This window comes from Hyaena hyaena, unplaced genomic scaffold, assembly GCF_003009895.1.
Source record: "Hyaena hyaena isolate Hyena2069 unplaced genomic scaffold, ASM300989v1 scaffold_36, whole genome shotgun sequence".
NCBI lineage: Eukaryota > Metazoa > Chordata > Mammalia > Carnivora > Hyaenidae > Hyaena > Hyaena hyaena.
Window position 1 is genome coordinate 4122797 of NW_024080668.1, and position 540409 is coordinate 4663205.

General features: G+C 46.8%; 2 protein-coding genes, 1 long non-coding RNA gene and 2 pseudogenes across 20 annotated transcripts in view; 3 read left to right on the plus strand and 2 right to left on the minus strand.

Annotated features, from left to right (window-relative positions):
• Positions 1-128141: 128141 nt before the first annotated feature.
• Positions 128142-128233, plus strand: LOC120229935 (annotated as a pseudogene).
• Positions 128234-177787: 49554 nt separating this feature from the next.
• NCAM1 (neural cell adhesion molecule 1) lies at positions 177788-487335 on the plus strand. Of its 17 annotated transcripts, XM_039229153.1 has the most exons (22): positions 177803-178051; positions 423019-423093; positions 424817-425035; positions 426056-426199; positions 426563-426700; positions 427861-427978; positions 428421-428587; positions 435645-435787; positions 441964-441993; positions 446186-446336; positions 446654-446838; positions 447181-447277; positions 447594-447764; positions 449362-449493; positions 450619-450633; positions 459730-459732; positions 468677-468801; positions 471598-471778; positions 481367-481574; positions 482514-482630; positions 483657-484445; positions 485928-487335. In XM_039229153.1, exons 1-22 carry the CDS (start codon positions 178000-178002, stop codon positions 486046-486048), a joined length of 3381 nt encoding a protein of 1126 aa, XP_039085084.1. In that variant the 5' UTR covers positions 177803-177999; the 3' UTR covers positions 486049-487335. The 17 variants fall into 17 exon arrangements, with proteins under 17 accessions (XP_039085096.1, XP_039085084.1, XP_039085089.1 ...); XM_039229158.1 differs by lacking the exon at positions 483657-484445; XM_039229160.1 differs by lacking the exon at positions 483657-484445 and having other exon boundaries at positions 471601-471778.
• LOC120229932 lies at positions 197747-197944 on the minus strand (annotated as a pseudogene).
• A 17123-nt stretch (positions 487336-504458) lies between the features above and the next one.
• LOC120229903 lies at positions 504459-508827 on the minus strand. The gene is made up of 3 exons (XR_005527869.1): positions 508480-508827; positions 504962-505234; positions 504459-504746 (listed from the first exon to the last, which is right to left on the minus strand). It is a non-coding gene; the product is annotated as an uncharacterized LOC120229903 (long non-coding RNA).
• Positions 508828-510425: 1598 nt separating this feature from the next.
• The window catches only part of TTC12 (tetratricopeptide repeat domain 12), a 46241-nt gene continuing 16257 nt past the window's right edge, over positions 510426-540409 (plus strand). For both annotated transcript variants that reach the window (XM_039229224.1, XM_039229225.1), the window contains exons 1-13: positions 510426-510481; positions 512133-512205; positions 520375-520538; positions 521078-521099; positions 521722-521799; positions 522781-522902; positions 527276-527335; positions 532217-532288; positions 535381-535441; positions 535865-536053; positions 536938-537007; positions 537711-537799; positions 539776-539944. In XM_039229224.1, coding sequence (XP_039085155.1) covers positions 512148-512205; positions 520375-520538; positions 521078-521099; positions 521722-521799; positions 522781-522902; positions 527276-527335; positions 532217-532288; positions 535381-535441; positions 535865-536053; positions 536938-537007; positions 537711-537799; positions 539776-539944 — 1154 coding nt within the window. In that variant the 5' untranslated portion in view covers positions 510426-510481; positions 512133-512147. The remainder of the gene's footprint in view (positions 510482-512132; positions 512206-520374; positions 520539-521077; positions 521100-521721; positions 521800-522780; positions 522903-527275; positions 527336-532216; positions 532289-535380; positions 535442-535864; positions 536054-536937; positions 537008-537710; positions 537800-539775; positions 539945-540409) is intronic.

Sequence of the window (540409 nt, forward strand, 5' to 3'; positions counted from 1 at the left end):
CCTCCTCATTCCTGAGCCCTTGGTCCTTGGTCTTTCTCCTCTGGGGTCCCTGCTCCACTGTCTGCCGGGACCTCAGCTCCAGCCCTCTCATTTTCGCCTCACAGCAGCGAGACCTGAGCTCCCGGCTTCTGTGCACGGTGGTTGATGAGGGAAGGAAAGGGGAGTGGAGGGTCCACTAAGGGCAGCACTGAGCCACAGCCCAAATCCCCCCCCCCCTTCTGCCTAACACTAACCCAGGCCAGCAAAGGAAAGCCATAGTGAGGTCACTGCGCTCCTGGGGGATAAAGGGCAGCTGTGTCCACTCCTGCCAGGCCTCTGGCTCCAGGCCGACTCAGGCTGGGAGGCTCTGGCGAGCATTCTCTCCTGCTGAGAAACGAGCCTTCTCAGAACCTCAAGACGCCCACAGCCGTGGAGAAAGGGGGTGCACGCAGACCCACAGAGATGTGCACACATGTGTGCGCGCACACACACACACACACCCCTCTCACCAGTAGGAGCAACTACTGAAGAGTAAGCAAACCTGACCTAAAGCCCAACTCTGTCTCCAGAAGAAGATTCCAGAAGTGCTTGGATTCACCAGAGTCAGTGTTCCAGGGTTTGCTGATCTCTAATCTCCTCAGTTTCCTCCTGTGGGGTTTGCTGAGCTAACCACTCACTGATCACCATCAGCTCTCCTTTCTCCCTTCTTGGACTATTTCATTCCCATCCAGAGACAGGGGCACATCTCACTCCAGAACCCTGCTGGCGAACACGGTGAGGTAGGATCCCATCCAGAGGCACGTGACCCGATATGGACCAGGGGCAGGCTCTTCTCACCAAAGCTAGAAATGGGGCCAAGAGAGGAACTAAGCTTCCCGGTGACCAGGACCACAGCATGCAAACATAAGTGCCCAGGGTCCGGGCAGCCACAATGTACAGTATTTATGGGGAGCCTGAGAAGCAGGTCCAAGCAGAGAGGCACAGAGCTGGGAGAGAGTGCCGGCAGCGCCCAGCCCCTTCCTGGCACCCAGCTGCATTCCCTTCCCCGGCTGCCACAGGCAGCCCCTCCGCCTAGTATTTCCCTTGTTTCCCTTAAGCCAGCTTGAGTTGCTTTCTGCTACTTGTAACCACTTAGTCCTCATCAGAAACTGATCGGTGATGGTTATATGCACATAAAGATAGATTTTACCTTTGACTTCTCTTTCCTCAAAGCCACTTAAGAATGTGGCGTTAAAAGGGTAGTGATGGGGCACCATCAATCAGTTGAGCATCCAACATCGGCTCAGGTCATGATCTCACGGTTTGTGAGTTCAAGCCATGTGTCGGGCTCTGTGCTGACAGCTCAGAGCCTGGAGCCTGCTTCCGATTCTGTGTCTTCCTGTCTCTCTACACCTGCCCTGCTCGCTTTCTCCCTCTCTCTCTCTCTCTCAAAATAAATAAAAAGACATTTAAAAAGAAAAGGATAGTGATACACACAACCCTGGAGCAATGGAAAAACCGCTGCTTAGGCCACTGTCTTCAAATATGAGGAAGAAGGTTGGTTGGGAGTGAGGACAGACACCTGCCTTCCTCTCTTCTCAGTGCCTGAAGCCATTTTGAGAACATGTGTGGCTTACTGGGAAGTGCATAGCCCTTTACAGCTCTGATATTTACCTTGGGCAAATAGCCTTTCAGAGGCTCAGAAACACTGAAATAATATTATTGTGAACAGTTGCATGTAGAGCACCAGGCACAAAGTTGAGGACTCAGTGATCAGTAGCTGTTACTATTAGGCACCTCCTTTGGTAACTAGCATCCCCAGAACTTCCCAGGAGACATCCCTGGATTTCCTTTAATACTTCCCACCCTCGGATATAAGCAAAGAGACTCTTGTTAAGCAGAAGAGTACAGGAACTTTCTTTCCCATGGCTGGTATATCGCCCTCCTAGACTGAAAGTTCTGGAAGAGACTCTCCAGCCTTCAGAGGCCCCTGCTGGCTCTGCCTGAACCACCCTTGGCCAGCTCTCTCCTCCGTCTTTGGGCAACCACATTTACTGGCCGTCGGCATTTTACCAGGTACTCCAGGAAGATATAAAAACAAAAATAGAACACACGGTCCCTCCTGCCTTCAAGTAGCTTATAAAACATGGTATTTCTATAAAGCAACAGAAACACATTTAATGCAGCAGAAATGAAACATCTGTATGCCATGACAGTGCTGAGAAGGGGGGCGAGCGAATTAACCAAGGTTTGAAGACCAGGGATTCAAGAGCTGGAGATGAGAGCGGGGGAAAAAACAGAAGTTCAGGACTTGTAAATCAGTTCTGCGAGAGAGGACACATTGAAGCAATGAGAAGCTTGGGACAGAAGGTGAGTGTGTCGGCTGCTGATACAGGTTTTCGAATCACCCGAGTATTAGAACCACATGAAGAAATGAGCTCGTAGTATAGTGGTTTGCAAACGTGCCTGCATTTTGGAACCAGCTGGAAGGGTTAAAAATACTGAAGCATGTCCAGTCCCACTCCCAGAGAATCGGATTTCATTGTTCCAGGGTGCCACCTGGGAATCAGGATCTTTTAAAAGCTCCCGAGATGATTCTAATGTGCAGTCAGGTTTGGGGACCACTGCCTCCCAGGGTGAGGCAGCTGTTGTGCATTTTCTCTGTTAACACCGATGAGCTGGGTGTGAAAAGTTGGGAAGTTTGGGGTCAAGGACGAAGGAGATACTCTCCTAAGTGACCCATCCTCACTCTTCCCTGGAGTCTGATTCCACCCCTGTGAGTGACCTAAGCTCAGGCAGCCTTCCACCACATCTGTCGGCACATTGCTCAGACCCCCCAGGCTGACGCTCCCCTGGTCAGTGCCTCAAGGAAAGTTTCCAGTGCCTGTGGCCTGATAGACCATTCATTGTGAGGAAAGGGAGGTCAGGCCCAGCTGAGTGGGTGGTGCGAGCCTCTGCCGGCTCTCAGCACAAAGAGAGTGTTGGTAATTGCACATTTCTGCAAAGTCCTGCTTGCCCTTTTTCCTCATGGATGCTGTTCCCACTGACCGATATCTTGGCACATGGCAAGAGATGGGGGCGGGCAAGAAGCAGCAGCAGTGAGAGTCATTTCAAGCCCAGGAGAGCTCTGCAAATCTGTCTAACTCATTCCAATTTTGATGAGCAAACCCAGCGAGCTATAATCCTTGTCTTTGAGTCTACAGTTAGACTTGAGTTAATCTGTACTCAGCACCAGCTACGTGCAAAGCCCTCTGTGCTACAGTAAACTGAGGCTGGGGAGGTAGAGAGAACCCCCTGCACTGTGGAGGAAACAGTTTGAAGAGGCTGATGGGCTCATGACTAGCCTGCACATGCACACACTTAACTGCGAGCCCTGTAGCCATTTTATATGACACGGCGGCATGGCCCGGTCACACCCTCTTGGACAGAACTGATGTGATAAAGAATGAGTCCCTGGTCCAAACTGAGCCTATCAGAGGCTTTCCCCCACAAATTAATCGGGAGAACTCACTTTCTGTATCACTGGACATGTGACTCAGCAATAAGTGGCCATGTTTTCTGCTGGAGGACCAAGAAGCAGAGAATGATGAGTCTCACAGGATAACCAGGGATAACCGTCTCCCATCTGGCATCAGCACCCAACTGAGGCCCAGATACATCTCTGCCCTTGGGCTCTATAAGAAATTTGTAGATCCTTCCTTGTAATACTAACTTATCCTTTAAAAAGCTAAGTTGTCTTGAGTTCATTTCTATTATTTGGAAATAATAGAAACTTAAACTTATATAGTATGTACTATGTGTTAAACACTGTTCTAAGTACTCTACATATAATAACTCACTTAATTTTCATAACACCCTTCTGAGTTATGTACTGGTATAATCTCCAGTCTTTGGATGAGGAAAGTGAGGCACAAAGAGACTGAATTGCCTAACATTTTGCAGGCCAAATTACATAAAATGGATTCATAGTCCTAATTTATTTACAACCCTCCTATGCAGACTTCAAGAGACAAGACACTCAGGTCATAGTTAATATCAACCCGAGGCCTGGGACAAGTTGTATGAATGGCGAGCCACGGTTTAGAAAGAGCACCAGCAGCCAGAGTGGGGCAGACAAGCTTCCTGGAGAGGCAGACCAGCAGGGAAAGCCCTTCCCATGGAGAGAACCACTGGCCAACGGAGTGGAGCTGGAAGTGAACCAGGCAGGGACCAGAGCAGCAAAGAGCCTGGCCTGAGTGGTCCAGAGACCATCAGCAGGGCCTGAAGTGGATGCCACCGAGGATGCCAGGCGTGGTGGAGACCCAGGGGGGTAGAGCTGGAGATGCTCTATGAGGTGGCATTCAGGAATGTCCTCCTCTGCTGGAAGAGCCGGCGGAGGCAGGCAGCCTGGTGGGAGGCTCTGCAGCCTCTCCAGTGAGTGGGAGGCCATGAGGGCCCAGACATGGGGGCAGCAAGAATGGAGCAGACCCCGACCTGGTTCAGTTTCACTTCCGGGCAATCTCTGGTTTGCCTCGGAGTCTCAGAGACCATACTTTTGTTTCTTCCCTCTTTCTACCTAAAGCATCTGCGGTCCAAAGTAGGGCCCTCTGAGTCCATTGGTCATGGGGAAGGAGCCGCTGCCGGCGTGGGACTGGACTGAGTTCCAGTCACTAAGGTGAGAGGGGCAGCCCCACTCCCACAAGCCAGCCTGCCTGCAGCTTCTCAGCTCCGCTCAGATCGCATGGCCATGTTCCCAGCCTGCTTCCAGAAAAATATTCAGTCTGAGAAATACAGAAAGGAACAAAAACCCATGATACTTCAAAACCCCTTTCTGTGCTGTTTGCATAATGTGAACCTTCACGCGCACAGGAGGCAAAAGATGGGGGGGGGGGGGGAGAAGAGAAAAGATCCATGGCTGAGCCTAAAGCATTAAAGTAAAAGATGGATTTCAATAAAACATGATATAAAAACAAGAAATAACTGTAAATGGAATTGAAAGCAAATGACATAAAACTTCAGCACAAGGCTGCTCATTGCAATTCTGGAAACTTTCCTTCTCACAGCTGCACAGCCATCAGTATTCAGGGTACTTCTTCTTTCCATCTCCCTGAATTTATCACGTGAAGTGACGTATGATGGCTCTCAGGTCCCACACGGCTTCTGCAGAGGCCTCTGAGCTTCAGGGGACTGAAGCTGGACATGTGTCCAGTCTTCCGCCAGGAGAGTAAAGGGAAGGTCGGGACCAGCACCGAGGAAAGAACCCTTCCTGGCTCTCCTGTCCTCAATCTTCTGCTCCATCAGTAAGAAGCCGTAGGACCTCCTTGGGCCTCCTCTTCCAGGTGCCTCTTCCCGTATGCAAAACAGAAGCCAAGGTGTCAGCCCAGAGAAGACTCTTGTGGAGAGAGGGGAGCCTAAGGGATGTCCCATGAGGCATTAGCTCCATAGTCATTGGGTCGTGAGGACAGGCAGGGAGCACGTCCCTAAGTGGAATAAGACCCATAGGATCTCTAGAAGCAACGCAGGCCGTCGCCAACCAGGATGAGCTCTGCAGGAAATACAAAAATTGGAGGCCGTGGGACTTGACACGCTGTTAAGCTCCATAAGCTCCATAAGTTTTCCTACTACAATCTTCAAGTCACAGTTGGACCTGTTGATCATCATCTGGAACATTCTGTCCTCGCATGTCTCAGAAATCAGCCAGTTGGTGCCCGTAGCCACCTCACTTGTGGCAATGAGGGTCAAGGAGACCGCAGTTAGATGACCCATACAATCTCTTCCCACCCCCAGAAACGAGACCACAGCTTGGAGTTCATACCACATGTTGCCTCCTGAGCCTGTGAATAGTAGAAAGATTCCAGGGGCACCTGGGTGGCTCAGTCAGTTGAGCGTTTGACTTCAGCTTGGGTCACAATCTCACATTCCGTAGGTTTGAGCCCCACATCGGGCTCTGTGCTGACAGCTCAGAGCCTGGAGTCTGCTTCAGATTCTTTGTCTCCCTCTCTCTCCACCCCTCCCCCACTTGCATTCTGTCTCTTTCTCTCTCAAAAATAAATAATGATTTTAAAAAGTGGTAGAAAGATTCCTGTTTGAAGGGAGTCATACATGGATTACCTATGGTCATTCTCTTCCTAAATCCAGGAGGTGGGCATTAACACCCCTGTTTTGCACAGGGTGATGGAGGCTCAGTACAGTTAGGTGAAAAAGTCTGGTGAGGAGGTACATGGGCTGAGTTCATGAACCTGACTTCAAATCTCATTGCTGCTTCTCGGGGTAAGTCTTGGTGCAGGTAACTTAACCCTTTGTAAGAAATAAGAAGACAGCACCATAGCCGAAGGCCTGGGCCCATAATAAGCCCTTTGTGAACGGTAGCTATTGGAACTGGGGGTTATTCTTGCAGTAAGAAACTTGCCCAGAATCTTACAGTTACCAAGAGGCTGAAGTGGAATTTGAGCTCAATCCCTCTGTTTCCAAAATCTGGGCCCTTTCCATTGGGTGACATCCTTCTTAAGAGTGTTGACCATCAACAAGTGCTAGCTATTTAGGTGGACCCTTTACACAGATGATCCCATTCAGCCTCTGAACATTGGGGTAGAAGCCATTCTCCCTGTGTTATGGATGTGGAGGCTGGCATAGAGCCTCAAGCCTGCCCGCCTTCTCTAACTGGCAAAGCCAGAATTTGATCCTTGAACTCTCTGACATCAAACTGTGTGCCTCTGCACATACTGCCTTCCTCTGCAGCCAATGCTCTACTCCGTTCTGGGAGTACTCAGAAGTGAAGTCATCAAGGATTTCCTCATGCACGGGCTGTTCCTGGACAGAGTGGAAGATGACTTGAAGGGAGGGATTCTGGTGGCTTTGCCAGATTGGGATTGGCAGCTCTGTGGAAACACGGCCCAGTTTCAGGGGACAGCTTTCTCCTTGGAGTCCCTCTGTTGTCTCGGCACCTCCACCCACTTGTCACTCCTGCTCAGGCACAGTGGAGACCTCCTTGTCCTTCAGAGCCCAGTGTCTGTGCTCAGATCAGTGTCTGATTTCTCCCATCTCCCACCTCTATCCATGCTCATCCGAGAATGAAGAGATACATTATGAGTCTTAACAAGAGAGATTGCTCAACATGGAGCCCGGCGATAAGTGCTGAGTAGCGCAAGGGAGGGGAGAAGCGGAACCTGCCCCACAGGGGAGCATCACTGAATGTGGTTTGACATGACAGTACAAATCCAGCCTTCAGTCACTCCACATGGGGGACCTGTTTGTCCCTTTGAGGAGCCACCTGCTGCTAGTGATGCTTCTGCTTTGCTGAGAAGTGAGCCCTGCTCCCTCTGCTGATTTAGTGCGGTGACATCCAGATGCCCAGCCCAGGAGGCCCAGAAGAGCCTGGGTCTGGCCAAGGCTCAGCTCCTGCCAGAGCCACCGACATGGGGGCTCCGTGCCGCCTGAGGGCTTGGAAATGAGAAATGCCTCCCTGGGTCAAAAGAAGCGCTTTTGACATCTCAGCTTTCATCTCCCCGCGCTCCTTCAACCAGAAGTGACAGGGAGGAATAAAATGCAATTTATTCACCAGCCCAGGAGGCTCATTTCCAAGCACAATGGCCATGCCAGGCAGTGGGCCTTCCTCAGAAGAGATGAAAGAGGAGAAAGGAAAACCAAAGAAAAAGAGAGAAGTGTCTGAAGAGAATCAGGCCATTAGAAGAGGGCTTTACAGGATGACCTGCTGGGCCACAGAGGAAGCCGGGGGCTCTGTTTGGTGCCCAAGACACCTCTGCCCCAGGCCTGTCTGGAAGACGAAAGTGGCACCGTTGGGGAGAATGGCTCTCGTGTGATGTTAGAAACAAGGCAACGGGTGAGAAATAAGGCCACGGATAGGAATAAGGTCACTGATTAGGAATAAGGCTGTGGGTGCCAGGCCTGGAAAGAATCACGGCAGCCCCAGGGCAGGTCCTCACCCCATCTGAAGCAGTGAGGGAGCTGGGGTCACAGGGATATGGGCAGCTTTCCAGCCAATTCTTTTTTTTTTTTTAATGTTTTATTTATTTCTAGGAGAGAGAGAGAGACAGCGTGAGCAGGGGAGGGTCAGAGAGAGAGGGAGTCACAGACTGAAACAGGCTCCAGGCTCTGAGCTGGCAGTCAGCACAGAGCCCGACGTGGGGCTCGAACCCACGAACCGCGAGATCATGACCCAAGCGAAAGTCGGACGCTTAACCGACTAAGCCACCCAGGCGCCCCAGCTTTCCAGCCAATTCTTATGAGGTGAGGGGTTTCTTCTCCAGCCACTCTCAAGGCTGCAGAGAGCAGCCGCTTCCCTTCTCTGAGCATCTCCTCCTTTGCAAAACAGAGAAAAGAATACTTACTTTATCCTGTTGGTTAAGGAAATAATGTGTAGAAAATATCAAAGTGGTACCTGGCATTCAGAGGGCATTCAAGACCTGTTTTAGCTGATCCCTCTTCCTAGAATGCCCCCCCCACCCCCTCGTTCTCATTCTCTGGGCAAACTTGGAATTCATCCTTCCCGTCTCTGTTTTGGCTTCTCTATGAAGCCTTCCCTAATTCTTCCAGACACTCAGGCATGACTTCATTCATGTTATCGTCATGTCTCGTAGGGCGTCTGTCACACTAGAGAGGTGGACACTAACTACACTCACGTCTTGGCTAAGCACCGAGTGTTAACATCAATATGGGGCCAAAGCCAAATATCACCATCATAGAGTGACCTTCTAGAATTCAGGAATAAATCTGAAATATTATGCCAAATGATTATTATTACAATTGATTAAAAATGTTAGTGGTTAAATTTCAGAAGCTTGGTGTTACAGTTCAGAATGATGAGTCGCATGGTCCAGTGGCAGGTCCTAAACTCTGACGGATGGATGCTCATTTCCCACAGAGATCGGGAGACTGGGATATTTGGGGTGCGCTTCAGGTTTTTTTCTTTCATACGCATTTTATTATGCCTTGACATAAGATGGTTTATCGTGAGTGTTGTTGCACAAGATTTTTGAGGCTTTTCTCTCACAGAATCCTGAGACAGACATATTACTCTTAATTCTAACTCAAATATGAAGAATGTCAAATAGGAAAGACTCATGATCTAAACGGCATTTACAAACAAAGCAGTAAATACAGATCCTAATGGTTATTTTGTTTAGTGTTCTGCATGCTAATATACCCAACAATTCTGCAGAAGATAAGAATTACCTTATGTCTATCTTCAGCTTGTATTACTATTTTAAATTTTTATAAATTTTTCTGTGTTTAAAAGGGATAAAAATAATTCTTCCCCAAGTTATCTAGCCAACACATTCTAGTTCCTTTTCATTTAACCCTTTGAAGGCCCTGAATACTATTTTTTTTACACACAATAATTAACAGCTTTCATAATGATCATGAATTATTATGCCATTTCAATCTTTCAGTAATGAATATAGATTTATTCCTGAACTGATATTGATAGAGTTTCAACATATCAAACACAGGAGTTTTTTTTCCACTTTGATTCTCTTATGTTTGATTACTTCTGTACCCATATTCCAAAGACAATGTTTAAATAAAAACAACCCCTAATAGAGTACTCTATATTATTGATATCACAGTGGTGATTTGATATGTTAGTAATCTATGGGATTAGTTATACGGAAGTCTAAGGATGCCAGAAATGAGTGGACATTGAACTCCCAGGCTTCCAGAGGCCTCTGCCTACATCAGGCCCTCAGAGCAGACTAAGGCCAGGGCCCAACCTTTTACCTGGTGCTGCCAAGGGGCAGCATTGCAACTCCCCTCCCCCACCCCCCGGCCTTGTCTCTGGGGAGGGGGTATTCAGGGACACAGTGCTCTTCCGTTCTCCTCATGGTCTCCTTCCTGGACCAAAGTTTCTTGCAAATGCTCGCGTACAATCGTTGGCCACTCCTCCCCCCACCAGGCTGCAGTGACATTTAAGATGACATTATTAATAATGTCAGAGGTCTTCTGTGCTCCCTGATTGCCTGCTTTTCTACTCTGCTGCCTCCCCCACTACCTGGGACATACCCTGAATGACAGGAGAGCTCACTTTTTATTGTGTGCCTGTATGCTCTGGTCTCCCTGCAGCAGCAGCACCACCACCTCCGCACGCCTTTGGTTAGCCAGTCAGCATCACTGCTCTCTCCAGGGACACACAATAACGGGCTGGGAGAACGTCAAAACCAAGTACGCCGGCACACACTGCAGGTCATTGGCTGAGGGTGTTTGCGGGGTACTGACCGGCCAAGACACACAGAAAGGTCTTGAGAAGTTTTCATTGCTTGAGAGCCTATGAGAACTCTTTCAGAATATAAAGGATCTATATGTTTAACAGCTGAGTACTGGAGTGCTGCTAGTAACACACACACACTCACACACACACACACACACTTACCTCTAAGGGAGCATTAAACAAGCAATCATGTCTGGTAATTATCTGTTTGCATATGTCTTTGTCTCCAACAGCCTGGAAACTTTTTAAGTTAAAGGGCCAAGCCTCTCTCTTTCTATGCCCAGCTTTTAGAGTAGAAGCACTTTATCACAGCAGCTTCTGAGATGAATGCGTGAATGCTCAAGTGAAGGAATTGTCCAAGGGAACCCCATTTCCCCCTCTCCGGCCCCCTAGGCACCACCTGCTCCCAGTTCTGCCCTGGAGATCCAGCTGCCCGGTCAGTGGAGCAGGAGCCCCAAGGAACGCAGGGACCTGGGTGGAAAGAGCAAGCGGGACGCAGGAGGAAGGCAATGGGATGCTGACCTTCTCTCACCCAACTCAGGAGGGAGGGAAGATGGCGGCAGCCTGTTGCTGGCTGTTCTGGCTTCATTTCAAATAGCTCAGCCCCAGTCTAGGACCCCCCTCAGCCCCTACATCTCCTTGCCAGTGGTTCATACTGAGCACTGGACTGGGCTGGGCTCTGAGTCCGTGGGGACCACGCAAGGGGCAGGGACTGCCATGAGCATTGCAGGTGCGACAGGCCAGGAGGTGTGGCCTCCTCTCGGTGGCTCGTAGTGATTGGACACTGAGGTGTGAGCCACACTCTCCTCTGACCTCCGCCCCTGCGGCTGCTCTGTTATCCGTCTCTCACCACACTCTCCTGGACTCTTCTATATTTAACTCTCTAAGGCTCATTAACTACAAAACCCCTAACTTTACCAGCAGACCAATTCAGAGGAGTGAGTTTTCGGCTATAGTTATTCTTCCTTTTGAGTATTAATTTCCTTTAACAATTGCCCTATTAATCACTTTAACAATGAAATTAAGACTATTATTTTAATGAGGTAATGGGTGGTAAAGAGCGGGAGATACACATTTATTACACAGGAGGCCAGAAGGTCTTGATAAAAGTCTGCCTTGTCAGTAATATATTAGGTGGGGATGTGCTTCAGGAGGATCAGGGCGGGGACTGCTTTGTCTCACTGGTTTACAGGCGCCTGTTTCTGTCAGTGTTGCTGCTTTTATGCTTTCAGGACCATAAAGTGGGTTCCAGTCAAGGAGAGTGATGGGCTGGCATTTTCCTCTGGAATTCTGGCAGCAGCTCCAGGGGCCACTGTGTGGGGATGCAAGTTCCAGGCCTTTCCCTCTGGAAAATTGCCTTCCTTCCCCACTACCTCATTCTCTCCTCTTCCAACCCTTCTTCCATTTCTCCAGCGTCCGCCTTCCCTGTCTTCCTGCCCCTTCTCCTCTCCTCTCATCGCCTCACCTCGCCTCTCCTCCCATCCTCACCCCCATTAGCCGGGGAGGACCTCAGTAGGAGTTTGCCATTGCATAACTCACCTTGTTTTGTTTTTAATTGATGCCGAGATGCTTCTTTAAAGTCTCTAACATCTCACCTTCGTCCTTGTTTATTCTCTTCCTGCCGACAAGGGAGGTATTGTTCCCACAGATTCACGGGGTCACTAGGCGCGGGGAGGGGGTAGAGGCATGCTAGGTCATGGCTAGCAGAACCAGGAATCCCGGCCTTCGTTGCCTCTTGCCTCAGTCGTGAGTGACAGAAGCTAGGAGTGTCTCTCCCTTCCTTGCCTCACCCAGCCCGCCAGTAGTCAGCCCTCTTGTTGGCTGGGATTCATGCCAAAATTCTTGTGAAGAGGAGAGACCCATTCCTTTGGGTTAAAAGCAGAAAGAGGAGGTGCACCTGGATGGCTCAGACGGTTAAGCATCTGGCTCTTGATTTCAGCTCAGGTCATGATCTCATGGTTCGTGAGTTTGAGCCCCATGTTGAGCTCTGTGCTGGCAGTGCAGAGCCTTCTTGGAATTCTCTCTCTCCCTCTCTCTTTGCCCCTCCCCAACTTACATGTGTGCGCTCACTCGCTCTCTCTCTCTCTCTCTCAAAATAAATAATTAAAGTTAAAAAAAAAAAAAAAAGCCAAAGCCGATCCAACCATTCCACTCCAGGGCTTATCCTCAAAAGAATTGAAAGTAGGGAACCAAACAGATATTTGCACACTCATGTTGATGGCAACACTGTTCACAACTGCCAGAAGGTGAGAACCATGCAAGTGTCCCATCAGCACAGGTAAACAAAGTGTGGTATATGCATTCAACAGAATGTTATTCAGCCATAAAAAGGAATGAAAATTCTGATACATGCTATGACATGGGTAAGCCTTGATGACATGATGCTAAATGAAATAATTCAGACACAAAAAGACACGTATGATTCCACGTATATGAGGTACCTAGAATCGGCAAATACAGAGACAACAAGTAGAATAGAGGCTCCTGGAAAGAGGGGAGGATGGGAGTCACAGCGTCATGGGTGCAGAGTTTCTATTTGGATGATGAAAAAGTGGAAATGGGTGGTGGCACAACACTACGAATGGACTTAGTGCCACCGAATTAAATGTACACTTAAAAATTGTTAGAAGTAAAATCTTATGTTGTTTGTTTTGCTACAATTACAAAGTGGAAGAAAAAGCAGAAAAGGAAAGGAAATTAAAACATTTTTTAAAAAGTAGTTCCTAGCGGGGCACCTGGGTGGCTTAGTCGGTTAAGCATCCGGCTTTCACTTAGGTCATGATCTCGCGGTTCGTGGGTTTGGGCCCCGCGTCGGGCTCTGTGCTGACTGCCAGCTCAGAGCCTGGAGCCTGTTTCAGAGTCTGTCACTCCCTCTCTCTCTGACCCTCCCCTGCTCATGCTGTCTCTCTCTCTCTCTCTCCTAGAAATAAATAAAAAAACATTAAAAAAAATTAAAAAAAAAAAAAAGTAGTTCCTAGGTAGTTTTTAACCTTTTTGATTGTGGAGTATACCTCATATTCAGGAAAGTAAACGAAAGGGGTGCTTGCATCTTGGTGATTTATCACAAAGCAAACTTTGCCGTAACTGCTTTGCAGGTCAAGAAATAGAACGTGCCCAGCCCCCTAGAAGCCCTGAATCCCGCCCCCTCCGTAACCTCTCCTGCAACCCCCACTTCCAGAAGATAACCACTGTGTTTATTGCCCTTGTGGTAATCATTCCTTTGTTTTGTTTTAGGATTTTACGGTCTACACACCCAACTGTAAGTATTACAGTTTATTTTTGCTTATTGTTTTTAACTTTATAGGAACAAAATCACGAGTGCTTTTGTGTTGTAGTGTCTTAAACGTTCAGCATTTATTTGAGATTCATATGTGCATTTGTGTAAACCTGCCGTTTATTGTTGCTCTACGACATTGCATCGTGTGGATGTTCTGCAGCGTGTGTATCTGTAGTGCTGCTGATGGGTATGAGGTTGGTCTCCACATCCGGGCTGTTGTGCCCTGGGGACATGACTGCTCCTAAATGAGGAAGAGTGTAGAACTAGGTGGGGAGTGAGTAGGACATAGGCTGCTTGAATTTAGGAGAGGATGCCAGACTGCTTCCCAAAGTGGTTATGCCAACGTACGCATCCAGCGATAATGAATGAGAGAGACCTATTTTTAGGGTGCTTGCTTGTGGCCCAGGAGCTATGGGGGGAAAGAAAGGAAAATGCCCATAAAGGGAATCAGTACTAAGATAGACACTGTCAGTGTTTACCCGGATGCCCGGAGCCTTCCTACCATTTACATGCACCCTGCCCCCAGCTTCTGTGAGTTTTGCTTTATTTTTGCCCTCCCTGACTCTCCCCGAGGCTGGCCTGCGGCTGCACCCCCATAGGTGTGGACGGCTGACCGTCCCTGGTGGGTTAGGACCCCCACACACACACCATCTCCTCCCCCTTAGTCATTGGCTGGGGGTACTTATTCTCCGCTCTCTGATCTCTGGTTCTGACAGACTTTGAGGCATCATTTACACCCCAGAGATGCTCTAAAGGACCAGGCTAAAGTCACTGTCCAGGGACTCTGCCTGAAACCACATGGTTGGTGGCTTTTCTGGCTTCCATCTCCTGCTTCCCTCACTTCGCTTTCTCCTGAGAGCCTTTCCTTAATAAGTCACTTGAAAAATAACCTTTGTCTCAGGACCTGCCTCTGAGGAGCCCAGCCTAAGAAAGGCGCCCAGACCGATGAAAACCCGAGTGTGTTATCTCAGACAAAACTTCCCTTTGGGGAGCTTCTCTTTCCTCCTCTCTATGACAAAAGAGTTGAGTTACTAATTCCAAAGATCCAAAATTTCACTGTGGTATAAAATTAGGATGACGGTGCCACCCCAGCCCAAACATGACCAAGAGTAAGTCCAACCAAGATCCTCACTTCTCAGAAAGAGCTCTCAACCCCCCTCCCCGCCATGCCCGCATACTCGTGGAGGCCCCCAGACCCGGGGATGCACAGGAGCACATGCATGAGAAGGAGAGGTGTTAGGCAAATCTGTATTGTAAGGAAACAATGGAAGCAGACTCAGGGAAGCTGACAGGAAAAAAGGAGAGTTTAAGGTGCTGGTATGGCAGATGTGAGCTATTATGCCATAAAGCCAGTCTGTGATGCTGACTCCAGCTGTTGTGGGGACATTGAGCACTTCTGGATCCTTTGCCCTGGATCGAATGCCATTTGCATGGCAACTACATGGAGAAACTCTTTCACACAGCCAGCATCTCATCCCCACAAAACCTCCAACATGGTGTGTCTGTGCCTCTCATACTCATGAGAAAACCAAGATCAGAAAGGTTAAGAGACTTATCTAAGGTCCCAAAGCCAGTACGTGGAAGAATTGAGTCTGAAATTTAAGCCTCATGATTCTAGGTCCCAGAGAAAAAGAGGAGGCAGGAAGAGGTACTCAGCAGAGCAAAAGTTAACATTTATTGAGCGTTTACAAAATGATGGGCCCTGTGCCCATATGACCTCACCGAGGCCCCGTAAGATGGGAGCTGTTATCATAGCTGCTTTAGAAACACTGGGCATGGAAAGGCTTAGTCATTTGACGACAGCCACACGGCTGGCGAGTGGGTGAAGAGTGATTCAAACCGAGCTAACTAAGCATGCCCACTGTAAACCGGGACCAGAGAGATTTACAGGGCTTGCCTGGGGCCCACAACACAAGATTTGGGAGAGTCAAGGGTTTGGGGCAGAATCAAATGCATACCATGGAGTAAATTTCAGTGGCTTTGCAGACAGACAGCAATTTCAACCCAAAGCCAAGATGCTTATGTCAGACTCAGAAAATACTTCTTCCCCTCCCTCGAAACACACACAAGTGTGGCGTCCTGGGAACCTGAGAGAAATACTCCTCTGCCTGAGCCAGAAAAACGTGAGCTAGTGGGTGAGTGAAGAGTGGATGTGGTCTCCCCTGGGAGTGGGAGAGGGTATAAAAGTCCCCTCTGTCCGTTGGGCCTTCTTAGGTGCCACCCTGGTGAGGGGATCAGAGCAGAGGCTCCCCACTTGGCCTTTGGGGTGGGACCACAGTTTCTTCTATGGTGTTTGGCCAGAATAGAGTCATTATTGTCTAAAAAATTTTCTGCCTTGCTAGACTATTCTTTCCCTGGTCTGTTGGATTGAGGGAGCAGGTCTTTATTGGGGCTATTTTGCCGGTAATCATTGGCATTGCCAGCTTGCTAATGTCTTCAGGTCCAAGCCTGGAATGGATGGGGCAAAGGAAAGCCTTGAGACCTGGCTTCCGTATAGTTCCGCAGGTCTCAAGGCCCCTATCTAGACTGCCTTCTTCTCTCTGCCTTTCGTGCCTTCTCAGGTTTGTTTTATATACATGGTGCAATTTTTGGTTGTCTTCGATGGACGGAATAGGGAAGGTATGTGCACTCCATCTTCCCAGAAGCAGAAGGCACTACTGTCTTCTAAGACCACTGGTATTCATCCCCACTTACGGAGCTAACCCACACGCAAGCCCCGCTCTGGCTTTTTCCTCCTCCTCAGCTGGTCTCACAAGATTCCTCCTTAGGGCCACAGGCACGAGCTGAGGAAGGAGCTCTGGTGTGAGTAGAGGGTGCATGGGGGTCCAGGCCACTGTTTAAGAAGCTTCCTCATGCCCCCTGGCCCTGCTTGTCCTCAGGCTCCCTGCACCACTTCCGGCTTACAATGCATTGGTGCTGGGCCTGCTGGAACCTGTGATAGACAAGCTCACCAAGGGGAGTTCCAGCAACGTCATCCCCTGATGCATCTCATGGTCGGGGACTCCATTTCTGAAGACCTGGTAGCACACACCTCAAGGTGTTTTCTAAAGGCATGTGCTGCAGAGGGCAGGGTCTTGCTTCAGAAGCCCAGGGGCCCAAGTTGTGATTCTCCCACTGAGACTGGCCAGGAGCCCCATGTGGCATTGTTTCCTATGCTGATGCCTCCAGCAGGCTTGCCTGACTGTGGTCTAAATGGTCAGGCTGCTCGCCCTGCAGCCCAGACCTTTCGCAGAGCCTGTTTCCTGCTTTGGGCCTCACTTGAAGCTGGGAGCCTTTTGTGTCACATGCTCTGTGGGCCAGAGCAGTGCCCCGAGGTTTGGAATATGCTGCTCCCAGAGCCCAGAGATACTCACCAGGTGTTTTGCTTCCTTTATTACCGCAGAGTTTTAAGATTCGATCGCTTGTCTTCCACTTCGAAGGAGCTAAAAAGTTATGGATTTGGCAGGTCTTCCCAGGGTTTCTCTTTCGGCCTCCAGGGCCCATGTGCTGTGACCTCCAGGGACTCTTCAGGAAGGGCATGACCTTAGCCAGAGCAGTTCTCTGCTGCTGAGCAGACACTAAAGTCACTGATAGCCGGGAGCTGACTGCTGGCCATGCCTGCCCCATGTGGGCCCTAGTTCTGTCTTAAAGGGGAACTGCAGGTGGCCGAGTGCTGTGTCTATCACCCATGTGTGACTCACCGGTCCTCAGGACAGTAATCCTTCACGGTGGCATGTTTCCACTTAACTGGTGAGAAAATGGAGGCTTCAAGTTAGTAAGCAGTACAGTCAGGCACTACAGAAACCGCCCAGGACAATCTGCCTCCCATATATGTTGGCTAAATGGTGGCTCATTATTATTATCATTTGCTAAATAACTAGATGGCACGATATGCTGATGTGACTGGCTATTCGAGCAGGGAGCCCTGGCTTTGCTCTCAGACAAGGTGCTGTGGATCATGGGTAATGGTGAGGTGCTAGCCTGGGGCTGGGAGGCTTGCTGGTAGCGGTGGCAGAGGACAGAGTTCTCTGGGGTCTCTCCCCAAAGCGAAAGCATGGCCTCTCTGTGTCCTTTGCTCAGGTCTGTATGTTCATTATCTTTGGAAGAATGAGGTAAGGATCTCATAGCCTTGGCAGTGGCAGCCCAGACTTTCAACCTCAGGACCCACCGGGGCTCCTCGCCTGGTGTGGCGCTCTGCCAGGGCCCTTTCTGAAAGCGAGCCTTCTCTGGATGGGGGAAGGTCCCGGCGCACACTCGCTCTGCCTTTACGAGCGCCAGGCAGGGATCCAGCACCCAGCAAGCCTCCAGACAGGGTGCGTTTGTCTCCCGTGGTGGGAGCCCAGCCATCTCTCCGCTCCTCCCACACACCCACTCCTACTTCCCCTGGCCCCCTGCCCACCCTTGCCCACTCCTCCTCTGTCTCGCACCCAGACGCAATTCAGAGGCATAGGCTTTTTTTTTCCCCCCATGAAGGAAACAGCCCCCTCTGTCTGCCGCCTCCAGGGTCGATAAGAGAGGGGATGCTCAGCCAGGCCTGGAGTCAGCCAAGGAGATGAGATGCATCTCTCTAAAGCCATCATGACGTAGCAGGCTAAGCCTGCCCGGACCTCCTCCCCATCAGGAGGGGTGAGAGGCGGGTGGCTCGTCTGGCAAGGACCGCCTTGCTGTCTGGGCCCTGACCTGACATCCAGGCTGATTTCATGAGCAACAACAACTGCTTATATTTATTGACAGCTTATTGTTTGCCAGGCATTAAGCAAAGCATTTTATAAGCGCTGCTTCACATAATCTTCAAACAATTCAGTGATGTATATACCACCCTAGTGTCCATTATATATAGGTAGAGTCAAATTAATAATGCCAGGGACTTAGTGCACTGTTCTAAACTATCGCTGTTTCACCACAACAACCCTATGAAGTAGATACGATGGTCATTTCTAATTCATGGATGAGGGGACTTGTGCATGAAGATAGTAAGTTGCCCAAGGTCACACAGCAAGTATCTGCTCTGGAGTTCACCCTCTTTACTGCCATGCTGTATCGCCTCTCACTTGTACTGGTAGCTGAAATTCCTGGTAACTTGTCCAGGGCCACACACACCCACTGTCCAAGTGTCAGTGTTTGAACCCTGCTTAGCCCACTCCACAGCCAGTGCTCTTACCAACATATACATTACTACCTCTCCTTTGAATGAGAAATATGAACTCACATCCTAGAAATCAAGCCAAGCAGGCCGGAGAAGAAACATGTTACTGTTGGGGCCCATCCCAGCGGCCGCCACCCTCCTCGCCCCTGGCCCCGTGTGGAGAACAGACCCAAGCAACCACGCAAGCCAACCCAAGTTCATAAGCCCAGGGTTAAAAGGAAATCCAGCTACAGGCAGAAGACATTGGACTTAGCATCTAAAATCCCTCTCACGGCCGAGAATCTGGAATGTTGTGGGAAGGAAGTGAATTCTCGTCCAGGCTCTAATAGGATTGGAGAGTACACCTCTGCCATTTGCCTCAGCCCTGCTGTATCGGCGCTGTTATCTGTACTCCCAGCAGACAGCCTGCCTTTGAAGGCACGTCTGGTTCTGTTCACAGGCACCAAGATAAAGACAGTTTCCCTGCCCGCAGTGGCTGGATGTCACTGTCAGGAACTCTCGAATATAACTCCGGTTACTAAAATAAATGATTAGGGAGCTTTCTCTCGCCCACTCTGAGCGCTCCATTAAGCAAATGAAATAGAAGCATTCAGATACACTCCCTTTTTCCTTTCACTTCTGTGATTAACTGCATAATAAAAATGATATTATGTGAGCATAAATCTCAAAGAAGCCCATCTAAGTGACAAACCATGCCAAGGACAACAGCAAACAAAGGTCATATATTTTAGGTCACCTCAGTGTCCTGCCTGATCCATCCCCTCTTTCCATTCTGAGCTCCTCTTCCCCAATCCTACTCTATAGTCTCAGTCTCCATTGGAGACATCAGTGGCTCATGTCTCAGGAAGAGCCACCTTACCTTCAGACACTGATCTCTTACTGGTTCCCAAGGCAGGCACTGGGTGTCTCCCTGCAGGACACTTTCACAAGGCTCTGCCCGAGACAGCATTTGTCTAGAAATTGCCTTGCGCTCTGATGGCTGGAGGAAACATGGCTCGGTTTGCCAGGATACCTGGGTGTCAGATGTCTCCTGTCCACTTCGGATCCTTTGACCCCCACCACCCTCTGACGACCGCCAAGCCCTTGCTGGTTCTAATCGCTTGACCGTTTTAACTCCCAGTTTTGGCAAATTCTTACATTCTGGTCTTGTCTTCCTGGGTCCTGGCTTCCTGCTTGCCTGGGTCAGTCTCTTATGTCTTTTAGATCCTCTTTAGATCCTCACCCTACTTGGCCTGAAGGGAGTGTGATACGAGGCACTGTGAGTTCACAGCTCCCAGAATCTTTGAAGCAAAATGCTTCCAACAATATCTCCCCGTTGCTGTAAACATAAACCTCAGGCTCACTACAGAGACCCTCCCTATACTTTCTTCTTAGTTATTGCAGAAGAAGATACACACAGAAACCCAAACACTTCGACTCACCCACACAGACTTACATACATAATCATATACATACATATGAACCTAGATATGGGTTCACACATGAAGACACATATGTAAACATAACCACATATAAAAATCCACAGAGATTAATGCAAAATACACACACAGACAAACACACGCACACACACACAACTTTCCTACATACAGACACATTAGTAATTAAAACCAGATGAGGATTTGCATCCTATATTATCTGTACGTGTAATTTCTGTGTCTAGCACAACACCAGGACTAAAGTAAGCGTTCAATGAATCTGTTTTTAGCAAATGAAAAAGAGATACGTATCTGGCCTCCTGTGTAATCTCGTGAGCAGCTAGAGCCGCTCCCCCAGTTCTCCGGCGCTCGAGGCAGAGTCCCTGGGACGGGGTAGCCAAGCCGCTGCCCCACAGAGAGCACGGAACTCCTGCTGGTGTGGCAGGAAGGAGTCCTGACTGGCTTTTTCCCTGACCCCATTGAGGTCCTGGTCTGAGTGGGCCCCCTCCACAACTAGGTGGCCAGAGGAGTGTCTGCCCTAGAAGGCCCTGCTTCTTCGCCCTCCGCCAGGACCCATCCCCAAAGCCTTGTTCTGCAGAGTCATGTTTCGATATTTGCCCAGAGCATTTCCTGTTTTTCTTTATTTCTCCAAGTCTGTGACAGATTTCTCAGGAGCCGTGTCACACTCAGCAGGCTACCCTCCACCTCCCTGCAATATGTCGCCTGCGTGGAGCTGGTGGCGGGGGGGGGAGGCTTCCTCCCCACCAAGACGCACCGCCTCCCAGCCTCGCTAGTCAGCAGGCTGTGAGTCACCAGCAGGAGAAGGAGCCTCCACTGCCGGCTCCCTCTCCTCACACTTGGACACACGCTGCCTCGCCCTCCCCGCATCGTGCCGTCCGCTCCCGCCGAAGGCACATGGCCAGCTGGTGTCGGTCATGTGTCAGCTTAGGCAGGGTGGCTCATGCCCGGTCTCTCGTTTCGCCTCACAGAAGACCTCTGTGACAAGAAATGTCGTCCCCATTTCACAGATGCCAAAACCAGGCTTTGGAAAGCCCAAGTTCATATGGCAAATAAGAGGCAACATTCCAACGTACGCCTCTCTGGCCCCCTGCATTCTGTCCGGCTGAACTACCGTTTCTCCTGGGGAGTGGCGCGTTTGGAGCTGCCTGAACCATTAGCCAGGAAACACAGGCGCTAATTCAGCACAAGGCCAAGTTGGGCCTCAGTTTCTTCATCAGGAAGGCTGGGCTCTTACGGTCCTGACTGCCTTCCCAGGCCTGTTAGACGCAGGACCGCCTCATTCAGTTGTGGAGTTTGTAGCCTGCACAAAGGGGCCCAGGCAGGGGGTGCGGGACTCCAGTCCAGACTGCTCTGGCCAGACTCTGCGTTGGACCCGAGGGGGTGTCTCTCTCCCCAGCACACAGAAGCTCAGGAGAGACTGGGATGTTCCAGTTTTTAGAAACAAGGAGAGTTAAGATGCCCTGGAAAGCTTGTGGGGAGAGAAGTCTGAGTGCAGTCGGAGCTGCCTGGGGCTCCTGGCCGCCAGCAGAGGCCCCACAATTCTAGCTGGGCTCCTGAAGAGGAGACCCCACGGGCTGGCTCATTTCTGTGTTTGCATCTTGAACGAGGGACGTGGGGATGGGGACAGGGAAGGAAGATGCTGGCAAGCACGCCATTTGGAAGACTGCATTTCAAGAATTGTTTTATTCTTTTAATGTTTATTTATTTTGAGAGAGAGGGAGGGAAAGAGGGAGGGAGGGAGGGAGGGAGGGGAAAGGGCAGAGAGAGAAAGGAAGAGAGAGAATCCCGTGCAGGCTCCAGTGAGCACAAAGCCCTTACGCAGGGCTTGAACTCACGACCATGAGATCATGACCTGAGCTGAAATCAAGAGTCAGATGCTTAACCCACTGAGCCACCCAGGTACCCATCAATAATTGTTTTGGTTTTTTTTTCAATGTTTTATTTCTGAGAGAGAGAGACAGCGTGAACAGGAGAGGGTCATAGAGACAGGGAGAAACAGAATCTGAAGCAGGCTCCAGGCTCTGAGCTGTCAGCACAGAGCCTGATATAGGGCTCAGACTCACAAAACATGAGATCTTGACCTGAGCCTAAGTTAGTCGCTTAACCGACTGACCCACCCAGGCAGGCACCCCAGAACTTACTCATCTTATCATTGAAAATTTGTACCCTTTTACCAACCATTCCCTGTTTCTCCTACCTACCAGTCCTCAAAACCATCCTTCTACTCTGTTTTTATGAGCTCAACTTTATTTTTAATTTTTTTTAGATTCTATATACAGTGATACCATACAGTATTTTTCTTTCCCTGTCTGGCTTATTTATTTCACTATCATGATGCCCTCCAGGTTCATGCCTCTGTTGCAATGCACTGGATTGTCTTTTTTTTTTTTTTAAGACTGAATATATACGTTTACCACATCCTGGTATCCACTCATCCACTGACTTGACACAGGTTGCTTCCTATCCTGGCTATCGTGAATAATGCTGCAGTGAACGTGGCAGTAAAGATACCTCCTCGAGATCTTGTTTTCATTTCCTTTGCCTGCATACCCAGAAGTGAGATTGCTAGATCCTATGGGATAGTACGATTTTTTTTTTTTTAGAGAAAGAGAGACAGCGTGAGCAGGGGAGGGTCAGAGAGAGGGAGTCACAGACTGAAACAGGCTCCAGGCTCTGAGCTGGCAGTCAGCACAGAGCCCGACGTTGGGCCCGAACCCACGAACTGCGAGATCATGACCTAAGCGAAAGTCGGACACTTAACCGACTAAGCCACCCAGGCGCCCCAGGATAGTACGATTTTTAATTTCTTGACGAGCCTCCATACTGTTTTCTATAGTGACTGCACCAGTTTGCATTCCCACCGGCAGTGCATCAGGGTTTTCTTTTCTTCGTATTTTTGACAATGTTTGTTATCTCTTGCTTTTTTTTGTTTTTATAATAGCAGGCATCCTAATAGGTATGAGGTGATATCTCATTGTGGTTTTGATTTGCATTTCCCTGATAATTAGTCATTTCAAGCACCTTTTCTTATCCTTGTTGGGCATTTATCTGTCTTTTTTAGAAAAATATCTTTTCAGGGGCACCTAGGTAGCTCAGTAAGTTGAGCGTCCGACTTTGGCTCAGGGCGTGATCTCATGGTTCGTGGGTTTGAGCCCCGTATTGGGCCCCGTGCTATTCATGCTCTCTCTCACTCTCACTCTCAAAAATAAATAAACATTAAAATTTTCTTTTTTAAAAAGAAAAATATCTTTTCAGATCCTTCACCCATTTTAAAATTAGGTTGTGTTTTTGCTATTGGCTTTGATGAGTTCTTTATATATATTTTGCATATTAACTCCTCATCATACATACAATATTTTCTCCCATTCTGCAGGTTGCCTTTAATTTTGTTGATGGTTTCCTTTGCTGTGTGGAAGCTTTGTAGTTTGATGTGGTCCTACATATTTATTTTCACTTCCGTTTTCTTTGCTTTGGTGTCAAATGAACAGAAACATTGTTCAGACCAATACTGAGAAACTTGTCCCCTATATTTTCTCCGAGAAGTTTTATAGTTTCACATCTGTATGTTCAAGTCTTTAATCCATTTTGAGTTTTTTTTTTATTAATTTCAAGCTTTTATTTAAATTCCAGTTAACACAGTGTAATATTAGTTTTAGATGTAGAATTTAGTAATTCATCACTTACATACAACACCCAGTGCTCATTACAACACATTTTGAGTTGATTTTTTTGGATGGTATTAAGATAGGGAAGTAGTTTCACTCTTTTTCAGAAAATGTTTTCTCAATGCCATTTATTGAAAGATTATCCTTTGCCCATTGCTTATTTTTGACTTCTTTGTTAAAAATTAATTGACCATAGATGAATAGGTTAATTTCTGGGCCCTCTATTCTGTCTCATTGATCTATGTATTTGTTTTCTATGCCAGTAATATACTGTTTCAGTAATTATAGCTTTGTATTATAGTTGGAAATCAGGAAATGTGATGCCTCCATCTTTGTTCTTTCTCAGGATTGCTTTGACTATTCATAATTTTTTCAGTCCCTTACAAATTTCAGGATTTGTTTTTCTATTTCTGTGAAAAGTGCCATTGGGATTTTTATAGGGATTACATTGAATCTGTAGGTTGCTTTTGATTTCTATCCATAGTATGGACATTTTAACAATTTTAATTCTTTCAATTCATGAGCATGGAATATATCTGTTAATCCATTTGTGCCTTCCTTAATTTCTTTCACCAGTCCCTTATAGTTTTCATTTTACCAGTCTTTCACCTCCTTGGTAAATTCATTTCTCAGTATTTTATTTCTTTTGATGCAATTGTAAAGAGATTAGTTTTTAAATTTCTCCTTCTGATCATTCAACATTAGTGTATAGAAATGCAACATATTTTTATGTTTTGATTTTGTATCCTACAACTTTACTGGATTCATTTGTTCTAGCAGTTTTTTGTTGTTGTTGTTGGAGTATTTAGGGTTTTCTATATATATTATCATGTTATCTACAAATAGTGAAAGTTTTATTTCTTCCTTACCAATGTGGATGTCTTTCTTTCTTTTTCTTGCTCTTTTTCTTACTGCTTTGACTAGCGCTTCCAATACTATGTTGAATAAAAGTGGGAGAGTAGGCATTCTTGACTTGTTCCAGATCTTAGTGGAAAAGCCTTCAGCTTTTTGCTGGTGAGTACGATGTTAGCTGTGGGCTTGTCATTTATGACCATTGTTATGTTGAGGTGCATTTCCTCTATACCCAGTTGCTTGGAGTGTCTATCACGAAAGGATGTTCAATTTTGTCAGATGCTTTTTCTGCCTCTTTTGAAATGACCGTATGATTTTTATCCTTCATTTTGTTAATGTGGTGTGTCACATTGATTGATTTGTGAATGTTGGACCATCCTTGCATTCCTGGAATAACTCCCACTTGATCATGGTGTCCAGTCCTTTCAATGTATTGTTAAATTTGTTTTACTAATATTTTTTTGAGAATCTTTACATCTATGTTGATTAGGGATATTAGCCTATAATTTTCATAAAGAAAACTGTAGTGTCCCTTGTCTAGCTTTGATATAAAAGTAACGTTGGTCTCATAAGATGATTTTGGAAGCGTTCTCTCCTTTTCTTCAGTTTGACAAGGATTGACATTAGTTATTCTTTAAATGTTGGTTGAGGGGAGCCTGGGTGGCTCAGTCGGTTAGGCGTCCGACTTTGGCTCAGGTCATGATCTCACAGTTCTTGGATTCAAGGCCCGCATCAGGCTGTGTGCTGATAGCTCAGAGCCTGGAGCCTGCTTCAGATTCTGTGTCTCCCTCTCTCTCTGACCGTCCCATGCTCACACTGACACACTCTCTCTCGATCTCTCTCAGAAATAAATAAAACATTAAAAAAATTTTTTTAACGTTGGTTGAATTCACTGGTAAAACCATCTGGTCCTGGACTTTTTTTGTTTGGAGGGTTTTGATTTCTGATTCAGTCTCTTCACTAGTAATTGGTGTGTTCAAAGTTTTTATTTCTTTATGAATTTAGTCTCAGTGTGTTCACCTATCAAGGAATTTATCCATTTCTTCTAGCTTGTCCAATTTTTTGTCATACAGTTGGTCACAATAGTCTCTTAATGATCCTTTGTATTTATGTGATATCAGTTTGAATGTTTTCTCTTTCCTTTTTAATATTATTTATTTAAGTATTCTCTCTTTTTTTCTTGGTAAGTCTAGCTAAAGATTTGTCTGTTTTGTTTATCTTTTCAAAAAATAAGCTCTTGGTTTCATTGATCTTTTCTTTTGTTTTTTAGTATCTATTTCATTAATATCTGCTCCAATCTTTGTTATTTCCTTCCTTCTGCTAACTTTGGGCTTAATTTGTTCTTTTTTTTTTTCTGGGTCCTTGAGGAATAAAACTAGATGGTTTATTTGAGATCTTCCTTTTTTCTTAATGTAGATATTTATCGCTATAAACCTCCCTCTTAGAATTGCTTTTGCCATATCCCACAAGTCTTGGTATGTTGTGTTTCCATTTTCATTTGTTTCAAGATTTTTTTAACTTTTGATTTCTTCTTTGACATTGGTTGTTTAGGAGCATATGGTTTAATCTCCTCATATTTGTGAGTTTTTCAGTTTCCTTCTTGTAATTGATTTCTAGTTTTATATCATTGTGTTTGGAAATGATGCTTGATATGATTTCAGTCTTTTTAAATTTATTAAGACTTGTTTTATGGTGTAATGTATGATCTGTCCTGGAGAATGTTCCATGTGTGCTTGAGAAGAATTGATATTTTTCTCCTTCTGGATGGAATGTTCTGTATTTATCTGTTAGATCTATCTAGTCTAACATGTAGTTTAAGTTCAATGTTTCCCTATTGATTTTCTGTCTGAATGATCTATCCATTGTTGAAAGTGGGGTACTGAAGTCTCTTACTGTTATTGTATTGCTATCTATTTCTCCCTTCAGCTCTGTTAATATTTACTTTGGGTTTTCTATGTTGGATACGTAAATATTTATAAATGTTACATCCTTTTGATGAATTGATCTCTCTCATTATATAATGACTTTCTCTGTCTCTTGTTACATTCCCTGGTTAGTTTGTTTTGTTTATATGAGTATAGCTATCCCTGCTTTCTTTTGGTTTCTATTTGCATGGGCTGTCTTTCTCCATCCCTTCACTGTCAGTCTCTGTGTGCTCTTAAGGCTGAAGTGAGTCTCTTGTAAGCAGAATATAATTAGATCTTTAAAAATATATATATTCAACCACTCTGTATCTTTTGATTAGAGAATTTAGCCCATTTACATTTAAAGCAATTATTGAGAGGTGCCTGGGTGGCTCAGTCGGTTAAGTGTCCTACTCTTGGTTTCAGCTCAGGTCATGATCGCATGGTTCATGAGTTCAAGCCCTGCCTCGGGTTCTGTGCTGACATCTGGACCTGCTTGGGATTCTCTCTCTCCTGCTCTCTACCCCTCCCCCACCAAAACAAATAAACTTAAAAAAATAATTATTGATAGGCATGGACTTACTATTGCCTTTTTATTCATTGTTTGCTGATAGGTTGTCTTATCATTCCTTCATTCCTCTCTTCCTCTCTTGCCCTCTTCTTTTGTGATTTGATGGTTTTCTATAGTGATATGCTTTGGTTCCCTTCTATTTATCTTTTGTGTATAGGTTTTTATTCTATTGTATAGTATGTACTCTACTATACTCTAGGTTCTTGCTTTGTAATTACCATGAAGTTTACATAAGACATTTTATATTTGTAACAGTCTCTTTTAGGCCAACAGCTTAACTCCAAGTGTACACATTTGAATGTGTACACTTCCTCTATGCATATCTTATGCTTTCATGTCATAATTTGCATCTTTATACAGTAGGTATCTATTAACAACTTATTATAGTAAAAGCAGGGTTTTCTTAAAAATTGAGAATAAGGTTGAATTTCACATCTGGGTAATACAGTGTGGAACAACAACAGCATATTTAAAATAATTAGGTGATCCATGAACTAAGGAAGCAGGACTTTGGCTCCAAAGCATACCATAAGAACCTAAGACACTCACCACCCAGGAATCCTGGAGAGAGCAAAGAACAGTATGGGGATGTGAGCTGATTTTATCTAGACTGTGGGCATTGCCAGCTGACATGGGACCTACAATCACATTAATGATGATTGTAATTAAATATTTGTATTATCACATTCTTAGTTTTTGATTCTTCCTATTGGGATTACAAGAATAGAAATCATGTGTGTCTCCTTCATTGGTAGATCCTTAGCATGTTAACATATACTTGTGTATAGCCTGTGATCAGTTACTGTTTATTGGATGGATGGCTGCATGGATGCATATCACAACATTAAGAGGAGATGACACCAGGTGAGGCAGTAGAGAAGATGTTGTGGAAGTGGTTAAGAACAATTTGGAAGAATAAGGGAGATAAAATTGAAGATTCCATCTAGCCCAAGGCTTCCTTATACGTGGGTCCGAGGGATTGCAGCAGATACTCAGGTGTGGACACAGATAGGAGGGTGGGTCTGGGGCTCCAAGGGCAAGAGGTACCATCTTCTTGTACCAGTTTCAGGGGAGGGAGCAGGTTTTCCTATGTAACAAGTAGGTAAGTAGGCCCTTCATAATGAAGCTCCTGGGCATTTGAAACCTCCTAAAATTCAGGGTCCTTTTAACTAATTAATACTAGCTATGTTTTTTCCAGTTCTAACTTTGTGGCAAGGGCAGCGCTAAACATTTTACATGGACTGGTTCACTTATTCTTCACAACAAAAGTCCTGAGGGTAGATGGTACTGCTGCTACTCAACAAACAAGAAAGCTGGGGCTCAGTGTGGTTAACTTGCCAGAAATCATCAGGTGCCACGAACTGAACACAGATCAGTCTGGCTTTCAAGCCCATGCTCTTCACCACTCAAGGATTCCTAGGCCTCTACCAACATCCTTTCCTTTATCACCTGTTCACCCAGATAGCACATGCCACGCCTTGCTAGGGTGCAGGGAAAGGGTGATAAGCCACTGGTGTAGATGCAGAGTATGGGCAGAACTCTGAGCATGTCTCCAGCCTCAGGTAGGCTTAGACCCTTGCAGGATCCTTGAAGCTGGAAGAAAGGCCCTGTGCATTATGGGTCCTGGAACAGCGAAACTGATTCTCCTGAAAGATAGCTCTCTGCAGCCCCACTCTTCCTCAGCCTCCTCTAAACTGGCAAAAGGCCAGGACGTTGGGAGTCAGTTCCCCAGATCAGCCATTTCTGGAAAGCTTCTAGGCTTAAATTGCTGACAGATAAGCTAACCATGTCTCCCAGGCTTTCCGCACGACCGTGCTTCCATGAAACCCGTTAACTGCTCCTCTCGCTTTGATCAAAGCCCTCTGGGGCACAGGAGAGGAAGGGGAGGAGAAGGATCTGGATTCCAGGGCTGAGACTCTTTGGAAAGTGGCCAGCTCTGCCTGCTGAGTGAGGGGAAGGCAGCATGTATGCCTGACCTCAGAGCCCTGGGACACGGGTGGGAGGCCGGCGACTGGAGCCAAGTGCTGACCCTAGATGTCCCTCTAGCTCCAGCGTCCGGCCCTGGCCCTGCTCTGCGTTTCTGTTCAGAAGGGTGGGTCTTCCCAGCAGGGCCTGTGGGCATGGGCCAGTGAACGGCATTTCCGAGGCACTGTGGACGCTGACTGTGTTCTCAGCCCAGCAGCACTTCACATGGATTCTTGCCGGGAGCCTATTGGTAGGCATTTGGAAGGTTTGCCCAGGCACCTGGGGCCCAGGAGCCTCCCAAAGCCGGCCGAGGGAGAGGAATGGTTTGGAGGTAGCTCCCTTAGGAGATGAAAAGGCTTCTCCAGCTGTCAGGCTGTACAAAGTTAGAAAAAGGGGAGGCAGTGGAGCTATTTAGAGAAAAAAGTTGGGACGTAAGAGAAAAGAACATGGCCTTTATGAGTCTTGAGTCAACAGGTAAGAGGCCAGTCCAGAAGAGACCAGTCATTTTCCTTTGTCCCTGATGGGGTGGGGGGTTGTCCTCCTTCTAAGGCTTCAGAAAGAGTCACACCACTCTCTTCCAGCAAGGGGCTTTATTGAAAGCCAGCTGGCCACGGGTATGGGGTCCAAGACACTGGTTCAGCCCCACAGCCCCTCAGCAGCCCAGCAGGTCAGTGTCAGAGCGTGCAGCGGCCTCGGGAAATCTAGAGCTGTTGTAAGTTGGCATCCTCTGGAATATGGCCTGAGCTGGGATAAGTGTTCAATCTCTGTGCCTCTAGAGCACATCCAGCAAAAGAGAGGTTCAACTGGGTGGTTTATTACCATCCAACATCCCTTATGATCCCCCAATCCCACTGTGGATATATATCCAAAGGCAGTGAAACCAGGATCTTAGGGAGATATTTATACTCCCAGGTTTACTGCAACATTATTTTACAATAGCCAGGATATAGAAGTGATGTAAATGTCCACCAATGATAGATGAGGAGATAAAGACATTGTGAGATAGATGATAGATGGATAGGTAGACAATGGAATATAAAATGGAATATTATTTATCCCCTTAACATTTAATGTTATTTTAATATTTAATATTATTCCTTTAAAAAGAAGGAAATGCTCCCATTTGCATCAGTGTGGATGAGCCTAGAGGACGTTATGCTAAGTGAGATACAAATGCTACATGATCTTACTTATGTAATCTTACTTACTTATGATATGTGGAACTTAAAAAAATCAAATTCATAGAAGCACAGAGTAGAGTGGTAGTTACCAGGGTCAGGGAGTAGTGAGGACATGCTGATCAAAAAGTACAATTTCAGGGGCACCTGGGTGGCTCAGTCAGTTAAGCATCTGACTTTGGCTCAAGTCATGTTCTTGGAGTTTGTGGGTTCGAGCCCCGCGTTGGGTTCTGTGCTGGCAGCTCAGAGCCTGGAGCCTGTTTCAGATTCTGTGTCTCCCTTTCTCTCTGCCCCTCTCCCACTCATGCTCTGTCTCTCTCTGTCTCAAAAATAAATAAAAACTATAAAAAAAAATTTTTAAAGTACAATTTCAGTAATATAGGACGAATGCTTTCTGGACTCCCAAAGTGTAGCATTGTGACTGTAGTTAACAGTCCTGTGTTGTATACTTGGTATTTGCCAAGAGAATGAATCTGAAGTATTCCTACACACACACACACACACACACACACACACAATGGTAGCCGTGAAGTGCTGGATATGTTAATTTGCTTGATTGTGGGAATCATTACACAATGTATATGTTTATCAAAACATTGCATTGTACTCCTTAAGTATATACAGTTTTTACTTTTAAAAAACTTTAAATGAACAAACAACAATAAAAACAAACCCAATGTCCTGTCCTCCCCCGAGACCAGTCCTCTTCTCACTCAGCCACAAGTCCCTGGTCTGATCAGCGGTGGCCAACCTTCTGTACACGTGGGCACAAATCCGGAAACATTATGCAGAAGGCCTCTCTGGGCTGCCCCCCAGAAGCAGGCACTTCCCAGATGGCCCACTTTGGGCTAAAAATCTGAATCCTCTCTGAGGGGTGCTGCCTTTACCCCCCACCCCCACCCCCCCGACTCTCAGCTGGAAGAGCAAAGCCATCGCCATCTTTCTGACATCACGTTACATCCTGCAGGGTCCTACCACAGAAAGTCCAAAGATGACTTTTTGTGTTATGGTTTTTTTTCTTGCCCCCCACTTACTTCCATCCATGTTGCTAGGGCAAGTGCCCCAGCCACCGAGTCCAACCTTGATCTCACCCACACAAACTCACTATAATTCAAAAAAATTCTTTGTAGCAAACCTTCCTGATCCAACTAAAGGCATTTTCAAAGAACATATAGCCCAGTGAGGCGCTAAGCTGCCTCTTAATTGCTCCAAATGAATGTTTTCAAGCTCCAGGCCCATCAACACCTTCTGTAATGTTTGCTTGCAGCCCACACTTGTGATAACCAGAAAGTTCGCAGTCCCCTTTTGGGAGCTCTACACCACACTATACATGCATTTGTTCATTTCTTGCACCAAATTAATGACACCTTCCTGAAGCAGAGACATGACTCAACTCCAGGAAAGCAGCCAGAGGTTTTCAGAGCCACAAGAACTCTATTTCTCTCGTGTTCTTCTCCAGCTGTGACCTGGGTCAGAGATAAAGGCGCTAAAGATCTTATTTGTTTTCTTTTTAAGAGATAGGAGGTGGGGGGAGGAGGAGGGGAAGCATTGCCCCCAAAGTACCTTCACAGTTGTCAAGTGCGAAGGGAGCCAATGTGTCTCACCCCACCCCACACTACCACATGACCCCAAAGACCTGATTGCTCTGGCCACGTGATTTTGGGGGAAACATGGTCTGGCAGAAGAGAAAGGTCTCTGGGAATACTGAATTCAGAGGCAGAGACCAGTTCTGTCACAAGCTGGGTGGTCCAGGCAAATGTTCTGCCTACTCTGAGCCCCAGTCCCTGGTCTGTGCAGCAGGGCCACCACATGCACTGTGTAAGGCTGCTCTGGGATTAGTTTCTTATTGACATCCCCACAGCACATCCCTACACTGTTTGGGGTAAGGGTGCAGCAGCTTTATTGGAGCCCTCTCCTCTCAGTTTTATGTAATACCTGGTTGAATTGAGCGATGTATTTGTTTTCAAATGAGAAAGTCTGAGAAGCATGGGGAGGGAGGTGGGGGGAAGAGCTGGGAAGAGCCGGGTTTGGTTAGAGGTGGAGTTTGTGAGCTCTTGGACTGCTTGTTGGTTCATCTGTTTGGTACCAGAGTGCCCGAGCCCTTTCTTCCCCCAGCGTCTGGCCTCTTCTCTGCAGGGGGGAAGGAAGGAGCCCTAACAGAGGGTGAGGACAGGCAAGGTCCAAGAAAGGCCCAGGAGGAGGAAGGCCATGCACATTGCTGTGGAAGCCTGGCCTTTGCTGCTCTGGTCTGGAGGGGGTGGGTTGTCCTTGACTGAATCTAGAAGCCCTGCTAATGGAGAAAGAAGGAAGGCCCAGCCTTCTGCATCCGAGGCAGCCATCTCTGCTGTCCTCAGAGGCCAAATGAAGTGATAAAAACCATAACATTACAGGACGTGTGAATTCTAGGGCTCAGAGCTGACCTGGGAGCTAGTGAACTTAAGGCATGGTGGGCTCAGGAGACAATCTTCATCTCTAAAGTACAGTTTGTTTTCTGGTGATGGTTTTAAAAGAAGGGACAATGCAGCAGTACGTTAGGGCCTGCCTGCCACACCTTGTCATGGATTGTGGGTCTCATGTTTCCTGCAGCAAATGCATCCTGTTCTCTAAAGCTGCTCATCCCAGGAGATACTAAGTCAGAAGAGATCTGGGTTCACAGGACATGGGCCTTTTCCCTTGTCCTCGGAGACTTGCTCTTCCCTCTCCTGCTCCAGGCAGGGCCCTTCCCCTCTCCTCTGGGTGAAGGTTTGTACAAGGGGCCAGGTATTTCACTTGGAAAGTTCTAGGACCATTTATGAACTACAGGCTGAAAGCTTGCCCTATGGCCTGCCAAGTAGATTTAGTTTAAAAATAACTCCTTACAGCTCCGGTTGACAGTAATTTGTGGAATTAAGATGGTGTCAGAGACAATTTTATGAAAGCGAATGTTGTCCCTGGTGATTGTGTTTCCTGAAAGATGAGTGGATAACTCACCACAGGACATTCCATTAGCCGGCATTACCCTCCCCCAAGCCAAACAAAATAGACCCCTGTTTTTCTCCAAGACAGGTCTCATTTTCAGAGCTGACAAAACTGTTCTCACTGGGCCCAGAGATCAAAATGTGTGTCCAGCTGGGATGAAGAATGACACTGACATGGACTCAAATTTTCCCTAAACTAAGCTCCTTGCTCCTAAAAAGCACACCGCAGTTCATCAGCCATGAGGCCCTTTCTAAGTACCAGAGACAACTGGCTCCATGAATTTTCCCTCAGTCGCCTTGTACCCTCAGTGAGTCTCTGAATCAATTAGGGATTTTTCAGTATTACCTGGCCCAAAGAAGGAAACCCCAACTAGCTTAAGGAAGAAGGATATTTACTGGCTTGCCTAATGAGAGAAAGCCCACATTTAGGGCAGGACTCAAGCACAGTTTGATATAGGGGCTCAAAAGATGGCATAGGAACTCAATCTCTTCACCTCTCAGTTAGATTTACATTCTCATCGTTAGCTTCATTCTCAGCAGATTTTTTTTTGAGCACAACCACCATTCTAGACTTTGTACCTTTGTAACTCCAAATCCACAGGTAAAGAAAGCCTGTCTTTTTGATACAAAAGTCCTGATTTATTTGGATTGCTCTGGCTTAAGTTGTGGGCCCATCTCGGAATCAGATATTGTAGACTAGAGAAAGGGATGCCCTGATGAGCAGATGGATGGCCCTGGGTGTGAAGTCAGAGCCCTTGGAAGCAACAAGGATTGGGGCCAGGGATGGGGTCTGTTGGATTCTCTGCTGGAGATTATGGTCAGAGGCATGTAGTAAAAGCCCTACCACAAGAAGTGTGTTCTTCTCATATAATGAGATGTCCAGAGGTAGTCCCGGAAGCAGCCAAGAGTGCAGGTGCCTTCTAGACCCCCTACCTCACCAATGTTGTTTGCAGCTCTCATCCTCAGGGCTCCAAGAACCACTGCTCTTACAGTCCAGGCATCACTTTCCAGGCATGAAGAAGAGGACAGGGTAAAGGAGAAAGTCTAGTGCGAGTCTATTTTTTAGCAGGAGAAACAAACTTCCATGAAATTTCTCTTTATATCCTCTCTGCCAAAATTAGATCATATGAGCACTCCTCGCTTCAGGACAGTCTGGGGAGGTATTTTTACTTAGAAACACACTTGGGATTCTGATAACAGAGAAGAAGAGGAGAATGGATATTAGGTATGTCAACTAAAATGTCAGCCATGGTTACCTTGCTACCCGGTCAAAAACAAAATCTGTACACTACATCATTCGTCAGCCACTGTGGCCAGTTGCCCTTTCCCAAACAAGGATATGCTTTTTAGTTCTTGCCTCTGAGAAGGATAAACAGCTCCTAGTTGGTGGCTTGGGACTGAGCATCCCTGGGGTCATAAGGTGGCCACAGGCCACCTTGTTCAGCATCTATGAAGGCGCTACAGCTATTCTTGGCTGATGGTTTTGGTCTCTAAGTCCGAAGAAACTCAGCACTGATGACAGTTGGTTGTTAAATATTTTAAGAGAATGTCCTTTCTAAAAAATATTTCATAATGTAGCACATAGTTTAAAAATTGTTCCAGAGTTATAATTTTGGAGAATGTATGTGTACATCCTTATGGATATGGGGATATATTAAGTATCAGTACAAATCCTTTGCATCTTAACTGAGTGTGTTCTCACACTCTTAGTCCTGAGACCCCTGAAGAAGTCCATTATTTCAGCAGAACTGATCCAAGGGTGATTCTGGGGTGGGCTGAGACCCAGGGGGTGAATGCTGTGGCCTTGGGCTTCTGGTAGCAAGGGAAGCCTTGCACGGGACAGTAGGTAGAACAGCCACTTGCCCTCCCACATGTGGTCTCGGGGAAGCAGCACAAGCAAGGCAGGAGGGTTGTTTCCAGCTGTGTCAGAGACTCCAAATTATTGGTGTCTTTTTTCCTACTTCATGCAATCAGAATTTCACAGAATGTTGGAGTCAGAAAAGAGCATCATGGTTGTCTGGCCCAACCCCTTCACTCTTCATTGGTTCCTTGTGCAAATTTCTTCATGTAACCTTGTCATGCAAAACACCTCATCATCGAGAGAAATCAGTGGAGTCCACAACTCTCTGTGTATTTAGAGATTTAGATCACAAACCTAGCCATCCGTGATTTGGATGAAAAGGATGATTTGAGAATGGGGGAGAGAAAGGGATCTGAACCATACTGCTCCACTGGTCATAATTGGCAGTCTCTTTACCAACTGGATTTTTTTTTTTTTTTTTAGCTCTATACTTGGTTATGATTTCAGACTTCTAGAACAAAGAATTCCCATCTACTCTTCACCCAGATACTATATGTGGTGACATTTCACCACATTTGCTTTCAATAGCTAGATGGATACATTTTCTTTATCTCAACCATTTGGGCTACAGATATGATGCCACTTTATCCTTTCAATGTGTATTTTCTAAAATAAGGACATTTCCTTACAGCATAGTACAATAAGTTCTCATATTAACATAGTACATAATCAACATTAGGGAATTAGCATTGTAACAGTACTAGTAACTAATTCACAGACTTTATTCAAAATCTCCCATTATTCTAATAGTGGTCTCTATGGGTAAAGAAAATCCTGGATCACGGGTTACATTCAGTTGTCATGATGTCTCTTTATCACTTCAAATCTGGAACGATTCCTAAGTCTTCCTTTATCTTTCTTGACCTTGGCAGTTTTGATCAATACAGTCCAGTTGCCTTGTAGAATTTCTGAATAATTTTAAGACTGTTTAAGAATTCTGTCCTTATCATGAAAGAGGAATGCTCTTTCTGTTTGTGATTAATGCTAGTGAGTCCAGTCACCAGAGGATTCCCATCCCATTACAAGGAACAAGTAGAACACTTAAGAGGTGTTAACCTGGGCCCCATTTGGGGTAAATGGGTCTAAATCCACTAATGGTGAAGTAGAGCTTCAGCCCTTTCAGAATATGTGATCCCTTAGGGAGGGTGTCTGTCGGCTTCCCTCAAGATCTGGGATATTGCTCCTTCACAACAACCAACAATGGGCCTTTTTTTCACCATGGTTGGTTGTTGCAAAATGAAGGATTGTTTTGTTTGTTATTCACTCAAACCTAATTAAAGCCAAGGTTAGCAGGGCATCTGCCAGCATCTGATGTCTTCCCTCTTTGCCTTCCCCATCCCATCACTAGTCAACATGATTCATTGGCTTTTAGTGCATTAGGCAAATTTGCTATAATTGCAGAGGGGAAGGAGCAAGGGGCTCATGGCACCACCCAGGCGCTACACCATTGCCTTCCTGTAAGTCACACAGACTCCAAGAAAGGGGCTTAAATTGCCTTTATTGATTTGTCAGCCTCTACTAGATCATTTCTCACTGAGCAAAGGACAGGACCCTCAGAGAGAGTTCTCTCTTCTCCTCCAGCCCTCATCATGGGTCTTATCTCAGTGGGAAGGGTGTCTGAGGGGTTAATGACATGTCAGAGAGAATTAAAATGCAGACATCAATTCTCCCAAAGATGCATCTGAGAGGGGCCTGGTGGAGTTTGCTCCCACCTGTGATTGTTCCAGACTATACTTCTTGATCCCAAAGTTATGCATAGAGAAGCAACCCTCAGGATCTGAATTTCCTTCCAAGTGGGATTTCATAAGACAAACATGCTGTGATTTCATACTCAGTCCTTTGGAGCAGCTCCTTGTCTTATGCACCTTGGAAGGCAATGAAGTACAGTGCGGCCATGTTCCAGAATCCCACGTGGAGGGGCAGCCAGCCAGTAGTTCTCTAGCGCCAGTCCTTAACTCACATTACACATCTAATAAACATTTTAACAATTTCTTATAAACTGACTATGTGCCAGGAACTTAAATCAATCCTTGCAAGATGGGGCCCTCAAGCTCAGAACACTTAGAGAGACAGAGATACAAATAACCAACACACAACACAACATGATAAGCTTTATAGTAGAATCTGTACACTATGTGTAAACGACTATGGGCCATTGGGTCCAGGAAGGGGTGGAAGGGAAGATCCATTTAGTCTTCCCATGGGCCTAGAAAGCTAGGTTCGTGTGGCAGATGGACCAAGACGGGCCTCTGTGGTCCACACATTTAACCAGGTGCAGCCTTGTTCTGTTCCATCTGTGTGTGTAATGGTTGTATCTCCCTCATCTGGATGGTAAGCACCTTGAAGGCAGGAATCTTACCTTACGTTTGGGGAGTTGTTCACAGTACTCAGCCAGGTGCTAATCACACAGGAGGGCCTCAATGAATCTTTGGGGGATAATTCAGTCCAGCAGATCACGCAGCTGTGAGGAACAGCTGGCCAGCTCTTGAATGCAGGCATCTGTGAGGACTTGCAAGGAGTCTGTTTGGGTTGCAGGTGAAGCTCTGTGGGCCAGAGGAAGTGTCAGTGCCATAACCCAGGTAGCCCTTGGACACATTATGTTAACTACTCTTATAACGAAAACACTTCTGTGGCCTCAGAAATATTCAAGATTCAGTCACATGTTTTATTTTAGAAACATTTTCTACAAAAACTACCAACATAACAAGATTATCTGGACAGTTTTTTTGGGGGGAATACACTGTTCACTAACAGAATTTAACCTGGAATTGAAACAAACATGAACCACGTTGATTGTAGATGGGAATATTGTTAAGGGGCTGTGGTTTAGGCTCTCCCCTCAGTAAGGAAGGTGGGTGTCATAGGGGAAAGAGAGGGCAGGAGGAAGGGATAGAGAAGTAGTGGAGAAAGATGGCAGGGGGTACTGGGAAAGAGTGGCTTTTTCGTAAGGGTTCTCTCTGTTGCTTTTCGCTGCCTTCAGAGGGGACTTTTACTGTCAGGGAGGCTTTGGCCTTACAGGTTTTCCTTCCCACTGTTTATTTTTTATCTCAATGTCTCACAATCTTGGCTGCCCTCAGAAGTGTCCTAGAAAAGACAGAGTGGCCAAGGGTGGAAGACCAAAGGATCTCTGGTTCAGGAGTTCAGAGAACAGTCTCCTGTAGAGGCGAGGACTGTGGGGCCATGACTTCCCTCATTCACACCTGGAAATAGAGGCTGGTGTCTGGACTTCCGGAGACTGGGAAGCTCCTAGGGCCTCAAGGACCCAGAGCATTATTAGGTCCTCTCACTGCTATTCATTCAGAGGTGGTGGGTGAAGCAAACCAGCCTAACGGGAAAATAGTATTGACCTCAGGGCCCTACAGCGGAACAGCTGGCTTGGTGGTGGGTATGGACGCATGGAGACAGCTGGGTGCAAATTCACAGCCAGAGAAAATTCTTCAGGATTTTCAACTCCCCCACCCCCCACAACAATGAACAGGGAGAACCCCTGACTGTGGTAAAAATAGCTCACACTCTCCATCAAACCCTTCTGGCTTGAGTCTCTGGATGACTTGAGGGAGGGAAGTCACATTTGAAAATGGAATTTATTTTGAGCCAGTGATAGTGTCAGGAGGCTCAGCTCTGCGGACAGAAAACAGCTTTCCAGAATAAAAACCCTCTTCATCTTTTTTTTTATTACTTCTCATCCTACCCCCTAAAACAAACTATTCCTCGATACTTTTATTGGTGAAAAGCTAGATGTAAACCGGAACAATCAACTTTGTAAGGAGAGCAGGCTTCTGGAGCAGGTCTGCAGAGGCCCCGGCGGAGACAGGTGATGGGCAGCCCCACCCAGTCCCTGTGGAGGCGTGGGGCCGCCATCTTGCCGAAGGCGGTTTCCTCATCTCTAACTCAGTGGCCGCCCCAGCCTGGGGCGCCCACCCAGAAAGCTGTGTGGAGGTAAAGTCAGAGACGTCTCTGAAGTTGGTCATTAACCATGAAGCACCAAGTTGCTGCTATGAAGGAGCTGAATAAGGCCTCCCATGGCCAACAAAGCTGGTGAAAACCAGAAACAGCCCCCCTCAGCAACTCCACAGCGGGGACAGAAAGGAGCAGCTGCTGGCTCTGCTGGAGGATCTCTTGGGGAGACAGTCCTCAGCACTACACACAAATGGAGCTGCCTCGGCGCCTACACTGTCTCCCTACCCACTTGGCCTCTCAGAGTGCTAAAAGGGCAAAGGGAATGAACCAATTTCACAGAGAGGTAAACTGAGGCCCAAGGGGGCAAGCCCTTCCATATGGCCCCCTTGAGGATCATCCAGAGCAATACCAAGGTTGGCCTCCCTCACAGTCCCACCGACACCAGAGGTCAATGCATGCCTGACCCCAGTCAGTGTCCAGCCTGAAAAGTCGACCTGAGTCGTGAAAGCAGGCCAGTGCCCCAGCAGAGCTGGGCTGTGAGCCACCACTCTGAAAGGACTCCTGGCCGCAAGGACCTAGCCTCAGCTCCCAAAGGAAGGGGGCTGATTGCTGAGGCCTGCTCAATGCTCACAAAGCTCAAAGCCCTTCAGGCAGAACAAGTTTTGCGAGTGGGATCCCCACCCAGTCACTGTTTGGAACCAGCCAACAGAATGAAAACACAGGGACCTCAGTCCCTTCACTGGGGCGGGGGAGTGTCTAGGAAAACCCCACTTCCTGGAGCCGGCGTAAAGCAATGTTCTGAGAGGATTAGGTAGCCCGGATCCTTCTGTCATTCCCGGAAACCTCGCTGAGAAAGGCCTGAGTTAAGAGTGTTAATAGCTCACAGCTCAGAACACAGGTCTGCTGGGCCATTTGCACACCCCCCAGTAGATGCCTCCCAGTGGCGGCAGAGCCTGAGGCACCTGCCTCTGAAGCTGGCCTGAGCTTCCTGTCCTGCCCTCCACGATGTCACCACACTGGGGTCACACCCTGGAGTCCCTTCGCCCTGTAGCTGGGGTGCAGACCATACATTCGGATACGGTGCCTGCCCAGAATTCCGGCTCATGTCAGGCTACCCAGCGAGCGGCCACCAGGGAGCTGCAGACTCAAGTTTTGCTGGAACACTGCCACACCCCTTATTTCCTATTGGCTCCGGCTTCTTTCTTGCTAGGACAGAAGGGAGTAGCTTCTACAAAGACCATATGGCCTGCAAAACTGAAGGTATTTACCGTCTGGCCCTTTTATCATAAAAGTCTGCCACTCCTGCTTGTATAATTATCTTACTGAAGCCTAACGATTGCACTGCAGACTAGGTATTATTACCCCTGCTTGGAGGTGTAGAGGCTGAAGATCAGGAAGTAGCTTGCTGGTAACTGGCAGAGCCTGTATCAAACTTAGGTGCGCTCACTCCAAAACCCAGGTTTGTTCATATACGCGTGCCACCCATGTATGGGCACATCCTTTCAGTGGGCAGGATGTTAGTAGTGTAGGGAAAGGTCTCGTCTTCCTCCAATGGAGGAAGCCAGCTTTGAAGCCATATTGTTGAATAAGGACTAAGTTAGGCCTAGGTCACTTCCTGCCTTTACCTTAGGACTCTGGTCCCAAGGAGTGGCTCTTAAAATCGTTCTTGCCAGAGCTTGAAGCTTGTAAATAAACCTGAAACCCTATGAGAGCCAGGCAGGCCTAGAGCAGCCCCTGGCTCCAGCCACGGTTACCATGACAACAGATGATTTCCATTACAAACCCTGCAACAGGCTTCCAGAAGGTGATTAATGGCTGACCTCTGGGGGCTGGGAGCTCTGGGGGGCGGGGGTGGGTTGGGGAGTATGCCTTTCATTCTGGTGCAAGGCTTGGGCCAGCTACGTCTTTACCCCCCTCCAATCGGGAGGTTGAGGTGAATTTTTTAGTTGGGGTATAGATGCTACAACACCCCATCCCCTGTCTCTTCAAATCCTAAAAGTCAGCCCAAGAAACACCTTGTGAAAATCTTGCTCCAGCTTTGAGCTAAGACAGTGGAGCCTAGGAAACTCAAGGGAAGACAAAGGAAAACAAGAAGCCAAGGGAAGGAATGCTAGCCTATAAAGTGGTTCATTCTTGCTGGGTAAATGGCACCCACTCCCCAAAGGGAAAAGGTACAAAAAGAATTCAGTGAAGCAAGAAGCAGGTAGTAAAAGGCAGGGAATCCTACCTCCTTTGAGCCCAGAGAAAAGCCTTTTCTACAGACTCAAGAAGAGGGGGTGGAGAAGGGTAGGCCGCCTGCCAAAGCAATGACCCATGCTGTGAATGTCAACGGGGATGTCCCCGTGTCCCCTTGCCCATCCGCCAGTGGGTGGGGGCTGACTCCACTGCCTGCCAAGGGAGGGGTGAGTTGGGTGTTACACCTCAACCTTGGGTTATCTACGGTGGGGCCCTTCTGGGCTCATTCATTGACAGTTTTCCTCTCTGCTGACATTTGGGTGGCTTTGCTTTATGTTGGGCCTTTTCACTGCTGATGAGTCACTCCCCCTCCAGCCGGCTGGGGGCCGTCAGGCCCTTGCTGCATTGGCACCAGAACCCAGCGCCAGGTGCTTATCAGTTTCATCCTTTCTGCGGAGATTGTGTGACTCTGGCGTTGACATGGGAAGCTTCTGTGAGAGAGAGAAGAGAAGACCCCACTTCTCTGGAGTCTGAGCATGCTGCTGTGAGCCTCAGGAAGAGGCTCCCCGCCTGCACTCTGCCCCCCTCCCCTTTGGGAAAGTGCAGCCAGGGAAGTCCTGTCCCCTGTGACACCCCTACCGCCACTAAAACTGTCCCGGAACCTTCGCCAGCAGCCCACAGCCCGGCCAAGACCCAAAACTCTCCAAGCAAACTGTTGTGGATAAGAGTCTCAGTCCACAGACTCATTCGTACAAGAAACCTAACTACTTTGCCTGCCACTGACATGATTTTTTATTTTGAGCTCCCGTTGTGTGATAGGAAGTCAGCCCCAGTTAATTCCAGGGCTCCCACTTTTTCACTTTATAGGGGGCTGCCTCCTGTCCAGGGAGGGGTGAGCTGGCGCCCTTGCACGGAGTGGAGACAAGGGTGGGGATGCCCATCTCAGAGTCCGCCAGCCAGTCTGGCAGCCACCCGCACATCCTTGTCCTGTCTCGCTCTCAGGGCACACCAGTCACTCCCGAGTCTTCCTCTTCCCGGCCACACAGCCTCTCCAGGCTCCCCAGCTTCAATGAGCCGTATGCCCACAATGCTTAGCTGCACACCACACATTCTGCTTTGTGGGGAGCCAAGGAAGCGGCCTCGCCAAACACCTGGATACTTCATAGAAGGTTCTTCTCTCATGCTAGGCTAGGTACTCTGGAATTCAAGCAGTCTACTTTCCTCTCACCGTGAAGGGGGTCACAAGCTACTCTCCCCTTGGAGCCCTGCTGTTACAGCCCCACTTCTGGGCCCAGCCTGGAGTGTGGGGCGTGGTACACGCTCTTTCCTTGGGTTCCGTGCCAGGAACGAACTCTCCTCCTCTCCTCTAGCCCATCTGGATGCACCTTGATTCCGAAGGTGGGGCTTCACAGGCTCTGCCGGCTTGCCTCGGACTCCGCATCTTCTGACTTAGTCCTGGGTTCTCTCTGTCCTGCTTCGAGGGCTGGGCTTTTGAAATGCAAAATGTAAGAATTGCCTTCTGGATAGATTGTTTCCCCTTAGTGCCTTGCGTGCCATCTCCCCCAAGGGCAAGGCCGAGCCTGGGAAAAACACCGCAGCCAACATCCCCCAAACGTTACCCCGCTACACTGAATTTGCAGCGGCCTCCTTGGACCTGAACTCAAAGCCATCGAGCTGGTTTGTGCCCATCGTGTCCACGCTCCATGGCGGTCAAGCTTCACCCAAGACTTCCTTACCTTCTGGGGTGTCTTATGTTCTCTCGGTCACTTCTGACTCAAAGCAGTGTTCCCACTGCATTGGCCCAGTCTGTGGTCATCCTGCTGATCTTGCCTCCCGCCCCCCTTTCCATCTCCGTACCCACTGCCGTCTGCTGCAAGCCTTGTGTGCACAGGGCCTGCTTTCCTCAGGAGGACGTAATGGTTGTAGAGCACAGTCGTTTCTTTGCCAAATAAACAAACCCAGAATGCCCGCCTGGTACGGCTGTTAGAAACGGGAGAAAACTTGCAACTGTCCCCACCGGGAACCGGTAGAAGAATCGCCTCCGGCTGCCGTCACTGCCGTCTGTGTGTGACCTACGCGTTACCCTCACTGAGATTACCTGGTTTTAATCTCGGTCTGACTTTCCCTGGCGTTTCGTGTGTGTCCCCTCTTCTCCTTCCGTCAGTGTGTCTTCAGGGAACGTGGATTAATTTTGGTACTAGCTTAAGTAGCCGACAGTTAGGATGATACACGGCAAAACAGAATGTAATGATTTCCGAATTACCTGCCGCCCTTTTTCTCTTCTATTTATAATCAAGAGGGGACTGTCTTTATCTGAAAATGCCCCTTCCTGAAAATGAGGTGACATCAGCACTTGGGGAAGCAGCCGTGTGCTGGCCCCATGGCAGGCCACACCGAGCTTCCCTCCCTGCCTCTCTCTCACCTGTCTGGTGCCTGCGGACTACTCCCCCCCCCCCCCCCCCCCCCCCCCCCCCCCCCCCCCCCCCCGCTTCCCGCATGTCAGGGCCTTGTCCCACCGACCCCTACCCACCCTGTCTTGTCTTTCAGTCCCTTCTATACCCTTCCCCCTTCCACTTCCAGACATTACCTGTTCTGCACTATCCTCTCCCTCCCCAGGCCCTGCTTATAGCTGGGAAGCTGAGAAACTGCACTAACTTGATAACAGATGAGAGTAAGTTAATGTGTTACCCGCCTTTGGTAACGTTTGCATTTTCACAGGGTCTTTCTGAAGAAAAGTCATTCTTAACAACAACATGACTGGGATGGGAGAATTTCAGCACCTGCTTCTGATGAGCCCAAGGAGCTATATTTGTGACAAGGGGGGTTTTGATTCCTCAGATCACACCTCTGTTCCCAGAAAGAGCGGGAACGAGAGGCTTGTTAGGGGGCTTCTGGCCAAAGGCCCTGAGATGCAGGCCTAGGACAGAAAGTGACGCTAACCTCAGAGAGAAGCTCCCCCCAGCCGGAGACACGAATTCCCCAAAATAGAAAGGGGGCGGCTCCGAGGAAACCCCAGTAGAAGAGAACTGACATTCCTGGGCCAGGAAGGTGCCCGCCCCTGCGCACGGGAGGCTGGCAGATGCTCGCTCGCACAGGCCGCTTCCAGGAGTAACGCTGCATTAAACAGACTATGGCCGTGGGGCCGCCTGCCAGCTGCCCGGGGCGCGGTAGGGGGCCGGGGGGCCCTGGGAGCCCATGGCTGAGCCGCAGACGCTTCTCGACGGGCATGGGAGTTCGTCCTTAGAGCTGGCTACACCGCAGGGTCGGCAGGACCGCTGTCTCGGCCCCTCCAGAGCAGGCCACGCTGCCTTCTGCACCAGGGCCGGACTGGCCGGGAGCCGGTCATGTGTGCACAGGCGCCGCCTCGTAGCCGGGACCCCATCCGCCTCCTCTTGCCTGCCCCCCCCCCCGCCGCCCCAGGACCCGCCGTCTGGCTCCTCGATGGTGTCTCCCTCCTCTTCCCTCCCACAGCTCTGCCTCACTCCCCGGGAGGACCCAGGCTCCTGCAGCTCAGGCATGACCCTGACTAACCCCGGGCTCCCAGCCCTGAGCGCTCTCGGTTCTGGGGGATTGGAAACAGGCAGCTGCCCACACCGGAGTGGCCTCTGCTGCCAAGCACTTGCTGGCACACACAGAGCGCAGGCCTGGTTGCATCTCAAAATAAATCCCACTTCCGTAAAATAATTCTGAGAGCTGCCTGCTGGCCACGTTGGCTGGGCCATCAGGGAGCCCGGCTACCACAGAGGACACAGGACCCACCGAGCTGCTGCTGCAGGATCATCCCGTGCCCATGGTTCCTGGGGCCGTCGGTCCCCCAAGCAGGAGGTTAAGCACCGTCCAGTGCAGATGCCTCCTCTGCCGGCCGGGCCATCTGGGTTACCCCTATATACCTATACTAACCTGAGGGGGGCGGTCAGCACAAGTGGACGAACCCACCTCCTCTCCAGGTTCTGAGGGACACGTGTGATGGGGAGGCTGGAAGCTGAGCTCCACGGAGGGCACGGAGTACATACCCTGCGTACACAGAACACGCACACGGCGGGCGGCACCTCCCAGACTCGCCCCTCTGCCATCTGGGCCTGTGATCTTCTCAGGGGCAAGGTCCCCGCTTTCTGTATGATGCCCCCACCCCGTGCCAGGCAGGGGAGGGATCAGATTCGGCCCAGGTGCTTCTGGGGCGGGTGAATTGATACCAACAGGTAAAAGTTATCGGTAAGTGGAGTTCAGTTCTATTGAAAGAACTTCCCAACAGGCAATTCTATCTAAATATAATGGGCTATCTTGGGAGCTAATGAGATCACTGTCTCTAGAGGTATTCAAGCAGAGGCTCCAAAGCCACCTGCAAGAAATAGAATAATGGGCAAACACTAGTGAGTGTTTGGTGAGTTGACTTCTAATGGTTGTTTGAAGGCCTAGTGCCTGTAAAAGGCTTCTGATTGGAGGGAAGGATATTGATTGAGTATTGTTACCCCACTTAGATTCACCACATCACATGGGGAGGGATGGAAAGGTAAATTAACATTTATTGAAAATCCATTACGTCCTGGACACATTATCTTTAATCTTCACAAGTATATGAGGCAGGGTTTATTATTCCTGTTTCACAGTGAGAAACACAAGATTCCAGAGATGCTAAGAGCCTTGCCCCAAATGGCATTACGGAAGCAGGCAGCGCGGCAGGCTGGGGGCCCCGCCCCGTGGCAGCCATGCCTCGCTTCCCCTGGGGAAGCCAGCATTGCCTCCTCCCTAGACCACCCTCCCGGAGCCCCAGCCTCCTCTTTCTTCCACAGAGACTGGGCCGTACGCTGGCCTGTCTGACCGGCCACGATCTGTGGCTAAAGCACGCTCATCAGGCAGGACCTGGGGGGGGGGGGGGGCGGGGAAGGGGAGGCGCCCCTACCAAGACTGGGAGGGAAGTGTACTCACCCAGGCAGGGCTGCGGGGCCTTTGCAGGGCTGTCAAGAGCCCATGCACTTTTCAGTGTTGCTGCAGCAGTGAGAGGCGTGATGTCAGGTGTCAGGGAAGCTGCCACTTTGGCAGTTTACAGGCAAATTGCAGTATTGTTTACAGCAGCCCAAGCATCCCCGGGGGAGATCCGAGACCTGGCAGTGCGGCAGCTTCCCTAGCAGGAAATCACCGGGGAAGACGGTGCTGTGGGGCTGTGGTAGGTTCCGGGGACAGGGGGACCAGCACGGTCTGGGGGTGCAGGGGTCGGAGAGGGAGCAAGCTCCCCTGCAGATGAGGCTGCAGGTGGGACATCTTACTGGCTTAGGTCACTTTGCTGGTGGCAACGGGGCTTTGTGCAGTCAGCAGCACTGCTGCCTGGAGTGATCTCAACTATCCCTGAGGTTGGCCTTGCTCTCTCTGTCCATCTACTTTAACCCCATGGGGAAACTGAGGCACACCAGAGCTAGGAAAGATGCAAATACTTTTGCATCCATCTGAGCTGGACTGTTTAGGCACAAGTCTTGTGGAAGCTACTACTTAGGGGTCTCTTTGCTCCTCACTTCGTTGAAAGAAGCCCAAGGTGGCAAAGAGAGTCCTACCATTCTCAGAAGGTCCAGAGAAGCAGCCAGACGTGTCAGGCCAGGAAAGCAGCAGGGCAGAGGCTGGGAAGTCTGCCAGAGCCCAGCTGTGAGGCCTGGCCTCTCCGGCCTCGCCTCGGTTTACTTTTATCCCTGGGCCTGCTAAGACCTTCACTGCAGAGAAACTACCCAGGGACTGTCCCTCCTTCACCTCCCAGCTCCTCCTTAGCCACCCCCACTGCCGTGTCTGGAGGGTTCCTGCCCATGGGTCCCCTCTCGGTGGGCCTCTTCCTCAGGGCCCCGGCCCAGCCTCGCTGTGATCACTCTTCACCGAAGGTGAAGCAGGAGATCCTAAAGCAGTGAACTCTGAGCCTGAACAAGGAATCCACTCATTTAGCGAATGCTCAGAATCCAGCAACTCCAATGTGGCCCAACAGCAGCTCATAGCAGTGGCCTGGCAGGGAAGAGGCTCGGTCCCCAAAGGAAGGTGCTGACAGCAGGTAGCCTTTCATGTGCCCCACAGCGGCTCCTGCTCCCGAAGTGTCCTGACGTGGGACAGGAACCCGAGGCACTGGCCGCGGTGGGGACTACAGTATTTTCCAAGCAAAATCCCGTGCTGTGGACAGGAAACGTGTCCATCCATTTGCTGAACTCGTCAGCCCATAAGTGAGCTTCTGTATGCATTGCCACCCCTCAGGGACAGGGCAGGGGGCTGAACAAGCTGGCTGCGTGTAGGGACATGAATTCATAATCAGGATTTACCAGATCCTCTTAGAGGGAGTCAGCATTTACGTGGCAATGAGATTATTTACAGAGCAATGAGCAATAGCAATAGCTGGTGAGAGATAGAGACTTGAAAAGCAAGAGAAGGGAGCAGGGGATGGAAGCCTCCAGAGGCCTTGCTGTCCTTGGAGCCATTGGACAGATGGTTTTCAGACCACAGCAGGTATCGCAGCTGGATTCATACATCCTTCAGGACTACTAGCGTCATATGCAAGCTCTCAATCTTACATTTTGAACTGAGGAGATAATGATTTCTAGAGTAAAGAAATGAGATTTGTTTTTTGTTTGTGGCCAAGGATTTTGTTTTGTCTTCCCCGTGTGAAAATCGGGTGACACTGACGGCTCAAGCCCCTCCAAACAGAAGGCAGAACACAGACTCTGCCGCTGGCCCAGCGGAGCAGCACAAGTGGAAATCGGAGGGGTGCAGGGTGGTTCCGGGGCCAGGGAGGTATGGAGACACAGGGGGTGGGGTATGAAGTATGGAGCCCCAAGACACAGGACAGTTGGTGGGGCCTCGGAGAGGCATGTGTCCTCCTTCCCCAAGTCCAGACACCTCCCTGGCCTGGGCCCCAGCAGGGCAAACCTTGCATGGGTCCCAAATGGGCAGGGCGGGCAGCGCGGGGAGCATAGGAAGAAAGTGCACTTGGCTGTTTATCAGCTAAACGCTGGTGTCTGAAAGCCTCAAACTGAAGGCATCAATAATTCAGACATTCATATGCTGCAGAGTATTTCCCCTTTTGTCACATTTCTGGCCAATTGATTTCCCTTGGCCACAAACTTGCTGCTTTTAGAACATCATTAATAACAAATCAACTCTTGGTAAAATCTGCCCTGGGAGGGGGCATTGGCTGCAAAAGGTCCCTGACCTTGTTTCCCCTGAGAAAAGGGGCTCCGACCAGCCACGGCAGAATGACAAGTGCATCAGGGCCAGGAGCCTGCTCTCCCCTTGCCTTGGTGGCAGAGAGACTGGGGAGCAGAGAGACAGGCAGACCTACCCTACACCTCCCCGGGCTATTGCCAGAACCCTCCAACAGGGTTACTGGGAGAGAGGAGGGGGTAACTTGAGGGTCTCAGCATGAGAATACAGGGTCCAGACCCCTCTCTAGGCACCTCCTCACCCCCCAGCCTCCCCCACAGGGTCCTGTCTCTGGAGGCTTCCAAGTCTGAGCCCCAAATCCCCATGAGACATGCACCACTCAGGGATCTGGGATGACCTGAAGAGCAGCTCAGTGCCAACTGGGCCCCTGCCTCACATCCTTGAACCTCATCAGGGAAATGGCCTCCCTGCTCAGGCCACTCCGAGGAATGAGGTGATGCCAGCCTCCCTGCTCCCACGTCGTCTGTGGCCCCACTTCCTGGAGCCCAGGTGCTCTCTCTCCCCTCTCCTATGGCAACTCCCCCCACTCCCCACTCCCGGAGCACCCGGGCTTAGGGCATGGCCCATGATGGGCACTCACAGAGAATAAAGGACAGAGAAAATGTTCTCACAAATCACACACGGTGGAAAAGGTGTGGCCATTGCCTTGGGACTCTGGGTCTGTACGGTGGCCCAAAGGAATGAGTCTGTAGTGGTAGGGTTGTAGGCAACTTGGGAGAATGGCTAAATAGGATACTTTTGTCTGGTGGGAGGTCCCTGAAATCAGACAAGTTGGCTAGAGCCCATTTCACCTACATACTAGTCCTGACTAAACCCCCCCTCTATCGCTGTGTTGGGTAGAAGGTCCTTCTGGAAGGATGTTAATAGAAGCCAGGAGAAAATCCTGCCCTGGCATTGCTGCTTTCTGTTGGAAAAGGGAGACAGGCCCCCTCTCCCCATTCATGGGCAAGGTCATCCCCAGGGTGTGAGGACCCAGAGGCCTCTTATCCCTTCTGCACACCACTCACACACATCGAGGCTCTTCCAGCCTACCCAGCCCTGGCGAGCCAGAGCTCTCACAGGAGTCCCTATCACAGGGAGGCTGTGATCAAAACGGGCGAACAGTCTAACATTTCTGCTTCTACCCCCAGAGTGGCAAGCACTAATGTCAGCCAAGATCAGGCCTCCCAGAGGGCTCAGCTCTGCTGATCACATGGCAAAGGCTTCCTTGCTCCCTCCCAGCCCCATGGCTTATATCCCTGGAAATCTCTTGGTTAGCTTGATATCGATTTGGCTTTGAAAAGGAGTCGGTAAGAAATACACACACCACAGGCCTGAAATAGAACCTGCCCTTTGCAGTTGTAGCAAATACTACTTCACTCGCTGGGTCCCGTGGCTAACCCAGGGCCCAGAGACGCCTGTGGTAGCCAGTCTTCATCTTCCAAACCCGCGGGGGCCCAGTGACAGTGGGCAGCTTGTCACGGTGTTTTATGGGCAGGGTAAATATTTGTGTTATATTCGCCACACAGCATGGAGCCTGAGCCCACTTTATGGCCAAGCCTGGGGAAGTTGGAGGGTTGTGCTGAGCCAGCCATAGGGAAATGTACTTTCCTGTTGGCTTTCCAAGAAAACGATTTGGGCTTGAGGATTAAGACAGTCATGGGCTTGGATGGGCAGAGGCTGAAGCCGTAGGTCTCCCCAGTCCAGCATGACCTCCCAAAGGGGCTGAACCCATGCCCCTCAGGGTCCACAGCGGGTATGAGACCACGCCTCTTCCCAGGTCCCCCAGGACTTATCTCCCCCTTGAATGGATGTTAGAGCTGCAGAGGACTTGATAGTTGAACTAGTCTAGATGCAACAACTGAGGCTGGAGGGGTTGAATATTTAGTCTATGATGACCTAGCCTAGAGTGATTCTGTCTCCATGGATCTCTTCTTACTTGGGAATCTTTGAGAAAGTCTTCTTTTTCTAAACTTCAGGCATTCTGTTCTATTCTATTCTATTCTATTCTATTCTATTCTATTCTATTCTATTCTATTCTATTCTATTCTATCCTATCCTATCCTATCCTATCCTATCCTATCCTATCCTATCCTATCCTATTCTTTTAAAATTTTTACCATCTCTAGAAGGGATGAGACCTGGAGTTATGTTCTAACTTGGACAGAGCAGTATAAATGGGGAAGTTTTTATATCCTACATTCCCTGTTCTACATGTCTTACCTTCATTTTCACCTTTTTTCCACTCTTTCCCCTGGAAAGAAACTAACTTTTAGTAAGCACCTAATATGAGCCAAGTTGTTTTCAATTTACAGCAACTCTGTGAGGCAGGGGTTATTATTCTCACCACAAGTGTAACCACTGTCTTGAATAAACGGGACCCAGGAGATATATTCAAAAAGCAAATATGTGTTTGTTTGCTACTATTCCTTTAAACTGGCTCTATAGTGACTTCTTTCCCTTGACAGTGGGTGAAATCTCTGACTTTTCTGCTCTCGCTTAGAGACTCTAAGTCACTTTATGTCACCAGCATAGAATCTAGAGTTCAATAATGTAATGTGTCCATTTCAATAGACTACTCAGCACATCAGTCTTTATACAAAGTTAGAATAATCAGGATATTACAGGTTTTTGCTATGCTAACAACCTTAAAGCTCAGTGATTCATACATAGAAGTTACTTCTCATTCAGAGTCCACTCCACTGGAGGTTAGGAGACTGTCCCAGCTTACCTCCATGTGGGAACTGTCACTTTGCTTGTGGCTCCATGTTCCACAGGGAAAGAGGGAGTCCGGAGAACCATCCAGGGGCCTTTCTGTGCTCCGTGAGATACGCCACATCGCTTCCAACCAGGTCTCCTTCCCCAGAACTAGTGTTAGTGTCCCACCTAACTTCAGGGGGACTGAGGAGGATGCCTCTGAAGGAAGAAATGTGCAGAGAAACCGGTGAACACATGACCTTGTCTGTCCTAAAGGTAACCCTTCTCCCTCACCCCCTCCTCCACTTCAGTGAGCTTCTGCCACGGGGTAAAGGGGAGAGGAGGGGGTGCCATGAGCTTCTTTCTTTCTCAAAGACCTCCCCTCTGTGTTGGAGCCATGGGGGCAAGGGGTGAGAAGAGCAGGGACATTTTCTCTTGACAGGTATGGTAGTGAAATGGCTTCAAGAGTTCTGGGTCTGGAAGATGTCCTAAGCTGTCTTCCCTCTCACGGGTGCTTTCGTGCAGACAGCATTTCCCATGACTCAGGCTCTGCGTTGCCTTCCCATTGGCCGCCCCTCCCCAGGCCCTGCTTTTCAGATGGCCCCTCCACGCAGATTCTCCCTGTTGGATTTCCACTGCACCCCCTTGGGCAGGACTTAAAAGGATTCAGGCCAGTCCTCTCCTTCATCAGGGCCTATAGGGGCCATGGAAAACACTCTCACCTGACAAATCCCAGTCCCAATAAGCAGTAACCCTCCTTAACTTCTCAACAAAAGTAGCTGGCTTTCAGGCCTACTTACCTTTGAAGTTTCATGGGCAGGAGTCAGACACCAGCCTCCTGGGTCCCTCTAACTGCAGGGGAACATATGAAGCTATCGAAGTGATGCTTTCTTGTGACTTCAGGTGCTAGAAAGTTACTTCCTCTCTTTCCTTTTATGGGGAAGGGAATCTCCAAGCGGGGCTCACCTCAAAGGCATTGTCTCTTAAAATTCTCTCGTGATTTCCAACAATTTGACAGTAGAGGATTCCCTCATTGTGGGTGAGGGATTTTGAGAGTTGTGGTAATGGATTGCCAGGTAATTCTTTAATAATTCTGCATGGAGTCAATTGTGCTCTAATTAGTTTAACATTCTCTGACACAAATGACAGACACTCAGCCCAACTCAGGTTGGTTGAAGAAAAATGGAGACTTTATTGCAAGGATACTGGGGAGTCTTGTGGAACCCAGAAGCTTGAATTCAGCTGGGGTTTAGGAATTACTATAGCCAAAGGCTCAAATTCCCCCAGGAGTCTCTCTACCTCTCACATTACTACTTCTTTCCTGGCCTCCACTTGAGCCCTTCCCTCTCTCTGCAAGCTGACATACTTTCCTCACTCCTCTGGTCTAGTCATGGGAAACATGGCTTCTAGGAGCTCCCAAGATACACATCTTGTAATCCAGCCACAAAAAAAGAGACTTTCCATTCTCTTAGGCCCAAGACCAAAACTCCTGGGGAAGCAGACATACAGGATCAGCTTGGCTTCACCTCAGCTCATCAGCTCTGTTTGGTGGCAGGGACTGGTTGTAACATAGCAGCACCCCCATAGCCCTCGATGGTGTGTGAGGTGCAACATCTCAGAATGTGGCAGATGCTAGGAGCTCCGAGGCATTTTTTCAACTGTTGAGTCACTTGGACTTCTGCTAATATCCCTAGTGGTTCAAACTCCATCTCGAGTAGGATTGGAAGGTGACGATAGGGTTCTGGTTTGTGCCAAAGTCCACAGACACCAGGCCAGATAGAGTTCTCTCTTCTTACCTCTTCCACCAAGAGAGACTTCTTCCTCAGGAGGAAGGCATTTATTTCATACTGCCTTGAATTGTGAGCTATCTGACCAAGAGTGTTACCTTACACACAAGACTGCAAATACCTAAGGTTTGGAGCTGTGTTTTTGTCATGTTTTTATAGCACAAATCATCCCAGCACTGCCTTACAGACAACATTAACTATATTTAGTGAAGGTATGAACAAGTGAAGGGATGATTCCAGAGGAATTCTTCAGTCCCCATGAACCCATTAAAAACTAAACTGAGAATCACCAAGGGAAAGCAGTAATAGACCCTGGATAAAATTTCTTGCTTCCCTCCGAGGAAATCTGGGTTTCATGTGCAAATAAGGTAAAAATTTAAAATAGCATCCAGCACAGTGTTTTGCAAACAGAAGATGTTCAGCAGATGTGTGCTGATTGGCTCAGATACTAAGGACCCACCTCCATGTTGTTCTGGCATCGTGTCCATGTGCTGGGTCACCTAGACTTCCACTAGCCCATCTTCCCAGATGACCTGTGTACACTGTAGTCACTCAGATAGTGGGATTTTCCCAGAGGGGTATCACCAGAGCTATTTGCTCAAAGGACTTGACTCTTCCATCTTGTTTTCAAAGGAGTTAGAGTTCAGAAAGGACTCCCCCACAGTGAGGGAAATGGGGTGCTGCAACCAGAGGAGAAGGATAACAGTGAGATCGCCTTGACCTTGGGCTTGCTTACCCTATCTGTAGAGAAGAGGCAGACTGGGGTGGAGTACCAGATACTACCCTAGAAATATGGAGTGAAGTCTAGGGAGAGGTCAGAGGGAGGAGCCTGTGAGCCTGAAACTAGTTCTGAATCAGGCATTAGAAGGAAGCCAAAACTGGGAAAGCATATCATTATTTAAAACTCCCATTAAGACTCTATGGTGGGGAGGGTGCTAATTTCAGGAAGTGACTGAGTATTTGTAAGTACCCAAAATTAATTGATGGTTTTAAGGAAGAAATAGAGTGTAGGTAGCACTGCGTCATAAACCCATCATTGGAGAAGAGGAAGACTATTAATTCTCATGATTCCTCACACCACAGGACAGAAAAGTAATAGTTCAAGTTGTGTATGATGAAATCTAATGCTGTGGCATAATTTTTTCTCATCGATTGGTTTCCAGCCTATCTCCGGTGATTTATAGAAATAACAGGGAGGGAGTACTCACTGCAGGATGGCCAGGGCTGGGGAGGTTTATATGCAATACTGGTTTCCAGAGTTAATAGATTTTCAATTATGGCCTATGGGATATTATTATGCTCCTGGAGGCAGCAAGCCTGAAATGTAGCCACTCCTAGCTCACCAGATCCCACTTTAGAGCAAGATGGGAGAAGTTCCTACCCCAGACATATTCTCCAAGTCCCATTTTTCATCAACAGAAACCTAATGGCCCCAACTACTCATTCCTCATCCCTGAAGCTGAAAATCTGGAACAGATATGGTAACATAGAACCATAATTATACATACTCTATCCAGTGTAATGTGGTGGCCTAGCAGAGCTTTGATCCAAGAAGCAGAGTCTAGAATAGGAGACAGGAGATCATAACAGAAATCATGGCCAGGAGTCTAACCAGCAAGGAGACAATCAAAGAGGTCCTCAGGATCAGGAATCAGGAGAAGAAGCCATCAAGTTTGACAAAGAACTCCCGAGTTCAGGCCACAACCACTTCATCATCATTGTAGCCTTAGCATCTAGTACGTTGTTTGACCCAAACGGGCCCTCGTATTTATTGAATAAATGAACGAAACAAGTTTGTGGAGTCTGCTACAGTGATAGCAGGGATCGCTACAACACTGATGATTTACCAGTTCCTCTGCCTCCCCAGTCCCCTCAGCTAAGTGGGGCCAGTAACTGGGCTAAGCCAAAAGCCAATGAGTAGAAGTGATGAAGATGTTTAAGATTGGTACACAATTTTCCAGCCCTTGCTTCCCTTGCAGTGGTGACTGTGAAGATCGCATTTTCCAAATGATACAGTTCAAGATGTAAGGGCTCTTATCAATGTGCGATCTTCAGTGCCTGCGTGGAACAAAGCTCTTTCCTTCCCTCCTAACCAGTGTTGGATAGGTCACATGAGTGAGAAACAAACCTCTGTTTTCCTCAGCCAATTCTGAATAAATATAACATACTAGATTTACCACTGTTTTTGTCAGCTTGGGCTTCTATAACCACGGGCTTAAACAACAGACATTTATTTCTCACAGTTCTGAAGGCTCAGAAGTCCAAGATCAAGGTGCTGGCAGGTGTAGTATCTGGTAAGGACCTGCTTCCTGGGCTGTAGGTGGCATCTTCTTGCTGTGTGCTTCCATGGCATTTCATTGGTGTGGGCACTCGCCGACAGAGAGTTCTGGTGTCTCTTTCTTTTCCTATGAGGACACTAATCCCAATATGGGGGTTACACCTTCATGAATTAGAGCTTAGAGCTTCAGCATATGAGTTTGGGGAAACAGACATTCAGCTCATTACACTATTTCAACCCAGTGGTTTTCTTCCAACCCTGCTTTCTCACCCTCTTGCAAAGAGGCTTCTTTCTTTGAACATTATGTCATCAGATTCATCATCCCTTAACTCTTTCATTCATCTTTGTCGCCATTATCCTCTGCCTTCCTTTCCCTGCCCTCATTCATTACAAGTTCTATTGGCTGGCTCAGAAATGTCTTTTTTTGCTTCAGCTTCTGACATCATCTGTTTCACATGTATACCAACTATCCATTCAAAGTCTTGGCTTCAGACTCCTTGATATCATCAACTCCAACAACACTCATGTACAATAGCTTCAACCAACCCTCCTGCGGCCACGCTCTAGACCCTACCACCACCACGTGACTCTTCTACTTTAGATATGCATATTCCAGCAGTCCAATTTTCTTTCCCCTCCTCTCCCACCATGATGTTGTTAGACCTCATATAGGGCTCTAATCCTTCAAGTCCAGCCTAGGTATCTGCCTCCGCTACTGGACCTTAAGCTCTCTGAAGTCAGGGCTGAGCCCTGTTCCTCTCTTTGTTCTCAGACTTGTCACAGTGCATGGCCCAGGGAGTCATGTAGAAGACATTCATGAAAAATGAATGAGCAGAATAGCTGCCCCGGCCGGCATACCTGGTGGGTTGTCCCCACGGCCTCTTAAAGGTGTTGTTGGTAAATGACATCGATTCCCCTCAAAAGCATCTGGACACAAAACAAAAGATGAGGTTTCTAATTCTGGCTCTGTCCCTAGTTACCTATGTGGTCTTGGACAAGTCTCTTGATTTTTACCTGAATCTCTGCTTCCTGTTTTGTTTTGTTTTCTCTTTTTGGCTGAATTGTTAGTGGGTGTCAAATGAAACCATGAAAGTACAAGTAACTACAAAATGTAAAGAGCTCTGTAGAAATGTAAGAATCATTACATAAATACCAATAGACTTCCTGTTCCTCAGCATATACTGACTTTTCAGATTCATACTCTTCCTTATAGAGGAAAAGCTGTGAAAATGTTGAGGGAATCAAGTGCCCAAAAGCCAAAGATGAAACATCAGGTCCAGAGATCGGCACAACCTGCTTCTTTCACCCTTGCTTATTCCTTCATTTGCCAAACAGTCATTGATTTTCTACTATTTCCAGTTACTCAGTATGACCTAGGCTTTGCCCCTACGGAGCTCAGTCTTTCCATGGGAACAGAAGAGTAAACAAGTAATTGCAAGCAGTGTGATAAAAGCAAAACCGGAGTAGGTGCTGGATGCTGGCATGTGGGGAGGGAGGAGGGGGTGGTGGAACCCCTCATTCTCTCTGAGGAGAGAGGAACGCAGAGTCCTAAGACAAGGGGCCATGCTCTCTGCTACAAAGGATCCGCTTTCCTGGGGACACAGGGATTAGGGCAGGCTCTGGAGGAAACAGTGTTTGGAGAAAGACTTAAACACAACTGGACATGGAGCTCCTTTCCTTAACCCCTCCCCAGACTGCAGTCCTTGCCCGGGCACTACCTGCACAAGGCCCCACAGGCTCTAGGGTGTATACACTATTCCTCCCAATCACCCTGTGAGGTTCAGGGCCACCACTTGCCTCTGTGTGAATTAGAGCCAGGCCACTGAGACCAAATCCTACATTCTTCTCACCGCATCACCCTGCCCATCCCACCTGGAAACGATGGCACGTCAGAGCCGAGGAGGAAGACCAAGGCCTCGCACAGCGTCAGTAATTGGCTTCAGAGCTTTAGGGCAGGGCTACTGCCCAGGTGACCAGCCTGCCTCCAACCAGAATCCCTCCTGTGCCAGTGGCTCCCTGCAGTGCAGGCCAAACAGATCTATACCTCATTATGCCACATTCCCCTGCCCGTGCAACGCAAATTCAGTGCTGTCTGCACAGGAGCAGCACAGAGCACTGCGTTCCCAGCAGGCCAGGCAGGGAGTGTCGAAATTATTCCCCTTGATGACACTCTGACAAAGTGAGTGGGCCCCGAGAATCTGCACACAGCCTGTCCTCTCCATCTCAAGGGGGCTTCGGCCTTCCTCTCTGGATTTTGGAGGGCCTCTGAGCCACCCTAGACATGGCACATTCACCCCACTTCTTCCTGGACAACAAACAGATCCTCAGGAGGACGCAGTCCTCTTACCGCCATAGGGTTTGAACAAACACTTGGTGCATTTTTAGTGACCAGTGGACAGAAGAGATTGGGGCTTCAAAACTAACCTCTTTCTTTACTTTTATCCTGACCCCGTAGGTGGAGGTCTCTGTTTCTCCTCAGGTGTGTGTGGATGTTAGGGGAGGGTAGTAGGGGATGGAGGGTTGGGAATGTCCAGATGTGATTTTTGATAGCAAAGTTAGCGTTTTCAACTACTTTCCACTCATTTCTCCCCCTACGCTTTATATGTGTAACTATGAAAACTCATAGTAAACATCCATTTAGATACACAAGGGGGATGATTTGGGTAACAAAATATAGTAAATTTTCATTAGCCCCATGCTCTTCTTCCTGTTATACCTTTCCCTAACCACTGGCTTCCTGGTGTACATGGGTGGCATTCATGGCTTAGCAGAGAAGAGGCCGCATCATTGAAATCCACTGTGGACCCACCATCTTGGAGCCCTCTCAGTGTATGTGACCATGTCTGTATGGATTGAGAGAGGGAGGTCTCTGTCTGCAGGTGGGGCGCAGATACAATGGCTCAGGAAAACCCAAGGGGATGACTTTCCAGAATTCAGGGAGCTATGAGGTGTGGGAGTAAACACACTCCTTTCTCATCCCCAGTGAGAGGATGACCCAGACAGGAAATCATCGTACTGTAGTAGTGGCCTCCACAAAGCTTAGGATCAGGGAGTCCATGCATCTGAATATTGTCCTGCTTCTCAAAATAACCTACCCCAGGGGATAGGGCATGGGGTCCTGGTGCTACAGCATAAAGCATGATACATTTTCTTCTCTTACCAGCTTTGCTAGATGGCACTTGATTCAGAATAATAATTTTATACTCAAATATATATTATGAGAATGCAAAATTCCCAAGCATGTTTACAATACTCCGTGAGGTTAAGAGGAATTTTGTGCCTGTAGCAGTCAGCTTCAGACAACAGATAAATACCCTTTCGTTCTCCACTAGGACTATTTTATTAAAACACTGAGAAGTTCTATCCAGCAGTTGCTACTGTCGTGGAGCCTGAATCGTGGTATTAGGGTTCACCTTTTCCAAGGATCCATTGGAGCCATTCTGCAGCATGTTGGCATTCCTAATTTTGAGCTACTTCTGAGACAACTGTGATTCAAAGCCTGTCGCCCGGGATGCTGGAGAGAACTCAGACAACACCTGAGACCTGAAGCTCCTCTTTTGTTGCCTGCGGGGACCCCAGGATACTAGCACACACACCTCACCAAGCTTCCAACTCAAAGGCGGAGTTCTAGGAAGATGTACTTGCCTCTAGATGCCTGAATGTCACCCTCTAAATTGGGAAAACCCAATCATACTCATTTGAAGGGGCCCAGCATGGAGCCAAGAACAGAATCAATATTCATTTTCTTTCCACCGAAAAGAGATGACAAAGGAAGTTGTCCAACAGGGCAGCCTTTCAACTTGAGCAGCACCAATTTATTGGGCGTTTGGGAGGTAGACCTGAGTCCACAAGCTGACTTCCCCCTCCCTGCCCTCCTTCATTCTCCTTATTCCCCACACTTTTGGCAAAGGAGACTGTGAGCTATTCTTGCAGATATTTCCGATAGCACCTGGGCTTTAGTCGAGGTTAAGTTAAGGTTTCTGACTCTCAGGACAGATTGAGGCCCAAGGCCAAACTCTCAGGATCAGGGTCAAACGTGGCTGAGGCAAGGTTTCGTGCCTGTCCCCAGTCCTCTGTAGTATAGCGAGCAAGAGAAAAGCCAGAAGAACCAACCTACTCTCAGTAAGAACCTCAGGTCGGGATTTGATAGGTCAAGTCTAACATGACACGAAACACACTTAGTATTAATGCAAATCCCAGGCTTTCAAAACAAGGTCCTTTTTTCACTTCTGCTTTTCACATAGTTAGTTCCCTTCCCTTTTCATTTCTTTTGTGCAGAGGGAGAGGGCTCTCCTTTTAATCCCCAGGTAAAGCACATGGTGGGGTCAAGAACATGCCACCCTGAAATATGCCCCTGTAGCATGTTGATTTTTTTAATTGATTTTTCTGTAATGTTTATTTTATTTTTGAGAGAGAGAGGGTGGTGCCTGGGTGGCTCAGTCGGTTAAGCGTCTGACTTCCGCTCAGGTCATGATCTCGCAGTTTGTGGGTTCGAGCCCTGCATAGGCTCTGTGCTGACAGCTCGGAGCCTGGAGCCTGCTTCAGATTCTGTGTCTCCCTCTCTCTCTGACCCTCCCCTGATCACGCTGTCTCTCTCTCAGAAATAAATAAAACATTAAAAATGTNCTTCAGATTCTGTGTCTCCCTCTCTCTCTGACCCTCCCCTGATCACGCTGTCTCTCTCTCAGAAATAAATAAAACATTAAAAATGTAAAAAAAAAAAAAAAAAAGAAAAAGAGAAAGAGGGAGACAGAGCGTGAGTGGGGGAGGGCAGAGAGAAAGGGAGACACAGAATCCGAAGCAGGCTCCAGGCTCTAAGTGGTTGGCACAGAGCCCGATGCAGGGCTTGAACTCACAAACCGTGTGATTATGACCTGAGCCAAAGGCAGGCGCTTAACGGACTGAGCCACCCAAGCACCCCTGGCATGTTGATTGTTTTGAGCTGAACGCAGTTGAGAAACAGCAGGTACAGGAAGGACTCTGACCTCCCTCCTTCTTCCTAAAAGGAAGACATAACATTTCCCATGAGACAGTGCCTCCCTGCACCAGGAAGAGAAGAAGGTTCTTATCACCAGAGACTGGGAGTTAATTCACAAATGGATCTGCGTTAACTGACCTACACAGTAACCTTGATCTTCCATTAACTTCTCCACATGTTTCCTAGGCACCATCCCATAGCTTACCACCCCTAGAAGCTTAAATTCCTTGTCACTTCTCCCCATGAATATGATTCTTTGTTAAAAAGACATAAGCTCTGGGTCTTTACTTTCCCTACAAAATATTAATTTTTTTCTATAAATAGTAAAAATATTGAATAAAATGCATATGTTCTATTAATCTGTCTTATGTCAGCTTAAATCTCAGGCCAGCCACAGAACCTAGGAGAGTACTGAAAAAAGGATTTCCTCCTCCACACACATCTGGATCCTTCTAGAACAGGCTTAACATGACACTTTTTTGTATCCAGGAGGCTGAGGCAGGTCTATACCTTGTGTGCCACGGCTGGTCACATGTGTTCACAAAGAGGCCAGCCCTGTGTCTCTCTTTTCCTTTCTCCCTGCAGGCCAGGGCAAGTGGGATTTGTGCCTGAGATTAGGTTTGGGGATTTGGCTTTAGCCACAGTCTCCAATAGGTTTTTTGCCACCACCATGCTGTTTAATTAAGTGGTACTTCTTTTCCCATTTGGCTATTGTTCTTTGTGCACATACCCCATCCGTCAGCTCCCTAGCAGGGACGAGGTGAGTGGCACCCCGGACTGTAACAATGGTCATCACTAACAGGAGAACCTGGGCGGATCTTCAGAGATCACACAAAGCTTCCTCACTGACACTTGGTGTGTGCTACCCAGCAGATGCGCCGAGGTCCATTTGGCTATTATTCACATTTGTCAAATGAGGAATCTCGATGCTCCAAGCTTCAAAGCAGCTAGTCAGTGGCAGAGCAAGGCTTGGGGGCCAGGCTCTGGAAGCAGGATCCGCAGTGGAAAGGATGGAGGCTTCGGAGTCCTGCAGACCGCTATTCGAGTACCAGCTTGCCAGCTTCGCTGCCTTCTGATTCACTCTGTACCTAAGTAGGGGCTGTGGGGGGTCACCCTGACCTTGCCCTTCAGCTCCCACTGGGCTTTTCATCCCCCTCTGCTGCTGCTGCCACCCCGAGGCCCTCCCCTCCTGCAGTGCCAGCCTCACTGCTCCCAGGAACCTTCTCTCTGGGTCAGAGGATGGATGAATTCAGCATCAGCCCAAGGGAGAGTTGCTTCACAAGAATACCCATCTGGTCCCCATAAGAGATAGGGGCGGGGTGGGAGGGTGGATCTGGGACCCTCCCCATCAGCCTCTGCAGCAGGGACCCTTCCCTTTCCCCAGTCTTCATTGTTAGGCAAACAAAGTCCTTGGTTCTAGGGTGGATTGCATGCAAATTGAATTAAGTCCCCATCTGTTAGTTTATTCATTGCCGAGTTTTGTTTTGTTTTGTTCTGTTTCTTTTTTTCCCCCTTTTTGGACTCCCCTTGTTTCATACTTGCTAATAAGCAGATCCAATAGCATCAGGGGCTGTGGGCAGGAGGCAGCTCGGCTCTGCTGGGAGCCCCAGAGTGCTCTGTGACACCTCCGAGACACACCCCTCCCCTCCTGTCTTCCCTTTGGATTCCTGCTGCCTCAGCCCTCCCAGGAAAAGTGTCCAAGCTGTTGATTCAAAATAGATATTCATTTGCATGGAATTAGCATGTTGCTCTTTTACAGTTCAGTTCTAGCGACAGGCCCCACCGTCCCAGGTCCTCAGTCTAGGAGGTGGTCGAGGGTGCCTGACTTGGGGGAGGGAAGGGAACCATATCTGCGGGTGGTCCCTGAGGACGGTGGTCCCCAGAGCTTGGGTCATCAGCCACCAGCTGCCGTCTCTGAGCTCTGCTGTCTGCTGGCGGGAGGCAGGGAGGCACCTTTGAGGCAGCTGCCTCTGGCCTTCACCCAGGCTCCGTCACAGTGCTGGAAATGCCTGCCATGCACCTCTGTGGAACATTCGGTTGAAGGGAGAGAGAAGGGGTAGTAGGGGCCCTGCAGCATCTATGAAGATAGCACAACAGTAAGAGTAACAAAAATAATCACAGCCACCATTTATTGACCTTCCATTTTAATTCCAACGCTTATCAAAATCTTTAAAGATAAACATTAAGTATCCTTGTGACTATTTCAAGTACAAGCATATGAAAAGGTAAGCCTAATAGGCTAACAAAAAAATGGGGGTGGGGTGGGGAACGTGGATTTATGTAAACGAAGAGATCCAAATCCAGGGTTTTTGGTGTCAGGCTCTTCCAGATTGAACAGCTAAACGATGTCATCTGGACTAGGTCTCTGTCCTTCTCTTAGCTCGAATGCCCCCCCCCCCCGCCCCCGTCTGCTCTGGAATCACTCTGAAGCAGTGTTCTTCAATTTGGTAGCTTCCAGAAGCTCCGGACTTAAATCAAGGAGTAAATGAAAAAATCGTCTCTTTCTCAGTGATTTGAATTCAGGTCCCGCACCAGATTTTTATTGGCATAGGTTGAATCACGTGACCTCCCATGACCCAGTCACTATAGTGGAGACACAATACCCATTAGTCCAAGTCACACGTGCATGCCTGGAGAAAGCACGGGGTGGGGGAGGGGGTGCATCAGTCAGTGCCCCCTGCTCTTTCAAAATTCCAGGCCTGTGTATGAAGGCAAGGGATTCTCATGAGAAAATTAGGTTTCTGATACAGAAGAAAGAGGAATAGACACTGGGTAGCAAAAACAATATCTACTGCAGATACCATGCACTTTTACAAAGGAGGAAAAGCGCTCAGAAAGTACATCATTTTTCTAGGGTTGCATAGCTAGTCAACTGCTGGTATTCAAATCTAGAGTAGATTATCTCCAAGCCACATGCTGCATATCCTTCCCCCTATATTGAGTTTCAAGAGAGAAGGGAGAGGTGTCAGAAGCAGAGAAATGTGTACACAGAAAAAACCATGCTGACGTAACGTGGATTGAGCTTCCAAAATGCTCTGATACAGTGCAAATATATCACGGGAGAAGAGGAAACCCATTAATCCATTGGAAATGACTACGTTGTGACGGAAATCATTTTATATTCTAGAGCAAGAAGGGGTCTCAGGAGATTTCAGATCATCTGCACTGACATGAACCACTTGGCACAGTTCCTTGTCATCCCTTCCTTGCGCACCCCTCAGTGGATTCTGAAGGCCATGTGTTACCTGGGTGTGGCATTTCTCTTCCTCTGCCTTGAAGAGGTGTGTGTGTGTGTGTGTGTGTGTGTGTGTGTGTGTGTTAAAAAAAATTAGGGAATCAACTTGTACAATCTTCTGTGCCTCTGTAATTGTCTTGGCCACTAATTCCCTATCATATCCCCAGTATGGTTAATGCCTGGCGGTGCCTTAGCAGAGTAATTCAAGTTGAAGGATCTGGGGTAATTACAAAATAGACAGAAAATCCGAGCAAGTAGGCTTCAGGAAGGACAGAAAGCAAGACCACTCCAAGGAGAGAAGAGGTTAAAAGTTGGGCACCCAGCTGAGCAGGCAAATTAGAGTGGATTTAACCTGCTCTCTCTGCTCAACAAGCTTCGCCTCTTTGCCCAGGCTTTTGTCTACCTAGAGAAAGGTGACTTTTTCTTTGCTCAGAGATACGTCAATTCCCTTAGCTGTGTGCCTTTTATAGGTATCACAAAGGCTAGTTGTGGCCCTGGAGGTAATAAACAATCTTCTCAAGTTGCTGCCATCAAAATTACATCAGCTCCAACCATTTCTGACCATGGATAATTCAACTCAGTTGAGATTCTGAGAGACAGGCTAGCTCCCGAGTGGTTATCTGTGCCGGGTTACCCTCCTGCCCTGCATCCAAGTCTTCAGTAGTTGCTGCCAGGGCCACTTGCTCCCGGTGGGGGTCCTGGTCGTGCCCAGACTCACTGCAGCCTCTGGGGACAGTGGGATACAGGCTTCGCCATGAGCAGGGCTGGGTCCCAGGGGGCTGCTGGTGGTAGAAGCCCAGGGTCAGGCTCCATCTAGTTTCACCGTCCATCCAGCATTAATGGACAGAGTGCCTTCTTGCACCCTGCGGGGCATCAGTGGCTTGGTCTGCCTTTCAAAACGATTTGGCGCCACCACAGGGTCCAGAGGCTTCATGGACAAAGAATGTGAGCAGATGGCACAAGTTGGGCAATAAGGTGGCAAGGGTGTAGAAGGGACGTGGGGAGACTCTAGGCAAGTGCTGAGGGAAGGGCATTTGCATGTCCTCAAAGGCTGCTAGGCAACTGCGATCTGTCCCCCAGGGGTCAGTGGCTTGGCTTTCCTCTGGTAGAGCCTCTTGTGGAGGCTACGCTCGAGGCCAGCAGTGCCCAGAACTGCAGGTACATGCCTCCTCCGGGTGGTGCACAAGACATATTGGTGAGAATACCACCCGCCCCCCCCGCCCCCCGCAAAAACCCACAAAACCATAGCATCTCTATTTTTACTTAAATTTTCAAATAAATAATAATCATAATTTAATTAAAATCTATTATTAACTTAAGTTTAAATTTACTTAAATACTTTTTATTTATTGGGAGAGAGAGAAAGAGAGAGAGAGATTGGCTAGCTTGAGCCCCTGATAGACATTCTCATGAAGACTTCATGGAATCAGGAGTCACAGGGTGGAGTCAGGGGAGGGAGAGCCCCTTTATCAAAAGAAGGGACAAGATTGCAGTGCAATGACACATCAGGTGTCCACCTCACCCCACAAGCTCAATAGGAAGCAAGTGTTCTCCCTTACTCTATATGTACATGTTACCAAACCACAGGAGCAGTCATACACATTGAATTCCATGTATATGGCGCCCCCTGGAGTTGTGCAGTGCAGAAGACGTCTCTCTTCCCCACATACCTCCTGCCTTACCAGTCTTTCCAGATAGAACACATAGAGGGCTCCAGTTGATATAGTGTCAATTCTTTTGCTGACAGGTCAGGTAGATCTCAGCCTGGCATGATGTAGGAGGACCCCAGTTTATGATTCTTCCTATCTTTTTCTTTTTTATCATGCAAAGAAAAGAAGCCTAGGTCTTCAGAAGTGGGCCCCACTTGGATGATCCTTTTCATCCCCCTCTTTTAAATTCCCTAATCTGTAAGCCAAATCTCTCCTCTGAAAACCACCCCTTTCCCACTGAAGAAAGCCTGCTGCTCCTGCTTTGCTTCTTGTGTCTTGCAAACTTTGAGCCTTTTCTTTAATAGAATGCTAATGAAGGTTTTTCTCTAGTTGTAAGAAGAATGGAGACACTGAGTGCTCTAATTTCAGTTCATTGTTCTAGACTAATTTCCTTAGGAGTTCTATAGAAACGCCCTAAAAGTGAGTGCTATTTTTCCCCCAGTCCAACCACACCTTAGAAAAGCAGAACCTTCCCTTCTAAGGTGTCTTTGACCTTGGCTCCTTGCAAAAAAAAAAAAAAAAAAAAAAATTACCTGTGAATTTCTCTGCCCCTCAGCTTTTGACTCCTTCCTGAGCCTGGCTTACCTTAAAAGAGCCATCCCATTAGCCCCTGAAGGGCTATGAGGCAGAAACCAGGTCCTATTTGATTCCTGTCAATCTTCAAATTTCTATCCTGATAGAAGCAGGCAGAGCTTGGTCTCAGTTCATCACCACACAAATTTTTTTTAACTCTGGTCCACCCTGTTCTTGATTCTCCCAGCTACTAACGTTGCTATTCATTTCTCTGTTTCCGCCTTAGCTTGACTTTCAGACTTAACCTCATGCTACCACTTTTGTATCTGCTTCCTCGGTTACCTCTCCACAACTTTCAGCTCTTCTCTTCTACCTGGACTGGACCAGATATAATTGTGAGGGTCTTGTCACATTAGGGAACTGTCTAGAAACCAGAGAGAAGTGATAGAAGAAAACGAAACAAAGGACAGGTATGTTTTGATGAAAGGCAGTTTCATGGAAATGTGAGTCTGGCTGAGGGAGAGCCTTGGCCGCCCTTGACCAGATCAATGATATCTGGTGGAATGGGAGAGAAGATCTAGTGCTAGAAGGAGGAAGGTCCATGAAAGTGGACTTCAGTGCCCAGGGCAGGGTGTGCCTAACCCAGACCAATGAGCAAGATTCCCCGCATGAGAGCAACATATCCAGGACTCAAACCACACCACAGCTCTGATCCAACAAGAAGACACCTGGGCCTGCGAGAAAGACCTGAAACACCAAGCAAGGGTAGATGCAGACAAGGGACGAGGCAGCCCGCCTGTGTCACTGCCAGGTCCAGGAAGAGGAGGAATTCTAGAGTTATGTGCCATCAGCGGATCTTCCCGATGTCATCCCACACGGTCTAGACTATGGAGTGGAGGAAATGAAAGAATCTGGCTCATGAAGGATCTGGGTATTAAGTGTGGGAACTTGGGCAAGTTATTTAACCCCTTAGAGACTCGCTGTCCTTCATCTGCAAAATGAGGGTCATAATAGAATCTACCTGCACGTGGTCACCGTGAGGCTTACGTGACGGAACATATAGCTCGGTGCCTGGGACATAGGGCACAAAACAAAACAAAACACAAAAACACAAAAAACCCTGATCATTCCTCAGCCACCTTCTTTTCCTGTTTTCCAGCCAAGGTATTCTCAAGTTGAGAGGAGGAGGAGATGTGATTAAGGCAGAAAATGAGAAACAAATTTTTTTAGCATATATTTAACCTGAAGTTTTTGCATTTGTTCCAAGGAAACATGAAAAAGGGCTTTGTGATTCTTGCTGTCTTTTTTTTTTTTTTTTTTTTTTTTTTGGTGCCCAAGAGGAGAGCATCATAAAGGCTCATAGCCACAGCAGCTAGAGCACTGAGCCAGTGAGCCTGGACCAGAGAAATGATGCTGCCTGCTCACTGCAGCGGGAACCGGCCACAGAGACAGATCTCATTAATGCTAATGGCCTTTGTGCAGCTAATTAGCACCATATCACACTCAATATTTACCCTTGTGTGCCTACAAAGTTCCACTTTCTCCTTGGGAAGCAAGCTGTTTCTCTACCTGACTCATGGCGAGGAAAAGCCCCAATGCCAGACAGTACTTCATCTCTCCATCCTGTGCAGGCCGGAGCGTAGCTGAGAGGGTCCCCATCTGGGGGCCTGGGGAAGGGATCGAGAGGGGCCTCCTGATTCTCATTCCAACCCTGGGTGGAGTGTTAGGCAGCTGAGTCCTCACCCACCAAGGGCGCCATGTTCACTATCCAGGCAAGCAGCTGTGAGCCCCAAGTGTCCATTCCAGAACTGCTATGTGCTGGCAGCACAAAGCTGAACAAGGTGGGGCCTCTGCCCGGGGTGTGTGCGTAGACACTGGCCTGCAGCCGTGGCGCCACCCGTGATAATGGAGGGGCGCAGAGCTGAGTGTGAGGGAGGGAACTCTCAGGCTGGACCAAGGGAGTCAAGAAGGGCTCCACAGAGGAGGCATCACCCAGCCGTCCAAGCACCAGGAACCCTGTGCAATAGACCCATCTCCACTAGAGAAGTTTGGCTCTTTTAGACCCTCTTCTCCTTCTCTGGATCAACATGCTTGGAATCCCAGGAAGCATCACAGCTCTGAGTCCTAGGCCTGCAGGAAGTGATGCAGGCAGAGATGTTACCTCTGGACACTGTGTTTTGGAGATGGCAGGCTCATAATGGCTCCATTAGCAGGGACAGAGGCCACTTTCCTTACAGGTCCCCAGCTGTCCCCCAACTTGCCACCTTGTTCCACAGTGAATGCTAACTGCATACTGCATAGATGACCACAGGCCAGTGACTTCCCAGCAAACCCCAAGATATGTGCCATGACTGAATGTTGCACCATGCCCTCTCCCCGCCCCCCCCCCACCAGCAATTCATGTATTGAAACTCAGTCCCCATTGGGATGTTAATAGGAAACTGGACCTTTGGCAGGTGGTTAAGTCACAGCGGGGAGCCCTTATGAGTGGGATTATAAAAGGGACTCCAGAGATCTCTCTCACTCTCTTTCTACCAAGTGAAGACACAAGAGAAAGTGATAGTCTGCACCGCAGAAGAGGGCCCTCATCAGAACCCAACCCTGCTGGCACCCTGACCTCAGACTTACAGCTTCCAAACATGAGAAATACACTTCCATTAATTATAAACCCATCAGCCTGTGGTACTTTGTTAGTACCCGAACTAAGACAAGATGCTGGCTCAAAATAAACCCTTCAACCCTGTGAAGTGTTTACTTGGCCAGTACCCAGCCCCTAAACGCATGGGCATCCCTGCTCTGCCACCAGCCATGTCCAAGCATAGAGTCCATGGTCCATGCACAGCGCCAGCAGAGAGCCTGAGCCCACCACCTGCCCCCAAGAGGGCTGGATGGCCCAGACTTGCTGGCAGGAGCTGAGCCTGGAGGAGGACCTCTTGCTTGGAGGTGGCCTCCCATCAGGCCCGAGGAGCTGCCCACCCTCCCCGACACACACACAGGCACAGAGATTAGCCCCTTCCCAGAAGACCACCCGGCAGTTGTGTGGAGGGCTTGTCCAGCAAGGCTGTGCATGGGCCCCCTGAGGTCCGTTCTCTTGGGGCTAAAGGATTGTAGAACAAGCTGTGGCATCAGGCAAGGACTCAGTTGGCTGCTGTCTTGTGTCTCGGTGTAGCGGAATCCATGCAGGGACAGGACAGGATGGGAAGGGGAAGGGGAGCTGGCTCGTCCCTGTGGAGCCTTCTCGCAGAGTGTTCAAAGGTGGAGCTCGCCCGCAGAGTTAGGTAGACTGCAGGAGAACCCAGGCCCGTGGAACTGGCTTCTAAGCAGGCAAGGCGCCTGCGCGGCCGGCTCCAAGCCGGGGCGTGCTTCGGGACTTGGCTTCCCTGAAGCTGCTCTCTTGTTACTGCAACAGCTTTCTGTCTCTTCTCCCATTCACGCCCCCACCCCCCGCCCCCAAGGTGAGCCTCAGGGCCGTTTCAGGCCAACACTAGACAAACAGTCAAGACAGAGACAGCCTTTGTGCCAGTGCAAATTCTTCCCCAGTAAGTCCCAACCTATCCCCACTGGCCCAGCCTGCGATAGACCCAGACTCATGGCTACCAGACATTGATGCCTGGCCAGTCTTGAGCTGGAGACAGTTGGTTCTCCTACATATGATTGTCCCAGACACACACACGCTCACACATGCACGCACGGCCTCCCAGGAAAATGCCCCAGCTGCTCAGAAAAAGGAAATGCACATATTTTTCAAATGTCAGAGCCAGGAAGGAATCTAAGAGCCATCTAGCTTAGCATCCTCCTGACAGATGGCCAGAACCGGGGCCTCAGGAGGAGAACCACCCTGCCTAAAGTTGTCCACTTGTCGGCAGCACGGCCTGGCCTCCCACACCCTAGGTCAGCGGTCTTCCTAGACCATCAGCTGTGACCTGGCCCATGCTGCCGGTGACCGCAGTGCCAACTCCGGCTCAGAATCCTCCCTCTGCTGCAAGCTGGGACACCCATGGGAGAGGTTTCAACGTGAACCTCCGTGGGCAGCTGCAGGGCTGTGTGCAGTGATAGGTGGAAACCCGGCTCTGGCAGCTGCCCACCCAGGTCCCGATCCCACTTCAATGACAAAGGAATTAGACAGCTTCTCAGAGCATCAGTGGTTTCATCATCTGCTTAACGAAAGCATGATACAACCTACCTCACACATTGTTATACAAATTAAACAAGTTAATATAAAGAAACCAGTACAGAGCAAATGCTATATGAACCTAGGCTCTTACTGGTCTTATCATTGGAGGGTCTATTATAAATTCATATTCCAGGGGAGCCTGGGTGGCTCAGTCGGCTGAGCATCCGACTTCGGCGCAGGTCATGATCTCGTGGTTTGTGGGTGTGAGCCCCGCGTCGGGTTCTGTGCTGACAGAGCCTGGAGCCTGTCTCAGATTCTGTGTCTCTCTCTCTCTCTGACCCTCCCCTGCTCACGCTGTTTCTCTCTTTCAGAAATAAATTACAAACATTTTTTTAAAAAGTTTAAATTCTTATTCCAAATAAATAAATAAATAAATGCATATTCCAGGCCCCGTCCCTAGAGAATCTGATTCAGTATATCCCCATTGGGAACCAGTAACCTGCATTACAGCCAGTGCTGAAATGTGTGCACGTTGGGGGTGAGGGGGGAGAGTGATCTAAGGACCGGATTTAGAGAAACTTAGCTTCCAAGGTTGAGGAAGTGTGCATTAACCTCACTGTGGTCTATAAAAGGGCCTCAACGACCCCATGAGCCCTCTTGTGTGAATCCCCAAATCCCTATTTCTCCGAGTTCGCTCCTTCCTGGGACAGCTTTTGCTAAAAGACTCAAAGTCACACTGCATCTGTCACCTGCTGCTCACACCTCTTGGGCTCAGCCCTTCCACTACTTCTCTTCTGGGTGGTCCACAGGTTCTTTGACATTCGAGCATCACTGACAAAGAACAGGGCGCCCAGGCGGCCCACCCCAGGATGTTGAAACGCTGACCGCTGCAGGTCCCAGGGACTGAGATACCAGCGAGGGGGCCTGGGCTGCCCTTCACCTCCCTCCACCTCTCCCACTCAGGGCTGCCACTCCACTGATCTTGGTCCCAGCCTGGGTGGCATTTCCATGCTGGCCCCTCATTTCCTGCCAAGAACAGAGCCGACCTCTCTGACCCAGTGGCTCTCTGCCCGGCTGGGCAATAGGCAGCATCCTTGAACCCTCTGCCCTCCAAGACAGAGAAGCTATGATGAGGAGAGAGAGAAGGGGGCTGAGGCATCAGTGTCTGGGTGGGGGAGGAGGGGCACAAGGACCACGCTTGAGGAGCAGCCAGGAAGACTGTCCCCAGCCCAGACAGCCCCTTCCCCCTGCCCAGACTTCTGTGTCCTTCTGCAGAGATAATTCAGTTACCAGGAATTCAGACTGGAGAGATAACCTGATTTAGAAGCTAAAACCCTCTGAGCTGCGGAGGGAGGCTGGGGTGCAGGAAGGAAGGTAGGAGCGGCAAACAGAGAAAGGGGGTGATGGGTAGAGACGTGGCAGACCGCTGCCTGGAAAAGATGAGGGCTGGCGTTTGGGTGTTGGGACCTTCACTCCATCCTGGGGCTCACTCAGCCCTTAAATCCTCTGTGAATTTACTTTTTTTTTTTTTTTCTAGAGAGTTCAGGGAGCCATCATCTGGCTTATACCGCCATCCAAGGAAGAGATAAGCTGAGAAACGTATAAAGTGTCAGGGAGGAAAAAAACCTTTTCTGAAGCTTAATTTGAGTCATTGATCACCAACTACCCTTGGAACGAGTTATTTCAGTGTGGTCTGTCATCTGTGAAGGCTGGCGGCAAGGCTGCTGTTGGGGCCTGCTGGGGATGAGGCCTGCTGGGGTGCTCCGGGTCAAGGTCAGAGGCTTGGTGACCACTTCCCCTCCTTCTCCTTCACACCTGGGAGCCAGCACCCTCTGGGCAGCGTCCTAGGGGCCATCTTCCTTCCTCGCAGCTAAGGTCTGGGCCGCCGCCTCTGCCTTTCTCACATCCTCCTCTCCTCGGAAGAGCCCGTGTAGTCTCCCTTTCATGCCCCTGCCTCTTTGGAGGGAGACACTGCAGAGAGCAGATGGCAGACCTGCTGGCCCCTGGAAAGGGAAGGAAGGGCCTAAGGACCTCAGAAAGCAGCTCCCTTCATTTATCTCTGTCTGCCTCTTCTCCTGGCAAAGGGAAATTTTTCTTTGCAAGTCATTTGTCTTTTTTATAACCTGCCTATTCCATGTCAGATGATTGTGGGACATGGAAGAAGCTGAGGCCAGACCCCTAGAGTTCCTCAGATGCGTTAGGCTAGATTTGTAGAATGGACCATAGAGCAGGGACCCACCCACATCCTGGATGCCACCCCATCAGAGATGCCTGAGCATCAGCAGGAAGGCCTTACCCACCCCCCCCCCCCCCCCCCCCCCCCCCCCCCCCCCCGGCCCGGGGAACAGCCGCCTCCTGGAGGCTCCTGAGTTCACTTGGCGGCAGACAGGCAAGCACTGAAGGAGTTAATGGACAGCGCGCCATCACCCCTCCCCCTCCCTGGTTACTGAATACCCAGTCAGTAAGATGACCCCAATGGAAGAAGTCCAGAATTATCCACTCTGATCCCTGGGGAGGTTGTACTCCTCTTAGCACAAATCAGATCACTCAGAGTGTGTGTGGGGGGGGTGGGGGCAGGGAGCCAGCTTCCAACCCTTCCTAGGAGGACAGGGACCAGGCCAGGGCACAACCCCCCACCCCAGGGACCTGAGACGGAGGAGTTCCGTAGAAGAGAGTGCTCTGACCCACCTGGCCCCAGTTGATCTAGAATCTCTGCACTTTTTCCCTGAGAATTTGTTACCTTTCCAGAAAAGTTGTAACTTGGCCTTCATAAGCTTAGTAAGACAACGAGGAGCCTAGTTACCTTAGCTGTCCCAGAGGAGATGAATTAGCTAGGAGAAAGGTAAGGATTGACAGTGCACCAAAAAATGCCGAACGCAGACTAGTGCAGAGTCTGGCAGGAGCCAGAGACCTCCTTGGCTCTCCTCCCCACAGAGGACCCACTTGGCCAGCTTCGGCGTCTCCTCTCCCTGCCCCCAACTCCTGCTCAGTGAGCCTCCCCCTACACCCCACAGGCTCTGCTGCCTGAGGCTTTGTGCTCTTGAAAGACCTGCAGATTTATAGACCTCAGCCCTACCCCTGCCCTCCCGCCCCCTCGAAGCCCCTGCACTGCCCTCCGGAATCCCTTTCCTGGCCACACCCAGAGTGTCTGACTCCTTCAGGCCTGAGTGCAGCCTTCCTAGGGCCATGCTTGGGGCCCGCTAGTCGCTCAGAAGGGCCTGTCCATGAGAAAAACTCAGAAATGTCCATTTCATTACAGCTCTCAGCTGTCTTTCTAGAATATTCTGCCCTGTAATAGTCCTCAGGCTAGGCCTGTACTCAGAAAACCCCACCTCCCCACATGGATTCAGCAAGTGTCCCTGATCCAGGGACATCATAAGCAAAGTCTACTAAAGTTGTGGAGATACCAACGAGTTGTTTGAATGGAGAGGGATGGTGGCGGAGATGGAAATGTGGTGTCATAGAAAAAGCTTCAGACTTAGACTTCTGGCCCTTGAGTCCTGGTTCTTGAACCATTAACTAGGTATGGATCCTGGGCCAGAGGCACACTTCTCCGGTGCCAGGTGAACGCCAAGTTATGCCACTGGCTGAGGCGGTCTCAAAGGATGAGTTAGCTCTGTTGGAAGCCAGAGGCATCCTTCCAATAACTGTTCAAGAGTAATGGGTTGGGAAGGCAAGGTGAGAATGGGCTCAGAATGAGAGAGCCGCACGGTGAGCCAGGAGGCAGTGGTGTAGCCACAGGGCCCAGAGGCTCTGGGGGTTCAGCCAGCACCCTTTCCCTGAGCTGAACGTGGGAAGGTGGGGCCTGGGAGAAAGCTCAGGGGTTGGTGAGTCAGAGCAAGGTCATGGACCACGGATTCCCAACAGGTTCCTCGGGCTCCTCCCAGTGGAGTCTGGCCATATCCTGCCTGGGCTGTCTAACCTCAGTGTGGGATTCAGCTCTAGGCTCCACTGGGGGGCAGAGCAGTGGGGCATCCCAGAAAGAGCTCAGTGGTCCCTGGACCCCCTGGATGGCTGGGCATTCTTGAGCAGGTTGTTTAAGTTCCTTGAGCTTCAATCGACTCCTGTGCAAAGTGTCTCTAATGGCACTTGACCTCTGATCCTCGGAGCAACAGATGACTTGCCCCTCAAAGAGTCTTTAGCATGCAATGATCATTCTCCTGTAAAAATTATCACTATAGTATAATTTATTTTATGTAATATCCTAAATATTATGACTAATGTAATGAGAACAATGCCCACTTCTCAGGGTCACCATTCTGCAGATGAGAAGAGGTATAGAGCAATGCTCCATCCCAGCCCCCAATTTCCCCTGTCCCCAAGCCCAGCCAGCTCTCTGTGTATCTACCTCACCCCTTCCTCTCTGGACCCAGGAAGTCTGAGCCCACAGGGGACCCCAGCAGTGAGAACCGGGGGGGAAGGCAGACAGATAGGGGCAGTGGGATGTGTTAGGACCGTTCACCTGAGTATCTGCTTAGATGCAGAAGGCAAAACGATTGATGTGAAGATCTCATCCCGGGAAGAGAGTGCTGTACGTCAGCACTGCCTTAAAGATTGGATACTTATCGTAAGTTCGGGGAAAAGTAAGTAATGTGCCGATTCGGAAATCACAGCTTTGAGAGCAAGAGAGGAGATGAAAATCTCTGTCCTAATCACATAGCCGACCCCAATTATGGCTCATATTTCTGGCTGGAGCCCCGTGAAAGAAGTGGGGCCCAGCAGACACGGACAGTGGGCCTGATCTGGGAACCAGCCTTGCCAGAACAAAGAGGAAGGGGGGAACTGACCTGTCCATCTGTGCTTTCAAGAAGGGACAGGTGCAGGGGCAGCCTGTGGGTGCTGACAGAGAGAAGGCTTTGCTGGGCAGCCAGGGTAGCTTAAAGTACTTCAACTGAAAGAAAAATGTCCTTATCCACCTAACTATTCTTCAGAACAAGGCAGAGAAATTGACAGTGTTGATTCATTTAGCTCAGCAGTATTCAGGTCAAAATCAATCTTGTCAAAAATCCATCACCCACACTCAATAAGTCAGAAAAGGGATACAGGCTCCCTGGGAATCAATCACACGGCAACAGGGAGCAGCTGAAAACAGATCTATCATGGCCTCTGATGGAAGCTTCCATTACTCAATGTGGTATTTCCTGAATGCACCCCGGAGACCCCTCCCAAGGTCATGGGCACAAGCCAAAGCCCTAGCAGCAGCCAGGATTGAGACAGCCCAAGAGCGGGTGGTCAGTCTCTCTACAGCCAGGCAGGAGAAGTTTCTAGAGCCTCAGTGCAGATTTGTGTATGCTTACTCTTCACAAGATCAGTACTTAGCTGAGTGGCATGGCCCTGCAAAAGTCATTTCATCCCCTCCTCAACTTCAGGAATCACTGTCACTTCCCGCTCCTGCTGTCCTCAAATCTGTGTGTCTGCCTCGCATCTGTAGGAAGGGGAAACAAAGGCAGCTCAGCAGTTCTCTGTTGCACAGAGGTCAGGAAAAGCAGAGTGGCCTCTGCACGGCTGCCCTGACCTTGGGACCTCCCACAAGACAGACAGAAGGCAAGAGTTACCATCCTCTTTGTTCCTGGGTCAGAAGCCAGCCTCCTCCAAGATTGGCATTATGGCAAAGGAGGCATATGAGTGGGGCCCAGAGAGTTCCCGGAGAGCCAGGTGATGGAGAGGGGTGGGTGCCATCTATCCCGTCCACCAGCTGCATGTGCTTGAGCTGGTTCCTAAACTTCTGTACAGGCCACTTGTCTCATATACGATGGAAATGGTAATAGTGGGTAGGTCTCAGGACCATCGAAGAGTCAGTGAGACTCTGCACGTGATGTACTGGCAGACGGCACTCAAGAGGAGAAAACTCTAGTCAGACGAGGTTCCCTTCTGGCACTGAGCCGCCCTATACTCCCATCTTCCCACCAGAAACGACTTCTAAGAAGTGTTCGCATGATTCATTTCTTCATTCATTTGGAGGCTCGCTTGGCATGCGGTTTGGAGACTGGATGGAAGCCGGACGGGAGCAGGGAAGGAATGAGATGAGCTGGGAGGCCCCAGCGGAGGTTGGGGGGGGGAGGGGGGAGGGTGGCTTTGGGTAGGGGGTAGAGCAGTGGGTACCAGATGCAGGAAGGGTCTTGGCGGTGGCACTTGCTGGCGAGTTGGACATGGGCGATGAGAGGTGAGGAATCAGATTTATCCCAAGTGTGTGTTTTGAGCTGCTGGATTGATGGGGTGCCTACCACTGTGGGGAAGCCCAGGAGATAGAGACTCTGTGAAGCTGGATAAAATGCACATTCACATCCAAGTGAAGAGGTCAGGTGTGAGCGGTTGGGTTAGGGGGTCATGGGCCCGGATGAGACCAGCAGGGAGAAAGTGTAGTCAGAGAAGGCACGGGGAGGGGGAGCACTGAGCCTTGGGAGGATCATCTGGAGGAATCCCCCTGCAAAAGCATCAGCCCTGTCAGGATACATATTTTGTTTTCGAGGGTAGAGAATCGAGGCAAGAGGCTGGAGGGACGCACGTGGAGGAGATAGAGGCGCTGCCTCCTGAGCTCGTGGGCAGCTCTTGGTTGGGCCCCATCCTAGAGAGCGGCTGGGTTCTATCTGTGCAGGCCTCTCCCTGGGGGAGTCTTTCAGGGAGACAGGTGGCATCAGGCCCCTTATGCCAACAATGTGCGACCAGTCTGGAATGGAGGGGAGGGGGAAATGGAAGGAGGATGGTGGATCTCTGTTACAGGACAGCCCACATTTTCCCTCGGGACTCAGGTGTTGAAGCCCTAGCCCCCCACTGTAGTGGTACGCAGAGGTGAGGCCTGGGTGGGGAGAGGGGCCCCAGCTGTGCCCACACACAGCCTGGTCCCATTCTGCCTCTCGAAGCCTTCCCAACCTCACAAGGGGGCAGCTCCCTCCTTCCAGGGCCTTCCTGCCTCCCTGCTCAGGCTGGTGCTCCCAGAGCTGCTCCCAACACCCCCCCCCCACCGCCCCGTTCCCTTCCCCCTGTGCTTGCTGCCATCCGGGAAGGGGGCTGCCCACCAATCCTGGTAGTTCATCAGACCCAGTCATTCTCGGAATCCCTGCAAGGCTCTGCCAGACCACCGAGTCACTCCAGGGGCGCGTCCCGTGTCCGCAGTCCTAGCCATGCCCTCGCCCCATACCGGGCACACGGTGCATCATACCAGACAGCGGATGGAGCAACACTGAGCAGCCTGTGCACAGGAAGCCACTGGACGTGGGTCGAAGGGGGTATGGAAGTCCCTGCCTAAACGAGACCCATGGGGAGGGGGAGGGGCCCGCCACGAGAGAGCTCACTGCAGGAAACAGGGCCGTTCCAGTTCCAGAGAAGTCCCAGGCAGGACACAGGGCTCCCCCATGCCCCTCCCCCACCCCCATGCACCTGCTTCAAGAATGCTGAGAGAGCCAGTCAAGGGAGCTGTGAGGAAGCAGGTAATGATCTCAATTTCACAGCTGGGTGGCTTGGGGCCATGCCCAGGGAGTTCGTTTCTGGGACAGCGAAGAAGCTCCAACTTCTCTGTCTTTCTATCTGGTTCATCTATCAAGATGCATCCAGCCTGGGAATCCAGGCTCTACCGGCCACACCTGCAGTGCATCTCCCGGCCCGTGCCTCTGGCCCCCGGGCACGCAGGCTCACCAAGATGACCGCTTTCTAAGGCACATGTGGTATTACTACCGGCAGCTTCCTTTACCGGGTGCGTCCTTGCAGCTAGACCCAGACTCTCTCAGTTGGTCTTGATGCCAACCTTGGGAGGTGGGTGCTGCTATTCCCATTTCACAGATGAAGAAACTGGAATTCAGAGAGGTTAATTTGATGCTTTACTGCTAATGGGCAACAGAGCCAGGATTCCAGCCAGCTATGTCTGACTGCAAATTTCATGCTCTAAACTGCTTATATTAATTCTAAGGATAAACCGATTGCCACGTGCTGCCTACAGCAGTTGGAGAGGGGAAGGGGGACCTGACCCACAATCCCCTCTGCAGAGGGCAAATCGATGACACACTCTGCAGGAAGGAATGTGCCCTGAGTCTTACACTGATGCACCCAGTCGTAAAAGCACTATTAGATGCTGCCTCCCTGCCCTTAGGAGCCGGACCGATCTTCCTTCTCCCAAGGGCAGACTCTGCTGTCCAGCGGGGCGTGAGAAAGCCTCCTGAGACCTGATATCAAGTACGCTCTCCCTTACTCTTCCCACAAAGACAGGCAAAACTATTGGGGTGCAAAATAGAAGAGAAAATTAAGGTGAATCCCCAAGGCCTGGAAACGTTACCAGGTTCCCAAGCTGGATCTCCAAACCTGGGGCAAGGTGACCCCCAGAATCACTCCTCTTAACCCTGGCTCCTTCCTCAACCCCCACACGTTAAGTACCTTCCATCAGGTCCCCCACAGACCTTCTGGACCAATTCCCACTGCCTTTTGTGTGGCTCACTCTGCTCATCGGCTCCTCACCTGCGTCCTGTCTGTAAGCCTGAGGACTTTCCTTTTAGACCTGGGGTTGCCTCTCACCTGCAGCCATTCACCCTCCCCTGGGACATCCCTGCTTATCCCCAGGGCAGCAGCAAGGCTTGTGCTGGACTCTTTTACCGGCACATCCTGGAGCTCAGATTCTACATGGAGACAGGGGTGAGCACCTGCCTTCTGGAATCTGCGCATCAGATGAATGCTTCTGGAAGCCTAAGAAAGCCTGAGCATGGAGTGTGCTAACAGTCAGCATGCTTGGGACTGCGGGTTTCAGAGAAATCTGATTAACTGAAACTGTCTTAAACCAGTGCTGTTCAGACTTCAGTGTGCACACAAGTCACCCGTGGGATCTTTTTGAAATGCAGTTTCTGATGCTATAGCTCTGAGTGAAACCTGAGATTCTGCACATCTAGCTAGTTCCCAGATATGCTGATACTCCTGGTCTAGCCCTCACACATTGAGTAACAAGGATTTAAAAGTTTAAATCGCAACAGGCATTGTTTATTTAGCAGAAGCCTAGAGATAGGTCACTCCAGGGTTGATTCTGTGCTCACAGATGTCTTCCCCTGGCTCTGTCCCTCCTTTGCTCTGCAACCCTCATCATTGCAAGATGGCTGCCAAAGCTCCAGGCATCACATCCTAACCAATCAATGTCCCAGTCTAGAAGAGAGAGTGTAGGGGTAAAATGATATATTTCCTTTAGCTCTCCTATTATCAGGCAGAAAAATCTTTCTCAGAATTTCCAAGATGTTTACTTATATCTCAGAACTTCATGCCTATCCTGGGCCAGTTACTATCAATAGAGATCAGAATTCCATAATTGGCTTAAACCAATTACGATTCACCCTCTGGGGCTGGGGAAATTTCCACCTGAATAAAGACCAGAACTCTGTTGGGCGGAAACAAAAAAGAGTGTGTGGGTTGGGGGGGCGTGGAGGGGGGGAATGACCTAAAAGCAGGCAGCCAACAGCAGTTACATGGTCTGGTACAAACCATCCCGTAACCCACTGCGGGGCCTATAGCCCCCTTTGCCCTTCTCCCAGCAGAGTGGGTCCTGAGGGAAGATGCTAGCATCATGCAGTCATTAATGTGTTCATCAGAAAAAGGAAGTGTCCATTCCTGTGTATCTGATATAAGTGTTGGGGGACCGCATGTGGGAAGGCACGAAGCATTTTAAACAGTAAAATGCCACAGGAATGCAAGCAGTTGTGGTGGGAGCAGCAGCTGGTGCCACTCCTAGTCCCACGGGAGGTGGGGAGAAATGGGAGCAGAAAGAATGTCCTCTCCACTGCCTGTCCCCCCGGCCAGATGGCCTCTGTGACTTCAGTGGGAACTTTCCCTGCCCCTAATTCTCTCCGTCTTTGTTGATTGTGACTGCCCAGCGATCAGCTGACACTGCTGGCAGGGCTGGGTGGGCTGGCATGAGGCGTCTGCTGGAGGAGAAAGAGGCATTTGTGTGGAGCAGCGATTTCTACCCCGCGGTGGTGAGGAGTCACAGAGCCAGAGGCCACAGGGTACGCCGTGTCCTCTGCACGAGGGCCGGGCCCTGGAGTGGCGCTGCCTCTGCGGCCCGACAGCCTCACTCATGTTCTTCCTTTCCCCGGAGATGCTCTTCTCCACGAGGTTCACCCCCCCGCATCTGGCTCCTTCTCCGTTTCAGTGGCACCTCTGCAGAGAGGTCTCCTCGGCCCTCCAGTCTAAAGCAGCACCCGCCACCTCCTCGACCCCCACCTGCTGCTCTTTAGGAAAACAGCTGATGTCTCTTCTTCTCGCTCATATACTCCATAATGATTTGCCCATTTATTGTCAATTGATTTGAGCCTCCAGGAGGGATCACGTCTGTCGTGTGGCCCCCGCCCACTCCGCACGGGGCCTGGTGCATAGCGTCCACACAGCGCATACGTGTGGAATGAGTGCAAGTGTGAGGGAATGAGTGCCCCGAAGAAGCTGTTTTCCGTCTCTGGGATGGAAGAATCACACTAAACATTGACGTGAAGCAGAAGAAATTCAGTTTAGCCACAAGAGGTGAACTTTCTAGGGAACCTCTGGAGGGGATGAGCAAACAGTGTGACCACATACACATCTATCATTCGGGATGGAGGAGGAAGAGGCCTGCCTCGAGCCAGAAAATGTTCCTGAAAGATGCCCCCCTGCTCAAGAAAGACAGACCTCTGGTGTTACCCCACCCTCTCACCCCCATCACCCCTCTCTTGCACAGGAGTTAATAAATCGCATCTTTGGTTAGCGCCTCTGAGTCCTTCTGCTGTCAGCAAACCCATCAGTTTTTTAGGGTGATGGGAGGGGCGGGATCAGGAGCTGGGATCCTGGGCTCCGGGTCCCGGTCCACTGGGCCATGTGATGAGTGGGAAATTGACTGGAATGCTAAAACCATTACCCAGAACAGCAAACTCATTCCCTGGAAAGATTGGAGCTTGATGGTGGGGCGGAGCTGAGGGAAGCACCAGTCACTCAAGACTGGACTGAAGTTGACTTAAGCTGTACTAACGGCAACTCAAAAGGGTCTCCAGTGCATCCTGCCTGGTCCAGGGCGACAGGAATAGCCACCCAGGCCAGCGAGCTCCAAAGAGATCAATCAAGCAGCAAGTCTCTGAGAGATGCGATCAGCTGTCCTTGCCCTTCCCTGCTCATCCTGATGGGCGTGGTTGTGCAGGAAGCATGGCTTCATGGTTTCATGGGATCCCATCTACAGCACTGTGGTATTAGCCCATGCCAGTCAGCATACAGAAAATGGGAACTGGGGAAGGTGGCTAGGAGGAGAGCACAGTGACCTATCTAGCCAAAAGCTGGGCCAATGTGTGTGTGTGTGTGTGTGTGTGTGTGTGTGTGTGTGTGTATACACACCTGTGTGCACCAGGGGAGGAATGGGTGGCTCACACAGAGGTAGGTTAAAGGAACAGACAGGCACAAGGGTTTGTATCAGACAGTTGGATATGTGCCTGTAGGCTACTTTTAGACAACCTTGGATTCACTCATCCATCCATCCATCCATCCATCCATCCATCCATCCATCCATCCATGAGCACCCACTCCTTACCAGGCATTGTACTGCCATCAGATTTAAATGGTGAACAAAGCCACACTGCCCTGCCTCATGGAGCTTGTAGTCTACAGGGAGACTCAGAAGTGAATCAAGTATTCACAAATGGAAACTAGTGGAGGGCTAGAATGAGAACAGCATGATGAGAGTGTTTGGGAGAAACCAGTCAGGGCAAGCCTTCATGAAGACATGGGGATAGAACTGATGTCTGAAGGAGGAGGGAGGCATCAAGCAAACAAAGGAGAAGCAAAGATATTCTATGCAGCAGGAATAATATGTGCAAAGGCCCCGAGCTAGGAAGGGCCACAAAATATGCAAAGGATGGAGTGAAGTAATGGCCTGTGTGGCTGCAACAGAAAGTGGAAGAGGGTAATGATGAGGCTGGGTCTCTGCCAGGCTCAGGAGAGTCTCGCGAACACAGAAGAAAATGGAGCCCTCCTAGTGCTCACCCACCTACTGCACCCCAAGAGGAGGCCAGTGCAGTGCAACCAGCCACTGACTGGGAACAAGAAGACCCTGCTAACCTCCTGGGTTCCCCTGGATGCACTGAGAGTCCTGGACAAACATCTTCAAGGAGCTATGAAAGGTCCCCTAGAAGTGTGCTGTGCTGGTCTTGTTTTCCCATACTGTCCTGGGAGATGCAAAAGTGTAGGGGTGAAGCCACACCATGCTGGTTCCTAGTGCAGAGGGCCTGGTTAGTCTGGTAGTTTCTCCCTCCACCTCCACCACTCAGCTTCTTGCTCAGGAGGGTCCTGAGGAAGGCACTTTAGTCTTCCCCATGGTCTTTTGGTCCAAGAACTGGGAAACCAAAATGGCCTGATGAACAAGCCCTCTAAGATCACCAGGGTGTTTGTTTAAGGTCAGACTTCACAAGGCTTTACAGGCATGCCATGAAGTTTCTTTTTGTCTTCTTCTCTCCTCATTCCCCTACCCCCTGCTTTTTTTTTAAAAATGAACATTTTTTATTGAAGTACAACTCGCAGGAAAGGACACAAATCCTAAATATTCAATTATTATTCACAAAGTTAGCACACTGTCATAAGTGAACACCAAAAGACTGCAAGAATGTTCCTAGTAACATTATTTGTAATAGTCTCAGATTGGGAGAAAAGCTGTCCATCAGCAATGAATGGATAAATAAAATGTAGTATATCCGTGTGATGGAATACTCAATAGCAGTGAAAACATGAAGAGGCCACAGCTCCATGCACCAACAGGGATAAACCTTGAAAACATTATGCTAAGTTAAATCAGCCAGACAAAAAAGGACAAACGTTGTGTCATTCCAATTCTATGAAATATCAAGAATAGGCACACTCACAGATATAGAAAGAGTCCCTGGCCTTGGCAGAAAGCAGCTTAGAGAAGCTAGCAAGAGAGGGAAGGAAAGTTATTGCTTAACAGATGCAGAGTTTCTTTTTGGAATGATGAGAAATTTTGGGAATAGCTAGGTGCTAGCGACATTCTTGTAGTCTTTGGTTGTACATATTAATTTTTTAAAAAATTTTATCCAATTTTTTTATTTTGGTTATACACCTTGAATTAGAATTCCTGGGTCACAGGCATGTATCTCTTTAGCTAGTGTAGAGTCTGCTCAAAAGTTTCCCAAAGTGGTTGTACCAATAATACTCTCATCAGAAGTATATGAGATTATTGCCTATCTATGCCAAGCCACCATTTGATACTGTCTTTTTTTTTTTTTTTAAGACTAATCTTGTACATATAGTGATATTTTATTGTGGTTTTAACGTATGTATTCACGATGACCAATTAATTGAGCACTTTTTCATTTTGGCCTTTTGGATATTCTGTTTTGCGGAGTGCATGTTCAAGCTTTTGCCCATTGGGGAAGAAGTGTGTCTGTCTCTTCCTTTCCTCCTTCCTTTTCTTTCTTTCCTCCCTTCACCTTCCTTCCCTCAAAGTTATGCTGTCCTAATAAAATGAATTGAGAAGTATCTCTTTCTTTTCTGTTTTCTGAAAGAGCTTGTTTAAAATTGGCAGTTCTGTTTTCCTAAAAATTTGAAAATTTCCAGTGAAGTCATGTGGGCCTAGAATTTTCTTTGTGGAAGATTTCAAGTAAAGATTAATTTCCTTAAGAGTGTAGAACTATTTGGATTTTTTAATTTGTTTTTATGTTGGCTTTGGTAAATTTAGTTGTTTTTCTAGAAATTTGTCTATTTCATCTAAATTTTCAAATCTATTGGCTTAACGTCATTCATAACATCATCTATTATCTTTGTAATATCTGTAGGGTTTGTAGTATTTACTCTTTTTTTTTTATTCCTGATATGGGTTCTTTCTTTCTTCTCTCCTTTTTTCCCAATCAGTTTTGCTAGAACTTTATACATTTTACTCAGATTTTTAAAGAACCAAAGTTTGACTTTGTTGATTGTCTTATTGTAAAATTATTTTCTATTCATTGATTTCTGCTTTTTAATTTTTTTTCCTTTAACTGTCTTTGAGATTAATTATTGTTCTTTTTAACTTTTTGGAAAGGATACGTAGATAATAGACTTTAAGCCTTTCTTTTCTAATATACCCATTTTTCTTTTAGGGTTTTACCTCTTCATGTCCTGGCTACCTTGGATGTTCTCTTATACTTCCAAGTGGCCATTATATAATTGTATCCAGGTTTTATGCTTCTTAATGGGAGTGTTTATCTAATACATAAGGCTCTATCATAAGCAGAAGCATCACTATGTTATAGATTTTTAAAATCAAAATGAGAATACACTTACGTGTTTTAAGTAGTTGGCACCATCATACCATTTTAAACTTATTGTACTTTATTCTATAAAGCCTGACAACAGGAGACTTTGTAACAGGAGAATCACAGGTGCATTTTGGACATTGATTATTATTTTTTTAATGTTTTTTATTTATTTCTGAGAGAGAGAGACAGACAGACAGACAGCATGAGCAGGGGAGGGTCAGAGAAAGAGGGAGATACAGAATCTGAAACAAGCTCCAGGCTCTGAGCTAGCTGTCAGCACAGAGCTTGATATGGGGTTCAAACCCACAAACTGTGAGATCATGACCTGAGCCGAAGTCGGACGCTTAACTGACTGAGCCACCCAGGCACCCTTGGACATTGATTATTAATGTAACTAGCATTTAATGAGTACTTACTGTGTTTGGAGGCAAGGTAGCAGAATTTTTAGGTTTTATATACAGAGTCAAACTGCCTAGGTTTGTGGGTTTTTAAAAAATGTTTTATATATGTATTTTTTTATTTTTGAGAAAGCATGAGCAGGGGAGGGGCAGAGAGAGAGAGGATGGACAGAGGATCTGAAGCAGTCTCCATGCTGATAACAGTGAGCCTGATGTGAGGCTTGAACCCACGAACTGCAAGAACTGTGAGATCATGACCTGAGCCAAAGTCGGATACTCAACCAAGTGAGCCACCCAGGTGCCCCCAAACTGCCTAGGTTTGAACACAAGCTCTGATACTTACTAGATATGATACCTTGGACAAATTATTTCACTTTTCTGGGCTTCCTCATTTGTGAACAAAGGATAATAATACTTACTTTGTAAGTTTATTGTGGGATATTAAATAACACAATATCCACAACATCTACAATGATGCCTAGAACACAGGAAAATAGCTAACACCCACTGATTTCATATCACTATGGATTTTATTTTGTATATAAGAAAATCGGGATTCAAAGAGGTAAAGTAACTTGCCCAAAGTCACACAGCTTATAAATGATAACACTAGGATTTGGATAAGGTCTAGATATCTCCAAATCCAGTGGCTTAAGATGGGTTGGTAGAAGAGGAACCATAGTAAAGTGATTCCTACAATTCTCTAAGAATAAAGCCACAGCTGCCTAAGTTTGAGTGGTGACAGTGCAAAAGGAAAAGAGAAGGGAAAGAATCTGAGAGGCATGACCAAGGCAGCATAAGACATGATGACTAACTGGATATGAAATGGGAGTGTAGGGAGGGAGCGCTGAGTCATGGAGCTAAGCCTGGGTGACTAGAGGCTGAGGATACATTGACAGAAATAGGAGAGCCGAGACAAGGAGTGAGTTTTGGAGGGGAGGTGTTATTCTCCATTTTAGACACATGGTGGGGAGTCATCAGTTGCAGATAGGGAATTGGAGCTTGGAAAGAGGGCAGTATTGTAGAAATGGTCCCTGGAAACGAGGTGGTTAAAGCTTTAACAGTAGATGTCATCCCTAAGTGAGAGAATAAAGAGACAGGAACAGAGCCCCAAGGATTGAACCTTGGGACAGAGCCAATGTTTATTTATGGGTGTTCTAAAAGTGAATAAATAGACATGTAGATAAGGGAACTGGTGGATGTAATCTACTCAGACTTTCAATAAGCCTTTGGCAAGATTCCATTTCAAAGACTATAAGAAATTGGGGCGTGATGGGTACATGAGGGAAGCGGTTTTGTCAGAAACAAAGAATGGGTTCAGAAACAGAAAATAAAGGCTAAGGATAAATGGATGGTCACTTCTCTAGGAAGATAAGCATAAAAGATCAGTACTGGGTCTTTACCCATGACCTTGATAAGGATATTTCCAATAAGACCTTCATGTTTGCAGTTGGCATTAAATTACTTCCAGAAGTAAAGCGTGAGCTGAAGAGATCAGACTGGAGAGAGCCTTTAGGAATGGTGTGGACAGGCAAAACACAGCAATCGCACTGGTGCTCAGTCCCTTCAGCCCCCCTCGCCCCAGAGCTGAGGCCTGAGCTGCAGGTTCAAGCCTGGCTTTGGGGCCCACCCATCTGTAATCACAGGGTCTTTAAAGAGTCTAGCCCAACCTCCTGGGCCTCTACCTCAGGTCTGCCCTCCTTCCAGGACCCATTGGCCATCCTGGGCCCTAGTCTAATATGTAAATAAGTAAGAAATTGCTTATCAAGCATCTGCTGTTTGTTAGGTACCATATAAGTTCTAGCATAGTCTCTATTTCCACGGAGCTCACAGATGAAAGTCCTTGCCTTTGTTGCCTTACAGGATACCATCATTTATGAGGCTGGGGACCTACCCTGCTCTTTCCAGTTGTAGTAGAGTCAGTGCTAACCCAATATGTGTATGCTCCCCTCCATTTCCAAGCCTCTCGTAAAGATGAGTTGGAGCCAGGTGATTGGTTTTTGCTAATAGTGATTAGCTTTCACTTCTGAGTCGGGAAAGTTAGAAGTATCCTTCATCTCTCAGTTCTCTTGCAGCCTTGGAAAAGGCTGTCCAGCCCTCATTGGACTTCATGGTAGAGCAATAAAACTTTAGTATGTTAAGCTACTGAGCTTGGGGTGGGGAGTTGTCTGTGCCACAACCACGCTCAGTCTATACTAACTAATATACTATTTTTCCTCAGGAGCTAGAATCCTGTCCTTATAGCCCAGCAGGCTGATTGGGCCACTGCTACCTGTAAACATTATCTTCACGTATCACCTTCTCCAAGAGCCACTTTCTTGCCTCTCTTTCATTCAGGACTCAATCTCTGAATCTGAATGCCTCTTACTTCAGGTTTCCTTGAACTGGATACTAGGTCCCTCTGGGCAGTGTTTTCGAATAGAACTTCCTGCAATGATGAACTGGGATAATGCATTCTCTCTGTGCTATCCAATACAGTAGCCGTTAGCCATGTGGTTATTGAGAACTTGAAAAGTGGCCGGTGAAAATGAAAAACTGAATGTTTATTTTTTAAATGGGTTTAAATTTTAATAGCCACACGTGGCTGCCATTTGGATAGTACAGAATAAACATGCCCAGAGCACTGCACACCCCAGGGCAGGGCTGCGTGTGCTTCACCTTCGTGGGTTCTCACGCCCTGTTAAAAATGCTTAAAAAAAAAAAAAAAAAAAAAAAAAAAAAAATGACAGGTTTGTTTTAATAGGGGCAATGTTGAGGGATAAAAATTCTAGAACATTTAAGTAAATGGAAGGATTTAGAGCCAAATCCAGGGGAGAGAGCTTGAATTCATCAAAGATTATGTCTGAGCTCAATGTCTGCTTGCTATAGCCCAAAAGATCAGCAAAATATTAGGTATCTGAAATCACACGAGGCGTAGTCTTCCTTTAAGCTTAAACCTCGTTTAAATTGACATTTCTCTTAAATTTAAAATTCTGTGAGAATTCAGATTTTTTTTCACCTTTGGGGGGAAAACACATGAAGAACACATGATCTGTCAAAAAGAGGCCCAGAAGGAGGACAAAGAAACTTCCATTTCAGGAAAATCTTTTAAAATTTTGGATTCTTCACTCTGTGTGTATAAAGGCATGGCCAAAGTCCATATAATCAAGAACAACCTAAACAAAGTTGCCACAATCTTATTCTGCCAAATCCTGATATAGGAGCAGGAGACTTAAAGGAAGATGTAAAGCCATAGTTTGTGTTTTCTGAGTTGGAAAGCGATCTTCGAAATCAGGGATCATTTAATCGCTAGAAACAGTCCGATTCCAGCTAGTTCCAGGAAAGGGACAGCATATTAAGACACGACAGGTAATTTCCCTGATGTACAAAGACAGGAAACAAGGCTTCGTCAGAACGAGAGACCTGAAACTGGAATCCCAGGTGTTGACAGTTCTTTCTCCATCTCTCAGGGCGGAATGACCCCCCTCCAAGCTTTTTTCCTCTCTGCTCTGTCCTCCGTTTTTATACTCTCTCTAGAACTCCTGGGCTCTCCCATAACCCACACTTACGTTCATGACTTTGGCTTTCTGCCTTCTGTCACAACTACCTGCCTTTCTCCTCATGTTACTCTCATCATTTGAATTAGAGTCTCAGTACCCAAATCTCAAATTCCTTGGAAAAGAATCTGAGTGGTCCAGCTGGAATCGAGTGTCCACCTCTGTTTCCCTCAGCTGTGGCCAGGGTGATTAGGGGCATAGCACAAAAGGGTTGGGGGGTGGAGTGGATTCTCTAAGAAGGGTAGTAGGTGAGGAGACAATGATTATCTCATCTACCACCCCCTTACTTTACAAAAGCCTAGGGAGCTTCAGCAATTTGCCTAAGGTCTCAATTCCTGTGGTTTTTCCTATGTCACATCCTTTGATATTTGAGCAATAATAACCATAGCCCACCTATTGAGTGGGCTAGGCACTACGTTGTGTGTTTTGTTTTTTTAACAAATGGTATCATATATAACACTCATATATGTTTTAGGAGTCACGTATTCTTATTCTCTCCTTTAACGTATAAGGGAACTGATGCTCAGTGAAATTAATTAACGAGACCAAAGTCAAGCATCCAGCATGTGGAAGAACCAGGTTTGAATTCTAATATCTCCAAATCTAAAGCCCTTAACTTCCATACGAGTCTGCTGTTTACTTCATGTGATGGGTAGTACTTTGTGGAATTTGTCATCTCGAACAATGACAAAGGCACAAAATAGAAACGTGTTAGGATGACTTTGACTTACAGAGTAGCCAATGGGCTAGGACTACCAAGGGAACCCACCTATCCGCACACACCAAAAATCAAAGACCTTCCCCATAATTCTACCATTGATTCCCAGTTTCCAGCAAAGCACATAGTAAGCATATAGTCAATTTTTATTGAGAGAGAAAAAAAATACAGGTATCAGGGATGATAACAATGTCTTCTAACAATAGATCCCTTAAGGTATCTATTACCAAGAGATAGATTTCTGGGCTGGGTAAAATCAATGTGTGAATCTTAAGTTTCTTTGAAGGAGAAGTTCAAATTATAGTTGGGAAACAGAAAAATAAGGGACAGCCATCAAAGAAAATGTAATACACACACACACACACACACACACTCTCTCTCTCTCTCTCTCTCTCACTCACACACACACACACACACACACACACACACACACACTGGAATATTACTCAGCAATAAAAAAGAATGAAGTCTTGCCATGTGTAACAACATGGATGAGTCAAAGGGTAACATGCTAGATGAAATAGATCAGACAGAGAAAGACAAATACCCTATCGTTTCACTTATATGTCGAATCTATAAACAAACAGAAACAGACTCATAAATTTGGAGAACAAACTGGTAGTTCCTGGAGGGGAAGGAGATGGAAGGGTGGGGGGTGGGTGAAATAGGTGAAGGGGATTAAGAACTTCCGGTCACAGGGATGAAAAGCACAGCACAGGGAACACAGTCTGTATTATTGAAATAACTTTAAAAGGTGACAGAGTGTAACTACACTTACCCCGATGAGCATTGTATAATGTATGGAATTTTCCAATCATTCATGTTGTACATCTGAAACTAATACAACATTGTATGTCAACTATACTTCAATAATAATTTAAAAAACCCACCAAACACTATGCAATTGAGATGTATGACAAGTATCAAGGAAGGAAATACGCTGAGGGTATTTAACCCCCTAGAACTCATCCAGCCAATGGTTGGGGGGAGGGCTTCACAGTTCAGGAAAGAGGGATCGCATAGACGCATAGCAGCAGAGGCTACGTGTTAATTGGGGGAATGATAGACACAAGAAGTTCAATGTTACTGAAAATGGAGACTGGAGGAGGTGCAGCGAGTGTGGAGGAATTGGCGGCAGCAGCAGATCATGAAGGGCTTTTAATGCCACGTTAAGCAGCTTGGACTTCATCCAAATGATTAAAGCAGTAGAATAACAGGGTCAGATTCATGTTTTAAAAATAGATCATCCTGCTCTGAGGACTGATTTGAGAAGGAAGGCCTAGGGGCACGGGACCTATTGGGAATCCAGACAAGAAATGATGAGGACCCGAACTGGGGCACAAGTTCTGGGGAGAACAGAGGGAAGAACTTTGAGAAATACTTTGTAGGTTAAATCAACAGGACCGGTAATTGATAGTGAATAGGAGCAACGGAAAGGAGGTGACAAGGAGGATCCTGAACATTCTGACTCAGAGCCTCGTATCAACGGGCATGCAGTCACTAAGAGAGGATGTGAGGAGGGGCATGCTTGGGGGAGGAAATGCTGAGTCGAGGAGCTTATGAGGCAGGAGAAGTTTTCTAGAAGGAATCAGGGCAGAGGTGGGCTCGCAGATACAGATTTGGGAGTTACCTGTCAGGGAGATCACCCCTGGAGGGCATATCAAGTGAGAAAAGAAACAACTCAGGAAAAGTGTCAAGAACTGAATTCCAGAGAAGACCAGCCTTATAAGAGGAAGTTGAGGGAAAGGAGAAAAAGGAGGCAAAGGCAGAATAACGAGAGAATAAGAGGCCAGCAAACAAAACGGGAGGAGTAGAGAGTCTCACAAGGGCTGGAGAGACCAAGGGTCAAATGTAGCAGAAAAACCCAGTGAGGTCAGAAGTAAAGTTTATTCTTTGGACTTGGCAACACCACATCACTGGTAATCATATGGAGACTAGTATGCATGAATCCATGATGGGGAAAACAGGCGACGATGGATTAAGGAGATGGTGGAGGTATTTAGAGTGTAGGGAAGAACATGACCATCCACAGTAACATTCATGGCCATGACATCCAAGCATCCGAGAGGAAGCACGTGGAAAGTGCTTACTTAGAAACGGTGAGTATAAGGGGCGCCTGGGTGGTTCAGTCAGCAAAGTGGCCATCTCTTAATTTTGGCTCAAGTCATGATCTCATGGTTTGTGGGCTGGAGCCCTTAGTCGGGCACTGTCCTGATGGCTGGAGCCTGCTTGGGATTCTCTCTCTGCCTTCCCCCATGCTCTCTCTTTCTCTCTCTCCCCCTCTCTCAAAATAAGTAAGCATTATAAAAAAGAAATGGTAATATAAAAGCACAGTGTCTTTGCCGAGAACACTCTGGAGTAATGGAAACGGAAATCATATTGCTATTTTGCTAGTGCTAAGTGTACAGAGGCTTAGTGAGCTGACTGTTACTCTGAGATGGAAGAGGATGAGAAAACTAGAATGAGAGACAAAAGGGGAAGTAGGGTCAAGGGAGCTTGTTTGAGTGCTCCTTCTGCTTCACTCTCCAGTAGGCATGACCTCAACATCTCACAGACACACCGGAAGGAGAAAGTAGAGCGAGGAAGTTCTGGGGGAATGGTGAGAGCTGATGAATGGAGAAGAAGGCATCATGAACATCGCTCAGAAGATTTTGCCTTGAAGGATGGAAGAGCAGCTCTTTATAGACAACATGGGAACATGAAGATCGAGAGAGGCGTGTGCAGAAATGGAAGAGAAGGGTGTGGTGGCCCCCGGCCTTCTCGGGAGAGGAGCTGAAGTCACCTCCACTGTAGAGTAGCCAAGAGCTGGAAGAGACTTGAGCCTGGCCTCTGTCAGGGCGGCCACATTAGGGAGCCATCGAGACATGAGTTAAAGCATCTACTAAGCCATAGCAGGGACTAGCTTATAATTAGACTGATGTTAGCAATAGAATCAAAGACCATAGAAATCAACTGAAATGAGGAAGTAAGATTTAAGGATTATGAGAGATGGGTCCAAATCCCTACATGAAATTGGTGGTATAGACAAAAAGAAAAAGTGCAAAAGGCCCATTTACAAATAACATGAGAAATTTAGAACTTTCCAGAGACAACAGGCCCTTCTTCCTCAGCCCCAAGTAAGCTCTGCTGGTGCAGAGGGTGGAAGGGGTGAGGGAGTCAAGGCTTCTGCCCTTTAGACAGCAGGGCTCTTCACAGAGCCTTTCAACCCCAAAACGGAAAGCAGGTGTGTAGGCAGCCTTCATGTCTGTGGCCCCCAAACTGCCAGTTCAATCCATCGAAGATTATCCAGTGCCTCAGAGCATCAGTGCAGGACTAGTGCTTTTGGAGAAGATGGGAGGACGTGGCAAGTAAGACTCTCTCCTTCGCTTTACAGTCTGGCTCAAGGACTTGTAATCTAGGGCTCAGCCTCCTCCCACAGGGGGCCCCAGGGCTTATTTCTAGTTACATGGGCAGCCGGCCAATGAGCTCTGAACTTCCCCCTGGACAGAATTGGGAACCTGGGAGGGCTTTTCCTTTCCCTGAGATCTGCCTTATAAGACCAGCCCATATAATAATGGCCCATCATCATAACCGGCCGCTTAGCATATCAGAAGACACATTGCATGAAGTGGATGAATCAGCTAATAATAAGGAAATACCCATGGCAGGCAGAGAGGCTGCCAAAAATAAATCAGTGAGTGCAGCCCACACCACAGTTATGTTGAAGACTGGGCCCCACCACCAGCCCTCTCTGGAACTCTCTACGCCTGGCTTCCAAGTACTCTTACCACACAAACCTTCCCTGTCATTGGTTTTTCTTGTTGCTCAGAAGTTTCCACAATTATCTCACACATGAGCCAATCAGATGCAAAAGCAAATGCAAAAATACACGCGGATTTGTCAGAACTGATATTTAATTACCATGACAGCTTATATTCAGAATGCCTGCTGAGCATGAGGATTGCCGTGCTAATTCCGGAGGGCTGACTGCATCTTACCCCAGCTATGCCTTCCCTGGCATCTCCAAATAATAGCTACAACCCATTCATCCCACTTACTCTGTCAAAATCCTGCCTTTCCTCTAGAACCCACCTTCTCCATGAAACCTTCAGTGATTACTGCTATCTGACTCACATCAACTCTACCTGCCGACCTGCTAAAACATGTGTACATCTAATTGTGTGATGTTTTCTGACTCCTTAATTCCCTAAGTTTTAAATCTCTAAAGCAATTTAAACTCCCAGAAGGCAAAAATTGCACCCCCCCCCCATTATGACTTAATGCTTCTCTGTCTCACTCATTCATTTGATGGTTTTTGAGCATCAGCTATTCTGGGTACTAGAAATGCAACACCAAACCAGAAAGTCTTGCCCTCAGGGAGCTTAATGTGAGGGACAGACAAGGAAATAGGCCATTTCAATAAAATGTATTAGGTACCAAGGGGGGAAATACCAGGTGCTCTAGGAGCACCGAGGAATAGCATCCAATCCTGTTTCAGTTTGTTCCATCAGCATGCAATGGGGTGGGGTGGGGGCTTCATGTAGGAAGTGGCACACGGGCGAGTCCTGGAAGTAGAATAGGAGTTGTCAGTATGTCTTGTCTGGACAGGGGAAGAGGATCCCTTGTGAAGGAGAATGTTTAGTATTCAAAATACCCTAAGTCGGGCCATCCTGGGCCATTCTGGTCCATAGCATCTGTGGGTCTGTACCAGTGGAAGGTGAGAAAGGAAGCGATAAGACCAGACACTGAGGCACTCACGGTCTGCTCCAGGAGAAGAGACAGACCAGAACACAGGCAGTGTGATGCGGGCAGGCTGGACAGCCACATAACCTGGCTTGGGGCAGTGGATGGCTAGGGAAGGTTTCCCCAGGAGGTCCCCTCTCAGCCAAAATGTCAAGGGTGAGTAACTAGGAATGATAAGAAGCACATTCTGAGCAAAGGAAACTGCATATTTAACATCCCAGAGACTCTATGAGCTACAGGGAATGTAGCATTATCAGTATTTCCTATTTTCTTCTCGTCCCTTCTGATTCAAATCTCTGGCCTTTCTCTAGTTCTGCTTACCCCAGATTCACAGCCAAGCCATGGCCAGTAGGCAAAAAAAAAAAAAAAAAACCTGGGAAAAAAAGAGAAGAACAGATTCTCTAAGGGAGGAGTGTAGGACATCCAGGGTTTGGAAGAAGAGGGTCCAGGGAGGGCGAGGTGTCCAGCAGCTACCGAGTTTACTCTCAGAGTGAAGGCTCTATGTCCATAAGAGCCTCTCTTGCTTGGTAGCTTATATCCTGGGTAGTAGCAGCACTTAACTCCCTTGAATCCTGACTGCTGTCTATGAACTTCTTAACGGAAGGGACTATGATGTTTAGTTTTATATTCTTGGTGTGTAGCATAATAAGTATCTACTGTCGTATGATATAGATCTAGGCACCGAATAAGTACTGAATGACTGACTGATGGTCTGAGCTGCTTCCTACAAGATTCTCTCTCTTACTAATGGCTAGGATGCCTCTCATTAAAAACAAACAAACAAACAAAACACCCTAGAGATCTACTCACCAATTAATGCTTGCTTCTTTCTGTCTAGGCAGCCTCCTTGGCAAGCCAGAGGGGGTGCCACATAGCTGATCTTCTTGCTAGGATCCTTTACCCTCAGGTCACCCGGGGCAGGTAGGGCACAGACAGCCATCATGTGTATGGCCTCATATTGTTCACCTTTACCAGCATCTGCTTTATGTGTATTCCTTTTTCCCTTTTTGTAACTTAGGAGCTCCGTACTTTCAATTTTTAGTGGTTACCTTCAGTTTCTTAAACAGGCATGCTTAATTATACATGATATTTAAAAATATCTAAATTAATATTTCTGCTCTCTTCCTAAGCCTGTCAAGGACAAGGGAATGCCTACCTACCTACTGATTGGCATCCCTCCCTGCATCTAGTTATTGTCATCCAGAGCAGGGTCAGGCACAGTACTATTCCCAGGCCAAATCTGGCCTATTGTTAAAAAAAAAAAAAAAAAAAAAAAAAGTTTTTTGGAAACACAGCCACATTCACTTATTTATTTATTGTGAGTGGATGCTCTGACCCCACAGGATTGAGTGGTTGTGATAGAAACTTGTATAGCCTGCAAAGTCTAACATATTGACTCTTTAGCCCTTTATAGAAAGTGTTCACAGACCCCTGGTCTAGAGTTATAATTTTGCCCTTTTTTCCATTCAAAACAAGGTGTTTTGTGTTAAACCAATTAATGATTAATTGAATTTATTACTGCTTTATTCATTTCTGTGCTCAGATTCTAGTATTCCAGATCTCTCTAGATTCCCCTACTTCTTCTGGAATAATTTCTGTGTGTGGTTGGTATGTTCTCTTCATTTTTGCTTAGAGAATGATAGTTTAGCTGACTATAAAATTTTGAGTTGATGGTTAATTTTCCTTAGTACTTTGAAGATATTTCTCCACTGTTTGATTCCTTTGTTATTGTTAAGAGCATAATAGCTGTCAGTGTAATTGTTATTCCTCATAGAACAGGATTCTGTCTCTTTGGTAGCTTCAATACTTCTCTTTATCCTTCATTTCTGTAGTTCAACTACAAGTCTAGGCATGTGTTTATCTTTTTCTGCTGAGTACTCCAGATGTATTTTTAAAAATTTTTAATGTTTATTTATTTTTGAGAGAGACAGAGTGCAAGCAGGGGAAGGGCAGAGAGAGAGAGAGAGAGAGAGAGAGAGAGAATCTGAAGCAGGCATCAGGCTCTGAGCTGTCAGCACAGAGCCTGACACAGGGCTCGAACTCACAAACTGTGAGATCATGACCTGAGCTGAAGTCGGACACTGAACCGACTAAGCCACCCAGGCGCCCCACTCCAGGTGTATTTTTAACTGGAGGATTCATGTCTTTCTTCAATTCAAGGGGAAAAAATCTATTTTTTCTATGTTTTGCTAATTTATTCTTCAAATATTGTTTCTCTGCCATTTACTCCATTCTTCATTTGCAAGGTTTTCTAACTATTTCTGTTTCACAGCCTTCTCTTTTTTATTACTGCCTGTTTTGTTCCATAATTTTTGTTCATTTTTAATGGGTATTCTTTTTATTTCTGTGAGGATTCTAAACATACTTCTTTTAAAAGCTTTGTTGGATTCATGTAATTAATTTCATTTGGAATTAATTCACGACCTGATGGCTTATTTTGTTAGCCACTTTTCTCACATTCAGATTTCTTCATGTGTCTTAGAATTTTAGGTTTCAGAGATTATTTTGAATGAGAATTTTTGTTGCTGTTTTATTTTGTATTTTCTTCCCCACTTTCCTATCTAATAATTTAGTGCTTGCTTCCACTGGATGCCCTGGAGCCCAAGCACAGAACCAGGGTCGTATAATGGTATTGCTGGATCTGTAGCGATCCTAAGGATACTGCAGACCCAGACATGAAGTCAGTGGGTGGCTTCACACAGTACCTGCTTACAGCTCCCTGAACCCACAGCTTTATATTAGATAGTGGTTCTCAAAGTGTGTTCCTGGGGCAGCAGCATCCCTGGAAACTAGGTAGAAACGCAGATCCTTACCCCAGACCTACTGAATCTGACACTCTGGGGTGTGGCCGAGCAATCTGTGTTTTCACTAGTGTTCCTGTGGTTCCGAGGCTCACTCAGGTTTGGGAACCACTATAATCAGGTCTGGGGCAGCTAGCCAATAATTGCTTTTTCTCCCTCTTATCATAAAGGGGGACATTCACCCAGTTCAGCTCCATACTTCAGTGAGCCTGATACTGTTCCCCATGTCATCACTTTTCTGCCCTGGAATTGGCAGTCAGCTTGTGTTTTCATCTGGCTCGGGTCCACAGAAATCCAATCTTATCTTTGAGCCAAATGATTTCTCATTGGCTTTCTCTTCTCATGTTTTGTTATTTCTGCATTTAGGGTGAAGGGGGCGTGCTAAAATGTGAGTTTACAGAGACACCTTTAAGGAAGTCCAGAAGCATAATCCATGCTTGCCTCTGGGTTCAGTGACTACAACACTACAGTACTTATTAGACACTATTGGGCTGGGTGACCAACACATTAGCCACATTCATGTATCACATACGTTTCACTATGCTTTGCGATCTTGGGCAAGCAACCCGACCCCTCTGAACCTCAGTTAATTCATCTGTAAGAGAGCAGTGATGACTACCTGCAGGTTTTAATGTGAGCACTAAATCCAGTGTCAGAAGTAAAATAACCTCACGTCGCGCCTGGCTCATAACTGGTTCTCAATGGTTGTTAATGTCTTCCCGTTTTAAATAGAACTTGTGTTACGTTTAATTTAAACATTGTTAAAATTTAGGCTACCGTTTTCCAGTTCACTTACCAATTTGCTTCTCATCCAAATGCCTTTTGTCACAATTCCAACTCATCAGAACATGATGATATTCTTAAGCAGAAATATTAAGAGATCCCTCCTCAGTTGTAGAGAATGACTCCCATCCCGGTCACTCCAGTATCTGGAGGAAGAGTCACTGGTGACAGCACCTTATACTCACTCTCAGAAGGATGAATGCTTATAGTTTTGCTGCACATGAGACCCCCAGACCAGGAAAAGGATAGGGAAAACAACAATATTCATAATAACAATAAAGCTAATGTGTGCCAGGCACTGTTCTTTCCACTTGACATCTGATCTCTTATTTAATCTTCACAAGACCTTATGAGGCAGTTACTATTTTCTCTGCTTTACAGATGAGGAAATTAGTTACAGAAGAGTTAGGTCACCCATCCGGGTTCACCCAGCTATTAAGCTGCAGACCAGGATTTGAACCAGGCAGTGTGACCAGGCAGGTAACCTACAGGGAATCCAGAGAACAAGGACCCATCTCCTCCTCAGGCAGTGATCTGGGTCTCACCCTCTTTGTTTTGCAGCTCTGATTATTCTCACCCATCAGATCACATTTTCCTTCTCTTTTAGCGAGTGGATTCTACCTAGGCTCTGTTTCCATCAAAAAGCAGCAGCAGTTCTCCAGGAAACGAGGAAGAACAGTCCCCTCAGGCAGAATTAGCGGATCCTCAGGACATCTCCCCAGTGGAGATGTGCCACTGTCTGGATGAATGTCTCACGCAGCCACTGGCCGCCTGTCTGGGAGTATTTTCAGCCTCTTTGTTCCTTTCTGTCTGTTGTGGGTCTGTCTCTGGCTCGCCTTCTCTTTGACCATCTCTGTCTGCTTCTGTCACTCTCCTTTTCTTCCTTAGCAAAATTGCCTTTACGCTGCGGCGACAACTTCCCACCTGCAGCGGGAACCACCCTGTTTGAAAAGGATGTGAGTTTACAGGCAAAAAATCCTTTCCTGTCCTAACCATTTCTTGATTTCCTCCCCCTCACCCAGCTCTGCCGCAAAGGAATTTCTTTGTCCAGGTCGCTGGCTGGTGACGGTGGGGATACAGCCACCCCCGGCCCTAGGGGCAGCTCTCCAGCGTTAGAGGAGCAGGATTTGGGGAAGCAGAAGGGCAGACGGGACCACACAGGGTGCTGGGGTCACTGGCATCTCTGGGTCCTGCACACACATCAGAGTTTCCAGCTGCGGTAATTCCGTCTTTCATTGACTCAGAAATTGCTGTGATTCCGGTCTGGAGACAGCTTGGAGAACGAGTTAGTACAGAAAAAGCCAAGGTCTTTGACTCGGGCGTTTAGAGAAGTTTCAGGCTTCCACACCTGGAAGGAGCAAGGAGAATGAAGGAAGAAGATGGCTCCTCACTCAGGCATAAAGGAAGGCTGCTGATGGGCACTCAGTCGCTGCAGCATCATCCCCTCCTTTTCCAAAGTGCTAATTCATTAAAACTAATGAGGCCCCCATGCTGCTGAGGCTGAATGCTGATCAGCCTCCCGGCATGCACCTGCCACACCAGCTCTCCGCCTCTGCTGAGCCCGAGTGAGGAAGGGCTCTCGTCTCCTCTGGAGGCAGAGGCTCGGGGGCCTCGGGGGCCTGATCACGGGCTGACGTGAGTTGGTACTTGATGTGCACACGATTACACGCCAATGGGCTCATGCTGAAGTGCACGCAGACTGCCCATGCTCTGATTCTCTAAGGCACCCACTGCCTGCCAGGCCATGTCGTCCTGTCTGCCGAGGAGCCCCCTGCAAACACCTTTATTCTATGGCGTACTTGGATTCCAGACTCACCTGTACTTCCTGTCTGGTCTCCAGGCAGAGGGGAAGGGCGTTGCCGGGGAGGAGTGGGCCAGGGGATGGTAATTCGTATTTCCCCATCCTCAGAAGAGTGTATATGCTAATTGTGGCCCTGTTTGGAAGGAGGGCATGAGGGCAGGTGCAAGGGACGGGAAGTTTGGGGGGGGGGTGCAGGGGGGAATAGTGGATGGTCCCTTATTCGGCAGTTCGTGTCCTGCCCTGCACTCCGTAGGTGTTTACTGAGCACCTACGATGGGCCAAGAAATGTTCTCAGCACCGCAGAAATGTTGCAAATTAGACAGCAGTGTCCCCAAGCTCCTAGATCTTCCCCTCCTCATAAAGACCACTTAAGAAGTAAAGGAATGTAAAATTGAATAAATTAGGGAACCACATTCGGAGAGGCTGGGGTGGAGGTGTGTGGAGAGCAACCATAGCAAGGTGCTCTGAGCAGTGCTGTTGGGAGTCCAGACTGCAGAACAGGAAGGGTGGGTGTAGGGGAAGGGAGTCACGGAGCTGGGACGAGCCCTTGGGCAGGGGTGGATACTCTTGGAGACTGGGAACAGGGAGCAGGCCACCATGACTGGGGTGTAGTGGGCAAAGGGCGCGTGGTCAGTAGTGCCAGAGAGCAGGTAGAGGTCCCAGGCCATGGAAGGGAGGCGTTTTAGTCCGTGCTTGTTCTACCTGCCTGCGATGGATAAAGCCTGCTTCTTCCTGTTCAGTCCACTTTTACTGCCATGACAGCCTGCACAGTTTCCATCTCATGCCTTTGCATAGACCCTAAAAATGCCAGGACAGTGAAGTTTCCTCCGATCCCCGGGGTGATGGAGAGCAATATGCCACCCCCACCCCCCTGTGTGGAAGAGAGGGCGTCTCTGCTTGGCAGCAGTTGGCCTGACCATTGCTCTATTCTGAAGTCTGGAGCTCGGCTCATTTCTCCAGAATTTTGATCCAGGTCTTGCAGGCAGAGGACCAGAACTGCCACTCAAAGGTTAGAAGAGGGATCTAGCGTTCTCTGAGAACGGAGTCTCCTTGAATGTACCTCCTGTCAGGTCAGCGGACATCACACAAGTTAATCACAGGATCCTGTCTCGTTGGCTTTGGCAAGAGCCTGCCTCCTTTTCCCTCTTCTGTCCGCTTGTCAAGGCCTGGCCTCATCTGTGCTCACTCCATCTCATTCTCCCAGCGCCCAGAGGTCTGTGACTCCGTATCTTTGACATGTTTGGATCCACCCTTCTCTTCCCATTCCAGCTCCACCTGTCCAGGTTCAGGCTTTGGCTGACTGTCTCCTGAATATTTTCGGACCCTTTCAATTTTTCTCCGGGCCTCCAGCCATTACCGGTTCATACCTGAGCTCCCTACTGCTGCCAGTGATCTTTCTCAAACGCAGATGTAATCATGGTCCCCGCCACTCAGGAAACCTTTGAAGTTTCCCCCAATGCCTCTATTAAAGGATAACATGCAAATTCCTTCACTTGGTTTTCACACCTGCACCCCACCTCTCATTTCTAGTCTTATGTACCGCGGTGCACATTTGCTGAGGCATCTGACTCCTCTATTCCCAAACCATTATTCATTTCTATGGTTCAAGCTCCTCGAATTAGAATGGGGTCCTTTTCCCTATCTTTAGCCTTACCCCTTGCTTCCTGCCACAGCCACCTGTAAAATCCCTACTCATTCTTTAAGGTCTAGTCCGAGTAAGAGGTCCTCTGCATTTCGGGCACTCTGGGAGGAGAGTTACACGCCCTGGTGCATCGTGTGCTGGTTGGGAGCCCAGCTGTGCAGTTAGACCCAGCTCACCCGTGTACTTGCTCTGTGACCTTAAACAAGAAATTGAACCTTTAATGGCTCAATATTTCCTTCTCTGTAAAATGGAACCAATAATGATATTCTCATAGGATTATGGTGATGGTTAAATAAAACAATCTGTGTAAAAAATAACATCACACACATAATATGTGTTCAATAAAAATCTGTCAGTCAACAAGTTTGTACCCAGTCCCCACCGTATTCCATGCTCTGTTCCCGCACAGGTGTGAAAAACACAGGCAGCATCCCTCAAGGAGCTGACAATAAGCATGTCATTGATTCAGTTACATCATTTTTGTTACTGATGAGAAGGGATAAAATAGGGATAAGTGGTAGGTACTGACTTTTACTTAAGGGGTTTGGGAAAGGCTACTTGGCATAATAACATTTTGGTTAGTTTTTATTACCTTTATTGCAGTTCTTAATATAGCCTGATGCTACTGTCTTCAGTTGGTCAAACATCGGCTTGCCAAAAAAAACCAGTGCACTGATGAAAGGCAGATTGGGTTGTGGCAGAAAGTGCTGGTCACCTGCAACATATCTGCTCTTCTTCCCTTAATTATATTAACACATGGATTTTATTTCAAGTGTCGAGTCAAGTGAGCGTATTTCACAGCTTCCTCGTAGATAGGTGGCTTAGTCAACTGGAGTGCTATAAGAGAATGCCACAGATTAGGTGACTTAAACAGCAGACATTTCTTTCCTACAGTTCTGGAGCCTGGAAAGTCCAAGATCAAGGTGCAAAAAGATTCGATTCCTGATGAGGACTGTCTTCCTAGCTTGTAAGCAGCCACCTTCTCACTATATGCTCACGTAGCCTCTCCTTGGTGCATGGGTTTAGAGACAGAGAGATCTGTCTTTTTCTTATAAGGGTACTAATCCCATGAGGGTCCCACCCTTGTGACCTAATCTAACCCTAATCTAACCCTAATTACCTCCTGAAGGCCATATCTTCAATGACCATCCCATTGAAGGTTAGGGCTTCAATGTATTAATTTTGGGGAGACACAGACATTCAGCCTATCACAATAGAAAAGTCCATGTAGCTCAATTCATGCCAATATTGTAAGAGGAAGTTCCACTGTGAGACCTCCAGGAAAACTCCCTGAAGAGGAGGGGTTGACACAGCAGGTGCACTTTTTGCCCTTTGTCCTCTGCCTTTTTCCCACTTGGGAGACAGGTGGAAGACCCGAGGTCTCTCATCCATCTTGTATCCACTGGGCTTATCCCATCCTGAATAAAAGCACAGAAAGATTCTGGGTTTTAAAGAGCACCTGGAGGCATCATACCAACCCTGGATTCATCCTTATTTTAGGAGAAAAGCAAGACTCCTAATTTGACACTGAACAGAATTGCAAATGCAAAGCTATCGACACATCACTTGGATTCTCTCAGTTAATCGTAGAACAGGTCATACCATTCTTTTGTCATCTTCACCTTGCCTGACACGATGCTTCACCCATAGTATATGTTTAAAAAGTGCTTGTTGGGGTGCCTGGGTGGCTCAGTCGGTTAAGCGTCTGACTTCAGCTCAGGTCATGATCTCACAGTTCGTGGGTTCGAGCCCCGTGTTGGGCTCTGTGCTGACAGCTCAGAGCCTGGAGCCTGCTTCAGATTCGGTATCTCCCTCTCTCTCTAACCCTCCCCTGCTCATGCTCTCTCTATCTCTCTCTCTCAAAAATAAATTAAAAAAAAAAAGAAGTGCTTATTGAAGTCTTAACAACACATTCTTATGCTCAGATTTTTCATAAAAATCTATAAAAGTCTAGATTTTTCTGTTCCAACATTTTTCACTCACAGGGCTATTGCCTGATCTCCTAACTCCTGGTCTTCAGGGGTTAACATATCTTTCTTGGCTGAAAACTCCACTCCCTTACGTTCCTCTCTTCATGATCACGTGAACCCCAAGGTTATTACTTGTTCCCATATAGAATGTCTGGCTCCTCTTTTTCCTAGAGCCCCCTGTTGAAGCAGAGACCTGGGCCAGCTTTTCCTCTCAATCTCTGGTCTCTCTACCTTCCTCAGATAGCATACACCTGAGCTCCCTAGAGACCAAAGTGGTACAGAGGGACACCTGTCACCTTGGCACGAGATGACTTGGATTCCATTCCTAGCCCTGTCTCTTACTTTGTTGTGTGACCTTGAGCAAGGTCATTTCTGTGCCTGCATGTTGCAGTCTCCCAAACAAAGGTAATGATTCATACCCATACCAGTTTGACCTGTAGATCAAATAGCTTATCTCATTTTTGAAAGCCTGGGGTATATAATAAATACTCTATAGATCCTTAATATTTAATAAAATTTCTCTAGCCTTTAGTTCTAAAACTCATTCTTCTCTCTCTAAATTCCTCACCTTCTATAACTTCCCCACTACTGGTCCTTATATTGGTAAGATTGTATTTGGTTGCAAATGACTGAAACCCCAACCGATGTAGCCTTTAAAAAATTTGAATCGCCAAATAAAATGTCTAGAGATGGGCAGTCTAGGACTTGTGCAGCCACTGAGCAGTGCCACCAGGGACCCGTGTCTTTACCTTCCGGCTCTGCCACCCATGATGTGTAGAGTTTCATCGTCATGCTGGTTGCTTCATGATCACAATATAACTGTTGTGCTTTCAGGCCACGTGTCCCAACTACAGGCGGAAAGAAGGGGAAGATCAATTGGGCAAAGGGCTTTCTGCTAATGGTTATTTCTCCTTTTATTCTCTTCCTAGAGATCCCCCTACATCTCACTGACTAGAGCTGTGTCTGTGGCCACCACTTGGTGCAAGAGAATGAGGGGAAATGAGTATGTTTAGCTGGACACATTGTTTTTTGGAGGAAAAACTATTTTTTTCCTTTGTACATAAAGAAGAGGGAAATAGGAATTAAATAGGCAATTAGCAGTATCCATCACAATCCTTTACTCAAATACAATTTAAAAATTATGAAGCAACTCAGGCTGGAGCCACTCAAATGATTTAATTAGGAACACATGATTTGGGCAGGAGTTTGGTTTTTTTTTTAATAAGCTTTATTTTTAGAACACTTTTAGATTTGCAGAAAAATTGCAAAAATAAAAATGTACAGAGAATTCTTCATGTACCCAGCGCCTTGTTTCCCTAATTATTGACATTTTACATTAGTAGGGTACAGAGCCTGGGTGGCTCAGTGGATGGAGCATCTGACTGTTGGTTTCGGCCTAGGTGATGACCTCACAGTTTGTGGGTTTGAGCCCCGCATCTGGCTCTGCACTGGCAGCACAGAGCCTACTTTGGATTCTCTCTCTCTCTCCCTCCCTCTGTCTCTGTCTCCCTGAAAACAAATCAATAAAACTTTACAGGTTTTTCTTTAAAAAAATAAATTAGTGTGGTACATTTATTAAAGCCAAATCAATATTGACACACTTTCAAACTAAAGTCTACAGTTCATTCAGATCTGCTTAGTTTTTACCTAATGTCCTTTTTCTGTTCCAGGAACCCATCCAGGACACCACATTCCATTTAGTTGTCTCCTTAGGCTCCTCTCTGCTGTGACAATTTCTCAGACTTTAATTGGTTTTGATGACCTTGAAGTTTTGGGGAGGATTAGTCAGGTATTTTATAGAGTAGTTCCCAACTGGGATTTGTCTGATACCTTTTTTCATGCTTAGACTGGTATTTTGAGGTTTTGGGGGGAAGACCACGTGGTATAGTGCCCTTGTTATCACATCACATTGGAAGTACCCACCTCACCACGACTCATCACTGCTTATGTTGGCCTGATCACCTGGCTAAGGCAGTGGGTCCCTCCGAAGTTTTGCTTTTTCTCCTCTTTCCATTTTATATTCTTTGGGAAGAAGTCACTAGGTGCAGCCCACAGTTAAAGAGTGGAGAGTTAAACTCAGCATCCTTGAAAGCAGGTGTCTACCAAATGATTTGTAATTCTCGTGCATCACAGATTTGTCTCTTCTCCTTATCTACTTCTTTGATCCTTTATTCACTTATTCATTTATTTATCTCAGTACAGATTCATGAATCTTTATTTTATACCTTGAATTATGTCCAAGACTCCTTTATTTTCTGGCTCAAATTCTTCCAGTTTTGGCCGTTGGGGGCTCTTCTGGTGGGCTGCTGTGCCTCCTTGACATGTCCCCATGCATGTGTGCACGTGTGTGTGTGTGTGTGTGTGTGTGTGTGTGTCACTTCCTTACTTTCTGGGGCTACAAGATGTCCTAGCCTCATCTCGTACATTTCCTGCCCCAGCAGGAAACAGCCATTTCTCTAAGGTGCCCTAACTCCTTTTGTTGGAGAATGGTATTAAAAACCAAGATCTGGGCATTAGATGTGCTCATTGTGGGCAATTGTCTTTAATTACAGACTTAAGACTTCCTTCCCTGTCTCTCGAATGAATAATGGTTTTGCTCCTCTGCCCACCTCCAGTTTCTTTCTCACCATCTCTGCCCACACAGAACTGAGATCAACACCAATGCTAGGCCCTCAAAAGTTTGGCTGGAAAGAATATTTAAAAAATAAATAAATAGGAGGCATGCCTCTATAAATAATCAAGAAATAATTTGGCTGGGAGGATGCTGAACTCACAGAACTCCTGAATGTTAGACATACTCCCAAACTTTCGTGTTTCCAAGTCCCTCAGGGTCGAGCGGCCACAAACGGACCCTAACTCTCCAGAAGCCTCTCCGTTGCACTCTTCCCTAAAACACTGTGCTGGCGAAGCCCCTCGATTCTTCCATCCCCTGGATGAGCACAGACCTGGCCACTGCCGTGGCGTGGCTTTTACCCAGCAGAGACCCCAGGGTACCAAGGTGACGCTAGATGCTGGCACCCTGCGGTGAATTTCCAGGGCTGTGTGATGGGAAGAAGCAGCGATACTAGACACCAGCTAGCCATGTAGACATCAGCTGGGGCCTCACTGGGGCACGGAGGTGGCATCCGTCATGCAGATAATGAGGCGCCAACACAGGTGCTTTACCTCAGGGGTCCCCTGGGCCCCAGCTGCCTCTGCCACTCCTACTGGAGAAAGAACTCCAATTTGGGATGTGAGGCTGTTTGGCTGATGTTGTTTTTCTGATGTAACCGCTGTCATCTCCCCACCTCCGTTTTCTCTGCCTCCTTCCCTCCCTCTTGGGAGCAATTTATATGTCTCTGGCTCCTTTTAGACGGGGAGAGAGTGCTAATCAGCCCTCTGATTCATCCCAGGCCACCTGTCCCAGGGCGCTTGGCAGTGAGGCCAGACTGGGCGTGGCCCCAAACTCTCCAGGGCCAGCGAGCATCCCAGGGGCTGGGACAATCCCCCGTCTGACGTCTGGCCATGAGTCCTGCAGTGCCATGGGTGGGAAGGAAGGAGTAGTCTGCTTCAGCAGGGTCTGTTCTGCTGCCTCATTTCCGGTACACCAGCCACACGGGCAGTTGGAGGGAAAGCCATTCCGACAGCCATTGGCGACTCTGACTTCATTTCTCCCCTCCAACTGAAATGCACTTTCTGTGAAGAAAACAGTGTCGTGATGCGTTTCCCAGAGGAGGCCTCACCAGTGGATGAATCCGAGGAGCGGGACCCTTCTTTTTCTGCACCACTACATTTTCTGATAGAATTCATACGGCTCCAAGTCCCAGGGAGAAATCTTAGCAGAACATCTCCGAAGGGTTGTCTTTGCTCATAATTCCTCTCTCCCTTTCAGCCCCACATCTAGCTTCAGCCTGTCTTCTTCCACAAAACTGCCCCTAACAAGGTCCCAACAACCTCAGGATCCAGTGCAGAGTCCCTTTCCAGTCTCCCACCGTTCAGTGCAGCTGGCCTCCCCCTTTTTTAAAAAAAAATTTTAATGTTTTTTTTTTTTTTAATTTATTTCTGAGAGAGAGACAGCATGAGCAGGGGAGGGGCAGAGAGAAAGGGAGACGCAGAATCCGAAACAGCCTCCAGGCTCTGAGCTAGTTGTCAGCAAAGAGCCCGACACGGGGCTCGAACCCACAAACTGTGAGATCCTGACTTGAGCCGAAGTCGGGACGCTTAACCAACTGAGCCACCCAGCCGCCCCTGGCCTCTCCTTTCTTGAATTATTGTCTCATGGCTTGTGGGACACCTGGCTTTCCTTCTCCCTTGATGACTATTCCTTTGCTGGCTCCCACTCTATGCCAGGCCCCTTCTCGTCTCTGTCCCACTCTCATGAAATGACTTATTAGCCCCTAGCTTAATACTGTCTGTATGCTGAGGGCCTGTGCTCCAAATTCATCTATTTATTTATTTTGAGAGGAAGAGTACAAGCAAGAGAGGGGCAGAGAGAGAGGATCCCAAGCAGGCTCCACACTGTCAGCATAGAGCCTGATGCAGGGCTCAAACTCATGAATCATGAGATCATGACCCAAGCTGAAATCAAGAGTGAGACGCTTAACTGACTGAGCCCCCCAGTGCCCCAGTGTGTTCCCAATTCAAATGCCAACAACTTAGCATCTTTGCTTGGAAAGCAGACTCCAGGCCTGGGGTCTCCTAATAAAATACAGACCACTGTACTAATCATTAGACTAATTTAAACATTATGACCAGGCCCTAAATAACTTTCTGCTCTTTATATTAGCTCCCCAGTCCTTGGGTTTCTTGTCTGATTATATAATGATTAGTGAGGATAATAAGAGCAACTAATGATTACTGATTTCTTTGTGCCAGGCATTGTGCCAGTCACCTTTCATGCATCACCCCATCGAACACTATAGCAAACCAGTGAGGGAGATATTTCTATTGCCATTTTGCACCTCAGAACACTCAGGCTTAGGGAGATCAAGGAAACAGTAGAGGCAGAATGAAAAATCCTGGTTTGCTTAATTCCAGAGCCCAAACTCTCAAACACTCTCTTTGTTCACTGCCTCTCCTCATTAACTCATGCCATAGCTTTGTGCCAGAATCTTCTTGTTGAGGTCACCCGTCCCTCTGCTTCTGGGCCTCTGCCACGTCCTTTCACCCCAGAGTTCTGTATGGGGGTTCCTGGAGGCATCCTAGGCATGAGAGGTGCCACACAGTCCAACAACATAGGTTTTGCTTCCTGAAAATTCAAGCACAACTGGTGCTGGAGAGAAGGGTAGAGGATTTACAAGGAGAAAGCAGAGGTCCCAGGGGGTCTCAACCCTAGTCCGCCAGCAGTGAATCGCTCAGGGGGCCGTCCATCTAGGTCTGTAGCACCAGCACCACCAGATGTAATCAGCTGTCAGAGAAGTCTTTCTTCTGAGTGCGTACAAACCCAGTGCGGGCAGAGGACTTGGGCTGAGATGGCATATCATGTACCGATCTCTCTGGAAGAAGGCTGTCTATCCCTCCCCTTCCTTGGGCATGATTAGAGAAAATTTTATTTAGGCCCTACTTGAGAAATCCTAAACCAGAAGATAGTATCATGGCACATCTCTGGGCCTGGTTATCATGGTGGTCAGTCTGGGTTCTGTGGGGTCCTAGGGTTCAAGTAGAGTCTTGGTGCCTAGAAAAAGCCAACCCAGGAGCGTCTTCTTATCGCTTATGTTGGGGTTTCATGGATGGTTTCATTCATTAAAAATGAAAAATTAAGGGGAAGCCAGGGGGCTCCATCGGTTAAGCCTCTGACTCTTGATTTCAGCTCAGGTCATGATCTCATGGTTCATGGGATTGAGCCCCATGTTGGGCTCTGAACTGACAGTGCAGAGCCAGCTTGGGATTCTCTCTCTCCCTCTCTCTCTGCCCCTCACCTGAGTTCTCTCTCTCTCAAAATAAATAAACTTAAAGAAAAGAAAAATTAAGAAGATTAAAAAGAAAGAGATGAAAAAAGAATTAAAAAGGAATTCTGTTTTTTAAAAAGAAAAAAGTATAAAAGACAACAGGTTTTTTCAATGTTTATTTTTCAGAGAGAGAGATACACAAAGAGTATGAACAGTGGAGGGGCAGAGAAAAGGAGATACAGAATCCGAAGCAGGCTCCAGGCTCTGAGCTGTCAGCATAGATCCCGATGTGGGACTTGAACTCACGAACCGCAAGATCATGACCTGAGCCGAAGTTGGACGCTTAGCCGACTGAGCCACCCAGGCGCCCCAAAGACAATAGGTTTCAAAGTGAGACAGACTTGAGTTGGCATCTTGATTCTGCAGCTTACTAATTAGCAGCATGAAGCCTCTGTTTTCTCCTCCGTAAAATAGGAACAATAGTGTCTACATCTCTAGGCTGCAGGGAGAAGCGAGTGAAATAGCAGGTGAGTGTTCCTAGCAGAGCGCTCATCACGGAATTCTCTGGAAATGTTCAGTAAACTCCGCTTTTCTTCCTTGTCTCCTCCTTGACAGCCCACCATCTAAACACAGCAAACATGACTGAGGGTTTTAACGTGTGGTGGCTGCCCCTAAAGAGACAATGTTTCCACGGCATCTCTCACTACCAGTCCTATAAGGTAGAACATCTGGTGTAAGAAACCAGCAAGTCCTTGACCACCTAAAACAGCCATCCCACAACCCTGTCTGGCTAAGCCCAGAACCTGCCTCTCTGGCGCATTGTTGAGGGCCTCCCTGCATCTTCTCTAAGATGTAGCCAGCTGAGCAAGCAGGTCTGATGGCCCCCTAAAGTCGACAGCAGCACACGTAGAAAGAGCCAAGCACAAGGAAGGCAGAGCAGCTTCTAGAGACGGACACCTGCAGGGAGCAGAGTGAAAGGCTCTCTTCTGACATTGAAAAAGGAGTCAGAGCAACTAGAGGGCAGGTGCAGACACAGATGACACCTCCAGGAAATTATGATCAGTAGCCTCTGTTAAAGGAGGAAAGAAAGTATGTAATGTGTTTTTGAAAAATGTCTCCTAAAAGTGATTAATTTTTTTAAGAAATGATTTTGACTCTTGATAGGATAGGTTTCAGTTAACCTGGCTCGTTTGTGTAAGTTCGAACAAGGCCCAGATCAATGAGGCGTCACCGTACTAAACCCCAGTCCCAAGACTTGAGGGTCTGTTTTGAGCAAGAGGGGAGAATGGGGACAAGACTTTTGATGGGTCTCAGTCCAGGGGGAAGATGCCAGGCTTCTTGGGGAAGCCCCCCAGCAAAGCCCAGGGATTGGAACCCTCCTCTGGAGCCAAGCGAGGGAAAGGAGGGGAGGGAAGACACCCAAGCTTGAAACGGCAGATGGTTAGGTCCAGAGCAAAGTGCGATTCCGTAGGTTTTATGTATCTTCAGTGGAAGAGATGTAGGGTTTTAGCATCTTCTTCCAGAAATGGAAGAAAGGAGCAAGCATCAAATCACCCATTTAATTACTTTTTAGAACTCTCTCTCCATAGGTCTTGCATGGTTGCAACACAGCATATCATTTATCTACAGGTGTGAAATCCACACTGAGCAAGAGCTTCAGGACAGTGGTCAACCCACGAGAAATGCTACGGGTGTTCAAGTCCAAGTGTGTTCTCAGACTTCCCGAGGAGCTGGGAGACGGAGGTCCACATACCTGAACACAGCACCACCAGGGAGCCTCACCACCTCAGGTGGGGAAACCCGACGGCTCTCTCCTAGACGTGGGGGGCAGTGGGGGGGAAATTCAGGCTTCCAGAGGCCCCAGGAGGATGCCATACCACACTGGAGACATTTGTCCTTCTCTGGGGACACTTTGTGACACTGCTCTGTGTTTATAGCTCCACCCAGGGGGCATCTAATCGGGGCCGCCGAGATGGAGGAGCCCAATGTGAGAGCTTATGAACCTTGCATTCAGTTTGAGGGGAGGCCCACCCTCCTGGGAGGCTCCCTCTCTCTCTTGCATTCTGTCAGGCTCTCCTGCAGCAGGGAGAGGAAAGAGTGGCCCTGGAGGCTGTACGGACCAATTGTGTGTAATAGCAGCTTATCTTATTTTTTGTCACATCTGCGAGTGAGTTATCATCACTGATGTGCTCATAGTATTTGTGGTGGTTCCAAGTTATTATAATGCCTTGTATCCCCACACAGTAAATATAAATGCGTGTGTGTTTATGTGCCTTGAGAGAGTGTGTCTCAAGCGTGAGCCTCATCTGTCATGGAGGTCGGGGCAGACAGACAGAAGCTGACGACAGTGGCACCTGTGTGGTCCCGGGGATCCCTGTGTAAAAGCTGAGCCATAAGGGGCTAAAGGCACAAGGCGGGAAACTGTGCCCAGCAGGCCAGCCTCGGGGCCCGCTCCCCGGGCAGGTCCAGGGGTCCTCTGGCTGTCCCCCCTCTCCCCTTCACTCCCTGCTGGCTGCTCAGGGACTTTGTGTCTCTCCATCACCCCCTGCTCTCCGATAGATCCGATGTCACTCTTTGTATTTTTATTATTCCGTGTTGACAAGTGATTTAAACTCTTCACAGGAGGAAAGAAAAAAGAGGGTGGGGGTTGGGGGGAAACCTTTTCTTTGAATCCAGGGGGTTCATTTTTTTTCAGATTACCAAGTAAATGACTACGAGTGTATAATTAATACTAATAGGATAATTAGAGAACATTTAGATCTTTCTAGAAAGAAACGAAAAAAGCCAACGATTGCTTCTGAGGCAAACCAGGAATATGTACGGTAAATAACCCTGTGTAGGAGAGGAGTTTACAGCTTACTCTGTCCCTTCCTTCAGGGCTCCACGATTTCTAGGAGTAGCTGAGTAACGGGGCCAGACCAGAAGAGGATTCTGGGAAGCAGATCCAGGGCTCCCTCCAGGGAGGCTCAACAGCTGCTGTGGGCGTCGGGGGAGTCAGGGACAGCAGTACCTTCCATCCCCCACCCTGTCTCTGTGAACTCAGGCTCTCACTCTGCTCTTTCTGTTGGTCTCTGTCTCTCTCTCTGTCTCTCTGTCTCTCTGTGCCCTTTTCTGCTCAGCTGTGACTGTCACTCAGCCCGAGTCAACATCTCCATCCTCCAGACAATGGGATTTCGGAAAGTGTCTATGCCTTGACAAACTTTACTAGGAGCAGAGGAGGGTGGGGGTAGCAGAGGTGGGGTGACAGGCTAGCAAAGTCACGTCCACTCCAGCAGGCTGGCCCTCTCGGGCGAGACGTGCTGTGGCTGGCTTGGAGGAGTGGCCCCGGGTCAGAACGTTCAGCTGAGCCCTGGCTTCTGCTCACTGAGCCGAGGACGCGTGGGATGCAGTGGAAGGGGGATGTGTGTTTAATCAGCCCTGGCAGACTGAGCCCCGAAGTGGGGCAGGGCAGAGGGAAGCCCAGGGAGTCAGGCCCTGCTTCTTCTGGTGCAGCATTTCTGGAAGGGGAGGTCCACGGCTCTGCCCCAAAGCCTTGCTGCCTTCAAGGCCTGTTGAGATGGACAATGGAAAAGGCCTGATATGGTTTCAATTTTGTCTTCCAAAAAGATATGTTGGAGTTCTGACTCCCAGTACTTTGGGATGTGACCTTATTTGGAAAGAGAGTCATTGCAGATGTGATCAGTCAAGATGAGGTCACACTGGAGTAGAGTGGATCCTTAATCCAATACGACTGGTACCCTTGGAAAAAGAGGAGACAGGGATGCCTGGGTGGCTCAGTTGATTAAGCATCTGACTCTTGATTTTGGCCCAGGTCATGATCTCACATTTTGTGAATTTGAGTCCTGCATCGGGCTCTGCATTGGTGGCGCGGAGCCTGCTTGAGATTTTCTCTCTCTTCCTCTCTCTCTCTCCCTCCCCCTGCCCAAAATAAATAAACTTAAAAAAAAAAAAAAAAAAAAAAGAGGAGACAGACACAGAGGAGGTGAGCCTGTGACGGTGGAGGGGGATGCTGGTGTGCTGCTGTGCACTCCCAGGGACGCCCGGGTTTGCTAGAAGCCGCAGGAAACAAGGAAGGAACTTCCCTGAGACTTCTGAGGAAGCATGCTCCTCCTAGCACCTTACTCTGGCCTCTTCTGAACTGTGAGAGAATAAATTTCTGCTATTTTAAACTACCGGGTTTGTAGTGCTTGGTTACAATAGCTCTGGGAAACGAATGTACAGCCCTCAGCAACCCCCTCTGACACAGTGACCAGTCAAACCTTCAGTCTGAGAATGAAATCTCAAATCAAATACCTGGGAGAAAATAAGCAGGTCTCAGAGTGGGCATGCAAGGAATTGTACCATGAAAGGTTCAAGAACCAGCCCCCTGCCCTGCCCCAGCCCTCAGGATGGCTCACTGTCTACTTGGACAGTCAGGAGAGAGTCCTTACGTCCTGAGAAGGACCACATGAACTCCGAACAAGAGACAGACTATCTCAGGAGTTTGAGAAAAAGAAACAAACATTGTCTTTCATTGTCTCATTTGTCGTTTTAATAATAATAGCAATACTTCCCATTTACTGAGCATTTGCCATGTTCCAGGCATGTGTTACGAACTTTGTAAGGGTGTTCTCATGCATGGCTTCCCCTTAAGTCAGCCCTGCAGCTCCTTAGGGCCCACAGAAGATGTCTTTCTTCTTGCACCAATCCAGCATGTCAAAATCGAGGAAAATGAGTGAGAGGTGGCTACTTTTCAAAGTTTCACATACCTTTCCCACATAGCCAGTGACTCACCCTAGTTACTATTTGCTACAAAGCAGTTTTTGTTTTTAAGTTGCCACTTTCATAAGCTTAAAACAAACAGAAAAGCTACCTTCGATGAGAGAAGGTCCAGAAAGAACTAGAAATTTACATGAGATACTGTTCATATCCCATTAAAAACACACGATCTGAGGACTCCTCTCCCGGTACCCCTACTCACGTGGAGAAGGGGGAGGAGGTAACACAGGAAATCCTTGGGAATAAATGGCAAAGCCATGTCCCCACCTTCCCCTGCTTGTCCGTGAGCATGGAGCAGAAGAGACTGAGGAGGGGGCGGGAGAAGAGGGGGAAACACCCGCTTGCCCGTCACTGCCCACACCTACCGCACACTGAGGTCGTCACCCCACCAAGGCTTGTCCCGGCAGGAGCCACTCAGCAGAGACAAGCCCACCCTGGGGCTGAGCAGAGCTGACACTTCTCAGAAAGGGGGCCTGGAAAGGAGGATGCGTGATGTTCCACTGATGGTCACCGGAACATCTAGTGTGCGTCTAGTACGGGTTTCAGTCGGGCAAAACGGCCTCTTCCTCTGGCAGAATCATCCGCTACCCCCCGCAGTGGTGACACCTCTTTCCCTAATGGGTCTGCTGCATCGCAGCGCCCCATCCGACCCAGCGACTTCATCTCCCAGCCAACATGTTGCTTATCCTCAAAATGTAAACCATGAAGCCAAAAATTGCAAATTGCACCAGGGGATTGAGGACAAGTGTAATGATGCCTATTTGTGTAAGATCAAAACTGTATAAGGAATTACTATAACGTGTAAACTGTTAGCAGCTACAGCATGTCAACAATAACACTTATTATCATCACTGTAGACTTGTAAATATCACTCGGGCTGCGGGCACTGTAAGGAACTAAGCTGTGAAGGATGGGAGAGCCTCTCATCCTAACGGCTGGTCCTTCCTGATTCTTTTTAAAAAATTTTTAATGTTTTACTTAGTTCTGAGAGAGAGAGAGAGAGAGAGAGCAGGAGAGGGTCAGAGAGAGGGAGATACAGAATCCAAAGCAGGCTCCAGGCTCTGAGCTGTCAGCACAGAGCCCAACATGGGGCTCGAACCCAGGAGCCGTGAGATCATGACCTGAGCCGAGGTCGGAGGCTTAACCGACTGAGCCACCCAGTGCCCCTGGTCCTTCCTGATTTGACAGCCCAGCCATAACCTACATTTTCAACTTGCAGGAAAAGGAAAATGCAGATCTAACCCCAGGAGGGAAACCAGAGGAAAAGAGGAGCGAGGGAAGTGGTTAGAATCCAATCGCAGGGAAGTGATTTGATGTTCTGCGTTGAGTTAAAGGTGTCAAGACCAGAGAGGAGGTATATCAGTAGTTGATTTGTTTGCCCAACAGAAGGAGATTGTGTTGGACCCCTGCTGACCCGCAGCTAATCCCAGCCCCAAGAGTCAGGGAAAAAGCTGTTTGCTGGGGCTGTGAGCACCTTTTGCACCTTCAGGCTGCAGCAAACAGGGATGAGACGAGAGCCAGCTCAGGGACCACCAGCCCCCTCCCGCAGCCAGAAAGCTACCGGGAAACGCCTAAAGGGAAGGACTTCTTTAGCCTCTTACTGCTCACGGTGCCAATCACAGGAGCCCATTCAGACAGAGAGCCAATCACATTGTCTGACAAGACAGGAACCAATCCTCTGTCTTCCCCCATCGAGACTCATTCCATTCTGAACCTCCGCCTGCTGGGGGCTTGTGTTAGCAGCACAGCGAGTGGCCTGAGAAGCTAGAGGGGAGGGGGAGCCGAGCACCCCTCAAGCCAGCGCACCCTAAGGAGCAGACTGTGGCGGAAAGGCTGGGCACAGATACGGATGATAAACTCCAGTTCATCAGCTCCACGCATGCATAGTTACTGGGTACTGACCACTTCCGTGCCAGGCACTGGGAATAAGAGACACAGAATGTTACCCTGTAAGAGCTGAGTCTAGTCGGGGAGTCAGAGAAGTAGACACATACGGCCCTTGCATGAGCGTGTGATGAATGCCAAGCCAGGGTCCAAGGTGCTGTGGGAGCAGACATCCTTGTGGAAGCAGGGCAGCAGGAAACCGGCCATGAGGGGGACAGTGGCGCCCAGAAGCATACCATAGCCCCCAGGGGACCTGCCCTATAGCCAGAGACCCTCACCTCATCATACCCGTTTGTATCAGTGTGTGAGGGCTCACAACAAAGTGCCTTGGCCTGGCTGGCTTCGACAGCAGAAGGGGATTTTCTCACAATTCTGGAAACTGCACGTCTGAGCTCAGGGTGTGATCAAGGTTGGTGTCTTCTGAGTCCTCTCTCTTTAGTTTGCAGATGGCTGTCTTCTCCCTGTGTCTTCACATGACCTTCCCTCCATACATAGTTTTGGCCAAATTTCCTCTTCTTCTAAGCACATCGGTCACACTGGATTAGGGCTCACCCTAATGCCCTCCTTTGACCTCCTGAAAGACCTTCACCTCCAAACACAGTTGCTTTCTGAGGTACTGGCGTTTAGGATTCCCACATACGAATTTGAGGAGGGCACTTCAGCTCATTACACCGTCATTTTTCTTTTTCTTTTTAATGTTTTTTTTTTTTTTTCCTGAGACAGACAGAGTGTGATTGGGGGAGGGGCAGAGAGATGGAGACACAGAATCTGAACAGGCTCCAGGCTTTGAACTTTCAGCACAGAGCCCAATGTGGGGTTCAAACTCATGAACCATGAGATCGTGACCTGAGTGAGCTAAAGCCGGACGTTTAACCAACTGAGCCACCCAGGCGCCCCTACACCGTCATTTTTTACAACTGTTATGAAGCTGCTATTTAGCTGCTCTCTCCCCCAAAGCACACAGTGACCATCAGCTTTTTGTCTCTAAATCTTCCGTATTAGGCGCCAGGCTGACCCAGACCCGGACCCACTCTTGTCGTGTGAGAGGAATGGAGAAGCCCTGCATCTGGTTCTTGAAGTCAGTGCCCTCATCACTCATCTTTTCTTCAAAGAGCTGCATGTCGATGAGAGTCTTGAAGCAATCGCTTTCCACTGCTCATCAGCCCAGCTCACTGGTCTCTTGCCCAAGGTATTTGATAAGTCACTTTATCTGCAATAAGAACTGGTGTTGCCTTTGGATCTGTCAGGGGAGAGCCGGTGAAGGGGCCATCCATCAAACAAGGCCCACACAAGCCAGCCTGAACGCCCGTGGAGGGTGCCACGTGTCCTGATCTATCACAGCGGGACACGGGGGGTGTCTGTGAGTGCCGAGACCCTAAGGCAGCACAGCAGGACTCTGCACAGTCTGCTCAAAGGTCGGGGAGGCACCTGGTCTCCATTCCACAGCTCAGGGTGATAAGAGGTCTGGGGCTTTGCGAGGAGCTAAGAACGAAGGAGAGAAATGAACAGACCACTGGCTTGATCCTCAAGGAGCTTACAGTCTCCTGGGGAAGACTGTCCACCTAATAATGCATTAGGTTCTGGCTGAGTTGCTCGAGGGTTCCGAGAGGCTTCTAGCAGGAGCTGATGCCTGAATAGAATTTGGGGGATCAGTGGTGCTAGGTAGCTCCGTTAATGGGGCCAGAGAGGGGAGCAGGATGGTCCACGCAGTGAGGGAGAGAGTAGCAGAAGTGGGATCGGAGAGATGACGGGGGGCCAGACGGCAGAGGGATCCGTAAACCATGCTGGGTGGCTTGGACATTTCCTGTGAACTTTCAAACCGTGTTTGTTGGGGGCACTGGGGCTCTTCCTGAGGCCTTGGGATAAGGAGCAAGACTGAGCGAGTGAGGCACTCACCAGAGCATCTTGGTTCTGTCCTCTTTTGTTATTGGGGTTTCATTTGAAAAAGAAATGTTCTAAAGCTTTAAAAAATCAGCAACTTGGAGCGCCTGGGTGGCTCAGTCGGTTAAGCGTCTGACTTTGGCTCAGGTCATGATCTCCCAGTTCATGGGTTCGAGCCCCATGTTGGGCTCTGTGCTGACAGCTCAGAGCCTGGAGCCTGCTTCCGATTCTGTGTGTCCCTCTCTGCCCCTCTCCTGCTCATGATCTGTCTCTCTGTCTCTCAAAAATAAATAAATGTTTTTAAAAAAATCAACAACTACTATTCTGTTAGCTATTAAAGAGTCCTCATGGGGGATTCTCAGCACAGAACGGTATGGTGATGGTGTGGAGTCTGAAGCCCGGCGGGGGTGGGGTGGGGCTGCCACATGCCTGGAGGCAGGGGCATCAGTTAAGAGGCTGATACAATTGCCCAAGAAAAGAAATAGAAAGGAATTGAGAAATTGGAGAAAGGGTTAGGAGGTGAAGCTGATTGTACTTGCTAATTGATTTAACACTGGAGAGCACAGGAGAGAGAAAGGTCTTCAGCGGGTACTGAGTTTATTCCCCAGGTGAGTGGGTGCATGCTGGTACCTTTAACTGGGCAAAAGAATGGAGGGGAGGGAGCTCATTTGGGTGGACAGATGAGGAGTCAGGTGCTGGCCATGTGGACTCCAGGGTACCACTGGGAGACCCAGGGGGAGCTGTCTAGACAGCCCCCTAATTAAGTCATGCTCAAGTCTTCACACATCCCAGCCTGAAGAGAGTGCCTTGCATATTGAGACAGGTGCCAGTAACTGCATATTTTTTATTTTAAAGTCTATGCATGAAGTCTGCAGGGTTCTCTATAATCTCTTCTATGGCTACTTTTCAATCTTACCTCCTTTATACTTCCCCAAAGTATAGGAAATTAGAATAGGCCAGTCTTCCCTGTCCACACAGGCTCTGCTCAGCCAGATAGCTTCTTAACTGTTTCCCAACATACATCTCTTTGGAGCCTCTGGAACAGATAGAGAGATAATGGTGAGACAGAATGGATATCTCCCACATGCGGTTCATCGAAAACGTAATGAAAGGTATGATACATGACACACCATTCCTCCCTTCCTGCTAATGCCCTTCTCCCCTCCTTCTGTCTATGTGATGTGACTCACTCCACTGACCATTCTGGTTCCATTTTTTCCACGGATCCTCTTACTCTGCTCCCTTAAGGAGGGCGAATCGCAGGTTAGTTTGTAGCAAGCATCTGCGAGTTCTGTAGGGGAAGATTCATTCTTTAGAACAGCCCTTCAGTTTCCATTCCCGGAGACTCTCCAGCCGGGGACCTCAGCCCCAAAGCACTGGGCACAGTTGCCCTTGTGTGTAGTGATGGGGAGCTCCCCCCACCCCCATCAGGGTACTAAGTGCTCCTGGGAGCCAGGGCACCTTGTTCTAGGTCAAGGGCATCTAGCTCACCGGAGGTCCTGGACCCGCCAGCCTGTGTGCTCTGTTGGGGTCTGTTGATAACCTGTCCGGTGTTCTTTCGCCACATCCTAGTACCGTTGGATTTCCATGGCACGCATGCTGAGCTTGCCTTCCCCCTGCCTTACTTTGAGTCTGCCCCTGCTCTCAGATGGATTCTAATTCTCCAGCCCTGGGCAAGTGCTTAGCAACAAAACCCAAGAGCCCAGGCCTTTTTCCACGCTCTGAGCAGCACCTCTGTCTACAGAGTCCTACCTCTTCAGCGCGTGGTAAAGTGCTTTATTCATCCGGGAACAAGCACAGAGTGTTACAGTCCCGGATGCTGGCTCTTCCCCACTCCAACTCTCCCTTATGAGTTACTCCACTTTTCAGGGTGCCCAGGGAACCCCAAGGTGACTGCTGCATGGATGGCCACCTCTTCAGGGCCCATCAGCCTGCTCAGCTCATTTTTTCCCCCATGCACTGTCTTGCATCAGGTCAATAGGAATTCTTTCTACCCCCCCTCCCTCCAAGTATAGAATGATTTATATGGCCCACATGGTATACTTGTAAAATACACACGAGGCCTGATAAATTATACACTATTTATTATCCTACTAAAATGATGCCCTTTGCGTAATTAAAGTAGCCATATGCTGTAGTGCAAATCATTCTCATTCATTAAGATCCCAAAATATGTTTAAAAAAAAAAAAAAAAACCCAGCCAGCAACAGTTAGGAAGAATGCAATAAGATCACACAGTTTTGAGGCCATAACTGCATTAAAAATAGCCTCACTCTTCAGGGTGAGATTTTACCAAACATGGCCACCACCCGCCCATCCATTCATTTTTTTTTTTTTAACAAATAGGCATTGAGCACCTGTGCTGCCAGACAGTGTCCGGGTGCCTGGGACACTACCTAGTCTCTGTCCTCAAGGGGCGCACAGGCTAGTGTGAAAGACAGACCTGTAAACAAGTGACACAAGCAGGAAACTGGCCACGTGAGCCACGTTAGAGGCTCATCTAACCCAGCCTTGTTGGGCCAGGAAGGTTTCCCAGAGGACGTGCTATCTGGGTTACATCCTAAAGGATAATTAGGTCTGGGAAGTGTTCCAAGCTATTCCCTTTTCCATTACCTTGTTTATTTTCTTCTTAGTGATTAACAGATCACAAATCTGGGATGATCATTTTTATTTGTTTCCATGAATACTTTCTGTCCCTCCCTGTTCCCCTTACCACCTAAAGGTAAGCTCCAGGAGGGTACACGACTTTCCTCTCTTGTCCGGCACCTTTCATAGTGACTGGCAAATAAGAGGGGGCTCGCAAAGAGCTCCTGAGTGAATAAATGAACACTGACTAAAGAGTGGCATGTGCAAAGGTCCAGAGCTGAGAGTACATAGGAGGTGCTCTGAAAAGGATAGAAGCCATCACGCCACATTGCCCCGCACTTCACGCCAATCCCCCTCACCTCTCTACCCTCCCCCCCACACACCCCTCCACACACTCGCCCCTTTCCCACAGGAACTGGCATTTTCCCACTGGCTAGAGTGAAGAAGCACATTTGCATCCTGGAACAACAGCAGCTATGTTTCTCCATGACCTTGGGGTTAATGGCCCTTGGCTCCCGGGTACCATCTGCAGTGAACTATGGAAAGAGCAAACTCAGCTGTGACCACCTGGCAGCTTCACTGGCACCGAGAGCCACCACAGAGACACCCCACCACCACCACCACCACATCCTCACTGTCGAGAAGCCGTGTCCAAGGTGGAAACCACACTGAGGCCAGAGTCAGAAAAATCTGGGTTCAAATCCAGCCTGTCCCATCTTGGGTGAGTGCTCGTGGCCGGGGGAGAGAAACCAAAAGTGGCCTCCGCATCATCTAATAATAGCAATCACATTTACTGAGTGTTTACTGCATGCCTGGCACTTTGAATTTAATCCCTAAAGTTTCTCTCAGATTGGATTATTCCCAGGTTCCTGTCATGAGGGAGGGGAGGAAAAAGAAAGAATTTCTTGCCAGTTTATCTTGAACCTAACTTACATATATATATGAAGATCTTGAAACATATATGAAATCCATAAAATGGATTTCGGCAGATTGTATTTCCCCAAAACAGCCATGACAGTACTACCCATTCTGCATGTCCTTCCACACAATTTCTCCATCAAGAGGTAGAGTGTATCTCCTCCCCTTGAGTTTGCATGGGCCACTGGTTTCAACCAGGTTGGATAGTTTCAGAGCCCGTGTTTTATGGGACCCTTATATATGGGACAGTGTGTGAGCCTTTTTGACAAAGCAGAGGACCTCTATTGGGAAGGAGGAGAAAATAAAGCTGGAACGGCAGCTTGGGGCCAGATTAGGAGGCCTCGAATGCCATCCTTAGATCATATACACCCAAGTACCACCTGTACTACTATTTACACAGTGATTTTCCTTAAATTTAAAGCTATTCCTTTTTTTAAAAAAGAAAAAAGAAAGAATAATGTAATAATCACAAGTTTTATGTCCTATTTATATTTATCTAACATACATAAAATAAGCATATACCTCCTTTTAAAAAAAATGTTCACGAATCCCATGACAGAATGCTTCTGTACCACCAAGGCGTCTGTCTCCCATTTCAGCATCAGGGTGCCCGGCCATGGAGAGCCACCATATACACTCTGAGCAAAGAGGACAGCAGAGGGACCTTTTAGGAAAACTGACCTGCCCTTGGTAAATATCATTGGCAAACACATTCCAAAGACTTGTCGGTGAGAGGCTTTTTGGGAGCCACGGGTAAATCAGCCCTGGTCCTCATCCCTGGGCCCACGTGGTCTGGGAGCATGGAGTTGTGTGTTGCTGTGACAGGCACAGGAAAAATGTGGAGCACCTTCTTGGAGTGAAAGTTTAGCTTACTGGTGAATAACTTAAAATTAAGTAGAGTTACATGATGGATATGAAGTTTATGGCAAAAAAAATCATAGGAATGTTAAATAAAAAACAGGCAAATACTGAGGAGTCTCACCCTGGGTGTGAGCAACCTGGGGCCCCATCCAGAGCAGAGGGGCTCATGGTCCCTTCTGTTAGCCCATGGTTCTGGATCCTGGCTCCACATCATCATCTGAGGATGACCTAGACCTTTACCATATAAATCCAAATGTCTGAGGATGGGGCCCAGGGATTGCTATTTTTAAAGGCTCCTTAGATGATTCTGATGGGCAGTCAGGATTGAGAACTGTTATTTCAGGGGTTCTTTGGTGAGAAAGTGCAAGGATCCCTGACAGAGAGCATCAAGGGGCCGGTTAGGAGGCTGTGCCATAGTCTAAGGAAGGTGCACGCATTTTCATCACATAGGGTAGGACCTTTGCACAATTACTCCTGGCACCCCTACGACAGAGGCGTGCACAAGCCGTAGCAAGTGCACATGAACTGGCAAGCGTGTACGTACATCCAGCGCACGAGCCAGGCCCCTTTGTCAGGCAAAGTCACTGTAATGCCTCTGTGGGACAAAGCCTGAGACCAAGAACTGGTGGGTCACCTACAGTCACTCACAGACACACCCGTCAGGTTAGGCTGAACAATCCGTGGACTCAGACACCTCACACTTCCCCGAGGGATCTGTGAGGCCCTTGTTCCTGCTCCCCGTGGTCCTGCTTCCCCGGAGCCTGAAGGCCGGGGCCCCTTCTCCCTTCTGACTTCCAGCTGGGAGCAGGCCCTCTGTCCTAGATCGGAGGGGCACTTGGCAAGGAACAAAAAGAAATTGCAGCCCGGCTCCAGGGCAATACTTTCCTAGCTTCACAGCTCGTTCTTCTTGCTCCCTGGGTCCCCAAACAAGAGGCCACTCAGAAATCAGAGCTCCACAACAAGGCGGCTTTGTCCCCTGGGCCTGGGCTTCCCTGGGGCTTGGGTGAGAGAGAGAGATGAGCGGACTCTCTGGCCACAGGGTCTGGAGAGGAGCTGGCACCTGGGGAAGAGCCACTTCCCCAGCAGCTGGCCGAGCTGGAGGCTTCCGGCTGATGCGGGGAAGCGCCCTGCCCTGCTGCCCTCTGTCCCTGAGAGTGTCTTCTCCCAAGCCCTTGCTTCACAGAGCCCTCTTTTCGTGTGGCCCTGACCCTCACCTACCCTTCTCTGCACGGCACCTCCAGCAAGTTGGAGGCCAGTCCTGGAGAAGCACAGAAGGGGTTCAGGGGTAGGAGCCACACCCCCAGCTTGAGGTTCCAGCTCCACTTCCTCAGAGATCACTGTCCAGAAGGGGAGACCCTAGCGGGCCCAGACCCCCAGACCAACAGCTGGCGTGCAGTGTAGCCAAGTACTCCTCGCCCTCGGACCCAGCTCCTAGAAACAGTAGCCGCACGTAGTAGGGAACTTCCGTGAGGTTCGGTAATTATGAGGAGGCCTCACCCTGCACTCCTGTCTGCATTTCCCACTGAACATCAGTGAAGATCCAGGCTCTTCCCTTGACCTTAAGCCTGGCCACAGATGTCCTCCCTGCCATGTGCTCATCATCCTCATTTTAGTGGACATTTTTTTTGGTTGCTCAGCATCTCTTATTTTTTCTGGAACCAATCCCCCACTACCACATAGCAGTTAGGGTGTTTCGGGTTACAGGTTGCAAAACAAAAACAAAAACAAAAACAGAAATCCAGTATGAATTCAATATGAACAGCTGTGGCCCAAGCGCCCGAGGAAGGGCAGGCTTCAGGGGTGGACTGGTCCAGAGACTTCAGCTCTGCTTCTCTACCACATCCTCAGACATGTCCTCCTCTGTGGTTGGCTGACTCCCCTCATACTTGCAGAATGTCTTTGGCATCCTCATACTTCACAAACGTGCATGCAATACCCAGAAGAGAGAGGGTTTCTTCAGGTGGCCCGGCACTCTGCCAAAAGCAAGGATACTCTTCTTCCAGCAATCTCCAGCAAACTGACTTCAGGAGCTATAGGGACCTAACATCTAATGGGACCATATATCTCTAGGTAGTGATTGAGATGTAGACCCCTGCCCTGAAATGAGCTAATTGTAGAACTTCACCTCAATGGCCACAGTGGTCAGTCTGTGGATAGGCATAGAATCCAACCCAGGTTGATCATAATCCTCCCATAGAGATTTTCTAGCTGAAGGTTAGGTTAAGAGCCACCTCTCTGTCTGGCTGTCATACTGTATGGATCTTAATCTGGGCCTGCCAGCTATCAGTCACTGCTTCATGGAGAAACCATTTGGGGGAATGATGCCAATAATTAGACTAGACAAGAGGCAGAAAGACAGAGTCCTAAGGAGGTGTCCATTCTAGACAATAACCCCAACTGAAGACTTTTTCTTACATCTACATACCCATTGGATGTTTATTCTGGCATCCAGATGGAGTCTGGTATCAGCCCCTCATCTGTATGCAGATATTTCTCTCTGAGCAATGAAAGGAAGGTTTCTGAGTCAACTGTTCTGGGACAACCAACCTACCAGTCTCCAAAGACAGTCAACCTGGTCATATCCTTGCAAAGTATGGACTTGGGGAGCCGTTTACTACCCAGAGTAAACAGACCTGAATCTGTGAAATACCAGCAAGCATGGAAGATGGCACATCTCTGCAACGCGGGAGACTTGGGCAGCACCCACACTGCCCAGCACGCACCTGGGCAGGATTTATCCCATAACCTGGATTGTAAACACGAGAGACGATGGGGTACCCAGCAGCTGAGGGTCACAAAGGAGGCAGTGTTCACAGTGGCCCCATGTTTTCTCCTGCTTTGTTTTTATTCATTTCATCAACAAACATTTTAGGGTATAAGAATACCTTAAAATAATATTTTACCTTTACTTTTGTACTTCTCTTTGCCATCCTTTCTCCCTCTCTCTTGTTTATTTTCCATTCTCCCCTGGCTCCATGGTTAATCTATGGCTCTTTTATAGTGATGTCTTTGCCTCTTTCAATTCCTTCTTCTCTCCCTGACAGATTTCCCCACATTCTTTATGTTGTGGTTTCCCAATTTGCTTTACAAAATAGCTCTGGCCAAGAGCCCTAAAATTTACTCCTGGACATGGAAGAGAATGAAACAGGAAAGACAAAGAAACATGGTATTTTTCTTGGAAGCAAGCTTCTTGTGAGCTGGAAAATTCTATAATCAGACCTATGGACAGAAGGTTAAGTGATAAGATTTCTGAAGTGATAAGATCAACCTCTGAAGTCCCAAGCTCACCAACCAGGAAAACAGTAGGGTCTTTCAGAGAAAGGATTACCAGGAGCCAGCCCTTGGCTTAGGGGACTACAGAAGATGGCAAGGTGTTGGAGGTAGATATTAACTGCACTGAACTGTGAACCAGAAGCTGAACTACGCTAATTTGCTAAAGCTTGACTCAACCTGAGCTAGTGCATGTGTGTTTTGTTTTGTTTTGTTTTGTTTTGTTTTGTTTTTAAATAACAGACTCAAAGGTGTTTTTTGTTTGTGCCTCTTGTAAGGAAAACCTTCATAAACCAGTTTGAAGTAGGAAGGAGTCTATATGTCTTCTAAAATTCTACTAAACTACTCCAAGTTCAATAAATGATGTCCTAATTGTCAAGTCCAAGAGTGTCTTTGTAGCCTTCATCCTGCTTCTCTGCCTCCCAGCCTTTCCTCCTGCCTGCCTTTCCTTCTCCCTTCCTTTCTCTCCCTTTCTCCCTCTCTCCTTTCATTTTGTTTTTTACCTTTAAAAGCATTCCTTTCTGCATCCCCACCTTCCTGAAACGTTCTCCGCCCTTGGCTTCTAAAAAAGTGATCTCTTCTGTCTCGAGGTTTTCTGTCTCTGTTTTTCATCTAGATCACCTTGCTGTCTACTCCCCGCCACCCTTTATTGCCCAGATACTGCTGTCTTTGTGCTTCTTCCCTTCCTACGCTGTCCTTCTATCCACCTCCTTGGCTTTGGTTACCACCTACGGAAGCAGTTCCTCAAATAGTACCTCCAACCCAGCCTTTCTCCCAAAGTCAAGAGCCACATTTCTGACTGCCCAAATGACATACTTACTGGCATTTTCAAGCTTAAGTTGTTCCAAACACAATGTATCATCTTTCTCCAGCAAATCCTCTCCTGCTCCGGTCTTCTGAAGTGTCCTTTATCCACACTACACGTGCGCAGGCAACAAACCCTATCATTCCTGAACTCACATGTATGCCCTTTTTTTCCAATGTCAATACCACTGCCTTTATTCAGACCCAAGCCTTTGCTCTTCTCTGTTAATTACAGCAAGAGCCTCCTAACTGCTTTCCTTTCTGAGTCTTGTCTCCACCCAGACTGTCCTTTACACACAGGACAGTGCTGTCTTGCTAAAACACAAACCTGTTTATGTCGCTGTTAGAGTCCTTCAGCGATTCTCCTCCTGTGCAGAATAAAGCTCAGCCTCTTTAAATAAAAAAATTTTTAAGTTTATTTATTTTGAGAGAGACAGAGACAGCATGAGTGGGGGAGAAGTAGAAAGAGACGGAGAGAGAAAATCCCAAGGAGGTCCCACACTGTCAGTGTAGAGCCCTACATAGGGCTCGAACTCACAAAACCATGAGATCATGACCTGAGCTAAAAGCTTAACCATCTGAGCCACCCAGGCCTCCCTGGCTCGGGCTCTTTAGAATTGAGTCCCTGTGTCCTACTCCGGCACTCGCAACCTCCTCTGTGCACCTGTCCTTAGACTTTTTAAATGTTTATTTATTTATTTTGAAAGAGAGAGTGGGGAAGGGGCAGAGAGAGAGGGAGACAGAAAATCCCAAGCAGGCTGTGTGCAGCGTGGGGCTCGATCCCACGAACCATGAGGTCATGACCTGAGTCAAAATCAAGAGTTGGAGGATTAACTAAGCCACCTAGGCACCCCCTTTCACAGTTTCTTGACCACACCTTCTCTTACCTATTCAGGCCCCTCTCCATGGTCTTTTCCCTTCCTGATATTTCTCCATGCTCCAACCATCACTCACTCTTAGGCCTCATTCACATACTTGCTGGAATCTACCTCCCTAGCACATGGAAATTTAATATTTGTTGAGTGAATGAATAAATGCTTGAAAAATTCTTATTCTTCCTTTAAGATTTGGCTCTATCATCACTGCCCTTAGACTTCCTGTCTCACCCAGGTAAGAGTCAGTGTCTCCCTTTCTTCCATAATAGCATCTATATCTCTTCTTGTAGATTGTTCCAAAGTCATTTTAATGTATTTGATTGGCAACTCTTTATCCACCATAAACTGTGCGTTCCTTGAAGGTAGGGACAGTGACTTGGTTTTCTGTGCAACCCCAGAGAAAAAAATAGATCCTAGGGACGCCTGGGTGGCTCAGTCAGTTAAGTGTCCGACTTCATCTCAGGTCATGATCTCACGGTTTGTGAGTTTGAGCCCCAAGTAGGACTCTGTGCTGACATCTTGGAGCCTAGAGTCAGCTTTGGATTCTGTGTCTCCCTCTCTCTCTGCCTCTCTCCCACTCATGCTCTGTTTCTCTCTCCCTCAAAAATAAATAAAAACATTGGGGAAAAAAAGAATAGATCCTAAACAAATGCTTCTTGACATAAGATGAGATGAACCAAACCGGTACGTCTACAATGGAACATTCCCCAGAGGGTTTTGTTCAGCTCAAATGCATGGTTTTAGAGTCAAAGTATATATGAAGTGGAAGGAAGGAGAGCATCTGACCTCAGTGGGCTGTTCCCTTGCAGAGAGCAAAGAACAAAAGGGCTTCCACTTTGTTGTCCCTGATAATGTGTCAGCAGCAATCAGGATTTAACAACAGTAGTTGGAGTGGGGTCCTCTTGTGTTCTGTGTGCAAAATATACAAACACAACAGCAAAAACAAGTGCGGTTCTTCTGTTTCCTATGTGACTGTGCCAGCAAGAAGCCCATTGATGCTAATTGCATGGGGGAGTAGAGGGCCTTCCTGCTACCCAGGAAAAGGTGAAATAGTGCCATAAGAAAAGCCTGAACTACAAGCTTATGTCAGCATTTATACTCTTTCTAGGACCAGGGACGGGCACATGAAGAGACAGCAGAAGCAGTTCTGGGCCAACCGAAAAGATCTCAACTCACAGTAAGCCTTTTACCAGGAAAAGCCTGTCCTTTGCTGATGCTCAAAATATATGTGACTTAAAAATGTTTGTTCAGTCATGTTAAGGGGCCTGAGTTCCCACCGGTCAATCTGGTGTTGAGATACCCAATCTCTACTCAGAAAAGTTATATAAAGAAGGAGGAAGAAGAAGAGGTGGAGGAGGAGGTGGAAGAGGGCGGAGGGGGAAAGAACACGTGCTAGCTGTCTTGTTTGTTTGCTTCTTTTTAAATTTTTTTTAATGTTTTATTTATTTTTGAGAGACAGAGACAGCATGAGCAGGGGAGGGTCAGAGAGAGAAGGAGACATAGAATCTGAAGACAGGCTCCAGGCTCTGAGCTGGCTGACAGCGCAGAGCCCGACACAGGGATCGAACCCACAAACCGTGGGATCATGACCTGACCCGAAGTTGGACGCTTAACCAACTGAACCACCCAGGTGCCCCTTGTTTGTTTGCTTCTTAACCTCCCAGAGGGTGCACATTGGCTCTGCTTAGAACAATTCTGCTGCCAAACCCATCAGCCTTTACTTGCCATGTCTCAGCAAGGAACACTAGTGCCAAATAGATGAGCTGTGTCCTAGAACCAGTGACATCCCAGGAGGGAGCGGTAGCATCAGGAGATGAGAGGAGGAGCTTGGAATAAGACCTATTAGGGAGCCTGATGGCCTCCAGAAAATGGCAGCTCTGAAAGTATTAACTTCTCAGTGTGGCACATGAGACATCCTCGGGTGTTTTCTAGAACATTTTGGAGTATGCACTGGAGATATTTCATCCAGCAACGAGAATCCTTTGGAGTTGGAGCACTCCAAGGCTCTAAGCAGATGTTCCTTTGCTCTTCTCATTTATTACATACACTTACTTTGGACCACTCTCCATGGAATGGGCAATATTAGTTATCCATCGGGATGATTATTAGCTTGTTTGCCTCTATAAAGCTCAGCCGTAATGTTTTTACTTCTTTCCTTGGAGTCTGCCCATACAACGAACAGCTGGGCGTGTGAGGGCTGAGAGTTCATGCTGGGCAGGCTTGTTGCCGAGAGCGCGGGGCTTTTTGGGGTAGGGATGGCGGGGGGGGGGGGAGGTCACATGGCCCACCGGAAGGGCCTCTGCTGCAATCTCACGTCAGGATTTCTCCCAGTAGAATACTCTGGTTTCTCTTCAGATCGTATAGATCTTTCGCCTTTTACTAAAGATTTCTGTGGAGGATTTCTCCCAGTAGGTCAACTCCACTCATGAAATAAACCTCCATCAGGCCACATTTCAGCAAACAAGCGATCTCAAATAACCATCTTAACATAGCTCATTAACGAGGTATAAGCCAACAAGTTCCAGAGCCAATGTCAGGGATCGTTCAGGAAGGCACAGTTCAGAACATAATCAGTAAGTCCTCTTTGCCTCCATGTAGAATCTTAGGATAGTTCAGTGCTTATAATCAGAGACTCAGTAAGTACCATCTATGGCTTATGTGTCACTGTTTTGTGTTTTATTTGATAACTTGTCTGTGTAGTCACGTGGGAGCTGCAAGCTAGTTTGAGCAAATAGATAATCTCAAATATAAAAATATTCAATCCAGGCGCGCCTGGGTGGCTTAGTTGGTTAAGCGTCCGCCTTTCGCTTAGGTCATGATCTCGCGGTTCGTGGGTTCGAGCCCCGCGTCGGGCTCTGTGCTGACTGCCAGCTCAGAGCCCGGAGCCTGTTTCAGTCTGTGACTCCCTCTCTCTGACCCTCCCCTGCTCACACTGTCTCTCTCTCTCTCTCTCCTAGAAATAAATAAAACATTTCAAAAAAAAAAAAATTCAATCCATCCTACTCATTCCCTGTTGCCCCCCACCTGGCTGCGCATCCCCTTGTATCTTACTAGGCACTGACCCCTCCTCCTTATACAGGTTGCCATTAGTAATGTCCAGTTGGTACACTAGTACCCACCTCCAGGAGGTGGTCAATTGGACCACAGTAGGCAGCCCAGGCCAAACTGGTCCCATTAGAGCCCTTTCTGGGTTTCTTTTCTTCTTTTTTAAACAGCTTCATTGAAGTATAATTGATAAACAAAGAAGTGTACACATTTAGTGTATACAAGCTGATGCACTTGGACATGCGCATATAGCCATGAAACCATAACCACAATTAAGGTAATAAATATATCCATGACCTCCGAAAGCTTCCTCATGTTCTTTTAGGTTTTTGTTTTTGTTTGTCTTGTGTGTGACAGGAGCACTTATCATGAGATCTCCCCTCTTAAGAAGTGTTCTAAGTGCACCATACATTGTTGTTAACTACAGGCACCGTGCTGTAAAGCAGACCTCTAGAACCCATTCTGTTACATAACCGGATCTTTATGCCGATGAACAACTCTCCCGTTTGCCACCCCACGGCCCTTGGCAACCACCATTCTAATCTCTGCTTCTATGAGCCTGACTAGTTTAGAGACCTCATATGAGTGGGAACATGCGGTATTCGTCCTTACAAAACATGAGCAGCGCATTTCACTTAGTGTGATGTCCTCCGGGGCCATCTGTGTTGTTGCGTAGGACAGGGCTTCCTTCTCTTTCAAGACTGATACTATTCCATATGTGCACAGACCACATTTTCTTTTTCCATTGGTCCTTCAATGAACATTTTGGTTGTTTTTACGTCTTGGCTATTGTTAATAATTGATAAGAGGTTAATATCCAAAATATATAAAGAACTCCTACCATTCCAAACAAAACACCAAATAACCCCATTTAAGAATAGATCTTGAACTGACATTTTTCCAGGGAAGACCTAACACATGACCAACAGATATATATGAAAAGGTGCTCGGCATCACTAACCATCAGCGAAATGCAAATCAAAACCACAATGAGATATCACCTCACATCCATGAGAATGATTATTGTAAAAAACAGATGACAAATGTTGACGAGGATGTAGAGAAACTGAAGCTTTTGTGGACTGTTGGTAGGAAGGCAAAATGGTGCAGCTAACTTGAAAAACAGTATGGTGGTTCTTAGAAAAAAAAAAAACTTAAAAATAGAACTACCATATGATCTAGTAATCTCACTTCTGAGTTTATATCCAAGAGAATTGAAATTAATATCTCAAGGAGATAATCTGCATTCCCATGTTCATTGCGGCATTATTTACAATAGCCTTTCTTGGATTTCTATAACAGAAACTGAGGCAGCAAAGGCAATCTTTCTCCTAGTGCAAAGAAAAGAAAATGTGAACAGAGTTTGAAAATACAAATGATCCTATCAGAAGATACAGAGAAGAAAGACTCTTGTCTTCACCAAAGAAAACCTGGTTTTTATTTCTTGAGACGAGAATGGAACTCATGAAGTATTCTAGTGGCTGATGGCACATTTGTGCCAAATATATGAGATCTTTGAGCCCACACTTATATTAACAGTGACCCCAAGCTCATCTAAGCACCCAGCGCTGTATTAAATGTTTATTAAGGGAACATCAGCACACACGGCCCTCTGACTTGATGCGGCAATCTGCCAACCACTTTGTTCCAATGAATCTGTTTCTTGACTAAGGCAGATCTAGCTATATCTGATCAATATGATGATTACGGTCAGTAAAGCTGACCGACATTGTTTAATAGGTCATGACTCTTAGTTTGGCTGACCTCCACTCTTTTTAAGTGGGAAGACAAGACCCCGTACAGGGGAGGCTGAGGAAAGCCTGAGGATCTGGGTTGTTTTTTTTTCCCCCCACAGGAATGGGCATGCCCATTCATGACAGTGTAGAGGATATCAGAGGAATGAGTTGTGATGAAGCATACTAGGGACACACTACATTTCCGAGCACCTTCAAAGTTGCTATTTGTGGTAGATGGATGGTAAAAATGACTCTGGTCATGCCCTGTCTTGAGTTTATGCCTTCGCAACGTGACTTTGTGATTCCTCCCATGAAGAAGTGGAGTCTATTTGCCAATGCACGAATCTTATTTTGGGCCAAAGAATGTGGCCGCAGTGATAGTATGTCAGCTCTGAGCCTGAACATCAAGGGGCCTTTGCACTTTCACTTGCACTCTTGGAACTTTGACATTGCACGTAAACAAATCCAGGCTAGTCTGCTGGAGGATGCAAGACCATGTGAAGGAAGGTCCATTTGCCCCAGCCAAGACCATCCCAGATCAGTGTATAGCCGGCCTACTCCAGCACATTAGAGAGAGACCAGCCAGGGCCACCAGAGCTAGCAACCTGGCCTACAGATGACTTCTAGCATGTTAGTGAACCCCACCGAGAACAGAAGAACCACCCAATTGATAAGTACCCTCATGAACCAGAATAAATGCTTAACTGGCTTAAGTGACTGAATTTTAGGGTGGTTTGTTATACAACAATAGATAGCTGAGACACTTTTTAAAAATGCCAGTCAGATAATGGACTCCACAAAAACACCTGATACACCTTCCTTAAATCACAGTGTAGCACACCGTCAGGGGGGAAGTGCCTCAACTTCTGCAGCACATTGATTCCATTAGATGCCAAGTTGCTCTTGTAGGGAAAGCAAAACTGAGTCTTTGTTGCCTTCTGATCTATACATTTGCCTCTCTGGATCTACATGTTTCTTTGGGAACAGGATGTCAGTTCTGCGGTGTTTCACGCTGACCCTCAAAAGTTCTAACGTGCTAGAAGGATTAGCAAGTCTCTGCCTGGCACCCCATCACATGACTTCTTCCAGGTCGCCCTTTGGGAGCTGTCTCATTTTATAGGTCCTCACTGTGTTCCCCTGCTACCCTTTCCTCTGTCACGGTATTTATTCCGCTCTGGTCCATTCCCCATTCAGATTTTCCCACTCACTGGAGGCTTCAGGAGGACGGCGAGCACATCTTCCTGACCCATCAAAATCTTCAGTCTGGAGCACCGTGCTTGGCACATAGTAGGCACTCAGCAAGTATCTGTGGAGTGAATGAGTGAGCAAACAGCTGCAGGCCACTTCTGCTTTGCCCCCTCCCCTCGTTTGCCTTTCATCCTGTTCTCTCTCTAATTCCTGCTGTCACTTCAAACCTTGAATCCTGCTTCCCATCTAGGTCCTTAGATGTAGGGATCTAAGTAATACTCTTGGCTTGGAAGACAAAGAAATAACACTTTGTATTACAGAATAATTTCTGTCAAAATTGGCTAACATAAGAGAACAAAAGTTTTGCTAGTTAAAAGAGTAAGCTCCTGGGTGGCTCAGTTGGTAAAGCGTCTGACTTACACTCAGGTCATGATCTCACGGTTTGTGAGTTCAAGCCCTGTGTCGGGCTCTATGCTGACGGCTGGGAGCCTGGAGCCTGCTTCGGATTCTGTGTCTTCATCTCTCTCTGCCCCTCCCCTGCTCGTTCGCTCTCTCTCTCTCTCTCTCTCAAAAATAGATAAACATTAAAAGAAACTTAAAAGCGTAAGCTGCAATTGCTGGATAAATGAGGTGACACAAACATCTCTGTACAGTGGCTAGCACATGGTGCAGTTTTCAATTCACGCTATTCCAGTAGCAGCAAGCTGGAGGCAAGCAACTGAGCACCAGCCTACCCAGTACTCGGTGCTCAGTGCTGTGGGACAGACACAAGACATAATGCAAACAGGCAAAGGCATGTTCAGCCGGGACCCAAGGGCGAGAGCTCTGTCACATTCACCATCCGTTCCCAGTGACAGGAGAAACTTTCACGGGAACCAATTTCTGTCCCACAGTCTGTTGACTTTTCAAATCCTCTCAACTGCATTATAGAATATTTAGATACCTTCTCATAACATTCTCTGATTGTATAAGCCCTCATCTCCGTGTAATAGGAATGAAATTTCTAGCTGCCTCAGGTACCTGAAAGGGCAAAATTCAAATTCCCTGACTTAATAAGAAACGGACTTTATTTTATGCAAAAACACAGAAGCCAAGCCCGGCACAGTCATGGTGTGGTATCCCTGAGGTGTGTTTATTCCATTTTATTTGCTTATCTGCGGTTCAGTTTTCATGGGTTTTATTTACTTTTTTGCAAGGTCCAAAATCTTTCTGAGATACACCTTAATGAAGAGTAGTGAACCACTTAAAAGGTTTATAAGATGCTCCAGTAATGGGAATTAGAAGTCATTATCTTCGGTGAAGGCAGCAAATGGTTGTCTGAATTGAGTTGATTTTGGTGATACGTATTATAATGGAACAAATTACTAATGAAGTGCTAAATTACTGGAAACATCCCTGTTACTTATTAAACACTTTGGTTAATTAGGCCAGGAAAAATAAAGAGTTGAGGTGCATTTTAATACCTCTTTTGAGGCCAGGTCAGAAGTGAACAGATGTGAAAACCGGAAGCCCAGCCCAAGGGCACCCTCCCAGACACAGGCTCCCGGCAACCCACGGGAGAGGCTCCCGGGAGGTGATGCCAACCTTCCAAGTTCTAAGCAAACCTTGCACTGTGAGCAGACACCCTTCTCTGTCGAAAAATGGGGGGCCCTGGCCCATCATGCAAAGTCAGTACCGGTTGGTCTTTAATGAACACTGTAAAATGCCTCTGGAAGTGAAGGAACAGGGGCCTGGGGAGGCAAATGTGGAAATTCAGTACAGGAGCATGTTTAATACTGTCTGTTGTGAACCTGTGTTTTCGAGTATGACCCAGAGGAGAAGCGTGGAAGCTCCAGAACCCACTCTTCTCCGCTCCCCGCGCCCCCATCGTGTTCTCTCTTTTGTAACCTGATTCTGGAAACTGACTTCCCATCTTGTTACCTGTGCCCACGTCCTTCTCTTGACGACCAGCCTGTGCTTCTGGTTTCTGAGACCAGGACCCTGACTCTGTCTGGCTGCTAGGATCCTCAGGGCTTGACTTTCTACCTCTCAAATCCCAGCAGCTTATGATGGATAAGTTTATGGGCCAGGGATGCTCAGATAATCTGGTTAAACATTCCTTCTGGGTGTGTCTGTGAGGGTGTTTCTGGAAGAGATTAGCATTTGAATTGGTGAATTGAGCCAAGCAGATGGCCCTCCCCACTGGGGGTGGGCATCGTGGGATCCATTGAGGGCCTGCAAAGAACAAAAAGGCAGAGGCAGGTTGAATTCGCTCTCTGCCTGACTGCCTGATCTGGACCACGGTCTTCTGCCCTCTGCACTCCTGCTTCCCAGGCCGTTAGACTCAGCCTGGAATCCGTAGCGCTCGGCTCCGCGGCTCTCAAGCTTTCAAACTACAGCACCCGCTTTCCCGGAACTCCAGCCTGCGGACGGCAGATAGTGGGACTTCTCAGCTTCCACAACCGAGTGAGCCAATACCTTATAATAAATCTCTTTCTAGATGCAGAGGTAGAGATAAAGGCACAGATATAGACATACTGTTGGTCCCGTTGCTCTGGAGAACCCTGCTGATATAGAGCCCGTGTGCCTTCTGATGACTTTACCTGATGCCACCTCCCTGAATGCCTCTCTCTCGGCTTCCTGAGGGTTGTGTGCTCCCGGGTTCTCTGCCGTGGCTCTGAGCTGCCCGCTGAGACTCTCTCCTCTCCTCCTGTGCATATCCCCGGTGTTGGCAACCAGAAATTCCCCCGGGGGCCAGGCTCTGTCTGCTGCATCGTATCCACTTCGGTATCAGTGGATGGGTTTGTCTACTGCCCTCTATCCACCCACAGTACCCCGTGACAGTTGGATTTCAGGTCCCATCCACTGAGCGGTAAACAGGACACAAATGCAGAGTCAGACAGTCATGATGCCAGCCCAGAAACTGCCAGTAACTAGCTGTGTGCCTGGGGAAACCCATTTCACCTCTCTGAACCTCTTTTTTCTCAGCCATTTTCCACTTCCATTGACAGAGGGCTACTAAGTGTCAGAAATTCAGGAGACGAAGAAGGCAAGGTCCTTGCCCTCAGAGAGCCCATTTGAGCTAGGGAAACAGTCTTGTAAATAAACAATTACCAAAAAACGTGAGAGAGGTGCTAAGGATGACAGAGTCAAAATGTTATGAGAATACTGAGAAGAAAGCAGTGAACTCCGGTGGAGGGGGCCGGTGAGGACCGTACCGAGGAGGTGTTTGAGCAGACCTTAGGGATGAGCTGGCACTAGCCAAGGGGTCGAGAGCCTTCACGGCCGAGAAAATAATGTGTGCCAAGGGGCAAGGGCAAGAAATGTAGGAGAAATGCTAGAAACTAAGCGTAACCTGGAATGACTGTAAGAGGGGACAAGGGGCCGGCATTGAGGTCAGGAAGCGGGAAGGAGCTGAATAATCAGAGCCTTTTGTGTCGGGTTGAGGAGGTTGCATTTTTGCCTACAGACAATGAAGAACCGTCAAGGACTTTTAAACAGGAGAGTTGCTGGAGCTCATTAGCGTGTGTAGAATAACTCCAGCCTGTCTACGGAGAATGGGTTGGAGAGGCAGGAGGCAGAAGTAGGGAGGTCAGCGAGAAGGATGCGACAGGACAGGTAAGACATAGAACGTAGAGGCAGCGCAGGAGGCAGAGGAGTCTCACAATGAAGAACTGAAGAGCTTGGTGATTAATTTTAGGTGAGGGAGTGTGTAGGAGAAGCAGATGCCAGGTCACCCCAGAGATTCTGGTTCGGATACACTGATGGCGATAGAGGGACTCGGAGGGGAAGGCTGAGTGGGGGACTCGGTGGGGACCACTGATTTCTGCCTCGGACCAGTCATGTTTGAGGTGCCCAAGAGGCAGCCAGGTGAAGGCGCCATGGCTGGAAGACACACTGCTTCGGAGCTGAGAGGGCTGAGTTAGTGACACACCTATGAGAGCCATCCGTGGAGGTGATGAGCGCACGAGGTTGACCAAATAGAATGCACCCAGTAAAAAGAGAAGAATGAGAAGGCCAGAGCCTGGGGACAAAGCTGCACTTAAAAACCTGCCGAAAGAACCAGCCAGACACTGAGCAGGAGATGTCAGGAAACTCAGAGAACTAAAAGAAGGGGTCACCAAAGCCAGGAGAGGAAAGGTCCCCAGACGAGCTGTGAACGGAATCCGAGGGGTGAAAATGTAAGCGCTAACTGGGGAAGTGCCCATTGGTTTGGGCAACTGGAGGGTTATTGATGACTTTGCAATGAGCCGTTTCCAGGAATGATACATAGAAGATGGATTACAGAAAGATGAAGGACAGGGAGAGGGGATATAGGCTACTTTGCAGTCTGTGTGGCAATGACGGGAAGGTACAGGCTAAGGGGCCGGCTGGCGAACCACACAAAGTCACAGGAGACGTGTGAAGTGGAAGAGATTGTAAGCACGTGTGCAGCGAAGGGATTGGACTAGGTGGTCCCCGAGATTCCTCTCAACATTCTTGTCCTTTGATTCCAACGACTATGTCTAAAAACATGGGGAAGCAGTCTCCGGCTTCTCGGGGGTTCCCAGCACAGCGGGAAATCTGACCTGGAAGTGATGGACGCGGTTATTAGGGCTTTCTGCCTGCCTGCCTGTCCCACCCTCCCCAATCCAGGGCTCTCTGATGAGCTCCGAGCCAGAGTGACACTTGGGGAGGGCTCACTAGACTCCAGGGCACCCAGACCACTCCAGATTTGCAACCTGTGTTTCCAATCTATCAGCCCTTCTCCTCCAGCTTTTACAAACGGAGGCTCCCCCAATGTAAGAATCACCTAAACTATTGCTTGGTATTCCTTGCAAGGTCCTGGGAACCAGAGAAACCATGCCCAGAGCCAACTGAAAAGAAGAAAGCAGAGAGAATGAGCGAGAGAGGGAGACGGAGAGGAAGGCTCTTTCAGACCTCATTTCCTTCTCTCCTAGGGATCTGATGCGTCAGATCTCACATCAGTTAGCTCGGTTGCTTTTTTTCTCCCTGTTTGGTTTAATATTCTCAAGGGAAAACCAAGTTGAACGTGAGCAACAGAAGACTTAAGCACTCTATTTTAATCTTTGAGCAACATATTTCTGAAATAATTTTCAGAAGGCGTTTAGACTTTCAGGAGGAAGAATCTTATCTTCAGTGAATTACTATTTATTGAGGCTTTAATAAATGTTTGCGTGTTTTTTTGCTGGCAGGCTGCTTTTTGTAGCCCATTAAAGTGAAGATTATCTTTGGAAGAAGAAAAGCACTGAGTCTGGTTTTTCAACCTGGGTAGAAACACGGATAGAAACTTCCACATGATCAGTTTTAATCTCACCCGCGGAGGTGGGTTTTGCTACTTAATGATATATTTTGGAAATGGATCTGACACCAAAGGTCATCCGTAAATAGAGCTCAGAGTGAAGGGAATAAAAATCACAAATTAGATTCACTTGCTGCGTTAGGTAGCATCCGATTTATGCCGCAGAGATCAAGCAGTGATTCTAGAACCTGCCTTCTCGGGGAGGACAGCGGGGGCAGGCTCAGTCTGTTGTGTGTTTGCTTGTTTTCTCTGTCCAGTCATGTGAAGGAAGTTGGCTGGGAGTTTTTCCCTTTGTTATTGTTGCCTAAGACACAATCGGTACATTATACTGGAGCCTTTTGAAAAGCCGGTGTACGGCTCAATTGCTTGATTTCCATTGTGCTGGAATGGGACACGGTGTAGCCTTAGGGGGCACGGGATCCTCTTCAGTGGCATGGGAGAGGGGTCTCTGTCGCTGGAATTTTTAGAGACTATGCCAAAATCTGCATAGGCCATACAGAATTCCCAGGGGCCTTTGCACTGTTTTGAAGCAAAGAATTACCCTTGGCTCTTGAAAACTCAGCTTCTGAAATCACACCGTGGGGGATTTAATGTGGGAAATGATGAGTTGGGGAATCTGTCTTCCTATACATCTCTGAGCCTATGAGAAGGAAGGTAGGGATGATAGGCCCCAAATGCAGCTTCTATCAGTCTGTGTCTTGATGTTGCGGACAGAGCACAGGCTTCCAAGTCCAAAAGATCTGGACTTCAATCTTGTCCTTGACACCGACCAGCTGTGTGACAGTCTACCAGTCCAGCTCATTCATCTGTAAAATGGGGAGAACATGGCTCAGCTTGCATGGGGGCAAAAGAGATGATATAAAACAGTGCGAATGAATTTTCATCAGCATCTATTTGTGGAGCACCCACCACACGTCAGGCACAGATCTGGACCACAGAATGGAGCAGCGAGCAGCGCTGGCGCGTAGAGAGAAGACATGGCGCCTGACCTCTCGCACAACCTGCAGACCGGTCAGGGGCCTCGTGCTTTGCTTCTAGAAATCCATTCTCTTTCTCGCCACATCAATGACTCAACTATCAAAACTTACCAAAAGCTGTATCATTACAAAAACATAGCGAGATGGCCAGCACTTCATAGGAGTCTCTCACCCATTCTCCATATTTGGGACCAACAGCAGGCAGGACCCACCGGCATCAGCTGAAGGATGGGGTGCCCTGTGAGGGTGCACAGTTGCAGAAAGGGTCACCCCAAGGGCAGGATGAGTATCAGTGTTCAGAACTCCACTAGCAAAGGGAGCTATGCATTGTTAATAATAATAATGGAGTAAGTTACGACAGAGGCCACCATCTGAGAGGGAAAGAGGTACTCCCCACATCTGCTCATGTGCCTACAGAAATCAGGCTGCCACTCAGCACCTTCAGTACCATCGAGTCACGACGCCTGGGATCGTCCCCCTCATGTAACATACGCAACACACAGGTTTATGTCCCAAGTGCTGTGCTAGATCCCGGGGACATAACAATTATGTAAACATAGTTCCTCACCCTTGACAAGTTTATGATCTAGACCAGGGGTTGGAAAACCTTTTCTCAAAAGGGCCAGGGTAGGAAATAGTTTAGGCATTGTGGGCCACAATGTCATCTCTGTTGTAACTACTCACAAAACACAGCCATAGATAATATATGAATGACTATGCATAGTTTCTTCTGATAAAACTTTCCTTACAAGAAAAAGTGACAGGCCATAGTTGGCTGACCCCTGACCTAGAGGGAATGACAGATATGTAACCTGAGAGTGTCATCAAAATGTGGAAAATGCCATGAGAGCAGGGAATGGGCATCTAACCTAGCCTGTGGCTTTCAGATAAAACTTTTAATTTAGAACCTTATATCTGTAGCCACGGGTGAACATTGCTCATTTCTTTGCCCTTATGGCAAGGACAGACCTTCCAAGGACAACTACCTCCCAACTGAGGAGGCTACTGCCAAAGTCCGGGGAGGGGAGGGACGATGGTGAAGATCCAAACCTGCACGAGGATTGTATCAGTGGACTGGAGGGGAAGACTTGACATAGCATCCAGAATGGACAGGCTGCAGTGATAGAATATGGAAGGAGGGAAGGAAGGGTACTTTGGAAGGTTACCATGCTTCTCACTCGGGCGGTTGGGCAAGTATTCACCAGGATCGACAAGTTAGGAGGAGCATAATTTTAAACTTAGAGGGTAGGTTTCTTTGCTTGCGGGACACTGAAATGGAAGTGCCTGGCAGGTGGTTAGACACCCCTGAGTCCTGAGGCTCTCCTCTGAACTCTGAATAGGGATCCCTAACTGACTGCCCTGTCCCCTGCCCTGTCTCTCCCAAGTCCACCCTCACTCAGCAGCTACAACGTTCTACCTAAAACGCCAGTCTGACTGTGGTACTCCCCAGCTCAGTGCTCCTCAGTGGTTTTCCATCTGCCGTGGGATAAAGTTTCAATTCCTTCGCTTGCCCTGAGAGGTTCTCCAAACCTGGCCAGCCTCTCCAGCCTTCTCTGTGGCCACCCCCTGCCTCCTGGGAGCTCCTCCACGAGAAGTCGTGGCCTTACGCAGGCCGGGAATTTGATAACCCAGTGCAGATGAGGACTCAGACTTTGTCCCTGGCAGACTGCGACCTTCCATATGGGCAGAGAAAGTAGGGGTGGCTATCCACGGCGGTGGGAGGAACGGGAGCTTGGTTTCAGCCCAGGAGTCACCAGCAAGACTGCAAACCTCAGCTGGCAGTTCTTCCCACTGTTTTTCACAGTCAGGGCCCCTCACCAACATGCCCTGAGTCCTCAACTTTTCCAGAATTCACAGTAGAAAGGAGAGCACCGTCAGGAGGGAGGCCTCCTCCCCCATTCTGCTCTCCCATTAGCCATGCCTGGTGAGCTCCCAGTACCAGAGAAATAAAAACCAGCTCCTCCTCCCACAAACACCAGGGACCCCATTAAACCCAAACTGCCTAGTATTCACATCACTGCTCCTGAAAAAGGAACGGGATCGATTTTCCTCGGCTGGGGAGCAGAAGCTGGCAGTTTAGAGCCGAAGTTTAGACCCATCAGACTTCTCTTCAGAAGAGGATTCACTCTCTGTGAGGCTCCTGGCATTTATAGCTGATGCTCAGGTTGTCAAAACAGCGGTGAGGGGCGAAGCGGCTCCTGGAAGATTATAGGTCAAAGAAACAAAATGGAAAGCTTTTGGAGAAGCTTTTACAGAGTTGGGGGAAAAGCTCGCGGCTGCCTGTGGAATATTTCTGCCTTTATTTTGCGTGCAGGGCGGATTTGCCTTCTTACCTGCTGTGCTGGGTTACCAGCAGTATGTGAGAAAGGGTGACTGCAGACCATCTTTTGTGCTTCAATAAACTGCAGATCTTTCCCTTCTGGGCTAACGATTCCAAAGGACCTTTGCCTTTCCCATTGGCTCAACATTAAATGACTTTCTAGGACTGGGAGCGGTGCCCTCCACTCCAGTGGAAGCAGCCAGCTTTGCCCCAGCACCCATGCTGGATTTTTTCCAAGGTGTCTTTCCAGAGTACCTTTGATGCAGCCTTGAAAGGTACCACCCGCCCACGAGTCCAGCCCCAGGAGAAATCTGTCTGAATCAAAGTATCTGCTTCGCCTTTACTCCCAAGCCTACTTTTACCCACCCCCCACCCCCCCGTGGCAGCTGTGACCCACTGCCCCTCAGTGCTGTCCCAAGCCCATATGTGACACTTGGTGAAACTGATTTCTCTGCACAAATTTGCAAAGATTTTAGAGTTCAAGTCCCAGAACTTATTTTCTTACGGGGGCTAGGGGACACTTTTCAAACTCTAAATTGTCAGAACAAATACATATCAAAGAGATTGCTTATAGCCTCAGTGGCCATGTGGGTAGCTAGCAGTCTTAAAGTTCGCAAGGGGAAACAGAGCAATGGACACTGAGCATTGGCCTCCACACCCCATCCCAGGCCTTTTCTACTCCCGGACAGGATTCCTTCACTGTCCTTTCTCCCGCTTTCTTTTCCTGTGCTCTTGAGCATGTGGAGAAAAGTCCAGGCAACGGGAAAAGGACTTTTGCTACAGGAATAACTAGTGCCATTGCCTGGATTATTAATTATTGTTGATAGTGAAACATGGGCCTTGGCAATTGGTGCAGAGTAGTTACTTACCGTCGGTTGTAGACTGTGTAATTACTTAACAGTGAAAGTAACTATAAAGTAAAGGAAATAATTAGTGAATGGCAGACATTATCAACAAGGAGACTGTATTCTTGAAACGGTCAACACACATTCTTTCTCTCTCCCATCCCCACCACCTCTTCCTCCTTTCCTTCCTTTAATTTTTTTTTTTAAATATATCTAAAGTGCACTAACCATCTCTGTTTACTCATGGCCCCTTTTGGGTCAAATCTTCTGTCATTCCATGAACTCCCTCACCTAGGCTTCACTAGTGATGCACTGAGCCTAAATTCTCCACCTCCTTCACATACAAGGCACTAGGCTGGCACAGGAGAGTGGTCCTGAGTGCATATTAGCAAGCAGGGCCTTACAATGGCTGGTGGGTGGCCCGCACTTGAACTTGGAGTCTGAGGCCGAAACCTATGGATCCCTTGTTTGGGAAGTGAACAGGTCAAGAGTGTTAGGAATTACCATGCATGACACCAGACTGTAGAATTTCAGGGCAAGTTCAAGAATATGAGCCCAGGGAAGGACGCATGGTTGAACTAGCAAATGCCCCTGCACCCCCTTCTGCTAAGACATCCCATGATGCTTCAAGTTGCCACTAAGGATACTGAGGGAGGTGCCAGAAGGGTATGGTTTGCAGAACCCCTTGAGCCACTTTCACCCTCCCTCCCAATTCTCCTTGATCCTCCCTTCCTGAGGAAGGTGCTGCCAACGAGCACTGGTGCCGAAGAACATAACTTAACCTGAATACCTGATCGCTCCAGCCTCCCTAACGATCCAAGTCAAGAAAATCATTGCGATTTACAACCCCTCCCTTGTGGTACTGCCAAGCCTTTCTCTACAAGGCTGTTTTATATTCCTTCTCGACTTCAGCCTGCAGTGTTTTCCTTTGCATATTAAAGGATGAAAATAGAGGTGATGGACACATTCTCTCAGCACCAGGAGTCAGTTGCCAAGTTTTTCTGGTGGACTCCACCTCCTCCTACAACCCTTCATTGCCAGTCTGGGCTTCACAGGGAGAATGCAAGAGAGTGCATACGTTTCCCTCCTTCTCTTGTCTTCTGATGAATCACCTGGGAAGTGACCAGGAAAAAAGAAAGGGAAAGTCACACACAAGTGGGTCCAAAGTACTGTTGATTTTACAATATTTTAATGCCGCACTGGACAGAGGGAACAAATTGTGTTTTATATTTAACTGCAGCAGGAGACTTTATGCTTAATAGGTTTTTTAATATAGCTTGACCTAGTACTGTCAAGAGAAAACCTACATTTGTTCCCGCCTTACACTCAGGACATGATTTCTCCAGATAAATAATTTGTAATGCAGTTTCTATTACTAAGACAGTGTTTCACACATCTGTTTTATGTTTCATTAATGGTACAACAAATGAAACCATCAACCATCCTGCTTCTCTGTATTAATTCAACCTATAAGAAAAATGTGTGATGACTCTGGACAGTAAAGCTGATTACCGTGTCAGGGAAATCTACTAGTTTACTTATGGATCTGCGAAGGCTGCCAAAGCACAAATCACCATCCTGGCAAATGGTGATCCAATTTACTGTTTAAATCAAGAACGAATGCCGTGGTCTAATCCACAGTGGGGCAGTTTAGAACCCATTAAGTCCTGATTTCACTTAATCTCCAGTACCCAACTGATGGAGAATAAGTCAATTGGAATTCGAAGCACCAGTGGGAGAGAGGCATCAGACAGAAGGTGGTGGATGGGCTTTTCACCCTTCTTAAGAAGGGGACGATCTTGCATTGCCCCAAAGAGCCTGTGTTGTCTTCAGAGGGGTGAATAGGAGAGGAGCACTTAATTGAATCTCTTGTATTAGACCAGTATTACAAAAGACATTCACAAAAGCAGGTGGGAAGTTCAGATTCTGTTGGCTTGAGTTGGAAAGGAAGTCAGGGGCTGAACAGGCATTTAGTTCTGAATTTAGTACAGGCTTGACCGCTGTCCTTCACATCCCTCAATGTTTTGATGCCCCTGAGATGCTCTGTAGACCATTTCTTTTGTGTCTGTGTTCTGATAGTAACATCGCGTTTATATTAGGAAGGTATCATCCCTCCCCTTGGTCTCCTTCTAACTAAAGCATATGCCTATAGAGGAGTTAACTCACGTTACAGAGCAATCTGGTTTGCAAGTTATGGAGCAATCTGGTTTGGGCTTAAGGGACATAGTTCTGGAGAGAATATCTCAAGCCCACCCACTTTGTTGCTTCCCTTTCCTTCAGTTCCCTTGAATAGTGCCTTTCATGACTCTTGCTCCTGGTCTCTAACATCCGAAATATCTTTATCTATGGCATTTGCCACCCACTGATGCCCTGCAGACTCTTTAATCTTAGAACATTTTGTAAGGTCCTTTTGTGTTTGGGGTACGGAAGAAGTCGGAGTTGGAATTCTTGCCTTCGTTGCATCGGGAGTGCAAAGACTGTGTTCCACGATGCATAGCATATTAATGTGGGATGACATGTGTGTGTTTTAGCAGGAACTCTGGCAGCAAGATATCGGGAGAACCCTACTCTAGATGGGGTTTTCTGTGTTGGCCAGCCAGAGGCACGTATCATGATATACTAAGGAACACAAAAGAGGAGCATCTATTCTAACCTGGCCCGGCTGATTGTGATCAGAAAATGTTTCAATGGAATCAAAATTTAAGAAATGACAGTTGGCCAGACTAAAGTGCTAAGCGTGAGAAGGCAGCCAAGACAAAGATGACAACCTAAGAGAAGCGGAAGCAGCAGTGGAGGTGCAGGGCAGGGAGCGCTAGAGCCTCAAGTTCAGGCAAGGAGTGGCCAGCCTTGATCCTGGAGGACGAGAGGGGGCAGGTTCGTGCAGGTCTTGTGAGCCATGACAGGACATCCGTACCTTCTTCAGTAGGTGATGGCGGAATACCGAGGGGCTCGTGTGGGAGAGTGACAAGGACAGTCCGGATTCACCATATGGAGGAATGACAGTCAGGCTGGTGTATTCAGTAGTCTAGATAGGGGGTAATGAGGGCCCAGACAGTGGGACCGGGGGATAGAGAGAGGAAAGAGAACCACAGATCATTGAAGAGGGTGGGGTCTCCAGTAGGCCAGCAGGACAGGTACTTGGGACAGGCAAGGGACACGGATGCACCCTCTTGTGGCAGATCACTGAGGGGACACAGCTGAGAGTCCAGGGACTACATGAGCCAGGGCCTGGGTCAGTGCAGAAACAAAGAGGACCTGGAGCACGTGCAGGGGGTCCTCCCACTCCACCAGCTCTGTCTTTGCCCATTGTGTCCTGCGTTGGAGCTGTTCCTAAATTGACGTGAACTGATAGTCTGGCAGGCGGGGACGCCAGCAGGTCTGGCGCTGGAAAGCGAGGGAGGCCGAAGGCAGAAGAATCAGGCTGGAGCCACAAATCTAGGAACGTGGCTGCGGGTGTGCTGTCACCTAACACCCCCTCACAGCTCCGAGAGAGAGCCCTGCAGAGTAGTCTGTGTGCACTGCATCTGCTCAGCCTGCCCCTCTCAGCAAAGGACGCAGGTTGGAGCCCACACCCCCTCACATCCCGCCAAAGAGGTCCTGTGCAAAGTCCGGGAGAGGTCACCTTGTAGCACCAGCACGTAGCCCAGATCTGACTTTTCCGGAGACAAAAGGCACTTGACCGATGCTATTCCCAAATCCACGAGGACGGTTCTTTTGTTCTTTTGTTAGCTAATGAATAGGTGGGGAGCAGGGAGCGCCACAAAGACGATATTGAGGTGGCTCATGTTTATAGAAACTACAGCCTATGGGGGAAGATGAGGGAGGCAAGGAAAGAACATGGAGCCCGTGTTCCCGGCCCACTTGTGAGGCGGTGCAATGGACATTCCAAGGAAGGAGCAGTGAATTTCCTGCTGTGGACGCCTTAAGGGTCCAGTGGAGGAAGTGCCATTCAACTGGACCTTGATGCGTAGAGAGGACTGACCACCCAGGTGGAAGGAAAGGTCCAGAAAACTCTCAGACACAGGGAAGTTCAGGTAATGCTGAACAATGTCAGACCCAGAGTTTGTACTTGATTCCATCAGCTGCAGAAAGCCGGTGGGCCATGTTGAGAAAGGTAAGATATTTCCAAAAGGTATCTGGCAGAAACTGGTTTTTTGCTCATGCTGTGGCTCTAAATCTTGAGAAATGTCCCACTTCTTAATTTTTCCTGCTGTTGTAAATGCAGAAAGTCCTTTCAAGCTTGCAGATGCCCAGTTCTGCTCTAAATGTAGTGACCTATTGACTGATGTAAGTTTCTCCTTTTTTCTTTCACAGAAATGCCTATTGTGCTTAGCTGATAAGTCTGCAGGGACACAGGCCCAGCGGGTGGCAAGGCTGAGCCCTATTTGGGGACATAGAGCATTTGTGGAAATGAGAGCTTAATAATACAGCTGAACGACTCTTGTGCAACCAGCCCAAGGAAATATTTATCCCATTCATAAGATTTGGAGTAAAAAATTAAAGTGCCCCAGGGATGACCTGCGATCCTGGAGAAATGGCAATGGTACCTTCTGGTCCACAGTCTTAAAATAGAACACCCCAAAGAGGACAGCGATCTATGAGAAGGGGCAAAAGGAAAGGGACCTGGGGTAGAGGTTCCTATACTTGGTAACAAAGCCCCAGCTGTCACTGGGATTAGAGGCAGCCACTGAGGTTTCAAACCACCATGGGTTTCAAAACTGATGCAAGGAAGCTGAGGACAGTTATTCCCCCTAGATCCGATTTAAAAAAAAAAAAAAAAAAGGAAATTCTGCTTTCCTTCTTAGATGTCTCCTTTCCTTTATTAGATGGGAATTGCCTTCATCCAGCATTTAGATTCCCTTGTGTCTGTTGAGGTTATTAAAGCCTCTATTTTTGTCCAAACTTTTTTCTATTTATTCTCTCCTTTCTCTCTAGTTAGTCCTCATGCTTGTAAACTGGTGTCCTCCCGGTCTTCTGGGTCTGTAGACACAAAAGCTGTCTCATTTACCCAGATAGTTTAAGACTTCCTGTTCCCATGAGCTTCTCGCCCCCCTTCCTAAGAATCATGTGGTCGTGGACTTCTCTGTCAACCTTGTCACCTGCCACTTGTTGCTGGGACACCCAGTCAATATTCTCTGCACAGGCAGTGGCTTCAGGAAGTCATGCCATTGCAAGGACTAATTAGACTTTTCCTAAGGATGAAGTTGTTCAGGTCAATGGTGCCAATTCCTTACATGATTCTCAAGCCTCTGGTCTGCAAGGTCCCAGAGAGGCGCAGGGTAGCCCCCCACAGCAGAAACCATGGCCTTCCAGGGCACCATCCCTTCTTCCACTGGGCCTGTGGAGCATTGCTTATGTACTAATCATACCATTTTCCTTTAGCTTCTCTCTCCTGCCTTGTTCTCAAGGAATAAAATAGGGACTAGATGCTCTCCTAGCTCCTGCATCGTTACCTCTCTGTCATCTCTCCGTCTTATATCCTAGCTCAAAAAACAAAACAACGAATACATGAAAAGTTAAAAAAAAAAAAAAAAAAAAGAACACTACACATACTCACACTCAAATGCCTTCTCCCCCATTCATCTACCAAAACACAAATGCTCTCGTTACATAGCAGCTCATGCAGATAATCAAGGAACATATGCCGTCCAGCCCCATAAATAGTCAACTCAAAATTTCACGTGGGGCTCACCTAGCCATGCCCTGCTACACGTTAAATGGATTCCCTCCCACTTTGTCCCAGTGCTCGTTGTACACAGTCATTTATAGCCTCAAGGCACTTCTCACAATTGGCACTCCTCTGGCGTCAACTGTTGGAGTCTGTTTGCCAAAACACCGCCTCGTGCGAGGCTCCAGTTTGTTGTGGAAGCCCTGCTCTTTGTCGTGAAAGGACAGTTTACCATTTTGGGCCAAGGACTGGATTTATAAGTGTTTATATAGCAATTTGTAAAACAGCATTTTAAGATGACTTCTGCGTCTATGTTGTTAGGACAATATTTGCCTCCCGCAGAATGATGGATTGGGAAAAGTACGAGCTTTGGTGTCAGATAGACACGGGTTTGAATCCCAGCTTTGCCACTTACTGTCTGTGCGAATTTAACTTCTCTTGAGTCTCAGTTGTGAAATATTGTCATGAGGATTCGATTGGATGACATATGTAAGACTCTTATAGTAAAAGCGACTCCGTAAATGTTGACTACTATTACTTACATTATTATAAAATTCATTGCGTTGGGGGCACCTGGGTGGCCCAGTCAGTTGAGCCTCTGACTTTGGCTCAAGTCATGATCTTGTGGTTTGTGAGGTCGAGCCCCGCGCCGGGCTCTGTGCTGACAGCTCAGAGCCTGGAGCCTGCTTTGGATTCTGTGTCTCCCCATCTCTCTGCTCCTTCCATGCTCATGCTCTGTCTCTCTCTGTCTCTCAATAATAAATAAACATTAAAAACAATAAAAATAAAAACACTGCATTGCCCAAGGCTACAGAAAAAAAATTTTTTTAAACACGGGATAAACCAAGGATGCTATATTCGTGGCACCCATGCCACTTCTCCCTATTTCCACACATGGAACAGACATCATTAATTAATAATCATACTTTTTCCCAGTGAAGCTAAACTTGGCCTCAGAATCTTCAACACTGTTACAAGCAACCAGCGTTGCTATTTATGTAATAAATCAAAGATACAGCTTTTTAAGTATATGTATCTCCCACCTAATGTATGGGACATACTTCAGCTAAATATATATACTGAAACTATTATACTAAAATAGTATTCATTATTTTTCTGCAATTTAAATGTAATGGGAAGCTTTGTGTTTTATCTGTGTTTAACCACTGCTGTGGTTAGCATGTGAGTTGAGTCTGATTTGCCATCCCTGACATCTCCATTCAACTTGACTTTGGGGGCTCCTGGGTGGCTCAGTCAGTTAAGCATCTGACTTCGGCTCAGGTCATGATCTTGCAGTTCATGGGTTCAGCTTAGAGCCTGGAGCCTGCATCAGATTCTGTGTCTCTCTCCTCTCTGCTCCTCCTCCTTCTCTATCTCAAAAATAAGCATTAAAAAAAATTTTTTAACTTGACTTTGGACTGTCAAATGATAAAAACTCAATTATACCTAGTTTTGTGGATAAAAAGTCCTTTATTGGCACACATAGCTGGGAATTGCAGGGGTGGATCTAGCATCAGACACTGGATTCAAGAGCTCAATCAGTATGTGAAGGCTGTCCCTCTCTCTCTGGCTTCAGACCTGCTTCCCTATGGGCTTCTTTCTGCAGCCTGGCTCTCTCCAGCCAGCAGGGCAGAAGTCTGAACAACTGGGAAATTTCTTCTTCCCAACTTCTGTTTATCAATCCAGGCAATTCTGATAGGCCTCACTTAGGTCTTGTGCTCACTTCTATGATTGTTGACACACAGAAACGCCTGTATCACGCAAAATGGGTCTTTGCCTATAGGTGGGGGGTTGATTAAGGCACGTAAAAGGGCAGTCCCACCAGGATCACTTGACATGGGAAAAGTACCATTCCCGAAAGAAGCAGGGTGTGCCAGGCAGAGCAAACCCGACAGCGGTCCAATTCCACTCTGAATTGTCTGGGGTTGTTGTTGTTGTTTGGATTAGAGAAAGTCTTCAATATACAGGAAAGTCAGAATCTGTAATTGAGATATAAATGTGCAGTCAACCACAGTCAGCCCGAGGTGTGACAGCTCTTCTGATGGCAAAAACCAGTGACCTCACACTAGCAAATACCTGTTGCACAAAGACGCCAAGAAAAAGAGAGATTCTGTGAATGATTGACAGGGACAGTAAGAATTGCTGGTAAATGCTCCTTAGGGAAGCATTTTTGACTCAGCGTTGGTTTTTAAACCATTTTGAAACATGGAAAAATCCCATGTTTTTCTTATGCCTTTGAGGCTTCTGACTGTCAGCCCTCAAAGGACTTAAAACAAGGGGCTTTAAAGAGTTCTCCCTCCTCCAGTGTTAGGAGCTGCACGGTGTTGGGTAGAAGCAAGGCCATGCAGTGAGACCACCAGGGTTTGAATCCCAGCTCCACCACCTGCTGGCCTATGAACTTGGACATGGTCTCTGGTAAGGCAGGTCCAGCACTCCTGCAATGAGCTGAGATGCCCTAGAGACCAGGTCATTCCCAGGACAGGAAGGGGAGGTTTGGGCAAAAGGTCCAAGAGCAAACAAAGGTTTCCACAGAAGGGGCTGTGGGCGGGGAGGGGGACACGACCTGAAAAGACCAGCCATTTAAGAAAGGGAGCCCTGGCCCATCCCCATCCTCATCACCACGTGGGATCACTTTCTATACACCCTGTCTGTAACACAAGATCTTGAAGAGGTGAGCATTCAAAATGCTATAGGGAAACAGAAGACATGGGGATGAAGGGTTAAGTCCTGAGGATCTTGAATATATATTTACTAAAACAAGTGACCTCTAAGTCTGACTCTGAAGGCTGAGTACTAGTCCACCAAACAGAACAGAGAGGCATCAGTCCACACAATCGTGAAGGCACAGATCTATCTGCATGGTGACATCTCCTGAACTTGTTAGACTCTTAACCCCACATGCTACATGCCCAGAGGCCCTCCTGCTCTGATTGAAAGGGAAAATATGTAAATAATTGTATGTGTTGGTTTTCTCTAAAAAGTGAAGAGTCAAAACAGACACCATTACTGTTTTCAGTGACACGAATCTCCTGGGACATCATTATGAATCCCAGGAGAACCCCTTGAGAGCTCTTAGACTCTGGCGTGTCTGGACAATGTGAGAAGTGTGGGTACAGTAGACTAAAGGGGGAGTGGGGGAGCAGCAAGGAAGGAACCCACAGGAACAAAAGTACCTTTTGCAAAGCCTTATGTGCTGTGTGGGGCTAATAACTCACTTCTAAGGAACAGAATATGTCAAAGGTAATGGGATGTCACTTCAGAGGTTAGGCCTGTATCCTCTGCCTTCCTGGCCTTCTCTTGCCTTCTTGCTTGCTCACTCTGATGGGAGCCAGCTGTCATGTCTGAGCCGCACCAGGAAGAGGCCCACATCACGAGGAACTGAGGAGGGCTCTAGCCAACAACCCGGGGTGAGCTGAGGCCCTTAGTCCACCAGCCTGTAGGAAACAGAGTTTTACCAACAGCCAAAAAGTGATTTTGGAAGCAGATCCTGCCTCAGCCAAGCCTTCAGATGAGACTGTAACCAGGCCAAAGCCTTGACTCTAGCCTTCTGAGAGACCTTGAGGCAGAGGCACGTAACTTAGTTGTGTGCAGATTGAGTTGCTATAATTTGTCCCATAGCAGTATATAAGTAACGCAGCCACTTGCATTTATTAGCTCACACTCCCTTCCAAGGACTTTGTATTATCCATGCATTAGTGATCTCATGCAGTCTTCAGGGGGAATGGTATGGGGTACAATAGTGAGCCCGTTTCACAGATGAGCATCCTGAGGCCAAGCTCGATTAAGGAACTCTTCCAAGATCACGAAAATACTAAGTGGTTGATCTAGGATTCTAATTTTAATCTTTCTTACCCCAGAATGTTAATTCTGAGCCACTACACTGTGTATTGTCTTAAATGCAGCAGAGGTCTGTGGCGGTAGTGGGTAGGAAGAAGGTAGGGAGTCATGGGCTTCTAGAAAACCCCTCGTTAAGTCTACAGAAAATTGGAGAAGAGTAACTAAGAGCTGATAATTTTATTTCACCTTTAAAGGCTATTAAGCACAACATACTGTAATTGAATTAGTGACCTTATTAAAACATTTACTCACACATTACTACTTGATAAAATTATGAGTTAATAAATCTTTTTACACAAATGATACAACAAATAATTTGTCTAAAGGAGAATCATCTGGTTACACTCACTCTCTGGTTTATTTCAGAGGGTACTGGGAGCCTTTAAAAAGCCAATCAGACTTTGGGAAGGAAGAGATCTTAAGATTCCCAGTTCTCTGTAATCCAGAAGGACATCGCCAGATGCCCCTCCTGCCAGCCCCACCGCCCACCATTCCTCTGGCCCACCCACCATCTGTTCATCTGGCAGAGTGCTGGGAATGCCCTCCTTAGCCAAAAATATCTTCACAGTTGCCTGGGGAGAATAGTAGTCGAAGAGAAGTCCAGAAATGGAAGTGAGCAGAAGCAAAGGAAGATCGTCTGGCCTCTAGTTTTGCTGGTACATTGTGAAACCTTTCAGGGAAGAACTGAAGGCTGGGCATGAAGTGGGGGAGGGAGGTGCAGGTGTCTAGGAGAATGGGGAGAAGGACGGAGCATGTCCAAGATGGCTTCACTAGCCCACAGGTAGACATCTCCTTTCTCAGTAGGGATTAGACCAGCACGTATCAGCTCTACTGCTTGAGTCCACTCGAAATCCCCTTTCTCCCACCACTCATCGATCCCTTTTCACCCTTCCATTCCGGAGCCCTCCCTTCCCCTTAATCATCCCTAACAAAATGGCTGATGGAAAATTTCCCAGAGACACCCTGGAATTAGCCACACATTGTAAGAGGAAGGTAGAAGGAACTTTTGACTGACTAGGATAATTAGAGAGAAGGAGGTGTTGTTAAAACAAAACTAGTCCAAGTGTGGTACAAAATGTATGAGAATGTAAATTTTTTAGTTAAAGTTATTTCCAACATTCAAGAACACATTTGTCGTCCTACAGAAGGCGTCTAAATGTGTAAACATCGCGCCATGCTTGGGGCGTACGGAACACGATATAAATTGCTTGAATAAGAAAGTGGCCAAAAGTTTAACATCTGTTAGAAGTGATTAGTCGTGGTTACCTTTTTCTCAGCTGAGTTGTCCTTTTGACGACCTAATATTAAAACTGGAGCCAGGCGGGGCCGAGGGACAGCCCCCTCCCCATGTGCCTGCTCTCCATCTCCTCTCGTTGACAGCCACCGCCCTCGTTGCACTGACACAGTGTGTGGAAATCAGCGACTTGCTGCAGAGTTAGAAATGGCTGCACACCTGCTCTGTGTCAGCAGCATCACAAGGCCTTTACATGCATTTCTTTCAACTTTCACAACAACTCTCGGGTTTCCACATTTCATTGAGGAGGAAACTGAGGCTTGGTGAGATCAGGCAGTTTACGCTGCTAGAAAGCAACGGATAAGGAAGTGAGTTCAGGCAGCCCAACCCTGGCATCCACACTCTTAGCCCTGGGGTGGCCGCCTGCCCTGGAAATCTGCTTCCCTTTCCTTTCTAGGGTGGACCTCAGTGCTGGGAGGAGTCGTTGGCAGATGGAGCCACGCACACTGGGCTGCAGTGTCAAGAAGGGGTCATTCCCCACTGGCTCCCCACAGCCTAGCTCTGCACCTGACACTTGGCAACCTGCAATAAGTATTCATTGCATTAAATCTCAGACAATGGGATTTATCCTAATTGTTTGCAAATACCCTGACAGATTCTCACTTTATAAATCATAGTCTGTAAACATATTAATCCTCCCCTGAACGGCACAGAAGTAGGTGGCCAGGTGAAGGCCTCTTGGCACTGTTTTAACTGGAGGTGCCCTGAGAGCAGAATCTCTTTTGATAAGTGGTTCAAGGAAACAGGAGGGGGAAGAACCCGGGAGAGAGACACACAGGAGGAAAGGAAGCTGATTCAAGCGTGAGTTCTGAGTTGGATGCCGCTACGGGTCACAGGGACTCTGTCCCACCAGGATTCTGGGGAACCACGAAAGACAGAATGGCATTTCCCCATAGGCTCCACCCTCCACTGGTCAGGGGTTGCCCCCTGGGACACCAAGGCCGCTTACCTCCCAGGCTGCACCTACGGGTGTCCTGAATCCGGGAAGCCTGGGCAGAAAGCGAGAGGTGTGTGTGGAACTAAGGCGAGACCCTGGCTGATCACATCACTAGAGAAATAGGTGGGCAGAGAGGATGTGGGGCCACCACAGCATCCGATACAGGCCTCGTGTGGGCATGAAGGCTACAGGGACACGCACGGGCTGGGCTGGAGGGAGGGCAGAGGTACTGGGAGGTGTAGCCTATTTCAGGCCTAAATGTCCCTATTTCAGAGACATTTGAAAAGTGCATTTTTTTTTCACTCTCAAATCAACAAATTGGAGATCTATTCAAAGTAAAAACTTCCTTTTAAAATGCAAATAAATGAGAGAGGCCAAGTTAATTCTACAGGTCATTCAAACCTATTGTGAGTGCTTTAATGAGATTGTCTAGAATCTCATTGCAGGGAGGCAAGCCAGAAAGCATGAGTTTGGGTGGAAAATAATGAGAGATAAAGAAGGGTAATAAATGACTGTCGTACCTGGTAACTGTGAAGTACGGCGTTTCGCTGGCCGACACCCTGGCCACCCCATGGAAAGCCTGTGTAGATGTACCCAGTGGCCGGAAGCAGCCACACAGAGTGTAGACTGTACATTAGTATTAAGCCTGCTTTTCTTGAGCTGTCTCCTGAGAAGTATAAAAACACACTCGGAAGTGGCAGGTGACACATCCCTTATAACTAGAAAAGTTTTAGAATTCTCAGCCTTGTTTACAGTAAGGACTTTTTGTTTCCTGGGGACAGCGTAGGGCTTTGCAAGTAACGCAGAGTTTGTCAAAAAATGACCTCCGTTTTTAGCAAGTTGGTTGTTCAAAGCGTGGGTGGCATGCAGGGGGGAGCGGGGCGCCAGGATCACGGGCTCACACTTCCCAGGAAGAATTCTGCTGGAAGAGCTGCGGTCACTGGACGCCGGGCAGGGAAAGGCACCGGTACCCTGCCCCGGGGGTAATTACGGTGCTCATGGTGGCACACGCTACTAGAACACGTATTGATGCCAGGCACTGTTCCCAGTATCTTAGGCACATTGACCAAGTACGGAATAGGTACTATCACTATCTGTATTTTACACATAAGAAGCTGAGGCACAGAGACCCAAAGGAACGTGTCCGGCGTCACACAGCTAATAAATGCATGGCGGAGCTGTGAACCACATTCAGGCCACCAGCCTGCGGAGTCCAGCCGTGCAGCACCCTGACCGTGGACGTCCTCGGGGAGACCCGTGTGACTCTGTGGTTGGGGAAAGGGCGGGACTAGGAGGCAAACACCGGTGGGCACGCCGAGCCCAGGGCACCTGGCGCCAGGGCGGGGGCTGTGGGAAGCCCACGGCGTCCCAGGCATTCATGTTTCTCCGGCAGAAGCCCAGCAGGGAAGAAACCCTGGATTACACTCCCTGAGGAAAAGGAGGAATGTGAGCCCTGGAGGGACCTGACCCTTCCTGTCTGCTTTGTGCGGGAGTGTGGCCGCGCTTGTGTGCCGTGCGCCCCAGCGCTTCCCTGGGTCCAGGTCACCAGCACGTGTCACCGGGCCGCTGCAGGGCTTCGTCCAGGGTTCTGCTCTTGCTCTCTCCCACTTAGCAGACACTGTGACCTGTCAGAAATGTCAACGAAGGCATGCCACCCTTTGGCTTCAAATGTTTCAGGGGCCTCCCATTGGACTCTCCATAAAATCTGAGTCTCTTGCCACGGCCCGCAGAGGCCACGCACCTTCCTTTCTCGCTCCGACTTCACCTCCTGTCCCTTTCCCCATTGCTCTTGGTGAGACAGTCACAAGGGCTGTATTTCGGGGGGGGGCGGCCCCCGGCCCACCTGGAGGCTCCCCACGCGGCCGTCTTGCCCAGGGCGTCGGGCCGGCTCTCTCGCACCCCTGCTTCAGTCCGTTTCATTAGGTGCAGCCCTGAGTCAGTCCTTCCGTTAGGTGTGTGCAGCACGTGGTCACGACGAGCCCACGCGGCTCTCCCCCTCCCCTCCGGAACCCTCGGTCTCATGCCCCGCTCCCCACAGAGGGACTTTGATTGGCTCCGACGTCCCCTTGGGAAGAATGTTGTGATGTTTTTCCTGCAGGTTTTCGGTGTACGTAAAAGGCACTCTCGCTCTGTTTTCTGCCTTTCTTACTCAATAGTAAGTACGACTGACTGTGCAGCTAACCACATCTCTGTTCATCCGGCCCGCGGCCACTTAGGGCTCCGTGGCGTCCAGGGCACTCCTTCCACTAGTGACACCTCACTCCCCCTCCCCCGCCAGCTCCCTCCTGTCATAACCATTAGTATAATAAGCATTCTAGAACACGTTCTCTAGGGGACTCGAGCGCTGTTATTCAGTGGAACAACATCTGGGAAAGACAATAGCCTCCAGCAATCTGTATCTACCAGACAGACTTCAGTTCAATGTGCTTAAGGGCCCCACAAAGTCCTGAAAATGGGGGGCACGTTCCAAGCTTGTCTGCTGGGCTAAGAAGGCTCTCTCTTGGCCCTGTCACTGCTCACATTTCTAGGAAGCTGGGCCTCTCTGTTCCCTGCCACAGCCACAGTGTCCCCGCTGCCTATTCACGCCACTCCCCCCTCCTGTGCTCTCGCTGCCCATCACTTAGACTCTTCAAGCTCACCTGAGGATGGTCACCTTCCCCTTGGTTGGTGTCCACCCGCCACAGGGGCAGCTCCTCATATGCAGGGAATGCAGACCTCATCGGGGTTTAACAGTAATTCTGCGGAAGAAGAGCATCTAATTGAGATAGTCATGTCATTTTCTTAAAGGTCACCTCCCTTGTCCAAATCATTACCGCTTCCTGGAATGTTTCTGAAGCCTCATTTTCTAGTGTATTTTTTTTAATGTTGATTTATTTTTGAGACAGAGAGAGCCAGAATGTGAGCAGGGGAGGGTCAGAGAGAGAGGGAGACACAGAATCCGAAGCAGGCTCCAGGCTCCGAGCTGTCAGCACAGAGCCAGACGCGGGGCTCAAACTCACAAACCGTGAGATCATGACCTGAGCCGAAGTCGGTCGCTTAACCGACTGAGCCACCCAGGGGCCCCTTGAAGCTCATTTTTATGGCCTGATAGTCCTGAGTCATGTCCCTCCGTGTTCTGCCCTAGAAAGAAGTCAGCACCACCCTCCCCTGCTTCCAACCCTCAGTTTTATTGGTTAGTTCAGAGCCTCCATCTTGGCTCCAAAGTGTCGTTTGGGAGCCACGCTGCCCTGTGTAAAGTCCCTGAAGGCGGCTCAGGATGTGGTGTCCGCAGCCTCAAGTTCATTTCTTCAGCAGAAGAACAACTAAGCCAACATGAAACAAGGAGGCTTTTTTCTGATTTCTGGGACAGCTACCTCACTTCGATTGAATTATGTTGAAATAACTTAGGTTTTAGGGGGATCAAATGAAGAATGTTTTCTGAATGGGTTCAGAATAAACTTTTCTTTGCTTGAAGATTTACAAGAGGTTCAGCCAATAAATTCTGGCCTAAATTTGGGTCCTTTCAAAACGATTTTGAAAGCCCACAGCCCCTCAGCAGATTGAGGGGGAAATCAGGAGCCCATTCTTTGTAATCCCTGATGCACATCTGAGCTGGTCGTTAGTGAATTTCAAATAGTAGTTACAAAAAGAAATAAGTTTAGCCCAAGTTTTCCTGCATCCCTGTGTTTTCACATTCCCCAGGAGAAACCTAAACTTTTCCACACCCTAAGGTGTCATTTAAATTGCCATCAATGAAACCATGCTCCCTGGAGATGATTTACTTTGGATCTTTTTTGTATGTGTTTACGGAGGCGCCTGGGTCTATGACTTTGGTTTTTGAAAACCTGGCCCAAGGAAATACCTTCACAATCTCATCATATCTGTGTCCAGACAGGGCTGACTTCAAGAAAAGAGGTACATCATGGTGCTTTGTTCCCATTTCCAAATGCCAGTGAATCAAAGTGAAGATGGTAATGATGAAAGAGCTAAAATAAATTGTGTGTTTAGTATGTGCCAAAGTCTGTGCTAAGCTCATATTATCTCATTTAATAGTTGAAACTTCCCAAGGGTGACTTACCTAAAGCTTTGAGACCTTATATAACTTGCCTAAGTTCCAATGGCTGGTAACGGGGAGAGCTCAGTGAAAGCTGTAGTCCGATTCCAGAGGCAATTCTTTTAAGTACTACATGTTCTCTCCCCTTAAGTACCATCAGAGGTTCTAGGCATCCTTAATATGTCTTTAGAAATGGGGACAAGTTTTCTTCATAGCCACCATTTTCCTTAAGTTTTTAAGAAATAGGATCTCTATTGCTCTTGTGAATTCAAGACATGGAATGTCAGGCATTGCTAATGAAAAAAAAAAAACCTCTCACTAATAAATAACCAAACGACTGTGGTTTTTGCTCTAAATGTGTTTTTAAACACCTAGAGGACACTTAGGAGCCATAAACTGTGAAGAGTTAAGAATATTGAACCATACAGAAGTAATTATTTTATATGATATGGCATCCAGGGATGAAGTTAGCAGCTAAAATAATCCCCATTTGTAAAGGTAGTTTTCAGGAAATAATGGCTTACCAGCTGTTAAGCAAAGGGAAAACAAAATGCACAGCTGACTTGTCCTCTGCTTCACTGTGTGAGGAAGGAAGAAGCAGAAAAGCCAGAAAATTGGGGTATTTGAGGTCACACAAACTTCACTCCACCATAGTGGGGTTGTGTTCTTTCATCCACTCAGTGCTAGTTCTTGAGCATCTGTGATGTGCTTGGCTCCATACACACCCAGTCCTTACAGTTACCCCTGGTGTCATTTCACTCCTGACAGGCACATAGGCGGGTATGAAACTTTGTTTCTCTGTAACTCAATCAAATTTAGTTCTCAAACCCTCACATCCTTTTGTCAGTAGGAAACAGTCTTGCCCATTCAAGGTAACACTCACTTCCTTCTGGATTAAAACAGAGCCTCTTTCCAGTGAAGAATTGGTTCAAGTTTTCCTTCTTCTCCTTTCTCTTTCCCTTGGGAAGTATTTTGGGTTCCAGGGGACTCCAGGGGGCAGGGAGATCTCGTTCACAAATGCCTTGTTATCTACATGGACCTTCACTGGGTTGACCTTCACTTTAGTTTGTCCTTCTCCCCAGACTCTGGGCTTTGCTCCTGGTATGTGTGCTTTCACCAAGACCTCTGAACTCTGGGAGTAACTACTTGGAGGCCTCCTTATTCCAAGCCCAGACCACTTTGAGTTAGCCCCACTGTCTCTCAGGATTCCTCTATCTCTTGGGTGGAGAGCTCTTTGTTATCTGTTTCCTCATCTTGCCTGAGAACGCTGGTACGTCCTGGGGCCTGACCTCTGGTAGCCCTCACCGCCATTGCTCCCTTGCTGTGAGGCTTTCTGCATGGCTCTCTGCTTCTGTGGGTTACCCCTGGGAAAGCAGGATGTAGGTTTCCTCCCCTCCGGGACCCCCACACCCTGACTGAGGCATTTACTGGGGGGAGGGGATGTAGAACCCCCCTTTTTGTCTTGATTTCTTCTCCCACTCCCCAAACTTCTTCTCTTCAGCCTAGGAAGGACTTTCAGTCCCCTCCTGAGCAGTAAGGAAAACAAGCTCTTACAGCATCATGAATTCTTCCAGAAATACTGTATGTGGCATGAACTTTATATCCTCTTCAGGACTCAACTTTTTGATGGTCAGGACCCATTTTCTTAAATAGATAAATTGAACTTTGTCAAAACTAAAAATCTCTTCTCAAAAGATACCGTCGAAATAAAGAACGGGCCGCAGAGTGGAAGAAGATATTCATTATACACATATCTGACCAAGGTCTAACTGCAGAATCTATGGAAAATGCCTACCACTCAACAATGCAAAGCCAAATGATCCAATTTTTTTAAATGGCCAAAAGCCCGGAATAGTAACTTGATAGAGAAGGTTCTATGAATGGCCAGTAAGCTAACGAAAAGATGCTGAATGGCACTGGTCATCAGGCAAATACAGATTAAAATCACCATGAGATACCATTTCACATCCATTGAAATAGCTGGAGTCCAAAGTGCTGATAATCCCAAGTCAGGTCGGGATGTGAATACCTGCAGCTCTCATGTAGCGATGGTAAGGGTATGAAATGGGTCCGCTACTTTGGAACACAGTTTGGCCATCTCTTATAAAATTAAGCATACTTCTACTCTAGGACCCACCTATTGCTGGGTGTTAACCTAAGAGAAATGAAAATATATATCCAAAAAATCCTTGTACAATAATATTCATAGCAGTTTTATTCATAATAGCTAAAAATAGGAAAGTTCAGGGGTACCTGGGTGGCTCAGTCGGTTGAACTTTCAACTTCAGCTCAGGTCATGATCTCACAGTTCGTGGGTCCGGGCCCCGCATCAGGCTCTTTGCTGACAGCTCAGATTCTATTTCCCTTTGGATTCTATTTCCCTCTCTCTCTCTGCCTCTCCCCTACTCGGGTTCTCTGTCTCTCTCTCTCTCTCTCAAAAATAAATAAAACATAAAAAAATTAAAAATAGGAAAATTCAAGTATCCATCAACGGAGGATGGGATAAACAAACTGATGTACCTGTGCAATGGAACACATCTTTCAGTAAATACAGCACAGCACTGCAAGTGTACTTCTCTTCCTTATGGTTTTCTTTTCTAAAAAATTTAATGTTTATTTATTTTTGAGAGAGAGACAGAGAAAGAGTATGAGCCCAGGAGGGGCAGAGAGACATGGAGACAGAATCTGAAGCAGGCTCCAGGCTCTGAGCTGGATCTGAGGCTCGAACTCACAAACCGTGGGATCATGACCTGAACCGGTCAGATGCTTAACCTACTGAGCCACCCAGGTGCCTCTTCCTTATGGTTTCCTTAGTGACATTTTATTTTCTCTAACTTCCTTTATTGTAAGAATACAGTATATGATCCCCAGACAAAATACATGTTCATCCACTGTTTATGTTATCAGTAAGGCTTCCGGTCAACTGGCTTTTAGTAGTTAAGTGTTTGAGGAGTCAAAAGTTGCACATGGATTGTTGACTGTGTGGGGGTTTAGCACCCCTGGCCCCCACATTGTTCAAGGTTTGACTGTAATTCCATGTCCACGAAGTTCAAGCACAAACTATACTATTACGTTAGAAGTCAGAAGAGTGGGTGGCTCTGCTTGGAGGCAATAGAAAAACTCTGGACCAGAGACACCAGGGAACTTACCGAGTGAGAGAAATGTTCTCTCTGTTAAATGCAGTGCTGGCCACTCAGGTGTATGCAATTCTCAGAACTTAAAATCTGTACATTTTATTGTGTGTAAACTCTGCGTCACTTTATACAAAGAAGAAATAGGCTCCCTCCCCACCAAAGTACAACTCTTGCAAACCAAAGATTGGGCTTTCAAAGCTATTGGTTTGTGGTCTGATTTTTAAAAATAAAACATTCATTGTATAAATATACCACATCTTCTTGATCCATTCATCAGTTGATGGACACTTAGGTTCTTTCCATGTTTTGGCTATTGTTGAGAGTGCTGCTGTGAACACTGGGGTACATGTGCCTCTATGTGTCAGCACTCCGGTGTCCCTTGGACAAATACCATATGTTTGCATATATAGATGGATTAGGAGGAAGTTAATGGAGGATGAAGCGGGAAAAGAAGGGCAAAAATAGTTGGGGAGAGGGAGGGAGGCAAACCATGAGGGACTCTTGAATGCTGAGAACAAACTGAGGGCTGATGGGAGTGGGGGGATAGGGGAAGGGGGGAGATGGGCATGGAGGAGGGCACTTTGGGATGAGCACTGGGTGTTATATGGAAACCAACTTGACAATAAACTATTTAAGGAAAAAAAAAGGTATAGCAGATTTGAATAGCAAAATTAATAAGCTTGATCTAGTAGATATATATAATTAGAATACTGTTTCCAACTATTAGAGAATAAAGATCATTTTTAAGCATAAAAAAGTAAAAATAAAACATTCAGAGAAGTTGTTCAAGATTGTGCATGCCTTCCAAAGGTGGTTGGTTTGAAGAGCTATTACCAGAAGGGGCAGTAGCCAGGCTGTGGTTCGGTGTACATGGGAGCGTGGAGGTCGTGGGAAGTCGGTGTCACTGGGGTGGCCAGGGTGGTGAGACGTTATCTGCTCACAGCCCAGTGGGTGAGAAAGATCATAAACATGCAAACAATTAAGTAATGTGTAATTATAACTTCTGCTAAGTGCTATGACTAACATAAATAAGTTGCAATAATAGAGAATAATTTTGGAGGGAAGACTACTTAAATAGAAATATTCCTCCGATGATATGATAGTGATTTCCTTCTCATTAGGAGGTCATACTTTCTTGCTTTTTCCACATGCTTATTAATTTTTTATTGGATGATAGTTGGGAATTTTATTTTGTTGGGTGCAAGATATTTTGGTATTCCTGCAGCTCTTCTTAAGCTTTCTCCTGAGATACAGTAGAGTAATGTGGAAACATCTTGATCCTTTTGTTTCTTGCTTTTAAGCTTCCTTAAGTGAGGCCAGAAGAGCGTTTCATCTAGGGATAATTGTGCTCCAATTCTGAGGGAAAGTGCTTTTGAGAATCCTCCTTAAATCCTGCCTATTGCCCCGTAATTGTGAGGTTTCCCACTCTGGCTAGTGGGACGATGAACTATTCATGGTCCTGTGTGATCCCCAGTGATTGTGCCCTCAGTATGAACGCTTTGGTGATGCTCTTCCCAGCCTTCGACAATTTCTTCACATATATGAACTGATTCGTACTTGGCTAAGACGTGATGGGAGGTGGCGAGGGTGGTCTGCCATACGCTCTCTCTTCTCCCACAATTTGCTCTATGATCTCTGGCTCCCTGGACTTTCCACTGTGTCCACTCAACTCAAGGAGTCCCTGTGTCTTGACATAGAAAGTAGTAAGGGAGTAAGCTGGAGTATTATAGGGTTCGTTTCTTCGGTTTCCTGTCATGCAAGATTCACTGGCCTTTGTTGCTTGATGTCCAGTGTCTTAAAAATAATCATTTCATGTATTCTGTCCAGTTTTTAAACTGTTTCCAATGGGAAAAGTAAATCTAGTCACTGTTACTGCACCTTAGGTGAAAGCATTCCAATTTAGATGTATTTTTTGACAGAGACAGAGAGACACAAGTGAGGGAGGGGCAAAGAAAGAGGGAGACAGAATCTTAAGTAGGTTCCACACTCAGTACGGAGCCTGACCCAGGGCTCAATCCCACAACCTTGAGATCACGACCTGAGCCGAAATAGTCAGGTGCTCAACCGACTGCCTCCCACTCCCGTTTATATTTTTAAAGGCTGCTTTGCTGTGTGAAGAATAAACCAGAAGGTACATTATTTCTCTGAACATCTGGTTTGCTTGTTTCTTAATCAGTAAAATATAGACAATATTGGCAAAGCCTGCCTCATAGTGCTGTTGTGAAAATTAAATGAGATAATACACATAGTGTGCAAAGAAGAGTAATTGCACCTCTCCTCCATGGTGTAAAGATGATAAATAATTTAAAGACTATCCATTTTCAATCCTCAGCTATAAGCATTCAATGAATGTTTGCTGTTGCAATTTCAGTCTCCTTCTAAGAAGGCAACGTAATCTACGCAACAGTGACATCAAGGCTTCAAGTCAAATAGAATCGGCTAAAAGGCAGTGGCAGCATAGGAGTACCTGTTACTCTGGGTGACCCATACAAGAGGGGTCCAGCATAGACAGAGCAAATCCCAGAGCGTTGTGACAAGGCCCAGGGGATCAAGCTGAGAGGCACCTTCCACAGAAGTCTGCTCGGAGGCTTGAAAGAGCTTTGTTGGACGGGGCAGCCAGCTTGGAGCCACCTATGGTGAAAACATTAGCGGAAACAATGTTTGCTTGTTATGTTTTAGGAGTCAGTAGAACAAAACTTTTCTAAGAGAAAGACATTTAAGGACACAGCTGTCTATTGTCAAGACAGGGGGAAAAAAGAGGGAGATTGTCTGAATTTTAAAATCACAGTCTTCGTTTTGACAGTTCTTGAACGTATGAGCACCCATGAATCCTCTTCTTTTTTATGCATGAGACTTGATTCCCACTGCCCCTTATCCTTCCTGAACGAATGACTGAAAGAAACCACCTTCGTGTCCAGCCACCCCGCAGGAAATGTTTGCTCCGATCTTTGGCTGTATCATTTCCAACATTAGCAATCTTGAGCCAGCTCTAGGATAAGCAGTTATTAAACGGTTTATCAAGGAGTTTCCAAGAGGCTTCCCTTTGCTGTTTATGTTGGAAAGTTGTTTCTGAGCCCTTGGATTACATTTACTCGAAGCAGTGTTTGTGGCCACAATCCTTCCTGAACCAGCGCAGTCTTTCCTTACTGCAGGCTTTCATGTAGACGAGAGCTCATTTGGGGTACGTTTTCATTTTTTAAACAAAAATGGATGATTAGCAAAGCCCACAATGAGCTCAGTCCCCAGCTAAGTCCCCCCAGATGTTTACTAGCTACTTTTTGGCTGCTGAAATACGTATCATAATAAGGAAAACCTTAATCAAGTCAGCAAAGGTTTTCAATGGCAGTGTTCAGTTTCCCTCGTTCTGAATTCATTCTGGCTGTCTCCATCAGCACTGGTATCTGGATGCAAAGAACAAGGGAAGGGAATAAAATCCCCCACCCTTTTTTTTTCGTGAAAGAGAAAGTTACAAATAATGGCAAGTTTTTCTAGCTTTAGAATTCAACAGCTTAGCTAATAAAAATGAGCATATTGTTGTGTCTCCAGCCAAAGTGATCTGATTTCCAGAAAATAGTTGATCATATCTGCTGAACTGGTCCCACTCCTTGCTATATTTTCTATTTCAATCCTCACTTTGTTCATGAAACAGCAATGATGATTTAGAGTGACATGCTGTTGCTATGGAATCTTACTTCTCTCTGCTTTTAGTCTATTGAGGACTTGTGAGCTCTTAAATGTGTTTGCATGAGTTATTGCTCAGATGCTCTGATGCACTGATGGGCTGGGCAGCTGTTCAAGCCCAAACTCAAACCAGGGATGGTTACAGAGTCAAAGGTTGGGGTTACACTGTGCAGCACATAAAATAAAAACCAGGCAAATGTGTAAGTCAGTGCCTGTTACTTTATTGGGGAGGATTTTGATGATTTGAGCCTCACCACTACGGTTAGGGAAGGTTTTAGCTGTTCCTTGTCTATTCCGTGCATGGCACTCTGCATTACTTCTCCTGCCTGTTTTTCATAGGAGGAGATCAATCTTGTAACCCAGAAATTCATATCAGTACACCCAAAGGAGACGTTCAGCTGGGTTGCCCTGATTGCTCACCATCACCTCACTGAGGGATTCGAAGCAATTCACTAGAATGCAGTCTCCGTGCAGAGAGGGGCACTGCTTTATTTACTGTTGTCTATCTGGTGCTCTCAATGGGACCGAATGCATAGTAGATGATCAATAAGTATGTGGCTGAATGGCTTGATGGAACTGTAGGAGCCCACTACGGAAAGGGAGCTAAGCACTGCTGATTCTACTCCCTAGCCGCTTCAAGTGTCTCTCCCACAAAATGGTGACTTGGTCTTCGATCTTCTGGAACCCATGCAGCCAAGAGACGCCCACTACCTAGAAGGCGTTCCAATCCATTCGGAAGTTTTATCTTACATGGAACCACACTTTGTCTCCTTGGGTCTTCCCCTCTTAATTCTTGTCCTTCCTGCTAGAGTGACTCTCCCCCTTTCCCGACAGTGTTTCAGAGAAGATGGCCTCACAATGCCCTGTGGAGTCCAAATGGCGTAAAGCAGAGAATAGATGGCTAAATAGGCATAACCCGTAAGCCCGAAAGTTGCTCTCCTCTTACAGAAGAACTGAGTCTTAGGATGATGTTCACACCTACCAGTTTTAAAGGTTGCATGATACTAATAGAGTAATTAGGGTTCATTATATCCCAAGAGGTTACTGGACCTTAGGGGGGGAATCTCCATTTTAATTTGGTCTGACACAGAGCTTTGAGGGACCCAGATTCTCAAGGAACTATATGTTAATTTTGGATCAGGTAGGGACCTTCCAGTTGAAACTTGAATTAATTAATCATACAGGTCTTTTTTTTTTTTAAATTGAATATCTACTCTGTACCATCACTTAATTTTCTTATATTAAGGCTATACTACTAATCACTAAGCTTTATTAAGGGCTGAGTGCTCTGCAAATGTTATCACCAAATTCTCATAACAAACCTAGGAAGAAGGCTGGATTATTATCCTCGATCATATCAGAGGAAATTTAGTTTTGATGAGGTTGAGTAACTTGTTTGAGGTTAGCAGCCGGAATGCCGCAGGGTCAGGCTTCAAACTCAGGGCTGTCTGACACCAGATTGTTCTCAACTTCCAGCCCATATATTTCTAATGAGAAATAAATTCTTGTGGAGGAAAAGAACCCCGAGGTTTGATTTGTCTTCATGTCTTCATGTGTCTCACAGTGCCTTATACACAATCAGTACTCCATAAGTTATGTGTTGAATAAATACACACTTTTGGTGATGGTGGACCATGTGTCAGAGCATGATCCACAGCTTAACACTTTCTCCTCAAATTAATGTCTGTGAAACGAGGGAATTGGCATGCATAATCCCCAGGCCTCCTCTCATTTGGGATTGCATGTTGCTGGTCTGGGATTGAGGATGAAATGGGGTTTAGTAGCACAGACAGGAAGGAAGAGTGTGGCGTGAGGAGCAGCCTGAGTTACTGCAATGTTCTTCTTCTTCTTTTTTAATGTTTATTTATTTTTGAGAGAGAGGGAGACACAGAATCTGAAACAGCCACACAAAGCATGACACAGGGCTCGAACTCACGAACGAACCGTGAGATCATGACCTGAGCCGAAGTCAGGCACTTAACCGAATGAGCCACCCAGGTGCTCCAAGAGCAACGTTCTTTTGAACAGAATGTTCCCTCTGCCCAAAATACCCCTTCCCCACTTGCTCACTCGGCAAATGTCCAGTGGTCAGCTCAACCAGTCTTCCCCCTGTGTCACTGTCCTTGACTTCTCCCTCAACACCCTCTGCCCCTGAGCATCCACAGTTGTTCCCTCCTCAGGGCCCCCAAATACACTGAGTGTGATTTGTGATTATTTGATTGTGGGTCTGCCTCTCCATCCTTACTCCTTAGACATTGAGCTCCTTAAAATCAAAAACTCCCTCCTGTTTGTCTCCAGGCCCCATCACAGAACCTGGTATGTAAGGCAAGCCTTCAATAAATGTTTTTGGAGCAGCTGAATGAATTAGCAGGCCATGTGTAGAGGGAGAAGAAGGGAAGCCTTTGACCTTAATAGAGAATTCATGCCAGAAAATAGAAACTAAGTTAGTAAGATAGCAGGAGGCTGGGCTGGAAGTCCAAGAAGGAGTGTTGAGGCTTGGCGCCCCAGGCAATGCCCCTGTATCATTCTTACCTAGGGAAGTGATAGTGAAAAGCAGAATTCTATTAGGGATATTAGTGTAGACACGGTTTCTCATTTAAAACAATGAGTAAAGGTAATGATCTTACTTTCTTCCTTAGCACGCTCTAAAGAAATTCATATCTCATTTATTATATCTGAGATTTATGTGCTCAAACAACAAAGAACAGTCTCATTTACAGGTGTCTTTCGTATTTGAAGCCAATACATTCTTAACAAATTACTAATGCAGTAAACAAACATCTTACCTAGAATAAGCCACATTTGTGTAAGTCTAAATTGTTGTTCATAGCATATGTAGCACCTAGCTCAGCGCCTGGCACATATTAAGTGCTCAGTTAATATTCATTGAGTGTCAGGTTGATATTTCACGGTAGTTGGATTCATTCTGGTTATTCGCACAAACAGAAGATAACGGCAAGTCCCCAGATCTAAATACAGTGATTATTTTATAAGATTAAAATATTGAAAACATAATTAAAGATTGAAAAGTCTCCAGTGCTTGTGTTTGGAATATAGAACACATATGTATATTTATATCAACATGTTTGTCTTTTTAATTCTCTTATATTACAAGAAGTACATAGGGAAGGGTCTGTGTGAAATGCCTAGAGTAGGTGGTAGCTCAGAAATGCGTTCATCACCAGACAACCTACATCCAGTACAGGCAAATGAATGAGTGACGTTTCTTTAAAAGCCCAACGAGCCCCTTTATTCTGCTGCAACTCAGAGAAGCTGGAACGGGAAAACAGTGCAGTCAGTTCAAGCCCTTTGGTGATGGTGTGTTAGCCATGTTTACCCAGGTGGTAGGCCATGTTACCATATCATTGCATCATTTCACAATCCTGGGATTTAAACTCACAAGCAATTTCAGAATGCAAAAACGTCTCCCTAACTTGAGAGCAGAAAGGTGTGCATGTGCGTGTGCGTGCGTGTGTGTGTATGTGTGTGTTGCAAAATAGTGAGGGCCCATTGAAGGCTCTTCTGTGATATTTGGAATCTGATTTCCTCCATGACTAAGCATGATGCTATTAGACAAACAGTATGTGATGTTGCCTAATGTAGTGCATAATGATCTCATTTGGACCACCTATGAATCAACATTTATGCCTAGGAAAGGTCGAGATTTTTTCTGGAGTTCCAGATTTTGATAAGGATTTCCATAATTGTACAGCTTGGCTGATGACTTATCTATCTCTGGTAGCGGGGAGGGCTATTCAGTCCTTCAGAGTTTGGCTTTCTTATGTAATATGTATCACTTTTAAATTTGTAGCTAATTGCTAGGATATTATTTCAGAAATAAATGGAAATCAACCCCAGTTTCCCGTGTTCTTATCTATAGCAACGTGTTCAGGACTGGACGAAGGAGGGGTGGCAGCTCTTTCCTTACATTTGGAAACCTTGTCATAATATAAATTTTAGCCAAAAATTGGGTGTTACACAACAGGACTTTGGACCAAGTCCTGGTTATGAAAATTCTAAAAGATCTCATGATAGCAGTGCCTTATTCTATAAGTGCTTGTAAATTTGGTAGGTGTATCTGAATTGTGTCAGAAGGATCCCATTCCTCACTGATGTTCATGTATATTTCAAGGATAACTTATCTTCATTCCTGATTTTGATTTTCCATTGGTAGTGGCTTCTACCTCGCTGGATTTATGTTCCCCTGCCCTTCACCCCTTCAAAAGTAGTTAATCTTCTGGACTAGATTCGAGTGGAGTGAAACTCAGGCTCTGGAGCCTGTGAATGCTCCTCAGGATGCTCATTAAGGACTTGATTTTCATATGAAGTAGAGCAGAGTTTCACTCCTCTGTCCCCCTGAGGGCAGGGATGTCCTTATGACTAGGTGTTTTGGGTTTTTTTTGTTTTTTTGTTTTTTTGTTTTTTTGTTTTCCCCAAGAAAATGAACAGAAGTGGCCCCTTCTGGATGGAAAAGTCAGCAGCCTGAATATGATTTGCTTCATCCCTCTTTCCCTTCCCATCTCCTTCCATGATTATGGAAGATGGAACCACCTTCAAATGTGGCCTCCTGGGAGGACGACACAGTGTCCTCAGTGTCTCTGGTGAAGACGACGAGAATCCGTAACTCACGTGACATAACCTTTGTTGTTTTTAAGCCACTGAGACGTGGGAGTGGGCTGTAATCTCCTGCGGAAACGAGCTTATCCTGACAGGTACAGGGCTGGGCACACCCGGGCTCAGGCTCCTGAACAAATTATAGAACTTCTTCCACCACCTCAGAAGGTCATGTAAGAATTAAACAAAAATATGTAAGCAAAGCGGTTGGCCTGGAGAATGTGTGTAACAATGTTTGCCTCCTTGGTCTTTCCCCATCTTTCTTTACCTGTGAGGAGAGAGCTAGTACCTTAGTTATCACCTGATTGTGCCACGAATAAGAATATAGAATGGAATATAGGGGGTGCTTGAATAAATGTCTAGAAACAGACGTATTTGGAGAGTGACTTCTGTAAAAGACCCTTTAGCCATGACCTTGCAGTGTGAACATGCTTTTATTCTGCATGCTTCCTCACAGCACCCTTTCCAAGGCACAGCCAAGGAGGCGGGTTGGATGAGGAAGGGAGTGATGCAGTTCTGGGATTTTTGACTGTGGCTCAGCCAGTTGCTAGCCCAAGCAACCCTGGACTGAATGGCACAATTTGTAGCATCCTGAGCAGAGGTGACAGTGGCCCCATTGACCTCCGCATCATCCAAACCTCTTCTGGAGCCCTGAGGTCTGTTCTGAGCATCACATTGGCGAGAGGAACGTTAATGCACTGCAGTGAGCACAGGTGGCAGATGATGGGGGCAAGGATGAGAACAGATCAAGATGCTGAGAAGTCAGGAAGTGGCTGTTTCCTACTCGCAAGTCCTGATGCTGTTGTAAGGTCAACTGAACATAGAAACCATTTTGCTCTCGTTACGTTAGTGGACAAAGTGAGTAAAAATGTTGCCTTCGGATAAACCAGAGACTGTACTATGACCCAGGGACATAGCACATGGCGTTCTTCATAAGAGCAGTAACATCCTCATTCACTTGCTTAGAAATCATAGAGGGAAAAGCATCCTGAAATTATCTAGCAAACAGAAAAATGGAAAATCAGAAAGATGGAGCTTTGTCCCCCTCATGTCATCACAGGCAAAGCCGGAAGGAAACACGCTTTAGAAAGGAGGCACGGAAGACCACCGAGGAAGCGAGGAGGGAGTTAAGAGCCGTGGAGCCAGGGACCAGGACATACCTCTTCCACAGACACCTGCTATACTGGAGCCCGGAGAGGCACTGAGATACCAGAGGAAGCTACTGTAGACGTGGGCTTGCTGCCAGTAAACAGGAGAACTGATGAGAAAATAGAATCTTCTCAATTAATTAAGGATAGAAGGATCAGAACAGAAGGATTCGTTCCAAAGCCTGGCCTGAAATACCGAGGCCAACGGCTCTGTGTAAGGTAGCTTCAGATGACATGTGACTTCACTCCTTAGGCCTGTAATTGTCTCCACTGTATACTTTGTTCTCTGAGTAGCTCTCACATGATGGAAAGGCAGCTTTTACCACATTCAAGACAAGTGGTCGAGAAACAAGTTACTGATGATGTTTATTTGTTAATTCCACCAAAAGCATTGAACACCTCTTATGTGCCAGGTGACAAGGTGGGCGCTGGTGATGCGGAAGTTAAAATGAAAGTCTGTGTCCTAAAGAAAGTCACAGGCTAGTGAGGGAGATGGATTCAGAAATAGGTAATTAGACTGTAATGTAGCATGCAGTAGCAAGGATGGAGGTGGGCCTAAGGGATTCTGGAAGCATCCAGGGGAAATGAGGAGCAAGAGGTGGGAAGCTCAGGGAGGAGAGGACCCTCCGAATGAGTCTAGAGGATGAGCAAAAGTCAGCCGAGCAACCAGCAGGAGCCCAGGCGGGATGGTGTGTGTGGTGGCTCAGGTGTGCAAGGGGCCAGAGGAAGAGGCAGGAGGAGAGAATGGGAAGGGGCCCGTGGGGCTTGGACTTCAACTGAGGAAAACAGGGAGCTATTCGAGGCCTTTCTGTGGGAAAGTGACACTAAGCTTTTCACAAATTTAAAAAAAAAAAAAGCCTTTTTAGGACCATGGCTCTGGAGGCTGGGGAAGGTGGATCTGAAGGTGGGAGGTGGGTGGAGGCAGGAAAATCAGACAGAAGCTGGGACTGCAGCCCCCAGGAGATACAATGGTGGCCAGACTGCAGCGACGGAGCTGGGAAGAGCCCTGGACCAAAGTCTCAGAATGAAGTGAGCCCTGAGCCCATTCTTGGTTTGTTTATTGATCCCATTCTTTCGACAAACATCTGGAGTGACATTTATGGTGGGGTGGGGAGGGCCAGGAGGGCCAGCTCTGATCAGAGGTCTGGTGTTTGTCACATTTCTCTCCCCTGGTCAGAGACACTTTGAGTGGAATCTTCCTTTGTGATTGTTCCTTTACTGATGCAAGGATAGACCGGGGTGGGGGGGGGCACCGCGTCCTGGAACATGCCTGGCTCACTCCACGGTTCTTGCTGATGCAACAGGAAGTTTCTCTTTCAAAGACAGTGGCTAGAATGGGTGCTGTGTCTCCTTGAAGCTCCCAGAGCTCCCAGGCCCTCAGGCACCTAAGGGGTAGAGGAGCAAGGATAAACATGGCTGCCAGACTTCTGAAGACGAGCTTGTGGGTCATTTAGACCCATACTGACTTCACACTCAGAGTTCTTTGGGATTCCGTAACCACTGTAAAGCCAGCACCACCAGCCTTTTGGGGACTCTGTTTCTTCAGGATGGACCTAGAGGATTCTCAAGACAGGTGTAATGCAGTGGCTACGTCAGGGACGGGAACACTTTGGTTCCTCTGGCAAAATGGTGGTGTGGTGGTGGTAACGGGGTGAATGTCTTTGCCTTCCATCATGAATGCTTGCCATCCGTTCCTCCCTTTTCTTCACTCTTCTCTCACTCCCTATGTGCTTGTGCTCAGGAGAGAGGGTGCCACCAGTGGGCACAGGCTTCGTAGACAGGGCCCCTCTCTGGCTCCAAAGATACACGTGAGCCTGGAGGGGCCTAAATTTAGTGTTGGCTCTGCCCACCAGGCTCCTTTCTGTGGTGCTGGGGTTGATGCCTCCTGGCCCTTTGGGGTGTGACCAAGGGAAGCAGTACAACCAGAGAACAGAACACACAGAGGTCTGAGGGGGAGGAGGATGGACAGAAGTAGGCTGGAGAAGTGCAGACAGTAGAAGAAGGAAAATATTTCTGCCCTTACCCAAGTATACATGCCACCGAGTCTTCTAAAGCATTAGTTTTCCACAACTACTTTGGCGATGACTCAGGAAGGGCAGTGACGGCCTAGCTCACACCTTAAAATAAGACCAGTTTCTACCTGTGAATAGCTAATCATTGAGTGCTGCACTTCTGTGCTCTGATCGGTCCCCCAATGTGTTTCTATTACCACGGAAGCTCCAAGAAGAGATGACCACAGAGTCTCTTATTATTGTTAGCGCTGCCATTCATTAGGTCCTCACTTGGGGCCCAGCGTGTGGGTCTCTTCCGGGCAATGTTGCTAATGACCCTCTTGTCCCCAGATCTGGTGGACACTCTTCTCTGTCTTCATTTTACTTAGCTTCTCAGCATCACTCATCAGGGACACATCCTTCCCTTTGATGGCTCCCTCCTGTCTCGGTCCTGAGACTCGCTCTCTCTCGGATGGCCTCCTACTTCCTGTGCCTCTCCTCGGTCTATTTGCTGGTTCTGCTTTCTGCACCCGAATCCTCTAAAACTGGTACTTTTCAGGATCGGGTCTACACCTTCTCTTCTCTCTCCACCTTTCGGGCTAGGCGATTTCATCCTTGCGCGTGGCTTTCGTTGACACGGATGCTCATGGCCTTGAAATTCGGATCTCCTGCTAGGATCTCCTGCTAAGACTTGACATGTCCACGTGGGGTCTCACAGGTGGATGTAACTTATCCAGGACCCCCTCCTCTCCGAACACATTCTCCCAGCACGTTCAGCAGAGTCCTGACTTCTCTCTCCTCCTCACTTCCTTCAGCAATCTCTGCTCGGCTCCATCCCCTGCCACCCCTCGCCAACCTCCATCATCTATTCCCGGGGTTTCCACAGTGGCTTCTAACTGGGCTCCCCGCACCCTCTCCTGTCTCCCTAGAAGCCTTTCTCCACATAGCAGTCAGAGTGGTTATTAAAACGTGTAAAACAACTCATGTCACTCTGCTGCTGAAAGTCCTCCAGGGGCTTTCTTTGCACTTTGAATAAAATACAAACTCCTCACTTGAGCCTTCAAGGTGGCTCCTGTGTGCTACTTATCTCCTGTCCCTCCTCTCCTCGCTCTTTCCATTCCAGCCACTTGCAGGCTGTTAGTTTCTAGAACCAGCCACTTTTTCTGACCTCATGGTCTTCTCACATTCCTAGGGCGCACCTCCTTCTGTTCCTTCCATGCCTGGGCACTTCACAGTCTTTAGGTGGCAACTTACCTCCCACGTGTCCTCAGGGAAGCCTGCCCTGATGCCACACAGATCTCTGCTGTCATTCTTTATTCAGAGAATCCTGGTTATTTCTTCCAGGATTCTAATTACCATTTATAATGGTTTTGGCCTCTTTGTTTGGCTGTTGGTCTTCTTGATAAGCCTGGTAAACACGTGTGCTCCGTTCATCGTGTTTTTATCCCCCGCTGGTAACGCAGTGTATTTCATAGGTGTTCAGTGTATACCCATTGCATGAAAGAGTGTCAAGCCTGCACTGAACCCTCTGCGTACATTATTGTAATTAACGTTCATAAGAAGTCTGAAAGACAGACACTGCTCTAAACCCATTCTATGAGCAAGAAAAACAAGGTTTGCAGGTGAAATAATTTGCCCAGAGCCACAGAGTCTACAGGTGGAGAAGCTACAGGACCCGAACCTGGAATGTCACGTTTTAGGATGTGCGCACTCACCCACTTCACTTTTTGCCACTGGGATATGTAGGAGACTGTATAAGAGGGAGAAAGGAAGTTATTATGTCTCCACCATTAGCTCAGTCATACTCTGTGATTTATAAGATCATGACACGGGGATCTTGGCTCCTTTCTCCAGTCTGCTAAATCACCTGTTTCAGAGGATAAAAAAAAATGTTTTTTTAATACTTGTTTATTTTTGAGAGAGAGAAAGAGAGGGAGAGGGACAGTGTATGAGTGGAGGAGGGGCAGAGAGAGAGAGGGAGACACAGAAACCAAAGCAGACTCCAGGCTCTGAGCTGTCAACACAGAGCCTGAAGCTTGGCTCGAACCCATGAACCGTGAGATCATGACCTGAGCTGAATACTGGCGTTTAACAGACTGAGCCACCCAGCCGCCCCTCAGAGGATTTTTTTAAAAGGACAAAACAGGGAATTAAGGCAGCCCAGGGTCCGAGTTCAGTTCAGAGCCAAGAAATCATTTAAACCCATCTTTCCTTTGCTAGCTCACTGTAACTTCTCTACATTGGCCACCCATTTCACGGCCTGATTCTTGTGACTGGATCCCGTTTCATCTCTCCATATCTACACTGAAAAGAGCAGCTCATCCAAGTGGGCACATGGTGATAGATAGTTCCTTGTGACTCAGTTTCCTGTGCAGAGAGATGTCTAAAGCATATTCATCTCCAAGGTGTCCATAAGGCTCTAATACTAGCCCAGGTATCAATCTTTACCAAAATGCCAATGACATTTATATTGCAGAAATAGAAAAAGTCATCCTAAAATTCATATGGATTTGCACGGGGTCATGAATAGCCAAATTAATCTTGAAAAAGAACAACATTGGACGTCTCACATTTCCTGATTTAAAAGTTCACTGCAAAGCTGTGGTAATCAATACAATATGGTATCAGTATAAAGACAGACTATAGAAAAATAGAATAGACTAGAGAGTTCAGAAGTAAGCTCGTGCATATATGATCAAGTGATTTGGGGCTGGAATTTTTTTTCCCAAGATGCATTTTGCCCAGGCCAAATGAGAAGGACCATTTCTGGGGTATCTGTGAGCCCTGTGACCATGCCTGGGGTCTCCTTTTCAGCACCAACAGGAAAGAAACCCTAAGTGAGGAGCAGTACGAGTGAGAGCACTTTGCTCTAGACTGATTCATTTCTCAAGTGATCTAACTTAGACTCTTAGGTTGTGGTGGTGGTGAGGGGTTCAGCAACGGATGGAATGTACTTTAGAACCTAACACAGAGACCCTCATATTAAGAAAGAAGAAATGAGGATCTCCCTTCAAGCCTCCTTTCCCCTCAAGCGTTCTGTCCTGTCCTTGCCCCATTACCATACTGCTCCTCGAGAGAGTGGTCTACACTCCCTGCTTCCCCATCCTGGACAAGCCACCCTTTTGTTCCTGGGACAGTGATGTCTTCCTTCCCCCACCATTCTGTAAGGCTCTGTCTGCTAGTGACTTTCCAGTGGTCAAATCCAGGGAACTTTTCGTTCAAAAATCTTATTTGTTTCAATTCTCTTTCCATCCCTCTGACCCCATTTTCACCACTTCTTTGGCAATTTCTTCTGGCCACCACTTAAACATTGATGCTCTCTGGTGTGCCCTCTGTCTCTCAGACCTCTCTGAGATGGGGACCTCTTCCCTAGCTCCCCTATGCAAAATGCTAATCCCTCTCCACCCCAGAACTCCCTACCCCCATACCCCTATTTATAGTTCTCCTTAACACGCATCACCATAAGCATACTAGATATTTATCAATTTATTACTATCTTCCCCATAAGAATGGGAGCCCATGGACGCAAAGATTCTGTTTTGTCCACAGCTGTATCCCCAGTGACAGGCACTTAGCTGATACTTAATAAGTATTTGTTGAATAAATGAAAGGAACTTTGACACGATCTTCAGGAAGTTCTTCAGTTCTGCTGTTTTTGTCTTAGAAATCTTTCTCAAATCTGCTCCTGTTGACTTTCTTCCCCATTCACTGCCTTAGATTAGGACCTGTCACCCCTTGCTGGGGCTGCCTTGATAGTCCACTCCTTCTCTAAAGCACAGTCCTCAGTGGCTCCTTCTTCTGTCCTCCCCCCCGCCCCCCCCAGATGTTCACAGGATAGATGCTCATTAATGTGTATCTGACAGCCGAGGACTTCCTCCTGGAAGACACATTGGGGAGGACCACAGTTTTGTCCCATTTCAAAGTGAGGTTCTGGGAGGGACCGACTCGCAGAGCTCACAGAGGTAGGCATTGATAAGTGGAGAAAGAACGAATTGGAGACAAGTGATGGATCCTGTTGAAACAACGTGGGAAAGACCCATGCCATGTGGATTGGAATCACTGTGGGGCAGAATTCTAGAATGAGTCATTACAACAGAGATCAACAGACACACAGGGCAGGGAGGGGCTGGAGAGAGAGAGAAAAAAAAGAAATTCAATCATGCTGAAGTCAGATAGGATTTCTACACCTGCCTACGTTAAAAAGCTAAAAATAGGGACATTTGGGGAGGAAAAAAATAGAAATCTTTTAATTCTACTGACACGGGCTATAAGGAGGGAAGTTTTCAGAGAAGGGTGTGTCTCTCACTCTTGGTAAAATTAGACATAGGACGATTTTATTTTGGGTATCCCAACTTTCCCTTTTTTCCTTCTTCCCTTCTTCTCGTTTTCCCTTGGGCTTATTCTTTCCATCTTCCTTGCTATCAAAATCTCTTTCTTGGGAAGAGTCTATTACATGGGACTTAATGTTATATGTTAGTAGAAGTAATTTACTTGTTAGTAGAAGCTTGTATGTGAAGCTAAATATGCTTAAATATAGCCACCATTAGAAAAATCTACATAGCCCGCTATATCCAGCACAGGACTAAAAACAGTGGTTGTTCAACAAATATTTATTGAAATACATTCAAAAAGCATCATTTATATGATCAAACTTTGGAAACCATATAAACAAGGGGAAACCATTGAAGAACCATTGATACATAGAAATATTGAATCGCTATAAACATATTTAGAAAGCCTTTTTGATGGCCTGGGAAAATGCTTATAATGAAATATTAAGGAAAATAAACAAGATTCCAGTTGCTACTCAATTCTAAAAATCATATGCATATACAAAGACAAAATCTGTGGGCATCTGGGGTTTGTGGGGTATTTCTAGTTCCTTCTTTCTACTTTTCTGTATTTTTGAATTACTCATAATTGGTATGAGATAAATATTTAAACAATAACATTGGTAACATTGGGAAGATTGATTTGGGAGAGGAACTATTTTTTAGGGGTCCCAGAAATCATAGCATGTTGGTGTGCTCTGGTGATCTAACATGTCGGAGGAGACAGGGAGGAGATACCAGCCTCTCTGTTAATGGAGATTGGCTGTTTGGCCAGGAAAGCATGGGGTTTTAAAGAGTGATACAACTGTGGCGAGCCTGACCTTTAAAGAAAAAGGGAGTATTTGGTAATATTAGCGCATTGGTGCTTTGAACGTGGCAGGCAGCCCTTTCTCTGGGAGGGTCACTGTGCTGGGCTAATAGGCTATTCTAGCATCTAGAACATTTTGTGCTCCTGATTCTTCCTCAGCTTTTGTTCCTTAAACACTCAAGCTTTGCTCAGGTGCTGGGACATGTTTATTTCCCCCGTGCTCCTCACCCTTACTGTATAAAATACAATTGTAAGATGATCTAAACCCTTTGTCCGTACCTCAGTGATATCCTAAATGCGGAGGTTTAAGAATTGAGGTTCTGTGCCTTTAGAAGAAAAATTAATATCTAATATCTTGCCTATACCATAAAATCTACGTAAAAGGTTAGTGATCTCCCTCAAGAGACCACAGATTTCAGCATTCATAAACAAGAAAACACTTCCTTCGGTTATTTCTGGAAATTCCTTTCAAACATCTGTGTTTTCTTCGAACTTCAGTAGCTTCCCACCTCCTTCCCCTGAGATCTGTTGCCACTCTGTGGGAGAGTAAACTTCATAGCCAGTTTCAAACAAACAAACAAACAAACAAAACCAAAGCAAAACCCTGCACCAGCCGTCTGTCTCCATCCCTCTCCAAATTTCTAATTTCCTGCCCTTAAAAAAATAAAAAATAAAAAAGTCCTAGGCTATCCTGTGTTTCAAGGATCTTAGGATCTAAATGGAGAGATTGGACAACTTTGAAAACCTAACCAAGCCTAATATTTTCTATTTATTATTTGCTAGTTATTAAAATATCCGCCTTCCCGTCTAAGGAAGGCTGGGCGGCAGGAGGGACCGCGGAGGCGTGGGGGGGAAAGTGTGAAAAGAAGAAACCCCAGCTCTGCCTGAAGACTGCGTGAGAAAGAGCCCGACTCCTCCGGCGGCTCCAGGCCGCGTTTTGCAGGCGGCCGCATCTGCCTCCCCGGTCTCCCTTACCTCCTTGATGTTCGGCACTATTTGTGGCCGGCGTGGTGGAAGGACACAGTGAGGTTCTCACCCCCGCCCCCCGCTCCCATCCCCAGTTCCATCAAAGCGAACCCGGGCCAGCGCAAGGATCTCCGACTTGCGAGTGTGCTGAGGCTGGGACTGTCACTCATTCTCCGATCCGCGCGTGAACGCAGCTCGGCAAGCCGCTGGCAGGAAGCAATTCTGCAAAAATAATCGTACTCAGCCTGGCAATTGTCTGCCCCTAGGTCTGTGGCTCTGCCGCCGTCCACGCGCTCTGCCAGGGGAGGGGGCACAGAATTTACCGCGGCAAGAACGTCCCTCCCGGCCAGCAGATTACAATGCTGCAAACTAAGGATCTCATCTGGACTTTGTTTTTCCTGGGAACTGCAGGTACATTTTCAGATTATGATTATCCTCAGTCTGATGGACTGATCGACCCCTCCTCCCTCCTCCCCCCCGCGGGGATACTGCTATTTGGGGTGGCTTTACGTGGAATGCTAAGGGTGGTCATTGTGGTTGAGCCGAGGAAGGAGCGCGTCGCCCCTGCTGCCCCGCCGAGCCCCGCGCTCCCCCGGGCTGCGCCGGATCCGGGCTGCCTCCCCGCGCGACGAGCGCCGGCCGCGCCCCCGGCGCGCCCGCCCTTCCCACTTCGTGTGCCCGCGGCGCGGGGAGCGGAGCCGGCGGCTCCCGGGGACGCTCCCGGGGACGCCGTGGCCGCGCCGGTGCAGGGCAGCGCTCCTTCCCGACGCGGGCGGCGGGGCGGGGCTGCCGCGCGAGCTCGGGTTCCGCGGGGCAGGGGCTCGGGAGCCCCGGCCCCGGGGAGAGTGAACAATAAGGCCGGGGCGGCCGCCCCATCGTTATTTCCCCGGGTCTGATAAAGTGGGGCTCGTCGCCGTCGCGCCCAGCCCCCCACCTCCCCCGCCCCCGCCCGCGCTGGATAACGGTTTGCAAAATGGGGCGAAAACGGGCAGAATCTCAGGGCTGTGTGGCCGTTCTTGCACCCTCGTCGATATGACGTTAGGTTTTCATTTGCCAAATCGCTGGTTACTTGCAAAGCCTGCTCTCGGCCGGGAGCACAGAGGGATGGGAGGGCCGAGCGCCGCGTTTTGACAGGAGGAAGTGCGGAGGGGCGGAGGGCGAGGAGGGCGTGATCGGGCTGCCGGGTGTGTGTGTGTGTGTGCGCGTGTGTGCGCGCGCGTGTGCCTTCACACGCACCGCGAGCCCCGTGTTGCACGGCGCGCGAGAAGAATGGCAGGTAGCCACCCGCAGCACCTCGCCCCAGCCTCCTTTCTTTGGGCGAGGTTCCCTGATCCTTGCAAAGTGCGAACAATAGGGAGCTGAGGGGGAGACAGCCGAGGGATGCGCCGCCGCCCCAAAACCGTCGGCGGCCGGGAGGGAGGGAGGGTCATTTCATTTAGGGCATTTCCACCCCGGCCTCCCTTGGAGATTCTTCTGTGCGCGCCCAACCTCCCCGCCAGCTGCTCTCCCCACCCCACCCCACCCCACCCCACCCAGGGATTTATGCTCTGGCGTGGACGATCGGGGAGGGAGAAGAAATGGAGCAGGGGCCTCAGAGAGCTGGGTGGGGTGGGCGCGTATTCCGGGCGGGGTGCGTGTGCCGGAAGGCGCCGGGCGAGAGCGGGGCGGAGGGGACGGTGAGTCCCGGAGGCCGCTGCCTGGTGCCGCCGCCGCTGCCCTAGACGGCCGGCCGCGGGTGGGGGAGCGCGCGGGGCGGGCGCTCCCCGGGCGGCACGGGAGCAGCCCGGGCCGCCGCCTCCAGCCAGCTCGGGTCCCTCTCCCTTGGCGACCAATCAGAGCGAGGCTGGCTGGGCGGGAAGCCGCGAGAGGCTTTTATTGCGGCGCGGGTGGCGGCCGGCACCGTCTCCCGGTGTTCCAGCCTAACGGTCTCGCTCGCCCCCCGCCAGGAGAAACCCCACCCCGCGGCCGGCCCCGCGGCCCGGAGGAAAGGAGGATGGAGCCCAGGGGTCCCCGGACGGTCCGGCCCGCGCGTGCACGCTCGCTCGCGCCTCTGTCACGCAGCCCCGGGGCGTCCCTTCCGCCCCCCGAGCGCGCACACCCTGCCAGCGTCTTCCAGGCAGGAGCGCGTCGTCTGGGAGGGCGCCGGGCTAGGCGCACCGACGCGCGTGCGCCGACCGGCCTGCTGCGGGCCGGGGGCGAGGCTGGGGGCGGGGCCGAGGGGGGCCGACGCGGCCCCCAGCTGCGGGGCAGCCCCAGGCGGCAGGTCGCCGGGTCCCTCCGCCACCTGGCCGCGACCGCAGCGGGCTTGCCCTTTTCCGAGGTGCCGGCGGATCTCTGCGCGCGCCTTCCTCCCCTCGAAGTGGGGGCGTGGCCACGGAGACCGGCTCTTTGGGGGGCCGTTGGGAGGGATCGCGCGCCTACCTTCCACTACGGTGATGGGTGTAACCTTCGGTGTGGGGGTGTGAGGGCAGGCGCACGCTGGTACCCGCCCAGGGCGTCCCAGATTGGGATGCGGTGGCTGCCCAGGCAAGGGTGGCATTCTGATCACTGTTCCCTGGAGGGAAAGCGACCTCGGTCCGGCCTAGGGCCGTGAGGATGGGGACAAGGCAGAACAAGAAACGTATACAAGGTTGCCTAACAAAGAAGTTGAACGGTTTTCCAAAGAGAAATAATTTTCCATTGAAGTATTGATAATTCCACAGTTAAAAATAAAAAATAGAAGCCTTCAAGTCAGAGGATCAGGACGAAAATAAAAACAGTATTATGTACACCTAGGCACATATATGTAAATGTGTATACATAGTAATAATTATTATTATAATAGTAATATCATTATCATAATTATTTTGGCCTCAAATGTATCATCTTCAGGGACAATGGTAATTCAGTCTCCGCACTCCACACGGTGCATGTGAAAATGTAAATACAACGTATTCTGCCCTTAACCCCAAAGGAAATCAGATCTTGGCCCCTCTCATTTTGTTGGTTTTTGCTCTTTCGGAATAAAATGAAAGGTTGCGGAATTACACAGCAAATTTGAGTTTATTCTAACAACAATTTTGGACGTTTTGTGGAAAAATTGAATGATTTGGAATGGCTAAGTCATGTCTACTTGAGAATTTTACAATCCTCTTCCAATTTTATTTGCTAGAGTAGAGGAATGAATAGGACTGGTTTTCTAACAAGATAGCACTGGATTAAGAACAAAGGGCACCTTTGCTACCTCTCAGGGGGCAGCCAGCGTGTATATGAGTCTATAGAACATCCCTCACTAATGAATCATCAAGGTGTGTTTCAGCCACGTTTGCTGCGAGTACAGTTATGTCAAGCTATATTATTTTTGTTGATTATTATTTGAAGGTCAGAAATGTGTGTTTCTGAACTAGATGTAACTGAATATTGAAGAATGTGGAAGACCTTGACTGATTCTATCCCCAAGCCAAAAAGTTAATTTTTCTTTCAACAAATGTTAGCCTAGGTTAAAATACTGGAAAGAACTCAGAATTTGTTTAAAATTCAACAGAGTTAGACACAAAAAGAATATAACCCAGACAGTGTGGAAGTGTGGCCTGTCCTTTATTTCATAGTTTTCAAGGTACTATTCCTGCTGTGAAGGTTCTAAAGATGTACCAATCATGCTGTTTTCAGTAGTGCAAACATTTACATTTTTTAAAGTCAGTTTTTCAAGAAGCTTCCCCCTTTTATTCCCCCAACAGATTGAACCTGATGACTTTTTTTTCCAGATGTGCTTCCCCAGGATGCACTTTTTAAAAAATAATAGTGGAGTAGCAGAAGATAGCAGGGCATCATCTTGTTCAATAAAAGAGGTTTATCCAAGTCTCTGTGCTAATTGATTAAACTAAGGATTTGTTGATGTAACTGGTGGACTGTTTCTTGAGCTTGATAGTATAAGAATTAAGGCAGTAATTGTTTGCAACCCCCACCCCCCACCAAAGCCGGAAATCACGGTATGGGTGTGGTCTTTGCAAGGGCTTAGGCACATGGAAACCAATGATTCTAAGAGTTTTGCATAGTGCTTCTCTCTGGAGTACAGTCATCATTAATCGAACTCCTCAGATCGGTAATAGGTAATTTAATGTACGTAATCTGTATCTGTATTTTTCTGTCACAGGGAACAAGGTCTTAATTACCTTTCAAAATAAATAGCACCATTTTCTCATTCAAAACCTAATCTTTAGACATGACAGATGTTTTTGTTTGCTACAGAACTCAGTTTCTTAAATTATAGACAGCATCTCGTAAACTTTACACTGCCTGAAATATAGACTTTGGAATTTCTGGTCCAACCACTTAATTTTTTTTTTTTTTATAATATCACCACGTATGTGGGTTTTTTTAAATGTTTTATTTATTTCTAGGAGAGAGAGAGAGAGAGAGAGCGTGAGCAGGGGAGGGTCAGAGAGAGAGGGAGTCACAGACTGAAACGGGCTCCACGCTCTGAGCTGTCGGTCAGCACAGAGCCCGATGCGGGGATCGAACCCACGAACCGCGAGATCATGACCTAAGCGAAAGTCAGACGCTTAACCGACTAAGCCACCCAGGCGCCCCAACCACTTAATTTTTTAAGGTGACAAAGCCTCTATTTAAGAAGAGGTTTGATGAATTCCCCATATTTACGTCTTCGGTGTTAAAGAACCGTGGCTGCCCTCCAGACTGAAAGTGACTTCAATGCTACTGGCAGACCTCCAAAAATATTTTACAGACAGTCCTTCCTGTCTTCGTGCGAAATAAGTGATTGACTACCTGTTGCTAAAGAACGGTTTGAACTTTGCCTGCCAATCGTGGGTTTGTGGTGATGGAGAGCAGAAGCAGCCGGCAGGGTGGGGAGAAGGGACCGCACCTGCCGCTGCCCATCTTCTGGGGACAGGCCGCCAGAGAGGAGACAAAGGCATGTGAACAAGGCTCTCTGATACTGTTGAAGTGTTGAGTTTTCAAGCCCACGGATATTTCATGGTGTCAGGATAAACAGTTTAATGTCGCTTCCATATCTGATAATTCCTCAGTTTAGCGTTCTGACAAACGTATAGGCTAAGGAACATCTGGATCTTTAAAAGAAATGGCAGCAAGTCACAAATAGCATTTTACTAGTCTTAAAAATGGGTTACAAATCAGACACAATTGGAACCGTGAATCAACTGGCTATGTAGTAATAATGAGCACTTGGGTTTTGAGTTAAAAAAGACTGAGGTTAAGATTCCTTGAGTTAAAGAGAGGAGAAATGAGTAAAATTCAGAAGAGAGTTCATACGTGTCTTGAAAGAGAAGGTCTCTGAGCAATACTGTTAAGAGGTGGCCTCTGAGGAAGAAGGGGATGCCCAGGGAGGACCCCTCTGAATGAATCCTAAGGAGTAGGCGTCTATGAGGCCTGGAGTTTACTGTGAGGGAACAATCCGAGTGAAATAGTCATTGGTAACGGGAAGATGTGCTTATGACAGTAGGGCAATGACATCTGGAAGCCCATTTGAAGGCCCAGTCATGTCACGTTCAGCCCTTCTCGTTATTAGTGTTAACTCTTGGTGCCAACCCTTAAAACCATCCGCTGATGTAAAGGGATGTAAATCATTTGGCGTTGCTCATGGTGTCATTATGCCCTTTCATTTCGCCGTGTGGAAACGCTCTCTCTCTGCTGAAGATGCTCATTAGGGGCATTGCCGTTTGATGTTGGTCTGCGTGCCAAATGGCAGCCTTTCAGGCCGCTTCAATACATTACAGTTAAGGCGCTTTTAGGCCGCGTCTCCACACAGCCGCTGAGTTCATGGTTTTCAGCTAGGGTGACACCCTTCTCCCTTCCTGCACTGTTAGTTTAGCTTCCAAGCAGTTGGAGACTCGAACATGATTACACAGAAGAGATAAGCCCTCTGCTCTGTCTCGAGTATGCCTGCTTTTTTTTGGGGGGGTGGGGGGAGGTTTTAATAAACCTGTTGTGCATTCTGTTCCTGCCAGATACATGTAAATATGTCTTCCTTTGAATTCAAAGACCACATCACTGATAGGACTTGAAAGGCTTCTGTGTAACCTGTATTGCATTCTGTATTCTCACCCAGGACTTTCTGATGGGCAGCTGCAAACACTGGCCTGTTTTCTGTCAGTGTCATCCCTGAGATAACGTGTGACAGGCCTTTGGGATCTGATTACCTCATCCTTTAGGAATATCCATAGTAATGTTATAGCGTTTTGACATTGTGTTACATTAGGTATTCCCTTAAGCAGTTGACCAAATATATTTATTGAGTGCCAGCTCTGTGCGGAATTACAAAGGATTGAGATGGCATCCTTTCTACTGTCAAGGAACCTGGAGGGCAGGAGGGTGGGATTGCATGGAGTTTAAGAGCCAGGGGCCCACAACCCAGGGTCGAAAGCCCAGCCGTTCATATCCCTTATTTGCCGTCCAGTTTGGGACCAATCCTATGGCCTCCCCAAGCTTCAGCTTTCTCTTCTGCAAAATGGCAAAATCAGCAGTGCCCCTATGTTAGAGTGGTGAATATGTTAGAGAGCACAGGACTTCAGTGCGTGCAGGGCATGTTTATTGATGAGAAAGAGAGGTGTATATGGAGCTAGAAAAAAATAATATTCAAACATAGTGCTCCTTCCAGGACTCAAAGAAGGATATTCTGAGAACATGACTTCTTCAGTGACTAGAATTTGACTTTAAAAAATCTTGTTGATTATGCCTGCATTGTGTCATGTTGCTTGTGAATATGTTAGAAAAGTGATCTCCTATTAAGGCTGAAAGCCATCAGCACAAGGGTTGATTGGGTTTCATGGGGCCTGAAGGATGTACATTTTGAGGGCCCTTTTAAGGAAAATGCAGCTCTTCTGCAAAATTTTGGAGATAAGTGACCGTGAGAACACATCGCAGGTCCCCGTGCCACAGAGCCTTGGAAGGAGCCCATGCAATGTGGGGGCCCTGCAGACATCTGCCTCAGTGCCAGCAACTGGGTTTTGGTCTGCTTCAGTCCACTTGCTTCAGAATATAGGCTGACTGTTCCAGTGTGTCAAGCACGTATCTCCCTCCTGAAGGTTGTTTGTGCGGTGCTTTGAAGATCGGAATCGTACATCAAAATCAAAATTATTTTTGGAAAGAAGAAGCCATTTGACCTTTATTTTACAGAAAATCATACGTGAGACCTGAGTTGATTTAATATTTCTCCCTGCTTATATTTTTGTAAATTACTCACTGGAATAAAATAAAGTAATTGCTATTATTATTCAAATGAGTCAGACATAAGTGCCCTACTGGCAGGGCAGGAAGTGTTTTTGCCAACTAAAGGCATATGCCATGTTGGAGAAGAGACTCAGATTCTGTGTTAGCTATCTACAAGGAAAGAAACTGCATCGATAATGCCCATAATTATGTCTTAATCATCATCGTTCAATCCCAGACTCTTGCTCTGCGTTGTATCATCTAATCTTCATATCGTTTGTTCACTAAGTATTTATTGAGTGGGTGTTCTGGGAATCCAGTGGTTAACATACATCAACTCTGTCTTCATGGAACTTCCAGTCGAAGTGTGGAGGGATACGGACCTTAAACAAGTAACACACACGTAGTATTTCTAGTCCCATATTCTGATAAAAACTAAGGAAAGGAACAGGATACTCTGTGAGATTATTGAGGGGATCCCACCTTTGTGTGGTTGGGTGGGATGAGGAGATGACATTTATAAAACTCTGTGAAATAAAAACAGATGGTATTCTCATTTAAGGTCTGGTTGATTGACTGCTTAATTCAGCAAACACTGAATCACCACACACATTCTTGAACTCCATTTAATTAAGCAAACTTTCCTGACATCTTGACAAGACCAAGTTGCTTCCGGAATTGTTCTTGTTTTCAGATTATAAAGTCGAGGGAGCTATGGTTCTGACTCTGGAGTTCACCATGTAGTGTGGGAGAGAGACATACCATATCCTTATAAACAGAGACATGAATTAAATGCCATTGAAGCACAAGGAAGGAAGCCATTAACTCTGCTTGGGACCCCTTGAGCTGGGTGGGCTCCATGGGCCTCCACTCCATGGAGCAGGAAGAAGAGGCGATTCAGGTGGTGGAGAGATGAATGCACAGGGTGATGCTGAGGGAACAGCGTTGGGGGGCTTGGGGAGAAGTGGCCAGATATTAGGGGGGAAAGCCCCAGAAGGCCAGACTGTGTCAGGTCTTGAAATAGAAGCTGATGCCGAGAAAGTCTAAGTGGCTTACAGGGGCGAAGCTGGGACCATACTTGCATAGTTGACTGCATCTTAATCATGTTCTGCAGTGAGGACCATTTGAACACAAATTTGCTTGGCATCTGCTGGAAGTGAGGGAGGGGTGACGGGGGGAGGGGCAAGCCAAGAGCTTTGGAGTCTGACAAGTCTAGGTTGAGTCCGCTCAGTGTAAGTGACATTCTGCACCTTGTAGCACTTCTGGGCCTGCCTCCCCCTGTCTGTAGAATGGCGATAATGACACTTGCCCTTGTGGGTTTTGTTGACCTTAAATAATATCTCATACGTCAAACGAGTAATACGTCGTAGGCACTCAACGTGTGTTTTTTCAAAAGTTCGTCTTGAACAGAGGTTTTCTTTGAAATGTTTAGGAAATAAGGTGTACTGTGAATATGATGTGCAAAGTTCTATGCGGGGGGCTGGGGGGAAGACAAGATAAGAATACTGTACCAGTCCTTCGGAGGCTTTCAGATGTTTGGGGAGGAAAACACTTAGTTCAGACAGTTAGGAAACCGTGAATCATTGCCTAAAAGAAGGAGGCAGATATTAATTGTGAGAATTGTTAAGAAAGACAAAAATCATCACATCATCTCAGTTCATTTTAATGCCCAGAAGAAGGTGTGGACGAGCTAGTATTTGATGTGGACCCTCACAGGTGTAAGGACAGATAAGTAGAGTGAGAACCCATTTCTCTGTAGAACGGGATGGATGTAGCTAGAGAATTGGTCTTGAAGAACACTGAAAGCAGACTGGAGATTGGGCCAGGTCTTATTAAAATCTTAAATGCTAGACAAAGGAGAGGGATGTTGGAGAACTCATTTTCTAAAATATTTAAGGGTAGGGGCGCCTGGGTGGCTTAGTCGGTTAAGCGTCCGACTTTCGCTTAGGTCATGATCTCGCGGTTCGTGGGTTCGAGCCCCGCGTCGGGCTCTGTGCTGACTGCCAGCTCAGAGCCTGGAGCCTGTTTCAGTCTGTGACTCCCTCTCTCTCTGACCCTCCCCTGCTCGCGCTGTCTCTCTCTCTGTCTCTCTCCTAGAAATAAATAAAACATTAAAAAAAAAATTTAAAAAAAAAAATAAAATAAAATATTTAAGGGTATATTCTATGATAACACTTGAACGTCTGCTGTACTAGACTCTGTGTTTGATGCTAGCTCAGAATTTGCAAGGAGGGAAACAGGAGTAAACGGGTAGGGATCACTGCAGTGCTTGGAGGGTGTGTTAGTTTCTGTAGCTGGAGCAAATAGTGGGTTAGGGAAAGGATTTTTGCAACACAAAAATCAAGTTTTATAAAATTTTATAAAAATTAAATTTTTGTGTTCCAGAGGGGCTTGTTAAAGGAATCCAACCGTGATATAGTTTCTAAAACAGACAATCTTAGAAAGTACACTTGTAGTGGTTTTGGATAAGGATAGAAAAGGCACACAGCTGAGAGGTTAGAGATGACAAATGACCCAGCAGGGGTAGATGATAGATCCAAAATGTTAGGCGACTGGGAGAGAGAAAGCTTTTTAAGGTGCAGACTGGAGGGAATGAACTCATGGAGCTGTGAGCATGATGGAGAAATTGAGAAAAGGCGTTACCTTGGAAAAACGATAGACCTCAGTTTTACATACAATAGGTTTTAGAGAAAATAATTGGGCATCCTGGTATCTTAACTTCTAGGTCAGTATTTTTCAGTTGTGGGTGGTAAAATCTATTTAGTAGACTTTCACCGGCATTGAAAAAAAAAGGAAAGGAAGGAAGGAGGGAAGGGAGAAATAGAGGAAAGAGGGAGTGGAATGGAATGGAATGGAATCTTGTATGTATCTTTGTATCTTTGTAGCAAAAAAAAAAAAAAATTGTGAAACATTTATTGACCCAGTTGTGATGGAAAAACACATCTAATTATGGCTTAGATGAAAATAATGTCATAGATAAAGGAATATAGGATTAGACACAAGCTGAGCCAATCTGTGGGAGAGAGACCCAATGGTCTGGGGGCATCGGGAGCAGCAATGACAGCAGACATACTTACTGAGCATCTACACAGTCTCTTAGCTGTAGGTGTAAAACAGAGCCCCCAAAACTCAACAGTACAAATCCTTGTTGGAAAGCCTACTCTCTAGTAGAGAACGAAAGGGCAACTGGGAGTACCAGGTAGCATCTAAAGCCAGATACGTGGCTAAGATTTCAGAGGCAGAGGAGAAATGACCTGGGCACTAGGGCGGTTGGAGAATTCTTCCTGTTAGTGACAGCTAGGGGCTTTGTAGACAGGATTTCGCTTTATATCTAGGAAGCATGAATGACATAGGTGATGCCTTGCATGTTTGGGAGGAAGCTCCAGGGAGCCCAGGTGGCTGGGGGAGGAGACGGGGAGGGGACCAAGAAGACTCAGGGGTTATAGTAGTCTATATTTTTATTCCTTTTCAGTGGAGAGAAAACACCATGGGTTATAATCAGTGTATTGTGCAATCTTTATCACACCCGAAATATTTGTGTTGTAGTATTTATGTAGTATTTAGAATTGCATTTTAGCCGTAACTTGGAAGGCGATATTGAACCAAAGAGGGGAGCCAGAGCCTAGTGGTGTGAATGCCTAGGTTAGAGAAGAATAAAGTTAAGTGGACAAAAGTTAGAAACAAATGGTGTTTATAATACTGACTCTGTGATTTAAACAAATTTCTGTCACTCCTTAAGACTGGAAGAAGACACTTTTTTTATACTGAGTTTTCTCTAATGAGCATACATTGCTTTATATTTGGATTGTAAAGCAAATACCATTTTAAAAAGTGGGCAGTATTACCTAACTTGGGTTATACATGTACGGAAGATGAGGCACAAGTAGAAAACTTGGAATTTGTTTCAGAGGAGAGTGGGGATCTTAGAGAAGTTTAGTTGTTTTGTGAAATTCACATTCTCAGAGCCAAAGACAGAGGAGGGTACTTGACCCCTGTGATCCAGGGTACTTGACCACAAAGAAGGAAGAATGGGGTGTTGAGGGGGGGAAGGCTTCAGACTGAGGGGCCATCTGGGCACAAGGAAAAAGAGCCAGGCCATGAACAAACCTTGCAAAGGACAATGGGATGGGGTCACCTGAGAAGAAGAGGTTAATGTTAGAGGGTTTTCTCCCCAGAGGTTTCATTTATCATGGCAGGTGATAATTTTTAGACACAGTTTTATTTTTTCGCACCAGTGCCCGTGATATCCGTACCTTTATTCTATACCTTTAAAAAAGGTTTGTTGATAGCGTAGTCTTTTGAAGTTTGTTCAGATTGTCACAAATTGGCTGCATTGCTTTTATGAGATTGGCAGAAGAGAGGACATGGGCGTGACTGCCTCCTGATGTTCTTTTATTCATACTGCATCTGTCAGTGTCCTTTCTGTCTGCGTGAGATGCTGCCAGTCGCTAGTTAAGCTGCAGTTGCTGTATGAGAGTCGGATTCAGGGTACAACATGGAAGGCTTAAAGATCTGATGTCAGGAGAACGTGGAGATGCAAATCCAGTGCAAGCTCTTTGGTCTGAGTTATAATTACAAATTATCTTCCTTTCTTAATTTAGTATCTCCTTTTAGTGTTACAGAGTGGTGCATACTGTAGGGGGCGCCCTGGGGGCCTTTGATATCGAATTTGGCATTTTGCACCCTGGCTCTCCTGCTTTCTGTGACCTTGAGCCAGTTATTTAATCTCTCCAATGCTCAGTTTTTTTCTCTGTGGAACAGCAATAATAATACCTCCCTTATAGGGTTATCATGAGGACAAAATGAGGTAATTTATGCAACTGTCTGGCACAGGGTAAGCTCAGTAATTTTTTCCCATTTTCCTTCTTTCTGTTAAAGTTCACAGTGAAGGGGTGCACAATTAGTGTTGGATTTAAGTATTGATTATAATTAGAATCACATTTTTTCCCATTTAGTTTTCATTCTCTGAGAGTTCAGGATCACCATGAATTGCAACTGAGTTAGAAACACCGTGGCTGATTGCTTAGCCATTTCAACTCCTTTGGAAGCAAAGTGTGGTAGATCTTGGTTTTGAAAAGTAGAATTTTAAAAAATAAATTGGTTTATATAGATTCTCCTTTCTATTTGCATAGGGTTAATATTAAACCTGTCAATTCACCATAATAGTAAAGCCATAAGATTTAGTGTACTTAAATAATGGTGTGCTAAAGATCATATTGGTGATACTTCCTTAATCTGGAAGTCATTTGTCTAGCAACCTTAAATCTTTGGAGCATGAAGCATGAAGAATATGGGGGGAAATGAAGAAGAAAGAGAAAGACACCTCTGGAGAGCTAAAATAGATATCCCAAAGTCCATGCATTTAATTGTAGGCACTTGACCTATAGGGGAAGCCTTTTGGCCTTTTTAAATTTTTTCCCAGAAAGAGTGCATATGTTCTAATTATTATCCCAGCTTCTACCACATTTAGAAGGACTCCTAGACTCAGACTAGAACCAAGGAAACATGACTACTAGGTATAGGTAGTAAGAAGATGTAGTAGCTTGGGTGGAAAAATAGGAAAAGCAGATTCAAGAACACAAAAAACGTATCAGTCTTAGCCATTTACTTTTTGATTAAAAAATGCCAAGGGAATGTCTGTAACATAGTGCACCATAAATAATGAGTGTTTATAATTAAGCCTCATTTGGAAGATCCACCTATTGGCCCATTCAAGCAGCAGGCAACATTTATATGAATTAGTTTATGGAGCATGTGTCTTTCATGTTCAGCTCTGTGCTAAGCACTGAAGGAAGTAGGATTTCAAGGAGTCTCCATGTAGTTGCAAACATAAAACAGACATAAGCGTAGGTACCTTTGTCTTCACCAGTGGGAAGTTGGAATGGAAGAGGTAATATAATTAGTGTTACTCATATGGAAACATCAGTCATGAGACATTCTAATCCCCAATAGTTTAGGACAAAGGAGATTTCATATTTCATTCTTATAGAGTGACCTTGTTATATATAGCTTCTCAGCTTAGTTTAAATTCCATAGCTATTTACTTACCATTAAGAGAAGTTGTGTCAGCCAGTCTCTCTCTCTTCTCTACTACATTATAGTAAGTATATATTGAGATTAAAGATCCTAACTATTCAAGCAGTGGGAATTCATTGGTAATCATTCCTCCCTTTCTTAAATTCAATTTTTAATCTTAGCAAAATGATATGCCCACATTGTTTAATAAGTTAAATCATTTTATAAAACTTGAAACATTGTTCCCCTGCCTCAACCCGTACTACCCTTTCTTACCCCTCCCTTATCCTTCCTACTTCTGATTTTGACTTTCCTGAAGCAATCACTTCCTTTCATTTAGTGGTTTCTACCTTTTTTAATGCCCATATTTATACTTTCTTACTTTTTCAGTTTCAGGCATTATTTATTGACTTTTTCCTCTGGGAGTTTAGTATTCTTACAATAGTCTCTAGCCTCTTAGATCCTTTACCCTAGCCTCCCAATATAACAAAATTTTCCATTTTTTATTTAAACAGTATTTAATGTTTATATTTTTATCCCCATGTAAATATTATTCATACTGGGGCTTTGAGCAATTATATGATTTTATTACCTTTCTATATAACTTTCTGTCTTTCCTGAAGTTTATGATGGCATTAGTTTTTCTTTGCTTAATTTTCTATATACCTGTCATTAATTCATTGTCCAGTTCTCAGACTGACATGTAAATTCCCTCTCAATATGTTCAAATGTGGCTGTTTTCTTTCATCTTCAGAAGACATATATCCTAGACCTTACTTTCATTCTTCAGTTTTGACTGTTGGTTTTCTAGGCTTGCAGCAGTTAATTTATATTTGCCTGGTATACAATCCTCTAGATTGGAAATTATCCCAAAGAATTTTGAAGTTATTGCCCCATGTTTTCTAGCTTTCATTGTTGCATTTGGAAAGTCTAGTGCCTTCTGATTTCTGATATTTTGTAAAAACTGTGCTTACTTTTCCTCTAAAAGATCTTAGGATCTTCCCTTTGTCTACAGTGTTCTGAAATTCACAATGCTGTGTCATGTTGTAAGTCTGCTTTTATTTATGGGGGGGCGCTTCTCAGTGGGCCATTTTCATCTGGAAATTCATGTTTTTCTGTGCTAGGAAATATTCCTACACTATTTATTTGATATTTCCATATCTCTGTTTTCTCTCCCTTTTTTTCTGGAGCTCTTATTGAGAAGTTAGATTGCTCATCTAATTTTTTTTTTTTTTTTTGGTCTTTTCTCTCCTACATTCATTTCTTTGTCCCTGAAGCTCTTCACCCTTTACTTTCTGGGAGGTTTTGTCAACTTCTTGACAATTTTCATACTGGATTTTCTATTTTGCTAATGTATTCTTAATTTCTAAGAATTCTGTTTTATTGTCTGAGTGTCTTTTTGGTAGTTTCTTCTTCCTGTTCCTTGATACAACATCTTTTATGTCTCTTGAGCGTTTTAGAAAAAAATTTTGGTGGCACCTGGGTGGCTCAGTCAGATAAGCCACCAACTCTTGGTTTTGGCTCAGGTCATGATCTCATGGTTTTGTGAGTGCAAGCCCCATGTTGGGCTCAGCACTGGCAGCACGGAGTGTGCTTGGGATTCTCTGTCTCCTTTCTCTCTGCCCCTCCCCAACTCGTGCTGTCTCTCTCTCTCTTTCTCTCTCTCTCTCTCTCTCTGAATAAACTTAGAAAACTTTTCTTGTATCCTATATTATCTCTTTATCCTCTGAATTTCCCTTTATTATCTGTTTTAGTATCTCCTCGTCTTTCATATTGTTGCATTTTATTTCTCAAATTATAATGGTCCTTAGCCACCAGTTAGTAGTTGGGAGTGAGACACTTAAAAGCTGGGGAATGTCTGGGAAGCTGGGATGTGGTGGGGAACGTCCACATCCACTCATTAGTACCTGCATTTTTCTTGGGGGCTGGTCAGTTTAAGAGAGTCCAGTATTTTGCAGCCTGTGAGGTATAGATCTAACTTTTGTTTTTCTCTGAGCTGAATGGTTTGAGAATATTTTATTCCCTAGTAGAGATTTCACTGAATCCCTCTATTTTCAGTGGGGACACTTTGCTCTCAACAATGCCTGGCATTCCCCAAGAACAAATTCCCTGGGATTTAACCTCTTCAGCTAATAAACATTTGGTCTCCCTGGAGTGAAGAAGAGTTCAACATGGGAGATGAGATACAGGGCCCTCACCCTCGTGTGGCTTACAGTTGTGTGCATGTGTGTTGGGTTGACGTTAGTGGTATGAGAAGGGTTGTTGGCTTTAATTTTGAAGCAGCCGGCGAGAACCTCTGATGACCTGTCTCTTTCAGGGGTCACAGCTGGCACAAGGCAGAACACACATTTGAAACCTTTCATCTCACATGTTTTAGCATGGCATTTTTCAGATTTAAGGAAGCTGGCAGAACTTCTTTTTTGATGTTTATTTATTTTTAAATTTTTTTTAACGTTTATTCATTTTTGAGAGATAGAGACAGTGGGGGAGGGGCAGAGAGCGAGCGAGCGAGCAGGAGACAGAGAATCTGAAGCAGGCTCCAGGCTCTGAGCTGTAAGCACAGAGCCTGATGTGGGGTCAAACTCATAAACTGTGAGATCATGACCTGAGCTGAAGTCAGACGCTCAACTGACTGAGCCACCCAGGTGCTCCAATATTTATTTATTTTTTTGAGAGACAGAGAGATGGAGCATGAGCAGGAGTGGGCAGAGAGAGAGGGAGACACAATCCAAAGCAGGCTCCAGGCTCAGAGTTGTCAACACAGAGCCCAATGCAGGGTTTGAACTCAGAACCATGAGATCATGACCTGGGCAGAAGTCAGATGCTTAACGGACTGAGCCACCCAGGCACCCCAAAGCTTGCAGAATTCTTAAAGGAAAATGTTAATTTTCCAGGGGGTGCATTAAAAGCAAAGACCTAAGGAGATGAATGTTAAGGCAACCTAGAGGGACTGGACAATTTAGGGAGTTAGGGCCAGTTGTGAGGAGGCTGTTCTGTTTTGAAGAGCCTTTCCTCGACTAGGAAGTCCTCAAAAGATTCCAGGGTGCCTGAAATTCCACATCTCTTGGATATAAAGACAGGGCTTGGCAGTGACACTGTGAACCAGAAGAAGAGCAGTTTCATGAACACATTTGCAAATGGCTGTATCCCAGCCTTGTTGGGTAGCGGGAACATTGATTAGAAACATTCACTTAATCCAATATTTATGGAGGAACTCCAGTGTTCCATGGATTTGGACTGCACGTTGGAGATACAAGATGAATGTATTCGGTAGCTTTGTAAAAAATTCTAGACCACTTTCTAAATTGTTTTTGGTTACATGTGTAATATTTATTCCTTTGGAATGACACCAAAGACAACCTTGAAATGTCAGAAAAAGATAACTAAGAATTATTTATTCCTTTCTCCAATTTTCCCCTTTTTGTGTATGTAAGTTAAAAGTTATGCATGACATGTTTAAAATTTAAAATTTTCATTAAAGACAACCATCTGTCATAATGAAGCAGAAAAGGGACATCGTGTGGTATTCTTTGAAGATATGAGATTGAAAATGAGTCCGTTAACTGCCCTAGATTACAATTTGAGGTCATTTTGAGCTAAATTGGCTTTGGAATCAGAATTTAAATGATCGGTCAGACTCAATTAAGATAACTGGTCATGCAGACAGTTCATTCCCTTCCTCCCTTCTCATAAAAACAATATTTTTATTATTACAAATACTTCTTCACAGCTAAGTTAGATACAGAGATTTTTTTTTAGAAGACAAATATTTTGCACACTAATTGATTTGGATATCTATGTGTAATTTTGTGTCTAAACCAGTAACCCAGATGATCATTTATTATTTGGTGTTCTAGAGATATTCATGACAGATCCTTTTGAAGTCACTGGGGGGTAAATCAATACATTATTCTGTGTTATATTTCTGCTGCCTTGTGCAATATTAAGAGAATAACTATCACAAAGTCAGACAGTTAAATTACTTTATTTAAACACAATAACAATAAATGTGTGGTGGGGGGATATTTTAAGGAAACATAATTTGTAAATATGTGTAATTATTTCAACACCCCATATATGCGTTTCTAAATCTTAAACTTTTTCTTTGTGATAAGTGAGTTTAAAATTACATTCTCTTTTAACGAACTCAGCGTGAGAGATTTAAAATGATGAGCTCTCTCTATTGTTAAGTTGGTCTTCACTTTCATCTGTTTTGCTTATTTATAGACCAGAACAAATAAGTCAGTTCTTTTTGTTTTTTGTTACAAATTTTTTGTTACAAATTTCTTCATTTAGAATTTGAAAATTTTTGCAAAAAAAACCCAGCGTAAACCTCCAGCGAATGTGTTGGTGTTAGAAAACCGTGTAAACCTGCAGTTACACGTGGGGCTGGTTACATAGCTGATGCTGTTGGGAGAATCCAGGTGTATAAGTGACTTGCACTGGTTGGACCCGAACTTCACAAGGAAACTCAAATATCTCAAGTGATTTACCGGTGTCGCTGAAATGATGGGAGACTGATGGCATGCAGATGTCAGAGTAAGCTCCTTATTAGCAGACAGAGTCATTTGTCCTGGGGCTTGGGGCTATTGGCAGGAAGATGGGTTTGATTTAAGCCATAATCACTATGTTAGGGCACCTGGGTGGCTCAGTCGGTGAAGCATATGACTCTTGATTTTGGCTCAGGTCATGGTCTCACGGTTCATGAGATTGAGCCCCGCCTCGGGCTCTGGGCTAATAAGGTGGAACCTACTTATGATTCTCTCTCTCCCTCTCTCTCTGTCCCTTTCCCCTCTCAAAATAAATAAATAAACTTTTTTTTAAAATGCCATAATCCCTATTGACCTACATCTATTCTTGAAATATTTTCACTGAAATTAAATTTGAAGCCATCTCATGTGTATCTTACATTAGACCTTAAAAAGTATCGCTATATGGGGGGCGCCTGGATGGCTCAGTCGGTTGAACGTCCAGCTCTTGATTTGGGCTCAGGTCATGATCTCACGATTTCGCGGGTTCGAGCCCTACCATTGGGCTCTGTGCTGTCAGCATGGAACCTGCTTAGGATTCTCCCTCTCCCTTGCCCTGCCCCTCCCCTGCTTAAATGTGCAAGCGCACTCTATCTCTCTCTCAAGATAAGTAAATAATTTTTAAAAAGGATTGCTATAGAGGAGTTTTTAAAAGAATATAAAAAGAAAATTTACATTTTAACGTTTAAAACATGGATTAAAAAAATTCATATCCAGAGCAAAATGATTGAATCATCGATGATTGTTATTGTTATTTAACACCGTAGATAGAAATGTCCGGTAGTTGTCTGATTAGAATCTCTTCATGAGACTTTGTAGGTAGAGATAGGCAAAGACACAAATAATGTTCCAAGCGAGGTGTTTATTAAGGAAGGGACAGCGTCATATCCAGTAGGTTTGCAATTTCTTGGAAACTTCGATAAAAAATCACCAAGGAACCATGCAATTGGAAATGCTTCTTAAGTTATTTTCTTGAGATTAAATGTCATATGGACATAATTTGTAGCACAAAGATTCCATATCCTTTTTTTTTTTAATTTAAAAAAATGTTTATTTATTTTTGAGACAGAGTAGGGGAGGGGCAGAGAGAGCAGTAGAGAGAGTCCCAACACAAGACTCAGGGCCTTGAGCTCAGGAACCCTGAGATCATGACCCGAGCCGATATCAAGAGTCGGATGCTTAACCAACTGAGCCACCCAGGGGCCCCAGATTCCATCTTCTTTTGCTAAAGAAATTTCATTTAATTTTCTCTGAAATCATGGCCTTTATGTTGAATTTAACAATAATTTGGGAAAGCTACAAGGTTTATTATAAAGATACATACAAGTTGGGCAGAGTACCATAACAACATAATTTCTTAGTCTTATTTTGGAATTGATAGTAAATCTTAAAAATGACGAGCTTTCTAAAGGTACGCACTAGACAGATCATTCTCTGTTGAAAAATGAAGAGCAATTTCGTAAAAAGAAGGTAGAGCTTGAATCCCATTTCATACAAGTTGAGTTTGGGGAAGAAATGAATGTATTCGAATCAGTAGTTGACCATAGCTTTAAATATGACACAAAGGGTTTAAAAATCTAACTTGTCATTGTTTACAAAATATTGGCAAACTAGAGCTAACGCCTTTGGTGTTATTGTGTAATCTTCTGTTGAAAAATAAACAGTGGAAATAATTGTCGAAACCTCTGGGTTTAGCAAAGCTTGTTGCCGGTTCTTCACATCCTACTAAAAAAGCAGGCTGTGTTTGCATACTAATCACTCTTTGAAAGGAAGCCTGCCTTATTTGCATTGTGCGGGCCCTGAGAAGTCCAATAGTGCGCCTGAGAAAAAAAATGGGGGGATTGTAATTGTTGTTCTCAAAAGGGTTTTTATTCCATTCAAGTGGAAACGCTGAATGCTGGAGAATTAGTGCAGTGTTTGGTGGAAGAAGAGTCCCTTTTGGCCACTGTAATTCGTGTGGTGCGATCCCAGTGAGTCAGGATCCTGACCGCCGGGGTGAGGAAGAAAGTGCCTGGTCTCCCTCAGACACATCCGAGTCCCTGTAGAGATCCCAGATTTCGTGAGACCTCTTCTGGTTTTGCATCCAAAAGAATGAAGTTGCAATTCTGGCAATACGCTCAGTGTTGGAGGTCAGAACTCAACATGAACCAAAAAAATCTGAATCTTAGTAGGTTGTCTTAGGGTTTAGGTGGGAAAGCATGGTACACAACTGAGTAGATGATGTGGTAGTATTTTATTTTTGAGAAAATACGTGATTTAGTTAACATTTTGCAGGAAGCATTTCCGTGCCCACCCCCACTCCCGCCATTTATTTTAAATGATATATTTGAGATAATCTTAATAATAATGGCCTTTGTTTTTGCTTCCGTGTATTTTAAGACTTATTGGCTGAATATGAACATTGAGAATAAACAGTAGAAATGTTCTTAATGTTATTGAAGCTTTCCTTTCCTAAGAGCTCACAGGATGAGAGAGCCGCTGTCAACATGCGTGGCTTCCACCGCGGGAGGACACATGTTCACGAAGCCTTTTTATTTAGCAATAATCGCGCCTTGGATAAACCTCATTGGCTACGATACTGCCACTGCGCAAAGCTCACGAAGCCTTTTTATGATCTTGGAATCCTAGCCACCCTGGCCACAGCTCTGTGAGCCAGTATAGTTTCCAGACCCCCAACACGTACAGTAGTTGGATGGGAGGCATGTCACTTGGTACTGCTCTGATATCCTTTCCGTGGTTTTCACATCTTGCATGGATTTCTACACAGTATACGGTGTTTGCAATTAGACTTGGAATTTTACAAGGGAGGGAATGTGCCATTATCTGTGTACACATGTTTTGACAAAATGATCGTGCATAATCATGGAGACAAAGCCTATTGTTCTAGATTTTGTTAGATATTCGAATGTAGTTAACGGATTTAAAAGGTTGTACACAGATGTTACTAAAAACCAGTTGGCTTAGGTAGACGGATTTGGTTGTTTGATGGTTGAACACAGATCCTTGGGTGATCACCCTTTATGTTTTATTTGAATTACTTCTGAAATAATCACGTGTAAAAAATTGTGTTTAATTTGGGCTTATACGAGTATTCCACAGATGTAGTGTGTATTTGGGGTGTCATTCTAGTATATGTGCTGCCAAAGCGAGCACATTTGGGGTGTCATTCTAAAGAATAGAAGCAGCCAAGGTGTAGTGTGAAAAAGTAGGACCACAGAACTTAGGCTAATAGAAAAAACAAAAACACACCACAGTTTCTGTCATTCAGAAAAGACTCTAGATTGATTTCATAGAAAATTTTCTTTGAAAATAAATATATTAATGAATTGCTTCCCCATAATTTTTGTTGTAGACATAGTTTTTAGAGTTTATACTTAATAATTTAAATTTGAACCCTTTAATAAAATATGAAATGCATTACACATTTATAGGATTGCATAGATTTCATGAGTATGAAAAATTATTTACCGAGAAAAACAGCTGGTATCAAAAACTGCATGATCATCTCAATAAAGGCGGAAAAGCATTTGATAAAATGCAGTGTTCATTCATGATACAAACACTCAACAAACTAGGAGTAGGGAGGACTTCTTCAATCTGACAAAGGGTATCTGTGAAAAACCCAGAGCTAGGATATACAAATGGCTGATAAGCACAGGAAAAGATGCTCCACATTATTACCTGTTGGGGAAATATAAATTAAAACTGCAGTGACTCATTGGTTGGTCATATAGCACTTCACACTCACTACAATGGCTATAATCAAAGAGACAGATAATAACAAGTGTCGCCAATGATGTGAAAATATCGAACCTTCATACATTGCTGGTGGGGAATGGAAATGGATCAGCTTCTCTGGAAAAGAGTCTGGCAGATCTTAAACAGCATTATCATATGACCATCAATTTCATGCCTCCACATGTGAAGGCATACATCTATATAAAAACTCACACCTGCATGTTCATAGCAGCATTAAGAATAGTCAGAACATAGAACCAACCCAAGCATCCATTGGCTGATGAATGGATAAACAAAATGTGGTATGTCCGTACAATGAAATATTGTTCAGAAGTAAAAAGGATGCAGTATCAATATGTGCCCCAACATGCATGAACCTTGAAAACATTGTAAGTGAAAGAAGTGAATCACAAAAGGCCACAGATCGTGTGACTCCATCTGTATGAAATGTGCAGAATAGAAAACTCCATAGACACAGAAAGTGGATTGGTGCTTACCTAAGACTAGGGGATCGGTGGGAGATGGAACATGACTACTAATGGGTGAGGGATTTCTTTTTGGGGTGATGAAGTGTGTCAAAATAGAGTGTGGTGATGGTTGTGTCACTCTGAGCATCTACTAGAAATCATTGAATTGTGTACTTTAAATGGGTTATTTGTATGATATGTGAATTATATTTTGATAAAGCCCCTTCCCCCCACAGCTGGTATAGGCTGTCTTTTGGAAAGAAATAAGCAAACCATAGATATTTTTTCCAGTGGAATCTCTGAAAGCCAGAGTGAAATTACCAAAGACTTAATCTATACCATTTTAGTAAAATTAATTTTAATTATTTTGAAAGACAAAACAGAAGATGGTGTAAAATGCATATCTGTGATACTAACACCATCACCCCACGCATGTGTCGATGATATACCATAGGATCCCATGTATGACAGCCAGAACTGTGCTTTATTCTTTCATAAACTTTTCGTTGCCTAACTAGGATGGAACTCTTTATCTTTTAAAGAAATAGACCCTCTTAAAGACAGCTGCCTGAAAGGGAAGAAGGGGAAGGGTCATAAGAGAGACTTCTGGGGAACTGACAGTATGTTAGTTCTTGAATTAGAAGGTGGGTGCTTGGCTTTTCTCATATTAATTCACTAAGCCATGTATTTCATATTATGCATTATTCTATGTGTATTAATTTCATAATGAAAAGATTTAAATCGGATGTAATTCCTTTCCTTGAGGCATTTGGAGTCAAAGAAAATGTTGAATATGGTATTTAGTAGTGTTTTAATGATGAAAAGCACAGGTTTACACTATAATTATGTTCCACTAAATAGATGAAGTTTCCTTTGGATAACCCACTGTAGTCTGACCTTGAAATTTTATGCCAGTGAAGTTTTGTTTTCATACCTTCTTGAGATTTTATACACCGTAGGCTTGGTTGATTGCAAGGTGTGTGAGCTGAGAGCTGCCAGAGTAGATTTTATCCTTTTGAACAATTCAGAATCATGGTCATTTTTGCCCTCTTGGTAGCAGGTGCAGTGGGAGACCCGAGAGTGTTCAGAAGGGCTTGAACGGTTTCTTCCAGCAAGAGTAGGTAACGGAGAGCAAGAAAGGGCAGAGTTGGCATGTACAGGGGCAAAGCCATCAGTAAACTGCAGGGGTTCACCCTGGTTAGAACATAGGAGAGGAGGGCGGGGGGGTAGGAGTGGGAGACAGAGGGCCCAGACCACGAACAGTCTCAGTAGCTGGGCTAAGGCTTTGGGCGATTTCCAAGGGAGAGAGTACACGGCGAGGGGGTGAGGGGAAGCAACACATCAGGGTCTTAAAGTTAGCGTGAGATTTGTGTATTTATCAAAAGGGGCACAGGGGCTTCTCAAAAGCCTAAACATAGAATTATGGTGTGACCCAGCATTTCCACAACTAGGCATACACCATATACCACCAACAGTTGAAAAGAGGAACTCAAACAGATACGTGTACACCTGTGTTCACAGCAGCCAACAGTCCTGTTATTCACAATCTCAAAAAAGTACAAAGGTAGAAACACCCCAAGTGCCCATCGGCAGATGAGTGGATAAACAAAATGTGGCGCCTGTGTACGGTGGACTGCTAGCCCCGAAAAGAGATGAAGTAGCACACGCTACAATGTGGGTGAACTTTGAAAACATGATGCCGAGGGAGAGAAACCCGACACAAAAGGGCAAATATTGTACGATTCCACTTGTATGACATTTCTAGAATAGGCAGTGTCATAAAGATAGACGGTAGTCCCTGACCTTGACAGACAGTAGAATGAAGAAGCCTGGGGTAGATGGATTTATTGCCTAAATGCATAAAGAACTTCTGTCTGGGGTGATGAAAAAGTTTCAGAAATAGATAGTGGTGTTGTTGGCTCGACACCGAATATAATTAATGCGACTGAGTCATACACTTAAAATGGTGGAAACAGCAAGTTTTAGGTTATATATTTACTGCAGTTAAAAAAAAAAAAAAGAAAGAAAGGGAAAGGGGCACGCACTAGTGAAAGCGGCACTGGGAATTCCTTGGAGGAGTCTAAGCCAGGAAGGGTCAGTGACCGGTGCATGGTGCAGGGGAGGGTCTGGAAGCTGGAAGGAAGGTGCGGAGGGCCAGGAGGAGCAGGCAGGGTGGGCAGAGACCTGCGTCGAGGGAAGGAATGGATCAGGGTGGGAGGGGCTGGCAGCAGTGTGGGCGGTTTGCGCCCCGGGGTGCGTCAGGAGTGTTAGGGTGAGTGAACGACACTGCATCACGTTTGATATCCTCAAGGCAAGGAGATGGGATTTAAGTAAAGGAGATACCATGATTCATTTCTTTAGATACTCCTATACTTCAAACCTTATCTTATGGAAAAAATCCCCCCAATTCCACAAAATCAACAAAGAGTAGGAAAGCCACTATCTGATAAGTAACTGTTATAGTCTCATTGGTGAAAATATATCATCTCCTTCTGTTTACACTCATCTTCATTCATTTGTCCATTCAGTCATCATTCAACGAATATGAGTGCTTGTTCTATTCAAAGCGTTCTGCTCTAAGAGCGACATAATTACAACAGCTACCATTTGCTCTGTGCTTCTGTGAGTAGCAGACTTCGCTCTTGGCATGTGTTTTCCATCAGCCGTTCCAGTGGCTGTATGTGAAGGAGGTAATGTTATCCCCTTCACAGATAAGGATGCCTGCTCGCCGTCTCGGTGAATAGGCACCTTCCACCCATCTTCTGCACCCTGTTTAGACCAATCCTCCCCGGCTAGACACATTCCTCCTATTCCCTGTAACGTACCCATCAACAACTCTTGGTAATTCTACCTCCGTAATATCTCCGTAGTTTGTAAATTTTCTTTGGGCTCCGCTGCCACTGTCTGACTGTTATGTCCCATTGCGTCTCCTGTAGACCAGGGACTCACTCACTCTCCCAGCTCATTTTCCAGATTTCACTGTTGCCCCCCTGATAGGAGCCGTGTCTGGCCTCTGAGCACGCCCCCCGGCCCCCGTCTCAGCAGATGACCTGTCCTCTTGTTCGGCAGAGGGAAGAGAAGCCCTCACAGGAGAATGCTGTCCCCAGCACTCCCGTGCCCACATCCATCTTTGCCTTCCTCATGCTGTGATGGTGCCTGAGGTGACTCTGGTTTTGTCCAAGGCTGATCCTGTGTAGCCGGTTCCTAGGTCACGTCCCCTTCCACTTGCTTAGAGAGTTCACCTTGCCACCTCTCCCCTCTACTGGCTCCTTTTCTCTGTCATCTGAACATGGCCAAGTCTTCCTCAGCCTAAATATACCCTCCCTCACTGCTTGTCCTCTTCAGCTACTATCCAGTCTCTTACTTCGACAGTCAGGCTTCAAGCCCCACCCACCAAGACTGTTCTTGCCAGACTCACTGATGACCTTGCCCTTGCTGAATCCAAGAGAGATGCTTCTCAGTCCCTGACTTACCCAACTTCTTCACAGACTTGACCCAACCTGCACCTGCCTTTGGCTTCCATAGCCCCATATTCTTCTGACTTCCTCTGCTGTCTCTTAAACATTGGTTTTCCCCCAAGGCCCCCCCTGCCCCTCTTCTCTGTTACACCTTCTCTGGGTTATCTTGTCTGATCTTCAGTTGCCATCTCTGTACTGTGCATCAGAATCACCTGTATTTATTAAAATACTGATTTCTGGGCTCCATCCCCAGAGTTTCTGATTCTTTCGGTTTGCAGTGGGGCCCAAGAATGTGTATTTCTAGCATATTCCGAGGGTACGTCTCTAACATGTCCAGAGGCTGCCCATCTGGGCATCATGCTCTGAGCTCCACTGTTGTAATGTAGTCAGGATGGTATAACAAGTGTGATCTGATGAAGTGATGCCTCCTACGCAGGCCTCAGAAGCAGTAGCTGCATGTTGCTTTTAGATTAAAATCCCAACTCCTTAACGTAGCCTACGAGGTCCTTCATAATCAGGCTTCTCTTCCTCTTCCCAACCCCACCCATCTTCTCTTTCGCTTCCAGTCCCAACCCATCAGCTCCAGCCCTAGCTCCCATGGGCTCCGTGTAGCCATGCTGCTTCTACCTCCGTGCCTTGACTCTGGGCTGTTACCTCTGCAGGAAATCTTCATTTTGCCTGGCAAATTCTTACTGATCTTTTTGATTTCCTATTATACATGTGGTTTCTTCTAGGAAAGTCTCCTCTGACCTATTAAGTCTGGATTAGGCACTGCCTCTTTCTGTTTCCATAACCTCTCTGGAGTCTTATCATATGTATTATAATACTCACCAATTCTACTGTAATTGTTTGCAAAACTGTTAGCCTCAACCACCAGGCTGTTCTGAGAAGGGAGATACCACACAATTCTTGGTCATTATTATACTCCTATCGTAACAGAGTGCCCCATACATAGTAGGTGCTCAATAAATATTTTTTGAATGAACGAATGAAGAAAGATTAAGAATGTTTTCAACTGTCTTAAAAGACTACATTGGACTATCTGCATGTTCATATGATGTTTTAAAATGATCAGAGTGCTTTTGTGTAATATTTATTAAAATGCAGCATTTATGATTCAGTGATTTTGTGATATAATACTTTTATAGTATTTATAGATTTACTGCTATTATTTATTCAGAAGAAAATTAGATTGTCTATTCTTTTTTAAAAATTTTTTAATGTTTTGTATTTATTTCTGAGAGAGAAAGCCAGCGTGAGCAGGGGAGCGGCAGAGAGAGAGGGAGATACAGAATCTGAAACAGGCTCCAGGCTCTGAGCTAGCTGTCAGCACAGAGCCCGACGCAGGGCTCGAACCCACGAATCATGAGATCATGACCTGAGCTGAAGTCGGACGCTTAACCGACTGAGCCACCCAGTTGCCCCAGATTGTCTATTCTACTAAATGTAGTCACCGTGCCAGGAAATGGGGATCAAGTATGAGGAAGAGGGCTCTTCCCTCAAGGAGCTCACGGTCTGATGGAGGAGTCAGACATTTTCCATCTCTTTATTATTTCTTCCTCTTTTGTTGTTTTTCACTGGTCTCTAAGGCACTAGCCTAAAATAAAGATGTTCATCATGGTTATTGATAACTCCAGTGTGAACACTCTACTTTTTACTCCTGTAGGACCCTTAATTGCATTAGTCATTAGTTTGCTTGTAACCATGAAAGTTTATTTTAATCCTAGTAAATCCTAGTACTTTTAATATTTATCCTTTCTTCCTGTTAATGTTTAGGTTGTGTGCATTACATCCTCATGAGTATAGTTGAAATAGTCTTTTTTGGATATTCTTGAAAAGACTACCGAGTAAGAGCATGCCAGGATTACCCCCGGCACAATAAAAAATACCTAGCACCTGAAAATGGCGATCTGTCACCCAGGACAGGAGAAGCACTCGTGTCTTCTGTTTACATCTTCCTTGATGAGAGTAGATTCTCCTTTCACTTTGTGAACTGTTACTTAGGGTAGCAGAGGACAGAGAATCACCCCTCCCCTGTACCTAATAGCTAGCTTCACCGTCGTAGTAGGATACTACCTGATGCTCTCCCCGCTCCCCCATGTACCATTTTGACAGTTTAAAGTTTACTATCCATTCTTTGTGTATAGAGAAAAATGTAACTGGTATGCTTTCCAGGATTTCATAATCTTTCATTCACGAGTTGCTGAGAAAGGTGTTCGTTTGTTTTTGGTCCGGTTAATCATACAGCAGTGCACAGTACATATTGTTGAATTTCAGAGCCGGGCTCAGATGAATGTAAAATGTATTTCCTGGCATGTGATACTTACTCATCGATCTTAAATAAAATGTTAGTTACAGAATGTTGTGGTGATTAATATGCAGATGGTTAAATAATTCTTAGATGGCATGTATCCTGTTTGGCAAACATTGCCCTGCTTTTCTAGAACAGTGGTGAGAATTTGGTAGGACAGCTCTTTCACTAGAAGAAGAAATCTTCACCGAAGATCTTGAGCAATGTGGAACTGCTCTAAAGAGCTTGTGGATTTTCTTCCAGAATACTTTGTAAAGAGATGCATTTGACCCTATCCTTCCTGTAATTACTTAGGGAGCCATGAAGGATGGTTAACCCCTGGGGAATTAAGGAATTTGAAGGATCTTTGAAAGTTCATCTTATTTAAGTTATTTCTTTAATGCAAAATTCCCAAGCATTTCAGATAAGAATCCTCTTTAAAAATAAGACATTTTAGACATGTAGATGAAGGTCAAAGATCAAAGGTTATTTGAATTATAATGAAATTAGTTGACTCCCATTAGGTGCTCGTTATTTTTTTTAGAGTGAGCTTAATATTTAATAAAGAAAACGGTGAAGTTTTATGTCCCTTTTCAGAGATGCTTATTTAGTGATATGGGCTGTATTCAGCCTGTAATAGGATATTTCTCCCAGAGAGGTGCATAACTTATTTTGATTGGAAATGGGGATGCAGTTTTTTTCAGATGTTTGGACATGATACAAACCTTTATGTCATCTGCAGTGCCCAGTAAGCTCCCACTCGACTCCGTTTCATTCCAGTCTCCCTCATCAGAGGCACACATTCATTCCTGCAAACTGTGTGTATTTATACCTTCAACTGAGAGGCAAGCTGCAAAGGATTTAAAGATTTAAATAGATGTTACTGAATTGAATTGTAGAAAGCATTCCAGCTGGGAGTGCGTGTGCAAAGGTTTGGTGGCAGGGAGTAAACAAGAACGGAAGGTCTTGAAGGTTAAGCTGTGGGTGGTCTCGTTCATCTGCTGGGGAAGCTGGGGGGGGTCACTGCAGGCGGGAGAGCCTGGGAATGCAGTGATGGGGGCGTGTTTCAGAGAGATGGACTTGTTGCCCTTCTCCTGGAAGTTGGGAGAGATGATGGCTGAGTAGGGAGGGGTAGAACGAGGGATTAGGAGGTTGATAGGAGTTTCTTTTACATTATTTATTTATTTAAGTATAGTTGACATATGATGTTACATTAGTTTCAGGTGAGCAACATAGTGATTGGACACGTTTGTACCTGATGCTGTGTTCACTACAAAAGTAGCTACCAGCTGCCACCGCACACCGCTGTTCTAGTACCATCGACTGTATGCCCTACCCGGTACCTTTTATCTTCCTAAATAAGTCATCCCGTAACTGGAAGCTTATATCTCCCTCTCCCTTTCACTCATTTCCCTCCCTCCCCCAACGATCACCCCTTTGACAGCCATCAGTTTGTTCTCTGTTTTTATTGGTCTGTTTCTGCTTTTTGTTTGCTTATTCGTTTTTTATTTTTTTAGATTCCACATATAAATAATATCATGTGACATTTGTCTTTCTCTGTCTGACTTATTTCACTTAGCATAATACTCTCTAGGTCCATCCATATCAGGAATGGCAAGGTTTCATTTTTTTATAGCTAATATTCCATATATTATATATATATGTGTGTGTGTATATATATCTTTATCCATTCATCTACGGATGGACACCTCGGTTGCTTCCATATTTTGGCTACTGTAAGCAACACTAGATATAGCGTTATATAGTATATATATAGTGATATATAGTGTATAGGGGTACACATATCTTTTCAAATGAGTGTTTTTGTTTTCTTTGGGTAAATACTCAGTAGTGGAATTAATTAGATCACATAGTATTTCTGTCTTTAATTTTTTGAGGGGATCCCATACTGTTTTCCACAGTGGCGGCATCAACTTTTATTCCTACCAACAGAGCAGAGGATTTCTTTTGCTCCACATCCTCACAAACACACTTGTTATTTCTTGATTTGCTTGTTTGTTTGCTTTGCTTTGACTCTAGCCATCTGACAGATGTGAGGTGATACCTCATTGTGGTTTTGATTTGCATTTCCCTGACAATTAATGATATTGAACATCTTTTCGTGTGTCCGTTAGCCATCTATATGTCCACATTGGAAAAATGTCTATTCATGTCCTCTGTCCATTTTTAATTGCATTATTTTTTTTTTCCTGATGTTGAGTTGTTGAATTTGAGTTTTGGTTGTGTGAATTAAAGGAAAGGATTGTGTAAGAGACACTGCAGTGGGAAGATTGATGAACTCGGGCCCTGACTTGGACATGGACAAGAGGGAAGAGTGGCCATGATTTAGGTTTCAGTGGTGATTGATGTGAGGAACAAAACCAAAGGAAAAATTAATTTTCCTTACTGCCCACAGTACATTGACAAGTCCTTGAAACAGGCAGGATGACCTTCTTCCGGGAGCTCAGTTGTCGCAGTGTTGACACTTTGCTAAGGTCAAAAGGCAGTCTTAGCCAGACCCTTCTCCCCCCAACCCCAGGATCCTTTAAGTCTACTTTAACATATAAAAATTCCTTTGGAGGCTAGTAGCCAAAATCTATAAGGAACTCACCAAACTCCAACACCCAAAAAACAAACAATCCAGTGAAGAAATGGGCAAAAGATATGAACAAACACTTCTCCAGAGAGGACATCCAGATGGCCAACAGACACATGAAACGATGCTCAGCATCCCTCCTCATCAGGGAAATACAAATCAAAACCACACAGAGATACCACCTCACACAAGTCAGAGTGGCTAAAATGAACAAATCAGAAAACTCTAGATGCTGGCGAGGATGTGGAGAAATGGGCACCCTCCTACACTGTTGGTGGGAATGTAAACTGGTGCAGACCCTCTGGAAAACAGTGTGGAGATTACTCAAAAAATTAACGATAGAACTCCCCTGTGACCCAGAAATAGCACTGCTAGGAATTTACCCAAGGGATATAGAAATGCTGATGCATAGGGGGACATGTACTCCAATGTTCATAGCAGCACTCTCAACAATAGCCAAAACATGGAAAGAGCCTAAGTGTCCGTCAATGGACAAATGGATCAAGAAGATGTGGTTCATCTATACAATGGAATACTACGTGGCAATGAGAAAGAATGAAATCTGGCCATGTGTAACAACATGGATGGAACTTGGTGTTATGCCGAGTGAAATAAGTCAGGCAGAGAAGGACAGCTACCATATGTTTGCATGTATAGGAGGATTAGGAGGAACTCAATGGAGGACTGTGGGGGAGGAGAAGGGGGAAATAGTGGGGGAGAGGGAGGGAGGCAAACCATGAGAGACTCTTGAATGCTGAGAACAAACTGAGGACTGATGGGTGCTGGAGGGGAAGGGAAGGGGGGTGATGGGCATGGAGGAGGGCACTTGTGGGGATGAGCACTGGGTGTTATATGGAAACCAGCTTGACAATTAACTATTAAAAGTTTTTTTAAACTCCTTTGGAAACTTCTTTTATCTTTATTCTCCTCCCTCCCCGCTCCCCCCAACACACACACCAAGGTACAGGTTGGCAATCATCTTCTAAGCATATGGTTCCCTAATATACATCTGAAGGATCTCATGACTGAGTTTTTGCTAAACTCTTATTACTCAGGTAATAAAATACCTTTTCCTGAGAGCAGCTAGCCCCTCAAGGTCCCAGAAACCTTGTTTCCAAAATACCTTAGAGACTTATGGTATCCCTAACCCACTCCCAAACCAAAGATATATAATCTTTCACTGTTCCCAACCCCAGTGCAGCTCTTTCTGCCTAAGGCCCTGTCCCATGCTTTAATAAAAACACCTTTCTGCACCAAAAATATCTCAAGAGTTCTTTCTTGGCCATCGGCTCTGAACCCGAACCCTTTAAACCACATCACTGATGATTTAGGGTAACAGGAAGAAAGAATGGTACTAGCAACGGAAGGGAGGAGAGGAAGAGGAGACTGTATTGTTTCAGAAAGTGATAGTTTGGCTTGAAGCAAGGTGACCCAGAGGTTAAGTGGACTGTCTAGGGAGAAAAGCCAAACAGACAGATGGACATACAGGCCTGGGATTCTTATGAAGTCACAGACACAGATCTACAGTCCTTTATTTTTTTTATTATTTTTTTTTTTTACAAATAGTTTATTGTCAAATTAGTTTCCACATTAACACTCAGTGCTCATCCCCAAAGTGCCCTCCTCCATGCCCATCCCCCCCTCCCCCCCACATCCATCAGTCCTCAGTTTTTGTCAGCATTCAAGAGTCTCTCATGTTTGCCTCTCTCCCTTTCCCCCACCATTTCCGCCCTTCTTCTCCCCCTTGGTCCTCCGTCAAGTTCCTCCTAATCCTCCTATACGTGCAAACATATGATATTTGTCCTTCTCTGCCTGACTTATTTCGCTCAGCATAACACCCTCAGGGTCCATCCATGTGGCTACACATGGCCAGATTTCATTGTTTCTCATTGCCATGTAGTATTCCATGGTATAGATGAACCACATCTTCTTGATCCATTCATCCATTGATGGACACTTAGGCTCTTTCCATGTTTTAGCTATTGTGGAGAGTGCTGCTATGAACATTGGGGTACATGTGCTCCTATGCCTCAGCATTTCTGTATCCCTTGGGTAAATTCCTAGCAGTGCTATTGCTGGGTCATAGGGGAGTTCTATTGTTAGTTTCCTGAGGAACCTCCACACTGTTTTCCAGAGGGGCTGTACCAGTTTACATTCCCACCAACAGTGTAGGAGGGTGCCCGTTTCTCCACATCCTCGCCAGCATCTAGAGTTCTCTGATTTGCTCATTTTAGCCACTCTGACTGGAGTGAGGTGGTATCTCAGTGTGGTTTTGATTTGTATTTCCCTGATGAGGAGGGATGCTGAGCATCGTTTCATGTGGCTGTTGGCCATCAGATCTACAGTCCTTTAAATAGGAGATGGGTTTCTGAGGGTAAGCCCCCTTAGAGAGAGAAGCGCAGAAGACCAAGGACAGAGCCTAGCCACACACCCACGTTCTGGGGATGCACGCATTTTATATATAATGTTTACTAAAAATGGCTACTGAGTCATTTAAGCAAATCATATGTTTTGTGTATATTTCCAAAAGAGTAAAACCACAGAGCCGTCATTTTAATATCATGCTCCTGGCTTAGAGTTTTAGTCTCTTTTTTATCCGTTCACTTTGGCTTCATTCAGATGAAGAAATTTGTTTTCAGTACAAACCAATTTCTTGTTGGGACTTTAATATTTTAGCGCTGGTGGCAAATAACATGGCTGATGGATGAGAGATTTTTTTAGCTTTAGTTGATTTCAGATACCCTAACGTGAATGAAAGTCTTTTCCAGGATACTGAAAGGGTGCTGCAAATAAGATTTTTGGACAGCTACAAAAATGTTCTTGAGAAATAATGAAAATGAACAAAAATTCTGATTTTTTCCCCCTAAATGTAAAGAAGACAGAGTCTATATACTGCTTCAGACTGGTGACCTTAGACAAGTTTTTTAAAATATTTGAAGAATTAAGAAAGCTTTAAATTTTTTTAATGTTTATTTTTGAGAGAGAGGGAGAGAGAGCGCAAGCGGGGGAGGGGCAGAGAGACAGGGAGACACAGAATGTGAGGCCGACTCCAGGCTCTGAGCTGTCAGCACAGAGCCTCATGTGGGGCTCAAACTCATGAACTGTAAGATCATGACCTGAGCCAAATCCAGTGCTTAACTGACTCCAGGTACCCTGAATTTAAAAAACAAATTAAAAATCAAGCATGCAGGGGTGCCTGGGTGGCTCAGTCAGTTAAACATCAGACTCTTGGTTTAGGCTCAGATCATAGTTTGTGGGTTTGAGCCCTGCATTAGGCTCCATGCTGATAGTGCGGAGCCTACTTGGGATTCTCTCTCTCTCTCTGTCTCTCTCTGCCTCTCCTCCACTCACTCTGTCTGTCTCTGTCTCTCTCTCTGTCTCAAAATAAATAAACTTAAAAAGAAAATCACACGTGTGTATGTGAGCCCAGAGAAGAAGGCCAACATCCCTGGAGGTTTGCTATGAACAGTTTGTATCAGACCTCAGATCTTTCTTCTGCAAGACTTCTAGACTGCACATGGAGTCTCTATTGGGTTGTCATGGTCATGTGGAGGAGTGGAAGTTAGGTGCGAGGAATTAGTCCAGTGACCACACCCGTCAGCAGCTTGGAGGGGATGTCCTGCTCTGTCCCGCGTTGGCAGGATTTTCTTATTCATCTTTTTAATCAGCATTTGACATGGCAGTACTGCGCAGGTAGCGCGGACCATGACCTGGAGATAAATGATGGCTAATAGGATCAGGGTCCAGTAGCTCAACGGGCTAGATTAAAGAGCCAAATTTAGGGTGATGAACTTTAAGGAATCTCTTATTCACTTATTCACACTTGGGTCCCAGGAGATGTTTCAAAATTCTCTTCTCTCCTTCCCTACCCGCTTTTTACAACCTTTAGCAGAGCTGATTATCCTCTGTTCCATTAACAGCATAGACTTAACTCCGTCGGAGTACTTTTCACCTTATTTACTGGTCAGTCTCCCCTTCTATGGCATGAGCAGTCTGAGGACAGGGACCGTCATATGGTATCTCCTCAGCTGGCTACCAGTGGAACACATCAGATAACTGATTGAATATGTAAGCTAGAACTTAGTGGCAGCACTTTGAAAAAGCCTTCGTCACTTCCCTCGGGGTCCATAATGCAATGCGATCAGTGGAGCATTATACTTGGTCAGATTCTTACCAGCCCTGAATGTTAATGGTTATGAACTGGCTGCATTCACTAGGCGACCCTTTGTTATTACATTTTCACTAGTGAATGATCTGAAATGTAAAACCAACAAAATGAGCAGAGATGTCAGGGATCTTAGGGATTATTATGCTTATCTAACTTATTTTACAGATGAAGAAGTGAGGATAAGACACCTGGCCAGATTGGTACAGTTCTTGGCTAGAATAGACTCTGGGACTTTTTTTTTTTAACTAGTTTCTTGGCTTTTATTTATTTTTTTTACAAATATTTTATTGTCAAGTTGGTTTCCACATAACACCCAGTGCTCATCCCCACAAGTGCCCTCCTCCATGCCCATCTCCTCCTTCCCCCCCCACACCCATCAGTCCTCAGTTTGTTTTCAGCATTCAAGGGTCTCTCATGGTTTGCCTCCCTCCCTCTCCCCACTATTGCCCCTCTTCTTCTCCCCCATGGTCCTCAGTTAAGTTCCTCCTAATCCTCCTAGATGCTCAGCATCCCTCCTCATCAGGGAAATACAAATCAAAACCACACTGAGATACCACCTCACGCCGGTCAGAGTGGCTAAAATGAGCAAATCAGAGGACTCTAGATGCTGGCGAGGATGTGGAGAAACGGGCACCCTCCTCCACTGTTGGGAATGGAAACTGGTGCAGCCCTTCTAGAATAGACTCTGGGACTTTTAACTTGCAATTTCACTCTCAGTATGAGTAGTTTTCTAGTTCATGATTTCCTTTGCTGCTGCTGCTTCACTGTGTTGATTGCCCCCAGACTGGGTGCACAGCTGCCCCCCCCCTCCCCCCCGGGACGACCCTTCATTGCTCTTCTGGTCTGAATCCAGGTTTTGGAACTTCATACATTTTTTGGTTCTTCTTTGTTTACCACCTAACTTCGTTTGATAAATTTTCAAGTAATTTCCTCAGAAAGGGTGCATGAAAGGTAAACTTTCTGTATTGTCAACCCATCCATTTCTAACAACATCTATTCTGCCCATGCATGTCTGATAATGTCTGTCTTCTGTCCCATGGGTTACAGGGTTGACCAGATAGGACCCATATAGACCGAAAATAATTTCCCCATAAGAACCAGAAGGCATTTGTCATTGTCTTTTAGGCTGCATGATTCTCATGAGAAGTTCTCATGCAAGTCTAAGTTCCATTCTCCATAAATGTCTTCATTTTTTTCCTCTGGAAACTTCTGGGACCTTCTCTTCATCCTTGTTGTTCTGAACATTCTGATACAATGTATCTAAGTGTGGATCTTTGGAATTCATTTTCCATGATTACTGGATGGGTCAATGTGATGAGAAGACTTAACATCCTTTATTTTTGGGAAATCCTCTTGTATTCGAATTATTAGGTTCAGAAAGTTAGCCCTCAGAGATAGGATGGTGGGGAAGAGGAGAAGGCAGTCCAGTTTGTGATTCTTCATTAGTCCCCACTGACGTCAGCCCTGCATCTCAGGCTCCCTAGTCTCAGAGTGCCTGGCAGTCATGTTCGTGGGTGTCTGCAGGCAAGTCTGCTCCTTCCTCGACTGTGAGTTCCCCCAAAGTATATCTTCTGCTGGACTTCCTTTGCCCTGCTTCTTAGGCACCATTTTCTACCTGCTTTTGTAGGGATCTGTTCTAACCCTTGTTTGTTGAGGGCTCCCTTCCCATTGTCTGTTCCTGTGCTTTCGTGTTCCTGCCATCCCTTTATTTTCACGTTGTCCCTTTATTATAAGGGATATTATAATGTCCCATTGCAACAGAGGAGACCTGAGTGGAAGGAGAAATGGTTTTCTTCTACATTTCTTCACTGGGGATACTGGGCATTTTCTCCAATGATGACCTACCATTTCTCTTTATTTGGGAAGGGAGGGCTCATAGTTCTGTGCTTCTGTCTTCTGTCATGCAGAGTTAGAAGGGCTCAGATGTGGAGTTGGAGCTCAGGCTTCATAGGGCTGTCCTGTGGCCCTTCCTCAGTCCCTAAAGTTGGGAACCTGGTCTTATTTATCTTGGTATACAGCCTGGAGCTTGGCGCATATAGCCAACACTGTGTTAAAGTCTGCTGAATTATAATAGATGTGCAAGTTGAATTGTTCTGTTCAGGAATGATAAAGTAAGCTCTTTTTGTTCAACTTTGGTCTGACCTTAAGTAGAACAAATAGTAAATTGTGCCCTCACCCCCAACCCCTAGACTCTATAAGCATTAAAAGGATGTGTGAAAAATAATATGATTTTATGGTGAATTTGATACCCACCCACCTAATTTTGGATTAGAAGAATTGCTGGCTTTAGTGATTTCATTTTCCATATCATAGCTGAGAAGTAGCTCTTCCAAGTATACTTCTTTTAATTGCCTGGTTTTTCCTTGCAATTAGAAAGCTGCTAGAACTTGACACTCCATTTTAATGGAAGCTAAGCTGAATTTTAACTAACGTAAGAATCTTGTGGTGGCATAAACTAATGTTTACAACAGCATTTTATATACTGTAAAGTGCCATCCACTTTGAGTTTTTGTTGATATTATAATGTGAGAACTGCCAGAATTATTTTTTAGGCTGTGCTATTTTGAGCAGGGATTAAGGCACTAGTTAGCACACTGCTGACATCTATTTTTGTGCTTTACATGGAGAAAGGATGATTTTGTAACATGTAGTTGTGAACCTTACTTCGCAATGGTGGAGATGGAACAGATCGGCGTGGCGTGTGATTGTTTTCTGATTTATTTGACCAGTGTAGACCCGTCCTTAGGGAAATGCAGAGGCCTGAAGCTGCGGAGAATGTCTTTGGACATCTCTCAAATATAAATGTAATATGGCCCCAGAGGCAAAAATCTACTGACCCCTATCTGGTTCTGTTTGGCTGGTTCTGTTGAAGTAATCAATCAGCCTTTCCTGACAGCCAGAAGGGCCCAGACCCTGAGTTCTCATTGAACACGAGACCTGCGCTTTCTTTGTGCAAGTCAAGACTCCCGGTGCCATTTGGACTTGACAGCCTACCACTCCCCTTCTAAACTCTGTCCACTCTTCTAATATTAAAAAGAAATCATTATACACTAAATCAACGTGGTAGACAAAAAGGGAATATAATTAATTACAATCTCTGCTTATAGCTTTAAATTTACTCCCAAGTTTTTTCTATGTTTGTACACTTTGCATGGTTGTAAGAAGTGAGCACATAACGTTCTACATTTCCTACCGAACGTTGTGTTATATAGAAACTGCACTTCTCCAAAGAGGACATCCAGATGGCCAACAGACACATGAAACGGTGCTCAGCATCCCTTCTCATCAGGGAAATACAAATCAAAACGACACTGAGATACCACCTCACGCCAGTCAGAGTGGCTAAAATGAGCAAATCAGAGAACGCGAGATGCTGGTGAGGATGTGGAGAAACGGGCACCCTCCTGCACTGTTGGTGGGAATGTAAACTGGTGCAGCCCCTCTGGAAAACAGTGTGGAGGTTCCTCAGGAAACTAACAATAGAACTCCCCTAGGACCCAGCAATTGCACTGCTAGGAATTTACCCAAGGGATATAGAAATGCTGAGGCATAGGAGCACATGTACCCCAATGTTCATAGCAGCACTCTCAACAATAGCCAAAACATGGCAAGAGCCTAAGTGTCCATCAACGGACGAATGGATCAAGAAGATGTGGTTTATCTATACCATGGAATACTACATGGCAATGAGAAACAATGAAATCTGGCCATGTGTAGCAACATGGATGGACCTTGAGGGTGTTATGCTGAGCAAAATAAGTCAGGCAGAGGACAGCTACCATATGTTTGCATGTATAGGAGGATTAGGAGGAACTTGACGGAGGAACAAGGGGGAGAAGAAGAGAGGAAATGGTGGGGGAGAGGGAGGGAGGCAAACCATGAGAGACTCTTGAATGCTGACAAAAACTGAGGACTGATGGATGTGGGGGGCGAGGGGGGATGGGAATGGAGAGGGGCACTTGTGGGGATGAGCACTGGGTGTTATATGGAAACCAACTTGACAATAAACTATTTGTAAAAAAAAAAAAAAAGAAAGAAATTGCACTTATGCAGTGGATGTGCTTTTTTTAATGTAGTAAGAACACTTAACATGAGATCTACTCTCAACAAAGATATGCATTAATGACGGGCACAGTGTTGTACAGCAGATCTCTGGAATTACTCATCTTGCATAACTGAAACTTCACCGGTCATATTTTTAACAGTAATAAAGAATTCAGAGCCTTGATATATCATGATAGACTCAACCTTTCCCTCACTGCTATGTATTGGTGTTTCTAATTGTTTATTGTCATAACCAGTATTGACATAGGTGTCATCATAAAAAAGACTGTTCTGCTTCTGGTTTATTGCCTTAGAATGTATCCTTAAAGTAGGAGCATCATGTTTTATGGTTTTTATGTCATCTTTATGCAGATATTTTGGTCTCCAGAATGACAGGGACATGTAATTGTTTTCTTCTTCATTTCTTCATTGTGGAGCCTGGACATCTTCTCCGATAATGATTTACCATTTCTCTTTATTTTGGAAGAGAGGGCTCATAGTTCTGTGCTTTTAGATGAATTTGTTAATTGTATGGAAAGAGTTTGAATGTGGGAAATGAGTGTCCTGATGAGTTAATATACAGGTAGATTGTGAAATACATACCACAGTCAAGCTAATTCACAGATCCATCACCTCACATGGTTATTTATTTGGTTGTGAAAACATGTAAGAGCTACCCTCTTAGCAGGGTGCCTGGGTGGCTCAGTCAGTTAAGCAGCCAACTTCGGCTCAGGTCGTGATCTCACAGTTCGTGAGTTCAAGCCCTGCATCGGGCTCTGTGCTGACAGCTCAGAGCCTGGAAACTGCTTTGTATTCTGTGTCTCCCTCTCTCTTTCTCTCTCTGCTCATCCCCTGGTTGTGCGCGCTCTCTCTCTCTCTCTCAAAAATGAATAAAAAGGCTTAAAAAAAAAAAGATCTACCCCCTTAGCAAATTTCAGTTACACAGCATCTTTTAAGGACAGCTCCTCATTTCTAGCCTTCATCATCACACAGTGTGTTTCTCGAATAGATTCCTCCAACCGGATTGCAGACGTTACTGGTAAGGGTAACACAGGTCAAGTTTTACAAACTCTATGGTCAGGATTATTTTATCAGCCCGATTTCTAATCCTAAAAGGCCTTCTCTCTCAAGGGAAAGACACAGGACAGGTCCTGCCGGGTAGTAAGTGGCCATAGAGGCTGGAGTTGGATATCAGAAGGAGAGGTGGGGGCAGCAAATTAGTCCTGTTCCACACCTTTCTTGGGTCTTCTCCTGTTTATGCAGAAGGTAATCAGAAGAAAAAGGGTAATTGCTGTATTGGGCTGTGGGTGGTAAAGAACAATGTCTTGGTCGCGGAAACGATTATTTTGAGAAAATTGCTATTCAGAATTAAAAGGCTACTTTATTTCCACTGAAGTCAAACATAAAAACCAGTGATAATTAAAACGAAGGAACATTAATTATTGCATAGTGTATTAATTCACCACAAAAGTAGATTTATAGGTGTTGTCATGTCTTCTTGGTTTTTAGGGGGTGGATTTTCTAAAGAGAAGTTAATGAGGCCGTGTCAAATGGTCATAGGAAGACTGGATTTGCATTCTTTGCTAAAATTACTGTTGGAACATTGCCCATTATTTCCAATTGTCTTTCCGTAAAGATCCAAGTGATAAAGTCATCAGAGTTCGCGGCTAGGAAAAAGTATTTTTTTCTGAAAAATATGATTTATTTTATTAAATAATAAGATATATGTAAACATGTAAGCCTCTCTCTCTCTTTCTTTCTGGCTAGAAGATAAATGGCAAATAAATGAATGAGTCAAAAGGGAGTTAAGACATAAAGGAATTATTTAGGGCTGCTCATTCCTGGAATGTCTCTCATAAGAACCATAATTAAATTAAGTAATAAGAAAGTTATCCCATCAAAGATTATTTTCATGTCTAAAGCAATATATTTTGGTTGTAGCTAATTGAGGATTCGGTTTTAAACAGTATAGCTTTGTGGGTATTCGGTTGTTTTCTTATGAGGACTTGAACAATTATTCTTTTCTTGTGAAGACTCTTTGCTCCTTCTAGATCCTTTCCAGTGTTTCGCTAAGAGGTGGGTGGGCCTGCCTAACCTTGGCCCGCACGTCACAGAGAAGGAAGGGCCAGTTTGGGCACTCCACGAAGAGCAGATTTCCTCCTGAGGCCCTGGCGTCCTTCAGTGCTGATCTGAAGGCGCTCCACGAGGAGCTGGAGGCTTAGGGAGGAGCATGTTTGCATCGATGTCCACAGTTTATTAGTGGGACGACCCATTCGGTATCTGGTTTGCCATCTGATGCAATATCCAGGCTCTTTTCACCGAGCCACGTGATGTTTTCATCATGAAAGAGGTTGAAATTACAGCGTAAGATCTCCTGAGCCGTGGCTCATTCACCAGCCCACAACCCAGTAGGACCGGAAACTGACATAAGGGTATCTGATGAGGAGCCCTGGGGGCAATTAGACTTCCTCTCAGATGGACGGGAGAGAAACGGGGCTTCCTCCTCAGTTCATCTTAGTTTTATCTTCTTTCGTTATTGACTAATAGCATAAATATTTAACCTTTATGTTCTAATAAATTGTGGCAAATCCCAGGTGGGCGGGGGGTGGGGGGGAAGGAGGAAAAATCCCAGATACACAGATAGCGCTGGATCTCCAATTCTCCAAATATTTGCTCCATCCCCCTTGGCAATCCTAGCTCCTGGCCCCTGGTCCTCTCACTGCCATTTTAGAGCCCAGGTGTTTCCCACTTTGCACACACTTCTTTACACTAAGGTGCCTTCCTTTCCTCCCCAAGTTACCACATTTTAGCCAAAAGCTCAAAACAAGTATCTACTCTCTTCTTACAGGTGATTCTTGAATGCCTTTCCCGCACACATAATAGGCGTGTCCCAGTCTGTTCTCTGTCTTCTCATTGAAGACTCCCCTTTCCGCGGGGTGATCCCACATCCGTTAAAATGCCTTTCAGGGGTGCCTGGATGGCTCAGTCAGTTATGCTTCTGGACTCTCGGTTTCGGCTCAGGTCATGATTTCATGGTTCATGAGTTCGAGCCCCTCATTGGGCTCTGTGTTGATGGTGTGGAGTCTATTTAGGATTCTCTCTCTCCCTCCCTCTCTACCCTTTCCTCCCTCTGTCTGTCTGTGTCTCTCAAAATAAAGAAATAAAAACTTTTTAAAAATGTCTTTGAATACTTGCAGTCTGCCAAATAAAATACCATGTCTGAAAAACCATGCTAAACCGGTTTCTGTCCTCCTCACCAGCACACAGCATCATGATTTCCTTCTTGGTGGGCTGAGCCGAAAGTTAAAACAAAAATAAACTCCCTTCATTTTAGATCCTGACTGAACTATAGATGAGATCCGACACCCTCCGGTCCTTCCTTCAAAGGGTACGTTTTGGGTAAACCATCAGGTTGGTAACTTGATTGGTTGAAACTTCTTCAAAATTGAGGCAGGGATTGAAAATTACACAGTGTGATTAATTGGCCTTGTCCTCTGATAATTTGGAACACCTGTTATGTTGTGCTAGTAATTGTACTACAAAACACCTGTCAAAGGCCTGTCCCCTTCCGAGTGAAAACTGCACCGCTGCAAATAAAACCAGAATCTCTTCCTTTTGAGGCTAAGGGTATTTTTGTGGTAATTTTTATTCCGTAATGTTCAAAAGGAAAAATGCGCCACCAAAAATGTAACTGTAAAGTTTAAAAAAATACATTGTGTCTTCTGGAATATTTACAAGATCAATACATCATACATTTTAGAGAATCTTCTTAAAAAGCTTAAGTAAAATATGATTCTTTCTTGTTTTTCCTTTTTAACTCTCTGTGTATTCATTTTTAAATTACCAAAACTTTGAGTTGGTTTGCATTTCATGTTTTGCAGGAGAGGTTTTTTTTTTTTTTTAATAAAAAATGAGGAGAAAGTAGATAATGGAGATAACCCCAATTAAGAGGAAACTAGGTCCCATATGGATATTGTCTGATTCATTATAAATTACAGCTTTAGAATGTAGAAAATTGTGTTATAAATCATGATGTCATTTCCAGGTAATCACATTCTGGGCAAGGTTTCCCCCGAGAGACTGTCCCTGTCACAGGCAGCTGTGTCATGGGTGAGGCCGTAGGAGGGGCTTGGGGGGCTCAGAAGTGTGGTATATGGAGCGGGTGTTTATTTAGTCCTTTCTGCCTTTGCCATTATTTGCTCACTGTAAGGAGTAAAGCAAGTGTATTTAAATTAAAACCCTAGCATATGAACAAAGAGAGCTTCTTTTTAAATTAAAACACCATTTATTACTATGGCAGTTGATACACTTTCTATTATAAAACATTCAAATTCCTGAAGAATCAGGTAAACAAGAAGCATTCGTACACAGATACTGATCTGGCCTCATACCCTGCCACTGCTTAAATAGATGTGGCCTCATCTATTTTACTTTACTTTTAAAAATAAACTTATAGCACTATCTGCACATTATTTACTTATTCACCATGTACCAGGCACTTTGCTAGGTGCTGGGGATAAAGTGGAGAGTAAAAAAGAAACGGTTCTTGGGGCGCCTGGGTGGCTTGGTCGGTTGGGCGTCCGACTTTCGCTTGGGTCATGATCTCGCGGTTCGTGGGTTCGAGCCCCGCGTCGGGCTCTGTGCTGACTGCCAGCTCAGAGCCTGGAGCCTGCTTCAGTCTGTGACTCCCTCTCTCTCTGACTCTCCCCTGCTCACGCTGTCTCTCTCTCTCTCTCCTAGAAATAAATAAAAAAACATTAAAAAAAAAAAAAAAAAAAGAAAAAAGAAACGGTTCTTGACCTCATGAGCTTACGGTTTTGTGGGAGAGCCCAGCATTAACCAGATAGCATGCAAATGATACGCCTACCTTTGTGGTAAGTGCCAGCCACGGAAGGATACAGAGCTCCGGTGTAAAATTGGGAGAACGCTGTCTCCTCTCTCAGGCTCTGGCACATCACAGACACAGCGAGTGGCCACAGGAGTGTTGGAAGTGTTATTGGTGTTATTAGCATGCCATCCCAACCAAAACATGATGGAGGGTCGGACAGTGCAGATGAGTAGTGGCAGGTAGTGTGATGGGATAATGAAGTGTGCTGGATTCCGGTTGGGGAGGTTTAAGGCATGACCATGTGAATTAAACTGCAGGCTTCCCACACCAGACCTGTTGTCTTCAAGGTGTGAGAGCAGGCGTTACCTTGAAGGATCCTAGATGTTGCCTGGTTAATTTTCTGTTCCTGGAAAGGTGATGAGTCAGAGTTGGGCGAGAAGGTTGTGTTCTAGTGCTTACCTTTTAAAACCCGCTCTTATTTTAAGCTCTTAGCTGTTTTGGGAGCCAACCTTACAAAATTCTTTATACATACATAGGCGTGTATATACAGATGCGCACGCACACACACACACACATTTATTTGTGTGTATGTCTCTGGGTATATGTGTATGTATATGTGTATAGTGGTACTTTCCTCCATAGGAGCTAGATACTTAGCTTATCATTGCAGGAAAGAAAGAATCTTCATAGGTCTGTAACCAGAAGTTGGGAAGCAGGCTGCCCTAAATCCCAAAATAGAAATTCTCTAAAGAGGTCATGTAGAGGTGAGAGAATTTATGAGTCCTCTGGTTCCTTTTTACAACAGCCATTCTGTGTGTGTGCGCACATGCGTGTGCACACACGCGCGTATGTGAACACACATGCGTGTGTGCACACGCATGCACATTCTTGATATGACAGTGTGAGGGGAGGAAACAGTGCCCTTGATGTTCCCCTAGGTCCACGCGATAACCTCATTTTGATAGGGCAGCCCCACACAAACACTGTGGACGGCAAGCATGTGGACTCTTGGCCTGACAAATAACAGTGTTTCCTGGAGTATAGACATCCTGGGAATGCTCGCCCCAGTGCAAGGAAGAATTGCATGCAAGAGAACTGAATTATCTGCTCAAATGACATGGAATGGCAGGTGTAGATTCAGTCATTTTCCTCTTACTAACAATAGCCGTGCTACTGGGCATTCTCACATGTGCTACTAACTAAGTGAAGTGATTTACATCCAGAACCTCATGCAGTTCTTAAGACAAGCCTGTGAGATAGTTCTAGTTGTGCCTGTTTTGTAGATGGGACAGACAGTCCAAGGTGATGAGTCCAGTAAATCGCTGGACTCTAAACTTGGGTCTGTCTGATGGTGAAGTCTGCTCTCTTAACTAGATCTTCGTTTCCTCATTGTGGAAGCTGCACAGATGCCCACGTACTTGTCGCGTTCTCTATCACAGCCCCACGTGCTGGCGGGGTGCCCGACCCTGGTTTAGGTGGATTAGTGCTGTTTTCGTTGCAAGCGACGGAAACATAACTCAAACCTCTGTAAAGCATAAGCCACTGGCTTTTTTATGGGCTCCTATAAATACAAGTCCGGTGGAGAGGTGCGGCTCTTCAGCCACGGCTGGACACAGGTGGACCCCTTCTCTTTCTGGTCTTTTGGCTTTGCTTTCCTCTGTCTTGGCTTCACTCCCAGGCAGGCTGTCCATGGGGAGGCAATTAGAGCAGCCAGCAGCTCTAGACTACCCAGCCCAGAAATAAGAGGCTGTCTCCTCTGGCTGTCCTAACAAAAGCCCTAGGGGTGACTCTAATTGGCTTGGTTTGGGTCAAATGCCCATTTCTGAGACAGTTACTAGGCTAGGGAGATGGGGTTCCTAACCCTGGGGCTGGGATTTGGAGGGTCAGCCTCCCCAAACCCAATGAATTGATGACGGGGGAGCCGTTGTTCTCTCGGAGATAGCGGGCAAGCAAAAACCTATGTTCATGGCTAAATGTATTTAGTGACTATTTGTGGGGAAAAAATGCATGAGTGAAGGAATGAACTTAACCTGCTTCGATCTAGGGAGACTTTAGAGAGGACAAGAGTATCTAAAAATAAGATGTCACAAATTGGGAACTGGAGTAAGCCTGCAGTACGTGTTTGCTTAACAAATAGAGGAATGAAGGAACAATTGTGAAGGAAGATATAATTGAGATGTATTGTGGAGTAAGACAGTAAAGTATGTGCCCCTTTTAGAGTTATGAGCGTCCGGAAGGGCTTCCGTCAAGTCACGTCCGTTTCACGCTCGGCTGTGCCCCCTCGGAGTTAGGATAATGGGAAGTGGAAGGTAAGTAAGGAGGGAATTGCATTTTCCAAGCTGTCTTCCAGTAGAGTCCCCTGTGACAGAGGGAGTAAACTTAGATACTGTGAGGGCCCCTGGAGAGAGGAAAACCAAGTGGGATGTTTTGGAAGTCTTGTGTTTTATCTCAGAAGTTTATGCAAATTTTGGATCATACTCTATGATTTTTACATGATTTTTTTAAACAATAAATTAATATGTAAACTCAGTTATCTTCAGAAGAAAACAAAAAATGTTTCCTGCTGGTCATAGTTAAATAGAAAGATGCTATATAATTGACTCTTACCAGGTTTGGAAAATTGGGTTGATTGTGGAGAGGTGATGTCGCAGACCAGCTTCGTGGTCCATGGCTTTCCTTTTGTTTTGGTTTCTGATCCCAGGGCCACATACACAGAGGCTCATACTCACTTAGGAGAAACGTTTAAAATATTCCTGAACGAGGGTGGTGGGGTGCAGTGTTGAGGACCATGTCTTTTTGTAAAAGGAGCAAGTCACAGCTCTCTCTTTTTCCTCTCTCCATCTCTCTCTTATTTTCTAACTCTGTCTTAGGGAGACATGGTAAAGGACTCTCAATGTCAAGAGGTGATTGATGATCATATTTTAAATTTCACCTCTAATGTTTTAAATTTCATCACCTGTAAATCAACTAAGTGACCCAAATAATTCATAGTCTCCATGATCTTGACTAGATCAAAAGTATGGGCTGTACTTTTCATATAACCTCAGAGATCATTTTTTCCCTCCCTGCTGCCCTCTCTTATGTGGCAGAAGCTTTGTTGCTATTCGTTTTTGTTTCAATTGTTGCTTGAGTGTAAGTCTGTTACAGTAGTCAACTCTGAGAACCACTGTATGTTAAGGTGAAGAGTAAATTTATTCAGCTTATCCAGATTTTTTATGAGTATAGGTTTATTTTATATGAGGAGAAATAAGAGTTAGATCCCACATTCAAAAATTCTGATTAGTGCCTTCCTCCTAAGCCAACATAAAAGCCATTTACCTGTGCATTTCAGATTTGCTATCGAAGTATTCAATTTACAATACATATATATTATAAATAATTTTAACTGTCCATTTGAACATTGCTGAGCTAATTGGGCAGCATATTCATTGAGAAGGAGTATTCCCAATGAATGATGCAGTGACTGGTATTTATATAAAAAAAAAGCTTTTCTTTCCATAAATTTTTCCAAATTTGTTTACGTGTTGATAGTAGTAATCAGCCTTGGTAAAAACTCATACATCTCATTTAAGATTTCTTCCACTGATGGTTTACCTTGAGAATTTTAAAGATAAATGTCTTTGAGACCTGCCCATTGTAAATACACTAAAGAGATAAGAAGATAGCCAAAAATCATTGAGCATGCATTCTGTCAATCATGAGAGAAACATTTTAATATCTAACTGGCGACTTTAAAAAATATTTTCTCTTTCTCTCTAACATTTTTGTTTGTGTTATTCTTGTCTTTTTTTTTTTTTTTTGCTTGCATTCATATACGTGCTTTTCTTTCTCCTCCTCCTCTTTCTACTTCTTCTACAATGAAGATCATTTGAGAATTATAGGTTGAGAATTTTTGCTTTGTTCTTAGGCCTCCAGTATTGATGTCAACAAGTCCAGTGGTTTTCTGAGTTCTGCTCTTTCGTGTATGTCCAGCTTTCCATTTTAAGTGGGTTTAAGATCTTGTTTCTATTTCCAGTATTCTGAAATTCCACAGTTCTGTGGCTTGGGACGGGTTCTTTGCATTTACTGTGTTAAACTCTTAGTGGGGCCCTTTATGGTCTGAAGCTCAAGACCAATTCTGTGAAATTTTCTTTGTGCTAATTCTTGGATAATGTTCTTCTTTTTTCTCTCTCCTCTCTCTCCCTTTCTATGTCTGTCTTTCTCTTTTTATTTATTTCTTTTTATTCTTGTTAATCAGATTTTGGATTAACCTTTTGGATAAAGCCTTTAATTTTCTTATGTTTTCTCATTATCTTTTTGTCACTGTTTGTTCTACATTCAAAGAGATTTCTTTCAACTCCACTATTGATTTGTCTTAATTTTTGCTCTTGTACTTTTTAATTCCCAAGAGTTCTTTCTCGATGTTGCCTCCCCTAAGGTTATTACTTTATGAATTCACTATCTTTTCTTATTTCTAGGGGTTCTAATTAGTTTTCCTTTTCTGCTTTGTTCTGCTCCCAACATGGCTTCTGTTTATCAGACATCTTTTCTGTTGTTTGTGGGGCTTGGTTTATCTCTTTCATGTTGGAGGCTTTCTCCACATTTCTGGTGATCTTTGACTATCCACTCATAATCATTCAAGGTGCCAAAAGCTGTGGAGTGTGGGTGGCTGTGAATGCTGGGATTTACTATAGGGTTATAAGTTGTCACCTGACTTCAAAGAAAAGTCTGTAGATCTTTTCTCTGGGTGGTTCAGTTTCTGCTGAGTCTAGCCTGAATTCTTTAGGGATTGAGGAAGGGGGTTGTTTAAGCTGGGGATCTGGAGGCCTAACTGCTCAGGTACAGACTCTCGTCTTCAGAACTGAAGTTAAGTGTATTTCTAGCACATTAAAATGTATTCTTTAGCAGTGTCATTCAATAATGATACTTTTTTTCAAGTTGGTTGTTCTTTTTGTTGTTGTTTTTGTTTTTTTTTTCTATTTTTGTCCTGGAAAAAGACATTCCAGTCTAGAGCTTCAACAAATTTTCTCTCAAATAAGGCAGCTTTGAGCAGTCTTTTTATTTGTTTGCTAGGCTGAGATTTATGTTGTATTGTTCTTGGCTAATTCATGTCCCTTTTTTGATTTCAAAAAATTTTGGCAATTTTCCGTCTGACTTTGCAGGATTGGTTGATAAAGTGTCATTCTAAAATAGATGACTGTGTGCACTTCTTGCCTGTGTTTTCATAGGAAGTTATCAAATTGAGCCTTATTTGCATCTCTGCATAATAAAACCCATATTTTAAAGAAACAGCTTATGATTTCTTCATTAACTATTGCTATTCACTGTGGAGTCATGAATTGTGGTCAGGGGAATCCTGTCACCATCAGCTCATTGTGGGGACCCTCAGGAACAATGAATTCCACGTCTGCCTCAATCCTCCATGGTTTCAGGTAGTTATTAATTTTAATCATTATCTTGGCACATTTGCATGGCTTTAAAACCTCTGTTTCTCATCTCCTGTTTTAAACCCACATTTGGCATTCCCAATAGCAAATATAATTTTTAAATTATTGTATTTTAAGCAGGCAAATACATAATTATCACAAAAGAACAAAATACCATGATTTCTGTTACTCTTGGACCGTAGAGTAGTTGTCTGTTTGTAAACAGAGCTTTTGATCAAATGCAAGTACGGCAGAAACTTGAATCAGTGGGTTGTTACACAGTCAAAAGTGAAACAAACAAAAGCAGACAAAGGTGATAAGACAAACATAATTTTCAAAAAATTGGTCGTAGAGGGGCTGCTGTGAGCTCTCACGGGTCCTCGCCATAGGACAGCTGGTGGAGCAGCGCTGGCTTTGGTGATTTCTTGCATAATGTAATCTTACTAGCATGCCATTTGCACTATACCGAGACTGCAGCTGCGATATCCAGAGGGTACTAAATTTTCCAATCTTTTATGACTTCCATGAAAAAAAAACAAAAAAGATCTCAAATGAATTAGCTGCTGTAAAAGAAGGGATTCTGCCTATCTTCATGAGCATGGCAAACATTTTGAAGACTACAGAAATTCTCCCTTCCTTTCGATCGTTGAGTAGGAAGCAAGGCACCAATCAAGGCAGCTTTCAAATAATTCTGCTTCGGGTTGGGGCCTGGGATTTAGGGAAGAATCTCACAGAATGCATGCCGTTGCTGGGGACATTTATGGAGCGTATGTAAGCCATGTTGCTAGATGCTCTACCCTGTGTGTTTCTTGAAATAAACTGAGGCAGGAATGATCATCTGCATTTGAGGGAGTCCTGGAGACATTTTGTAATTGTCTGAACCCATGGAGCTGGGAGGTGGCAGACCTGTGACAGGAAGCCAGGTCAGTTTGGTTATGAAGGACATACTTTTCCTGCTGATGGAGGATTCCTCATCCTTCTGGTGCCTCTGTCCTTCTCCTCCAGGTGCTGAGTTTTCTTAGAGACCAGGTAAGTCGATACCCCGAAGCAAAAATCTCTGCAGGGCAGCCTAGGTCTGGGTTAAGGGATCTAGAAGTAATCTATAGGTCTGTTTCGGGAGCAGGAACCTCTAAGATCTCTCTGTATTCGAAAATTGTTATCAAATAATCTAAAAAGCATCATGTGACTGTTTGGAATTCATCTGCCTAAACAACACAGTGCAAAGAAAGTCATAGAATCTTCAAGCCCTAGGAGTCTTTCTGGCTATCTGGGATACTCTTTGCGATTAGTAAATGGGGTCTGGGCTAAGGGGCTTGCACAAGGTCACAAAGCTACAATATTTTATGGATTCTGAGATGCACGGGTTTCCGCTTTACCAGTTCTGGTAAGAGGATTGCTTCTGACGGTCCGTGAAGTCTTGCAAGTGCTTTTCCCAGGCAGCGGTTGTGATATACGTGTGACTGCCTGCGCACGCGTGAGCGGCCAGAGCACCAGCAGCATAATTCACAGCATATGGGTATCCGTGGCGTGAAAGGAAATCCCACAGACAGTAGTGCAGCCCTGTTACGGAATGTTGAGCCGTCAGTGTGCAGAGATTGCATCGTGTGGAAGAACGCGGGACCTGAATGCTTGGAATCAAAACATAAATTCAGAGCTGGATTCTGAATGTGAAGGGTTAGGCATACTTAAGTCATTCATTTTCTGGTATTTTCCTTTGTACTTCAGGGCAAAGGTGATAACATGATTAATTAAAATCTGTATTTAATAGGTGCAAAATAAAAATCTGAAGCGATAAGGCATTATTATGTCATAATTTGACAGCTTTTCTTTCTTTCTTACTTAGTAAATGAAATAATGGAGATTTAGAGTTAATGAATATTATGAAAGTTTCTCTTCTTCATACTCTTGTTTCAGTATGCTTTCATCACCAGGGGTTCTGAATGTAAATAATGACATTTTTCTTTGTTTTAATGTTTATTTATTTTTGAGAGAGAGAGAAAGACAGAGAGAGGGAGAGAAGGAACACAGTGGGGGAGGGGCAGAGAGAGAAGGAGACACAGAATCTGAAGCAGGCTCCAGGCTCAGAGCTGCCAGCGTAGAGCCTGACGCGGGGCTTGAACTCATGAACCACAAGATCATGACCTGAGCTGAAGTCAGATGCTCAAACTGACTGAGCCACCCAGGTGCCCCCAAAATGACATTTTCAGTGGAGGGTCAGTACACTTCTCCTCAAAGTTAGGCTTTCGTATTATGATGTCCTGATACTGGCTTTAATGAATAATCATTTATGACATAAGTTTTAATTTTTAAAAAAACTTTTTAATGTTTAATTTTCAGAGAGACAGAGTTTGAGTGGAGAGGGGCATAGAGATGGGGAGACACAGAATCCAAAGCAGGATCCAGGCTCCAAGCTGTCAGCACAGAGTTGGATGCAGGGCTTGAACCTACGAACCGTGAGATCATGACCTGAGCTGAAGTCAGACACTTAACTGACTGAGCTACCCAGGCGCCCCCAGAATAAGTTTATGTGGCCATTCCTTGTAGCTTCCATCAGTCTAAGCTGAGGGGATTTCTCCGAAGCACACCTCAGTAAAAACAATTTCACTGGGGCATGAAAACATGGTGATGAATTTAGCCAGGACAGTTTCAGAACAGGATTAATGACTCACTTCAACCATTGAAAAAGTTTTATTAGCTCACATGTGTAATTTTAGTTCCTGCAAAACCCTCCCCATAAATTAGTTGCAAAAGGTACCCCTAAATGGAAGGCTGGTTCTAAGCCAGTTCATACAGGAGGACTGACTACTTCTCCAAATTATGATTCTGAGTTTAGAGTTCAGACTGAAGCTGTTCCTCCCAACGGCAGTGCCGTGAGTCCCTGACTGTCTGTGTGAGCAGCGAATGACAAACCTACCGTCTGAAGACTGCTTCCTTCTCTGTCCTCCATAGTGATTTTAAATCCGTTAAGTTCAAGTTAGAGAGAGAGCAAGAACACATTCTGAGTTTACACACTGAAATGTTTTCTGATCCTCTGGGAGATCATTCTTGATCATCTTCCTTCAATAATGGGTGTTAGGATGCAGACTGTGTAACAAGCCTGTCCAGGGTTCTTATGGGCCCACTGAGCTTGGAGCAGAGTCGAGTCCTGTGTACAGGGCCATAGACCAATGAAAGGTCAACATGTGCTTCAGACTGTCTTCTGTTGTTGTGATGGGTGTCTCCTGGGGCGATGTAGGGATATCGTAGTGGAATATGTAGGGATATCTCTTGAAGGGCTTTGGCTGTTCATGAACAGCCTGGGTTAGACTGAGACACTTAGCCTTGAACTTCCTAGAGGAGGAAGGTGGTAGACATTATGTTTGACATGCTAGTCCTCTCCATTTGATTTTTCTTTTGAAGATAGGAGAGACTCGTGCAGGACCACACCCATAGCATTATTAAAACATTGGCAAATGTTGTACCTGCTCAGTCAGAGTAGATCTTGAAATTGTGGAGACAGGAAATCTTCACTGGGTTGATTTAATTGGAAGGTTGTAAACGACAGTTGTTGAAGGTGAAGGTATGCATAACTAGACACCAAAGAGGATAGAGGCTCAATACTTATGTAACTGCATGTGACTTCGTGTTTACTCCTCTGTAGGACTTATTACTGAAATCTGTTCACAGATCAGAAAGAACTGTTTCGTAGGCCATGTATGCACGTTTCGAAAAGTAAGATCAGCGTCCTGGAGATGCTTTGGGATCGTAGAAGGAAAAAACAATCCATACCAGGTCAGAAGACTGAGTTATTTGTGCTAATTTAAACAGGGCTGCCGGGATGCTTACTTTTGTATATTGACGAAGAAGGGCCTGCGGAGATAGGAATAGAGTGAACAGAAGCAGAAGGGGAGCAAGATGACATGTCATCCAGCACATGACACTCTGTCACACAGAGCCTGCAGTGGCAGCCGGGCTGAGGCCAGGGCCCAGGCTACACTGCTGAGGCTTCCTCTGACCTAAGAAATTGAACCGCATTTTGAAATAAAATTGAACTATTAATTCACTTTTAAAAGGAAAACCAAAACCACCTAATGAACTGGCTTCATATTTTCTGGAAGTGCGAAACTGGAAAGAAGCTGGAATGTCCGTGCCTTCTCAGGTTTGCTCTTGCACTAAATTAGTTTTCTGTTTGATTCATGTCCCTGGCTGTGACATGCTAATTACAGATCCTTCTTATATACTCAGTAAAGCAGGATCTCACTAGAGCAATCCGTTTCGAATTGGTTTTAAAAAATAACTCTCTATACTTGAAAGAATTAAACTGTGTTTCCTCAGAAACATTCTATAAATCGGATTTCTCTCTATTTTGGTTAGATGGGTTTTTATTAATGTAAATACAAATTAGTGAGGCTTGATTCTACTTGCTTCATTTGCCTTGTTCTGATGAACAGGATCGTATTGCTTTTGAATACAATAGCTGATAATAAAACTACCTTAGCTATTATTTATGAGTCATAGTCTATTCTCTGGAGTGCATTTTCCTAATGAGCAAACATCAGCTGTATACCTGAAAGAATAATTGTTCTTATGGAAATAATTACTGATTTCTAATTACTGCCTTTTCTGAGATGGAAAGATCCACTTTTTATTACTTTCTTCCACGTTCTATCCAAGGCAAGGAGGAAAAGTCAGTGCGTGAGAGTTCCAGGTGCTTAACTGTATAGTAAGTTACTGAAAATGTTAATTAAATTCAAGCGATGGTGTGTTGAGGACATAGTGCTAGCTGTAAGGAGATTTTGGTAAGATACGACACATAGGTATGAAAAGTCAGATGACACTAAAGTCACTGGTTGTCAAATGAACTCTTGAGACAGTAACTATGATAGAATTCGAGAACCGGGGGCAATGACCTGACTAGGAGCAAGTAAAGATTCATGGTGGGAGTAGGCCTTAGTTCCGGTTGTTATTTAGGGGTAGGATTTTTTTAAATGTTTATTTATTTTTGAGAGAGGAGAAAGTGTGAGCAGGGGAGGCGCAGAGAGAGAGGGAGACACAGAATCCGAAGCAGGCTCGAGGCTCTGAGCTGTCAGCACAGAGCCCGATGAGGGGCTCAAACCCATGAACCGTGAGATTATGACCTGAGCCGAAGTCGGACACTTAACCGACTGAGCCACCCAGGCGCCCCGATGAGGGGTAGGATTTTTAAAAGAGTAAGGAGATGCATGGAAAAACAAGGAGGTTGGTAGTAGTGGCACCATGCACAGCAAAGCAGCAGTAAAAGAAAATGCATGTATGATGGGGACCTTACACTGTGCACTTTGGTCCACAAACAACGGGCGGGTACTTAACCCAAACTATCAGCTTGTTGAAGGACAGTGAAATGAAGAACTGAGTCCAATCGAAGGAGACTGGACGCTTGACATTACTAAATGCAGTGTGTGATCCTGGGTTGAAGCCTCGTTTGGGGAAGAATATTTTATAAAGGACATTATTGGGAACACTTATGAAATTTAAATACAGGCTATCTATTAGATATTAGCATTCTCTCGGTGTTAAATATCCTAAATAAACTTTGTCTGTGGATTGGGATTATGTGTTGGTTCCCTGGGGCTGCTTTAACAAAGTACCCCAAACGAGGTGGCTTCAAACAACAGAAATCTATTCTCTCACAGATCCGGAGGCTAGAAGTCTGAAAGCAAGGTGTCAGGAGGTCATGTTCACCTGGGAGGCTTTAGGGAAGAGTCTTCCCTTGCTTCTTCCACCTTCTAGCAGTTTCTGGCAATCCTTGCCTTTCCATGCACTCTATCTCTGCCATCACATGGCATTTTCCCTGTGTCTGTGTCTTCACATAGCCTTATAAGGACACCAGTCATTGGCGTTAGGCCCCACCCCAATCCAGAATAACCTCATCTTAACTAATTGCATCTACAGAGATCCTGTTTCCAAATAAGGTCACATTCTGAGGGTCCAGGTGAATGTGATATCTTGGGGGAGACACTATTGAAGCCAATGTAGATTATATTGAAGACCATCACCATTTTTAGGAGATCAGCACTGAAGTATCTAGGCGTAAAGGATCATGATGTCTGCAACGTACACTCAAATGGGCCAGCAGTAATAATGATGATATATTTAGGGAGAGGGAGGTAAAGTAGTGCAAAAGTAATGTTAACAACCGATAAATTAAAGGATATATGGCCTGTGTAGTTTCTGAAGTTATACACAGCTTTGACATTTTTCAGTACAAAAATTTTCCAAAAAATGAAAGAAAAATCCACCCAAAAAAGACCATACACATTTTCCCATTAGACCCTGTAATGTCTGAAATGTCATCTGAAACTGCTTAATCGATACCGCTGCAAATCTAAAGATTTCTAAAAGTTAAAAAAAAAAATCAGAATTCCAGGGCGGTTTTTCAAATTAAATGCTTGCTTGGCATTTTGCCCAAGATTATGGTGCATAATAGCTGACCCAATTGTCCCTTTGAATGTCCCAGATTAAACTACATTTCTTGAAGACAAATAGAAGGCTGGATTTTCCCTCATGTCTTTTTGTTCCTGAAGGAAAACACAGCAGGATTGTGTGTGTGTGTGTGTGTGTGTGTGTGTGTATTTTGCATATTTCTAATGTTTGAATCTTTGTATGTTTATACAATTGCATAAAAAAGGTATTCTCTACAGGCCTGGGGAACATATTAAAAGTAAGTTTTGGTTTTTGGTTGAAAGTACTTTTTAGACTATAAAATGCAATGTACTTGGTATTTCCTGAAATAATGAAAATAGAGCTGTGCAAAACATAATAGGACGCAGCCCTTTGGATCAAGAGATGGCCTAGCTTAGGGCAGGCCATTAGGTGGAAATAGCACGCTTTCCAAGCAGATGGCTCTGCCTACACCACGTCCCGCTGAGGGCCCGGGGACTTGTTTGCACGCAGAGCCGCGGCCTCATGGCAGGAGAGCCCGCTTGTAAAGATATTCCCGCGGAGCTCATTCCCGGCTGCCCAGCATCACCCCTGACAGGGGGCAGAACAGGCGTGCGGCACCTTCATTTCTTTAAGATGAATGAATGCTGCCATAAAGAAGGACTTTTATCGAGCGGTGGTGTGACGTCGGCCAGAAAGAATGTGGTAATGAAATACAAAACTGTATGTTATAAACGCATGGAATAGAAGCAGCCTGGGGACTCAGTGGTTTTGAGGACTAAGTGACAGCAGTAAAAGGCCCGTGTGTCCGTAGCATTGGCAACACCCGCAGGCTGTCTGTGGGCCTCTGGGCTGTCCGGACAGAAACACACCCAGGAGCTGGGCCTCTGAAAGGCGGGAGCTTCAGCCGTTGTTCTGAATCCAGGGCTGCAGGTCTGGGGCCCACAGCGGCAGGTGTTTCTGCATCCTCACTTGAAGGCTGCGGGGGAATGTAACCCAGCAGCCCTCTCTGCCTGGGTGATCGCTGCCAGCTGGCTTCCTGCCTTTCTTTCCGCTTCCACCGCACATGCTCCCTACCTGCTCGGTTCTCGTCCCTCTCCACGTTCTCTGCGCATCTCTGGCTCCCGGGGGACCCTCTCCCCTGCCTCTTGGTCTCCCAGTCCCTCTGATACTTAGCACTTTTCTTCTTGCCTGCCCCTTTCCTGCTCTTTCAGTATTTTCCTGTCCAGATTCTAAAGAGACAGGCTTACAGCCTGTGACCCTGGCCTACAGCCCGTGACTCAGGCCTACAGCCCATGACCCTGGCCTACAGCCCGTGACCCCGGCCTACAGCCCGTGACCCAGGCCTGTAGCCCGTGACCCTGGCCATGTCGTTGCACAGCCCACCCCTCGCCGGAGAGCATGGCCGGCCGGCAGGTGGAGCCGACACGGTCACGTAAGGCCGCTTCCTTCTGCAAGAGCTGTGTACATGGATGCCACGGGGACTGACGCAACTGGCACCATTCCAGAAATTATGAAATATTTTCATTATGACCCTCTGACGTCCTGGGCACTTTAACACAGATGAGGGAGGTCACTATTTAATAGTTCTACGCAGGTAACCAGGAGCAAGCATTACATTTAAACTCTGAACATTGGAGTTGGGCCCTCCATCTTAGGATGTTCCTCATTAAGAGGTAGAGGGGGGTCTGGGTGGCTCAGTCGGTTGAGCGTTGGACTTCAGCTCAGGTCATTATCTCACCATTTTTGGGCTTGAGCCCAACGTCGGGCTCTGTGCTGACAGCTCAGAACGTGGAGCATGCTTCAGATTCTGTGTCTCCCTCTCTCTGCCCCCGCCCTGCTCATGCTCGCTCGCTCGCTCTCTCTCAAAAATAAATAAATATTAAAAAAAAGAAGAGATAGAGAAGAATGTTTTTCTTTGAGAGAAGGTAGGAATAAGAACTTTGATTCAGCAGGGCCGCCCGGGTGGCTTAGTCGGTTAAGCGTCCGACTTTCGCTTAGGTCATGATCTCGCGGTTCGTGGGTTCGGGCCCCGCGTCGGGCTCTATGCTGACTGCCAGCTCAGAGCCTGGAGCCTGTTTCAGTCTGTGACTCCCTCTCTCTCTGACCCTCCCCTGCTCATGCTGTCTCTCTCTCTCTCTCTCTCTCCTAGAAATAAATAAAACATTTAAAAAAAAAAAAAGAACTTTGATTCAGCAGAGGCACCTGGGTGGCTCAGTCAGTTAAGTGTCTGACTTCTGCCCAGGTCATGATCTCACAGTTTGTGGGTTCGAGCCCCGCATCGGGCTCTGTGCTGACAGCTAACTCAGAGCCTGGAGCCTGTTTCAGATTCTGTGTCTCCCTCTCTCTCTGACCCTCCCCTGCTCACACTGTCTCTCTTTCTCAGGAATAAATAAAACATTAAAATTTTTTTTTAAAAAAAAGAACTTTGATTCAGCAGCCTGAGGTTATGAGATGTGGAGAGGCCTCCCTAGGAGAAGAGCCAAACCAGGGCGAAGGTGCTGTGCCAGGTTCTAAATATTTTATTTAAATTGATTAGAAACCAATAAGAGCTTTAATTGAGGAACTCAAGTAAATGTCTATAAATAGTTCAGTTTATGAAACTCATTCATGGGTGTCCTCAGGAGGTTGAATTCACACAAACGATAATGGCGAGTATCCAGCCTTCACCATGATCAGTCAGGCTCTGCGTCAAGAACTGTCACGTGCCATCCTCTGTAATCCCCAGGACAGCCTGTTGGGGGCAGCTGTACTTACAGTCTCTATTTTACAGCTGACCAAATTAGGGCTTGGAGGGGTTAAATGACTTTCCCTGGGTCACAGAGGTACTCACCTAGCTGGAAATCAGAATTGGTGGTGGGGGGGGCAGTCTCTTTCTGGACACTGGGCCCTTCTCGTGCCGTCCTTAGTGCCATCTCCCCCAGCCCAAGCAGCTTTTACGTAGTAGTGACGTGATGATTCGCCCTTTGGCCCTCAGGGTTTTATACGGTGGTTTAAAGCAGGACTACACATCGCCATCCAAATGAGAGGGCATCCAGCAAGAGAGAGGGGGGACACTGGGGGCCGACACTGGAGCTGTGTAGAGTGTGTTAATTGCTTGTCGCAGGACTGTCTCCTGAGAGCCTTTGGCGAGGGCCCTGCAGGTAACCAACGGTACCCAGCTAGAACAGGGAGACGATGGGTGTGAGCCCATTACATTCTTTGTAACTCTTCTGCAGGGTGTGTGCTGGCGTGCCCTGAGACAAGGTGCAGGCCAGCCCTTAAGCTTGGAAGAATAAAAGATGTGCCGTAGGTCAGAAAGAAGACCATGACGCATGTGAAAGCACGCATTTCTAAATGACAGATTATTTTGGTGCGCACCAGGCAAACAGTTAGAGGTCAACTGATGGCCCTGCATCTCGTTGCTTATTTTTCGGTGGTGCGTGTTTGTGGGGAGAGGATGCTTCCAAAGCATTGGTGCTTTCCAGGTGATCGGTCAGGGCCAGGTGCAGACCTAACACGGTGACATCACAGTTTGGGGCATCGGTCCTTACTTAACTCAAGGTGTCACCAGTTCTGTTTCAGTGACCCTGGGTCTGGATGACCGTTTGTTTCCTTTCTTGCATCTCCTGCAGTTTGGCATGGAGGCAGAGGACCTGAGAAAGCTCCTTCTCTTACTCCAGCTCAAGCAGGTTTATGGTCAGGTGCCTCGGAGCTGGAAGGCGTGAATGAGCAGACTGGGGACGAGAAGCAGCTATCATGCAATGTAATGATCCACAATAGGAATTTACTCGTGGTTAGATATGTACAAAGCGTTTCTAAAGCAGACATAAAGTTGTCACGCTTTTCAAATCTTTAGAATTTATTTCCCAAGATGCGCCATCACCTTTAAGTAAGAACAAGTAGAAATAGTGTCTGTTTACTGTAACTCCTGGAGAAAAGAATGGCTGATATTCCCCTGGTGTCGCAGCAAGCTTATTTAGCTGGTGAGTCAGTCCCAGGGCTGCGGTGACGTCACCAGTAGATCCGATACTCAAACAAAAACACCCTTCACTTGTGTCTAAAACATAAAAGACGATTGTTTGACCTTTTTGTTGATAGTAAAATGAGCCAGGACTAGTGCATGTGTATGTGTGTGTCTAGAACTTGAAGACACCTTGAGATAGTAATGAACTCTAAGCAGGAGCTTTGCATCTGAAGCAAACGAACATACACAAAGCAAATACAAGGTTTTTGTTTTTGTTTTTGTTTTTTTCTGCCTTTGGATTTATAGTAATGATATATATGTTGTATGGGTGTCAGATCTTTTTACCATATTGTGCCAACATCCCCATTTATCTGAATAAATAAAAATTTCCCCACATCACACAATTTGAAGAAACAGTGGTCTTGGCATTTCTAATACAAGTAGTAAGGGTGAAATTAAATTAAACAGGATTCCTCTGGGGCCGTCTGGGTGGCTCAGTCAGTTAAGCGTCCGACTCTTGGTTTCGGCGCAAGTCATGATCTCACAGTTTTGTGTGATCGAGCCCCGCATCAGGCTCTGTGCTGCTAATGCACTGTCTGCTTGAAATTCTCTCTCCCTCTCTCTCTGCCCCACCTCCACTCATGCTGTCTTGGTCTCTCTCAAAATAAATAAATAAACTTAAAAAAACAGGATTCTTCTGATCCCTTCCATCACATTATTGTGCAAGAGTCATGCCATTGTTTTACTTTTACATCATCATCATCATTTCTGTGTGTATATGTGTGTGTCACTAGGAAAAAGTGAGGAATGAGAAGGAGATTTATTTTGGAAGGAACTTGCTTATTCAAGAGAGCTTCTTCCTCAACAGTGTAACCAGTTGGGCCTAACAGTTGTAACCTATTCAGGGGGCTCTATCCTTGGGACAGTGTATATATTGTATATTGTCCACGTGTGCTGTGCTTATAGCAGGCACTATTGCTTCTACTCTGATGATTCCCAAGCTGGAAGTCTTGGATGAGGCAACTGAGAATTGCCAGATGGCTCACCTAATTTTAGCCATAAAGACCTCTTCCACATCCATGTAATATGCCCAAATCAGCCACTGCGTGATAAACTTGAAACAGTTAGCTTCATTAATGATTGATCGTATAGATAGTGGGCTCAGATTCAGTCAACCCTCTAAACTGCTGTTTTGGTTGTGCTTCGTTTTTACCTCTTGTAAAGTCATTTAAAACGCTCACAGCTTTAAATGTTTTATTACAAAAGACCTGTTGTTGTTGTTGTTTTAGTTAATGGAAGTATAGTTGACACATAATGTTACATTAGTTTCAGATGTACAACATAGTGATTCCACAAGTGTGTATGTCATGGTACACTCACCAAAAGTGTAGCTGCTCTCTGCAAACAACCTATTATAATAGAGTTATTATAAAATTGCTAAGTGGTCTGGTTTTATTGCACTATTATTTTTGGTAGAGGATTTTCACTACAGAACTTACTGTTTGTCCATATTGGACTCTCTGTAGTAATAGAGGAAAGTGCTTCTACAGATTTATATAATGAACAAGCACGAGAGAATACGTTTCTGATTCTCAGGAGCATTAGGAGATTATTTTACACCTCTCTGTGCTCTGTCCAAAAGGTGAGAGAGTGACCCTTCATTTGGAATCCTCCAGAATTAAGCATGGTACTTAGTCCTGCTAAGGATGAGGGGACTCCTGATGTGTCATTAAACTGAGAGCTGGCTGTGAGCACACCTCTGGTTTGTTAACCCCTACCCAACCTACCAAGAATAAACCCCAGCCCAGTTTTGTAAATAAATCACACAGATGTTTCAGGGTTTCACTCTACCTTTGGAAGCCACCTGAGGAGTTCTTAGTTCTGATGTTTCCCTGATTTCAGTAGCTGTGGATCAACTCTGTGCAGACATCATCTCCTTTTTGAAGACTTGTTCCTTTCCACTTTTTTCCTTGTTAACTGTCTCCTGAATATTTCCTATTTTTCTGTTATTGTTTTTCTCTCCTGACTCCTTTTCTCTATCCCTTAAATGTGGGTCTATCTTGGCCACCTCTTCTTTTATACTCTCCTTGGGTCATCTCTGCCACTCCTGTGGTGTCAAATAACACTAATAACTTCTAAATCTATCTATCTATCTATCTATCTATCTATCTATCTATCTATCTATCATCTATCCATCTAACCATCTGTCTATCCATCCGGCCATCTATCTTGACTGTCTATGAATGTATATATGTATGTATCTACCTACCTATCTATCTATCTCTGTACCTATCTGTCCATCCATCCATCCATCCATCCGACCATCCATCTATTGAATCATCTATCTTGACTGTCTCTCTGTCTATATCTGTCTACCTACCTACCCATTCACATCCATCCATCCATCCATCCGACCATCTATCTTGTCTGTCTGTCTGTCTAGCTAGCTAGCTGGCTAGCTAGCTACCTAGCTACCTACCTACCTACCTACATTTGGGCAGATAACCTTACCTGGGTTCTAGGCCCCATATATTCAACTACCTCTTAAATGTAACTATTTGTGTATATGTGTGTGTATACAATTTACATATTTGTAACAATTTCATATAACTGAATACAGAATTCTCCCATCTGCTTTTCTTCTCTCCTCCTCTTGAGCAAAAGTGTAATACACTGAGTTCTTGTCTATTGTCCTGATAGCTGGGAAGGCAAGATTTTGGAAGCTACCCTTGACTTTCTGTTATTCCCTAGGTTTTGGTGGCTGTTATGGACTGAACTGTGCCCCCCAAGAATTCCTGTGTTGAAGCCCTATCCCCCAGTGTGATCGTATATGGCCTTTAGGGGGTATTAATGTTCAGTGAAGGCATTAGGTCGGGCCCTAATCCAATAGGACTGATATCCTTATAAGAAGAGACGGAGACATGAGAGTGCCGTGTGAAGACACAGTGAGGGGAGGGAGGCCTCGGGAGAAACCAGAGCTGCCAACACCTTGCCCTTGGATGGCTGGCCTCCAGAACCGTGAGCATATCAGCTTCTGTTGTTAGGTCCCCGCATCCTGTGCTGTTATGCTGTGGTGGCCCCAGCAGACAGTCACCGTGTCGAAGTTCCTCCTAATATTTCTGGAATTAGGTAATAACACGATTCACTCTTCACCTTGCACTGCCTGGTTCTATTTTTTTTTTTTTTTTTTAGTTTATTTTCATTTATTTTGAAAGACAGCGAGCAAGTAGGGGAGGGGCAGAGAGAGAGAGAGACAGAATCCCAAGCAGGTTCCACACCATCAGCCCCCTGACTCGGGGCTCGAACTCATGAACCGTGAGATTGTGACCTGAGCTGAAATCAAGAGTCAGACCCTTAACTGACTGAGCCCCCAGGTGCCCCTGCCCTGCCTGGTTCCAAAGGGGGTCATTTCTGCAGCAGTTGTCAGGGTGCCACCGTGTCCCGAGGGCCGCCCAAGAGTTGGGTCGTCCTCTCTGGAAGCAAGCTTCCTGCCCGTCTGCATCAGCTTTAACCCTGTCAGTCGTTATCAAGCTTCAGTCTTGTCATTGGCTTTGCTGTGATCCAAGCAGATGTGTGGCACAACTCTCATGGCCTTTGTGAAATAGTGCAGCTTTGGAAGATCTGTGATGATTTGCACTGCAGTTGCACTGCACCTTAGCATCCCCAGATCAGCTGACAGTCAGGAAGAGATAGACTCTGCCATTGAGCTGGGGGAGTGGGGGAGACACAGCACTGGGCAGGGCTGGCTCAGTCGGAAGGTTTCCCGTCCGTGAACGTAGTGCTCAGCCGGCCCCTCCTGACAGTGGGGACTTGGATGTTCCCATAACAGGGGTCCCTTGTCCCTTGCACCTTACCTTTGTACTGTCCCTTAGACTTTTCAATTTAATTTTTCATTTTGCTATAGAGGCTGTAGAGACTTTTTTTTATATTTTTATATTTATTTATTTATTTTAGAGAGAGAGAGAGAGCAGGTGCACGAGTGTGAGCATGTGAGCAGGGAAAGGGCAAAGAGAGAGAGGGGGAGAGAGAATCCCAAGCAGGCTTTGTGCTCACAGCAGAGCCCAGCACAGGGCTTGATCTCCCAAACCAGGAGATCATGACCTGAGCGAAAATCAAGAGTCAGACGTTCAACTGATTGAGCCACCCAGGTGCCCCTGGAAAGACTTTTTAATAACAAAGGACATGGAGACCTATGGGAATAGTTACACAAAGTCAAATGGAACTTTAGATTGCTCCCAGAAGGAGGTAGGGGGACATATCACTATTGATAAAACCACCCTTAGGACTTTAAAAGCATTTTTATATCCATCATTTTAGTAGATTCATTGTTTGCTATCAGGTGGTTGGTGATATATTGCCATTTATTGTTTTCTTAGTTGATGGCTCTTACAAAAGAGGAAATCGGTGGTGATAATGGCAGTGACAGTAATGCTGAGCCTACCACATGCTAGGTACTAGGCTAAGTGCTTGACTCATGTGTGAGTGCATGAATTGATTGAGTGGGTCAGACCATCGCTCCACAGGGCCGTGGGCTAGTGTGCTGTGGGCCTTTCTCTGCACATCCAAGTGCACAGAGCACTGTCATGATGGAGTATGCAGTGAATGGTGTTAGTTGTTAGGATGGCCATATGGAAATGTCTGGTCAGGCGTCTAGGAAGTTAGCCATACATAGAGAAGACATTACACCAATGTGCCTGGGGACATGTTTGGAAGCTGTATTCTAATAAAAAACAGAAGGAAACGATGTTAACACTCTCTGGCTATTCGTTTGGGTTTAAGTCCTATAGTAGTTGGTACAGGAAAGTGGTTGTAAGAGACAAATTGGAGAATGCTCTCAGCTTTCCTAAACCTCAGAGACAGCCAACTTTCGGGATTTCTGGGAATGTGAGGAAAGTATCTTCTGTTTATACATTATATCAGTTAAATCCCTAAAGACTATTCTCTTTCATACAAAATGCAACTAATCGTGTCATGGTGCTTTCCTAATTGTCATGTCATTAAATAAGTTGGCGGCTTATGCAGGTTTACAAGTTATCATTTTGCACGGTTATAGTATTACAAGAAATTTTTGCGGCTTCTAAAAACCTGCTTTGTACCACGTGGCTTTGCTTGGCTAACTGGCAGGATAATAATGCCATCTCCTAGACTGTCCTAAGTCTCCTGAATGGCAGAGGTAGACAGCTGGACCAAGCCACAGTTACAGTAGCAATAGAAGCGCCCGGTTGTTTCTGGGCCATACGGAGAATAAGTAGCCTGGTAATATGTTGAAACAGAACTAGCTTATGTGTGAAGCTCTGAGCATGATCTGCAAAACTAATTTGCAATAGGAGTTGTATAAGCAACACAACAAAATGAGCAGAGACTTACAGCTCGTAAGTCTGGCATCTGCCCACCAACCTAAAACCGGAGTTTATAAACTGCATTGAGACTAAGCACATTGTCGAAGGAGCTGGTTTAAGCCAACAGGCCTCTGACTGACTGATTTCACTGAAGGTAATGCTTTGGAAGCAAACACACTGTCTTCAGACAGTGAGTCTAATTCTCTGGTTCATAGTTTAGTGAGCCTGATGTGTTTAGTTCTCAGAAACAATGTTTTGCTGGCTTATGAGGCTTTCGTGAAGTGGATAGAACATTTCAGAATACCACCATCAGAGTCTCTACTTTGTTGTTTCCGTTCTGGGCAGGATAAATTCTTCTGGGGTTGTACCAGGATCACTCTAAGATAATCTATGTTTGCCGTTTAGATTTGTGGAATGAAGGAATTTAGCTAATGGCTTTGTAAAAATATGCCTGATGGAATTTAGAGAACCTTTCTTTTTAGAGCGGAGTATAAATGAATTAGAGAATAGAATGTGTTAGAAAGATTGGCAAGAAAGCCCAAGGAGAATGCTTGTATCAGTTATGATCGGGTTTGGCCACAGTGAACAAAAGCCTAAAATAATAGTAGCTTCCAGGAGATAGTCTGTTTCTTTTTTAGATAAAAGAAATCCAAAGGTAGGTAGTCCAAGGTTGGTATGACGTCTTCACCATGCTACAAGGACCCAAGATTCTATTTCTCTGCTCTCAACTCTGATTACTAAGTTTCTACCTCATGGTCCAATGTGGCTGCTAGAGCTCCAGCCATCACAACATATCTGCATTCTAGCCAGTTGAAGAGAGGGAGAGACAAAAAGGGCAATCTTCTGTCCCCACAAGGAAGCTTCTTGGAGGTTGCATATCTCTTTGGCTGAAACTTGGTCACCTGATCACATTCAGTGCAGGAGATGCTGGAGAATGTAGGCCTGTAGCTGAGTGGCTGTATAGCTCACTGAACATCCAGTTCTTATTACTACAGAAGAGACAAGAGAAAATAGGGAGAAGAGTAGCAGACTGGTGCTAGATTACTCCATTGTGTATGCAAAAATCAGAGCTGGAAGAATCATAATAAATAAAAGGTGGCACCGTGGGTGTAGGCCATCTTTCCCACCATGAAGAAAAACAAAACCTTGTTAAAGAAACTCTTATTCGAAAGCACATATTCAGTATTTAATGGAAATGGGACATTAAAACATTGATTCCCTGTTAGTAGCCTGACTTTTCTTATGCAGGCAAAAAGGAGAGATGTGGCCCAGGCACAGAGAATCGGAAGCGATTAGATGCCAGCTCCGTGACTTTTATAGCAGCTCATTCAGCTGCCTACCCACAAAGCACTTCCCAAGGACGTTACAGCCAAGAATTCACTTGGCCGAGCCTGTCCATTTTTCATTCATTTCAATGACCGTCTCTAGGAAAAAAAAAAAAAAACGTTCTGAAAGAAGAAAACCCATTGAAGGACTTGAGGAGTATGAACAGACGAGTTTTCCTTTAAAAGTAAAAAGAAATAACTTAAAACCACCTATGTTCGATTAGGAATTTTAGGACTCTGTTTTCTCTCTGTGTGTGTGTGTGTGTATGTGTGTGTGTGTGTGTATACATCTAAACCAACATGAGTATACACATATTTGTTCAAGATCAAGATCTCTAATTTTAGAGAATTAGGGACTTCGTCCCTTTTCTTTCATTAATGATGTTGAACAAAAACAGAAAATAAGGAGAAGATTCTTTTAAATGGCCTTGCCCAGGGGCACCTGGGTGGCTCAGTCAGTTGACTAGCTCAGGTCAAGATCTCAGAGTTCCTGAGTTCGAGCCTTGCTTCAGAGCCTCTGTCCCCCTCTCTCTCCCTCTTCCCCCTCACGCTTTCTCCCTCCACAGTAAAGAGTTATGTCAAAATAAAATAGCCTTGCCCAAAACATTAAAAGAGTTTTAGCATTCAGTAGATTACATGTTTCCCCCAATTGAGGGTCAGTAAACTCACCTGAGTGCTTGGGCAAAATTTTGGTTTGATCTGCAAAAAAACGAAACAAAAAACAAACAAAAAAACCCCCAAAATCAAAGCAAAATAAAAAACCCCAATGTTCATAGCAGCACTCTCCACAATAGCCAAAACATGGAAAGAACCTAAGTGTCCATCAACAGACGAATGGATCAAGAAGATGTGGTTTATCTAGACGATGGAATACTCCATGGCAATGAGAAAGAATGAAATCTGGCCATGTGTAGCCACATGGATGGACCTTGAGGGTGTTATGCTGAGCGAAATAAGTCAGGCAGAGAAGGACAAATACCATATGTTTGCACGTATAGGAGGATTAGGAGGAACTTGACGGAGGAACAAGGGGGAGAAGAAGGGGGGAAATGGTGGGGGAAAGGGAGAGAGGCAAACCATGAGAGACTCTTGAATGCTGAGAACAAACTGAGGACTGATGGGGCGGGGGGGATGGGCATGGAGGAGGGCACTTGTGGGGATGAGCACTGGGTATTATATGGAAACCAACTTGACAATAAACTATTTGTAAAAAAAAAAAAAAGTTGGTACTACATTAAAAAAAAAACATTTTATAAGCCGCAAACACAGGTTTTTAACAACTGTTAGATAAACCTAGTTTTCAAGTTGCTCTCAGGCATTTAAAAGGTCAGGTACAGTTTCCCCTTGCTGAAAGTACCCATTATCACTTCAAGGGGCTGCCTGAGGGCACAGCCCTCACTCGGGACAAGGTCAGAGCACCCCCAAAGGGATGGGTGGCCTTTACCTTGGAGAATGCCTTCCCTGTAACCCCTAGTCTGTTAAGAGAGGTGGGGGGGAAGTGATGGGCCTGGATGGTCTAAAAACCAGTTGAGTTCCATCTTAACCAAGTTTGAGGTGGTATTTATTTAAGGCCAGAATAACCTTTCTTCTACCTCTGACCTATTTAGCTGACATTTGCCGCTGATCAGGAAATTCCCATTTTATGTCCAGTTTGCAGATAATCAGTTTTATATCTTAATATTTTTGCCCTGTAGTTACTATTTTACACATTTTTGTAGTATCTGCTTGATTGTCTCTATAGTTATTGGGTGGCTTCTTTACCTCTGCTTTTCTAGAAATCTAGTGTAATCTGGAAAAAGAGGTTAGAATCCGCCAATGTGTGGAAAGCCTTTATATCTACTAAATGCCCAGTAGATGGTTTTCTAGATCCCAAAGTGTGCCAACAAATCATTTGCAGAAATAATCAAAGAATACATTTCTTTACCTCATTATAAAGTTTAAATTTTCAGCAGGAAAGTGGAATAATGGGAATTATGAAATTTCTGACTAATGGTGAAAATAGTTAACCAGTAGAGGCCAAAAGTAATTTACAATGTGTGCTTAGTGCCTATTAGAGAGAATTTGAAATTATTCTCCTCCTCTTTTTTTTTTTTTTTTTTTTTTTGCCTAGACATGCCCTGCACCATGATGGTTGGTTGTCTTGGGTGTCTTCACTAGGTGTTTTATTTTCTTAATATTTTATTTTTATTTTTGGGAGAGAGACAGAACATGAGTGGGGGAGGGGCAGAGAGAGAGGGACACACAGAATCCCAAGCAGGCTCCAGGCTCCAAGCTGTTAGCACAGATACCGATGCGGGGCTCAAACCCATAAACCCTGAGATCATGGCCTGAGCCGAAGTTGGATGCTCAACTGACTGAGCCACCCAGGTGCCCCTCGGTGCTTTAAAAAAGTAAGTGAGCTTCTGTAAGCGGCAGATGCTTTCAGAAACCCAAAGTCATTGCTTCAAATACTGGACCATGTGTCCATTTGCCAGATACAGACAATGAGGGAAAGCCGAACACAGTCGAAATAATGGAGAATCACACAGGAAATCAATGACCAGCATCTTCCAGATTGTCTTACCAGTGGCTTCAGGAGATGCAGTAGTCAGATAATAATGGTTTTGTCATTCAAACGTTTGACCATCTAGTATATGAACCACAGGCATTAAATAATATTCTTAACTCATAGAGACATTGAGATATTTCCCAAATCACTTTTCATCAGAGATTTGTTGAGTACTCAAAGTGTACATAGAATTACTCTAATGACTTTAAGGGATATAAAATAAACGGAGACAGGCTCTTGCCCATGTGCTGGGTTACAGTTTGGTTAAGTTATGAGACATAAGTGGAGAACAGCTATACAAGCAGCTGTATGTATTCATCCCTTTTTTCATTCGCGTATTGCTTGAGTAGCACCCCTCTGTGTGTGGTGCATCCTTGTCGTTGGGGGGGCCCAATGCTAACCCATAATTGAGGAGCCTGCCCTCACAGAGCTGTGAGATTGGAGGAGACAGCTGGTAAGAGGGCAAACCAGTGAGTGAATGGGTGAATAAGATATTTCAGATACTGGGGCACCTGAGTGGCTCAGTCGGTTAAGCATCTGACTTCAGCTCAGGTCATGATCTCACGGTTCGTGGGTTCGAGCCCTGTGTCGGGCTCTGTGCTAACAGCTAGCTCAGAGCCTGGAGCCTGCTTCGGATTCTGTGTCTCCCTCTCTCTCTGACCCTCCCCTGCTCACGCTGTCTCTCTCTCTCTCAGAAATAAATTAAAAAAAAAAAAACATTAAAAAAAAGATATTTCAGATACTAAGACGTTCAGTGGAGGACAGAACATGGAACGTTGCCAAAGAGAGTAAGTGGGCAGACAAGAGGGAGTCAAAGAAAGTTCCTTCTGACATTGGAAATGAGACCTGAATGATGTAAAGGAGTCAGGTATGGGAGATAGAGACAGAGAGAGAATTGCAAACAGCATAAAAAACATGTGAGCCAGCATGGGTTGGCTGCTTCAGGGAAACCTTTTGAGTTATTATGTGGCTGTGCCCACGCTCTGCATCTCGATACAGTTTGCTTATATTTTCAAAGCGGGTTACCATCATCAGCTAATGCTTATTGAACTGTCAGCAAATATTTATGGAGAGCCTGCTGAGCTCAAGAACACTTATGAAGTGCAGAGCCCTGAATTATGAGTTACAAGGATTTTCAAAAGATAGGATTCTGTGGTTTAAAGGAAATATTTCAGAGGAATTACAGATTAATTTGAAAAACTCTAGGGCCACCTTAGAGAAGCACTGTACATTCCAGATATAGCATATAAAGCCAGAAGATTAAACCAGATGGCTGATCATTTTCTTTCTCATTACCCAACTAATAAGATTGTAGAGATAGGCAGGGACTCAGGTCTAGGATGTACATGAAATGATAGTGGACCTAAAGGAAATAACTCAGTAGTTAAGATTTTTATTGGCTAATTTGCTTCCCCAGGTTTCGGGGCTTTTTGTGGAAACAGAAGGTACCTATCATATGTAGACAGGTGCCTATCTTCTCAAGTGCCCTGGAGAAATGTAGGAGGAGCTTCACAGAAAGGGGCAGTTACAACAGACTTCCTTTTGGTGTGGTGACACCTTTGAGGATGCAGATGGGGAATAATCAATATGTTATTTTGGAGAAATTAGAGGCAAACAGGTATCCTGTGAAGTTTAAACAAACAGTGGTAACAAAAGATGCTGGACACTCTGAAATGTCCATATCTGGTTAACCACTTTGCATGGGCTCTCGAGCCAGCCCTACAGACGGGTACGTGAGTGACTTCACATCTTGGAGCCCGAGTTTACGCATGTTTAAGACCATAAGAATAATGAGGCTCAGATTGGTTAAGTAACGGGTGGCTCAGTTGGTTAAATATCTGACTTCGGCTCAGGTCACACTCACAGCTCGTGGGTTTGAGCCCCGTGTCGGGCTCTATGCTGACAGCTCAGAGCCTGGAGCCTGCTTCAGATTCTGCGTCTCCTTCTCTCTCTCTGCCCCTCCCCTGCTCACACTCTGTCTCTCTCTCTCTCTCAAAAATAAATAAACACTAAAAAACTTAAAAAAAGATCATCAGAATAATGACGATGGCTGCTATTTATTAAGTTCCTGCTAATAAGCATAGCATTTAACATACATGACAGCCGTGCCAGGTTGGAGGTTTTTAATCTCTATTTTATTGCTGGAAAACCTGGCTCAGCGTGGGTGGGTGACTTATCCCACGTCACATATTTAGCCCATGGCAGAGCTGGACCCAGTTCCCTGGGCCTCTGCGATTGTCTGCTCTTCCCACAATTTATCTTGCGGGCTTATTAAGAAGATTATCAGAGCGCCTGGGTGGCTCAGTCGGTTAAGCATCTGACTTCGGCTCAGGTCATGATCTCACGGTTTGTGGGTTCCAGCCCCGCGTCGGGGTCTGTGCTGACAGCTCAGAGCCTGGAGCCTGCTTTGGATTCTCTGTCTCCCTCTCTCTCTGACCCTCCCCTACTCATGCTGTCTCTCTCTTTCTCAGAAATAAATAAAACATTAAAATTTTTTAAGAAGATTATCAACAGTGAGTGCAGAGTGGTGCTAAGCAGGCTGGTGGAAGGGCGGATGCAGTAATTGCCGAGCTTTGCTGGTGACGATAATGATGATGAGGTAGGGTGAGTTGTCAAGAGCGAGCGCTTTTAATAGGGTCCCATAAAACACCAGTAAAACTGTTGCAAAAGCCAGAGATTCGTTGCATGTAGACAGACTGTGACCATGCCTTGATTAGATCAAACGGGCAGATTTACCTGTAGAAACTGTGCTGTTCTAGAGAGGTTACATGAGACGCAGGAGGAGAGAGATGCAGGACCATTGTTAGTTTTTGTTTTGTTTTGTTTTGTTTACCAGAAGAGTGATTCAGCAGATGTTTATTTGCTTGTTTCTTTACTTTTTTACTTATTTGTTATCATGTTTACTCATTTTTGAGCGAGACAGAGTGTGAGTGGGGGGGGGGGGGACAGAGAAAGAGAGAGAGAGAGAATCCCAAGCAAGTTCTGCACTCACAGTGTGGAGCCCAACACGGGGCTTGAACCCACGAACCACAAGATCATGACCTGAGCCGAAACCAGAAGTCAGATGCTCAACCGACTGAGCCTCGCAGGCGCCCCTTCAGATGTTTATTAGCCAGCATTAATTGTCAGCGTGCACCACGCTGTGTGACTAGGTGATGGGCATACGGGGGAAGCCTGGTTCCGGAGTCAAAACTGCAGCTTCAAGCGGTGGATCCTAGTGTCGGGAGCAGGCGGATGGTGGTGGCCATCCTGGGAGGGGCACTCTCCAGCCTCCGGGGTTATTGACAGCGCCCCAGGCGACTCTTCCTCCCCAGACCCAGCTCCAGATGCCTTGGACTGTTCCCAGATGTTAAAACTACCTTTAAGTTACGAATCTGAGCAATCACCGAAGACAGAAGAAAAGGCGTCAGTTAGAATATAAGCTATTTGGGAGCAACTAGCCATGTCTCCTAACGTTTGTTAGCAGAAAACGGATTTTTTTCTCCCATTTATATTTTGGACTGTATTGTTCTCCCATTTTTCTTGTGGGCGATGGTCGTCATGAGTTTGCTCCTTTCTAGCTTTGCTCTACTCGAGCTCGCCTTTTTGCACAGGAAGGCTCTCATGGAAGCAAGATCCCATGGGGGCAGGGGTGAGGGGAGGCGCTCAAAGGTGAAGTGTAAGGTTTCCTCCTCCCACACCCAAGGACCCGGGGTCGCCTTGAGATCTGCATGAACAAAGGAACAATGCAGCGTAACAAAACCTAATTTTCTGAACAATTAAATTTTACACCTGATAGCCGCTTTCATATTACCTCAAAAAACAAAGTAGAAATGTGTGGTTTTTTGCTCCCCTCATGAACAAAAAGAAATTTGGGATGTTAAAGCTGACCGAAAACCTACTGTGCAGCAATGTAGGTGGAAATGACGACACGTAAACGAATAGAAGCAAGAATTTAAAGCCTTCGCGCTTTGCCAGTGGATGTCAATATCACACGACGATGTGAAGCCGCGGTCCCATGTGATGTGTTCCATACGGTATGAAAGCTGCTGCTCGGTATTAATTTTGTACTTCACCTAGACCTTTAAAGATGATCTCCTGGGTTTCAGCTCTCAGAATCATTGCCCTGTTACCACCAAGAGCCTGCTGAATGAGAAATTGTTGGTATAGATAAGCCGTCAGCATGAAAATGGATCTCAAGCAACTTATTTTGACATGTACTAGTGATTGCAGTGAGTTTTGACCAGAGAGTGTAAAGCTGTCTTAGCCCAACTTGTCCAATCTAGGAAATCCTTAGATGAGCAGCAACCAAATACCTGAATCACAGGACTTCAGTGAGCTAACTTTTCTATGAATGACTCAAGTTTCTTTTAGTATGGTTTTGTTTAACTTACGATAACTTAAATCATAATTTCTACATTCCTGCTCTTGATGCTAAAGTGGTTTAAGAGAAACCAATTACCTGTTTCAGGGTTTACATTCAATTTAGAAAGGATGGGAAGCCCCTTCAAGTACTGGGTCAGAACAAGAATCACACCAGTATAAAAGGCATTCTCTTACGGAGGAGGAATGTGCTGTTCATCCCTAAATTGCTTGGAGATGTGCAGTTGATTCATACCAAACCGAATCAATGATCCAATGATTGCTGGAAAGTGATCTTTGGAGGGAAAAGGTATCTACATAATAACTTGAATTTCTTCGTCAAATCCTGTTTGCATTTCTCCATTGCTTTGCACTATAGTATTATAAGGCTATTTAATAAATCAGCTAGTGTATATGTACACTTTAAGCAATTCATTATCACTGTACGATATGGTAAATTTTCCGAAGCTTTTGGGCAAATATATCAACTGGCCATTTTGTTTTTCTCTGTGTAAGTATCAGCATAATATGAAGTAGCATCACAACTACTCAGATTAGTTACTTGACATCCACTTTTGCATTTCCTTTTGTTCTCAGAAACATGTGATGGGTTCCTTTAACTACCATCTACTAATATCAGTAGAGTTTGGTAAGCGATACCTCTTAAATCTAATTTGGAAACACATTTCTTCAATGTTAGGGGATGATCTGCTAATCCTGGCAGGCTGTGTTGTGAGCAGAGCTGAGAGGTGACCAGCCAGCCATGGTCCTTTTGCATTGAGATTGTGAGCAGAATCTTTTCTGTGCCTAATGCAGATCACAGAGTCTGTGTTTCCCGGGCACAGAATTAAGCCTATGTGGTGATGATTGAGGTATGATGCTGCCAGGGGGTGACATAGGTGACCAGAATTGCAAGACTGGTTGAGAATTAACAACTTCAGGTGTTTTTTGGAAGAAATTTGGGGGAATGTGCTTCAGCAGAATGAAAGAGAAAACCAAGAAAGGAGGTGAGGAATTCAGCAAAAATCTCTCTGGAGGGCAGTGATGGAAGTCCCAGCTAACAGCAGAGTTTCAGAGATGACTGAGGTGAGAACACGTGGACTCTGGGGAGAGGACATCTCTAGTCTGGAATACTAGATATGTTTAAAGAGCTTGTAAAAAATTCAAGTAAGATAAAGATAACTAAAGCCAGGGAAGAGGAAAAAAACATGCAATTAGAGACTTCTGGAAGCTATGTAAAACAAACCAAAAAAATAAAAAACCTACATAATAAAGGAAATTAATTTTAACACAATACTTTGCTTTACTCTGAACAGTTCAACTCTTCTTATATACTCATTGTAATGTGAACTTTGCTTATTGATTTAAACAAAGTTAAGAATAGTGGGGCACCTGCTTGGCTCAGTTGGTTGAGTGGCCACCTTTGGCATGGGTTATGGTCTCATGGTTCATGAGTTCAATCCTCACATTGGGCTCTCTGCTATTAGCCCTCTCTCTCTCTTTCTCCCGCCCCCCCTCCCCTTGGACCTCCCCCCTCATGCTTACTCTCAAAACTAAACATGTAAAAAAATGAATACAACTATATTGAGGAGATGAATGTAGTGTAAGAAAGCAAATCTTCTGCAGTTGCAGGAAGTTAAAAGGTATCTGAAATTGATACATCAAGAACTGTCTGTTTAGGTAGAGTATTTGGAGATAGGGAATTAATCCCAGAAGAAAGTTCTCTGAAGACTCAGAGTTTGTTTCAAAGTAGTGGTGACAAGGTTAGAGGTGGGTAGGACAAAGTATCCACTGTTTTTTTTTTTTTCTTTTTTTTTTAAGTAGGCTTCATGCCCATGGCCCTGAGATCAAGACCTGAGCTGAGATCAAGAATTGGATGCTTCACTGACTGAGCCACCCAGGCACCCCCCCAACCCACCACACTGCTTTTTAAATAATAGGGTTTTGCTATTTAATATAGGATTTGATTTTTTAAAACAAATTGCATGTGTTAATTTAATATACTATTTCATTAAAAAGAATGCTTCCATTTTTAAAATGTTGGGTGGACTGAGAATATAAGGCTGGTGGAGGAAAACTTTGTTAGTCTAATTAAGGATGCTCGGTATTAGCCTGGTACCACTGTTTCCTCAGAAGAATGGAGGTATGGTTAAAAAAAAAAAAAAAAGAAAGAAAAAGTGTAGACTTGGGATCTGAAAAGTCTAGTGTTGAGTCTCCGGTCCTGGCTGTGTGCTGTCTGTGGATGATGGCGGTGCTGCCCTTACATATACACCTACCAAGCACCTAACGGGTTGGTGGTGTCTTTACCTGACATGTGATGAGTTGGAGGCTCATCTGGTCTGTGACGGTAGGCAAGCTTTTTGAACCTTCTACACTTCATGTTCTTACACTGGTATGAACAGAGCCCGTCTAGTGGGGGGGGGGCAGGTTGTGAAAATGAGGGATACTTACACACTGTCTGCATTACGGACACTCACCAAGTCCTCCCTGTTGTCATTAAACCATGTGGTTTTAGCCATGCGATGCATTGGGTATTTGACTTAGTTCCTCTTGTCTCTGAAAGAAAAGCAGTAATTCCAGACTTCTGATTTGTACAGTACTGGAGAATGCTCTAGCAATGTACACAAGAAGTTCTCTCAAGTCTGTGAGATAGGATTTAGCACTGTAAGAAAAAGTGTGGAAGAACATGAGATGCGTAGACATTATCTCAAGCATAGTCCCCTCCAGAATTAAGGCGTTCTCATTCAATGACAGTTAATATTGAATAATTGCCAAATAAATATGACACATTTTATTCTTTCACTTATTGATGGGATTATCAATCTCATTGGAAAGCAAGAAGGGTCTGTAGATATTTAGAAAGGAAAGCACTACAATCATTTGTACCTGAGACCTATCACTTGGTTTCCAGATCTTGTTATCGGGGAAATCCCCTTATCCTTTCTTACACAAAGTAGTACTTGAACTATTGCCATGAATTTTCTACTTGCTATTGCAAAAGAGGAAATCTTTGTTCCACTAGGGATTTGAGGTAGGGTGGAGAGCAAATAAAGTGACTTCACTGGCCTAGTGTGCACCTGAAGTTTTAAAGGAAGTAATAGCCAACATTTTTATACTCCATTATGTATAATCTTGTATAATTATCTTGTATAATACTCACGATAACTCTTAACGACACTAATAGAGTAAGTTTTTCTTATTTGCAGTGGTTGGATTCTACAAAGTCGCAGGAACAGTGAATTAGCAACCATGGAATTATTGTTCCTACGAGGAAATATTGGGTTAGGTTCCTCTGAGCCTCTGGTCACAATATTTTTTTTTTATGTTCACTTATGTATTTTGATAGAGAGAATACCAGCAGGGGAGGGGCAGAGAGAGGGGAAGAGAGAGAGAATCCCAAGCATGCTCCATGCTGTCAGTGCAGAACACGATGTGGGGCTTGATCTCATGAACTGTGAGATCATAAGAACCTGAGCCAAAATCTAGAGTCAGAGGCCTAACCAACTGAACCACCCAGGCACCCCTCTGGTCACAATATTTTTGCCAAGTGATTAAGACGTAACCTTGTTTTATGTGTGTTTCTGTTTAAAGACATTATTTTATCCATAGTGTTGATTCATTCACGTTGAGCTCACAGCCAGTAGCATGATGAATTCACAAGTGAGCGAAGCTTATCTGACACATGTATTTCCTCTGTCAGGCCCATTAGGGCCTTCTCGTGCTTAGGAATGCTAGCCAGCACCACAGCACTACCTGGGGGTCCATTTTCAGCAGTAGAATCACCACCAAAAAGAACAAAAATCTGAAGCTAACCATAGCACCAAATGGACCATGAAAAGGACAGTTGTTTACAGTAGGGAGAGCCAAAACAGGAAGGCTGAGCGTCTTGTTCGAGCTCTGCTCGGAATGTGTGTTTCCTGTGACGCCCAGCACACGTCCTTGATTGACTGCGAAGGTGCCACAAGCATCAGATTGGGGTTACAGATGAATTTTACCAAGTAGGCGAATCAGTGAATTTGGAATGTGTGAATAATAAGGATCGACCTTATCTATCTTGTTTTAATATGTTAACAATTAGAGTTTACACTGAGTGAATTGCCTGACTTCAACACAAGAAATAGACGGCAGAACTGATTCCTGTGTATTTTGCACTTGCTCAGTTAGGATATGCCACCTACGGTAACAACTTCCTTCACACAAGGAGGTCATGGGGACTCAATACAGGTCAGCAGGGGATGTGGGGTGGGGCAGGCTCTGCTCCTCACAGTCCTGGAGGGATTCAAGCTTCTCTGTCTTCTGGCTTTTCCCAGAATCCCCTGCATCCTGTCAGATGACATACAGGACAGAGGGGAGTGTGGAGGACCATGTGGGAGGTTTTGGGGACAAGGCCTGAATATGGTCTACCTCACTTCCATCCACATTACACTGGCTCCATTGAACTGCAGGGGATGCTGGGAAATGCAGTTTCCCCTTGAATAAGACAAGGGTGAGGGGCCCCAACCCCCCATGCAGTCAGAAATCCAAGTATAACTTTAGACTCCCCCAAAACTTAACTACTAATAGTCTGCTGTTGACCGGAAGGAAGCCTGACCAACAACAATGTAAACAGTCCATTAACATGCATTTTTAAAATTTTTTTAATGTTTATTTTGAGAGAGAGAGAGAACAAATGGGGGAGAGGCAAAGAGAGAGGAAGACACAGAGTCCAAAGCAGGCTCCAGGCTCCAAGCTCTCAGCACAAAGTCTGATGCAGTGAGATCATGACCTGAGCCAAAGTCGGATGCTCAGTCGACTGAGACATCCAGGCACCCGGTTAACATGCATGTTGAGTGTTACGTGCATCATATCCTGTATCCTTACAATACAGTAAGCTAGAGAAAAGGAAATGTTCAGAAAATCATTACAGAAAATGCATTTATGGTACTCTGCAGAATTTATCAAAAAAAAAATCCACATATAAGTGGATTTATGCAGTTCAAACCCATGTTGTTCAGGAGCCAACCATATTCTTATGTGCCAGGCAGAACACAGAGTAGGGCTTAGCGAGCAGATGGCATTTTCTCTGTCACATTGTACAAGAGGACATAACCATATTTTTATGCCATTCTCATAAGTCTTTATGCCATTTTTCTGTGTCCCTTTAAGAAGCATTAGGGACTCAGAGCCCCTCTCTGTTGGAATTCAATTGAAGAAGCGTGGAAGTTGAGGTTTTGTTTTCTGTGCAGTAAAAGTTTCCTTGCAATGCCAGGGAAGACAAGCTGATTATTTTCTTCTACTTAGCCGGGCATTTCAACAATCTTTTCCAAAATTAAAAGGATTTTCCAAATGAAATGACTTGATTTAAAATTAAAATAGATACAGAGACTCATTTTTCCCCCTCAGTAAATTTTCTGCACTCAGGTTCTTGCCTCCCATAATTGAAGGCAACCATAATAACAAATTTGATTGCATGGCTTTTACTATTACTTTTGAGGTAATTGCCAGATTGGCATACACAGTAATTTGTATGTGAGAGGTGATCAGATGTGAGCATTTCCATTCAATCATCTCCCTGGAATTCAGACACATCACTGCTTCTGGCTTCAGAATGAGGACTAGTAATTGCAGCTTTGGGATGAACTGCAGATCTGAAATAGGCAGTGTTTTCTGTGTGATCGGTAATATCATCAGACCTGTTTTGGGTGGAGAGCCGAGCAGATTCCTACCTTACTCCGCATCATAGTGGTAGTAGAAGGAGTAGTAGTTGTTTTGGAAAAGGAGCAGGAAATGTCCAGATGGAGGTGAGATTGGGAGGGCCCAAGCGTGGAGGCAGAATGAGGAAGACTGGAGAATCGGGATGCACATTCAGAGGGTCTCCCTTTTGCTTTCATTCCTAAATTAGGTACCGGGTTCGTTTTAATTTTCCCTTCAGCAGAAGGGGAAACAGATTTTTTTCCCTCTACTCTGCAAAGAGAACACTGGTTATTCTCTAAGAACCATGAGCTCCCATGAATTAAAGGCAAACAGCCAGACAGCTGTGGATGACTTCTTCCCTCAGGAGCTGTCTTTATGGAGCGATGCGTTTTCCCAGCTTCCTTATCCATCTTGGGGATGTGTGTGCTCTGAGAGCCCTCCCCCGCCCCCCTGCCTTGTGAATATTAACCTATTGAAATTTTAGGTTTTAAACATACAACATGGTAACCATGTAAGATGCCACATGTACTTACCCAGACACATACGTCACAATGGTAAAGTAACGTTGTCTATCTGATAGTTGTAGTTTCCTGTCTTCCACTGTGAATCCATGTATTCTTTAACGTCTCCCCATGGCACCTTCTGATCCTCGGACCGCTGATGGATGGGAATGGAGAAATGGGCTTGTGCTCAGCTTGTCCCTAAAATATAATTAGGAAGCACACTGTGGATTCTTTTTTTTATTATTATTAATTTGGGGTTTCACCATTATAAAAAGCACTTTCGTCCCCTTCCTTGTCCTTAATCAGTTCGTGTCTGTTGCATATCCACTATGTTCACAGCATTAATAAAGTGCTCCTGGTAGATACTGAAGAAATGATTGAGAAATGTGATTATTCCAACTTACCTTTGCAGGGATGGTTATAAGGCTCTTGACCATTAACACATTCCTACTTGGATCCTGGTTTTACTCTTGTTCCGAACGTATTCAGCCTGATACCACTGAGCATAGTAAGAGAGGAAAAATTGGTGTGAGTTGTAATCTGCTTTTGTTCAAGTTCTGGCGTGTAGTTTATTCGGACTTCTTTTAGATTTGGCCTAGTTTCTTTGAGGCTTGGGCCCGAGGGCCATGCTAATTCGTGTGATTGATGAGGTGTCTTTTATTGTGTGCTATTGACAGAAAAAGAAAATTAACCTCCAGTCAAGTCATGGTAATTAGGCTCTGTCTTAATTCAGCCACATGTCCTGGGGGTCAGTTTCTTTTGCTGTCTGTCCAGTTACACTCAGGCGGGTTATTAGCATCTGAGCAGAGGAACTCTCGTCTGTCAGGAGTTTTACCTTGAGACAGAATGGACATTTATTTTTCCCCTTCACTTTCACCTACCCTGGAGGGGCTGTGGATGTGAGGGGTGGATTTCAAAGAAAACCTGAAAGACCTTGTTGTCACCTGGATGTTCAGGATAGAAACACACTAATGGATGAGTTGAGGTGAGCCTTGCTACTTAACCATGACTCTTTCCTTTATTAATAAAGGAAGCTACTTCTTGATTGTATCAATGTGTAAATATCCAGCCACATTCCAAAAGTAAGATTATTTATTTGTATGTGTGAATTGCCTCTGAGGCTTTGTGCTTATTTCTTTTCTTCTTCTTCTTGCTTTTCTTCTTTTTAATGGCCCTGGTTTCCGTAGACCCAGAAGATGTGTGTTTGAGTGACAGCTCCAGTCTGTTACCATTTCATGGTGAAGGATGGGACAGAAGATGAAGATGAAACATTGTTTTAATATTCCCTTCCCTTAGTTGTCAGCAGCTTTAGGGATTCACAAATAGCTTGTCATTCATAAATATTAAATAAGGGATTCATTATTGGAAAGCGTCAGCATGACTCGCCAAACCCAGAACCTTAGTGATGTTGGCTGTCATGGTACCATTTATAATGGGAACCCAGGGCTGAAAAATGGTTTCTATGCCCTTAGACATTTAGGAACACATGGGAAATACCCTGGTATTATAATGAAATACTCTTGAGCCTATGTTAAGGAGATCCTGTTAATAACCTTGAACCAAGACTCTCCAGAATATTTATGTGGAGAAGGCAATACAGTGAATACTTACATTTACCTGGAGGTCAGGCTTTTCCCACCTCATTCCCTGAATGTGTGTAAACAAGAAAATGGACCCAATGCACTTTGCTTTGTAGATAATGTATGGAAATACCCTAGACCTTTCAACTAGAGCCCACTCTGCTAGAATTCTGTGAAAACCACAGTTCCTGGCCTAATAAATTTGATTATATGGTTTTTCCCTAGAACCCCTAGTGTTTTCACATCGATATGGACAGCACATCGTAAGACCTCTCTCACCTTGAGACAAGGCGATTGAGAGGGAGACTGCGGAATCACTAGCTAGAGCGACACGGAGGTCTAGGGTCTTTATTGAATGGACAAGTCCTCTGCATATCTCAGCAGCCGTGCAGGCATTATCATATTATACAGTCCACTAGTGGCATATTTTTTAATGATGACCCCAAGACACCAAGAAGATATTAAATTATCCTCAGCTCAGTAGGGAAATGTATTGCTCTATTTTGAGATCACGCTGTTAAAATGATTTTTCGAAGACTCCGATGTTCTAAGAGGAAAGAGCATAATTATTTGATAAATTTATCTATGGGAGCCCATATCATCTAACAGAGCTTGACGAGAGGTGCGTTGGTGTATTTTCTTCAATTTCAATTTCACAACCGCTCCTGTCCCCTATATTTGCATTTATAAAGGACGTTTGGTCTAAATAATTAGCATCCCACTGTTTTTTGTTTTTTGTTTTTTATAACTACTGTGATCTCATCTTTAGTTTTATTTTCCCTCTTAACACATCATATTTCCAAGACAGAGGAGTAGCGAGAAGGAGTGAAGACTGTCTCCTCCCCGCCTGGGAGCCAGCTCTCCCCTGGGAGCCCTGAGCATACACCAGCTGTCCTTTAGAACACAGCTCCAGTACCGGAAAGTCCAGGTGCCTTTCAGAGCCAGCTTTGTCATTCGCTTCTCGGGGGGACCCAGTCACCTCTCTTGCCTGCAGAGCCCCCATCTGAAGCCAGTTCTCAGGGAGTCCTTGTGGCCATGCCTCCCTGGCTCCCTGTCTGGGTCACTGCTGGCTGGGGCTCTTCCAGAGCATCTGCACATGCCCGGGCTCCCAGCCCTGTGCCCTCAGCCTCGCTGTTCTTAGCAGAGGGTGTCAGCACCTGTGAGAAAGTTTTAGTCCATCTTACGTGAACTGCTTCTCGATTTTAATTTTCCTACTTAAAGATTCTCACGTCTTTATCCCGGCTGCCCCCAGTCACAACAGAAGAATCACCCTCTTCCTTTTGGTAACTAAGCTCGGCGGTTACTCCTTAGTAACTGATCAGCTTTTCTGGCCCCACCCCCAAGCTTCGGAAGCCCTGCATCGCCCCGTTCCGTGCCCTGAGCCCATGTCACCTCTTCTGCTTCCTTCTGCTGTCCTTCACCGCCTTCCTCTGGTACCTCTGCGCTCCCCACCGTGCCCTCTTCAGCCATGGCCACCCAGCTCTGCTCCCCTACTTTGTAGACCCCTCCTCTCCAAAGCCACCTGAGGCTTCTGAATCCCTCAGTCTTTCAGCTGTCATCTTCCTAGACGGCCCACGTGGTTTGGAACTTCTGACCACCTTTTCCTTCTGGAAGCCCCAGGTTCCTGAGGGCACCCTGCATTTTATTACAATCCTCACAATTCTTGTTCCCATTTTACCTTGCTAACCCCCCTTCCCTACCCCCTGCCTCAGCTCTCTGGAGGGGCTTAACACCATACAGCTAGGCTAAGATTTCTGTACCTTTCTGCACACCTCTGATGTCCCCGGGGTACCTGCATCTAATTTAAAAGACTATAGGCTTACATAATTTGCCCAAAGCCAGGAAATTGTAAGTAGGAGAGTCTGGGCTCATAGCTGAGTTTCCAAACCCTGTGTCTTTTCTGATGCCCATGTTAGCACACTTTCTGTTTGCTCTTGACTCGTTTCTTGCCCCATTTGGCAGATGTGGGCACTCACTTAGATTAATCCATCAGCTTCTTTCCTGCACCATTCCCTCAGCCCTTACGTGTGTCCTCATGACTTTAACTACAATCTTAATTGATCTGACTTCCAGGCTTCCCTTCAGCCAGACGCCTCTTCCAGTCTACACATCTGTAGTTTATCGGGCACCTGGTTACCACATCAGCACCTCAGAGTTAACAACCTCATCAAATAATACTCGTAAAGCATTTCAGGATTCGCAGAGTGCTCCTCCGTATATAAACTTACTTGATCCTCTCCCTCAGTATAGGGAGGTTGTCAACCACCTCTTGCAGATGAGGCAGTTGAGGCTCAGGAAGGTTCCAGGAGTTGCTCAGCATGGCATGTGGAGAAAACAAGCCAGCTGGGTTTGCGAATTCTGATCTCTAGGCTCTGGGGCACCAGTCCGGGGTTGAAATTGTCACTGTCTTCCCCGGCGCTCCCCACAGATGCTAACATGATGACAAAGTCAAACCACAAAGCAGGAGCAGCCTCGCGCCGGTGCAGATGCGGACTGGCCTGGTGCAGGGACCCTGTCTTCCTCAGCCCTGAGACCCTTGCCTGGCACAGAGCCCACAACAAGGGGCACGTGAATAAGTGTCTCACGGACCCAGACCCCAAACCTTAAAGTCACCTCTGATCCCTTCCCTTCTGTTCTACCAGAATTTTCTGGAATTTTCAGAATAAGTCCTTTAGAATTTTCTTTTCTCAGTGCTTCAAGTCTTTCGGTGCAGCCCCCTCTTTCAGCCTCACACACGTGCACTGGGATTCTCACTGCACATATCACTTGTGGTGTCACTGTAGCCCCTACCTGGTCCCCAGGCTCCAGCCTGGGGCTCTACTGATGCCAGATCGGTCTTTCTAAAGCACAACTGTCCTCCTGGACACAGACTGATTCTTAGAGCATGTGGGAATTTGAGAGATTGTCTGGTCCTGCCTGCCTCCAAGGGAGAAAATAAAACCCAACAACATGGGCCCAGAGAATGAGAGTCACCCCTCCCCCACGGCCCCGGGCCTCCCGACGCCCAGTCCAGGGTCTCCACTCTTGTCATTCTGCATCTTCCCTTCAGTGATTCTCCCCAGGCTGCCCGATGAATTCCGGGTCTCTTTGTGCAGCATTGACACTCTCTCCACGACCCAGTTCCAACATGCTATTTGAATTATGTCACTAATCCGCGAGTCGAGTTTGCGACTCGCACGCCCACTGCTGCCTTGCCTCCTTGCCTGTTTTAGGTGATCCCCCCTACAGAGAATCCTTTGATCACCCTTCATCTCGCTCCATCCTTTTCATGAAAAGTCGCTGGCTTCTTCTCCAGTTGAAAAGGCGGGGACTTTCCCATCTGTGACCACTCCTAGCGCTTTGCGTCTCTGCTTCGCTTTACCTCGGTCTGCCCCGCATCTGACTTCCCTTTGGCTTGTCTTAGCTCCCTTCTCATTCTGAGTATCTCTAGAGCAGGGAAGACCTGCCTGTTGTTCACCCTGGATCCCTCCCCATCAGCAGAGTGGACCGGCCTGGCTTGGGGTGGGTAGCAGTTTGGCGATTGGATAGTTGAAAGGTGATAGACAGTGACAGGGAAAGCTCAGATCACTGTATTGGAGCATTGGACGTCAGCTCATCCTCTACAGAACTTTGGGATTTGGTCTCCGTTAAGTTGAAAATAGCTTAATTGTTTTATGTTTATTTATTTGAGAGAGAGAGCATGAGCAGGGGAGGAGCAGAGAGAGAGGGGACAGAGGATCGGAAGTGGGCTCTGCACTGACAGCTGTGAGCCCACTGCAGGGCTCGAACTCACAAATCCTGAGATCATGACCTGAACCCAAGTCAGCTGCTCAACCCACTGAGCCACACAGGCACCCTGAAAATAGCTTAGTTTTTAATAATGTCATAGAATGGCCGGTGGGACTGGTGGTGCTCAGTGCTTTGCTTCCCACCTTTTCTTGCCCATGGCAGTTGCTCAGTGCTTGCCTGATGGCACTGCTTCCCTGAGGGGTAAAGATCAGCCTGCTGCCTTCACAGTCACACCTTACGTGGTGGGCTCTGTGCGGCCTTGGGAGAAATGGTTATGTCTTGGGAAGTGGTGTTGTATTTCACAAATACTGCAGATGTGATGAGGTGAATGGTCATCCCCACGGCTGCAAACATCTAAGTTGGCTATGTCAATGTTCATCAGATTGTCTAATTAAACTGCAAAGACTTACATAGAAATAATATGCCTAACCAAAGGGTAAACTCTCTGATTAAATATATATATATATATATATATTCCATATCTATTAACCTTTGGGTGTTAAGTGAGATACCTGTTCAGAATATATAAGAAGTTGCCATGATTGTTAATGAATTATGTAAGGTGGTTTGCATAGTTCCAATTTTCTTTGCATTTGGCAAATATGGGCTAATGTGAACTTGACCTTTTTTTTGGCCAAGTTTTTTCTGGTCTTCCTTCTCACCTCCACTTACTTGTTGATATGCTGCAGTGAATTTGCTGGAAGTGAGAGCTTGCATTGTTCTGATCTACATAATGAGAGAAGGTAAAAGAGCGTAATTGACCTTCGGCAAAATATATTTTTGTGCCCAGTTTGATTCCAGCAAGTTACACTGAGTCCGTATGTAGTCAGTAATTGAACATTTTTACTCATTTCTTCGCTATCTTAAGGATTATCTAGGCAAGTTGTACAATTCAGTTACTCAGCAAACCAAAAAGCAGACCAATTATCTATCATTTGCTACTGGATCCTAGGAGAGTATAGCGTAGATACCGCTAAGTTGAATTTGTTCTTTTATGGTCAAATCCTAGAAAGACCTAGTTCCCAGCAGATTGTTTAGGGCCTAGACTCTAAGCCACTACTGCCCAATAGAAATAAAATATACATTTTCTAAACTTTTTCTAAGTAGCCACATTAAAAAGATGAAAAGAATGGCAGAAACTAATTTTAATGATATATTTTATTAAACCCAATATATCAAAAGTACTATTATTGCAATGTGTGATCAATATTTTAAAAATTTTTAATGAGAGTTTTACTTTTTGTGTTGTTGTTACTGAGCCTTTGAAATCTGGTGTGTATTTTTACACAGTAGTTCTGACTAGCCACATTAGAAGTGTGTGGTAGTCACACCTGGCAAGTGGCTACCATATTAGACAATACATATCTAGACTGATTGGGATGGGATTGTCTAAGAAGCAGAAAGGAAAAAGAATAATTTTATCATTACTCTTCACCAGGGGTCAGCAAACTTTTTCTGTAATGGGCCAGATAGTAAACATTTAGGCCTTGAGGGTCATATGGACTCTGTAGCAACTATTCAGCTCTGCCATTGTAGCACCAAAGCATCCACATAAACAAATGGGTGTGGCCATGTTCCAATAAAACTTTATTTATAAAAAATAAGTGGTGGGCCGATTTGGCTTGCAGACTGTCATCTGCCTGTTCCAGTTCAAAAATTAAAAAAAAAAAATTGCTTTTCTATGCAAATAAAAATAATTTCTGTTTGGAATCATTGTCTCTATGTTGGATAATCTGATTTGTACTGAGAAACTCACAAACATACAGCAAAATGATGGGTTTACTGTTTATTGCATCTTTTTATGGAACTGTTGATGCTTACATGCTTACCTTATGATTTGTTTGTTTAGAAAATGCAGTGTGTTTATATTGCTATTGATCACAGCTTTTCTCTCTCCCCCTCCCCCACCCCCATCTGGCTGGGATAACATTTCTGGACCGGGTGGCTGTGGCTTTCTTACTTGTATTATTGTGCTACAACAGGTAAGACCACTTTCTTTCTGAATTATGATTCTGCCTAATGTCACAAGAAATCAATATACAAGGTTCTGACTTTAACTTCAGTGTTGAAGGAAATGGCATGAAATAGTTTCCGTAGATTTGCTTTAAATTAAACTGTTTTCAGCTGCAAGGAAATATCACCGGTACAGAATATATAGTGAGACAGACTTCCGTCACCCATGTAATGTCCCCTTAAAATCTTTTATAAAACATGGCTTAATACATTACGAAAAAAATGAGAGGGATTTAGGATTCTACTGTCTTATTTTTTCCTTCCCAAATTGGATGTTAGTGTGTTATTAGCCTATGCGTGTCTTTATGTGTGTTAGGGTGATTATGTGCAAAGAGTTTTCTCAGGAACTCGTCTCCCGCCAGGAGTGGTGGAAGATGTTTCTCTGTGTCCCAGCGCCGGGGCCTGTGCTGGTACCTTCTGGAAAGCTGGGGGTAGTGGCTGTGCAGTGAGTTGGCCCGTGGGGTTGGGCAGTGGACAAACCCACCTCGGATCCATTGTGACGGCTTTAAATGAGCCAGTTGTAGACCGGCTCATCAGAGTGAAACAGGAAAAAGGAGAGGTATAAACATCTTTGAGTCTCTTCTTGTTCATCCCATTTTGTTGTGTCTTGGGGGGGAAAAAAAACCATTTTAAGGTTTGTTCTCTCCCGCTTAAAATGAGAGGAACAGACTGTCACCCGTCTGGAGTCGGTCGTCCGGTGACGGACTGAGGGCGCCGCTGTCCCCTGATCACGCGTGGCTCACACCTCTGTCCGTCTTCCTCACCACCAAGAAGAACTGCCCCTGAAGAGAACACCCTCAGCTCTTCCCTCTCCACCCGCCCCCCCAGCACCAAATGTCCCCTGAACTCTGAATCCACTTTCCGCTTCTTTCTAATTTCACGGAAAAAGAAATTATCTCAGAAGCAGAATCCTGCCCTTGTACTTGTTCCCACGTCCTCCAGTGCCCTCCAGGGCCCTGTTTCATCACGAAGTCTCTGCCTCTGGCGCTTTCAATCTGCTTTCGTGAGGTTCGCTCAGGCCTGAGCAGAAGAGGGAAGACCGCCCTCCATTTTGTCCTTCCTCCTTCCTTTCTTCCCCGCGCATGCGCATCTCGCATCTCCGCACCTCCTTCTGCTTCCACAGCGTCTCCGCTAACATGGCGCCCGGACTCCCTGGCGCATCCCCCAGTCACTGAACTCCAGGCTCACTTCTCAGGCCCTGTCTGCCTGGACCGCCCCGCGCCCTTGGGAGGCCAGCATTTGGGCCGGCCTGGGAGGCCTGTGTCCGCCTTCTGACGGATCTTCACAAAACTTAATTCTGACCCCACTCCTTTCCTGCTCCAGAATCTTCCTTGCCTCCTCACCGTTGACAGCGTGTACAAAGCACTTAGAACCGTTGTTGACCCATAGTAAGTGCTCAGTAAATGCCAATTATTTCCGCCTTCCTCTTCCTCCTCATCTGCATTCTCAAGTCTCATTTAGACATTTAAAGCCTTCTCTGATCTGGGCCAACCTTCTTTTCTACTTTATTTTCTGGCCGTTGCCTTATATATTGGTTGCTCTTCTCTCCCTTGCCTTCCACCATCTCGTATTGACTACATTATTGATTACAAAGACTGAGCTGAAATAATATTACACGGGCCTGCCCTCAGGGAGCTCAGTCCAGGAGGGACCACAGATGGAGGAGCGGGAAAGTGAGGCACACTATTAGAGATTCTGTAAGAGGGTGTAACAGGGAGTTGAGTGGCCCTTTTTAATTTTGAATTTTCTTACTGTTTTCCTGGAATTACGGCTGAGGAACAAAGGTGAGGAGGACCCTACGTTCCAAAGTGGAAGTGCTAACAGTTGAGACCAGAGCCCTTCCCCAAAAGCTTACTAACAGCCCCACTGTGAGGCCTCAGGAATGCTCCAGAGAGGAATGTGAAGTTCTTGGTACTGTTGGCCCTGGAAGGCGGGGGTTCTGGTGCTGCTCCCCCTGCCCCAGGACAAGTACAACACGGTGGGTGCAGTAGGAGAGTTGGTCTTCTGCTCGCCAAAGGGGAGAATGGGGTTCCGTGCCCACATAGAGGTGTGCTAAGCTTCTGGACGTGTGAGCCCTCCCTGGTGTGGCCAGTGGAGCATAGTGGGCCGAGGTAGGATGGAAGACCATCAGGGGTTTTGCAGGGTGTGAGCTGTGGCCCCTAAACATGGGAGCCCACCTCATGTGTACAGCAGTACAACAATCCTGCAGATTGTTGGATGTGGGAAGCTTCTAGCGATAGATCCCAGCACTGGCAGGGCGGGGAAGGATTGTCCACCGAGTGTCTGGAAAGCAGCTGGAGGTTGGAATCTCCTCCTTGGTCCCCCCAGTCCGGGGAGGGTGCAGGAGCCATCTTCCTGGCTCCCCGGACTCTGTATAAAGGCAGATGGAGCAGACAAGGACAGGAAGTGTGGATATGTGGCTAAGTGAAAAGATGCCGGAAGGGTATGAGTGAAGGTCAAGAGAGGGAGGGACTGTAGAGATAAGGCTGCCCTTTTGAAGGGGTTCTCAGGTACAGGGACCGTGGGAGAAGCTGAACCCCACTTCAGGAGTCATCACGTAGTTGGAAGGCACCAGCAGATAGAGCCCGAGAGAGCCTGGTCAGAACCACCTGTCCACTCACTACCACTGATGGTCAGTTATGACCATGCCCGCCTCTCCTTCCCGTCCCCTCTGTGTTTGGGTTTCCCCTTTCCTCGCCCTGACATCAGAGAGGAAAGGAAAAGAGGTTCCTTGACGCAGACCTCCTACTTTCCGTTCTCTGCCAGCCCTCTGCCCTAGTAACCACACTCCTAGGACAGTGTTGCCATCTAACCACACTCCTAGGACATCTTGCACTGTCTCCCTAGGTGGGAAATGAACGGTAGGAGATGGGGGGTGGGCGAGTCCTTTAAAAGGAGGCTTCACTCAGGCTTTTGAATTCATCCCCTGGGTGCAATGAAGGGTCTTAAACAGAGGCAATCAAGACCACTCACTCTTGTAATTCACGCTGTCCCCTCCCCTGTCTCTGCCGATTGAAACCCTACTTTTAATGGAGGGTAGATTTGAAATGCCACCTTTTTGAAGAAAGCCTCCATGATGTCTTAGGCTAGAAAGATTTCTGCATGGGCACTTTCAGCTTTGTGTCTCATAGTGTGTGCTTTGTGTTCAAGGCAAATCTCTCTCCCCACATGCAGGGTGCAGCCTGCAACCCCCCTGGCCCCCCACAGTGCCTAGTGTTCTGCCCAGCACCTCGCGGGTGAATTGCAAGCGGTTGTATAAATTTAAATGTGCTCTAGACGTTTTTGAGCATTTGCCATGTTTTAATACTTCACTGCACTATTTTTAGTGACGTTTTCATTATACTATTGAGCCAAGGTCAATAAACCCTGTTTAACTAAATGAATAAAGGCTTTGCTGGATCAACTAGTGATCCACCAAGTCAGAATTGTTTTTTCCTCCAAATCCTAGGCAAGGAGAATACTTTCTCTGGTTCCTTTCTTTCTATCTGCTCTTTTTCACGCTCTTCCATACAAGACTGTCGTCTAAACAACTTTGGACTGGATGCTTCTTGATGTCATGGTCACACACCAAGATGGACCTGCTAACCTTTATTTAACTTTGAGGGAAGATAAGAAAATAATTTGTTTTTAGTTGATTCACTGTGCTTTACTGTGCAATTTTTCACTACACACACACACACACACACACACACACGGACTATAAAACATGATTGGTAGTTGTTAGCAACAAAATGCATTTGTAAGCCTTTTCTTTTTATTTCTAGAGACTATCAGGGTGGTATGTTTTTGAGCAAAAATGTCTCCAGCTTTCATGTTTCTTTAAATAAATGTGAAATAAGGGAGCACATGTTAACATGAGAGGGAGATCACAGTGTGTGCACTGTGTGAGTCTTTTACAGGAAAAAGGAGCTGAGGGAGGAAAATCATTTCCCCTTTCCAGTAGGCAAACCAGCTTTGGGCCACTCTCTCTTCTGTCTTCCCTTTCCTGAGCAGGAGGCAAGATGGCCACTTTCAGGGGGTGGGCGGGGCCATCCTCTCCCAGCCAAGGCACAGGGTGATCACAACCGGTTATCAGCCAGTCACTGAGGGAGCCCCTCCTGGGGAAGCTAGTAACTAGGGAGGAAGGAAATGCACTCATGAAAGACTCTTGAATGCTAAGAGCAAACTGAGGACTGATGGGTATGGGGGGGAGGGGGAGGGGGGTGATGGGCATGGAGGAGGGCACTTGTGGGGATGAGCACTGGGTGTTATATGGAAACCAACTTGACAATAAACTATTAAAAAAAAAAAAGGAAATGCACTCAGATGCAGGCAGGCCCCTGGGGAGGCTGTTCCCTTCCCACTTACCCCGGAAAACAGCCCCCCCCCCCAGCCCCACCCCAGCCACACTCACTGTGCTCACCGCAGGGTCACATGCATTGTGACTACAGAGTGGAAAGTAATAGAGCACACTGGAGCATTAATCTGAGTTTCTGAAATGCCATCATGCATTATTTATACCTCTTGCTATGAAAATATATCACAGATGAATTTAAATGAGAGAAATAATATTTCTTCTTCCCCACCCCCCCCATGATAGATTCAAACTGGATAAATTCCTTTATTTTATTTCATCCCGTCTGCTAAAAAAGGCCGGCATGTTATAAAAATATGCTTTTCTCTTTGAGGTGAGTGAAGTGGCTCAACTCAAGGAAATTTTTTCTTTGACTAAAGGAGTTTCTCTTTTTAAACTGGCTTTTTAACTACATTACATTATCTGCCGATCAGTTTGGGGGGATGTTAGAAGTTCTGTCATTTAAAGCCCTGTGGTGAGATGAATAGAGAACTACAAAGCTATAGGTGAATTAAGGAAAAAAAAAGATGAATTGTGGTATGTTTCTAAAGACTCCATCCCTTCTAATGGCATTTGGGGAAAATAATGTGGAGGAGATAGCACCGTGTGATTATTATTTATTAGAAAAGCGCTCATTAGACCATACTAATTTAACCGCTATTAAAGAACCAGCTAGAAAATTATCTGCAGGAGACAGTAATAATGCCACTGAGTGCTCAGAAGGTGCCTGTTTAAACACCTTACACATATGACCTAGTTAATCCTGTTCTGGGGGTAGGTTGATATTAATATCACCTTGTTTCACAGCCAAACAGTGGGAGGAGCAGAAAGGTCAGGTAACTCACTTAGGAGCACAAAGCTGGCAAGAGAAGAGGCTGGGCTTTGAACACAGGTAACCAAACCCCAGAGCCCCACTCTAAACTGTTCTGCTGTGTTGGCTTCTCATCCCAGGCTGGCATGGCCAAAACACCGCTGGCCATGGGGCGAGCCTCTAACTTCCACTTAATATTGACACATGGCAGTCAACTTTGGTTTTCCAGCTATAGATTGACAGAAATTCAGTCTTCAACAGGAGGCCCAAAGATACCTGGCTGGGCAGTTTTTTGTCCACAGTCTTGAATGTTTTATGTTAGCAGCATAACAGATGATGGATGGATGGATGGATAGATGGCTAGACGGATGGATGGGTGGATGGATGAATGATGGATGGATGGATGGATGAATGGATGGTTGGATGGATGGACGGATGAATGACGGATGAACGGATAGAAGGATGGATGGATAGTTGGCTGAATGGACATACAGACAAATAGATGAACAGACAGAGAATAGTTCATAGACCTGGACAGCTACTGGCTGTTAAAGTTCATCTTTTAACTTCTGTATTCATTAGGTTTTCATGTAACCAAGGTAGAGAACAGCCTGGGCACTTGAGAGATTTGTGACTTTATATTCCTGGTACTTTTACTGAAACACATGTGTTCCTACAGTGCTCATAGTAGAGGAGTGGACTTTTTGTTTTTTAACTATGCTACATGCTTTTTTTTTCTTTTTTCTTTTTTCTTGAATAATAACAGACAGGCAAAGCACATTCTATTTTTTCCAGTAGATTCTGTTATTTATTGAATTGATTTTTTTTTTTACTTGAGGACTTTCTCATCCTGTGTGTAAGAGTAAAACTATACTTAAACTAAAAATAAAATAAACTGATGCTTAAAGTCTTCTCAAATAACTAGAGATTATAAGTTGAGAAGAAGATGTCCAATATTAGTAACACATTGGCCTTTCCTGAGCATGCTGTGGAATCTCTACTTCACAGGCCACACCAGATTGGAGGTGAAAATTCAGTTGAAAGTGTAGTCAAAGAGCTGTTTCCTGTCGTGCTGGCTCTGTGGTGGTGAAAACGATTCCGGATTGTTCTTGGCGTCCCTGGAAGTCTCATTCCCTCTTTCTCCTAATCCTCATGTGTCTGAAAGTCTGTCTTGTAGCGGTGCCTCCTTCAGAGGCTGATTGATGAGACTGTCTGATGCTGACAGGGGAGCCTGGGTGGCTTAGTCGGTTAACTGTCTGACTCTTGATTTTGGCTCAGGTCATCATCTCACAGTTTGTGAGTTCAAGTCTCACATTGGGCTCTGTGCTGATCATTCCACCCTCTCTCTGCCATTCCCCTGATCGTGCGCTTCTGCAAGATCTCCCTCCCTCTCTCTCTCTTTCAATAAATGAATAAACTTAAAAAATAAGAAAAGACAGTGGCTTTGGGCTATCCTGCCCAGGACCCAGCGAGACTCTGTCACTTAACAGCTGAGGGACCTCATACAAGTTGCCCCTTAAACTTCAGTGTCCACGTGGGGGGTTAGCGGGATAATGTAAAGTTTCTGTCACTTAGGAAATGCTCTGTTAACTTCATTCTCCAATCTGGTCCTTGTTAACACTTCCCTGAGGGCCACCCCCCTGCAGATCTCTGGATTCCAGAACTGATGGGTGGTTCAGTGTCAGAGGTGGGCAGGAGTCGATGAATAGTTCACTGGTTGCAAAGTAAGTCACGTGATCTGCCACTCCGTTTGTTTCCCAGTCATTCAGCATTCCTTCAGCAAGTATTTTCTGAGCCTCTCCTGGAGTGAGGTGTTGTCCTGGGGCTGTGGATACAGGGGTGATGGGGAAGCATGGCAGGGTCCATGCCCTGACATTTCACCCGGCTTAGACCTTTCGTGAACAGACCTCACAGGGTCAGATCTGCTTTTGATCCTGTGATAGGCAGTGACTGGGATTTTCTTTTGGGGGAGATGCAGACACTTGGGAACTTGATGTAGCCAGTGATTGTACAACGTTGTACTAAATGCCACGGAATTATACACTTTAAAATGGTTAACTTTGTGTTACATGATCTTTGCCTCAATTAAAAAAAAAAAAAAGATTGCAGGATCAGCTTCGTAGCCCATCACCTCAAGTTGTATTTGGTTTTGGGCCTGAGTCTTAAGGACCTTAGATAATTTCTTCCCCGAAAATCCTTCCCTTTATTTGGCAATGACTTTGAAACTCCCAGGCCAGGGCCAGATGGTAGTCTACGTAATGTGACTTCAGGTACCTTGCAGAGTGCTGTGTGCACGTGACAGGTTGATAATGACGAACTGTGTTTCCTAGTGATGCTTCAGGCCCTACTTATTTCATTCAGGGTGCTGTTCCCTCTCCCAAATACTCTTTGGAGGCCTCCCAGAGAAGGGAACAGAAGGGCTGAAAGCCCTGAAGGTGAACTTGGCCCCAGCTTTGGTTTCCGTGGGCCGTCCCGCCACAGATGGCAGAGGCCCGGGCGCCGAAGCTCCAAAGTCAAGACAGAATGGAAAAAAGCGGGGGATCTAACAGAGGTTCCGCCTGGCGCCAGTTTCTTCCTTCCTCTGTAGTCCCCTGAGCCAGAGCCAAAAGAGTTACGATCACTTAATGTAAAACTTAACGAAGAGCTATGTGTCTGTCTTATTGGCAAGAGGCATTGAAAGGCCATTCACTGGCTCTGCTGAAACAGGTGTCAGAGAAAAGCTGATTGGCTTCATTGTCTTAATGGCACATAAATCACCATTCTGATAGAAGATCCATTTGATTCAGGCATTTGACATGAGCTGGAGAGGGTCCGAAGCGGACATCTGTCTCCTTGTGGCTGTCTCAGCTTCAGTCAAGTCTGTGGGATGTTTCCATTTCTATCCATTGTTTTGTTCTGAGAGAGATGCTGGGCAGAGCGGGCTGGGGTTGGACAGAGGGTGGGAATGAATGAGACAAGAGAATGAATGAATGCCCAAGAGGAAAAAGGAGTTTACATGTGGCTAGATATGATTTGCTTTTAAGGAATCAATGTAGTAAAGAGGGGAATGTAGTAAATCAGTCATAATTTAAAACAAAGCTTTTAAGGGGCGCCTGGGTGGCTTAGTCGGTTAAGCGTCCGACTTTCGCTTAGGTCATGATCTCTCCGTTCGTGGGTTCGAGCCCCGCGTCGGGCTCTGTGCTGACTGCCAGCTCGGAGCCTGGAGCCTGTTTCAGTCTGTGACTCCCTCTCACTCTGATCCTCCCCTGCTCACGCTGTCTCTCTCTCTCTCTCCTAGAAATAAATAAAACATTAAAAAATAGTAATAATAAAAAAAAAATAAAACAAAGCTTTTAAGTATTTGTGGAATGTAGACCAGATCAGAATCCAAAACTACTTGCTCAGATCCTAACCCAAATTTTTAGCTCCTATTTTTCCTAAACAGTAATAGATCATGTTTTGAAAAAAGATTTAAGAAACTCCACTCTTTCCCTTATCTTCTTCCAAAAAAATGTGTTTAGATGCTTGGTTAAATCAATCCTTCTAGAGCAGGATTTTTTTTCTTTAATGTTTTATTTATTTCTGAGAGAGAGAGAGTATGTGAGCAGAGGAGAGTCAGAGAGAGAGGGAGATACAGTATCTGAAACAGGCTCCAGGCTCTGACCTAGCTGTCAGCACAGAGCCTGACGTAGGGCTCAAACTCACGAACTGTGAGATCATGACCTGAGCTAAAGTCGGATGCTTAACCGACTGAGTCACCCAGGGGCCCCCAGGATTTTTTTTTAACCTGCGGTAGTAGGCTTCCAGAATAGTCATGTTCATGGTGTTTAACCCCAACTCACGGTGATAAATGTATTTTATATCACAATTGAGAATACATACCACATGAGTAATTTATATAATTAAATATTCTTTAGACTTATACAGATATTAAATATTTCATAAGACAAAAATTTCATAAGCTACTACTGACCCATCATATATATGCAAGATATATGTTGTTATTTTATTTTGTTCCTCTTTGTTCTTTATTTTATTCTTTTTTACTCTCTCGTTTTCTTTTTTCTTTTTTTTTTTTAGTATTTATTTATTTTGAGAGAGAGCGAGAGAGCACACACATGCATGCACAAACAGGGGAGGGACAGAGACAGACAGAGAATCTCAAGTAGGCTCTTCACTGTCAGTGCAGATCCTCATGTAGGGCTCGAACTCACAAACCAGGAGAGTATGACCTGAGCCGAAACCAAGAGTCAGACGCTCAACCAACAGAGCCACCCAGGGGCTCCTATTCTCTCATTTTATATGTCATGTCATATGATTTCATATCAGAATGCACAGCATAAATCACAGTGTTGTGAGGGATCTGTGCACCAGATTTTTGGTCTCTATAAACCCCTGAACCAATGTGCACGGTTTCTGTTTATTAGAGCTCGGGTGCATTTTTCTGTGAACAGTATGGGTGGCTTCATCAGGTATTTCCAGTGTCGTCTCAGTGACCCAGAAAAGCTGAAGAACTCCTCTGGACAGCCTCTTGTTTCGTAATAACTCAGAGGTGATTTTGATAAGTTTGTAATTTTGTTATTCATTTAATTACAGATTTAATTTAGAGATACCATTCATGTGAATAGAGGTGCAGGAAATTCTTCTCCCTTCTTCATGGTGGGATTCCTTTTTCCCAGGACAGCTTCCTAAGCTACAGCCTCCCCATATGTGACATGAAGGAGTGGGCCAGTCTGTTGCTAGATTATTCTTTTCCAGCCCTAAATTCAACCAGATATTTTTTTATCATTAAACAGTAGTTCATGTGTAGTGTTGAAAATTTACACACTCAGACATCAGAAGAGGAGAAGGAAAATTACCTTTTAAAAAATCACCTGAGAATAAGTACATCCAGTTAACACTTCGGTGTCTACCCTTTGGATACCGTTTCTGTGTACAAACACATATGTATGTTTTATACCCTAAAATTTTTCTATTATGGAACAAACTATTTTATAACTTCCTTTGCTCATTACAGTGCCATTCTTTCATGTCATTATATACTTTCTGCTGTATTTTGTAAATGTCTGAAGATACCAGTGGATTATTTGATTGACCAGTTCATTTAACAGTTCCTATCATGGGACACTGGTTTACTTCCATTTTATGCGCCTGTCACCAGTATTGCCGTGAACACCAGTGAGCTATCGACAGCTGCTCTACCTTCTCCGTACAAATTCCTACAAATGGCATAGGAAGTCTGAAGGTATAACTGTTTTTGAGACCTAAGACATAGTGGTACGTATCACTAATTGTCCACCTTTCAGGAGGACAATTCTAACGTAGCTTCAAGGGCAGAGCTTACTCGCTGCCATTTGCCTCACTGGAGTTCAGGTGCAAGGTCCATATGGCTCAGTGAACCATACTGCCTACCACACAGCATCAAGATGTGGCTTTTGGTGAGAGGGTCTTTTCGGTGTCGTTTCAGAGAGAAGTATTCAATTCAGTAACACGGGGATTTCATTCGGGACAGAATCTGTGTGGGTAGTAAGTTGTTTACCTGGCAGTAATCGAATCCAATCCTTAGCTGAATTGCATCTGCGGGTGATACCTACCTAAGGGAATTGCTGCACGTCGAGTCAATAAAGCAATTTCAAATGGAAGAAAACCTGAACTCCCTATTGGAGAGAGAAGTAGACAAAGGCCTTTTCCTTGGAAACGCTGGTAATTAAAGTGGAGTTTGAAGGACCCGTGAGCTGCGGGAAGCAGATTTGCTGTTTCTCGGAAGGATTTCCATCTCGTGCCTAATCAGAACAGCAGCCTTGTGGAAGTCTCCTGCCCTCCCCGAGAGAGGCAGGGCTCACATGGGTCCTGGGTGAATGAGGAAGCCCTGAGTAGATAAGCCGGGAACAACCACAACATGCCACCAAAAGGAAATTGAAATAGCACATTTTAGGGCACCTAGTGCTCAGTCGGTTAAGCGTCCGACTTCTCAGGTCATGATCTCGTGGTACGTGGGTTCAAGCCCCATGTCAGGCTCTGTGCTGACAGCTCAGAGCCTGGAGCTGCTTCAGATTCTGTGTCTCCCTCTCTCTCTGACCCTCCCCTCCTCGTGCTCTGTCCCTCAAAAGTAAATAAACATTAAACAAAATTGTAATAGCACTTTTAGCTTGGCCTGGTGATAGATACAGTTTCTTGCTGTACATTAACTAAAGGCATATCTTTCCTTTCTCCTGGTTTGCTCTAAAAATTTTGTGAAATCTGGATTTATAAAAAATTTTTAAACTTAAAAAAATGTATTGTGTTTATTTATTTTGTGTGTGTGAGAGAGAGAGAGACAGATCACAAGTGGGAGCAAGGCAGAGATCATGACCTGAGCCGAAGTCGGACACTTAACCGACTGAGCCACCCAGGTGCCCCCCCAAATTTTTCAAACTTTTAACCCCCATCTCCCTACCTGTCCCTGACCATATGACGACAGGGAGGGTGATTCTGATAGTGACATTAGTGACTCTTGTCCCCACCTGTACACCATGTGCTCTTACCCATGGCAGAATTCTCCTCAAGTACCTGAGGGTCCCTGGGGGCTTATCCCCCCTCCTGTCTTCCCCTCTGCACTTCCTTTGAGTCCAACTCTGCACCTCTGTCTTGGCTTCTGGTACCTTCTGCCCCAGGGGCAGTCTCTGTATAGGCGACCCATCAGAACGTTGGCACTCAATTACTATTTGAAGAGTTTGTTGAATGGCTCCCCAGGGTACCAAGTATTCTGTGTTCTTTGGAGCCTGCATTACAGTAAGGCCACATTATTAACACGCAGAGGGGGAGTTTGCTTCTTTCTCAGGTTCCTTGTTGTACTTTGGGGAAACCAGAGCTGCTTTCATATGTCCCCAAGTCACCCAGGGCCCTGCAATAGAAAGGCTCCTTTGGTTTCTCCATGACGGCCTTCTCTGCCCCAAGCCCGGAGGTGGAGGTGGGGCTGGATCACTGAGCCTGGCTCCCTCCTGCCTTTGGGTCAGTTCAGTTGCTGGAAGCTCCCTAACTCCTCACGCACAGATATCTGGTGGACTCCTCCTCCCCTAAATTCACCAAATATGCTCAGAGATGTCTGAGCCTGGACTCAGGCTGCCAGTCTGTGAAATAGGCAGTTTCCAGGGGAGAAAGTGGGGGTGCAGAGAAATGAAATAACCCACCCCACTAGGGAGTATTGATGTTCCTGATCCTAAAATCCTTGTCCCAGGCTCTTTTCAAAATTCCTGATACTGAGCTGGAGCTCAGCATCGGTCCGTCTGGTGCCAGTGCTGGTGGGTTTGTGGCCTTAATATAAAAGTCCCCTATTCAGCATTTTAAACCCTTACCTGAGGCATTAGCTTGTACCCTTTCCAACTTGGTCCTGCCCTTGAAGAAGGGTAGTTTTCCAATTAAATCCTCAGAGTGCTATTGAGTTTCATCGGGTAAACCCTGAAAATCTAACTACAGAAAATGGCTACACCTCAGAAATTACATAGAGGCTTACAAGCTTTCTGGAAAATTCTCTCATTATTCCCTTAGCACAGAACTAAGGAGAGGTCTGAGATCCGTTCACTGTGGAGAACTTGACCTCTTTGGCTTTTGGGGGTCCAGGTTGCCCTGCTCCCTAAGTCTTGACAGATGATTGCTAATAGCTTTATATTTTGGTGGAAGGTCAGAAGCTGCTTTTTTCTTTCCCCTCATTTGTCATGTTGCTTGAGCGGCATTTGGGGACTTCTCCATGCTGCTGTGATTAGCTTTGAGTCAGAGCGAGCAGAGAGCCACCCTACGGGGAAACAGAACATTTATAAAAAGGATTGAAGCCCTTTAAAGGGAGAGTATAGGAAGGCTTTGGGACAGAGTTCTGCCCTGAAGTGACCGCAGTGTCACTGGCCACGTTCAGTGCCAATTTATCGAAAGAACAACTGGCCTGGTCATAACTTAGGCCCAGGCTACCATGTTTGTTATAGATGTGGCATAGTCCATAGGGACACATCAAAAGATTGCTGATGCATTAGGCACATTCTTTATGTTTTGAAATGTTTTAATATACTTCCTTCACTTGCCTTATTTTCATAAATTTCTCTTTCTCTGAGGAAAATTTGAGCATTTCTCACTTTTCAGATTTCAGTTTTTATGAGGTTGACATTTCCCTTAGTGTATTGTTGGCTATAAATTACTGAGGTATATTAAATAAAGCCCTGCCTCTTGAGCCCCAAACACCCTGTAAAATGGATGAAAAATAAATGATTTAAGAAGATTCTCACTGATCTAAAGAGCCAGTTGCAAAAATAATGATGCTGAAAATAATGTACAAGTAAAAAATGGTTAGTGTTATAAATTTCACATTTGCCCCCAAACCCTGACCTATGTGAGTGCAGGTGGGGCCTGTGACTTGTTTTGAGCCAGTATAACAGAGCAAAGGTGATGGGATATGACTTCTGTAACTACATTACAGAAGGTGGTAACGTCTGTCTTCCTGAGACACTCTCTCCCTTTCTGGCCATGTTGGAAAGGCCCATGTGGCAAAAAAGAAAAAACAGAGTGACCCCAGCTGTCAGCCTAATGAGGCTCTCAGTCCTACAGCACAAAGGACATAAATCCTGCCAACAACCATGAACTTGGCACCAGATCCCGTTCCAGTTGAGCCTCAGATGAGACCACAGCCCTGGCCAGCATCTTCATGGCTGCCGTGAGAGACCCTGGGGCAGAGGACCCAGCCAAGCTGTGCTTGAATTCCTGACCCAAAGAAACTAAGACAACAGATGTGTATTGTTTTAAGCCATTGGTTGAAATATTGTTACACAACAACAGATACATTTTGGTCTAGACTTTCATATAATAATTTAACAATCCATTCATTAAAAATTTCTTAAACACCTACTACGATGCCTGGCTTCATGTTTGGTGCTCGAGAGTCAAAGAATGAGTAAATCATGGTTTCTTTAAACTACATTAGTAATGAGTATTGTGTTAGGGGCTAGAGACACAGTGATGGTGGTTATCCAGGCCTCTCACAGGAGCAGAGGCAGAGAATCTAATCTGTGGGTGGTGAAAGATGAAGGGCAACACCTGAAATGGCTTTCTGGCAGGAAGGACAGCCGGACTCTCTGAACAGTGACTGGAAGGTAACAAGGGAGGTGTGGGAGAGGACAGAGAGGAGGTGAGCCCTCAGACAGGAGCACACGGCATTACCAAAGGCATGGAGCTAAGAAGCCATGTAGAGTGCTCTGGGATCTGCAGCCAACAGAGTGAGGAATTAAGAGGTGGATCCTGTACTAAAGAAATGGAATCTGATAATAGAGGATTGCGTTCACAGTGTTAAGAAGCTTGGGATTCATCCTCTAGGCAGAATGGCCATTGAAGAAGTTAAACAGAATGATGATGACACAGTGTGTTTCCAAGGGAGATCTCTGGCTATCTGGGAGTCTGAATTTGAGGGGACTGGGTTGGAATCCAGCCAGTTAGGCCACTGTTGAATGTCGAAACTGGAAGTGTGGTACAATGGAGATGTAGCAAACCTTTAAAAATCTATGTGAGGGGAAATCTAGTAATTTGTCGTTGATTATGGGTTGAGGGTGAGGGGCAGAAAGAAGTCAGAGACAACTCCTACCTTTCCAGCATGAATGGGGAGACTATCAATTAAAACAAAGATACAAAACAGGGTTGGCACAGGGGAGAAGAGGGGGTCAGATAAATCCAGTTAGGAACGTGTTGAATTTGAGCTTATGGATTATCTGCGGTGAAGCTGCAGAGGATGTGGGAAAACATGTGATTTTCTTGGATGACACTGTAGGGAAAGCGTTGTCCTCAGAGAAGAGCCTGGCTGCAGTTAACAGCTTGATGTGGAATGTCCCAAAAAATACAGTGGGTGAGGGTATTTCCGAGTGAGAAGGATTTCCAGAGAGTCTGGTGGAGAAGGCTGTGTTCGAAGGGGCAGTGAGAGCACAGGGAATGAGGGGCCTTTGACCGAAGTACAGCATATGCCCTTCTTCTGTGCAGAATTCATGCCACGAGGCACTGGCCTCTCCACATGTTCCCATGTCTATAGGACCTTTATATTGAGGAGTGCAAGTCCAGCTTATTGAGTGGGACCATTTGAAACGTGCTACTTTTAAATTCAGGATCCTGAACTACTATCTCTGTAGTTGTTCTGAGGAGATTATGCAGATCCTGAATTACTAATTCTATAGTTGTTTTGAGGAGGTAGTGCAGACCGTCTTTTGTTGACCTTTGAAGGAACCTTTGAATAGAGTCTGGTCACCATCTCTTTTCTGCTCTTCATGCCTCTTACACGGACTCCATCAGCTTCACCGCAGCAGCCTCTGTAGCCGCTAGTCCGTAGATGCGCCACAGCTCTTCCCCTAACACCACTGAGAGCAGAGTGTACTCTCCTGACCAATAAAGACACCCTAATATGGGGAAATTCATTACTTACTCCTAGAAGTTCAACTAAATTAGAAATGTGGCTTTGAGGACCTGAAATATGCTCTATCTGTTTTTGGTCATTTTCTTTTTCTAGTCATGGAGCCTTGTTCTTCGTTTATTTCCTTGTTATATTTATGCTCTGGTCTAGCAGCTTAGAAAAATAAAGAGGAGAATGTCTGCACAGCAATGAGAAAGGAAGAACTGTAGGCTTCTTCCTCTGTTTGCCTGAGACAACGTGATTGGATACGTCCGCCATCTTGGACACCCACTTAAATTTTCTGAGCCTCAGTTTCTCTCTTTATACTCTGGCAACCTCAACTACGATCTCTTTAAATACTCTTCAGATCTAAGACCCTTCCAGAGGTGAGGGTTTCATGGGACAGTGTTATGGTTATCTGTTGCTGTGTAACAAACAGTCCCAAGGTCTAGGTGGCTTACCCACAAGCCTTTTTTATTTTGCGCATGATTTTGTAGATCAGGAAGGATTTGGCTGGATAGTGTGTGTCTGATCCTCACGGCATTGGTTTTGGTGGCTGGACCTGGAGGATCTGCTTCCAAGATGGCTTCTTCACTTGCACATGTGGTGCTTCAGTAGTCATTGGATTCTCTTGCTACAGACATGCCCACTCATCCTCCAGGGCCTCTTCTTGTGACTTGAGCTTGTCACAGCATGGCAGTCTCATGGTGCTGTGCTCCTGTGTGGCAGCTGGTTTCCAAGAGGCAGAATGTGGAAGCCGCCAGGCCAGTTAAAGGTCTCACCTGTAATGCCTGGCACAGATTCACTTCCACCATATTTTATTGGTCAAGGCACCACAGCGCCCCCGTCTGGATGGCAAGGTCACATGGCATAAGAGCATGGGGGCTGGGAGATATTGTTGCTGCCATCTTGTAAAGTATGTTCTGCACACCCAGCGATCCCTTCCCATTAAACGGAGAAAAAGCATAGTTTGAGGGATAAAATATATAAAGCCCTTGGCCTTACAGTAAGTGCACAATGAATGATACATTATTGCTAATCTGGTGGAAACAGAGGGCAGACAGAAGTGATTGTAGACAGAACCTCTTTTCCTCACCAGATTTCTCTGGGGACTGGGGTGTTTTACTTTAGAGTTAGAATAGATGAATAAGGACATACCATAGAAGGATGAATTCTGAACTGGAGATTCTCAAAGTAGTCTCATTGGACTAGAAAACTTTAATGTTTTTGAGACTAGTTTTTCCATGGCTTTTAAATAGCTGTCTAGAAGTTTTTGTAGCTTTTGGTTGCTTCACTTAAAAATTACCAATTCAGAAGCACTTTCAGACGAGATATTTAATAGGATTGTGATGCATACTCTTTCTAGTTAAGACGTCATGTTTTCTGTAACTGTGATGACTGATTCCAGGGAAAACAGCATTATGAACTAAATTTGGATACTTCAATTCATTTGTATACATTGCAGCCATTTTCACGTTAAAGATCTAATTCACTGAAAGAATGTATATTTCTTTAAACTTTCCACGTCAACGTAAGGTTCAGCTTATCAAGAATTTTAGTTTTAGAAGTTGCTTTAGAAAGAGTCTCTCTTCTGCGAACTCATAAAAATAGTTTAAATTATTCATCATATTACAAAGACTGTTTTGTGTGGGGTACACACTATGGGGGATTCAGAAGGCTTCCCTTCTCCCTGTCCAAGCAGCAAATCTCAGGCTTTGAGCCGCAAATCTTATTTTTAAAATGCCTACATGTAAATTTCCATATTTGGAGCGATAATGGTACTACGTCTTTTGCATTTCATTTCCTCAGTGTCCCCCAGTATTTTCCCTAGATGTGCAGCTTTAATTGGTGTCATTAGTCGCTCCCATTATTTTCTGGAGCTACGGAAGAGTTCACAAAGTGTTGATCCAGGCGTTGAAAGTAAATGAAGGCGTACACAGGACGTGGTGGTTGAGTGGCAGAACAGTTAGCAGGAACATATGTACTTCACCAGAGGGGACTTATAACCTTATAGTCTGAGTGGGTTGTATTTCCAGTTCCTTGACCTCCTCTCCAGCCTGTTTTACCTGTAGTCTCAGAAGTAGGTGAGCCGTGGAAGGAAATATTCCAAATGCAAAGGAAGCCTTAGACAGCGAAGGCAAGCCTCTCTGGTTATGACCACTGGCAATGGGCTTGACGTTCTCAGAAGCGGAAAGGAACAGATCTCTTTCTGCTTTGATATTTCCCACTTCTCATTCCCCGGCTGGGCCAGCTTGGCTCACTTGTTTCCGGGACAAGTACGTGGAACTCACTCACATCCCGCTTTCTGCATGGATGCAATAAGTGAACTGCCCCAAGGGTAATGTATTGGTTTTCTACTTCTGAGCAGTCAGTGCAGCACGCCTTCAATGTAATTTGGCCGCAGCATTAGTCTTGACCATTCACAGGAATGAAGGGGCAGCCTATGCCGTTACCCGGTCCAACCACTTACACCCGGAATCCGGAGCCAGGGCTCTGTGTCTGACTGTGTCTGTGCGCAGCCCAAGTGGGGATTTGGTGTTCACTGGATGACTCTACTTGGTGACAGCAGGAGTCCATCTTGGTGGTTCAGTTTGCTCCTAGTCTGTTGCAGGTGTATCCAGCAGGTATGTGAGCTGGCATCAGCCCGGGGAGAAGCTGCCTCCTCCTGGCTGTCACCTCCCAGGAGGGTGGGACACCACGCAGGAACAGTGTATGCATTTCTTCATATTGCTGTTCTTTTTTTTTTTTTTTAAGTTTTTAAAAAGTTTTATTTATTTTTGAGAGAGAGAAAGAGAGAGAGAGCGCAAGTGAGAGTCAGAGAGAGAGGGAGACACAGAATCCCAAGGAGGCTCCAGGCTCTGAGCTGTCAGCACAGAGCCCAACATGGGGCTCGAACCCACAAGCCGTGAGATCATGACCTGAGCCGAAGTCGGACACTCAACCGACTGAGCCACCCAGGCACCCCATGCTGGTTTTATTTTTAATATGGTAAAATTCACGTAAAATAACATTTCCTGTTAGTGACACTGATGACATTGAAAGTGTTGTGCACCCATCGCCCCTGTCTAGGTCCAGAACATTTTATGACCCTAAAGAAAGCTCCGTGCCCGTTAAGCAGTCGCCCCCAATTGTCCCTTCCTCCCCGGTGCCTTGATGGGATCTGTCTCCACGTAGTGTCCATCCTGGACATTTCGTGGAAGTGGATTCGTACAATAAATACGTGGTGTTCTGTGTGGCTTCTTTCACTAAGCGTGGTGTTTTCAGCATGAGCAGTTCTTACTGGATGCCTGCCATGTGCTAGTCACTGGACAAACCCAGCAGGCTCCTGCATCAGCAGTCTCATGCTGGAATGGGAGAATCAGACCAAACGTTACGTAAGTAAATAAAACGACCTTAAGCCATGCTGAATGCCATACAGAAAACAAACAGGATGCTGGGCTGGGGAATACTGAAGGAGAGAGGGGAGGGAGGGCAGGGGTTACTTAAGAGAAAGTTCAGGGGAGACCTCTCCCAGAAGATGACATCCCCGTGGAAAATGAAAAGTTTAGAAGGAACCAGGCCTGCGAAGAATGGGAAAAAGGAAGTCTCAGAGACCAGGAGGAGCACGTGCAAAGGCCTGGTGGTGGCAAAGAATCCTGCAGCCTCGGAGAGAAGGCAAATGTAGCTGAGGCCGCAGAGGGGACTGGAGGAGCAGATGGGGCTCTGGGTTTTACTCTGGAGGTAATGGGATGCCAGGGAAACTTTTTAGGCAGAGAAGGACCATGAGCTCACTTAACTGGTGCCACGTGGGGCGTGATGACCCGGCTGGCCAGTCGGGGCCTGCTCGGGGCATTTTCAGGGTCCCAGACAGCCCTACCCTGAGGTATACACAACTGTGGGCCTCCTGTTGTTAATTGTGAGGCAGCTTTTCAGAGTTTCTGATTTAGACTCTGCTCTGTGCCTGTGGCTAGCCTGGCCCTGCAATCACTGACAAACCTTATGCTCTGAAGTCTCCATCTTGAGCATGAGGTCTGGACTTGACGTTCTGGATACTCACTGAACCCACTAGCCGTCTCAGGGCTTTCTTGGCCTCCTCTGGAAAGCACTCAGTGTTACTAATCTAGACTGGCTATGCTAGCTCTTCAGAAGTACAGTGTTGTTACAAGATGCCCAGTCACAGGGTGCTGCGTAGGCACCTGGCTGGCCTGCATAACTGATGCGGCCTGGGTGGTGGGTCCGTGCATTCTATCCCGTTCCCAGGAGCCACTTACATCTTATATATCACATGCCTGCTTTACTAGAATTTAAGACTCCTCATCTGATCCGTGCTAAGCAAGCGTTCTGACCCTGTGGAAGAAATACAAAATCGCATTTAGTTTAAGTGAACAGCTGAGTGATCTTCCAAAGCACCAGCATGAACTTGAAACCAGTCTTCCGAAAGTGTAGTCTGTACTATATGTGACGAGTATCTCATTTGGCCTCAGGTAGAAATTAATGCGGCTTCTTTGCCACATGTTGTCAGATGGGTTCTCATAAGAGATAGAAGAGAATTTATGATCATGTTATTCTAGATTTATGTGGACAGGTCTTCCAAGTGCTGGGACAGTTCCAATCAGCTGTAGGAGTTGAGATGATTTTCTATGGAAACCTGGACTAGCTTCTATTAATGGCGTGGCTGGGGTTGGATAGCGGACAGTCTAATGTAGAAATTGCAGCCCTATGTCTCACTGCTGTCTCTTCCTCAGGATGACACCTGCTTTTAAACCATTGCAAGAGGTTGTGATAGTGTACCTTAGGAAATCTGCTTCTTAGTGCCTTCAGCCACGGTAACATGACGGGTAACAGTGTCGGCCTAATCTTTCCAAAGACCATATTTGGAGTAAAAGTGTATGCCTAAATTGATGCTTACTTTTAAGTCCGTTGGTAAAAACAAATACAACCAAACACAAAGAAATATAAACCAAAAATTATACCATTAGGTCTTTTGCTCTTGAAAATATTTTCCCATAAACTACAAATATATGTACTGTTTATTACATGCTTAATGTGTGCCAGACTTCTAAATACTTGCATACATGGTCTTAATTCTCCAGGAGTCCTCTGTAGTGGGTGTGACTCCTAGTCCCATCTGACAGGAGTCATATCTGAACCCATTCCCGAGTTCTGAATTTCAGACCAGGAAATCTTACTGACTACTCAGTGGTGAATGCCACGAGAAACTTAAAAATGTAAGTGACAGTTTTCTTCCAAGGCACTTTAAATAGAAAACTTCAAGGGTTTGAAACTTTCTGGACAATTAAGGAATCCATAATGCTTAACTTAATATATAGAAAGGTGGTTCCCTACAGAGATATTTGTAGGTATGTATATACGCACACACAAGGAAACACAGGGACACCTCTCTGCTGTCAGCTGAGAGGGTAAAAGAAATGACACTTCTCTTAGCAACAAGCATACTTAGTGTCCAGGTCACGGTTTCTGATTCCATCCTGCAATGAAAGGAACCAGGGGTCTTCGGAGAAATGGTTGCTTCTAGGGCTGGGGCAGGAAATACAAGATGATGCCGGAGCCTCCTATAGTGCCAGAAAGTAAGGAAGGCTCAAAAAGAGGGAAAGAGAAAAAAAGAACCACGTCGAAGGGGGTCTGTCACAGGAAGACACACAGAAGACACTGTGGGAGCTCCCAGGAGCCAACATTCGAACAACAAAATAAAGGAAGTGGTGTTGAATTACAACCCCAAGCACAAAATAAATATCCATGAGAACATACTGATGCAAGTAAGTGATTGAGGAAATTAACATATGCAGGAGAAGAGACAAATGTCATGTGGAATATTCCAGATAAATCCTGTAGGACAGAGAGCCCACCTCCCCTCTCCTCCTGGCTCGGCTGCACCTAGTGACTTCCATCCCACAGCGCGGAAGGGGAGAAGAAAGGGTCATTTGATGGGGAAGAAACCTCATCAGCATCACCTTGGCCAGGTCTTGAGGTGACGGATGAAAGTGGCACTTTACCTCCGTGATCTTCCTCCCCTAAACCTACAGTGTGGGTCTAATCATGGGAAAAGCATCACATTCCAGTTCAGGGAGCATCTTACCAGGTGCCTGACCAGTCCTCTCAAAGCTGTCAGCTAGGACAAGCCTATGAGACAGAAAACTAAGTGTAATGTGGGTCCCAGATGGGATTCTGGAACAGACAAAAGATATTAGGTAGAAACTAAGGAAACCTGAATAGAAGACAGGCTTCACATAATGAAGACGTGTTAATGTGGTTCAGTAAATGTAACAAATATACCCCCTGCTAATGTAAAATGTTCATGAGGAGACTTTGTGCAGGTTGATAGAGGGTATGGGACCTCCATACTATTTTCCCAGTCTAAAACTGCTTTAAAATATAATGTCTGTGGGGTGCCTGGGTGGCTCAGTTGGTTAAGCATCCAACTTCAGCTCAGGTCATGCTATTGCCATTCTGAGTTCAAGCCCCACATCGGGCTCTGTACTGACAAAGACAGAGCCTGGAGCCTGCTTTGTATTCTGTATCTCCCTCTCTCGGCCCCTCCCTGACTTATACTCTGTCTCTCTCTTTCTCAAAAATAAAATAAACATTAAAATTTTTTTTAAATATAAACATTTACTGGGGTGCCTGGATGGCTCTGTCCATTGAGTGTCTGACTTGATTTCAGCTCAGGTCATGATCTCATGGTTCAGCATGGAGCCTACTTAAGATTCTCTTTCTCTCTATCCCTCAGCCCCTCTTTCCTGCTCCCATATGCACTCTCTCTCTCTAAAATAAAAATTAAAAATTAAATACAATAAAATAAAAATTAGAAAATACAACTACAACATCTGCTGACAATAATAATAAACAGAACACCTGAGCATTTCGCTGTGAGAATATCGGTTGTTTGGTTCTTGACCCCCTTTTTGAAACGCACCTCATGTATCCTCCGAGTATAGAATGTGAGATGTACACTTCCCTGACTGGGAATTGTCAGATGAGGAATTTTGGTAAGAAGAAGTCCTATAAAGATTCTTCTGAACCCATCCAACTTTAGAAGATGGAACAATGGGGAAAAAAAAACAAAATCTGTAGGCAGGAAGTCATTCTGTAATTTAATTTTAATTTTGTAAAAGTCCTCATAAAGTTTTTAAGAGTATTTGTATACAGAAATAGATGTGTTTTCTCCAAATAGTTGTACTGATGGATCTGAAATTTGCTTTTCATCCTTTCTGTTTTGCTTCATTAATTGCATGAAGCTTCGCCCATCCCATTGTATTAATTTATCTCCGTCGCGTCCATGTAGGACAGAGGAAAAGAGGCAAAGGCCAGCTGTTCTGCTAAGGTCACTCAGGATCAAAACCAGACCACAGGCGTCTTGATTCCTATTTCTGTGCTTTGCACACCATGAACCTGTCGGCTGACTTTCAAATGGCACATTCCTTTCATCGGCTTTGCTCTCTGAGCTCTGACCCCTGTTTCCCTTTAGGATTTTGGAAGGTAGATCCTTATGTGAAGATGAGGAATGGGAAGTCCTTTGTGCTCCTCTTTCCTTTTTAGCAAGAATTAGGCTATGAGAGTGACGTGGTGTCTTGCACGTGTTCGACGAAAGCACTTCGTGTGGTCCGCCACCCTGGCTCTGTGTGCTTTCTTCCCCCTGGGCCGTGAGCTCCTTGTCTTCCGCTCTCGTGTAGAGTTGGGCATGTGGTAGGGGGCCAGCAGATGGGATCTGGAGAAGTAATGGAGCTCAGGACTGTAGTGTTGGCCAAGCTGAGTTGCCTGCGTACTTGTTCTCCAGCATTCTTACTGTTAGGTCTTTCGAAGAATCTGTGTTAACGGGAACCACAGGCTTTCCTCTGAGGATGTGAGTGTCCTAGGAAGGAAGGAAGGGTGGCAGACCGGAAAATAGCACAAGCAGGCACTTCTGTGACCTCAAAATTTGCAAACCATGGCGCCCCTCAGGAAGCCTTTACCACCACCGGCCGTGGGGCACATTGGCTTCTTGAATTGGCTTTGTGATTTCTGGGATCAAATCAGAGGGCACTGGCGTCTAATTCCATGTATAGAGAAATAGTTTTCATTTGACTCACGAATATCGTCACTGTCATTATGTCGCCTGGCATTGTGACACAAATGCCTCACTCGCTCCATCGCTTGTAACAAATACTGCAATTAGCTCCTTTCTCCTTTTGGCCTCAGTGAGTTCATAATCCTTTTGGTTATCATCTAAAGCCAAATTGTATTCTACAAAACATGTGCCCCCTGATATGTTACAAATGGTTCCATTAAAAAAGCCTCCTAGAGTCAAATAAGCCTAGCGAATGCATGTTAAGTAAAGTTAAAAGGCTTGCTTTATTGCGAGACCTCCAAGAGCCCTTACCTTATAATGTTAATGCAGACTGTAACCTCCAGGAAGGGCATCCATGCCCAAAATTTGCTTGGACGCAGGCTCATTAGCATGGCGGCAGTGGTCAACAGCTCCGGCTGTAGAGTCCTCATCCTCTGGATCATGGAACTTTGGGAAGTTCTGTATTTAAGTTTTAACTTCCCTAAAGCTGGGCATACTCATAATGGAGGTTATTATGGAAATCAAATGAAATAATTGTGTATAAAATACTTGGCCCCGTGCCTGGCACACGGGTGTCCTTATCATTAGATGATGGCTGATGGTGATGTGGTTAATATTTTGGCGAAAGAGTTCCAGAGTTCTGCAAAACGCCGTTCTGGAAATGCTGATCTGTAATCATATTGGTCACGCAAATCATCCAGTTTTACAGATGAGGCTGGGAATAAATTCCTCTGGTTTTCTCCATAGTATAATAGGTCTGATATGTCACCGTCTTCTGGCCCTTGGATAAATGCCAGTGCTTCAGTCTTACAATAAGTGAGTGATGTAAACATTCTACCAAAAGGGTCTCATGTCTATACCTGACACTTGTGACTGTTTTAAGGACGTTAGGGCAGGAAGATCTGAGGTTTTGATGATGTGGACCTAGAAGTGGTAGCCCGGCTTTTCAGTTGTCTTGTTATGGCTATCACATATTATCTAGTACTATGAAATTCGCCGGGTTCTTTGCAGTCCTGTCAAGAAAGCAGAATATATCATCAAGGGACAGAAGGGTATCCAGCTTCACTTAGCAGTTATACTTCATTTATAAGTGACTAATACTTGTACTGCCTTAGCAGATGTCCTGGCACATGCTACTTCACTTGTATTCATTAATTAATTCATTTATTGATTCTCAAATATTTAATAATTGCCTCCTATGTTTTCAGTATGAGTAATGAGCGGTCCTCATCTCTAGAGCCCAAGAGTCACCTTGTGGAGGCTGTCCTAAGTGTAAATAATCAGGACAGGGGGAACAGTTGTCCTGAGGAAGGACAGAATGGTCATTAGGGAGAAGGTACATTCAAACCCAAGCAGAAAAATCTCCAAGGTAGAGTAGAAATTTGACATGCAGCTAATAAGGGAGAAAGCATCGGGACCTTAACACTGTTTGGTATAACGCAGGTGGCTGTGGACGGTGGGGAAGGGTAAGTTCGGAGCAGCGGATGTGCACTGGGAAGTGTAGGCGAGAGGCCATGACGAACCATCTGTGACAGGCAAGGAGTTGAGGCTGTGACATGATTAGATTTCTTTTCATCTGGAAGCTGAATGGAGAAGGACCCAGAGGGAACCATAGTGGACTCGAGGAGACCAGATAAAGATGAGTCCTTCAGGACTGGGTCGGGTGCAGGATGAGGTGTGCTTCTGTCTGAGAAAAAGGGGCATGCGGGACTTTAACAAAAGTCAAGGATCATTGTCCTGAGCAGGGGAAGAGGGATTCACAAGGCCTTGGCCTTGGAGAAAGGGATAGGAGAAGGCATTTAAGAGATTCTTAAGACCTAGAATTGACAAAACGTGGTGGTAGTTTCTGTTGATGTGGGAAGGAGGGGCAAGGGACATCTAGAATGACTCTAAGGTTTTTTGGAAGAGCAGTGTTGCCGTTGAGCGGGATCCAGCACGCGGTGACCAGGGAGAACAGCGGTGTGTTTGGTGGGCGCCCGTTGTGCCTGGAGCGTGTGTGAGGGATTCAAGAAGAAAGTGAAATAGAGCTCTGGCACCCCCAAAGGCCATGGGTTGGAGCAGGTGCTGGTGCTTCAGCCTGTTTGAGGAGGGGGAAGGGAAGGCGGCGCAGGGCTGGTGAGAGGCCATAGGCAGGGTGAGCACTGCCTTCCCCTAAGAGTATCCTGGTTAGATGGCAGCTGCTTTGCTGAGCTCGATGGAACCTTAGGACAGTCTGCGTTTACGGGGAGACATGAACCCTGAGAAGAGAGGTTACTATAGCCAGCGGAGCAAGTGGAGGAAAAGGCCCATTTGCAGTGCCTTTGGGATTAAATGGAAGATGAGGCAAGCATCCTCCCTCTAGAAGCTTTGCCTGGAAGGGAAAAATGGAACAGGTAAGCTGGGGGAGGGGCCTGGAGTCGCAGGAGAGAAGCTATTTTCTTTAGAGAAGACATGAACATTTTAGTAGGCTGAGGGGGGTGGGGACAGGGAGCAGTCAGAGAAGGGGAGAGGGATGGTGGATTGTGAGACCCCAGAGGGAGACAGAAGGAGACCAAGCACCCAAATGGGAGAAGTAGCCTTAAATAAAGGCTATGGCTCCTTTATAAACAGAGGGACTGTGGGAAGGAGTGCGAGGAAGGCAAATAGGTTTGGAGGTAGTTGGGAAGAGGCCCTGAATGCTGGTAAAGTCTATGGCTCAGTGTCCTCTGTTTTTTTTTTTTTGCCATGAAGGAAGAGATGAGGGCATTTGCTGAGAAACGGGGCAGAGGGGGCGGAGCTGGGTGTTTGAGAAGGTGGTAAAATTTCAGATAACCTAACCGGGGAAGGTGGCTGACCCGATGCCTCTCTGACAAGGATATTTTTGGGGTGTGCAGAAACCAGAAACTGCAGATCGCTCTCTGGTCCAGTCTGCATTGTTCGTGTTTCCACGGCAGCCACTTGGCAAACGCTGAGCTGGAGGGGTGCCAGTAAATGGGTGCATTTGACCTGTTCTGGGATGTGAAAGCTGCATGTAGTCCAAGGAGGAGGGCATGGGGAATTAAGTGAGAGGATGAGGAAGTGTGCTCCTTGAAGAAGCGTGGCCCCTAAGTGGGGGGTTAGTGAAGTCAAAGAGGCTGTTTGATTGGAAGAAAAAGACAGAAGGAGGGATGCAGTCCCAACAGGGGGCAAGAGTTGGGATGGCTGAACAGGAAAAGGGGAACTAGTCACGGGTTGTGGTTGGATCTGGGAGCGTATGAATTTAAGATTGCAGACCTGGGGCACTTCCCAGTGATAACAAAACCCCACGTGTAGCCGTGGGAATTGTTTCGTTTGTTGAATGAATAACATGATATTCTCTGGGACTTTCCCTATGAGCAGCCTTTCCAAGTATGACTTTGGGATTTGTTACCTGAACTGTACCGAGAACCTGGATCTTTTTGTGACTGATCCAGTTATAGTACCTTGCTGGTGGTTAGCAAACGGCAGTACTCAGTTTTTATTAATTAAAAAAAAAATTGAAATTTGCCAGGTTTCTTCTCGTTGGTGGATTTTCATTGGTAATTGGTAACCGTCATTAAAAATGATCACTGATAGGGCACCTGGGTGTCTCAGATGGTTAAGCATCCGACTCTTGATTTTGGCTCAGGTCATGATCTCATGGTCTGTGAGATCGAACTCCATGTCAGGCTCTGTGCTGACAGTGTGGAGCCTGCTTGGGATTCTCTATCTCCCACTCGCTGCCTCTCCCCTGCTTGTGCACGCTCTCTCTTACTCTCTCAAAATAAACTTTAAAAATGATTTAAATAAAAATGATCACTGATAGGTCATAATTAACTTTTCCTCCAGGTTGTCACTAGTAGCTTTGTTGGATTCTGTTATGATGACGATTCATTCCTTTTGCATTCATTTTGATGAAACTTATCAACTAACGTTGAAAAGTGAATTAGGGGTATACCTTCTGGGGAAGACAAGGGGCATTGCCATATTTAAAACTACAAAATTAGCCGATGAAATATGTCTCAGATAAGTGTATTTTAGCGGAATTAATGAGTATTTATTTTTCATTGCCTGTCCATTCATTTTGCAACGTCAACATCTCGGACAGTGAAGGCTGAGGACCTTTTAGACACTTTGTAATGGTTCTTGGGATGAGTGGAGCTAAAAAAGAAAAAAAAAATCTAATCTGGACCTGTTTTGTTGAGTTAGCATGCTTGATTAATCACATAGATTCCTCATGCAATATAGGGGATAACATTTTGAGACCACTCTCATTTACTGCACATTTATCATGCTACTTTAAATATAATTTGCATCTCGATTTACAAGTGTGCTGACTCAGCGTGCATACTTTAGACGGTTCCCAAGTGGTTGCTGTGTAGCCAGAGCCCTGTTTCTTCGTGGTCTTGCCGAAGTAAACTTTCTTCCACAAGTTTTAGACCAATAACCAGCATTTCTAAGTGTTTTACATTGCTTCTTGCTTTCTTTTTTTTTAATTTTTCAACGTTTACTTATTTTTGAGAGACAGGGAGACATAGAGTATGAGCAGGGGAGGGGCAGAGAGAGAGGGAGACACAGAATCCCAAGCAGGCTCCAGGCTCTGAGCTGTCAGCACAGAGCCCGACTTGGGGCTCGAACTCACGAACCGTGAGATCATGACCTGAGCTGAAGTTGGATGCTTAACGGACTGAGCCACCCAGGCGCTCCTTTTCTTGCCTTTTTTTTAAGCTGTTATTTTTTTTTTTTTCCTCCAGCTGAGTATAAATACATCTCTGTAGAAAGCAAAAGGGCCTCTTTTTTTTTTTTTTTTTTTTCCCCAAAAACACTGCTCCTTTACACCGGATCCGAGTGAAAACATGTATTCACCAAACTAAAAAGGGTAAGAAAGAGAGAGCTGTGTGTAGAAAAGTGCTTTCTAAAAATTTAGCTGAGAAAACCTTTTCCCTTCTCCCAAATCACAGGAATGCCTCTTGTCAAGATGTAACTTTCTTTATACCTCTCTGGCAGCCCCTCCACCCGGCGCTCTCCAGAGTATTTTTAGCATGGCATCACACATACTGGAAGGTGTTCCTCAATTTTTAAATTGTAAGGTTTTTTATGTTAATTTCGGTATTTTGAAAGTTTTGCAAACTTTTTTAATGTCCTGGGGCCATATGGAAGCATCTTATTCCAATTTAAGCTAATGAGAAAAGAACCTTTCAGCAACACCGTGCATTTGAAAACCCCTGAGTTGGATGTGGTGGTGGGAGTGTGTGTGTGTCAGAAGCGAGGAACACACCTGTCATTCTTTAATCTCCTGATCACTTAATTTGCAATACCCATGGAAGGGAGGCTGCAGAAGGAAATCTGAAACGCTCACCTGTAATTTGAATTTTGAAAATGTTCTTATAAAGTATCTACATCTGATATTTATGAGTCGTTAAGTGGCAATGCCTAGCTGTTTTCTGAGTGGGAGTTGATTTCTGCTGTTGAGTAAATAGTAGGTGTTCGAGAAGCATTTGTAATGAGATCTGGGGGGAGAAACATGCCGGCACAGAAGTAATAATAGTATTTTGCCAGAGAGCACCTTGACTCAGGTGAGTTATTTTAAAATTCCTTCTTGATGCTGCTGCTGGGTTCCTTTCTAAAGGTTTTTTTGAGCTTGGTTGTATAAGGTCCCCGTTTTCCCTGAATACTAAGGAAAGAACGGGAAACGCTTGAAGAAATCATAGATTTGGGGTGAACAGGGAGGGTTGCCAGATACTGGGCAAGCACTGAAGTACTCTAGGGAAGGTGACTCATCTCCCTGTGATGTGAATGGTACCCTTGGCATTTGTATAACATGGTCATCCTGGGTGTGGTATCGAAGTGCCCCTGGGAAAACAATCCTTTCTTCAGGGCGCCCTCCGCAGCGGCATCGACCTAAAGTAAATTGCGTTCTCTCTGAGTTATTCCTAAAATAAAAATCATGGGTCTCACCAGGAAAAGGAAAGTAGTCTGGGACAGCCTGGTCCGTTAGAACTTTCTGCAGCGAGGGGAATGTTCTCTATCTCTGCTGTCCAGTGTGGAAGCTGCTCGTCACACATGACTACTGACCGCTTGAAATATGGGCCGTGTGTCATGTGACTGAGGAGCTGGATTTTTAATTGAACTTAGTTAATTCAAATTGACATGACGCAGCCGGCGTGACTAACGGCTGCTGTCCCAGATCCCACGCATCTAAGAAGAAAGCAGCCTCTTGAATTCCGGTTCCTGCTCCATCTGTGACTGTCAGTCCTTTTTCTTCGGATGTCCCCTCACGCGTTTCCAGAGGTGACAACAGTGGGCATGAGGAGACCTGCTTGTCTCCGTGATGGATTCATTGCCCAGCTCCCTCCTGTACAGTCACATTCCCTAACCGTCTTTGGAACTCACTAGCGATTTCCTTGGTCCAGGGGAGAAGGCGAGGTTGAGAGGGGTGGTTCTTGAGCCACTAGTTAGGGGCCTTTAGAGTAAGGCTCTTGGCTAGTCCTGGCCGTCTCTACAAGAGGCTGCATAAGGCCAGATTGGGAGAACATTCTAAGGTCCTCAGTGGGTCTCTGTCGAGTCACCGTGGATTGAAGGAAATGTCATGGAGCACTGATAAGAAAACCTTATCTGGCATCAAATATACGCTTTCGCCAGATGACCTTGGGTAAACCGTTTAATCTCTTTAGAAAGCTGGTTTCTTCTACATAAAAGGGGAGGAATAGTAACCGATCTGCCTGCTCTTGTGTTTGCTAGGAATAACACATGAAATGATGGAAGTTGCAAAATGCTGTTTAAATGCTTATCGTCATTATTGGATAATAGTAGTCCATACTTATAACTGTGTGCGTGTGTGTCTATCCCCTCTGACTCTTCCTCAAGTAAAATGGAAGCTAAAACGAAAAAAAAAAAAAAAAAGGATTGAACATACTAAAGGGCATATCTAGGACAAGTCATATCTTACTGTTGACTCAAAGAAAAAGCCCTGATGTCCAGTGGGCAAAGTTCCCTGTCCTCTTTTGAACTGATTTGCACCTAGTGGGGCTGGGGCTCTGGCATGGATAGCGTCACCAAACTAAGTGTCTATGGGCAGAAAGCCACCGCGGAGGGACTCCTGGCCTCAAGGGAGAGAGGGAGGGCCATCCGCACTCTGCAGTTTGCAGAGTTAGCTTCCCTCCTGGCCCGCAGCGGCGAGCCGTGTAAAAAGACATTCATCCACCCCTTCCTTGGGTCCCAGTTTTTATTCTGCAAGTTGTGAAAATTGCCCATTTATTCTCTGGCTAGTTACCTTGGGAACACGGCCATGGCCCTTGTGCAGGACAGAGGGCATGGGCCGTCCTTCTCCGTGCAGGCAAATGGGTGTTTCCTGGATGTAAACATTAAGAACAAAATAGTTAAGTGAAATTTTCTTTTCTTTGAATCCTCAATCCCAAACCACTTCTTCCAATACATAGCCTACTAACACTGCTGCCTGATCTAAAATATCCCCTCCGTCCACATGCAAAGTAAAGCGAAACATTTATAGGTACGTTTTCCTCCCACAGAAGGAGACAGTGGATTTGTTTTCTAGCATTTCCAGGAATTCTGTTCAGCTGGATTGAAACTGATACATGATTTCATTACCTTTTGCTGTATCGTGTTCAGGCTACTTTGTTTATATATTTGTACTTGTACTCTTGATTATGTACCAAAGGAGGCTGAGAAGTTGGCCAGTTGAGCAGAAAAGAATAGAAAAGGTTTCTATTTTGATACAAAAAAATATGATTCATTCTGGCTGTGACTATGATTGCACTTAAGTATCTGACCTCCAAATATTTTAACATTTAATTATGCATGTTTCAACACAGGGTTCTGACTCACTGATAAATAGCTCTGACTCATTCACCCCGGAAACACATTAAGGAGCTCTGGTACCAGGTACTAGGGACCCCAGAATGTATCAGACATAGTCCCTTCTTTCTAAGACCCTGCAGTTTGGTGGACGGGGCACACTTACAAGTCAACTGTGACAACTTAGCATGATGGGCGCTGTAATAAAGGATTGAAGAGATGGTCGTGTGTTCCAGAGGGAGAAATGGCTGGTGTTTCTAGGACTCAGCCAGCAAGTTTTGTCTGCGAGGTGGTACTTGATTTTGATGCCAAGACTCTAGGTGAGCAAAGACAGGAGGAAGAAAAGTCCATAAGGTTTTTCTCTAAATAGGGCTTAGGCTGGATACACCTAGGGGTGATGCCCCCGCTCCCGGAGGACCCCCCCCCCCCCATGGTATCCTCCTGATGTTTTCATGGAGCCCGTTTTTTTGTGCATTCAGACCACTTACTGCCATGACATTGGATGCCATGCCAGCCAGTGTGCAGAATTCACCTGCGGAATTCTTTATCCCACCTCTTCTTTATCCCACCCAGCATCTTCTTAGGCCCTGCCTGGCACGGGGCTTTGCAGGAAGTAGGTGCTCAGGAAGTACTTTTTGAACGGACACAGATGCTTATTTTAGAATCTGTGTTGGCTACATAAGACCCTCATAGTAATTACCACAAACCAGGTGGCTTGAAACAGGAGGAATTTATTCGCTCATAGTTCTGGAAGCCGAAAGTCTGAAATCACAGTCAGCAGGGACTCTGGTCCCTCTGAATTGCCTCTTCCAGCTTCTGGAGGCTCCGGGTGTTCTTTGGCTTAGGGCCCACATAACTCCAGTCTCTGCCTGTCTCCACATGGCCTCTGTCTGTATTGTCCTCTCTTTTTATAAAAACTTCTTTTTAATGTTTTATTTATTTTTGAGAAAGAGAAAGACAGAGTGCTAGCAGGGGAAGGGCAGAGAGAGAGGGAGACACAGAATCTGAAGCAGGCTCCAGGCTCCGAGCTGTTAGCACAGAGCCCAGTGCAGTGTTCGAACTCATGAACCATGAGATCGTGATCTGATCCAAAGTTGGACGCTTAACCGACTGAGCCTCCCAGGCGCCCCTGGTCCTCTCATATTTCATAGGGACACTCGTCTTTAGATTTAGGGCCCACCCTAAATTTAGGATGATCTCATCTCAAGATCCTTAATTTCATCTGCAATGAGCCTTTTCCCAGGTAAGGCTTTATTCACAGGCTTTAGGGGTTAGAACATGTACGTGGCTTGTTGGAAGTCGCCGCTCCACCCACCATAGGGTTCATTCCAGGGGCCAGGACTGAAGAGGGCATCACAATTATAGAAAGCTTTGGTCAGATAACTATTTTCATTATAATGTTGGGATGGGAGAGGAGGGTGGTGGTGAGAGATGTTAAAAGGTGTCTCCTTATATTTCATTCCCTCTTATCTGCTCCAGTTTGAGGGTCTTTTGAAAGAGCATTTTACTGAGTCGTGTAGGCCACCAAGGGTCCTAGGACACATACAATGTGCTGTAGAGCACAGTGGCTCTCTCCTGACCATAGTCGACTTGAGCTGGGTTGGAGGGTAGTCAGCTCACAGGCTGTCCAGTTTAGGCAAGTTGAGGCGTCCATACCTAGCATTTCTCTCACTGCAGTGTGAGTATTGAGGCTCAAGAGACTGAGTTAGCTGGCAGCACACTGTGCACCTGGAAGGTTCGGCTGGGGCTGGGAGAGAGCCAGTCAGCAGCACACAGTCAGCCTCTCTCAGGGAGAGCCGACCCAGCCACACGAGGCGCCCTGAGAGAGCCTGGCCCTGTGGCCTCAGAGGAAGACCAGTCTCTGATCCCAACACCTTCCAGCTTGCAGGAGGCTGTGATTGGTGCTTCTTACCCCTAAACTTCCATGAAAAAGATACCTAATAACACAAACATGTTCAAGACCACACATGCACCTGAAGTGATCGCTCCTTGGTAGCCGTGGAGGCTGAGACAACAGAGGTTAAGTGACTTGCATAAAGTTCACCACCTGGTATGTGGTAGAACAAGGCATCAGACTCCAAAGACCATCCCGGGGCCTGGGGCTCTTCACGGATGCCACCATCTCTCTCCCTTAGTGCCTTTCTGCATCCTATGTCCTCCTTTTTATTCCCGAGAGAACAGAGTATGTTTCTTACGTCCCAGAGACAGATGCCAAATCGATTAGCCAAATAAAGAGTACATTTTAACTTTTCTGCCAAGCTTCTTGATTTATTCTTTAATTAATGTGAAAATTAAGGTTGTGTGTGATAAAGCATCGAGCTGCCTAGTTTCTGTGGTATTTTTGGTTAGTGTTTATCTGTCTCATAGTAAAATCAGTGACTATTTTTAAAAAACAAACCTGTGTTCGATGAATGTCGGGCCACGACACCCTGGCACCTTCAGGCAAATCCAGCGGTCCAGGCCATCAGTTTGTCTCACGGGGCGAAGAACACAGGCTTTGACTCTTTCTCCAGCCATTTTCCTTCCCTGGAAAGACATGGCCCCTGTATTATGACAAAACTATTTCAAGATTGATACATTCGAGAAATTAACTCCTGCTTCAGCATCAAGTCCTCCTGATAATACAGTGTATCATAATTTAGTTACCAAGACTTCAGGATAATAGACTCAGACTCTGAAATTCTACAGAGAACAAGCTCTGATTCCTGATTGTGCTTCTGAAACAGAGAAGGGATTGGGGATTGAAGAGGGTGTGTGGGATTGTAGGCTGTCACTGTTTTTCTATATGAAATAATGAAATGAGGCTGGCTGAAGCGGATACGCCCCATTGAGTTGGTAATATCTGGTGTGGTATTCAAGTGCCCACTACAGAAATGCCCTTTACCTGGTAATTTAAAAGAGGTCTCTCAGGTAGGCATGTACGTTTCCCCAAAGCCTGAAATGTCCTTAAAGAAACACTGTTTCGTGATGAAAATTTCAGTTTGCAAAGTATAAATACAACCCATCCCATCTCAGTCACATACAGGTTGTCAAATCAGACACATAAAACCCTGCAAATTAAATGCTCTGAAAGACTTTTTTTTTCTTAGCTTGGAGGGAAGAAAAAGACCTGTCAGTCAAGTTTGATGGGGGTGGTATTCATATGGAGGACCGCTTTTGTATATAAGAGCAAGCATCTGTCCAATTGAGCATCTAATTGGTAATCATGGATTATTAAGTTAATTGTTTGAATGGAGGCTATAACTGATATAATTTCTAAAGCTCTAGATCATATAACAGTATTTTTATAGTGACAGGGGGAAAGAGACATGGCTGTGCCTGTAAATTGCCAAAACATTGATCGTATACATGGAATCATAAATGGAGATGTATTAGCACTGGCTTTGTTTCCTTGGCGCCTGGAGGGTCCCTGAGTGCCGAGTCATTGTGTATTTAGTTGCCAAGGTAAATGTAAGTCATTAAGGGAACAGAGTGGAGTGGCTTCTGCTGTGCTATTTTCCACTTTGGTTTGCATATTGCTTGGAGCTGGAACAACATGATTGACATTTGAGCGAAGATAAGCGCTGTACATGGGGTTAAAAAGGAAAAAAAAATATCAGTTACTGTCTCGCAGTAATAATTTCTTACATTTATTTAGCCTTCATGTTTTATAAATATGCTATTTCACATGTCACATATGCCATTTCATCTAATGCTCCCAACATTAAAAGGAAGTGCTTTCTCCTCCAGCCAATCAGGGGTTGGAGGCTATCCTGGGGGAGATTGGAGATGCCTATAAAAGGGGACACTGTCAGTTTCTTTCCCAGTTGGATGACTGCTTAGCCGGAGTGTGTACCCTGTCCCCTGTCTCTAGTGCTGCCAGGGCAGGGGAAAGAGAGGGGTGCAGGGAGAGGTGGGGGGGGGAGAGTGTCTGTGGGGAAGAGGTCTAAGCTTCCCAGCCTCCATCGTGAGGCCTCAGTTCCCAGGAAATATGGAGGGTGGATCCCACCTATGTTTACAGGTCCGGAGTTGGACATGGACCACAGAATGGGAGCTACAGTCTTGCTGGACGTCGGCCGCCTGGTGGGCAAGAACACTGTGTGAGGTCTCTGGCCGGGGGTCTGCCAGAAGACGTACCCCGTCTCACGAGGCTTTTTTTTTTTTACAAAAGAAAATATTATCCAAGGATTTTTTTGGGAGTGCTTTTTGGTGTTTTGTTTTTATTTTTTCAAAAAATTTTAAGTTGTTTTTTTTTTTAATGTTTATTTATTTTTGAAGGAGAGAGAGAGGGAGACACAGAATCCAAAGCAGGCTCCAGGCTCTGAGCTGTCAGCACAGAGCCCGATGAGGGGCTCGAACTCATGAACTGTGAGATCATGACCTGAGCCGAAGGCAGATGCTTAACTGTCTGAGCCATCCAGACACCCCTGTTGTTTTGTTTTTAATGGACTCAAAACAGTGAACTCCCATAGAGGCTTTACTCTGCCTACTTGCAGTGATACTAGATGTGTATGTAATTTGTATGTCATATACATATATGTCCACATATGTGTGTATGTGTATATTTTTGCTCTATATGCACATGATTTGATATCTCCTGTATTGTCTTTTAATTTGTATGTTTAATATCCTATTTAGATTACAAACACCTGAGAAACTATCATTGTTTTTTCTTTTTCCTATCATTGTCTTACTTGGCCCAGTTCTGGACTATCTGGAGGCTTGGTAAATTTTATTAAAAAATCAGTTGATACTTCACCATGACAAAGGCCAGTCATAATGGAGAATCAAGAAAGGATGGGAAGAGAAGACAGACCAAGATCTATGCACATTGTTCCCATATACTCATTTTAAAGGAAAACATTATTTAAATGCAAGATAGTTAACATATAGTGTAGCATTTGTTTCAGAATCACTAGAACCCAGTGATTCATCACTTACATCTAACATCCGGTGCCCGTCCTAACAAGTGCCCTCCTTAATGCCTGTCACCCATTTCACCCATACCCCCACCATCTCCCCTCCTGCAACCCTCTGTTTGTTCTCCGTTCCCATATACTCTTAAGGCTACGTAGTATTTAAATGGGAAAAGCCCCAGTTATACATTTTTTGATATGTTCACAGACTTGAATGTATATCTCCTGAGATGCAGATTGGATTTTGAGAAAATACTTTGAACAATAATTTAATATAAAGCCACAGTAGTCTTACTGTAAAACCACAGGGCTCAGTGGAAATTTTTGTTGTGTCACCATAGATACCAAAATCTAATTTGATTACTCTTGTGAATAGTTGCTAACTATAATCTGATATTGACTGTTACTTTTCATCAGCTGGAAGTAGTCTGCTAATTGAGCTGGAGTCAAGCCAGAGAAATCTTTCAAAGGGGTAGTTTTATATACAGCAGTGTTAATAAGCAATTCAATGAAACCTTTTATAAAGGCAACAAAGGCGAGAAGGGTCCGGACACGGTGAGCATGCCGAACACATCATATAAATGAACAGGAGACAATACTAGTTTGGCAAGGTCAGATAAGAATAGCTTAATTTATTCAGCAATGACGAGGATCCTTATTTGCTTAACAACTCTGTCAAAAGCAACCCTTTACCTTTGTGGAGTCCAATAAACGGACAAGGTGCCTCTTATGCTCTCAGATTATGCGCATCTATAGTCATGCGAGGGGGCATTTTGGGCTGCTAGAGTTTTCAGGCACAATTAAAATTACATCAGATCACTCTACTCAGAAGAGAGGTGTTTCAAAGAGAGAATGATATCTTTGCCTGTCATCACCTAGGAGCCGTGTCGATAGATGGGTGATCCCAAAACACAATGAGCATATTTTTTTTTTCCTTGAGGAAATTGAAGCATAGATCAAATTGTTAGGCCAGTGAGTTGTACTTGTTTAGCCTAATCAGCCTTTGCTACTGGCAACACTATAAATGTACTTCTTTTCTATCTTCTCCTATTTTATTGATGAAGAGATGGAATTTCCAAGAATCTCATAACTAGCTGAGGTGCACACAGTATCCGGCTGTGCTAAGTGAAAGTTCCGGGCTTTGGTCTTTCCAGTTTTAGGGAGAGAATGCAAGAGAATATGATCTCACTTGCAGAGAAAAAGGTTACAAAGCATTGCTCTGTTGGCCTACAGTGATTAGTAAACTGTACTTGCACTTGGAAGAACTTGGCACTTGGGTTACTGAATTTAGATGACCCATCATTTACTGGTCTACCTTGTAGCACATAGGGGAGATGCTGCCTGGAGAGCATTTGACACGTGAATAGTAGTTGTTACCATTTGAGATGTTTTCCTATGTATTTGGTATGAGGACGCCTCGCTCCATGCTTCTCACCCTTACTGTGCCCGTGAGTACCCCAGGAATCTTGTGAAAGGGCAGACTCTGCAAGCCCGAAGAGGAGTGTGAGGTTCTACCCATCTGAGATGTTTCCAGGCAATGTGGCCCTCGTGGTCTGAGTAACAAGGGCCTAGTCTGAATCTGTTCCTTGAGGTCAGCAATGTTGCCCATGTATTCCCAATGATTGGGAATACAGCCCATCACCAGCCCAGAAGAGCTCACACATCTGTCCTTGGTTTCAGTAAAACAGTGTAGAGCCAGCTGAATGAACTTAGAATCAGGCATTTTGATAGAAATGGTAAGAAGTTGAAGAGGGAATGGAAACACAAAGAGCGAAATACATCTCTGTTGGAAAGATGAACATAATTGGAAAAAGTTGCTCTTAAGTGCACACATAGAGTTATAAAACGATCTTGATTGGAAAGCCCAGAAGACGAAGTGTCTGAATCCCCATGGCTTCCTCCATCAGGGCCCCATTAAAATGAGTCAAGCCAGTGTGCCAGGGAGCATGAGTTCATGGGACGCCCACTCTCAGATGCCTACCCTGAGGTTGAGTGTGAAGCTCTAAGACACTTCAGTCTCCTCACCCTAAATCTAGTGGTGTTCTTTATATAGGTGGTACTCAGAGTAGTCAGGTTGGAAGAGACCTTACTAATGATCAGCCTCCTATTTTACAGATGTAGAAACTGAGCCCCAGGTTATATGATTTGTTCATCATAATTAACAGCGTAACAGTATTTTATTGGGGCACCTAGGTGGCTCACTCAGGAAGCGTCCAGCTTTGGCTCAGGTCATGATCTCATGGTTCTTGTGTTCAAGCCCTGCGTCGGGCTCTGTGCTAACAGCTCAGAGCCTGGAGCCTGCTTTGGATTCTGTGTCTCCCTCTCTTTCTGCCCCTCCCCTGCTCTCTCTCTCTCAGAAAAGAATAAATGTTAAAAAATTATTTTAAAAGTAATATAACAGTATTTTATCAATTCTAAACTGTACATTTCTCCCCACATTTTAATACCTGTGGAATCAGGATTGATATATAATTGGTGACTTTTGACCACTGTGTCATGGTTTGACACTTTTTTTTCTTTCTGAGTGGTATAGAAAATAATAATGGTGCATCTTACAATTGATGGGTTCTTATCTACCATGATATACAGTCGTAGAGGCCAGTCTCCTGCCTCCCTGTATTCAGGGCTCTTCTGTTAAGTACCTTGTGATGCAGGCATCCTGATGTTGGTGTGGTTCTTCTTTCCTGATGTCTCCACAGCTACCTGATGCTCTTGGAGGCAGCTTTGCATAGTAGTTAAGAGCGAGGGCTCTAGAACCAGACTATTCTACCGTGTGCCAGCTATATATACTTCTGTCCATTCAACTTACTGGCCTATAACATGAGGACAATGAAAGTGTTTACAGCCTGAGAGCACCCTTGTGAGAATGAAGCGATTAATCCATTCAAACCAGTTGGAACCCTTGGGGCACACAGTAAGCGCTCAGTAAGCGTGCTGTGGTTTTTGATGTCGATCTCGCTGACTGAGTCACCCTGGAACCGTGGCAGTGTGTGCACAGGTGTGCCTCTGTGCACACCACGTGAACTTAACTGTAGCGAAGGTCTGCAGAAACCACGGGCGGCATCCTGCGTTATCAGTGTGCTTCAGTACTTAGGCTCATTACCAAGGGAAAGCACAGAATTCCCATCCATAAAGGTTATTAAAAGTATATATTGACACAGGTGCCTGGGTGGCTCAGTCGCCTAAGCGTCCAACCTCGGCTCAGGTCATGATCTCGCAGTTTGTGAGTTCAAGCCCCGCGTAGGGCCCTGTGCTGACAGCTCAGAGCCTGGAGCCTGCTTCAGATTCTGTGTCTCCCTCTCCCTCTGCCCCTCCCCCACTCACGCTCTGTCTCTCTCTCTCTCTCTCTCTCTCTCTGTCAAAAATCAATAAACATTAAAAAAATTTTTAAAGGGCATATTGACAGAGAGATGTCTTGACAGATGCAGAGATATGGGCCTGTCTGCAGAGCAGTTGCTAGTGAAATCCATGACAGTTCTGTGATTTCCTGTTAGATGAGACCCTAACAGGAAATTATTTTGTTGGTACTAATCCGGCACAGCCAGGGGGTGGTGGCTGGATCAAGTCTGTGAGGAGATCTGGTGAGATGCACTGACCCAATGCTTTCCTTCCCTCTCCACCAGCTCTTCATTTGGCCCTGTTTGTTATGTCCTGTGTCTGCCCAGTATCGTCGTCTTGAATGGAAAAGATGTGGGCATTCCTGTTCTTCACACTTCTTCCTTAGACGCCACCACTCCCCCTTCCTTCCTTTCTTCTCTTCTGTTCATCATTGTCTCCGTGAATTGGGCAAGTGGATTAGGTCTTTCACAAACCTCCCCTCCACACCCAGCAGGAAACAGAGCCTTCCACCCAACTCTCAGAGCTTTGTCTCCTGCATGGTCATGAGGCCCTTGGAGAAAGGATTTTGGCTTTCCCTCATTTGTCATCCTGCACCACCCAGCGTCACACTTTATAGTTCTTAGGAGACATGTATTGAGTGGCTGCTTTTTGGTTTTTCTGGATAGAGCTGGGATAGATGTATTTCACCGAGTTCACCTACACCGTGTGGGTAGAGACTAGCTCATCTGAGCCAGGATCCCTGTTGCCAGCCTTCTAAATGCTAGGGAAGCTCTTGTCTCACAGTTTAGGAGATCCTATCTAATTCCCATAAGCTGCGTCACAGAGCGGTGACAGGAATGCTGGTGTGTCTCAGTAATAGAGGCATCCAGACAGACTTGTTTCTTTTTTCTTTTCTTTTTTTTTTTTTTTTTACAAATAGTTTATTGTCAAATTAATTTCCACATAACACTCAGTGCTCATCCCCACAAGTGCCCTCCTCCATGCCCATCCCCCCTTTCCCTCCACATCCATCAGTCCTCAGTTTTTGTCAGCATTCAAGAGTCTCTCATGGTTTGCCTCTCTCCCTTTCCCCCACCATTTCCGCCCTTCTTCTCCCCCTTGGTCCTCCGTCAAGTTCCTCCTATACGTGCAAACATATGATATTTGTCCTTCTCTGCCTGACTTATTTCGCTCAGCATAACACCCTCAAGGTCCATCCATGTTGCTACACATGGCCAGATTTCATTGTTTCTCATTGCCATGTAGTATTCCATGGTATAGATAAACCACATCTTCTTGATCCATTCATCTGTTGATGGACACTTAGGCTCTTTCCATGTTTTAGCTATTGTGGAGAGTGCTGCTATGAACATTGGGGTACATGTGCTCCTATGCATCAGCATTTCTGTATCCCTTGGGTAAATTCCTAGCCAAAAGCAAGGGAATCAAGAGCAAAAATAAATGATTGGGACCTCATCAAGATTAAAAGCTTCTGCACAGCCAAGGAAACAACCCAGAAAATTAATAGGCAACCAACAGAATGGGAAAAGATAGTTGCAAATGACATACCAGATAAAGGGTTAATATCCAGAATCTATAAGGAACTCACCAAACTACACACCCGAAAAACAGACAGACTTGTTTCTGACACCAGCTTCCGCATTAACAAACCTCACGTTGCACTGACACCCAGTACCATGAGGAAATCTATTCCATCAGCAGTGGGGGTACAGGAGCCCTTGAGCCTCGCCAGTCTGACAGATCACACGACCTGACTTTTCGTTTTTCAGCAATGACAAGGTAGAGGTCATTTTCGGTGAACATTTTGTGACTGACACGCTATAAGGCACCTATGACTTTCTGCAAATCTTGAGGTAACATTTACTACGTTTGCGACTCATCGGGGCTCCTTAAATACACATTCCATCCATCCCATTGATCAGTTAACCCATGTTGTGAAGGGTGGAGTAATCTGATATTTAAGACCACAGAGCTATTTCTCGTTGAGAAAATATCACCGTTCAGATTCTCAAGAATGTATCTTGCTTCCAAGTTCTTATTAACATCCTTAAGGAAGATAGTGTTAACAGCTCATTCGTCACCGAGACATTTTACTTTTTCTTGTTTATTTCTTTCCCATCAGACAGTGTGAGACACACATATCCATTCAGAAGGATACTTCCCATCAACTCAGGGCGAAAGGGCCTATCTGTCACTTGGAAAGCTGTGAAGAGGTGTGCACAGAGTAGTAGATGGCAAGAGCCAGACAGACTTCCGGCTTCCAACTCAGTCCTTAGTAGGTAACTAGAAACAATAAAGGGCAAAGTATTAAATTTTTAGAATAGCAGTCACAATCCCAATATGACAGAGGAAAAATTTTAACGTTTAGAATATTTAAATAGCTTCCCTTCAATTTCCAGGAGTAGTTATGATAAGTGGACTGTACTTAAGTCCATTTTGTAGCAATACAGAGTGTGTAAATCATTAAAGCAACAAACTTCCAGGGGCGCCTGGTTGGCTCAGTCGTTTGACTGTCCGACTTTGGGTCAGGTCATGATCTCACAGTTCATGGGTTTGAGCCCCGCATCGGGCTCTGTGCTGACGGCTTGGAGCCTAGAGCCTGCTTCAGATTCTGTGTCTCCCTCTCTCTCTGCCCCTTCCTTGCTCAAGCTCTGTCTCTCTTTGTCTTTCAAAAATAAACAAACATTAAAAAACAAAACAAAACAAACACCTTATAGAGTAGCCCAAGCCCACGATCATAGTTTTGTTTTGTTTTTGTTTTTGTTTTTTGTTTTTTTTTTTTACTGAGACCTTGGAAAGCACCTATTTTTCTAAGACTCGAACAAATGTAAATTTTAACCAGAAAGAGAGCACACAGGGGCGCTTAAGTGACCCATTTGGTTAAGTGTCTGACTCTTGATTTTGACTCAAGGCATGAGATCGAGCCCTGTTGGGCTCTGCTTTGAGCGTGGAGCCTGCTTGGGATTCTCTCTCTCTTTCTGCCCCTCCCCTGCTCATGCTTATTCTCTCTCTCTCTCTCTCAAAATAAATAAATGAACATTAAAAAGAGAGAAAGAGAAATAAAGAAAGCACATAATTGTATCCAGTCATTCTTGAGATGGTTGTTCATAGGAGAGGCTGAGAGACTCAGGATTTTTTTTTTTTTTTTTTTTTTTTTTTGGAGGCTGGAGGACGTTTTTTTTTCTTTAGTCCTTTGCAGCGGAGCGGCAGCTCACAGATGTTTCTCGTACTTCCTGGTCTCTCTCTTTCCGTCCCCGTGTTCCCAGCACTCATGTTCCGAGCTAGTAGTGGAGAGACTAAAAAGTTGGAGAGCCTAAAGTACACTCCACAGTTGACCTGGGCTGACTTTGGTTTTTCTGCTGCTTTAGTTTAGAGTGAGTTTTTACATCCCTAATTCTCTGTCTGCTCTGAGTCAGCATTGGTGCAGATCTTGGCAGCTGCCTAACTCAGTCCCATTTTGTCTGACCCTTTCTGAAGTCACCCACACATCAGCGACTCTGGAAACGCTCTGCCTGGGGTGAGGCAGCTGACTGAAGGGTGCAGACTCCCTGTTCACAGAGCTGTTGAACTTGGCACCCAGGGTAGAGTGAGCATGAGGCACGAACAACCTCATTGTGCTCTTCTTGATCACTTACAGGGCTTCCTGGCATAATTTGATTTATTATCATTGTAAAATGGATTTGTATAAAAATGTCTATGCATGGCTCTTTTGACCTGTCAGCAGAAAGTAGATTTACTACTATTTTAAGGTACTCAGTCTCTGCACCTGCCACTGACGCGGGCATCGTGGAAGTCAAAGTTCATGGCCTCTTCTTGGCTGTTGACACAGCGGTGTATCCTCACCATGACTACAGCCAGCCGGGCTGGCCCTCGGTCCAGCCTGTCAGGTGTCATAGCAACTGCCCTCTACACTATTTGAGAAGAAAACTTATCTTTAACCATTGTAACAAATGGTGACTTCATTCCCATATGGCAAGCAATTATTTTAACCAAATGCATGGTTCTGGAGGAGCTCTGGATGCTGAAGAATCAGAGGTTAGTGTAGTCTTGACTGCGCTTCATTGGAAGTGAACACATAGCCTGGTGGAGAAGCTTTAAACACAAATAGGAAGAAGAATGAAGCCCAGGGGCATCTGGGTGGCTCAGTCGGTTGAGCATCTGACTTCGGCTCAGGTCCTGATCTTACGGCTTGTGAGTTCAAGCCCCGCGTGAGGCCCTGTGCTGACGTCACGGAGCCTGGAGCCTGCTTCGGATTCTGTGTCTCACTGTCTCCATCTCCCCTCTACTCTCTTCTCTTTTCTCTCTTCCTTCTCTCTGTCTCTCTCTACCCCTCCTCTGCTTGTGCTCTCTGTGTCTCAAAAATAAATAAATTAACATTTTTAAAAAAGTAGAAAAATAGTAAACCTCAAGGGAATGATATTTCTCCTCGGGGGGCGGTGGGTTAGAAGGTGAGCACCAGAAGGACAGGGAGAGTGAATCAATCAGATTTTATCGTCTTTGGGGAGGTTGATGGATGTCATTCCCTAGTCTTGCTTTGGACTGAGGCGGCTGTAATTAGGACCGGTGTGTACTAAATACGTATGATTAACAAAGCAGTTGAGAAATCAAGACGTTCCATGTCTACGTATTTCATTAAAACCACACATATGGCTTAAAAATCCATCCGGTTTTCATTCTTTCCTTGAAAATTTAAAAAATAGAGTTGATTTGATTTTTTTTTTTTTTTAATTTAGTGCAGAAAGGCTGTTAATTAGGGGTCAGTTCACTACAGGAGCAACCGCGGTCCAATGCTGCCTATCACTACAGGCAGCGAGTGACCTGGGCCCTGTCCTTGCCTCCCTGATGTTTGAGTGCTACGTAAGTCAGCAGCTGCACAGTCAGCCCGCTGGTAAAATTGGAAGAGTGCAGGTACCTGTGTGTTGGGAAAGGAAAGTATACTGTTTCACAGAAAAGCAGTGGGGGCCGTATTTCTGAAGGGAGGGGGACAGAGATACCTAAGAGTGATGATCATAACATGAAAAAGATGTGTTTTTTCAAAGTAAGATGACAATATTTGCTGTTTTGATTAATTGAGCCAAAAAAAAAAAAAAAGCCTAACTGAGGATTCTGATACATGTTTCCTCCCAAAAGTAGCTTGCAGGGTCCTTGTCTATAAGGCTTCCTTATCACATATGGGAAAAAGAAATGGTTTTTTTCAGTACATCCAACTTAATCTTATGCGGATTGATGAAAATTATAGTATGCCTTCTGAATGTGTGGGGGTTCGTGGGCCTTGAATAATTGGAGTTTTTCCAGCTGTCCATCAGCTGTGTTCTTTCCAGTTGTTTTTGTTTGTAATTTCAACAACCAGTTATGAGAAAGTAATTTTTAGCTGTTCTCTCTGAGCTCATTTATGTTGCATGACACCATGGACTATCACTTGATAAATTCAAAGACCCTAACATTCGTGATGACTTTGCCTTGCATGGATTATTACCTAGAGTATTACTGACCCATATTAATGGGATCAAGACTAATACATCTTCTGTAAAGGAGAAGTTTTGCATCACTGAACAATAAGGCAAGACAGCATAGTTTGTGGAAAAGAAGATTTAGAACCACACGGCACATTATTTCCTTTTCTGCAACATAATTTGTAGTGAAATGCAGTGACTGAACTCTTGAACTTGTAGGCATCGTGTCAAACATGAAGGCCAAGGAAGCAGTAGATGGGGGCGGGGGGGGGTGATGGCCCCGCTGTTTTTCTCCCTTCTTCCTGATGCCAGTGCAGCACTCAATTGCCACAGTGTTGTCACTCAGCTACCCCAGCTGGGACAATACCGGGGAAAGTCAAGTGTGCCGATCTTACTTGGGAGTGCTGTCCACAAAGCCTAACCTTTGAAACTCCCGCAGACTGGAGGGACTGGGAAAAAGGGAGTGATAAAATAATTTTGGATTAAAATGGGAAGAAATAATGAGAACTTGCATAAACACTTAAATTATACCCAACACATGATTCCCAAAAGTTAACATTCCTAGGCGTGTTTTGTCTGATGTTCTTTCAGACTGTGATCTATCCATTCACTTGGTAAATGTTCACTGAGCACCTGCTGTGAGTCAGGTATTGTTCTGGGCACCTGGGACACATCAGCAAAAGGAACACCCAAGATCCCTTCTCTTGAGCTCACATTCTAGTGGAGATTGAAGTGGACAATAGCCAGTAAGCATAACGAACCAGCAAAATTATATGGCACATTAGAAAATGGTAAAGACAATGGAGAGAGAGAGCATAGCGCAGAAGCAGAGCGATTTGGAGCACGTGGTGGGGGGGATGAGCAGTGTGGGGTGGTTGTCACAAGTTTGGTGTCCTCAAAGATCCAATCCAAGGGAACTCCCCTCCTCAAAATACATACCATGTAGAATAATTCTGTTTTAACATAGAAGCTAACTACTCCTCAATAAAAGTGAAACATCTGGGGTGCCTGGGTGACTTAGTCGGTTAAGCGTCTGACTTTCACTTAGGTCACAATCTCGCAGTTCGTGGGTTCGAGCCCTGCGTCGGGCTCTGTGCTGACTGCCAGCTCAGAGCCTGGAGCCTGTTTCAGAGTCTGTGACTCCCTCTCTCTCTGACCCTCCCCTGCTCACGCTGTCTCTCTCTCTCTCTCTCCTAGAAATAAATAAAAAACGTTAAAAAAAAAAAAAGATGAAGGAATTAAGATTCTTTAAAAAAAAAAAAAAAAAAAGTGAGGCATCTGCCCAAGATCAAATTGGTGAGGTAGACCCATCTACCCTAAAACATTTGTGTCACAGCCCACAGCCTCCCAGCTCGGGGGCCTCACTGGCCCCATTTTGGTGGCTTTCTTCCAGATGTATCTTTGGCCCTAATGGTTGATTTCAGGACAGCGTGATGCAGATGTTGTATTGGCCTCATGCTTTCTCTAGGCCACTCAAGGTTCCCGTGCCGGAACACAGTTCATCGCTCTAGTTACATCCTGGAAAGGGCATCTCACAATAACTGGGAATTAGGCATGCCTGAGAGGATAAGGTGGCTGCAGTGCAGATGTTAAGGTGAAGCAAGGAGGTGAGAAGGCACAGCTGTATCCGAGGTCGTGGGAGATAATCACTTAGCGAGAAGCTCATGCCCTGGCCTGGGACTAACGACAGCAAATGGGTCATGAATCATAAAGATGCAAAGTCACACAAATAATTAGCGCCACTGGTTCTTTCCGCTTGTTCAGTCCTTGAGTCTGGTGAAGTGGGTTTGTGCACCCCAATTCACAGAAAAGGAAACTGAGAATCTAAAAGATGAGGCGGCTCGCCTCGCTAACAATTAAATACGGTGGAGGGAGGATTCACACTGAGGCAGGCTGGCTGTAGAGCCTCCTTTCCAATACTTGATGGAAAAAGAAGTATAAAAGGGAAAGAAATAGAAATGAGAAGGAAAAAAAAACACAGCAATTCTTGCTTGAATACAAATTGAGTTCTGATTGAAAAAATATTGATAGATAGCACAATTTATTTCTGCCCCTGCCTAATAACCTTCTGGAACAATCTTCCCCTGGCAGAAAACAAACTCATGATTCTCAGCTTGTCTTTGATGGTACTTTTATAGCTTCAGCTTGTGGACATTGATAGCTAACTTTTATTAAGCACGTATTCTTGGCCAAACGCTGTTCTAAATTCCTTACGTTAATTTGTGTAAATTTAATAGCGGGGCTGTGAGGTAGCATCTGTGATTTTCTACATTTTAAAGATGAGGAAATGGAAGCAAAGAGAACTGGGCTTTCCCAAGATATCACAATTAAGTGGAAGAGAAGTAAGTTTTTAACAAACATGTCACACTGACTCTTAAATGCAAGATGAGTGACTGACATTAAAAAAAAAAAGTGCCCAGTGCTTTGCCAGGCACTGACTCATCACAGCCAGCCTGTGAGACAAGTGCTCTTATTATCATGGCATCACCATGCAGGTGAGGCAGCTGAGGCACGGGGAGGAGACGCTAACATGCCCAGTGGCACACTGCTGCCAAGTAATGGAATCAGGGTTCAGATCCAGGCAGAATCCACTGTTTTCAAACAAAATAGCAGTTCTATAAAAGTCTGTTTATGGCCTTTACATTCAAAAGAAATTGCCTGTTGGAGGGACTTGGAGGGTCAGGAAAGTCTGAGCGTCTCCCTCCGGCCTGTCTGTTGGTGGGAGGCATAAAATGAAAATACCGTGGTCTAGGTGGGAAAATGCTCTTCATCTCAGACAGATAAACCATTGGGCTTGGCTCCTGGAGGACAGGAGTGAGATTATGTAACAGGTCTTGTGACTGTCACTAGGGAATCCCTTCTTTGTTCAGCAGCAGGGACTGGGAGGAAGCTCTACTCCCAGCCGCGGCTCTCAAACTAGGCTCCCGCAGAGCACCCGGACGGAAATGCCGAGTGCTGAAGGCGAACAGCAGCGACCTGACTGCACAGAAAACGGCCATATGGACAGAGTCTTCTCAACTAAATGTTTCTTTATCGGGGCGCCTGGGTGGCTCAGTCGGTTGAGTGTCTGACTCTTAATTTTGGCTCAGGTCATGATCTCTGTGCTAAGCATGGAGCCTGCTTGAGATGTTCTCATTCTCTCCCTCCCCCCCCTCTCTCTCTCTCTCTTTCTCCCCCCCTCCCTCCCTCCCCTTTTGCCCCTCTCCCCCACTCATGTTCTCTCTCTCTCTCTCTCTCTAAAAATTAAAAATTAAAAGAATTACAGAGATACCTTTATAAAGGGTTCCTGGGTTGGGGTGGCTCAGTTGATTAAGCGTCTGCTTCTTGGTTTTGGTTCAGGTCATGATCTCACAGTTCATGAGATCGAGCCCTGCGTTGGGTTCTGTGCTAGCAGCACAGAGCCTTGCTTGGGATTTTCTCTCCCCCTCTCTCTCTGCCTCTCTTCCCACCAAATAAATAAATAAGTAAAGTTAAAAAGTTAATGTTTCCTTATTATAAATTCTTCCTGAGACACCTGGGTGGCTCAGTCAGTTAAGCATCGACTTCAGCTCAGGTCACAATCTTAGGGTTCATGGGTTCAAGCCCTGCATCAGGCTCTGTGCTGACAGCTCAGAGCCTGGTGCCTGCTTCAGATTCTATATCTCCCTCTCTCCCTGCCCCTTCCCCCATGCTCTGTCTCTTTCTCTCTCTAAAATTAGTAAACATTTTTTTTAATGTAAAATCTTCCTGTGCCTTTGGAGCCTGGCTCGTTAATGAGCGACAACATGAATGATAACAAACACAAAGTACTTAGAAAGTACCTGAAGTTACCTGTTTACAGACTCCAGGGGTGCAGTTTTCTCTTGAATCCATGACAAAGATCACCACTATTTGGTGTTCCTCAAGGGGTGCCCTGACCTCCAGAGAGAGGCCCCTTCATTCGCGCTGTAAGCCTGGAGTAAGTAGGAGGGAAAACCGATCCCATGCTGCCCACGGGCCTTTTCTCTCTGGTGTCCGGTTTAGCCCAGAGAAGGCCACTCAGGGAAAGCTTGCTTCACATAAGAACAGGAAAACAGTCCGTGGGCTTCGGAGAATCTTAGCTGTTGCACCAAGTGGAACCGGAGAAAAGATTCCTTGTTTTATTCTCCAACTGACTTTGTGTCCTGGTCTTCCTGCCTCCCCCCCCCCCCCTGCCCACCCCATAGCCAGAATGCGTACAGCTCTGTGCTGAAGGCTCTGCAGCCTGAGATTTATGGTCTTGTGGAGCACAGCTGGAGAGAGATTCTTTATTCTTAAGTCTTTGGAAGATTTCCCTTTGAAAGTTGAAAAACGCCCCATCTCTTTTCTCTAGGTAGGAACACTGGCCGCAGACTTTTATGGAAGTGAGGCACACTCGCTCCGCATCTCCCCAATGTAGTCAGAGCCATTGCATTTCTGACGGGAGGGAACGTTTCACATCTTTTTACTTAAAAAGCAAATAGGCAGATGGATTGGAGCAAATAGACGATTGTAAAGGACCCCCTGCAGGTGGGTGGACTCTTGAGAACGGCCTCCCTACCTCAACGGGCCATGAAATCATTGCATTCTCCCAGTGATCCTCCTCCCTCTGTGGTCAGTGGGAAACACCACCATGTGCTGTGCTGCTCTGCAGGGGACCCCCCCCCAACCTCCCCCTCCCCCCGCCACACAACATCTGCAAGCTACCACAGTTGCTGCTACCTTCTGGGGCTTAAGAATAGATAAAGCAATCTATAGCAGATAAGTACTGTCACGCTGCTTCAGACACAGAGAGGAAAACAGAGGCCTCCTTAGCAGTTCAAACAACAGTTACAGAAGAGACTAATGGTGCAGCTGCTGACCATTTGGCTCATAGCTAGAGGTAGACCATTTGGGTAACTTGAACAAGGACAACGTCAAGGGGAAAAAAGGGGTTAAATGGATTTGAATGTCAGGGTAGGAAGAGAAGCCCTAGCATTTGGCGCCATTTTGACCAGAGATGGACTGGTCTGATGGGTTTTGCTAGGATCATTGTAGCGGCGATAGATAGGACATTTTGGTGTCTTCAGCTTTTGGGTGCTGTATAAACCTGCACACACTGGGTCATTTCATCTTCTGGGCCTGGGTAAATAGTTCCATCGGTCTTCCCTGTTGTCGCAGAGAGCAGGGAGAGGTTTTCATCGTCTGTGCTGGATGCACACAGGAGAGACGGGGCTTTCACACTGCCCTGCACCCCATTTGTGTGTGTCCTGTTGCGCCCATGGCAGCAGGCTCTGGGAGGCCCGCCGTTGGGTGACGGTCCTGTGTTTCATGAACAATTAGGGCCCGTGATTCACTGGCTGGCTCCTTTCAGCCCTAATGACTCCACCATGCCCAGGGCCGATGGGCTGCTCACAAGCAGGTCAGCAAGGATGTCTGGGCCATTTGGACTGGAATAAACGGACAGCAGATATTTTTTGTTGGCTCTCAAACAACTAAGCTGCCCATGGTGGTAGTCTTTTCTAAGTCCTGTGCGGACAAGAACCTCTAGTGTGCTTTCGAAATAAAGAGACACATGGAGGGAAATCTTTGATATTATATTTATATGCAGAGAGCCATAGCTATATTCTTATGGAGTGCTTTTATATAAAAGGAAAATAGAATCTGGTTTTGAATTATTAAGTAACCTTAGCATTTTTTTAAAAAATGAAACCACATTTTATATTCTCCTCTTCTTGGAGCTGCGAGGTTGCTTGCAGTAAATGGGACCTTTGAGGCTGCGCAGTGAAGATTTCCTGATGACCTTGAGCACAGAAAAGAGACTGAACTCTGACATTTAGCTGAACCCAATCTTTTGTAAAGGGAATGTGGTTGTGGAACAGTATCGCTGATCCACCATAAATTAGCATTTGCTAAGTGCTCGTGGTGGATTTGTGCCCAGTCATTGATTTGTCCCCAGGCCAAGCGAACACCTCTGTTTTTCCCTCAGTACCTGATTGAGCACTTACCTGGCTATGACATGATTTTTTGTGTGTTTATCTTACCCGCAGACTGAGTAGCTAAGGTAAGGGATCTTACCCACTTGGCACGGTAGGGGAAACCCAGTCGGTCCTGAGCAGAGGAATGACTGTGTAGTGAAATGATTGTCTGGACGTGGTTCTGTTAACACAGGGAGCCCACCCACCAAGGCTGACTCCATGGAAAGTCCCAGGCTCCTTCCAGGGATGCCTGCCACACACCAGGGAAACTATGTGGGGAGCCACGCTGGGCTGAGAATCTCCAAAGCCCTTCTCAAAAAAACTGGAAGTAGTCCAGTTCAGAGCAACAGCTAATGGTTTTTTGAGTTCTTATTTCACTGAATCCTTACAGCAGTCTTAATGAGGCAGATGTTATCAATCCCCTTTCACAGATGAAGAAAACTTGAGTCCCAAGGAGGTTCACTTCACGTTGGGGAATCAGTTAGGCTGGCTTTCTGGGTGGATGCCTGTGCTTTAGAACTAGACCGTCTAGGTTCCCAGTCTGTGCCTCTCCACTTACTGTGTGACCCTGAGCCAATGACTATAATCTGTCTGTGCCTCAGTTTATCTATAAAATGGATAATAATATCTGGTTTTTTAAAAATCTGTTGTGAGGCTAAAATCAAATGACAAGGAATGAAGTACCTAGCAAAATACTTGATATGGGGTAAATAGTCACTGTTTTTATTACATTGATTATTGCTCTTAGATCCACAGGAATTTAGACGCAGACTGGTCAGGCTCTTCAAGAGTGAAGGTTATGCGAGGCCTGGAAGGAAAGGCACTGGGGTAGCTGGGCTAGGGGTGGCTGGCAGCGGAGAGAGAAGAGAGCACTCTCCAAAGGATTCCGGGCTTGAGCGGAGTCTCACTCAGGCAGTGGAAGCATGAGGCAGGGACACATTTGAGGTCCCTTCCCGAAATAGAAGTGGCCAACCGTGTCATCGGTCAGAGGTGGGGCATGTGGACGGTGGCCAGGGGGAGCAGTTGTGGGCCCTTACCCGGGATGCGGAACAAAGGAAGAACCCATGCGAGAGAAGGGTCGGTGCGTTCCGTGAGTACGTACACAGTGGATGTGCAGCTGGGTACACAGCACTGAGCTGCAGCTCGGCTGCGGGTCGGGCCATGGCTCCAGGTGCTCTTTGGGTGCTTACTGAAGACATGGATGTAAGGTGAGCAGACGCAGAGAAACGAAGGAGGGTGAGGAGGGCTCAGGAAGGATCCAATGTTCAGGTGCAGTACGAGGGACCAGCATGCCACACAGTGGGAAAGGAGACTGGGGCAGCTTATAAGGGGAGGGTGCAGTTCAGCGATTTTCATTTGGTTGGTTTAATTGGTGGGGGGTGAGACAAAACCCCATTTTTTATCAAGAAAAGTTAAAACATACTCAAAGTGGAATAATGCAATGAACCACCAAATACCCATTACTCAGATTCAACAGTTATCAAGATTCTGCTCCGCTCACCCCGTCTGCCCTTCATTATTCGCCTGAAGTACTTTAAGCAAATCTCAGACAACTTGCAGTTCCGCCTCTACGTACCACGTAGGCATCTCTAAAAAGGCTGGCATTTCCCTCCAGAGCTGCTGTGCCACCTTCATGTCACACATTAACCGTGTTCCTGTGTCTCATCCACTCTTCACTCCTTGTTCTCATTACTCTTTCTGGGAGCTGTCTTTTACAGCTGCCATTACGTTTTCTGTCTTTTGGGGTTGTTTTTGTTTTTAATGTTTATATTTATTTCTGAGAGAGAGACAGCATGAGCAGGGGAGGGTCAGAGAGAGAGGGAGACACAGAATTGGAAACAGCCTCCAGGCTCTGAGCTGTCAGCACAGAGCCCGACGTGGGACTTGAACCCATGAACAGTGAGATCATGACCTGAGCCGAAGTCTGACGCTTAACCGACTGAGCCACCCAGGCGCCCCTGTTTTTGTTTTTGTTTTTGTTTTGTAAGTCAAGATCCCAGCATGCCTCACATATTGTGTTTGGTTGGTATGTCTCTTACTCTCTTGGGCTGTAGAGCAGAGCCCTGCCTTTTATTTGTCATGCCATTGATTTGCTTAGCTCTTTACACCTGTCCTGTAGGAAGCCTCACTTTCTAGATTTATCTCGTGGCTTCCTCAGAGTGTTATTTAACTTTGATTAATATTTATGAGATCAGGGATTGTGGGGTCGAGTAGGTCTCAGTGGCAGCCGGGAGAGAGGGAGAGGTTGAAGCAGTTCTGGAGAGAGGGGGAGACGTCTGGGGAGAGCTATCTGTGGCCGCCTGCTTCTCCATCCCAGAGAAAGTCATTCCCTGCCACCACAGCATCTACCCCGGAGGATATTTTCACATATGCATGCTATGTTACACACACGTATATAAAATGCTGTATTTTGGTGTACATGCATCCCATGTTTTGGTGTCCTTGGTGGGGAAGTGCTAGGTTAACAGTGAGGACGCTTGGATTCCAGTCTGGACACTGGTACCAGCTTGTCTGGGATTCGGAGCACGTTTGCCGTGCACTTTAAATATGAGCTTCCTGATCTCTAAAAATGTGGCTCCTGGGCCAGATGGGCTCAGCGCAGCTCTGTGCTTTCCCTGCATTTCCAAACATGTCATCTGATTTTCTGGCAGCTTGTGCACTCCCTGCCGCAGATTCTCAGTGGATCTCTGTTTAACTGACCGCACAGATTTACAGACTCCTGGGTCTGGGGTTCAAAGCCCTCAGCCCACGCCTGGGTCTTACGTTCCATTCTGCTGTCTTGTTTCTCGGCCTGTTGTAATGTGGCTGACAGAGTGATTCGCTCCCTCCAGATAGCAAGCCCCACATGGGCCTCCTCCAGGCTCTACCAACAAAGCACCCACTACCTGGAAGGTCTCTACCTGTCTCTCCTATACTGGTTTGATTCAAAGCACAGCCCACTCCCCACGATCACCCTTCCAAGCCAGATCCTATTTGCCACTTATTGAGCCCTTGCCCTGGGCCAAACCCAGTGCTTTATAAATATCGTATCTAATGCCCCAAGAGCAAATCCAGCAACGTGTAGGACTTCTTATTCCCATTTTACATGGGAATTGAATTGACCCTAATGGGTTAAGAAGTTTGCAAGAGGTCACACAGCTAGAAAGCCGCAGGGCTGTGATTCCAGCATGGTCTGTGAGTCCACATCTCCGGCTCCTTCTCCCCCTCCATGCTGCGAGCCCCAGGCCATGTCGTAAATCTTTCTCAGGCTGTTATCTAATGTTGTTTTCTGCTTTAGTGCATTCAGCATACTTTTATTGAGTGTCTGCTGTTTTCCAGGCACCTGAACAAATATTAAGTCGTCTGAGGGCAGCGTCTGTGTCTTACCAGTTGCGTTCTGTCCGAGACTTAACTGAGCGATGGGACACAAGCTAGAAATTCAGTACACGTTTGTTGAGTTCAACCAAAATGAATAGAGTGACCTGGCTGATAGAAAGGGATCATCAAATTAAGAGCCACCAAACATTTTCTCCTGTTCCTGAATGATCTGGGTACCTCTCAGATGAATGCCTCCCAGTTTCACTGGGAGCTGTTAGCGTCTCTACTTGTCATTTATTGAAACTGCCTGAGGGGTGAATTGGGCTTGTTTTTATTCTTTGTCCTAAGGCTAGTAGCTGGGTTTTTTTTTTGAAAACACATTTTTGAATAGCTGTTAGTGAAAACAATTGAGTCATTTGTTAGAAGACAGGAGGCATTTATGTCAAAATAAATTTACGTGTTATTTATGGACATTTGTTTTGGCATAAATACCCAAAATCACAGTAGGATCATGATTATCATCAAGGTGAATTTATTTATTTATTTTTTTAAAGAGATAGAAACAGTGCCAGCGGGGGAGGAGCAGAGAGAAAGAATCCCAAGCAGGCTCTGCACTGTCTGTACAGAGACTGATGCGGGGCTCAAACTGCTGAACTGTGAGACTGTGACCCAAGCCGAAACCAAGAGTCCGATGCTCAACCGACTGAGCCACCCAGGCGCCCCAAGATGCATTTAAATTCAACCTATGTAAGCTTCTGTATTACGTGTACAGGTGTTAAGTGTACAAGAAAGAAAACAATAGAGACCTGATTTATTTCGTGCCTCAGGGGCAGTGGGGCTTTCTACATGTCTAAGTATCTCAGATGACTAAAGCTTATCCTACCAAGTGCCAAGTGCTTTATCTCAGACATAACTGATGTAAGTATTTTTTTAAGCAAATATATGAGAGAGAAAACTTCCGAAATTTATGCAGCGTCATGAAACTTACGATATGGCATTTATTCAACAAATTCCATTTAGTAAACACACTGAGCATGTACTAAGCGCAAGCTACTCTGCTAGCTTCCACGGATGCAGCAGTGAGCCATACAGGATGCTGGTCTCATCGGGCTTTATTCCACTGGAGGGCACATGTATCAATAAGTAAACAAATAAATGAGAAAGATCATCTCAGATACGGTGGGCAGGGCTGTGAGTAAACTACAGTAGGATTCTGGGATGAGGAGCAGTTAGTTTGGCAGGGGTGAGGAAGACCCTCATACATGGGGTGATCAAGGCTTCCTTGAGGAGGTGACTTTGGATCTGAGACCAACCAGAGTAATAACAGCCATTTGAAGAACTGGAGAAGAGCGAAGGAGCTGACGTGAGAAAGAACACAGTGGGTTCCCATTTGAGTTCATTGACTGGGTTCAGAGGTCTCATGAGAATTTCAAGAATGTAGGCCAGGCAGGCAGTTAGGCCTGGGAATCAGGAGCATGGGCGAATGACAACGTAGTAGATGAAGATTGGACAGTCTGATCTGTGTCTCTTGAGGTCCTCGCTGCGGGGTGTGCAGATAACTCTTGTTCCATCTCATTCACCATATGCCTTCCTGGACCGGTGGCTAGAATACATTAATTCTGTTTAAAATGACTTCCTCCACTGACTAACAACAGTGTGAATGAGCAAACAAACGAACAAAACAGAAAGGACAAAAGGAGTTGAAAAAGATGAGCAACGGAAGAAGCCACTGGCCACCAAACCCACATCAGCAGAGAGTGAAAAAGCACTAGGTTTGCCGAGTGGTTCTAGGTTGCTTGGTTGAAGTGATTTTTATTTTTATAGAACAGACAGGCTACTTAAAGTCCTGTCCATGGAAGAATCCCAGACCCGACCAGCCTAAATTTTGCCCATTGTGCCTGGTGGAATCCACCCAGCAGTGTGTCTCCCGAAGACATTTCAATCACTAGACTCATCCTGGGGGGTTGTCACGGCAACCGTAATCCATCCTTCCTAGCTTGCTCCTGGATTACCCATCCTGGTCTTTGATCCTGCTTCCAGGTATTAAAAGAGAATGTGTTGAAAGAGATCACTTCCTCTTTCTGGGTCTTGCTCCCTTTGTCCTAAGAAGGAGCATGATTGTATTCAAATTAGTAGGATCCAGTTTATTTGTGCCTGGAGGAGTGAACCTTACACTTTCTTGGGAGATTTAAGGAAAGATTTACCAGGTTTGCCTTTGACCTGGAAACAGCTCAGTATAATTGCTGTCGCTCTGCCTTGGCGCACTTACCTACTTCTAGAGTATTCCTTGGTGACTGTCCCAGAGTTCCTATGGTCTCCACTCTGAGGCAGTGCCAGGAAGATTGAATAATTATTAAAAGCCTTAAAATGAAGTATGAAAGAGCTTACAGATTCTTCCATAATGGCTCAAATTCCCACTTTGGCTGTTAGCACCACTAAAGGCATGACCTTGTTTTTAACGGCATCATTATTTTCCTTGGTTGCTTTCGTATTCGACTTATTTCCATATTTAACTTTGCTCCTCTATGATCTGTTCTAAATTACGGCGGCATGGTGTATGGCCCCTTAATTATAAATCGTAGCGTTACACTTCTCCTGTTTCCTCCCCACTTTCTTTCTGATTATTTAATTTCCTCTTTTTTTTTTGCTTGCATTTATTATGCTCATTGGATGACCACTTATTTTATCTCCTATGTATCAAAAAAAAAGTCAGATTCTCTGGAAGAAAATGTGCTTCAGAAATTATTGAGAAATAATTTCTTTTTTAAAAAAAATTTTAATGCTTTTTATTTATTTCTGAGAGAGAGAAAGAGACAGAGAGAGAGAGAGAGAGACAGACAGACAGCGTGAGCAGAAAAGGGTCAGAGAGAGAGGGAGACACAGAAGTGGAAGCAGGCTCCAGGCTCTGAGCTAGCTGTCAGCACGGAGCCCAATGCGGGGCTTGAACCCACGATCCGTGAGATCATGACATGAGCCGAAGTCGGACACTTAGCCAACTGAGCCTCCCAGGCGCCCCAAGAAATACTTTCAACAGTTAAGTAGTAATAGTTAACACCTTTAAGTGCTTACATGTGCTGGGCCCTTTAGTGTATTAACTCATTTCGTTACCATAATCTACTCTTGGACATCATTTTCCTTGTTGGGGAGCTGAGGCCCAGGGGTCATCTAACTTCATAAATTTGGATTTGCTGTTTCCCAGCATAGGCTTCCTAAGTAATTTGTATTTTTTTTAATAACTCGAAGAAGCTGATTTTCAAACCCTGAGCCTTTCTCTTTTGTTTGTACACATTAGCCTATTTACACGGTGTTCTGTTAGTCCTTTCCACAAATTGATTGAGAACACTGGTGTGTTTGTTTTTATTTTCCCCAAAGTATGGATTTGCTCCTGATAAAAATGAAAGGAAACGCTATTTCCAAATTCTGTAAACTCATTATTTGTTCAGAAGACTGTAATAATGTGTACCCGTGTATAATGTCGGGAACAATAATGGCAATTTTTTAGTCATGTGACAAAGTTCCTTAGGGACTTAGGGAATATTATTCCATCTGTATTTAATTTTTTGAGAAGATTTTCCCCCTGAAACATACATTATAAATGTCATAGGGATTGTCTTAAAGAAAAAGTGGGGTTATAATCCACAGGAGGATACCCCGGGCCCACATGTTCCCACTGGCATGTGGAGTTAGAAGCATGGCTGACCTACAACAGCTACGAAGGAGGTTGGGCCATGTCAGTCCCTCTGAAACTTGAGATTTGTGGCAGACAGTGAGGTAAGACCCGGATGTCTTCAGTCAGATCTTTTCTGGCTCAGACACCAGTCTTGGGTGCCCCTCAGCTGGCATGGAGACTGTGGAGGTGATATTAATCCCAACCACTATCAGATTGGAAGCCACAAATAGGATGACTGGCTCGTGGGCCTGTTGATACACCATCTGGGCTTCCCCTAGATCACCCAGCCATCTGTGCCTCTCTGCAACTTGCTATTTACTTATTTACTTCGAATGGTTAAAAAAAAGTTTTTTAAAGAACTGAAGGGTTTCAACACGAACAAATTTTGATTAAAAATTAGGCCATCATGCTACTGCGCACAAATGAGCCACGAAAGGAAAACCACACACATCAGCAGTTTTGGGGGGGGGGGTGTGGCAGGGAAAATGATGAGTCCAGCTGAGATTTTGGGAGCAAAATCTTGAAGACCAGATCAACTATAAAATGACTTTGAATTCCCATTCCAGAATTTGAAAGCATTTAGAATCTTGCCTTTTGGTTATTTTTTTATTCCCACATGAGGACAGAAACCTATCCGCTTGACTATTAGACACAACATGAAGCGTGAGTGATGTTCAGATTATGGAGTTTGGTCACAGACGTGTTTCTGCGCGTTATTTTTGAATTAGGCCAAAGACACAGGGCCCTGCGTTCTTTGATAAGCACAGGATAGAGTTAAGGGAACCAGAGCACAGAGGGAGTGGCTCATTAACACATCCAATTAATGAAACTTTGACATCACAACACAGGCTATTGTCAGTGAGCTTGCGAGGCTTCCAATTTCTATTCATTAGTCATTCTGTTTCCCTGGTTGCTTCACTCCTTCACCTTCACACAACGGCAGCATTATTAAGGGTGGATTAAAATGGCGTCCACATTGATAAGAAGTAGTTATCTAGTGTTCCTGACTGTGTTTGTTACTTGAAAAAAGTTTCAGGCTAAATGGAGTGAAGAAGATTTGAAATGTAAATGGATTCCTTGTCCCTTTTGTAGATAATTGTACTAAATGCTAATGTGTGGGCAGTTAATGTGTTCTTGTGTTCACTGATAAGCTGTGTTGCTTGAAACAAATCTATAAAGAGACAAGTAAGTCGTTGGTTGGCAAACACTCTCAAACCAGTAAAGTTGGTGTGTCTGATTATTTTCTTTGGTTCTTTGGGACAAGAATCGCATCTGAGCGGTCTTCCCATGTAAATACATGGCCTCCCTGCCCATCCGGTAACAATGGGTGGTTTAGAACCTGTTCTGTTTCTTGAGCTCCATTTTGGAGATTTGGGATGAAATGTACCCTTTCGGTACAGACTTCTTCTATAAAGAGTTTGCTAATAATTTCTTATGGCCTTTGTAGGCCATCTAGTCTTTGCTGTGGCTAGTCAACTCAGCCATTGTAGCCCGAAAATAACCTTATGCAAAATGAATGAGCAGGGATTTGTTCCAATAAAACTTTATTTATGGGCACTGAAATTGGGTTTTTATTATTATTTAATTTTCATATGTATGAAATACTATTTATTCTAGTTTTTTACTTCCAATAATTCAAATATATTTTTATAATAATAGAATTTGTCTGTGCTGTAGCTCAGGGGCCTTCCCAAAAGAGGCGGTGGGCAAGATTTGGCCGAGGGACCATAGTTTGCTAACCTTCGGGTTGGACCCTTCCTTTGTCTTGTGTGTGTCCATTTCCCCTTCAAGTCTCTTTTCTTTTGCTTTCTAAATGCAAACCCCAGTTGCTGCCCCCAGTATCTTTCAGGTACTGTGACTGTGTGGAGCCCCCACCAGGTTTTTGTTTTGTTTTGTTGCCTGGGGTGGATGAGAAGGGGGTGGGTGAACCTCTTTTGTTTGTAGGATTGGGGAGAACAGCGGCAGTGATTTATCCTGCCTCACTAAAATTTAGTCTTGGCCGTTTAGGCACATAGAATTTGTGGCTGCTTCTATGGCTTTTTTTTTTTTTTTTACAAGAAATTCAGATGCTATAATTTTGTTGAGGGAAAGGACCACCATGTGAATGACTATATTGCATTGAGACTGGTCTATTTGTGACTTTTTGGTTTTATTCCTTTTTTAAAAAAAAATGCAGATCCAATTGTGAAAAGACAACAGGAATTTACTGAGGTATTATTGAGCTCCAGCTGCCTTTCAGCTTGGTTGAAGTCCTTTCTAATGAGAACAAAGCTGAATCGGGGGTCATCACTCATTGTCCACAGGCACTAGTTAACAAACTACCCCTGATAATTTGGAGGATGCAAAACATTTCTTTGTCCTACATAGCTTCGTAATTACTGACCTTTTGAACCTCTGGTTATGGAATAAATTGAGTCTTAGGCACTTGAGTTCTGTAATATTATTTTACTTGAGGGTGAAGAAGTTAATGTACACCCTCTTCAGCTAGTACTTCAGACACTGGGAAAATGCCTTTGCTATTTAATCAACACAGAAACAAAGGAGATTTTAACTGTCCAGGACTATGTTCACAAAACAGGTTAAGTTATCCTTTTATTAACTTATCTGTTTATTCGAACAAGCTCCTTTCATTTGGATGAGACAGCAGCACATCACAACGGAAGGGATCTGTTAATAAAAATCTGATTTGCCTGTTGACCTCTTCAGTCCTTAGTGAGAAAACCTTTTTAGGTCACTCTAGTAGAAGAATGCCATCAGGGTGTGGCTCACAGTTCTCTCCACTTCCCAATCCAGGGGATGATGATGGGTTTGGAGACTCGTGGGTGGGTGGGCCAGCGCTGTCACCCTCAGCGACTCGCAGTTGAGTTGCAGGGCCGTGATGTCAGTAGCACATTGGAGAAGCCCACAGGACCCAGGACAGGGCCCGCGGGGGTGGGCCTCACGGTGCATTGCTGCATGAGGCTTCCTCAGGTTCCTCCGACATACCCTGTTCTCTTCTAGTTCTTCCCGTGAAAACCTTGCCATCCATTGGCATAAAATGACTTACACTTCTTTCTTTGCTAAAGACTATGGTTTTCACTAAAAATGAGATGCTTGACATATATCCATGCGAAAAATATTCAGAGCAGCATTCCTCACAATAGCCAAAGAGTGGAAACAGGGCAAATACCCACCAACTTATTAATGGATGAATAAAAAGGTATCCATTCATATAGTGAAATATCCGGCTATTAGAAAGAATGAAGTACTGAAACGTGCTGCAGCTTGGTAAACCTTGGAAACATGGTGTGTAGTCCAAGAAGCCAGACACAAAAGACCACATGTCATATGGTCCCATTTATATGAAATGTCCACAGTAGGCAAATCCATACAGGCAGGAAGTCAACTAGTGCCTGTAGGGGCTAGGGAGACAGAAGGGGGAGTGACTGCTGATGGGTGCATTTTGGGATGATGAAAATGCTCCAAAATTAGATAGTGGAGGGACAGCTGGGTGGCTCAGTGGGTTAAGCATCCGACCTTGGCTCAAATCATGATCTTGTGGTTTGTGAATTCGAGCCCCATGTCAGGCTCTGAGCTGTCAACACTCAGATCTGAAGCCTGCTTCGGATTCTGTGCCTCCCTCTCTCTCTCTGTCCCTCCCCTGCTCGCACTGTATTGTGTCTCTTTCTCAAACATAAGTAAACATTTAAAAAAAATTTTTTTTAATTAGGTAGTAGTGATGTCGCACAGTTCTGCGAATATAGTGAGAAAACCACTACACTTTAAAAGGCTGAATTATTTCATATGTGAGTTATATCTCAGCAAAACTGCTATAAAAACAATGCATTTGAGAATAGAGAAATGATGTGTGTACATAGTTTTGTCATCATTGAAAACTAAGGAGATTCTTTAGAGTTCTACAGTTTGTAGAACTTTAATAACCATCTAATAGTTCTAATACTTAAGTATTTATGTATTTATTTGACCGGTTGGCACAGTCTTTGCCACTGGGGGAGAGAGAGTACCCGAGAAGCCAAGTGTCTAATGGATGAAAAATCAAGTGTATGATTCTGTATTGATTTCTGTTATTTCTAAATAGTATCAGGTCCCATTTCATTCAGATGCGCAGTTTGTGATTGTAAAGCCCTCAAATGAAAAAACCAAATATTGAATCAGAGGTGTAGATTTTGCCTCATAAAAAACAAACATCTTAACTGAACGCTTCTGAGTGCATATGCATCATGGTCAAAATGTAGTCAATAAGGTTTGTACACATTTGGCCTCTTGGGAGCACAAATATTGGGGTCCTAATTTGGGCACTTTCAATATGGCACCCTCCACAGGAGGGCTCCTGGCCTAGAAGTAAGAGGAAAACAAAAGAAAACAGTTAAGTTGCCTCCAATCTTGTTTTGTTTTTCTTTTTTTTATGACAGCTGAAGATAAAATGTCCTTGAACCCAAATGTTATTATCTTGCTTGTCTGCCTTAGAGAAGACAGAACAAAGGTCAGGTGGTCCACATGTCTGAAGTGTCTCTTAGCTGAAATACCAAAGGCCATCGTGGTTTAAAATAAACTGAACCACGGCTCTGGGCTGGGAAGAGGGCCCCCCAGGCCCACTAAGGGGATTATTATAGCAGACACAGCACTTGTTTGTGGCAGGAAAAATTATTCAGAAGGTTGCTATTTCTGCAATTCTGGGAAGCTCCAGCTGCACAGATCAGAGCTGATAATACTCCAGTCACTAGCCCATCTGTTCCTACAACAGTCCTGAGAAAAATGTAAAAATGGGAGTCAGAGCAGAGGCAGTCGTGTGGTGTGGACCAGGGTGTCCAGGCAGCAGTCACCTGTGGTTTCTCCCCCTTCTCTGAGTAACTGCGTAGGAACTGGAATTCTGTCTCTGTCGCTCAGTGATTTTTTTAAAGCATTCACAACCTTCAGCTCCATTTGGTGAATTATTTGATGATGAAGATGAACGTTAAGAGAATGATCATCTCTGGAAAGCAGCTGGACGGACGTGAGGTTTTGAGCTCCAACGTGTGGAAGGCAGCAATCCTTGGGAGTGGTGGGGAATGTGGTTTCCATGGTATACTTTAAAGTTAGAAGTATCCAAGTTCCCTTTCCAGCTCCACCTCTCAAGAGCTGTGTGCTCATAGCCGAGCAGCTTAACCTCTCTTTAGACATGAGGGTCCTCAAGGGGTTTAAAATACTAATTTCATCAGGTGGGGAGCATTAACAGGAATAAAATGTGCAAAGCTCCAACATCTTTAAGTAAGCACTCAATAAATGTTTCTGAGGCTTAACTCCGAGAAAGAAAAGAACGCCCTTGGAAATGCTATCCCTGTTACGTTCCCATGGCATATGTCCAGGATGCCAGAGAGTGGAGGCCTATGGGGCAATCCTGGGAATATAACCCAGTAGGAGTCCACAATAACCTGGAGCTTCGTGTTCTTTTATTTGGTTTTCATTTTTTTAATGTTTATTAATTTTTTGAGGGAGAGAGAAGAGAGAGCATTGCATGGGGAGGAGGGACAGAGAGAGAGAGGGAGACATAGAATTCAAAGCAGGCTCCAGGCTCTGAGCTGTCAGCACAGAGCCCGACGCGGGGCTCCAGCCCACGAACCGTGAGATCATCACCTGAGCGAAGTTGGATGCTTAACCGACTGAGCCACCCAGGCGCCCGCAACTTTTATGTTCTTAAACCTGTGTTGTCCTTTGCTCAGAGACTGTTAATTCCTAGTGAATTCAGGATTTTCTGGAAATTCTGCAATCCTTCGGAGATAAGCTCCCCAAGCTCTTTAGCAGTTAGAAGACAGGTCGTGTTCATCTGGGCCAACTGAAAATGAATTGACCAACAATGTCTATAAGTCTCCAGAGTTGAATATTGGGCTGTAAAGATTAACCTAATTGGAAATGAGTTCTGACTTGAATATTCTCTGCTCTATGGTCTTCAGCATATGCATAATTTTTAATGACATAAGCCTCAATATTGCCATCTGTCAAATAGTCTAAATGGGAGCTTTCCTTGTTGTGAGGACTGGGCAAGCAAAACTATGCATCAGGTGGTCAGTGAATATTACTTGTCTCTCATCAGGGTGATGAAGAATGCCACGTACTTATCCCCCTCACTTTTAGATTTTTGACACTTTGCAAAAGAAGAGAGAAATACCAGATTGGGATAAATATTGTTCCAAGCTCTCTGACTTTCTGGGTAATTGTTTTCTCGGATTTGAAGGAGGAAGTTATCTTTCCAGCATCCTACGTGATTTGGTAAGAGGGTAAACATGCCTTCTCTCTTTTTCTCAACTCATCTTTCATGCAGGTCATTTACTTGATTAAAATGTAGAAGCTACGTGTGATTGGTGTATAGGTATCTGCACAAAAAGTTCTTTGTTACCCTGAATGTATATGGAAGACAGATCATTTCTTAGTGTCCACATAAGTCCCAATCAAAGTACTCTGTTACTCCCAAAAAAGTTTCTTCCTAAACCCTTGACACTCAGGTTGTTTTTGCATTACTGGAGTTGGGCCCAGAGATCCATGGATAGACTATCTGATGTGTCCACTGAAATATTAACAAAGTTCCAAGAGGAGCCAGGAATTGTGAGGAATTAGAAATTATAATATTGCCAAAGCCATATTCCCAAGTCATATTTTCTGGACTGTTCAGCTATTACTGTCTTATGAGAGCAAACATTGATTATTGTGTCAAAATGGAATAAAATATCGTTCATCCCTTTATTCATTTATTTTTGTATTAAGTGTCATGCTAGGCAGCAGTGGGAAGGGGAGAGTACAAATTATCCATGAGCTCTGCTCTCAAATTGTGGGGAGAAGACATCTATATAATAATGAATAATCTATATAAATATTGTATCCAAAGTAGAAAGAAGACAGTTATTGTTTCTGGTGTAGGGAAACTGGGAAGGGCTTGATGGAGAAGTGACACTTGACCTGTGTCTTGAGTGACAGGATGCGGGGATGGTAAGTTTCCTGGTCAAAAAAACCATCTTAGACAGTCATCTGATAGAGTTAGCTGGAAGATCATTCCTTGGCCGGTGCGATTTTTCAATAATACATGTTCCATGAACATTTTACATTTGGAAACATACATGCACACACACACAGACATACCCAGAGGAACGGATGTATATGAAGTTAGCCATAATGCAATTATAATTGGTTTTTGGCCAAAATGCTTGAAGCCAATAGTTCTGCTTTTAATGTATGTGTACTTTTGGCCAGAGACAGCAGACATGGTTTTAATTCAATTGCCATCTATTATGAAAAGCTTGGATCTGTTCATGAATTGGGAATTCATCCCAAGGATCAGAATTAAATGAGATGTTCTATTTCAATCAAAACGCTTGGGAGCTTCCCGATAGAGACAGACTTACTCACTTCCTGGCATGCATTACGGTCTTGGGAAGATAAAGGTGGATCATATTTGTATTTTATGAACTCATTCTCACCCCAGAGTCGCTGACAACCAAAAACCTTACAGAGCTGAACTACACAATTGCTTGGTCTCATTGTGCACTGATATGACATGTCATGTTCCTGTTTAGGCTACCAACTTTATTAGCCACTTTATCTCCCCGAAGTTGATGTCATGCAGGGGATGGAGGAAGGCCAGAGGGTTTGGGCTACTCCAATGGGATGGAAGGAGAGTCAGACAGATACAATGTATGTGTTCACCAAAGTATCCCTGAGTCCTACATAGTAAGGAAACATGTAAGACTGGCTGGTCTTTACTATGAATATATTATATTTTCCGAGGCACCTTGAATAACGAGCCTTCACTTGTAGTATTTCAAGAATAGAAGGTCACAGGTATATGAATTCATTCAGATGTCATAATAAAATGATAATAGCTTTGTTTAGAAAAATCAGGAGTTTTAAATTTTCTTTTTTTAAAATAGTTTATTGTCAAGTTGGCTTCCATATAACACCCAGTGCTCATCCCCACACATGCCCTCATCCATGCCCTCCCCTCCCCACCAACTGAGGACTGATAGAAGTTGTAAATTTTTTAAAGTGACATGTCTAGAACTTAGTTTTGAGATTTAAAATGTCCAGCCTGTGACCTCACCCCTCTTCCTTCTGTCCCCTGCTTATCATTCTCTATCCTGGGGTTCTTCTCCTGGGCCTAGAATGTCCTTTCATATTGGAACACTTCTGAAGTCTCCATTATGGTAGTAATCATGATAAAAATAGTCAGATAAATCATAAATGGGTGCCGGGTTGGGTCAGTCAGTTAAGCGTCCAACTCTTGGTTTCAGCTCAGGTCATGATCTCACAGGTTCGTGAGTGTGAGCCCTGCGTCAGGCTCCCTACTGGCAGCACAGAGCCTGCTAAGGATTCTCTCCCTTCGTCTCTCTGCCCCTTCCCGGCTCACAGTGTCTCTGTCTCTCTCAAAAAAAATAAAAGAAGAATCAAATTTAAAAAACCGTAAATGCAATTTTAGTGCTAAAGATTACCAAATGCCAGTGGCCTATATGCACAGACCCCTACAGTCCTTTAACACCTTCATGATTGAGGCACTATTTGAATCCCTACTTTAAAAGTGAGGACGTTGAAGCTAAAAAGTGGTAAGTAACCTGCTCGTAGCCACACAACTAGTAGGTAGGATTTTTGCCCAACACTGGCTGGGCCTCTGTTGCCTCTCAAAGTTAACTTTCTGGTGAAAGAATTCCACAGTTTTGACATCTTCTACCACATTTGTCCTCACATGTGCCCTCATGGCTTTCTCTACTTTTTCTACCATAGAACCTGTCAACAGTTTTCTGGCTTTTATTTTCATTTGTATAAACCAGAAAAATAATTTTTAGTGAAAAATTAGAAAATCGAGAAGAACAGAAAAGCAAAAAGGAAGAAATCACCTCTAATCTCATATTCTAAGGGGAAAAAAGCCAACAGGATTCAAAAGGCCGTCTACTCTAGGATTCTATTTGTATGGTTTCGAGACTAAGCACTGTGAGAAGAGAAAGAAAGCAGGTTATTGATGACCAGGATCTGCGGTGGGGAGAGAGATGAACTACAGAAGGACCCAGAAGAACTTTCTGGAAAGATGCAAGTGTTCTCTTTTTTTCCCTCTTTTCAAATGTTTATCTAAATTCTAGTTGATTAACATACAATGTGGTATTGGTCTCAGGAGTAGCATTCAGTGATCCATCACTGACATGCACTGCCCAGTGCTCATCATAACAAGTGTCCTCCTTAATAAAGATGGAAATATTCTATATCCTGACTGGGATGATGGTTCTATGATTTTATGACTTTGTCAGAACTCATACAACTAAGTACAAAAATAGTGAATCTCACTCTATGTAAAATTTTTCCCTAGTAAACATGACTGAATGTACAAGCTAGTATTCATGCCCCGTATGTATTCTTGCACTCATTTCCAGGCATCCTCATTATAAAAGTATGTTTTTAAAACTGATTATACTCTATATGTCTTAGAACCTATTTTTCACTCAAAAACACATCAGAAGCTTTCTTTATAATCATTAACAACTCATCATTATCATTAAAATGAGCATGATTATTTGAGAAAAAAAAAAAAACCTTTGATTATTTAAATTGGTTTTCATCTGAATTTCCTTATAGCAGATCTCGCTTCTCCACTTTACCTGTTAATGTTTACTATGGGAAAAACATACCATTCTCCCTGAACACAGTTGCTTTGACTAAAAAGTAGCAAGACAGGTGAATTGCGTAGATAACCTCTTTGGGGACATTCTGTCTGTGGTTAGACTGCTACTTATTAGGTTGTTGAAGACTCTACGTTTCAGTCCATTTTTCTTGACCTTGAAGGTACAGCCAAGGCAGCCCCAACCTGTGTGAGTGAGCAGAAATGATAAGCTATTTTTAGTTTAATGCCCCATTTGGGGCTGATGTTCGTCTTTCATAACCTGACTTTTAAAGAATGAAATTCCGAGCTCGGTGTTTTGCCAATGGAAATATTTACTCTTTGTGGAACTTACTTTTTTGGGAGCATAATGAATGCTATTTCTTTTAAAAGGCAAAATAAATGTTTTCCTTCTGACCTCTAAAAGTAAATGGCTGAAAATAAAATCGATTGTTTTCCTCATAAATTCAAATAGACCTATTACTTCTGTTTCAAAAATGACATCAGCTAGATCACTTCGCAGGCTAATGACACTTTTCCTGCCAGACAGGACATTTGATTTACCATTGGCATGAAGTCACCGCGCCATCCTGTTTTCCATTCACGCTGCGAGCTTGAAGTATTGTGACACGTAACATTTCTTATAATGAAAAATAAGAAACATCTGACAAGATTCGTCTACCATTATGTAGAGAAAGATCTCTCCACAGACATTGTGGGAGCTGCTTCAAGGGTCTTGCTGGGTGTGGCCAGCCTTCTCCGTTTCCCCTAAAAGTTAGCACACACTTTCCTCTTCCACTCCCTTGTGGTGGAGGTTTTAAAATGTTAGTTTCACGAAAGCCTTTCTGCTTAGAGACATAGAATTAGAACAGAAGCCACTTTCTCCATAAGCAGGATCCCCTGACTTTTGGAAGGCATTTTAGACTTTGAAAGGGTTTGATTAGCTCTGTTTGCTGTCCTTCCGTATCTAAAATTGCCATCCTCTGATCCAGTAGAGCTTTGTAGAAGGGGTCTGGGCTTCTGGTTTCTTTTTAGATAAGCCCATTGATTTTTTTTAAGTTTTTTTAATGGGAGGAGAGGCAGAGAGAGAGGAAGACACAGAATCTGAAGAGGCTCTAGACTCTGAGCTGTCAGCACAGAGCCCAACATGGGGCTTGAACCTACGAACCAAGAGATCAAGACCTGAGCTGAAGTTGGATGCTTAACCAACTGAGCCACCCAGGTGCCCCAAGCCCATATATATATATTTTTTTAATTTTAGATAATCAGTAAGTCCCCTATTGACCACTTGCTATAGACTGTTTTGTTCAAGAAATACACTAGTATCTTGCCCTGTAGAAACTTGTCATTGTTCATTTGAAACTGTTCACTTTGTTTCTTTCTTGAATCATATATACTCTATAGACTTTTTATATGTTTTTCTTTAAGAAACCTAAAACAGTATCATGATCCCTCTTCGGGATGTCAGGTGTTGTGATTATTCAGCAGGGACATTGCATCGGCAGGTGCTCAGGAACGTCCTACACTGGGTATGTGTGGCCTGGCAGCTTCCCCCCAGGGCTTGATATGGTGGAACCACTCCGGAAGTGGAGGGTATCTTTTGTGGTGGCGGTTTCAGCAGCCATGGAAGATTAACTTACTCTCCAGAGCTTCATTAGCTAAATGAAACAAAGTCTCGCTGTGTTGGTCGGACGTGAGTTTTGTCTTGTCTTGAAATCGCAATGGGGCTTTGATCCCCTCTTGGCTCGGCCTTCCTTTCAGATGATAGAGGGCTCGGAAGGCGACCTTACAGTCTCCGAGAAGTATGGACAGTGACCCATGAGGTCAGTTGGTCACCCCTGTCAGTCCCTTTGACTCCCCCAGCGTGTCACCTTCTCTGCTGTGCTGCAGGGTTTAGGTAGGGCTAGCAGTCAGCTTTTAAATCAGATGTGCGTTTTGATGGCCAGCGCTTCACACTGCTGCCCTTCCTAGGTTTCCGTGAGTCTGGAGAAGAGAGCAGAGACCTTGCATATTAAACTCCTGTTGCCGTTTATGCGATTTGAAGGCGGTTTTGCAGAGAATTATTTGCTCGTAGGTCAAGTCACAGCCCAGAGTTTGGAATGAAGTCATCATAGCCACTTTGTGCTGGGCCCACAACCAGCCATAGAACCGCTCTTTTCCCCGGAGTTGGGGCCGTGAGTAGAACGGTTTCAGAGCTTTGCGATGGTGGGGAATTGCCGCGTGGGTTGGCTGTGGTCGTTCTCCTTTCTGCTTTTGAGATGAGGTGCGTGGTGCCAAGGCTCGCTCCACGTTCGTAACCAGGACACAGGCAGCTGTAGAAGACGTAGGTGCTAGAGCAGAGGAGGCCTCCCGCCCCAGCAAGCCCCAGTGAACCCACGGGAAAACGAAGTTTTGTTTGGGCTTTATCTAGTCGTTACCTTTCTGTACGTGGACCCCAAGATTCCTTCTTCTTCTTCACTTTGGTTTGGATTTAAATTCCTTCCTGCTGTGCCTGCGGACTTCCTCACTGTCCTCTTTAGATGTCTCTGCCCTGTGGCTTCTGCCCTGTGGTGGCCTCCCTGCCCCCTCCAGTGGAAGACGGGTCCACAGTCCACAGTGCTCAGGGAGCACCTCACTTCCGTGGCCCAAAAGATCCTGGGGAGGAAGAACACTCAGATTACTCAGCTTTCAGTCTGGAAGTCCTGCCATTCAGTCAGCCAGCAACAGGTATTTCCTGACTGATGAAGGCTGCAGAATCAACGGGAACTAAGCCAAGCCCCTGCCTTACAGAGCTCCTGTCTTAGTGAGGCGTGAAAATGTTGAGTCTGTAGTGCAAGTATCAAGAAACATAAATGAAGCAAGTTCCCTTCTCCTCATTAGGATTTAAAAAAAAAAAAGTCTTACTGAATTCGGTGGACGCAACCCATTAGAGTCCTCTTTTTGTGTTAGAGAAATCAGAAATTTAGGGGAAAAAAGTTTCTCAGTCATTTCAGGCTGTTATAACCCAATACCATAGACTGGGTGACTTCTAAACAACATTTATTTATTTATTCCGGATAGTTCTGAAAGCTGAGAAGTCCAAGGTCAAGGTGTGTGTCTGGAAAGGGTCTGCTTCCTCCTCAACGTCCGTCTTCTTACTGTAACCCCACACATCAGAAGGGAGCTCTCTGGGGTCTCATTTTTATAAGGGCACTAATCCTAACAATGAGAGTTCTACACTCATGACCTAATCAGCCCTCAAGGCCCTGCCTCCCAATGTCATCACCGCAGGGCTTAGGATTTCATCATACGAATTTTGAGGTGACACAAACGTTCAGACTGTAGCAGGTGGATACACTTAGGGTTATTTTCCAAGAGTCATAAAAAAATGATACATTGAGAGGAGGTCCCTGTGTGGTCAGCCCCCACAGCCAGTGTCATCCCGGGAGAGAAATGGTTGGAACAGAGGTGCCAGAGTTTTCGGAGTGTTTCCTGAGTTTCCGAGTTGCCATTTTCTCAGGCATTTTGTGCATTGCCCCCACCGCCCGATGGAAGTATATCCAGAGCAAGTGCAAGCACAAGTTACTTTAATCCAGATGTCCGTCATAAAACAAATGAAACAGCTTGGAGATAGGCGCTCTGCAAGTAAAGCTTTATTATTACTATTAAATTATCAACGGAAAGCCAAAAGTTGGACTAACATACTTTGCCTGCGCATTCCTGGAAAAGGTTCACAATATACAATCAAGTGTAAGCTTGTGCCCGGGTCTACATTAACAAAAGGCCTACTGTCCGCTTTGGTTTTTATAGTCCCTGAGTATCACACAGAGAATCAAGAAAGAAAATAACCCCTCACCTCACTCCTAAGGTGTCAGGAATGTCTTACTTAGATTCCGCAAGGGACACGCTGGCTAGAAGGTCAGGACTAATGGATTCTACCATTAGCTTGCTAGCCAGCTAACAAAATGAGTTTCCAGACTGTTCTAGAAAGGAGAGCAGAAGAACAGAGAAGCTACACCAATGAGATCCCTGTTATATCCACACTCTTGGGGACGGATGCTCCGAAGGAAGCTTTATTTGCACTTACCGGTTGAGAAACAGCTTTTGCTTAACACAAATAACAATATGGTAGTTCTGTTTTTAATTTTTCAAGGAACCTTCATACCATTTTCTGTAGAGTTTCTCCAGTTTAAATTCCTACCAAGGGCACCTACCAGGGTTAAGCATCCAACTCTTGATTTCTGCTCAGGACCTGATCTCATGGTTTGTGGGACTGAGCCCCATGTCAGGCTCTGCATTGACAGCATGGAGCCTGCTTGGGATTCTCTCTCTTTCCCCCTCTCCATGCCCTTCCCCTGCTTGCTATCTCTCAAAAAAACAAAAAACTCCCGTCACCAGTGCATGATGATTCCTATTCTCTAGACCTTCACCAGCACCTACCTGTTGTCTTTTTAACAATAGCCATTCCGGGGGTTACCTGGGTGGCTCAGTCAGTTAAGTGCCTGACTTTGGCTTAGGTCATGATCTTGTGGTTCATGGGTTTGAGCCCCGTGTCCGGCTCTGTGCTGACAGCCCAGAGCCTGGAGCCTGCTTTGCATTCTGTGTCTCCCCCTCTCTCTGTCCTTCTCCTGCTGGTGCTCATTCTCTCTCTCTTTCTCTCTTAAGTATAAATAAACACTAAAAGAATTGTTAAAAAATAAAAATAAAATAAAACTCACCATTCTGAAATGGTATTTCATGGTGGTTTTGATTTGCATTTTCCTAATGATTCGTGATGTCACACATCTTTTTATGTACCTGCTGACCATTTATATATTCTCTTTGGAAAAATGTTTATTCAGATCCTTTGCCTGTTTTATAATCAGGTTTGTGTGTGTGTGCGTGTGCATGTGCATGTGTGTGCATGCATGTGTGCATGTGTGCGCATGTGTGCTGTTGAGTTGTATGCATCCCTTATAGATGTTGGATATTAGCTTCTCAGCAGGCCTGTGGTTGACAAGTATTTTCTCCTAGTCCGTAGTTTGCCTTTTCTTTCTGTTGATGGTGTCCTTTGTGGAGCAGAAGCTTTTTTTAGTTTGCTAAAACTATGTGAGGTGATAGATATGTAAATTAGCTTGATTGTGGTAATCACTTCAGAACGCAAAAGTATGTCTATTAAATCATTGTGTTGTATGCCTTTTACAAATCATGGTATATGACCTAAATATATACAAATTTCATTTGTCAGTCATCCCTCAATAAAACTAGGGATAAATACCTTCCTACCTAAATACTATACATAGCAACAACAGCAAGTAACAGTAACAAAAGCCTGGCCAGGCTGAGACTCAGAGGTGCTTCCGGGCTGTCCACTGGATGAACACCAGGAATGGAGGGACCTGGGAAGTGAGAAAACAACCTGAAGAGGTATTAGCCCCAAGAAGAGGAACCACACATCCATCTCTCTCTCTCTCTTTTACAATTTTTTTCTGTTTTTACATTTCTTTATTTTTGAGAGACAGAGAAAGACAGAGCGTGAGTGGGGGAGGGGCAGAGAGTGAAGGAGACACAGAATTTGAAGCAGGCTCCAGGCTCTGAACTGTCAGCACAGAGCTCGACACGGGGCTCAAACTCATGAACCGTGAGGTCATGACCTGAGCCAAAGTTGAACGCTCAACCAACTGAGCCACCCAGGCGCCCCATCTCTCTCTTTTTAATTATGGTAAAATATATGTCACAAAATTGACCATCTTCACCATTTCTAAGTGTACAGCTTAGTGTATGGATGTCTTTGAAAGAGGAATGATATTATGATACTGCTAAGACAATAAAAAGTGGCTTTACCCCTTCTGATTTTAAACTGACTTTTCCAGTTCCCGGGAAGACAGGAGTCCTGGTGCAAGTACAAAGATCTAGTGATGTACTAGAAATCGATAGTGTCTGTAAACATTCGTGGGCATAAGAAATATCTTCTTGTACATAGTCCATATCTGGTCATCTCCTTCCCCTTCTCAGAGATAAATGAGTTTTCCTCCATGAAGTCACTTCCTTTGTAGCACTTAGCACAGCACCTTACTCAGATGCCTAAAAACTGTTGGAACTATTGGTTGCTTGTTACCTTTCTCTTCTTTCTTTCTTTCTTTCTTTTAATTTTTTTTTATTTTTTTATTTTTTGGTAAGTAATCTTTTGTCCACTCAATGCCACTGCCCTGAAACTGTGTCCTTTTGTGCCTCCGACCGGAGGGGTAAAACCAAGTAGGTGACAGACCACAGCAGGGCCGCAGGCTCCAGCCCCTCCCCCAGGAACCTCTCCCAGCCCTGCGAAGCCACCAAATGGCAGAAATGGCAGCCGGGCCAGTATGGTGGACCTTAAACCAGAGCCAGGCCGGGGCAGCTGGCACGTGTTTTCAAGTGAGTCCAAAGCAAAACTTCCATCTGCATCAAATGACTGTGATCATTTTAGCTTGGAATTGTTTAAAGGTATCGACTCAGGGAGAGAATGGCAGGTTTTCCTTCCGGGACTCGGCCTGTCAAATGTTAGTCTGCTCGTTTCGAAGAGCCAGACCAATCGATAGAGATATTATCCCAGAAGATGCTGGGAGGGCTGACCCCAGACGAGGCTGGTGAAGCGTGAGGCACTGTGCTCCCCACGCATGGGGCAGCACGTGCTGAAATTCTCCGTTTCAGGTCTTGTTATGTGTTTCCTGGCCTTTCCAGAAAGGTACCACTGTGTTTTGGGGAAGGGGCCAAAGAGCAGATTAAAATCCAATATTTTGACTCAAACCTTTTTAACAATATGAGATTTCATAGAGAAATGTTTATAAAAATATGCCTCTTTCTTTTCTTTTTTTTTTAAATTACTGGATTGTAAGGTAGTTGTATTTTTTTTTTTTTTTTATTTATAGGAGAGAGAGAGAGAGACAGCGTGAGCAGGGGAGGGTCAGAGAGAGGGGGAGATACAGACTCTGAAATAGAAAATATGCCTCTTTCTGAATATAGATTACATTTTCTGTATTCGGTGAGTTCAAGTGGGCACTCCCTGTAAAATGAATTCTATATTTTCTGCCCTAAATCCTTTTGAGAATGAGTGGAGGATACATAAATTACACGTTTCTCTTTGCAGATTGCCTTTCAGTATTTCATGTGCCAAGATAATGTTACGAAATTAGGGCAGTACTATAGTGTATCTTTTTCCTAATGCTCTCTAAAAAGAGTTTATTGTATCCAGTGTCATCTCGTAAGCCCCTTGGTGGCTAAGCAAAAACTGAGGGGTAAGCTGATATGCTAGAGACAAAACCCAAGATGTATTCAGTGTTCAGATCTAAATTGTTAACCAATTCGTGGGGCACCTGGGTAGCTCAGTCGGTTAAGCGCTCGGCTTTAGCTCGGACATTTGTGATGTTGCAGATCGTGAGTTCGAGCCCCCGTCAGGTTCTGTGATGACAGCTCAGGGCCTGGAGCCTGCTTCAGATTCATCTCTCTCTCTCTCTCTCTCTCTCTCCCCCTCCGCCTCACCCACCCTCTCTCTTTCTCTCTCAAAGATAAATAAATAAAACATTTATAAATAAATAAATAGTTAGCAATTCAGTGTCCTTTCCCCTACAAGGGATCTTCAGTGCTTTAGGAAACCTGATTTACAGATGTGATGTCCTATCTTCAGGTAAGTTACATCGTTCTTGATGAACAATACCCTTTCTGCCCCTGGCTTTCTGCTTAAGGGACTCACAGCACCTATAGTTTCAACCTGCCAGCCCCCCTCCTCCCTCAGGACCCCCAGCCTGGACCATCTGCTTGTCATGTCAGTGGTCTTACTGGCATTTCTGCTTCGGAACCAACCAGAGTGACTGCTAGAATTCTGGTGACCCTGCAGAAATTGCCCTCTGTGGATTTTCGTCTTCGGGGATAATGAAACCTATTGATTTCTTCAGAAACTTTTGTCTAGCTGTATTGAGAGAACACCAAATTCTGTATAAGGATTTCAATTGGTAAAAACAACCTAAATCCCGGTAAGTTTCACACCAGTTATAAATGTGTGAGACTTCTTAGCTTTTATAGTCAGAACGGAATATGAATAAAGTGACCTATGAAAGTCAACTAATTATGCTTCTTATTATCACAGTGAACTCCTTGACATTGTCTAAAAAATTTTTGGTTCTTGTGGGTGTGGGAAAGATGACAGGGTTTTAAATACACGAATATTGTAAGCAGGCATCTCAGACAGTTGTTGGATCCACAGCCACAGATTCTGGCTACTTAGACCAAGAGTGATTAATAGCAACGATCGTAAGAAGGTATTTTTTAAAGTGCATTATCATCTGTTATTTTCAATTTTGGTATCATGAGGTTACAAGGATACTTAGTGTTATTCTTTAAATAACACACTGCAAATAAGACTGCTGTATCTCTCCAATCGAGTCCTTCTTTCTTTGAGCGTTCTTTTTATCATTCGTATCTAGGTACTTAGAATCTAAAAATAAGTTGCTAGATCTTTTCTCTCTCTTTGTGCTCTCAAAGGACATTAATCTTCTTTCTTAAGCATTTGTTCTTCAGCTGTGTCTGTGCCGGAGAGGAGATCTGCTTCTTGTCCAGCTGTTAGTTTAGCCCCAATGGGTAGACAGGAAACCTAAATGAGCCCAAATGATGCTCATGTAATTAACAAGTATGCCTATTAAATGTCTCAGAAATTTGCTGGGACACATTTTCTTGGCGTAGGAAGATTTTGCTGGGCCAGATCCGTTCCATGTCCTGACAGAGCCTCGTTTTCAGCCCTCATTGCTTTCAAAACAACTGGCCTTGCTCCATTCCAGAGCCTCTGTGAGGGACGCTGGGCTCTGATTCAAGGACTGTGGGGAAGGCTGGGCTTGACACAGAAAAGGCAGGCAGGCAGACAGACAGACAGGCAGAGGAAGAGCAATAGCATCAAGACACAGAAGTGGTGGAAAACATCCATGTCAGGGGTGGGCGGCGTGAATCTTAACACGTACAAATAGGCGCTCCCTGCAAATGTGTGATTGATTGGATTGCTTGATTGGATCAGATGAAAGGCAGGGGAGCAGAAGTTTACCTTACGATGGTCTCTCAAGGCAGATTCGCTTTCTTTTCATTTCCTCCCTAGTTATCACCTGAAATTCAATAGCTCCACTAATCTTACGTATGCGGTCATCCAGTACGACTTGTGTTGTGTGTGCTTCTCAATCTTACGGTGCGTTCCTTTTTTTTTTTTTTTTTTAAACCTGCTCTATTCTTTCAATGAAATATTTCCAGAGAATGTACATATTTCATTAGTTTAAAATTGTCAATAGTAATTTCTAAGGAGACTGCGTAGAAAAAAACACAACAAAAGCACACATGTACAGGCAGGAAGCTGTGAATCCTGTTTTAGAAATGAGGTGGATCTGTCATTTTGCAATTGTGTTGATTATATGCCACCAAAACTCTCTGAGTTTGTAAAGGCACACAGTGTCCTGTTTTCTTTTGAGTAGTGTTTGTTCCCTTTGGGGGTAAATTCAGCATGTTGGTGTGTTTTGAGGATGTAACTAGTAATTTGGTCTTGGAAATGTGCTGGAAAGTGCTTTGGACCAGGAGTCAAAAGGCAAGAGTTCAAATTATCCTAGAACAATGTAAAAAGAACACTCTTAAAAGTTAGGTCATGCCATTCCCATGCTTAAAACCTTTCCCTGACTTCCTAGTACCCTTAATGATATAACCCAAGTTCTTGAGAAGCATCTTACAAGCTGTGGTCCCTGCTATCTTTACAGCCTTGTCCTATGTCACCTTCTCCCCTTTTCCTGGTCCCTGGGCACACTGTATGCTTTCCAAGTTCCTAGAAAACCCACATTTCTTCCCACCTCAGGGCTTCTGTGCTTGATGTCTCCTTCCTCCCAGCTCGTTGCCCAGCTGGCTCCCTTATAAACAACCTCCTTGGAGAGGCCTCTGACCACCCTTCTCAGTTTCCCTGCTTAATCTCTCATAGCGTAGAAGTCTTCTTCCTTGTAACACATATCATCTGATCATTTCATGTATTTATTCTTAACTTCCTTACCCTCTTTCTCCTCTTCTGGAACATAAACTGATTGTCCTGTTGAGCAATGAATCCCCAGTGCCTGGCCCTATTCCTGGCTTATGTAGGTGCTCAATAAAAAAGCTTTGGTGAATGGGAATTGGAGTCCAGAACTGAAGCACTGACCTGGCAGGTCTATGAAAGTAAAAGGAATCTGCAAGAAAAAAATCTGGAGGCTTGCCTACTGAATCCTAGTGTTGCTTTGAAGCACACAGAATGATAATGAGCTGTTAAAAAAGAAAAGAAAATAAATAAACAAAAGGAAAAAAAGATTTTTATATTTAAAGCGAGCCAAACACATCAAAAAAAAATCTCATGATTACAGAGTAGAGACAAATGAAACTCAAGTTAATTTAGTTCCTCTAAAATGTTTTTAGAAAGACATAGAAGATGTTCATATCTTCTTAAAATTAAAAGAGGAATGGGGGCACCTGGGTGGCTCAGTCAGTTAAGCGTCTGACTTTGGCTCAGGTCATGATATCATAGTCTGTGAGTTCGAGCTCCGCGTCAGGCTCTTGTGCTGACAGCTCAGAACCTGGAGCTGCTTCAGATACTGTGTCTCCCTCTTTCTCTCTCAGTCCCTCTTCCTTCACACTCTGTCTCTCTCAAAAATAAACATTAAAAAATTTTTAATTAAAAAATATTTAAAAAATAAGAATGTGAAAACATTGGACAAATGCTAAGATAGCCTCTCTTTATGGCCAGTTTTAGAAGAAGGAAAATGGGAAGAAGCAGCAGACTCGCAAGGTAAATGGGAAGTAGGGGTATGGAAAGATGGTGACAGGGAAATGCGGTGCCACCGGGAGAGGAAGTGAAGACACTCTGAAGACTCCCGTCACTGGTGAGGTCAGAGAGAGTTCTCCCTGCCCTGGGACAAAGTCCTCTGCCCAGTAACCACAACTCAACGCTCTGGACCTGCCCCGTAGGACAGAGCCTGCTTTCCAAGCAGAGAGCCTCTGTGCAGACCAGTAGCTGATGACAGCCGTGGACCAGGTGAAACCCAGCCAGCAGGCGGACTCGGCCAGAAGCACAGAAGCTACACACATTGTTTTGTAAGCCACAGGCACTGTGTCCCTTCCTGTCATCTGCACGGTGAAGTGGAAAATGGCACCACTCACAGTGAATGGTCTTGTTTTTGTTAGAATGGCCGGTCACAGCAGCCTAGACCCCGGAATCGATCGAGAAGGCCTTTGTGATGGAGTTTTAGGATGAGCGAAATTTGCTTTGGTAAGACTAATACAGGTTCTAACCTTGGTGGAGGAAGTGATGTTTAATGTCACATAAAACCAAAATGAATTATTCTCTGGGGAGTCATCTGGTTGGCATTTCTTTCCTATTTTTCTTCCTTCCTAGACCAGCTCAATTCTATTAAAAATTCTGTTAGCTAAATGTCAATGGGTTCAGCATGTCTCCTCTCTGTGAAACACATTGAAAATTTCCTATAAAATGCTATTTTAATGTATTAGAGATAAACAGAGTTTTATTAATGTCAGCACCATAGATCTACATACAACCCAGTACCCTGTCTGGAGTCCCATTTACCAGGATCGTCTTATTCTTCTTCTCAATTCATGATAACAAAATACTTCATTAGAACACAGGGAGAAAGAAAGTAGGTTTGCTGTCTAAACTAAATGGCTGGAGGGTGAAGATTTGCATTGAGCTCTCTGGCTGCCTGGCTTAATTAGGCCCCTCGGTTTGCTAAAAGAATTCAATCTGGAGTGTTCTCTGAGTTGTCTTTAAAGAATTAGCCGGCCTTGACTGTGCCAGGTTGGAAAATTTACTGGTTTATTAAGAAAAGGCGTTTTACAGAAACCACATTGAAGGCTTTTGAGCTACGCCGGCACTTTGGTTTCCCTGGTGAAGAATTTGTGGTGTTAATCCTGTGTTTGCTCTGAGGAGTTTCGCCGGGCCATTAGCACCCTGTGGGCTGACATTATCCACGGGCAGTGTTAAGAGTGAACTCATTTCGGAAAGTTGCAAGGTCTCAGGGTAGAAACATCCTTATCTTCTTTAGTTCTCAACCATTTACAAGTAAGTAATGTCATCTGCACCGCTTTGCCTTATAACCAGCCCAGAACTGGGGCCTTGGTGGACAGACCTTTAGCTTCGTTCGGGGTAATAATCTGCCATTAAATAAATCCATAACCCGGGCTCATTAGAAACACCCCGGGGCCTCCTGCAACACTGCTGTAGTCACGCTTTGTCCCAAGTCACTTCTTGGGCCGATGTTATTATCCTGAGGACATACAGCTCGGCCCAGTCAGGGCTGCCCCTGGCCGGAATCAGCGAAGGGAGTCAACACTGATCTTTTTTTTTTTCTTTTTTCTTTTTAATAGTTTATTGTCAAGTTGGTTTCCATATAACACCCAGTGCTCCTCCCCACAAGCGCCCTCCTCCATGCCCATCTCCCCCCTCACACCCATGAGTCCTCAGTTTGTTCTTTGTTCTCAGCATTCAAGAGTCTCTCATGGTTTGCCTCTCTCCCTCTCCCCCACCATTTCCCCCTTCTTCTCCCCCATGGTCCTCCATTAAGTTCCTCCTAATCCTCCTATACATGCAAACATATGATAGTTGTCCTTTTAGGAGCACATGGACCCCAATGTTCACAGCAGCACTCTCAACAATAGCCAAAACATGGAAAGAGCCTAAGTGTCCATCCATGGACGAATGGATCAAGAACATGTGGTCTATCTATACCATGGAATACTCCATGGCAATGAGAAAGAATGAAATCTGGCCATGCGTAGCAACATGGATGGACCTTGGGGAGATGCTCCACCCCAGAAAGCGGTGTTTGAGAAGAACTGCAGTGATCTGCTTCAGGAAGGAGAAGGGGGAGTAGAATTCAGCATGGGATTCAGAGTCGCCCCCTGTAGCACCTCAGAGGCCTCTCATCTCCGTCGGGCTTCACGAGTCTCACACCTGGCGGATCTCTCTGATGGGACCCTCTCGTTTCTGGGGGAACAGAATCCTACCCGAAGGAAGGTAGAATCAACTCCGAAACTAGGAAGGGACAGAAAATAAAGGGAAGAGAAGGGAAAGAGGAAGCTTCGGGTGCCTTTTTCAGGAATATTGAGTTGCTCATACATGTGGACTGACTGGAAGGAGTGAGACGCTCTCTAAGCGGAACTCTTGGGCACACATAGTATAACTTAAAGCACATTTTCCATTCTTGTTTGGGCCTTTCTAGTCGATTTTTTATCCCAAGTGCCCTCAAACATCTCTGTAAAGCCATAGTTTCCTGGCTGGCACAGCTTGCCGTCTGACCCCATCCCCACAGGAGAGTCTTCATGGAAGATCTGGGCCCCGACGTCCGTCAGCATGACAGCCACTGCCTCAGCCCATGACGCCTCACGGTCGCCTTCCCTGGGAACACGGAAAGCCTTTCTTCTCCCCCCAGATACTCACATGATCGCTCCTCCCTTCAGCCCTCCTCGCCTCCCTTCAGGAACTCTTCAGTCTCTGGGCACTTTTGCGGAAGGCAGGGCTTTTCCTGAAAGCAAAACTTTCCGAAAGAAATTGCTTCGTCTTTGAAAGCTGCAGAAACGGGTTTATTGGCTGGCCTGCACTTGGTAGAGGTTCACCGGTTTTACTTTCCCTCGCTTGCCGCGGTCGAGTGTGCTGTGTTAAGTCTCCTTCCCCCACCAGCGGCAGGGAGGGCAGGGATCTCGTCCCCTGTGTTCCTTGGTGTCGTTGTCACCCAAGTGCCTAAAGCAGTGCCTGGCACAGAATGGAGCCGCAGACAAGATTTACTCAATGGAACATCTCTGGCGGAATTCCAGGCGTTTCTGTTACGTACGAGTACACTCGGGGTCATCCCGTCTAAAGCACCCCTCCCGCATCCTTTGTAAATACCACCTTCCCCTGTCTCCCTCCACGCTTGCCCTTTGGAGGCGTCAGGGACCTGGAGAGGGGGAGGAGCAAGGCCGCTCTCTCCATCTTCCTCTTCCTCCCCTATTTCATCGCTTCCCTTATTTTAGGGTGTCCCTCACATCACTGGCCATGGCTGCATTCCTCTTTCTCTAGATGTGGCTCTGGTACTCCTGTCTGCCTCGCAGCACACCTCCAAATACTGGCCTTCTGGTCCTAGCCAGGGGGGTGTTCTTCAGAACCCCTCTGGGGGGCTCGCCATTGCGTGGTTCCCTGGTGTGGGACGTCCAGTGTCTGCTCTGCCCCATCCGCCACCTGATGATAGAACCCACAGTCTTTCCTTCCTGAGGCGCCTTCCCTGTAGACCACCATCTCCTGGCCAGGAGACTTAGGCCCACTTGACCCATGGGGAGCTGGCATGTCCTTGCCTCCCCCCGGGGCCCGCCACCCCGCTTTGTCCTGCCATTTCCATCCAGTTCTCTTTTCACCTGCCCAGGGAGGCTCAGAAGCAGATCGGCAAGCCTGCTGACCTAGCAGTCACCTAGCTGGGGACCAATATGCCAGGTGCCCTTTCACACAGGCCGCCCCAAAGGGATTCCCTTGGATAGTCACCTCTCCTGTCCTGGAGGGAGAGAGAGAGGATAGTGATTCCAGGGGGAGGGAAGGAAAAGCCATAGCTGCTCTTACTAGGCAGGCAGAAGGCCTGGAACTGATGACTCCCTCTTCTTCCTTTCCCTCTGTCTTCTCTAGACCAAGGAGGGAGAAGGATGGGGCAAGTGGAGAGTGAGGTCTACCGGGAAATTCTGCTACCTCCCTAAGCCTCTCAGGGAGGAGCCCTTCCCCAGCCATTTGTACTCTAGAACGGAGAGCCCCGGACCATCTCTGACCTTGGTTACCAGGTGGGGTCAGTCACACGAGCCCTGCTCAGTACTCTGCTGCTCGGTAAATAGCCCCCACCTCTGTTTTGAGCTCCTGTCCTGCTCCCCTTTGGCGAGGTCTCTGGCTATGCAGTAAAGCAACTACAGTGTGTTCTTTAAATTGCAAACTGTAGAGTTCCAAGATACTCCAAAACACTGTGTTCATGTTTAGTCTCACTCCCTTAAAGCTCGTTACGTATGAGAAATAGCGGTTTATTTCTTCAGCATAGCTTCTGATGATAATTTATTTTTGAAGAACTTTCCTTGGAGATTAACTTACCGATAAGGTTTTGTAATACCTTGAATTTTTTTTTAAAAAATCCCATTATTCCTTCAAATGTGCATCTGACTTTCTCTCCAGTGTGATAGTCCGGCATAAGGCACATATACTGACAGCTGGATTACTTGAGATCTGGCAAAAGAGCCTGACCTGACCCTTCTGTGACATTCCTCAGCAGTGCTTCCAATGTGTATTACCATGTGTCGTAAAAATACGTACAGATTGCTCAAGTCCCTCTGTCATTAAAGGCCTGGATGCCTAGCATTAGCCATCACACTTGGGGTGCCTCAGATATCATTGAGAAAGGTTCTGGATGAGCATATGTAATGTTTGTCATTTCTATTAGTGCTCTAATTAAATCAGCCTTCTAATCAGACAACTTATAAAATTTTAAGTAATATGATTAGAGCAAAACAGAACGCAGCCCTCAGATGTCTGAAGCACTTAATTGGGTAATAACTTTTTGGTAATGTTTTACCGAATGGATGACTTTGTTCCCTAAGTGCTTAGGTCAGCGTTTGAATGAGAAATCTGGCAAAGCAAGCTTTCTCTCTAAGTCCACGGAAGATTCCGGGCAAGGTTGGTTTTCACTCTTCTACCTGTTATCTAATGGACCACATTTCATCAGTAATGATTACTGTAGCACGTTAGAAATCCTAATCTCCATTGCTGTTTCATGCTGAAAAATGACATCACCTTCCCTTGGTGCAAAAGTGGAAAAGCTGTTGTGAACAAATCAAGAAAAGTCTGTTATCTTCATTATGGAAGGGATTGAATTGGATTAAGTGTTCTTTTTCCTTACTTCCTGATTATATCAAACTGCACCAGAGACTTTGACCTGGGGGTGGTGGTCATGGCCCTTTGCCACTGGGTTTGAGCAGAGCGAACTGCTGGCACTGCTTTGGTCTAGAAACTGCTGTCTTGAGTCAGGCAGACGTGGATGACCTGCTCAGAGTCACTTGGGAGATGGCACGACAGCAGGTCACCAGGCTGGACATGGAGCCGAGCTTCAGGTGGTCCAGCCCTTCCTTCAAAATTAAAATATGTATTGACATCATCTGTGATGCTGGGTGCGTTTTGGCCTCTATTGCAAAGTTGGGTCCTAGATCTTTCAGAGTCTCCCCTTTCATAAACTACTATTACCAACAGCAAGTCGTAGTAACCGTACATTGCTTCCATGTATTCAGTGCCCGCTCTGGGACGCGGCCTGTGCGGTGTGCTCCCCACTATGAGCTCTGCTCTTGACACCCCTCTTACAAGAGAACTTAGGTGGGGTGAGCTTATTCAGGGTTCAGTCAAGGTCAGACAGCTCATCCAAATGGTGACGCTGGGATTTGAGCCCATGTCTGTCTTGATTCCATGGCACAGAGGCCTTTCTGCTGCCTTCACCCCGAGGTAGAGCTGAAGATGGGGTGAGCGTCCACTCACGGGGTCATGAAGCTGATTCCGATATGATTATAGTCATCTTTTCTTTATGATTATCCTTCTACTCTTATGGCTTAGTTTTTCAGTAACACAAAAAGATCTACTGTAACATTGCAGTTCATTGTTCTCATGGTTGTACTCTCGGCCGGTGGGACTGACCAATTAGCGAGCTTCTCCTGTCTCCCGGACAGGCTTACGTCGTTCTGAAATGCATTTTACATCAAAAGTTCTCGCATAGAAGGCATCGTTGTTATTTCCTAACAAGGACCTGCCCAAGCCCCCACTGCACTTGCAGTGCAGACTCCCCCCTTCCCCCCCCCCCCAGCATACAGAATAAACAGATTCAGAGGGAGAACCTCGTTGCTTCACAGCTCACGCCTGCCTTAGCATCGCTGCGGGACATCCACATTTCCTCACAGCGTGCAGCCTCCTCTAGACCAGTCGCACAGATCTTGGTGCAAGTGACAAGGGCAAGCTTAGCCTCCTCTAGGGGAGAAAGCCTTCCTCCTGTGTCCGCCTCCCACAACAGCATCCTGGGGCATGCTAGGTGCCCGCTAAATGCATTCCTACCAGTGTTTAAACTCAAAGGCGATGGTGATTTTTTGAGGGTTGTATGTGTATGACTACACACTGTCTCTCTTCCATTACCTCTTGTGTATTAGACAGAACTCAGTTTCCGAAGCCCGATTTCCTCCCAGACTCACCTGAGTACTCGTTAAATACATGTTCCAGGGCTTCACCCCAGAATCTCCAGGGATGGGCTTTAGGAATCATTTTTTACAAAAGCTCTCCAGGTAATTCTGTTATGACCCAAATCTAATTCTACTGCCTTAGAATAATAAATGGAATTTGCAACGAATGGGACTTCACCGGGGCTGTAACAAAACCGCCCTGTCCGCCTGAGTGTGCGCATGCGCACTGCGGCTCTTCAGCTCTGCCTCCAGGAGCCGTTTGAAACAAAGCCCAGATCGCTGCTGTTCTAATTGTTCACATAAAAAAAGAAGGGGCTGGCGATTATAAGGGAAGTATAAAATGCCACATCTTTTTAGTCAGGAACTGTTTTCTAGAGATAGTGTTTTAAAGATCTTGCTCTTAGCAAAATCAGTGATGGTTAAGTAGGACGGGGGGGTAGATATAAAAACATCAGTAGTGAGGGTTGCAGGGCTCTGAAACGTTGTGACCCAGTCTCCACCCAAAGAAAACTCATCACAACAATAAAAAGCAAAGTGATGAGTGCCCAGGTCACAGAAACCAAGCAGATGATGGCCAGTGTCTCCTCTCATCTGAGGGGGGAGAAAGATTTGGGCGTCTCTCAATTTAATGGCAGCCTGCAACTCAGCAGGTCAGTTGCTTGTTGATTGTTTAGGACCTACCTTTGCCCTTGGATACAAAGCAGCCGCAACTTTGTGCCAGGTACCTGCATCACAAAGGGCTGGGCAGCGATGACTTGGGTGGGGTGACCCCCAAGGGCTGGGCATGGTTGAGCCCTCATCCTTCCTATGGGCCCCCTGTGGGGTGCCACCCAGCTGTCTGCCCCTGAAGTGTGGTTTCTCTGTCACTGGCATGGTTTTGGGCTCCAAAGAGGAAGGAGCGAGTGGAGGATGTGGGGTCTGTAAGCAACCACAGTGCTTGTAATTGGGGGTCGTCTGCGACCATTGACTCCATGCACCCGGCAACTACGGAGTTAATAATTTCCTGCATTCCCTGAATGTGCATGTCTGTGCATGTGCGTGTACGTGCATGCTCACACGTGTGCTCCAGGACTCACTCACACACACAATTTATTAAAAACTAAACCTCCAGGGAGGTTATGGACCGCAAAAAGGAGGGAGAATCGTTAAACCAGTCGTCTGTCTGGCAGCCCCGCCATTGGAGGGAGACCTTTTGTCTTCTCATTGGACTAAATCTCAGAGCGGGACTCACCCTTGAGTTCTGCTGGGTGTAAGGGCTTCTTGCTTCCCAAAGACGACCCCTTTTGTCGGACCAATGAAGATACTTTCGATAAAAATCTATTCTTAGCTTGGCATCTCACGGCCAAGGTTTTGCGTTTGAAAATTAAACTGTTGCCCGGGTGGACTGGCTTCTGCGTAATTCTTTGCGCCTGTGGGCCTGGCACTCTACATTATCTGTTGGCTTCGCCTTCACTGTAATGAGATTCTTTTTTGGTTTGTTTCCTGGGCTCTCTATAGACAAGGATCTGTGTTTTTTATGCCAGTGACAGTGAGTGAGACGTGGGAACATCGATCATTGGCTCTCGGAAACGCCCGCTCGGTCACAGCTGCGAATCCAACACGGGAGTCGTCAAGGCCACGTCCTGTTCATTTCACTGTGATTAAATACAGCGTGATTCTGGAGGATGTCCCTGAAATCAGTGTCCCCCCATGCATGCCATAGGAGCACAGAATGTAGAATACACACCTGGCACCAAGGGTGCTGGAGAGAGACAGGAATCTGAGTTTGAAGATTCCTGACGAGCCTGCACGATAGTGAGGGAGTCGGGAATAAAGGAGACGTGTTAAGTAGCAGGGGTGAGCAGCCCAAGTTTATTCTGCCCCTGTGGTTCTTTTCAGCCCTTTGCTAGCTAAGCAAATAAGCCAGGGCTTTAGCATAATGCTCTTGTAGCTCCAGGTTCTGTGGTACTGGTACATATATTTATTGCAGGACATACGTTCTTGCTTTTTTTTATGTTATTGCCATGTGTTTAATGGCGCCGATACCTCTACTAGCCCTCTGGACATGTAGGTGACTAAGGGTCACCTTCCTGGTTATGCCGTTCCTAATTCAGATAACAAGATAGCCATGTGAAACCTAGGTTCTGCCTCTGTCCTCTTCTGGATGCCAGCATCTTGTATTTGATACTTGAGATCCCTACGAGTTAGTAGTCTTGCTCTGGAACCTTTCCATTGGTGAGCGGGCTTGGGGGTTCCAGTTACTGTTGTCAGAGTCTGAAGAAACTGAGATGCTCCTGTGGGGCCGAAGAATGTTTGTAAGAACACAGTGATTGCGGGGCACCTGGGTGGCTCAGTCGGTTAAGTGTCCGATTTCGGCTCAGGTCATGATATCACAGTTCGTGGGTTCGAGCCCCATGCCAGGCTCTGTACTGACAGCTCAGAGTCTGGAGCCTGTTTCAGATTCTGTGTCTCCCTCTCTCTCTGACCCTCCCCAGCTCGTGCTCTGTCTCTCTCTGTCTCAAAAATAAATAAATGTTAAAAATTAAAAATAACAACAACAACAACACAGTGATTGCTCATGGTTAGTTTCACTATTTAGAAACCGGGAATAGTTTTCATTCATTGGACAAATATTTATTATACGTCTACTGTGTGAGGCACTCGGGTACAAAAGTAAGCAAAACAGGAAACCCCTGCCTTCATGAAGCTTAGCAAATACGTTAAAGTCAATTACATTGCATGTTATAAAGTGATATCTATTACGGGGAAATAAACCAAACAGGGCAATGGGAATGGGGAATTCCAGGAAATAGCAGTGTTGGCAAATTAGCACATGGGTTTGAAAAACCAATGGGATACAAACAGTGAGCTGAATTCTGCCTGATGTTTGGGCTGTAGGCATCTTTGTGACGTCAATATACTATCGTCTTGTTATTTTATTTAACCTCTGATGCTGATGCCCTGCTTCTATTAGTAGTTGGTAAACAATTTGAAGACAGGAACTATAAATCGTTAAGTCCTGGCTTCCCCTACAGCATTGATTCCCGTGTCATACACATTATAGACACTGCATATATATTAAATGAATATGTATACATCTCCTTCAGCAAGAGACGAGAGTGACCTTGAGCACGGCTGGTTCAGCCCTTATGGAGTGTGTTCCGGAAATGTGCATGTGTGTTTTTTCCTTAAGACGGAAGGTAGTGTCGCCTCACCCCTTTGCTGAACAGTTCCTAGTATTTGTCTGCTTGCAGCATAGCATGGACAATGTGGAACACTCTAGAGTGTTTTTCTTTTTTTCCTCCTCTGGAAAAGTGTGCCTCTTTACTATAAAAGCCACAGGAGGGACAGTCACTAAAGGCTTGACCTAAAGCTCTGAAGAGCTTCAGAACTTGTTGTCTGGCCCAAGGTCTTCTGGCAGGAAAAGTCTTTTTCACGTACATTCTAAATTAATTGAAGCCTGTTCGTCTTTTCCGAGGTAGGCTGTGGTAGAGACCAACGACCTCATTGAAGTTATGGGGACGATCCTTGTCAGTGCCTTTCAGTGCCCTGTTTTCGGTGCTCTCGGCCCTCCTGCCCTGCGCAAGGGAAGACTCCAAGCCACCTGCTCTCCCCCTCAGAGCTCAGCTGCGCTCCTGGAAGAGGCATGCTCTTCAAACCTGCGTTGTCCTAAGATATCCATTGATTGTGAGGAACTTGTCCTCAGAATAACTTCAGGGGAAAAGGAGGGATTTGCTGGAAGCAGACAGAGGCATCTAACACGAGTTAAGATCCGGTGCCCAGTGTCCCACAAGGGACTAGAACTGGTATATTCGTTAAGGGTAGATAGACCTCCGTGACAGATCAACCTCAGACCCCAGCAGCTTAGCGCAGAAGTTGATTTCTCGTGCTCAGAAGCTTCAGTCTCTGGGCTGAAGCCAGTCTCAGTGGCTGTGCCACAGAGCCATTCGGGACGCCACGATGATGACACTCTGCCAGGGTGTCCAGGGACAGTGGAAGGCTGAGCAGGTGGTTTGATGGGCCCGTCTTGGAGGAGGCATAGGTCACTTCCACCCGCAAGTGTTGGCCAGGACCCAGCCACATAGCCACGGCTTCCTTCAGGGGAGACTGGGAAATGCAGCCCAGTCGCATGCCCAGGAGGAAAGGGAGGCGGGCAGGGAGGACAGCTGGCAATTCCAGATCCATCTGGACCCAGGTTAACCATGTCCTTGGCTTTGAGAGAGAGCTGTGTGTCCTTCTGTGCTAGATTCTGCTCTGGTAAGAAGGGGCAAAAGGCGCTTCTTTCATGAGAGAGGAAATGCAAATGCTTTGCATCTTTCTGTGAGTCCCGTCATCTGCTGGGTGGACCCTGGGACCCCTGACTGGAACAGACATCAGGCTCACATTCAGTGAGGCCCATCATTGCCCCCTTGCCCTCTGCCTGGGGCAAAAGATTACCCAGGTTGTAAGCATAATCTGTGCCAGGGCTCACCTCAGATAGCTAACAATAGGCATTGAAATAATGTCTGTAAAATATGTAAAAAAAAAAAAAAAAGACAGCGTTCCCAGGAGACCGTGACCTAAATTTTGAGCCAGGCTGTGAGAAGTTACCTTTTTTTTTTTTTCTTAACAAGAAAAAGATGATTTTCCCAAATCACATTGGCTCAGTTCTGTCTCAGCACTAGGTAACGTGTATTCCTTAATCCCTGAGGGGAAGGGGCCTTCACCGCCCCTCCTTCTGCCATTTCTTCAGTGTGTTCCCTCCCCAGGATAGCAGACAGCCCGCCCAGAGCCGTCCCACCTGCCCCCAAGCTTGGCCACACAGCTTGAGGGTGCAGAGGACTTTGGGATCAGGCGTGTTAGGAAATGCATACGTGTGCGCATGTGCATGGGGGGTGTCTTTCAGGACAGCTAGGGAGTGAGCACCACCGTCCACCTCCCCTGCTCCGAGCACAGCTGTCGGACACATCGGCCTGCTCCACCCCGTCGAGGGCCTCCCTTCACTTCCCGGGACTGGAGAACAGGGTGCGCCTTTCCACACCCAAGACCTCTTACACAGGGGCCACGTGTCCTGCGTCTCTCACAGGTCACTGCTCAGAAACGTTGGGGAATGCAGAAGTGTCGGTACGAGCGTGTTTGGTATAGGTTTAGAGAGGGGGATTCTTTTCTTGGGTTCAAGAGAAGGTGTTGCAAGGAGAGAAATCTGTGCCCAGGCAGCCCCGAAGTTCTGCACCATCGACGGAGAGGTTACATCCCTTGTGATTTTAGTGACAAAATCACCTGATAAGAAAAGCTAAGCTCAGCGATAAAGTCCTTGGAAAGCTGCTGAAGAGTCTTGTCTTTGTTCTTTGTGCCAGGAGCGATGGGTTTCTAATGAGGATGGCAGGAGAGGTTGCTGTTACGGAGTGCGTCCGTGTGTCTCAAGATGCCTCCGTGTTGTGTTATTGCTGTGTTCTTCACGCGATAGAACGAGTGTGCTTTGTCCTTCTTCCCAAGGACATAAACTAACGGTTTTCTCTTTCCTTTTCTTTATTGCCTTCCTTTCCAACCTGGTGATCTGCTGCTGCTTCCTGTTGTGATGAAATTCCTTCACCTCTTTCACATCAACACAAAAAGGTAAGGAATTGCAAATGGTATGAATTTGCTGAAGTGGCACCAACCTATGTTTTGATCATGAAGAATTTTTTTTTAATTTTGAAAGACAAAGTGATGAATTGTGAGGCGCCCTCCATTCTAGAATCAGTGTTTGGCCGCTTGAGTTCATCTTTCTTAGGGCCTGGTGTTGAGCAAAGCGCAGCTGCGTGTGTTGGGGAGGGGGGCGTCTTCGTGAGTTTTTGTCCGGGGCTCACAAACAGGGAAGCGTTCATAGGCAGTCACAGGTAAGCTGTATAAAGGCTAAAATATTAAGTGAAAAGGAGGTAAGAGGAGTGTTAATATTGCTATGTCTTCACACTTCAAAGCAAAATTAATCCAGCCAATAATGAGTTCAGTTTGGGGTTTTATTAAACCTGAGGGATGGTAGGGGAGAGACCATCTGGGTTCTCTGCCGCTGGGAAAACTTACAGTTTTGTAGCAGCCAAACCCTGTCTATCTATCTATCTATCTGTCTGTCTGTCTGTCTATCATCTATCTGTCATCTATCAATTTTATTTATTGTGGCAAAAACCACATAACCTAACATTTACCATCTTAATCATTTTTAAACGTGGAGTTCAGCGGTGTTAAGTGCATTCTCATTGTAGTGCAACCGATCTCCAGAACTTTCTCATCTTGCAAAATGAAAACTTCTGTACCCGTTAAACAGTAGCTTCCTTTTTCTACCCCCTCCCTAGTCCTTGGTAACTGCCATTCTACCTTCTGTTCCTTTGAATCTGACTTCTTTAGACACCTCCTCTAAGTCGAATCACACAGTACTTTGTCTCTTTGTGACTGGCTTGTTTCACTCAGCCTAATGTCCTCAAGGTTAAGCCGCACTGTGGCATGGCACGGGACTTCTCTTTTGAAGACTGAATAATAACCCATAATATATCTATATCCATAGCCCCCATTTTGATTGTCCATTCATCTCTCTATGGACATTGGATTTTTTATCACTTCTTCGCTATGCGAATAGCACTGCTGTGAACCTGGGTGTGCACCTGTCCCACCCTGTCTTTTGATTGGATGAGTTTGCTAATCCCCACTCCCAACGTGAATTCTCACTGTCTCTTGTATTATTAAATTCGCAGCCTTAGTGGCTCCACAGGCCAAACATTGACTTGAGGCTTAGTACCTACCTGATACATATCTCCTGCCCTGTAATCCAGCACTAACTTTTCTCCCCAACTTCCCTTTCCTATAAACTTAGGGCAGAAGGAAGCACATGCTACCCCCATAACCCTCACACTGGCATAGTTGTCCTTTGTAACATACAGTAGCAGGTACCTTCCTGGTAACATACACTATCTGGTGTACATGGTATGATATGAGCAGAGGATCAGTTATGAAATCAGACCTTGTTGCCTCCTGATGTGGAAGATGCTCAGTCTGGTGGAATCATCCTTACGAAAAGAGGGGGGTACCGTGTGGGTCTTAAGACACAGATGATCTGCTTTTCCTACCCCTTCCCCACGGAGACACATTGGATCGGGCTCTAGCGAATGTCCCCTGAGCTTGTTTTTACAGGGCTGTGGGCACCAACCTGGCCCTTTATGGACCCGAATTTCTGCTGGCTAAAAGAGACTGTTTCCTGAAAGTTCCGTCCTGTACTTACAAGTTGTGAGGGCAGTGGAAAGTGTGGGAGCCAAGGAGGAGGTGAGTTTAGGGACACGGCCTCGCTGCAGTCCCAGATAAACTACATGGGTAGCCTCGATAGGCAGAGGTAGGACCCACCTTTGGATGGGCAAACTGAGAAAACAATGACCATTTTCTGGCTTGGTAAAAACACATTAGGTCTGTAAGAAAACATCAAGACTATGCTTCAAGTGATATTATTAATCTGATTTTCATGACTGGTGGTGCCCTTTTCGTTGCTTGGGAAGACAAGTGAATGGGTCTGATAGTAGTAATGGTTTTGAGAGTACATTCTAGACTACACTCTCAAGTGCAAAAAGACAAAAACCCAACGGGGCGACGGGGTCTGCCAACACAGGGTGGGGGAACTGTGCGCTTGAACCCATGCGGCTCCACGTGACGTCATAAAGTGCTCCGGCAGGCGTGATCCTGCCCCTCAGGGCTCCTGGTCCAGGATGTCGTGTGTCCTCGGCACTCAGATCCTTTGAGGGTGGTCTGGGCACTATCTTTCTTACTACATGCTTGGTGTGTATTTCTCTGTGTGGGAAATCAGGCGTGTTAGGTTATGCAGAGTGCCTCCCAGCCTGCTATGGTGCTGTGGAGACAAGGCTACACAAAGCTCCCATCACTTTAACGATCTGCGTGTTTGATAGGAATCTCAGGGCCAACCATGTCTTCATGATCAGTAATGAGGAGTTCTGAAAGCAAGTTTTCTTGGCATGTTATATGGTTCTAGAGAATACTTTGTGTGTGTGTGTGTGTGTGTGTGTGTGTGTGGTCCAAAAACTAATGTAACCAATAAATTACAGTGAATCTCCCTTGTGGTTTCATTCACTTCACATTAACTTGGAGGTAAGCAAGGTTCGGCAGTGGACACTTTACAGGATTTTTAGTTTACTGCAGCTTAAATTGAAATAGAAAATACAGAGCAGTACTATGCACACAACGCCGTGGAAGTGCGCAGCTGTTCATACTGGGGGCCTGAGTTTTAGGTTTTAGGGAGGAACAAGATCTGGACATTATTTATATTAGGAATTATAAGTGACCTATGAGAGGAAAGAGGGAGCAGGTGGGTGGGGATATCGTTTGGAGAACGTGCACAGGGTTCAGCTAAAGAACAGGGAGCAGAAGAGACACTAGAAGGAGGTCACGACGGGCAGAGAAGAGACACCATGCCCGGAGCACAGCCAGGGCGTGCCCCGTGTACCCTGTGGTCATGCTGGGGACGGGGCTCGGCCCTGGTGCGTGCTGGAATGACCCAGGGCGCTTTTAAAATAGGCTCGTGCCTGAGCCTCACTCCAAGGTGATTACACTGGAATTTCTCGAGCTCGGGCCCAGCCTGGACATTATATTTTCGTCCATGATCCTTGTGCCCAGGCAGTGTTGAGAGCCACCGATCAAGAGGGGAGGAAAGAGAAGTGTTCATGAATTTGTCAAGAGGCAGTAGCACCGTGGAGCTCAAAGGAGGCCAGACTGTGGAGGTGAAGCGAGAGTTGAATGAATATCAAGGGCCCATGCGTGGGGGGCACACAGTCAAGGACTTTGGCAGGAAAGGGAAGGTTTGATTGAAGAGTAAGAGGAATAAGAGCGGGGTGAAATAAAGGGTTTTGGTTTTGTTTTAAAAGACGATGAAGTGTCAGCAAAGCTGCCCCGGAGGGGGAGAGGATAAGTGTTGGATGAGAGATCGTTAAGAATGGGCAGGGTGTGACCTGGAAGTCACAGAGAGAGGACCTTCTTGCCTTAGTGAAGAAGTGGGGGGGAGGGGACACGGGTGGTACACCCAGGAGAGGAGCTGGCCTTCTCTGCAGTCCGGCGGCAGTGAGGCTCTCCACTGAGGCCGGGCTGGTAGCTGAGGACAAGCTGGGAGCCTCAGCAGTCGGGGATGCAGGCCGGAATTGTTCCCGGGGGACCCGGGCAGCATCCATACTTCTCCCTTCGGCCCTGTTTGAATCTGTGTCAAATCAGGTGCACAGGGATTTGCAACTCGGGTGCAGGAATGGGCAGATGGGATGGCGGGGATGGTCCAGGACTAGGGATTCACTGGAGGGGTTTAGGAAGATTTCTGGGCAGCGTGGGAGGCTGGGCCGTGGGAGACGGTGTCTTCTAAATCACTGACCCTGAGTCTCAGAAGAAAGAAAAAGGTCAGTGTAGACGAGAGAGGGATAACAGACCTTGTGAAGTTGAATGGCCAGAGGGCTCAGAGGAGAGGTCGGCCTGGAGACATGGCTCCGTCATGGAGGGTCAAGGAGAGAGGATGCGGAGGGAAGAGCTGATGAGGATCAGGCAGAAGACAGCTCCTTGCCTATTCCCAGGAGGCTGAGACAGTGGGAAAAGTACTCCGGGAGAGTCAAGTTTCAATTAAGTCCAAGAAGCAAAGGAAAGATTGAAAAGCAGATACGGGATAAAAGATAGCTTAGTTGTTCTAAAACAGAACGTAATCGAAAGAGGTTATTGGTGCAAATAAATCTTTCTTTAAAAAAAAAATAAGTCTGGGCGCCTGGGTGGTTCATTCAGTTAAGCATCTGACTTCAGCTCTGGTCATGATCTCATGAGTTCGAGTCCCACATCGGGTGAGCTCAACCCCCGCTTGAGGTGAGCTCTGCCCCTTGTGGGATTCTCTCTCTCCCTTCGCTCAATTGCACCCTCTGTCTCTCAAAATAAAAAGAATACACAGACACACAATTAAAAAAAAGTCTGTGTGGGTGGGTGTGTCCAGGTTGGGTAACGGTGGTTGATGGTTCCGTTCCTGTTAGAAACCAGTGAATCAAAGAATATTAGTAAAATGTAGACATAGCTTAAATAACATGAATATTTTATGTTTGCCGTGTTATCTAGAAACCCAGCTGTTAGCTGACCATTAAAGACAGATGGTTATGGGCCTGGTATTAAGTTATTTAAAATGGAAACTGAAAATATATTTGTTGAACAGTGTTTCCTATCTGTTCTCCATTATGCATTTGGCCTCTGCAGAGAGAAGGAAATAACATTATGTATACACATCATTAATTACTCATTAATCTGACATTTTGATGGCATTAAGCAACAAATATTAATTTGAGACCCAACATTGTGATTGTTTCTAAGATGTATGACATCTCCAAAAATATGAAACCTGAATTTCAAAATTACTTTCCTCAAAGACTGATTGTGGCAAAACTCATTATTAGAGCCTTCTGTACCTTAAATGCTTTAAACGAAACACTGCAATTTACAGAATTCATTACTGCACACAACTAATTAGAACTTTAAAGGAAATCACAGTAGGGAATTAGACATTTTAAAGAGCATTTTCTTGAGCTGAAATGTTCTTCAGAATAAAGGTTGTTCTGCAGCAAATGGGGTACTTGAATTTTACATACATATATAGACACACACTGGAAAGAGTACCGTGTTTGACCAGCCGTGTTTGGAAACGGGTCTTGTTCTCCGTGCAGACAAAAGGGACGGTAACAAAAGAGAGACAAGACAGAAATGCAAATCAGACGTCCTCGGCATCCTCGGAAGCCCAACAAGAAACACAGACATATATAATTAGTTTCCAAAGCCAGCTTTATCCTAGGGGAAAAAAATAAATTCTCATCTAAGGAAACAGCAGTGAGAGCGGCGTGGGTCCCAGGTGTATGGGTGATTTCAGCGGAGAGAAGGAAAAGCCACTGCTGCTCAGCACAGCGGCCTCAGTGCTCTACAAATGTGTTTACAGAAAGAATGTAAAATTGACCATGGATAACTCCCTCCCTTTCCCCAAATTGATTAATTTCTCGACATGCTGGCAGATTTCTACATGGACAGGGACGGGGTTGGAGAGATGAATGCGTAAATCAACAGCAGGTGGGAAGTTGAATGTGCCTGGCCCAGCTGCTGTTTCATGCATTTCCTATTCTCTCTGGCTATCTCAGTCCAGCATCTGTCATTGAGTACGACTCCTGGGCTCCTCCCGGGCCCGGGAGCCACAGTGTGGCCTGTGTCTCCTGACAGCTCAGCGCCCTGGATGGAATAGCAAAGAGCAGGAATGACGGTCCCTTCGCCCTCATCACTGTCAGCAGGGACTGACAGAGGTGAGCAGGGCGGTTTTTTTGTGCTGCATTTGGATGTTTCTCTTCCTCTCCACCTTGAATTTGGATATCGTATTATCTGGGCTCTTTTACAATACCTCCTTACTAGATAAGAAAACTCTTATGCTTCAAATGTGCTTTTCTTTGTATTTTAATCTTGGTGATAAAAAATGACCTGCCTTCTTGCCCTTTAGATTAAGACTTGAAGGAACAATGTGTGTTAGGCACACTCTGGAAATCTCTGTGGAATTTAATCATCCAGCATACCCACATTTTCAGCATTTCTTGGCGTTACAGAGTCTCAGAGCTGGGCATCATCTGTAGAGGCGATCCTCTCGACTCTTCTGGGTGTCAGATGAATCCACGCTCTGGCTCCCCCATCACACATGACCACCTCACTCTGCCTCCCCTATCATACATGACCACCCCGCTTCCATCTTGGGACTGATGGGATCTCCTGTGATAACCGAGGAAACGACAGGTGCCTCCCCCTGACCGCACTCTCGCACTTGGGGTACCGCTAGACATGCTTAGCCTGCCATTCTTGGATAATAGAAAGAGTTGACGCTTCTCCAAGGCTTTCTTTGAAAGATCAGTCAGGCCTCCATCTTTCTTAGGGGCTTGCTTGCACAGATCTCATTTTCAAAATGAAATCACAATTCCTGGTGTCATTTAAGGATGTTCTACGGAAAACACTGACTGATTATTGCTGGCAGGCAGGAAATCAGATCTTTGTTTGATATTTCTTTTAAAAGAGATGTTTTAAGGTTAGCCAGAGCACAAGACACCATGTTCAGTGTTACTTCAGGGTATTAACCCTGAACTATCTAGCTTATTTACCTTTTTATAGTCATAATTTGGGCAGTGGTTTCCTCTACTATTTGTTTCCACTTGAAGTTTTCTTTTCAAGAATCTAATTCCTAAAAAGCTGAAATGGTTTAAGGAATTATTCTTTATTGTCCTTTCAAGTTACAGGAAGCATGAAATATTGAGTCTGTTCTGTCATCAGTTGGATATATGGCCAGCTCCATTGTCTCTTCCTGCACACGTATTTTCATGGCACTTAATTATTTTTTCCCCTCTAAACCTTAGCTAAAATATTTTGAGGCACATTACACCACATTTGTTTTTGTATTTATTTGTAGTCTTTTGAGTAGAGAGAGATAAGATAAAGTATTCTTGTTTACAAATTCCTGACAGAATTGCCTTCATAATCTCTCTGTACATTTTCTGTAGAAAAAGAGGTTGTCAGAAAGGAAAGAGATTAAGTAGAAAATCCCAAATTATTTGGAAAAAGTCAAAGTTGATCTGAATAGAGAGAGAATCGCCTGTAGACATGTGGAGTGTTCAGTTAAAACCTTGTAAAAAGGCTCTGAGATCTGTGCTAGTGATATTTAATCTGTCCACAAGAAGGTTGTAGTATGCGAATATAAAATCATAGCATCTTCCAGTTGGCAATTCTTTGGAGATAAAATCCCATGCAGCCTCTTCATGAATACCACAATTAAAGAGACGTCCCCTACCGTGATAACAAACATTAACTGAACACAAATTAGACGCCAGTCACCATCTCCGGTGTTGGGAGGAAGTACGGAACAGGACAGAGACAAAGAAACGGTTTCTACTGTTATGTGTCCATTGTCATGGAGTTACATTTGGGCAGAGTCCCTAGCTGGCAGGTATAACAAAGCTAAACTGGTTAAATTCTGTTCCTCGTGTTCTCAAGACTCTACCTCTGCGTCTTCCGAGGTTCAAAATTCCGAGTTAGGATTACCTTCAAGGCTTTCCAGTCCAGCCTCCTCAACAGTGCCTAAAGCCTCTCTGTGGAAGCCTGTATGTTTCTGGTAAAATTGGACAGTCTTCCACCTGTGGGCCAGCAGAATATACCGACTCTCTTGTCTCCCCATTGCTAGACACCAGAGCCACCCCAAGGGAGGCGGGCTGAGATTTGGTGCAGTCTTCTGTTAGCCATGGCACATTGTTAGCTGGCATGAAGTTGGCATCGTCACCTGCAGACCTTAGCCTCTTTCACATGAATTGCTTGGGACCAAGTCTCTGAGATCCTGTAATTGTATATTGGATTTTTTAACCCAAAAGATAGGACTTTTTTGCCTTCATCCCCTTTGTATTTCGTTATGGTTAAAATTGTGCCATGTCGCAGTTTTTTTGAAATCTGAGTTCTGATTATCTTCTCTCAACACTTTTGATGGATTACTTCACTCATAAAGAATTTTGAGTATTCACTTTCAATAAATGTATTATTTCTTATTTTATAAATGAAACAACACATGATCCCAATATCTCAAGCCATAAGGAAAGGTCCAACTAGTGAAGCAAATTCAAATTTCAAAACATTTTGATGATTTCAAGTTTTTTATTGATTTCCAAGCAGATCTCATTAGATCGTTGTTTCTGGGTCTTCTGGCTGGTGTGGTGTTTACAGCAGGAAGAGTAGAGTCATCTGCTCTATAGTTTTCTCATTGTTCACCTGCACTGTCTTTCTTTCTTTTTTTAATGTTTATTTATCCTTTGAGAGAGAGAGAAAGAGTGAGAGCACACACTCACCTGAGAGTGGGGAAGGGGTAGAGAGAGAGGGAGACACAAAATCCGAAGCAGGCTCCAGGCTTCAAGCTGTCAGCACAGAGCCCGACATGGGGCTTGAACTCACACACCGCAAGATCATGACCTGAGCCGAAGTAGGATGCTTCACCAACTGAGCCACCCCGGCACCCCTCCCCTGTGCTTTCTTTATTATTATTATCTTCGACCCACAGTTTCTTTGTGGGAAATTTCTTTTCTTCTTAAACTAGCTGTTCATTCTAGTGAGATTGGTTTAGTTAGAGCTAGAGTGTAACCCATAAATCCACTGAGCAGCACTCTACTAAAACAGCTGTGTAACTATAGTGAAAGAGAGGAAACAGCCAAGAGAGGGACCTTCAGTCATCTGTGGTGACAGAAGCCTGCAGACTTCTCATATACCTGACCTGACACGCTGTCCTCGCAGTACAAACTGTGACAATATCATTGTCACTCGGTGCGTTCGAAATATTAGTGAGGCTTAGCTCTTTTTTTAGTTTAAATATGGACAGATATAGCTCTGATACTGTCTTTCCACAGCCAGGTGTACATCTCACATGCTTCTGGGGCTACACTCACCCTACTTTAGTGATCTTCTCTCTGGCCTATCAGTTGTCGCACTAAAATTTTCACCATGCATATTTCTGATAGCTCACCTGTAAGTATTCATCCCCGTTCTACCTAAAAGTAGATAAAGGGGGCACCTGGGTGGCTCAGTCGGTGAAGTGTCTGACTTTGGCTCAGGTCATGATCTCACAATTTGTGGGTTCGGGCCCCATGTTGGCCCCTGTACTGACAGCTCGGAGCCTGGAGCCTGCTTCAGATTCTGTGTCTCCCTCTCTCTCTGCCCCTCCCCTGCTTGTGCTCTGTCTTTCTCTCTCTCTCTCTCTCTCTCTCAAAGATAAATAAACATTAAAAAATTTTTTTTTAAGTAGAAAAAGGGTAGAGATGAGTCTTGGCACACCTAAAACCTCTCTTTAGGTTGACATTGATCCATTCATCAACCCTCTTGAGGCACAGTTTTTAAACCAGACAGGAATAAACCTAATGGTTTTACAGCATGTCCCTGATTTTTCCATGTTGGCTGGAAGATTATCAAGACACTGTCGAGTGCTTTAATTATAGCTACCCACGTGGTAGCACTTACTGGGTCCCTTCTTGGTGACAGGCTTAGCACCAGGCTCTTCACAAATCTTATTTCATTTGATTCCCATGGGAAACCTATGAGATGGGTATTTTATTCCTGTCTTACAATGTAGCAGCTGAGACACAGAAGGGGTAAAGTTGAGGGCAGCTCTAAGCAGGCAATGGGCAGGCTTTTCAACATCAGCGCCATTAGGAAAATGGACTTGGGTGTGTCCCTCACAGACTTCTTTAGAGTGAACAAGATGGCTTCAAAGAATGCAGAAGCTTGGGTCTTATAACACTGTTTTCTTGAGTGTGTGACACGTTAAGCCTGTTTTGAAAATTGGGACATCGGCACCTCTGCAGTGTCTTAGAGCCTCCCTCTTCCCTTTGCCCAGTGCCCAAGTGCTAAACACCAGTATATCCACAGCTGCACACTCATGCTCCTGGAAAAGCCACATGGAAGTTGCCAGAACCTCATGTAATTTTTTTAAATGTTTATTTGGGGATTTTTTTCAATATTTTATTTATTTTTGAGAGAGAGATAGAGACAGCATGAGCAGGGAGGGTCAGAGAGAGAGGGAGACACAGAATCCGAAGCAGACTCCAGGCCCTGAGCTAGCTGTCAGCACAGAGCCCGATGCGGGGCTCGAACCCACGAACCGTGAGATCATGACCTGAGCCGAAGTCGGACGCTGAACCGACTGAGCCACCCAGGCACCCCTGTCTGTTTTTTGAGAGACAGAAAGAGACAGGGCACAAGCAGGGGAGGGGCAAAGAGAGAGGGAGACAGAATCCGAAGCAGGCTCCAGTCTCTGAGCTGTCAGCACAGAGCCCAACGCGGGTCTTGAACTCACAAACTATGAGATCATGATCTGAGCCAAAGTCAGACACTTAACGTACTAAGCCTTGCATGGGTCCCTGAAGTGATATTTTTGTAGTTTCCAGTTATTATTGAAAATGCTCAAACAAACAAACAAACAAAAAAAAAAGAAAATACAGTACAGAGAATACCTTTATACCAACCGCTTTATTTCAGACTAATATTTTGCTATAGTTGCTTCTTCTATATATTTTTTGTAAATTACTTACAAAGGGTTATGGGCATCATGACCCCTTATTCCCAAATACTTCATTATTGCATCTCCTAAAACTAAGGATATTATCCCTAAAATAAGGTCATTCTCTATCATAACTGCTGGGCCATTTTCATACATAAGAAAATTAACACTAATTCTCTCATATCATGTAATACCCAATGCAATTATCCCTCCAAAATGTATTCTACTTTTCTTTCCCCAAACTAGGATTCAATTAAGTTTCACGCATCGCCTTTATATCTCAAATAGTTTTAGAGTTTAGACTTTTTTTGTTGTGAAAGAGGTGGGAATGAAAGATCTGTATTTCTTTTTAATATCTTAAGTCCCATTTTACATGAACGATGACTTTTCAGATGAAATAGACTATTGATCTCGGTTGTTCCTGTGGTTTTTCACGTGGTAGTAAATGGCGCCGGATATGTTAAGGTTGTAAAATATAGAAATCTCTAAAGTGTTCACATGAACCACATCTTAACAGAGGCAGTCCGTCATCTGTAAATGCACACGGTCACTTAGTACTTTGATGCTCTATGTGTGAAACCATCTCATAAGCAAATAGTGCATCAAGGATTTTGGCTCAGCGCTGATAATGGATGATAATAGATTGAAATTAAATATGATTTATGTGACAGGAAAATGGTGCCAGCTAAGTAAATAATTGATTAATCATAACTCAGTTAAAGCTGGCAGGTTAAACTGCAAGCCAGGCATTGAACGCTCTGTACAAGCTCCTCTCCACCTTTCAAACCTAATAAAACTTGTATCGAAGAAGACAGAAAAGTCAAGAACTGTCCGGAGAAAGGGCACGGCCCTTACTCTGTCTTGTTTGCAACAGGACACTACGTGTGTTTGTTGTGCTATGGCAGCCATGGTGAGAAGATGAAGACCCAGGGAATGGCTGTCACAGACCATATTAAAAAGAAGATCAGTGGTTGTGTGGAAATCAACAGATTTAGAAGGCAGATGACAGGGGCACCTGGGTGGCTCAGTTGGGCAGCCGACTTTGGCTCAGGTCATGATCTTGCAGTTTGTGAGTTTGGGCCCTGCATTGGGCTCTGCACTGACATCTCAGAGCCTGAAGCCTGCTTAAGATTCTGTGTCTCCTTCTCTCTCTCTCTGTCCCTCTCCCGCTCGCACTCTCTCTCTCTCTCAAAAATAAACAAAAATTAAAAAAAAAAAATAAGGCAGATGACAGCTCTTCTTTTTTGTCATCCTCTAAATGATGGTGACGTGAGTAGGGTCAGGATGACTTTGATGAATTAGGGTAGCGTATAGAACTGGTTTCCATGTGTCCTGGTCACTGTGTGGCTGCACTGGACTCCTGGGCGGCCTTGGTCCGATTGCTTAGCCTGTCATTTGTCCGTGTCTTCGGTGGCTCATCTGTAAATAAAAGACTTGGACAGAAGATCTCTGAGGTGCCTTCCAGCTCTTCACATTTAAGAGTCCAACAGCTAGAAACCTCTATTAAGTAGTGGGTTCTGCTTCCCTTGTATAATTATAACTGACCTTTGTCATGATGGACCTAGAACACTGCAGTCTCCTACATGTTTTCTAATTGTCCGAGAGCATCCTTAGTTTATATTAAACACATATGATTTTGATTCACTTCTTACAGATTAGTAGTCTTCCCCTAACACTTAATTAGTTAGAATGCTTAATTAATCAGAATAGTCCAATTCTGGGTCCATGTAGAATAAGATAAATTTTATTATAATTAGAAAAATATTTACATGTTAAAAAATGGCAGTGCCACTAATACATTACGGTACTGCTTCAGAATCCTTAATTCACGCTAGTTCAGCAACCTAAGAGAGAAAGAACCAACGTCACTCATCGCCCAAGGCAATGTTGTGTTGCATTTTTTAAAGTTTATTTATTTAAGTAATCTCTACACCCAACATGAGGCTCAAACTCATGACTCCCAGATCAAGAGTCCTGTGCCCTTCCGATTGAGCTAGCCAGGTGCCCCTGTTGTGCTGCATTTTAAAGACTGGGTCAGTGTTTATATTTTCCAGGTCAGCAGAGCATGGCCCATAGAGACTTTAACAGAGTTCTTAGAATTTTTATGTTATGTTTCTTCCTCCATAAAATAGAAATAGTGCTTATATCAAGAAGTAGTAAAGATAGAAATCACATAGATAAAGTGCCTGCATAACAGGTACTGATACATGTTAATGATCGGAGACATTGTAGTATCAATGAATCCTTAGTGATTTCCTTCCAAGTGGAGGGTCCTCCAACCTAGGGGCTTGATGAAGAACGAGACGTATGACTTGATGTCCGTCATCTTTGTCTCCCAACATCAGATCAACTTTGCAACACTTTACTATCTAACTTCTAACCCAAGAAAGGTAGATCCCTCTTTTATTATCAAAACTATGAATAATCCCCATGAATATTCCATCTATGAAAGATTGACACCCATTCAACAATTAGTTTTAGTTGGCCCAGGAATACCAGTAGTAGCTGCCTTAGCTTCAGATGTAAACATACAATTATCATGAACAGAGAACCCACAAAGCAAACCTTTGTTATAAAATGTGATGAATATTCTTTATATTTGAACTGGGGCCGTATCAAAGTGTATTTCCCCAACTATAAATACTACACATGGAAAAAACCTGCTAAAATTCAGGAATCGTGCCCAACGCTAACATCATAGTACAGTCACTTACAGTTTTACAAGAGATGATAAGTGATTTAGCATTTGCTTCTGTAACGATTTGTGAGAAAAAGAAAATTGGGATCTTCAACTCAATTTTTCCTCTTGAAAATATCCTTAACTATCTTATTGAAGGCCATTCCAGCACTGACAGTGGTAGACTTGAGGACATCATTACTCTATCTCGTTGGTCCCCTCCCCTTCTTTATAAAGACCTGTCTGGCCATTGTCTTCTTTGCTGCTTTAGAGATGGACAAGGTTAGCCCTTCATATTTCCCAGGTCCATGTAAAGAAAGGTCTCTACTTTGGCTTCATGTATATGTTAATTGAGGTCGAATGGCATTACCCTTTTGTGTCTAGGAGCATAGAATCCCACTCCTTCACCTGATCCTCACCGCCCCACCTCTGCCTCCTTGGAATCCAGGCTAGACATGGTAAAGGTTTGTGGGTAATTCTGACATATCTAAGAGGAAACACAGAGGCCTACAACCCTCTGGTGGCACATTCTCCTGCTCCGGCTTTAAGATTCCCCTGGACACAAGCGTGGCCAAAGACATTGACTCTGGTGACATTCCTTTTTTGGTTGGAAAATGTCAGTGTCTTTGGTTTTAATCAAAATCCCTCATAATCTGGTTTAACGATGCCATAAAGGCCTTGGTTTACTCTGCCCCAGGTGAATGAAAATATTTGCTATGAAAAATAGGTTATTAGTTTTATAGCCCTACCTACTTCAATGCCTCTATCAAGAATATGAGAAGAGGTATTAAATCTCAATTTTTAATAAAATTATTGACATCATTGGGGAGCTTTATAACACTTGACATTTGCTTTCAGTGTTGGGGGAAGAAGGAGAAAGTAAATTGATTTGGTATTTATTTCCTGGGTTGGACTACGACAAGTTACTTCCAACATAAAATATGTGCACTGCCTTTGAATGCAGTGAGCAGAATGGATTGTTGGTTCTGAAAATGAACATAAATTTTAGAATAAAATGGGTAATGCGGTCACGATAATAATGTAATTCGATTGCTAAATGAACCCGTTTTATTATATTCATCACCAGATTCCTAAGGCCACCCAGCTACCCTTCAAAATTGATAGAAAGTGATGTCTGGACCCAGAAAACACAGCTCACTTGTGAAAATACAGATCTCTTAGTGAAAGTTAATAAGAATTGTCATTAATGTGCTGTTGGCATCACTTTTTGCTGCTGGAGTTAAAAAACAAATCCCAGAAAAATGTCTTTGAAATGCGGACTTCCTTGCTGAGAATATCTGTTCATTTTCCAATAGACTTTGCCTCTAATTGGTGATGATCTTGGTGCTTGGGAACGGGCAGTGACGGGCGTGGTGGCGGTGTTTGCTGGGCACAGGCAGCTCTGGGACTGTGGGCAACGCAGTGAGAGCTTGGCGGGACAGAGGATATTCTTTCCCAGGAATCCGTGCAGCAGGGCCCCTAATGCAGTGTGCGAACGATGGGTCCACATCATCACAGCTGCTTATTAAGACCTGCTCTCTGAAACCATGAGATCCATTTTCCTGCAGACATATCTCCGTCAACACATTCCCTCGTTGGGCCATCCCATTCTGCCAATATCTCTTGGAAAATGCCGGTTCCTGCCATGGCCATGTGTATTTTCAGGAAGAGGCCTACAAAACTTGTCGAAAGGCCAGCTGCAATACAGCCCCTTTTATCTACTGTTCCTAAACCGTGTGCAGCACCGTGCCCGGATTCTTTTTCTCTTGCCTTACTGAAGATGATGCCAGCTTATTTACCCCAGCAGTGTGCTTAATGTAGATGTTAAACTGCGCGATAGATTTTAAAATGAATTTTTAATTACTTTCTGCTATTCTGAGCTCATTGCAATCAGCAGCCATCTTGCTTGAGGATAAAACAAAACAAAACCAGCCAGCTCAGGGGAGGAGCAAAGGCCTGCAGAGAAAAGGCTTTGCGGGAACGGGAACAGGGTACAGAAGCCCATTGTCAGCAGCAGCTGCGGGATGCCTCTCCCAAGCACGGGCCCAACTGCCAGAGGGTTCCGGAGCCTTTGAGTTTTCCACTGACGGTCCCTCCTCTCTAATGAGGTCACCGCTCAGCACAGTAGGTGGGATGACTCTGCTAATGGGAGACTCAGAAACATGGATTGCAATTACAGTCTTTGTTTCCAGGGAGCTCCCATAGTTTCCAAACAGCCCAAGGAGCTAGAAACGGGGACAGCTCCTCTATAAACACATGACAGCTAGATGGGACGCACCCTTTATCCAGCATCATATAAGTGCCCGACACTGTTTGGGGCTCCATCTTTTCTCAGGAGCAGAGAAGGGGGAGAATGGGAATGGCATCGGCCAGGAGCTCACAGAGACACATTTAAAGCTGTGTCATTTACAATTTCATGTAGTGGGGGCAAGTCCCCCTCTCCACACTGTCCCAGTGGAAGATCCACGGCTCAGAGAGTTGAAATGACCTATCCTGTGGCCACCACACTAGGCTCCACCATCTACCAAATGGGAGTAACCCCATTCATCCCTGTATCACAGTGAGCATTTTGTCCGTGGAAATGCTCTGAAAGGAATAAATCCTCTACGCATATAATGCCTCATAACAGTCCTAAATGTTTATCTCTGTGAGCGCCACACAGAGAATGCAAGAAACTTCTGGAATCTGAGAGGAGCAGCCTGAGGTGGGACCACAGAACCCTGGGTGTGTCTCTCCTCTGCTGTGGTGCCATCCGGGGCCCTGGATCACTCTGCCCGTGTCACCATGACAACAGGCGGCAGCTCTGCTCCCGGCCAGATCTAGAGCCTGGGCCAGCAGTGGCCTGCTTATTTTTTGTTGGTCGGTTTGGCTTTTGTTTTCGGGGTTTTCTTGTTTTGTTTTGCTTTGTTTTAATTAACCAGACCAGATTCCATGTCTCATTTGGATTTGTCATTGTCTTAATTCCTGAATATTTCTTGGATGTGGATTGTAAGCCAGCAATTCCCCTTTCCCCAGATATTTCTTCTTAATGAGATAGGCTGGAGTATAGAACACCAAGCAAGATTCGGCTCGAATTCCAGCCGAAAGATAATGAAGTGGGCATCTGTCGGAATAAAAATATTTCCCAGAGGTTGGTTGGGAGTTCGAGGCTCCGACCAAATCTGCATGTCCTGAGCTCTGATTTAACTAATGCGTATCTATCTGTATTTGTCCGGCACCGTTGTAGATCTTTTCAAGTATGCTCCCTCAATCCTTCAGCTGTGGGTGGAGGGCATCATTTTGCCTGTGAACAAAGTGAAGATGCTGCAGAATCTCTGAAAGGGGCTTTGTTCCAGTGAGAAGTGTGCTTTCCCCACTGTGCTGCTCCTCTCTATGGTTGTACCAATGGGTCTCTTCCCTCTGTTCCAAGGAATCAGTGGGAACTGAGATCAAACCGAAGCCAGTGTGTGACTGTCTCACCCCCACCGCTCCCCCCCGTACTCTCACTTTGAGCTGAGAGCCTCAGCATTGTAGTCCCTTTCTGAAAGAATCATATAGGGGCACCTGGGTGGCTCAGTCGGTTACGCATCCAACTTTGACTCAGGTCGTGATCTCATGGTTTGTGAGTTTGAGCCCCATGTCAGGTTCCATGGTGACAGCGCAGAGCCTGGAGTCCGCTTCCGATTCTGTGTCTCCCTCTCTCTCTGCTTCTCATCCCACTCACGCGCTATCTCTGTCTCTCTCAAAAATAGATTAACATGTAAAAAAATTTTTTAATAAATTAAAGAATCTTGTAACAACCAAATTGGGGCTTCACTTTCTGGTCTTCAGGAGCAGATGAACCACTCAGGGACTGGATCCTAAAGGGAAGAGCCTGTACTGTCTCCCAACCAAGAATCCTAGACATCATTTTGGGTGTTTGGATTCCTTGGAGAAGAGGCAGTGTCTCCACTGGACTCTGCATGGGGCCTGCCAATGTGGGCGATCTCTTCTAAGACCAGGGGTGCAGATCCCCACAAGAGAATTTAGCCACATGCACGTATGCCCTTATGACTCAGTGGGGGTACATTGTATGCTGGTGAGCAAAATAGCTACGCAATGAGACATCAGTGTTCAGAAAGGATATATCTGAATGTCATATGCAGAATGGACTTTAGGAAGGACATTGGACTTAGAGACATCAAGTGGGAAACCATTAAAATAGTCAAGGCAAGGGAGGCTAATGTCTGGTTGAAGACAGGGGCAGACGGGGTGGAGGAGAATGGATCCGTGGAAGCGCTGAGTTGAAGAAGGAATCAGGAGTGCTCATGAGATCCCCAGTGACTCACTCAGTCTCCGTACAGACAGGGGGACACATGCCACCATTCATTTGCTGCAGCCAAATCCATGGGTTTTAAATCAATTTAAATGACCATGTGCAACTCCACCCATTCTCCCCCAAAAGTACATTTACATTGCTTGCAACTGGATTAAGAAGGTAGGTGTGAAGCCTGCAGGGGCTTGGAATTGAGTGTCTGTAACTCAGAGAAGTTCTCTGAATGGCGACAGCCTCTGCCCCGCCCTACTCTAAGTAAAAGTGTTCTATTTCGAATATTAGCAACTGAGATAAACTAATTTTTTTAGGTTCACTTTATAGTGCTTCATTTAATTACTCATATTGTAACCGTATTGCTTTCTGCTACTTTTCATTGCAGATGGATTAGCAAAGCTTTGTTTCCCAGCCAGAGAACTAACTGAATTACTATTTATAATGCAGTTTCTATGGGAAACGAATTATACATTTCAAACAGCCTTGCAAATAGAATTTTGGAATACAGACAGAGTTGCAGACTCCTTTTATTGCCTTTTATTTGAAAAGGAGATAATCCGGTAGTAGATGGGGAGCTGACTCTCGGAAGAAAGGTGAGGCTGAGAAGCATGTCTTTGGGATTCGTTTGCATAAAAGTCAGAATTCAAAAGGATGGCCATGATTGAAAGTGGGAGGGATTGAGGCAGCCATGTACACCATTTGTTAAGCTAGTTTAGTACCAAAAGACAATAAACACAAGGTCTGTTTCATTTTTTTTAAAAAATAGAAAGTTGAATGAACTTTGCTATGGTAAAAATTAATTGAAAAAAATGTGAAAGTAAATCCCTGTTTCAGAGAAGACCAATCTGAATGAATATATCACAAGTTGTGAAAATATGAATTAAGATTGCAAGCAATGTAAATGTGCTTTTGGGGGAGAATGGGTGGAGTTGCACATGGTCATTTAAATTGATTTAAAACCCATGGATTTGGCTGCAGCAAATGAATGGTGGCATGTGTCCCCCTGTCTGTATGGAGACTGAGTGAGTCACTGGGGATCTCATGAGCTATGACACCTACCTGCTCACTTGCTGTTTCCTGTTGAGAGCATCATTTAGGACCCAAGCTGCTACATCAGAGTCAACTCACCAGGTGTTTATAAAACATCTTTCAGACATCAGCACAGTCTAGGCTTTGGGAAAGATAAGAAGCCTATAACTCTTTCCCCAACATTAAGGAATTTGTCATTCATTTCAGAGGATGAGACCTCTAAACGTAATAAGTCAGTTGGAGAACATAAGGGAGAGAGTGCTCCACTTCCAAACTGTCAGGCAGTTTTATGGTGGAGATACCAGGAAAGAGAATGATCTCTGTGAATCAAAGCAGTCTGGGGGGACTGTGAAGAAGGGGGATCTGGGATGAGTTTGAATGGCTTCAGGATAAAGCATCATCAGACGAGGACTATAAGGAAAGAGGTTTTGTGGGGAGAGAAAAGGAAGATCAAAGATTCAGACTTGAGGCTGAATGAGGTCTGTAGGTGGGGCGTACATATCAGGCATTATAGGGGAGTAGGCCTGGCTGGTTGAGGGATGGGAAGGTTTTGGAGGCCTTCCATGCCTGGTTAAGGGATCTGGTCTTGATCTAATAAATAATAGAAGCAGGATATGACCGATCCGGCAGTCTGGTACTGAGCACAGAATTTTAGGAGTAGGAGCAAAGCCAGATGGGATGCTGGTGCACCTCATTGAGACATCATCCACCACATGGACATTCTGAGATGACCGGCTCAGGACCCATGACTTTGACGTGCCTCTAACTGGCTCTTAAGTCAAAGACCCAAATCTTAAGTGTACAAGGGAGGATGGACTTAGCCTGAAAATGCCAACTGAAACCAAACTGAAAGAAATGTAGAACCCAGGCAGAAAAGCTCCTGCAAAAGACTGACTAAAGCTGAAGACCCCTTGTCAATTTGGAAAAACCATGGCCCCATCATGCAGTGCACGTGGGAGCTCCAGAGAGAGAAAATATAGCCAAACCAAATTGACCATCTTTATGATCCTGAAATCATTCCTTGCAAGTGAAGATGTACTCTCTGTTGGGGAGGCTGAAAGTGACTCGTCAATTGGACACAGGAGACATTCCACTGCTTGACAAATTCAGTGAATTTTTCACTTTGAGGTCAGCCTGGCCTCGGGTAGAAAAAGTCATAGAATTACCTGAGTGGGGCACACTTTCAGAGACCCCCCCCACACACACACATACTTAGCCCGCTCTTGAATAAAATTGAGATCATGGAAAAAAGGAAATCTGTATCCTTGTCTTTCACTTGTTCATGGCAAGCTCTTCATGCAGGGCCAAGGTCTTTCTGGAAGACCCAAGCCCACACTAGCAGCCCTTGGCCTTCACTTGTACTTAGCTCTGTCACTCTCGTTGGTCACTGTGATCTATTCTTAACCCCCCAGGGAACAATGAGTGTGCAGCTAGATCCCATGAGCCCACCAGCCCAGAGCCTTACTGGGCTCAGCAGCTGATGTGCGAAGGATGGAAAATGGATGTTGAAAGGCAACCATGATGCATAAGGATCCTCAGCAGGGACGCAGGCTCAGGGAGTGGGTCGTAAGGGGGACAGAGGAGAGGCACTGGGTGCTGGTGGTCACCCTCCAACTCTGGGCAAAACACTCCCGCCATGTGCTGCCTTCTGGTGGAGGTATACACACTAAAAGTAGATTGTCTAAATGCAGATTTTGAGTGGGTTGCAGAGAAAGAGAAGGCACGGTTGGAAACAGCCAGAATTTTCAGAATCTTTTTAATGAGCTGAAGGAAAGCATCCCTTACTTGTGACTGGAAACAGCAGAGTTGCTCTCTGAGTTTCGGGGTCGAGCTTGGGTCTTAGCCCTGCCTGAACAACCTCGTGTGCGGGGTGACGGGCAGGCCCCACCTTGGCACACAGAATGCAAGTACAGTGGCTGCAGAAACGGTGCAGTGGATTGGCTGCATTGCCACCATGCTTGGATTTGTGCATTTTTGCTTTTGGCATGGTGCCTTCTCTTTCTTTTTTAAACAAATGGGAATTCTAACTGCCACACATCCCTTTGGCATCTTCTCCTCTGCAAGCTAACGTATGAAACAAGTCAGCGTAATATGTTCTAAAAATACGCATGTACCACTCAGACGTGCATATTTGCAGCAAGCTCTCCTTCAGAGCACTTGGCCTTGGCCAGCAAGCACTACCTTTACAGGTTTTTACTCTTCACGTACCAGGCCCATCGGAAGCCAAGTTGATTTCCTTTTGCACACGTTCTGTGACACTGGCACTCAGTTATAGGGACATGGAGCATTTGTAACTGCTATTTATTCATTCCACAAAAGAAAAAAAAACTGTACTGAACACCCATTGCTACTAGGTACTGAACATAAAAGATAAAACCTGTTGGTCACTCCCTTAAGGAACTTCATATACAGCAAGGAGACCGGCAAATAAACAATTGACATGTAGTGTGACATATCCTATACGGAAACTGTCATGCTCAGTAAGAGCTTGCAAGAGGCTTTTACGGATCTGGGAGGAGTTGGTTACAGAGAGTGCATTTCGCAGCATATCTGGGAGTTCGTGAGGAAGACTACAGTAAAGAAAAGTGTCCCTTCCAGGGCAGAAAGCATGAGCAGAGGCAAGGGCACGGTGGGTGGGAGGGAGCTGTAGGCAGCGCAGTGTGCCCAGGGCAGGGCTCACACGCAAGGAGTGACTGGGGACAGAGGCGGGATGAACCCATCAAGGGCTCTGTAGCCCTATGAGCAGCTTCCGCTTGATTATCACATTAGGTGGGATAGTAAGCCATTACAGCATGTTAAAGGAAGGGACACTGTCAGATTCACGCTTTATGAAGATGGCTCTGATATGAGTGAGAATGATTTGTAGAGGGTCCCACCAGGAGCAAGGAAACCAAGTGATTCAGTTGCTGGTCTCCCTGGTGAGCTCGGCAAGAGCCTGCATCCCAGCAGTATGGCGATCGGGAGGAAAGGATAGATGGAAGAGATGTTTGAAGAGAAGTGACAGGATGTAGTTGCTGGTGTGTGCGTGTGTGTGTGTGTGTGTGTGTGTGTGATGGGTGTGATGCAGAAGGCTCTCAGGATTCTGGCTGAGACATCAGAGTAGATGGTGACACCATTAAGCATATGAGTAAAAGAGCAGGTTTGGGAAAGATATGAGTTGGGTTTGGGCAGAGGTGGACTTTGAAGTGGGAATTGAAAGTGGGCAGTGGTATATACGAATCTGGGACGATAAGAAAGGCCTGGGCTTGGCATGTGAACTTGGGGGTGTGTCTTGAATGTGCAGGTGGCAGGGAGGGTCGAGGAGGGTGATGATCCCAGGAGAGAGTGGAAAGAACACAGGTCTGTCACCCGATCTGGGGTTGAGTGCTAACTCTGTGCTAGCCATGTGACATTGGGAAAGTTGTTCAACCATAGTGACCTTTATTTTTCTCCTCCATTAAGTGGGGATAACCATTAATTATTAATTTAACAAAAATTTATTGAGTTCCTCCTATGTGCTTTGACCTGGGGATACAAATGTGGAGAAAATAGACACAGTACATGCCCTGAGTTAACCTTCAGAGGCCTTTCTTTCATAGGGGGTGCAGACCTTAAACAAACACTTGTCTGAATAATTATTATTAGGGTAAATACTGAGAATTGCATGAGGTCTTGAACGTAAGACATCCGGGACAAAGGTGTAACACGCAGGTCCTCGACGGTACCAGTAGGAGTAATAATATGCATTACACTTTTCACAGAGTGATGTGAATAGACCCCAGTTTCCAGTGAGTTGAGAAACAGGGAGGTGAGAAATTGCCAGTAATGAACAAAGATTATTATCGCAAAAAGTTATTAAGAGAAGTCATGATTTAGAGGTCTATGTATGGAGAAATTTTTTTTAATTTTTTAACATTTTTATTTATTTTTGACAGAGAGAGAGACAGTGTGAACAGGGGAGGGTCAGAGAGAGAGGGAGATACAGAATCTGAAGCAGGCTCCAGGCTCTGAGCTGTCAGCACAGAGCCCAATGCAGGGCTCGAACCCATGAACCACGAGACTGTGACCTGAGCCGAAGTCAGACACTTAACCGACTGAGCCACATGGGCACCCATGTATGGAGAAAATTAGTGGCTGAAGAAAGGTTTGAGGTTTTCGACATGGAAGACACAACAATGTTGACGTGCTGAGTGGAAGGACCTGGTAGAGAAGACGAAGTTCTAGGATGCACAGAGGTCTCTCAGGAGAAAGGGAGAGGGAAAGAAATGAGCCTTTGCTGAGCTAGCGAGAGAAGTATGCTAACAAGATTAAATGCGATAATGCATTACAAAGTGCTGGGCACAGTGACGGCACATGGGGGTACTTCAAACATTGTGTTGAGTATGGCTGTGAGGATATGTACACAGGCACGTGTACGTACTTATACGTATATGTGTAGATGTACATGTACATATGCCTGTCCCCCGTGCATACAGTTAAAGGCTTTAATCGTGGGGATTGAAGGGGGGAAGCTGATGTTCATGTCTGGTGACCTCACTTGTCTTTGCAGAGAAGGAAGTGACATCTGCTGAGAGATGGGACAGAACTGTAGCCCACAAGGAAAAATGTAATGGTTTAAACTGACCCTAGAGAAATGAAAGAAGATGGCTGAGCTGGAGAGGGTTCACTGAGTGATGCTGAGGGTTCCCTGAAGATTGGAGATCATGTGTTCTAGACAGTTAGAGCTGAGACATTTCCTCCAGCAAACCCCGTTTACCTCTGTCCTGGCTTGTGTCAACCTTGGGGTTGGCTGTGTGATAGTGAGAGTGTTAAAGCTGCTAACGTGACAGGAAGTGAGGTGTTGGGCCACGGCGCTGGACCAAAGAGGGAAGCAGAGCCCTGTTGGAACGGAGATGGGTAACACCAGACGGCTCCGTAAGATCTCAGGGGGAGTGCAGTGGGTATGGAGGAGGCAAAGGACCTAGAAGAATAGAAAATGGCCACTAGACAACTATGTATTGGAGTCACAATCTTCAAAAGAAAAGCAGGCTTAGCATGTGACCTAGATACGGAGTTGCCAAAAGAGAACAGAGGTGATGGTCAGAGGAAGTCAAGAACATGGAGGCTGGCCCTCCACCAACACGAGCCAACTGAAGCTTCTTCCTCCAAGGGCACCGTGGTCTTTCATTGCCAAGTTAAGTGTCCTTTTCTCCAATTTCCAATTCTTTGACTCCTCTTAGCATTCCTTGCTGCTGGCCATCACCGTCCTTGAGCTCTGTCCACGGTGGGCGTCTGGTGTGTGCATCCCTCGCTCTCCTTCCCCGTCATCTCACTCCTGGCTTCTCCTCTCAGCTCCCAGCCTGCTGGTGGACACATTCTCTCAAGACTCCCCCGGGCTGTCCACCTTCAGCATCAGAGTCACCCCCTCACAGGTGCTTGTGATACGCGGGCCTGAAATAGGGACACAGTAGTGGGAAAAGGGAGAAGAGACAGATGGGCAAGGTATTTTAGAACTTAGGACGAAAGCCAACTGGGAGCAAGCAGGAGGCCATGTCGAGAACCTCAGGACACCTGTGTTTAAGGGCGGGGAGGAATGCATGGAGAAGGGGGAGATGTCGAGATGTTGAGGTAGAGAAACATGGTGGCCCAGTGGTCTTCAGTAGGAAGGAAGCAGCGTCTCCAGAGAGTGAACGGTAGACTTGGAGTAGATGCCCTGGGGAGTAGGAAGGAGTATCAGTCGGTCACGGAGGTGATGTCCTCAGAAGAAGTGGGACCACCATATGCCCTGGTTTGTCCGGGACTATCGTGATCTGTCCCTGTTCGGTCATAATTCTCTTAATTGTACCCCTTTTCACTTCTAATCGGTCCAGATTAGAAGATACATTGCACCATTACCCCAGAGAGAAGCAGGGACTTCTTACAGACAAAAGAGGGTCCCCTGATCAGGAAAACAACCCATCAATGACCCGCTTGCATATTCTGCTAAAAAACCTGGAATATGCATCCCCTGAATCTGTGTTGTCGGGTCCTGGCGAGCAACAGGGCAGGCATCGAAGGCACGGCTAACCAAAACTTGATGGCCACCCAGATGCCACAACCAAACTGAAAATGTTCCAAGTTTTAGTTTCACATCAAGTAGCCTAAATAAATGGCAACGTTGTGTTCATATGTATTCCATTTGGAGCGGTTGCCAGGGCGTTCTTCCGTCTCCTTAGTCCCCGCTTTGTCGGTGGGTAATTCTCCTGCGAGTCAGACACGTGGTGCCATTGCATCGTTTGGAAGTCTGCTTTAAAAACAACAGAGGCGCCTGGGTGGCTCAGTCAGTTAAGAGTCCGACTCTTGGTTTCAGCTCAGATCATGATCTCGCAACTTTGTGGGGTTTGAGCCCCGCATGGGACTCTGCGCTGACAGCACAGAGTCTGCTTGGGATTCTCTCTCTCTCCCTCTCTCTGCCCCTCCACACTCACACTGCCTCTGTCTCTCTCAAAATAAATAAACTTTAAAAAAATAAAAATAAATTGGGGCACCTGGGTGGCTCAGTTGAGTATCCAACTCGGGCTCAGGTCATGATCTCCCAGTTCATGGGTTTAAGTCCCGTGTTGCACTCTGCTGACAGTTCATAGACTTGAACCTGCTTTAAATTCTATGTCTCCATCTCTCTCTGCCCTTCCCTGCTCATGCTCTCTCTCTCTCTCTCTCTCTCTCTCTCTCTCTCTCAAAAATAAATTAAAAAGAAAACGTTAAAAAAATTAAAAAGAGTGGTGCCTGGGTGGCTCAGCCAGTTAAGCATCTGACTTTGGCTCAGGTCATGATCTGATGGTTCATGGGTTCGAGCCCCGCATCAGGCTCTGTGCTGAACGTTTGCTCAGAGCCTGGAGCCTGTTTCAGATTCTTTGTCTCCTTCTCTCTCTGTCTCTCCTCCACTCCTGCTCTATCTCACTCTGTCTCTCAAAAATAAATGTAAAATTTTTTTAAATTAAAAAGAAATAAAACATACTGTCACTGTACACCTGAAATTAATATGACACCATCTGTTAACTAACTGGAATTTAAATAAAAACTTGTTTTAAAAATGAAATAAAAACCACTGTCTAGCTCCTCAATCTTTTGGGGCTCCAGCTCCTTGACACTTCTGTAAATTACTACACTCCCCAAAGTTCTTTTATGTATATTGGCTATGAATCAGTATTTATGGTAATAAAGCTTAGATTAAAACATTAAATATTTATTTAACTCATTTAAAAGTAGCAGTAATGTCTTTATGTATACCATAAGTAATCTGTTTTATGAAAAGTAACTATTTTTTTTAAATTGAGAAAAGCAGCATTGTTTTACTTTTTTTCAAATCTCTTTAAGATCTGCCTTAATGAAAGACAGCTGGGTTCTCCTAGCTGCTTCCACAGTCATCTGTTTTCATATATTCTTCTTGTTGAAGTGTGTGAAGAAAATCCTGCTTCACACAGATCTGTGGATGAGTGCTGTAATTGACTTCTGGGATTATTGTGGGTATTCTAAAACTTGACAAGTGGCAACTTCTTTTTTTTTTAATTTTTTAATGTTTATATTTATTCTTGAGAGACAGAGACAGAGCATGAATGAGGGAGGGACAGATCTAGGGGGAGACAGAGAATCCGAACTAGGCTCCAGGCTCTGAGCTGTCAGCACAGAGCCCAACGCAGGGCTCGAACTCATCACCCGCGAGATTATGAAGTTGGTTGCTCAACCGATTGAGCCACCCAGGCGTCCGGACCGACAAGTGGCAGCTTCTTAAAGTTACTTGCCATGTGGAATATGAAAATCCTATCGCATGAGTTTTTTGCACCCTATTTCATTAAAGCCCATTGGTTTGTCTGACACTCTGAGTGTATCATGTACTCATGCATGATTTTGTAATATCTTTTTGGTATTTAGAAGATACTGAGTTATGAAGACCTTCCAAATATTGACACATTTTATTACATTTTAAATTATATATGATGATATTGCCAGGATTTCCTCTGAGAAGGCATTAGTATTGGAAAGCTGTCAACTGATGTTGGTAGATATAGGTTTTCTAAAATGCTGATTTTTTTAAAAAATTTTAATTTTTTAAAAAAATTTTTAATGATTATTTATATTAGAGAGAGAGTGTGTGTGAGCAGAGGAGGAACAGAGAGAGAGGGAAAAACAGAATCTGAAGCAGCCTCCAGGCCCTGAGCTGTCGGCACAGAGCCGAACGAGCTCAAACTCACAGACCGCGAGATCATGACCTGAGCCAAAGTCGGACACTTAACCACTGAGCCACCAAGCGCCCCAATTTTTTTTAATGTTTATTTATTTTTGAAAGAGAGAGAGGGGGAAGGGCAGAGAGAGAGGGAGACACGGAACCTGAAGCAGGTTCCAGGCTCTAAGCTGTCAGCACAGAGCCCAATGCGGGGCTCAAACCGCGAGAACGTGACCTGAGTCAAAGTCAGATGCCTCACTGACTGAGCCACCCAGGCACCCCTTAATATACTAATTTTCACTTGAAAGCTTGACTTTTATCGTTGGCCACAAATACTGCTGGGTATTTTTTGTAAAATGACAGGCTCACTTCACTGATTTTTGAGAAAAGTCTTCCAGATACCCAAGTTTGAATAACCTTAGTTTGTCAGTAGTCATTTCAAGTAAGAATTATAAGCCATGAAAAATGGGGCTAGCTGAGCTCACAAGTCCATTGTGCAAATGTTCTTCCTCAAGCAACCATCATCTCAGTACCCACAGGGACATGTTACATCTCTTCGCATATTGTACACAGAATATTAAGATGTGTACTGCTGTTTTGTTCTTCTTTCCCTCACCCCTATCTCTATCCCTACTATAATAAGACAATCTGTGTGTACACTACATTATCTTGGTTGCCTTTTAAAAATTTTTTTAAATGTTTATTTCTTTTTGAGAGAATGAGAGACAGAGTGCAAGTGGGGGAGGGGCAGAGAGAGAGGGAGACAGAATCTGAAGCAGGCTCCAGGCTCTGAGCTGTCAGCACAGAGTCCCATGCGGGGCTCAGACTCACAGACGACAAGATCATGACCTGAGCCGAAGTCAGACACTCAACCAACTGAGCCACCCAGGTGCCCCAATCTTGGTTGCTTTTTAAAATGATCTCTTCAAGTTATGGTTCTACTGGCCAAATTATGGAGTCCTCCAAAGCCATAAGTCAGACTTCTGATTTCTTGTCAGTACTTCTTAGTATCCTGAGACTAGATGTGTTAGACGGACTGTACGTAGTTGTGTGGACGTGGGCTGAATGAGAATTGATGAGGACCCTCCTATTCGTTGGGTTAATTATGGTCATTCACAACATATTTCTGCAGGGTTGAATTATCAGGACAAGCACTGTCACCCAAAACAGTAGATGTCTTAATGGCTTTACTCATCTAAAAGAGCAAGCCTCTATTGTAGTGATTTATTTAATCTTTCCAAATTATGTATAGATGCCCGTGGGAGATGAAGGCTCTCGGATAATCAATGGATTGTGGCAGTTTATTTGTAAATGTAACAAGATACCTTTTAAAAACCTGCTTTAGTCTGTTTTCTCAAATTTGTGGTCAGAAACATTGCAGTTTATAGTTAGAAGTTATAAACTATGTTTCATATATTTAAATGTGAGATATTTCTTAAATGTTTATGTAATAGTCAACTTCTTAGGTTGTAAGGCAGTTGGAAGGAAAATAATGCCTCATGATTAGAAAATATCCAATTGTAGAAATATAGTATCTGTTTTCATCTCCTCCCTCCCGTACCATACCCCTGAATGTCAGCCACACATCTAGGCGCAATGTACCTGATGTCGTGAATAGAACAGAAAAGTCTGCAGTGTGACCTTCTCCAGTTAATAAGTTCACAGTTCTTTCAGACTTTTTCTGTATCTATAAACATGTCTGTTATGCAAGAAAATTCAGTTGAAGCTGTTAGTGATCTAATTTTTAAAATATTTTAAGTGCCCCCTAATGGTAATCAGTTGCTGGTCATTACTGCGTGTGGCTTCCTCCTTCGCACCATGCCTGAAACATCCTCCACTTGTGGCTGCTAAGAGCACGGAGACAGAGCCATGAGTGCCCAATGCCTGGAGGGACTGTGGTCAGCAAGAGGGCTCTGGTTCGCAGCTGATGTTATTCCGACCCGCCCGCATGGGGGCTCGCACAGGGTAGCTGACTCTGCTGAGCTTCCTTAGGCAGCCTTAGGAACTCAGGCTTGGGCAACCTCTTACCACACTGGAGTTGACCGTATGGATGTGGTCATGGAGCTCCATCGTGTCTCAGAGAATGAGATTGTGCCTCCCCTTTAGATCTCTTGCATCTCAGGTTACCAGCTACCTCAATTTCCATGGGACTCTTCCCATTGCAAGACGTGAAGTCCGAGGGCCCCTTTTATGCGGCCCAGTCTTCCTGGCACGGGTGCGGTATCCCAAATCTTGCACGGTGAGAGTGAACTGGGAACTTTATGAAAGAATCAGACACAGCCTGTGTTACTGTTTCTCGTTGAAGAGAAACTCCAGACATGTCTTCTCCTGAGCTGGTTTTATTTTCTGCCAACAGCAGCCAATGCGAAGCCTCAGCCCCACTTGGCGTTTGGAATTTTTTTGCGTTGGAAATTGCTTGTGTTATTGTGCAAGAGGTTGGCCTAGGTGTTCCTCACGAGCACTTAAAATGATTGCTTTAGCGGTTGCAGCTGGCTGTACCAGCTCCAAACAAAGAGGGTCACGGAGGGTTCTGCTTATATGGTGTGGTTTCTGGAAGGAATGCACTACGGATTGTACCACGAGGCACACTGGGCTTTGCTGACCCAGGGAATTTTTACAAGGTTAAATCAACCATAAATTCTGTCTGGGCACTGTCTGCCTCCCAGACAGTTCTTTCAAGGCCTTTTTTTTTTTTTTTTTTTTTTTTTTAGAGTTTGGGTTAAACCAAACGTCCGCAGCCATTTAGATACCCACCTCCCAGGTCTTATGTATGTATCTGTGGATGCTTCTTCGCTGGAACACACGGGAAGTCTGGCATGTGTGTTCCACATTGACGTTCATCCCACAGACAAGACAGCTGAGGAATAAGATGGCTGAATTACACTTGATCTTGAGTCACACGCATAGTCCATGTTCGAATATAAAAATCTATGCTGCCGATACGAAAAGAGGGCAAGGAATTAAAATAGCTCCCAAATACACAATTCCTCGCATCTTATAAAATGAAAATTATATACTCTTCGCGGCTTTCTTGGTCAGTTTTTAAAATCTTCACTCAAGATGTTTTATTTCTTGCTTTGGAGTGTTTTATGCCTTCCCCTTATCCCTATCTGGCCTTTTAAAGTTGGGGGACATCATGCCTTAGAGTCGGAATCCCTAGTTTTTCTTGCTGTGCCACCTAAATCCTATGCCAGAGTATGTTCCTACCGCCAAGTGTGTGGTTGCTGAGTTATCAGAAATATTCGGGCTTCCTTATCTTGACTCCGTTATCATCTGGACAGCTCATTTCTGAGACTGAGCAATCTTATAATCGGTTAAAAGCTCTTAAAAAAAAAAAACATTGAGTGCATTTGTCAATAGATAAACATACATAAAATCTGTCTACCTACTGAATGTGGTGAGGATGTCTGACTAGTAAAGGAGGTCACCATGCATCCCCAATAGTGAAAGAAACCCCTATTCGTGTGGCTTGTTCCCCTTCTCTCTTGCCCAGCCTTCAGCAGAAACTGATTTTAGTCTCTTGATTCTAGGTGGCTCATAGCAGAGCCGGCGGGGAGGAGGTAGAGAGGCAAGCCTGTGGTTGGGCTCATATAGTAGCCCAGGCTTCCGCAGTCTTCTGTGCCAGTGAGCAGCTGGTCAGATCGTCCTTCCCCTGAACTGATCCTTTCCCTGAAACCTTGGCTTGGATTGCTTCCTGAAAATGATGTGTGATCTGCATGTGTGCCTGGTGAACTGCTGTTCAAGATATTTTCAGAAATCAAGGGTGTTATGCTAGGAAGTCAGGATCGTCTAAGTAAAACAAACAAACAAGTAGTGACAGGGTTTTATTTCGGTGTGATCTGTGATTTGGAGCGGTGGTTCCTCGGGGAGAAGGAACAGCCTGCGATGGCTGTGGTGTGTTACGAGGCAATTGCTAAGGGAAACAGGTCCAGATTCCTACTGTAATTTAGCTTCACAAACAGAGCTAAAAATACCAAAACACGATATTCTAGCAACCTCTCTGTCTACTCGGTTTCCAGTCATTTGAAGCATATCCCTTGTTTTGTCATTTGTTTGTTAAAAAACAAAATCCCAGCTCAGGCTTGACTCCCCTGAGCCACAGATGGGAGCCAAGGCACATGTATAAGTGCCCTTGCGTCCAGCTCACATGGGAGAAGGGACATGAAGACTCCCTCACACATCTGCAGAGATGGTTTCCCAGTGGCCCGTCCTGGCCGTGTAACTATACTGAGGTTGAAAATGGAAGAATCCATTTTTTCTTTTCTAAGTTACAGAAAAAGGGAGCCCCTGGCACCACTCTTCCTTGAACAAGATACACTGGGGAAAAAAATGGTTTTAATGGCTTTTCAAAATAAAGATGAGTTGCTATATAGAAATAGCCACAAAGTGATGTGGGAAGAAAAACAATGCATCCAGATTCTGTCCAAATGTTTGTCTCCACCAGAAATGTTATTGGATTCTGCCTTGTTTGTTCTTCCTTTGTCATTACAATCACAGGACATATTCTCTGCGGGCAGCACACAAGGCCAGGGCACTGGTGGAACCGTCTTATTAATGATTCAACACAACACCCTAGTGGCCACCGGAGCACGCGGTCCACATGTAGATTTGAAATGGGCATTCAGTTCATTGCCTTGGCTCCCTGGGAAAGAGGCTGTCAACCCGGGATGCATGTGACAATCACTTGGAACGGAACAATCACTAAGTCCCCCTCCCCACCCCCAACCCCTGCTCCTGCACACTGGGATTCTGCCGGCCAGGGGTCCTGCCCACTCCCCGGATGGACACCCCTACTTTGGGAGAACTTGCGTGCAGCCTCATCTAAGGCTGTCCACACTCTTCTGCTGGAGGGAAGTCTTCTTGCCTCCCAGGAGACAAGCCAAGGGGATTCTGGGAGATCGGAGTCAGGGATGTAATTTTCTGAGTCTGTGGTGGCAGATCTATCTTTCTGTAAAAAATAAATACCACAAAAGTGCAGCAACACTCTGAACAACACCCTCAGGCTGCTGTTTTTATACCGGTGTTGGCTCAGCGGCCTGGTCAGCTGTGCAGACATACTGCTTTTGTTTCCACTAGGACCTTTGTCTGACCCCCAGGAAAATAGGATGTTGCGCTTTTTTTTTTTTAATTTTTTTTTTTCTAGGAGAGAGAGAGAGAGACAGCGTGAGCAGGGGAGGGTCAGAGAGAGAGGGAGTCACAGACTGAAACAGGCTCCAGGCTCTGAGCTGGCAGTCAGCACAGAGCCCGACGCGGGGCTCGAACCCACAAACCTCGAGATCATGACCTAAGCGAAAGTCGGACGCTTAACCGACTAAGCCACCCAGGCGCCCCGGATGTCGCGCTTTTGACCTTCGTGGGTTTCTCTACCAAACTGGTCCTCAGAGCCAAAAGGTTCAGAGCTGGGTCTGAGGTTCTGTGCTCAGCCCCTGTCAAGAGTGTTATGGAAGGTAGCTTGTCAGAGGTGAGGTACCTCTCACAGGAGAGGTTCTTTAAGGAAGGATGTGTCCTGGGGTGCCTTGTGGCTCAGTCAGTTAAGCGTCCGGCTTCAGCTCAGGTCATAATCTCACGGTTCATGGGTTCGAGCCCTGCATTGGGTTCTGTGCTGGCAGCTCAGAACCTGGAGCCTGTTTCAGATTCTGTGTCTCCCTCACTCTCTGCCCCTCCCCTGCTCCTGCTCTGTCTCTCTCAGTCTCAAAAATAAATAAACTATACAAAAAAATTTTTAAAGAAAGAAGGATGTGTCGAGGCCTGGCCCAGAGAGGCCAGTCAGTCGGCAGTGTGCCCCTTGCTTGCCAGGAAAGAAGGCCAAATATTGAGCATTTCACCCAGTGTGGACTACTGCCTCGATGAGCAGTGACAGTCTAGAATAGAGTTAAGGAAATGTTTTGCTCAAATCTGGCGAAGATTTAAGGAAGAACATGTCAGGGTTCACTGGCCCTAAACTCGAAAGTTTCATTAAGATGACAGGCGCTGTGCCAATTGCTAAGGACACAGAGGTGTGCAAATGTTTACTGACTTTGGCATCCTAGCGTATACAGTGAGGCAGAGAGGATTAGTAAGTAGTAAGGGGGAAGAATTGAGGGGTGTTCCCTAAGGGAACTGCAGGATGCTTCGGGAGGAGACCCCTTCATTGGTATGTTGCCCCGTGGCTGCTGGGCAGGGTCAGAGAGTGCCCCAGTGCACCCTGGCGCCACCATGGGCCTGACATGGCCTTCAGTAGGCCTCAGTGTCCGGGTAGCAGAGTGGGTGTGGTGATCTCCCGAGGCCGGATGCAGCACTACTCACTCCTCCCATGCACATACCATTGCATTAGACCATTGCATGTCAGGTTCGCCGGCTGCATTTAGCACCTGCCCTTGAACTAATGGTAGAAAAGGGGACCTACTGCTTACCCACGAACAACAAAGGCCAAGTGTGTCAGTCTGAGGGAAGGACAGAAGTTCAAGAAAGGCAGCTGTGAAATAACCCCTACCGGCCCACCTTAGCACCACTGGGGACCTTCGTCCTCAACATACAGTAGCCTAGAAACAAGAGAGTCAGGTTGACGGAGCAGCGTATGGAAATAATCGCATTCACACAGACTCCTCAGGGTGAATGCAAAAGACATTTAGGGGTCTGGTGAGTTTGAACTTGGAGGATGTATGTAGGAAAACCAAGTCGGAAAAAGTAAAGACAGCCAGATTGGAAAAGGTCTGGCAGTTTGCAAGTCTTGGGTTGCTTTGTTTTATTTTATTTTTTTAATAAATTTTTTTTATTTATTTTGAGAGAGACAGCGTGAGTAGGAGAGGGACAGAGGGAGGAAAGGAGGGTAAGAGAGATAGAGAGACAGAGACAGAGAGAATCCCAAGCAGGCTCTGCACCGTCCGTGCACAGCCTGATTTGGGGCTTGAACTCACGAAACCAAAAGTCCAGGCACTTAACTGACTGAGCCACCCAGGTGCCCTGCTTAGTTTTATTTTTATTTATTTGTTTGTTGGCTTATTTATTTCCTGATGGCCGTGGAGGATAAGTGATAATTGCTGGAGAGACCAGCATGGTTTCTCACAGAGATCAGTGCCACGGGCATTTGTAGCACAGAGTGAAGTGAGAAGAAACGCGAAGGCCAACTGGACGGCAACTAAAATCGTCTCTACATAGGATTTATAATGCCTAAAATTTACACATTTGATCTTCTGCAAAATAACTGCCAATAAACTGATAATGTATTTCCTCTAAGTATAAACAGAGAAACTAGGGGCGCCTGGGTGGCTTAGTCGGTTAAGCATCCGACTTTCACTTAGGTCATGATCTCGCGGTTCGTGGGTTCGAGCCCCGCGTCGGGCTCTGTGCTGATTGCCAGCTCAGAGCCTGAAGCCTATTTCAGAGTCTGTGACTCCCTCTCTCTCTGACCCTCCCCTGCTCACGCTGTCTCTCTCTCTCTCCTAGAAACAAATTAAAAATTTAAATAAATAAATAAATAAATAAACAGAGAAACTAGTTTTAAATTTTACCATTATGGGGGGTGGGGATACATTGCAAAAGAGGAGAGAATGCCTGTGTCGATAGCCTGAAGAACATAAATAGAATTGGATATTAAAATTAGAATGATAGGGGTGCCTGGGTGGCTCAGTCGGTTAAACCTCCAACTTCGGTTCAGGTCATGATCTCAGTTTGTGGGTTCGAGCCCCGCGTCGGGCTCTGTGCTGACAGCTCAGAGTCTGGAGCCTGTTTCAGATTCTGTATCTCCCTGTCTCTCTGACCCTCCCCTGCTCCGCTGTCTCTCTCCCTCTCTCACTCAGAAATAAATAAAACATTTAAAAAATTAAAAATAAGTGAAAAATAAATAAAATTAGAATGATAAACAGTAATTTATACTTTTACCTTGTTTGAAAGAGAAGGAAGAAGGTAATTAAGCAAAACCGCCGCTGTCCACCTAGATGGGCTTGGGGGAGGCCAGTAGCTCTCAGAAGCCTTGGTTTATTTGGAAAGTTGACATCTGAGGGTCCTTTCAGAGCTGAGATCAGAATCTCACATGTGGTCCCTGGGCTCAGAGTAGACTCATTTACTCTGTCTGGATTCAGCCACAGTCTCCCTACCTGTCTTACAAGCAGTGGAGACTGGGAGATACTGAGAATCACCACTTTCAGATTTGCAGCTAGTTTTAGAAACCGCTTTTTGGAGAATAAAGTTGGAACCTCTGAGGCATCTGGACAGAGCTGGGATCTGTGTGGCCTTCGTCTCTTGCCAACTGGACCGTTGTGTGTGTGGAACGTTTTCCCAGATCTTTAGGAGCCTGTCGTCCACCACTGAATGAATAACAGAGAGCCTCTGGTTTCACCCCACCTGAGAGACGCCCCAGCTCCCTGAATTCCTCCCTGGCGCTCCCTGGGCCCCAGCGTGGAGAGGACCGCCGTGAGCTGCACTGGCTTCTTGCCCGCTCCCTGTTCCTCTTGCTCCTAAGTACCAAAATTGACGGATGCATTTCCACGCCTTTTCATATCCCCCACCTCTTCCCTGGGAGAGGTGATAATGATCAGAAAAACAGCAAAAATGCAGCAGCAGGAAGAAGGAGCCGGAGCACGGGGCCTGGATCACAGCCATGGTCCTAAGCTTCCAGCCCCTTGCAGCTCGGTTGCTAAGGCAAGTTGTGTGAAAGGAATTTGCAGATGCAGGATCCTGAAAAGCCATACAGAAACACAGTAATAGAATAAAGAGTGTACCAGCAGGTCCTGTGTATCTCCAGGTCAGGGAGTCAATGTGAAGGGCTGCTGGCCAGTTGCAAATCCAGAGGAATGGCTGTGACCTTGAGTGGGTCATTTTTCCCTTTCTTAACTTCCCTTCACCTATAAAGCAGACGCATCGGTCAAAGCTGTTATTATACCTATAGTTTGCCAAATGAAGATAACAAAAAATGACCTTGTTAGGTAATGACGGAGACTTTCAGATCCTCCGATTCATGACCCATAACCTTCATAGAAGGGAATCTGGAGCTCTACCTCTAGCAAGTCATCCAACCAAAAAAAAAAAAAAAAAATTTCGCCCCACAAATACATAATCATTTTAAGTCCTTTTTGAGTAAGACAAATTCAGCTGGATTAGATCAGATTTCAGATTTCAAAATGGCTTCTCCTAGGATTCATTCACTGGTTATTCTATTAACACAAATCTGATTTCTGGCTCTCAGGAGTTTGAGGTACTCGATTTCAACTTGCATTTAAAGAGGACTGCAGTACGGATAACTACATTGTGGAATGTATAGGACATGCTAATAAGTCCACAATCTTGATCCTTCTGTAATCAAAGGAGCCATCAAAGAACACAGGCCTATCTGTGTAAAGAAGCCAGAACCCTGAACACTCCCTGTTCACCTTCACCACTGGCCTCAGATTTGTCTCACTTCTGGAAAAATCTTTTGTATGCATATATATCCTTCTAAGCTTCCTCACTTCCATTCTGGGAGGAAAAAACACTGTGTTTCTAGGTGGTTTATGGGCAGTAGCATTAGAGAGCTCCTCGGTCTGGGGTACCATGAAGGGATCCACCTTCCAGGGTCCACTCCCCAAGGTCCCCTGATATGGGGTTGCCTTTGGTCAGACGGTGGATCTGGCCCCTTCCCTACGGGCCTCCTCGCAAGGGTGGGTGTCGCTTTACCATGGTGGCTACCACCCACTATTTCATAATGGCGAAATGATTTTTAAGGTTTTTTTTAATGTTTTGAACAGACCTTTACTCAATATTCAGCAGTTACTCAATTCCAAACTTCACTACCAGAGCCAGGCCCCTGGGGGTGTGGGAGTTAAGCTAGTGGGGTGCAGGCGCCTACAGGCGGTTCCTAGCAGGGAGGCGGGGTTCCTCTCCAGCCTGGAGCGATGTTCCATGTATTCTCACCATGTGCGGATCAGCCTCTGCCCAGGGCTCAGACAACTCAAACTCAAACTGTGAGTGAGATTCAATTCTTTTTTTTTTTTATGTTTATTTATTTTTGAGAGACAGAACATAAATGGGAGAGGAGCAGAGAGACAGGGAGACACAGAATCTGAAGCAGGCTCCAGGCTCTGAGCTGTCAGCACAGAGCTGGATGCAGGACTCGAACCCAGGAACCATGAGATCATGACCTGAGTCGAAGTCAGACGCTTAGCCGACTAAGCCACCCAGGCATCCCCAAGTGGAATTCAATTCCTGACAGTCCACCAGGTTTATGAGCAGATTTTTCTAGAACTGATCTAGTATGACCAGTTTGCTGTGGTTTCATAATGTAGCGTGATAGGGTGTGTGTGTGTGTGTGTGTGTGTAGTTTTTATGCAACAGCTTGGGTTTATCTTCATTCTTTGAATACGCAAACCACATCTTTAGGCACCCGTTATATAACTTCCTTAGAAACCGTCCAGATAACGCTGGATTGTGGTGGGACCATGATGCCAGAGTTTCACAGAACACATTTTTCCATATCTAAAAGGAAATGGAATTGAATTCAGAACTGTGTTTAAAATTGAATCAGGCAAGTAAGGCTTCTCCCAGGTTGGGCTGGATAAACAGGTTAATTCAAATTCACCTGGAGGACCTTCTTTGGAAAAGGTTGCTTTGTGAGGAGATGCTGTATGCCCAGTGCATCCGCCTGCATTTTCAGAACCGAAATCTTTCGTGGTCTGGGTTCTCTTTGCATTTGGTCTCTTGTTCTTTTGCCCGGTTCACTTCTGTCGCTTCTGTAAACACAGGTTTGGAATTCCAGCTCACAGCTGTTATTCCGAGATAGAGCCTGGACGTCTCCTCCTCCCCGCCAGTGGCCATCACGACTGGCCCATCATCTCTGGGTCCAGTGCAGACCCACATAACACACCTTATGAAAAAAAGCGGGGATGGTGTGAGTTCTCCAAGATCGGTTTACACCGCGGGTCACTTAAGCATGTGTAATTGTAGTTAAGTTGCCGTGTTGATATCCATTACCTAGTAATTAATGTACTTTCACGTACTTCTGTTTGAGATGTGTTATTAACGTCTCAGATCTGTCCTGCTGCTTCTGGTTTAGTCTGAACACAGTGGGAAGAAATCCTGTTTCTTACCAAAAATTGCAGAGCAATTTGATCCGGTTTCTTTTGTTGAAACGCTGAGTTAATTATATTTAACCACCGATGATAGTAAAGTTGCACTAACAGCATTTTTTAATCAATGGGAAATGTTTAGCTGTGTGAGGTGGGGAGCTGGGAATCCAGATGTGGGGTGGAGGGATGAGGGGGAGGCCAGGGAACCAATTCCACATGAAAATGTTGACTGTGTGATTAAGCGTAAGCTGTTTAATGACGTTATTACGGGATACTGAAGAGGCCTTTATTGCGTGAACTTGGAAACAATGTAAATGTGCTTGTGTGCCTATTAAAGAGGAGAGCAAACGTTACCTCAATTTCTTTTCTTTCTTCTTCTTTTTTTTGTCTTTTGCTCATCTCCAAATTGCTTTGCAGAAATAACAACCAGCTTGGGAAGCCCAGGACAAGACTGACCTAGTTGATGGCAACCATATACCAAAACAGAAACTGGGGACAGTTGTTTATGTGCCTTAATGGCCAGCAAGATGGACCTGTTTACCGACGTGATGATGCTAGCAGATCATTTCAACTTCCCTTTATTGGTAGAACAATTAAGATTGAACTCTCCCCAGTGTAAAATCAGTAGTGCAGATTGGCTCCACGTTAATAACACAGAAAAGCTGGTAGCTTGGAAAAAGCTGGAACTTGCCTTCTCTTGCTCTCAAGGCAGCTCCTCAAAAATAAATTGTTTTGAGTTTTTCCTCACATAGGAGAACAGATGATACGTATTTTTCAACATGTCATAAGTTCCCTGATCTTCCTCTAGGCCCTTGGGTGTAAGTAAGATGGCTGTCGTTTCCATGAAGACCTTGGTTTTGCTCACTTGACATTGCTATTTCAGAGTAGGTTGAAATGTTTCTCATAAACTTGTTTCATTAGCGTGTTTGTTTGATTGACTTTTTGTTTTTTTTCCCCCAAGAGGCATGAAATAAGAACCTTTGTGTAAGAACCTTTCTCTGATGTCTAAGTGTCTTCATTCCTTCACCTCTTTTGTAGATCAAAAGCTGTTTCTTTCCAGAAAAAAAAAATTTAAATATTTTTGTGGTGTTTTTCAAAGGATTTGAACATTTGCCATCTCACTGGGAACTCATTGCCGCCTGAAACGAGGGAGGGCACTATTTGCTAGTGCCATCTTTCGTGGAAGAGGAGGCTGAGGTCAGGAAGATGTGCTCAGTGCTTCATGGCCACCGGGGGGAGAGGGTATCAGACGTCACACACTAGTTCCACAGCCCCCACACCCCAGCCTTTCCCCACAGAAGCTCAGAGCAGTTTGCTCTTGGACTTGTTTTTGCCAAATGACTTCTCCCAGCTATTAAAATTCTAGCTACTCTTAAAACCGTATTGCTGTCCTTTGGCTGTGCCCATCCTCTGTGACAGTAGTGTGTACTATAGGTATCACAATGAGTGAGCAATAAATAAATAAACCCACAGGAAAATTGGTAGGGAGACAGTACACATTATGTCCTTCTTACTTTACAAGGAGGATACTTCTTTTTTTTTTAACTTTCTTTATTTTTTGCGGGGGGGGGGAGAAAGAGAGGGAGCAAATGAGCAGGGGAGGGGCAGAGAGAGGGAGACAGAGAATCCCAAGCCGACTCTGCACTTTCAGTGTGGACCCCATGCAGGGCTTAAACCCAAGAACCATGAGATCATGACCTGAGCCAAAGCCAAGAGTTGGATGCCTAACTGACTGAGCTACCCAGGCGCCCCATTCAGGACACTTCTAAACCACAAATTATAATACCTGTTTGTTCCACAAAAAAATATTTCTGCAAGTGTTTTTGAGCCAAATATTTAATACTTATTTAACCTTAAAGGGTAAATTAAAGAAGTGCACTGTCCAGATGTTAGGAGGGTATAAATATGCAACTTTTATGTTCTCCCTGTTTGAAAAATAAATATCCAAGGACCAAAATAATGTGAATAACCTTTGTAAGAATTAGTCTTGTTGGGGGAGGGGCAGTGCTGTGCAGGAAGGATCCGGTGACTTTTGTTCTTGATGTTTATTTTCTTTTACTTTGATTCACCTTTTCATCTTTTGGGCGTATCTTTGGGTATTATTTTTATTGCCTCCCTGGCCTACTTGCTTATACAAAAAAAAGAGGGAGTAAGAAAGCTAATGGCAAAAAGAAGGCATTTTTCTTTCATACTACATTGAATAGACATTAGAAGTCATGAATCAGAGCTCCCTTGGGTGGAAAAAAATCTGTAAGCTTGTCTTCCAGCACCGCTAAAAGCTAATTGCATTATAACAATTATTTATGCTGTAAATAAGGACCAGGTAATCTGAGCTGATGGTGGTGCTGTATTATTGTGTTTGTGCTTAGCAGATCTGCATAGTATAATCCAAAGTAAGATACTTGATTTTGAGATGCATTGTTTTCAGGGTTCAAGAGAGAATCAGGAGAGGAATGGGGAAAGTGAATTAATGAATGTTGGTTGCCCTGTGGGCCGTAAGATAGGACAGCTCTTCTATTCATGTTATCTCGTATAATCCCCACTACAAACCTGGCAGTTTGATGGTGTATTCTCCCTCTTATAGAGGAGGAAACAGATGTTCAGAGAGGTTAAACGGTGTCCCAAAGCGCACGGCTCTTAAATGGCAGATTCACAATTGGAGCCCGGGTCCCTCTAGCTGCAAAGACTATGTGCTCGGCACATGCAAACCTCCCCCTCCCCTGCTTCTGCCCCCGCCCCCCATGACCACTGCTTCCCAAAGGGGAGTTCTGAAAGGCTCATGACTTGAAATGCATCATGAAAAGGGATAACTCCTTGCCCTCACAGAGCTGGTAGTGAGTTGGATTTGATGATCACTGACTGCCCAGCTAGATAACCATATCCCTCATACGTGTTACAGGTTGAATTGTGTCTCTACCTTAATTTGTTTGTTGGAGCCCTAATCCCCAGTACCTCTGGACATGACCTTACTTGAAAATAAGGTCACTGTAGATGTAGTGAGTTAAGATGAGATCAGACTAGAGTCTGCTGGGCCCCTGACCCAGCATGACAGGTGTCCTTACCTGAAGGGGAAATTTGGAGACAGAGATGCACACAGGAAGAGTGCCACGCGATGACAGAAGTGGTGTTGCTGACAAGCCTAAGAAGTACCAGACGGTCGCAGAAAGACCTGGAACCAACTCTTCCCAGGCACCTGAGGAGGGAGCTTGGCCTTGCCAACACCTTGATCTTGGTCTCCTGGCCTCCGCACCTGTGAGGCAAAGGATTTGTTTCTTTAAGCCACTCTTTTTGTGATAGTTTGCTTTGGCAGCATTAGCAAACTCATAGAGTACATCACACCCCTTTCTTCCATTTGGTCCTGAGTCCCATCCCCATCGGTACAGGCTGGGCTTGTGGGAACTTCCCCTAAGCTGCCTCCACAGACCGATGGCAGATTCCAGGTGCCGCCATCGGAGCTGTCCTGTCTCATGTATCGCACAGAACCCATCCCCTCTGCCTTCTCGGTAAGTGTCCTCACCCGTGCTATCCCGCACAGCCTCATCCTCAGTGTTCTGGAATTCTTATTTTCCATGCCACAGTGGGTTCTCTAAGTGCTTAGTGGAGAGATGTCATGATATTATAGCTTGAGGATGGATCACGGTATGCTTTTTTGTCTGGGTCTTTTTATTTTGCCTTATATTGTTTATTCACAGATTTTAGAAGATTGCACATTTTGTTTAATTATGTTAGAGACAGACTGGCATTTTAGCTGTTACAGTCTGTAGGAGAGGGCTTGATAGCAAAAATTATGTGGAGTTTAAATTGTGTTTGGTGAAGGAAGTGGAAATGAATAAAGCTGTTTTACCATGAAAAGTAGGTATTTTGCCTTGGATCTTGGAATGGATTTTTTTTTCCTTCTGAGCTGGAAATGTTCTAAGTGCTGCATTGTCTATTTTGTTTGCCTTTTACAAGTGTGACTGTTATAAAAAGGAAATTTGTATCTGTATTTGCAAATTCGAGGCTGGCAGCTGTGTTTTGAAGGCTTTATCTGGGATCGAACTCAGATGCAAATGATGTCGAATAGTTTTCTCATGATGGTATCAAGTTTTACTTCTTAAAAATACTGCTTGTGGTTAGCTCCAGCCTCCATGGAGAGTCTATTGACTTTTAGAGTTTTAAGTAACAGGCAATTCTAAAATGATGTTAACTTGGGGAGGCAATGGCTTCTGGTCACCACCGCCATGCTTTTGCATAACCAGCAGCAGCAGCACGGGCAGGGTCCTTTCCCCTCACTCTCATTACATTAGCCATGTTTTTGATTAGTTGGGGCGAGGACAAAAGCCCTCACAAAACCACAAAGCTTTTTGTCTCCCGTGTCCGTCAAAATGTGGCTGATTTAATTTGAATGAAATTTTAATTAGAAAAATTCTGCCAAGATCCAGCCCGGATTTGAATATTTATAACTGTGTTAAGAATCTCCGTGAACCTGAGGTCTACTTTGAATTGCTTCTGGGACCTCAGCCCTAGCAGTACAACAAGAAGGGAGGGCATGGGAGTGCCACTGCTCACGTGGTGGCTGGACCAGGAAGCTGTCACATGCGTGGCCTCCGCTGTTTGAATCGCAGCGATTTGTCCGAGTCCATTTGTCAGGCTTGCGAGCACTGAGCTATGCGGGCAGAAAATGCGTGCCCGATATTAGCACATTACCTGAAACATACACATTTTAGCGGCAGCATGATTTGCCGGAAAAGCTAAAGGGGAAGGAAATCGCTACCTAGGTGCATTCTTTTCTACTTTGAGGCTTATGTTCCGGGATGGAACCTCAGCCCCTTAATCCCTAGCATGGGAGAAGACGGCGCATGTGTCAGAGCTGGTGGAAGCAACCTCCCAGCCCTGGGGGCAGCGCTGTGCCATTGTCTTGGCAGTGGGCCTCTGTGGCTTGTGAGTAGAGGTTGTGCAACATTGAGGTGCAGAGGGTTCAGCACCATACCAAATGCCACCGTGCCCGAGATCCCTTATCCCCAGTGAATGTGCTCGATGTTAAAAAAAAAAAAAAATTTCAGTGACACGTTACCTGTGTCAGTATGTGTTTAATGTAGTTGCTCTGTGCCCCATGCAGCAGAATAATGCCTTTAACTTAGACAGTGGCATTCTTAGTATGATCTGCTTTGATCTAGGACACCAGAAATTGAAAATCATACCTGTCTCTGCTTCTGGAGACTTCCTGACAATCCTGTCCTTTTTTTAACATACCCGGAACAAACTGAGAAGACCCTGGGGGGATTTAGTTTCCCTGTAGCCAGTCTCCCAGCTCACCATGTGCCCCCCACCCCCAGTATTCCTGGACTGATGACTGTATTTCCCACTTATTGAGATCTTCCCCTCTCCCCTCTCATAGCTCAGACTCCATCTCCCCATCAAATACCAAGTATTTCTAACAACCTCGATTTCATTTAGTAATGTTTATGCAGAGGAATACAGGGCAGGCAGAAATGTGGTTTGCATCTGAAAATAAATTTGTAGGGCTCTGGTGAAAATAGAAAACAAAACAAAACAAAAAAACCCAAAAAACATCCGCAGTGGCGATTTGTTCTACTACATGTCGTCAGCAGGTAGGGCTGTGACTCCCTGAGTGGAGGTCTTGTGCGCACAGGAGCTGGTCATCTTTCCCCCCGGTCCCCCAGCTCAGGCTGCAGAGACATGGAACCATCCCCACCCAGCTCTTCCTGACCACCTTCATCGGGCATAGATTTTAAAGACTGCAAATTTGGGAATGCGAAATAGTTCACATTCAGCTTAGGATTTTTTTTCACTTCCATGTGGTATGGAGAAACCAGGTGCCACTCATATGTCCCCTGAGGTAAGGAAATAGAAATAAAGTAATGGCAGAGAAGAGAAGGGGGCGGCGTGGAAGGTGAATTCGGTGGGGAGACCCCCGCGGGAACAACTCCTCTGAAGCACGAAACCCATGCTCACATCTATCCTCACTCCAAGCCCACCACCAACTAAGCCTCCATCCTCAGGGAATAGAATCTGCCTCTGCTGGAGAAGCTGGTGTGTGTCTTTGCCCAAAGTCTTCCTCCTTGCAGCCCCTTTTTTGCAGAACAAAAGTCCAGAGGTGCCTTGGCAAGTGAGGCTGTGGGGTGATGTCATGCTTTTGTGGGAGATCTGTGTTTCTCAATTGGCTGAAGCCTCTGAATACTAACTCCAATGCGTGGTGTTAACCATCTGGAGACATTTTCCAATTGTTGTCAGAAGGTTGACGGAGGTCTGTAATGCAGCTCAAGCTGATGGAAGCTTAATAGAATTTACCAGTTGCGCTGGCTTCTGAAAAGCAGCACCACGATAACCCTGGGCCTGAGAGATGGGGGCTCTGTGTGCTGTTTGAATGAAAGTGGCAAGGGGAACAATGCACGTGGTGCATTTTGTAAGAGTTTGGAAAGCACTTAAATTGTGTCCATCCACCCTAGTGGGGAAACTTTGCTCCACTGGTCACATGGATGCCATTCATTGCCAGCTATTCACCTTGTAGAAAGCTCTTTTGATTGAGGAATTTTGCACAGCAGCCCCATTCCTCAAGAAGAGATGTATATTTCAATATGCCATGTGTGTAACTTGGTTTTAGACCTAGGCTGGGCCCAAGTTTCTAGAAAGTAGCCTAAATACCCCAGGGTCTAGGGCTAGGGTCTCCCTAGTGAGGCATTTATGACACTGAAAGAGATGAATGCTTGAGCTTTTCTCTGTCCTTATGTGGAGAAATACTAGAATATCTTTGTTTTTATGTTTTCCATGCCATTCACGATGGTGAGAAAAACGTCATACTCCTTACGTATCTGTACACATATTTATGTCCCTGTATTTAAAACCCAGCACATTTATGCATGCACATAAATATGCGTATATGAAACCACGAGGAGGGGAGAAGATAAAGACAGGAATAAAGGAATGGAGAATGCTATTTAAGAAAGCTGAAGGCAGTGCAGAAGTCGGGGAGTAGGTAGGAAAAGGAAACGATGGGATAAAGACAAGATGATGATGAGAACATGGGTGGGTGGTCAACCGCCCACCAGATGCTGGTGTTTTTATAAAGTACAACATCTTAGTTGAATAGGATCTGATCATCAGGGACTCTCATGGCAAGAACACAGAGCTGGGCACCAGAGATCATGGTGGGTTCGTTCCAGTCCCTTCATCAACTGTGTGCCGTCCCGGCTCTGGGCCAGGAACAAGGCCGGGACTCGTCCTAAAATGCAGACGAGAGAGACAGGACAGGCCCTTGAGAGGCTCAGGTTTAGGGAGGGTGCTTGGTAGCCTTTTAAAAGCACAGGCATGTAGCAACGATTCCTAATGTTTCTCTAAGTTGGATTCTGCTTTGATTGTGCTTGGAGAGTTAGTACAAGGAAGTGGCCCAAGGTCAGAACAAATGGTAGGTGTCCTGCAGCTCACCAGGGCTATTTCATCTACAATGGCCTGAATTGTTAAACTTTACAGGGGAGTGGGCGAAGCCCCATTGGACCTCTGTCCAATTCTCTGACATCTTGGAAAACCATCTGGTGTATTCTGAGGTCACATCCCCACCGCACCTCCAAGAACACCCACTGGTCCAGGAAAGATAAACACACAACCCTACATGGTTTTCAAGGGAGGTGTTATGGGCATTTGCAAGGATTAATTTTCCTTCTGAGTTACATCGTAAGATATGAGACATCTGTAAATCACCCCATTGTTTGTTTTTTGTATGTTTAATTTATGTGGTTTTTCTCTGTGGTCATTGGGATGGGGCCAGATTTAACTTAACAAATTCCTGAAGGCAGATACAACAAATGCCTTCCAAATGTTTCCATCGTACCATTAAAAAATACACTATTTATTTTCCAGCCTGTTGAGGCAAGTTTGTCCATCAACTTCTTGTGTCCTTGACATACATGGGGCGCCTGGGTGGCTTAGTCGGGTAGGTGTCCAACTTCAGCTCAGGTCATGATCTCACAGCTGATGCGTTTGAGCCCTGAGTTGGGTTCTGTGCTGACAGCTCAGAGCCTGGAGCCTGCTTCAGATTCTGTGTCTCCCTCTCTCTCTGCCCCTCCTCCACTCACACTCTGTCTCTCAAAAATAAATAAAGATGTTTTTAAAAAAAGAAAGAAAGAAAAACTGACGTGCAAAAGGGCATGAAAATGGCATGCTGTGTTGAGTTCACCAGAAATGGTAAACCTGCTTTGGGGAGGTTGGAGTTTATGGTCCTGCTTCCTCTTCTCCAAACTTCTCGATAGATGTTCTCATCTGACTGTGTGGTAGAGGGGCATTGGCAAGATCACAAAACGTTATCTCAAGCTTATCCCAGGATGTATTTTCCTGGCTGGTGCAGAGTCACAGATCGTTTCTTTAAACGCCCCAGTTGAAATGTTTATGGCTCTGGTGTTTATCACACTGGTGGGTGGAGTGGCCCCAGTGGGAGCTGCCGCCCACGTGGGTAGGGTGACTGGAAGGGCATTGACTCTTCAGGTCTCCATCTTACCTGGAGCCACTTGACGTGAACAGAAGTTGCACCAGAAAGTAGGACAGGATACAGAGAGGCACAGTTAGAAGTCATGTGGAAGAAGGAGCCTCACAGTTTTCTTAGCGTTTGTCATGGAACGCAAGCCTGAGAAGAGCAGACGGGGAGGGGACAAGTCTGACCCCAGGGTGAGGAACAAAGGAGCCAGCAGCAGTAGGTAGATCCAGGCTGACCAGAGAAATGCAGGCTCACATTTGGAAGGAGCTCAGGGCAGCAAAGGGGGACTGCCCCACCCATCTCTCCATTTCCAATTTTTCTCTTATTTCCTTCTCTCTTGCTTATTAGCCTTCATATTCTATCTCCCATGGGTCCTCCCCTGATGCCCTCAAAAGGGATGCCTTGAGCAGCAGTGACAGAAGAATCCACTAGAGGGGAAGGGAGGGGGGGCTGCTATTTTAGAAAACTAACTATATAAATAGAGACTTGGGCTCTGAAAAGAAGTTCCTTAAAGACTGCGTGGGATTTAAACTCCAAGCAACAAGCATGAGATAGACAGTACAGATGAACTAAATGCAAACACAGACCTTACATTACGAATTCTCTTCTTTCTGCTCTGTCCTGTTCTCTCCGAGCCTCTGCCTTAGAAGAGAAGGAGGAGCAAGGAGAACCTAGGAGCACAGGACAGCCAGGGAGACAGAAAAAAAGGAGACAGATGCAGAGAAAGGCAGAAGAGGGGTAAAATAACTAGGACAGGGCCACCACGTAGCTAGTGAGTCAGTGTATGACTTCAGTAGGGCTGCAGGGCTTACCTCCCAGCACCTGGCCTTGCTTCCTGCCCTTAGAAAAGATTTGGAGCTTGAATGTATATATGGTTATCAGGGTGATAAAGCCCCGGGGCAGCAAACCCACTGGCGGACACGCAGGGGCACATACAGACCAGTCCTGCCTCGTTTCCGTGGGGCTCTGATGAAGCTCCATTATTCTGGGCACCAGGTAGCAAACTTTTTAATATATCTGCTTCTCTGCAAGTTGCTGACCAACGGCCTGGGGTTTGCAAGCCTGCCTTGAGGGAGAGCTCAGTAAAAAATGAAAGAAGGCTCATTCCTTGCTAAGCAATAGACACGGAGCTCTCTGGGTGTTCTCAGGATGGAAAATGCTTTTTGGGTTTCTGAAGAGTGAAGAAGCTGGGGGAAGAGCCCAGAGCGTGATGAGCGCACGAAAGGTGCCAGTGACGCCAGCCCCGGTGCTCCAGGATGGCCGACCCCGAAGAGCTGGAGTGCACTGACCTGCTGCTGCTGCCCGGCTGCAGGAAGCAGCTGTCAGTGACCTGCTCTCGTGCCTAGGACTGGGGTTAGAGGGTCAGGCAGGGCAGCAGTGCGCTGAAGCTGTCCCACGGGCTTTCCAGAGCGACTGCATGTATCTTCTCCAAACTCAGATTCAGACCCATCCTCGCGGGTAGTAGCTTGAAAGTTCATGGTGGGAGTGTTTACACCACAGGAATTGGCAGGTGCTCCATATGAAGGCTGTCCTACCACCAAGGGCCATCCGAGGAATATTTACCAGCATGCCACTGGGCAGAAGGAAGTGCGATCAGATGTTTTTTAGTGATGTGTAATTACCGATTTTTAATGGTCTGAAACCCTGGTCTTGTGTGTAGCCGCTCAACCCGATTCCTAAGAATTCAGCATCCTTTAGCTAGGAAGTAAAACAGGAGCTCATTTCCATTTTCAAGGTTTGTTTAAGAATTTTGCAACAAGTAGAAGGGGATCACGTCTGCTCAGCTAAGCAGTTTGGTGTCTGTTGATAGCCAAACAGCCTGGAAAATTATCTTTGCCTCAGCTCACCCACTGTGCAAGGGAATGATGCTGACAAGCCGGCTGCTTCCCAAAGCCTATTGTGTGGCGCTCGGCAGCACAGTGGTGAGGGAGAGGCGGGCCTGTGATTTAGCCATCTTTTGCCCTGTCTGCTTTGCTTAATAAGAACATTGCCAGACAGTCTTTGTGTGGCTTTTCTGTCAACACTGGGACCATTTCTTCTCTCCCATCCCTCCGGGGATATGGAGTATGGACAGTTACCAGTAAGATTCTGGAAAGAGCTTCCAACAAACCACATGGAAATTTCTAGAAACATGCAGATGTCTGAAACCTCCGAAGCATGAAATGCTACAATTTCCTTTACTGTTAAATTGTATGTCTTAAAACATAGAGGCACATGGCTTTTGTGACCGCGTGTCTTGGAAAACAGGAGACTGTAGATAGGGAGGAATCTGACTCCTTATGAGTGGAAGAATGCTCACAATCTCTATGATCTTATAAATGAAGAAACTGGGGACCTGGAGGGTACGTGACTTTCTGGAGGTCAGCACACAGAACAGGACCCCGAATTCCCAGACAGCGTGGAGCAACAACATCTGCCACCACAGCCGCTCCTCTCCCCTCTGTCACTGTGTGCGAACCACTGGCCGTGACGGGCCATGCTTCTCACCTCATCTGACATGTACTCAGCCTCTCCTGGGCACAGGCACAACCGAGCACTCGGAGGCTGGAGAGAATACACAGCAGCTTATGGTCTCATCCTGCAGATAAGAACTCTCCCCATTAAAAGGGTGTATGAAGCACTTCAGGTTGAAAGGCAGGAGAAAGCATATTCGGCTGAGACACCTGGCCATCCCCAAGATTTCTTCCTTGGGAAACATGAGCTAAAGGAAGAAAATAAATCTTTAGAGGTAAATGCTGTAGGATAGCATTTTTCTCCACATGAGATTTGGTACCAAAAGAATTACAAGGCCTTCTCTGGAATGATTTTTCAAAGAGCCTAATGTCTGGGCACCTAGCTTTGGGCAGAGGATGATTAAGGAAAACACTGGATCTTCGGAAAGTGCGGGCATGATGTGTGAAGGCACATTCCCAGGGATAGACTTCCTGTAGCCTTTTCAGTTTGTTTTTGTCTCTCCACCCTAAGAATAAACAGCAGGGACCCGTACTTACAGTAGAAGTAGAGGAACCCTGTCTCCCATTTGAGGACCCGCTGCATCATTGGAAGCATCATGGTGGAAGAGAATGACCTTGGGAACAGAACGGCCCTGAGTTCTCAAATCCCAGCTCCCCATCTGTCAGCTGTGTAATGTTGGGCCACTCAGTTACCCTCTCTCAACCTCAGCATCCTCATCTGTAAGATGGGGAACGGTACGTTCCTAGGGAGGGTGGATGTGAGGGTCCATCACTCCATCAGTGAGCGTGTAGGTGCGGTACTAGGTTTGTAAAGCGTCTGGCCCGGAGTTAAACACCTGGATGCCACTGTGCGTGTTGTCTAGAATGGGGCCTCATTCATGGCGCAGCTTCTCTCTACTGCTTGATACGGTTTTAAACAAGGATAAAAATATCCCTGGTCTGGAGTAACCATGCTGGAGTAGCCTGCTGGGGCTTCTTTGCCATTCTCCCAGTGTCACTAGTACTGTAGTGAAGCGTTCCTACCGCACAGGCCTGAACAGTAAGCTTGGAAGGCTTTGTGACATGTGCTGTGAGAGCCCTGGGTGGCCTCTCGGGCACTACCAGCCCCAGAGTCCCAAACTGCCCATTCGCCCACTGCCCGAGTCCAAGTGACATCCCACGCGGGCTCTGTTTGGTGGGATTTAGACTGGTTGGCGGTGGCACACCGGGTTCAGAGGCCCAGGTGTGGACACGCCTATGGTGATATGCCATGTTTTCTTTAGGGGAGGGTTTACTGTGTGATTTTAATCAGGTTGCTTTCCCTCTCTTTGTCAGAAATGGGACTGGGCCTCAGAGGCAACGGGGGTCCTGGCAGTGCTTGACTGTTCCAGCCTCCGTGACTGTCTCACTTTGTTGCAATGACAGGTGGCCACCTGGGATCAGATGAAGGAGCTCCTCCATTTTTGACAAGCGAGCCTCCAGAGCTTAAAAATTCTTCGAATGAGACCACTTAGCCACTTTAGCTTCAAAAAATATTCCCTGAAATAGGCCCCAGGGATACATCTGGAACCCACACATCTAAGTAGCTTGCAACTACATAAACCCAAGAAGAAACAAAGATAAATGGAGCCCGCCGTTTCTTTCTAGCTCCCTGGTTTCCTTATAGCCCTGTCTTAATGATGGTATTTGGCAAAACACAGCTTACTGTCCTCGGAGTTATTCATACGTCTTCTCTGAAGTCCGTAGGGAATGCTTAACACTTGAAGAAACATCAAGCTGCACCCCAGGGGGAATAAAAGCCTTGATAGAAGAGTAGTCCGTCGTGTCCCCTGTCTCTCTAAATCCCTCTCCTAACAGATGGCGGCACATCCGGGGACAACTGGAGATGCCCCAGTGAAGTGCGCCAGGTTCTGCCTGCAGGGCTCCTGGCCTCCGCCAGGCAAGCAGAGCAGGAAGGGGTCTACTCGGCTCGCTTCACCCATCACCTGTCAGCCTGGCTCCGACACTCCTTTTCAGGGCTCCCACACCGTTAATTAACAGCTACCAGACACTTGGTTTTTCTGCCTTGGATTACGGTAATGAATAGCAATGGCCATTATCACCTGTAGAGTGCCTACTATGGACTGGACACTTCACGCACCCTTCCCTTGAGCTTCAACACCACTCTGCAGCGCAGATAGTATTGCCATCTCTTTGTCACCAAAGAGAGGGAGTAGGAGCATCCTTCTCGCCCGCTGGGTGGTGGCATTGTGCGCCAGTCCTGGGCCCAGGAGCTCCGCATGGGAGGGGGCTGGGTGGTGGCATTGTGCGCCAGGCTGTCCATATGATTTGGACCAGAACTGCAGCCAGTAGCTGAGCATGGGAGCGAGGATTGGCTCAGAACTAGGTGGGGCTTTGCCGTTAGGTCAAAGCCCCCTCGCCCCACCTGGCAAGCCCAGGACAAGCCAGCCTTGGCAGGAAGATGGGAAGATTAGGAATCCCTTGGACGGATTGCCAAGCTGACCCGATCGTGTGACTACAGAGGTGGAATGGACCTTCAAGACAGTCCCACCCCTTCCTTTCTGAATGGATAAAGTGAGCCCTGGCAAGGCCAAATGACTCGCCTCAGATCCTGCGGGTATTCTAGGAGGAAGGCCAGAACAGAACCCCTGCTTTCTGGTCCCTTTCCATCTCCTTTTTCCACTTTGCCACCCTCTGCCTCTCCTTGTATCCTGATTTTACAGCTGGGGCTCCAGTGCCACGGCACAAATGAGGCAATTAGCACCAGAATCCGGGTCTCTTGCCACGTGGGCTCAGGATCCTCTTTCCACCGCACCTCACGACCCCGCTCTTAGGGACTGACGCACACATTTCCATTGAAAACAATTTTAAAATACATTTTTTTAACCAAGTAGTTTACCGAGAGATAAAACATACATGAAAGGAAGGTCACTGTCAGGCAGCCAAGAGCATTTATTGGAACCTGCTGTGCATAAAGCCAAGTATGAGATGCTTTGAAATGACAAAAGACACCTGACCTCACTCTCGGTGGCTTCTGTCTAGCTGCCTAGTGTGATTCTCCTTTTTTGTCTTTTCCTCCAATTTATTACCCGAGTCCATGCTCAAATAATGTTATCAAGTTCTAAATGGAAGAGCAAGAAACTTACAGCTATAAATTATTGAACCAGCCAGAAGTTGAGCCTTGGTTCTCGTGTGCACTGGCCACTTGGAAAACAAGTGAGGCCCCCACACGGTGCACAGGGTGATGTTTGGGGTCCTATAGATCGATGTCTGCAGGAGAGTCAGCTGTGGCAACAGAGACGTCGGGGTGAGTTGCTTTTATCTTGATAGTTTAAAATAGAGAACACCAAAGAGTGTGTAGGAAAATGTATTTCTACACTTTGTTATCTATTTCTTATGTGTAGGCAATTTCTAGGGAGTATGTAAGACATAGATATCCACGCTGACTGGTCAGAAAGATCTAGAATTTAGGTGGAAAGGCACCAGTGTGTGTGTAGTGGTTATGAATCCCCACATTCAGGAAAGAGCCAATGAATCACCAAATGTTTTTTTTTTTCCTTTTAAGTGAGGCCTGTGGGGCGCCTGGGTGGCTCAGTCAGTTAAGCGGCCGACTTCAGCTTAGGTCGTGATCTCGTGGTTCGTGGGTTCCAGCCCCGCTTCGGGCTCTGTGCTGATAGCTCGGAGCCTGGAGCCTGCTTCAGATTCTGTGTCTCCCTCTCTCTCTCTGTCCCTCCCCCACTCATGTTCTGTCTCTATCTCAAAAAAAATTAAATAAGCATTAAAAGAATTTTGAAAAATAATAAAGTGAGGCTTGTGGCTGGGCGCCTGGGTGACTCGGTCAGTTGGGCATCCAACTTTGGCTCAGGTCATAATCTTGTGGTCTGTGAGTTCTAGCCTCACGTCGGGCTCTGTGGTGATAGCTCAGAGCCTAGAACCTGTTTAAGGTTCTGTCTTCCTCCCTCTCTGCCTCTCCCCTGTGCGCTCTCTTGCTCTCTCTCTCAAAAATAAATAAACATAAAAATAATTAAAGTGAGGCTTGTATTGTAGAGAGGGGGAAAATCAATGAGAAAGCATCAAGATATTCAGAACAAATCGTAATGTTTACACATGAGAGGAACATTTGTCCTTGGGACTCTGCCGCTTCCAAAGCAAGATGCATTCAGCTAGGAGTTATTTGAAACAATTGAAAGTTTTCTTTTATCAGATTCAGCAGGGGATTGTGGAGATTTGAAATTCATCAGCATAACAGAACAAAGGTGAGAGGTAGGTAGTTCCTTGCACCACGTACCAGAAAGCTTTCTGGGCTAAAAGACTGCCATTTAGTGTTCAATATCCTTTTTAACTGCCATCTTGAATATACTACGCAGAGCAGTAATTCATCTTATTTTATGATGTGTAGCTAATTAGGCATTTCTGAAGGCTTTTTCTTTCAGAGCCTCAACGTCTCATTCTAGGAAGGGAGTGTGTGAAGCCTCATGCATGCTCTCACCTTTCTTTTCTCTTATGGTTAACTAGGATCTGGGCTGAACATCCAGAATAGATTTCTCATACCACATCCACGTAGTGACCAGTACATTTATCTGTGGGAGCTTTAAACGAGGCATATATAGGGAAGGTCTCAGGCTGACCCACTTAGCAAAGCAAGAGAAAGATTGCTGAGCTGACCAACTGCCACTCATGGAGACCTTCTGTCTGGCGGCACACAAGTTGTCCCAGGCTAGGTGGACCAGGGGTGTCAGAAGCTGTGTTGAGGGCAGTGGTACCTCACTGTAACTTTTGGCCATTATTATTGCATCCATTCTGAGTGGGGCCTATCTGCTTTCCGAAGAGCATGATGTTTACACATGTTTGGTTAAGACACCCTGCAGTACTCATGATGGACTTGAACACCAGGGCGTGAAACCAGAGTTTATGTAGAGCTGCACCCCATCGTTTCATGCAGTGAATGGCAAAGTACCAGGGCAACATCAGAACGATGGTAAAAATAAAACCCTTCAGGCAAGGACAGGAAGAGTTTCAATGAGTTTGATATCATTTGCGGTTTATCAGTGGACCAGCGAGGCCAGGGAGCCCTGGCTTGGCTGCGTACCAGTACCGTCCAAGGAGCATTTCAAAACTAGAATCACAGGCCCTCCCATTGCAGAGGTCGGGAATCAGAGTCTCCAGAGGTGCAGTGAGGATGTCTATTTTCATAGACTATCCAGGGAATTGTGCACAGGCCGACCAAGGCCGCTCCAGAGCTTGAACCCCTCCATGCCATGCAGTTGTGAACCTCAGAAAAGAAGAGTCAAGGCAGGATCTTCCCAGCTAACTTGGGACAGATCTTTTAGGGCTTACTATGTGCAGAGCACTATGCTGAGCACTGAGGACACACGCACTTAATAGGCATTTAATAGATGTTCGTATATTACATTGCAACACCCAGGTGCTGTGATGGAAGAGGACAGCCAGGTACTGTGGTGGAACAGAGCAGGGACTGGCCTTCTACCTCTTCACCTCTGATTCCCTTCCTATTATGGTCATGGAAGCTATAAAGGCCATGGAGGATCCTGGGGCCAAGCCTTGACAGTGAAAACCAGGAAATAGCCGCCAATCAGTCATCTGGTGGTCCTGGTTGATTTTTCTATGGAAGAAGAATCTAGAAGTGTCACTTTTGAAAGATGGCACCCAGTTCAGTCTAGTCTGGGCCAACTTTGTGCAAAGATAGTCGAGGTCTCATGGAAGGTTCCAGCAATAGCCTCAGTCTATAGCACCCCATGGGAGGGAAGAGCTTGGATGTAAAGCTGATGTCACAGTTGGTGGTTTCTGGAAGACTGTGAGAAGCCACAGAATTAGCATATAGGGAGCTTCTTACCAAGGCGCGTTAAGAGGCTGTCACACTGCATGAGTGTGCCATCATCCAGTTAGTACCATCGCTTTGCTTTATCCCGATATACTTTCCTTCCAGATGGAGGTTTCTGGTTCACGGTCATTCTCTCTTGTGACATCAGAAAAGGACCTTGGTGCAAGACAAGGGTCAGCCTAAGACTAGATCTCATTTTTGGTCATTTAATAGCCTTGCCCAAGGGGTCAGCAAAAAGGACAGCTCATGGAGGTCAAGAAGTCTTTGATGTAGTAGTCTATTCTTATTATTCAGCTTTATAACCTACGGAGACATTTTGGGGGGAAAGCTTGGGTTTTATCATCACCTCCCCTTTTCTAGGAAGCAGGCACGTAACTCACAGTCCAGTGATATTCGAGATGGCCATTCTTCAGACTGGGTCACGGGGTCTTTTGTGTGTGTGCATTGGGAATATCTGTGTAGGTGATTCAAATGTGTCATCTTGCCTCAATGGACTCCATAAGAAATGCTCTGTGAAATGCAAATCTGTATGTAGACCCCATAACAAAAAAGTGGAAAAGAGAGGCATAGCTTACACCTTCAGAGAGTAGGATGGAATTTGGGGACAGATCCGCTGCCCCTGAGGAAGTTAAGGCCCGCTGCTGGGGTCATGTGCTCTTCCTCTCTAGGCATTTATTCAGCGAATCCCAGCCTGTTAGTAAACTTGGCTGTCAGGCTGTCACTGTTTAATAGCTTCCTAGGGTGCCTGTGTGGCTCAGTTGGTTGAGCGTTTGACTACGGCTCAGGTCATGATCTCACAGTTTGTGGGTTTGAGGCCTGCCTTGGGCTTTGTGCTGACAGCTAGCTCAGAGCCTGGAACCTACTTCAGATTCTGTGTCTCTTTCTCTCTCTGCCCCTCCCTGTTCATGCTCTGTCTCTTAAAAATAAATAAATGTAAAAAAAATTAATAGCTTTCTATAAGATACTGCCATCTTCAAAGGCCAGCTAGTGATGCCCACTGCTATGATTTATTTATAGAAATAAAGGCAGCTTGCCTCGTTATAAAATAAGGTCTCATGCATGACCAGAGGGTATATATTCATATGTATCTGTGCTTTTTCTTCTTGGGCAAAGTTTGTTGCTGTTTTTGTTGGGAGAACAGGACTATCTGTCTGTCTTGAGGAAGTATGTAGAAGGCTGACCCTGAGATTGTGGTGGGTCGGGAGGAGAGGGAGGTGACTGAAGGGGAATTGTGGCGGGGTCTCTGTTAGATAAAAGACAAGTCTGTTGGAGAGAGCTCAGCCTGAGTGAAGCAAGTGGCCCTTCCTGTCACGATTCACACTTGAAAGAGTCCTGCTGAGTTACTCCAGGACAACATAGCCTGATAGCAGACAGAAGTATTCCTCACCACTGCACCTGAGACACTGGCTGGCTGAATCATGATGGCCATGCAGCAGGGGTTTTGGCGGGAATTTCTTATGGGGACAGAAGGGACCTGAAAGGTAACATAAAACAACCTTATTGCATGTGAGCTCAACTCATTTAAAGATGATCAGGTTGCCTGTAGTCTTAGGGCTTCTTGGTTTTGTAGCTGGCAGTCCAGTTTGGAATAGAAACTAGCTGTTGCACTCCCAAGTTTAGCTACTGTTGGGGCTGATTCTGTGTTGTTGTTCTTGTTATTGTTTTATTTTAATATAATTTGTCAAATTGGCTAACATACAGTGTGTAAACTGTGCCCTTGGTTTTTGGGGTAGATTCCCATGGTTCATTGTTTACATACAACGCCTATTGCTCATCCCAACAACAATCCCACTTATTGCTCAGTGCCCATCACCCATTTTCCCTTCTCCCTCACTCTCCCATCTGCGCTCAGTTTGTTCTCTGTATTTAAGAGTCTCTTATGGTTTGCTTCCCTTCTTCTCTATTTGTGACTATTTTTCCCCTTCCCTTGCCCCATGGTCTTCCATTAAGTTTCTCAAGATCTACATATGAGTGAAAACATATGATCTCTTTCTCTGACTTATTTCACTCAGTATAATACCTTCCAGTTCCATCCATGTTGCTGCAAATGAAAGGATTTCATTCTTTCTCATTGCCATGTAGTAGTCCATTGTATATACAAACCACATCTTCTTTATCCATTCATCAGTTGATGGACATTTAGGCTCTTTCCATAATTTGGCTATTGTTGAAAGTGCTGCTATAAACATTTGGGTACATGTGCCCCCATAGGTTTCTGTTTTTAAAGAAGGAAAATCCATTGGTCAATGAGCTGAGTTCTTGGTCACTGTGACCAGATACCATTTTGAAAGTTCAAAAGTTAGTTCCCAGAGGGGAATTCACTGCCCAGGGAGAACAGGTGAAGGAATGAGGTGTGGGTGTGGGTGTGGGTGTGGGCGCGCGCACGTGCGCGTGCATGTGTGTGTTTCTTCCCCTGTGTCCCACCCAAGTCTCTTATGTAGACTTGGAGCTAAAACCATCAGAGAGCATCACAGTGGTGGCCGTGAACTCCCGTTGCCAAGAAAGGGGGTCTGGTCTCCTGAAGTTGAGAGCAAGCTTTCCACAAATCTCCCCTAAAGAGAGAATTTGTCTCTTGGCAGGTTTTCCTTCTTTTTGAGATAGGGATCCAGGTATAAGAAAGTTTAGTTACTTGGTTTTAAAGTTGCTCATGACCAGAATGTGTCACCTTGGAGGAGAAGTAAAGAAGCATGGCCTCTGTGAAATCCTTCCTAAAAGAAGGCTCTGCCACCATCAGATGAGTTTGGTTTGTGTTTGTGCCTCATGAGTGAGCCACGTATCTGCCCCTGACCTTTGAATTGGCTCCTTGAGATCCTGCTCATTTTGGCTCGTGAACATCAAAGCCCATTACAACATGGTGCCATGGGGGAATTCTCTTTAATGTTTCTGTCTTTGATTTCACAGACTCTGGGATTCAGAGGTTCTCCTATCTATTGGATAAAGCAGAGTGAATGTGTCAAGGACAGCTGAGTTTGGACTGGGGGAGGGAAGGAGTCTCAGTGAATGATGAAACAATGTTGTAGTGGTTATTTAAATAAAAACTTGCTACAAAAAGAACTCAAACAAACAAAAAACTATAAAGGCTATCATAAGAATCTCATTCCATGTTTAACTTTATGACTTGTTAGCAGTTCTTTAGGGTTGCAATAGTATTCTAGGCAAAAAAAAAAAAAAAAAAAGCATAATTAGAACATGGAGGAGGTCCCAGCCATCAAGATGAATGGGGACATTGAGCATCAAGTGGTTTTTTTCCCAGCCTCCCCAGCCCTCCTAACAAACCGTACCCAAATCTTTGATTCATTATAACTTGACAAGACTGATAACACCCTAGAGTAGAGCCACAGGCCCTTGCTCTTATTAGGCATACAAATCATAAGGTAGAAGTCCCGAGAATGAAGGAATGTCGATAAGCAGCCTGGGGCTGGAGGAATGCTTTTGGGACTCTTCTGGGTCCCTGAAATCACACTGTGCAAAAACAAGAAGGCCGTGTAAGTGTAGCCGAAGGACTTTTAACTGAGAATCAGAAAGTAATGTTATGGGCAATTCTGTGGATGGATGGATCATAAGGTTGGCAGATGTAACATCACAGTCTCAGAATAAAGATGTACCTTGGATGTGCCGGGACCATCACACAGCCACCATCTACTGCAGCCCCTGCTCCTCTCTCCTCTCCACCTCCCCACCCGGCCTGTGGCTGGTCTCTTCTCTGGATCCCTGATAAGCCATAGTGCTAGATAAGGCATTTCAGTTCTTACCCTGCCAGTGACAGCTTTCTTATTCATTCCTAACTCAAGGAAACAATATGATTATTTTCCAGATCACGGGTGTACTATTTGTTAAGCTATTATTATTTAAATGTCTCAGTTTTCTTCTGGTGTGTCTGCTTCAAAATGTTGTGTAATGTGGTTCTGTGCGTCATCTAACCGGTCGGGCACCGTCTGATTGGGGGTGATGGTGGCTGAGGGAGTCGGGACTAGACTCTCCACCCAATAGAAAAGATTCTCTACTCGGAATCACTTTACCACGAATGCTCTACAGATGGCTTCATAAGGCGAATAACTCTTGGAGAGAGTGCCAGATGACCGGGTCCCTGAGTCATCCATTCCAAATGCACACCGTGCCGAGGAACAAAGGATCAGCCACAACTTACCTATCACCAAAGAACAATTCTAATATTAACTTTTTAACAAGGGATGATACGGCTTACCCAGAAACCAAATTGGGGCAGGAGTCACCCGTAGATTGGAAAAGCCACTCGCAGCCTCTGGCCTGATCCTATTGGTGGCTGCCACCAATGCTGAGCACTTAGTGGCAGCAGAGGAAGACTACAGGTTGGCATGAAGCCCAGGCCCATGGGGGCAGGTGGAGTGGGGAGGGCAGAAGGGATTCGGTTTGGAGACAAGACAGGGCTACAGTGGGGAGGGGTGTGTGGCCTGGTGGGCTCAGGATTCAAGGAACCTGTTTCCAGGCCCTCTTCAGAGTCACTATACCCTGGGGTCTAGCAGAGTATATCCCTGAGTGGATAGGGGTTTTCTCTATATAGGAACTTAGCTCACCTAGCACAGAACTGACCCCTTTTCCATGAAAGTTGACTTTAACTGAGACTCTAAGTAATACCTACGTAAAATCAAGGATCATGGTGTCGGATCTGCATGGGTTTAGATCATGGCTCTACAACTTACTAGCTCTGTGACCTTGGGCCAGTTCCTTAACGTCTCAATTCCTGTTTCTTCTTTCTCCACTTTGGATAATAACAAGTACCTATCTTGTAGGATTGTTTTGAGGATTACAAGAATTCAATAAAGTGCTTGGTAGGGTGACTGGCACATAATAATTACCACCCGCTTATATATATATCTTTGTTTGAGAACGTGAATGTTTTGCTTGACAGAAACCAAATTTAACAACTCTTTGCACTGGTTGTTTGAGGGATTATAAGCCTTTGTATCTTCAATAGTCCAGATGTGCATAAAGCTATGAACACATAAGGACATTTTTGAAAGACACGGGCAGGATCTGAAATTCTCAGGATGAAGTGGCATGCTAGCATTCTCTGTATTTCTATTTTCTGGGTGTAAAGAATACAACATCTGCAAACAACAGCTGGACAAAGATTAGAAGATATAATTCCAACTTCTTGCCGTGTTGGCAGAAGTTGCTGTGTGGGAAGGGAACAATGTGCTTTTTATCAGTACCTTTTTACAGCTGGAAGAGAAGAAGTTGGGCGAGTCATTTTGTCAAGGCAGGGTTTTCACGAGAGCAGACCTGAGAAAACATTGTCAGGGGCATCCTGGACTCCATCAGATAGTGTGCAGCAATTTAATAAGAAGGCCAGGATTCTCGAGGCCGATTGATAGATTTTATGTTGTTTATCTGGAGACCCTTAGCTGAGTTCCAACCATTCATTTGCATCCTGGCCCTGCATTTCAGTATGTCAGCTTCATGCAAAGCGCTGGCCTGGAAATGGCAAACAATGGGAAGGGTAGGCGGAAAAGGAAGCCAGAAAGCTGAGCTTCCATTCAAAAGTGACCACGGTGTTGGAAATAGCGGACATTTTCATTGACTTGGGCCGGGACTTAGCGGAGCACCTGCCGTCTGTCCAGCTTTCTTAACTGCGCTTACTAGAGCAGTTCAATTACTTGATGACGCCTGCTCTTTAGGGACAGAGGTGAGACGAGGGCAGAGCAGGTGAGAGAAAGCTGTTGGTGATATAGCTACTAAGGATGTACCAAGAAAATAAGACACAAAAGCAAGAAGAGACCTCCTCAGGGCAGCAATCAGATAACGTGGAGCCAACACTATTTGTTCCAGACTTTGCACCGGGGACCCTCGACTTCTGCCCCTGGCATTTCCCATCTGTAAAAGGAAGGTGCTGCAGACTGTGCACCAGGTCCTTTGTGGCTCACCCATCCTTGTCACTAATTAGCTCTGCAGTCCCAGCCATGAATCCCGTGTGGGAGAAGACTGAGAAGACATTAGAAGACTAGTGTCACTAGACCTCATTTGCCACCTCTTGGCGCACATGCGTGCCCTTTAGCTGCACACTCCTCAGTGCGAGGGGCCGCAGAACATTCCTGCCTTCACCCCATGTGGACTGTACAAGACCAGGCTAATGCCCACTCGGAAAGGGTTTTACTCCTCTTCTGAAATCTGGCCCTTCTGAGACTCTGGGTAAACTTCTGACTTTTTGCTGCTTTGGGGGAAAAAATAGTTAAATTCTTCAATCCTCCCCTTCCTTTATGACCCTCACTAAAACAAGCAGAAAACAATAAGCTTCTTTTTCATCAGCGTCAGGCTGGCTTCTCTCCTGTGTCTGACCTGAGGGTGTCGTGTGGAAACCGTTTGGGTCGGTTTTGGCCTGCTTAGGAGCGCATTGTATCATTTCTTCCAGGCTGCCCATTAAAGGTGCTCCAGTGTGCTCCTCGTAAGAATGGTGTGCTTTCTTGGGGATGGGGATTAGAGGTGGAAGTGGGGCCCTGGGCACTGGCATCAACCTATTCTTTTTTTTTTTTTTTTTAATGTTTATTTATATTTGAGAGAGAGAGAGACCGGAGGAGGGGCAGAGAGAGAGAACACAGAATCCAAAGCAGGCTCCAGGCTGTGAGCTGTCAGTACAGAGCCAGATGCAGGGCTCGAACCCACAAACTGTGAGATCATGACCTGATCTGAAGTCAGAAGCTTAACTGATTACTGTTACTTCTGAACAGATTAAACCAACTTGAGATGGATAGATAGTATAGATCTCGCCTTATAACCAGAAGCACAGGACACTGTGACGTGACCTTTAGTGAAGTTCTCTAGCTTTTAGGCAGTTTGTGGAGACAATGACGGCTTAAAACCACTGGCTTCATTCTTTCTATAAGAGCAAACCATTTGATGAGACCTAATGAAATGCTGATTTGACCCAGGGAACTGGGGAGGCCAAGAGAATGGAAGCCGTTATACGCCTTGGCTCTGTGTTCTGACTTGAATCCAGTCCTGTGACACAGAGCCGGTGCCTGGTTATTCTGGAGTCCGAGCGGCTCATGTCATGCATAATGCTAAGAAAGAGAGCTTCCTGCCTCTGGTAAGTGATTTCCTGCTGTTTGGCTACCAGAATTCCATAGGATAGAATGTTCAGGACGCAGAGTTATCAGGTGAGTCATGTAGGCTTCGGTTGAGCAGTGGTGCCCAGGTCTTTCTCTTCTTTGCTATCTTATCACAACATCTATAATAGTATCCCCTGGCATGGAAAGCTGAAGAACTCCAAAGCCACATCCACCTTCTGCACCCATCCCCCAACACTCTGGAAGAGTCATGGGAGTTGAGGACACTAAAGAGAATTTTCACCAGGATAATCTATTGCGTGACTTTTGTAAGGAAACATTGCCCAGTTTGGGTGGCTTTATTAAAATGAAAGACTTTGGAAACCTGTCTGTTATGTGCACCCGGCATCTCCTGAGGTGAATTTGTTTAGAAATAGTCCGCATACATCTGCAGCTGGTGCATATGGCTTTGTCTTCACACGGGGAGCTTTGGTTTCTCCGTTCTACTGGATAAAGAACGGACCCTCTACCACCCCCAAGACTCCCCTCTGCTTCCCGCTCTAGTGGTCAATTCTCTTGCACATCTGACGTGCACCAGCGTTCCCAACTGGGAAAGACCACAGCTTTCTCAAAGGACTTCCTCCACTCCCTGGGCTGGGCGATATATTGGGAAGCCAGGGGTTCACACAGGTTTCCCATGGATTTGGGTGTAAACTTATTTGGCCTGCGTACCCTATCTAGATCCCTTCTGGGTGTTTAGGTTTCGATGGGAATTAGAACTCTCAGCACTTACATAGATGGGGCCTTAACCAAGCAGCCCTAACAAGGGCTTCTGGAGGGTTTCAGTTACTACTAGGAGCCCTCCTTAAGCAATGAGGATCCTTCCACTGACCATTAGAATAGGGTCTGCCATCGCAAGGACAGTATATAGAACCTGAAGCCCAAATCTCTGAGAATACATACTTTATAGTTTCTTTAAAATGACACTTGACTTTGAGGTTAACATTTGAAAGTGAAAGTCTGTCTCATTTTCTTCTTCTCCTCAGCTGCTATTAACAGTAAGCAACTCAAGCCAGAATTCTAGAACTTGTGTGTCAAGTATAGGCGAGACTCCTTCATCATTACTAGTTGTTTATTTGTTTTCCTCTCCCCAAATGGCATAAACTTACCTATGTCCAGCTGCCTTCTGCAACAAATAGCAATCTGCATAATCTGTTGCATTATTTTCGACGTGTATCTAGGCTCACAGCAGATGTACCATGTGTACACATAGTTATAAACACACACACAAATACCCCTTAATAGATTTTGGACACATTGAATCCAGCAATCTACAAGAGATTCCATTATCTTATTCTCACTACAAGCATTATTAGGGATTTTGTTTGTTTTGGCTGTGTGTGTGTGTGTGTGTGTGTGTGTGTGTGTGTGTGTATAAATTCAAAGTACTATCCTATATGTGTCTCCATCTAAAAAACAACCAACACAGCCTGGTATTTGGCACTTTACGTACACCACCTTTCTAAATCATGTCAACATCTCTGTGACATCAATAGGGTTATTATTTTCATTTACAAATGTGGCAAATAGGCTCTGAGATTCTCCTGAGAACTCAGAGTAGCTGGGGTTTGGGCCCCGGTCTCTCTGGCTCCAGTCCTTGACTTCTTAATCATGGCTCTCCTCTGACGTCTAATTATCATGACAGTCCAACCACACAAATTCAATCTTACCTTCATCCCCATTTTACAGATAAGAAAACTGAGGCCAAGGTGAAGTGGCTTGTCTAGAGCGCCTCCATTATTGTTTATTGCCTCTGATTCAATTCAGTCATCTTTTATGCCAATAAAGTCATGACTAGCAATTAAAATTATCTAAATCAGTGTAGAGAGTGGAACTGGGCCACCTGACCAATGGGATCATTCAGGAAGTTTACTTTATCTTAAACCAGGAAGAGAAACATTGCCTCCCTCAAAAGTTGTGATCAAAATAATTTTTTCAGGAAGGATTGTTAGTATAAAATCATAAATATTTATTATGTCAGACATTATTATTCTAATTACACATAGTAATTCATTTTGTCTTTGCAACAGTCCCATAAAGAGCGTTCTGTTTGTCCCCGTTTCACAGATGAGAAAACAGAGGCACTGAGGGGTTAAATACCATGGGTAAGATTACACAGCTCCTAAGTGGCAGAGCTGAAATTCATACTCCACAGGCTGGTCCAGAGTCCTAGGCCACAAGCACTCTCCACCTGCTATGTTGGTTTTGATTTCACCTTCATTGAGTTTGGTTGGTTTAGTAGTGAAGTTACCCTGTATTTTCCCTCGAGTACTTTGCTAATAAGGGGAGCAAGCTGCCACAGGAAAGTGGGGGTGCCTCAGTTATTACGCTTCATATATCTGGATTTCCCACAGGTATGGTCACACAGAAGAGATTTTAGCATTCAGTTAGATTTTGAAAAATAAAAGAACAACTCTCCATGGGAGTGGTTAAGCATGGTGATATTCAAGGTTCATTTCTAGAACAGTAGTAGCTAACGAAGTAATATGCATAGTGGCATTTTGATTCCTTTTTCAAAAATTCTTAGCTGTTATCGAGGCGCCTGGGTGACTCAGTTGGTTAAGCGTCCAACTTTGGCTGAGGTCGTGATCTCAGGGTTTGTGAGTTCGAGACCCGCGTAAGGCACTGTGCTGATAGCTCAGAGCCTGAAGCCTGCTTCAGTTTCTGTGTCTCCCTCTCTCTCTGCCCCTCCCCTGCTCATGCTCTGTCTCTCTCTCAAAAATAAACATTAAAAAAATAATTTAAAAATTCTTAGCTGTTATCAGATAGGTTCTAGAAATTTCCCTCATGTGCTGCATTGTCGCTTATCAGATTACCCTCTGTTCTTCACCCTTCTCTTGAAGGGGTGACCAGTTCTTACCTTGGTTCTGGGTCCGCTGCACATCTGCAATCCATCTTCCTCACCAATCAGTGTCTTTATCACAATTTAACAAGAAGATATTTTCAGTTAGCCATGGGAGACACCTGGGTTTACATTCTTCTCAGCTCTGACCTCCTCAAGCACATGAGAATCTGAAAAGAAAACCGGTAAAATCAAAGAGCAGCGAGAAATTGTGGACTCCAGTGAAATCCATGATCTCCTTCTGGAAATCAGGATAATTTTTCTGTTACTTTGCCTTGCTAAGATTTCCACCTCTTCTGATAAATGCCTTGTTAGCACCTTTTATGAACTGAAAATTTGAATTCACTTTTCTTTAGCAACTAAAGGAAATTCTCTTGCCTCTGCTAGAAAGTTGAGAGTTACAAAACTTCTGTCTACATCTGAAGCTGTAGACAAGTTTGTATCTTTTCTACCATAGCATCATTTTAAAAGCCATTTAAATAGAAAACACATTTGAAAGCATACAAATCTCCCCTCAGGGTTATTTTACTTTTTAAATGAGATGAGGAGAGGGGGGAATCATTGTGTTCTGAAGAGAACATTTTCCCTGTCTGATCACAAGGGGTAGAAGAGTATGGGAAAGATATCTGGGGCTTTTGACTCCATCTAACCTGGCTTGGAATCTGGATTCCACCATTACTGTTTCTTACGAGCTTCCACTTCCCCACCTGTGAAATGGGAGTTATGATGCTATGATAATCTGTGGGCAAAGAGACCAATTAGACTTAACCAGGGTAGAAATGAAGGCAGCAACTTGACTATAAGATGTTCATACCCTTTTCTCTTTCTAACCCATGATTTGGAAGGAGAGCAAATGGTAATGAGTAGGTCATAACAAGCCCATGAGGCAGCCAACCAAAGGTTAGTGGTAGTTGTAAAGTGTAAGGGGAAGAGCTGGAGCCTTAGAATCAGATGACTTTGACTCTTGACTGCTCATTAGCTGAGTTACCCTGGGCTAGTTATGTGACTTCTTTGAGTGTTAATATTCTCTTGTGTAGAATGGAGACCATTAGGTCAGCCTTCTTATGTTTCAGAGCTGTTGTAATCATCAGACGAAGTAATGAAGTACGTTTTATAAACCAGAGCCTGTGATCTGGCTGTGGAGGGCCATGGGGCATGAGTACTCATTGGAAGGTGCTAGAAGCACCTTCGTCCCTTCAGGTCCAGACACCCATTGGTGAAAACATATATCTTTGGATGCATCTAGGATGAAGTAGGATTACACATGGCATTAGACAGGGCCTTTGTTGCAAAGAGTTGAGATACTTTTTCGGGAAAAATGTTTTCCTAGATGTCTTTAAAGGTACGAGTTATGCCTGGTTAGGAAATTTCACTTATATGTGCAACTAGAGAAAGGCAAAAGTTGAGGTAGGGGAATTTTTATTGGAAACAATGAAAGGCCTAATGAAGTAAGACAGGACGGGGGCGGGACACCACGAAGTGGAGGGAAGGAGTTTGGAGACCAGAGCAGGATTTCCACGCACCATTATTAAACCTAATAATTCAAGGTTCAGCGTTTGGGGAAGAAGAATCCGCCCTTGTGCTACAGTGGAAAACCTCCAAGCATTGACTTTCAGAGAGCCTGGGGTTCCTCTGGCCCAGCTTTTGACTCTGGTGTTTTGAAGGAGGAATCCTACTATATTTTCCATATGTGCCAGGAGTCTAAATGGATATGTCTTCTTTCAAATACCTCCGTGATGATAAATGTGTGCGTGGGACCTGGCTGGGCTGGGAATTCCTTTGAAATTCCTGTTTCTGATTGCTCTCCACGGCCCGGAGAAGGATACTGGCCACATTTGGGTATGAAACTCTTGAACCTCGCCGTGTTCTCTGGTCCCTGGAGGGTCATGTTCCGTTTGAAAAGAACTAAAAAAATGAGGGCTGTTTTTTCACTTGGGATAAGAACATCCTTCTCAGGGCGGTGAGGGCTCTGTGAGAGTAACGGGATCCATATGTCGAAGCTGGCTGCTGACGCCCAGCATATGGGCCAGTGAACCTTTCAGGCAGAAATATGGCTCTCATTCTCTCAAGAATGCCCCGGTAAGCTCCAGCAAACACCATCACTTAGGGGACAGGCGGCAGAGACACAGCTCCTGGGCTTTCATGGACCCGTGGTTCCGTGGAAAGTGAGCCACAGACAAGGATGGAAGGTCTTGGCTGGCCTTCCAATGGATGGCTCTGGCCTCCAGCCCTCTCTTGTCAGGCCCTGTGCACACCACCCCCCCCAAATACTAAGGGCCTTGCTAGCTCTGGGCTTGCTCTGTTTTCTTAGGGGATGGTGAGTCCGAGGGTTGTTCCTCACGATCTCCAGATTGTTCCGTAAGCAGATTGCACGGAAACATTTTACCCTGTACTTGCAGAGGAAGCACCGCATGATGGAAAGGACATTTACCTGGGAGCCAGGTGGCCTGGGCCCTGGGACCACCACAACCACCCTGGCCCTAAATCGAGGTGACCTTAGTGAAGTCATTTTACCTCTCTTTCTCATCCAGGAAATGAGGAGGTGGACCCTGATGCTGGTTGAGACTCCTCCTGGCTCCCTCTGTTTAGAACTGGGGGAGCTCAGTCACTTAAGTGTCTGACTTTGGCTCAGATCATGACCTCACAGTTTGTGGGTACGAGCCCCGCATCGGGCTCTGTGCTGACAGCTCAGAGCCTGGAGCCTGCTTCAGATTCTTTGCCTCCCTCTCTCTATGCCCCTCCCCTGCTCATGCTCTATCTCTCTCTCTCAAAAATAAATAAACATTTTGAAAAATTTTTTTAGTCTTAAAAAAAGCGCACCTAGCTCTGTCCAGAGGAGAGTGACAGTAGCAGCCACAGGCAGGCAGACTTGCAGTGTTGGGTTCCTTTGCAGCTCTGTGTGTGTGCTGCGTGGCAGTTCAGGAAAGGGGGAAGCTCTTTCCTGGCTCCCAGTGAGGATTCCATCTAGGCCCTGATGAGTCATCAGCCATAAACCTGGAGAGGGACAGCCCGCCTGCCCCCGATTACTACTGCATTTCCTCCAAACCAGCACCTGGGAAGTCTGACCTCCCCTCCTGCCCTCACGGTGGAGCGATCAGCATCCTCTCCCTGCCTGAACTCCTCCCTCGGGCCCTGGCTCCTCTGCTGGTTCTCCGCGGTCTGCTTTGTCCATTGTGGGTGGTTGGCAAGGCCCTTCCCCTGGTAGCTGGATGTCCCCAGGCTCCCCTTACGCAGCCCCGTGCAGGCCCTTTGATCCCTGCTCCACTGAGTGCACGTGGTCCCTTCATCACGGGAACACAGACAGCAGCTCAGCCTGGAGTCCGTCTCCATGGCAACCAGCATTCCCTCCAGGTCTGCTGTGCAAAGAAAATGGCTGTTCTAAGGAAGGGCTCACTGAGTCTCTATTACCCAGCCTGTTTAGTCCAGGCCCCTCCTCCATATCCGCTCTAGGAAGCTACATGCATTGAACCAAATGTCCGTTAGCTCTTAGCTCTCGGATTTACTTTACCTAAGAGGAGGGGAGGCAGAAGGAGGTTGAATCCAAATGGATAAAAGCATTTTCCCCCCTACCCTAAAACTATATTTTCATGAGAAACGGTTATCTGCTCCGAGCAGATGAACGAAGAACTGAATGTATAGAGCAATCTATGGGCTCCAGGGCAGTGTATTTTGTCTTATCGGTGGAGTAGAATGACGGAGCATGTGGATACTCAAATAAAAATTCCATGCGAGTCGCCAGGAGATACAGGGAGGTCCGCAGGGCAGAGACGACAGCATTTCAGAGGAGTGACTTCTAATTGTAGCGATGGTGTTGGGTGCTGTCTCCTCTTACGGAAAGAGGGGTGTGGGTCCCCTTGTCATGAGGTAGGGCGAGCATTTTGGCATCTTCTGTCTAAAACTCCATCCAGACCATCACAGTGAACCATTTTCCATAGTCATCAAGCATGGGGACAGGGGGAACTGGCAGAAGACCCTGCACAGATGTCTGGAGTGGCAGGCTTCCCTCGTCACACAGCCTTGGGGACGCTTCAGGTTGACATCCAAAAGCAACTCATCTGTTATTTCTGTGAACCCCAGGAGTGCTGCTGTTTGGAGCAGGAGCCTTCTCAAGAGGTCAGAAACATGTAGAGCGAGGGTCACCCCAAATCCCTCAGGGGACCGAGCTCTCATACTGTCTGATAAGGGAAAGAAATTCCACAGGAAATGGTCCGGATCCTGCCCACTCCTGGCTTCGCCATAGGAACTGGGGATTCTCTGGTGCTGACAAGCTGTCCACCCAGACAGCATCTTCCTTTCACTCTTTTTTTCCTCCTTTTTTCCAAAACAAAAAAAATTTTAATGTTTATCTTTGAGAGAGAAAGAGAGAGACAGAGTGCAAACAGAAGAGGAGTGAAGAGAGGGGGAGACAGAGAATCAGAAGCAGGTTCCAGGCTCTGAGCTGTCAGCACAGAGCCCAACGTGGGGCTCAAACTCAGCAGCAGTGAGATCATGACCTGAGCCAAAGTCGGCCGCTCAACCGACTAAGCCACCCAGGCGCCCTGGGCTTCATTCTTTCTTAACATGAGTTGGAAGACCCTGTTTTTGAATGAAAGCTCTGGGTTTGGTTCTCAAAAATCCTCACGTGTTTCAACTGGACTTTGTCTTTTTCAGCTTCTCTGCAGGTGGATATTGTCCCCAGCCAAGGGGAGATCAGCGTTGGAGAATCCAAATTCTTCTTATGCCAAGGCAAGTGCCCTGTGCCCCCGCTGCATTTGAGGAAAGGCGGCCAGCAGAGCCGAAGCCAGTGGCCTGTGCGTGCTGGGACGGCCATGCCCAGAACTGCCCTGCTGAGGGTTGAGCGGTGTGAGCGGATGGGCAGGGAAGCCCTCGGACCCTCTTCCTTCCCTTCTCCAAGGGCCGCCCCAACACAGTGAGATGTGTCATCTGGACTTCTTCTTGGTGATGGAGGATGTCTAGGGATTTTCCGAGGAAGGTCTGGGCACAAATTCCCAGAATAGCAAATCACCGCAGATCCCTTGTTCCGTATCCAGCCAGAGTTCTGTAAATGATGACGGGGAATAGCACTGCCTCAGAAATAATGGTTCAGTGGGTCAGCGTAAGGCTTATTTCTTAGAATCTGCCAGAACAGGAAATTCCGAGAAGGTCTGAAACTTGCCTGGAAGGAAATGGAGTGCCAGTGTCTCTTTTGCTATGAGGCCATGGGTCCTGGGTTTTCCAGATCGGTCGTGAACACCTGTATTCTGTCCCTTTGCCCCACCTCCACCCCCACCACCAGAGCTCTGGGGTTTGTTGGACCTGGTGTCCTTGTGTTTTGTTCAGAAAACAGGCCCCGTTTCCATAGCTCAGATCGTCATCAGGAAATGTGGAGGAAAAGCTTTGTGATCAGGCTTTGGGTTCTCTGTTTGGGACATGACTGGGACTCAGATCATGGAAGGACCAGGGACGTGGAGCTGAGCTGGGTGTAGACTGACCTGGGTGTAGACTGACCTCGAGCAAGCAGCATTGGGCAGGGAGCGGCCTTTCCGTGTGATCACGATTTGCATTGGCCAAGGTGCTTTGTGGCCGTCAGATGTGTTCGCTCTGGCTTTGCCTTCATTACAACGATATAAATGATCTGGAGATGCAGCCACGGAGCCCACAGCACATCTTGCAAATAGCGATATTTATTGAAACCATGATGGGCCCTGAAAGGAAGGCTGCCTCATTTCCATACTAAGCATCTATGTGGGGCCAGGCGGTATGTCCCGGGGAAGGGCGCTGTGCAGAGAGGCGGGGCCTGGAGCCCGTGTTCTGGCTCAGAGTAGGAGACGGCTAAGCAGCAGCATCTGCCCCTCCTAGGGGCCCAGGGAACACATGTATGGCTGGTCCTGGCTGCCTTCTTCACAGCATTTAAGGAGATGAATTTGTCTGTCTGAGACAAGTACTGAAATGACAAGCCAGTGTGTGCTGGCAGATGCTAGAATAAAATTGGTTGGCATCCATACTTCTAGACTAGCTGGTGTCTCATCATCCTCTCTGGAGACTAATCTAAGCCCTCTAAGTTCAGCTGATCAGTTGGCTCAGACCAGCTATGCCCATGAGCTCGGATCCTAAACACTAACTCCCTTTGCTCCCCTTCTGTGGGACTGTAGCTCCTCATTTAGAGCTCGGCGCACAGTAGGTCCTCAACAAATGCCCCTTCTCTTCCCTCAGAGGCTACTCGGAGAAATACTGGCACAAGGGGTGGTTGAGTTCTTTCCAATTACCGTAAGGGGTGTCGTGTACATAACAGTGAAGCCCAGAAGCTCGAGTTGGGTTGTGACGCGTCCTAACGTAGATGGTCTCCCTCCCTGATCATCGAGCCCAGGGACCTCTCGTTCAGTAGCTCTTACTGAGAACCCACTGTCACCTTGGAGGGGACTTCGTCTTTTCAAATTAAGTGGTTTGAAAATAATCTCTTCCTCTTTAGTGGCCGGAGATGCCAAAGATAAAGACATCTCCTGGTTCTCCCCCAATGGAGAAAAGCTCACCCCAAACCAGCAGCGGATCTCCGTGGTGTGGAATGACGACTCTTCCTCCACACTCACCATCTACAATGCCAACATTGACGACGCCGGCATCTACAAGTGCGTGGTCACTGGCGAGGATGGCAGCGAGTCAGAGGCCACGGTCAACGTGAAGATCTTCCGTAAGAGCCTCCTCTGTCCCCCTCCATATTCCCTGTGCTCTCCTTTGGCCAGAAGACACGTGAGCAGCAGGCAGAGTGGGATGGCAGTGAGGGCCGGCTGAGGGCTTCCTCCTTCCCACTCCCTAAGCCTTTTCTGAACTGAGCTAATAAGAGCTCCGATAAGTTCTTGAATGATCCTTGGCCAACTCAGAGCTCACAACCCTGGTTCATGCTGATCCCAGCTACCCCCCTCTGGCCTCCGTTCTCTAATTTCAAATTACACAGTTCCCAGAGAGCTGTTAAGCATTCCCCATCACTTCCGCAAGTGTTGATTGACTATTGTACAATTCAAGTTTTACCTCTTATTTCACTCTCCCTGCTGGTAATGGAGCCCAAAGGCTCGGTGGGGTACGGGGGATTATTATCTGAACACTCTGGGCCGCTCAGAGCAGGCGGTTCCCATTGTCATTGAAACCAAGTCTGGAGGTGGCATCTCGTTACCTTGTTATCATGCATCCGTCTCCTTGGCCAGTATAATGGTGGGTGACAGCTAATGGAAAGTACTGATTGCCATAGTATTTACTGCCATTAAGCCTATTTTTCTTCTGCTTGTCAAAATCCTTACTGCTCTAGGAAGGCTGAGTTTGGGGTGCCAGAGAGAATGGGAGACAGAGAAAGGACCAGTGATCAATCATTGCCGACTAGGTGTTCTACTGGTTCATTCCACCTGTGCTTTGTGTTTCATTGCCACCATCCCACATGGCGAGGGACACTTGGGATACTTCTACGCAAAGTATGATGAATTCAGCACTCAGTGGAGAGACATTGATTGCCAAATATTGATGCCATATTCCCCTGACTATACCATCTGCTTTGCCTGGCTCCTTGGTTACATATGGGGTGGGACCCTGTCTTATGCCACTGGGTATATGGATTGAGAACTGTCCATGACTCTAACCCAAGCAGTATGGCTCTAGCGTAAAGGGGTCTGCATGGGAGAACCAGCTGTTTCCCCTCACTCTTCTCTTGCTTATTTTCCAGAGAAGCTCATGTTCAAGAATGCACCAACCCCGCAGGAGTTCAGGGAGGGGGAAGATGCTGTGATCGTGTGTGATGTGGTCAGCTCCCTCCCCCCAACCATCATCTGGAAACACAAAGGCCGAGATGTCATCCTGAAAAAAGATGGTGAGGTCTAATTCCCTGGCAGCTGCCTTTCCCTCAAGCCACCCAAGTCCCCTAGGGCTTCTCCTCAGCCAGCCTCTGAGGCGTTCCAGCCCAGACTCAGGCGCCAGCATCCCTCCACCACACGCACTTTCCGGGCCCTGAATGGGTTTATGTTGGTAGCTTGTCTATTCAGGCACTTGACTTTCTCTCCAAAGAGAAAGACAAATTTCCAGTAGACTTTTGCTCTTGGCTCTGTGTCAGAGCCGGGAACATATTCCTTCATTTCAGCTTAAAGCCCCACCTGTAAGATTGCAGCTAGGAAAGAGGAAGTTACCAGAATTCTCTGACTGATCCTTGGATGAACCCGCCTCTTGTCTCTTCTAGTCCGATTCATAGTCCTGTCCAACAACTACCTGCAGATCCGGGGCATCAAGAAAACAGATGAGGGCACTTATCGCTGCGAGGGCAGGATCCTGGCACGGGGGGAGATCAACTTCAAGGACATTCAGGTCATTGTGAACGGTGAGGAGATCCATTCTTCCCGCTCTCTTCATTACTACAACCTGGTTTCCCCACACCATCCTCCGTAACTTCCTCTTCAGTCTATTAAATCAGTCCCGTCCTGACTCAAGCATCCATCTCAACTGAATCCCTCCTCTGGCTTGTTTTGTTTCTTCCTTAATACACTTGCCTTTTGGGTCTCCCTCAACTCAGAGGACTTCTGGTGCAACTCTTGAATGTCCTTCGTGGTCTTACGGACCTGGGAACTTTCCCATGCTTACCAATAAGTCCTCCTTCACCCTTCAGTGTCCTTGATGCTCCCATACTCATGAGGTTAGTCCTCTGGCTCAAAGTTCAAAGAAAATGTTATAATCAATTCAGTCCCCAGAATAGTCAGAATCATGGGTCATGGGCTTATTAATCTTAATTTGCAGTGTCAAATAAACACACCCGTGGAATCGATCTGACATTTGCAAGATGTTTACAGGAAATTATAATGTCAGTACTAAGAAAATAAGTAAATCGTGATTGAATTGTTTCGGCTGTTGATATATATTTTTTGCCAAATTCTCCCCCTCTCAGTCCTTTTGGTAGAAACAGTTTGTGCACAGGGTTGTTTATGACAATCCCAGAGAAATGTCACTCATTGGTGAGCTGATGCATTTTGAAATGGTATTAACCATTTAACTGCCAGGAACAGGCACTTCCAACTTGTTCCAGTATCGAGAGCCCCCTGTCAGGCATCAAGTTACACTTACCATGGTAGTTGTAAGTTTAATACGTATTGATTAAGAAACTATATAATGATAAATAGCTAGTATGAGTTGAATACTATTTTTTGGCCGAATGCTATTTTTAAATGAATAAAACATATGAATGTAGCTTCAACAGCTGTATTGTTGGAAAACAATATTATAATACATTGCTGCACATATAATGATATGGTATATTGTTGAAAAACACGGATGCGTATTCGTGGGTGACTTATGTATTCAGTTTGGAGTAATTATTTCATACACATGTGAGTTTAGATCCCTCACACTAGCCCTGCAGCTTCCCGAAACTCTTGACCTCCAGGCTGTGACCCTCCGACCTGAGGTCCCCTGGAAGTGCATCTTCTCCAGGCCACTGGGTTCCTCCAGGTTTTCACAACCACCCCTGACAGTTCTTCTTTCCTTCAGTGCCGCCCACCGTCCAGGCCAGGCAGAGCATAGTGAATGCCACCGCCAACCTCGGCCAGTCCGTCACCCTGGTGTGCGATGCTGAAGGCTTCCCAGAGCCCACCATGAGCTGGACAAAGTAAGAGACTGGCTCATGCCTTTTATCGTGGACTAGTGGAGAAGGCAAGACCACAGAGCCCGCTCCATGTTGGCATTTCAGTGGAATGGGTATGGGCTGCTTGGGAATGTCAACTCTGGTGTAGAATGGAGTCTCTTCTGCAAGCTTCTCTTGCGTTGTGCATCCGATCCCTTCATTTTCCGTTTGTGGGGCAGAACCAGAGGACATGGCCTTGGAGGCCCTCTTTGGAATGTTTGCAGGTGCAGCTTATAAGCCCTTGGACAGAGACAGGTTTGGGTGGAGGCATCTAAGGTCCATGTGGAAGAACAACTTGGCATATAGACCGATGTGAAGACCGAGTCTCTCCCACGGGCTCAGTCTGCATTTTATGGAAACTGATTAAAAATAAACATCTTACCCCTGTGGTCAGAATCATGGTACTTTGCATTTCTGCACCAATTAGGGACGGGGAACAGATAGAGAATGAGGAAGATGACAAATACGTCTTCAGCGATGACAGTTCTGAGCTGACCATCAGGAAGGTGGATAAGAACGACGAGGCTGAGTACGTGTGCATCGCCGAGAACAAGGCTGGAGAGCAGGATGCGTCCATCCACCTCAAAGTCTTTGGTAAGGACAGTGGGGGTCGAGATCATTGCTCTACCACACTCCCTCTTACCCTGCACACTCAATCCCCCAGGAAGGCCCTCTCTACTCTGCCTTGGAATCTGTTCCAAGTGCAACCACGTCTGCCAACTCCACCAGCTAAGCCTGAGTCTGTGCCGTCCGCCTCCTCCCCTGGTCAATGAGACAGCTGGTCTCCCACACCCCCACCGGTGCTCCCTTTCAGCCCCTCCTCACAGCAGCCAGAGTGACCTCAAGTGCCAACCCTTTGTTTAAAATGCTCCCATGAGGGCGCCTGGGTGGCTTAGTTGGTTAAGCGTCCAACTTTCGCTTAGGTCATGATCTCACAGTTCGTGGGTTCGAGCCCCGCGTCGGGCTCTGTGCTGACTGCCAGCTCAGAGCCTGGAGCCTATTTCAGAGTCTGTGTCTCCCTCTCTCTCTGACCCTCCCCTGCTCATGCTCTCTGTCTCTCTCCTAGAAATAAAATAAAAATATTTAAAAAAAAAAAATGCTCCCATGGCTTGCCATTGCAACCAGAATGAAATCCCGACTCCCTCCATGACCAAACTTGAGCTGGTCCCTGCCTTCCTGTCCAGCCCCATCTTTCCTGCCCTTTGCTCCTCCCTCTCCAACCCCTCAGGCCCTCTTTCTGCGGCTCGGACACATCTCATCTTAGGGACATCGCGCTCGATACTCCTTCTGCTTAGAGCATCCTTTCCTCAGATCTTCTCTGAGCCACCTTCTTCTCCTGCACCATTCAGATCTCAGCTGAGCCAACCTTCTCGGTGAATCCTTCCTGCCCTACCCTGGCTAACACGCCACTACCACCCCATCCACTGAGTGCATCCATTGATCTTACTCTACCTTCTTCACCACACTTATCAAACCCAAACTGGTCTCATTTACACCTTTCTTTGGGGTGTTGTCTTGTACCTCCACTAAGGGTGTAAACTCCGAGACGGTAGAGTGCCAGTCCCTCTTTCTCTCTCCTGCTTTGTCTCTGCCGCTTCAACCAGTGCCGGGCTCGTGAAGGCCTTTGGTAAATACCAGTGACCAACAGGCTGACTGCCTGCATCTCCTTGTCTCTCCCTGGCCTGTGTGAAATGGTGCCGTCAAAGGCATGAGAATCTCCTCTACATCTCTACTCTCTCCACCTTCATAAACTCAGTGAACTTCCATTCACTTAGAGCTGAAATGCATTTGGACCTGACCTTGGAAAAAGCATTCGTGGCAGAGAAATGCTTAGCCCAGTGGCTGTCAGCGCTTCTCTGCCCATGTTTTTGGTCCACTGTAGATGGCACTGCTACGTGCCAGAGGGCTAGCTGCGGCTCATGCGGCTCCCAGGTCACTGCAGCATGCGCCTGGCAGGCCGGCTGGGACCCCTTTGTGCAGCCTGCTCGAGAGAGCTGATCTTTGTTTGTAAACAAAGAGCTTTGAAAGATCAAGTGCAGTCAGACCTGCTAATCACAGATGAATCCTGCCAATCCATTGATGACAGTTGGGTTTAGAAATAGGTGATCAGTTTGGTTCACATCAACTGGATATACTGGAGAGTGCAAGCTAAGAATGGGCTTGGGAAATATTCTTGACGGTTCTTTTTTTTTTTTTTTTTTTTTCCCTAATTCTCTTCCCCAGCTATTCTGATCTCCTCAAGTCTTTCCATGTTATAAAGACAGGCGCATTTGTTAATGTATTCTTTCATTTAACAAATATTTATCGTGCGTCAGTGCTGCTGGAGAGAGGGGCAGCAGAAACAAGCATGATGTCTCCCTGAGAGGCACAGGAGGGAGATGAACACATAAGCACATAAACTATAATAGATAGTGTCAGCCAACAACAGTTGAATGTCTGCCATAGGCCCAGCCATTGCCAAGGTTATGAGGATGAATGACATGCTCTCTCTCTGTCTTTATCAATGGGCTCACGGACTCACGGTGATGACCAGCGCTGACATTTTTAATGACGGTCCATCGTAATGGTGACGTGCATGGTGTTTCATTGGAAAAGATCCGTGGCGCTGCAGGACAGAAGTTAGGGAGGTCTTCACAAATGGTGTGCTGCTTCACAGGCAGGGGCGTCCAAAGTGGAAAAGGGGGGACCTCAGGCCACACACACACAGGCACAGAGGCAGGAAGGACTCGTGTTATGTTGAATGTGAGCTCCTTGTAGACGGGAACTGAGAATCCCCAGCTGGCAGGACAGTGCGTGGCAGATCAGAGGTGTCAGGATTTGCATAAATGAAGGAAGAGCAGTTTATGTGAACGAAGCACAATGTATATGGCGGGGGGGTGGGGGTGGGGAGGGGAGTCCAGGAACGTGTAACCATCACTTGTCTTGGGAAGTTCTTAGATATTGGCCCCACAGGGTTGTAATAACACCCACCACGATGCAAGTGCTTGTCATGTGTCAAGCAGTATGTGAACTGACTCTTACTCCTCAGGACAACCCTGTGAGGTAGATCTAATTATTGTCCTTGTTTTACAAATGAGGAAACTGAGCACAAAGAATCAAGTGACCTACCCAAGGAGCCAGCATTCAAACCCAGGCAGTTGGCTCTTAGGTCCTTTCCCTGACAGTGGGAAGTACTACTCTATGAAACTCAACTTAACACATAACTGTCTCTGAATTGCAGATGCAGTGAGCAGGCCTGCTGAAGTTAGTGTGTACCCTGCCTTTCCCACCACGGGCAACACGGTTTCTCTGTAGAAGTGCGCCCACTTCTTACTTGGCTGGTCAGGAGCAGAGCTTGGCTTCCCTTCCAGGCCTCTCTGCTGCTGGTGGCTGCCCCGGGAAGGAGGTATGGGTAGTGAGTCAGGAGCCTCGTGGGGCCAATGTAGAGTAAAGAGCTGGAGGTCTGGGGAAGGAGGTAACGAGGCGGGGAATGTAGGATGCAAGAACTGAGGCAAGGCACGATTTGTCTTTCCCCCCACCTCTCACACCACACATGTCGTCCTGTGCCCGCCCCCCGAATCACATATATACACACATACTTACATACACATATACGTACACACGCACAATTTCTTCCCCAAGATCGCACTGGGAGACTATATGTTAGTCTAGATGAGCAAACAGAGGAGAAGTGGCCAGAGCCCTGCAGAGACAGGTAGGTAAATCACCAACTCCTAGGGGCCGTGTCTCACCCAGCCCCCATCTGGAATGGGAGTCCTCCTCTGTGATACCCGGGGGAGGGCTGGCATAGCCTCTTTGGAGTAACCTGGTACCTTATGCACACACTCCTTTCCCTTTCCATTTCACGTTCCTAACCTCTTCTCCCTCCCCCTATGGCCTCCCTTGGATTAGGGGTTTGGTAGTAAGGCCAAGGTGGGGGTGGCTAGTTAGGGCCCCATCCTTCTTTCATTTTGTCCCCACCTCTCCCCCTTGGCTTGCCACGGGACCAGCCACGAGGGGAAAAATGACAGAGCAGGCTCCTCAGTGGTAGCAGAGTCAGCAGCAGGGGCCAGAAGAGCAAAGAAACCGGCAGCTTAAGACAGTAGAGAAGCGTGCAGAACTCCCCTGATTCAAGAAGGGAAGGCAATTAGTATGTACGGGGCATATCTAAATTAGACACTGCCATAATTGTACCTTACTGACATCATTTTTTCCTAAGAAGAGGGCACATTCTAGCATGCATTGCCCTAGTTATCAGCCAGAAGCTCTTTTTACTAAGTAGTTACATCCTACCTTTCTTTAAATTTGGCAGTGAATTTCCATTGCCTTTTCTTCCCGTGGGCCCTTCTAAAAGAGTATTTTTGTCTCCTCACACTCCTATTATGCTCGTACAAGTGCTCTCGAGGCTTCATGCTGCCGTGGGCTGAGGCGAGTCCACCAGTGGGCTTGCTTTGCTGACCCCTTAGGACCACAGCAGCCCTTGTGAGTTACCGCACAGCTTAAAGCCTGAAGGGGGGCGCCTGGGTGGCTTAGTCATTTAAGCGTCCGACTTTTGCTCAGGTCATGATCTTGCGGTTCGTGGGTTCGAGCCCCGCGTCGGGCTCTGTGCTGACTGCCAGCTCAGAGCCTGGAGCCTGTTTCAGAGTCTGTGTCTCCCTCTCTCTCTGACCCTCCCCTGCTCACGCTGTCTCTCTCTCCTAGAAATAAATAAAAATATTAAAAAAAAAAAAAAAAAAGCCTGAAGGAGGGTGCTCCTGGTCATGTCCAGCCTCTCCGTTCAGAGATTCAGGGCCCCAGAGCCCTCCTTGGGCTGGGGATACAGGAGCCTGGACTGGAGTGGGAATAAACAAGACCTATCCTTAGCAGCAGGGCACAGAGCCATGCGAATGATGGAAGAGGAGAGCCAGTGTGCTTGGAAAACTCCCAGGGGCAGCTGTTCTCACAGGAAGGTCCATAGGGAGATGTGCCGTGGAAAGATCTGAGATATTAAGTCCCATAGCAGCAGGTGGAATATAGAGCAGGGATCCAAAGTCAACGGCCTACAACAGACATTAATTAAGATGGTACAAGTACCATCTGAAGGTAAAACCTGGAGATCTTCCTCTGGATCCTGGGGTGCAGAGGGAAATGACCCTGTCTGTATCCATCCCTCTTAGCCCGATAATGCCCATTGTCCAAGGTGATTATGTAAAGCATCCCTTTCCACCCTCAAGGGTGTCTTGATTTGGACAATAAATTATATTGGTATCCTGTCTCCAAGGCAATATCCTAAGCTTTCAATTACTTCTCACAAGAGTCTTGCTTCTGTAGCGCAAAGAGGTTAAGTCATCAGTGAAAACCTTGTCTTCCTTCCCAGCAGCCCTCTGTAGACCATCCAAAATTAGCTATTGTTAATAATGTTTTTAGTAATAATACACCTTCCTTTTTTCTAAAGATTTGTACAGCGTACCCTTTGTAACCCTCTGGGAAATGGAGCCACCAAACCAAACTTTAATAGATGTTAACTATCCCTTGTCTGTCTTCTATTAACCTTTTCCTGCCAGGACAAAGTTCTGGGGGTCAGGAGAAGGTCAGCGCACACAGTCTAGGTCACGACATCCATCCAGATTTCTTTTTTTTTTTTAATGTTTTATTTATTTCTAGGAGAGAGAGAGAGAGACAGCGTGAGCAGAGGAGGGTCAGAGAGAGAGGGAGACACAGACTGAAACAGGCTCCAGGCTCTGAGCCGGCAGTCAGCACAGAGCCCAACGCGGGGCTCGAACCCACGAACTGCGAGATCATGACCCGAGCGAAAGTCAGATGCTTAACCGACTAAGCCACCCAGGTGCCCCCATCCATCCAGATTTCAAGAGGCCAAAGATTCAGCCTTCCTGTGACTGCCCCCAGACCTCAAAACAACTGTCCCATTCAGTGAATTCAGTTGTTTGCCCGACTGTTATTTATTTATCTTTTTTTTTTTTAACACTTTTCAGTCTGTGCTTTTAACAGGGCAGAAATTCAGCTTTTATCTTTCTAAAACCTCCTGTCCAGCCACACTTAACACTTAGTCCATTCAATAGGAGTTGTGACCACCTCGAAAATCCTATGTATCAAGATAGAGACAAAACCTTCCTAGGGGAAAACCACGCTCAACTGGACCCCATCAATTCTAATTTGCGATCATTTGACCACATTGGATTGAGATGTGCTTATGTGCTTGCCATCAAAAAAGGATTTGCTAAGCAGACTGTTTAGTACAGATTAACTGTAGTGGAATATTTGATCTAGATGGGTAATTTTATACAGAAGCAGATATTTGCTACAGAAAATGCACAGCCTTGCCATTGCTTTCTCTTTCGTAAAGCAAAATCAAGGGCCTCCACTTGTAGGATGCATATAGGCAGTAGTTCATTAACCTACTTGGGGTGCTGTACAAATTTGAATGTAAAGGAAATGCAGTTCTTTCCAAAATTATCTGTAAATTTGATTTATTTCTTTTTTGTTTGTGTATCTAGCCTGGTCTTTCTCCTCCATTAGTGAAATAAGTTACATTTGTGCAGTGTTATCTTTTCTCTTCCATGGAAGGTTTAGCAATTTCAGAGTATAATTGTTTTAAATCAGGAAAAGTCAATTTTCTCTAATGTTTTAACGTTTAACTCAGCTTTCAAATGCTTGTGTTTTCTTGCATTACCCAAAACATTTGGAAAATGAACCCATCTCCTCTCCTCCCCGCCCCAGCCCATCTCACAGCCCCCAACCCATCACTCGCCATGTTTCCTTCCTGGAGTCAGTGCTAACCCAGCTCTCTCCACCAGCAGGAAGCTCGGAGTCACGTGATCTCCTTCGCAACCTTTCTTTTGTGTCTTGCCTTGCCCCCTTTGCCCTCTGTTCACTTGGCACTTCCTGCAAAGCCTGCCATAAGTGCCTCTCTCAAAGCTGCCCTTCCTTCCACATCGGCCCCTCACCCCAGGCCACCTGGTTCGGGGCTGTATGAAGCCACATCCGGGGCATGGCCAGAGCTTCCAAATTGGTTTTCCCACCTCAAGGTTTCCTCCATTCTAAATCATCTTGAGTCTTTCTTAGATTAACCTTCATGAAGTACAAATGGCCATTTCATTCTTCGGATCAAATACCGCCAGTGGGCCTCCATCAGCCCCACCGAGATCATTCAAAGCAAGCACCTTAGCCAGCCTGTCACGATCTCTGTGCCGGGCCCAGCATCGCCTCCCCCTGCCATGAGGAGCAAACGCCGGCTCCTGCCACACTGCCCTCTTCCCATGTTCTTGCTTCTTTGCTTTCAGCCAAGCAGGTTTCTACACTTGGAAATTCTTACTTGGAATGACTGCCTCTGTCCCAGAGTTCCACGTGCTGAAAGTCTCATGGCCCAGCCCAAACGCTTTCCCTTCCTGAAGGTTCCAGCCAGAGGAGCAATCTCCCTCTGCTCTGTGCCTTCTCTACCCACTGCCCTTAGCATTCTTACCCTAAGGGATCTTGTTGCTTTGGCCATCACTTCAATGTTATCATATGCCTAATTGCACGCCCCTTGAGGACTCTTTTCTTTATCTCCTACAACACCTAGAATAGGACCTTAAACTTAGTAAGTACGTAACCTTTGTTGAATGGGTGCATATTATAACTTAAACCAGAAAGATGAAAGATCAGACAGACTCATAAACATATCTTGTCTTCTCAGCAAAACCCAAAATCACTTATGTAGAGAACCAGACGGCCATGGAACTGGAGGAACAAGTCACCCTTACCTGTGAGGCCTCAGGAGACCCCATTCCCTCTATCACCTGGAGGACTTCTACCCGAAACATCAGCAGCGAAGAAAAGGTATGATGTTCCCAGAGAGTTTCAGGGCCATGGGACGCAGGCTCCAAGCAGATTGTGTCTGGCCATACCCCGTTGTCTCCGGTGAGTCCAAAGCTGGAATGCGGGCACCAGAGACTGTGCCAGATCCCATGGCCTCCATCCTCCAGCCTGCCTGGCTGTGGCCTCATCAGTGTCCCCTTACAGTGGAAGAACCACAGTTTCTTGCAAAGACTTGCAAGGGTGTGATAATAGCAGGCATGGTCAAGTTAGACGTTCGGAGGAAGAAGAGGGTAGTGACTTTGGATTATGGAGCTATGAGGAGTAAGGAGAAGCCAAGATCCTGAGGCCCCAGCTGATACTACCATCATGTCAAGGGGCACCCAAGGAAGCGTTGCCCAGAAATAGCAGGGATCAGAATGAGCCCTGTTAATTCCTTTCCTTGTGTTTTGTAGACTCATGCCGTACATGCACTCTACGCACAAAAGCTTGGTTGCCTTTGTGTCTGCCTGTATTTTCAGTCACATTTGGATATCATTTTGTTCTGTTGGCAAAAATAATTAGCAGTTTCTACGTGATGATGGTTCCAGTGGGTTCTGCAGTACATTCGCAGAGAGCTTAAGCACATGGCAGCGACCTTCCTGCTAAATTAAAACGACTGGGAAGATTTAGCTTTGAAGCGTGTAGATTTATAGTCCCCTGGAAAGCTATCTTTATTATTGACAATATATAAAAATTTAGATAATCTTACATCATTGCAGCCCTTTGCTGCTGAGTTGGCAAAAGCAGGAGGAGGAAGAAGCTTGATGTCAAAGCAACTTAAACCCACTTATGGCACCTCTCCAATCTCCTCTCATATACCCTCTAGCAATGGGCTTCACGTTAGTTGGCCAAAACTTTGTCAGCTATTCAGGACTAATGGCCTTAGCCTTAAAGAACATTTATCATGGATTGCTTATTGACCCAAATGTCAAAAATGATAGATTTTCACTCTTCTGCCTGCCTAAAGGGAATCCCTAGAGAGGACAAACTCAAATAAAGTCAAAAAGAGATAGTGTGAAATGCCAGAGCTGTTCTTGGGATTTGCATTTGAGGGTCTGACTTCCGCCCTGCTAATAGAAAATGAAAAGGAGTAGAAATTGCTGTTCCAAAAAGCCCATTATTACTTTGCAAGGTTTACCTCCACAGTTGAATTCCACTTAACAAAAACTCAAGGAACTGCTAAGTATTTTTGAAACTCACATATGCTGTTCGATATTGTGAAAACCAACTGGACTAGGAAATGTGGTGTTTACTCGGATACTTTCTTTATCGGCATTGGAATTATACCCTGAGCTCAGATTTCAGCTCCCATTGTGTGTGTTACATGGATTGAATGTGCATTTCAGGGCTTCAACCACAGGGCTGCTGCCCGCCAGATTTTTCTACATCAGGCTTGTGAGTAGACTTGTCCAGAATGAACCAGTGTGTATCGTTGACCTACAGTAAAGGACAGAAATAATATCTATCCCAGATGAATGATGCTTTTCAATCCGATGTCTTTTCTGGGAATAGCTCAACAGCTAAGCTAGACCAGAAGGGCCATTAAGATTTGTGCCTACCCTAAGTTCTATAGGTGGGCACTTCTGGCTTATACCTGAGAACTCACTTTTACAGAATGAGAACAAATAACCAGGCACTAATACACACTCGTACTTACTAAGTAGTGAGACCAAAGGTATCCAAAAGAGACCATCTCAGGCCAAGTAGGTACTGTATAATTCAGTCATCAGTGTAGCTCATTGGTCTCAATCTGAGATACTATGGAAACCCAGCCACATAGATTACATTGTGGTTCTTTCTGCTACAGACTGCCTTCAGGCTTACTTGACATTACTAGAGCATGAGTGAACCAATATTAGGGCAAGTCCTCCAGACCAGCCAGTGATGTGACACCAGCTTAACTTACTTGTGTAAATGAACCCCTGCACATGAACCTTGCCATTTCTATCAGTTATATATTGACATCAAAGAGGGAGACTTGCTGCCCATCCCACACCGAGATAGCTGGTAATTAAGAAAACCAAGATGGCCGGTTGGACTCCAGGTGATAAATCTCACTTCTACCTGGCAGTGGTCCATCATATTCTCCTCCACCTGAAGGTGCATCGTATATAACCAGGGACCGAGATGACTAGAGTCACTGCAGCGTAGGAGTGAAAGAAAACAATTGGCTTTGTAAACCCAGGCTGATACGCTAAGCAGATAACAATAGCCGCTTGTGTCTAACCGCAGAGGTCAGGAAGTCTCCTGAGAATTAGACCACACAAAATGCTGGAATCCTGGAAGGCGGGAAGGGAGGCCCTATTCCAGGTTGTCTAGTCTCACCTGGCACTCACTTGCCAGCATATCTGCCAGAAAGCCTCGTGGCCATTCCCTGAAGGGTGGTGGCGACCGTACTCTGCAAGACAGCCGGCCAGCGCTGGTGATCGGGAAGGTCTGCTCCCTTGTCCTGTCCGCTCCGCCTGCTGTGCCGCTCAGTCCCCTGTGCGAGGGCTCTTGGATTTTCCCTTCGTTCCCACTCTTCTTCTCTTATGAACAGTCAGTGGCCTTCCTGTCTCTGAGGTCGTGTGTTCCCCGCCTTGTGCTTTCTGGTGGTGCCGGCGGTCCCAGTGCGCTGACGCTCCCCTGAAGTTTTGTGGTGCCCAGTGTAACTACGGCAGTGTTCCGTGCAGCTCTGACCCCCTCGATCCCGACGCCAGCATGCGGTTAAAGTCGCATTAGCCCCTGCAGCAGTTTCCTCATTGTGTTGCCTCACATGGAGCTTGTAGTCAACTAAAATGCTCGGCTCTTTTTTATCTGAACTGCCTTGAAGCCACATCGCCCCTATCCTGCTCTTATGCAATTGACTGTTTTGCCCAAAATGCAGAATTTTATATTTATTTCTGCTAAAAGTCGTGTTTTGTTTGTTGCAACCTGACGTTTCTCAGTGGGGTCACTGGCAGTTTGGGAAGGCAGTTCCTTCACTGGGACGGTCCTGTCCATGGCCAGAAACTCAGCACCACCAGCTCCCTTCCTTCCAGATGCCAGTAGCCACCTCTAACCACCTCAATTACCAAAAATGCCACCTACACAAACTCTTTCTGAGAGTTGAGAACCATTTCAGTCCATCCTTGTAACCAGGAAAGTCTGGCTTTTATTAGAACTGTCCTTAGAGGTCTGTACGTCTAGGGCATTTCAAGCCATGTGGGCCCCCCCCACCCCCGATCTTGTTTACGTATTTTTAAAGTAATGAGATCTAATGATGGTGACCCCACATCGCAAGGCCCAAAGGCAGGCAGTTCAGCAGCCATCCCCAGGCAGCTGTCATCCGGCATCTGGATCAGCGGTTGCCTCCAACCTCGTGTGAACACTTCCTTGAAATATCTTGGTCCAGGTCTCTGATAAAAATGTTGACTGGGACAAGGTCAAGTACAAAGTCCTTAGAATGCTACCAGGGCCTTCCTCTGGGTCACTGGCTTAGAAGGCAGAGCACCCAATGTCATGGTGCTCTTCATGATTTTGAGGACTTTCGTGGAAGGTTCAATAATTTATTTAATAAAGTTGGTTACAATGTAAGCTAAATAAAGCAGCTTGGTCTTTCACTTCATTGCTTAGTTAAGTCTAGTGTTTGTCTAGTATTACCCTTCTTAAGAGGAGAGGAGAGAAAAGGCTTTCAACCATAGGCACAGGGTTAGTAACTTTCTAACGGAATACTCATGTTCGTCTTCATTGGGGAAAAGGAAAAAAAAAAACAACAACAAAAGCAAAATCCAGTAAACTGAGCCCGATTGTCACAACCTATCTGATCGCGTCTCTGGGTTCTGTCCAATCACTCCTTCGAGACTGATTACTATCAGTCTGCTGAGCTTCAGCTAGTTGAGTTGGTTTTGCTCAACAACTGATAACAGGTAGACTACATTTGGGTCATTAAGACCATTAGGGTAGATGCTCTGTCTGAAAGTTAATCCATTTCTTAGTATCCATTCTGTTGGCCAAAAACAAACAAACAAAAAGAAGACTTTGAAACAAACCATATTTGAACATCATAATGAGACAGTTTGATCTGTGTGGCTGGAGGACATTGTGATAATGCAGGTACACATCCACCTCATTTCATTGTTCATCCTACCGAGATTCATTGTAAATATTGCCAGGTACGTGAGTGAGGGGGCTAACTTCCAGGTACCATTTACATACTGAGAGAGACCTCTGGGTGCTGATTTGCACAATCAGTCACTAGCAAAACACGTTCTCTGTGTGCGTATTTGAGCCTCTTGTTTGAACATGCCTTTGAAATGACTGGTAAAGGAATGCATACGAAGCCTTAATATTTAAGGAAAAGAAGAGGGGCAAAGAGTGGAGCTCAGTAGAGGTAGAAAAAATGGAATTTCGTGAACCTTAAGTCTTTGGCTGACAGAGTATCCCACAAATCCCCACAAGTAAGAGAGACCTTTGAAATTCTGGATTCCCTGGAAACTGGATCTTTCTGTCACTGGGAAGAATTCCTCATTAATGCAAACCAGGTGCCCACATATAAACACTGGAAAGGGTGTCTGCGATGAGCATTTAGAGTCTGGCGTATTTGGGATATGGGCAGAGGGATAGCAGGGTCTACTTTAGGATAAGTATAGGGATGCTTCATTTTAGTGTGTGTACATATTCCTCCAGACTCGTATGTGAGGTAGTAAAACGTGAATATTAAAAGAATCTGGAAATTAAAATTTCTAGAGCATGGCTAATCATATCCTAATTTGTTTTATGTGTGTATATTTGCACATCAGATTGTCTTAAAGTGAGATGCACACCATCACCAAACTATCAGGGCCAAGGCATAGCCTACCATTCTATCAGACACACAGGCAGGAGGTCAGGCTACTGGAAGCATTGTCTTACTAACACCTACCTCTCCTCAGTGACACAAAACCGTAGTGCTTTGGGAGAGGCATAAGAAGGATCAGATCTGAAAAACAAAGAACTCCCTATGAGATAGCCCTTAAAAAAAAAATGTCTTAATTCATGCAGCCCTGGCATGTGACAGACAAGCTTCTCATTGGCGGCCACATGTGACATTTTGGCACCCCGACACTTTGGTCTCTGCATGGTCCTCTGTCCTCACTTTTCTCTTCATTCCAACATGACGTGACATAACCCAGCCTCTCCATCTTCATGTCTCACCAAAGCTCTTTGCATTTAGTGGACTCTTACTAAATGTTTGCTAACCCATGTGCACTACCTGGATTGCATTGCTCTGTCTCTGGTCTCTGTTCTCTCCTTTTTCCATCTGAGCATCAGGGACAAGCGGGCAGTCATGCCATTTAATAAAAACAGCAACTGCAGGTAGGATGTTTTGGAGTCTCGCTATGCAAACAGAAAACCTATAAGCGTAGGAGATACCCAAGTGCCAGATAAGTAGAATATGCAGCTGTGGGTAGGACAATACCCACACCTCTGTGCTTCTGAGTTGACTCCCTCCTTTGTGAATGCCATGTTTGAGGCTGACGGTGCACGCTTGAGCCTGCATGCCATCTGGGCATTCCTCTCCCTTTGAGAACTGACTGGAGCCTGCCGCGATGCTCAGAGTTTGCTGTCCTGGAAGTTTTCTGACCACCAACTTTAAGGACTTTGTACTTAGCCATTCCTAATGTCTCTCTCTGCTCCTTTGTTAGTTCCTTTTTTAAAAAAATAAAAACGTGATTTTTAATAGGATGCATGCGATGAATTATAAAATGCATGAGCACAAAATGGCATTCGTATTTTTGCAATAAGCTGTCTGATAGAATCCAAAGGAGGAAACCTACACTAAAAGTATCTCTAGATTTTATGGTTAGAACTAGTAGTGTCATGAAATAACTACGAGAAATACTCAAGATGTTCTGGAACAAGTGCAGTCTACTGTGTCTGCTGGTACCCTTGTGTATGTCGACCAAAGATTAGGAAAGCCTTCTCCTTTGAATTATACATCTTAATGCGCGGAAGGGGGTGGGGAAAGCTTAACATAAGCTAAACCCTAAATTCAACTGGGTCATAAACACACCGTTGAAAGTGAGCCTTGGAAAAAGTTCTAAGTTGAAAAGAAGCTGCATGTGCACGAAATGCAGTGTGATACAGCAATTCTCTGAAGCAACATGTTGTAAAATTTTACTGCTTTCTTGTTGTGTTTTATATCTTGTTCTCTCCAGGCTTCGTGGACTCGACCGGAGAAGCAGGAGGTATAGCTTACCTGACCACTAGCCAGTCTTTAGTTTTGAAAGCATCGCAGTTTAACTCGCCATTACAGTTTAATAACCAGACATGCTAAACTAATTAGTCATCTAGTTAGATTAAAGAATAGGTCAATAGTGGTAGACGTTACTTAGCAATAGCGTGTTAGAATGAGCAAGCAAGCTGTGTTGGGAGTGGATGAACAAATCCTTATTACTTCTTAAAATTGGATCTTATTCTCTTGCTGGTGCTGGTAAAATCACCTCCAGGTAATTATACTTACAGAAATAAATCGCTCCAATTCCCAGGCCAGGCGTTTTGAAATGAGATTTTTTATTTTATTTTATTATTATTATTTTTTTTTTATCTCTCACCTGGTTGATGTGGCTTTGGGTCATAAAGTCACAAAGTTAGTGGTCTGACAACCCACTCAGCCCTTTCCAGCTCAACTCATCTTGTTGCTCGCTTTATTTTAGAATGGTCAGTCCTAGTGAACGATCACAACCCATTTCATGTCAAAGCAATGCAGGTGACATCTCTCTTTGGTTTCCCCAAATTGCCGGGCACACCTATGTTACTTTTATAGATCATTGAATTTATGAGATTCGCATGATTTGGCACAAATGGTTTTAGAAGTCAGTAGCATTTAGCCTTTGAGATTTCTCTGGCTGCTTCCTTCCATTTGGGTAATGTGGGACCTCGTTTGAAAACTGAAGCTAAGTATTGATCTTTAGATTTTCATGTCACACACTCGTGACCCTAGCTACAATCATGCCTGTCATTTTTTCACTGATTTATATAACTGAAAGATAGCGAAATAAAAACTAGTATACTTTAGACGAGGTTCAAGGATCGAATCCATAAATATTTTTTTTAAATAGCTTTTGCCTCTTCTCCAGGGGAAACTTTGATATTTTAATACTACAAATGTGGAATATGGCAATCCTACACACTGTGTTTTAATTAGGTAACTCTTTCCTCTTAGTCTTCCAGAAATGATAATTATTTGGAACACATAACTCATGTGTTCAGGTCATGGCTATAAATATTTAATGCTGTTTAATATTGAAGAGCTGACTGCCATATCCCCGAGCACTGATCTTAGTGTCTACACGTGAACATACTGCCGTGATCAAATCCAGTGTACGATAAACTGTCTTTGTTTCCTACCATCTTCCACGTCATGGGGGACCATAGTCAGGTGTTCATCTCACTGAAATGCCTCCCTCCTGTGGCAAAGAGATTGCTTAGTGCCATCCCAGCCTGGCTGTTTTATTGTCCCAAAGTCACAGACCCATTGGGATTGGGGAAAGGAGAGAAGAGAGGTTAATTAGCAGCCACCCCTCAGTAACTCCACATCTCATTCTATTTGGCCTTCTACATCTTCCCCTGTCATTCTGATTTAGACCTGGCTAGAGGGGAATGTGAGATTTATCAGGGAGCATTAAGGGAGGTTAAGTGAATTATTATTATAAGTGGAAGTCATAGGTTTACTCCCAGGAAATCAGACAACTCACTTCTGTTTACCAGAAGTATCCTTATCTTGAGTATCTCACTTTGGACATAATTGACTTTCAAGCGAGTGGCACCCCTGGGGCTCAGAATTTCCTCCTGTTTTTCTCATTCAGAGATGAAGACCCTAAGTCCAGATGAGCCCCAAAGAAGGCTATTGGATTATGGCCACTTTCCTTATATAAGCTCTGAGAATTAGCACTTTTACCTGGAAGGAGGGGCACACAAATGTTGTGATGAGAAGGATAGCATGATTGCCCTTCATGCTATTTTTGCAAAACAAGGTGTTCTTGTCACAGCTGTCTTTCCATTCTTGCCCAGAGATCATCTGCTTCCTCTGCAAGCCTGGACTTTATCAGCATGACTCCTGGTCTGGATGGCTTGTGGGTGGCAGACCCTGACTTTGTCCAAGCGCCAGGGTCAAACTTTTTGGAGGGAAACAGTCTAATTGCACTAGAGTCTATCTGCTTCCCCTTGGACGGAGAACTTGGCATCTGGCAGATTCCCATCCTAAATCCCGTCGTGAGCCAATCCTGTCGTGAGCCACTGCAAAATAAGAAGTCTCTGTAGAGGGCTGTCTACTGGTCTGTTGAGACCATCAAATGAGAAAATTTTCCACATAGAGAAATTTAGAACACACAGAAGGGGAGAAGGGCATAGCTGTCAATGAAACCATTTCCCAAGCTTCTCTTCAACCTTTTTCTAGAATATTCTGAGAAAAGACTGCTCATGCCCTGTTTTGCTCTGATTTGTTTCTGTCCTACTCTTACCTCCGTGACTCTCTTTGCATCTTTTGCTGCAATACTGCTTCCGTTGTGGAAATGGTCTCTTGACTTCCCAAAGATCTGGTCAGTTTTCCGTGTTTGTGGGTGCCGGGCCCAGGACAAGCCGCGTGTGGGTGACAAGCAATTGTCGCTCAGCCGCTGGCTGGTGTCACTTGCAGCTGAACCTGTGCTCTTACTGAGATAATCAGAAGGGTGGGCGGGGGGGGAACCTCGAACCCTTTCTGTCCTTGTCCTGGCTGTGCTGGGGACAGACAGAAGTGACAAGCAGATCAGGTCAGCCCTTTAAAGATCCTTGTTGGTGTGGCTTTGTGCTTTCAATGCCACTAGATCTGATGGGTTGCAATTTGTTTGGCTCATGGAAGTCACTACTGGGGTGTATTGGGACAACTCCATCAGCCCACGAGAAGCAGGGGGACCTAGGACCCAGGATCTTCAGCAAGCCGCTGTCTTGAGGCTTCCTGGCCTGGTTCTCCATACTTGTCTGCTGTCCTGACTCACTAATGTGTGTGTGGCATCTCCTCAACCAGTCAGGCTGGCAGACTTACAGTTCAGGTGGAGCTGAGAGCCATGAATGTGTGGGCACTCCTCTGACAGTGGGGGTGGCCCTCGCAGAGGTAGGCAGTGATGATTTTGCTCGGTGTTCTGCCTCCTTGCCGGCAGCGGTGTTCCAGCTTCCAGAAGGAACCTCAATGGGGCTTACATGCCTGAGATGGATTAGGTCTGTTAGTGATGGACAGATATGCAGAGACTGCCCCACAAAGCCAATGGGACCTTGCTTTTGAGCTGCCTAAACTGGCTGCTGTATGACATTGCAGTCCTGGGTCTCAGGCTTCCAAACCAGCATGGCAGAAGAATATGAAGCAGGTGTTCTCTCATTCCCTAAAGGCTCAGCCCCGTGGGACGACAGATGCCCGATGCAGAACACTCACCTGTCCATCCCCACAGAATATCATATGCTGGAGATAAGAGTGTGGCCCAGCCTGTGAGGAGCCAGACTCCTTCTTCAGATTACCAACTTTCTTGAGGATGTGAACTTGGGCAACATGCCCAGACTTTTCCTAGGCCAGCAACCATGTTAGAATGTCAAGACAAGAGCCTCTTGGAAATATTCCAGTACCCATTGCCTAGGGATCATATGCTTATTCACTTTTTGACCAATCCCTGTAATTCCAGAGACTCGGGAAGCCAAGTATGGTCTCAGGGGCTAGAAAATGGTGGTGGCTGTGGTGTCAAGGATCCCAGATCTGCCTGGGACTCTGTGTCACTAACCCTGGAGAGAAGAGCCAGCTACCCTCCCTTCCTCTCACCAGCTCATGATCATTGAGTTGTTGGACTTTCTCTTGAATGAAATTAGTTTCCTTTTAAGCATTCAGGAAAGCGAGGCATCTGCAGGAATATAGGCTTCTTGCATAATTTCTTGCAGTTGGCACATTGGGCTTTCCCATTATGCATGCATGCACCATGGAACTGGCAGATGGGCTCACTCCCGGAACGAAGGCGTAGAGGTGCAGGTTTCCCAGAATCTCACGGGGCAAGGCTGCGGCTCCTGGAACGACTGCCAGCAGGGCTTTTGCTTCCAGTTTAGACGTGCCACACAAAGGTGTCTGGGGGCGGGGGGGCGGGGGGACCTTGGTTGTCCTTGCCCCAACCCAACCTGGCACAGAGTCTAGGCCGCTTGACACAAACTCAAGTCCCGTTTTCTATTTTGGATCCACGCACGTTCCTGTGGTGCTCTCCAGAGCCTCCCACACTACCCAGGACCTAAGGTGAGAGTCAGGCATTGGCACAGCTCGGGGAGAGGATGTGAGACTGGTCCCAGATGAGGGGTGGCCCGGTCTCCTGCCCCCCACCCCCACCCCGTGCCCCGCCTCGGGCTCTGACGCGCTCCCCTCCTTCCTGGCAGACTCTGGATGGGCACATGGTGGTGCGCAGCCATGCGCGCGTGTCGTCCCTGACCCTGAAGAGCGTCCAGTACACAGACGCCGGAGAATACGTCTGCACTGCCAGCAACACCATCGGCCAGGACTCCCAGTCCATGTACCTCGAAGTGCAATGTGAGCACCGACTGGAAAAACGATGGGCGGGGGGAGGAGGGGGCGTGCAGGGTCAGGATGAAAGGGGAGGGTAGCAGCCTGGACCTTCCTGAGCTCTGTCCCCAAGTCGTCCCTCCCACCGCCCCAGGCTTCTTACAAGCCTACAGGCACTTCCGTCTCCCCCTGCCACTCCCAGCAGTGCTGCAGGGCCTGGGCTTTACCAAATCCGGCACTGGGGCTGCTTCAGGGCCCGCACGCCCTGCCAGGGCCAGCAGACAGGGTGCTCGGGGCGCCTGGGTCGTGGTGGTCTCCCTGATGGCCGCTGCCGTTCCTTGCAGACGCCCCCAAGCTGCAGGGCCCTGTGGCTGTCTACACGTGGGAGGGGAACCAAGTGAACATTACGTGCGAGGTGTTTGCCTACCCCAGCGCCACGATCTCGTGGTTCCGAGACGGTCAGCTGCTGCCAAGCTCCAATTACAGTAATATCAAGATCTACAACACCCCCTCCGCCAGCTACCTGGAGGTGAGTCAGGGCGGGGGCAGGGGAGGGTGGAGAAGGCACAGTCTGACTCTGCATAGACTTTTCTATGCAGCGAAAAGCTTCTCTCTTGCTTGTCTCACATCTCCTGACCAGGGCAGCCACTGGCAACAGAAGAAACTGAGTCTCTGCCCCCCCACCCCTCCCTGGGCCTGGGTCACAGCCAGGGAGGCTGGGCATGCTCTCCCACTAGCCCCTTGACGATTCTCTCTGGTTTCAGGCTGGGCTGGAGCTAATGTTCTTTACAAAGTAATCCTATAAATAAAGATGTGAGTCCGTGGCCATTCCACGGGACGCTAGTAACCCATGAGTTCCTTCTTCCCGAAGGTGACCCCGGACTCTGAAAACGACTTCGGGAATTACAACTGCACTGCCGTGAACCGCATCGGGCAGGAATCTCTGGAGTTCATCCTCGTCCAAGCAGGTGGGCGCCCTCATGGCTGCACTCGCCTTGCCCTTGATGGCCTGGTCCGTGCCCTCTGGTGACACTAGGAGAGTGAAAGAAGGGAGGGCCAGGGGAGCCAAAGACAGAGCGTCAGGAAGCACGGAGCCTATAGAGGCTCCAGGGTGTGGGCACCGGGCCCATTGGGAGGGACTCATACGGTGGGCGGCTGGGGGACCAGATGCAGGTGACAAGATTCCCAAGAACGAGCACAAACAGGAGACAAGCTTTGTGACTGGGAGTTACGTCCTGGACCTCATCGGGCTCACCCGGCTCTCCATCTGTGCCCTCCCCACAGACACCCCCTCGTCACCGTCCATCGACCAGGTGGAGCCGTACTCCAGCACAGCACAGGTGCAGTTTGATGAGCCCGAGGCCACAGGCGGGGTGCCCATCCTCAAATACAAGGCCGAGTGGAGGGCAGTGGGCGAGGAAGTGTGGCATTTCAAGTGGTACGATGCCAAGGAGGGTAAGTGGCGAAGAGTCCGCATTCCCTTTAGAATGACGGGTTGCTTGGTGCGGGGCACACACTCACCCACCATCTGTCCCTGTCCCTACGCTGCAGGACCATCCCCGTCTCTCTAGAATTTGGGCCCGGTCGCATGTCCTCTGCAAGTGTTGGCCCTCAGTCCCCTGGCACGTCAGAACCTGCTTCTCAGGACCATGCCAGGACGAGGCCATCTCAACCACGTTCCGAGCAGAAGCCCTGCTTAGGCGCTAAGCACAGCCGGAGGAGTCCGGACCCCCCCACCCCCCGCCCTGCACCTGTGGGTGGCCCAGGCCTCGGGTTCTCTGCCGTCACCCATCCAGTCCTGCTTGGTTTACTCGGGGACTATCCTGTGATGATGGTATTGACCACATAACAAATTGCCAGAGAGATGAGTCTGCTCTTAAATCCATCCCGTGATAGATTTCCAAGCTAAAAGTTTTCAGAATGACCTCTGGATGCCTACAATTTGAAGATTCCGAGCCCAGACTGTTTTGCCCTGAAGACGGAGTATTTAACTGTGTCTAACTCTCCCCACAGGGTTTAACCAGGACACGTCAGTGAAATACGCTTTGTTTCCATAGAAGTTTTAATCCCTGTCCTGTATGTGGTACAAGGGTGGCCGCCGTCCGGCCCTGATTTACTCAGAATTTGTTTCACCAGGAAGCCTCCGTCACTCCTTCAGCTTTTGCAGGGTGGAAAACCTCAGGGGGGAGTTTCTGGGCTGCCCGTTTGGAGCCAGAAGAAAACAATCTCTTTATCTCCCTAACTTCCCTCTGAAACCTCACACCAACTTTATGGCAGTCGATCCCACGTGACAGTCCAACGGGCTTTGTTTTGGGTTTTTTTTTGGTCATTACTGCAAGCTGGATTCCACCCTCCCCCCGCCCTTTTTATAAATATATATTTTTAAATTAAAATATAGTTAACATTCTAATTCTGTTTCTGTTGTGGCAAACTAGGTAGAACATGAAATTTACCATGTTAGCCATGTTTAAGGGTACAGTTCAGTGACATTAGGCACCGTCACATTATTGTAAAATCATCCCCACCATCCATCTCCAGAACTTTTTCATAATCCTAAACTCAGTGCCCGTTAAACGCTAGCTCCCCATTCCCAGCAACCACCATTCTGTTCCCCGTCTCTGTGTAGTTGACTGTTCTAACTACTGCAGATGAGTGGAATAGTGCAGTATTTGTCCTGCTGTGTCTGGCTTACTTAGCCTGATGTCCTCAAGGTCCACCTACACTGTAGCACGTTCCCGAGTGGGTTTCATGCCGTGGTAAAGCTGCCTGATACTCCCCTGTATCAGTACCACACCGCGTGTGTCCACTCACCCACTGAAGGACACTTGGGTCGTTTCCTGTCTTTGGCAATCGTGAACAGTGCTCCTACGAACGTGGGTGGGCGTCCGTTCCAGTTCTGCTTTCAGTTCTTTGGTGCATGTACCCAGATGTGGGTCACATGGAAATGCTGGGTCTAATTTCTTGAGGACCTGATGCTGCGTTCCACAGCGGCTGCTCCCTTTTACCCACGGGCTTTCCCCACTTGGTGATCTTTCTTATATTCTCGCGACAGCCAACATGGAGGGCATCGTCACCATCGTGGGCCTGAAGCCCGAGACGACATACGCGGTGCGGCTGGCGGCCCTCAACGGCAAGGGGCTGGGGGAGATCAGCACAGCCTCCGAGTTCAAGACGCAGCCAGTCCGTAAGTAAAAGCCGCCGCCCCGCCTCTTCCCCACCCCCACCCCCACCCTCTTCTCCTGGGGGCAGAGAGGACCCTGAGCTGCCCCGTCCATGGTTCGGATGACAGCTTTTTGTCTTTCAGATTCCTCTGCTCCAGGAGGTCCCCCCTCCTGGTTCCTGGGCCCTCAGTGATGGCTGATGCCCAGCCCCTTCTGTTCTCTTCCCCAAAGTGCCTGGTGACACTGTCACAGTAGCCAGTCCACCTGTTAGGCTAACAGCCAGAGAGGACACCCCTGGCACATTGTAAAGGGAGCAGGCAGAGATGCGGCGGCGCCTTGTGGAGGGAATTGGGAGATACCGCCTTTGGACACAGGTCACAAAGGCCCTAAAGCGCCCCGTGACTTGAAGGAAGAGGGTACAGACACTGATGGTTGGTGTAATTAGGCATGGGAGTTTCGACGCGGCAGAGAGATGACATCACAGAAACTCAGGGGCTGCCGTGTGACGTGCGGGGGAGCAGGACCCAGGCAGTGCACAAGCGCAAGGGGTGGCTGGGCCCTGACTCTTCTGCTCCTCCTCCCTCCCCGCCAGGAGCGCGTCAGGGTCTCCCTCCCTTGTAGCCTCTTTCTAGAGAGGCGCTTGCTTCCTCCTGATGCATTCAGGATGGCACCGCTTTCCTCCATCGTTCCCTCTTTGCTTAGACTGCGCCTGCCTCACTTTCCCTGCTGTCCCGCAGAAGGCCGGGCTCTGCTGATGGCCCTCCACAGACCCGCACCGCTAGGAGGACTGTGCGTCCGCCCAGCCGCAGCGGGTGCAGCACAGCCCACCCCCTGGGCGGTCACAGGGATCCCCGGCCCTCACTCGTTCCTGGGATTAAAAGCCACGCAGGGCAACCCCTTGCTTCCTTCTCTTTGAAGCCAGAGGCCCGCAAAGCAACCCCCCTACCTCTTCCCGAAGCAGAAGACCTGTCTCATCTTCCTTCTCCAGGAACTGCTTCTTTCTGGATTTGAAATAACATGATAATTTGAATTTCCAATTCCATGTGCTGTCCTGAGCCTATTCATTTCTTTCACATCTTTTTTTTCTCCCCCTTGGGTCTGTCTCTTGTCTTTTCTTATCGTCTGTGTTCCATCCATGGGAAATGCAGACAGCCCTCTTCCACGTAAGTGCCTCTTCATACCTCATTATCTGTTTCTATAGTGTTAACATCTGCTAGTCCTAGTTTTTAATTTAGTTCCGGCCCCTTTTTCGTCCCCTAGGCTGAACTAGATGATGCCGTCCGGGCCCTAACCACACTGACCTTAGTCTAGTTGTGCTCTTGTTAATGTCTGTACGTTCCTCCAAGAAGCTAACACTTGTCCCGTTGTAGAGCATGCAATTTCTGTGTCTTTGGAAGCTGTGTGTATTGATTAATTTCTGCGTGTGATGCCCCCGCGTGGCAATGCCACCAAGCCAAGCGAGGCGGGAGCCAGAGGGTGTTCTCTGCATTACACGCGAGAGCAGCGCCTCACCTTCTGCCAGGATGCCAGAGAAGTGGCCGCAGCCTGCCCAGGGATCCAGAACCCCCTCACAGGGAAAAGCAGCTGCAAGAACTTGCACACGTGCTTTGAGGAAATAAAAGGCTTGAGCTCGTAGCGCCTCCCTTTTCTGTCTGTGGCAGCTGGAGGGCTCCAGGAGGCCCGAGCAGCAGCTGCCGTTGTAAAGGATAACATGAGCTTTGGCTCCCAAGTCACAGGTGGGGGCTGCAGGCAGCTGCTGGGGGGTTAGATCCCCACTTCCGGTCAGTTGTGTTCTTTCGCGCGTGGCTATTATCGGTGTGCGTTTCCACTGGGAAAGACTGACCAGCTACTTAGTGTCTTCACTGCCAAGCCTATAGAGAGGGGGAGTTCTGCATGGGAAGGACTTGTGAGCTGTAAATAGTGAACAGAAGGAGCACGGATTACAGAAGGCCGGCCCCCTCCCTCCTCCTGGGCGGGGGGGCAGGGGGCAAGGAGTCTGATCTCTGCCTCCAAGATGCCCCCAAGCTTCACTCCTGCTGACGCTTGCCCCTTGCTCCTAGGCTGAGCTCAGAATAGTGGAGGGGAGTGTTACCCAGAGACACTCGGAAGGAAAGGTATTCAGAAAGCGGCACACTCTTTTCATAAAAAGCTCCCAGCTCCTGAAAGGCACTCAGGGAAGCTTATCTTTGTTAAAATTTATTCAGAAATATTGCAGCAACAGCAGAAACTAAGTAGCTCAGTGTAGGCGTTCTGAGATTTTGAGCGGAGCACTAAATCCATGATCTCAGCAGACTTGGTTCCCGAAGGAACCAGTTCTGGAAGGAGTCAAGACTGGGGATTGGGGCGGTCAGGTTAGGAGTGACAGCTGTCAGCTCCGGGCCACACCTGTCCCCCTAGCTAACCCAGAAGGGGCAGCTCTGAAGGTGAGAGCACTTCCTCCTGGGCCCTTATTCTCAGTTTGGGCCTCCACGGCTCTGGCTTGTGATCAGGAAATGAAAGCGGCTTAGGATAGTCACAGACAGGCAGGCCGGGATGAGGCGTCCTTGTGAGTGTCTTACTCGTACCTGGGGTTTGGGTACCAAATCACAGTAACTGGGGCTTCGACTTCAAAGCCCATAAGGGATTTTCATTCATTGCCAGCTCACCCTTTGTAAAGGTGAAGAATTTCTTAAACAGATGCTAGATTTTAAAAGTCAGTGTTTAATTTAAAAAAAGAGGGCAACCTCTAGACCTCGTTGTTTGTTATCTGCTAGTAAGAAATTGGGCAATTAACCCAGATTCCAAGAAGCCCTTTGGAAAACGGTGTGGTCAACTGTCCATTCCAAGGAGGGCGTCAACATCCAGCAGCAGGCATTGCCAGTGGCACGCAAAGTCCATTTTCTCAGTTCCCTAATAAAGTTATGGCCTAAAGAATTACAAAAAAAAAAAATCAAACTCCTTTTAGATAAGGAGAGCCTTGGCCCAGCCCTAGCGTTAAGTGCCTTTGTCAAGAACTTGAACGGGATAAGAGGCAGCGCACATGTGAGAACATCACGCTCTCACTAAAGTTCCTTCATGTGGTCTTTCCTGTACGCTCATGACCTTCCTCGAGAGGCTGAAGGGAGGGCCTGGCCTCCGGGGTACCCAGACCCATCCTGAAGAAGAATACGGTCAGAAGGGCCACTCTGGCATCTACCACAGCCATGACAAAACCTACTCACTGACTGCCACTTGGAAGTGAGGGCACGTTTTAGGAAGGACTTCTCTGAGTTCTCCCTCCCACAGAGGGCACAAGGGTTGTGTGAAATTAGGTAAATAAAACCAGACATCAATTCAGTTGTGTGCTCACAGCGAGCCCAAGAACAGCAGCATTGGCTTCTGACACCAGCTTGTCTCGCGGATTGCCGGTGCTTTCCCCTCCTATAATGTTGGGGTGCAGATGGACCGCCTGGTCCCGCGATGCTGGAGTTAGGCCCTCGGTGCACGCTCACCCCAAGGGAGAGAAGCTGTATGTTGAACAGAGTCAATGCTGCCAGAGCCCCCACCCCCATTCCCTGTCCCCCACCCCCTGGTTAGGAGGCAGTAGGTGAGAGCCAGTGCATTTTACATTAGTTTATCTCTTGACGTTCCTTGAGATGTGGCAATAACGGGGTTACCCTCTTGGTTCCCTAATAGACTGCAGGGGCACGAACATGCCAAAGCCCCAAATAACCTCAGAGAACTCCTGCTTCTGAGCTCCCATATTAGAAAGCATGGCTCACCTGTTCGAAGATTCCTTTGTGTACCGTTCGTACATGTGTGTGAAGGTAACGAGGCAATCGTGACTCCAAACAAACAAACAACTCCAGCCTGGAAAGATGTCCCTGTTTCGTGTATTTTGGGGCCAGATGTGTGCGAGGGAAAGCTCACAACCTCCGTTTGCCTTGGGAGGGGCTGCCTCCCTATCAAAGCTGCCGAGGCCCTAGCGCAATGATGTGACCGTTGATTGTGCGTCCTTCTCTCCGTGACTGAGCCACGCACCTTCAGCATTTCATTGCCTGAATGTTAACATGCTTCTGAACTGTGAAGCAAACAGACAGCTTCTTTCGGGTGTACAGATCAGAAATGAGTCTCTAGTTTGTAAAAGAGGCATGAGATGTTTGTTTTCACAAAATTTTGCCCCCTAAGTGACACATTGCAAGTATAAATTAAATGTATTCTAATATACTGTGTCTAAAACACATAAAACCCTGCCCCTTTGCCAGAATAATACGGACAGTTATGCAAACAATTGAAGCCAAAAAAGCAAAAGAGAAAGAGAGAAAGACATACATACACCTGGACATGAATTAGCCAGACCACCAAGTCACCATGAGTGAGTAGGCCATGTTGTTCTGACTCCCGTGCGTTGTCCTCGCGTGGTTTAACGAGGTCCCTCATCTGGGAGGGAAAAGGAAGACCAAACCACGAGCCCAGGCAATGCTGGAGGTATGGTGACGTTTTTCCAGATTTTCATCTAGCTCTTAGAGGGGCCTTTGTTTTGTGATTGCTGACCGAACAACCTCAGAATACTTGTCAGCGAAAAACTAGTCTATTCAGTGTCCAGAATGTCTCGGATGAGCCCTTGCTGACGGTCCTCCAAGCCAGAAGTGGGGTGAGCATTACTTACTCGGTCCCAGTCTCTTTAGCGTCCCCTTTGTCCAAGAGGGAGCGAGGGTAACACTCACAGCAGCATCCCGAGAATCCCCTCCCGTGTAGGGTTTTGGGGGGCGGCAGTGGTTAGAGGATCCTCCAGATGCCAAACAGTCCTGGACCCCCCCACCCTCCTCCCCTGGTAGTAAACTTCGAGTAGGAAGGTCGTTCCTCTGTCGTTGGGACATCGAGATTAGAGAGCAAGGCTTACAGGCTTCGCTCTAGTACGTGCCCAGAGTGGAGATGGAGGCCTGTACGGGAGCTCATGGAGATCTAGCACATGAAAAGCCAAAGCCTCCTTTTTTCCACGTTCGTCTTAAGCCAGGGTCCGGGTTCCCTCTGCTCCCGTCATCTGATCCTAAAGAGGCAGCTGCTCCTGCTGAACCAGAGGCCAGGCTGCAGGCTCTGCCGCGGTCCCCGGCCCGGTCCCTTACCCGCACCCTGAGGCTTGGCAGGGACTTGGGCTTCTGGTCTGAAGTCAGAGAGCCCTGCTCTCCGCTGGCCCGCAGGCCACCTGCCCTCATGCATGGGGCTTCTCCTCTGCGCTTTAACCAGCTTCACCTCCCAACACTGACACCCCGGGGTTGGCTCTTCCATTTTTTTTTTTTTCACTCCGTATGTGTGCCGCAATGAGCATTTTTTCCTTTTTTTTTTAATTTTTTTTTTACCTTCCTGTCTCTTTCCTCAGCGGCTCCTACTAGCTCCTCCACCCCCGCTCCATTGTCTCATCCCGATAGTGAGTATCCTTCTCTTCATCCATCTCTCCGCAGGCTGCTTTCCCCCAGCCACGGTGGGTCTGCGTTCCGTTATCTCCTCCACCAGGTGATAACTCAACTCTGTTGGCAGAAAGCAGCACTGGGTTTTAGAGAGGCAATGAGAAGAGAAGCAGGTGCAGAGCGTCCCCGATTCTCGGGGGGCAGCACCCCCCTCAACCCCCCGCCCCACCCGAAGAGTAGACAAGTGACAGTGAATCCTGCAGTCAGGCTCCCCAGGGGCCAGCGCGGCCCAGCCCGGCCCTGTCCTCGGGATTCTTCCCGGGCTGGACTCAAGCTGACATTTGGAGTAACCAAAGGGATTTGCCAAGGAAAATATCTCTTCTGCAGGGTCACAAGAAATGCTTTGGGGTGTTGTGTTTTCACCCTTCGTTTTAATTGGCACAGTTGGATTCAGACATTGAAATTAGATAGCGAGGCCTGTAGCTTTCGCTTTCTCCATAAATGCATACTTGTCTCGTAAATATTTGTGCGAAAATAAACAGTGTCTGCTTGCAGATGTGCCTGGCAGTAGGCGCTCAGGCAAATTACTTAACCCTTCACAAGTGAGCCTTGTTTCTCTCTTCCATAAAACAGGATGAGTAAATCGCCCCCCCCAACCCCCAGACCCAAAAAATCATCACAGCGCTCACCAGGCTGTGTTTGCCCACCCAGAAGCAGGACCCCAAACCTGGTTGGTGTCAGGCATCTCGTTCCCGACTGAGCCTCGCTCATTTATGATCTTATTTCATTTGGCTGCCCTGTCCTTCTATTCCCTCGAGGCTCAGGGCCTCTGACTCAGAGTTTTGAAGCCAGCTTTGGGAGGGCGGGGGGCACGTGCAGCTGCATGAGGCCCGAGATGTCATGCCAGCAGGTGCCCAGAGCCACAGGCAGAGGGCAGGCACCTCCCACCGGGCTGGATCCTCCCTCAGGGATCCGTATCGGAAGGTGGCGCGCTTTGGGCACAGCCTCAGCAGGTGACTCAAGCCCCGCACTCAGAAGCCGCCTGCAGCATCTGCTTGGCTCGGAAACAGGCCCGCCTCGGCAGGTGCTGATGTCCCGACAGTGGCTGGAACTGCAGGCCTTCAGGCTTGAGACCCAACAGGCTTGGGTTCAGATCCCGCGTGAGCTCCCTCCGCGCTCAGCTCCATGGGCCTGAATGAGTCGCTCCGCCTCCTGAGCCCCAGAGCCCGTATCTCTCAAGTGAAGGGTAGATTCTTCCCGTTCTTGTAGGTATCTGCAAAAATCCAAGACTAGGTTTGAAAAACACAAGACACAGTGCCCAGCACATAGTAGCTGCAGTCTGTGGTCAGAATAAATGAGGATTATGTTCTTTCTTGCCACAGGAGAGTAACTGGTCAGCAAAACCTCTGATAATTCTTTTAATCTCTGTATTCATACTGATAAATCATGGAAGAAGGAGGTGAGAGAATATCCCCTTCTTTATAATAAGGTCTAGCTATGCATATAAACAGATACATATATTTACTTACAAATATAATTTATATCTCTGTTCTCTCCTTCACCTTTCTGTGCCCTTTCTGCCTTTCGTGTTTCCGTAGCGACCTGGCCTCCTTCCGCCCTCCCAACCACACAACCGTCTAGTGAGTATAGAGTTACGGCAGCTCTTGGCCAGATTGCTGCTTGTTGCCAAGCTGACTTCTGGGTCGCGGTGCTGCCCGACATTGTCCCTTGTATTAAAAGCCACAGCTGTGAATGCATGGAGGCTCTCCCCTGGTGTGGTTTCCTACGCATGCTGTCTGCGTGGCCAGGAGAACCGAAAGAGCTGGGGTGGTTAATGTGAAGACTATTCTGCATGAGGAGAGTTTCCCAAATTTCCCTTCGTGTGAAACAACAGAATAGGATTAGAGAAACACCAGGGAGACAAAAGAACAGCATCTCTTCCCAGCTTTTGTTGTCCTTCCCCTCTGAAGCGTGCACACACACGTGCACACACACGTACACACACACACACACACACGTTGCCGAGACTGAGAACAACGGAAGGAATAGAGAGAAACAAAGAGGTAGGAGGTGGAGTGGGCAGCAGAGAGGGCAGGAGCTGCTACTTCCTGACAGCACACCTGCTTTGTGGCACCGCGAGGCGAGGCAAGGGGGCGTGGGGGCTACATGGGGCACTCGCGGGCAGTGGCCTCCTCATCGCCCTCCTCCTCAGTGCTAGGAAAATGCTAGAAAGCATAGTCAAGCCCCCCTCAAATCTGTATGCCCAGAGTCCAGATCAGAGTTCTGGAATTCATCTGCTGAGGGTAGAGTCGGGGCCAGAGTGTGGAAAACATTACACTTCATCACAACTGTGACGGGCTCCAGGCTTGCCCATTATGAAGCTCTAATGAGGTGAGCTTGTGTGTGAGGCCTTAAGCCCCACGTCAACAGGAGCCCCATGCCTCTCTGGGTGTGGGTGTGGGTGTGGGTGTGTGCCTGTGGAGGGAAGGTGTGTGTTTACGGTGGTGTCCACAGCCGTGTGGACCTATAATTTTTCTGAGTGCACGGGAAGAAATGACATGCTTGCATTGAGCGGTGGCCCGAACGAGAAGGCAGAACGCAAGTATGCAGAATACAACTCCCACTCACTCATGGGGCCAGGGTTTCTGATACATAATTGAACAGGGAAGAAAAGAGTCTTCCTGGTTCTGTGCGTTGCATGAAATGGTTCTTTTCTCCGCTGCAGAACATAGCTGAGGGTCTGCTTTCTTGGTATTCTCTCCGTGTGTGTGTGTGCTGCGATGAATTTTAATTCCCGATGCTTTCATTTTGTCGGCAGAGCAGGGGACAATGAACTATGTTCACACAGGTTTCACTCAGATGATGGGCTGTTTTGTGGGTGGGGTTTTTATGGTTTTGTTTGTTTGTTTTTTGCATTTGGGAAAGGAATGCAATTAATAGCACCCTTTCTTCTTCTAACAGCCATGTTCCTGGCCTTCCCAGCTTGGTGTGGTGTGTGTACCTGGCATTGTAGGAGGAGGCTATATAATGCGTTTGCACAGCTCGGTCATACTTAAGGTGCCTCACTGTAGACTCGTCTTCCCTGGAACCTTGAATCCAGATCTTCCCTTAAGGAGGAATGAGGCGTTCTCCCTGACAGATGTTTAGTTTTTTAAACACCAGACGTTTCTGTCCACAGATAAAATGCCCAGGACTGACATCAAAAGAAAGTCTGTCTTTTTTTTTTTTTCTTCTTTTTGCGGCACTGGACTACTGACCCAAATTGTAAGTCCCAGTGGATGCTGGGATGAAGGAAAGACGGTCACACTTGGACAGCAGCCTGTATTTGCCATGGGGATGTTTCTTGACAGTAAGGCAAAAGGTAGCACATGTGAATGCAGGGAGGTAAGAGCAGAGTACCAAGACGCCAGTCAGGGATGAAAATAAATAATGTCTCCTGTTTTGCTAGGGAGTGGGGCGGGGGGGGGGGCGGTTGGCAGGTGGGTGGGTATGCTGATCCCCCTATACTTCTGAATGAATGAAGGTATCCCGGATAAAATCAAAAGAGAAGCTCATGAGTTGGATCTGATCCCCGCAGGGTACCCTTGGTTGGAACGTGCCAGAGCCCGTGTGGTATCAGACAACAGGGAGCACAGCCTCCATCTGCTCAGAGCGGCAAGGATATATAACCGGGCTGAAGCATCTCTCTTGCGTTATTTTTAAGCAGTGGTGTGTTCTGGACACAAAGAGCCTTCCAGCTCCCCTCTCTGCCCTTCTCTTAGCTTCAGCTGGCCATAGCCTGATCTTCCCCTGGCCTGTGCAAGTGAAGGTAGGAAACCCAGACTGCGTGTGGACAAGGCAGGTCATTCGGTAAAAAAGTATAGAGCCAAAATGCAACAGATGACAAAAAGGAATGTGGATAAATCCAAATAAGAAAACTTTTTTTTTTTTAATGGTCAAAATCAAATCCGTATCTTATCAAGTAGAGCCACCAGTGGAGAGAGAGAACTGTATCCACCAATGCCCAAGTGCGTGGTCAGGGTCAAAGTCTTAGCTCGTGGGGCCAAGGGGCCAGTTCGGTTTCACTGCTCAGTGTTGACAGAGCCATTGTCTCCACCACTAGAAGGAAACCTCTTCCCTTTATGCACCAACTGGCCTCCGCCTTCAAAGTTGTCTCAACGGGGCTGCCCCCAGGGGCTCTGGGATAAGGCGGTAGACGAACTAGAGAGTGGAAGGGAACCCCCAGGGCTGCCCTCTCTGGCCCGCGCCCACCAGCCTTTATTCGGCCCGCGCCCGCTCTCCTCATGCACCAAAGGAAAGAGGAAGTGGCTTTTCCCAATGTAACGAAATACTTTGTTCTTTCAGGACACACAGCCTTGGGACTTCTGCAAGCCCCACGCTCTCCCTTGATTACCCTCGTTTTCCAAGGATGCCGAGACACTTCTGGGATCTGTGAATAATAACTTGCTTTTTTCTTTTTTTTTCCCTTCAACAGTCTCCTGGATTGACTTTGACACCTGGGTGCTGGCAGAAACACCTCCCTATTTCCAAACGAGTTTACATACTCCTTGATGTGGTATTAATATGCAGTGTGGCAGCTGTATCTAATGCTTATTGGCGTCGTTAACCAAATGCCCGTCATGATTTATTATCCTTCTATTTCTGGGCAGTTTTACTGTCCTCCCAATGTTTCCTGTATATGCTGCTAATTTAATTTGATTTCTCCTTTTATTTAGTCTGTGATTTTGTTGTTGATTTTTCTCCCTGCCCATTGTTTACATCAGTTTTTAATTTTTTTGTATTTTCCATGTGACCTCCTCCACTTTCCTTTCAACCAATCATGTGCGTGCGTATCATGTGACTTTGTCATGTGGCTTGCATGGCGCTGATGATGTCGTCCACGCTGGTGAACAGAAGGTAAAACTCTTTGTTCTGATTAGGGAAATAAACCTGGGGCCACAGCCCGGCACCCAGGACCCACTCATCGCTTCCTGTCTCAGATCTACCGAGCGAAGCCATTTGAGAGATTTCCACTTGAAATTCCTCAGTTCACCTCCAGAATCCATCAGTTCTTTGCGTCCCTGACATGACAGTTTGATACCGTGGCAGCCTTTGGTTTAACATTTCACTGCCAGAAACTTGGCCCTACAAACTGTCGTCCACAGCGAAACCACATTCACCACCACGCAGTTTGCAAACTTGAATTTCTACCGCATAGTTCATAAAAATTATTTCCCAGAAAGCGGCTTTGTAAATGACCCTTATGACATTGTTGCTTAACTTTATCCAGTAGTTCTGAAAACCACAGCTGCTCTGAAATGAGTCACTTCTGTGAAAATGTGAAATGTATCTGTTTACGACACTGAAGCACCACAGAGAGAGAAATGTATCAGTTGCAAAAGTTCTATATGCTCCAAACCGAGGAGAGTGCTTCATAAAATTCATGCAAATCGAGGACTTTCTGAAGGGAGAGATGTAAGAATTTGGAGTGCAAGCAGTTTGCATTGTGGCTGTGTCACTTTTTAAGAGTGACCCTCCCCCCTGGGCAATGGGGGGAAGAAATCAAAGCAAAAGCTGGCAGTTAGCCATGACCAGAGACCTCTTTGTAATCAAGAAGCACATGGTTGACCCTTGCAGCAAAGGAAATAAAATTATAGCCTAATTAAGCGCATAGCCGTGACAAAATAATTAGTTAATACTGTGACTGTCACAACCTTGTGAAAACATTTCTCACTCACCGTAAAGAGAAAAGGAAGCTTCTGCTAGCAACTTCCCCGCTGTAGAATCAAACACGTATTCAAAACCTGCCCTGGGAGTCATTCGCATTCTGTTCTCTTCTAACTGAAAATTGATACTTCACGTCACAACTTGAGACACATATGGCCCTGCCTTGATCGCAAAAGCCAGACTAACACGAATAACTGCCCAGTGTGCCCGTGCATGTGACGGGTCCCCGCCTGGCCTCACGTCTCTAGGGACCTGATGGGGCGACATCCACACAGACAAAACCGTCCACAACTGTCTTGCATGCATGTTCTCTGTCCCTGGTCTTTCCTCTCGTTTCGTGCCCCCATGCGTGTGAGCCTTGTGGCTGCTTCCTCTTGCTCATCCCGCACACTGACCACCTCTGAGGACGCCAGCTTTCTGGGCGTGGCCACTGTGCTGGTGTTGAGCCCCATTTACAACCAGACTCCTGGACGAGGTCTTGAGTTGGAGCCATCTGTCACTTCCAAAAAGATGTTTGATATCTACACTGTCCGAAACGAAGTGGGTGTGTCCCCAGAGCAGGGAAACATCTGACGTGCTAATAACTTTGACTTAACCTTCAAAAGGCAACCTGATCTGTGAATCTTAGGGCAGAGGATGCTGGGAGCCTAAGATTTTCTAAACCCCCGAGTCTCACTCCGGATCCTGTGGTTTCATTGTTTCCCTGAGGGAGACTGTGTTCTTCTAGACTTGAGGTGACTGCTCCAAGGGGAAAAAGCCCTAGTCTTCTCCCTGAGATCCAGAAGGTGAGCAGATGTTGGGCTGAAACCCATCAGTTTCTTTCTTAGAAGCAAGTTCAGTCATCTCTGTGCAGTGCTAGAATTTGGGACGAAGCAAAGCACAACTGAGCAAGGTTGAAGCAGATCTACACCTCTAAACAGAGACTTCTTCCAGACATTTTAAGCAAGGCAAGAAATATTTGAAGATGTTTCCTGCGGTTGCCCTAGAAATGCACCGTGGCAATGGCCTTGGGGGCCAGGAAAAATGTGGCCAGTGTAAAAGAAAAAATCACTTAAGTGCCTGTGGAATTCGAAAGCATGGTCACCCCTCATCAAACCACACATTCTCTTCTGTGACAGACCCCCTCTTGCCATTTGCAAAGGGACAGGTGGATGACTCATGATTCAGACGAGCAGCAAGCAGCCAGAAATGGCCTTTAATCATACAGTGTAAGGGAATGGAGAGGGCCAGAGCAAATAAAATTCATGGGGGAGAGAAACAAAGCTTAGTGAAGAACAGATGTCTTATTTCTCTGATCATTAGGGAGGCTCTCAGGTGAGTGGGGGCTGAGGATGGGTAAGGGAGCAGATGTCTCTCCCAGCAGAGGGGTGTACACCCGACAGCTGATGGAATCCAGTTCCTGTTCACAAATCTGGTTCCTGTGCCCCCCCACACACACAAATGGCTTAGGATGCCCTTGACACGTGCTGGATGTTCTGTGAACCTCAAGTTCCTGTCCACGTGTTGACTGGGTTCAGCAGCACTGGGTCAGAAGAAGGGAGGTGAAGACAGGTGTTGAGCACCATGCCCTTGGCTCCCTTAGCTCCTGACCCCACAGAGCTCTGCTAATAGGGGTTCATGACTGGGAAGGTCAGCCACCTGGTCCAACATCCCAGGAGTGGCCTTGCCATGGTGAGCTGAGATGCTCCCGTGCCAAGTGTATTTTTAATATCGTGACGCCCATTCTGGCCAGGCCCCCTTCCTCCAGTGGCTCCATCAGCTGTGAGGACTCTGTGTAAATGGGCCTCCCCACCCTCCCTGCCGCCAGCATGTGTGAGCCCCCTGCGCCCCTCTGTCAGTTTGCTGCATGTCTGAGCATGGACCCCCTCCTCGCCCCCCCGCCCATTCATAACGATCTTCTTTTCTTTAGCTACTGACACTGCCTCTCGTACTAGGACATGCTGATTCTGATGAACTAAACTCCTTAACACCCACTCTTCCTTCTTAGATTGAAAACATCACTAACCACCCCTTCCACTCCTTCCTTTATTTTATTTTTTATTTTTTTTTTTACAGCTGTGTGTCTGGATTGCCACGGTCTCTGGCAGGTCAACACAGACTTTTCTAATTGCCTTTATTCCTAAGGATTCTCCGCACTGGCGGTTACAGAGTAGAGAGCTAGCATGAAGGGTCTGCAGAGGGGAGGCAGTGACGCGTGTCGGCCTGAATCCTGGGGGCAGAGGCCGGGGACTCTGCAAAGGGGCCCTCTCCCTAGGGCTTCCCAGGAGCCTTGTACTTCTTTATAAGCAACCTAACATCCGTGAAATCGTGTGGAAGACGTTCACAAACTCCCCCTTGTGGCCTCGCAGGCAGAAGCTGAGTCAATTGTTGGAGGTTATTTGGGTCCCAACTTCCTCAGCCTGGATCAGCCCCATAACCACAAGCCATACCTTCGTGGTCGTATTTTCATTTTTAGGATGATGATGAAACAGAGGTAATTGATCAATTAATCCGGTAGTGTTTTCACGACACCCACGAGAAGGGAATTGGTATCTCTGTGGTTCAGTCTGTCAGAGTTCATCTGTTGCTGTTCAGTTCATAGCCCGTCCGTGCTGCGGCTGGCCCCCCACCCCCTCCCCCAGCTCGCACGCTCACGTCCATAGTTCCCCAGGAGCCAGATTTGAGAGGGCTGTGTAGGCTGGATGCCCCTGTGAGTGTGACCACAGGGCTAGCGTCCTTTCTGTAAAGAGCCAGGGAACTGGCCGTGCCTTATACCCACTCCCCGTGTCCGCCAGCGTTGCCAGAGCCGGGGACCAGAATGGCAGGGAGTCCAGTGGAGCTGGCACAGTAGATTCCTAACGACGAGGAGAAAAGAGCTCGGGTGAGCTTCACTCCCAAGCCCCGATTTGGGGGAGCGATGCTTACTTAGGACAGATTGAACCCCGTCCAGGGTTGGGAATGTTCAGACTGATAGAGGCTCGCCGGGACTGTCAGAAAGCCCCCTCAGCCAGGCCGGTTGTCAAAGGGGGTGTCCCAGGGTGTTTGAGACCCCAAGGATGAGAGCAGCACAGATCCCATTAGATTCATTTGTTCGGCAAAGAGCCTGGTCTCAAGAAGGACATTGGCAGCCTAATAACTACAGATCCTAAGGCCAGTCAGACTTCTAACCTCTTGATGTAATTTCGGATGTTCCTGAGTTGGAAAAAATCGAATGGGCTTCATATGTGAATAGCCAAGTCATACATTTTGGACTCTTCTAAACATAATGATAAAAAAAAGCATATGTAAGTTTCACATCGCTTGCAGGATGTAATGGACCAAAGGGGAACAGGAGTTAGGATAAACAAAAGAGACAGTATTTCTGATTCCAGACAATCCTGTCTGATGGTAAACCTCATAGATTCTGATGCAAGCCCGACGCCCATCACTGGTTTTTACTCAGAGGCCCCAACGTCTGTGCAGGTCCCTGCAGGAGAGAAAGCAAAGCCCAGGAAAAAAGAATACAGGTCAGGCCTCTGTCAGGGATCCCATCGGGCACCTCAGCATTTCAGCCAGAAGATAAAATTCTTGGTACTTGGGCGTTTTTGAGTGAGAAGTAGAAGACTGTTTTCCTTCTAAAATTCACAAGTGCTATCCAGACCCCCTGAGCCTGCTGTAATTTCTGTTGTGGTCTTCCGATACCCTGAGATTTTCTGACCTCAGGACTTGTGCTGACCAGGGCAAGGAAGGACATGAAGCTGACTCAGATTTTAGGGCACAGTAACACACAAATCACAAAGAGCCTACAATTGCAAGGCCAGAAATACACACTTCGATTACGATTTCCGAGAGGAAGGTATAGGATGTGCCTGTCACATTTCTGACTGTATGTGGTTTCTGTGCTACATTCTTCTCTTGCATCCATGAATTAACTCTTCCAGAAAATTCCAGAGCTGCCTAATATTTTATATTTATTATCAGCAAGGTTTTTTTTTAATGTTTTATTTATTTCTGAGAGAGAGCGAGAGAGGCAGTATGAGCAGGGGAGGGTCAGAGAGAGAGGGAGATACAGAATCCAAAGACAGGCTCCAGGCTCTGAGCTAGCTGTCAGCACAGAGCCCGATGCGGGGCTCAAACCCACGAACCGTGAGATCGTGACCTGAGCCGAAGTCGGACACTTAACCGACTGAGCCACCCAGCCACCCTGCAAGGTTTATTTTTAAGGTGCTATTGTTTTGAGTCTTTACATGAAATATTTGGGGGGCAAAATTTGACTCATGGCTGAAGCTAAATTCAGAAGGTGTAATTAACCGCAGGGGTTTCCTTGGAGGAACCTGCCGATTGCTGCTGAATTGCAAACCAACATTTAAAAATAATTACAATATTGGTTTTGCTGAAATTACCCATAATGATTTCAATCAGAGCAGCCATTTCAGAACAGAGTGCACATTGGGACCCTCGAAATAATTTCCTCTCCTAATGTGTTCAGCAAAGCAGTGAGCCACCCAAATGCCAAAGCCCCATTTCTTCAGGATCAGCCCCAACCCTCGTCAAGTATGGCTGGAGCCTTCTTTTGACCGAGAGCTCAGGGAGCAATTTCTTTTTTTTTTTTTTTTTAATGTTTTTATTTATTTCTAGGAGAGAGAGAGAGAGACAGTGTGAGCAGGGGAGGGTCAGAGAGAGAGGGAGTCACAGACTGAAACAGGCTCCAGGCTCTGAGCTGGCAGTCAGCACAGAGCCCGACGCGGGGCTCGAACCCACGAACCGCGAGATCATGACCTAAGCGAAAGTCGGACGCTTAACCGACTAAGCCACCCAGGTGCCCCTAGGAAGCAATTTCTTTGGCCTGTTCGTAATCTGGAGAAAAATTGACAGACAATGTGCATTTGAAGATGGAGAAGACCATTGCTTAAACAGCTATTGCTCTTTCTACACCTTTATGTGACTACAATGAGTTGCATAGCTACAGAGTTGGTAAGAATCCCTCTGATGTTAGTTGGAGATCATCTTCCTTTAGAAACACCATCACAGGAAGGGTTACCTTTACATACAAGGGCCCCGCCATTTTTTAAAAAGAGTTGATCATAACTAGGTTTCTTTTTTTCATTTGGCAAACAAAACTTTGTCTTGTTCGCCTTTGAAACCCCAATGCCTAAGAGATTACCCGGTAGCTGAGGGAAGGTAGGTACTCAGTAGATGTTTGTGGAGTAAATCATAGTTAAAGCACTTTAAACGATACATGTAAATATTATATGCCACGCTCTACATTCTGTAAGAAAGAAATACACAGATATCAGAATTACATGGTAGTCGCTCCAATAAAATCACAAATTATAGTGTTCCAACTTTGGTAAATGTTAGAACTGTATTCTAGCTGTGGTATAGTTTTTAGTGATTTCTCTGTGGTTCCAGTTAATATTTTTTTTTTCTGAAACACATCCAAAGATAAGACTTGACTGCTTTCATCAAGTCTCTTAGTTTCTGCAGGGAATCCTTGGCAAGATACCTGTTCCTATGTCTCTGAAGACAGTTGGGGTCTCTTTGCAAAGATAGGGCTTCGGGGAGGATAGCTTTTAAAATTGTAAAGAAAAAATGGACATCCCTGTGCCTGAGAGATGTGGAGTTGCTGATCTGGGGGTACATTGCCCCAAAATTGGCAGGACCATCCTTATGTTGCGTCCGTCTTTCACAAAGTTTTGACAACAGCCAAAGTATTCCTGATAGTTTGTCCTAACAGTGACTGTCACTGGGTCACCATGCTGTCAGAGCGAGAGGGGGCCCCTGGAGAACACCTCATTCGGGGTACGGATTCTGCAAACGTGGATCCTGAGGCAGTGGCCTGTCCCAGAATTCAGTTTTACAGGCATCCATCCCCACAAACATGAGAAAGAGAGCCTCTTCTAGGTAGATACTACCTCCCCCACCCACAAAAGCAGAGTCCAGTGTTTTTTGCGGTCTTGATTGAGCCTTGAAACCCACGCTGCTCAACTCTGGAGGAAATAATAAGGAAAGTTCAGCCAGTCTAGCCCCGCAGATTAATCTCAGTTTACCTTCCAAGGAAGCCTTGAGGGAAGGACCGGGTCCTTGCTCCGTGACCATGTTGGAAGGGCCACTGGTGACACTGCCTTCCCTCCTTCTTAAGGCAAATGGACCAACGCAGAGTCAGCGTTGCAATTCTGAATAGAAAAGTCCATCCCCGTTCCGTCTCGGGCCACCAGCTCTCCCTGCTGGCCTGAGTGCAGGACTGCAGCTCTCACACCTGTAGGTCCCAGGCTAGCCAGGAGCAGCCGGTCCCCCTCGTTCAGAGAATAGAATTGTCAAGTTCTCCCGTGCCCTGTCCTGCTGTCTGTGACTCTGCGCAGACCTGTCCCATTCTGACATATCTTCCACTTAGTTTGAGTTTCTTTCTAGCCTCGGGTATTTACGATGATGTAAGACATGACTAAACTGTTGTCTAAGGCTTAGGACAGTCCAAAGGAGTCTGAAAAGCACACCCGCCTTGACATTATCGACACCAAATTCCTAAGAATTTTGCAAAGAATAGTTAGGACCAGTGGCTGGATAGCGGCACGAAAACAGGACAAGTCTTTGCCTAAAACCTTATTATTGTCTTTTTTTCCCCGTGTTTCTTTTTACGTAATTACCGATGGAAGAACAAACATGACTTTTCTTAAATCATCCCTCAGACATTACAAGGATGCACCCTCCCTGTCAGCTGCTCCGTGTCCCCATCACAACGGTGTCTCAAGCCTAAAGGTGCACACGGATCACCTTGGGATCTCGTTGAAATGGAATCTGCGTTTCTAACTTGCTGCCAGGTGCTCAGGCCCAGGCTGAGCAGCAAGGGCTGGCCATTAGCGTTCCCTCTCTGGTTCCTCCCTGTCTCAAAGTGGGGAGCAGGACCCACGGCCACTGTGAGGCTCCCACAGTAGCTGAATGAGGCGGGTGGGCTGAATGGCTTTACCAGCAGCCTCGTCACAAGTGGCCAGAGGTACACCTTGGGGTGATGAGGTCCAAAGCTTAGTGACAAACCTTTCTGGGTTCTTTGGTCACATGTCTGTGACTCTATCTTCCAGCAAACAAGCCAAGACAACCCACCCAGAAGGTGACTTTTTATAGGCTCTCCCAGTTCTCTGTCTGAGGGCACGAAATAGAGAGATACGTCCTCGAAGGAAGTGTGGAATTCCCAAGTGCGTTAAATCTTCACTTCAACTTTTCCTACCAGGCATTCTCTTACCTCATTACGCCCAGTACACACTAGTGAAATCGTTTCTCGATAACGAAATCTTCTCGATAAAGAAAGCCAGCATCTTAACTCACCGAAGAGCCATCCCAGCCCTGGTAATGCGTCCCAGACTGAGCTCCATCTTCCATTGTCCGTGAGCTGCATGTATACTGCAAATAGAGACATCAACTTTCTTCTGCTGAGAAATGCTAAAGCCATTTTTCCCCCTCTTCCCTCTCACAAACAGAAAGACTTCAATGATTGTTACTTTAAACAAGGTACCAAGGATTATCACTCAGGCAGTTGAGGCATAAATGGCAGGATGCCTACAGGAGGCTTGCCCGTGGCAAATTGTGCTTTATTTAATCATACCTGGAGACTTGTACTACTTTTACATGAATGAATCTAAGTAATACAGTTTAATTCATGGAAAGCTGGTCACAAGAATGCAGTGTGAGTCCATCCCCTAATGGGTCCCCTGGCCCTCTGAGATGAATCATCTATCCAGGGAAGAAACTGGCTGCTTTGAAGACTTATGTTATGGGTGTGGGTTTTCTCCTTTAAACACTTAAACACATTTTCCCGTTTTTCAGGCTGTTCCTCAAATGTATCAGGCTCATCAAAGTTAAATCTGCAGTTATAAGAGCAGTGAAAAGGAAATGCAAGCACCAGTGAGAAACATTTAAAAAAAAAATCCTATTTCTAAAATGGTAAAAGGACTGTGCTGATAGAGAGGGTTTCCCAGAACATCCCCAAAAGGCACTCCCGGTTTGGGGCTCAGTCTGAGGTGTCTCACTGGAATCCGAAGTTCTGTATTTATTGCTGTTTAACCATTTGAATTTCTGAGAAAGCAAGTAAAGAGCCTAGCCCCACCCCATCACTCCATCCCATTCTGGATTGGATTTTCCTCGTGTGGGCAAAAATGTCACATGAATTAACTGGCTGTTTCAGGGGAACCCAGCGCACCTAAACTTGAAGGGCAGATGGGAGAGGATGGAAACTCTATTAAGGTGAATCTGATCAAACAGGATGATGGCGGCTCCCCCATCAGGCACTACCTGGTCAAGTACCGAGCGGTGAGTAGCTCCTGTCCCCTCTTCACATCACACCCACCATGTTGGGGCAACAGCATGCACGCCCGGGGGGTGGGTAGTGCAGGACAGAGTCCTTCTGTGTCTTGCAGGTGGCTCAGGGACCCTGCTCAGGGTTTGAAATCCCAAGACTGACCTACAGCCATTAGGCCATGTCTACACAGGGACCATTTCAAAACCTCTAAAATGGTTGTGGCGACAAACTCACACCATGATCGATTTTTCTACTTCTTGAACGTTTCTACAAAGTGATTTTGCAATTACCCGGTGCTTTTTGCATATAATACACTGATATATCATTATCAGGACGTTTGATAAAGTGTGTATCACAGGCCAGGCACTGATTTTCTCCCCATGAGAACCCGAAGAAGCTGGTCTTAATGATCATCTGCCCTTTACGGAGGACGTAGTATATGCGTTTGGTAACTGCCTCATCTCTCACGGCTGGGTGGGCAGAGCTTGAGTCGGGTCTGTCTGAAGACCCTGGGCTGTTAGCCACTGCCCTAGATGCCTTACCATCCCAAGCCATGGTATTCCCACCTGCCCCTCAAACCTACCTGAGCTGTTCTGATCCTGCGAACCGTGAGCTTGGCCCTGAACCCTTTCTTCCTGGTTTGCTCACCCTCTAAGAATTCTGTCATTCCCCCTTTCATCTCCCTCCCCCCAAAGTGAGAATCACTCTTTTTCTGGTTTCAGAATGACACTTGGCCACTGCCGGCCACAGTCAATTGCTGACAGATGTAGAGGCAGCCTCAGCACTGGGAATAGTCTCTCGCTAGGATTTCTTACCAGGAGGAATAATGAACCAGAAGCAGTTTCCTTTCTTGCAGTAGCCCCCAAGAAAGGATTTTTCAAGGAAGCTGACTTACTCCCTCTCTTTTGATCAGCCCCCACTGAAAGGATGTGGGAGCTCTTGCCTGGTTAGGCTTCACGGAGAGTCACTACAGCATGGGACCCTGCCAGGCACTGTTCCCAGCTGCCGGGCAGACCTGTCATTCCACTCAGCCCTCCCCCACTTCATTGTGAAGCCGGCTTGAAGAGCCGCCTCTGACTCCTCCAAGGCCCATCCTAGAGGCCCCACTGTATGACCAATCCCTGTGGCTTCCTCGCTGTGGAGTAGGATGCCAGGATTGAGTGGTGGCCCAGCACAGCCCACGGGAGGTAGACCGTGTGTGTCTGGCCCTTGCTATGCCGATGTGGCCCCGACAGAGATGGGTTCCAGTTTTGGTTTTACCACTTATCAGCATGCCCAGTCTTCCAAAACCTCCATTTCTCCATCTGTAAAATGGAGATAAAATAGCCTATGATGTTACTGTACAGATCAGGAATATAAACCAAGAACCTGAAATGTGCCTCCAACTTGGAAACCCTTGTACATGGTAACAACAGTAATTACCACTAAGATGCCAGCTGGGGCTGGGCCATCTCCGACACGAGGCCCCCTGAGATGTCAGTTTTCCAGAAGAGCCACTGTGGCTGTGCCAGGCAGGTCTGCGTTAAAAAGACAACGGGGAGGGGCCCCTGGGGGCTCAGTCGGTTGAGCCTCCGACTCTTGATTTTGGCTCAGGTCATGATCTCACAGTGCTGAGATCGAGCTCTACGACGGGTCTGCACTGAGCATGGAGTCTGCTTAAGATCCTCCCTCTCCCTCACCCTCTGCCCCGCCTGTGCTCATGCATTCTCTCCCCCCTCAAAAAAAATATAGTGGGGATAGAGCACCAAAATATGACAGCCTTACCTGCCTTCTCTGTCCCTTTGTCTTCCACTTCAAACACTCAGTGTTTGCTAAATATTATTAACATGTTGTTAATATTTTTATGTAACATAATATTTGCTGTATATTCTGGTTGCCCCTTTATTATAGAGTTTGCCAAGGAAAGGAGCCTTTCAGAGAACGAAAAGACAGGCAGCTGAATTTCTTTGTTTTAAATTAAACCCGGGCCACGTAGTGACATACAGCCACATGACTGTGCAGCCTGACAAATCTTCACAGGCTGTTTGTAGGGATCCAGTGAGAAAATTATCAAAAGCCTTTAGTACAGTGCCAGGCATACAGCAGGTGCTCAATAAATAATGTTTCTTATTTTTTTAACGTTTACTTATTTTTGAGAGAGAGAGAGAGAGAGAGCACCAGCTGGGGAGGGGCAGAGAGAGACACACACAGAATCTGAAGCAGGCTCCAGGCTCTGAGCTGTCAGCACAGAGCCCAGTCGATGAGGGGCTCGAACCCACGAACCTTGAGATCACCACCTGAGGTGAGGTCAGGTGTTCCACGGACTAAGCCACCCGGGCGCCCCTGATCCTTTTTATTTTTAATAAGATGAATTGATGCAGTGTTTCCATGTCCAGGAGGCAAGTCACCCATATCTGACTGAGCGTGAGCAACATCCTAAATGAGACAAGAAGCACGTTTGTCTCATTACTCTTGTGGGGCATCCATAGGCATAGGCAGAGCGTAGCATGGCAGCTGGTCCCTACTTGGGTCCCCATGTGCCCTCACCGCAGCAATGGTACGGGACACTGGAGGATTGGCCCAGTGCCACACTGCTATTCGCCAAGGTCTCTGTGTTTGCAGACACACAAGGCTGACCTGACCTGCGTAATCCTTAGGGTTTTTCAGGCTGGTAAAGAATGAATGCCATGTCCTATCACTGGTTTTTGCTTTATCAGTTTATGCCAATAGTTAGTGACGCCCTTGAGTTGTTCCTGTTCACTGGCCTCACCAGCATTTGTATTTCAACTTTCCTGGTGTCTTGTGTCCTTCCTGCCGGTTTCTCCCAGAAGCTCTCCTCGGAGTGGAAACCGGAGATCCGGCTCCCATCCGGCAGTGACCACGTCATGCTCAAGTCCCTGGACTGGAACGCTGAATACGAGGTCTACGTGGTGGCCGAGAACCAGCAGGGGAAGTCCAAGGCGGCTCATTTTGTGTTCAGGACCTCAGCCCAGCCCACAGCCATCCCAGGTATGACCGCCTCTGCTCTCTGTGAGTTTCCCGCTTTGAATTAATGCACCAAAGCTGCACCTCCTAATGCGCCTGAACAGCCCCTGACAACTCGCTTGCTTCCAGCCATCCTCATGATCGGTTGCCCACGCAAAGCTTAGTTTTGCTTTGTACCTATCTGTGCAGTGGGTTGAGATGTACTGGACCCCCAGCAAGGCTTGGCCAGGCATCCTGGGGCAACAGTCCCCGTGTCATCCAGCCTGAAAGGACTGGCGCTAAGCCGGTCCCTGGGACCCGTGCGATGGGAAAAGCCCCTGGCTCCAGCCAAACCTTGGAGGCTGGTTGAGTAAGGCTCTTTCTTTGAGACCTTACCGGCCCTCTGCCATTTCATACCAGGACCACTGGATTGTTGAAGCGCTTTCTATCTGACGCTTGCTTACTGCACAGTCATGTTCCAGATCTCTTCTCTGTCGGGACCCCAAGAGAAGGAAGAGACGGCACCCAATTAGTTAAAAGGCCTATCTTCCAAGGGCCCCTCAACTGAAACAAAGAGTAAATTGAATTACTTGAAACAGAGCAAGTGAGGAAAGTAGATGCCAGGAAACCCCATCCGCGAGAGGCAGTCTGATCTACCGGAGACCCCGTGACGTGAGCGGTTCTCCTAGGAGATGTAGAGCTGTTTCTAGGGACCCAGGACCAACGCAAGTGTGGGAATACATGGGAGTTCCGCTTGCCAGCCCAGCCACCTTGCCACTGATGGTTAGTCCCCCAACCAAAGTCTTCAGCACCTCTCTGTGCTTTCCCAGATCAGCCAAGGCCAGCCTCAGCCAGGAGAGCTGGACACAGACCGTTCGGCTTCAGCCTGTTGAAAAAGGCTGTTCCCCATAAACTCCCTGCTGTGTCCAGGCACAGGTGGAACATGTTCCAGCCCCCAGTGGCCTTGCTCTGGCCCCATCATGCCTGACCTGTCTCTAGTGCTTGCCTGGGTGTTCTGCTCAGTTACCGCAATAGCACTTCCCAGCGGGAAGGAGACCAGAAAGGGTACGGCCACCTGGGACACAGGCATGCCTGTGCGCAAGTCAGCGTGGCAAGGAAGTGGCAGCTGCGTGTAGCGGCCAGTGGCTGAGTGTGCATGAGTGTGCGTGTCTGCCAGACCCGGGAGGGCGTCCAGGGAGTTGACAGGTGGGTCTGAAACCAGAGGTGAGACACATCGGCTGGACCTCCCCACTGCATTGTCCGGGAGGTCCCCTAGCGCAGATGGTCAGCGGTGAAGGCCAGGCATCTGGGCGTGGCTGCGAGGAACGTTGTCACCACCCTGAACACGGTGTCCGTGCGGAGGCGGCCCTGCTGTCCTGTGCCACCCCTTTCTTTGTGCTCCTTGGTCAGTTTTGCATGGAAATCGACAGTCTGGCGTGTGTCTAGATGTGCCCAGCCTTTACGGGACACTCAGGAGCTGGGGGTGGGGCCGGGGAGACGCTCGAGCAACCCCTTCTCAGTGAGACAGACCATGCCACCAACATGTGTCTGGTGGCACATGTTGCCTAGGGCAAGCAACACGGGCAGGTCTCCTGGACACGCTGTGCTCACATGCTGGGTACGGCCCACAGCGTCAGCTCCTGGGCTTGCAGCAGGTGGGCACACCGTGAGTCAGACACAGAAAGAGGAGAAGACCTGCCCTGCCAGAGTCCTGCCCAGTGGAGATATCAGAGGCCTTCTCATTAAGGCGCCCCATCAGCCTGGAGAGGCTCAGAGGGACGGCTCACCTGCCGCCCACGTCTTAGAAGGAGGCAGTTCTGTGCTTGGTTGGACTTGGTGTTGGGATCTGTGTATAAAACCTCTGAACTACAAGATGTTCGTTCGTGGTGGCAGTCTGTGGTCAAGGGGGCAACAGAAGGTGAGGGGCGCAGGCGAGATGGTCTCGAAGGGCATCCAGGTGGGGGCCATGGCGACAGTGGAAGCAAGTCCCATCTATCGCTGAAAAAGCACAGTTGGCTGCACATGGCGCATCTCTTCCGCTACGTGTAGAAAGCTCTAGAGGCCGGGAGGCTGTGGGCAGGCTCGTTGGCTGCACCGGAGAGGCCTCACCTTAGTCAAGGTAACACTCTCCTAATCAAACTCCTGTATGTTACTGTGGAAACTCTGTTCTCTCACTGTAATTTCATCTGCTCGCTGACCCCTAACGCCCAAACTCACCCCGCTGCGCTGCTTCTGGCCTCGCTGAGCTTTGGAACTGGCCTTACCGGAATAATACCATACTGAACCCTTCCCTAACCTTTGCCAGTGTAATTTACTAAGTTGAATTAACCTTTGATTCTTGCGTTTTCTGTATTTGACCTAATTTTTTTCTTTTTATCTATTTTTTTTTCTCTGTTTCTGTCTCTGCCTTCTCTTTCCTCCTCCCCACTCCTCCCCTTCCTCCTGCGTCTGTCATCACACATATCACGTTGGACGTGCATCACTGGGATGTCCCCACTGCCACATTTGTTTTTAAACAACCACATTCTCTCTGGGCGCCATTGCTTGGGACCTTCAGCGACCTTGGGAGGCTGCTGTGCATCCTACACCTTTGTCTCATTGCTTCTCTCTGCGGTGACTGTTCTTTTGCTCTGTTAGGGACCTGAACACACGCACACACAAATTGAATTTGCTTAAATGCCCAGTTCCCATGAGAACGATCAGTTGCCCCCTTTGGAAGAACCTGTCAGGACTGCCACGGCCACGCCACCCAGCGCTCTGTGTGGAAGAGGAAGGTTTGGCGATTGGAAAAAGCCGGACCTCCAGACATTTTACCACTCGCGGATACTTCCATGCCGCTTCACGAGGAGCTTGTCCCCCTTTATAATGGCCGTGCAAAAATTTGCAGGAGCGCTTTTCTTTAAACACCATTTTTAAAAGAGCGTTATGCTAGTTTTACAGAGAAATTTCTGCATATCTCTGCTACGTGTTGCATTTTTTTGTTGTTGTTCTGACCTGAACATGATGTGGCAGAGGAAAACGTCAAAGTACCTCCTAAAGCTTGCATCAGAATATCTAGATCACCACATGTTCACCCCCACCCCCCATTCCAACCCCAGTCTCCCTCTCTGCCCTTCAAAAACATAGCGGGCTCTGCTGGCCCCCACGTGCTCACGGTCGGGGGCCAGACCACGGTGATGCATCTGAGCATTTTGCTGACGTGACGGGCAAAGTAAGTCACCCTGTTGCCTATAGGGTGGAAGAAATTGGATCCGTTAGGCATTTTCTGGGGCTGATCAGACGTTCTGGGAGGCACATTGGTCCTGGTATTACACCCAGCCCCTTACGCCGGTGCCGCGGACAGGACCAGCCCGCGATGTGCCCAGTACCAGCCGGCTTTGTAAGATGCACCTCTCCCAGTCAGAGGGATAATGCAGCTGCCCAGCACATTAGCACAGAGCCTCGCACCTTGGGGCTTCTGGTCCCACAGTGACCCACCGTGGTGCATAAACGTCTGTCCCCAGATTGGAAGTATCCACTGCGAGCCCAGCTTGGGTCATGAGCTCCCCGGACCCTCACACGCTCACCAGAGCAGATGGAGGGGGACAGGCCACTCCCAGAGTGTCCACACACTGCAACTCGGTCAGCCTGTCATACTTCCCAAATGCCCCAACTGCCCCCCCGCCCCATATTGGTTAGTGACCTCAATGACATTTTAAAAATTCTGGCGAAAGCAAGCTAGTTCTCTCTGCTCTTGGCTGAGGGGCGTCCTCTCCACGTGCCCAGGAGAGAAAGATGAGTGTGTTTGCTAAAGTCTCCCAGGGAAACCCGGCTGGGTCCCACTCAGCAACATCCTGTACTCCCCTGGGGGTGGACCCTCTGCTAAATACAACCTCCGTCCCTCTGTCCATTGTGGTCTCATGTCATTCTACACATCTCATCTCTACACATCCCACAGAAGTCTGATTTTTGTTCTTTTCAGTTTATTTTTTAGTTCCGTTTGGTTTTTTCTAATGTTTGAAGACTAGTCTTTCCCTTTGGGAATCCAAGGGACCCGAGGCTGGAGTTGCTGCTGGGCCCAGGCCCGTGTCCCCAGGGCTCACAGTTTAGAGGCTCAGGCACTGACTCCCTTCCAGCAGCTCAGGCAGGGAGCCCACTTGCCCCAGACCTGTGGGCCCCCAGCCCCACCTTGACCCTCTCCACCCGGGGTCCCGACCTGCCTTCACACCAGCACAAGAGAAGTGGGTGTGGTTCTGAGGCACAGGACAGAGCGTTGCTGAGATGTCCCTGGTGCCACCGGGCCTGGCATGGAAGTCCCAGGTCAGTTAGGAGCTGTAGGGAGGACGGAGGAAGGAGAGATCCATCCTCACCCAGGTGGCCCGTCACTGTCCTCCTGGCCTCTGGCCTGCTCTTCATTATCACCCTGGGCAGAAGTCACATGTTCCCCAGGAGGGCCGATCCGGGGGGTCTGCCCCAGCCCGGCCCCGGTCCTGCCCAGAGGGAAGGGACGCCTAGGGATCTAGCCCCACGTGTAGGGAGGCCTGACACAGCCCTGTCCCCTGAGCACACGCCTGGGTGAGGCAGGCCTCAGCCGAGGGCGCTTTGGGGCCACTGCGACAGGCCCACGCAGGCAGGCCCATGGTTTGCGACGGGACGCCTTTCAAGAGACAGTGTTAGGGAACACCCACCCACGCTGGGCACCGTCCTCAGTGATGGCCGTGGCCCCCAGCCCCAGCAGGGGTCCCCAGGACAGTGGCCCTTCGAGACCCCCACAGGAGTAAGCGCTTGCCGCCTCACTGGGCTCTCCCTGCCGCTGCGCCCCGCTCAGTGCCCGCCCCCCCCACCGCTGCAGGGTTTCTCTGCTCATTTCTGGAATATTTATACGGCAGGTTTGGATCATGTATGTTACTAATAAGAACGCTAACACTGTTGTATAGATAATCAGAGAGGCCTTTATGAAGTTTACACCTTTGCATTATTAAAGGAAGTAACAGTCCACGAGATCTTACCAGTGTGTTTTGATTTTATTTAATAGCTGTGTGTCCTACAAAGTGTCAAAAGTCCTTTCCCTCCTCTGCCTCACATGTGCCTGAATAACTTTGATTACCCCAGACCATACCCCAAACTCGTAGCCTGCTGCAGGGAGTTGTAGCGAAGGAGAGGCTTTCCTTTCCCGATGAGGGCCTATGCGTTGGGCTCCGCTCTCCTGAGAGCTCTGGTGGGCCATTGCATCCTTGGACTTTCCTAGTCCCTAGCAGACGGGGGGAGGGGGGGGGGAGGTGAGAGCCTTTGCAGAACGAGTTGCTGGTCACCTTGGGGTCAGGGACGCACTGTAGGCCACCAGACATACAGCCTCTGTATCCACGGCTCCTGATGTCACTGCTCCCATTAAAACCCCGTAGCAGAGACTGCACAGAGTGATCTTGTGATCAGTAGAATGTGAGAGAAGGTTCTCATTCCGTTTGTAATCACACTTAGTAGGACTCTTCCCAGACTTGAGACCAGCAAACCTGACCCCAGCTCAGGGGGAGGTCCCATGACACAATGATGCAGACCCATCTGGCGTCTGTAACACATGAGACCCGGCTTCCCATTGTGAGGCATTTAAGACAGACGCACGTAGGTCCCTGTCATGGGGTGGCCAGAGCCCCGGTCAGTGCCGACCCCTCCCGTGCCAGGAACCGCAGACGACCGACAGCCTCCGTCTCACAGCATCACCATTCGGGTGGCTGGGACCCTGGAGGTCATGGAGGGCCTGCTCTCAGGAATCCCTGTGCACGCGGGCGTGGGGCGAGCCAGGCACGGGAGGCCAGTGCAAGGTCATGCGAAGGCAGACCCCTGGACGGTTTTCATTTTCCCTTCTTACACAATGTCACGCAAGGTGCAGGAGGGAACCTTCATCCTCCTTGCTCTCCTGAGCGAACCAGTTCTGAACCACCCCCAGAGGGGATGAATGGTGACTTTCATACCCTCTCATGTGTTTCCGGTGTTTCCCTTACCTACAGCTTCTCTTTGTAAAAGTTGCACACGCCCTGTGAGGAGCGCCTTACTTCCCCTGGAAGTCTGTAAACTTAGTGGCGAACCGGGCGGTGCTTTTTCCTTCAGGGACAGCCTCTGCTCTCTCGCCATCCATTCCGTGCGTCAGTTAGGTCAGGGCCACGAGCTGAGACTCCGCAGCTCATCCTTGGGCCGGGAGTCCCGGGCGCCTCAAACCCTACTCTGTGTGAGGGTCACCCGGGCCGCTCCGCCAAACCCCGGTCCCCGAGCCTCGCCCCCAGAGACCCTGATTCAGTAGAACTGGGGAGCCCCAGAGTCTAAATATAAAGCACCCCAGGAATTCTGCTGCAGATGCACCAACATTATGCCAAAAGGTGTTTATTTTTCACGTGAAAATAAAATCCCGGGAATCAGTGAATAAAAATGGGACCTACTGAGTATTCTTGTCTTCTAAGAAGTCCTGAGTTCTCAGTGCAGAGGATCTGGACCGCGTGTGACACGGGATGGCGGGCCCCTGTGGTTGAAGGGGGCCATGGAGACACCTCTGTCCCCGGCCCTGCCCCGCACAGGGACCTCGTCCAGAGCACCACGGTGTCCCTGCCAAGGGCTGTCCAGCCTCCGCCTGAATGCCTCCAGGCACAGGGCGCTTTCCTGCCGAGGCAGCTGACACTCCGCTAGTTCTGTCCCCAGGGGCTGAAACCACCCCCGACCCCAGTAGTTTCCATCCAGCGGTGGTGACCAAGTAAGACTGCCCCTCCCGTTTCACGACACATCTGTAAACATCTGCAGATGGCGTTCTCATCTCCAGACTCAACGCCCACTTCTTTTTTTGACAAATATTCTTTGAACATTTCCTGTGAGTCGGGTTGTGCCAGATGCTGGGGAGACCTCAGACAGAGAAACTGGTAGAACATTCCAGAGAGGCCAGCCAGATAAAATGCATTGTGAGTGAACAGAAAGCGGCAGGTAGAAGTAAGAAGAGAAGAAAGCTGATAATGCGGTAGATGCTGGGCAGAGGAAGAGATCAGGGGGCGGAGGGGGAGGGCTCTCCAGCAGGGAGACATTTGAGCCGAGGCCTGGAGGACAGCAGAGAGCCACCCAGGAGGTTACGGGGCTGGAGTGTTCCCAGCAGGGGTCAGCAAGGCCCTGAGGCAGGAACGGGCTGGGTGTGTGCAGCGGATAGAATGAGGGCCCTGGCCTGGGGCACAGGGATGGCGGTGGGGGCCAGTGCCGTGAGGTGTGGGAGAGTCCGGACATGTGCAGGGCCTTTAGGCCGGGAGGAAGAATCTGAATTTTGCCTCAGAGAGAAGGGAAGCCCTTCTCTGTCTCAGGTCACCAGGGTCTGTGTCCCCTGGCCCTTCCCCGAGCGCGCCCGTGGTGCTGGCCCGCAGAACCCAGGCAGCCCTCCGGCCGGGTCCGACGAGGCCAGAGCACATGGGGGACAGCGGCTGCCTCTCCCACGCCCAGAGTCCCCTTCCCGTGGACTGTTCGTCCTCCTCAGAGGCCCAATCGGTCCCCTAAAACCACACTTCCGTGTAAACCTCAGAATGTAGCGTTCATGCCATTGAGTCCAAAAATACAAACGTTCTCCCCTCCCCCAAATACCTTAGGCTCCTTCCTCGGGAAGTAGGCACGCGACACCTGTTGGGCAGCGATGTCACCAGGCGGCAGTGGCTTCCAGCCCAGTGTCGTGGGACAGAGAAAAAGTCCAAGGCTGATCATTCCCCCTTGGCCAGGGCACCAGCTTTGGGATTCTGAAGATCAGGAAGGCCTGCGTGCCTCTTTGCTTGTCTGGGTGGAATGTCTGAGGCCCCGGAAGAGAAGAATGCCGCTCTCGCGGGTCACAGGGGCCAGCCGTCAGTTTCCTGCTGCCGAAGTCCAGGAGCTGGGTCCTCTGAGCACAGAGCCCTTTGCCAGTCTTGGGGCCTTCCCGGGGACAGGCTAAGGTGTTCAGTGCGGGTTGGATGGCACCAGCCAGAAGTCCTGAGGTGGAAACACTGGGAAGCAAGACCAAGGGCCCAGAGAAGCCAAAATTACTCAAGAATTTGAGACTCCTCTCCAGCTATAAGGCCCAGCTGCACCCTGGGCACGATGAGTGAAGTTAGGACGCCTCATCTGTGGCATGCCGGGCTGACGGTCTGTAGCCTGAATTAAACTTTGAAACAGAAGTCATTGAGGTGGGCCCACCGCTGAAGAGGCTCGGTGGTACATGAGCAGGGACCCCTGGGCTGACAGAAGAGCGCCCCCCGGGAACACAGACTGCATGGGAAAAGAAGAGCAGGGCCCGTCTGTAGCACCTGTCACCTTGGACAACACGTTCCTCCATTATCCGAGGTGTACATGGCTAGCAGGCCGCGGGGCCTGTCCTGGGGCTCAGCAAAGCCACCGTGAGGCCCAGATAGTGCTGGCCACATTCCTGCCGCCAGTCCACGGACCTGGGGGATCCCCATGGGTCCTGGCAGTACAGGAAGCTTCAGACGAGGTCTGGTGCTGGGGTGGAACAGCCAGTTCTTGAACTCTGTCCTTCCGGAAGAAGAAAACCAAAGCGGATGTGCTCATGTTTCAGTCTGAAGTCATTGTCCCCACATTGGCTTACACACAGAGCTCTGCATGGGTCCTCGCTGCCCCCAGCACAACCTCTTATCTCCCAGACGCTGGAGAGGGGCACCAAACAGTCAGGGGGCCACCTCAGGCAGCTGACAGTGACACAGGGGCCTGGGAGCTGAGCCCGGAGTCCTTCTCTGGTACCATCAATACCCCCAGGGCCCTGGGGAGCAGGACAGAAGTTGAGTCATTCAAAGCAAGCCCAGCCAGAATGGGCGTGCCGTGTCCTGCTCGAGCGGGAGATTAGGTTTCCGTCCATAGTGGGCACGGAGGATGTTTGCATGTGAGTGTGCCTGTCCGTGTGGGTGGGCGTCTCTGGGTGAGTCTGCTGGGCTTCCTGAAGTCTGAGCCAAGTGAGCCTGAGCTCCCAGATGGTGAGTATTTCCCAAACCTTCCATCCTGGGCAGACCTCGTTTGTCTCCCTGGGTGCAATGAAGGAGGATGAGCCATGAAGCCAAGGGCCACTGTCCCATGTCGGGATCATCTGGAGCTGTCTGTAAAGAGGGAGAGGAGGTGGGGTAGTGTACTGGGCGCACTGCTGTGCCTCGTGACAGCACAAGCACAAAGGAAGCCTTGGGAACCCTCTGCCACCCCATTCGGGACCCTGTCCCTGACTACCCCCAGGAGCCATGGTCTAGTCCGAAACCTGCGACCGCCATCTGCCTGCCTCCCTCCGGGGCTCACGGGGAGATGAGCTAAGTATGGGTCCGGGGGAGGCTCAGAGACTGAGCCTCAGCAGGGATGGAAATACAGCTCCTAGTCCCCACTGTCCTCCTGACTCGTGGGGATCTCACGCCCCTGCCCCCGGTCTGTGAGGTAAGGCTGCCATCCGCCCTCTTGAAGATACAAAGAGACTGTTGTCTCCACACTGGCGTGTAGAAAGGCCCCACGGAAGGTGCCACTCTTGACCCAATGCCGTGACTTTGTCCTCTGGGTTCCACCCCACCCCCCGAGGAGTTGCTCTTCAGGGTCCAGGAGTCTGCACGTCAGCGTATTAACCGCCAGCCATCTCTCTCTGTCCCTCTCTCCCTCCCTCCCTCCCTCCCACCCAAGCCAATGGCAGCCCTACATCAGGCCTGAGCACCGGGGCCATCGTGGGCATCCTCATCGTCATCTTCGTCCTGCTGCTGGTGGTGGTGGACATCACCTGCTACTTCCTAAACAAGTGCGGACTGCTCATGTGCATCGCCGTCAACCTGTGTGGAAAGGCCGGGCCCGGAGCCAAGGGCAAGGACATGGAGGAGGGCAAAGCTGCCTTCTCGTGAGTGCAGATCTGATTCACTGCTAGGGTCTAGGCTGTGCCCTGGGCGGAGGGGGCGGGAGGCTTCGCATCAGAACCACCTCGGTTTCCCCGTTTGGAAACCCCAAGGGAAAAAAAAAAAAAAGCATTGGAGAAATGTTTCTTAAAACACAGTCTTTGAGGGGTTCTGTTTGAAAAGCAAACCTGCATAGGTTTTGACCTGCACAGGTCAAAATGAGAGGAATTTTCAGAGCTAAATAAACCTGGAGGGGGCCTGCCATAGCATTTGAGAAACACACTTGCCTCACTGTCATTCATTCATGTCCATATTCATTCAGTCATTCATACATCACTCAACAAAGATTTACTGAGCAGCTAAAACCGGGTCAGGCTCTATTCTCAGACGCTTGGTTATACCTGTGAACAGAACAGGTAAAAATTCCTGTCCCTTTGGAGCTGACGGTCCAGATGCTGTCCCCTCCAGCATCTCTGGAGAAACCAGCCCTGAGCCAATTAGCAGGAGGCTTCCCAGACTCGCTGGGTGGGGCTGAGCTGGAGCGAGGTGAGAAGAGGCCGAGCCGGGAGTAAGCTGTGAGCACCGTACGGGGCAGGCCCTGTCTGTAAATACAGATGATCTGAGCGCATCTCTGTGCCAGGCACTGTGCTCAGCACTTGACATTCATGTCTCAGTTAAGTTTACAACAGCCAGGCGAGGTAGAGACTGCTACTTGGCCGGTTTTACAGATGAGCAGACCGAAGCTAAGGTGAGCCAATCAGATGTGCACGGTCACACAGCGAGCACGAGTGGGAGCGGAGGCTCGGGCACTTGGGCCTGAGATGCCCACGCCCCCCCATCAACTTTGGGCCAGACCCAGGAGCCCTGAGCTGCAGCCAGCTTCCCTGGGAGCTGCCTTCCTGCCCCAGCAGCCCGGGATCAAACCTGCAAAACTGTCTCCCCAGGAAAGACGAGTCCAAGGAACCCATCGTGGAGGTGAGGACCGAGGAGGAGCGGACCCCGAACCACGACGGAGGGAAACACACGGAGCCCAACGAGACCACCCCGCTGACGGAGCCCGAGTACGTGGGCGGGGAGGGGCTGCCCCTGGGCTGCAGAGCCCCACACTCACCTCATCGCTCCCCCCACCGCCCCGCACCTCCCATGCCTCCCACCCACCTCCCCCAGCCCAACGGTGCAGGCCAGCTTCTGGAGCCCGTGGCCGGAAATGCCTGGCCCCACTCTCTCGCTAGAGAGAAGGCATTCCTGTTCTGTGAAGAGCCCGCAGGTGCTCTGAAAGGTCTCCGAGGGCTGAGCGGCTCCTCTAGACCCTCTTCCCGAGTCACACGCACACCCTGCAAGTGGCCGAAGGGGGCACCAGCTCACCGAGTGGGGCTCTGCACTTTGAGAGGCTCAGCAGAATCTGTGTAGGAATTTCGAGAGCTCTAGCGCTTTCTGCGTTCCTCCTGGAAGGGTGAGAGGAGGTGGGGATGCGTGAAGCTCCCTGGCCCTTCTGCTCTCAGAAGCCTGGGGGACCCTCAGTCAGAAACGGTGTCCGGCTGAGGTGGCCGTGACGGCCGGGCCGACTGTCGTGAGCACTGGGGCTTTGAAGGGAGCGGAGTTTAACGGGGATTTCGTTTAAATGTCCGGCTGGACAGCCCGTGGCTGCTGGGAACCTTGGGAGCGAGCACTCCTCATCTGCCGCATTCCCGACCTTCCCCGTCACCGCCCGTGGAGCCCATAGGACACGGGGTCCTTGACACCAGCAGTGGTGGACGGCGAAGTGAGGCCGCCTCTCCTGGAGTAGGGGTGCAGGCAGGGGGCAGACAGGGCTGCAGGGAGAGGCAGCGCGGCGCCGAGAGCTGGCGGGCGTCTTCAGGGAGGAAAGGCCAGCGGGTCTGTGTCTCCTGTGTCCTCTTATGCCCGCCTGGGCCTCTGCTTCCTCTCGCTGTCCTCCTTTCTCTGTGGGCCTGTGTCCGTGCCTGTGCGTCGCTGCATGCCCTGCCCCCGAACCCCTCCCCGGCTGCGGCCCCCCTCGCCCACCCCGGCCTCTCTGTCTCGTCCCAGCTTCATTGTCGATTCTCTTCTACTTCCTGTCCTCCCCACAGGCTGCCGGCCGACACCACAGCCACTGTCGAGGACATGCTGCCTTCTGTCACCACCGTCACCGCTAACTCTGACACTATCACCGAAACCTTTGCCACTGCTCAGAACAGCCCCACCAGTGAGACCACCACCCTGACCTCCAGTATTGCCCCCCCGGCCACGGCCACGCCCGACTCAAACTCTGTGCCCGCCGGCCAGGCCACCCCTTCCAAGGGGCCGGGCGCCGCAGCCCCCTCCCCGCCCCCAGCTTCCGCCCCCAAGGTCGCTCCCCTCGTTGACCTGAGCGACACCCCGGCCTCAGCCCCTGCCGCCAGCAATCTGTCTTCTAGTGTCCTGGCTCACCAGGGGGCCGTGCTCAGCCCCAGCGCCCCTCCCGGGGAGGCCGCCAAGGCCCCTCCAGCGAGCAAGGGGAGCCCCACAGCGGCCGGGGCAGCCGGTCCCCTAGCCGCAGCGGCCGCCCCTGCCACGGCAGCCCCGCAGGCCAAGCAGGAGGCTCCGAGCACCGCAGGCCCGGACCCCGAGCCCACCCAGCCCGGCGCCGCGAAGAGCCCGACCGAGGCAGCCGCGGCGGGCCTCCGCAGCCCGAAGAGCGAGGCTGCCTCAAACCCCGCCCAAGGCGAGGACTTTAAAATGGACGAAGGGAACTTCAAGACCCCAGATATTGACCTTGCCAAGGATGTTTTTGCAGCCCTGGGCTCTCCTGCTCCCACCGCTGGGGCCAGCGGACAAGCCCCCGAGCTCACCCCTTCCACTGCAGACAGCTCTGTTTCGCCTGCACCAGCAAAGACCGAGTACGGCCTTCTCTCTGTCCACTGTCGTCAGGTTCTGTCCCGTGGTGGTGTGCGTCTGTGCTGTGTCCTTTCTGTTCCATGTGTCTTCAGCCTGTTCCAGGGCTTCTCTGAGGCGACCTTCAACCAGGGGGCTGGGATGAGGTGGAGAGAGCGGAGGGGGGAGGACAGTGCTCACTAATTAGGCCATGTTAATTATGTCTTCTCCTTATCATCCCAGCAGCGGCTTCTGCTTTCCCTGGGGTGGAGGGGGGTGGGGGCCCTGCAGTCGGGCCCTGATGAGTGCAGCTTGGGAAATGAGCCAAGGAGGCCAAGGTGCCCTTATCAGCACCCCCGGGACCCACAGACAGTGTGTTACCCAGTGTCCAGGCAGAGTTCCCCAGGAACGGCACTGTTATGCAGGAAGAAAAGAGGCAGACCCCCAAGGCCCATGTGGGGAGAGGATGTGGTCCGGAGGGCCCTGTCCCACGCGGCCCAGATACCCACAGCCCCCACCCCCACCCCCAACCACCACTACCGCCTACTCTGGCTTCTCCGAACCTGGAATGGCTAGGTAGAGTCAGAGCTCACGAGCGCCGACTGACTGTTGGGTCTCCCAAGTTCAAGGGAACGTCCTTAAACTTAGCAGATTCTTAAATGTGATGCCAAAATGCGGCTGGAACTGGGGTCTGAGGCTGCTTGCCCCAGTGCATCCTTAGACCCAACTTTTCTTCACTCCTGAGGCCAAAGAAGGCAGAGCAAGACGTAGATTTTTATCGAGGTTCCTGTGGCTGCCCCCACATGAGCGATGTGGCACCACCAAGAGCTGAAATGGGATTTTCCCCAGGAGCCCTGAACTCCAGGAAGTAGGGCTCTGCTCTCCTGCCCACTCAGCACCCCCCTGACCCCCCCAACTCCTCTGTCCCCAAGTGTAGTGTGACATCCCAGTCTAGCCTCTCAGGGAGCAGAAAGCTTCCTCAGCACAACACTTTCTCACCCTGGCCAGGCCCGCCCTTGGGTGCGGTGGGAGGGGGCAGGCAAAAGCAAGGTGGCTTGCGGAGGGGCCCCTGGGGTCTGTACTGGGGAACCAGCCCAACATGCCTCCTTTATACCAGCCTGAGTAATTATGCCAATCATACCGATGGGGGTAAGGAGCAGGCACATCTGCTGCCCCCTCCCACCAGCCCAAGTAAGGCCCCTGGGGCCCTGGCATCGGATTAGGGCTGGAACCGGGAAGGTCTCATTCCTCAGATTCAGTGGCTCTCAACTTTGGCTCCGTTGTACAGCCACTTGGGTGCTTTTAAAAGTCATCACGCCCAGACCAATTAAATCGGGATTTCTGGGGGCAGAGCCCAGGCGTAAGGGATGCTTAGAGCCCCTGGGTGATCCAGCGCGCAGCTGAGGACGGAGACGGCTGCTCTAAGCTGGAGCCCCTGGCGCGGGACTGGCCGAGGGCTGAGTGACGGCAGCCTGTGTTCTCAGTGCTGTTTTCCCAATTCTCCGCAGGAAAGGCCCCGCAGAAGCGAAGTCGGAGAGCCAGGAGACAGAAACGAAACCAGCGCCAGCCGAAGTCAAAACGGTCCCCAACGACGCCACACAGACAAAGGAGAACGAGAGCAAAGCATGATGGGTGACGAGAAATGAGCAGATCAAAGTAAAAGTGACACCATAGCTTCACCAGAGCATTTCCAATATCACACACACACACACACACACACACACACACACACACACCTCATTCCTCTAGTGTCTTTTGCCTTTAAAAAAAAAAGTAAACAGATAAACACGGGATCTCCTTTTTGTAGGTTTATAAAAAGGGTTCCTTTGCTGCGCACTCACTTGTAAGAAAATGAGACAAAAAGGTTAAACCCACAGCCAAACTAGGACACTCCGTTCCCTGAAACCATTTAAAAATCAAACAAAAGGACCCCAAATTAAGAATCTAGGAAGCTCAGAAAGAAAAAGAAAAAATCTAGGTTCAGGAAGACCACACTTGGTGTTGCCCAATTGGCACCGACCAGTTTCCGAGAAGTGCTTCCAGGCACTGAGACTAACGAATGAACAAAGTCCAAGTTTATTTTTATACTTTGAGTCGAGTTTGAACTCTGTAAAGCCCCACAAATAAGTTATCATTTCTGTTCACTTTGTATCTGTTCAGTATGCAAAGTGTGTCACCCTCTCTAGCTGATTGCGATTCCCACGTAGACTCTCGTTCGGTAGGAAGAATGCCAAATTACAGCCTCCGGGGGCAGATCTAAGTTTGCAATATTCGGATTGCTTTCTCGTCCCTTTTCCTTCTCTCTCTCTTTTTGTTTTTCCTTTCTGCCAACTTTGTTTTCCAGTGTTTACAAGTTGACAATTGCTTCACTTTGGTTGTGTTTAAATGTCCATGTAAAATAGCTGCCTTTTTTTTTTAAGTTACAAATACTGCCTAGAGGCGGACAGACTCCTCACAGGCTTGTTCTCGTGCAGGACAACTTTATAAACTATGATTGTTTACAGTGGCTCTTCCCCCCCCCCCCCCCCCCCCCCCCCCCCCCTCATTCTGATTTGAAATTTTTGCCTGTGAGCAACTCAGGTGAAAATCCCATCTCCTCCTGGAGTGGTTTTTCTTTTTTCTTTTTTTTTCTTTTNTTTTTTTCTTTTCTTTTCTTTTTTTTTTTTTTCCGCCTCTTGGTTCTTTTTGTATTTCCTGGGGGGTTAGACCACTTTCTGAGTAGCCACCACCTGCCTGTATCTGTGAAAAAAATCTGCCCCCTAGGCATCTGCGTCCTTCCTTTTGAAGGAAGGACTCTGTAGGCTTTGTTGAATGAAGCAGAGAAGATTGTACAGTTGTGGCTGGTCTTGGTGAACACACATTTTTACCCCAAACACCCCCTTTTTGTAGAAAGCCAAATAAAATGTATACATACGATTTCCTTTTGAGCCCAGAATCTAGATTTGAGCGGAAGAGCGTGCGTGCTTCAGGGAATTAGTGTCTTTTTTTGGAAGTCTGTTGAAGTAAAGTAACATCGGCCTTCTGTTCACTTAGGCAGCATTTATAGAAACAAAAGAAAAAAGAAAAAAGCCGACCTGCTGTCTGGAGTCATAACACAACATTCCTGGATCGGAAACCAAGTGGGGGAAAAAAAAATACAGAAACTTTAAGGGGGATGGGAGGGGGGAGAAGGGAAAAGCCAGCCCTTTGTATAGAAATTTTGCTTTTTTTTTTTTTTCTCATTCTACTTTAGAACTGCAAGCTTGTGCACTGTGGATGCGTGACTATTTTAGTGTGAAACGTGTTTTTGTCATAGTATTGAAATAAAACTTCAACATAGTTTGGTTGTGGAAGGTATAGCAGATAGTTCAGAAAAAAAAATATTCAGGAAACAAGAATAACTCTTAAAAGGAATTGAAGCCTTTACACAAAGAAAATGAAGGAAGCGTGATTTGGGTGATGAAGAGGGCGCTAAGGCGCAGCACTGGCGCTCCGGCAAACACTCCCGTCCCCCGGTACAAAACCACAAAGCGAGTAGGGTGGTGAGACTCCCCCAAGTCTGCCCTCGGGCCACACTCCCCAACGTTCTGACACTTCTGCAGTCTGATCAGTGACGATATGCTAAGGTTATAATTTCAAACTGTGAAAAAATAATGGTCTTGTCATTTGCTAAATGTGGGGTTATGTTGCATTTTCTCAGCTCCTGGGGATGGAAATGGAGGGTCCCGCGTAGCCAGCCCCGGCCCCTTTGATTGTAGGGCTTGCACAAATCTGTGGTTCGAATGCACAGGCCCTCGGGCACGAGTGACATGCAGACAGTTCCCTGAGCACAGAGCAGAACGGGGGGGGGGGGGGGGGGGGTGCTCCTGGGTGCCTGAGATGGGGAGGGCCCAGCAGGGAGGCTGTCCGTGGAATCAGTGGTTCACCTTCTGACGTTCCTGGCGTTGACTACCCAGGCCGCGCCCGTGCTATACCTCACCGAGTCTGTGCATTTCACACCGACTGGCCTTGACCAGGCACATTGACCTTGGTTCTAATGGTTAGAGAAAGAGGTATAGCTGACCCTCAAATAACCAGGCCCGGGGGGGCAGCTGATACCCCCACCCACCCACCCAGAACCCTGGCTCCGCCAACAGCTGGCATCCAAGAGTCTGCCCACCTTTTGGTCTGCCTCTCTTTCATTATGCATAGATTTGTCTCCGCATGCATGAGCTTTCCTTTTTCTGTTAAACAAAAACAAGTTAAAAATTTTTTTAAAAAGCAAAAACAAAGAAAAACCACCCAGAGCAGAGCTTTCTCTAAAATCAAAGAGGGAGTCACTTTATTTTCAAGATGTTCTATCTTTTATGTTAAGAGATAAAAGCTTATAGTTTTCCTTTTTTAATTTTTTGAAGGCGGGATCAACTCTACCAGTTTCCAATGTCTATGTGTCTATATGTGTATGCGCCATACATATGTATTCACATAAATAGCGGCATGGCCACGTTCTGCTGGAGGGGCACCCGCGTGCCACGCACGGGGTCTCGGAACCCTGGAGGGGCCTGGTGTACATAGCGTAGCTTCTGAAGTGGGACTGTATTTTCACACTTTTCTACGGAGCCCTTCCAAGCCCCAGGTTTTCACTCGAGGCTGTCTGTCTGGATGGTGGTTTTCAGACCTCCATTAACATCCCTACCCAGCATTCCATACTTCGGGGGCCTTCTCTCTTGTTACAAACTTTTTACCAAGTGAAAACATCAATACCACCTTTGTTTCCATTCTGACTGGTGTAAATACTGAGTACTAACTGAGAATTTTGACTTTGCATTCTGTCGGAATACTTGTGTTCAATAAAAATTGAAAGAAAAAAAAAGTTGTTCATGGTCAAACTGGGATTTATTTCCATTCAATGAGTCTGTCATGTGAATCACATGGGGAAATTCCAGGGATATTTTTTTTTGACCTTGGGAGCAAGGGCAGTTAACACAGGGTCTTGAGTTCACGTTGTCTGAATGACGGTTTCCAATTTTTTCTCTCAGGTTGATAGAGGAATCCTCGTTCTTAGAATGGCCAGCTGTCAGATTCGGACAGATTTCATTCAGATCCTGGTTCTTCACTTCTTTGTTGACCTGGGAAGAATTCCTTAATCTCCCCAAGAATCAGTTTCTTCTTTTGACAGACAGGAAACACCAAGCGAACTGAGCTGAGGTCCTGGTTAATGAGTGAAGCAGAGTGTAGGACTGTCCTGGCACATAGGTACTCAACAAATGGGGGGTAGTGCTGGTGGCACCCCAGATGTGTGAACACATCAAACCCAATCTATACCTGAGCTTCAAGGTTTCAACATGGAGGTAGGTGCCTGGAGCTTATTCCAGGATACACGATGCTTCTCCTTCTTAGTTTGCCATGCCTCTCAGCTCTTGGAGTTCGTTAAAGTCTCTGAGCTAGAGAGAGTAAAGAGAACTTCACCCCACTTAGACTTCTCTTGCATATGCTGCTGTCCAGCGGTGTTGAGAAGAGCCGAGAGTTGGAATTACCTATTAAACTGGAATTGGAAGTTTCTGGAGAGGAGCAGGCCCCAGGCGCAGGGCTAGGATGAGGCAGGTGAGTGAGTCTTCTAAGGAGTGAGAGGTCAGGACGCCCTCTCTCTAGGCCAGTCCTGCCGCTGCATGGGTCTGAGGCATCTCTTCTTTTATGTCCTGTGTGCCTCTCCCTAACCCTAGCCTGGGGTGATGTCTTCCTCTGGGGTGGTATCTGCATCCAGCCCCAGGAATTGTCCCTCTTCTGGCCCTAGAGCCCATTTCAGTGACCCAGAACCACATGTCATCTATGTGGTTTCCTGTGCCACCAACGTCCAGCTGCATTGGTAAGGTAAGGAATGATAAACAAAAACTGACGTCATGAAATGATGACCTTCTCTCTAATGATCCATGAGGGCTTGCTCTCAGAGCCTTCTCTCTTCCTTCAGGCTAGTCTCCTCCCAGATTCACTCAGTATTCACTGAGTGTCTCCAAGATGCTTCAGATACAGCGGTGAACAAAACAGTCCAGCGGAATGTTAGTTCCAGTGTGAGGTGGGTTGGACAATAAGCACCCGGACGCCTACCACACTGCAGTGGTCACTAGGGCTAGTCACCAGTATTCCAGCTCTCCTTTCCCTCCTTCCAGGTCCATGACACCATAGGACGATACTCCTCTGGTCTCCTGAAGTAGGCATGGCTGTGTACTTAGTTTGGTCAACAGACTATGAGCAGGGCAGTGCATGTCACTTCTAGGCAGAGCCTCGAAGCCATGCGGCAGGTGATGCAAGTGCCTTCACCTGGGCCCAGAATGAGGACTGTGAACACATGAGCCATGATGGACATGGAGTGCACATGAAGGGTAACCCCAGTGGCGATCTGCTGAATGTCTAATAACCAGTCCCCCAAGGAGGAATAGGAGGGAGGGCACATATAAACATACGTTGTGTGTGTTTATTATGCACTTTACTGAGACAGAGTGCAATTTACCAACCATATACCATGCTCTGTATCGAAATACTATGTGTCCCACGTGCAGAATGCTTTGGTACATTGTTGCTGAACTCTTCTCCAGAGTCAGCCTAAGGTTACGATTAGGGAAGGAGTGTCCTCCCAACAAGAATAGGGGGTGATCTATTCACTTGTGTTAACAGATGAGATGGAAGTGAAGCAATGAAGATCAGTGTGAGGGAACTTCGCTTGTCCATCACTGGTGGGAGTGACCCATGCTGAGCCGGGTAGGCATTTTGAAAACCAGGATATGGCCTCAGTGTTCCTTGCTAGCCATAGTGGAATGGCTGCAGACGCGGCATATTTGTAAGTTTAATCTACATCGTAAATATTTGCCCCTTCACTATCAAGTTTAGACAAACACCAAAAATCAAACCAACCCTATTTGTAGATTTGTAGCATTTACTGCTTCCGGCGGTGTGTAAATATTCCCTACATGGCCAATGTCAATGTGTCACCAGAAAACAAGGTGTGCAGCACGGTATTACCATAATGTGGCACAGCGTCACACAGCAGATTTCTACCGAGAAATAACCTCCAGCACAGAGAAGATACTAGTATGCAGTACTAATAACAGTAACTACCAATCTACATTCATAATAGTAAAAGGTAGTAAAATAATTGGGGAACGATGCATTTTGAGTATAGCTTGCCTTTATTTTAAACATAATTTGGCTGATTGTAGGCTTATGCCATTTAAGTTTTAATAACAAGTGGCTCATGAATTTCCTGAAAATCTAACGATTCACTCAAGGCGGTAAAGGCTGGCTCCAGTATACCACTGGATAGCTCTTTGTGCTGTCAGCCACCTAACCTTCAGATCTGTTACCATAGCATGATTTAGTCTATCACGGCTCAACACTGAGTGGTGAGTGCCACAGATAACAATAAACCCAGGTGAGGAGGAGGTCAGAGTACTCTCTGAAAAGGCGACATTTGAGCAGTGACCTGAAAGAAGTGAGGGACTGAACCACGCGAATATTTGAACAAAGATATCTCAGGCAGGGAGGTAGCAAGTGCAAAGATCCTGGGGTGGGGCTGCTCAGTGTGCTTGGGGAAGAGCGAGGAGGCTATTGTGGCTGGAGCAGAGAGCAGGGATGGATGGGACAAAGATATCCAAGAGCGAGATCACATAGGGTCTGAAGATGACTTAGAATTTTAGCTTTTTTCTTCAAACGAGATGGAAAGCAAGAGAGATATTTTGAGCAGAAGCCTGATGTGACTTGGTTTTTGACATGATCAATCTGGCCACTGTGTGGAGATGGCACGGGAGGGCCAGCAAGGAGGTGAGGATACCAATTAGGAGGCAATAATCTAGATGGGGCATGATGGTGTGCTTGGGAGCAAGCTGGTTCCCGTGGAGAGTGGATAGCCCAACTCCCGTTACATCCCAAAAGTGAAGCTAGCAAGATTGGATAAAATGAATTGGAAGTGGGGTTTGAGGAAGGCATCAAGCGCGACTTCCAGACTCGGGGGCTAAACAATGAGAAGGATGGAGCTGTCATTTACCTTTTAAAAAGAGTGAAGGAGAAGCAGTTCTGGAGGACGCAGAGTTTGGTTCTGGACACTCTGAGCCTGAGATGCCTGTGAACGCCCAAGTGGAGATGGCGAGCGGGCTGAAGTTCAAGGGGGGTCAGGTCTGCAGACACATTTAAGAGCTGTCAGCATGGAGTTCGTATCCAAATCTCTGGCACTTGGTGAGAGCACCAAGGAAATGAATACGGATTAAGAAGAGGAAAGAGCCAAGGAAGGAACCCAGAAAAGAAAATTCACGGGCAGCTCCCTGTCAAGGAGAATCATGGGAAAATCCTGCTATACCGTTTGCAGCCATCCCTCAGGGGACATGGAGGAGACAGGCAGTGACGCTCCATGTCCCTTCCACAGGGGCCTTCTCTTCGTACCCCCTAACAGAATTCGCCTCCACCTGTCCCTTTGGCTGCCACACAGCTTCCTGCTCAGGAGTCTGGAAAATAGATGTTGACCTGTAGCTACAAAAAGATGACCTAGGACCCCTTGCACCCCGGTGTTTGCATGCTCGCTGCCTCTCCAGTGAGTGTCCCCTGTGGTCGCTCCCTCCCACGTGGTTTTCAGAAACACTCCACAGCAAGGTCAGCTGCGAGGACCGCCTCATGCATCTAGAACCCCAGCCTCCACCCCGGTGCTTGGGGCAGGCAGGGTGGGGCGCCTCTGGGTGACGAGAGCTACTCCCAACAGGGCCATATAAGTCTCCTACAGAAATCACCCCGGGAACCCCGGTGTCACGCAGGCTAAGCTCGGGTGGCAGCAGATCACAGAGGTCTCATTGGACCTGGTGGCCTCCAACCCATTGGCCTCACTCGGCACAAAATGAGTTGTGCAGACGGTGAATTTCACCATGCCAACCACCTCTGTCTCCCGCCCTCCCAACCACCCCAAGGATAAAACGCCAAGTCCTAACAAACCCCGTCTTGGCCACTGCCCCGCCCCTCACTTTCTGTTCCCGCCTCATTCTCAGCACGCCTCCAAACCCCCTCTGCTCCCCTGCAAACCCCCTCTGCTCCCCTGCAAACCCCCTCTGCTCCCCTCCAAACCCCCTCTACTACCCTGCAAACCCCTCTACTACCCTCCAAACCCCCTCTGCTCCCCTGCAAACCCCCTCTGCTCCCCTACAACCCCTCTCTGCTCCCCTATAAACCCCCCCTGCTCCCCTACAAACCCCCTCTGCTCCCCTACAAACCCCTCTACTCCCCTACAAACCCCCTCTGCTCCCCTACAAACCCCCTCTGCTCCCCTGCGCCCCAGAACGCACGCAGACCGTAGTTCATCCCGCTGCAGTGCCTGAAATCGTTAAGCACGTTTTCCCTACTCCTTGAAAGTGAACACACAGCTCGTGGTGGTTCTGACAGTTTCACAAGCATAGTTCAGTTGCAGGGTTTACACCGGGCTGGAAAGGGTCTACCTGCTGGGGACCCTCGGCTGCTGCCTTCCCCACCCGCTGGTCAGGGGTCACCACGCCCCTCTCGTCCCTCCAGGCCCAGAGGCGACTGTGTCCGGCCAGTGAGTAGCACCTGTGTGACGGAGGCACGTGCTGGGACGATGTGGGTTAGGGGACCCCGAAGGGCAGAGACATACCACCCCGTGCCTATTACTCAGACACCACAGTTATGTGATGGACAAGGCTGACCTCGCAAAACCAGGGCGACTCTGTCCTTGGAGCCCTCTCTAGGGGGCAAACCTCTGGGGCAGGAGCCTGGGGGGAGCGGACGGGGCAGCAGGCGGGGTGATCTGTAAAGGGTCTGCTGGTCCCCAGGTCTCGCTGGCGGGAGCCTGCCTTTCCAGGGGGCAGTGCGGCGCAGGCGAGCCCAGGCACTCATTGTGAAGTCCGGCTCAGAACAAGGTGACCCGCAAGGGCCTGTCCGTGTAGGGTGCTGTCCGCCACGATGGCCGTCACCAGCCTGCTGGAAACGTGGTGGTCAGCACGAGGGGCAGAAGAGCGAAGATCTCTCCGACGGGGTGACACTGGCCAGGACCCAGCCGGCCAGTCCTGCCGCACTCCCGCTGAGAGAGGAGAGACAGCGGGTCCGCCGCCCGGGAGAGGGGCCGTCGGGGCAGCCGCCAGCCCACCGTGCGCCCGGGCCGGCGCCCCTACCGCGGGCCTCTGCGTCTCCCGCACTCCGTGCGCACCGCACCTTCTGGATCCCAGCCCCTGGATCCCAAGGCCTGAAGGTCTGGGGCTCAGGCTCCACTGCAGGTGGTCCTTAGCGCAGCTGGAAACACGGCGGCGACCGGGCTCCTCTGGGAGGCTCCGCGGGACACGCAGACAGACAGGAAGCGCGGCAGACGCAGCAGAGGGTCCAGACGTCGGCCAGGCCCTTCCCAAGGCTCAGGAGGCTTCACCGCGCACGCAGCCCAAGGCCGATGAGCGTCCCAAGCGAGCCCAGCCGTGGGAGGCGCGAGCCACCAGATGTCCCGCCCGATGGACAGATGCAAACAGGGCTCTCCGAAAACCCAGTCACTGAAGTGCACGCTGACGGAGGGGAGGCTGAGAGGAGGGCATTTAAAACAAGGAAGGAAGGAAGGAAACGAAGGAAGGAAGGAAGGAAGGAAGGAAGGAAGGAAGGAAGGAAGGAAGGAAGAGTGAGAAAGAAAGAAGGAAAAAAAGAAAGAAGGAAAGAAAGAAAGAAAGAAAGAAAGAAAGAAAGAAAGAAAGAAAGAAAGAGAGTGAGAAAGAAAGAAGGAAAAAAAGAAAGAAGGAAAGAAAGAAAGAGAGAGAGAAAGAAAGAAGGAAAAAAAGAAAGAAGGAAAGAAAGAAAGAGAAAGAAAGAAGGAAAAAAAGAAAGAAGGAAAGAAAGAAAGAAGGAAAGAAAGAAAGAGTGAGAAAGAAAGAAGGAAAAAAAGAAAGAAGGAAAGAAAGAAAAAAGAAGGAAAGAAAGAAAGAAGAAAGAGAGAGAGGGAAGAAAAAGAAAAAAAGACTACAGGTTTTCAATTGGCTATAAACTTGGTGTGAGTGTAGACATTCATAAATACTTGTAATGTTGACATTAATAGTTGTATTTCTTTTTTTTTTTTTAATATTTTTATTTATTTCTAGGAGAGAGAGAGAGAGAGAGAGACAGGGTGAGCAGGGGAGGGTCAGAGAGAGAGGGAGACACAGACTCTGAAACAGGCTCCAGGCTCTGAGCTGGCAGTCAGCACAGAGCCCGACGCGGGGCTCGAACCCACAAACCGCGAGATCATGACCTAAGCGAAAGTCGGACGCTTAACCGACTAAGCCACCCAGGCGCCCCTGTATTTCTTTTTAAAACAAGTCCATAACGCTATGACGGACACCATTCTAAACATTTACCAAATACTTCCTCTGTTAGTCCTTAAAATCTATGAGGTAGATATTATTATTAACCCTGTTTTACAGACGAAAAGACTAAAGCACAGAGGGGTTTCTTAACTTGCCCAAAGTCACACCACCATTAAGAAACAGAGCCAGAATTTGAACCTGGTCATAAGGGATCCACGGCGAGGAACATGGGAGCCGACTCTCGGCCCTGCCCCCTGGCTGGTTTAGATTTCAGAGCCCAGGTAACCCCGGGTCACACACAAGAAGAAACACTGGCCAGCGGGGCGTGTCCAGGGCTGGAGGGGAAGGGAAATCACAGCCGTGTCTGCGGAGAAGCATGGGGAGGAGGGAGGTGTGCTTCACTTGGGAACAAATCCCTGGGAGCAGAGTGGGGGGCAGCGGGCAGAAGGCAGGAGACTCCGGTGGCTGCCTTCACACGCCCGAGGGGCTGTCGACTGAGGGCAGGAGTGGGCTTACCACGCACTCATCCCAAGGGCCCGAGTAGATCCAACGTTACGCAGAAACCGGCTGGACACACACATGAGGGAGACCAACATCTTGTTAAGGACACCCTGAAAGTGGACAGCAGAGTCTTTAAGTAGAGGCGGGCGGCCACCCCTCAAGCATGGGGGAGGGAGACCGGTGTATCCAATGCACAGGTGATTTTGTTCAGATTCTAGATCCTTTGATAGCAACGACTCTGGGCACCCTCCTGGGTCTGGCCCATGATGGTAGAGGAAGCAGATTGTCAACATGACCATAGCCATCGTTGGAATTCACCTTCCGGAGACAGACAAGCACTTAACTATGTTCCGGATGGAGCCAAGGGGCTGGAGCAGGGACACGGGGCACTGAGGAGGGGGAGGCCTCTAAAGGGAGAAGTGAGGCCCCCAAAGACGAATTTCACCCGCCATTTCACCAGAGGCTGCCCCCCGTACCCCCAGAGACAATCCAAGCCCAACGACAATCCAAGAACAAAAGACTGTAGCATTTTCATTTACTCACTTGTTCAGTATTTATTAAGGCTAAATATTTATTCAGCACCTAATAAGCTTCTGGCACTGAGTTAGGTAGTGAGGGGTACAGATAATGTCTCTAAACTGATGGCACAGTGTCAGGCACATTGGAAAGACCATGAACTCCAGAGAGCAACGTATCTTTCATTGAACTTGAGGCTGCGTGACCGCGGGCCAAGTCCTTAACCCCTGGGCATATTTGCCTCATCTATAAATGAGAATTCCCGCCTCCTAGACTTGTTGGAAATGTAAAAGGGGCCTCGACTTGGCACGGGATAAACACAGGTTCGTGCTTACGTTAGTCAAGGTTCCTTGCTGTAAGCAACTGAAGATTCTGATGGATTGCACCAGAACAGGGTTTTTTTCTTTTTTTTTTACTAAAACGATATTGGGTGGTTTGCACAGTCTTGAGAGGCCTGGAGAACAAGGATTTAGACCAGGCTTCCAAAAGCAATGCCTGTAACAGTCCTGCGAACGGGTCTGGGAGAAAGCCAGCACTGCCCACTTGCCCCCAGCAACACCACATCAGGGTCAGGCACTTGACCTTCGCACCGCTGCCACCTGCCTACCTCACCCCTGCCCCCACCTCCAAAAGGAAGAATGGGCTCCGGGCAGAACCTGTCTCCTCGGCTTGCTCTCATCTCCAGAGTGAAGTCTCACCTCCGTGAGTCTAGGCAGGGGGGCCTGGATCTCACCTGTGTCCAGTAGGGAGCTGCCGAGAAACCTGCAGAATGTCATTCTCAGGCTCCACGCTCCACAAGTGTTGGGCATCCAGCATGTGACACGTGTCTCCTGGGTCACACGCTCACCCCATACACACCCAGCCCCTTGCCAGTCCTGGAGACTTCTGGCGGAGGTGGCCCAGCCTCTCCCAAGCCTCCCTGGCCGTCCGGCAGCCCTGGCACACCACTGAAATCCACGTGTGACTACCTGCCCCCCGCCCCCGCCCCCGCCCCCCACCGTCTCCAGCACAAGGAAGCATCTCAGGCAGAAGGTTTGAGGAGGAGACTGAGGCTCCCAGAAAATCCGGAGTGTGCAGGCTAGCCCAGCGAGGACCTGGCTGGGAAAGGCACAAAATGGGCTAATGCTGCCACCAAGTGGCCATCCTGAGAACTACAGAAGGACCACGCCTTCCCTGCAGCCCAGCTGCCGCCAGACAGAAAGCTGGGGCCTCCGTGGGGTCTGGGAAACGAGAGCCCCCCACTCCCCTCCGTTCCTGTATTGGGTTGTCTGATCGGCCCAGCTCCGAGGGAGATAATGATATCTAACATTCATTTGGTAGCCTGCAGTGTAGAAAACGCTTTCATGCGGTAATGATAATTATATGACAATATTAATTATTGTTGAAGCAACTGTCATTAATCAAGGGCTTAGCATGTGCCAGAAACTTCAAAACGTCCACTCTTGATCCTCACGACAGTGCTGCAGGGAGCAGATGAGTCTTCCCAGCCAGCATCCGTTTTCCTCTCTGCCCTCAACGGCACCTCAGTTTTTTGGGAAGGGGATCCCCCTTCTTCTCCCAGGTCGGGACTGTTATTGAGACCACCAGGGAAAAGCAGTTCTATTCCCACTGAACCATGAGAAGGGTCGTCTTCAGGCGCCGCCCTGAGGGGAACGACTGCCTGAGCCCAAAACCAGCTCACAAGGAACAGAACCTCAGCGGTACTGAAGCCTCCTCGATTCAGCTGCGCCTGAAACCGTCTCTGGACTCGGCCATTCCGTGAACATCTCCCTTTCCTGAAGTCCATTTGGATGGGAGGGGTTGTCTTTACTCAAACTCAAAAGGATGTTATTAATTTTTATTTAATAACGTAAATTAGCACTACAGAGTGTTAGAAGTACCAGATCCAAAAATAGGAATTGTCAAAGTCAAGGTGATGGGGGGGGGGGGGGCATCTGTTCCACAGCACGTGCACTCCCTATTCTACGTGTGGAGGACAGACAAGATCCAAGCTGTCCTGAGATAACTCTGTGGCGGGGAACGCCCCAGGGAACAGATTGGACTGTGGCGCCTGAAGCAGAGAACTAAAACATCTCTGCCATGTGACAGTGCGACCAGGTGGCCCCTTCGGACTCAGCGGTAAGGGAACGGCACGGTGGAAGTGTGCGCTGTCAACTTGGTTACGCTGGGGACTGCCATTTCCCAACGTACGGTTCCAACTAGACTTGGCCCAAAGAAGAAGCTCATTCACATGACGTTTGAAGGCAGGAGTGATGCCAGGACTCTCTTAAGGGCGCCTTGCAGTCACGGGCACGGATGGCCAGATGCCGAGGGCCTCGGTGAGTTCCGATAGGTCTTCTCTCTCCTCCACTCAAGTTCAGCTGCCCATTAGCATTCTTCCAGCCCCAGCCTCAGGCCCGCCGCCACCCGGCTGGAGAGTACGCAGAGGAAGCGGGCTCCCACGGGCGTCCCCATGACCATCTCCTTCCCAGCCGCCCAGCAGTGGCTCAGTGAGGGGGCGGGACCAGCAATGGAAAGTGAACAGATTCAAGACCCGCTTTGGAGCTGGACTTGGTAAGACTTGCTGTGGGTGAGATGCAGGGTTTGAGACCAAGAAGGTTTTTGCCTTAAGCAAGAAGGTAGATGTTCGGGGTCGTTTTCTGAGAGAGAAAGAAGTAAGTATATTTAGGGTTGGAAAACAAGAGTTCTATTCTGGACATTGTTTGTGGCAGACTGGGAAAAAAACACCCATAATGTTTTATTGGATTGAAAAATAAAATGGCCACAAAAAAGTAGCCTCAGCTTCTCCCGGTCATAATCATGAACTTACATAAAAGTTGTGAGTACAGGTGCAAAGAACTTTATTTTTACTGAAACATTTGTTTCTGACCTGATGTCCCAATACTCGCAAATATTTTACCGTTTCGTACCATCAAGGTCATTTCCTCCCTTACCTAAGCACAATCACAGTCAAAATCAAGAAATTAACATTAATACAACACCGTTATTTAATCCAAGACCCTTATTCAAATTTCTCCAGTTGTTTCACTGATGAGCTTTAAGAGAAAGGAAAATCATGGTTGTGTGTACACATTTCATTTAGTTTCCTGACCCTAGTCCTTTTCAATCCGGGAGACCTGTCCTTTATTGTGTATCAGGACCTTGATATTTTTGAAGGGCACAGGCCATTTCTTTTGTAAGATGTCCCTTGATTTTGGTTTGCTTGAAATTTTCTCACAATTAAAGTCAGACAATGCCTCTCTGATAGGGATAGCAGAGAGGTGGTAATAGGTAGTTTTTTCTCACTGCTCCCTGGAAGGTAGCACTCAATTTCCATGTCCCTCCTGTCCCCACCCCTGCACCTGACAATGTCCACTCTGATCATTTAATTAAGGTGATGTCTGCCAAGCCTCTCCACTGTAAAGTCTCTCATTTCCCTCTGTAGTTTATAAGCATTTGTCCATTGTTGTAGTAAATATCGTTAACTGAGGGCTTAGTAAGTAGGGGGGTGTTTAAATTTGTGCATATCCCATTCCTCATCCAACTTTCAGTTGTGTTCTTCTTTATTTGTATCAATGTAAGCTAATGGTTTTCTATTTTTTTCCCCAGCAAATTATTACTCTCATTATTTATCTTCACTCTCAAATTGTTCCTTGTCCCCACACTCAGTGAAAAACCCATTCAAGCTGGCTTCTGTATCTTTTCTACGTGACCCCAAGGTTTCTGAAGAACTTGTTGCTTGCTGGCACGAGATGTTCCAGAACCATCTTGTACTTTTCTCCACCTCGGCAGTGGAAGCAGCTGAAAGGGTGTGTTGCATTTAGTCTGTCTCAGACTCCTCTAGTCTGTGGCTGCTCTCTGGTTTTTATTGTTCCCATGATCTTGACACTTTTGAAGGGTGCTGATCAGATATTTTGGAGAATGTCCCTGAATCTGGGCTGTCTGATGTTTGCTAATGGCTAGATCTGGGTTTGGATTTGAGGGGGAAGAATGTCAAGAGGTGGGCTGCCCTTCTCACCACATCCTATCACAGATGCACGCCATCGACATGACTTGTCACTGGTCACATTGACCTTGGTCACTGGGTTAAGGAGGTGTCTGAAGATTTCTCAACTGTGGAGGCACTCCTTTTGCTTCCCAGTGAGCACTCAAGGGGCGAGGAACTGCCTCTCCCTGAGCGGTACTATGAATTTATTTGGAATTCTTCTATAACAAAGATTTGTAGGACAGGAATTTTGAACTTGATTTTTGCTAGGACCCCACCAGTAGTCAAGTGAAGGCTATGGATCGCTTCTCAGAATAGCATTTTAAAATTTAATTTATTTATTTGGGGGACCTGGGTGGCTCGGTTGGTTGAGCATCTCACTCTTGGTTTCGGCTCAGGTCATGATCTTGAGGTTCAGGAGTTTTGAGTCCTACATCAGGCTCTGGACAGGCAGCTGGTTGGGATTCTCTCTCTCTCTCTCTCCCTCTCTGTGTGTGTGTCTCCCTCTCTGTCTGCCCCTCCCTCACTCTTACTGTCTCTGTCTCTCTCAAAATAAATAAATAAATAAATAAATAAATATAAAAAATAAAATAAGGATGGCTAGGTGGCTCAGTTGGTGAAGCATCCAACTTCGTGAGTTCAAGCGCCAGAAGCAGGCTCTGTGCTGTCAGCTTTGGATCCTCTGTCTCCCTCTCTCTCTGCCCCTCTCCAGCTTGCACACACTCTCTGTCTCTCTCTAAAAAAAAAATTTTTTTAAACATTTATTTAAAAAAACATTAGAAAAACATTATCCTTTAAAAAATAAAATAAAATAGGGGCACCTAGGTGGCTCAGTCGGTTAAGCGTCCGACTTCGGCTCAGGTCATGATCTCACAGTTCGTGGGTTCGAGCCCCGCGTCGGGCTCTGTGCTGACAGCTCAGAGCCTGGAGCCTGTGTTGGATTCTGTGTCTCCCTTTCTCTCTGACCCTCCCCTGCTCACGCTGTCTGTCTCTCTCAGAAATAAATAAAACATAAAAAAATTTTTAAAAAAATTATAAAATAAAATAAAACTTAATATATTTACTTAAAGAAACCCTAGGATTACAAAGGAAAACAATGGTATTAAAACACAGTTAGCAAAATATGTTATAAACAAATGTGTGATGTGGTAGTAAATGTGTTTGTTTATTAACACATCCGAACACAAGTCTAGCGGCATGTCTAGTAACTACTGTCATCTCCAAGTGTCGCTGAGCATATCACAGCTCCTGGTACAATTTGGTGGCTGCTGCCTGCATTCATGGTGCGATAGTAGGGCTGCTTCTTCAGTAACGGTTTTATAAAAACAAAGATATTTTTTCCCCCAAACCCCCAGAATTCTATCTCCAGACCCCCTGGGAGAGTCCTTGGGCCCAAGCTGAGAAGGAACCATGATAGCAGAGATGTTCTGGGAAGACCAAGGAGGCAGAAAGCACCAGCACAGTGGTGAGAAGCAAAAGGGATTTCACCCTTTCTAACGACGAAAGGCACACAAAACCATCCACTTATCGCAGATTTTCTTATCAGGCCATTTATCATGTTTTGTTTTGTTTTTTCAAGTAAGCTCTACACCCAACATGGGGCTCAGAATTATGACCCTGAGATCAAGAGTTTCACCCTCTACCCACTGAGCCAGCCAGCGGCCCCTATCATCAGTTAGCCTGAAACAGAAATCAACCCTCAGTGCTGGTGAGGATGCCGTGAAACTGGCATTGCCACGCACTTCCGGTTACAGGGCTGATGTGTACCAATGTGCAACTCCGCTGAGAAGCAATTCAAAACTACCAGCAGCCGTGAAAAGTCCAAACTCTTGACGAGGAAACACACTTCTGAAAAGCCACTCTAAGAAATTAATCCTAGAGCTAGAAAAAGGTATGTTTAGACAGGCTTGTGGCAGCAATCTGGACATCAGCTAAACGAGATTAGCAGCAACTAAATAGAGGTCTAAAGGAAGGGCAAGTAGGCAGGTGCAGCACAGGGCAGGGACGCAGGGAGAGCAATGCAGATATTAAATGAGCGTTGCTGAAGCCACGCAGTGACATGGCCCAGACTTTGAGGGGCGAGAGACGTGTGGATGTTTGGATCCTCTCTGAGCCTTAGTCGTCTTGTCTATTAAAAGAAGAATCATTGGGGGCACCTGGGTGGCTCAGTTGCTATGCATCTGACTTCGGCTCAGGTCATGATCTCATGGCTCGTGAGTTCAAGTCCCATGTCAGGCTCTGTGCTGACAGCTCAGAGCCTGGAGCCTGTTTCAGATTCTGTGTCTCCCTCTCTCTCTGTCTCTCCCACACTTGCTCTCTGTCTCTGTCTCTCTCTCTTTCTCAAAAATAAACATTTAAAAAAAAAAAAAAAGAAGAAGAAGAATCATTGTGGCGCCTGAGGGGCTCATTCGGTTAAGTGTCTGACTCTTGCTTTCGGATCAGGTCGTGATCTCAAGGTTTGTGGGCTTGAGCCCCACGCTGGGCTTGGCTGACTGTGCAGAGCCTGCTTGGGATCCTCACTCTCTGCCTCTCTCTCTCTCTCAAAATAAAAATAAATAAATAAATAAATAAAGAGGGATAGTAATACCATCTCCTAAGATTGTTCTATGGCTTCATGACATGACACTGAAAGGCTCTGGCAAAGGGCCTGGGATGAGATGGGTGCTCAGAATGTGCCCTCTGTTATTATGCTGATACTGTGCTACGTGACACAGTAAAATGTAAGATCATATACAGGCACAGTTACTTGCAGAAAAAATGCAGGAAAAAAAAAGCAGAGAGGAAATACATCAAAATGTTAACACTGATAGTGTCAGGGTAAAGAGGTCAGGTATAATTTTCTGGTTTTCTCTATTTTCTAAGTTTCTAGGATAAGCTTTTAATGTAGTACTTACCTGTTTTTTAAATGTTCATTTATTTAATATATTTATTTTGGGGGAGAGAGAGAGAGAGAGAGAGAGAGAGAGAGAGAGAGTCCCAAGCAGGCTCCACACTGTCAGCATGGAGTCCGATGTGGGGCTCAATCTCATGAACCGTGAGCTCATGACCTGAGCCGAAACCAAGAGTCAGACGCGTAACTGACTGAGCCACTCAGACGCCCCAGTATTTCCCAGTTGATACAAAAAGAAGCAAAGACGTGTCCTAGAAAGACATATTCCTGCTCTTTCATAGCCATTGAGGTGGAGCCCGCATCAGGGCGGTGAGAAACTGGCGTCCTGTGTTTCTCTGTGTGCCCGCCTGTCCCCAGAACCTTGGAGGCAAAGGAACCCCTGCTGCACAAAGCCGATGCATCTTTTTTTTTTTGAATTTTTTTTTAATGTTTTATTTATTTCTAGGAGAGAGAGAGAGACAGCGTGAGCAGGGGAGGGTCAGAGAGAGAGGGAGTCACAGACTGAAACAGGCTCCAGGCTCTGAGCTGGCAGTCAGCACAGAGCCCGACGCGGGGCTCGAACCCACGAACCGCGAGATCATGACCCAAGCGAAAGTCGGACGCTTAACCGACTAAGCCACCCAGGCGCCCCAAGCCGATGCATCTTTATAAACTCCGGGTGTCGCGAATTGCCCCGGGACGACAGTGCCCCCAAATAAATGGTGAAGAAATGCCAGACGTTCACTAGAGCCCAGATCACTGACACAATTTACTTCACTCCCCAGAGGAGTCTCGGCAGCGGCCGCAGCAACAGAAGGCGCCTAGTCGAGTCCAGGACACCCAGCAGGTGCTCCACAAACTTTATTAAATAGTTTATTGTCAAGTTGGTTTCCATGTAACACCCAGTGCTCATCCCCACAAGGGGCGCCTGGGTGCTCAGTCCCTTAAGTGTCCACAGACTTTAAGTAAGTGCAGGAACGCTGGCTTCTGTGGCTGGTTCCCGGTCGGCCACCGTGGTTGTCCCCGCACTGCCCACACGGTGGCAGTGCTGCTCCGCACCAGGCGGAGTTCAATGTCAGTTCAGTGTCTGAGGCCCTTCCGTTGGCTCCAAAGGAGGACACTGTTGGAGTCAGCCTGTCCTTGGATGGGTGGAGGAGGCGGCATGGCCCTCTGGCTGTAGGAGGGATGCACCCCTCACCTTCGGAGAGCGGGACGCCTGTGAAGCAGACGGAGCACCGTAGGGGGAGGTGGACAGGCCAGGAGGCAGGCCGAGGGCCAGGGGCTCCCCGGGAAGGGCGCCCGTGGAGGGAGGCAGCGTGGCGAGATGGGTAGGATGCGCTGGGGGCGCGGGCGGGGGCCACTCAGACCACGGCTCCCATCCTAGCTTCTGCTCTGGCAAGTCCCGTAACCTCCCTGACGGCATTTTCTTACCCGTGGACTGGGAATAAGATCTCGAAGGCTGCTGAGAGGTTTAAGTCCGCTACTGCCTGCGAAGGGCTGAGCTAGACGCCTGGCCCCACGCCGGTCAGGGAGGCCAGTTACTGTCCTCACCCGTGGTTTTCGTTGTCGTCTTTGTTGTTAGTAACTGTGGCGTCAGTAATTACACGTGGACAGCCCAGAGAAGACTCTTGCCGTCCGCGGACACACAGACTAAATCTGTGACGAGGTCCCGAAATCACTTCTTCATCTATAAGCAGGTGGAAACTGAAAGAGAAAAGCGCATCCAAAAGACAAACGGTTTAGCTCCTCTTTTCTTTTTAATGAAAGGACATATGTGGGGGGAAATATCAAATGTGACTCTCGAGTTCCCTTGAGGGAGGGAAGAAACAATGTTGAATTCCTTCAGCTTCCTCCCCTGCGAAATCCTAAGGCCAAAGTTACTAAAGAATTGTGGGCCCGTCATCTACATGGGGGGCTGTGACCAATGGGACATCTTCACGGTGTGGCTCCTGGCTCCAAGCTGATCTTGTCTGCACCCTTATGGGCAGGCAGGATCCCTGTACTCCGCACGCGGCTGCCCTCGGGTGAAACACATTTTTTTCCCCTTATCTCTCCTAAGTGTATAACATATGACTGATAAGAAGAAGCAAAGAGCTAGAATCACTTACACAAAAAGGAAAGGAGAGAGAAGAGACAGCTTCTAATTATGTATGATAGTCTCCGATAAACTGCACAGTGGAAGGGGCCAAATGTTCTCCGATTGTTCTGAGGACATAAAGTAAAAGCACAACTTGTATATACCACACAGGGGGGTTAGGTTGAGTGGAAGGAGGAGTTAGGAAAGTATGATTCATAAAACTTCTCTAAGAGGAATGAATTAGAAACACGAGTCACACCCATTTTAAACGTGTTTTCCTCTATGTGTTTAAGCATGTGTGAAAATGCAGACCTTGATTCTTAAAACATAAGTCACAATGATCATGATCTATGTGCACTCATGTGCATGGTCCCTGGATCTCATCACTGTAGCAAGTGAACTATAGCAGTCTGAGTTGTCGTATTAGACATGAAAAGCTGTGCTATGCTGCCTAACAAATAAGCCCAAAATCTTCGTGGATTAAAACAAAAAAGGTTTATTGCTCACTCACACTGTATGTCCATTAGAGGTAGAAGGGCATCTCTGGTCCCTGTCCCCTCACTCGGGGGCTCAGACAGACACGGCCTCCGCTACCTGGTTTCTGGGGCACAGGTAGGGCTGGCTGTGTATGGTGAGTCACACTCTGGCTCTTAAAGGCTTCTGCCTCTTCACGACTTCCCACATAGCACTGAACAAGCAAACCACCCGTCACAGGGAAGTGAGACCCTACTGCGTGCCTGCAAGGAGGAATATTGGAATCTTTGCAGACAGCCCGGTGACTACCCAAGGCTTACTAGGGCCTCTGACATTTTATTTTATTTATTTTATTATTTTATTTTATTTTATTTTTATTTTATTTTTTTTAATGTTTTTTAAATTTATTTCTAGGAGAGAGAGAGAGAGACAGCGTGAGCAGGGGAGGGTCAGAGAGAGAGGGAGTCACAGACTCTGAAACAGGCTCCAGGCTCTGAGCTGGCAGTCAGCACAGAGCCCAACGCAGGGCTCGAACCCACGAACTGCAAGATCATGACCTAAGCGAAAGTTGGATGCTTAACCGACCAAGCCACCCAGGCGCCCCTATTTTATCTTATTTTAGAGAAGGGAGGTGGAGAGCATGAGCAGGGAAGAGGGAGAGAGAGAGAGAGAGAGAGAGAGAGAGAGAGAGAATCTTAAGCAGGCTCTGTGCTCAGGACAGAGCCTGATGCAGGCTTCGATCCCACAGCCCTGGGATCATGACCAGAGCCGAAATCAAGAGTTGGATGCCTAACTGCTCATTTTAAAGGGATCAATCTTTCAAGTAGATTTACCCTAAAACCTCATTTGTGACTGTAACAATGTCTGCCCTCCAAGATGGACCTCTTTGGGAAGCCTGACGCAGAGAAACTGTAAACATCCATATTCCATTCCCATGTAGAATAACTTGGACTGGATGCAGCCTTCCCCCACGCAGAGCAAGAAATAAACTCGCTTACTCAGCAAATCTAAATTTGGCTCCATCTGAGCACCAGGTGCTGGGAATACTAAGACAAAATAAAACAAAACTCTACCCCCAAGAGACTCACAGTCTAGTTGCCCTGTTGAATCAGAAGGCCAGGGTGTGGAGCAAGGTCTTGGCTGGATAGAGACCCACATGGGAGCCAACAAGATGGAAATGACTCCCAAAGATGCCAGCGTGCATGGCTGGTGAATATCCTTACACCTACCTTGACCTAGGAGCAAACACACCTGCCCTCTCCTCGGCATCCCTCCTGCCCAGGTATTTTTTTTCCCCCTCTCGCCCGCTCTCTTCCTTGCCTCCCCTTCTTCCTATGGCTCCCCACCTTGACACTCTGTGTCGGAACCCATTTCTCTGGCTCATTTCTCACCACTGTTGCCTTAAACTTCTGTTTTCTCCCCCACGGCACCATGCTTCCTGACTCTAAACGTTTGCTCATTCTGTCGGCCCCGCCTGCAGCACTGTACACATGTTCAGCTTCCACACGAAGTATGTAAATCCCTACTCCTGTGGGGCTCTGGCTTCATTTCCTTCTCCGCCTCCTTCCTTCTTCCGTAAGCGCTAGTCCTCACCGCCTCTATCCCACCGCCTGGTGATCATCTGTTTATGCATCTATCCTCCTCGCTGGACTGTGAATTCACTGAGGACACGGGCTGTGTCCCTGACTTACAGTATGGTGTCTGGTTAACGCAAACATTCCAGCCATGCGTGTTGATATTTCTGCGGCAGAGAATTAGGATGGATGATGAGTAAGAGACATCCAAGCATAAAAATATCCTGTATTAGCAGTGGAAGACTACTTGGCAAGGACAAAGAATGAAATCCTGCCGTTTGCAACAATGCGGATGGAACTGGGGGGTATCATGCTAAGTGAAATAAGTCAGCGAAGACAGATATCACATGTTCTCATTCATAGGTGGAACTTGAGAAACAATAGAAGACCACGGAGGAAGGGAAGAGGGAAAAATAGTTTCAAACAGAGAGGGAGGCAAACCATAAGAGACTCTCAAATACAGAAAACAAACTGAGGGTGGATTGGGAGGGGAGCAGGGGACAGGTAAAATGGGTGATGGGCACTGAGGAGGGCACTTGTTGGGATGAGCACTCGGTGTTGTATGTAAGCAATGCACCACGGGAATCTATCCCCGAAACCAAAAGCACACTGTGTACACTGTATGTTAGCCAACTTGACAATAAATTAGATATTTTTTAAAAGTATCCTGTATTAGGATAGTATTCTGAGTATGTGTGTGCAGAGGGGTGTGAAATGGAAATATGACTTGAAGGAGAAAAAAAATAACTTCTAACTATAGAAACTATAAATAACTTCTAACATAAAGAAAACATTATTCATGTGCTACTCACTGTGGCCCATACCTCACAAAGAGACATCACGTGCCGGTCCTGCCGAATCTGAATCTTCAACTTAGCAAAATCCCCAGGTAATTCTTGGCATAGTCCAGGTTCTGAAGTGCTGGTCTAACTCATACCAATTACAAGAGTAGTAATAAGAGTGAATAACATTTGCTGAGTCTTGATAACGCTCCATGTTTTGTCTAGATGCTCTCCCTGTCCTAACTCATGTACCTCTCACAGCAATCCTATAAGATGGATACTATTTAACATCTTCATTTTTTCACAGGAGGAAACTAAGAGATTAAGTAACTTGTCAAGGTCACATAACTAGTAATAGTAAGAGTAGAGAAGAGAAAAGGATTTCCAGCAGGTAGCTCGGTAAAGGTGCATCGGAGGGGCTTAATATTTTAGTAAATGCTGCCTAGTGGAGAGCTGAGGTTGGGCCCAGGGCGGACTGCTTCTAGAGGTCCTGAGCACTCAAGCCTGATAAGTAGTTATCAAGTGCACCTCGGGGACTCGCCACAGCACCTGGCACAGGGCAGACCACCCACGGTCGACACACGAATGTGTGAATGAAGGGTAGTATGGTATACTGGCTGTGGGTAGGCCCCTCTCAGAGTTTAGGACCAGAGTTTGGTGAAGAGCAGTGGAATGAAAGTGACTTGGAATTAAGACTGTCAGCCTTGAAGTGACAAGAAGGAGCCTAAGGCTGGAGATTATATGCCTGTGTGTGCTCAGGAGCTCACAAGCCTGGGGGGAAAGTGGGGCGATGCTCAAAGTGATGACCCATCACTGGCTCTTGTCTCCATCAATTCCCACAGGCTCCATGGTTACTGTAAAGGAACCCAGGTCTTTCTGAGAATGTCCAGGGTGTGGCTTTCACAACAGCCCCGTGCTGCCAGACACCTCGGCTCTGCTACTTCTCATGAGGCAGCTCAGTCCCTGGGGCCAGCAACTGTGACTATACAGCTGGGTCCCCCAGGTCCCACTGCCTCCTGCTGCAGCTAATATACTAAGGGCTCTGCTGAAGAGGCACATGGCCCTGGCCCTGTGTGCTCTATGCTACTGGGCGCTGGAGGGGGAGGGAGGGGGGGGGACGGTCCCGGGCAGGACTGATGTGTACCAACACCTTCTGGAGATTTCAGTCAAACACCCCCTGTCCTCCATGGGGCTGACATGCAAACTACCAGGCCTGGTCGGCAGACTGTACTCAACCAGTGTTGGATCTAGCTGATGGTGTCTGGACACCTCTCCCCTTCTGGTAAGTTCTATCCCCAGGGGCTCCTCTGCCAGCAAACGGGTTTCTGAAATGCACCCACAAACTTCCCAAGGTATCCCAAAGGTTTCTGAGCTTAAGGTCAAGACAGAACTTTCCCCCAAACCAGCTTTTCTCCCCGCTTTAACCCAGTACATAATACCGAAGTTTTGTTTCAAAAAATAGACTGGAATCTCTTTAAAGCTGTGGGCATGTATTCAAAGTGTGAGGTGTCTCATTCTGCTCCAAATCCTAGGATTCCCTGGATAATAACTAACACGTATTCCTACTGACCAGATGCCTGGCACTTCAACCATAAACGTTACGAGAATGTGCCATCTCTCCAGTTTATAGACGAGAAAACTTGAGATCAGAAGATCACAGAACTCTCCAAAGGTCTCACATTTAGCAATAAGCAAAACCAGTTTCACACCCAAGCTTGTCTCTCCCAAGTACACTGGAGACTGTCCCCTTTATGGGCCAGGGTAGTAAGATGATGGGAGAGATACCCCCTCCTTAGAAGAAAAAGAGGCGAAAACCTGGCCCTGATTCAGAGACCTGCTTCCAGCCCCCGACCCGATACCCATCCTGAACCCAGGGCGCCCGCTCCGCGGAGAAGGGGCAACGCGCAAGCTCCAGCACCAGAGCTCTGGGGCCCCGCCCACTCCCGGGCCCTAGCCACGCCCCAGACTCTGGCCACGCCCCCGCTCCTGGTCAGTCCCCACCCGCCAACAGCCGCCATTTCCTGTCCGGCTCTGGGCGCGCCAGGTCAGTGCGGTGGGGTAGCTCGGGGTCTTCCTCGGGTTGTGGTCCTGATCCGGCCGTCCCCGCCGAGCAGAGGACGCTGGTGTGGGCCCCAGCAGATGGGACGATGTCCGCCGCGGGCTGGGACCTCGGCTTTGGGAACGGGGGCCGGTGGACGCTGTGGAGCGGTTGCCGGGCAACGGTGCCGTCGGCCCCGCCCCTCCGGACGGGGCGGGGCCGTCCAGGCGAGCTGCTCGCTGGTCTTCCCGTGCGCGCCGCGGGCCGCGTGCTCGCGAGAGTTCACGTCCGGCCCCGACCGGCCCTGCACTGCACCTGCCCGGAGACATGCGGAGCCTTCCTTCCGCACCGCCAACCTTGGGCAAGTTAAGTCGCTTCACCAGCCTGTCCCGGAAGGAGCTGGAAGGGCCCCAGCGCCCCTCTAGTTAAGCCACACGTCCCACCTCCCTCGTTTTACAGATAAGGGTGCCTCGCCTGTACCACTCATTGTGTGCCGGGCGCTTTCAGTGAACCCCCAGGGTAGCCCTCTCGGCTCCTATTACCGTTTGCATAGAATGACTTAGACTCAGAGAGGTTGGTGAATTTAGCCGAGGTCGCACAGCTTATAACTGGTGGCGTGTCACAAAGTCCGATCCTTCCCAGCCCGTTGGTGGCAGAGTTCAGATTTCCAGTAATTGGTGCGTTCCAGGGCTGCACTACTGCTAAATCTAACCACGAGTCGGAATCACTCAGTGCGTGTTGAAAAGTACCCATTGCCGGGCGCCACGGCAGGTTTACAGGCTCAGAAGCTCTGGCGCTAAGGCTGCGGACCAGTGGGTACACCGTGAGGCCTTTTTACTCACGAACCAACTGAGAGAGAGTCATAAATCCAAGGTGGCTGGACAGGAGCAGAGATGCTGGTGCCCAGTGCCATCGAGTTCTCATCCCTTCAGCCAAGTTTTACCTTCTCTTCACTCCTCGGAAACAAGACGGGCATATATATATATATATATATATATATATATATATATACATTTTTTTTTTAGACAGAGTGTGAATGGAGGAGAGGCAGAGAGAGAGGGAGACACAGAATCCTAATCAGGCTCCGGGCTCTGAGCTGTCAGCACAGATCCTGATGTAGGGGTTCGAACTCAAGACCCATGAGATCATGACCTGAGCTGAAGTCAGCTGCTTAACGGACTGAGCCACCCAGGCGCCCCTAGAGGCTTATATTTTAAACAAGTTTGGACATTTAAATGCACATTCTCCTGCTCCCGGTTACCAGTGACACAGCCAGGTCCAGGCTTCTGGCTGGGCAGGCCCTCATAATCAAAGTCCAGCATTACTGTCCTCCATTCCTGGCCTCCTTTGCACCAGGTCCCTGAATCACCGCAGTGGATTTTGGCCTTGGAGGCCACTTGCAGAGCGGTTTTCCCAGCGGAGGGAGGCTGACAGCTTTCCCAAAGTATCACCACAAATAATGAGTATCCCCCCTCCTTGGCCTTCCCGGCAATCAGACTGAAATAGATCACCCTGCCGTTATTCTTGACATTTATGAACACAAATCCATCTTAAAAATAATCGCTTGGGTCTTAGTTTTAGAAGGCTAATGAACCTGACAAATTCTGTTTAGTGTTTTATTACTATTAATTTTCGTCACTGCTGCTGCCTCCCTCAGGGATTCTGCTTGACAATGGCTGGCGATCAGGAAAAAGACTTGCAGAAATTTCTTAAAAATGTGGATGAAATCAGTAAGTACCAGTAAATCATAAACAAATTGAACTCCACGTTAGCGAGGTGGGTGGCTGAAAAGAAGTGATCACTCTGAGTTCCTGGGTTATCTGATGGGCTTATGAGTCTAAGAGAAAATGTAATTGGAATTAAACAGAAAGGATATTGAGAAGCGAGTAGTATTAGAGCCTCGGGTAGTATTTGGAGGCTGTTAATTGGGATCAGAAAAGCCGTTAACATTCTGATTGGGATGGAGGCTGACAGCTCCCCTCCATATTCTGTCCCCTTCCGCGTAGAATTCACGTCAGAGGCGCCCTAACTGTTCCCTCCGAGACCATTGCGGCACCTCAGCGATCCGTCTCCTCTTGTTTTGGGGCAGAGCCACGGTTTTGAGCTGCAGAAGCAAAACCAAGCGGGTCTCCCCCCAGCTCCACCTGATTACCTGACCGGCTCCCGGTTGCCCTACCCCGCCGTCTCTCTGCTTTTAAACATGAAGACCCCTTACCCCCTGGGACAGGCGGGGTCTCAGAGGACATGCTCTGACCCCACACAGCACATCCTGGAGATTCCAGAGCACATTGGGTCTTTTTTTTTTTTCAAGCTTCAGGGAACATGACTGGTGACGGAAACCAACAAAGCAACCATCAAACCAATCTTGCCTGTCACATAGAAGTAGGGTGAAATTGCTCCTTCCAGCAGGCTGTATGGCTCCTGAGCGTTCAGGTGGTTTTTAAAGTCCTTTGGGTCACTTGATAAAAGATAACGTCCCAGGCCTGTCGTCTACCCCTCCCCAGATGCTGTTGTGCGGAGTTCTGGCCTCAGCCTGCGGCTGCTCACCTTTCTCTTCTGGGGGTCCGGCCCCAGCACGTGGTTTTCGCAGCAGCCCGTTTACTCGCCACCCCCACATCTCCATCGCCACCCAGCCTTCTTAGCCGAGGCTGGGGCCCTGTGCCACCCGTCACAGCCGCCGCACCCCACAAGCACCGCAGATTACAGGTGCTCGTTGCGCTGCCCCCCTGCCCCCCTTCCTCCTCCCACGTAAAACCGCTTCTCCCACCTTCCCCTTCGTTCTAGCCTCCGTTGGTGGCACCGCCATCCAGAAGGTTAGCAGTCCCAATGGGCTCCTGTCACCCCGCCCTCCTCTCCGTCAGCCGTCAGGTTTAGCCTCCTTACCAGCTCCGCCGTCTGTGCCCCTGCCCTGCCCCGGTTCCCTCCCCCACACTGTCTCAGCAGCCCCCCGATTGCTCTTCCTGCCTCCAGGCTTGCGCTCCCCACAGAGAAATGTATCTAAAAATGCAAATCTGACCCAGACACTTCTCTGCTTGGATTCTCTCCGCAGCCACAATAAACTCCAAGCTCTCATCGGGGACTTAGCCCTCCCATGACCTTGTCCTTACCTCTCGCCTCTCCCTTCCTCACACTTCTGGTTCCCCCACCTGCACCCTGGTGGCTTACGCTCTGTATGTGGCCTTTAACCTTCGCTCTGCCTCCCTCCCCATCTGTCTTTACTGGCCCATTAACGCCCCCGAGTTCGTGCAGGTACCATTTATACCAGTGCTGGCCGACAGAACTTTCTGTGCTGGTGGAAATGTCCCCTAGTCTGCACTGTCCCCCATGGCAGCCAGTAACTGCATGCGGTTGTCGGGCATCTGAAATGTGGCTAGCGCTACCCAGGAACTGAATTTCTAATTTTATCTCATTTGTAATTTGTTTCAATTTGTATAGCCACCTGTGTGGATTCTTTACACTCCTTTCCCGGGCCCTCGCTATGTGCTGAGTATTACTAGGCACCAGAGAGCACGGTAACGATAACTAGGACTTTCCTTCCTTTAGGATGTCCAGAGTGCGGTAGGGAGAGCAGATACTACACAAGTAATCTCCAGTGTGATGTGTATACGAAGGGAGATTTGAGATTTGAAAGTACAAGAGATTGTAACTCGGTTGACAAGTTGTATCAGTCTGGTTGCGCTGCTGTAACAAAATACCACCTTATTACCACCGACTGGATGGCTTAAGCAATAGAAGTTTACTTGCCACAGTTGTGGAGGCTGGAAGTCCAAGATTAAGGTGTCGGCAGATTTGGTTTCTCCTGAGGCCTCTCTCCTTGGCTTGGACATGGCCGCCTTCTCGCGACGTCCTCACAGGGTCATTTTTCTGTGCATGTGGCTGCATCCCCGGCATCACTTTCTCTTCTTATAAGGCTGTTGGTCCCGTTGTTCAGTGACCCATCCTCAGGGCCTCATTTAACCTTTTTAAGTTTATTTATTTATTTTGAATGAGACAGAGACAGAGCGAGTGGGGGGGCAGAGAGAGAGAAAGAGGATCCCAAGCAGGCTCCCCACTGCCAGCATAGAGCCCATCTGACACGGGGCTCTAACCCACAAAGCCATGAGATCATGACCTGAGCTGAAACCAAGAGCCGGACATTTAACCATTTAACCAACTGAGCCACCCAAGTGTCCCCTATTTAACCCAAATTCCACCTTTAAAGGCTCTCTGCCAATACACCCACACGGGGGCCACATAGGAACGGAGTGGGGGCCACACTTCCACCCAGGGGTTTTAGAAGGCTTCCCTAAAGCATGGGATTTAAGCAGAAACCTGAAGTGTGGGTAGGGCTCGGGCACTGGGGAGAAGGTGAGGGAATATTCTGAGTGGGGGGAATGTAAGCAGGAAAGCTGGGAGTTAAGAAGGAACAAGGTGCTTCTGGGAAACTGAAGGCATAAATAGCAGCATGTGGCTGGAGGGAGGGATCACGGAGAGCAGGCTCTCATGTGAGTCCAGAAAGGCCGGGTCAGGGAAGACCTTGGGAGCCGCAAGGTGGGATTCGCGTTTACCCCGAGAGCAGTGGGAAGCCTTCGGAGAGTGGACTCAGCATAGGAACACAATCAGATTTGCACCTTAGGTCTCTCTGGCCACAGTGTGGGTGTAGATACGAGGGGACAGGAGAGTGGGTGCTGGGAGACCAGTCAGGAGGCTGTCACGGCACCGGGGGACGAGTCAGCTCAGTGTAGACCTGGAGCAGCAGCACCGGGCACAGGGACATGGATTTAGCATCTATTTAGCATCTACCTGATGACCTTTAGAGTTTGATGGCTGTGAGGTGGAGGGAGAGTGAAAACCCACAAGTGAGCCCTCAGCCAGCTGAGCATCCGCCCCCGGGTTTCTGCTCAGGCCGTGGTTTCTCAATTCGTTGCATCAAGCCCTGCATCGGGCTCTGCGCTGGCAGCGCGGACCCTGCTTGGGATTCCCTGTCTCCCTGTCTCTCTGCCTCTCCCTCGTGTTCTCTCTGTCTCTGTCTCTCTCTCTCTCTGTCAAAATACATTTTAAAAAAGTGAGTCCCAAAAGTTTTGGGTCAACTGCCAGGTGGGTGTTTCGCTGTCTGCTAGAGGCGTTTGGAGGAAGCAGAGCCTCGGGGTGAAGACGACGCGCAGCCCGGCCTGTGAGTAGGACGTCGTGGTGCAGGGGTTCAGGGGACAGCTGGCCCTGCGCATGTGAGGGGACCCCCGTGCCAGGGGCAGCGGCTGGAGACGGTACTTAGAACGTGGGAGAGAGCAGGAGTGTCCGGGGGGAGAAGCTGGCCAGCAGGGCCCTGAGGATGACAGCAGCTCCGAATTCGGGCCGGGCCGGTGGATGGTGGCGGCCGCCACTCTGCTCCCTGCTCTCCACAGTTGGGTTTTCCGTCTCTGTCTTCTCTTTGCTCGTACATTCGTTTTGTTCTTAAATTCCACCTGAGTGAAGAGACTGTGTGGTATTTGTCTTTCTCTTGACTGGCTCATGCCGTTCGGCGTAGCACTCGCCGGCCCCCCCGGGACACTGCAGATGGCACAGTTTCACTTGTCGCTGAGTAACACTCCACGCCTGGCTCTTGTAAACAGCGCTAATAAACATGGGCTGCCTCTGGCTTTTGAGATCAGTGTTCTGTTTTCTTTAGGTGAGTACCCAGTAGTGAAATGACTGGATCAGACGGCAATTACTGCTATTGATTTTTTAAAAATTTTTTAATGTTTATTTGTTTTTGAGAGAGAGAGGGAGAGAGAGCATGTGCGAGCAGGGGAGGGGCACAGAGAGAGGGAGACACAGAATCCAAAGACAGGCTCCAGGGCTCCGAGCTGTCAGCACAGAGCCTGACGCGGGTTTTGAACCCACGAACAGTGATAACCATGGCCCAAGTCAAAGTCGGACGCTCAACCGACTGAGCCACCCAGGCGCCCCACTGCTATTAATTTTTGGAAGACCCTCCAAACTGGTTTCCACCATGGCCTCACCAGTTTGCATTGCCACCAACAATGCACACTCCCTTGATGGGAGGCAGTATTTTAAAGTCCTTGAGAGAAGGAAAGGATGACTTAGTGGGTGTGATAGTGTGATTTATTATTTATTTATTTATTTTTAAAATGTGTATTCATTTTTTGAGAGAGACAGAGACAGAATGAGTTGGGGAGGGGCAGAGAGCGAGTGAGACCCAGAACACGAAGCAGGCTCCAGGCTCCGAGCTGTCGGCACAGAGCCCGACATGGGGCTCGAACTCATGAACCGCGAGATCATAACCTGAACCAAAGTTGGCCTCTTAACCAACTGAGCCACCCAGTCACCCTGATACTGTGACTTATAATAAGAAACACCTGTTGACTTATAATAAGAAACACCTGTTTGTTCCTCGTCCCTGTGCCTGGCACAGAACTCCTAAACCCCTGGGCGCTCCTAAGTGACAAGGCAAAGACATCCTGATATGCATGACAAACCCCTTTCAGTCACACCAGAGCTTATGTTAATGAGTGACTTTTGGTAGCTAAGGATGGGAGCTGGTTGCCAGGGAAACCAACCCCAACCCTCTGGGAAGGGGAGAGGGGCTGGAGGTTGAACTGATTACCCGTGGCCAGTGACTTTTAATCGATCAGGCCAATGTACTGATGCCTCCATAAAGACTCAAAAGGACCGAGATCAGGGAGCTTCCAGGTTGGTGGACACATGGAGGTGTTGGGAGAGGGGTGTGCTCAGAGAGCCTGGATGCTCCCACCTCCTTCCCACACCCCTGCCCTACGAACCCCTTCCATCCAGCTCTTCCTGAGTACATCCTTTTATGACGGATTGGTAATCTAGTAAGTGAAACATTCCTCTAAGTTCTGTAAGCTGCTCTAGCCAGTGAATCAAACCAGAGGAGAGGAGGTTGTGGGGCCCTCTGATCGATAGATGTTCGGTCTGAAGCACAGGTGACAATCTGGGCTTGCAGCTAACATCCGAAGTGGGAGGTGGGGAGGACGGGGCCTCTAAGCTGTGGGATCTGACACTGTCCCAGGTAGGTCATGTCAGAACTCAGCTGAATTGTAGAATGCCCAGCCAGTGTCAGATTTGCATGCTGGAGTGGGGAGAAGCTCACGTTGGAACCGGGGCAGCAGTTGGATTGCCAAGCATCCTGGACAGGGCGGGCGAGTTAGGGCCAGGTCTCCCCGGTGTCCCTGTGTTCTCTCTCAGTGCGCCGCGCCCTTCACAGAGGCCCAGAGAAATGCCGAGTTGGATTTGGAGTTGGGAGTTTTGTGTGGCAGGTGGGAGGGCAGGGGAGGTCAGCATGTGGGCCGCATGGTGGCCTAGGGATGGACCGCGGGCTGTAAGCTGAGGGGGCCGTGAAGTGAAGACCCAGAAGGGTGGCTGTAAGGGCTGTTCTGCGATCTCAGGCTGCCTGAATGTACCTGTTTGTCTCCCACACAAGATTGGAAGTTCTTCAAAAGTCAGCATCTTTTTTATTCATCGTCGTTATCGAGGGCCTTCTGCATAATATCTGACTCATAATAAGCTGTCCGTACACTGTCATTGAATTAAATAAGGAGCTTAAAACTGCAATTTGAAGGCCAAGGAGAAATTCTCCTGCAGCGCCTTCCAGGGAAAACAAATCCTGATCTTAATTTTTTCTCATTGGTTCTAATTGCTCTAGCTTTTGCTTTCCATTCAGAACCGTCTTTAAGAAATGGGGAGCGATAATCTAAGGGATGGGAAAAGCTATTTGCAAACCATGTATTTGATAAGGGGTTAATATCCAAAATATATTAAGAACTCAAACAACTCAACAGCAAAAAACAAAACACACCAGATTACCTGATTAAAAAATGGGCAAAGGACCCAAATAGACATTTCTCCAAAGAAATATATGAAAGGCCAACAGGCACATGAAAAGATGTTCAGTGTCACTAGTCATTAGGGACATGCAAATTAAACCACACTGAGACACCACTGCACGCCTTTCAGAGTCGCTGTCAGCAGATGTTGGCGAGGTTATAGAGAAAAGGGAGTCCTGTGCACAGTCGGTAGGAATGTAAACCGGCACAGCCACTGTGGAAAATGGTATGGAGGTTCCTCAAAAAATTAAAAACAAATACCATTGGATCCAGTAATTCCACTTTGGGGAATCTATCCGAGGGAAATGAAAACACTAACTGGGTATCTGTACGCCCATGTACACAGCAGCATCGTTTACGATAGCCATGACGTGGAAACAGCCTAAGTGCCCATCTGTGAATGAATGGATAATGACATTGTGGTATACATAAACAAGGGGGTGTTATTCAGCCATAAAGACTGAGGAAATCCTACCATTTGTGACAACATGGGTGGACCTTGAAAGCATAATGCTAAGTGAAATAAGTCAGAGAAGACAAGTACTCTGTGATCTTGCTTACATAGGGAATCTTAAAAAAAAAAAGAAAGAAAAGAAAAAAAGTCAGAAAGAGACCAGATTTGTGGCTACCAGAGATTGAGGGTGTGGGAGGGGGAGTTGGAGGAAGGGAGTCAAAAGCACAAACATCCAGTTATAAGATCAGTCTGTGCGGGGGGTGTGATGTACAACACCATTAACACTGCTGTAGGATGGATAGGAGTGTTGTCAAGAGAGTAAATTCTAAGAGGTCTCATCACATGGAGGGAATCTTTTCCTTTTTCTTTTTTTATCCCATCTATAAGAAAAGATAGATATTAACGGAATCAGTTCTTTTTTTTTCACCTTAAATATATACAGTTTTTATCTGTCAATTATATTTCAATAAAGCTAGGAAAAAATCTTTTTTTTTTCTTAAATAGTTTATTGTCAAGTTGGTTTCCATATAACACCCAGTGCTCATCCCAACAAGTGCCCTCCTCCATGCCCATCCCCCCTTCCCCTCTCTCCCACCCCCATCAGCCCTCAGTTTGTGCTCAGCATTCAAGAGTCTCTCATGGTTTGCCTCCCTCCCTCTCCCCCACGGTCCTCTGTTAAGTTCCTCCGAATCCACCCATACGTGCAAACATATGGTATCTGTCCTTCTCTGCCTGACTTATTTCGCTCAGCATAACACCCTCAAGTTCCATCCACATTGCTACACATGGCCAGATTTCGTTTTTTCTCATTGCCATGTAGTATTCCATTGTATAGATGAACCACATCTTCTTGATCCATTCGTCCGTGGATGGACACTTAGCCTCTTTCCGTGTTTTGGCTATTGTTGAGAGCGCTGCTATGAACGTTGGGGTCCATGTGCCCCTGTGCATCAGCACTCCTGTGTCCCTTGGGTAAATTCCTAGCAGTGCTATTCCTGCGTCATAAGGGAGTTCTGTTGATTTTTTGAGGAACCTCCACACTGTTTTCCAGAGGGGCTGCACCCATTCACATCCCCACCAACAGTGTAGGAGAGTGCCTAACGGAACCAGTTCTGTCATTCACAACATACATAAATCCAGCCATCACACAGGACGCCTGAAGCTTATACAGTGATGTATGTCAGTGACTTCTCAATAAAACTGGAGGGAAAACAAAGAAATGGGGAGATGTTGGCCACAGGGTACAAACTTCAGTTTTAAAATGAGGAAGTTCGGGGATCTAATGTACAACATGGTGGCTATAGTCACTGTATTTTATACTTGGAACGCGCTAAGAGAGTCGATCTTAAACGTTCCCAGCACACACATGAACATTGTAATTACCTAAGGAGATGGCTGTGTTAACTGACCTTATTGTGGGATCACTTCACAGCACGTCCGTGGATCAAAGCGTCACACTGTGAACCTTAAACTTACACGGTGTTGTACGTCAGTCATCTGCCCCTAAAGCCAGAGAAACAGCAGTTCTGCCCCTTGCATATGCTACCCCGTCCTGCCTAGTGAACGGAGGCTTTCTGTCTGAAGACCTTGTGTGAATGATTCGCATCTGATTTCTCCTGCAGCCAGTTTAATTCAGGGGATGAATTCCGATGACCCAGTTGTACAAGAGAGAGCGGTCCTGGAGACGGAGAAGAGACTGCTGTTTACGGAGGTGGTCCGAGAGGAGGATGGATGCCGGACCACCCTGAGCAAGACCATGATCAGCCCTCCGCAAGCTCCTACCCAGGTTTCTTTTTCTATTTTGGAGTTAGATAGCAGATACAGAGAAGAGGTCTGGGCTAAAGCAGAGTAGCGGTGGTTTAATCTCAAACTGCCTCTCGAGACCAAAGTGGGCTTTTGGTGTTTAGATTCGCTAGATGTATTTTCCACAAGGAAATATAAACTTTGCTTTTTTTTTTTTTCCCTTTGTCATCCTGAGTTATCTGTAAACAATGGGTTTATTTTAATGAAACCTTGTCCCCTCTACCTCCTGAGCCTGTGAGCCTATCTAAGGTGTACTGTTAAGGTAATGTATCCAGTCTTGTGTTTCCAGCTCAGACGGCCACGGCTGGGGTCCCAACCTGCTTACCCTGTAACAACCTTAGGCTTTATCAGAATTAATTTAAAGCAAGCCTTCCGAATTGGGGGCCCTTCATTACCGATGGTTAGAGGAAACAACCCTACCCCCCTACTTGTAAAGGATTCACGTTCTTGCTTTATATCTGCCTAAATCAGAGTGGTTTCTGAAATTTGTTTCCTTGTTTTTATGATGACCCGTACCTGCAGAATACCGATGAAATAAGCACAGGTAAGGCCAGCATCTCTCTTCCAAATGTGTATTATTCATTTAGGATCAGTGTTTATAGATTATAGCTTCCAAACCCTTAAATTATAGCCTCTGAGCTTACAAACAACCCATGGACAAAAGCCTGCTGATCAGCCAGTTCTCCTACTAGTGGTCAGAGGACAGGCTTTTCTGTCATTTCTCCTAGACCGTTTCTTCTAAACGGAATTCAGTGAGTCTGTATCTACCAATTTATTCTTAGCTGCCGAAGGGAGCCGGGTAGCTCCTCTGTTGCCCAGCTCAGAAGCTCATTATGCTAAAAGGAACAATAAAGTCTACCTTTCAAGAAAAACTCTTTTAAAAGGCATAATTCAAATTTGAAGCACAGACATAGCCATCATGTATAATAATACATCCCGCAGATTACCACTTAATGTCAAATTAAGAAAATGTCATTTTCATTGCCTCAGAATGTGTGTGTGTGTGTGTGTGCGCGTGTGTGTGCGCGCGCGTGCCTGCCTACATATATATGCATGAGATGTGTGGCTCTAAATCTCTAAAGAAGCTTTCTTCTGAATTTGAGCTAAGGAACTGGTTATAGTATTTGGATTTTTCTCTTTAATATCTGAAATTACTCTGCTGTCAGAAGCCTTCCTGGCATCGATGGAATTGGACGCACAGGAACGCGCCAGGAGAAGACGGGAGAACAAAGTCTTAGCAGATGGTAACTGTCAGTCTTCACTTTTTGAGAGCTGGGATGATTTGTGCCAGAAAGAGCATGAGCTGGTCTGCTGATATTTGAGGACAGCGAGATTCCGGGCCGGGGGGCGGGGGGAGGGGGGCCGCGTGAGGGGCTTGAGACAGCAGGGCCTGGCCAGGCAGAGGCCAGTGCCGTCCGCCCCCAGGCCCTGCTGCAGCAGGCAGGCAACAGGGCAGAGCCCTCCATCAGGCTCCGCAGCCAGACCTCTTTCGAAAGCCCAGGGACCGAACTCCCAGATCAGGCCGAGCCGCGCTGAAGGGTCAGTAGGGAGGGCGGAAGGGAAGGGCCGGCCTGAGGCACCGAGGAAGAGTGAAAAAGAAGAATGAAACCAGGAAATGCAGATGTGAGAAGGGAGAGGAGAGGGGAAGAGAGACGGGGCTGTGTGTGCGTTGGAGGGACACACGCGTTGGGCACTTTTGTATCCCTGGCGGTGTGCACCGCACATCTGAATAGAACCAGGGAAATGCCTCCCCTGGCCCTCGGTGAGACACCGACTGTTAGCCTCGGCCTCTGTGGTAAGCTTGGAGACGTCCTGCGTTTTGAGGCAGAAACGTTTGTTTCCTTAAGTACTTTTTTAAAAGTTTATTTTGAGAGGGAGAGAGAGAGAGAGAGCAGCAGGCTCTGTGTGGTCAGCGTAGATCCCAACGCAGGGCTTGAACTCACAAACCGTGAGATCAGGACCTGAGCTGAAATCAAGAGTCGGACGTTTAACCGACTGAGCCACCCACGTGCCCCAGAAACAGTTATTTTTCGGAGGAGCTACTTGGGAGACTTGGGGATAGGTTTGCAGGAGAAAAAAATCCTTAAAGAGGTTGATCCCGAAATGTCTGCTGAGGAATGGTCTCCTTTGGGCGGGTGGAGCCGGGTCGCGGAGCCAGGGGCGCACGGTGTCAGAGAACTTGGGGTGTGTGGGCAGAGCTCACTGTGTGGCTCTCACTCTCCCAGCCCTGAAAGAAAGGGGGAACGGAGCGTTCGCCAGGGGCGACTACGAAGCAGCCGTCCTGTGCTACAGCGAGGGCTTGGAGAAGCTCAGGGACATGAAGGTGCTGTACACCAACCGAGCCCAGGTCAGTGAGCCGGCGGTGCCCGCGTGGCGCCTCCCCCGGGGACAGCAGCCCCCGAGCTCGGGAAGCCGAAGACGAGGCCTGATGGTGCCGGTGGCCGGCTCTGGTGGGGGTGCGGGGGCAGCTGCCTCCAGTGGAGCGTTTGCTGCCCCCCCCCCCCCCGGTGTCCGCGCTCTCACCGTGGTCATTTCCAGCTGCCGTCTTGAAGCGGTGGAAGGGTGACTTGCCCTGTCCGTGGTCAGAGTCCGCTCCCGCCCCCCACGGACGGTAAAACGGGAAAGAGAAACGGCCTGTGAGCCTTGGGTCCTGTCGTCACCGGGCCCGTCCAGCCCCCTCTGGCCGGTAGCCTGAACCCCTCAGGCTTCAACCCAATTTCCCGGAAACTTTGAGTTTCTGAGCTCCCTAAAACCTCAGTTTTATATCCCATGAGCTCGGCGTCGTGATACCCCGGACGTTTATCACCTGCTACGGAGGGAAGGGACAAGGTTGTTAGGTCTCAGCTGAAAACAGAAACGTCCCCTGTGGCCTGTCTTTGGAAAGCACTTGAGCCTGTTTCGCAAAGCTCTCTGTGAGGCCTTGAAAAGGCGTCGGACTTGGGCACGATTATCCGCCGGTCAGGAGATGTCAGCAGGAGCTGTGTTAGGGGCGCTTGACGCCATGTCATTGACCAGAGGAACAGGACGCGGCGGAGCCCCATCAGCTCCAGTTCCTGTAACTCGGGATCAGGCACGTCCTGTGTGGTGGGATGAGAGGCACTGAAAGCAAGAGACAGGACGTTTGGAGGCCAACAAGTCTGGGAAGTGCTAGTGATTTCACGAGGAGTGAATCCAGGCACCCAGGCACACCGTTGCCTCAGCAGCTCAGCAGTTTGGACATAACACGCTAGGGTTGCGGATCACTTGCCTCGCCCCATTTCCAGAGGAAAATCGATGGAAGGGAGTGACCTGGTCAACAAAACGGCCAGAGATTGATTTAACGGTGTGCATTGTACCACCCTCACAAGATTATAAACTTTTCCATATACTTCCCCCCACCCCCCGCCAGTGCTTTCTTTATAATACATGTTTAATAAATCCTTGCTAAGTTACATAACACTGGAGGCACAATAAGTCCATTTAAGGGAATTAAGTTTCTCTTGACGCTTTGGAAGAAGTATTCAAATGCAAGCAATTAATGTAATAATTACAGTTCCTTTTTACTTGTCACTAGATTTGGTCTCCAAAACATTTACCTATTGATGCTTTTGCAGTCTTGTTACTTGGAAGTTATTTGAAAGCAGTAAAACTGAATTGCTTTTAAAATGTTATGTAATTCAGACTTTTATCTAATTCAGATGGTCTGTACCGCGATCCATCTAAATTAGTTACGTTTTTACTGTACTCGAGCCTAAGCAGCACGTTGATTAGTTCTGGAGAATCACATTAAGAATGAGTGTGGATAAAAATAAGCAAATGTAATGAAAAGCTTTGGGGAAGTAATCCCTCCCAGCTTTCCCCCAAGAGAAAGGTTATTCAGAGTATGCTGCCTGGTGTTAAGAATCACCAAATCACACTGGCTATTTTTAAAACGCCTCCCCTGTTTGCATTCAGTGTTCCAAAACACTTAATAAGGACCCTGCGAATTGAGTCTGGCTGCTTGCTAGAGAGAAAATGCAGCCTTTCATCGCTCTGTGTTTCTCCTGGAGCTAATGTTATGATCAATAGTTGCTGGCATAATTTAGATCAATCAGGAGTTTAATTGCCATTTGGGAAAGTAGTTCTTTTTAAGATGTGGAAAAGCAAAAGAGAACAGCGAATTTATAGGGTGTTGAATCCAGGCCTTAAAAAAAAAAAGAAAAGAAAAAGAAAGGAAAAGCAAAAGGCTGTGGAGAGAAATTGCTGAAGCCCATGTGTGCATTTTCAGAGTCAGTATATCTCCTGAATAACAATGTGACAGAATTGTGGCCACCTTTGTCTTAAAAGGACACTAGTGTCCTCCTCACATCATCTGACTTTCAAATGAAGCCCCAAACCCTGGGGGAAAGCATGGTGCTCTGTGGAACAGACAGTTCAAAGAGTCGTCATCTTCAATTAGTACAGAGCCTGAGCTAATGAAAGCGCCGTTCAGCGGCTTCGTTTCTAGCCGAGCAAATCACTGCACTGCTCAACTTCATTAGCTGGCTCTTGCCTGCTCCCCCCTCCCGTGGGGTGAGTGCTTAGATCCCCCGTGACTTATACCACTGGCTCCAGGATTGTCTTGACCATGTAAATATCTGCTGAGAGTCATCAATGAGAATGTCACGGGGCCCGGTACAGGTGTTTTTTTTTTTTTTTTTTTTTTAATATTTTATTTACTTTTGAGAGAGAGATAGAGACACATGAGCAGGGGAGGGTCAGAGAGAGAGGGAGACACAGAATCTGAAGCAGCCTCCAGGCTCTGAGCTGTCAGCACAGAGCCCGATGTGGGGCTCGAACCCACGAACCGTGAGATCATGCCCTGAGCTGAAGTCGGACGTTTAATCGACTGAGCCACCCAGGCGCCCCCGGTACAGTTTTGATCAGGGGGCAGACCTACATGTCTGTGGGATCTAGTTTGGGTGACTGAGTTGTTCTCCAAGTGCCTGGCTTTCCTTTTTGACACCAGAGTGATCATTGCTGCTTCCAAGAGCAGAGTGCTTCAAGTCTGTTTAGTTCAGCTTGATCAGGATCTCTTGAGCACCTGTCGTGTCCAGTAATGAATTCGGGGGTGTGGTGGCCATCGCACTCCCTGTCGGGCAGCCCTTTGTTAGTTTATAGGCCACTAGTTGTTTGAAACTATAAGTGAACTGAATTCAGTTTCGATGGAGTAGATCCCTGGATTCTGACTCAAATCTTGATTTTCAAAATCAAGAATTCGGGGGGGGGGGGGAGGTCCCAGAAGAGGCCCCCAGGGCATTTGGCACTGATGGATCATAGTGTTGGTCTGACTGCTAAATGTCAGCTCATTTCCTAGATCCCGTCCTTCTTGCTGCACTTATGAGGAAAGAAGCAGAACTTTTTCTTCATATTTTCTTTAGTAACAGCTTTGTTGAGATATAATTGACATAACATGCAAGTCACCCATTGAAAGTATACAGATCAGTGGTTTTTAGTGTATTGGCAGTTATGTGGCCTTCACCGTAAGCAGTCTTAGAGCATTTTCATGATCTCAAAAAGAAACCCCATACACTTTAAGTAGTCCCTCCAGCCCCATGCTCCAGCGCACCCCTACCCCTCAGTGCTCCCCTGCACCCCCAGAGCTCTCGTGCACCCCCAGCACTCCTGTGCACCCCTGCCCCCCACCCCAGCACTCGTGTGCACCCCTACACATGAATCAGCTTCCTGTCTCCATACGTCTGCCTACTCTGGACATTTCATATAAATGGAGTCATGCATATTTTTTCCTTTTGTGTCCGGCTTCTTTCATGTAACGTGTGTTCAAGGCTCATCCATGTTGTGTTATGTGTCGGTGCTTCATTCCTTTCTATTGCCAAATAATACCCCACTGGATGGCTGGGCCACGCTTTAGTTATCCATCATCAGCGGATGGACATTTGAGTTGTTTCTGCTTTTCTGTTGTGAACACTTATGCACAGGTGGTTGTGTGCATATGTTGACGGTCCCCTTGGGCATGCGTACACCCAGGAGTGGCCGGGTCATATGGTAACTCTGGGCTCAACCGTTTGAAGAACTGCCAGACTGTCTACCAAAGTGGCTGCCCCACTTCACGTCTCCACCAGCTGTGTATGAGGGTTCTGATTTCTCTACATTCTCGCCAACACTTATTATCACCTTTTTGGTTCCTCTACCATTTGGTTTCCTTCTGGAACATCCACAGTCGGGTAGACTCTAGAAGCCAGCTCTTCCCATAGGTGTGTTTAGTGTACTGTGTATTTTCTCTTGCCTTGCTGGACCCTCCTCCTCCCTGCTTTCTATGCCCCGGGGGGGCCGGCCTCAGTGGACTGGCCCCCTGACTGCCCAGCGTTCTAGCTGGCATGGGTTCGACCAGCGAGACCAGGAGGAAGGAGGAAAGGAGAGCGGGGTATTGATGCTCCCGCGAGGCAGTGCCGTCCGCACTCCCGTGCTCTCCCGCCTGTCCGTGGCTGTCCTCCTCCCCCTCCCTGGCAGCGGTAACGGCTGTGCTCTGCTGCTAGACGTGCGGTTCGGTGCCATTCCGAGCCCTGCCCGCACCTTGTGAGTGTCCCTCTGTGAAGTCCCCTGGTGTGCGTGTGCCCTCCGTTTTCTGCCGGGGCCCCGGCTGACCAGGGGAGGGACTGGTTCCCTGCCATCACCCTTCTGCTGCTGGACTGCTCTCTGTGTCAGCTGAAGACCGCGCGCTCCAGCATGATGTATCACCGGCAGCCGTCTGTGTCATTACAGGCTTATATGAAACTCGGGGACTTCCAGAAGGCCGTGGTGGATTGCGAGTGGGCTCTGAAGGTAAGAAGATGGATCATTTTCCACATGACAGATTTGGCCTGCCGGCCCCGGCATCTCGGTCCTGAAGGGAATGGAGGGGAGCGGCCGGGGTTTCATGGTGGGCCATGAGCTCTACTGTCAGAGCCTCAGTTTCCTCATCTATAAAATGGGATGAACGGAATTGTTGTAAGGGTCATGGTGAGGCACATGGAGCACCCAGCTCATAGTAAGTGCGCCCAAGAGGTGCTGTGGATGCTGGTGTTTCAAGGTTTACATTGCAAGGGCTCATCCTTTACCTCCGTGCCATCACGAGCTCCACTCCATGGGGCAGTGGTAAAGCCTCCTCTTTCTAGGACCAACCACAGGAACTTGTGTGTGCAGTGCAACTTGTGTGTTGTCCTTCCTTATCAGTTGGTGCTTTTCCTCTAGCTCCAATAATTTGGTGTCTTTGCGGAGGAATGAGAGGCAGACAGAATTCCTGCTCTTCAGCCTGGAGACTAGTCAGGGCTCAGGCAGCTCACATGAGGCCAGGCAGAGTCCTTCCTCCCAAATCTGCCAAAATGGCCCATTTAAGGTGAGGAGAGGTGAGGACTGGCGGTGGAAATAGTACAAGAGTTTTTAAAAGAGAAATATCATGATCACTTCTCAGGGACGTTATTTCAGATGACTAGCTTCATTCCCCTCCACCGAGTCGCTCTGTCGTCGGGGCTTTAACTGAAGGGCCGGAAGCACTGTTTCTCTCCTCGCAGCAGGGCTGCTACCAGAGGAGAGTGAGGCCCTGCAGGGTCTAGAGGGGCGAGCAGGACCTTTCTTGTTACATACATGCTTCACCGTGAAACTCCATGAAATGTATCTCTTTGTCTTAATATCACCATAGTATCTTCAATAACTTATAATCAGGTAAGACTGAAGGGCCAGGAGGAGGCACCAGGTTTATGTTCTGGCCCCGATCCCTCGGGTTCAGCACCCCCACCCACCCCGGGGTAGTGAGCGCAGCCCAAAACAAGAGGGTGTTTTGACGGCAGTATGTTGGCCACACCTCCTTCCTTATTTCTTATTGACAAGGTAAGCAAGGGGAACTGGGGTGAATTAGAAACTCACCTTGATGAATAACGGTTTCTAGAGCACGCGGGATCCTCCAGAACTGACGGGGGTGCGATCTTCCCTTAGAAGATCGGGCGCAATGGCAAACCCTGTCCCGCTGCACTGGGACGGCCTTGAAGTTACAAGCGCTGCCCAGAGCTCATGACCTCGGCACGTCACAGCTTAGGTCCAGCCTAGGTCCCCAGCCTGTCTTGTCACTTTATGTGCCCATGATTTCTTTTCTGCCCCCACTCCATACGAGAAGAGAGAGGCAAGGATGTTTTCCTCGGTTATGCTAGTAACAGCGAAAGCCCCCACTTATTGCTTCTCAGGCTAAGATCAAGTGCAAAAGCCCCCGTCTGCTGTGTGCTGGCCATGAACCTCACAACCGTCTCTTCTGTTCAATACTGCCGTCATCCTTATTTTTCTGTCAAGGAGATCAAGCCTTGGACATGAATAAAGTGACCTGAGCAGAATCGCGTAGCTGGTGTTGGTCTTACTGTATGCTGGTGTCTGAACCCCTACTCCGTACAGCTTCTCTACTGGACCTGAAACCCCACAGTCCCTTGGGTGTGGATCTTGCTCCCTTCTGTGGGAGAAACGATCTCCCAGTGGGGCTCCCAGGAGAATGTGTTCTGATCTGAAAAGGACCAAAGAGGTAGTCACACCATCATCGTGCTGATTCAGGGTAGCACGCTGGCCCTTTCCCAAGTGTTAAATGAAGCACAGTGTAATTAATGGCAAAACCAAGACAGAGTGGGCCCAGCAAAGCGGACCTTAAAAACCTCTGACATCCAGCCAATCGTGTGAATTGCCCAGCGAGGCTTCCAGGTGAAAAGGCTGTGTAGACACTTGGAGGACTGGGGGAGGTGTGTGCGGAGCGCTGAAGACGAACAGTGCCAGCCGGCTCTGTGGCAAAGCTGTGATTTAAATGTTTCACTCTTTAAAGGTAGTAAATCAATAATGCATGTCCGTGCCGTCCCATTATTAACAGTGTTAGTAACTTTCATGCCCGTTTAAGATTTTTAACACTTTTGAATTGGCAGAGACAAGCTCTTGTGATGATATTTCAAGACTCCTGTTCCTCGTCAGGGAAGATAAGGCAGCGAAGCTGGTTCTAGTTAGGAGCAGAGTCATTTCTTTCTTGGTGGAACACTTTCTGCATGATAAAATCCTTCGTCCTCTGAAAACTGGACTCTCTTTTTCTTTTTATCTTTTTTAATGTTTATTTTATTTTTTGAAAGAGAGAGAACATGAGTGGGTGAGGAGCAGAGAGAGGGAGACACAGAATCTGAAACAGGCTCCAGGCTCTAAGCTGTCAGCACAGAGCTCTATGCGGGGCTCAAACCCAGTAACCACGAGATAATGACCTGAACCGAAGTCAGATGCTTAACCGACTGAGCCACGCAGGTGCCCCAAAACAGGACTCCTTTTAATGGGATCTGGGGCTCACCTGAGAAATCCTGGTGAGTGATGACACATGATCAGAGAGGGAGGGGCTGTCAGTGAGGACTTCCCTCACAGCCAGGCCAGAGGAGTCACGACCAAGCCGCTTCTCTGTGACGCACGGACAGGGCTCTGAGGCTCCCAGTGTGTTCTGCCCCCTTCTATGACCCTGCCAGTGAAGGGCCAGGGAACATTCGGCTTTCGTGGGCTGCTATGCTGCCACTTTCCCCTTGACCATCCCTTTCCTGCCCTCTTGACCTCATCCTCATCCTGGAGAAGCCTGATTCTCCAGGCTTCACTCCCTGGCTCCCTGCCTTCTCTCTGCAGCTTCCCCTTCAAGGCTCTTGTCTCCTCTCCTGGGTCCAGCCGGCCCTCAGGCCTCCTTCCCGTCTCCACCTCGCAGGCCTCAGGTCTCCCTCATGGTCTTGGCACCGCCAGAAAGATGAGGCGTCTAGGAACAGACTCGTCGTCTTCCCCGCAGCCTTCCCTCTACCAGCCCTGACTTCCACCTCTGTCCATGACGTGTGCTGTCTTCCAGGCACCTGAACCCCAGACTCGTGACTGGACATCCTCCTCCTCGCGGTCATCTGTGACATAGCTCTGGCGTCTGTCCTCTCCCCTCCGCCACCAAGACAGATGCAGCCCCTCATTCTGCGTCACTGTGTTGGTTTCCTCACTGGCCGCTGCCTTTCCGCCCCGGTCAGCGCTGTGCGGCACCCTCAGACTTCCCTGCGGGCCGCCGCTGCTCACTCACCCCTTCCAGCCCCTCCCTGCCCCGCTCCGGCCCCTTGTCCTGGATGGAAGCCCCCCGCCCCCTCCCACCCCCAGACCTCGCTCGGCCCCTTCTCCCTCCCTCCCTCCCTCCCTCCTCTCTTCACCTCTGCACAGCCTTTGAGACTCAGCTCGGATCCCTCCTTCGCACACTCCGTGTGAGACCCGGCCTCTCTGGAGTGGGTCTCCCTCCCCTCACCTGCTGTGGCACTTTTCTCAAGGTGATTTGGTGTCGTTTGAAGCCTTTGGGGTGGAGTCAGATGACCAGATTTTAAATCCCAGCTCTGCCACTTGGTATCTATGCGACCGTGAACCTCTCTAGCCCCTAGCTTCCTCATCTATAAAATGCCGATAATAACTATATTGACTTCATAGAGTGGTTTCAAGGATTATATGAGATAATTCGTGTGAGCCGCACAGTAAGGACTGAACTCTAATGCACTATCACTTACTACTGCCGTTCGCTCAGCGCGTCAGGAAATGATGAGTGTGAAAATGCATCTCTAATGGCCTCTCCAAATAGGACAGTGTTGCCTCTTCAGGACTATTCGGCTTTGCTTCAGAGCCTCCCTCCTGCCCTGAAACGGGCAGCAGCTGCTGTTGTAACGGTTGTTGTAGCCACTGCCGCTGATGCCGGCGCCACGCTGAGCGTCCGCGTGCATTTCCTCCTCGCGACAACCTGCGAGCGAGACCCTGTCACTGTCTTCACTTTCCACGTGAGGAGAATGAGCGTCATAAGAGTTAGGTGGCCTGGCCAACACCCCACCTCTGCTGAGAGGCAGGCCAGGATTCCCCCAGGACTTTGCAGGTGCCTAAGCTTGCACTCTCAGCCTCTTTAAGTCTAGACCCTCGGAGGGCATCCCTGACACAGTGCCTCACCCAGAAAAGGGTTCGGTTAGCTGAATGCTGGAAGTTATAGTTGACGCCTTTGCGCCCGATCAGTCCCTCTGGAGTTGTAATCATTAGGGGCGGGCAGGTGAGGGGCCCCCTGCGCAAATGCCGCGGTCTCCCGTAAGTTTCGATCCCCATCCTGCCTTTTGAAGGGGGCGTCCCTCCTGATCTTCGGTGATAAGAAGCTCCCAGGATGTAGGGTGTGCTTTATCGCCAGACCCGCGAAGATGTAACCTCAGCTGTTGACCCAGCTCTCTCTTCTGATAAACCAGCGGTCCTTAAGCTTGGCCGCCTGTTTACAGCACCCGGAGAGCCTGGGCCCTACCCTGGAGTGTAATTTAACTGCTCTGGGGTTCAGCCTGGCCTTCCAGGTTTTGATTAGCATCCCAGGTGATTTCATGTTGAGGCAAGGTCGAGAGCTCTCCTCAACTGAGGGTTTCTGGTTTGTCTCCTGATTGAGTCTCATTACATGGAAATGAAAACTGGCAAGTGTCATTAATTAATCTGATGGAGAGCTTACATGTGCACGCAGGCTCCTTGCAGGCACCAATTAGTTTGGTCGCAGACGCACAGAAAAGTTTTAATTGTCAACCCTGGTAGCCGTGCTGAGAACCAAAGTTCTGCCTTAACTCGATTAGCTAGGCGGTGAGGGGGGTGGCTAATGACTTCAAACCTTCTGAAACATCTGATCACTCATTCACTTTTATGCAGTGTGATGAAAAATGCACAAAAGCATATTTCCACATGGGAAAGGCCCACCTGGCCCTGAAGAACTACAGTGCGGTAAGTTCTTAGAGGAATGGAAGGGGCTGGTTGGATCCCAGAGCAAGGCTGCAGATTGTCTCAGAGAAGGACCACGTTCCTCCAAGCTGACTAGATATTAATCCACCCCTTACAGTATTTTCCAAGGTACATCTTACGATGTGTTGAGTTGGGAAGGACGTTGAGTGGCATCCCCACCTGCTGTGGGAATCCCTTCTGCAATACCTCTTACCAGTGTTCCGTCAGCGCCAAGAGAAGCGTCTCTGGAGAGAAGAACAGATGAAAACAAAATTCACTTGCAATCTCTCCACTCAAAAGTAACCATGCAGATATATAGGCAGACTAAGATACTATATGTTGTGAATGGTGGCTTTATTGAGCGATAATTCACATACGAGACAGTTCATCTGTGGAAGGTATACAGTTCAGTGGGTTGTCACATGTTCACAGAGATGTACAGCCATCACCACACTCAGCTTTAGAACATTTTTGTCACCTCCCCAAAAGCTCTATAGCCATTATTAGCACTCTCCTTCCCCCGACCCCAACCTCACCCTGCGGCAGCCATTAATCTACTTCTGTCTCTATACTTGCCTAGACTCTTCATATAAATAGAATTATACAGGAGATAGTCTTTTGTGACTGGCCTCTTTCACGTAGCATAAGGTTTTCAAGGTTCATTTATGTTGTAGCATCTATCAGGACTTCATTCCTCTTAGTGCCGAATAACATTCCATTGTATCGATAGGCTACATTTTATTTATCCATTCATCGGTTGATGAACATTTGGGTTATTTCCACTGAGGACTATATGAACATTCATGTTCAAGTTTTTGTGTGGGCATGTGTATGGTCCTCTCAAGTATATTCTATCCAAGAGTGGAAATGCTCTGTTACATAACTCTATGTCTAACCTTTGGAGGAACTGCCAAGTGTTTTCCAAAGTGGCTACACCATTTTACATGCCCACCAGCAGGCTGTGGCTTCTGTTGCTACACATCCTGGGCAATACTTATTATTTCTTTTTGATTATAGCCATCCCAGTGGGTGTAGAGAGTAACCCGTGGTTGTTTTGATCTGCATTTCCTTGATGGCTAATGACATTAAGTCTCTTCTCATGTGCTTATTGGCCATTTGTATATCTTCTTTGGAGAATAATCTCCAGATCCTTTGCCAATTTTTTAATTAGGTTATTTGTACTTTTATATTAAGTAAACAGTACTTTATATATTCTGGATACAAGTTCCTTATCAGATAAATGATTTTTCAGATATTTTCTTTTACTCTCTGTGTTGTCCTTTTGCTTTCTTGCTTGTGTCCTTTGTAGCACAAAAAAATTTTAATTTTGATGAAGTCTAAATTATTTATTTTTTCCTTTGATTGCTTATACTTTTGGTGTCATATAGAAGAAACCATTGCCTAATCCAAGATCTACTTCTGTGTTTTCCTTGTTTTATGGCTTTAGCTTGGATCCACTTTGAGTTAACTTTTATATATGGTGTGAGGAAGGGATCTAATTTCATTCTTTTGCATGTGGATATCCAGTTATCCCAGCACCGTTTGTTAAAATGACTATTCTGTCTCTCACGGAATGATTTTGGCACCCTTGTCAAAAATCAGTTGATCACAAATGCATGTATGGTTTTATTTCTGAACTCTCCATTTTATTTCATTGATCTATATGTCTCTTCTTATCCCTATACCATACTGTCCTAATTCCTATAACTTTAGTAAACTTTGAAATTGGGAAGTGTGAGTCTTCTACCTTTGCTCTGCCTTTTCAAGATTGTTACAGTTACTCTAGGTCCCTTGAGTTACCATACACGTTTTAGGATCAGCTTTTCAATTTCTGCAAAGAAGCCAGATGGAATTTTGATGGAGATTACATTGAATCTGTAGATCAATTTGGGGAATATTGCCATCTTAAAAATATTAAATTTTCCAATCCATGAACGTGAAATGTCGCTCCACTTAGAAAATTTTTTTTTTTTTTTTTTTTTTTTTTTTTAAGAAATGGACTTCTATTGTACATTTTAAAAATTCTTTGTTTGGTTGGATTTTACTTCTAAAAGTAATACAGGCTTATTCTAGTAAGGTCAAATAATAGAAAAGTGGAAACAGAAAATGTTCTGTTCACCAAGTTCTGTTCACTCATTCATTCATTGAGTTAATTAATTCACTTAGCAAACATGTATACATGCTTTCTATGTTTCTGGTACTGTCCTAGACAATAGGAATGTAGTGGCAAACAAGACAAACTCCTTGACTAAATGGAACTTACGTTCTTGGGATAGGTGAGGCCGGAAGACAGGAACCAAATAAGTAGATGTGTAGTCTGTTGGACAGTGATGTGTTATTAAGCAAATGAAATCAGGAAGCAGCAAAGGTGAGATTGGGTTCATATGGAGTGGTCAGGGAAGGCCTTTCTGAAGGAAGGAAGGGAGTGAAGTGAGTAAGCCATGTGGATATATAATGGCGGAGTGGTCCAGTTAGAGGGATAGCTGGAGAAGAGTGATAGGAGATGAGGTCAGGCAGGTGATGGGGGCATGGGAGGGGACTAATTCCCTACGGCTGTCCAGGCTCTTAGAAGGGCTTTGGCTTTTACTTTGAGTGAGCTGGGAGCCATCGGAGGCTTTTGAGGGAAAGAGTGAAATGATGTGACTCATGCTTTAAGGGATCACTCTGCAGCATCACTCTGCTCCATTTATATCCCTCCTCCTTATGGGCTTACCTGACAAGTAGTCTCCTGTTCTCTCTCAGTGCAAATATCATATCTAAAATTTGCAGTTACATTATGACTACTCCTGTCCCAACCAGACACAATCTGTGAGAATTTTGGGCTAGGTATTTTTCCATCACAGGCTGTATCTGACAACACTATTTTTTTTTTTTTTTTAATAAACCCTGAAATAATACCTCTCACCCCGCAGAACCAGCGAAACCTAAACAAAATGTCAGATGCACGCTGTGCTCCCCAGGCCTGCCTCCTACACTGGGAGCAAGAGGAGGCTGGGAGGAGATCATGAAGCTTAGCCCTGTGGTACCCGGTGTCTTTCTTAATAATCACCTTTACCCCCGGACCACTCGTCAAGGTCTTGTTTCTTTCTTTCCAGTCTAGAGAGTGTTATCAGAAGATGTTAGAAATAAACCCCCAGCTGCAGACCCAGGTGAAAGGTGAGGATGTTCCTGCTGGTGCCCTTCGTTTGAGTTCCACTTTCGCTTTGTGCTCTGGCCCTAAGGTGCCTTGCGCCCCTTCCCCGCACTTGGCCTCAAAGCCACATCGAACCCTTCCTATGAGGGTGCCTGCTCCTCTTTGTTCTCCCACTGAGACCTTTGCCTTCCTCCTTTCTACAACCATTGCCCCTTAGAAACTTCTAGACAGGGCATAATGTTGTCCCTGAATCCCCAAGATGGTTTAAGATTCTGGGTATAGACTGTCCACCCTTCCTGAAAGTTTCCCTCCTGAAGCCAGGGCAGAATGACTTTACTGCTTCATGCTCTCAACCTCCCATCCTCAAAAAAGCTGCTCTTTCTGTGGTGATGTTGATTGTTAGAGTTTTTGTTTGGTCTCCTTTCTTTTTCTTCTCGTTTTGCTAGAATACCTCAATCAAGTAAATCTCCAGGAGAAAGCAGATCTTCAAGAGAAGGAAGCGCACAAATTGCTGGGTTCGGGAAAGAACACGGCTGTGACGGTCAAGAATGTCCTGGAGACCCTCTGCAAGCCCCGCCAGACACTCCTGTTCTACGCAGGAGGGATCGAAATCCTGACCGAAGTGATAAAGGACTGTAAGCCCAAGATGCGCACGGCCTCGTGGATACAGTGGGTGCAAAGGGCCGGTTGAGAGGCCAGCCCTGATGCAGCCGAGAATCCCCGTGTCCCTTCCTTCCGCACACACTCCACACCTGCCATGTGCAGGAAACATGCTAAACAGGGTGTGCGGGAAACGTGCCCCCGCCCCAGCCCCGCCTCCCCCAGAGCACACATGGCGTTCAGCACACACACAGTACCCACCCTCACAAACCTCCCCTGCTGTCCGGGAGCGGAAGTCGGGATTCTGCAGGATGCACTGTAAGGTTCACCCCATTACATTTAATGGCTGCGTAGGACATGCAAACAGCTTCAGAGCAAACCTGAGCCCTCCCGCTCACGAGAGCCGTGTGGTCTCCTTTCCCAGTTCTCGTAAACCCTGATACCAGACTTACACTACTTTTTCACTCAGCGATGGGATGCTGTTTGTACCACGAGGTGGGGTCTCTAACCTCCCTTTAGCATATGATGGAGGACACTCAAATGCCCTGTGTAGTTTCCTGGAGGTCTTAGGTTCAGAGCCTAGAAATGGCTTCAAAGTCAGTACTCAAGGGCAGGTGAATGTGCTAGTTCATCCCAGAGGGTGAGCAGTTCCTGGGGACTCTAAAGATTACAGAATGATGAGTTGTCAGATAACCCACCAGGCCACGCAGGCTCAGCTCCCCTTCTCTGAATGGGATGTCCCTTCCGCTGGGGTGACAAGTGGCTGATGACAGCCGTAGGTTTCGGAAAGTAAAGGTGTTTGTTTCTGCCCAAACCGTTAATTTGGTGAGTTTGACATTCTGTGTTGAGTGTCTCACCGTTAGCTGGACCTCAGCCAGACAGTTCAGGAGTCTGACAGTTTCTTCTGAATTTGTTCCAGGCCCAGAACAGACTTTATTCCGAACACACAACGGATTCAGTATCATCAGCGAGAGTGAGGTCATCAGAAGGTAAGGGTGTTTGTAAAGCCAGCCAGCGGTAGAGCGAGGAAGGACAACCACTTTCTCTCAAACCCCTGCTCGCACAGGCAGTGACTTCCCTGGGTGGTCCGATCCTTCAGTCAGAGTCGGGGACCCGGGAGAGAGCACTGCTGCCCCATGGGCACCCCTTGGGCTTTGCGCCTCAGGTAGTTTGAGTTACGCCACAAGCACCAAGCGCAGAGAGAGAAGGCGGCCACGGAACTTCCAGGTCCTTCCAGGCCCTGCAGGCCCGAGAAGTGACCCTGTATCTGGGTTCCCACCAATGTTTGCAAGATTGCTCTTTTATTTTTATTGCCCATTTTCAGTGGTTTGGGTGCAGTTCCCCAGGCTTAGGAGGGCACTGATGTGGGCCGGAGTCACGGGCACACGTTTGCACGCGTTAGGAGGCCCATGAACACTCCATGGCCGGCTGGGCCGCCACAGCTCATCACTCAGCGTGTGGCCATCGCGCGTGGCTGCGGCTCACCAGCCTCCCTCCGTGTAGCCTGACTCTTAGGCCTGCGTGACTGTCCTGGAGCGCTCTGCCCACTGGTCCCGGTGACGTGCCGCTCTGGGCTGTGACATTACTTTCTTAGACCCGCATTTGAGGAGTCCAGAGGTGAAATGAAACCAACTACGAAGAAGACCAAGACTGCTTTCTAGTTTTAATATTGCTGTCCTTTGTTCGTTCTAGGTGCTTCTCCACGGCAGGGAAAGACACAGTGGAAGAGACGGTGTGTGTGTCTGTCCTTAGACTCTGGCAGGCAGTGTGCGCTGGGAACGGTAAGCCAGGGCGCCCCGCTAATTGTCACTGGTGCGCCGCACCCAGGCACGATCGTTCCCCCCGTGGGCCGGGCCGAGGGAGCTGACGTCCAGACCTTCCCCCAGAGAGAGCATAGCGATCCGAGGCGGGGCCTGCGTTAGAGTTATGTCTGCCTCCCTTACAGCTGCCTTGACAGGGGACAGAGTCCCCGTCAGCATAGTGACGGGCCTTACCACCTCAGCCCTTTGCAGACTCGTGACCTCAGCTCCCGCACTGGTGGTGCAGGGGACAGAGATGTCCCTTCCCTGTCCACCTATAACTATTGTTCCTTTTTGCTGACCACGGTACCCATTTCAGCATGCCGAGATTTACGCTTGTCCCTGCTAGCATCTTGTGTGTGACACTGATTCGCGCGATCATGAGACAGTATAATGCTGCAGGGCTACCATGTAAACATTCATTTACCTTTTTACACTGCAGCATCCTCTGGGGTTCACGAGGTTTTTGCACAGTCTCTCTTACCCCTTTGCAATGTAGTGAATGTAAAAAAATTTAAGTATCTCCCTCATGTTAAAAAAAGTGATGGTTCTATAGGGAAAGGTCCGACCTTAGACAGAAAACTCTGGAAATAGGAATAGTGCTGCCTGGGTCTCCTCTTCCCAGGGCTCCTGCGGGAAGCCAGTGATAGAGCTCGTGGGTGCGATTTGCAGACCATAACAGGCTGAATATGGGATAGTGGGATTTTTTCCCTTGATTTAGTAGAGTGAGGGGGTCATCAGAAGTTGCAGAAGACTAGAGAATCAGGGGACTCTTTCCTGAAAGGAATTATGCTCAGACTGATACCATTATCAAGATGCCCTGCTGCTCTGTAGGATCCTGCGCTGGCCCTGGGGTGGGGGGCAGAGGCGATCTTGCACATCCCCCCACGGGAGGGTGGGGAGGCAGGGCTTGCTGGCCGAGCATCTACTCAGGGTGAACCAGACGTCGCCCTCCCTCCCTGCGGCCCTGATTTCCTCAGGCCACACCTCCCTGGGTTTCTGTGACCCCTGGGGGTCACTTTTTTCTTTAACATCAGAAAAAATGTCAGACACAGCCTGTGATATAAACGCCCTGTCAGATCCGTGAAATCTCGGTGTACCCAACTCAGTAACGACAAAGAGGTCTTTAGGAAGGACGAGGGGGTGCTTACAAAGTGAAGGACACAGAAGGATGTCCGTGATAGACTGTCGGGTGGGAGAAGAAGCCAGTTCCAGGATAGGATGGGTCACGTCTTGAACGTTCTTCACAGGAAGGGTGAGGATAGCTCCTTTCAGGAGTGGGCTCACTCGGAGGGGTCCCAAGAGGCGGGGACCTGCATTTCCAGCTTGTGGATTGTTTGCAATGAGCTACTTTTCCAGTATGAGAAAAAATACATAAACTGCACAAACTCTGCTCTCTCCGCTCCGGCCTGCCCCTCTGCTTCCTCTCAAATTCACACACGTGGCTAGAAAACGACCCGGGTGAAAGGGGGCAGATCCGTGCCAGCACCCTGGAATAGAGTCACTTAACGCCTCTATTAATAATGTCCTCACGTGATACCCCAGCTTTCTAGGAAGAGCCCGGTGGTTGCTCTGGCCACCATATGAAATGTCTAAAGACAGCCACAGGTAAGCCGAACCCCGTCCCCCTCCTCGCGTCCTGAATCCGCACACCAAGGAGCCTTGGACCGAACATGTGCAGCCCCCGTTGCGAGCACCGTCAGGTGCTCACTCACTGACCCTCCTTAACACCTCGGCAATGTTGGCAGCCCTCCCCGTTTCTCTGATGAGGAAACTGAGGGGCGCAGGAGTGGATGCTCGGCTGGGACCCGGGGCTGCGCCCCAGGGCTCGAGCCCTCACACCTCATTACCCTGCTTCTACAAGGAGGGCAGAAGGGCTGGTTTGCCCGGGGGGACGGTGGCAGACGGCCGGTCTGGCCGCCGTCGTGTGCCTGAGGCGCCCGTGCCCTGTCTTGCAGAGGAGAACCAGCGCCTGCTGCTGCAGCGCCCCGACACGGCCGGCCTGCTGCCCGCGCTGCTGGCCTCCCGGGTTCCCGGCCTCCGGCACCAGAGCCTGGCGCTGCTGCTGCAGCTCGGCCGGACGGACCACGGCCGCCAGCTCGTCATCCGCCACCTTGACCTGACCCGGTACGGCTCCACAGCGGGGTCCCCCTGCGGCTCCTCACGCCGTCGCCCGCACGGGAACGCGGCCCGCCCCCTGCCCGTGGCGCCCACGCACCCCGTCACCCGCTCGGGAACGCGCGCCCGCCCCCAGCCCGCGGCACCGACACGCCGTCACCCCCACGGGAACGCGCTCCCGCCCCCAGCCCGCGGCGCCCACGCGCCCCGTCGCCCGCACGGGAACGCGGCCCGCCCCCTGCCCGCGGCACCGACGCGCCGTCACCCCCACGGGAACGCGCTCCCGCCCCCTGCCCGCGGCACCGACGCGCCGTCACCCTCACGGGGACGCGCGCCCGCCCCCTGCCCGCGGCGCCCACGCCCCGTCACCTCCACGCGGACGCGCGCCCGCCCCCTGCCCGCGGCGCCCACGGGCCCCGTCGCCCCCACGGGAACGCGCGCCCGCCCCCTGCCCGCGGCGCCCACGGGCCAGCT

Coding starts and splice junctions, on each gene's coding strand:
- NCAM1 (XM_039229153.1), top strand. CDS start 178,000: ATGCTGCAAACTAAGGATCTCATCTGGACTTTGTTTTTCCTGGGAACT. Junction 425,036..426,055: donor GGTCAACGTGAAGATCTTCC/GTAAGAGCCTCC, acceptor CTTATTTTCCAG/AGAAGCTCATGTTCAAGAAT. Junction 447,278..447,593: donor GTTCATCCTCGTCCAAGCAG/GTGGGCGCCCTC, acceptor CCCTCCCCACAG/ACACCCCCTCGTCACCGTCC.